The sequence below is a fragment of the Aotus nancymaae genome, unplaced genomic scaffold (assembly GCF_030222135.1).
Source record: "Aotus nancymaae isolate 86718 unplaced genomic scaffold, 86718_ANA_hifiasm-v0.15.2.pri h1tg000030l, whole genome shotgun sequence".
NCBI lineage: Eukaryota > Metazoa > Chordata > Mammalia > Primates > Aotidae > Aotus > Aotus nancymaae.
In genome coordinates, this window is record NW_026988443.1 from 3,701,977 (window position 1) to 4,278,692 (window position 576,716).

At 43.9% G+C, this 576,716-nt stretch overlaps 7 protein-coding genes, 2 long non-coding RNA genes, 2 other non-coding genes and 4 pseudogenes across 11 annotated transcripts; 8 read left to right on the top strand and 7 right to left on the bottom strand.

The window, feature by feature from the left end:
- Nucleotides 1–26,689: 26,689 nt before the first annotated feature.
- LOC135277320 (small nucleolar RNA U13) lies at nucleotides 26,690–26,794 on the bottom strand. The gene has a single exon (XR_010344937.1). It is a non-coding gene; the product is annotated as a small nucleolar RNA U13 (small nucleolar RNA).
- Nucleotides 26,795–73,083: 46,289 nt separating this feature from the next.
- N4BP1 (NEDD4 binding protein 1) lies at nucleotides 73,084–148,767 on the bottom strand. The gene is made up of 7 exons (XM_064383035.1): nucleotides 148,570–148,767; nucleotides 94,704–96,394; nucleotides 87,248–87,378; nucleotides 85,556–85,652; nucleotides 82,213–82,320; nucleotides 80,330–80,437; nucleotides 73,084–77,406 (listed from the first exon to the last, which is right to left on the bottom strand). Exons 1-7 carry the CDS (start codon nucleotides 148,765–148,767, stop codon nucleotides 77,049–77,051), a joined length of 2,691 nt encoding a protein of 896 aa, XP_064239105.1. The 3' UTR covers nucleotides 73,084–77,048.
- Nucleotides 136,812–137,048, top strand: LOC135277198 (cyclin-dependent kinases regulatory subunit 2-like). Its single transcript, XM_064382936.1, is given in 2 exon segments — nucleotides 136,812–136,870; nucleotides 136,872–137,048. Coding segments are annotated over 2 exon segments (234 nt in total). The 3' UTR covers nucleotides 137,047–137,048.
- An 11,230-nt stretch (nucleotides 148,768–159,997) lies between the features above and the next one.
- Nucleotides 159,998–300,375, top strand: LOC135277199 (uncharacterized). Its single transcript, XR_010344770.1, has 4 exons — nucleotides 159,998–160,164; nucleotides 293,389–293,508; nucleotides 296,305–296,387; nucleotides 296,527–300,375. It is a non-coding gene; the product is annotated as an uncharacterized LOC135277199 (long non-coding RNA).
- On the top strand, nucleotides 172,006–180,305 carry LOC135277234 (lon protease homolog 2, peroxisomal-like). Its single transcript, XM_064383038.1, has 2 exons — nucleotides 172,006–172,343; nucleotides 180,290–180,305. The coding sequence occupies exons 1-2, from the start codon at nucleotides 172,111–172,113 to the stop codon at nucleotides 180,303–180,305; spliced, it is 249 nt and encodes an 82-aa protein (XP_064239108.1). The 5' UTR covers nucleotides 172,006–172,110.
- On the top strand, nucleotides 181,510–192,942 carry LOC135277186 (uncharacterized protein C2orf78-like; annotated as a pseudogene).
- LOC135277233 (E3 ubiquitin-protein ligase RNF19B-like) lies at nucleotides 190,743–195,893 on the bottom strand (annotated as a pseudogene).
- LOC135277235 (uncharacterized) lies at nucleotides 195,885–198,234 on the top strand. The gene is made up of 2 exons (XR_010344827.1): nucleotides 195,885–196,584; nucleotides 197,185–198,234. It is a non-coding gene; the product is annotated as an uncharacterized LOC135277235 (long non-coding RNA).
- Nucleotides 202,577–203,212, top strand: LOC105733878 (large ribosomal subunit protein eL29). Its single transcript, XM_012476540.3, has one exon. The coding sequence runs from the start codon at nucleotides 202,636–202,638 to the stop codon at nucleotides 203,107–203,109; it is 474 nt and encodes a 157-aa protein (XP_012331963.2). The 5' UTR covers nucleotides 202,577–202,635; the 3' UTR covers nucleotides 203,110–203,212.
- LOC105733858 (dehydrodolichyl diphosphate synthase complex subunit NUS1-like) lies at nucleotides 203,890–205,680 on the bottom strand (annotated as a pseudogene).
- LOC135277231 (leukocyte receptor cluster member 8-like) lies at nucleotides 208,578–215,394 on the bottom strand. The gene is given in 2 exon segments (XM_064383036.1): nucleotides 208,578–210,676; nucleotides 210,678–215,394. Coding segments are annotated over 2 exon segments (2,328 nt in total). The 5' UTR covers nucleotides 210,917–215,394; the 3' UTR covers nucleotides 208,578–208,587.
- LOC135277232 (uncharacterized protein C2orf78-like) lies at nucleotides 226,259–235,400 on the top strand. The gene is made up of 4 exons (XM_064383037.1): nucleotides 226,259–226,265; nucleotides 228,641–228,916; nucleotides 232,190–232,678; nucleotides 233,515–235,400. The coding sequence occupies exons 1-4, from the start codon at nucleotides 226,259–226,261 to the stop codon at nucleotides 235,398–235,400; spliced, it is 2,658 nt and encodes an 885-aa protein (XP_064239107.1).
- On the top strand, nucleotides 275,784–276,889 carry LOC105730798 (Krueppel-like factor 8; annotated as a pseudogene).
- Nucleotides 283,880–283,982, bottom strand: LOC135277355 (U6 spliceosomal RNA). Its single transcript, XR_010344970.1, has one exon. It is a non-coding gene; the product is annotated as a U6 spliceosomal RNA (small nuclear RNA).
- Nucleotides 300,376–325,024: 24,649 nt separating the features above from the next.
- LOC105730797 (mitochondrial mRNA pseudouridine synthase RPUSD3-like) lies at nucleotides 325,025–326,065 on the bottom strand. The gene has a single exon (XM_021673600.2). It carries the CDS (start codon nucleotides 326,045–326,047, stop codon nucleotides 325,025–325,027), a length of 1,023 nt encoding a protein of 340 aa, XP_021529275.2. The 5' UTR covers nucleotides 326,048–326,065.
- Nucleotides 326,066–576,716: the final 250,651 nt, after the last annotated feature.

Genomic DNA, 576,716 nt, shown 5'->3' on the forward strand with positions numbered 1-576,716 from the left:
CAAAAAAAAAAAAAAAAAAGAAAGAAAGGGTCTTGTTATGTTGTCCAGGCTGGTCTTGAACTCCTGGGCTCAAGCGATCCCTCTGCCTTGGCCTCTGAAAGTGTTGGGACTATCAGTGTGAGCCACCCTACCCCGATGCGAGAAATCTTTTCCTATTCCAATAGCTTTTCTTTTTACTCTCGTAAGAGTGTTGTTTGATAAATAGGAGCTCTTTAATATAGTCCAATTTATCTACTTTTCTTTTATGATTCATGCTTCTTTATGTCCTGTTTAATACATTTTGCCTAAAATAAGGACATAAATACATTTTTCTATGCCAGTTTCTAAAAGTTTTATTGTTTCACCTTCATGTTCAGAGCCTATCTGTATTTGATTTTTGTGTATCGTATGAAATAGGAGTCAAGATTCACTTTTTTTTATTATACATTACTTTTATTAGGTTTTAAAAATTACAACTATATTCTGTAATTATTATTATTATTATTATTGTACTTTAGGTTCTGGAGTACATGTGCAGATCATGCAGGATTGTTGCATAGGTACATATATGGCAAGGTGGTTTGCTGTCCCCATCCCCCTGTCACCTATATCTGGCATTTCTCCTCATGTTATCTCTCCCCAGGCTCCCCACTCCCCGCTGTCCCTCCTTTAGCCCTCCCAACAGACCCCAATATATGATGCTCCCCTCACTGTGTCCGTGTGTTCTCATTGTTCAACACCTGCCTATGAGTGAGAACATGTGGTGTTTGATTTTCTGTTCTTGTGTTAGTTTGCTGAGAATGATGGTTTCTAGATTCATCCATGTTCTTACAAAGGACACAAACTCACCATTTTTTATGGCTGCATAGTATTCCATGGTGTATATGTGCCACATTTTCCTTGTCCAGTCTATCATTGATGGGCATTTGGGTTGGTTCCAGGTCTTTGTTATTGTAAACAGTGCCGCAATGAACGTACCTATGCATGTGCCTTTGTAATAGAACGATTTATAATCCTTTGGGTATATAACTAGTATTGGGATTTCTGGGTCAAATGGAATTTCTATTTCTAGATCCTTGAGGAATCGCCACACTGTCTTCCACAATGGTTGAACTAATTTACACTCCCACCAACAGTGTAAAAGTGTTCCTATTTCTCCACATTGTCTCCAGCATCTGTTGTCTCCAGATTTTTTAATGATTGCCATTCTAGCTGGCATGAGATGGTATCTCAATGTAGTTTTGATTTGCATTTCTCTAATGACCAGCGATGATGAGCATTTTTTCATGTTTGTTGGTCTCATATATGTCTTCTTTTGAAAAGTGTCTGTTCATATCAAAACCATTCAGGACATAGGCTTAGGCAAGGACTTCATGACTCAAACACCAAAAGCATTGACAACAAAAGCCAAAATAGACAAATGAGATCTGATTAAACTCCAGAGCTTCTGTACAGCACAAGAAACAATCATTAGAGTGAACCAGCAACCAACAGAATGGAAAAAATTTTTGCAATCTACTCATCTGACAAAGGGCTAATATCTAGAATCTACAAAGAACTAAAACATTTATAAGAAAAAACAAACCCATTCAAAAGTGGGCAAAGGACATGAACAGACATTTTTCACTTTTTTCCCTATATGGTTATGCAGCTGACCCAGCACCACTAATTGAAAAGATCCATCTCTTCCCCACTGTGTTGACGTGTCGTCTTAATTGTCTGTATACGTGTGTGCTGTCATTGTATTAATTTAATTTGGGCTATTTTAGTTATTGCACAGTATTCTGCCCTTGTCTACGGTTTCTTTTTCCATGGTTTATGGTACTTAAGGTACAGTACAATGACATATTTTGAGAGAGAGGGACCACATTCACATAACTTTCTTTCCAATATATTATTGTAATTGTTCTATTTTATTATTAATTTTTGCTGTCAATTGCTTAATGGGACTAATTTATAAGTCAAATTGTATTATAGGTGTGTAACAGAAAAAACCCACAGTATATACAGGGTGTGATGTTACCTGTGACTTCAGGCATCCACTGGGGGTCTTGAGACATATCCCCCACAGATAAGAAGAAACGACTGTAGTCCAAATCCTTCAACTTTGTTCTTATTTTTCAAGACTTTCTTAGCTACTCTTGGCCCCTCGTATTTTCACATAAATTCTAGAATTGATTTGTCCATTTCAACTTCCCTCATTCCTGTCTCCCCATGCCCCTGCCACCAAAACAAACAAACAAACAAACAAACAAAAAAAACCTCACTGGGATTTCAATCGTGATTGCTTTGAATCTATAGGACAAATTAGGGAGAACTGATATCTTTACAATACTATTTCTTTAATTTTTTATTTTTTTTGAGACAGAGTCTCGCTCTGTCACCCAGGCTGGAGTGCAGTGGTGTGACCCTGGCTCGCTGGAACCTCCGCCTTCCGGGTTCAAGTGATTCTCCCACCTCAGCCTCCCAAGTAGCTGGGACTATAGGCACCCGACACTATGCTTGACTAATTTTTGTATTTTTGGTAGAGATGGGGTTTCACCATGTTGGCCAGGCTGGTCTCAAACTCCTGGCCTCAAGTGATCTACCTGCCTCAGCTTCCCAAATTGCTGGGACTACAGGTGTGAGCCACCGCCCCTAGCCAATACTGAGTACTTGAATCCTGAATATAGGATATGCTTTCATTTTTGAGAATCTTCTTTTGTAATCCTCAATAAAGTTGTATGATTTTCTATGTAGCAGCTCTGCATAGTTTCGTTGGGTTTATCCTTGCCTATTTATGTCCTTGATGCTACCGTATATAATATTTAATTTTTGTCAAATTCTGATTAGACAGAAATGCAATGATTTTTTTTAAATTTTGACTTGTATTTAGTGATCTTGTTAAATTCATTTATTGATGAGAGCGGTTTTTTTTTTTTTTTTTTTTTTTGAGACAGGGTCTCACTCTGTCACTCAGGCTGGAGTGTAGTGGTGAGATCTCTGCTCACTACAACCTTCACCTCCTGGGTTCAAGCGATTCTCCTACCTCAGCCGCCAGAGTAGCTGGGATTATAGGCATGCACCACCATGCCTGGCTAATTTTTGTATTTTTAGTAGAGATGGGGTTTCACCATGTTGACCAGGCTGGTCTCCAACTCCTGACCTCAAATGATCCACCCGCCTTGGCCTCCTAAAGTGCTGGGATTATAGGCATGGACCACCATGCCTGGTCATGGTAGCAGTCTATCTGTAGATTTGTTTAGATTTTCTAGGTCTATAATAATGTCATTTGTGTATTATAGGAATTTTAATTTCTTCCTTCCTAATTTTTTTTTTAATTTTATTTGTTTTTATTTATTTATTTTGAGGCAGGGTCTCACTTTGTCACCCAGGCTGAAGTATAGTGGTGCCATCTTGACTCATTGCAGCCTCGGCCTCCCAGGTTCAACTGATCCTCCTGCCTCAGCCCCCCAGGTAGTTGATACTAGACAGGCACACCACCATGCCCAGCTAACTTACTGATTCTTAAACATTTTACTTATCCTCTCCTCCCCCATACATCTCTTTTTTCTCCTCCTCCTTTCTTTTTCTTCCGCTTTTTCTTGTTTGTAATTGTTGCATTGGCTAAGACCTCTACTACTGTGTTAAAAAGAAGTAGTAATAATGGGCATCACTGCTCTAATCTCAGTGGAATGCTTTTAATATTTCACCATTAAGTATGATATTTGCTGTAGAATTTTAAAATTTGAAGTGATATCCACCTAACATAACATTTAGTGTCACTTGGTAATTCACAACATTGGGCAATCACTACCTCTGTCTGGTCCAGAACATTTCTGTCATTCCAAAATAAACTCTGTTCCTATTCAGCAATTACTCCGCATTCCCCTAAACCTCCCACCTCTGGCCACCAGCAATCTGTATACTGTTTCTATGGATTTATTTGTTCTGGATATTTCATATAAGTAAAATCATACAATATCCCTGGTTTTTTGTGTCTGACTTCTCTTACTACCCTGTTTTCAAGATTCATTCATGCTGTAGCACAAATCAGTACTTCATTCCTTTTTATGGCAGAATAATATTCCATTGCATGTATATCACATTTGTTTACCCATTCAGATGTTGCTGGACATTGGATGGTTTCTGTCGTTTGGCACTGTGAGTAGTGTTGCTACGAACACTCATGTACAGTAGTTTCTCCTTCCCACCATCTGTGGTTTTGTTTTCCATTGTTTCAGTCACCCACCATCCAAAGATATCAAATGAAAAATTCCAGAAATAAACAATTTATAAGTTTTTTTCTTTTTCTGAGAAAGAGTCTTACTCTGTCATCCAGGGTAGAGTGCAGTGGCGTGATCTCGGCCGACTGCAACCTCTGCCTCTGGGTTCAAGTGATTCTTGTGCCTCAGCCTCCAGAGTAGCTGGGATTTTTTTTGTGTTTTTAGTAGAGATGGGGGGTTTCACCATGTTGGTCAGGCCAGTCTCAAAGTCTTGACCTCCGGTCATCTGCCTGCCTCAGCCTCCCAACGTGCTGGGATTACAGGTGTGAGCTATCAGCTTTGCCCAACAATTCGTAAGTTTTAAATTGTGTGCTGTTCTGAGTAGTGTAATGAAACCTTGTGCTGCCTGGTTCTGTCCCATCCGGGATATGACTCATTCCTTTGTTCCGCTTGCACGCTGTATTTACTACCGGCCCATTAGTTACCAACATCATCTTGTTTGCTCCTAACATCCAGCCATCAACATAATCACGGTTTGATTATCCAGGATCGCCCAAAGCAGATGATCCTCCTCACACATCAGAAGGTCAACAGTAGCCTAATGCTACATTGCAATGCGTGTCATTCACCTCACTTTATCTCATCACATAGGCATTTCAGCCTTCCACATCCTAAGGAGTAGAAGGGTGAGCACAACACAGTAAGATATTATGGGAGTGGTGGGAGAAGTTAAAAAAAAAAAACAACCTACAGTGTAGATGGGATTTGGTACTTTCCAAGGTTTAAGGCATCCACTGGAAACCTTGGAAAGTATTCCCTGCAGATAAAGGCAGACTACTGTTCAAGGATTTTTTTTGAGCCCGTTTTAAATAATAATAATAATAATAATAATAATAATTATTATTATTATTATTATTATTTGAGACGGAGTTTCGCTCATTACCCAGGCTGGAGTGCAATGGCGCCATCTCGGCTCACCGCAACCTCCACCTCCTGGGTTCAGGCAATTCTCCTGCCTCAGCCTCCTGAGTAGCTGGGATTACAGGCAAGCGCCACCGTGCCCAGCTAATCTTTTGTATTTTTAGTAGAGACAGGGTTTCACCATGTTGACCAGGATGGTCTCAATCTCTTGACCTCGTGATCCACCCACCTCGGCCTCCCAAAGTGCTGGAATTACAGGCGTGAGCCACCGTGCCCAGCCTAAATTCTTTTAGGTATGTACCTAGGAGAGGACTTTCTGGGTCATATGATAATTCTATGTTTAGCTTTTTGAGGAACCACCAAACTGTTACATTTCTACCAGAAATGTATGAGGGTTCTGATTTCTCCACATTCTCACCAACATTCATTATCTTCCACTTTCAAAAATTTCAGCTGTCCTCTTGAACATATTCTTTATCAAATTAAGGAAGTTTCCTTCTGGGACAGAATCACTTTGTAATATGCTTGACAAAACTGCATTCTCTCAATCTAGTGATGGGAAAACATCAGAGAAATCTGCACTGAGACATTTTACAAAACTAAGCATTCTTCAAAAAGTGTTAATGTCATAAAGACAAAGAAAGACTGAGGAACAGTTCCAGATTGGAGGAAAGTAAGTAGACGTGACAATTAAATGCTAGATGGGATCTTGGACTGGATCCTGGGTCAGAAAGGTACGTTAACGGGAAATCTAGCAAACTTTCAAGAAGGTGGCCAGGCGCGGTGGCTCATGCCTGAAATTCCAGAACTTTGGGAGGCCTGAGGTATGGAGTTTGAGACCAGCCTCACTCACCCACAACCACCCCATATGGTTTTTTGTTTCGAAGTGGAGTCTCACTCTGTCACCCATGCTGGAGTGCAGTGGTGTAATCTCAGCTCACTGTAGGCTCCACCTCCCAGGTTCAAGTGATTCTCGTGCCTTAGCCTCTCAAGTAGCTGAGATTACAGGCACGGGCCACCACACCTAGCTAGTTTTTGTATTTTTAGTAGAGACTGGATTTCTCTACGTTGGCCAGGCTGGTCTTGAAGTCCTGACCTCAAGCAATCCGCCTGTCTTGGCCTCCCAAAGTGCTGGGATTATAGGTGTGAGCTATCTCGACTCAGCCCCATGTGCTATTTTGAAGTGTGTTGTTTAATCTCCAAGTGTTTTTGGATTTTCCAGCTATTTTTCTGTTACTGACTTTTAGTTTAATTCCACTGTAGTCTGAGGACAGAGATATGATTTCCATTGTTTTAAACGTTGGCTAGGCACAGTGGCTCAGGCCTGTAATTCCAGCACTTTGGGAGGCTAAGGTGGGAGGATGGCCTGAGCTCAGGAGTTCGAGACCAGCCTGGCCAACATGGTGAAACCCCATCTCTACCCAAAATACAAAAAGTTAACTGGGCATGATGGTGTGTACTTGTGGTCCCAGCTACTCAGGAGACTGAGGTGGGAGGATCGCTTGAACCTGGGAGGCAGAGGCTGCAGTGAGCTGAAACGGCACCATTGCACTCCAGCCTACGTGACGGAGTAAGACCCTGTCTTAAAAAAAAACAAAGCTAAGGTTTTTTTTTTAAATTATCATTACTATTTAAAAATTTTTTCCTGTTCACTTAGAGGGAATGGAAGGTGGTTTTCTTTTTTAATGGCCCAGAAGTTGTTCTTTTTTAATGGCCCAACATCTTGGCGAATGTTTCACATGGGCTTAAGAAGAGAAGAATGTGCCGGGCGCGGTGGCTCAAGCCTGTAATCCCAGCACTTTGGGAGGCCGAGGCGGGTGGATCACGAGGTCAAGAGATCGAGACCATCCTGGTCAACATGGTGAAACCCCGTCTCTACTAATACAAAAAATTAGCTGGGCATGGTGGCGCGTGCCTGTAATCCCAGCTACTCAGGAGGCTGAGGCAGGAGAATTGCCTGAACCCAGGAGGCGGAGATTGCGGTGAGCCGAGATCGCGCCATTGCGCTCCAGCCTGGGTATCAAGAGCGAAACTCCGTCTCAAAAAAAAAAAAAAAGAAGAGAAGAATGTGTATTCTACTGTTGCTGAATGAAGTTGTCTATAAGTAGCCATCACATCCCGTGGATTGGTGGTGGTGTTGAGTTTGCCTAAGTCCTTACAGCTTTTTTGGCTGCTGGATCTGTCTCATTATGAAAAGGGAGGTTGGAGTCTCCACCTATAATAGTGGCCTCACGTATTTCTCCTTGGAGTTCCATCAGGTGTTCCCTCATGTACCACTGCGACCAGCTACACCACTGACTTTCAAACTGATTATTTGTATAATTGACCGTTAGCTACTATATTTGTTACTGTTTTCTATTTGTTGTTCTTGTTCTTCATTCCTAATTTTGTCTTTCACCCTTTTTTTGCCTTTTGTGGTTTTAATTAGGCATTTTGTATGATTCTGTTTTATGTCCTTTCTTGGCATATCAATTATACTTTTTTTTACTTTTTTTTTTTGAGATAGAGTCTCACTATGTCACTGAGGCTGGAGTGTAGTGGTGTGATATCAGCTCACTGCAACCTCCACCTCCTGGGCTCAAGGGATTCTCCTGCCTCAGCCTCCTGAGTAGCTGGGATTATAGGCATGCACCACCACACCCAGCTAATTTTGTATTTTCAGTAGAGACAGGGTTTCACTATGCTGACCAGGGTGGTCTCAAACTCCTAACCTCAAGTGATCTGCTCACTTCAGCCTCCTGAAGTGCTTGGATTAAAGGTGTGAGCCACCGCACCTGGCTACTTTTTTTTTTTACTTTTTTAAAGGGTTGTCCTAGGGTTTGCAGTATACATCTACAATTAAATTTAGTCCTCTTTCAACTAACACTGTGTTTTTTCAAGGGTTGTGTAAATACCTTGTAATAAAACATTCCTAACTCATCTCTCCTGTTCCTTGTATTGTTCTTATTCATTCCATTTTATACATAAGCATATATATACACACACACATAAGTGTAATCATACATAATTGAATACATTGTTGTTATGTTGAACAAACTGTTTTCTGTGAGATCAATTAAGATTAAGAAAAATGAAAGTTTTTCTTTTACCTCCATTTATTCATTCTCTGGTCCTCTTCCTTTCTCTCTATGAATCTGAGTTTCTGACCTACATTATTTTGGTTCTCTTTGAAGAACTTATGTTAACATTTCTTGCAAGACAGTTTTAATGACAACAAATTCGCTTTCAAATTTCTTTCCTCCTCCCCCTCCAAAAAGCATAAGGAGATTTTTCCCAGAAATTCACTGTGAGAACTGCAAGGTAAATCTCACAAATATGTGAGGACTCCATCAATGACAAATTGGATAAAGAACATGTGGTACAGATACACCATGGAATATTATACAGCCATAAAAAAGAAAGAGATGTTGTCTTTTGGGGAACATGGATAGAGCTGGAGGCCATTAGCCTTTGCAAACTAACACAGGAACAGAAAACCAAATACTGAATGTTCTCACTTAGAAGTGGAAGCTGAATGATGAGAACACATGGACACAAAGAAGGGAACAGCAGACACCTGAGCCTATCTGAGGGTGGAGGATTGGAGGAGGGAGAGACTCAGAGAAAAAAATTATTGGGTACTAGGTTTAATACCTGGTGTAAGGGTTGTTAGGTTCTTGCCAAGTTTAAATGGAAGAAACTGAGGCCAGCACAAGAAGATGCAACATGAATTTATTTGGCTCCCGGGGGAGGTTCTGCGGTCCAACAGGAGGTGCTGGAGAAGTCGCACGGACTCCTCTCAGACGTGGGGTTTTATAGGGAGTGGAGACGTTTGATTGGTTGAGCCCACGGGGAGTGGGGCCCGGATGGGATAAAATGCTATCAGGTAGGTCCTGGTGGGGCTTCTTTTCCAGGCTCCCGGCGAGGGGTGGGGGGTGTGTCCGAGCGCCCAGCGCAGGAGGGGGGTGTGTCCGAGCGCCGGGCGAGGTGACCGGCCTTACACCTGGGTGATGAAATAATCTGCTCAACAAACTCCCCTGACATGAGTTTACCTATATAACAAACCTGCACATGTACCCTTGAACCTAAAATAAAAGTTAAAAAAATTAATCAAACATATATACCCAAAGGATTATAAATCATTCTATTATAAAGACACATGCACACGTATGTTCATAGCGGCACTGTTTACAATAGCAAAGACCTGGAACCAACCCAAATGCCCATCGATGATAGACTGGACAAGGAAAATGTGGCACATATACACCATGGAATACTATGCAGCCATAAAAAATGATGAGTTCCTGTCCTTTGTAGGGACATGGATGAATCTGGAAGTCATCATTCTCAGCAAACTAACACAAGAACAGAAAATCAAACACTGCATGTTCTCACTCATAGGTGGGTGTTGAACAATGAGAACACACGGACACAGTGAGGGGAGCATCATATATTGGGGTCTGTTGGGAGGGCTAAAGGAGGGACAGCGGGGAGTGGGGAGCCTGGGGAGAGATAACATGAGGAGAAATGCCAGATATAGGTGACAGGGGGATGGGGGCAGCAAACCACCTTGCCATATATGTACCTATGCAACAATCCTACACGATCTGCACATGTACTCCAGAACCTAAAGTACAATAATAATAATAATAATAATTACAGAATATAGTTGTAATTTTTAAAACCTAATAAAAGTAATGTATAATAAAAAAAAGTGAATCTTGACTCCTATTTCATACGATACACAAAAATCAAATACAGATAGGCTCTGAACATGAAGGTGAAACAATAAAACTTTTAGAAACTGGCATAGAAAAATGTATTTATGTCCTTATTTTAGGCAAAATGTATTAAACAGGACATAAAGAAGCATGAATCATAAAAGAAAAGTAGATAAATTGGACTATATTAAAGAGCTTCTATTTATCAAACAACACTCTTACGAGAGTAAAAAGAAAAGCTATTGGAATAGGAAAAGATTTCTCACATTGGGGTTGGGTGGCTCACACTGATAGTCCCAACACTTTCAGAGGCCAAGGCAGAGGGATCGCTTGAGCCCAGGAGTTCAAGACCAGCCTGGACAACATAACAAGACCCACCTTGGCCTCCCAAAGTGCTAGGATTACACTTCTAGAATGGTGCAGTAAGGACTTCAAAAAATTCAATTTTCCATGACAGCCATAAGGACATTGGCAACAAAGGAATCAACAAAGGAATCAATTGGCAACAAAAAATCAACTTTTCTAGGCTTTGGAAGTTAACCACCAGGTTTCAACAAAGAAGGAGCTTTTAGTCAAGAGGCAAAGTTGCATCTCTGAAAGAAGAGTGAGTTTTGTAGCACTTTGGCTTGCTCTGTTTCCATACCCTCTCCCAGATCCACGATAGCCTTGAAAACTAGAAGCCTCACAGAGAATCACAACTTAACTGGAGCATTCCTTCTTGCATTCTTATTCCTTTGTGTTCAATAATTTCCCTTCTGTTGAAGAGCCTCCTTTAGTATTTCCTTTATTATTTTATTATTATTTTTATTTGAGACAGGGTCTCATCCTTTTGGCTAGGCTGGAGTGCAGTGGTGTGATCTTGGCTCACCACAACCTCCACCTCCCGGGCTTAAGCAATTCTTGTGCCTCAGCCTCCCAAGTAGCTGGGACTACGGGCATGCATTACCACGCCCAGCTAATTTTTGTATTTTTAGTAGAGATGGGGTTTCACCATGTTGGCCAGGCTGGTCTTGAACTCCTGGCCTCAAGTGAGTGATCCGCCTGCCTCAACCTCCCAAAGTGCTGGAATTACAGGTGTGAGCCACCGCACCTGGCCTCATTTTACCTTCATTTCTGAAAGAACTTTTAATTGAGAATAGAATTCTAGGTTAGCTGTTATTTTGCTTGAGCGTGTAGGAGCCAAGGAAAACTTCTGTGTCCTCCAGAGTTTCACTGGACATGAACTAGCAGATTAATAGGGAAAGAAGGCATATAAATTTTTTGTAGCATGCACCAACATGGAAGCCATATACAAAGTATTCAGATGCAAAGAGGGGACAGAACGTTCAGGCCTAAATACTCTTCTTAGGGGAGAGATCTTTGGAGCAGGGAGGCAGATATTATTTTGTAAATGATTTTCTTTGGAAGCTGGTTTGGACATTACAGGAAAGTGAAGGGCAGCAGTGCACAGAAACACAGGTTGTCCTAGTATGCAAATTAAGTCTCCTAAATAATTTCGTAGAGTCGCCTTCAAAAGAATTGATTAAGCCTGGGTGCAGTGGCTCACTCCTGTAATCCTACCACTTTGGGAGGCTGAGGCGTGTGAATTACCTGAATCAGGAGTACAAGAGCAGCCTGGACAACATGATGAAATCCCGTCTGTACTAAAAACTACAAAAAAATTAGCCAGGAGTGGTGGCAGGCACCTATAATCCCAGCTACTTGGGAGGCTGAGACAGGAGAATCCCTTAAACCGGGGAGGCGGAGGTTGCTGTGAGCTGAGATGGCACCATTGCACTCCAGCCCGGGCAATGAGAGTGAAACTCCATCTCAAAAAAAAAAAAAAAAAGAATTGATGAAAAGTTTTCTGGGTATGGTGATGACTTCCAGCTTTTTCTCTTTGCCTGTGGTTAATCTTTCCTGATTATTTGATGAGATTCCTAGGGAGGGGGTTTTAATTGTATTTCATTTGGAAAGGAGCTTTCTTAGTCCATAAGGAAATTCCAGAGAGAGTGCCTCCAAGTGCTTTGGGAAAGAGGATCAGAGAGACAGGAATGTTGGGGGGAAGGTCAGAAAGAGCTCTTGTTTCTGAGGCTTATTTCTGAGGCCTTTTAATTTTCAAAGCACTCAGCATGTCAGGGTGCCATATTTTGGGGAATCGTTTTCTGAGCCACCGCAAGCTCTACAAATATTCCATTGGATTATTCTGGATTATTCTCTAGGCTTCCAAACTTTCTGCTGAATAACTATTAATTAATTATTATTCTTTTGAAAATGATGTGTCCTTTTATTCTGTGGTCACATTACAAGGTTTTTTTTTTTTTTTTTGTCTTTCATTTTCTGCACTTTTAGTATAGCTAGTCGAGTCAGTTTTTTAGTGTTCATTCCTGTTGACATTCATGGGGCTTCTTGGGTCTGTGACTTGATATCTTTCATCACTTGGCAACAGGCTCTTCAAACATTGTTCCTTTCCCTTCTTTTTCTCTTGTCTGAAATTCCAATTACACGTATGTTTGACCTTTTCACCATGTCCCATGTGTCACCTAAGTTGTTTAATGAATGCTAGGCATTGTGCATAAAAAATTATGGAGATAATTTGAGGCTCTCACGATGTTACTTTTCTCAACAGAGGATTATTTTTTATGTTGGCAAGCAGTTCGAATAAATACAGATTACCTTAATCCAGTCTGAGCCTGATTTGGTTTGAAATCAAATTTTAGTCTTTAGAAGGATCAGGTTATTTTGATTTTGCCTTTATTCTTAGGGTGTAGGTCTTCTGGGATCCTAACTGGAGGCCTGGGGTTTTTATTTCTCCACAGTGAACCCTGAACTTCTAAGGTTTGTCTCTTTAGTGATGTGAGACTGCTGAGAATACTGCTCAGCTTTCAACCTGCCAGGCTCGATGCTACATATGCATCAGCTAAGACCCCAAGGGGAGTGCGTCTGAGCCTCTTAGCTTAGCCCCATGGCACTTATGAATTGGCTAATGCTTCAGTGGGGAGCCAGGCATCCTGCCAGCCTCACTTCAGTGCACCTTCTTTTTCTCAGGGATTTGGTTTTTTTTTTTTTTTTTTTTTTTTTTTGAGACAGAGTTTCGCTCGTTACCCAGGCTGGAGTGCAATGGCGTGATCTCGGCTCACCGCAACCTCCGCCTCCTGGATTCAGGCAATTCTCTTGCCTCAGCCTCCTGAGTAGCTGGGACTACAGGCATGCGCCACCATGCCCAGCTAATTTTTTGTATTAGTAGAGACGGGGTTTCACTATGTTGACCAGGATGGTCTCGATCTCTTGACCTCGTGATCCACCCGCCTCGGCCTCCCAAAGTGCTGGGATTACAGGCTTGAGCCACCGCGCCCGGCGGGATTTGGTTTTTTTAGGTACCTTCTATCTGCAAACAGCAAATCGAAAATGTAAATAACCTTTTTATTTGGGAATGAAAGTTGCAAAACAGGATGGAGTTCCCATACATCCTTTATCCAGTTTCCCTAATTTTTAACATCTTGTCTCACTAGCTGTGTTACATTTAGGAAAATGAAGCTCACATTGATACAGTGCTGTTAGCTGAACTGTGTTTATTCAGATTTCACCAGGTTTTTCATGATGTCCTTTTTCTGTTCCAGGGTAGAATCCAGGGTACCACATTATGTTTATTTGCCCTATCTCCTGAGTACGTTATGGTCTGTAACAGTTATCATCAGCCTTTTTGTTTTGTTTTGTTGTTTACGACCTTGAGAATTTTGAGAAGTACTGGTTAGGTGTTTTGTAGAATGTCCCTCAGTTTGGGCTTGTCCAGTGTTTTCTTATGATTAGACGGGATCATGGGTTTGGGAGAAAAATGTCAGAGATGCTAAGTACTCTACGGATTGCATCATGTCAGGGAGTACATGATGTAAACGTAACTTTTGACTAATGCTTTCAACTTTGATCACTTAGTTGTGAAAGTTGATTACACAAGTTGGGTCATTTTTGTCATACCCAACTATATCGGAGTCGAGGGGCTGTGGGAAAAAGCACTTGAGGCACATAGAACTGCTGCAAGTATTGAATTATCTGCAAGTCCAGCTGCTAAAACTGCCTGTAACCTGAAGACCAATTTTACTAGCAGCTGCTGAAATGACCTGCTGTGACTATAAGATTAGTTTTACCCATGGTGTCACTCTTTAGAGCTTGCTAGCTATCCAGAGCTTCTCTAATGCCCATGAGCTTTCTTTTAAAACAGTACATAACATTTATCGTTTTTTTTTTTTTTTTTTTTTTTTTTTGAGGAGTTTTGTTCTTATTTTCCAGGCTGGAGTACAATGGCGCGGTCTTAGCTCACTAGAACCTCCAGTTCCCGGGTTCAGGCAATTCTTCTGTCTCAGCCTCCTGAGTAGCTGAGATGACAGGCACCCACCACACCTAGCTAAGTTTTGTTTTAGTAGAGATGGGGTTTCACCATGTTGGCCAGGCTGGTCTCGAACTCCTGACCTCAGGTGATCTACTCGCCTCGGCCTCCTAAAGTGCTGGGATTACAGGCATAAGTCATTGCACCCGGCCAACATTTATCTTTTTAATAAAGCCCCCAATCTTTTCTTTGTTCTGCAGACAAACCTAAAACCATCCAGTCTATGTGTATGCCCTAAAGTGCAATTCTTGCTTCCCAAAATAAAAAGTTAAATTTAGAGATTTGTCTCTACGTTTTATTTTGACTTTGACATAGTTAAAGCAGTGTCTGCCAGATTTCTCCAGTAAAGTTATGTTTTCCTCTTTCTGCACTGTATGCTTTGGAAGTGGGTCTCTGAGAACAGCCCTCACACAAGGAGATTTAAGCTCCACCCAGTAAAGACGAGTATCTACTGATCTAATTTGGAATTTTTTCTGTATGGAAAAGTTGTTGCTCAAATAGTTTTTTACTTTTGTTGTCATTAAACCAGTGTTTCTACTTGTTCAGTGTAAGCATTGGTCTAATACAAGCTAGTTTGCTGTGACCGGAAACAGAAGTCTGCTGCATTTGTTCTTAAGACATATATATGTTTAGAAGAAGCTGGTAAATGCAATTATGTCTGGCAACTGTGGCAAATGAGATTATATGTGTATGTGGTGGATTTTCACTTTCTGTAGTTGTATACATTTGCATATTTTATTTTACAATCAGTAAAACAATGCTGCTTTATCAATTTTACAAAAATAACAGAACAAAACAGGGGTCTTAACCTTTACTCCTTAAGGGAGAGGAAAAAAATCTCTTTTCTCTACTCATCTTAGGTTTTCCAGCTGGGGCCCTGTAAATTAGATTGACAGAAGGCAGATTAACAAGAGAGAAACCAACAGCAGTTTATTAAAGCAGGCATTGCACATACCCACGGGAGCACCCCGTGATGAGTAATTCCAAGAGGTGGTTACAATGTGGACTTTGTAGAGATCTTAACAACAACAAAAAATAAAGAAAGTTTGGCCAGGCGCAGTGGCTCACGCCTGTAATCCCAGCACTTTGGGAGGACGAGGCGGGTGGATCACGAAGTCAAGAGATCGAGACCATCCTAGTCAACATGGTGAAACCCCGTCTCTACTAAAAATACAAAAAATTAGCTGGGCATGGTGGCGCGTGCCTGTAATCCCAGCTACTCGGGAGGCTGAGGCAGGAGAATTGCCTGAACCCAGGAGGCGGAGGTTGCGGTGAGCCGAGATGGCGCCATTGCACTCCAGCCTGGGTAACAAGAGCGAAACTCCGTCTCGGAAATAAATAAATAAATAAATAAAATAAAGAAAGTTTTAGAAAGTGACAATTGGTAATGCGCCTCTGTAATCCCAGCTACTCAGGAGGCTGAGGCAGTTGAATCCGGGAGGCAGAGGTTGCAGTGAACCAAGATCATACCACTGCACGCTGGCCTGGGCGGCAGAGTGGGACTCCGTCTAAAAAAAAAAAAAAGAAAGAAAATGACAAGACAAATAAATTGTCAGGCAAAACAAATACATGGGAAAACTGACAGGCAAATAAATACATGGGAAAACGAATGCAGGATAAGGGCTAGTGAGGTTTACTATGTTGATTCCTCTGGTGCCCTGTGGGCTAAGGGTCTAGCGCTGTTTCCAGTGATTAATTTCTGTCCTTTGTGGTAGAGAGGAGAGGAAGGATATCTTAACAAACTTTTTTTCTGCTTTTAGGCAAATAGAGGAAGGCAGAGAGCTTTTCTGTCAGAGTTCTGTCACCCAGGCTAGAGTGCAGTGGCATGATCTCAGCTGACTGCAATCTCCGCCTCTGGGCTTCAAGTAATTCTTATGCCTCAGCCTCCTGAGTATCTGGGACTATACACGTGCACCACCACGTCTGGCTAATTTTTGTAGTTTTTTTTTTTTTTTTAAGTAGAGACTGGATTTCGCCATGTTGGCCAGACTGGTCTCGAATCCTAGCCTCAAGTGACTCGCCTGCCCGGCCTCCCGAAGTGTGGGATTACGGGTGTGAGTCAGCATACCCAGCCAGAGAGCTTTTCTTGTATCTGCTTCTTCTGTTATCTTGAGCTCAAAATCATCTTTACGATTAAGTGGCATGTTTTGCGGTGACATATTCTGCTACCCTTCAGCTCCCATGATCTATGACTGTGTCTCTCAGTGCAGGGAAAATATGGAGTTCACTGTTTAGATTATTTAGCTCAGAGTCACATCTTTTTCCCATAAACTCTGCTAAATGGATGTTTGGGGCACAAGGAACTGCACTCTTGGGTGAGTGTGCATCATACCCAAAAACCCGGGGTCTGGAGTTCAGATTCTGCACCTACCACTTACGACTGGCTGAGTAACCTTGACCAGCATACTTACCTTTTTGTGCCTCTATTTATCTGCTTCTGGGGTTATTGTGAGGAATAAATGAGATAATGAATGTAAAACATTTTGCATAGTACCTCTGCCCGCAAAGTGCTCATCTCACGTTCACGATGATTATTACTAGGAATCAAATGCAGGCTCGGTAGAGAGTCAGTCCTGAGCTTGATTGTCTGAGACTCTTCTCTGGACTGAATCCCCCTTTGGAGCCCTGCCTGCTTTCAGGGGTCATTCAGATCTAATTTTCTCTATAAATTTGGTTGCCAAGAAAGAGTGCATTTTCCATACTGGCTAAGCATTTACAAATATGTATGTAAAATCACAGAGTCAGGAACAAGTCAAGCCCTGGGAGTTTGCTTTTCACCCTTTGTTCTTTAACAGTGAGTTTTTTTCTTTTTAAAATCAAATAAACAAGCCAGCCAACACTCTTCAGTCTCACCATGATCTGTCATAGTCTAGAATCAGGTCTGGTCCCCCAAGGGTCTGGAGCCGAGCCCAGTATCTGGACAGTGTCAGGCTGTGGTGATCCAGGATGCTGACTCATCTGACACCAGCAGGTGCTGGGACAGGTGAGGCCCACATGTGCATTAACATAAGGCATCGAGGGACCCATCGAATGCCACATTTGTGGTGGAAAAGCACTGAACGCTCTCTGCAATATGATTAGCTGATTAGTTCGCTGGGAGCTTGTTTTGTTCCTGTTATGGAGACTAATCATGTGTTGTTTGAATGTGTGAGATGTTCCAGCTCCAATAAAGACATTAGTGACCATGAATAAATAAGATGTGTTTGCATTTCCAAGTAGTGGGTTGGAATTTCATAATTTTCTATTTCCCCACCAGGATCTCATTTTCCTGAAGCATCTCCAGCCCTGTTTGCTAGATTCTAGACACGGGTTTCATCCAAAAGAACAAATTTTCAGGCTGCAAAATAAAAAGAAGAGACTAAATGTTAACTGAATGTTTTCAAGAAACCTGGGCTTTCATGGCCTTGGTCTGTAATGACTGTGGACAAATTGGTTGAGTTCCAGGCATTGTGTTGAGTTTTATGTATATTTATTTATTTTGAGATGGAGTTTCACTCTTGTCGCTCAGGCTGGAGTGCAGTGGCGCAATCTTGGCTCACTGCAGACTTTGCCTCCCGGATTCAAGCGATTCTCCTGCCTCAACCTCCCAAGTAGCTAGGATTACAGGCATGCACCACCACGCCCAGCTAATTTTTGTATTTTTGGTAGAGACAGGGTTTTACCATGTTGGCCAGGCTGGTCTCAAACTCCTGACCTCAAGTGATCCGCCCGCCTCAGCCTCCCAAAGTGCTGGAATTAAAGGCGTGAGCCACCACACCTGACCTGTGTTGAGTTTTAGACACATGACGTCATTTCCTACTCCCCTCAAATTTGGCCGGGCATGGTGGCTCACCCAGTACTTTGGGAGGCCAAAGCGGGTAGATCACCTGAGGTCAGGAGTTTGAGACCAGCCTGGCCAACATGGAGAAACCCCATCTCTACCAAAAATACAAAAATTAGCCGGGTGGGATGGCAGGGCCTGTAATCCCAGCTACTCAGGAAGCTGAGGCAGGAGAATCGCTTGAATCCGGGAGGCAAAGTCTGCAGTGAGCCAAGATTGCGCCACTGCACTCCAGCCTGAGCGACAGAACGAGACTCCATCTCAGAAAAGAAAAAAAGGGTGGGCATGGTGGCTCACACCTGTAATCCCAGCACTTTGGGAGGCCAAGGTGGGTGGATCACGAGGTCAGAAGATAGAGACCATCCTGGCCAACATGGTGAAACTCTGTCTCTACTAAAATACAAAAAATTAGCTGGGCATGGTGGCACACACCTGTAGTCCCAGCCAGTGAGCCTAGATCATGCCGCTGCACTGTAGCCTGGCAACTGAGCAAGACTCCATCTCCAATCTCAAAAAAAAAAAAAAGTCTGCAAGGCCACTATTACTTTGTACTAGTCCTTGGCCTGCTTGCTCAGTGATTGTATCTGGACTTAATATTTATTTGCCTAATTGCCATCCCCTCCAGAACATATGAGTTTGCCTTCCCTATTATGTGCTTAAAGAAAGTAGAAGCAAAAATCAACATCTGTCTCTTACATAGGGAGATTTATTGCTTTTAAACCAAAAGCCTGCTTGTTGGACATGAGCAATATCCTGAGCTGTTTTCATTCACCTTTCTAACACTGTGTTATAGATCAACAGGTTTGTATGCCTCCTGTGCAGTAATAGACCCATTACGCTGAGGCAACAGGGTTAGCAGCAGAGAAAGAGTTTAATGATCGCAGGGCACTGAGTGAGGAGATGCGGGGAGACCCTCAAATCCATCTCCCTGAGAATTTCTGTGCTGCATTTTTCCTAAGGAGATCACGGAGGTGAGGGATTGGAATACTGGGGTTACTGACTGGCCGAGGTAAGGGGGATGAAGTCATCAGAATGTGGACAGCATTCTTTGGTGAGTCAGCTTCTTGTGGGATCCTTCAGACCCTGAATCAGTTTCACCAGTGTGCAAAACCTGAAAGGATCTCTCGAAGGGAAAACTTAACGTTTCATAATGTCCAAGTTGTTATGTATAGAGCAGTTAAGGTGATTGATAATCCTGTAACAGGGTCTATGGGATTCTAGGACAAGAGGCAGCAAACAACCCTGAGGAAGCAGCTCAGAGAGTGGCTGGGCGTGCAGCAAGCTGGGTTTGTTTTCCTTTCTCCTCAAGCTGTCTCCCCTGATTAATTTTTTTTGAGGTGGAGTTTCACTTTTGTTGCCCAGGCTGGAGGGCAATGACATGATCTCGGCTCACTGCAACCTCCGCCTCCTGCCTTCAAGTGATTCTCCTGCCTCAGCCTCCAGAGTAGCTGGGATTACAGGTGCCCACCACAGTGCCCAGCTAGTTTTTTGTATTTTTAGTAGAGATGGGGTTTTACCATGTTGTTCAGGGTGGTCTCGAGCTCCTGACCTCAGGTGATCCACCAGCCTCAGCCTCCCAAAGTGCTGGGATTACAGGCGTGAGCCACCGTGCCTGGCTGCCTGATTAATTTTATAAAGTTTATAAAGACATCAGTTTGGTGTTCAACAATTCAATTCAATTTTGACACTGTTTATCTGGAGTTAGCACCAGATCCCCCAAGTTATGGGCTCAGTACCACAAGGCTGTCCCCGCTTCAGATGCCAATCACAAGTCCTATGCTCCTGAAAGTTCCCATGACCCCCTTCTCAGGTTTGATGGCTCAGAAGTTCAGAAGAGCCCTTTACTTACAATTACTGGTTTGTTATAAAGAATACAACTCAGCAGCAACCAGATGGAAGAGACGAAGAGGGCAAGATATGAGGGAATTGGGTGTGGAGCTTCTGTGCTCTCAGGGGGCACCATCCTCCCACACCTGAATGTGTCCACCATTCCCGAAGCTCTCTGAACCCCTTTGTTTAGGGGTTTCTTATGGAGATTCCATTACACAGGCAAGACTGATTAAGTCATCGGCCACTGGTGATAAACTGTATCTCTACCCACTGTCCCCTCCGCGGAGGTCAGGAGGTGGGGCTGAAAGTGCCACCCCTCTTAACTATGCTTAGGTTTTTCTGGAGATGAGCCCTCAGTCCAAAGCTTTCTAAGGGCCCCCACCACCAGTCATCTCATTAGCATCAAAAGTCACTTGCTACTGCGGACCTGGCTACTGGGGATCCCTTCAGCCCAGAAGTGTGAGGCCAGCCTGGGCAACATAGGGAGACCCCATCTCAAAACAACACAAAAAAGACTCACCACTCCAAAGATTCTAAGTCTTAGGAGCTGTGTGTCAAGAACCAGGGACAAAGGCCAAATCTTTATCTTTTATTTTATCTCAGTTAAGTTCCCCCAGTCAATTGGGAAGGGCAGCAGAGGCTCTGAGGATGAGCTGCCATGGGCAGCTTAGGTCCTTGACCCCAGCTGCTTTGTTTCTTGTTAACTTTTTCCTTTTAATGAATAAAGACTCACTATGTTGCCCAGGCAGGTCTCAAACTCCTGGCCTCAGCCTCTGAAAGTGTTGAGGTTACAGATGTGAGCCACTGTGCCTGGCTGGTGTCTCTTTACTTGTGTCAGGTTTTTAGTGTCTCAGAAATGTCCCCTACCTATTGATCAGTACACATGTGACAGGTAATTTCTCCAATTGCAACAAGCACAAACTGGGGTAGGGGGATTCCATTTTGGTGGGAATCAGGCAGCAGGAAGATTCTAGGACTAGAGCTTGGCTTCTGCAACTTGGGTTGGGACCAGAAGCAGACACAGGGAGTAGGTGATTAAAATAAAAGATACAAATGGGCCAGGAGAACATGTATCTCTGTCCTTTCTCTTTAGTTAAAATATTTTCCCAATATTTCTTATTTTATTATTTATTCATTACTGTTTTTGAGACAGAGTTTCTCTGTGTTGCCCAGGCTGGAGTGCAGTGGCACGATCTCAGCTCACTGCAACCTCTACCTCCCAGGTTCAAGCAATTCTTCGGTCTCAGCCTCCTGAGTAGCTGGGACTACAGGAACATGCCACCATGCCTGGCTAATTTTTGTATTTTTAACAGAGACAGGGTTTCACCATATTGGTCAGGCTGGTCTTGAACTCCTGGCCTCAGGTGATCCACCCACCTCTTCCTCTCAAAGTGTTGGGATTACAGGTGTGAGCCACCGTGCCCGGCCTTCCCCCAATATTTCTTAAGGAATTTTTTTTTTTTTTTTTGAGACAGGGCCTTGCTCTGTCATCCAGGCTGAAGCAGTGGTATGATCATAGCCCACTGCAGCCTCTGCCTCCTGGGCTCAAGCTGTCCTCCCACCTCAGCCTCCCAGGTAGCTGAGACTAGAGGCACATGCTACCATGCTCGGCTAATTTTTGTATTTTTGGTAGAGATGGGGGTCTCATCATGTTGCCAAGGCTGGTCTTGAACTCCTGGGCTCAAGCAATCCTCCACCTTGGGATCACAGGCATGAATCTTTCCCCAATATTCCTTCAGTCTAAGAGCAAGATCTACTTTCCTCATAATAAAGGCAAGTGAATGTGTCATCTTGGGTATTTATGCTGACAGATAGTAAGCTTGTGTATACCCTAAGAGTTTAAATTAGTTCTATTACAGGTACCTCTTGTTTAACACATGGATCAAACTTTCCAATTAAAAACTATTTGAAGAGGCAGAAACTGCAGAAATTCTGAGTGTCTAATCAACCAATGTGAGCAGATCGAATGGCTTGCAAGGCAAAATCAATCAGTTTGGAACTTTGCTTGTTGGGCAAAATATTAGCAGAAAACTTTCCCACTACATCAGTTCAATAACTAGATAGCAGTTTCTCTAGTAAATAATACTGGAAATTCACAGGGGCTTATAACCATCCTATAGAACACACTGTGCTAATATTCCGTTTTTATAACTTGATAGTTTTTACAGACTTAGCTTCTTCAATAAAATGCTGAGATTATGAATTTTCCTATTTCTTCTTCCTCTTTCTTTCTTTCTTTCTTTCTTTTTTTTTTTTATAGGTATGCACCACCACACCTGGCTAATTTTTTATTTTTTTGTAGAGACAAGGTCTATGTTGCCCAGGGTAGTCTTGAACTCCTGAGCTCAAGCTATCCTCCTCAGCCCCCTGAGTAGTTGAGGCTACAGGTACATACCACGACACCAGCTAAATTAAAAAAAAATTTTTTTTGTGTGTGTGTAGATACTGGATCTTGCTCTGTCACCCAGGCTGGAGCACAGTGGCACAGTCACAGCTCACTGCAGCCTTGACCTCCCAGGCTTAAGCAATCCTCCTACCTCAGCTTCCTGAGTAGCTGGGACTACAGGCATGCCCCATCATGCCAGCAAATTTTTATTATTTTTTATTTTTTTTTAATTTTTTGTAGAGACGGGGTCTTGCTCTGTTGCCAGGGCTGGTCTCAATTTCCTGGGCTCAAGTGATCTTTCCTCTCTGGCCTCCTAAAGTGCTGGGATTACAGGTGTGAGTCACTGTGCCCAGCCGGATTTTCCTTCTCAACTTCTCATTTCATGGCCACCCTTTTAGGTGGACATTTTCCCCACATGCTGGCCTCCTTCTCTGCTCCACAGAAATCCCAAATCTTTGAAAACATCCTTGCTTCCTCACCACAAGTTGTTTCAGGCTTTTGTTTCTTGTCTTACCTGTGAGAATCCCACCCCACCTCATCACGGAAACTCTGAACTTTGCACATGGGAGTGCATGTTATGTTTACCACCTTTATGGGATGATCCCAGAGAGACCACTCTGTTTGATATCATTGAGAGTCCAAGAGTTTCATAAAGCCCTTTCCCATCATCCTTCATGTAAGAGCTTTTCCATTTTTGCTTCTGTTCCTTCGGAGTTACCAGCTTTCGTCTTCTCTTTCAGGTACAATGTACTGTGGTATATGTCACACCAAACTACTTGTATATGTTCAAGTACGAGGCTCTGCAATGATTCTGTGACATCAACTATTAAACACCAATGGCCTAACTTATCGGGCCCTTGAATTAATTCCCTACTTTGCACAATATATTTAAAACCTCATGCAACGGTATGACCTAGAACATGACATTTTCTCCTAGAGCTCTACATTTTTCAGTGTACTTTGTTTTAATGTCCCATAAAGGAACACTTAAAATACATGTGCATATCACTGCAAACATTGTGAAATAAAGCCCATCTTACAGAAATAAAAACAAGCACGAAAACTTCCTTGACTTCATATTCCTTTCTACCTCTCATTTCTTTGTTTTCCTTTATGTCTCAACAGAGATGTCTACACTATGGTCTTCAAGTCCTTCCATTCTCTCTTAAATATTCTCCAGTACAGCGTTCGCCTCCACTTGTTCACCAGAACTGCTTCAAGGTTACCAGTGACCCCCCTGTGGCCACATTCAATGACCACTCTCAGCTCTTGCCTCACTTTGCCTTCAGGAGTGTTTGATGGTTGACTCCCCTCTTTCTGGCAAAGTTGTTCTTCACTTAGCTTCCGGAACCCCATACTCTTCAGGTTTTCCTCCGACCTCTCTGCCGCCCCTTCTCAATCTCATTTGCTTATTTCTCCTTAAAGCCCCACGTCTTAAACTTTGGGGTGCTCCAGGGTTCAGTCTTTGAGATGTTTCTCTTCTCTATCTCCACTCCCTTGGTGATCTCTATTTTTTTTTTTTTTTTTATTAACCCTGGGAGATGTTTTCATCCCTTGGTGGTCTCAATTAATTTACTTTACAAAAAAAAAAAAAAAGTCATAAGGTCTTGCTTTGTTGCTCATGCTGGAGTGCAGTGGCACAATCACAGCTCAGGGCTCGGGCAGGAACAGTGGTTCATGTCTGTAATCATAGCACTTTGGGAGGCCGAGGTGGGCAGATCACCTGAGGTCAGGAGTTCGAGACCAGCCTGGCTAACATGGTGAAATCCCATCTCTACTAAAAATACAAAAAATTAGCCAGCGTGGTGGTATGCACCTGTATTCCCAGCTACTTGGGAGACCAAAGCAGGAGAATTGCTTGAACCCAGGAGGCAGGGGTTGCACCACTGTACTCCAGCCTAGATAACAAGAGTGAGACTCCATCTCCCTGGCTCAGGTGATCCTCCCACCTCAGCCTCCAAAGTAGCTAGAACTATAGGTGTGCACCACCACACCCAGCTAATTTTTGTATTTTTTTTGTAGAGATGTTGCCCAGGCTGGTCTCAAACTCCTGGGCTTAACTGATCCACCAGCCATGACTTCCCAAAGTGCTGGGATTACAGGCAAGAGCCACTGCCCCCAGCCATTGTATATCTTATTTGTTGCTGTATCCCCTGTGTGCCTACAAATGGCTGGCACACAGTAGGTGATTAGTAAGTGGTTACTGATCAATAAATGAATGAATGATTGTATACATTTAAAGTTACATATGAATTAATACAATCATAAGGCATCCAGGAAGCTGGAACACTTTTGCCCAGGGTGAACCACGTGGCTTTTCAGGGCAGGCCATGGGTATACAGCCAACAGTAAATGAAGAGGCTGGCTTCTCTTGATAGTGACCCATGATCATTGTGGATCTGGATACACTGCTCCTTCTCACCCCTCTCCCTGTTTTGGGCCTTTAGCAGGGGCTCAGGATGCCCAGGCAGTTAATATCACATCTGTAGTGCTGCTGTGCCCTACACTATTAAAAATAATAGGCACTCTATTAAAATAAAAGCACAGCCCACTGTGTTAAAAAATAGGGTACCCTATTAAAAATAATAGCACAGCCCACTGTAGTGCTGCTGTGCTATTATTTTTCAGCTGCACAATAATAACTGTTTCGTCACTGACAATATGCCTGAAATTCTGGTGCTCTATATGGCTTAACTGAATTCTCTCATTTACCCTTAGTGAGAGCCCCCTAACTTTTTTTTTGAGACGGAGTCTCACTCTGTCCCTGAGGCTGGAGCGCAGTGGCACAATCTCGGCTCACTGCAACCTCCACCTCCTGGGTTCAAGTGATTCTCATGCCTCAGCCTCCCGAGTAGCGGGGATTACAGGCAAGAGCCACCATGCCTGGCTAATTTTTGTGTTTTTAGTAGAGATGGGGTTTCACCATATTGGCCAGGCTGGTCTCAAACTCCTGACCTCAAGTGATGCACCCACCTTGGCCTCCCAAAGTGCTGGAATTATAGGCATGAGCCACGGTGCCCCGCAGTGATAGGCCCTTTCATTAACATCATTTTTCAGTTGAGAAAACGGGCTGAGATGTGTTAAGCAACTTGCCCAAGATCACACAGCGAAGCAGCAGATTGTAAAAGACTTAGTCCCTCCTGAGGCTGTCACTGACAGGTGAAGCCAAACTATTTCTAGTGATCTGAGTGGACAGAAAAGGAGGAAAACGTGCTGGAGAAGTCCGTTCCCACATTGCATTTCAACATCAGGAACCCAGTGATGGTTCCAGCCTCAGTGGGTGGAGATGCTGTTTGTCTATGACGACAGTCTCCAGGACCCATTTGCTTTTCTATACTGATTAAATGGGCATTTTGTTGTGAGTGGGCACTGGGATTACCCCTTCCTTTCTCAGAGTTCTTGAACTTCTTAGACTCCCAAGGTGGGGGAATCACTTTGGGTTGGTAGTTTAGAGGACAGTGGAAACTTAGAGTGGGATTCGCATCCAGTCGGGTGTGTGTGCCCTGGCTAACACTATTGCCAGGTAGCTGACCACTCTAGCTCACTCCATCCCTCCTTCATAAAATCTGCCCACTGCACTGCAAGGTTAGCCACTGCCAGGACTGTTCACTGGGCAATTATCATTCTTAGCATTTTTACACATTTCAACCTGGTTTGCAACCAGCCACTAAGCAGCCATTGTGGTTTAAACAACAATCCTCTTTGGACACAGACATAGGAATCAAAGCCTTTCACACCAAATGCTGGGAAAGTCGGTGATTGTGTTAACTAAGAATGCACTGTTTTCTGTTCTCCATGTCTGTGATTTTCACATTCCTGAGCACTGGCCAAGGGGGTTGTCCAAAATCCCGACAAACAGCATGACCATTGTTTACCTTTTTTTCCTTGGCAGTTTCAGCACTGACTTGCTCTTTTTGTTTTGCTTTGTTTAGAACAAGTAACAGGCAGTAAAGGAACAAAATAGCAGGTCCCAGTAGGGGTAACAAAATAATATCTTTTTCAGAGTTGAAAACAAGTGTTCAAACAGAACTTGTACATGAATGGTCATAGCAGCACTATTCACAGTGGCCAAAAGGTGAAAACAACTCAAATGTCCATCAACACAGAAACAGATAAATTGTAGCATATACACACAATGGGAAAACAATGCGATATTACCCTGTTATAGAAAGAAACGGCATACCGATACAGGCTACAAAATGTATGAACCTTGAAAACATTACGCTAAGTGAAAAAAATGGGTCAGACACACAAGGCCAGTATACTATGATTCTATATAAAATACCCAGACTAGGAGAATCCATAGAGACAAAAAGCAGATGAATGGTTGTCAGAACTTAGAGAAGGTGGAATGGGAAGTGACTGCTTAATGTGTATGGAGTTTCCTTCCAGGGTAATGAAAATGTTCTAGGACTAGCTGGTAGTGATGGTTGCACAATATTATAAATGTACTAAGTAAATTTTGTTATATGCATTTTCTGTGTGTGTCAGACTGGTAACCTGCTGATGTCATAACAAAGCCTTGAGGGAGTCACATCTCACACATGCATGTGAAGACCCAACCATCATGCTTATGAACTCCAAAAGGATTGTGTTCTGTGTATTTTATCACAATTTAAAAAACTTTCCCAAGAAGAAAAAGAGAAAATTTTGTTCAGAGATCTTTGGGCATTAACTCAAATTAATATTTACCCGAAACTCCAAAAAGAGAAAATTAACCAATTAAGACATTGGTTACACAGGCATATACATTTGTCAAAACTCCCTGAATTGTACTTAAGATCTATGTTTTACTATATGTACATTTTACCTCACTAAAAATTGGCCAACCAAAAGTAACAGAAAACACAGCTATACTACCTGTAAAAATAATCTATGAAGAGGTGATATTATATTACCTACAAGATTGAATTATACAGCTTCTGAGAATCCAGGTAGTCATTGACAATGCTCTGTGGAACTCTAGGAAGCCTATTGTGAAGTTATTTAAATTACCACTGAATTCTAGAAGGAGTTGCAATGTGGAGTTGCAATCAAGGTAGACGTTCAGCGTCCCAGAGGTCACAGCATGTTCCTGTTGTGATATTCACAATGGTGGAGACCTTGCTTCCCAGTCACACCAAGTATGAATGTAATTTCACTGAATATTCTTTGGCTATAGAGCAGTCAATAATGAGAAGTATCCATTGCAAATAAAATTATTTACAGTTGTCACGTGGCTAGCTTATCCATCACTACATCCCTACTTCACCAGTGCATAATGTATAAAATCACATTGTATCTGACAAAGGAATCAGTGAAAGATTTTTCTTCTATTTACATTAGAAGCATCCAGTAAAACCATTCCCAAGCAAAAATTTAACATTTAACAACTTCACCAAATACGTATTTATTTATTTACTGAAACCTAGATACATAGAATTATAGTATTAGAACTCTTCTGTAAGCACAGTTTTTCACATGAATTCGTTGCCTCGGTTTTTAGAAATCTCATTGGAATTAGAAGGTGATTGTGAAAGCTTTCAGTTCCAAAGAAACTTTGTCTAGTTTTGGTCCTTGTTTGTTCCTTGCTGATACCAGATAGAAACAGGGTTATATGAACACCCTTTAAAATGGCCTAAGTCGGCCAGGCACAGTGGCTCATGCCTGTAATCCCAGCATTTTGGGAGGCTGAGGCAGGTGGATCACCTGAGGTCAGGAGTTTGAGACCAGCCTGGTCAATATGGTGAAACCCTGTCTCTACTAAAAATATAAAAAGTATCCAGGCATAGTGGCGCATGCCTGTAATCCCAGATTCTCTGGAGGCTGAGGCAGGAGAATCACTTGAATCTGGGAGTCAGAGGTTGCAGTGAGCCGAGATCATGCCATTGCACTCCAGCCTGGGTGACAGAGCAAGACTCCACATCAATAAATAGATAAACAAACAAACAAACAAATAATAACATAAAAATAAAATGGCCAAGTCTAACAGTTCCCCCCCAACCCCCCCCAAAAAAAAATAGGGGCTGGGCAGGCTGACTCAAGTGCAATCCCAGCACTTTGGGAGGCTGAAGCAGGGCAGATTGCTTGAGCCTGGCAGTTTGATACCAGTGTGGCTGAGACCCCATCTCTACAAAAAAAAAATACAAAAATTAGCCAGTTGTGGCCTGGGCGCAGTGGCTCATGCCTGTAATCCCAGCACTTTGGGAAGCTGAGGCAGACAGACCATGAGGTCAGGAGTTCGAGACCAGCCTGGCCAACATGGCGAAACCCTGTCTCTACTAAAAATATAAAAATTAGCCAGGCGTGTAATCCTAGCTACTCAGGAGGCAGAGGCAAGAGAATTGTTTGAACCCAGCAGGTGGAGGCTGCAGTGAGCTGAGATGGGGCCACTGCACTCCAGCCTGGGTGACAGAGCGAGACTCTGTTTCAGAAAAAAAAAAAAATCAGTCAGATATCATGGTGTGTGCCTGTGGTCCCAGCTACTTGGGAGGGTGATGTGAAGGAATCACTTGAGCCTAGGAGGTCCAGGCTGCAGGGAGTTGTGACCATGTCACTGCACTCCAGCCTGGGTGACAGAGTGAGACCATGTCTCAATCAATCAGTCAATCAAAATAAATACATAAATTAAATAAAATTACAAACTCTAAGTAAAACAAAAGCTGATAAAGAAATGTAGCCAAAAAAATTTAAAAATGGGTAAGCATACATCTGGGAAAAAAAAGAAAAAAAAAAATAAATAAATAAGAAATTTAACTTAAAAACATTTCTGAACTCTACAGTAAACAACATTTATATTGTCATAATATAAATCCTGTTTATTAAATTTCAACTTCAAGAATCTATAGTTAGGTTGGGTGTAGTGACTCAGGCCTGTAATCCCAGCACTTTGGGAGGCTGAGGCAGGTGAATCACCTGAAGTTAAGAGTTCAAGACTAGCCTGACCAACATGGTGAAACCCCATCTCTACCAAAAATACAAAAATTACCCGGGCATGATGGTGTGTGCCTGTAATCCCAGATACTCGGGAGGCTGAGGGAGGAGAATCGCTTGAACCTGGGAGGCAGAGATTTCAGTTAACCGAGATCATGCCACTGCACTCCAGCCTGGGTGACAAAGTGAGACTCTGTCTAAAAAAAAAAAAAAAAAAGAAAAAGAAAAAGAAAAAAAATCCATAGACAACATACAGATGTAATTTTGATTATAGGACAGAAAGTAAATGCTATTCACTTTGTCAATCTAAAATTAAAAGTTCAAATTATAGAAGTTGAAAGGTAAAAGGGAGAAGAGCTCAAAGTGCATGAGGGGGCTGATAGTCTCATCTCACGAAACAGGAACCGAAAGACACTACGTAATTAATAGAATTAGAAGTAAAACTGTTAGCATATGACCAAAGTTACTGGAACAGACACACTATGTAACCAATGTTTATTCCCCTCTACTTCCTTGTAATAGAAACCTAGTTTTGTTCAGGGCATTATGTGGTGTAATGATGATATGTAATGGATCATTCATAAACCAAGGGATCTTAACCCTGGCTGGCCATTGAAACCACCAATTTAATTGGTCAAGGGCAAAGTTTGGTTTTTTTTTTTAAGACAGGGTTTCACCATATTGGTCAAGTTGGTCTTGAACTCCTGACCTCAGGTGATCCACCCGCCTCAGCCTCCCAAAGAGCTGGGATTACAGGCGTGAGCCACTGTGCCCAGCTCTAGGGCAAGGTTTCTCAAGCTTGACATTACTGATATTTTGAACAGAATAATTCTGTGTTGTTGGGGGCTGTTCTGTGTGTTGTAGGGTGTTTTTCACCATCCTGGCTTCTACCCACTTAATGCTTGGAGCACCGCACCCCCAGTTACAAGGATCAAGACTGTACACAGACATTGCCAACTTGCCCTTGGTTGAGAACCACTGGCCCTAGGATAAGACCATGTACAGAGACACACACTTAAAAATATACCTAGGAGATTCTAATATGTAACCAGGGTTGAGAACTATTGATATAAGCCAATTAGTCAATCCAATTTCTTATAGGTTTTTTCAGGTTCCCTTGCAGCTATGTGTGGCCATGTGACTTAGTTCTGGCCAGTGAGATTTAAGTGGAAGTTTACTTTGCTAGAGGGTTTGTGAGAGGAGGTCTAAGAAAGTTTGTACTTTATTTATTTTATTTTATTTTTATTTATCTATTTTTTTTACTGTGTGCCTCCTTGGAAGGTGGCTTCCAGGCTGGGCCCAAAAGCTTGTACTTTATTAATGAAAGGTGACAGACATAGCTCCTATTTCTTGCCTAGTCTCCTCTTTTTCCTGTTTGTATGAAGTTGTGATGTTTGGAGTTGTGGCCACCATCTTGTAATCAAATGAAGACAAGCATGAATATAAAAACTAGCCCGTTGAGTATGGCAGAGAGGAAAGATAGGGAAGGCATAAAATAAAAATTTTATTTAATTTTTACTTAATTTTTTAATTTAAATTTTTATTTTATTTTAAACTGGGTCCCTGCTGGCAGTCTTTGGCAGTTGAACCAACAATAAGCAGGACTTGTTAAATGAGTACAAATTTCTCCCTGTGTGTTTAAGCTGATGTAGGCAGGTTTTTGTTATCGGAGTGAAAGTCAATCATAACTGTAAGGCTGGTTGCCTCACCGGGAGCTCGGATGCACACCACCCCCCACCTTTTTTCCGAAAGCTCGGGCAAGCTCGGACATGCTCGGACATGCTCGGACATGTTCCCTTCTCCCCTTCTTGCACAGCCTGGCCTTCCCTTAAAGAGCCTAGTATGCAAACAAGGTCTTGTAATTCTAGCCAATAGCAGCCGAGTCTTTCTAGCCAATAGGAGCTGAGTCTTTCTAGCCAATAGCAGCCGAGTAATTCTAACCAATAGCAGCCAAGTCCTGTATGCAAACAAAGGCTTGTAACTCTACCAATAGTAGTCCTGCTTTTCCCACACCCTGCTCTCCCACAACCAATCGAGCTCCTTCACTCCCTATAAAAACCCATGTCTGAGAGGAGTCCGTGCGACTTCTCCAGCCCCTCCTGTCGGACCACAGAACCTCACCCGGGAGCCTGAATAAACCCTTCACATTGGATCTTCTTGTGCTGGCCTCAGTTTCTTCCCTTTAAACTCGGCAAGAACAAACCTTACAATAACTACTACAGTGACAAATGTAACAAAAGGAAGAAGTAAAAACAGATAGTCTACTGGTAGGATGGAGATGGCAATGAGAGAGAATACTGTAAACAAGCTAAATCCTCATTTCTCATAACAGGAAGCATAAAGGGATAAATAAGAAGTTGTACATATATCCAAAATAATTAAAAACATACGTGCGCACAAACACTTATATATAAACGTTCATAGCAGCGTTATTTGTAATAGCCCAAAGTGGAAACAGTCTAAATGTCCATCAACTGATGAATGGATAAATGAGAAGTAGTCTATACATACAATGGAATATTAACCAGCCGTAATAAAGTAATGGGGCACTGACACATGCTACAACATGGATGAACCCTGAAATCATTACAGTAAGTGAAAGAAGGTCACATATTGTGTGATTCCATTTATATAAAATACCCAGAATAGGTAAATCTATAGAAACATAAAGTGGATGGGCCTGGGGTGGTGGTTCACACCCGTAATTTCACACTTTGGGAGGCCGAGGCGGGCAGATCATTTGAGGTCAGGAGTTCAAGACCAGCCTGGCCAACATGGTGAAACCCCACCTCTACTAAAAATACAAAAAATCAGCTGGGTGTGGTGGTGCACGCCTGTAATCCCAGCTACTCAGGAGGCTGAGGTAGGAGAATCGCTTTTGCAGTGAGTCAAGATTGCGCCTGGCACTGCAGCCTGGGCAACAGAGTGAGACAATGTCTCAAAAAAATAAATAAAGTAGATGAGTAGTTGCCTGGGGTTGGGGGAGGGGCAATGGGGAATGATTGCTTAATGGATATTGGGTTTCCTCTTGGCATGATGGAAACATCCTAAAATTAGTTGGTGATAGTTGCACAACTTTATGAATATACAAAACCCCACTGAATTGCACTTTTTTTTTTTTTTTTTTGAGACAGAGTCTTGCTCTGTTGCCCAGGCTGGAGTACAATGGCACAATCTTGGCTCACTGCAACCTCCGCCTCCCAAGTTCAAGCAATTCTCCTGCCTCAGCCTCCCAAGTAGCTGGGATTACAGGTGCCTGCCACCACGCCTGGCCAATTTTTGTATTTTTAGTAGACACGGGGTTTCATCATGTTCGTGTTAGTCAGTCTGGTCTCGAACTCCTGACCTCAGGTGATCTGCCTGCCTAGGCCTCCCAAAGTGCTGGGATTACAGGCGTGAGCCACCCTGACCAGCTGAATTGCACTCTTTACAAGGATAAATTTAATGGCATGTGAATTATACCTCATTAAAAAACAAACAGACAAACAAACACCTACAGAAACAGCTTTATAAGCTAGTATTAGAAGTATGGTAGGATCCACCAAAAGGCAAAATTGAAAGATTCCTTCTTAGGAGCAGGTAGAGGACTTGAAGGGCAATTGCTTTTCATTATTAGCCTTTCTATATCCTTCATATATATATATATATATTTTAAATGTGTCTGTATTACTTTGGTAAAATTTTTAAAGAAAATTTAAAGGAAAAAAGGTGACATAAGAATCTTTCTTTCTTTGCAGCCTTGGATAAGCTAGCAACTCATGTAAGCAAGAACTTTTCTCTTATTTCCAGGCAAGCTGCCAAATTAAATCCTTTTCTTTTCCTGCCGATGTCTGCCAACGTGGTGTCAGAGACTGAAAACTAGCTTCTAAGTAAATAGGAAAAAAGAAAAATAAAAAGCACATTCTTAACTAAAATCACACATTTATAATTCTTCAGGCTCATGACTAACACAATGTTTTTCATAACCCTGAAAAGGGAGGAGCATGTCATAACTCACGAATAACCTCCAAATCCATTTAAGAGCTTTTCAGCAAGAGAAAGGAGAGTGTTAAACAGCAATAACCTGTCACATCAATCCAGATCTGAATTCCAAACCAGTGGGACAAATGTACACAGCCACTCAAGACAGAACTCTGCAGATATCAAAACAGAAGTTTATGCTTTCAACTGAGCAATCCGTTTTCCTGGGGAGAACATTTTCTTCCTGCAAATGAGTATGAAAGGCCTCTAATCCAAGACTTCCGACCAACTGTTCTGAAGAATCCAGTTTCAACTCTTAAAAAATGCAACTACAACTTAAAAACAAAATGCAGACACATTTTCTTTTCCCTCCCTCCCTTCCGACACATTTTCTTCCCTCCCTCCCTCCTTCCCTTCCCTTCCCTCCCTCCTTTCCTTTCCTTCTCTTCCCTTCCCTCCCTCCCTCCCTCCCTTCTTCTTTCTCTCTCTTTCTCTCATTTTCTTTTCTTTCTCTCCACTCTCTCTCTCTCTCTTTTTTTTTTTTTGCAGGGTCTCACTCTGTCACCCAGGCTGGAGTGCCATGGCGCCATCTCCACTCACTCTAACCTCTGCCTCCCAGGCTTCAGCGATCCTCCCAGATAGCTGGAACTACACGTGTACGCCATAGCACCTGGCTATTTTTATTTTTAAATTGTTTTTTATTTTTATTTTTTGTAGAGGCAAGGGTTTCCTCATGTTGCCCAGGCTGGTCTCAAACTCCTGAGCTCAAGCAATCCGCCCATCCCGGCCTCCCCAAGTGCTAGCGTTACAGGCGTGAGCCTCCGCGCCCGGTATCGGACACATTTTCATTACGTGCCCTCTGATGTCAGCAGCTGGTTGAAAGTATAATGGCTTAGAGTGAGCACAGAGTGGGTGGGAACTTGTGTGTCTCACTCTTTCCCTGCCCTGCTTGGGTCTCACTGCAGTTTCCACCAGCTTCATGAACAGAACGTAAAACAAATGGGTTTAGACGTACCTTTAGCTGCTTTGGCTACTTCTGGTGCTCACTGAATCCAGAAAATGTTCTTTTTAAATGTCCTGTTATTTTGCACAAACGACTTCCTGCTTAGAGTGAGGTGCAAACCTCTGGCTTTTAACCCTACCAAAGACCTACTTGAAGTCAATCTGTGCATTTTTAGTTTTTCAGGCTCAACAAGGTCTTAATCTCATTCCATCTGCATTTTATAACAATCCCACATTTTTTCTCTACTTTCCTGAAGCATTCTGACCGTCACGTGCCCTCGCTGCTTGCTACCCACTCGAGGGAACTTCACACACTAAAGAACTACAGGGACTGGACAGAAGACCTGACAGCTGTTCAGAGCCTTCAGCGCCCAATTTCCCACCAAGAGCAAGAAGGACAAGGCTGCTTCTTCCCCGCGGCCTCCTCTTGCCAATCCTCACCGGGTTCTTAGCTCCTGCCTCAGTGTTATTTTCTCCAAGCTACACAGCAAGTGAGGCCAGACGGGTCTGGAAGGCGTACCCGGCCCAAAGGCGCAATGACGGTTGGGTTCAGAGCTGTGGTGAGAGTCGGGAGGATTTCAGCCTGGATTTCACACACCATCCTCATCGTGAGGAAGGAAGCAGCCCTAATCTGGTAGCTGGGAGGTGGGTTGGCTACCGACAGCACCAGGTTCACCTCCTGAAGGTTCACATCTGTGAAAAAGTTTCTCCTTCGTAGCCAGGTGTGGTGGTGCATGCCTGTAATCCCAGCTACTCAGGAGGCTGAGGCAGGAGAATTGCTTGAACCCGGGAGGTGGAGGTTGTGGTGAGCCTAGATCCCACCATTGCACTCCAGCCTGGGCAACAATAGCAGAACTCTGTCTCAAAAAAAAGGTTTCTCCTTCCCACTAACTGGATCCCATTTGGCCTGGTTTGAGTCATTTGTTCAACCCTGGACAGGTCATTGTGGCCTGACTGAAGAATTCTGATAGACCACACCCAAGTCACATGATCACACTGAGTCATGTGCTCATTTCTGGACCAATCACTGTGACCTGGTGGGCAGATTTTAATAAGCCAGGCCCAAGTCACATGCTCACTTGCCTGAACTTCATAGGACTGATTGTGGGGGCAGGAAGTCAGGATTGTAGTTACCAAAAGAAGGGGTGAATCTCAGAGAAACAAGAATAGCACTTTCCCTACGTATATCTACTCAAAAACAGTAACAGCAGACAAAAACATAAGAAGGAAGGATGAAGACGTACCCTAGGAACATAAAAGTCTATCCTAGTCTCTAAATGTGTCCTTAGGATCAACCTCTACATCCCATTTTGTAACTTGTTCTTTTTATGTATTTGTTGAGGACTTAGCATATACAGTGTAACAAAGCTCAGCACAGAGGTTGCATCGAAAGGCTGGGGAAAAAGGTAAATGCAGCTGGGTGCAGTGGCTCATATCTATAATCCCAGCACTTTGGGAGGGTGAGGGGGGAGGATGGCTCGAGGCTATGAGTTCAAGGCTGGCCTCGGCAACATAGCAAGAGCCCTGTCTCTAAAAAACTAAAATAAAATAAATTAGCCAGTGTGGTGGCACACGACTATAATCCCAGCCACTCAGGAAGCTGAGGCGGGAGGATCGCTTGAGCCAGGAGTTCCATGCTGCAGTGAGCTATGATCGTGATAGTGCAAGACTGTGAGTCTTAAAAAAAAAAAGTAAATACATTTTTTAAGCTTTTAATATAAATGACCAAACTATCCCCAGAGGGATTTTATCTTCGTACAACCACTCACTGTGCCTAGATTTCCCTACTTACCGGCCTCAGCATAGCATACCCTAACCGTCTTCTCACAGAAGACAATGCTCAGAGATCTCTTTCCAGGAAGGCCTTTTCAGGAGGCCTCAACCTCCAATTTGAGTCTCTAAGGCTTAAAAACTGAAAAGGCTGGAAAATGTGCAGCTCACATCCTTTCACTCTTATTGGAGGCCTTATTCCCCCTCTGATGTCTTTCTCTCCTGTTCCCCTTCAGGTGTTGGCTCGGGATAGCTTATGGCAAGACTGTTCAGGACCATTTACAGTTTTTAATATCAGAGCCTGAGAAGACTTACTGGTGGAATTTCAGGCTTCAGCACCCGCAGTGAAGGAAATCCTATAATTTGATGTCAGGCTGACTTGGGTTTCATCCCCAGCCTCACCACTTATTAAGTATGTGGCTTTGGGCAAAATACTGAACAGATCCTCCAGTTATTCTAAGGATAAACTTGAAAGTACTACTATATTTTAAATACCCATCAAGGGATCTGGTTTAAAGTCAGCTCCCAGTAAATGTAATGTTGCTACGCACTGTGACTTGCTTTGCTGTTTGACCTTTACCAAATCACTTTGTCTCTGGACCATGAGGGTTGAATGGGATGTTCTGCCTGTTCTGAGAGCCTGGAATTTCCAAGTGCAGGATGTGTTGGAAGTCCAGTGCAGAGAATGGCATGGGTGTGTGTGCATGTATGTACCTGTATGCCTGTGTTTTGTGTGGGAGCATGAGTATATGTGTGTCCCTTGGCACGAGGCAAGGATGTTACCCTCCAAACCCCAAAGCCCATGCAGGCAGAGAGCCTTCCAGCTTCCGGCCACCATGTCAGGGTGGCAATCACTTGAATATTTTGGAAAACCTGAGAGGCTGGCAGGGAGATGGATCTGCAAGAGACCAAAGTTGGGTTGCCAGGGAGTCACCTCCACTCCTTCCGCAAAATGCTTGAAAAAAATAAGGGGGCTGGGGGGGTTTGACCTGGCTCCTCCAAAACTCTATCTCTGTGCGTGACGGCTCAGCTCTTCCTGTGGGGTGCTGGCTGGTAGCCAGGCCTCGCTTTCAATGTTCACAGCTAAATTGGATCCAGATGTTGCTGAGGAATCTGATATTAAACAAATGCATTCCCTGGGCAGCCGGTCCTTTCTACTGCGGGAGGGCAGGAAGCCTCGGACCCCTGAGCCTGGGCAGAGGTTTTGGAGGAGCCCAAGGCTGATGGGATCTCAGCTTGTTTCTTCTGTGGGGCAGTAGGGTGTTCCCTAGCTGGCCTAACTTACGGCCAGGTTATCATGTTCATGAAATATCTGTCAGGTACAAATGATGAGCTGGGCCTCTTTCAAAAGTACATGAATTCCACCCCTCCATCTTGGGAGCTGCCTCCAGACCAGCTTGATGCCTTGTGTGCTTTCCTTGAGTTTATCCTTTCGTCAAGCTTGGAAGGGTCCAGCTGCATGGAGCCGGTGGTGGAACGTGTCAAGGCAGTCCAGGAGCTGAGCATGGATGCTCTATCGCCCTCCTATGTTTTGAGATCTGCTGAATGTCACAGGCAATCTTCCCTCTCTTTCTTCCATGGGTACTGTGTGCCAGGCATTGAAAGACAGCACTAGGGAGATCTTCATAGTAGCCCTCAAAGTAGGTTTTATCCTCTGCTCAGAGCAACTGTTAAATAACTCCATGGAGGTCACAAGAGCAGAAGCTGTGGAGCCACTATTGAAGTCCAGGTCTGGCTGACATTGGGAGAGTGTTTTCTCCCTCTGCCATGTTCTAGTCATCAAGCACTGGGCCTGACACCAGGGGACGCAGGTGAACCAGAACCCCCACCCTGGGGAACCTGCTGGGGCAGGGAGGAGTCAATAACAACTGAGACAGAGCTGAGCAGAAGGTGGGCCGAAGCAGGGCTGGGAATGACTTTAGTGGAGCTCAGGGGAGGCAGAGATGCAGCTGCAGAGAGGTGATGACTGAGTCAGGGAGAGGCTTTTATGGAGGGGGACAGCCCTCAGGGATTGTGGCTCTCTAAAGCAGCAGGACATGGCAACTAAATGCAATGTGGGATCCCAGGTTGGCTCTTGGATTAAAACAAAATTAAAAAAAAAAAAAAAGCTACAGGCTGAGTGCATGGTTCACACCTGTAATCTCAGCACCTTGGGAAGCCAAGATGGGCAGATTGCTTGAGCTCAGAAGTTCGAGACCAGCCTGGGCAACATGGTGAAACCCTGTCTCTACCCATAATACAAAAACTTAGCCGGGCGTGGTGGCACGCATCTGTGGTCCCAGCTACTTAGAAGGCTGTCGGCGAGGATCACTTGAGCTCAGTGGGTGGAAGTTGCAGTGAGCTGTGATTGCACCAAAGCACTTCAGCCTGGGCAACAAGAGTGAGACTCTCAAAAAAAGAAAAGTTACAGAAGACATTACTAAGGTGATTGATAAAATTTAAATATGTAGTGTCTTTTAGATAATACTAGAGGGTCAATATAAAATATCCTTAAGTATATTTAAATTGTGATTAAAATTACAAAATTAAAATACAAAAATACAGAAAGTAGCCGAGCACGGACATGTCTGTAATCCCAGCTACTTGGAAGGCTGAGGCATGAGAATTGCTTGAACCCGGGATGTGAGGGTTGCAGTGAGCCGAGATTGTGCCACTGCACTCCAGCCTGGGCTACAGAGTGAGACTCTGTCTCAAAAAAACGACAAAAAAAGAGTATATACATTGGGATACAGCAAAGTGGCAACATGTCAACAACTGATGAATTTAGGTGGAAGATGTAAGGGTATTCATTGTACTCTCCTTGCAAATTTTTGTAGGCTTGAAGTTTTTCTAAGTAAAATGTAAAAGAAAAGAAAAAAGAAATAGGAGCAGAAACAGAAGTCATCAAAGGAGAAGAGAAGGGGGAGAGGGCAGAAAGGCAGGGTCCTGGCAGCCCAGAGAGGGTGGGTGAGTCCTGAAAGCAGCACAGGCTATGGAAGGTAGGGGCGAGAGAGATGGGGTGCAGAACAGTGGGATGGCTGCCGCCAGCCATGGAGGCTGAGTGTAGGAGAGCACAGGGAAGGTAGGAGGAGGGAGCCATTGTTTAAAGATTTCTCCAGTGATGCGATGGAGAACGTTGCACAGGCTAGGGGCACAGCAGGGTGAGCCAAGGCCTCCTTAGGATGGGAGAGGCCTGAGCCCTTTTCTTTTTTTTTTCTTTTGAGACAGAGTCTCACTCTGTTGCCCAGGCTAGAGTGCGGTTGCGAGATCTCAGCTCACTGCAACTTCTGTTTCCTGGGTTTCAGTGATTCTCCTGCCTCAGCCTCCTGAGTAGCTGGGACTACAGGCGTGTACAACCACGCTTGGCTAATTTTTTTGTGTGTGTCTTTTTTAGTAGAGATAGGATTTCACCATATTGGCCATGGCTGGTCTCAAACTCCTGACCTTGTGATCTGCCTGCCACGGCCTCCTAAAGTGCTGGGATTACAGGCCTGAGCCACCGCGCCTGGCTGCCTGAGCCCTTTTCTAGGAAGAATGGAAAGAGCTGACAGAGAGTTGATAAAGAGTTAAGTGGACCAGGTGTGGTGGCTCACACCTGTAATCCTAGCATTTGGGAGGCCGAGGCAGGCAGATCACAAGGTCAGGAGTTCAAGACTAGCCTGGCCAACATGGTGAAACTTCATCTCTACTAAAAATACAAAATTAGCCAGGTGTGGTGGCACACACCTGTAATCCTGGGAGGTGGAGCTTTTCACAGCAAGCCGAGATTGCAGCACTGCACCCTAGGCTGAATGACAGAGTGAAACTCTGTCTGAAAAAAAAAAAAATTAAGGGAGCCTGTGTCTTATTTCCTTATTTTCTAAGCTCTTGACCCACTGTGGCATCATCCTGCTGGCTTTCTCCCTTATGGCAACGTGAGCCCTGTGAAGGCAATAATTCTTCACTCCTCTTCATCTTCATGGCTTTGTTCCCAGCACATGGCAGGGCTCTGTAAGTATTTTTGAATGAGTGACAAGGTGTGTCTTAGTTTTCTGGGGCAGCTGTAGCAGAGGACCACAGACTGGATGGCTTCAACAACAGGAGTGTGTTGACTCTCAGCTCTGAAGGCTAAGAGGCTGGAGTCAAAGTGTAGGTGTTGACTCTTCTGAGGGCTCAGGGAAGGATCTGTTCCAGGATCTCTCTTTGACGCAGCCCCCTTCTCCCTTTGCCTTTCTGTTTTTGAGACAGGGACTCCTTCTGTCTCCAGGCTGGAGTGCAGTGGCACAATCATAGCTCACTGAAGCCTGAACCTCCTAGACTCAAGTGATTTGCTCTCCTCAGCCTCCCAAGTAGCTAGGAATACACGTGTCCCCCCACCATGCCCGGCTCATTTTTTATTTATTTTTTTGAGATGGAGTCTCACTCTTGTTATCCAGGCTGGAGTACAGTGGTGCAGTCTCGGCTCACTGCAAGCCCTGCCTTCTGGGTTCAAAGATTCTCCTGCTTCAGCCTCCCAAGTCGCTGGGACTACAGGCGCATACCACTACACCTGGCTAATTTTTTGCATTTTTAGTAGAGACAGGGTTTCACCATGTTAGCCAGGCTGGTCTTGAACTCCTGACCTCAGGTGATCTGCTCACCTTGGTTTCCCAAAGTGCTGGGATTATAGGCATGAGCCATTGAGCCCGGCCTTAAAATTTTTCTCGAATCACCGGTTGTGCTGTGCTGCCAAGGCTGGCCCTAAACTCCTGGCCTCAAACAATTCTCCCATCTCAGCCCCCCAAAGTGCTGGGATTACAAGCATGAGCCACTGGGCCTGTATGTTCTCCCTGTGTCTTTACAATATCTTCCTCTGTGAAGATCTGTTTCTGTGTCCACATTTCTCCATTTTCTAAGGACACCTGTCATATGGGATTAGCGTCCACCCTACTGCACTGGTCTTAATTAATTACACCTGCAATGATGCTATTTCCAAATAAAGTCACATTCTGAAGTACTCAGGGTTAGGACTTCACACATAAATTTTTGAAGGACACAATTTAACCGATAATGAGGGAAGCAGGGGGTAGGGGTTGGAGGGATCTGGGGTTGGAGGGGAGGGGTGAAGGCTGGAATTGGTCTAGGCTGGATTCCAGGGGCAGGCTGAGAGTGACCCTAAGGCTGGAGACTGGGATGCGGTTGAGGGCACCCAGCTGAGTGTTAAAAAAGAAGCAAAAGAGGTCCTCCTGCTCTGTGTGGCCCCAGGGAGCAGGACTAAAGCAAAAGGGAGGATGTTTTGGTTCCATTGAAGGGAAGTCTGTATGTTAAGAGAAATGCCAGGCGAAGCGCAGAAAGAAGGAAGGTGCTCTGAGGGTGGGAGGTGAGTGTCCCTGTGGGCTTGGGGCTACATGGAGGACACAGCTGGGGCCTGAAGCTCCCAGTCATCCAGTGACCCATGAGGTGCAATCTGGTCCCTGTCCTCCTGCTGAAGCCTAGGTAGGGGCACGGGCCACACATGGACAGCCTGGGAGGGAGTTGAGGACCCCAGGGGCTGGAGAAGGCTCTGTCCCCACACTCCTCCCTGTGGAATGTCACCTGGCCAGGCCAGTTACAAAGTGCCCCTCAGGCAGCACCTCAGGGCCCCCAAAGTTGCTCCCCAAGTTGGCTCTGGGCAGATCAGGACACCCAGACTTTGTGGGTCAGGTTCTGTCGGTAATGTTGGGCTACTCTGTTCCTGGTTTTCCAAAATGGTTGTAACAACTTACCCTCCTGCCATCAGCTGATGGCAGAGAGTCCCAGGGAGTTCCGGTTGCTCCACATCCTCTTCAACAGTTGATATTTTTTAGCCTTTTTGCTGGGGATAGCTGTGGTTTTAAACAGCTAAACCACACTTTTGTTAGTGCTGCAGTAGGAACCTGCCATGTCCTGACAAGGTTGAGTTCATACACTCTCTGCCCTTATGGCATGTATGGCATTTACAATTGTTCACTTCTGCATTTGCTTTTCCAATCATCTCTCGCCTCCACTAGACCGGAAGCCTGGAAGGGAAAGGACTGCATCTGGTTTTTTTCTCCATTTCATTCCCAGTGGAGAGTCCAGGGCCTGCCATGTAAATGGCCCTCTGGTCAACTAGGATTGGGGGTAACAGTGAGTGATCTCTTAAAGTGGTGACAAAAATATATATATTGGGGCACATGTTCTCAAGACCTCTGGAGACTGTGCCTCAGGAAAATACTTTCTCTTTTGTAGTGCAGTGGCGTGATCTTGGCTCACCGCAATCTCCGCCTCCTGGGTTCAAGCAGTTCTCCTACCTCAGCCTCCCGAGTAGCTGGGACTACAGCTGTGCGCCGCCACACCCAGCTATTCTTTTTTTGTATTTTTATTAAAGACAGGGTTTGACATTTTTTTGAAATAGGCATTTATTTTGGTCTAAGTTAAATAAGTCCAGAAGTAAGGAGTCCAATCACCGACCTCTTGCTTATGGTGTGGTGACGTGCGATTATTGGGAATTCAGGCTTGCTCTACTCGGTGGCTCTGCTGTTCGCCACTTGTGGCTTCCACATCGTGGTCTGTGATGATTGCTCAAGCCATCACTTCCAAATTCCAGCCAGCACGGCGGGGAGGAGATGAGGATGATGCTTCCATTTTTAAGAATGTTTTACGAAGCTGCATACACTACTTCTACTTATATCTGCAAGTCACATCACATCACCACATATGCAAGGGTGATCCCAGATAGAAGCTAGGGCACTATTTCCAAGAAGGGGAGAGTCACCAGCAGTGCCTGCCACTGCCCTCAATAAATATTTGTCAACTGGAGGAGGAAGGATCTTAATCTGCACAACAACCGTCCGAGATAGGTGTTATTATTCCCATTTTATAGATGAATACACTGAGGCTCAGAGAGGTTAAGATAGCCTGCCAAAGATAGTAAGTGGGTGGCCCTGCCCATTTGCTATCTTTGGCAGGCTGTCTTAACCTCTTAAGCCCTGGGGTGTCTCACCCCCGGTTTGGCCGGCTGTTGTCCTCCCCACTCCAGGCCCATTTTTCCGCCTGTCCTGTAAGCCTGTGGGTCCTTCCAGCTCTGATCTTCTGGATTTCCATGACAAGCCTGTGGTCCCACTGCTCAGAAGAGCCAGAACCTTCTAGTTCCCTGCACGGGGCTACATCAGAGAATGGTGGAAGCCTAAGGCTAGCTCCATTAGGGCCTGGCCTCCATTCCTCCCACTGAGGGCTCTGACTGCCCAGGGAGGAGCTACTCCTGACCCCAGCCGCCCAGCAGGACCCTGTCCTTGCCATTCCTCAGACCCCACGTGCCTCCACCATCCTGCTTAGTTTTCCTTCATCCCACCAACCCAGATCCCACCTCCCAGCCAACACAGGGCCCCTGATGCTGGGCCAGAGGAGCCGTCTCAGGCTGCATCTGCTGGCGGTGGGCACAGGTGGGGCTGCTCTCTGCTCACACACTGCACATGAGTCAGGAGCTGCTGGGAATGCTGTCTGGTTTCTGGGTGTCTGGTCCCAACAAGCTCTCCTCTCAACCCAGACCTGCCCGCCGTTTCCTGCCTGCCTTTGACAGGAGCTGTAGACTAGAGTGAAACACTTTCCTTCCCTGCCAACTCAATGCATCCACAATGAAGCCCCAACCTTTGCATAAACCACAAGGAATTTGGCCTCTAGCTGCAAGATTGCCTTGCTGACTGTCTCCTGGATGCCTGTGAGGCTCACCCTCCACAGCTTTCCCATCACGTGATGCAGGCTCCCTATTTAATCCCTTCTTCAGGGTGGGGGACTCACTTCCTCTCCATCTCTTCATCTGCTCACTACATATTTATTGAGCACCTACTATACACCGCATAGTGCCAAACACAGGAAATGCAGTGCTGAAAAAGTGAATCCCCATGGCCTAAAGAGTGAGACGGGCATTATATATAATCTCTCCATGAACACCTGATAACAGCACTAGCCACGTGTGCTAAAGGAAAGGAACACGTTTCTATGTGCTCATTTATGCCACAAAGATTTACTGAAGGCCTTCTGTGTTGCAGACTCTGTTCCATGACAGTGTATCAGAAAATCCCAGCCTAGGGTGGAGCTAAGGCTACCTGAGTTATTCTGAAGGATTAGTCAGAGCTACCTGGAACCGGTGAGAAGGGAGCCTGGGGTGGAGGGGTGGGTAAGGAAGTGCTCTTGACTGAGGCAGAGCGTGTGTGGACCTGGCTTAGTCTGTCCCTCCAAGGGGAAGGCAGTGTGGCTGAAGGATGGAGAGCAGGGAGTCAGGGAGGGGGGTGACACTGGGTCCCTGTGTCTCCTAGTCCATCTCACTGGTCAAATCTCACCTCCTCAGCATATATTGATCACTCCCTGCCTTTAGATCCTCAGTGCCACCTGCACGGGCCTGTCCTTGGGTAGGGAGGGGTCTCTGGAGGACAGGCATTTGAAGGCAGAGGAAGAGGCCAGGCACTGTAGCTTATGCCTATAATACCAGCACTTTGAGAAGCTGAGGTGGGCAGATCACTTGAAGTCAGGAGTTCAAAATCAGCCTGGCCCACATGGTGAAACCCAGTCTCTATTAAAAATACAAAAATGAGCCAAGAGTGGTGGCGCATGCCTGTAGTCCCAGCTACTTGGGAGGCTGAGGCATGAGAATCACTTGAACCCGGGAGACAGAGGGTGCAGTGAGCCAAGATCATGCCACCACACTCCAACCTGGGCAACAGAGCCAGACTCCATCTCAAAAAATAAATAAATCAATCAAATAAAAAAGAAGGCATAGGAAGAGACATCCAGGTTCCAGCCTGGGACGTAAGGAGCTTAGGAGCCACCACGCTGTCCACACAACAAGTAATCAACAGAGGAAACAGAGCAAACAACCCTTCTTAGATTCATCCAGGAGGTGAGGTCACAGGGCACACCACTGCCCCCTTCCATTAGAGAGACAGGCAAACACAGAGAACCACACCTTACTGAAGCAGAAACCGGCCTACGAGCTGAAACCTCTGGAGGAATCAGTGCAGGGCTATGGAAACCGGAATTGTAATTGACACATTGCTGGAGGCTCAGTGTTGACAAGCCTGAGAGACGAAACTCCAGTGTGACCCAGTCATAAGGGGCTTCCATGCTGTTGTGAATTTTACCTCTGGGAGCTCTACCAGGTCCACACGGTAATTATAGGAGAAAAATCCCCTTATGCTTCCAGCAAGGTAAGGGAAACATTTCTGAAATTTTGAAAAATGTCAGAGCATTCTGTTCCTCTCAACAAAATCTACCCTCAGCAGAAACTATTTTACCAGTTCGTAACTTTCTTTTTTTTTGAGACGGAGTTTCGCTCTTGTTACCCAGACTGGAGTGCAATGGCGCCATCTCGGCTCACCGCAACCTCCGCCTCCTGGGTTCAGGCAATTCTCCTGCCTCAGCCTCCTGAGTAGTTGGGATTACAGGCACGCGCCACCATGCCCAGCTAATTTTTTGTATTTTTAGTAGAGACGGGGTTTCACCATGTTGACCAGGATGGTCTCGATCTCTTGTCCTCGTGATCCACCCGCCTCGGCTTCCCAAAGTGCTGGGATTACAGGCGTGAGCCACCGCACCCAGCCTACGAAAAAATTTTAAAATTGGCCATGACTGGTGGTTCACGCCTGTAATCCCAGCACTTTGGGAAGCCAAGGCAGGTGGATCACTTGAGGTCAGAAGTTAGAAACCAGTCTGGCCAACATGGCAAAACCCCATCTCTACTAAAAATACAAAAATTATCTGGGCATGGTTGCCCACGCCTGTAATCCCAGCTACTTGGGAGGCTGAGGCAGGAGAATCACTTGAACCTGGGAGGTGGAGGTTGCAGTGAGCCAAGATCGCACCACTGCACTCCAGCCTGGACAATAGAGTGAATCTGTGTCTTAAATAAATAAAATAATAAAAATATAAACAAATTAGCCAGATGTTGTGGCATGTGCCTGCAGTCTCAGCTACTCAAGAGGCTGAGGTGGGAGGATCACTTGAGCCCAGGAGCTCAAGGCTGAAGTGAGCTATGATTCTGCCTTGGCACTCTGGCCTGTGTGACTGAGCGAGACCTTGTTTCAAGAAAAAAAAAAAGACTGAAATCTGATCACAGGACTATAGAAAGCTTCCCTTCCCCCAACTACCATGCCACTAAAGGCCTATTTCCTGCAGTTCCTTTTTTTTTTTTTTTTTTTTTTTTTTTGAGACGGAGTTTCGCTCTTGTTACCCAGGCTGGAGTGCAATGGCGCGATCTCGGCTCACCGCAACCTCCGCCTCCTGGGTTCAGGCAATTCTCCTGCCTCAGCCTCCTGAGTAGCTGGGATTACAGGCACGCGCCACCATGCCCAGCTAATTTTTTTGTATTAGTAGAGACGGGGTTTCACAATGTTGACCAGGATGGTCTCGATCTCTTGACCTCGTGATCCACCCGCCTCGGCCTCCCAAAGTGCTGGGATTACAGGCTTGAGCCACCGCGCCCGGCCTCCTGCAGTTCCTTTTACCCAAGACATCACATCCACCTTTCAACAAGATTATAAAATGCCCTAAAAAAAATAAAAAAAATAAAAAAATAAAAAAAATAAGTCCGGGCGCGGTGGCTCACACCTGTAATCCCAGCACTTTGAGAGGCCGAGGCAGGTGGATCACGAGGTCAAGAGATCAAGACCATCCCGGTCAACATGGTGAAACCCCGTCTCTACTAAAAATACAAAAAATTAGCTGGGCATGGTGGCGCGTGCCTGTAATCCCAGCTACTCAGGAGGCTGAGGCAGGAGAATTGCCTGAACCCAGGAGGCGGAGATTGCGGTGAGCCAAGATCGCGCCATTGCACTCTAGCCTGGGTAACAAGAGCGAAACTCCGTCTCAAAAAGAAAAACGAAACAAAAAAAACCCAACATCATTTGAAGAGACTCAGCGGGCATCAGAACAAGACTCAGCAGAGGCTGCAGTGAGCCCACATCACGCCACTGCTTGCCCTGAGCAACAGAGAAAGACTCCGCCTCAAAAAAAAGAAAAGAAAGAAAGAAAGAAAAACAAGGAGTTTAACGAAAGAAATGGAAGGATCAAGAGTAAAAAATACTGAGGGCCGGGCGCTGTGGCTTTGGGCCGGGCGCTGTGGCTTTGGGCCAGGCGCGGTGGCTCACATGAGCCTGTAATCCCAGCACTTTGGGAGGCCGAGGTGGGTGGATCACGAGGTCAAGAGATTGAGACCATCCCGGTCAACATGGTGAAACCCCATCTCTACTAAAAATACAAAAAATTAGCTGGGCATGGTGGCGCATGCCTGTAATCCCAGCTACTCAGGAGGCTGAGGCAGGAGAATTGCCTGAACCCAGGAGGCGGAGGTTGCGGTGAGCCGAGATCGTGCCATTGCACTTCAGCCTGGGTAACGAGCGACACTCCGTCTCAAAAAAAAAAAAAAAAAAAAAATCCTTAAAGAAGCCACAACAAAAACATCTTAGCTAAAGAGAAACAAAGTTAAGAACTGCATCTAATTTATTTTTAGAAACCACTTAAGCAAGAAGAGAGTAAACATTTAAAGTGTTAAGAAAAAATCCACCAACCTAGAATTTTGTATCCTACAAATTTATCCTTCAGAAGTGAAGAGGAAATAAAGACTTTCTCAGACAAACAAAAATTGAGACCAGCCTGGCCAACATGGTGAAACCCAGCTCTGCTAAAAATACAGTGGTGGCACACACCTGTAATCCCAGCTACTTGGGTGGAGGGTTGCTGAGGCCAGAGAATTGTTTGAACCCAGGAGGCTTGAACCCAGTGAGCAGAGATTGCACCACTGTCCTGCAGCCTGGGTGACAGAGTGAGACCCTGTCTCAAATAAATAAATAAATAAATAAAGAGGGAATTTGTTGCCAAAAGATTTGTCTTGCAAAAAATATTATAACTTCTTCAGAGAAAACGAAAATAGTATTGTTCAGAAACTCAGATCTACACAAGGAAAAAAAGAGCATCAGAAAATAAGTAGATGCAAAATAAAAGCTTTTATTTTTCTTAATCTTAGTTGATCTATCACTTAACAGTTTCCTCAAAATAGCAATAATGTATTATGTATGCTGTCCAGGTGTGGTGGCTCATGCCTATAACCTCAGCACTTTGGGAGGCTGAGGCTGGTGGATCACCTGAGGTGAGGAGGTCGAGGCCAGCATGGCCAACATGGCCAACATAGCCAAACACTGTCTCTACCAAAAATACAAAAATTAGCCAGGCATGGTGGCGGATGCCTGTAATCCCAGCTGCTTGAATTGATTGAACCCGGAGGTATAGGTTGAAGTGAGCTGAGATGGCACCACTGCACTCCAGCCTGTGTGACAAAGTGAGACTCCGTATAAGAAAAAAAAAAAAAAAAAAGAATTATATATGCTTAAATACACATGATTATGGATGCTTATGTATAAGTGAAATGAATTGCAATAGTGAAACAAGGAAGAGGACAGAGAAATTAGAAATATTTTGTTACTATAAGGCACTTGCACTACCCTTGAAAAGGTGTAGTGTTACTCAAAATCAGACTTGATTTAATTTAAAATGTATATTGATGTGTGTGTCTGTTTATAAAGAAAAAAATTTAAACATGTATATTGCAAGCTGTAAGGCAACCACTAAAATAATTTTTTTAAGTATAAGTGATATACAAAGAAAGGAGAGAAAATGGAACCCTACAAAATGCCTAATTAAAACCACAAAAGGCAGAGAAAGAGTAAAAGACAAAAATAGGAACAAAGAATAAGGGCAGCACATTTTAAAATATGGTAAAAAATTTTAAAGTAATCCAATAAATTTTAAATTTTAATTTAAAAATATTAAATTTAAAATTAAAAATTTTAAATTTTAAAATAATCCAATAAATTTTAAAATTTTAAATTTTAAAATAATCCACATAAAAAATTTAAAAATAATCCAATGATATCAACAATTACTTTGAAAGCCAATGTTCCAATTAAGGACAGAAATTGTCACAGCGTATCAAAAAATAAGACTCAACTATAAGTTGTCTACAAAAAAACCATTTTAAATATAAAAACACATATAGATTAAAAGTAAAGAGATGAAGAAAGATATTTCATGCCAATGTCCATCATAAGAAAGCAGAAATAGTTATATTAATTTCAGACAGAGCAGACTTCAGCAAGGAAAGTGATCAGAAATAAAGAAGGTATTACAGAACGAGGGAGGACTCAGTTCTCCAAGGCAACAATACTTTATATATATGTGCCTAACAACAAAGCGTCAGTATATGAGAGGCAAAAACTGACAGACCCACAAGAAGAAATAATGAACCACTTTTAAAGTTGGAGATTTTGGCCGGGCACGGTGGCTCACACCTATAATCCCAGCACTTTGGGAGGCAGAGGAGGGCAGATTACCTAAAGTCAGGAGTTTGAGACCAGCCTGGCCAACATAGTGAAACCCCATCTCTACTAAAAGCACAAAAATTAACTGGGTGTGGTGGTGCACGCCTGTAATCCCAGCTACTTGGGAGGCTGAGGCAGGAGAATCGCCTGAATCCAAGAGGCAGAAGTTGCAGTGAGCCAAGATCACACCACTGCACTCCAGCCTAGGTGACAGAAGAAGACTCCATCTCAAAAATAAATAAATAAATAAATAAATAATAAAGTTGGAGATTTTAACACCCTTTTAACAGAAATGGACAGATCCAGCAGGCACAACTCAATAGTACCATTAACAGCTAGATATATTGATCTATAAATGACCTCATGCACAACGGCAGATTACATTCTTCTGAAGCTCACATGGAATATTCACCAAGACAGACCACATTCAGAGCCATAAAAAACACCTTAATACATTTAAAAGAATAGAAGCCATCCAATGTCTGGCCTCAGACCACAGTGGAATTAAACTAGAAATCAGTAACAGAAAGATAGCTGGAAAATCCCCAAATGCTTGGGGATTAAACAACACACTTTTGCATAACACAGCGGTCAAAGAAGAGTTCTCAAGAAAAATTTAAAAATATTTTGAAAAATTTTAAAGTATTTTGAAAGTGAAAATGAGAACACAACTTATCAAAATTGTGTGATGTAGCGAAAGTAGTGTTTAGAGAGAAATTGATAATTATGGGAAGTAGAAAAGTTCCTTTTTAAAGTTTCCTTTCTTGTTAAAGAATAAATCATAAGTGTCTAATAACTCTTTGTTAAGCCCTATCCTATGTAGCTGTTAAACATGCCACGCTTACAGGCACATAGTATATTCTACGTCCTTGTACTTTAACCAAGGTATCTGTGCTGGACATGCTCACAGGCATGTCCCAACTCCATTACTTTTACCTGTTTAGAAAAGTTTTAAGTTATTAGCCAATTGTTTTAGCTTTAGTTTAGATTGTGAGGTCTGTCTCCATCCAACGGAGATCAGATACAACAGTAAGGATGACCCCAAATGTGTAAGGGATAAAGTTGTCTGCTTTGCCTTTGTTCATTGCACTCTCATGGCAAGATGGCTAGTTAGAGTACCCTTCTGCAGTCCAGGAAGTAAAAATTGCACTGCTAAAAAATCCTTTGTCTCAGTGTTAATTTTTCTTTTCAGCACCAAGCATCTATTTCCAACAATAATATTGAATGTATGTATCAAAAAAATAAAGATCTAAAATCAACAATTTAAGCTTTTCCTTATTTTTCTAGGAAACTAGAAAAATTAAATTTACAAACAAATTAAATTTACACGAAGTAGAAGAAAAGAAATAATAAAAACCAAAGTAAAACTCAATGAAATTGAAAACCGGAAATCAATAGAGAACATCAACAAAACCAAAGGGTGGTTCTTTGCAAGATCAATAAAATGGATACCCCTCTAACCAGACTAGCGAAAAAGAGAGCGGACACAAATGACTAATACCAGAACTACAATTCACTACAGATCCCATGAGTTAAAAGAATAAAAAGAATATTATGAACAATTCTATGCCCACAAATTTTATGACCTGGCTAAAATACACCCATTCCTTGAAAGATATAATCTGCCAATCTACAATGGAGCAAAGATAGTCTTTTCAACAAATGGTACTGGAATCACTGAACATCCACATGTTAAAAAATGAATCTAGGCCGGGCGCCATGACGCATACCTGTAATCCCCGCATGTTGGGAGGCTGAGGCAGGAGGATCCTTTGAGCCAGGAGTTTAAGACCAGCTTGGACAATATAGTAAGATCCTGTCTCTACAAAAAATAGAAAAATTAACCAGGTGTGGTGGTGCATACTTGTGGTCCCAGAAACTTGGTAGGCTGAGGCAGGAGGATCACTTGAGCCCAGGAGGTCAAGGCTGCAGAGAGCCGTGATTCTGCCACTGTACTAATCCCATCTGGGTGACAGAGATACTCCTATCTCAATTAAAAAATAAAAATAAAAATCTAGACACAGAACTTTATTTTTTTGATACATACATTCAATATTATTGTTGGAAATAGATGAAAGGTGCCACAAAGAAAAATTAACACTGAGACAAAGGATTTTTTAGCAACGAAATTTTCACTTCCTGGACTGCAGAACTTATACTCTTCATAAAAATTAACTCAAAATGGATCATAAACCTAAATGTAGAAATGCAAAACTATAAACCTCCTAAAAGATGGCGTAGAAGAGAACCTCAATGGCCTTGAATATGGCAATGAATTTTTTTAGCTGCAACATCAAAGACCTGATCCCTGAAACAAATAATTGATAAGCTCGACTTGATTTAAATTTAAAAACTTCTGCTCCATGAAAGACAATGTCAAGACAATGACAAGACAAGCCAGAGACTGGGAGAAAATACTTGCAGAAGACACATCTGATGAAGGACTATTATCCAAAATATACAAAGGACTCTTGAAACCCAACAGTAAGATAATGAACAACACTATTTAAGAATGGGCCAATGGCCTTCTCAGACACTTCACGAAAGGAGACATACAGACAGCAACTAGCATATGAAAAGATGCTCATCATATGTCATCAGGGAAATGCAAATTAAAACAACGAGATACCATTATGAACCTATTAGAATGACCAAAATCCAGAGCACAAACAACACTAAATGCCGATGAGGATGTTGGACAGCAGAAACTCTCATTCACTCCTGGTAAGAACGTAAATTGGTACAGCCATTTGGGAAGATATTTTGGCAGGATTTTACGACACTAAATGTCATCTTGCCATTTGATACAACAATTGGACTCCTGGGTATTTACCCGAAGGAGCTGAAAACTTACGCCCCCATGAAAAGCTGCAAAAGGCTGGGCACAATGGCTCAGGCCTGTAATTCCAGCACTTTAGGAGGCCAAGGCAGAAGGATTGCTTGAACCCAGGAGTTCGAGACCAGCCTGGGCAAAATAGCTCAACCCATCTCCACAAAAAATTTAAGATTGGCTGGGTGGGGTGGCGTGCACCTGTAGTCCCAAGTACTCAGGAGGCTGAGGTGGGGAGATCGCTTGAGCCTGGGAGGTCAAGGCTTCAGTGAGCCATGATTGTGCCACTTCACTCCAGCCTGCGTGACAGAGTGAGACCCTGTCTCAGAAAAGCAAAATAAGCTGCACACAGATGTTTGTAGCAGCTTTATTCATAACTGTCAAAACTTGGAAGCAACCAAGATGTCCTGCAGTAGTGAATGGATAAATAAACTTTGGTACAGTCAAACAATGGAGTATTACTCAGCATTGAAAAGAAATGAACTATGAATCTACAAAGAGACATGGAAGAAACTTAAATGCACATTAGCAGGTGAAAGAAGCCAATCTGAAAATGCTACATACTATATGATTCCAAGTATATGACATCCTGGAAAAGGCAAAACTATGGGAACAATAAAAAGATCAGTGGTTGCAGCTGGGCACAGTGGCTCATGCCTGTAACCCCAGCACTTTGGGAGGCTGAGGCTGGTGGACTGCCTGAGCTCAGGGGAATGCCTGAGCTCAGGAATTCGAGACCAGCCTGGGCAACATGGCAAAACCCCATCTCCACTAAAAGACAAAAAATAAGCTGGGCATGGCGGCATGCATCTGTAATCCCAGCTACTCAGGAGGTTGAGGCAGGAGAATCGCTTCAACCTGGGAGACAGAGGTTGCAGTTAGCTGAGATTGCACCACTGCACTCCAGCCTGGACGACAGAGTGAGACTCTCTCCAAAAAAACAACAAAATCAGTGGTTGCCAGAAGTTAAGGGGTGAGAGGGATGAACAGGTGGAGCACAGAGGATGTTTGGGGCTGGGCCGCTTCTCTAACGTATAGTACTACAGTGGTGGACACATGACATTATATATTTGTCAAAACCCGTAGAATGCACAATACCCAGAGTGAATTCTCATGCGAACTATGAACTTTGGGTGATGGTGTGTGGAGGCAGGTTCATCATTTTTAACGAGTGTGCCACTCTGCTGGGGGATGTTGATGTCGAGGGAGGCTGCTGGGCATGTGTGGGAACAGGTTATGTATGGGAACTCTATACTTCCCAATTTTTTCATGAACCCAAAACTGTTCTAAGAAATAACATTTCTTAAGTTAAAAATGTTTTAAATGCTGGGCATGGTAGTGCATGCCAATAATCCCAGCTACTAGGGAGGCTGAGGCAGGAGGATTACTTGATCCCAGGACTTTGGGTTCAGCCTGGGCAGCATAGTGAGATCCCTGTCTCTAAAGACAAAACAAAGTAAAGAAAAAAAAAAAGGGCAGAGGAAGGCCAGGCAGTTTTCCTTCCTGCCTCCTAGCACTCAGCAGTCACCCATCCAGGCTCCCTGGAGTACTTGGGGTCATGTTCATTTCACCAATGCAGAGGGAGATCTGCTAAGCGCAGACCCTGGAAGTATGGATAAATAAGGCTCAGCCGCTCCCAGGGCACTCACAGTCTAGTGCAGCAGTCCTCATCCTGGCTGTATGTTATAGTCACAGGAGGAGATTTACAACTGTCCCTGCTCAGGCCTTATTCCAGACAGCTGAATCAGAATCTCTGGGGGTGGTGGCCGGGCACAGTGGCTCACACCTGTAATCCCAGCACTTTGGGAAGCCGAGACAGTCAGATCACTTGAGCTGAGGAGTTCGAGACCTGCCTAGTCAATGTGGTGAAACCCATCTCTTCTAAAAATACAAAACTTAGCTGGGCATGGTGATGCACACCTGTAGTCCCAGCTACTTGAGAGGTTGAGGTGGTAGGATTACTTGAACCCGGCGGGCAGAGGTTTCAGTGAGCCAAGATCACAACACTGCACTCCAACCCAGGCAACAGAGTAAGACTGCATTTAAAAAAAAAAAAAAAAAAAGAATTTCTTTTTTTTTTTTTTTTTTTTTTTGAGACGGAGTTTCGCTCTTGTTACCCAGGCTGGAGTGCAATGGCACGATCTCGGCTCACCGCAACCTCCGCCTCCTGGGTTCAGGCAATTCTCCTGCCTCAGCCTCCCGAGTAGCTGGGATTACAGGCACGCGCCACCATGCCCAGCTAATTTTTTGTATTTTTAGTAGAGACGGGGTTTCACCATGTTGACCGGGACGGTCTCGATCTCTTGACCTCGTGATCCACCCGCCTCGGCCTCCCAAAGTGCTGGGATTACAGGCGTGAGCCACCGCACCCAGCCTACAAGAATTTCTTATTTAAAGTTTCTCCAATGAGAAAGACTGACTATGGGAGAAACAGCTATGAACAAGAAGACACAACCCACGGAAAAGTCCTTCAAGTTGGAGAAGCTATTCTGGAGAAAGCGGTTTAACGAGGAGTCGGATGTCAAGCAAAGCAGGCACAGTGGAGAGATGTCCCTGCAGAGGGGACCACAGGGACCTAGGCCAGGAGGAATGGGGAGGGCCCAGAGTTCACACCAATAAATTTGACTATACCCCAGTTAAATGGGGAACCATTGAAGGGCTTTTTTTTTTCCCCTTTGAGATGGAGTTTTACTCTTGTTGCCCAGGCTGGAGTGCAATGGTGCCATCTCAGCTCACTGCAACCTCTGCCTCCTGGGTTCAAGCGATTCTCCTGCCTCAGCCTCCCAAGTAAGCTGGGATTACAGGCGTACACCACCACCACACCTGGCTAATTTTGTATTTTAAGTAGAGATGGGGTTTCACCATGTTGGTCAGGCTGGTCTCAAACTCCTCACCTCAAGTGATCTGCCTACCTTGGTCTCCCAAAGTGCTGGGATTACAGGTGTGAGCCACCGCACCCAGCCGATTGAAAGGCTTTAAGCAGAGGAGGAAGGAATGTGGCCAGTTAGAGAGCATGCTGGAGACTGGCTTGCAGAGGCCAGGCTTGGAGCCTTGAACCTTAAGCTTGGAACCAGCTCCTCGAACTTGGAGCTTGGAACCAGCTCATTCCTGCATTGATTGCTTGTTTCCAAATCTAACTAAAATGTTGTGGGCAGGACCATCAGTATCCCTTGGCAAAAAGTAAGTGCTCTGTAACCATTTCATCGTTGATATTATTTGTTGACCAAGTCAATGCGATGCACACAAATGTCCCAGCAGAAACAGGGAAGGGCCTGCTAGAGAGGATGGGACTTAGTGCCTGATCCTTCGTGTTTTCACACACCAGTCAGGCCTTGGTGGAGCCACCGTGGGTGACTCTGAGACCATCTTCCAGAGGATAGGAGAGGGAATTTGGAGAGGACAGAGTGGTGAGGCAAGGGGGTCCCAGGTGGAAAGCTGTACTCATAGGAGCCAACTCCACCTACCATGGGGCTGGCTCATTCCCAGGAATTGACAGTTTTCTTGGGGCTAGTGGGGAGACCCACCTAGAAGGGGTTCCAGTTTCCAGACCCGCAGAAGGGAAGTCAGGAGCAGAGGGTTGCTGGGAGTTTCTTGATCCACAGCGGGTGAATTGGGGCCCCGTTTCCCCACCACCGGCTTTGCGGAGGGGCAGGTGGGTGGGGTGCAGAGGGACCCAGGCCTCTCTGTGGAAAAGCCACCTGGTAAAGTCCAGCCCAGGCCTTGGGATTGAGACCATCTGTTTGAGATAGCTCTTCAGGGAGGCCTGTCCTGACCCACAGGGTGTGCTGTTTTCCTGGAAGAAGGCACTTAGCAACCCAAATAGACCAAGGGGTGGGGTGGGGATTGAAGCAGTGCCACCTGGGGTAGGGGGCAGTGGTGCCAGGAAAAGATGTGCTGGAGAGAAGGTGCATGGGCCTGTGTTGAGTCTTGAGCCTAGACTGCCTCCTTGGTGAGATGGGGACTTAGTAGGACTTACGTGGACGTCACCTTGTTCATCAGCAGGTACATGGCAGGGGGTGGAGCTGTTGATAAGTGGGGAGCTGTTATTTGGCCTCAAGACAGAATCTGGGTTGTTGGCATTGCCCTGGAAACCCAGAGCGTGCCAGGATCCCTGGTGAGAAGATGCCCTGACTCCAGGCAGCAGCAGCAAGGGGAGAGGATGACTTTCGGCTGAGGGTGGAGTGACAGACACAGACAGGACAAAAATAATCCACTAGAAAGCAGGGAAAAGGACAGCGAAGAGGTCAGGAGGAGAGAGGAGTCTTGGCTCCAAATGTAGACGGCACTCGGGCAGGCCAGAGCCCCTCCTACTGGGGAGGATTGGCTGGAAGTCTAGAGCCGAATTCTAGCTCAGGGCCCAGAGTGCTAAAGACAGGCTCACCAGGGACTGGGTCACCTGGCTTCCGGCTCTAGGCTGAGCCTCCCCCATCTTGGGCAAGGGAAGAGGGAGGTGGCCCTGCCACCAAACTTCACCCAAGACGGAGCCACCAACAGGCTTAAAACCCACACCTTGGCTGGGTATGGGTTCATACTTTTAATCCCAAACACTTCAGGAGGTCAAGCCTGGACGATTCCTTGAGGCCAGTAGTTTCAGGCCGGCCTGATCAAGGAAGTGAGACTCCTGTCTCTAGAGAAATTTAAAAAGAAAAAAAATTAGCCAAACAAAGTGGCCCATGCCTGTAGTCCCTGCTACTCGGGAGGCTGAGGCAGGAGGATCACTCAGCCTTCTGAGCCCAGGATTTTGAGGCTCCAGGGAGCCATGACCTTGCCACTGTACACCAGCCTGGGTGGCAGCGTGAGACTCTGTCTCTGAAAATAAATAAATAAATAGATAGATCTGCCCCCTGCCTCCATGTTCCCGGACAGGCCTTGGCTCTTGGATTCAGGTCTGCCGGGATCCCTAAGGGCTCCAGGGAAGGTGCCTTCATCTGGCATCCAGACGGGCAACTTGCAGAGGCAACCAGGCGGCTGGAAACAGCGTGTTGGGTTTTGCTTTGGAAGCGTGTATGGGATGACAAGAAAAGTCCGCCTTTGTTTGGGAGGCGGGCCCTGGCTGTGGGGGCGGCGGCTGTCTGCCTTTTCGGGAGCGGCTGATGGACTGTCTGCAGGCCCTGCCCAGCAGGCATGGAGCACGCTCTCCCCTTCCTGCTAATGCAGTGACTGCTGCCTTGGGCTCCATTCCCTTGGCATTTCAGCACAGTCAGGCCAGCCCTTCTGTCCACTGTTGGGGAAACTGAGGTACCACCACACCGTCACCAATGGCATGTGGCGGGATGCGTTGCTCAGGCATACGACCTGGGCCTGCTTTCCGCTACTACCAACGCTGCACGAAGTCAATGTGTCCCCACAGCATGTGGAGGTCAGGCCTGTGGCCCTCCTTAGGAGCAGCGTTGAAAATGAGGGGCTTCGTGTTTTCCAGGCAGTCTTCAGGGAGGCTTTGGTTTACAAGGTTGGGAGAGGATGGGCCCCACCCAAGGAGATGAACTCCAGGAAGGTGGCAATTCTCCCCCTGGTGGTGGCAATTCTCCCCCTGGTGGACACCCCGGACCCCTCACACCCAGCACCCAAAAATGGCTGGTCCCAGGCGGCAGTGGTGTGACATCCGTGTCAACCTCAACAACACCCCTGTGGGAGCCTTAAGCGCAGAGACGTTTGTCTTCACACAAACCCATTAGTCTAACCAGGAGTTCCTGCAGCGGGGACAGTCCAGAGGGGCCTGGCCCTGGAGAGCCTGCATGGCAAAGTCCTGGAGCCCTTGCAAGGCCCAGGCAGCGGGGAGGGGCGAAATGTGGCTGGGATTGGTGTCTCTGCAACCTTGGCAAATGGGGGTTCCAAACAGATTGAATTTGATTTAGAAGACCAAGGAATGTGATTTGGAAACGCCAAGGAAACACATTTTCACCCGGAGTGCGGGCTTGTGCCTGGTTGCAGGTATTTCATCAGGTTTCTTCTCTAAGCCAGGCCTTCGCTCCCATTGGCTTGTGCCCCTCCTGGATGGATGCCTTTTCCTCTGCTCCCAGCCCCATCCTGCCAGTCCCACCCACCTTCCTCCGGGAGACTTCCTTGCACCCTCAGATGGGATGGGTCCCTTCTCGTCTCTTCCCAGGCATGCGGGTTCTCAGACGCAGGCAGAACCGATGCATCTATCTTCATTCCTCTAAAATACCCTCCACACCTCAGAGCTATCCCACAGGCAATTCCCTCTGCCCTTATGGAACTTATGAGACGTCACTCAAATACACATGTAAACACCGTGATGTCAATGTGATCAGTGCAGAGGAAACCTCCACTCTTGCCCCATCCAAAGTACCCTCCACACCTCGGGGCTGTCCCCCAGGCAGTTCCCTCTGCCCGGAATGTGCCTTCCCAGAACTTGGCTAATGCCAGCTCTGACGTCCTGAGCCAGGCCCCTAGGGAGTGAATGATCTTTTGGGTCATCCCAGCCTTCAAGTCTCCAGCTGAGTCCTCAGACGTCTTGAAGTAGAGACAGGCCAGACTCAGTGTCCTTTCTGCATTTCCGAACCACAGCAGCGTGGAAGATAATAAATGACTATTGTTGAAGCCACTGCACCTGGGGATAATTCGTTACACAGCTTTAGATGTGGGGGCCAACTTCCCCCTCCCGCCCTCCCCGTTAGATGCTCACAGCACCCTACTGGTTCCCTCTTTGCAGTGCCCACATTGTCACCATGCCTGTTTCCATGTGTATTTGAGTGACGCCTCATTAGCTCCACAAGGGCAGGAACCTTGGCTGCTGTGCTCAGTTTTGTCCCTAGCAGTGAGCACAGAATGGTGCCTGGCTCTGTGTTCAAAACATGAACTCGAATGAATGAATACATGAATGGAGCTGGTAAGAGACAGGATCCTGTCTCAGTGATCTGAAGGTGGAATTTGAATCCTTTCAAGAACCTCCTATCTGCTCCTGCTGGGAACCCACAGGTGACAGTGAGAGGTGTTACAGGGGGATGGACGGGGAGAGAGTGGGTGGCAGCCAAGGGCAGATCCCCACGGCCACCAGCGCAGGGTAGCTTTCAGACTCTGATCCACTGGCAGCGTTTCCTCCTCCATATCTGTTGGCCTCTTCTCATAGTTTTGGACGTGCCAGCTGCTTCCTGCGGCACACCTGGAGGATGGGAAGTGCTGTCCCTCCGCACGCTCCCACAGGCTGTGCTCTCACGTCTTTCACGTCCATTCCCACAGGCCCCACGTTTCTCCTCCAAGGAGACTCTGAGGTTACCCTGAGGCTCAGGCACCTGCTGGTTCCTGTTACTGCCCCAGGGCCCCTCATCAGCACTAGGGAAGCAGCCAGTGTGACGTCTTCACTTGAGGTGAATATCAGTTGACTAAGGTTCAAAACAACAAAATAACGCAAACAACCCCCACCCCAAACTCCTTCCTCTACCCATCGCCATAGCAACCATCATCTCCCGACAAGCAACAGAGATGCCTTAGGTGACCCAGGAGGCGTGAGCCTTTGCCGCCATCTCTCCTTGGAAGCAGCCCCTTCCCAGGAGGCTCCCACCCAATCCCCTAGTCTTCTTGTCTCCGGGGCATTTTCTGAGGTTGGTGAAGGGGAAGTCCTCCCCTCTCTCCAGCATAACTTGGTTGGATGCTGTGGCCTGGACCTCCTTGCTTGGGGTAAGGGAGTGCCCTGTGCCCTCCTGCCATCCCTAGTTCCAGGTTTCCTTTGTTCTAATTTTCTAGCTTGATGGAAATGTTGGCATGTTTATAGGACCACAAACAATGAGACTTACCTTTTGCGTTCCCTGAAGTCAGCCCATTTCCTGAAATAAACTTCCTTGACCTTTGGACATTCCAGGAGTCACAGTTCCCACCCCACGCTGCCTCCATTCACTGGCTAGCTGATCCTTCCACTGTGCTGAGCTAAGGCTATGCTTATGTTGACATCACTGAAACCCTACATGCCAAACTGTGCAAAGAGGAAGGCAAAGTGTACCAAGGGAGTTCAGGTGGTCCCTGGTGGCTCTGTCTGCAGGTGAAAAAATGCAGGTGGGGGTTGTTTTTGAGGGCCATGTAGAGACTAATCTGGGAATCAGCCAAGGCAGCATAAAACCTGGCACCACCTCTCATAATCTGGGTGCCCAGCACTATCCCTTTAACTTTGGCTTGGTGGGACCCCCTTGTATCTCCCTCCACAAGTGCTACTTGGGTCACAAGCCTCCATTCTGTTCATTCACCCTACAGCGCGCCCTTCTCCTGGTCCCTGCACCTCTGGCACACACAGGTGATGGTGAGTTGACTCCACCTAGAGGCTCCTTGGTCCAGGCTGTCAGTGATGACTGAGGGCGGAGCTGCCTATTTCGTGGGAGGCGCTTCTTAGAAAGGTGTGGGCTCTGCCACTTCCCAGGTAGCTTTCAGCAGCCCCCACCACCTCTCCCACCTGCCTTCGACAGAGCTGCTTGCCAGCCTTCTCAGCTGGGGCTTCCTGGCAACTGCACTTTGCCAGGGCTTGCAGCCCAGCCGACTGGCAGGGGTTTATGGCCACAGGGGTGTCATGGGAGGCACCAGAGGGCCACAGGATCCCCAGCTAGGGTCTGTCTCTAGGGAATCTAAGAATGTAGGCATGGAAGAGGATCAACCCCTTGTTGTTGGGCAGCAGAGAGACTGAGGCACAGAGAATAAACCTTTCTGATGTGCTCCTTCTCAATGGGCCTTCCTTGCCCAGCTTCCTTTCCAGGACCAACACCAGGAGGTGGCAATTGGCTGGCTGTGCCAAAGGATGGAAATGGATTAGACCAGAATGTGCACTGATCCAGGGACTGTGTGTCCAAATGCTGGTCAGCCATCTATGAAGGATGCCTATGGGTAGCAGGCGTTAACTAAGCCAACCAGATTGGGACCAGACTAAAGAATACATAGGGATTGGGGGCTGGGAGCGAGAAGAGAACAGAGGGGACCACAGAGCCCAGAGGCATGACTGTTGCTGCCCCAAACCACCTCAGACACTGTGAAACCCAGGTCCTGATAGGCCCCCAAACCACCTCAGACACTGTGAAACCCAGGTCCTGATGTGCCCCCAAACCACCTCAGACACAGCAGACCCCAAGTCCTGATGTGCTCCCAAACCACCTTAGGCATTGCAGACCCCAGCTCCCGATGGACCCCCCAAACCACCACAGAAACTGTGGACCCCAAGTCCTATGGGCCCCCAAACCACCATAGACACTGTGGACCCCAAGTCGTGATGGGCCCCCAAACCACCTCAGGCACTGTGGACCCCAAGTTGTGATGGGTCCCCAAACCACCTCAGGCACTGTGGACCCCAAGTTGTGATGAGCCTCAACCAGGCTCTCCCAGCATCACTCACCCTCATCAGGGCTCCTCTCTTGGTTACAGCCTGTCCAAATATATTAACCCGTGTTCAGTGTTTTCATTTTCTTCTGTAAGTTTTTAAGTTTTACATTTAGACATGATTCCTTTTTGTTTTCTTTTGCTTTGTTTTTGAGATACAGTTTTGCTTAGTCACCTAGGTTGGAGTGGATCTTGGCTCACTGCAACCTCCACCTCCTTGGTTCAAGTGATTCTCATGCCTTTGTCTCCTGAGTAGCTGGGATTACAGACACCTGGGTGGCTGCACCACCATACCCAGCTAATTTTTGTATTTTTAGTAGAGATGGAGTTTCTCCATGTTGTTCAGGCTGGTCTTAAACTCCTGGCCTCATGTAATCTGCCACCTTGGCCTCCCAAAGTGCTGGGATTACAGATGTGAGCCACTGCACCTGGCCATGTCCATATCTATTTAATTTTTGTATATGATATGAATATGGGTGGAGGTTCATTTTTTGGTTTATGGATTATATTACTTTTCTATGATGCATAATGACCACAAACTTAGCAGCTTAAAGCAACACACATTTATTTTATCACAGCTTTTGTGACGCCAGGAGTCTCTGCACAGTTTGGCTGCATCCTCTTCTTAGAATCTCCCCAGGCTGCAATCAGGGTGTCACTGGGCTGTGTTCTCATCTGGAGGCTTGACTGGGGAGAATCTGTTCCAAGCTTGTTCAGATCGTTGGTGGAATTCATTTCCCTGCAGCTGGGAGGACTGAGGGCCCCAGCTCCCTGCTGGTCACTCTCAGCTCCTAGAGGTCCTCTACAAGTCCCTGTCACATGGGCTTCCCAAACACAACTGCTTACTTAATCAAGCCAGTAAGAAGAGGCTGGAGCAGTCAGCTAGCAAGATCCAGTCTTATACAATGTAACATAATCATGAGTATGATGTCCTGTTACCAAGCTCTGTTGATTAGAAGGAAAACACAGGTCCTATCCATACTCAAGGGGAGGATTTCCACTAAAGTGTCAACACCAAAAGGCAAGGGACCCTGGGAGCCATCTAAGAGTGAGTCTGCCTACCATGTGGACACATTATTTGCTAAAAAGAATATCCGTTCTCCATTGAATTGTCAAAACAGTGGGGTTTCTTTGTTTATGTTTTTTGAGACAGTCTTGCTCTGTTGCCCAGGCTGGAGTACAGTGGCACAATCTTGGCTCACTGCAACCTCCACCTCCCAGGCTCAAGCAATTTCTCGTGCCTCATTCCCTTCCTGGGAATATAGGCGTGAGTCACTGCATTGGGCTAATTATTATATATTTTTTCGTAGAGACAGGGTTTCACCAAGTTGGCCAAGCTGGTCTCAAACTCTGGTCTCAAGGGATCCTCCCACCTCGGCCTCCCAAAGTGCTGGGATTACAAGTGTGAGCTACTGTGCCTGGCCCACAGTGTTTTAAGAGAACCAATCAATCATATTTGTGTGAGCCTATTTCTGGACACTGCCTTCTATTCAACTGCTCTTTGTGTCCATCCTTTTGCCAGTAACATAATGTCCTAGGCTGGGTGCAGTGGCTCTCGCCTATAATCCCAGCACTTTGGGAGGCCAAGGCTAGAGGATTGCTTGAGGCCAGGAGCTCAAGATTAGCCTGAGCAACATAATGAGATTCCATCTCTATAAAAACAAGCCCATAACATCCTGATTACTGTAGCTTTATAGTAAATCTGGAAATCAGATAGTCAGTTCTCCAACTTGTTGGTTTCAATTTTTTTTTTGGATATTCCTTTGCTCTTTCTGTATACATTTTACAATCAGTTTGCAAATTTTCACCCAAAGAAGCCTGCTGGAATTTTGATTGGGATTGCTTTGACTCTATAGAAGTAATCAAAAAATTTGTGTCAAGATTTAAAAATTGATTTGAGTTGACATGTTAACAACTTCAGATTTCTTGGTTTTCTTGGAAAATGGGGAAGAGGGGGCACCCCCAGGCCTGCAGTCCTTCAGGGCAACAACCAACTCCCCTCCTCCCTCGATGGCCACAGGCTCAGTGCACCTGCGCATTCCCTTCCCCTCCACCACAGGGACTCACTCTCTCCTCTTCACACTTAGTTGCTGGCTTGTCCCTCTTTGGTGGGTTGATGGCTCCTGTGTTAACCTCTCTTGGCTCTGACTTTTGTGGGGCAGGGTGCTCTCCCTCCCACTCTTGGCCTGGCTGATGTCTTATCTTTCAGAACTCAAGGCTCCAGGAGACCTTCCCATACCCAACGAGGTGAGGACTCCAGGCCTGTGATCTCAGAGCACCCTGTGCTTATCCTTCTCAGTCCTTGCCCCAGGAGGGAGGTGCTGGTTGGGGTGATCAGTTACTCAATGTCTGTCTCTCCCACTGAGCTCCTTGAGGCCAGTGACCATGTCTTTTGGTCACTGCTGTATCTCCAGTGCTCATCACAATGTCTGGCTCATAGTGCATGCTCAATAAATGTTCACAGAATAAATGAGCCCTTCTTCAAGGAGGCAGCTGATATCCTTGAAGAGCTCCTTCTGTCCTCCTAGGTCTCCACCTCACTCCCTTGGTCTCCTTGTTTGATGATGTTCCTGTGAAAATGATCAAGTAGGAGTCTTGTGTTCCTGGCCTGGAAACTGCTGGCTTCTACCAAGATAGACAAGCTCTTCAGAGCCTGGCGTGGGCCCTGGCTGGACACGCAGGACACAGCCCTGGGCATTGGTCTGAGGGCTCTGGGTTCTTTTTTTTTTTTTTTTTTTTGAGATGGAGTCTTGCACTGTTGCCTGTGCTGTAGTGTAGTGGCATGATCTTAGCTCACTGCAACCTCCACCTCCCGGGTTCAAGCAATTCTCCTGTCTCAGCCTCCCGAGTGGCTGGGATTACAGACGCCAGCCACCATGCACAGCTAATTTTTGTATTTTTAGTAGAGACGGGTTTCACCATGTTGGCCAGGCTGGTCTCAAACTCCTGACCTTGTGATTCGCCTGCCTTGGCCTCTCAAGGTGCTGGGATTACAGGCATGAACCACCACGCCTGGCCAGCTCTGACTTTTTTTCTAGTGGCAATCATTTTAAGAAATTAAAGCATTATTTACATACATTAAAATGCACAGACCCTAATCATTCGATGTTTTGACAGTTGTATATCCCATATAACTACCATGCAAAACAAAATACAGGACATTTCCACCATCCCTGAAAGTTCACGTGCCTCCCCTCCCCACCACTGTCTGACTACTGTTCCCATATAGTTTTGCCTGTCCTTGAATTTTATATAAATGGAGTCATCCAGTCTGTACTCTTTGTGCCTGGCTTCTTAAACTCAGCATAATGCTTGGGAGATTCGTCCACCTGCTGCATCTCCAGTGCAGTCTGCATATACTGTATATATTAGTCAGCATAGCTGTTGAGCAGTATTCCATCGTATGGGTATTCCACAGTTACATGATGCATTTACTTACGTGTTGCACACTTGGGTTGTGTCCAGCTTGGCTATTAGGAACAAGAAGGCTGCTATTAACATTCTTGTGCAAGTCGTGTGTGTGTGTGTGTGTGTGTACATATGGCTTCATGCTCTTAGGTAAATAACTAGGAATGGAATTTCTGAGTCATAGGGTAGATATGTATGCCATGTTGTTTTTGAAGGCAGCCTTGGCTTGCTCTTCCTGCTGTTGACCTCCTCCGCTCTGGAGAGGAAGAGGTGGTTCCAAGAACCAGGGCAGGTTGGAGCTATAAGAGTCTTCAGAGGTCAGCCCCCAGCTCTCATCCTGATATGGGCATCCAGGCTTATGAGGGCAGGGCTCATCCACAATGTGCAGAGCCAGACCTGACTGAGCCAGAATGGCAACTGGGCCTAGACTCTGGCCCAGCAGACATGGAGAGGATGTCTGGATAGCAGTGATGGCAGTGGTGCCAGGCCTGGCTTCTGCAGACATTGTCGGCACTCCTGATACATTTGCTTCTGGCTGCAGCCAGGTTGGGAGGGTGTCTGTTCTTGCAAGTAAAAGTTTCTTGATGGAAATATATAGAGAAGTGCAAGGTGCAGACCCTGCTCACTGCGCATGTACCCCAACCTAGTGAGAGTAATGGGAGGTGCCGGCCAGATGAGTGACTGAAGCAACAGCTGCACAAGGGCTGAAGCCATGCCAGGCTGCTCACCGCCATGTGCTTCCTGTGCCTGACTGAACACAGAAGCTGCCCAAAAAATGACAGTTGCATGGAGGGACAGTACAAACTGCCAGAGGCTGATGTACTCAGGTGGGAGCGCCACAGGAGACTTCCTGGAAGAGGGGGCCTGGAGCTGATGCTGGAGCCTCTCTCCAATCTCACAGTGTTCTCCTAGTCCTCACAGCCGCCCCACCCAGCAGCAGGGTGGGGACTCTCAGGTATGTTCTCGCACTAGGACACTGACACCCATAGAAAGGAAGGGGCAAGCCCAAGGGAGTCCACAGCAGAGCTGGGACCAGAACTGGGCTGTGCTTGACTGAGAGGAGATGGCTGTGGGTGACATGGGGAGGGACTTCCGCTCTCACTGCCCTACCACAACCCTCCAGAGAGCAGCGGCGCCTGGGCCGGGAAGTGTGAATTTCCACTCTGGACAGATGGTTGCAATTACCAAGTGTAGGATGGGCCAGCGAAGAGCACACTTCCCGAGAGGGCCAGGAGCAGGGCGCTGAGGAGACGCCCCAAGCACAAGCCAGCTGGACAGTGATTCCTCCAGAGCTCCAGCTTCAAACATGAAACTGCCTCCTTTTTTGCTACTTCTCTACATCAACTGGGCATATGATACTGACAGCTTCATACAACTTTGAAAGAAAAGAAAAAAAGTTACCTTTTCTTGGAAAGCTGTGCCTGGCTGGTTTTCTATAGATTTGCTCTCTGGAGGTTCCCTTTGGCAGGACGTCAAAGCCCTAGGGGAGGCAGGGCCCCACCCAGCTCTCAGGCTTGGCAATTTTGAACATGACAAAGGCTGTGGGCAATTTCTCCTTGGCCACGGAAATCAGGTATCCCCATGAACAGAAGCCCTGGCCCTGCCTTTCCACACTCAACACTCCACACCCCCCACCCCCATCTCTCTCTCTCTCTCTCTCTCCCCACTCTGTAAAAAGGGTCCTTGGCTGGCCCAGTTGCTCACGCTTGTAATCCCAGTGCCTTAGGAGGCTGAAGCAGGAGGATCGCTTGAGGTCAGGAGTTGGAGACCAGTGTAGGTAGCTTGACCCTGTCTCTAAAGATAAATAAATAACTAAAAATAACAAAATACAATGAAAAGGGTCCTGTTCTGTCTTGTACAGAAGGAAGATGAGTGAAAACTTTTTTTTGTCTGAGACAGAGTCTCACTCTGTTGCCCAGGCTGGAGTGCAATGGGCACAATCTCAGCTCATTTGAACCTCCGCCTCCCAGGTTCAAGCAAATTCTCTTGCCTCAGCCTGCTAAGTAGCTGGGATTACAGGCACCCACCACCATACCTGGCTAATTTTTTTTTTTTTTTTTTTTTTTTGTATTTTTAGTAGAGATGGGTTTTCACCATTTTGGCCAGGCTGTTCTCAAACTCCTGACCTCAGGTAATCTTCCTGCTTCGCCTTGGCCTCCCAAAGTGCTGGAATTACAGGTGTAAGCCACTGTGTTGGCCACCTTTTTTTTTTTTTATTTAACTTTTAAGTTCAGGGGTACATGGACAGGTTTGTTATACAGGTATACTTGTGTCATGAAGGTTTGTTGTGTATTAGTTATTTTTCCTAATCTTTTCCTTCCTCCCATCCTCCACACTCCAATAGGCCCCAGTGTCTGTTGCTTCCCTCTTTGTGTCCATGAGTTCTCATCATTTATTAATAGCTCTTACCTATAAGTGAGAACATGCAGTATTTGGTATTCTGTTCCTGTGTTAGTTTGCTAAGGATAATGGCCACCAGCTCCATCTGTGTTTCTGCAAAAGACCTGATCTCATTCTTTTTTGTGGCTGCATAGTATCCCAGAGTGAAGCCTTTTTAAAACTTATTGAGGTTGTGGCTGGGTGCGGTGGCTCACAGGCGGTGGGGAGGGCGTCACCTGAGGTCAGGAGTTCAAGACCAGCCTGGCCAACATGGCAAAACCCTGTCTCTAGTAAAAAGTATAAAATTTAGACAGGCGTGGTGGCAGGCACCTGTAATCCCAGCTACTTAGGAGGCTGAGGCAGGAGAATTGCTTGAACCTGGGAGGTAGACGTTGCAGGGAGCCAAGATCGTGCCCCTGCACTGCAGCCTGAATGACAGAGCAAAACTTTTACCTAAAAAAAAAAAAAGTTGACTAGAGGGAAAAGAACTAGCCCAACCCTGGTTATGTAAGGATTGCTGGATGTAAATGGACAACGGCATTCGCTTGCAAACCAGGGTGACCCAAGTGTACAGATGGGGACACTGAGACTCCAGGCAGTTAAGGGATCCTCTTGAGCAGAAGTTACATACATTATTAAGTCATGATCAGGAATGACTCTGCCCCATTAAACAAAACAAACAAAAAAACCAACTTGATTTTTTTCCCTAAAGAGGAATCAGATGCATCTTCCCGCTTTTAGAGAAGGCCGTGAACTGTACAGTCTTAGGCAGAAGGGTTGACTTTCCCCTGGGTCTTGGCCCTTCAAGGAGGGTGCACATGAAGCCCAGAGGTGCAGACAGATTCTCAGTGGTCTTGGGAAGATTGAGCCCCATCATCTGGTACCAGGACCCTTGGGCCTCCCCATGCTACTGACAGGCTGAGCCCCCCAGGACAGACATTGGGAGCAGCTAAGCAGTGAGTCCTCCATGCATCGAAGGCCCTCATCTCAGCCCTGCCACCCCATTAATACACCCCAGGAATAGAGCTAGGTTACATGAAAACTTGGGTTGCCCTCCTTTCCTAAGAGTCAGTGAGGGCTGGAGCCAGAGTCATCTCCAAAGTGCAGAAACACAGGCTTGGGAAGGGTTTTCCAGAGTGGAGTGTGCACCCAGCTGGCCTCCCACACTGGGGAGAGGAGGCAGAACACATCTCTTAGGATACGGCCAGACCCTCTTCCCTGACCTCTCCAGCCCCAAGAAACTTATGATTCCTCTAAAGCTCCCCCTCAGAGGCTTCCTTTCCGTTTGCTGTTTCCCTGTGCGAGTGCTCTCCATCCATAGCAGCCCTCCCTAGCCTGGTTAGCTCCCTTCTATCCCATCTGCGCTTCCAGGCTCTGATTTCCCTGACCTGTGAGGCTGTCAGCCTCCACAGTGGCCCATTCCAGCCGACATCTAGTATGCAGAAGCTATGAACAGAGGGTGGTAGACATCAAGGCATGAATGACTGGTCAGCCAGCTGTGGATCCCTGAGCCATTCTGTGGAGGGACAGAGCGCTGCTCTCAGAGTGTGGAGGCCTGCGTTCAAGTCTTGGCTCTGCTGATCACAGAATGGCCATGCCTCAGTTTCCTCCTCTGCGACGTGGGATAACCATTCTTGCCTACCCTGTTGGGCTGCTATAGAGATGGATTCAACTGAGAAGATGCTGAGCAGCTCTGGCTGGGACTGGGGGTCCCTATGGGAGACGCCTGAGAACAAAGTGGCATGGCTTGGGTCTTCAGTCTGGGAAGAGGCTGTGGAGAAGAATGGGGTCCAGGCCCATGTACGGCATTTCACATTAGGATGGGTTCTCAGGCCTCAGCCCCGGCCCCTGACACAGATTTCCCTGGTGGTCTCTGTGATACCGGGATGCCAAATTCCAAAGGGGTGGTTTGGGCTGGGGATAGTAATTCTGGTAAGCTGGAGTGCTCGAAGGTCTGGGATGGCCTCCACGTCTGCAGAGGCCAAATGGTGGACGAGGGCCTCCTCCAGCTATGGCTTGTGCCTTTTAGAGCCAGAGTTCTCAGAGGGAGAAACCAGGTGACTGGCAGTCCCGCTCCATCATCCCCGCCTCTACGGGTGTGAGATGCTCTGGCTGGCCCTCAAAGACAGAGTTCCTGGGCTGGGGCTGATGGGTAAACCAGGCAGTGTCAGACAACCAGAAAAGGCTCACAGAGAAAAGAAACCCTTATCTTCAGGGCAGGCAGTGGAAGGAACAAATGTGGGAGTAAGACCTGGACTCAGTCCTGCTTTACCCAACGGCTGATGGTCATGGGCAACCCAAGCCAGCCAGGCCTCTATCCACACTGCGACTGTGACACAAGGGCTCTCCACTTGGTGGCCTCCTCCTTCCCTGCTCAGTGGTGTGGCTAGCCCTGCTGGGCTCTCAGGCCCCTAGTGCCTGTGGGACGGTGACCAGGGTTTGTGGGGAGTGGAGGGTGGGGAGAATGAAGGTGCTGCTTTATGGAAAGAAGCTTGCAAGCTCAATGAGTACCAGCTGCTCTCCCTCATCTCGTGCAGAAATTGTCCCCAGACGTAATTAAGCCGGCTTCTGGCAGGAATTGAGGACGCACAGCTGGGCCAGGTCGGGAGAAACACCGGAAGCCAAGGCCAGCCTTGCTGGCGCTCAGGAACCAGGAGGGAGCTGGATGGGTCCCGGGCTCCCTGACTCCATGCCCCACTCTGTGTCCTGCCTCTGCAGGGCCTTGGATTTGAAAACCACCAAAGGTCAGATGAGGCCCTGAGGGACCCTGACTGGAGCAGCATGTATTCTAGGGGACACTCACTGGCCTGGGTGCAAAGGTGCCTTCCTCACTGTGGGACTCAGGATGGGAAGGATTCTCCCAGGAGCCAGGCCCATTTCTTAGGATTCAGTCCTGGTTGCAACCACTTTTTAGTAGGGAGTTGGTTCTCAACTGTGAGGGCACACCAGATCACCTGGGATTACCAGAAAACATGGCTGTTGGATTCTGATCTCCCGGGTGTGGGGTGTGGCCTGGGCAGCGCTGCCCTAGGGGATCCCAATGCACAGCCGGGGTCACAGACCACCAGCTCTTGAGGGCAGTGGCACTAGCCCATCACAGATGAGGGCCTGTGGCCTTGAGGCTGTGTAGCTTTCTCAAGGTCACAGAAAGGAAGTACGGGAGCAGGTCATGCCCTCACCCCACAGGCTTGCTGGGCACAGGGCCTTCAGGAAAAGGACCATTCTGGCTGTTCTCTCCCTTCCCTGGCACTGTCCCCTGCATGCAGTGGCTGCTCAAGATCAGGGATGGAGGAACCCCGGAGGAGCTGGGAAGGTGGAGCATCCAGAGAGGATGAGGGGTTTGGGCCCCACCCCTCACCAGCTGGGCCTCAGGTCTCTTAGCCACACAGTGGGAAGAAGTACGGGTGCCCAGCCCTTCTCAGAGTGGAGGCGTGAGGTGCCAGGGGTCCTGAGGGGCTGGCAAGGGGAGAGGGGCCTGCTGGCGTCGAGAGACACCCTAGTTTGGGGAAGTCCAGTGAGCGAGTCACCGTGTGCAGCTGCTGGGGGCCGGCTGCAGGAGGCCCTCTCTTTCCTGCTGCCTGTTTTGGTGGCTGAAACCTTAGACTGATCCAGGAGCCAGACAGGCGGGCAGACAAGCGCATTCTTTTCAGGGGAGGCCTCCTCCTCCTCTTCTCGCTAGGAGCAGGGAGGAGGGAAGGACAGGGCCTGCCCAGGCCTGACCCCAGACTGGGTTTCGGGATGTGGGGCCAAGCAGGGCTCCCTGGGGACTTGGGGCTGGGGAAGGAAAGCCCCAAAGGCTGGAGTCTGTGGTTTGGAGTCCTGCGCCTCTGCAAGCTGAAGCTACCAGGCAGGAGGGGGTGGAAGAGGGCTGGTTCAAGAAGGCCTAAGCCTCTGGGTTTCTGGCTCCAGCACTGGCTATGGGTAGGTACTTCTGCTCTGTTTCTGGGCAAATCCCTGCCTGCCCAGCCCATTTCCCCAGTGAATGCCCCCAGCCCTGGCATTAGGGGATTAGAGCCTGAGCCTGGAAAAAAGCCACGTTCAGTTTCCAATCAACATCAACTTAGCTGTGTTTCCCGAAATGAAGCGGAAGGCGGCTCTGATGCATGCACGGGCTCACTCCCGACAGAACTTCTGCAGAACTGGTCAACTTCTTTTAACAAATACACTCTTGGCAACCTCCTGCAGGAACAGGGCTGGACACAGGCCCACAACGCAGGAAGTGGGGAGGCAGCTTCCTTCCACAGCCTCCCCGTGCCCTGAAGACTGACAGCCTTGACCCAGGTCTGTCGTGGGCCCTCAATTCTTTTCCCTGATGGGTGGAGGGATCTTAGGCGCCATCCTGGCTGCCGAGTCATCTCTGGGGCAGCTGTGCCTTTCAGGGAGGTGGGGCGGCCCATTGGAATTCAAATCCTAAATCCTGGACATCTTAGCTTGAAAGCAAGTTCCTGAGCATCTTTGTACCTCAGTTTCTTCCTCTGCGAAATTGAGATAATAACAGCAGCATGTCAGGAGTGTGGTCAGGATTAAAGGAGACAGAAGCTTGCCGGGTACATGGGTGGTGAGGGCGTGGCACTGGCTGCTGGGCTTAGCTTTCTCAGCACCCTGCGGGCAGGCAGTGGTTGCATCCACTTCCTCCAGGTGCTTTCTCTGTTGATGGCACCCAAGGGACTCTCCTGGGTGCCTGCCTTGCTCAAGGAACAATGCTCTCTCCAGACCACAGGTGGACTTCCCACGGCCCTACTGAGGCACTGCAAGAAATTTAGGCCCTAACCTAAGCACCCTCATCGTTGGCCCACGGCGACAAAGGAGTGCATTCAGGACCTGGAGATAAGAGCCGGCTGGTGGGGGTGTGGGACGACCTGGAAGGGTGGTGACTAGTTATGTAAGCATCCGCAGGGTTGCTGATCAGAGCCCCAATAGCAGCCATCGAGTGGGGCTCTGGGTTGGGCACAGTTCTAGGCACCTCACGGGTATTTACATGCTTACTCCTCATGTCACCCTTGAACTAGAAAGCATTATTATGCCTATTTTACAGATGAGGAAACTTAGTTTCCTTAGTTCCTTCGAGATAAGGAACTACGTTTCCTCATCTGTAAAATAGGCGTAATAAAATAACGCTTATTCACACTTCTGAAGTGTACAGAAAGTCAAACTCCAAATCAACAGTGCTGGCATCTGCCCAACTAGGAAACCGGGCAAAAGAACTGCTGTCAGGGGACTGAAGAGGCAGCGGGAGGGTGCAGAGCCAAGGTGGCAGGGAACAGCTCGAGCACTAGGCCGAGTTCTCTGCTGAGAGGCCCAGGCCTGAGTTTCAAGTTACTCAACTCCAATGGTAGAGTATGCTGGTTGGCCTCTCCCAGCATTTTCTGACTGGGGTGGACACTCCTGAAGCCCCATTTGCGCATGTCTGTGGGGCCTTTCCTACTCCATCTGCAAATCCTTGCTAAAGACAGTAACACGTGTTACTCAAGACTCTCGATTTCAAAGGATGTAAATCCAACTGGAATGACCAGCTTAAGCAAAAAGGGAAGTGTGTTAGAATACTGGGGCGTGGTGCCATCTGAGGAAGGGCTTTCCTGACAACAGGAACCCGGAGCTCATGCTGCCAGGAACCTCTCTTACGTCTCTGCTTCTTTCCTGCCACAGGCCGGCTTCCCTCAGGCCAGAAAATGGCTTCTGAGAGATCTGGGCCTGGCATCCCGTGATTCCCACCACCACAGAGGAACTCCCCAGGAGTGACTCGGACTGGGGTAGCGTGGGCCGGGTGTCTGCCCTGGCCAGGAAGCCTGAGCACACCTGGTACACAGCCCACGCCAGGCACCCCTCCCTGGAACCCTGTGCCCAGGATGCCGTGTGCTGGAGCCTGGCAGAGGAGGGAGGAAGGGAGTGGAGTGACCCTAGCAGAGCACCAGCCCACTTTCCCACACTGCAGGGTGGTGGATTCCTGGCCTCTTACTGGTCCTGCTGCCAGATGCCGCAGTCAAGAAGGCACTGTCCTCCGGTTCACTTAGGCAGACATTTATTGAGCACCTATCAAGTGCAAGGCTCTGTGCTAGGCGCCGTGGGAAATACAGAGAACACAGGCGGTCCTTGCCCGCGAGGAGCTCACAGTCTAGAAAGGGCGGCAAGACACAGTACACGATCAGCGGCAGTGGCACCAGCCAGAGCGGCGAGTGCCCAAAGCAAGACACAAAGTGCTGTGCGGTCATAGAACACCATGGGGCTGCTTCCGGCAGAAGCACTGGACAAGGGAAGGGGACGAGGAGGACTCAGGCCGGGCCTTTCAGGAGGGAAGTCATTTGGGAGAAGGGCATCTCTAGTGGAGAGAAGTCCAACTGCAGAGCCTACAGGTCATGGGAAACATGTGGCCACAGGGACCGTTTGGGTGGGGCTAAGTGGACAGTCAAATATGGCTGGGAGGTGGACAGTCATGGAATTAAGCTCAGGGGCTATGAACTTGGTGCTCTGGTCAAACAGCCATTGCAGATCACTTTGCAGGAAGGGTGACTAGAAGTGTGTTTCTGGAAGGTAAATATGGTCGCACTGCAGGGTCTGGACGGTAGAGGGCAGCGTTACAAGGGGCTGGCCAGTCAGGGCTGACTGCCCCTGGGTGTCTGAGAGCAGGGGCCAGCAAAGCACAAGGGCAGAGCAGGGAACCTCATGGAGGGTGGGTGTGGAAGGAGGGAGGGTCCCTGTGCAGGCTGTGCTTCTAGGGAGCCTGAGGATGCCATGGGGCTTCCCGGTGGAATGGGAAGTACACTCCTGAAGGGCAGGGCCGGAGGTCACTGCAGAGAGGGGACAGCGGGGAGAGGGACAGTGTGTCCCTAAGGATAAGTGCAGTTTCTCAACATGTGGTCCAGGGATCATCTGCATGGGAACTGCCCAGGGAACATGCTCAATTGCAGATTCCCAGGCCTTCCTCCATAACTACTGGGCAAGCATTTGCCGGGTCATGCCCAGTAACCTGCATTCTTAATACCAGCTGGCATCTCCACCAGGAGCCCCACAGGTGGGGCAAAGTCTGCAAACCACCTGCTGAGGAAGAACAGGGTGTTAAGGACTGGCCTTTAGGCAAAAAGAGACAAAAAGAGTAAGAGAGGTCTGGGAGTGAGAGAAGTGGTGGGAAGCAGGGATAGTCCAGTCAATAGCAGCACGCGCTGGGGCTGCGACAGGTACCAAGACAGCTCCGGCGCGGCCTTGCAGCCAGGCACCGGGCTGCCCCCAGGGGCCGCTCTCAGTCCGCTTTCACTTGGTGGTCGAAAGCCACGTTTGCAAACTGAGAAGTGGAGAGTGAGAGATGAGGGGAAGCACTAGCAATGAATGGAGAGGATTCTTCCGGGAATCAGGCTGTTTCAATCTAAAACATGTGACATGTGTGGCAACGCTGGGGGACGGCGGGGAGAAGAGGGTTTCTGTGTGTAGATCTGAGTCTTCCCTCATCCCACCGTGTCACAACAAGCCTGCATGGGCATGAGGCCAGCTGTCCCCTCACTGCTTTCGAAAGCCACCCAGGCCTGAGTCCCAGCCACACAGCCGAGCCTGCCCAGCAATGCTGACCTGCTGTCCAGGACGGCCCAGACACCTTCTGTCTCCTGACTGCAGCCTACAGGGGCTCAGACCACTTGCGGAGAAGTCAGACAAGAGACAGCGGCCTGGAGCTTAGGGAAGAATGTAGGCCCGGGAATCACCAGGCCCCCTAGGACAACCTCTCTGAGCATCAGACATCCCGACTGTTGAATCAGGGTGACATCTTTGCCTTGCCAACTACTTTCTGTGGATGCCACGAAGCAGGAGAGCCTGAGCAGTGGACAAGGAAGCAGCGGACGGCCCCGCTGCAGGAGGTAGACAGGCTACGGACACTTACGCAGCAGCCACACTGAGGCTAGTACTGGAGGAGGCTGAGAACCAGTCATGAGTGTTTTTTAATGGTTTGATAATTTGGGTTTTTAAATATTAAATTTAACTAAACCTGAGGGGTTTTGGAAGGAATAATTCTGTCTCATATTGTATCTAATGAAGGGAAGTAATGAGCTCTTTTCTTATCCTTCCTTCCCATAGCCAAGAAAGGGAAAGGGGACAGGCCAATCGCTCCAAAGCAACAGTCAGAACACAGACTTACAGAAGCCAAACGTCAAGGGTCAAGTAGCTTCTACAGCTGGGAGAAGTGGTGACCTCCTCTGCCTAGCCAGCACCAGCCAGCATGGTGGAGACTCAGCCTGGCAGTCAGGGCATCTCCTGGGTTTCTTCTCTGAAGCAGAGGAGAAACAGTTGGTCAGCCAGGCTGCTGAAACGGACCATGAGAAAGAAGGCCAGAGTTGCTGCAAGAGAGCCCCAGCCCACACATCTCAGCTGTGCTTTTGAAAACAGGTGCAAAGCTGAGGCATAGGAGCTGTGACTGAAGTCTTCCTCCTGGCTGGCCTCATCTTTTACCTCTGCTTCCACAGCTGGGTGACTTGGCCACTGGCCCAAACAAGAGACAACCGGTTCCACATCAGGAGGCGTCACGGAGGCATCTGAGAGGAACATGACTGAAGTACAAGCCTGGCCTCCTGGAGGGCTCTGGATTCATTCCTCAAAGGATGCAGCGATCAAACAAAACCAATAAACAGGCCTGGCGGGAGCACTCCGGGATGCCCCCCAGTCCCCTCACCATGAACAAACCAGCACTGACTTCTCAGCCTCCACTCTTCAGGGCCAGGAGAGAGACACGATCCACAGGCAGGCAGGAAGCCAACTGTGAGCAGCCTGGGGATGCAGGTGTAAAATACAAAGCCCTTTGAAAGTTCAGACAGTAAGAGTAAAGATGTTAAGATTATCCAGGAAAAGAACTTCACTGACACTGCATTTGGGTAACACTGAAAACAGACAATATTAAGATACCAATTCTGAGAAAGACTCACAGGAAAGGCTGTCGAGGACACTAGAGAGACAAACACAGGGAAAATGAATACAGGGTCTCTGGGACCCCCCACAGAAGCTACTAATGCTATTTATTGGCTTGGGTCATTTTTGAGAATAGAAAACCGTTTTTTGGCAAAGCAGTACAAACTCCACATTGGGGTATCTCCTGCAGTTGCAGACACAAGATGGCCACAGTGACAGGGCTCTTCATTCATCTTCCTTTAGTGTTCAGAAGCTAAGACATGACTTTCAGAGCTACGTGGGGAGGCGCTAGCCTGTAAGCGTGTCGAGCCCTGGCTGGGGAGCCTGCTGCCTGCCCAGCCACTCCTCAGCTGTGGCTGTGGGCATGTCCGGACGGCGAGCACACTGGGCCGTCCCCTCTAGCGCAGGGTGGAAGGGGAAGAAGGGTGGGACTCCATGGGCTCCACATTGTCTTCTAGCCTTGGTATTATGTGAGTCTAACTTTGCTCTGGTCATTCACCACAGCTAGGCACCAAGTGCCATCTAGTGGCACCACGGGTCCACTTTCACAATGCTCCAGCCAAAGATCCTGCAGAACAAACTGACTCCTACCCACTCTAACTCCGGGGGTGAGGGCAGAGGAGGCTGGAAGGGGGAGCACACTTCATGGTAGTGACGGGACATATTCATCTCAAGAAAATAAACTTTAAGAGGTCTTGCTTTCCTTAAGAAAGCAACTTTTTTTTTTTTTTTATTTATAAAGGCTAACCATATCCATTTGTCAATATTTTCGGCTTTAAGGAAAATAGTTTAAAAAACATAAAAAGGTAAATACACTCAAGAGTAACTGCTATTAAACAGTTCTGAACAGGCAGAAAATGTAGACTTTCCTTTAACAGAAAATGTTAAATCTGTAATAGCAGCATAATTTATATATAGAAAAAAGCTGGTTTTGAAAACCCAGATTTATACACAAAACTTTTTCTATACAACTGCGTTTACACTGGGAAATAAGTTTCTTCACATTATGTTCGTTCCCAACAGGTACAGGTGTGAGCTTGAATTTGATCAGCCAGCCCTGAGCGCAAGCTTCTCAGCACAATCTTCAATCCAAAACCATGGCAGAGAGTGCGTTTAGATCTTTCATGTACGGGTGGGCCACCAAGATCTGGTCTATTTTCAGTCTTTGCTCCGAGTCAGGGAAGATCTTCAGAAGGGCTTCCCTCAGCTGATTGGTTTCCGCAGAAGATCTCTGAGCTGGCATGGGCAGGTTCTGCTGGAGATTGGGGAGGGTCGGCAGCAGTGAGAAGTGGGGCTGCTGAGGGAGCCAGTGGCTTGAAGGTGCTCCTTGAATTCGGGTTGGAGGCTGGTGGCTGGTATTGGCTGCCTGGGTGCCAGGGACTCTGAAGCTGGGGTCAAACATGCCCACATTTGGCAGGGCATTGAGTAGGGGCTGCATATCTCTGTGAATGGAAGCGAGTCCTGGTGAGTTGGGTTATAAGTAAGTAAGAAATCATGGACATACTTTAAAAGGTATCTGTGGCAGGCCTTGAGGCTTACGATGCCACTCCCTGGCTTCCAAAGGCAGGATGAGAGACTGAGGTGGAGGTGGTGACATCAGCTGCCCACAGAGAAGCCTACGGGGATTCCACTGATGTGATCTTCAGGCATGACAGGGAGTGAGCACGCTGTGTGAGGGAGCACCACCCTCCCAGGTCTGCTGCTGTGAGAACCGACCCCATCCAGCTGTTTGGCTCTAACCAGGGTGGCCTTGAGAGCTTTCAAAAGGTTTAACGGGGTCTTACTCTTTTGAAGATTTTGATTTTGTGCAGGACCCTGGGTGACAGAAATGAGAAGGGACTCCTTTTGGGTAGAGTGGCAGTCCCCACTGACTTAATCTGGATGAGGTGTGGGTGGATGCCCACACTTGTATGCACATGGGTGTGTGCAAGTATGTGTGTGCATGGAGGGCATCTGTATCGTTCAAAAGCCTCCCACTGGACTCAACCTACAGTTAAGAAATGAGGCTAGCAGAAGTCTACCCATCTTCAAAAGCTCAACTAACTTCAACAGCCCCTTTGTGATGGAAGTGATTCCCAACTACTTAACTGATTCGTGAACAGCTCTACAAAAAGCCACGAGGTGAGAGGGAAAGGGCAGGCAGGACTGATCCCATGCCAGGTTGCTCAAGGAGCAGGAGGAAACAGAGAACTCTCCTTCTGGTAACTCTAACCCACGGACCTGATTGATGCTCACACATGGGGCTCAGGCCTGAAGCCCAGCAGGGGATTTCCAAGTTCAGATGTGGGGAAGGAAACCGAGATGGTCTGATGTGCATGCAGCAGGTGTGGAAAATGGCTGCCATTCTCTTCATGTGGTTACAGAAGCATGGCGTTTGGGAATTAAGTCCTCATCTGTGTCATAAAACCCAAAGGCTCAAAAGAAACATGATTCACAAGACCAGGGAATTGAAATTGTAGTGGTCTCCTAGGTAGAAGATACCACCATGTGAAAAAAAACCCCATCACCACCTGCCACTGAATCCAAACCACAATTCCCAGTGGTTCCCGTTCCAAATGGAAAAGATCAGCTGGAAAGTGTGACTGCCTAAAAATGCTGGGAGAGCTGTGTGTCTTACTCTCAGCTTAGACCCCCATCCTACTCCCATGCAAATATCAGCTGGGGATTCACAGAAGTGCAGCCTGTTTTAGTTTAAAAAAAAGAGTAAACATCAGTCATGGGGTCATATGATCTTCCTGTTAGGTTTGCAGGAACCTTTTACGTTTGTTACCTAAGAAACTACAACAAAGAAAACCTAAACTACCAAATCATTGTCAGATAAACACAGAATACTGGCTTTTCCATTCAGTGAATGTAGAAAGTAATGGTCGGTTCCTCGACGCAGTGATTCCTGAGCAGTAAGTAAATTAATATAAGCATAACACGTTCAAAGCAAATGACTTTAGAAAATGAATATAAAAAGGTGTTCATGCATACAAAATGAGCCCATCAGGCACTGATAGTTCAGAGGGAAAGCTCTCACACATACATGATGGATCTATGTAGTATTCACTAGGCTAGTAAGTGACCACCAGCTTGAAAACCAGCTTTGTTTTTTGATTTTTTTTTTTTTTGAGACAGAGTCTCACTCTGTTGCCCAGGCTGGAGTGCAGTGGTGCAATCTTGGCTCACTGTAGCCTCTGCCTCCTGGGTTCAAGCAATTCTCCTGCCTCAGCTTCCCAAGTAGCTGGGATTACAGGCATGCGCTACCACAACTGGCTAAATTTGTATTTTGAATAGAGCCAGGGTTTTTACCATGTTGGCCAGGATGGTCTCAAACTCCTGAACTCAAGTGATCCACCTGCCTTGGCCTTGCAAAATGCTGGGATCACAGGCGTGCACCACCAACCTGGCTAATTTTTGTATTTTTAGTAGAGCCAGGGTTTCACCATATTGGCCAGGATGGTCTTGAACTTCTGACCTTAAGTGATCCACCTGCCTCAGCCTTGCAAAGTGTGGGATTACAGGCGTGAGCCACTGCACCTAGCCCTGGCTTCATCTTTTTAAACCCACAAAAAGGCTGGGCATGGTGGCTCATATCTGTAATCCCAGCACTTTGGGAGGCCGAGGCAGGCGGATCACCTGAGGTCAGGACTTCAAGACCAGACTGGCTAACATGGTGAAATCCTGTTTCTGCTAAAGATACAAAAAATTAGCCAAGTCTTATAGCACGCACCTGTAATCCCAGCTACTTGGGAGGCTGAGGCAGAAGAATTTCTTGAACCTGGGAGGTGGAGGTTGCAGTGAGCCGAGATCGTGCACCACTGCACTCCAGCTTGGGCAATAAGAGCGAACCTCTGTCTCAAAAAAAAGAAACCCCACAAAAAACAAACACCCACTGGGATGCTTGCTACATTAGCTTCCAAATATATAAAACCAGCACTAAATTTAAGGCTTAAAAAAAAATTTGGCCAGGTACGGTAGCTCACACTTTTAATCCCAACACTTTGGGAGGCTGAGGAAGGCATATTGCTTGAGCTTAGGAGTTTCAGACCAGCTTGGGAAACATGGTGAGATCCTGTCTCTACTAAAAATACAAAAAAACAGCTGAGCGTAGTGGTACGAGCCTGTGGTCCCAGCTACTTGGGACGCTTAAGGTGGGAGGATCACTTGAGCTGGGGATGGGGGGAAGGAGGGGTGGGCAAAGGTTGCAGTGAGCTGAAATCAAGACACTGCACTCCAGCCTGGGTGACAGAGCAAGACCCTGTCTCAAAAAAAAATACCTTTTTTAAAGGCCATTTTTAGTCTATAAAGACAGCACCTGCATTAAATCACAAAGAATTGAAATAGATTTTTTAATACAAGACAATCTGAAAAAGGAAATACCTAAGACAGACTTCCTTCTGAAGAAACTCCTCTAATCGAGGTCCACTTCTTCCCAGAGGATCATCAGGAACCATAAATATGTCCCCCACAAATGTGTACTGCAGCAGCCTGCAACACAGAACACCACAAGGCTGAGAAACAGGGTCCTCACTGCCCAGGGCCTGCTTAAGGATCCCAAAGCAGCAACCTGATGCCAAAGCAATGGTCAGGTCAGCCTACAAATCTTAAGACTGCTCAAATGCCTAAAAGTGGGAAAAACACCCAAGTCAAACCCTTTTAATTTTTCTGTTTTGGACACAAATAGAATAGAGTTAGAACATTTTATCAGCCAGTCCTTAAATTTCTCATCAAGACTTCCAGATTTTTACTGAGTTTAGGAAGCAATTCTTCTACTGTAACTTTAATATAACTCTGACAAATAAGGTTTAAAGACTGTCAGCTTAGAACACAAATGCTGAACAAAGGTTTAATTTTTTAATAAAACTGGTAATAAATGTGTCCATAAGCAAATCCACTGAAAATAATGTTTTTAAAAAGGAAAACAAAATATGAATAAAAGAAATCTTAGGTATTTAGAGCACTATCTATCCTATCAGGGGAAAATAGAAAATAAAACAATTTTTTAAAGTCCAAATGCCTGTGCTTGTTGTCCAGGTCTCCTTTCTGCCTTGTTTTTGTGAATGCTGAAAGCAATGGCTTGGCTAGAGAGCACCTGTCTTAACTGCATTTAAACCCTCCATGCATACATGGATGAGTGTCCAGTAATTACTCACAATGAGCCCAGGGCAGAGGTCCAACAGAAACATGCCCTATAAGATTAACAGCTCATTAACTGTGCCCAGAAGGTCAAAGACCAATTCTTGGTTGAGCTATCAACAACAGCTTTTTAACAGGATAAGGTGTCAAAATGCGTACAGTAATTAACTCTCACCTGGACATTCATAACACAGAATCTTTAAAAAAAATCTTCTAATAATTTAGGAAAATATAAATACCAGGCAAGGTGCAACTGTGGAACCCCAACAGAGATAAATATCTAGTTATACTAGCTATATTGCTAGTTATACTACATATTAGTTATACTTTGTGTGAGGTATATTTACTTTATGTTTTAAGGTTTCTGGCCTACATGACTTATTCCTAGCATTATCATAGACTCTTGCTTTCTGTTTTAAATAACTGGTCAGGTGATACTTGTTAACAAAAAGTCCTAGAAGCCAGTGCCTGCTGATCTTAGGGCATTTTTCAGCAATGGACACATTCACAGTATTATTACAAAATGAAAAACAGCAGCTAAACTCTTGACCATAATTTTGTTTTATTCTGGATATCTAAAGATATTTTCAATATAGATGACTAAACTATGACTGTAAAAACCTCAAGAAAAGCATCAGATATTAAAAAGCAGAAATATTCTCTCCTGATCACCAAGAAATGAAAACCCAGTCAGGATACATTGCTTTCGGTCCTTTCCTCTTTCTATAATCACATCATTTCAGAGCTGGAATCCCAGCTGCCATGAAGTTCACCCTTTCACTTCACAGCTGAGTAAAATAGGGAGGCCGGTGGTGCTCCATCACACTTAACTGTGGCTCCTGCTTCATGCAAGAAAACTCTGATGTCCTAGTAGGCCGTGGTGGGAACAGAGCATGCCCACGCTCATCACTGCCAGCGAGCTTGCTGCTCTGTACTGGGCCCCCGCTTACCTGGAGGGGCTGGCGACCTAGGAACTGGGAATACAGCACAGTCTTATGATACTTTGGTCTCCTATATTGCCTTCTGTGGGGCCAAGGAATACAGAAAACAAAACAAACAAAATGCACATAGAAACAAGCAATTAAAAACAAAACTTTTCTGACCAAAGAAACAGAAGAAAATATTACCTTTTTGTAATAATTTCTCTCCAAGAGACTGACTCATTCACAAATTCTCTGAAATTATCATTTGTTACAATTATGCCACCAGTTTTGTCCGCTAAGTGTAGTAGAAACCTATGGTAATATAAGAGAGTTTAAAATGAGCAACAGGCATCCTTGGCTCACAGAAGCCATGTTATAAGAAAACAAGAGAAGATTTCCTCTTCATAGGAAAACCATCAAAGAATTTAACCAAGCCTAGGCCACAGAAAAGTTCAGCCCCTATCAACTGAAGATCAATCAGAATGGCGAATGTCTCTAAAATTATTAGCGTGATTGTAAAATAATTAGATTTTAAAAAAATGATCTCAACTATAATTTATTCAAAAGTTGTATTATCAGTAAACAATGTTAATAAGAATGCATGAGGACCAGAGTAGAGAATGAGACCTGACAAGCCTGAGAAATCATTATTCAGATTTAAGTTACAAAACAACAGTATTTTGGTTCTAAGATTAGCTGCTTAGTACAGTCCATCTTACGGTTCTTTTTTCTTTTTAAAAATTCATAGGTTCAAGCCAAGTGTGGCGGCTCATGCCTGTAATCCCAACACTTTGGGAAGCCGAGGTGGGCAGATCACTCAAGCCTAGGAGTTCGAGACCAATCTGGGCAACCATGGTGAAACCCCGTCTCTACAAAAAATACAAAAAATTAGCCAGGTGTGCCCTGTAGTCCCAGCTACTTAGGAGGCTGAGGTAAGCATGAGCTGAGCCCAGGCAGGTGGAGGCTGCAGTGAGCTGAGATCGTATTGCTGCACTCCAGTCTGGGTGACAGAACAAGACTGTTCCCCAAAACAGATTCATAGGTTTACACTGCTCTGATTTAAAAAGAGGTATCTAGAACTGCCATTTTGTTTAGGCTTAAGCTATAGATTCACTCAAATGGTAGATATGACAGGATACACGGTGATGAAATAGGGGAAGGATGAAACAGTAAAGAAGACTTTCATTTCACTGGAGATTATTCATGCTCAGACTCTCTTACCAAGTGATCTGTGAGGATAATGTGAATTTTATTCCTTAAGTCAGGGTGACTGCATTTGTCTAAGGCAATGTAGACAAAGATAATAAAAAATAAATTAAGGGAATCACTGGAATTACAGGTACAAAAAACTGCTTTTACTAGCAGTGATGAATACTTAATGGAGATTAAAAAAACAAACCTCATTAGTTTAAGAGATCTCAGAAAACCTTGGAAAGTAATTATGATTTAGTTCTTTGGCTTAAGTAACATTTTACAAATGATTTCTAACTGGTGTGAGTTCTAAGTGGTAATGTTTGCCCAGAACTACTAATAAAAATAGGTAGTAAGACTTCTGAGTGCATGTACTATGAATGAGAATATATATGCATGTCCTCTAAAAACCCCAAGAGTCGTATCAACGAAGGAAGAGCTTAGTCTGCATACTTGTGCATGGGTTCCAATCCTGCTGGTGTGAGAATGAAGCTGCTGTGTTAGAGGACCTGAGTCCTGCAGGGTCCCTGTCCGTCTCAAAGGGCTGAGCAGGAAGTGTCCTTCCATGCCACCTTCCAGTACCTCTCACCCATCCCCCAGGCACCCACATATGCTATCCTCTTTCAGCTCTTCCATGCCACCTGATTCTCACCCATCAGATCTGGTCTTGCATACCAGCCTGATGCAGGGTAAGGGACTGTCAATGAGAAGGCCCTTTTGGTGAATGAATATATGTCTGCTGTAGTCCCAAGCCCCCCATCCCCTACCCAGGCCCTCTTTTCATCTCCTACCCATTCGACTATCATTCACTAGCTTGGGTCACAAGCTAAACACAATCTTCAATAGGGGAGTGTTTTGGTGGAACACAGGCAAACACACCAGGGGGGCCTGTCAGTGCTATAAGCCAGATGAAAATAAACAGGGCAAATGCAGGAGAGAGAAGCATAAACAGCTACCACTAGGTTCCCAAATACTACTTCCTACTAATTTCATATCACAAGGAGGATTTTAAAAACAGGTCCTATTTCCATTGGTTAAGTTTAGAACCTTCTCTTATTCAACCACAGCAAAACTCCTTTCTGTTACTTATGCATATGTCTTCTCAAAATTCCTTAGGGCAGGAGGTACATCTGAATCATCCATGTCCCCAGAACCTAGCTCTGTGTATTAGATTTGGTTAGTGCTCAATAAAATAAAAAGTTTTTAGAAAAAATTTAAAAAGGGCCAAGCGCAGTGGCTCATCCCTGTAACCCTAGCACTTTGAGAGGTCCACATGGGTAGATTACCTGATGTCAGGAGTTTGAGACCAGTCTGACAAACATAATAAAACCCCATCTCTACTAAAAATACAAGAATTAGCCAGGCGTGGTGGTGCATGCCTGTAATCCCAGCTACTTGGGATGCTAAGGCAGGAGAATGGGTTGAACCTGGGAGGCGGAGGTTGCAACGAGCCAAGATTGTGCCATTGCACTCCAGCCCAGGTGACAGAGAAAAACTCCATTTCACAAACAAAACAAAACATTTAAAAGGTATAGATTAAATCTTGGTGACCCAGATGCACTAGTACCTGCTTCCTGAGTCATATGCCAAGCTAAGAAATGCAGCTTATAGGCTGGGCATGGTGGCTCACTCCTGTAATCCCAGCACTTTGGGAGGCTGATGTGGGCAGATCACCTGAGGTCAGGAGTTCAAGACCAGCCTGGTCAACATGGCAAAACCCTGTCTCCACTAAAAATACAAAAATTAGCTGGGCATGGTTGTATGTGTCTGTAATCCCAGCTACTCAGGAGGCTGAGGCAGGAGAATCGCTTGAACCTGCAAGGCAGAGGTTGCAGTGAGCCGAGATCGTGCCACTGCACTCCAGCCTGGGCAACAGAGCGAGACTCCATCTCAAAAAAAAGAAAGAAAGAAAAAAAAATGTAGCTTACTCCTATCACAGTAGGGTCAGTTGAGATACTTCTATTATGTAGAAGGAACACTGAGGACCCAGGCATTACAATAATAGGCTAAGTCACTGACCAAAAGTAAACTGGGAGGAGATAATATTTGAAAACCATTTTCAAGCCTGCCACACTAAGACAAATGTTACTTTTAGCATGTACCAACAAAAGATTACAATATCTGCTTTTACTTACAGGTTTTCGGCCATGTTTTACTAAAACACAAACGGTTTCTTTTATGATGTTTCTAAAACCATGTAGCAAATATCATTGAGCATATCACCTTAATGACCATAAATATTAAAATCCCCACATCCAACAGATCCTCTGAGAATGTAGACCTGTCAGGAGAGCAGGTGGCTGGCTCCTCAACACCCGACTCCCACCTTAGGAAGAAGGAGAATGGCCTTTCATACCTGTCATCATGAGAAGCAATTCTTTCTCCAAAGACCATCCGGGCAGGAGTTAAAGATAATATTCCGAGCTCCTGGAGCTGGGTTAAGAAGTGCTGTTCTGTTCATGAAATAAGTTGAATACACATTCAGAAAAGGGCTATTTTCCCAAATGTATCAATAAATGAAAGTACACTCAAATGTTTCACTTGGAGAGCTGTAGAAAACCTTTTTTGTATTGACTGAATTTTACTAACTCACTGGGAAGGGAAAAAACAAACCAATCAAGCCAGACCCATACTAAGGCAAAAACAACATATGAACTAAGTTTAGTAATTTTTTAAATATAAAAAGATTAAACTCATTTGCTTCTTAAGAGGAGTAGGCCAGGTGTGGTGGATCATGCCTGTAATCCCAGCACTTTGGAGGCCGAGGCGGGTGGATCACTTGAGGTCAGGAGTCCGAGACATGCCTGGCCAACATAGTGAAACCCTGTCTCTACTAAAAATACAAAAAAAGCCAGGTGTGGTAGTGTGTGCCTGTAATCCCAGCTACTCGGGAGGCTGAGGCAGGAGAATCGCCTGAACCTGGGAGGCAGAGATTGCAGTGAGCTGAGATTGCATGCTGCACTCCAGCCTGGGTGTTTAATGAAGCCTACTGTCAAGAACTCTTCCAGAGCTACACTACAAGAAATAGAGGGCAAAGAGAGGGATGACAAGAGACCCTGAGAGAGGGTAAGGGTGGGACTAGGGCAGATCTAGGGATAGGAGGGACAAATGGTTCTAACCCAATCCCAAAAAAGGTCCCTATGCCAAGAATCTGTTGAAGCCTCCTCCTATTGGCCTCCTATCCAACTTCTCTTAGGTGCTCATGCAAATATTTGCTGGTTTTCATGGGGGTGGGTGGTGACAACGGAGAATGGAGGGCCAAAGCCACATTTTAGAAAACCAGTGATGCTGCCACTGGTTGCAGCTAAAAGCTCAGGGCCTGAGATTCCCATGCCTGAATCCCCTACAATAGTACTCATCACTGACATAAGCAATGCAGAGCATGTAAGGATTAAGAGACTCCCTCAGGGATCCAATCACAAAAATGACAAAATGAATGGATGTGTCACATTCCTCATGTACCCTCTGTTAATATGAATATGCTCTTCGAAATGGGGGAAGTTGGGAATACTTGGGAACTGTGTGGTTTGACCATTTCTGCCCCACTAGTGACTAAATTTCACTTCCTGTTTAATGTGCTGGGCAAGTCCTGTACTCACCCTCCCTCACCACAATTGACTTTATTTTTCCAGGTACTCTGATGTGTTAAGTTGCCTGGCATAGCCCTTTCACCTACCTCCCTATCATGACCTATGACACAAACAACCTGAAGTTTCTCTGAACATTTCATGATTCATAGTAAGTTCAAATCTTTTGTGTGTGGCCTGCAGGTCAGCCAGAAGTACTTTATGGTTAACAGAAATGATTTATATTAAGCTTAACATAAGTTCCCATATAAACAACTATGCTAATTTTCCACCCTACCTCCTAGTATTTCTGATGCTGTGGTACTCTTCAGTTGATGTTTTGCTAGGTGCAGTTGATTTACAATTTCATTTTTAAAGCTGTTGCCCATGGCACACAGCTCTATTCTAAATAGCATGTGTTGTAATGGTAAGTGACTCATTAAACATTTCAATAGAAATCTGAAAAAATCAGTTTGCCTCACCTGTGACATTAGGATCACGCCTTGTTCTCCACTGAGGGACAAATACAGTGATGTTTCTGTTGCCAAGCTTCCAAAAATATTCAACTGCAATTGCAATTCCACGACAAGAAAAGAACTTTTTCAGACCATGGCTAGAAATAAGAAAGGACATTAAGTAAAATGTATTTCTGTTTAAAGCATATTAAGTTTCACCATGAAAAGGTAACCTACACATACAACAAACAATAAGCAATGTTTCCTTCAATATTCTTATATTTTTTGGGATTTAGCTGCACAGTTTAAAGTTAGGATGGAATCCACTGTAGGGGACAGAACACTTAATAGTATCTTAGGATTTTTCTTGCATTTTGTTAATCTAACTGGGTATGCTGTTGTGATAGAAGGCAGTGAGCTCCATATAATACCTGTTCCCTGTGACGGAAGAAAGGGACAAAGATGTGACACGGTCATCACCCCTGCCACCTCCAAAGATGCTGCTGTGTCCTGCCCCCAGAAGGCTCCACTCTGTTCTGGGAATGGCAATATTTACCCAGTTTATAGCTTACGAGAAACAAGTTGAGGGCAAGACTCAAATGAAACTAAATGGGGGCTGTAAAAGGCTATTTTAAGAAAGCAGAAAGCAGGGAAAAAAGGTAAAAAAAAAAAAAAAAAAGCCCAAGGAACAGTATAGAACACAGGTCAGCGTACTTTTTCTGTTAAGAGCCACACAGTCTCTGTCATACCACCCAACTCTGCCACTATGGTGTGAAAGCAGCCACAGACTGCTTTCTGTAAGTGAATGTGTGTGGCTGTGTTCCACATTTACAGTAACAGGTGGCGGACCTGATTAGGCCCACAGTTTACAATCCCTGGTATAGAGGATTAAAAAATGCCCACTCTTCCATCCATAACACATTTCACCGGAAAGGAAGAAAGTACTTAAATTTTACTCTCCAACAGTTAATTAAAAGTGGAGATAAAACATGTTAAAAGTTTAAAATTCTGCAGGTGGTAATTTGTCTACCCATGGGTATTAGAAAGAAAAAAAAAGACTAAAATTTCAAACAGTGATGGTGTAATTTATGTGATTAGCATAATCTAAGTTCACTGCTTCAATGGTCACTTAGATTGCAGTGGCAGTACCCGCTCCCTGCATCTTCAGTCCTGTCTTCTCTCCGCACATCAAAACTGCTTTGTAGAAATACTTCACCTGAAAGTCCTGCCATTATGGGCATATGTGTCCCAAGTTAAACCCAGGTTCTCCTAATTCCAACCCGCCCTGCAAATTCCAGTGATACTAACCTTTAAATGCAGCTGAGGCCTTTGATTCTGCTCAGGGCCTTCAAAGGCACTGTCCTTCTACCCTAATCCTGCCTGGCTTCCAGGACCCTTCCTCCTCTGACAGGATCTGGTCAAATGATCCTCCCACTACTATGTGACAACACTCTTGGTCTTGGCCAGGTCTTGCCATCTCACCCCTCATGGTCTCTGAGCCTTTCCTTGTGTTGCTTTCCATATGTGCGATGCTCTTGCACCTTTTTCAAATGCCCTCAGGACTGAATTCTGACCCCTCTTCGTCTATTAAGCTATTTCTAGACACAGGGCCTCTCTCAGCCTCCTTCCTCTTCTGAGTTCCAATCCTATATGGTGGGCCAGAATCACAGAGATAGAATAGCATTTAGATGACTGGGTTAGAGAGAAAAAGGAATCACTACGGATAGAGCAGCCTGCCTAGGTGGCACAGGTAGGGGGATGAGCTGGATCATACTCTGGCTCCCTCACGTCTGCCAGTGCCCTTTCCACGACCCCACAGTGGGATTGTCATCCCACCTGCATCTGCATTCCTTGAGAGCAGGAAGAGGCTGGACACTTTATGAACATCTAATGCTCTGTGAGATTCAGAAGAGCTACTTACAAACTCCTCTTTTTAAAGGCTATTTCTTTTTCAGTGAACCATAACTAAGATATTTCAGAGGCTCTTACCCCTGAAAATATATGCAAACAAACAAACAAACCCAATCTTGATAATTTAGGAGTGTTTTACCTAAAAGTATTCAAATATGGCAAGAAAGTAGCAAAGAAACATTTGTAACTAGAAAAAAGATGGGGGGGTGTGGTTTTTTAAAGGGGGCCTTTTTTTAATCTTTCAAAAATAATAAATCACCCATCACTCTAATTGCTTAACATCAGGAACATGCCTAGAGTTAATGTCAACCACAGCCTTAATTTGAAAATCCACAATATAATAACCTGCTGGTTCTTAGAAAAACGAAGAAATATGTATATTTAGTCCTCAAAAGGATAACCCTTGAGAGATCTGCACTGAAAAAGTTTTTAAGGTGGCTCCTTGGTTATTTGACAGATACAAATGTATGCTACCTACTCTCCCTCTTTTCCTCAACAGCTTCTGGTGATGGCAAGAGCAGGAACTGGATAGAGGAAGAGTACCCAGTTCAATTCCACTGGGTCACCACATAACAAGGGTGGAAATGCAGACTGATGAATTCTGCTGCCCTAGACTCCTTACAAGTCTAGATGGGGAATAAAGGGAGTTTCTAGAAACATCAGCTCTCAACTAAATTCCAAAGTATTATTCTCAGTAATAAGATCATATCACTTTTGATACTCTTAAAAAATCTCAGGAGTGGAATTAAAACAGTGGTTCAAAATTCTGGTGGAGAACATATAGATTTACCCAAAAAATAAAACTACAACAACAAAAATTTAAGTGGAGTCAAATTATTGTCCTCAGAATAATACAGAGGGCCCACTAAAGACTCTTCTTCCTACTTCAAGTCCTATACCTGGACCAGGCAGACATGTGCTTACTCATCACTGTCTCCTAGCCTCTCTACAATCGAACCAGAGTAGCATGTTGACGGGTAAACCCAGACCAAAGGTCTATTTTGACCCAGAGACAAAGAATATATATGATAACACCTTGCTACTTACAGGAAGGCCAAAGTTCTGGGGCTCCCAGCTTCAAATGCAGAATGAACAGTTATTAAGTCTGGGAGGCCAGGTGTGCAGGCCCTCAAGAGATTTAAGTGCCTGCTTCCATATAATTGGTTAAAACTTTTATCATCTAGTTGTTTGCTATGTTATAGAATGCTGGCAACTAAAAGAAAGTGTCCAAAGTGGAGGAGAGATGGGTGACACATAGCAGATAAAAACTCAGGGCAGCCATAGCACCAGACAGGGAAATGTAGGGAACAGTGGAAAGCCCTTTCTGAGTTACCCAGGAAAAGGGAATTTCTTTTTATGAAAACCTAATATGGAAAAGACTAACATGAGAAAATGGTTAAAATACATAATTCTGGCAAGGGAAGGGGCAAATCTCATCTACATAGAAAATTATCACCCCATATAAGTCAAGGGCTCTCATGCTGAAGTTTCAGGCTGACAGTGCCCAAATGTTTTTTGGCCACTACTGTGCTGTCTAGCCATATCATACACTGCAAACAATTTCCACTTACTCATCATTTGACTCATTCATGGTTATGAGGGAGAAAAAACAAGATATACAAAATTGGCAGCATTCAACAGGGTACTGTGAAATTTTTCACAGGTGGAATGGGCTTCGGACTTCATACTGGATAGGCAAATGAACAAAGGCTTTGCAAAAACACATCGAAGGGTGGGCCTAAGGCTGCTTTAGGGTGGGGCTCACACCAACAGATCCTATTGCTTAAGGACTCACATTTCCTTTTAACTACTTCCCCAACTACTTGGGTCAAATCAGTGAGCTTCAGTCAGCAGTGCTATGTAACCCAAGACCTAAATATCCAATGATGCCTTGGCCTGAAAATTCCAACTTTAATTTCTGTTGGAGGAGAGAGGGTATACAGCAGCTCTAGGGAAAGATATTATGGGCCGAAATCTCTATCTCTGTAACCCTGGAACAGATTTTTAAGACATTTCATGTTGTATAAATTATAACTTTTGCCTCACAATTGGTGTGAAGGTTGTTTCATTTTAAAAATACAATGCCTGACACATAATAATGGGTGTTTTGGCTTTATCCCCAAAATTTGTTGCACTAAATATATGGCTTCAGTTAAAAATCTAAACTGGCCACTGGAATAGTAACCATGAAGTTACAAATGGATGGTAAAAAGTCACTAAAAAAAATCCTAAACTGGGTGTGGTAAGGCATGACTATAGCTTCAGCTACTAGGAAGGATTGTCTGAGCCTGAGCAAAATAGTGACACTTTATCTCTTAAAAAAAGAAGAAAAATTCTAATTTTCTTTTAATTCATCAACAAGTTTTTACTGAGCTCCTACTACGTATCAGGGACCATGGGTATTAGAGGTAGTTCATTGAACAGAAAGAAGAGACACAAATCAGTTTCTTCATGGAATCTGGTCAAAGTTAATTCACGCTTAACGTTGAAGCAACTAATTTAGAATAAGGGTTGAATTTTTTTCCAATTTCCAAAAAAATAACTGAGGTAAAATTCACATCACTAAAATAATCAATTCAATGGCATTTACTACATTCACAATGCCATGCAACCACCATTTACATCTAATTCCAAAATGTTTGTCACTCCAAAATAAAACTCAATACCCATTACGAAGTCTCTTCCTAGAATAAGGGTAAATCTTAATTACTGACATTTTCAGATCAATTTACATCAAACTAAGTACAAATCTGTCTTCTTAAAGTAACACATTCTTTTGTAAAAGTATTGCCTTTAAACAAGGACATCTGTGAATCCAAAGAAAATGCAAATCCTCCCCAAACAATGTTTTCAAAAAAAAAAAATAATGAAAGTCAGCTTGCAGCTTTCCCTTAGTGTACTAATTAGTGGTTTTCAAAAGAGATGATACTGTACTCAGGGCATTAGGAAATATGTGGGAGTGTGTTTAGGGTGTCACAATGACTGGGGAAGGATATTATAAACAAAGTGGGATGGACTAGATTTGCAAAACATCCTGTCACGGATAGATAGCACCATTCTAAATTCCAACAGTGACCCTGCTGAGAAATATCCCTGTTAACTACCCCAAAAGGTTTTTAAAAAGCATCATGATCATTGCTCATTCTATGTAACTTGCATTTCCTACTCTTTGAACACCAATTTGGAAAATCTTTCCACGTGTAGAAAAGTGAAAGAGGGTGAGTACTGCTCACAATTGTGACCTAAATTTTGTGTCACCAGTTGGCTCAAGAAATCCTAACAATGAAGAACTTGTTCCGGGCTTGGGGTGTGGGTGACTGAAGTTGTTTGACATTTTTGCTTAGATATCGCTATGCGGCTGCGGGTCATTTGCTGGGTTTCCCCTAATAGGGCTGCCAAAAAAACCAAAGTGAAATGACAATAAACGGTATTATTTGGAAATGAAGATAAGCATATTGCATATTTTTGCTGCCTGTCTTCAAACTTTAACATCTGAAATGATGGCATTTTCTTTCTGACAGCAAAACACAGCATCGATAATTCATTCAAATAAAAAACAAAAGAATCCTTATATTTTAAAAAATACATACTAAAATATTTAGGAACATATATCTGAGATTTCCTTCAAATTAGGTGTGGAAGGCAGAGGTGAGGGCCAGGATGAAATAAAACTGCTCATGAAGTGGTAATTGTTGAAGGTGGGAAGTCATTATCTTGTGTATTTGAAAATCCTAATAAAAAAATTTACAAAACAAAAATTATAAATATATAATAAACATGTATTTTAAAAATAACTTATTTTTCAATCCTAATAGGTATTCTTAAAAACTCAGGGCATTAACTGATCTCTCAGAACTCCTAAAAAATAAGTTACACTGACATTCAGTAATTCAGAAAAGTATTGTTAAGATTTGGCAACTTCTCCCTCATTCCATGTCCAGGTGGCCCGTTTCTTGAATTGTGGCTACTTAAAATGCCAGACCTCGAGTATTTCTTCGAAATCACTGGTGTTAGATTAAACCTGGCCTAAAGTTGCCTCCATCCATAGAGACCTGCAACCTCATTATGTGAAAAAATTGCAACCTAAGAGTATTCTTGTAAAAAATATGGCTGAGTCTCAGCCAATCACAACAGCCAAGCTTCAACCAATCACAGGCTGCTAACTGTTCAGACCGTATCCATATAAGGCAAATGCCTCATAACAGTATGCCTGGATAAGGCAAATGCCAACCCCTAGTCAATCAAGCTGTTTCTGGAGGGCACTTCCTTTTTCTGCCTATAAATACTGCCTGCCCTCATTGCTGGGTGAAGATCTCTGAACCTCTCTTGGTTTAGGACGCTGCCAGATTCATAAATTATTGTTTGTGCACACCAACTGCTAAATTTCATTTGCCTGAAGGTTTTCTTTTAACAACGGGGGACTGGTTTTGAAAACTGAGACTTAACACAGTTGTTGAAATGATATGGTAAAGATGTTCTTAAGGACAGGTCAAAAGGCAACAGATTGCAGCAACTGAAACTCCAAACAGTCAAGTGACCTGCCCCAAATCAAACAGCTGGTCCAAAGTGTAGGGAGACTCTTGACCCTCACACTCTTCTTAGCCACAATCTTAAACTGCCCCTGAGAAAAGAAACTCAAGCCTATAGGTTTCAAATCAGAGGATTTTAAACTAAGAGGAGTTCCAAAAGGCTAACTAGAAATGACAGTTTCATTAAATGATGTCTTTTACTAAAAACAAATAAACTTTTAGTAAGAGCAGAGGCCCACAATGAAGCTCAAACTAACTAACTTCCTTTGAAGGGAAATTGCCATTGCTCTACCCACAGAAATACCTCACACCTATTAAAACTGCACACTCTTGGCTAGAGATCTGGCATATTCCATCATAAGATAAAAAAAATCCATTTGCTTTAAGCTCTGTTCTCTTCTTTAGAACATAATGGTACTCACAGTATTAAGAATTTAATGACTTAAAAGTCACTATACTGGCCGGGCGCAGTGGCTCATGCCTGTAATCCCAGCACTTTGGGAGGTCGAGGCAGGTGGATCACGAGGTCAAGAGATCGAGACCATCCTGGTCAATCTGGTGAAATCTCGTGTCTACTAAAAATACAAAAAATTAGCTGGGCACGGCGGCGCATGCCTGTAATCCCAGCTACTCAGGAGGCTGAGGCAGAAGAATTGCCTGAACCCAGGAGGCGGAGGTTGCGGTGAGCCGAGATCGTGCCATTGCACTCCAGCCTGGGTAACAAGAGCGAAACTCCGCCTCAAAAAAAAAAAAAAAAGTCACTATACTACATATCACTAACAATGCAATGTGAAAAGATAATTTTCTATCCTCTCTTGGCCTTAGAAATTAAGTTCAGCATGGTGAAGTAAAGTTCATAAATCCAGAAGATGAACTGACAAAACCTTTCCAACCAGTTGGTTCTCATTCCCCTCCACCATTCAACCCTAAGGCTACAGATCAACAATATGCAACATGTATGTATAGTTCCTATATACATGTGATTCTGAGACACCACTTAGAGCCCTATTTAAAATAAAATAATCTGCAGAAAATGGACTTACGTAATTGCAACATTGCTCCCATCTATAACAATGTGTTTCAAATCCGTTCTCCCCGGTTCATTTTTTAATTCCAGCTTGTAGGGTACTTTTAGGGTATCTCGAAACCTTTGGACCCCAGTAACTGAGGAATCAATATAATCAGAAGGTCCTGCCAACCTTGCATCAGTAACCGAAGGTAACAGGTGGGGCAGTGGCATTGGTGAAGAAAGGGCTGAACAATTTGGCTTAGAATGAGGAGAACTACAACATCCTAAACGTTTTTCACAGGCAGATTTCATATTATTTGGAAGCAAGGGTTCTGGCTGCTGGTGTAAACCATTTTCAGGAAAAACAGGAACTCTGGGCTGGTGACTTGAAGGTCCCCTTGAAACAAAATTGACTTCTTTGGGACTTGAAGAGGCAACAGAAGGTGAAAGGCCATCAGTTTCAGGGTCTATGTTACAAACATAGTTCTGGTTTGAACCCCAGACTTCATGTTTCTGTTCTATGGGCACTGTTCTGAAAGTATTAATTCTGCAATTTGAGGTACATGGTTTAGCTTCCCCTTTGAATGGTAACTGAGGAAATTTTTCTACCATATTTTGCTGTGTGTGAGTCTGCGTTTTCTTTGGAGTGGAATCAGTTGTAAGCTCATTTGTGCTGCTATAAACACCTTTATTTTTGGTTTTGTTGGTCTCTGGATACACAGTACCAGCTGAAAATTCTCTGTCTTCTTGGAATCTTTTATTTTCTTTTTCAATTTCCTCTAAGAGCAGTAATGGTTCAGTAGATGGTCCATACTCCTTAATGACCTTTTCAACAATTTCTTGGGAATAGCCCATGGTTTTAAAAAAGTTTACGAGGATGTTGTATTCCATTTCCTCAGTAGTGTCTTTTGTATCTGGACTTAAATTTTCAGAATCGGTAGAAGAATCAGACAGGTCGACTATTACATTTTCAGCCAATGTCTTAGCATCATGTGAAATCTCCCCCTCCTGAACATTTTCCAAAGAAAACTGCTTCTTGGTATGCCTTTCTTCAGAATCAGAAGATCTCCTTTTCTGACACATTCTCTCATGGGAAAGTGCCTCTTCATCTGGGCTTAGACCATTTATTGGGTCAAAAAGCACATCTGGTGAGCTAGAAAGGACTGTGTCCATTTGTTGTGTAAGCTCAGAAACAGGAGTCCCAGCTTTATTTCTTGCCTCTTCCTGCAAAACAGTTTCATCTCTGGAAATATTCAGCCCCGTAGCAGCATTCTGTGTAAACTCTGTTTGTTGAGAATCTTTAATTTCAATAACATCGTCATCTGCTGTTTCAAAGAGATTCTCCTCACCTTGTGTGAGTGTCAAAAGTTCTTTTTTCAAGGAAGTGGGCAAAATCAGCAAATCCATTGTGTAATTGTCTGCATGGGCTTCAACAAATTGTTTGAATTCTCTTTTTACCTCTGATTCTTTCTGACTACTGGGTAGGTTCTCCTTATTTTCAAAGAGCTTTACAAACTGTTGAATGTGACTCCTAGCCATGACCACGGCCTCAGCACTTCCTCTGATGCCAAGAAGGCCAATGTCCAGAATGCAGAGGTCGGCACAAGTATCCTGAATCAAGCTTTTCAGAAACAGGCTCTCTGCCCCAACAAAAATGCAGTGCATGGCCTTGGGGTAACATTCTCTTTCTTCTAGTTCAGGTTCACAGATTCCTTTAATATATTCCTGCAAAGAGAAAATAAGAAATTAGGTCAATTTATAAAAGTTCCTTATAGCACATAATAAACTGCACATTTAGCTATAAATGTCAGGCTACTTTTATAAAAATCACAAACATATTTGTAATTTTGAACAAAATGTCATGTTTTAAATAAAACATTGAAAATAAAAGATATACCTTGCTTAAATCATCTTTAGATGAATTGAAATTAAAAAGATATAAAAAATATACCTTTATATAAAAGAAAATAAAAGATATAATACCTTGCTTAAATCATCTTTAGATCAATTTGTATCCAAATTTAAAAGGTCGGTATTTTGTAACATTTTATGCAATGTGATCTTAGGGATTTGCTGAGTTACACAGTGGATAATCCCAAGGCTGGATTTACATCTCTAGTGAAAAGATACCTTTGCTTACTACCAGTAATTTATTACTTCCATGACACAATCAAGGAATAAGATAATCAAATCAAGTGATTCCCTAGAGAACAAATCTTGACTTTTACTACTGTTACCCTTGGTTTCCAGATTTCTTGAAGGTATAAAGAATAACATTAATTTTTTTTTTTATTTTGCAAAGCAAAAGCAAGTTTATTAAGAAGCAAACAAAAAATTTTTTCCAGTGGTTGAAACAATCTATATCCTATGAGTTTATGTCTGTTTCCTACAGAAAACCAGACTGTTAAATTAAATGCAGATCTAATAGAACAAGTGAATGCTGGATAGTATTGCTGTTCTCAGATGTTGGTATTGAAGGAGGTTGAAATGAGGCAAGAAAGGGAACTGGGTTCCCTTAGCAATTAGTTGCTACTGGAGTCAGAAGTATGAATCAAGCAGGCAAGCAAACACACACACAGGGACATATCTGTTAATAACTTTGGCTCTGGGGTCAGTGTCTTGGTCTAAAATTCCAGCCATATGACCGATACTATCTTGCTCAAGTTACCTAATCCCTCTGAGCCCAGTTTCTCCAACTATAAAAGGAATGAAATCTCAGTGGTTTTGAGGGAATTCAAAAAGATAATGGAAGTTAAAGTCTTGACAACAGTGCCTTGCACATAGTAAGTGCTTACTAAAAAGTAACAACGATGTTACTTAAATAATCAGTGAAAACTTTCTCGAGAGACATTTGTAGAGACAAGTCAAGATTTGTTCTCTAGGGAATCACTTGATTTGATTATCTTATTTCTTGATTGTGTCATGGAATTAATAATGAGCTCATTTGTAGGTAATGAGCTTGGAGATCTATGATCCATACTTTAAACTAAAATTTGAACGGTGTTACCAAAAAGTTAAACCTGTGGAGCATCAGTCAAGAAGAGTTAACTAAAAGCCTGTACTTACTATATTCTTGCTATGATGGTAGTCACACAACTTTAGTGAGAATATTCAAACGTGTATAAACATTCCTTGTTGCATCAATAATTTAGAACTACAACTGAGACGTGGGCAACCTCTGCGGAAGTCTGACTTGCAGACCCTGACTTAATGATGGATGAATGAATGCACTGTCACACCATTACAGTGTTTCAAGTGAGCTAGGGATGGCCATAGGTTGCTTCAGAGGACAAAATGCAACAAATCGACCTAGACCCTCTCTGTCCATCACAAATGTATTCCCTCAAGATTTTACAACAGAGGTTCTAAGTTCACACACTTGTGGATAATTAACAGAGTTACAAGAATGGTTACACAAATGATAAAAGCTTTAGGTTTCCAGACCAGAGTAAACACTATTAACAGATAATTCCTCTTTGACCTCCCACTGAGAGAGCCATCCAGCACAAAGTTAACATGAGTAAACAGAGTAGAGACAAAGGGATGTGGGGTAAATAGACTAAAACTGGGAAAAGCCTCATCCCTATTTTCTCCCTAACTTAATGGAGAGGTGGGACGCCTTCGGCCTGCCCCAATAAAACCTTTTTGGCCTTCCAAAAGGTTTGAGACTAATCTATAACTTTTCCTAAAAATTACTAATATTTTGCCAGCCACCCCAAATGAATAGCAACATACAACATTTTTGTAAGTAGGTGGAACATCAGATATATGAGCTTCCTTACCTCCCTCTAAAAGCACCTTAGTATTTATGATTTTGGTGGTGAAGCATGGAGGTAACTGGTGCTGATAGAGGAGTTCCGTCTTATTTTTTCAGACAGGGTCTTGCTCTGTTGCCCAGGCTCAAGGGCAGTGGCGTGATCTTGGCTCATTGCCAACTTCTACCTCCTGGGCTCAAGCAATCCTCCCGTCTCAGCCTCTTAAGTAGCTGGGACTACAGGTATGCACCACCACACCTGGCTGATTTTTGTATTTTGTAGAGAGGAGGTTTCATCATGTGGCCCAGGCTGATCTCAAATCCCTGATGAGCTCAAGCAATTTGCCTGCCTTGGCCTCTGAAATGCTGGGTTTTCAGGTATGAGCCACTGTACCTGGCCAAGCTCTGTCTTTTTAATAGGGCAGGTTGCTATTTTTTTGTGAACATGTCAACTGAGTTAAACACAAAGTACTTAACTTATCCCCTTTTCCTGAATGTGCAGAAGTGTTAAATACTGATGTCAGCATCCCTGAAGATCTCCAAAGAGGCAACATTTAGCTATCACTTGTTTGAAATTATGCTGTATTTAGGTTGTGGCTTTAAAGTTTTAAAATTTATTTTGAAATAATTACGGGTTCTCAAGAAGTTGCAAAGGTACTACATAAAGTCCTGTGTACTCTTCAGTTTCCTCTAATCATTGTATCTTACGTAATTACAGTACAATTTCAGTCAGAAGACACATTTCTGTCTATATAGTTCTATCATGTGCACTCATTTTATCATATGTGCAGCTTCTTGAAACTATCACTTCAGTCAAGATACAGAACTATCCCATCACCACAAAGATTTACCTCATTAACCCTTTATAGTCATGCCCACCTACTCCTACCTTCCACCCTAACCCCCCACAATCTTTTTCCGTATCTAGAATTTTGTGACTTCAAGAATGCTATATAAATGGAATTATACATGACTTTTGGGGTTCCCTTTTTTTTCACTCAACACGCCGATGTTGAAATTCATCCAAGCTGTTGCACATATCAAGAGTTCATTCCTTGTTACTGCTCAGTCATATTCCATGGGATGGATGAACTAGGTTTTTATCCATCTCCCTACATTTTGGTTGCTTCTATTTGGAACTATTACAAATAAAGCTGCTATGAACAATCATGTGCTAGTTTTTATATGAACTCAAGTTTCATTTCTCTGGGATAAATGCTCAGGAGGGCAACTGTTGCTGGGACGTATGTTAAGTGTGTGTTTAGTTTTACAAGGGACCGCCAAACTGTTTTTCAGAATGGCTATACCATTTTACATTTCCCCAACCATGTTTGAGAGATCCAGTTTCTCCACAACATTGCCAGAATTTGATAGTCACTATTTTTTATTTTACTTGCTCTAATAGGAATGTGGTATTTGGTCTTAGTTTACATTTCCCTAATATAGTGGCATTAAACATCTTTCCATGTACTACTTACCATTTACATATTCTCTTTGGTAAAATACTTATTCCTTTTGTCCACTTTCTTCCTTTAAAAAATTTTCTTTTAGGCCAGCGCAGTGGTTCACACCTGTAATCCCCACACTTTGGGAGGCCAAGGTGGGCAGATCATGAGGTCAGGAGATCAAGACCATCCTGGCCAATATGGTGAAACTCCATCTCTACTAAAAATATAAAAACTAGCTGGGTATGGTGGTGCGTGCCTGTACTCCCAGCTACTCAGGAGGCTGAGGCAGGAGAATCACTTGAACCCAGGAGGCAGTGGTTGCAGTGAGCCGAGATTGTTCCATGGCACTCCGGCCTGGCAACAGAGCAAGACTGTCGCAAAAAAAAATTTTTTTTCTTTTAATTTAGCCTGGGTAACATGGTGAAACCCCATTTCTACAAAAAATACACCAGGAGTGGTGTTGTGTGCCTGTAGTCCCAGCTACTTGGGAGGCTGAGATAGGAGGATTGCTTCAGCCCAGGACATTGACCCTGCAGTAAACCAAGATCATGTTACTGCATTCTAGCCTGGGCAAAAGAGCGAGACCCTATCTCTAAAACCATTTTTTAAGTTGACAAATAATGATTGTGTGTGTACATATTTCTCTATATACAAATGTGTGTGTGTATATATATATATATACTTTTTTTTTTTTTTGAGACAGAGTTTCACTCGTCACCCAGGCTGGAGTAGAATGGAGTGGTGTCAGTTCACTGCAACCTCTGCTTCCTGGGTTCAAGCAATTCTGCTGCCTCAGCCTCCCAAGTAGATGGGATTACAGGCATGTGCCACCACAACATGGCTAATTTTGTATTTTTAGTAGACATGGCGCTTCACCATGTTGGTCAAGCTGGTCTTGAGCTCCTGACCTCAAGTGATCCACCTGCCTCAGCTTCCCAAAGTGCTGGGATTACAGGGATGAACCACTGTGCCCGGCTGATTGTATATATTCATGGGTTACAGAGGGAAGTCTCGATACATATAATACATAGTGATCAGAACAGAGTAATCAGCATATCCATTCCAAACATTTAGCATTTCTCTGTGTTGGGAGCACTCTATATCCTTCTAACTATTTGAAACTATATATTATGGTTAACTATAGTCATTCTACAATGATATGGAATACTAGAATTTATTCTCCCCAGGGAGCTGTAATTTTCTATCCTTTAACAAATCTCTCCCTACCCTTCCTAGTCTCTTCTGTCCTGTCCATTTTCTAATTGGATTGTTTTTTTTTTCTTTTTTTACTGTTGAGTTTTGAGAGCTCTTTATATATTCTAAGAGTCTTTTGTCAAATATGTGGCTTGTAGATATTTTCTCCTAGTCTGTAGTTTGTTTTCCCATCCTCTCAACAGGGTGTTTTGTGACAGCAAGTTTTTAATTTTAAGGAAGTTCAGTTTAACGATTTTATTCTTCACCAAGCCTGAAGTACTGGAAGACTTCTCCAATGTTATCTTCTAAGTTACACATTTAAACCTATGATCCATTTTTAGTACATTTTAAAATAAGGTGAGGTTTAGCTTGAGTTTCATATTTTTGCCTATAGGTATAATATTGCTGTAGCATCAATTCTTGAAAAGGCTATTCTTTACCACTGAATTGCACCTTTGTCAAAAAATCACTTGGCCATACTTGTGTAGGGCTACTTTTGAGTTCCCTATTCTGATCCAATCTATGTACCTATCCCTTCATCAAGACCACACTGCTTTGATAACTGTAAGCGTATAATGTCTTAAAATTGGTTAATGATTTGCTCCCTCTTTATAATTTTTTCAGTTGTTTTAATTATTCTAGTTCCTCAAAGCTGGAGGCATCAAGCTACCTGACTTCAAACTATACTACAAGGCTACAGTAATCAAAACAGCATGGTACTGGTACCAAAACAGAGATATAGACCAATGGAACAGAATAGAGGCCTTGGAGGCAATGCCACACATCTACAACCATCTGATCTTTGACAAACCTGATAAAAACAAGCAATGGGGATAGGATTCCCTGTTTAATAAATGGTGTTGGGAAAACTGGATAGCCATGTGCAGAAAGCAGAAACTGGACCCTTTCCTGACATCTTACACTAAAATTAACTCCAGGTGGATTAAAGACTTAAACATAAGACCTAAAACCATAAAAATCTTAGAAGAAAACCTAGGCAAAACCATTCAAGACATAGGCATAGGCAAGGACTTCATGACTAAAACACCAAAAGCAATGGCATCAAAAGCCGTAATAGACAAATGGGATCTAATTAAACTCCAGAGCTTCTGCACAGCAAAAGAAACAGAGTGAACTGGCAACCAACAGAATGGAAAAAAATTTTTGCAATCCACCCATCTGACAAAGGGCTAATATCCAGAATCTACAAATAACTATAACAGATTTACAAGAAAATAACAAACCCATTCAAAAGTGGACGAAAGACATGAACAGACGCTTTTCAAAAGAAGACATATATGAGGCCCACATATATGAAAAAATGCTCATCATCACTGGTCATTAGAGAAATGCAAATCAAAACCACATTGAGATACCATCTCACTCCAGTTAAAATGGCGATCATTAAAAAATCTGGAGACAACATATGCTGGAGAGGATGTGGACAAATAGGAACACTTTTACACTGTTGGTGAGAGTGTAAATTAGTTCAACCATTGTGGAAGACAGTGTGGCAATTCCTCAAGGACCTAGAAATAGAAATTCTATTACTGGGTACATATCCAAAGGATTACAAATTGTTCTATTATAAAGATACGTGCACATGTATGTTGACTGTGGCACTGTTTACAACAGCAAAGACCTGGAACCAATCCAAATGCCCATCGATGACAGAATGGACAAGGAAAATGTGGCACATACACACCATGGAATACTATGCAGCCGTAAAAAAACGATGAGTTTGTGTCCTTTGTAGGGACATGGATGAATCTGGAAACCATCATTCTCAGCAAACTGATGCAAGAACAGTAAATCCAACACTGCACGTTCTCACTCATAGGCAGGTGTTGAACAATGAGAACACATGGACACAGGGAGGGGAGTATCACACACTGGAATCTGTTGGGGGGACTAGGGGAGGGACAGCGGTGGGTAGGGAGTTGGGGAGGGATAACATGGGGAGAAATGCCAGATATAGGTGATGGGGATGGAGGCAGCAAACCACATTGCCATGTATGTACCTATGCAACAATCCTGCATGTTCTTCACATGTACCCCAGAACCTAAAGTATAATAACATATATATAAATTAATTAATTAAAAATAATTATTCTAGTTCCTTTGTCTTCCTACACATATTTTAGAATAATTTTGTCTGTGTCTACAAAATATCTTGCTGGAATTTTATCAGCAATTGTGCTGACAATTACATGTCAGCAAGTGACATGAATCTGAGGATAACTGACATCTGCTCAATCTCCTCATCCACGAATCTGGTATTTCTCTTCATTTATTTAGATTTAATTTGCTTTTTTATTAGCCTTTTGAGTTTTGAGAATACAAATCCTGTACGTTTTGCTAGATTTCATGTTGTAGGAATTTTATTTTTCTGAGTGATTGCACATAGTGTTTTATTTTAAATTTTGGTTTCTATGTGTCCATTGTTAGTATATAAAAATATAATTGATTTCTGTATGTTAATCATGTATCTTGCGATCTTCTCACTTGTTCCTATTAAAAGTTCAAAGATCTCTGTGTGTATGTAGTTTCCTGGGGAATTCCTACAGACAATTATGTCATCTCCAAATATTTCTTTTCTGATTTATATGCCATTTATTTTCTTGCCTTACTGCAGTAGCTAGAAAGTACAGCATTATGTTGAAGAGCAGTGGTGAGAGTGCCTTGTTAATGATCTACAGGTAAAAGCATTCAGTCTTTTTCATGATTAAGAATGATGTAATCTGAAAAACTTTTTACTAATGTTCTTTATCACATTGAGGAAGTTACCTAGTTCTCTAGGATCATTAATATGAATGGGTGTTGAAATTAACAAATGCTTTACTGCATCAATTGATATAATCCTGTGATTATTTTTCTTCCTCAGCCTGTTAATATGGTTAAATTGACTTCTGAATACTGAACCAGGCTTGTATCCCTGGAATAATCCCTACTTGATTATGGTGTATAATTCTTTTACATAGTGCTGAATTATATTTGTAAACATTTTATTAAGAATCTATACATCTTTTGCATCTATATTCACAAGGGACTTTGGTCTACAGTTTTCCTTTTTGGTACTGTTTTTGTCTGGTAGGCATCAGGGTAATATAGGCTATACATGAGTTAGAAAGTGTTCTCTCCTCTTGTAGTTCTTGGAAGAGACTGTGTAGAATTGATGTTAATTCTTTTTTAGACATTTTATAAAGAATTCTCCAGTGAAACAACCTGGGCCTGGAAATTTCTTCCATAGGAGTTCAAAAATTATCAATTCAATTTCCTTAATAGATAATTTGAATAGCCTTATAACTATTTCATATGAAGTGAGTCATGGTAGTTTATGCCTTCTGAGCAATTGGTCCATTTCAACTGAGTCGTCAACTTCATGTATGTAGAGTTGTTAGTAGTTTTCTTCTTTTTTACGTCTGCAAAGACACCGTGGTTTCATTCCTGATATTAGTAGTTTGCAGCTTCTCTCACCTTTGTTAGTGTTGCTAAAAGACTTGTCAATTTTATTGATCATTTCAAAGAACAAGCTTCAGTTCACTGATTTTCTCTACTGTCAGTATTTTCAGCTTCATTAATTTCTGCTCTTTATTGTATTTCCCTTCTGCTTGCTTTGGGCTTATTCTGTTCTTCCTTTTCTAGTTTCTTGAAGCTTAAATTATAGAGGCTTTTCCTTTCTTTCTTTTGTTATCATTATAGAGGCGAGGTCTTGCTATGTTGTCCAGGCTAGTCTCAAACTCTTGGGCTCCAGCAATCCTCCCACTTTGGCCTCCCAAAGTGTTGGGATTTCAGGCATGAGCCACTGCAGCTGTCTTCTCCTTTTCTAACGTAAGCACTTAAGTGGCAGAAATAACCCTTTCAACACCGCTTTAGTGGCATCCTGAAACTTCGATATGCTGCATTTTCACTTAGTTCAATATATTTTTTAAAATTTCCATTTGACTCATAAATTCAGAAGTGCTATTTAAAATTTTTGAAGATTTTCTTGCTATACTTCTGTTACTGATTTTTAGTTTGATTCCTTTGTGGTCAAACACTATATGACTTTAATTATTTTAAATTTATTAGGAATTGTTTTATAGCCTAGCATAAGGTCTATCTTGAGAGTTCTATGGGTGCTCATAAAGAATGTGTATTCTGCTGTTAAGTGGGATGTTTTATAGATGTGTACTAGAACCTGGCTGGTTGATGGTGGTGCTGAGTTCTCCTAGATCCTCATTTATTTTCTGTTTAATGGTTTCATCAATTGTTGAGAGAAAGGTGTTGAAGTCTCCAACTATAATTGTGGATTTATCAAGTTCTCCTTTCAGTTCTGCCAGTTTTTGGTTTACATATTTTGCAGCTCTATTGTTAGGAATATAAACATTTAGCACCGTTACATAATGTCTTCTTGAACTGACTCTCTTATCATTATGTAGTTTCTCTTAATCTCTGGTAACTTTCTTTGCTCTGAAGGCTGTTGATAGTAATATTGTCACTCCAGCTTTCTTCTGAATAATGTTTGCATGGCACATGTCTTTCTTCCTCCTTTTAGTTTTCACTTACTTGTAATATTTCAATTCAGTTTCTTGAAGACGCCACAGTTTGATCATGTTTTTAATCTATTCTGATAGTACCTATCTCTTAACTGGAGTGTCGATTTACATTTTAATGTGATTGTTGGCAAATCTGTCTACCATTTTACTTTTTTCCCCTTTCTTCCTATATTTGATTCCTGTTCTAGTTTGTCTTCTTCGGCATTACACAAACACTTAGTATAATAATTTATCTACCGTTATTTTTTTTTCTTTGTGAGACAGAGTCTTGCTCTGTCACCCAGGCTTGAGTGCAGTGGCGCGATCTTGGCTCACTGCAACCTCCATCTCTCAACTTCCATCACTTCCATCTCTGAGGCAGTGATTCTCATACCTCAGCCTCCCAAGTAGCTGGGATTACAGGTACACCACCACGCCTGGCTAATTTTTTGTATTTTTAGTAAAGATGGGGTTTCGTCATGTTTGCCAGGCTGGCCTCTAACTCCTGGGCTTACTTGATCCACCTGCCTCGGCCTCCCAAAGTGCTGGGATTACAGTCAAGAGCCACCATGCCCAACCCCTACTGCATTTTTATCTCTTCATATAGTTTTTAAGTGGTGATGTTACTGATTACAATACTCTTAATTTTCAGTCTACTTATCATCAATATTCTATCATTTCATAAAACTGTACCACTTATATTAATCATGTTTCTTATTTTCTGTATCATATGATGCTTTGACATGTTGGGGGACACCTTTCAGACAATGAGAGGCTGCCCCTTCCAGAGCCAGCTAATTCCTAGGGGTGGTCCCCAGCTTGTCTGGAGGATGCCTTTTAGGTGCAGACTGCCTGACCCAGTGCCATGCTCTCTCCCATCTCTTTAATTCTTACATACCAAGCCAATATTTCCCCTGCACTAAATCAACTTAAGGCCAGGAACCAGACAACCAAGGACAGTCCCTATAAACCCTGTGAGAATTATTCAAACGATCTAATCTTAACTATTTACCTCGCCCTGCCTTCCCTTTCCTATAGAAGACCCAAAAAAGTCTCTGGCTTAGGCTTTCCTCTGGCCTGCCTCTGCCTCGTGACCAAACCCTGATGCTTTCCCTGTGGTCCTGCATGGCATGGCATGTCCCCTTCTCTCAGCAAATATAAGCAGTAAATTCTTTCAATAGCATTGATCTGTGTTGTCACCTCCATAAATTCAAATCCCATCAGTACAAATTTTAGAACACTAACATACAGGCTTCTTTATTCCTGGTTCCTTTCATCTCCCCCAAGTTACGTTATAGTGATCTCATACATTTTATGTACATGCATTTGAAACCCCACTGGACAACATTATAATTTTTGCTTTCATTGTACGAAATTCATTTTAAAGAAATCAAGAGGAGAAAGTAACCTATTACATTTACCCAGATATTTACTATTTATATTTGAAGAACTTTCCTTAGGAGAATACCTAAGGAAAAGACTGTCTGGAGTAGACTGTGGGTAATAATTTCCCTTTAGTTTTTCTTCAACTGAGAATGCTTTATTTCACTTTCATTCTTGAAGGATAATTTCACTGGATAGAGAATTCTGGGTTAACATTTATTTTTTACCAGCAAACTGAGAATACAAGAAAATGGGTTAACATTTCTTCTCTTTCATCACTTAAAAAATATTGTGCTACTTTCTTCTGGGCTTTGCAGTTTCTGATAAGTCACAGTCATTTGAATTGTTGTTCCCCCACATGTAGTGTGTTTTTCCCTGGATGCTTTCATGATTTTTTTTACGTCCTCTGTTTTCAGCAGTGTGCTTTCAATGTGTCTGGGTATGGAAATCTTTGGGTTTATTCTGCTTGTGTTCTGTGAACTTCTTGAATTATCATGTTCATATCTTTTGCCAAACCTGAAATGTCTCCAGCAATTATTTCTTCACATACTTTTTCAGCACCACATACTTCTGCCATTTGGTTTCTCTATCTTCTATTTCTTTGCTGAAACTTTCTTTTTCTACTGGTTTTAAGAGTATTTGGGATTGCCTGTGGAGTATTTTCAGTTCCTGGTTGAATATTTTAGTCTTCTGTCAAATATGTGCAACATCTGTGTCATCTCAGCATTGCTGTCTTTTCCTATAAGAGTTGAGATTTTCCTATCCCTTTATATGCCAATTTTGTATTATATCCATTTTGAACAATGAAGAATTATGAAGCCTTCAATCTTGTTTAAATCTTACAGATATTGAAACTTTGGTTTTCGCAGATAGTTGACATAACTAAATTCAGGCTGCAGGCTACAACTTGTCTTCTGAGCTGTTGTTCCAATATCAGTTCAGTTTTCAAAGCCCTACAATGCTATTTTTTCATTTTTATTTTTGACACAGGGTCTTGCTCTGCCACCTAGGCTGGAGTGCAGAGGTGCCATCATAGCTTACTGTAGCCTCAACCTCCTGGGTTCAAGTGATCCACCCACTTCAGCCTCTGGAGTAGCTGAGACCACACACACATGCCACCACGCCCAGCTAATTTTTGTAAATTTTGTAGAGTAGGGTTTCTCCATGTTGCCCAGACTGGCCCTGAACTCACTACTGGGCTCAAGCAATCCACCTGCCTTGGCCTCCCAAACTGCTGGGATTATAGGCATGAGCCACCTTGCCTGGCCTGCAATACTGTGTATCCATTCCACATGTATGCCACCGTGTAGCCAATTCTAGGACTTGGATAGTGGTCTTTTTGTTAATTCACTTCTCAAAAGCCTTTCTTACGCTGATTAGGAACACATCTATGCACATGTAGCTTGGGGATGAGCCAAAAGGATCATAAACAACTTCATGGCTCACTTTCCTGAACTCTTCCCTTTCTGCTATCTACTTGGTACTTTCTGGTTTCCTGGGGCTCCTCCTTTGGTCCCCCACCCAGAAAGTTGGGGCTTTTGATTAACCCACTCTGCCTTATACCTCTGCAGCTGTGCTTGGATCCAGCCAAGACACACAGAGAGAAAAAATCAATGAAGCCCACAACCCCAATTAGAGAGAAAGGTCCTCCTATGTTGGAATTTTGGTTCCTGCATGCTTCGATTGCCACTACCAATACATGATTATTTGGGGCTGGGTTGCATAAGAATGAAGAAGAAAAAAAAAGGAGGAGGTTTCACTCTAAATTTTAGATGCTTCCTTTTCTGTCCCTTGGGCCGAAACCAGAAGGTTTTTCCTAGTGTGTCCTGGTGCCCGTTTCTGCTTCTGGGTGGAGCTGTGTTAGGTTCATGCTGGAGGATTAACGAGGGGAACAAACGGTAAACTCACTACTGGTTTGGTGGTACTTTTTCTTTTTCTTTGAGATGGAGTCTCACTCTGTAGCCCAACCTGGAGTGCGGTGGCACAATCTTGGCTCGCTGCAAACTCTGCCTAAGGGGCTCCAGCAATTCTTTTTCCACAGCCTCCTGAGTAGCTGGGACTACAGGCACGTACTGCCATGCCCGGCGAATTTTTTGTATTTTAGTAGAGATGGGGTTTCACCATGTTTCCCAGGGTGGTCTAGAACTCCTGAGCTTAGGTGACCTGCCTGCTTCGGCCTCCCAAAGTGCTGGGATTACAGGCATGAGCCACTGTGTCCGGCTGGTGGTACCTTAAATTCTGGTCTTTGTTCTAAATCTGCCTGTTACTATATATTTTTCAGTGTCCTTAAATAGTTGCTGTATGCATTCTGTCTGGGTTTTATAGCTGTATTCAGTAGGACTGACAGGGTAGAGTGTGCTTACTCTTTTTTTTTTTGAGGCGGAGTTTCACTGTTGTTACCCAGGCTGGAGTGCAATGGCGCGATCTCGGCTCACCGCAACCTCCGCCTCCTGGGTTCAGGCAATTCTCCTGCCTCAGCCTCCTGAGTAGCTGGGATTACAGACACGCACCACCATGCCCAGCTAATTTTTTTAATTGATTTAATATTCAGCAATCTTGCTAACGTGTGTGTGTGTGTGTGTGTGTGTGTGTTTGTGTTTTAGACAGAGTCTTGCTCTGTTGCCCAGTCTGGAGTGCAGTGGCACTGGGTTCAAGTGATTCTCCTGCCTTGGCCTCCCGAGTAGCTAGGATTATGTGTGTGCCACCTCACCTGACTAATTTTTGTATTTTTAGTAGAGACAGGTTTTCACCATGTTGGCCTCGAACTCCTGGTTTCAAGGGATCCTTCTGCCTCAGCCTCCCAAAGTGCCAGATTACTTACAGGCATGAGCCACTGAGCCTGACCTGCTTACTCTATCTTACCCAGAATTGGAAGCGTCTTGCCTGTTAATGTAAGTGACGCTGCCCATTCAAAATGAATAAGTGAATAGATGAATTTACATGGGACAAATACTATTGAGATTACTGTGCAGCCACTTGGATAAGGAAAAGTTGATCACATCTCCTGAGTGGGCCACCAGCAACAACTAGCCAAGCTGGAGAGGAGAGATTTATTCTCCACATGAAAGACCCTTGAAAGAAATACTCTCTCAAAAGGGGCTACTGCTCTATCTGACCCAAGGTAAAGCCCACCTGTTGACAGATTCTGCCCAGATATAGAGCTTCCATTTCAGAGTTAGCATCAAACATCAAAAGCACCCACACTGAAAGAAAGGCCTGAATACAAAAGCTGGAAGGCAATTAAACAGATCACACAGAGAACTGCAGGAAACTAGGTAATGCAGGGCACAAAAGAAAACCTTCACAAAATTTTAATTAGTGGTTTCAACAGATACAAGATGATACTGAACCCACACAACAGGAATTATGATGCTAAAAGAAGGGAAAGGAAGGAAGAAAAAGAGAAAAAGGAATCAGAATAGAAATGCAGGCAAATTAAGAATATGATGGCCAAAATAAGAGTCAATAGAAAAACGGAAAGACAAAAGGGAAGTAACCTTTCTAAAAGTACCATGAAACAAAGAAATGGGGAAAATAAGAAAAGAGGCCTTAAAGGTCCACCTAGGATATCCCAAATCCAAATAACTAGCATTTCAAAAAGAGAGAATGGCAATCAACACAGAAATAACATAACAGCATTTCCCAGAACTAAAATACACAAGAAGGCTGGGTGAGGTCACAAGCCTCTAATCTCAACACTTTTGGAGGCTGAGGCGGGTGGGTCACTTGAGCCCAGGAGCTCGAGACTGGCCTGGGAAACATGGAAAATCTCATCTCACAAAAAAAACACAAAAATTAGCCAGGCATGGTGACATGTGCCTGCAGTCCCAGTCAGCCAGGAGACTGAGGTGAGTGAATGACTTGAGCCTGGGAAGTTGAGGCTGTAGTGAGGCATGTTTACACCACTGCACCCCAGCCAAGGTGACAGGGTGAGACCCTGTCTCTAAATAAATAAATAAATACAATACAATACAATACATAAGAAGCCAAGCATAATTAGTGAAACAATTACAACTTTCTTGGAACTAAAGTACAGAAACATCTTGAAAGGTAACACAAAATACCTAGGCATGATTACTTTCAAAAGTCCCACAAGAAAAATCCTGGGAGCAGGATGGGAACAAGACATATAAAAAATGACAGTAAGAATGCCACAAATTCTCAAAAGCAGTTCTGGATGATGGGGGTGGGGGGTCGGCAGGCAGTAATGTATCCAAAATTCTAAGGGAAGGTGATTTTCAATCTATAATTCTATATTTATCACATTACGTATCAAATACAACATAAAGACCCAGAAAATTACTCCTATGGATTCTTTTCTTAGGAAACCTATCTGACAGTGACATTCACCAAAAATAAGGGAGATGAAATAATTAGTTATACAACCCAAGAGTGGCAAATAGAAGTCCAAACATCATAGTTATGCAGCAGACAAGCTGAGGAACCAGCTGATTAGAGGAGGGAACAAGGTTTTAGGGGTGTTCTCCCAAAAAGGATGCTAAATAGAGATAGAAATAAGTACTTATAAAACATTAAGGGTATATATATATAATACATTTCACAAGTGGATGAAAACAGGGCAGATACAAATTCCAGGAAAGGCTTGGGCATGGTGGCTCATGTCTCTAATCCCAGCACTTTGGGAGGCTGGGGTGGGAGAATCGCTTGAGTTCAGGAGTTTGAGGCCAGCCTGGGCAATACAAAAAATTAACTTTTAGACTCTACAAAAAGTTAATAAATTAGCCGAGCATGGTGGTGTGTGCCTGTAGTAGCAGCTACTCAGGAAGCTGAGGTGTAAGGACTGCCTGAGCCCAGGCGGAGGCTGCAGTGAGCTGAGATGGTGCCATTGCACTCTAGCCTGGGCAACAGAGCAAAACACTGTCTTAAAAAAAAAAATCCAGGAAAAAAATTAAAAGTTGTACCAAAAAAACCCCCCATAAATGTAGTATAGTACTTGGCTCTGTAGTGGGTAACTAAAAAACATAACTATATTAGAAAAAGTGGGATAGCTTTTGTCTCATTTATCTTAAAGAAAGTGAATAATGCCTACAATTGATAAGAAACAGCAGTATAAGCCAGGCACAGTGGGAGGCCTAGGCAGGTGGATCATTTGAGGTTAGGAGTTCAAGACTAGCCTGGCCAACATGTTGAAACCCCATCTCTATTAAAAATACAAAAATTAGGCCGGGCGCGGTGGCTCAAGCCTGTAATCCCAGCACTTTGGGAGGCCGAGGCGGGTGGATCACGAGGTCGAGAGATCGAGACCATCCTGGTCAACATTGTGAAACCCCGTCTCTATTAATACAAAAAAAAAATTAGCTGGGCACGGTGGCGCGTGCCTGTAATCCCAGCTACTCAGGAGGCTGAGGCAGGAGAATTGCCTGAACCCAGGAGGCGGAGGTTGCGGTGAGCCGAGATCGCGCCATTGCACTCCAGCCTGGGTAACAAGAGCGAGACTCCGTCTCAAAAAAAAATACAAAAATTAGTCAGGCATGGTGGCGTGCATCTGTAGTTCCCGCTACTCAGGAGGCTGAGGCAGAAGAATCACTTGAACCTAAGAAGAGGTGGAGATTGCAGTGAGTGAAGATCATGCCATTGCACTCCAGCCTGGGGTGATAAGAGTGAGACTCTGTTTAAAAAAAAAAAAAAAAAAAGAGAAGAAATGGCAGTACAGCTGACCCCTGAAAAACACAGGTAAGGGGTACTGACACCCTCCAACACAATAGAAAATTCACCTACAACTTTTTGACTCTCCCAAACTACAAATAGCTTACTGTTGATTGGAGTCCTTACTGATAATGAAAACAGTCAATTAACATAATTTTGTATGTTCAATGTATTATATACTGTATTCATAATAAAGTAAGCTAGAGGAAAGAAAATGTCATTAAGAAAATCATAAGGAAGAGAAAATGTGTTTACTATTCATTAAGTGAAAGTGGATCTTCATGAAGGCCTTCATCCTTACCTTCACTTTGAATAGACTGAGGAAGAAGAGGGATTGGTCTTGCTATTTCAGGGGTAGAAGAGGCGGAAGAAAATCTGCATATAAACAGACCAGTGCAGTTCAAACCAATGTTGTTCAAGGGTCAACTGCATATTATTTATAATTACTTAGGTAACCATTAGAACAAACAGCCAAAAACAGTAAAAAGTTACTTCTAGGAAGTAGGGGAGGGTTGGAAGCAAGGAACTGCTGCTGTTCACACAAATCTTTTAGTACTACTTGATTTTCTGTTTTAAAACCATGTGTATATATTATTTTAGTACACTTCCCACCTTCTAATTTTAATTAAAAAATTTTGAAGTGGAGGCATAACATGCTATGATGTGTCACTGATAGTTCTGGCTCTAACTGTGTAGTTTTGCTTGTTTCTTGTCTGATATTTGAGATAAGGAATGTCAGCAGTTAAGAAATATTATGAGTAATTTATCTGCAAAATAAACATTTTCTATTACTTCTCGTTTTCTGGATTAGTTTAATTCAATATTATTATGCAAGAATAGCTGTTTGAAAATGTTAAATCTATAACTAATTGTATGACTTCAAATGTTCTTCATACTATACAACCAAAATAAAATGTAAAATTAAACTGGATGTTGAGACAGATAAGACCAGTTGAACAACCTTAATTTTTTGTCATTTTTTAAAATGACAATCGCAAAAGTCTCAACATTTTAATCAACTAAAGTCAATCTTATATATTTGAACTTATGGCAATTTTGTACTATAAAATTCTCAATCTGAGGTATTACTTAGAAACAAACCCACTGACTTCTCATAGCATATACAACAATCCTTTCACAGGAAGTGATATCTAGGGGAATATATTCAGATATTGTTTGGATTACAAAATTATAAGAGTCAGATCCTCTGAGAACATCACAGAGGGCTAGAGGAGAGCTCTTGGGTCTCCTGTGCTGGAAATGTGTAAGCACTGACAAGACTGGCAAAGAAATACTCACCACAGACAGGGCTGTCTGACACTATTCCTCATATAACTCAAACTAGTATCACAAGATTTACTCCCTAGTTTTGGGAAAGAGCTGTGCAAAACGCTCATGACTGCTTCACATGCACAAACCCACTTTATTTTTTTTGGTCCCCTAAAAGCAATTATCCCCTAAGATTCAGATTTCATTAACAATTTATTCTTCTGAAGTACTCAGTAGCAACAACTGATTATTATATTCAAGTTCAGAAGGGAACAATAAAGTATACAGCATCATTACATTTGAGATGTTTGGCCACTACTTACACTGATAAGAAAGATAATGCAGTCCAAATACTCATCATTTGAATTGGTTGTACTTGGTATCTGAACACTTTTAATGTTAGTTAAAAGTGATCTCCCCCATCCTACAACATTCTTAATCTGTTTTACTTTACTCAGACTTTTAAGAAAAATGGGGGAGGGGCATGATCTAAAGTAACTTTCTTTCATATGGTACATGGAATTTGTATTATTCTATCTTTCATAAACTCAGTTTTTCTCAACTCTATCATAACATTTCACAAATCCAGAGAGAGAGCTCCCTGCAACTTCTGCCATTCAAAACATAGCTAAAACCAGAAATGACCAAAGCAGCTGCTCAAGAGTGTGCAGGGTTTGACCTAGGGAAAGGTTTCGTCACACCACTACTCAGCATCTTCTACTTCTTAGTATGTGCATACACTAAAGGGGCTCTGCCAGCTTCACCCAGGCTGCATATTCTCAGAAGTAGCTGAGTGTAGAAGGAACAGCATCAAGTGCTACCTGAAGAGCATAGAGGAGCAAATGACAATGGACAAACAGAGCAAAAAACAAATTCAAAACACACGCAATGGTTAAAAACCACAGCAGCCCATGACCAGCTACCATGGGGGTAGATATGACATACTTGCCAGCTGTGAGGAGCATCACTCCATCATGGCACAATATAAGACGTTCAAGTCAACCACAAGTCACTGGGGAAAGAGAAACTACACAGCCAAGGAAGCTCTTAATATATTAAAGAGAAATTTCTAAAATGGCTCAGATCAGTACTTCTCAATGCTAGATGCACACTTTAGGATGCTAAAGTTTTTTTTTTTTTTTTTTTTGTATTTAGGAGATTCTTGCATAAGAGGTGTTCTATATTTCAAGAGAAAAGGAGAATATGACTTTCAGACATTAATCTGAAATAGCCACATATGCCTCAGAAAAAAACAAACTGTTAATCATTAATCTATAAATCTATAACAGGTCCATTTTAGGTCTCTATTTAGCCATCTATATGTAAGACTGCTACCAAATAAATAATGCTTTTATTAGCCATCTTTTCCCCAATATACTTTCAACATTTGCTGTCTGTTCCATCTTTTTCTTTAACCTCATCTCTAACATGTCTATGAAGTACATTCCTGGAAGGGTGCTGTCTCTAGGAGTACACTCAGAGTCACCATGCAGGCAAGTCCTTTCCTATGCACTTGCCTGCATGGTGATTCTGAGTGTACTCCTAGAGACAGGACCAGCTGTCTCACAATGTGTCTACTCTAGACTCCATCCCCACTACATCTGTCAATCTCCATAATTTGACAGCTTCAAAAACTTTCAGGTCTCCTGATCTTCACTCATACTCAAAGAACCTCTTCAAGTCCCCAAATATCATATCTATTGTCATTCTTCTCATTCTTAGTAAAATGTGTATTTGATCAGAGCCCAGAAGTCAATATGTGTGAATCCCCTCCATTTTATCCAAAAATTCTACCTTTCATGACTTCCTTCTCCCTCCTGCTTTTTCAAAGTTATGTCTTTGTATCCTGCCTTATCTCAGGCTTCATCACTTCTCTGTTTATCCACTGCTGCCCCTCTGCCTACAAACATGCTTGGGTTTCCCACATCCTACAGAACATTTCCTTCAAATTCACTGCTGATGCGTAGGACTACTCCATTTCTGTCCTCTCGTCTTCACACTTTTATTTTAGAGACAGGTTTTGCTCTACTGCCCAGGTTAGAGTACAGAGGTGTGATCATAGCTCACTGCAGCTGCAAACTCCTGGCCTCAAGCAATCCTCCTGCCTCAGTCTCCGAAGTGCTATGATTACAGGTATAAGACACTATGCCTGGCTTTACACTTTTTGAAAAAAGTAGCCTAAGCCCCATTTCACTGTCAATCCCTTGCCTTCTGGATTCTGCCCCCATTCAAACTAAAACCACTTTCTTGAATGCCAACAATGACAACTAATGCCAAGCCCAAAGTCTCCTCCTTTGTATTCATTCTGCTTGGGCTATATGTAGCAAGACACCATTGACCAGCTTCCCCATGACAAATTCTTTCCTCTCTATACTTTTGAGATACTTCCTACTTTTGACTAGTCCCCTCCAATTTTTTGCTTTCTTTCTCTACTGCTCCTTAAATTTCCCAAAATTCTCTCTTGGTCCTCTCCCTCAACTATACTCTCATAGACTCTTAAGTTGTAATTCTAACTTTTACTGTTCTGGTGATAACTCCAAATTTCCACCTCTAACCTTTAACATTTCTTAACAGGCATAATTCACTTTATTTTTGTTGTATAAAACCTCTATGTTGCAGCTACAGCTGCAGCCTGGGTCCTTTGCATGGAAACTATGGTGTGGGTTTTGATGAGATGGTCAGTGAATTCCTGATAGGGAGATTTGGTGAATACAGTCTTCTTTCAGAGGTCGGAGGTCAGGCAGCTATAGGTCTTGGAGATGGCATCAAAAGTGGCCTTGGCAAAGTTGCCCAGGGTAGCAGTGCAGCTCCTGGCTAAGGTGCAGCAATCATCAATACTGGCCATCAGCAGCAGCTTCTTGGGCACCGTGGCCGAGATGATGCCAGTGCCCCTGGGCGCACAGATGAGGCGCATTAGCACAGAGCTGCAGCAGGCAGTCACCTTGCAAGGGATAATTTGGGGCTTGCTGATCTAGTTCCCCCAGTAATCTCTGCACACAGAAACAATGGAGAGCTTGGCCTGGATGATGGCCCCTCAGATGGCATCTCCTTGGAACAAACACCTAACACCCAGACTGACGTGGTTGTTGTAGTCCCTGATGGCAACAAATGCCTTGAACCTGGTGTGCTGGCTGGTGCAGGTCTGCTTCTGCACTGGCATAATCTTCAAAACCTCATCCTTTAGAGAGCCCTCAGGAAAAAGTCAAAGATCTCAGACTCCTTGATGGGCAGGGAGGAGATTTCCTCCAGGGACTTGATCTTCATGTTCTTGACCAGGTGGCCCAGCTTGGTAATGGACATCCACTCCTTGGTTGGGGCCCTGGCCCCAGGTGCCACTGCTGAAGCCTCTGCAGTTCCTCATCCCAGGGCCCCCAGGCCCTCTGGGTCGCCCTCCTGTACCCCCCACCCACCTCCTCATTGGCCCCAGCTACACTGGCATCATGCGCCATTTGGTGTTTTCTCAAAGAAGCAGCAACTGTTATTTTTTTAGGCTGCAAGACTATACCCTGAGCACTTCCACCTGGTTATCTCACATGTGCCTCAAACTTAACAGGTCTGAATCAGAGCTCACAGCTTTCTTCCACTCCATCCTTGGCCCAAGTTCCCTTTCAGTGACACAGGCACTTAGAGTCTTGTGAATATGGCAACTAATTCTAAACTCTTCTTCCTATTGTCAGTTTTATCACACTCCATTCCTTTGTTACAGTACCAAAGTTATTTCTGAAAACATACCAATTTCACTCCTTGCTAAAAAATGTTCTAAAGCTCCTCACTGTGTAGGATTAATGTTCAAGATTCTCAGAACAATATGCAAAGTCCCTGAAGTCTAGACTTTAACGTGCTTATTTCTGTATCCTACTTTAAACTTTCCTTCCTTCTACTCTAATCCAAAAGCGCCTTCCAAGAAATCCAAAGTGTATTAATCTCTGCTTTCTACACAAACAGTATCTTATTATTTAAATTATAGCACTTATCACAGCTATACTAGATTGTATTATATTAAGAGTAGGGATTGGCCTTGGACATTTAACTATGGTTCTTGACCAGGGGAGATTTTGCCCTTCCTGGGGGCATTTGACAATGTCAGGAGACACTGCTAGTTGGTACAACCAAGAGGATGCTCCTGGCACCTAGAGGGTAGAGGCCGGAAAAGCTGCTCAACATCCTACAATGCACAGTACAGCCCACACAACAACTATCTGCCCAAAAGGTCAACAGTGCCAATGTTGAGAAACCCTGAACTAATCAATAATTGTCTAAGAAGTACATGTCAGAACAGTAATTAGGAGGTTCAGGAAGACAGGCTGACATCCAGCCTAGTTATCAATGATTTGGTTAACATTGTTTTAAGGAGGAGAGAATGGCCAAAAAGCAAGGAAGGGAGTTTCATTTTAGTAGTCTGAATAAAGTTAAAGAAAATTATCAAATACTTCTAAATAAAGGGAAAAAATGGCCTTTCAAATATAAGGGAGCACTCTCTTAGGCCCACTCAAAGATTATTTAATTCTCTAGGAAATATAACTTTGCCTAACATATTATTCATTACTGGTTAGGGTCTAGACTGTGAAGCTAAACATGAAAATGTAGATTTTTGTCCAGCAGACAGAGATGCTAACTTTCTCAGCCTGCTAGAAAAGTAACCAAAAAGGTCACAGTAACATTGCTCTGTAAGGTATTAGTCAATCTGTATCTAACACAGCAACTGTATTCCAACAATCTTTTTTAATGCTAATAAATACACAAATTCTAGTACAGAACAACTAGAAAACAATTAACAAAATGGCAGTAGGAAGTCTTTATCCATCAATAATAACCTTGAATGTAAATTGATCAGAGAAGTGATTGAAAAAGAAAATAAGATCCAAGTATATGCTGCCTGCAAGAGGCTCACTTCACCAGTAAGGTCACACACAGATTGAAGGTGAAGGGATAGAAAAAGGTATTTTATGTGAATGGAAAACCAGAAGAAAGCAGGCGTAGCTATACTTGTATCAGATAAAAAAAATAAGTCAAAAACTATTAGAAGAAACAAAGTCATTATAAAATAATAAAGGGGTCAATTCAGCATGACAATATAACAACTATGTGTGTATATATATATGCACACATTCAAGTACATAAAGCAAATATTAATAGATTTGAAGGGACAGACTATAATACAATAATAGTAGGGAACATCAGCACCCCACTTTCAGTTCAAGACCAGCTTGGGCAACAGGGTGAAACCCAGATGGAAATTAAGATTGGATTGGAAATAAATGAAAGATTAAAGGAGAAATAAATGAAATACATAAAATAAAATAGAAAAGATAATTAAAATGAAGAGTTGTTTTTTAAAATAAGATTCTAAAAATTAACAAACCTTTAGCTAGACTAAGAAAAAAGACAAAATAAGAAATGAAAAAGTAATAAGACAACTGATACTACAGATAAACAAAAGATCATAAAAAACTGTTATGAATTATACAAAAACAAATTGGATAACTCAGAAGAAATCGATAAATTCCTTGACACATACAACCTACCAAGATGGAATTATGAACAGAAAACCTGAAGAGACTAACAATGAGTGAGACTAAATCAGTAATAATAAGTCTTCTATCAAAGAAAAGCCCAGGAGCTGATGTCTTGCTTCACTACTTAATTCTACCAAACATTTAAGGAAGAACTAATAATAATTCTTCTCAAACTCTTCCAAAAAATTGAAGAGGAGGAAATACTTCCGAATTCATTTTTGAGGCCAGCATTACCCTGGTACCAAAAACAGACGAGGATAAAACAAAAAAATAAAACTATGGGACAATATCCCTGATGAACACAGACATAAAACCCCTAAACAAAATAGTTGGCCTTCTCTATCTATGGGTTCCACATCCATGGATTCAACCAACCACAGATCGAAAATATTCAGAAAAAAATTTAAATTTGTCCTGAACACATATAGACTTTTTTACTGTCATTATTCCCTAAAGAATACAACATAACTATTTACATAGCATTTACATTGTATAAGGCATTATAAGTAGATCAAGGAGGTCAAATCATCTGGAGATGATTTAAATATATAAGAAAATGTACATAGATTATATGCAAACACTACACACACCATTTTATTTCAGGGACTTGAGCAGCTGCAGATTTTTGTATCCGTCAGAGATCCCGGAACCAATTGCCTACAAATGACAAGAGACTACTGTAATAGGAAAGATAATTCAATAACACATTAAAAAGATCATTCACTATAATCAAGTAGGAGGATTCATCCAAGGAACGCAAGGATGGCTGAACAAACGCAAATGAAAAAAAAGGATACATTACATTAACAGAATGAAAGACAAAAGCCATATGATCATTTCATTGGATGCCAAAAAGCATTTGATAAAATCCTATGTCTTTTCATGATTAAAAAAAAAAAATCTCAACACCTCAACACAATAAATACCACTTTTGACAAATCTGCAGCTCATATCATACTTAATAAGGAAAAATTCTGTAAGATCTGAAACAAGACAAGGAAGTTTGCTCTTTCACCATAGTATTCAAAGTTTTAGAGCAATTAGGCAAGAGAAAGAAATATAAGACATCCAAACTAGAAAGAAAAAATTAAACTGTTCCCAGATGACATGATCTTACTACATTAAAAAAACCCTGAGTCCACCAAAAAAACAGAATTCAATAAAGTTGCAGAATACAAAATCAACACAAAAATCAGTAGTGTTTTTACACTAATAGTGAACTATCTGAAAAAGAAATCAAGAAAACAATTAATCCTACTTAGGAATAAATTTAACCAAGGAGGTCAAAAATCTTACGCTGAAAACGAAAATGCTGACAAAAGACATTGAAGACACAAATAAATGGAATGATATCCCAGGACAATCTCTTCAATAAATATATTGGGAAAAGTATATAACCACATGCAAAATAATGAAATTAGCTCCTTATCTCACATCATATACAACAATCAACTAAAAATGGATTAAAGACTTAAAAGTTGAGACCCCAAACTATGAAACTACTAGATGAAAATATAGAAGAAAAGCCCCATGACATTGGTCTGAACAATGATTTTTTAAAATATAACCCCAAATGCAGAGGCTACAAAAACAAAAACAGGCTAACAAAATTACATCAAATAGAAACTTCTGCACAAGAAAGAAACCAATCAACAGAGATTACCTACAGAATGAGAAAATATTTGCAAACTGTACACATGAAAAGAGGTTAATATCCAAATATATAAAAGGAACTCAAAATAACTAAAGCAAGAAAACAACCCAATTAAAAAATGAGCAAAAGATTTGAATAGACACATTTATCAAAAGAAGACATAAAAATGGCCAACAGGTACAGTAGTCAGTCCCTCCTTACGTGTGGCTTCAGTTACCCTTGGTCAAGCATGTTACGAAAATATTAAATAGAAAACTCCAGAAATAAGCAAGTCATAAATTTTAAATTGTGCCCTCTTCTTAGCAGTGCAGTGAAATCTTCCATCGTACAGTATTGACATCATTCCTCTGTCTGGTGCATCCATGCTCTATATACTACCTGCCCAACAGACAGCAGCTGCCCTGGTTATCACATCGACTGTAGCAGTATCTAGGGGCCATCTTCAAGTAGCTCTTATTTTACTTAATAATGATCCCAAAATACAAGAGTAGTAATGTTGGCAATTTGGACATGCCAAAGAGAAGCAGTAAATAGCTTCCTTTAATTGCAGAGATGAAACCTCTCCACTCAGTAAGAAAATAACTTTTATTAGAGTATATTGTTATAATTTTTTCTATTATTAGTAAGTGGTGTTAATCCTTTATTGTGCCTAAGGTATAATTTAATCTTATCATCGGTATCTATGTATTGGAAAAAAAACATTGTATATATAGAACTCAGTACCATCCAAGGTTTGAGGTGTCTACTGGGAGTAGAATGTATCCCCAGTGGATAAGGGGGGCTATCATACATGAAAAAAATTCTTGGCTGGGTGCAGTGGCTCATGCCTGTAATCCTAGCACTTTGGGATGCCAACGTGGAAGGATCACTTCAACTCAGGAGTTTGAGAACAGCCTGAGCAACACAGGGAAACCACATCTCTAAAAAAATTTAAAAAGTAGTTGGGCATGGTGGTAAACTCGCCTATGGTCCCAGCTATTCAGGAAGCTGAGAAGAGGGAATTGTTTGAGCCCAGGAATTTGAAGCTGCAGTGAACTATGACAACATCACTGCATTCCAGCCTGGGTGACAGAGTGAGACCCTGTCTCAATCAATCAATACATAAAACAATAATATTAATAAAATAGAAAATGTTATATACAGTCATCCCTTTGTGTCCACAGAGGATAGGTTCCAGGACCCTTTTGCAAATATCAAAATATGGTAAATATAAACAATGGAATACTAATCAGCCATAGGGAAAAAAAAAAAAAGAAATCCTGGTATTTGCAACGTCATAGATAAACCTGAAAACATGAGGTTAAGTGAAATAAGCCAGGCATGGAAAGACAAATAATGTAAGTGGAATCTAAAAAAGTTGGTCTCCTAGACACACAGAGTAGAATGGTGGTTATCCAAGGCTGGCACAGTTTAGGGAAGGGATTCTGGAGATGTTGGTCAAAGGACACAAGATTACAGTTACATAGCAGGAATAAATTCAACAGAACTATTGTACAGCACGGTGACTACAGTTAATGACAATATATTGTATTCATGAAAAATGCTAACAGAATAGATATTACGTGTTCTCACCACAAAAATGACAACTATGTGAAGCATGTTAATTAGCTAGCTTTAACTATTCCACACTACATATGTACTTCAAAACATCACGGAAACATAATAAATACAATTTTATCTGTCAATTTAAAAAATAAATAAATTTGAAAACTTCAAGTGCTCTTTGACCCACTTCTACATTCCTGCTAGTCCCTCATTCATGAGTTACCTGTCTGAAAGTCACGCTTACATAACTTCAAAAAAACTTTTACACTTTGGCAGTAAAGTAGGACCCACTCAGATGCCCAAAGGGACTCTCACTTGCTGGAGCTACTAAACTAAGTGGCACCAGGAGGGCACTTTGTCAGCTCCTTGAATCCAAGCATGTCTCATTTTGGCTCCCAGGGTACCAAGAGAATACCAAGCAGGAAGATAATTTTACTTCTGCTATTTCTCTGTTGTCTCCTTTTCTTCTGATAATGTGTTTTCGGTTGATGGTTCTTAGCCACATGTGCCTTTCCATACTGGCCCAGAGACCAGTGGCTATGAATCACTAGGGCAGTTTCAACTGTAACCTCTGTATACATGAATCTGGTCTATGCATGGCTGATAACTGATCTCTGCTAGGAATCTGATTTTATGGTCTGACCATGTGGTGGTCTTTCAGGTAGACAATAGGGATCTATTTTCTGTCAGATGAGACACTTCAAGAAAATCTGATTTTAGTCATTTCTGTGTTTTTGTTAGTGCAAGATCATGTCTCAGGACCAATGAAAGACTGCCTTTTTGAAATCTGGACCAGTTATGTGTTTCTCAATTATTTTTACCTGTGATTAAGACTGTTGAAGCTGAAAGTTCTCTGTGTATTTGTGACTATAAGAAAAGTTTATTTTTCATGGTATCAATGAGAAATATCTCCAGGGCTATTAATACATTAGATTATAAAGTTCCTCAAACAATCTCTATTCTAGTTGGTTGACAGAGAATTACAAGCACTTCATTAACTCTATAATCTTAGAATTCCTAAAACATAATGAAACTAAACATCTAATACTTTAAACATGTTAGCCTTTTAAGGACAAAAAAAAACAAACCCAGGCTGGGTGTAGTGATAGATGCCTGTAGTCACAGCTACTTGGGAAACTGAAGATCACCATCTCTTAAAAAACAACAAAAAGAAAAACTCCAAAACTCACAGAAACCAATACTTCAAAATCATTGTGATTTAAGAATCCAAATTCATTTAATCAAAATAATTCTCAGACAAATCAGTATTATTTAATACTTATTTAAAAATAAATATCCTTTCCCTGATTTTACCAGTATAGAATATAATATATATATACATTTCTTTTTTTTTTTTTAAAAAAAGATGGAGTCTCACTCTTGTCACATAGGCTGGAGTGAAGTGGTGTGATCTCAGTTCACTGCAACCTCTGCCTCATGCGTTCAAGTGATTTTCCTGTCTCAGCCTCCCAAGTAGCTGAGATTACAGGGATCTGCCACCATGCCCGGCTAATTTTTTTGTAGTTTTAGTAGAGATGTGGTGGTCAGGCTGGTCTCGAACTCCTAACCTCAAATGGTCCACCCGCCCAGGCTCCCAAAGTGCTAGGATTACAGGTGTTGAGTCACGACACCCACCCTATACATTTTTTTATTAATTTTTTTTTGTGACAGAGATTATTAATAATTCTTAAGCTTTACTGGCTTACTGACCAAGTAGGCTAATATTACTCATCTATATTTCTGATCATGAAAAGTTTAAAATTTGGCCCAGTGTGGTGGCTCGCATCTGTAATCCTACCACTTTGGGAGGCCAAGCCAGGATTGCTGGAGCCCAGGAGTTTAAGGCCAGCCTCGGCAACATAGTGAGCCTATTTCTATTCAAAAAAATATAAATGATTATATAAAATTACATGTCCAACTAAATAAAATTATAATATTGACGAACTTATTTTTTTTGGAGATAGAGTCTCACTCTGTCGCTCAGGCTGGAGTGCAGTGGTGTGATCTCAGCTCACTGCAACCTCCGCCTCCTGGGTTCAAGTGATTTTCCAGTCTCAGCCTCCCAAGTAGCTGGGATTATAGGCATGTGCCACCATACCTGGTTATTTTATTTATTTATTTATTTTGAGACAAAGTCTCACTCTGTTGCTCAAGCTGGAGTGCAGTGGCCTGATCTCAGCTCACTGTAACCTCCACCTCCCGGGTTCAAGTGATTCTCCTGCCTCAGCCTCCTGAGTAGCAGGGACTACAGGCACATCGTGCCCGACGAATTTTTGTGTTTTTAGTAGAGATGGGGTTTCACCATGTTGACCAGGCTGGTCTTGAACTCCTGATGTCAATGATCCACCCCCTTGGCCTCCAAAAGTGCTGGGATTACAGGTGTGAGCCATGGCACCCAGACAGCCAAACTTTAAAATTTTTTTTTTTATTTTTTGAGATGGAGTCTTGCTTTGTCGCCCAGGCTGGAGTGCAGTGGCACAATCCCTGCAATCTCTGCCTCCCAGGTTCAAGCAATTCCCCTGCTTCAGCCTCCAGAGTAGCTAGGACTACAGGTGCACATTACCATGCCCAGCTAATTTTTTGTTTTTCATTTTTTGTATTTTAGCAGACACAAGGTTTTGCCATGTTGGCCAGGACGATCTCGATCTCCAGACCTCGTGATCCACCATGTCCAACTCAGACAAACTTTTTGATACCAGAAGTTGGATGTTGCTCAGTTGTCAAGGTAAGCATAGCTTCCAGGATCATTTATTAACTTCAAGACTTTGGTTAGACTGATTAATCGTTACTCTTTGGAATATGCAGTTAATTTCCAAGTGAGACAGACACAGAATATAATTTTTTACTTTTGTTTAGAGACAGGTCTCACTTTGTTGTCCAGATGGTGTGATTTCATAGGTGTGAACATAGTGCACTGCGGTCTGCACTGCAGTCTCAAATGCTGGTCTCAAACCATCTTCCCACCTCAGCCTTCCAAGTAGCTGACACTACAGGTGCACACCACCATGCCTAACCACAGAGTATATAATTTAACACACACATACACATGTTCTTTTTAATATAACCACAATGTCATTAATGCACCCAACAAAACACAGTTTCTTAATCTAATACCCAGTCTGTGTTTAATGTCTTTTTCCAGTCGTTTTGTCCTAATTCTGATTTTTTTTTCACCATAACTATGATTAGTTTACCCCTGTCTAGAACGTAGCAAGAGCAGAATCACAACAGTATATATACTCTTTTGGTAAGGCTCTTTCATGTAGCATGATAGTTTTGAGATTAATCCACATTGTTGCAATGTATAGTCATCTGTCCTTTTCTATTGCTGAGTAGCATGCAACTCTGTCTTTTACATCTAAACTATCTCTGGAGGTTCCTAAAGGTCCCTGGGAAATCACAAATATTTGGTTTTTTTTTCACCTTGTAACAAGAAGGATGCTAAAACTAATTTCTTTGGGGTGTTCTGTATTCCTTAAATAGCTCAACATTATTAGGTTCTGTCAAATCAAATGGGAAGCATGGTCTTCTCTGGATATTTTTGTACAGATAAAAACTTTTAACTTTTTTTTAAACAGACTACGCACTTTACAAGATAGACTGGAAGACCTCAGGGCCTTGTCAACGCCCACAATATGTTCTTAGCTTTCAGATAAACATTGCTTCAATCTTAATTAACAGTTATGTACTATACCGTAATAGATTTTAACTCTCCTCCATCCCGATTTTGTTGGTTACTGTATAAACTGACTACGGTTATCCAGTCTTGTTATTAACAAGTGGTTTCTTCTTTCCTCTCTTCCTTGTGATATACCTCTGCTATTGACTACAGTATAGAAAGTGGGTCTACAACAAAGGATGACAGTCAAGGAGTCTTGCAGAAGGGACTATGCTAGACAACTGACTACTGATACTTCAGGAAACTGACTCATGGATACAGACTTTGGAGTATAAGCGACATCCCTTAAACAACTGGCCAGACTACACCAAAGGACTCAGTTGAGATTTCTGAGACCCTTTGTGAACCCGAGATCCAGTGGAACATAATGTAATGACTGATGGAATTAATTAAAGAAATCTAACTGTAGTTATTTGAAATATAGTTGATTTTTTTTACATGTTCTATTTTCTCTCAGGTATAAGAAGCCCCTGTTCATTCATTTTTAACAAAACTGCCACTTAGCAAGCTATGCTTTTACAAATGGAAAAAAAAAAACTTTAAAATGTTATCTTGTATTCCCTGACTCTCAAAATCCAGAAATTAAAAATACTTACACTGGTTCTCTTCAATTTTTGTGATATGCAGTTACTCGCATAAGATCATTAAGAATGTGGTCCCCTTTTTACCAGAACAGAATCAGACAAACTGATTGTGCAACCCAGGTCATATCTGGAATTATATGATTAAGAATTTCATTTAATAAGGTATAGAATGGTCACTATTAAAGAATAAGAACTGTAGTTCATGTGTTGAACTCACGCTCAGGAAACTGGCCTGGTGCCTATCCTATCGTGCAGGATCTCAGCCTTCTGTTCTATATTGAAGTCACTTTCTGGAAGGCCAGAAATTTTAGCAGATTTTTGGAATTTTAAAAAGAGAGGAATTGATCTAGATTTACAAATACTACAGCTGAAATATGTAGAGATAATTTCTTGATTTTTTTTTTTAGGTTGGTTTCCTAGTTTTAGAAGAGCCAATAAGGATGACAAAAACAAAAAAGCAAAAATCTCACCTGGCTATTTAAAATGCAATATTAAGATTCCTTATGAAATTTCCTGAGGATAATTCCCTAGCCTCACTAGCTCCCAATACATCTTGCAAACACAATGAGGCGTGTGTGTGTGTGTGTGTGTGTGTGTGTGTGATCAAGAATAACCTCCAGATATTATATACAGTAAGGGAAGCAATGAACAAAAACTACAAAAACCCTGAAAATAAGGTTAAAAAAAAAAAAGCCATGTTCTTTCAATGTCATACTTTTTTTTTTTTTTTTCCAGAGATGGAGTTTCACTCTTATTGCACAGGCTGGAGTGCAATGGCATGATTTTGGCTAACTGCAACTTTCACCTCTCAGGTTCAAGTGATTCTCCTGCTTCAGCCTCCCAGATAGCTGGGATTATAGGCGCCTGCCACCATGCCTGGCTAATTTTTGTATTTTTAGTAGAGACAGAGTTTCACTATGTTGGCCAGGCTGGTCTCGAACTCCTGACCTCAGGTGATCCACCTGCCTTGACCTCCCAAAGTGCTGGGATTACAGCGTGAGCCACTACGCCCAGCCTCAATGTCATACTATTGTCTGGCAGAGCCAATCAAGGATTATTTAATACTTTAGGGCAGCACTGTCCAAAAGAACTTCTGCAATGATGGAAATGTCCTATAGCTGTACTATCCAAATTGGTGGCCACTAGTTACATGTGACCACTAGCACTTAAAATGCAACCAAGGATCTGAATATTTAATTTCACCGAAGTAATGTAGACAGCAACATGGGGTAGTGGCTACCATACTGGTTTGTGCAAATCCAGCCCTTGGATTCTTCTGTATATACAACCCCTGAGGTAAAAATACTTTTTACGTTTTTAAAGGGCTGTAAAAACTGAAACAAAAAATAATATAAAACAGAGACTCTGTGGTCCACAGTCTAAAATATTTATCATTTGGCTCTTTACAGAAAACGTATGCCAATGTATGTCCTAGGAGAATATATTTTTTGACATTTATATTAAATGTCCAGAATCTGTGAAATTAATTATAACTTGTACATTTTTGTCCAGTATAGATACAGATGATTTCTGTCTGGCATAAAAGACAATCCAAAGAGCATGGTTTCATTACCTTGTAGGACTGTGATACTGTCAAATATATATTTCCTGGCATACAACTTTTAAAATTCTTAGAATTTCAAAGTGATAATCTTTTTACACGCTAATGAGTTGAACTATGACTGGCATCCATAGATAGCTTCAGAATGGGGCTGGTCAGCAAAGAGACCAAAATAGAATGAGAGGGTTAAGATTTCTGCCCTACTTCAAACCTCCCAGGAGGGGACAGGGGCTGAAGGTTAGTTTGACCATCAGTGCCAATGATTTAATCAATCATGCCTATATAATGAGGCTTCCATTAAAAATCCCGGCTTTGGAGAGTTTCAGGAGAGCTAGTAGCTATCCTGTAGGGTGTTGTGCCTGGAGAGGGTATGGAAGCTCTAAGCCCTTTCCCTCATACCTTGCCCTATGCATTGCTTCATCTGTAGCCTTTATAATTGACCAGTAAATGTCTTCTCCAGGTTCTTTGAGTTGCTCTAGCTAATTAATAAAACTCAAGCAGTGAGTCGTGAAAAACTTTATCTATAGCCCATCAGTCATAATGACAAAACAACCTGGGTTACTTTTCCCTAGATCAGAAGTATAGAACCTGCCAAAGGAATTCACTTTGTAGATTGGTGAAACCGCCTTTGCAAAAATTATAACTGAGGAAATTATGACAGTGAAAGAAATCAGACCTAACTGACTCCACGATGTCCTAGCTAGAGTCTGATAATAAAAGACCCCATCTTGCTTCTAACCTTTGAGCTGTCCTTGTTCATTCCTGGGAATAGGCCGAACTAACTTTGGGAAGGAATTTAGTTTACGGTTTGACTCTGAAACAAAACTGATAATAGTCCTTTCTCAAAAAGACTCCCTTCTTGCCTGGGGACCAGTCTGCCTCTGCAGGACCAACAAATTAGCTACAAGATTAGAAATGATGGTTTAAGGGTCATGCAGCTTCTGGCTCCAAGAGTCTGAACCTCCCCAAATTGCTCCTGGAGATAGCATCACTACTGTAAAACCTAAGATCAGTGCTTGAGATATTTTGCAGACTCTGCACTCAATGGATCAGCTGACACCACCCAGACCCATAATCTGGCTCAACCAGTTCTGCCATCCCAGCCAGGAACAGAAGACAGCAAGAAAACCTCACTTCAACCCCCATGATTCCATTTCCAACCTCAGCAATCAGCATTCCCCACTTCCCAAGCTCCTACTCATCAAATTATCTTTAAAAACTGATCCCTGAATGCTCCGGAGAGGGATTTGAATAATAATAAAACTCCAGTCTCCTACACAGCCAGCTGTGTTGTGAATTACTTTCTCCACAGCGATTCCCTTGTCTTGATAAACTGGCTCTGTCTAGACAGAGGGCAAGGTGAACCTGTTGAGCAGTTACAAATTTGGAGGCTTGTCTGGGATTGCTCTTGTGGCTACCTACCTGTGATTTGGTAGCATCGCTCTGGCAATGGATCCAGAGGCCAGCTCAAGTTGCTACCTCTTGGACTAGGGGCTGACTCTGGCACCATCTCTACTGGCAGGGCACTGCCGACCCAATGTGCATGAATTTAATTGCAATGGAGAAACAGTCCTGGGGAGATGTCCCATAACTGCAGCCCTATCACAGGGTGTCTGTCTGTAGCCCCATTATGGGCTATCTGGTTCAGTGAGTATCCAAAGCCTCCTTCCGTCTCCCAAATGGTTCTGTAGCCCCCACAGTGTTTAAGTGTCTGCAGCTCCACCACGGAGTGTCTATCTCAGTTCGGCTCCTTTCAGGGGGGTTTCAGTTGGCTCCCCTTAATTAGTACGAAGAGCCTTGGTTAGGAAGACTTCTCCTCAATCCAGAAGATTTAGAGGAGATTTCTCAGGCAAAAAATAGGAGAATAGGGTGGAAGGGGTACTCTGGAATTCTTCGTTAGGAATCTTGATTTGGAAGCCCTAATGTCTGTCTTTTCTTTGTGTTTGTTTCTGTATGTGGAGGGGATCTCTGAAGACACTGCTGACAGAGAAGTACAGCAGGCCTAACTTGGAGAACCTTTATTTGTCTTGTCATATTTGGAGGGCCCTGAAGAAAGCTTAACAGGCTTGACTCGGGATGACTTGCTCTTAGTCTTGCTCAGAGACCACCCATCAAATTATGGTTTGGAGGTCATTCCTCCCCACCTGGAGTGAATCAAAGACAACAGGGACCTACAGGAGAAAGTTTGAGCCTTGCCAGGTTGATACTGGGTGTCTGAGCAAGGTTACTAGTGTCTATTTTTTATGTGTATTTTGCTTCGGCTGGGATGGAAAATATTAATTTGGCTCCCCATGCAGCCCATTGGGCAGCATCTTGCAAAATTGAGAAGTTTTTGCCTATCATTCCTTAAAACAGACAAGGATGATTTTCTTTTGTAACAGGGCTTGGCCCCCAAAGCTATGATGGAGTGAGCAAGGTCATCAAAGCCACTCTGTGCTGGAAGCTGCAGAGAAAAGGAACCAGGTAACCTGGTATGTTGGCAAAAAGGGTATAAAATTCTTACTAGTCAAGCTTCTGGTCTCTCTCACTCTGTGTGTGTGTGTGTGTGTGTGTGTGTGTGTGTGTGTACACACACAAAAGGTAAACATCACTGTTTGTCTCCTCTGGAAAGGTTTGATTAACAGAAAAAAGGAGTCGTGAGACTGATCCTTAGGCAGTAGCAAATCTGGTGCCCTTGGTGTTAAAAATTTGTCTTTGTGTTACTCTGTAACTAAGAGAGGAGTAACAGGACAGAATGCTGGTCTCAGGACTGCTATAAACCCACTTTTCAAAAGCCAGTCTGGCAGGGAGTCCTGAAACCAAAACCGGATGAAGTTTCTCTCTGTTTTATGTCCTTGAGAGCTTAACCTTATAACCATGTGGGGATATTTTCTCTTGATCTCTGCCATCCAGAGGACAGGAATTTTGCGATTCAAAATCTTGAGTAGTTAAAAAAAGCCTCTGCAAGTTTAAAATTGGTTCCTCTAGGTTCCTTCCGGGAAGAGCTATAGAACCTGCTGAATGCTGTAACCCAGTAGCCAAGGCTTTCGCCTTTTGACAGTGGTGGCCCAGGTTCAATTCTTGGCTTCAGAAATGATTCCCTCTAGTTTATTTGTATAACTTTGCTACTTCTGAGGGTCCCACCCCCACCCCAATGGCTAGCTTCTGATTTCCTGAGTCTTGAATTTTTCTTCTCTGAACTACCCTTGGGAAGATTCTATATCTTGTAAAAAGAAACTGCTTACCATCTCTTTGAAACAAATTATACATCCATGGTTAAGTTATAATCTTAGCTAAAACTTATTAATTTCACATGGGAGGTTACCTAAGGCAAAGTTCAAAAGCCAGAAATATTGACTGTCCTGGCTAGAGTCTGATAATAAAAGCTTAACAAAAAAAAATTTTTTTTAAAGCTCTATGGTTAAAATCAGCTTAATTAAAAATGGTTATAAAAGCTGTATATATTTTAAAAGGCCTCTTGTTTTTTCTCTCTCTCTTCTCGGATATTGGTTGTTTTTGAGAAAAAGTTTTCTTCTCAGTCAACTGAATTATTTCTCCACTTTGCCCTCCTGATGCCCACATGAGAAAACTGATAATTTCGAAATCTGGTAACATGGAAAAAACCTGTTTTCCTCATGGAACCCCAGTTGAAAGCCAATAGATCACTCTTAAAATCTAAGGCTCTGTTCAGCTTTATATTATGTAACCTGACATTTTTTTTAAAACTTTTGGGTGTATCAGAAATTACTCTGCATTATGGGAGAGCTTATAGCCTTGATGTGTAATAACTAGGTACAAAATATACTTTAAGGGTTGGCTAATAACAGTTATGGAGGAATACTTGGCTCGCTGCATGTATGAATCAGAGAAGCATGCTCTTGGCCACCTGGAGAGTAAGGAGGAAAAATCTCCACCCTCTACTGAGAGATGAGACTCCCATGGGGAAGGGCTAATTACAAAATGGACTGATTACCAAGTGGAGGTCGCAGTAAGCTGAAATCACGCCACTGCACTCCAGCCTGGGTGACATAGCAAGATTCCATATCAAAAAAACAAAAACAACAGAACAAAATGGGCTGGCTTTATGTTGCCATGTAATTAAATGCATGCTAAAAGCATTCCACTCTTCTCCAACAACATTTTCCTTTTGAAAATCCAGGATGCAATATTAAAATGGGACCCTTAACTTTGAGAGTGGTTTTTTTTTGGCTTTTCAGCTGTGCCTGCTTTTTAGGCCCTAGGAACTACATGCTTTCCCAGCCCTGATTCTTGAAGGGCTCCACCCTGAAGCTGGTAATCCATCTGAACTTAAGAAATTGGCAAATGAAAAAATGTTACAACTACTGGATCGTTTATGTAAGTGTTGTATGTGTGATGTTTATATAAAAAAGCTCTAATTAACTAGCTGAAACAAAAATAAGCAACTTAAATCAGATATTTTGTCAGAAACACTAAAACTAATGCCCTTTAGTTCATATAACTTTAGTAATCTTTTGGTAATAAACACAGTTTTAAAGATGATTGGTAAATAAAAATATCCTCAAAATTTAGACATTTCATCTAAATTAGGTGAGCTATATATACAAGCTATATATAGCTTGTATATATAGTCTCATTAGGTTTGTTAAATGCTCTAAGGTCATGAACTGCTTAACTTTTGAAAATTGTTCAATATACTTACCTTGGAGCCATTACATTCTAGATAAGGCCTGGGGACATGTGAAATTAGCCTCCATAAAGAAAAGACTTTATATAAATTAATCATGTATGGTAATTTCTTGACCTAAAGTAAAATGACTGGTTGTTTAAAGAGAGGGATGTTTAGGACAAGTCAGAAAGTCCAAGTATGTCGTAGATGGTCTAAGTCATGAAAGGGAATTTAAGCAAGAAATGTATAATTTAAAGGTTATTAAGTCTCCTAAATGCTTCATAAACTGCCACTGTGATTCAACTGTACAACCTACCTGCTTTACAGCTAGGTAAAGCCTGGTGACATGTGGAGGTAGCCAAGTCCCCCAGCTATGCTGGAAAGAGTCAGACCTTACATGCACTTCTGACTGGTATCTGTTCTAGTCTCCAAACCTGGTACATAATTCAAGTCGCTTACTAACCAGGTTTTTTACTGAAAGTAAATGTTGCTAAGAGTTAATAGCATAACATGTATTTGAGACTACTAAAGAAACAGTTCTACACACAAGGTATGTAAGGAAAGTAGAATGTACTTTTGGTAAAAGATTATAAGAAGGCATGAGAATATGAATTTCTTGCCTAAGTTTAGAGGGCTAAACAACTGTGTTAAGTGAAAAAGGAAAAATCGAAAGGTTTAAATGAGTTGTGGAAGGTTTATGAACAATTAATGTGTGAAAACACATTGGCTAAAGTTAAAGGGGTATTATTCTGGTTTTCCATAAATTAAACATTGGAATAAAAGCACAATAGGGTCCTAAAACATTGTTCTGCTCTTTAACAAAAAATGTTGTAAAGGGTTATAAAAAGTTTTTAAGAATCTTACCTTATGGTCAAATTAATTAAAACTAAATAGATTTGTAAAATACTATTTAAAGTAGCTTTAAGCTGGGCGTGGTGGCTCATGTCTATAATCCCAGCACTTTGAGAGGCTGAGGTGGGATAAGGTCAGGAGTTCAAGACCAGCCTGAGCAATATGGTGAAACCCCATCTCTACTAAAAATACAAAAATTAGCCGGGCATAGTGGCGGGTGCCTGTAGTCCCAGCTACTCAGGAGACTGAGACAGGTGAGTTGCTTGAACCCAGGAGGCAGAGGTTGCAATAAGCCAAGATTGTGCCAGTACACTCCAGCCTGGGAGACAGAGCAAGACTCCGTCTCAAAAAAAAAAAAAAAAAGAAAAGAAAAAAACTAGCTTTGGCCTTAAAGATGCACTAATGCAAACATGAAATTTGGTTTTCTCTTTTGAAAAGAATTTTTATGTAATATTTAAAGATAATAAGAGGTTTTTGTTTGCCTTTTAAAGTAAACTACAAAAAAGCAGGGGATGTGGAAAAAGAGACAAATCCAGTTGGCATCATGCTATTTTCACTGGATCTTGTTGTTTGGAAAGCTCTCTACCAGAGATAAGAGAGCTGTCTCCTCTCTACCAGAATAAAGGTTTTTCCTTTTTTAAAATTTGTGAGTTATCATTTTGGCTAAATGAATGGCATATGGTGACCTGGGATTCGACATTGTGATATCCAGTGTTTTTTTTTTGAGACAAGGTCTTGCTCTGTTGCCCAGGCTGGAGTGTAGTGGTGCGATCTTGGCTCACTTCAACCTCTGTCTCCTGGGTTCAAGCAATTCTCATGCCTCAGTTTCCCAAGTAGTTGGTATTATAGACGTATACCACCACACCCAGCTAATTTTTGTATTTTTTGGTAGAGACAAGGTTTCATCATGTTGGCCAGGCTGGTCTCAACTGCCTGACCTCAAGTGATCTGCCCACCTCAGCCTCCCCAAGTGCTAGGATTACAGGTGTAGCCACTGTGCCTGGTTAATATCCAGTGTTTAAACAAAGGGAACATTTTAAAATATAAAATGGTGTTCAATTCTCTTTGGGTGTTATTCATACAAATACGTTATTAGTATGAATTACAAAATTTTATGAGATTCCTATAATTCTGATATGCCTCACTATATGTTAGCAATAATATTATAATTATTATGTTAAATTCCTGTGTGCCATAGACGTAACAAATTTCCTTGTCAATTGTGTCTTGAGTGTGGCTGCCCTGAAATGTTTTTTCATCCACAGACAATTGTCTTGTTTTGATCCTCTTTAGAAGATGGTTTTATAATTTGTAATTATAAATATAATTCTAAAACTTCAACAGGTGCTCCTGAATACAAGTTTCTAATAACACTGGAGATTGTGACATTAGAATAAAAAAACTTTCAGGACTCTCATGGATCGCTAAAATGTTCATGAATATCAAGCAGAACAGGAGTTAACTGAATGGACTGAACAGAAAACTAATCTTTTTCTTTACTTTTTTTGCTTAAAATGTTGCTGATCTTTTTTTTTCAGAGCCAAGAAAACTTTCTTGGCCAGGTGTGGTGGCTCATGACTGTAACCCCTCTGGAAGGCCTAGGAGGGCAGATCACTTGAGGCCAGGAGTTCAAGACCACCCTGGCCAACATGGCAAAACCCCATCTCTACTAAAAGTACACAAATTAGCAGGGTGTGGTAGCGCATGCCTATAGTTCCAGCTACTAGGGAGGCTGAGGTAGGAGAATTGCTTAAACCCAGGGGGTGGAGGTTGCAGTGAGCCGAGATCACGCCACTACACTCCAGCCTGGGTAACAGATGAGACTCTGTCTAAAAAGAAATAGAAAAAGAAAGAAAACTGTAATTATTTGAATAAATGCAATAAGAATGTTTTCTTTTCTAACAGGACACAATGGGAGAAACTGGTTATTTTACCAAGGCTTTGACTGGAATGGCGTGCTATTCCCCTGTCTATTTAATGCTGTATTAAAACCACAGATGAGAATACTAACACCTTTGTCATGAAGCCTTAGAACCTCAGCCTGGCCTGCGTGACTACACGCAGTTGCAAAGCAGTTCCACTCCACTCACCTTAGGGTCAACACCTTCCCCTACTATGCCCCATTAGGAGGAAGAAGCCAGAGTGACTGACAGCCCTTTCCCAACTTTACAGCCCACACCTTAAAAAGAAGGTGCTGTTAAATCCAAAGGGAGGGTTTGCAAAAACTGTAACTAAGGAAATTATGACAGTGAAATAAATCAGACCTGACTGACTCCATCTTGCTTCTAACCTTGGAACTGTCGGTATTCATTCCTGGAAATAGGTCAAACTAACCTCAAGAAGGAATTCAGTTTATGATTTGACTCTGAAACAAAACTGCTAACAGCGCTTTCCCAAAAAGACCTTCTTGCCTGGGGACCAGCCTGCCTTTGCAGGACTAATGAATTAACTACAAGATTAGAAATGATGGTTTAGGGATCATGCATCTTCTGGCTCCAAGAGTCTGAACCTCCCCAAATTGCTCCTGGAGATAACATCACTATTGTAACACCTAAGATCAGTGCTTGAGATATTTTGCAGACTCTGCACTCAATGGATCAGCTGACACCACCCAGACCCATAATCTGGCTCAACCAGTTCTGCCATCCCAGCCAGGAACAGAAGACAGCAAGAAAACCTCACTTCGACTGCCCCCACCCCCAACCCCGTGATTCCATCTCCAACCTGACCAATCACCACTCCCCACTTCCTAAGTCACTACCTGTCAAATTATCTTTAAAAACTTGGATCCCCAGTTAGTCTCTGGCGAGTCGTTGCTTTGGGCAGACGTGTGCGAGTTGTCTGCTGTGCCTGCTCTTCGTGCTCTCTCATTTCCATCAGCGCGCCAGCAGGATGGCCCATAAGCAGATCTACTACTCAGACAAGTACTTCAACTAGCACTACGAGTACCGGTATGTTACCCAGAGAACTTTCCAAACAAGTACCTAAAACTCATCTGATGTCTGAAGAGGAGTGGAGGAGACTTGGAGTCCAAAAGAGTCTAAGCTGGGTTCATTACATGATTCATGAGCCAGAACCACATATTCTTCTGTTTACACGACCTCTTCCAAAAGAACAACAAAAATGAAGTTTACCTGGGGAATGTCAAATCTTTTTCAAATTTAATGTATATGTGTATATAAGGTAGTATTCAGTGAGTACTTGAGAAATGTACAAATCTTTTATCCATACCTGTGCATGAGCTGTATTCTTCACAGCAACAGAGCTCAGTTAAATGCAACTGCAAGTAGGTTACTGTAAGATGTTTAAGATAAAAGTTCTTCCAGTTTTTCTCTTAATATTAAGTGCCTGTTTGACTTTACCTGTTATTTTTGTTCAATAAAGTTTGTATGTTGCATTAAAAAAAAAAAACTTGGATCCCCAAATGTGGGGAAACTAATTTGAGTCATAATAGAACTCCAGTCTCCCACACAGCCTGTGTGAACTACTCCTTCTCCATTGCAATTCTCACCTTGATAAACTGGCACTGTCTAGGCAGTGGGCAAGGTAAACTTGTTGGGCGGTTACACAAGTATCAACTTCCTGAAAAGCCATTACTAAGATTCTGAATTTAGGGTATATGAAGCTATCCTCACAGGGTTAACAAGAATTCTGGGCAGAAAGATAGTTATACTTAAGCATTAATAAAGCTGAACTTAGACCTACTTCCTTGGAACTAAAAGTTATGTAGCAATAGATACTGAAAATTTGCATCCCTATTTTCCTATAGATAAAATTTCCGACCTTAGAATCATAAGGCTTTTGTTTAAGAATTGCATAAGATGTTTTTCAGACGTCAAATTCCAGCAGAACAGCTGATGTTAACCAGTCTGAAGACCTCAACAGAGGAACAGAATCAGCATGAGAATACAGCTTCTTCTTCAACCTGTCCCATGACTTCACCCTGCACTCTAACCAATGAATGATGTCTACACTTTGGCCAACTTCAAAACCTTTAAACACCCTAACTCCAAACTCCTTAGGGAGTCAGATTTGAGGTTTCCTCATGTCTTGTTATTCAGTGGCCCTACAAATAAACCTTTTGTAGTGGCCCTACAAATAACCACCCTGCTGCAACCCAGTGTCTGTGCATATTGACTTGCTGTGCATGTAAGGCAACAAACCTATGACAGCTGCATGCATAAGCTTCTGTATAATGCTGCAAAGTGAAGACAAAGTTTTGGTGGATGCAGAATGCATGGCTCACAATGGAACAATCACATGGCTATACATGATCCAGACATAAGTGGTTATTCCCAAGCAAACAGCCAGGCTGGTGGACTAGATAAAAGGCTCCCTTGAAAAGGGGGACTACCCAACTCCCTCTATAAATGCCAAGTGGAACACCCCAAAGTGACTGATGTGTATGCCACATGGGACTGGCTTCAAAATGACTGCGGCACTCACTCACCAAATATACCTGCCTCCCGGGTCTTTTAAGAATTGCTTAAGATGTTTTTCTTAGGAAACTGGTAAATGTTGTGCTTAAGGGTGCCCTTTAGAGTGGAAGCCCCCACATAACCTTACTGCTGCAAAACCAAAAAATTCAGGAAGCCGTATCAGGTTTGCTTCCTCAGCTTCCCTTCATTAGATCTTACAGACATTAATAAAAACATTAACAAAAGAATGGCGAAAGGGAGGGAGGAGAGAGTCAAAGTACTCCTTCCAGGAAGGTGAAAAATTTTAAGGGATCATTAACAGGGTGAGTAAGTAATCATTGATATGGGTAAGGGAAAGAAAGTGGAGAGTCACAGGACTCCTCTCAGCAGAGTGGTTATTAAGAAATGGCATGAATAACATGAAAATTGATGGGACTAAAACAGATTTTAATACAACACTACTGAAAAATAAGGTAGGCCAAAGGAAGCCCCTCTTGGTCCCTCAATTTACCCCACATTGGAGAAATTTAAAGTCAGAAGGCAAAGATTACAATGAGAAATCTGATCTAAAATTGCCTGGGCAGATTAATCAAGGCAAAACTGACAAAGCACAGGGGTCCCTTTGTTTACCCTCTGGTTGGGGACTCAGAGCCTCTCTGAGGTACACAAGTGGGTAAAACCTTCAGGTGTGGTGAAGAGAAATCCCTGAAACTCCTTGACACAGAAGTCCCATGATCCACTGGCAAAGAAAGCCCTGACTAGGGCTACTAGACTGAAAGAATATGGAAAGGTAAGGGTTAACAGGATTATATAAACTTGAATGGTAATAAACAAGCTTTAGGTTAAAAAGCTGTATCTCCTTTACTTGAAAGTTTTATGGAAATGGATGTCATGTCTGGCGGGGAAACACTTCCCCTACGTGGTATTGCAAAACCAAAACCTGTTGATAAAGTCCTAACAGAGACTAAAGTTAGGAAAGTAAGGTTGATGAAATTAGGATACAAGTTTGGAGAACTGGTATATCTGAGTAGTATACTGGTATAACAACTATAATTTTTTCTTTCTTCCCCATATCACCTCAATTTCCACTGCCCCCACCCCTTATCCCCACCTGATACACTGGTCACAGGACCAGGGCTGCAACTACAGTTGCACTAAGCAGGCATGACTCCTAAGCAAGTAACTGTAGCTGTTTTTAAACCCGATGTCAGAATTCCTAAGGAGCTAATGGTGGTATGGTTGTTCTTTCACATCTGACAAAATAGAGGCTAAGAGGAAAACTCCCACACATCTCGTCTCAGAAGCATGTTAGAGTCCGCATAAGCAGGAGAAACTGAGTCAGTTATTCCTACATTCTCAGAAGGACATTAACCAATTTTGCACCCAAATCAAGCAATCTTATTCCAACATTGTTTTTTCAGCACCTATACTTATTTCCTCCAATGCTCCTTGAACCAGTCTTCCAATGCAGCTGGTTCCCTCCCAAAGGAGTTAAATGAACGCTTGCTCTATGTTCACTTTTTAGGAATTACAATTTTAAAGACACATGGAAAATAATGTAATTCATATTTTGTTCAGGGTAACAATGTGCCTAGGTAAAATAGAACATTTCACAGCTTGCTTGGCTACTAGTGGTCATATGATATACTTCTAGCTAATGAGAGGTAAGCGGAAAACTGCTAGGGTTTTCTGGAAATCCTTGCAAAGTTAGGTGGACCAAAGCATTCCGGAAGGCAACTGGTAAAGAGCTTACAGTGGATAATTCATTTGAATTTGAAAAACATAGAAATGAACCTATCAAATACCAGTGAGAGCTATGGAATAAAACTATTGATGCAATGAAGAGAGTTGAAGAGATCAAACAGAAATGCGAAGCTAAATTTATAATGAACAGATTGAATAAAAATAAAGAGCTACAGAAAGGTCAGGATATCAAAGAAGTCAAGCAAAACATCCATCTTATCCGAGCCCCCCTTGCAGGCAAAAGGAAGCAGTTTGAAGAGAAAATGGTACAGCAGTTACAACAGGATATGGACATGGAAGATGCTTCTTAAAAATCTCTGTAACCATTTCTTTTATGTACATATGAAAATGCCCTTTGGAGACCTGGAACTGCTAAATTATTAGCTTGTTTTTTTAAATGAGGTCATTTAAAAGTGATTAAAATATATCTTTCCTACATTGCCATCTACAAAACATCAGATATTATGGATGTTTGATTGCATCTCAGTGTTAAATCATCACTGATAGATGTACTTACATAAATCATGAAAATTCTACTTACGACTACAGAAGTGAATTGTGGATGTTTTAAAATGCTTATGCCATTCGGATAATGGCACTGGCCAGCATTTGTGTAACTAATGGCAAAAATTCATGCCTAGTGATGTATAAAATAAAATATTCTTTGAATTCCCTTTATTAATGTTATAGAAAGGAGGATACAACAAGGAACTAACAATTTGTCTGACAGTGTCAAATATTATTTTGATTTTAGTATTTCCTGTTTCGGCTTATTTGCATCTTAGTAGAGCATACTGACAATGTTTGATGAAGCCTAATTATGCTGGACTGTTTTGACCTGGTTTAACCCTTCTGATAGGTAGTTGTGGATGTTGGGGATGAGAACTGAATAATCTCTGCCTGTAGTGACACTACACTCTAGAATTTCCACGTTGGAGAATACTCAGTTCTAACTTGTGATTCCTGGTAGAACAAACTTTACTTTTCTAGCCTAGCAATGATCTAGAAGCAGAGGAATCCCAGTGCCTTTTAAAAGTTACTATGTAGTTTTCCTTCAAAAAGCTCCTGTTTTGGGAAAGTAAAATTTATGGGTACAACATCTGTTCATTATTTGCATATAAAATAAAACCATTAAAAAAAAAGTGCCAATTCGAGAATGGATAAAGATCCCAGAGGACTGGTAGGTAGGCAATTTCAATCAAAAAATGCCATAACCACAAATGACTTTCACACTTTCAGATGTAAATTTATTCATATAGCTCTTAATCATCAAGTAATGTAAATTACTAATTCTGTCAGCACTAAGACTGAACAAAACCTTCTAAGTTACAAATCTTTCTAAAAAAAAAAGTGTTACTTTTTTTTGTTTTTAAGAGACAGGGTCTTGCTCTGTTATCCAGGCTGGAGTGCAGTGGTACAATCATGGCTCACTACAGACTTGAACTACTGGACTCAAGCAATCCTACTGCTTCAGCTTCCTTCCTCAGTAGCTACGAATACAGGGACACACCACCATGCTAGGCTAAATTCAGTTTCTTTAAGCCAAAAAAACTCCCTTATGTTGTTTCTATATGGAAAAACGGATTTTCGGCTAGATGCAGTGGCTCACGCCTGTAATATCAGCACTGTGGGAGGCCAAGGCCAGTAGATCACTTGAGGTCAGGAGCTCAGCCTGGGTAACACAGTGAAACCCTATCTCTACCAAAAAGCACAAAAATTAGCCGGGCACGGTGGCGCACACCTGAAGTCCCAGCTAATCGAGAGGCTGAGGTGGGAGAACTGCTTGAACCCAAAAGGCGGAGGTTGCAGTGAGCTGAGATTGTGCCACTGCACTCCAACCTGGGCGACACAGTGAGGTCCTGTCTCAAAAAATAACAACAAAAAAAAAAAACAAAAAAATGCAACAACAACAAAAAAGTGATTTGTAAAAAACAGTTTTTAAATTAATTACTGCAAGGATTTCCCCCCTACAATTTGGTTCTTGAAACTCAAGACTGCTAACCTTCTATGGTTACAACAATTTCACAAACAGCCAGCACAGAACAAGATGTGGTCTTTGATTTAATTACAATCCTACAATACTGGCTGGGAAATGGACAGGGAAGAGGAAACTACAGGCATGAGCAATCACTTATGACCCCAGCATAAGCAATGACAGTATCCCTTATTTCAACATTCTGGTATAACCCCAAAATGTTAGCCATAAGAAGAGAATGAACAAACCACTGTTTCTTAAGAAGATGATTTTCACAACCACAGTGGGTAAAAAATATTGTAGGAAGTACAAAAGGCCACCAACCTTCTTCTTGGTAAAATCAAAACAAAAACTCCATGTCACTACCCAGTATTACATCTACAAATTATTTCCTTCATGAACAAATTAATCATTCAAGAATACATGAAACCTACCTGGGCAACATGATGAAACCCCATCTCTATCAAAAAAAAAAAAAAAAAGAGCCAGGCATAGTGGCATGCGCCTATAGTCTCAGCTACTCAGGAGGCTGAGGTGGGAGAATCACTTGAGCCTGGGAGGGCGAGGCTGCAGTGAGCTGAGATCACATCACTGCACTCCAGCCGGGTGACAGAGCCACACCCTAACACACACACACAACATACGCACACACACACACACACACTCACTCATTCACTCATGAAACCAGGTACCAGGCTCTTCTAACTGAAAAGGAAATAAAACAGTAGCTGGTCAACTTGAACCCTCTGAAGTCAGTGTTGCAATATGCCATTTCTACTTTAATTACTTTTTTTTCATTCTTATCTTATTCCATAAATACAAAAGCAAAAACTGGGAAAAGGTCAATTACTAGCTCTTCTTAAAGACCTATCTTTCTCGCAAATTAAAAATGGACTGGGTGGTAGCCTGCCTGAGTTTCTTGAGTGTACTGCAACATCAATGTTTTAAGACCGAATAGTCCTCCTCAGGACTCTGCTTCAAGTCCTCCAGGGTGGTGCTGCTTAGGGTACTGGCTAGGCCTCTTGGTGGCCACTCACTGCCATCAAGTATTGCCTGAAGCTAAGCATCAACCGATGGGCAGCTGTGGTCAGCAAACTCCACACCCTAAAGACTCATGGAGACCCCAAACAAGTAGCCATGACATTTACTTCCAATTATTTCTCTTTTATTTGTTAACCAGCCAGTTACAGTCACTGACTGACTGTTGGCACCCAATTTCTTGCTGTGGATTTTGGTGACTTCAGCATAGCACTAGCTCTAGATACTTCACATTGCCATCTCCTCTATTTTCTCACTTCTCTAAGATGAATGGAACACTTGCAGCTCACCTACAACCAGAGGCACCCCATGGCCGGCCCTCAGAGTTATCCTCAGAATTCCTTTATATCCAAGATTCTAAGCTCTGAAATTGCTCTGATTACAACCTCCAGAATTCTCCAATACTTAACTTGTCCCTGTGTGCATGATTTCGGAGGGCACAGGGTCTAAGGTCTTGTCCCTCCCTTAATCCTCACAGCTCATTCTACCCTTTCTGCTTTCATCTGCTTCCCTGTCCTAGCTTGAACAAGGCTGATCCCTTCAGAAATATTTCCTAGGTCCCACTCTGCCTTCTCTATTGCACTTCAGACCCCCTTACCTCTAATCGTTGTGTACTGGCATCACAAATCTCCTGATTTGGGGGAAAACATTATCTACTTGAGAGTTTCTGGCTCAAGTGATACTGTAAGTTCATACTATCTAACCTACCCTGGCCCTTACTTCATTCCAGTTCTTTTGTTTTCAGTCTACTTCCAGCAGTTCCACTGCATCTAACACTGTTTCAGAGCTCTTGAGTGCTCTCTCTAGGGATGAACTAGCATTCTACTGAGACTGTGCTGTATGCCACTGGGGTCTTCAACTGCCCTCTTCAAGTATTAGAAAAATATGGGCTGGGCATGGTGGCTCATGCCTGTAATCCAGTACTTTGGGAAGCTGAGGTGGGAGTATCATTTGAGCCCAGGAATTCAAGATTAGCCAGGGCAACATAGTGAGATGCCATCTCCACCAAAAATACAAAAATACACCATGGGCACAGTGGCACGTGCCTGTAGTCCCAGCTACTCATGAGGCTAAGAGGATCACTTGAGTCTGGGAGGCAGATTCAGTGAGCCGAGATCGTAACACTGCACTCCAGCCTGGGGACCCTGCCTCAAAAAGGCAGTCCAAAGCTCAGGTCCAAAATAAACCTCCCCGCCCCCCCCAAAAAAACACAAAAACACAAAAAAACAAAGCTCAGGACCACTGACATGTATTGTTTAGGATGTATAACTGTTTTTTCGAATATGTAGTTTAAAAATATTTTGCTTATATAATTCAATGCGTATGGTTTTTAAAATGTAAATTAGTGGCCACTTAAACTGCCCTCTCCAACAAGGCCTAGTGCCTTTGTTCACCACAGTCCCTCCTCCCAACCACCCCGCCACCTCCCTAAACAGGCTCCCTGCCTGGTCCCAGGAAGCACTCTTGAGTTTGTGGCTCTTTGATCTAAAAGAAGAGTTCAAACTCATCTCACCCCCAGGGCTGAGATCTCTACAACCTCATCCCTTTACACCACAACCTGACGGTGAGGGTCCCACCTCTGCTTCTTCACTTAAATCTCCTTCTTTGCAAATGAGGCTGTAACAGCTAGCCAGTACCTCCCTTTCCTCTCTGAAATTCAATCCTCACACTCCTTTGCTTCCATGATGTCTTCTAGCACTGACTTCAGTCCCCTCTCTCTGGGCCGCCTATGGACAATGCCCTCCTACAAGGATTTCTTCTCACTCTTAGACATAGTCTCTCTAGCCCCTGTATTAATGACAAAGTGCATAAAAGCTGCTGAACCCTTATTCTCAATTTCTGTGCTCATACTATCAAAAACCAGCAATAGACCACACTGAGCAGCCCGAGCCCAAAGGTGTAAACACTGAGGCATTTGTGGAAATGTAAATCTCTCATGTTCTCCTAACTCTTCCACGAACTCTCCACTGCCTACCTGCAGGGTAAAATCCAGGTTCTTCAGCAGGCCCCAAGCCCTTTGTGCCCCACTTGAGGAATCTGTGATGCAACCGTCCTCTTTCGTGCCCCTGTGATTATGCACAAGCTCGTCCCTCTGCCAGGAGCTCCCTGCTCCCTGGGAAACCAGCTGGCAAAGCAGCCCCACCTTTCCTGTGTTACAGTTAACGTCTTGCACACATTGCAGTTGTTCCACGTATCACACTTTACTGTTTCTTCCCCAAGTCTGACTCCCCTAAGAGGCAGTGGGATCCTTGAAATCAAGGGGCAACAATCAGTACACTCCCTGGCACCAGAGAAGTTTTCCTTAAATGTTGACAAGCTGGTGGCCCCACCAGTCAACAGGTCAAACAACTTAATCATCCCTCCTACCACCTGGCTTAAAACCTACCCCTAAATCCCTACATCCACACAGCTGCCCTGTCCCTGTGAAAACCTTGCCACCCCTGACTCCTCATGCCCAAGGCTAACTTGCAACAATGTTCCTTCCAATGTTGGTCTTCAGTTTCAGGAAGATTCCATGCTTCTCAAAATCCTCACTGACTCCCTATTAAATAAGGTCCAATGACCTTGGCCTGGCATTTTGGTATCTCAGGCTTGATCTTTCACAAGGGAACCTGGACAGTTTTTATCATGACACTCCGTGTTTTCTGAGCCTCTGCTCCACAATCACCTCTGTCTGGAAGGTCAGCTACCTGGAATATTCCTGGCTCTTCAAAGCCCAGCTTTAGTGCTGCTTCCTACAACAAATTTTCCCTTTAACAAAACTGGTACAGAGTCAGTGCCTGTTTTTCAACCTCCACGGGCACGATCACTATCTACCAGTAGCTTCCATTTCACCTCTCTGCAGTCAATGGAGGTCCACTTAACTAAGCTCCACACTCTCCTCTACTCTAGCATTTGCAAAAATTAACATTTTAAAGGCAAAACACAAGTAACCACTTAGTGGGACACAAGCCAGTTCACCTCATTTTATTTTGAGCAGAGACACTGTAGTTTAACAACTCTTCTTTACTCTAAATCTTCCTTCCTCTAAATCTGCTTCTCTTCCACAGCCTTACTTAATGAATCAAATTTGCTTTCCTGTTCTTAGTTTTAAAAATCAAGTTAATGGCTTTCTCCTCCTTCAAGAAAGTAAAACAAACTCCAAAACAAATTCAGAACAAAAATGCCCTGATTGTGGCATTCAACTCTTACCCATGAGTCTCAAAGGGAGAAAAAAAAGAATTTCTTACAAGTGGGAGGGTTGACTTATGAGTAATACACATCACAAAGATCAACAAGCAGGAACACATACTAGCAAGAAACTGTAAGACACACCTTTCCCAAACAGCTTGGCTAAACTACGTGGCAAGGACAGCCAAGACAACAGGCATTGGGAAGGTCTGGCAGGACCAGCAGGGGTCTTCTGTAGAGCAAAGGGATGCTTTCGATGAGTCTTGAGCAAAAGCAGAACCTGGAGCAGGCAGAACACACAGCAAAGGCAGAGACTACTATAGTGGAGGTTTAAGCTGAGAGGTGCTAAAACAGAACATCAGAAAGATAAACTGGGGTTGGATTAATCATTTTTAAGTCAAAGGAGGAGTTTAGGCTGAATGAGACAGGTGATGGGGGGCTCTAGTAGGTCCCAGGGCAGGAGAATGACTTTTTGGAGGAGGATAACTCTAATACAAGTTGAACCAGGGAGGGAGGGAGCATTGAGTAAAGGCAATGGAGTGAGGGTGGGGACAGACAGGAATGAAGGTCTCAACAGTCAGTAAAGGCAATGGAAAGGAAAGGAATGAATGTTCGCAAGAGATTTTCAGAAGAAAAAGCGGGACTTAATCACGTCAAGCTTTTAAGCCCGGAGATGTGAAGATTGGGTAGCTGGAGAGAATGGAAGAAGGGGAATGCGCCTAAGTTAGACCAACTGTCTGCAATCCAACTGATTAAAAAAACTAAGCACAGGAAAGCAAACTTGGTTCAACATCTACTAAAGTTAAGCTGTGGAGAATTACACAGCCCAGTGTCCCGTCTCCTCCAAGCATGTGAAAAGCAAACACTCACAATTTTTTGTTGTTGGTGTTGTTAAATCTAAGAACATCAGGAGATACGACTACTTAGATTCAAGGGCACTGAAGTTTGTCAAGTAGGATGCAAAAAGAGGGCCCTTCTTGCCCACCTCGCAGAGAGGGCTCATCATTTGAGAGGCAAGTATCAAGAACAAGGCTCTGGTAACAAACTCCCCAGGTCTGAATTCTGCTGCCCTACTTAGGAGATGGAAAAACCTAGAGAAACTCGGTTATCTAGGAGGAGGAACATACTGTGTTGCTGCTTTTTGGTTTGGAGAGGGAGGGAAATAGAGGTGTTGAAGAGGTATAAGTTTAAAATGCTGATTTAGACAGAAGGCGAGTCACCACTTTGAGTTTCAGTTTCTCCAGCTGTTAAAAAAAAAAGAACAGCGGGGTGGTGGGGAGAATGAAATCCACCTTATTAGAAGTTTTAAAGGCTGCACATTCCTTCTGAAGTAACCTCTGATGTGCTATAAGCGTTAAGTAAACGTTAGTTGTACATATTATCAATACAAAGAATTATGTTATTTTTTAACATATTAATATCGGCCAGACGCAGTAGGTTACGCGTGTAGTCCCAGCACTTTGGGAGACCAAGGTGGGAGGATCACCTGAGTCCAGGAGTTCGAAACCTGCCCGGAGAACAAAGTGAAATTCCGTCTCTACAAAAAAACTCCCCAAGAAACAAAACAAAACAAAAAAACAAAAAACGAGGCAAGCGTGGTGGCACGCCCCTGTGGTCCCAGATACTCGGGAGGCTGAGGTGGGAGGATCACTTGAGCCCGGGAAGTCCAGGCTGCATGCAGTGAGCTGAGATCGCGCCACTGTACTCCAGTGTAGGTGACAGAGTGAGACCCTGTCTCAAAAAAAAAAAAAAAAAAAAAAAAGGTAAATAAAACTACATCCTTTCTAACATTCTCCGAACGTTTTACCGCTATTAACAGTTTTTTTCCGATTCTCAAGAGGAACTGAGATCCAAAAAAGGCTCAGAACTGCAGTAGTGGAGGCCCAGGGCTGGGGGAGAAGGGCTTAGGTGGTGGACCAGGAGGCTGTGGGCCCAGCGCCAGGCCTTGCGCACCACCAAGGGCCAGCGAACATAACAGGCGACTTGCGCAGCGCGCCCGGTCAGTGCCACACGCTGTGACCGCGCTTCATGCACATCCCCCACTTTCATCCTCGCGACAGCCCTCTGAGGTAGGTACTTTCGTCAACGCCACTTTTACACACGGGGAAACTGAGGATCCGGTGATCAAGCCCGAATCCTCACACGGCTCGCGAGCCGAGAAGGCAAGTTCGCTGGCTCCCGAGACTGCGTTCCCAACCCCTGCGCATCGCGTGGACGGCGGGGGCGGGGAGGAGCCGGCGCCAGGAGACCCGGACCGATGGAGGCCGCGGGCGCGCGGGCGCGCGGGGGCGGCGGCCGGACTCACCTTGGCGCTGTGCACCGCCTCCTGCGCCCCGTGGAGCTGCAGCCAGATGCGCGCGGGCAGCGGCTCCTCGGCCCCCAGCGCGCCGAGCACGGCCAGGCTCACGCCGAACAGGCCCTCGATGCGGCCGCGGCTCTGTTCCAGCAGCTCCGCCTTCTCGGCTGGCGCCGTGAACTCGTCCAGCACCGCCCGGGCCGCCATGGCGGGCGCGGCCTCCCGCGGCGGTGCCGCGGGCCTGCGGCGGCGACGCCCCCTCAGCTTGCTGCCGCCGCTCCCAAGCCCCTCAGGCGGCGTCGGCCTTTCCCGGCCTCTTTGCCCCTGCCCGCGCCCCACCGCCTGCAAGCCCGGCTATACCATCCCGCCAAGACCGCCGCAGCTTGGCAACTGATGGCAGTGAACCCCTCAGCCCCTTCGCCACAGCCGCGGACCTGGCCCCCCCACCGCGCATGCGCCCCGCCCGCAGTCGTCATTGAGGCTCGCCGCCCCCTAGGGGAAAGTGGTAGGGTGAGGGCGACGGAAGTTGACGTCACCCTCAGGTGCCATGTTGGTTGAGGGTAAAGGGAGGATTCTGGAGGCCTGGGCGGACTTCTTTGATGAGGGCAAAGCGCTTTCGCGGGATCTGGTGGATGCAGATGTATGGGATTATAGTTTGGAAAATTGAAACTAGAGCCAGGAAATGAGACTGAGAGTGTCACGCAGGGATTGGACTTGACCTTAGACATCTTGACGCTCAAAGCAGGATTCTAGCAGTTGAGTTATTCAGTTTCACATTAATCGACAGGCAGATGGGATCTTTCTTTTCTCTTTTTCTTCCCTCCCTCCCTCCGCTCTTACCTTCTTACCTGCCCTTCTCACTTTCTAATTTTTTTTCTCGGTAACAAGAAGAGAAGAAAATGGGCATACTTATGAAGAATTGAAAAGAAAAAAAAATGATTAAGATAAATTCGGGAGAGAGAGATATTCTATGAAGGAAGAAAAGGGATATGTTATGGGAGAAGCCTCAAAAGTGGGAGTTTGGGGGCTCATGATCTTACCTGGGACTGGGGCAAATAAATCCTAACCTCCTCCAGGTCTGTTTTCCGATCTGTAAAATAAAAGGTTACATTCAATTATCTCTAAGGCCTTTTCCAGGTTTTATACTCTCCGAGTCCATGAATACAGATTGTGGAAGATAAAGTGTTGCATTCCTTTTCTTCAGCTACATATTGTGGCTGTAGTAGATAGGGGCTCTGGGAATATGACTTCTCTATGTCTTAATTCTTCATCTATAAAATGTAGATAACAATAGTACTTCCTATTGTGAACATTAATATAGTACCCAACACTGTAAGTGCTCACTGAACATTAGCTATTATTATTTTGAAATTAGCAATATATTTAACGCTCAATTTTCCGGGAAAATCTTTGTGTGGATTATGCAACCACAGTGAACTTGCAGGCCCAGGAGCCTGTGCCATCTGTGTACATCCCCCTTAGTGGAAAAATAGTAGGAGCTAAAATTGCTGTAGTTGGAAATACCAAGGGGGAATGGTCTTGGTAAGAGGGTTTACCAAAGGTAAAACCTGTCAGAGATCCAGGCTGCTGGGGGTTTCCATATGTCTTAGAAACTCAGGTGTGGTCTCCCAGTGCCCCACCAAGAGGTGATTCAGCACAGGGAGGAGAACCACCAGGCTTACAGATCAACAGCTTCCTGCTCCCGTGGGCTTTTCCCTTGATGTCCACACAACCAGCCTTGCTCCATCAGGTAGATGATCTGGGATTGGCTGTGCTGATGTATTGCTTGCAGAACCGCAATCTATCAGTAAGGCGTGTTGTCAACACAGCATGTTATTTCCTGCCTTATTGCACTCACCTTAAACGGAATTGCTTGTTTAGTGATTGGACAGGGCTTTCCCCAGGGCTAGTTCCTGTTTGTTCCCAGTGACTTCCCTGCTTGTGATTCTTAATTGCTTAATTGTAAAAGGTGAGGAGGGAGGCTGCCTTGAAAAACACACCACAGTGGCTTCCTCTCCCTACTTCCCTCCAAAAAATCCCACCCCAAACCAACAGAAGTAGCTCATACACACACCCTTAAAAAATGCTGGGCCAGCCAGGCGCGGTGGCTGACGCCTGTAATCCCACCACTTTGGAAGGCCAAGGCTGGCAGATCATCTGAGACCAGGAGTTCAAGACCCACCCGGCTAACATGGTGAAAACCCATTTCTACTTAAAAAAAAAAAAAAAATACAAAAAATTAGCTGGGCGTGGTGGTGTGCGCCTGTAATCCCAGCTACTCAGGAGGCTGAGACAGGAGAATAGCTTGAACCCGGGAGGCGGAGGTTGCAGTGAGCCAAGATCAGGCCATTGTACTCCAGCTTGGGCAACAAGAGCGAAACTCTATTTTTAAAAAAATGCTGGACCATGAGGCTGTGTTCATAAGTCACTGGGTTGGTGTGTAATCGAAGATACACAGTTTCGGGAGGTTTTTCCCCCTTTTTTAAGATTTGCCAGGCTAGGGGCAGTGGCTTGATCACTTGAGCCCAGGAGCTCGAGACCAGCCTGGCCAACATGGCAAAAAACCATCTCTATTAAAAATATAAAAAATTAGCCAGGTGTAGTGGTGCGTGCCTGTAATCCAGCTATTTTGGAGGTTGAGGCAGGAGAATCACCTGAACTCAGGAGGCGGAGGTTGCAGTGAGCCGATGTGGCACCACTGCACTCTAGCCTGGGTGACAGAGCGAGACTCTATCTTGAAAAAAAAAAAAAAGACTTGCCAGTTCATATTTGGTCAGCATTTCCCTTTAGGGAACTCTCAAGGTTTCCTGAGTGTAAGGAACAAGGAGAAAGAGAGAGAAATCCCCTTTCAAGAACTCCCTTGCTTCATGCAGTTTCTCAACCACAACTTCCCTTGGTTAACCAGCCTTGCCTATCTGGCTGACCTGACCAGCCAGGACAGTTGATGCCAGAGATGAAAGAAACTTTATGGCGTCTGTATTCTAGATACTTCAGTTATGTTTTTCCTTAATCTCCATAACAACTTCATGAGCCCATAAAATGGTGTTGAGAGAATCACTTATTCTTGCTTCTCATATTTTCAAGGATAGGAGGAGATTCTGCTACTCCACTCCCCAGTGGGGCCAAGTGTGGGGTAACATGTCTAGCTTTCATCCTCCTTTCCCCCAGAGCAGGAGGAGGATTTCTCTGACTGGTAACTTTCTGAGAAGGCACAGTGCTGAGTTGGATCACCCTGTGCCCTCGTACAAGGGGCTGTCTGCAGTTGCTGTGTTAGTGACTGGGGGTAAAGTATTTTCACCTCAACCACATCCTCCAGTCTAGCTCTTGTCAGCAATGAAGATGACATTTTGATCTCTACCTGGCTGACGCCTGCTTTTTGTCCTTAGTTCTGAACTCAGAAGGGGCAGAAAGAGTGTTTATTGGTCTCCTAAAACTCCAAAGGTGGGTGCTATTGTTTCCCTTCCTGTTTCAAAGATGAGGAAACCAGCCGAGGGTGGTGGCAGGTGCCTGTACTCTCAGCTACTTGGAAGGCTGTGGTGGGAGGATTGCTTGAGCCCGGGAGTTCAAGGTGAGCCTGGGTAACAACGATATCCTGTGTCTTACTTAAAAAAAAAAAAAAAGAGAAAACAGAAGAACAGAGAAGTTCTGGACCATTCCACAGAGTTTCTCAGTGAAGTGGTAGAAATAGTCGTTTGAATCCAGGCAGTCTGACTGTAACCGAGCAGCTTGGCTTCAAACTGCATTTTAAAACATTGTTTTCTTTCCTTCTTTCTCCCCAGTCTCAAGATACAACTTTGAGAAAAGCGGCATATGTGTTTCCTGTCATCTTAACATACAGCCTCGGAATGGGCTGTGAACCTCCACTCCCTACCCTTCCCCATTCCATGCTCCCATGCCTTAAGCATGTTTACTTACCCAGATGCTTGTTAAGTATACACCATGCTCACTTATCTGATCATGTATTTCCTTAGAAGCTTCAGGGGCTGGACCTTTTTTTGTGTATTTGTGATGGAGTCTCACTCTGTCTCCCAGGCTGGAGTGCAGTGGCACAATCTCGGCTCACTGCAACCTCCGCCTCCTGTGTTCAAGCAATTCTCCTACCTCAGCCTCCCAAGTAGCTGGGGTTACAGGTGTGCACCACCACATCCAGTTAAGTTTTGTATTTTTAGTATAGATGGGGTTTTGCCATGTTGGCCAGGCTGGTCTTGAACTCCTGACCTCAGGTGATCTGCCTGCCTCAGCCTCTCAAAGTGCTGGGATTACAGGCGTGAACCACTATATCCAGCCAGGGGCTGGATCTTGACATGGACCATATACCTCCAAAACTCTCTCCCCAGTCAGGGATGAAATTTACTCCCAGCTACCTTCACTCATGTTCACTCATGTTCATGCACTAGAAATTAACTGCAAGATTGACTGCAGTTTATTTGTAACCTGGTTGGGCCCAGGATGGCACCGACCCCTTCATCAAAGGAACAATAATTCAAGATAAGCTGTTGAAGTGAATCGCACCACTGACCCCCTCCTAGCCCCATTCCTCTCCGTTCCAAACACCTTTCTCTCAAAAAACCCCTGCATTCACTCCACAAATTGAAGGGTAGAAATCTCACCCCCTCTTTCCCTTGCTAGTGTGGATAATAAAATCTCTTATCACACCTTGCTCTTGTTATTCTGGCTTTTTTCTACCAGTGGTGAGTAGATGGACCCTTTACTGGTTACATGACTCTGCTGAGTGACCTTATGTGCTATGCCATAATTACAGCAGCAGCAAGCTTGGATATGCAGCCAACCCCTTCTGCCCATGCAAAAGTAAGCAGGAGAAGATCACGTGCTCTCATGACCAACCCCTCAACCTTGGACCCTCCTTGCTGTGGGATGCTGTCAAACCCAGACAGACCTGCACATGGAATCTTGCTCGGTGTGCCCAGCCAATTAGATCAGCAGACGAAGATGCTCCCTTGCCAGCAGTGTCTAGGTCAGTGCGTCTTCCTGGGTTCTGTGTTTTTGGTACAATCACATGTAGAGCCTTCACAAAAGAAGCAGGAATACCATCATTCTTCAGCTACACACACAAGGTTTTAATAAACTTACAAACTGTTCAATTTATCTCATCCCCTGTCAACAGTCCAAGCCACCGTGATCTCTCTGACAACTGTGAGGTCTCCCCATACTCTTTTGGCCTCTCCGTAAATATCAAGAGCTACAATTTCTACAAGATTTGAAGAAATTATTTGCAAATATCAATGCTGCAGCCATAGTGATCTTCGCAAATTGCAAATCTCATCAATCAGACCCTTACTTAGGACCCGCCAAGAGCATTCCTACAGGGTCTGAATAAAATCCAAAGCCCTTGCCTTGAGTGGCAGCCCTTGTCAGACCTGTCTCCTGCCTGCCCCACCTCTTCTCCTCTCTGCACTGGGCCCAGCTCACACCACAGCAGGGCATTTGCACTCACTGTTCCTTCCTCCTGTTTTCTTTTTTTAATTATTTATTTATTTATTTATTGAAATGGAGTCTCACTCTGTCCCCCAGGCTGAAGTGCAGTGGTGTGATCTCGGCTCACTGCCACCTCTGTCTCCTGGGTTCAAGCAATTCTCCTGCCTCAGCCTCCTGAGTAGCTGGTATCACAGGCGTGCACTACCACTCCTAGCTGATTTTTTGTATTTTTAGTAAAAATGGGGTTTCATCATGTTGGCCAGGCTGGTCTCGAACTCCTGACCTCAGGTGTGAGGTGATCCACCTGCCTCGGCCTCCCAAAGTACTGGGATTACAGGTGTTAGCCATCCACCTGGCCACTTCCTCCTATTTTCATTTAGTTAACTCCTGACCTTCCAAAACTCCACTGAAGAGTGATTTTGTCAAGAATTCATTCATTGGTCACTCCGATGAGCCAAGTCTCCTGCTGTAGGCTCTTGGCACTGTGGCCCTGTCACTCAAGGCACCAGGGCCAGTTTTATGTGTGCTTGAGTGATGGGATTGACTCGGGTCTACCTCCACCAGCTGATTGTCAGCTCTATGGGGACAGTGACCTGAGGCTGGACTGAACTTGACATATTCCAGGAATGGGGGACAGGGCAGGATGCAGCCCTCCAGAAATACCCAGAGACAGGATGAAGCCAGACCTTCCAGAATATATGCAGTGGGCCTGTTACAGATTTTGTATTTTATCTTAAGTATAATGAGGAAAAAAAGCCTTCCCAGGTTTGGTTTGGTTTTGAGACAGGGTCTTGCTCTGTTGCCCAGGCTGGAGTGCAGTGGCACCATCATAGCTCACTGCAGCCTCACACTCCTAGGCTCAAGTGATCCTCCTGCCTCAGCATCTCAGTCTGAGTACCTGAGACTACAGATAAGCATCACCACACCTAATTTTTAAATTTTTTTTATGAGATGGGGTCCCACTATGTTGCCCAGGCTGGTCTTGACTCCTAGCCTCAAACAACCCTTCTGCCTTGGTATCTCAAAGTTTTGGGATTGTAGGAGTGAGCTACTGCCCTGGCGTTCCCAGATTAAGCAGAGAATGCATCACCTAATTTATGCTGTAAGATCTGTCTCCCTTCTCTGGGGAAAAAGCAAGGAAGAGGACAGAGTAGACTGGGAAGAATACTGTGGCAGTATTGGTCTAGGTGCCAGAGGACGAGGACTTGGACCAGTAGGGGAGGGAGTGGAGGAATCTGAGAGCTATTTGGAAGAAGAATCTCTCCATTCAAGTATGGAGGGTGGGCTTCTCCTTAGCTGCAGGAAACCTCTATGCATCAGCTGCTTCTAGTCTTTTATTCTCTCCCTTTATATATTTCCTTTAGATTTTTATTATGCACGTTATTGAAACTTCTCTGACATTGATTCAAACTGCTACAACTGCCACAATACCGAGAGGAGCTATTTATAACTCGCAGTCATCTTAGGTGGGAACGCAGCTCTTGGCCAAGTGCTGCTACAGAGATTGCCTGCTGTCTGCCAGCTCCCAAATGTTTCTAATTCAAAGCATTTTCCCATCGCCCTCTACAGTTAGGATTTCTCAACAGCGGCACAACTGACATTCTGGGTGAGATAATTCTTTGTTGTAGGGGCCTGTCTTGTGAATTGTAGGATGTTTAGCAGAATCCCTACCCTCTGCTCATAAGATGCCAATAAAAACCACTCCCCCTACCCCCCCCCCCAGTTTGACAACAACAGAAACATCACCAGACATTGTCTAATGTTAAAACTGTCCCCAGTTGAAAATGATTGGTCTACAGAGAGAATTCAGAGAAAGTCCTGCCCTTAGGGCTGAGCTAGTAATTCAGCATTCAGAGGGTACAGTGGCTTATGCCTGTAATCCTAGCACTTTGGGAGGCTGAGGTGGGTGGATGGCTTGAGCCCAGAAGTTCAAGACCAGCCTGGGCCACATAGCAAGACCCTCAAAAGGTTTTTGAAAAATTAGGCGCGACTCAGGCTCATGCCTGTAATCCCAGCACTTTTGGAGGCCAAGGCGGACGGATCACCTGAAGTCAGGAGTTTGAGACCAGACTGACCAACATGATGAAACCCTGTCTTTACTAAAAATACAAAAATTAGCCGAGTGCGGTGGTGCACACCTGTAATCCCAGCTACTCAGGAGGCTGAGGCCGGAGAATAACTTGAGCCTGGGAGGCGGAGGCAGCAATGAGCCAAGATCATGCCACTGCACTCCAGCCTGGGCAACAGAGCAAGACTCTGTTTCAAAAAAGAAGGAAAGAAAGAAAGAAAAAAGAAAAAAAAAATAGCCAGGCATAGTGGTCTTAGCCACTTGGGAGGCTATGGTGGGAGGATGGATTGAGCCTGGGAGGCTGAGACTGCAGTGAGCCATGATTGCACCACTGCACTATAGCCTGGGTAATAGAGTAAGACTCTATCTCAAAAAAAAAAAAAAAAAGAACTCAGCATCCTCTTTCTGCATACTCCATGGGACACACACACATCAAATCTAATGAAGGCTTCTCAGTTCCCTGTATGGGGTGTGAAAGAACAATGAGTTAAGGACTCATGGTTTGCTGTTTGTTCACCAAAGTGACTGGGGCTTTGGCCCACTCTCTCTCACTGCTTTGATTCGGTTCATCGATAGAACATGTTTGTGCCAGACCTACCTGTCTGTAAAGCCCAGCCTAATTCTCACTTTTTCCATGAAACCTCCTTGCCCTACTCAACTTCCTGTAGCTAATTAGGACAACTGAATGATTGATTACTTAGCTGATTCATTCATTCAACAATTATTTACTGAGTGCCTACTAAGTGCCAAGCATTATTTTAAGTGCTGGGAATATAACATTAAACAAAGCAGTGTCTGTTCTCATGAGCTTACATACTAGAGGGGAAGGCAGGTGATGAACGAATGAACAAATGGATAAATGTTACAGTGCCAGTGAGCAACTGCTGGGATTTAAGGGTCGCTGTTCTGTTCCTGGTCTGTGTTAGGTGGTTTCCAAAGACGGCCCTCAGCTATTCCTTCCTTCCCTGCCTGTGAGTGCTTCTCTTTATGTTAAGAATCTGGGCTGGACTTGTGACCTCATTGACTAATAGAATTCAGTGGAAGTGATGTTCCAGGACTTCCAAAATCAATGCTTAGGAAGATGAAGTCTTCTACTTCCTGTCTCTTGGAATACTTGGAACCTGGCTACCATGCCAAAAGGAAGCCCAGCCCCTTCATGTTTGAGAGAGGGGATTGGATGGAATTGCTGTGGTATGAAATATATTCTATATAAACATATATGTATACATATATTCATTGCTTTTCCAAAACTCCCTGCATGCCTAATCCTGTACAAGGAACTAGACTATGCACCAAGCACTTAGAACAGTAGATGTTCAGCAAATACTGATTGATTGACTCTATATCAATGGTCTCATTTAGCCACAACAAACAATTCTATGAAGTAGGCGTTATGCCCACTTTATAGATTAAGAAACTGAGACTTAGACAGATTAATTAACTTGACTGCAGTCCCCACCACTAGGATGGGACTGAGCCAGGACTGTCACAGCGTGGTGTGCAATATTAAAGACTTCCCTGCAGAACTAGAGGGGCAGAGGCATAACTTGGCTCCCTTTGAACTCTCCCACTCCCGAACTCATACCAGGCTACTTTAGGGACTGCCCAGGATCAATAATTGGGTCTTGTTGACGTAAAGATCTGTAGGACAAGATGGCACAAATGACCTTTCCATATTCAAGGATTGCAGGACCCACACAGTGAGGAGGGTGCTCCTTCTACCTGACTGTGGGCTCTTGGTTTTCTGAAAGAATATGATATACCATTTGCACACTTTGTTACAAAACTCTTGCATACCAGACTGAGCAACATAGCAAGATCCTGCCTCTATAAAACATAAAATAACTACCTGGGCATGGTGGCAGGTGCCTGTAGTCCCAGCTACTTGGGAGGCTGAGGTGGGAGGATCACTTGAGCCCAGGAGTTCCAGGCTGCAGTGAGCCATGATCAGGCCACTGCACTCCATCCTGGGCGACAGAGCAAGACCTTGTCTTTAAAAAGGAAAAAAAAAAAAAGAAAAACAACTGCGTGCATTGAAAGACAGGGTTGGCCAGGCGGTTCCTCCCTGTAACAGCCCCAAGTCTCGGGCTGAAGAGGCATGTGGAGATGATCCTTCACTCTAAGGTCCTGTCTGACCCACCCTGTTTAATTTACAGAAGAGGAAACCAAGAGGAAGAAGGGAAGTGCCTTGCCCACAGTTCCATGGTTATCTTTCCCTACAGTATAACCCGGTGCAGACACCTCTTCAATAACAGGCTCCCTGAGGCCATGTTTAGGGAAGGGCCGCTCCGCCTCCTCTTTCTTCCTCCCCTGCTGGCAACTGTCTGGCCAGCTGCCCTGACTCCTGTCTCCCTGTAGCTGCTTCCACAGCAGCAATGCGCTGGGGCAGAGGCAGGAAGACCTCTCAGGAAGGATGTGGGACAGGTGATCGGTCACCAGATATGGGAGGCCAGCCAGGCGACCTCTTGGGACCACCTGACCTTGTGATGCCATCAGGTTGGCATCGGACCTCATGGGTGGGGCGGGCTCACAGGAAACCAGGCTTCTACCCTTCCCCTCCAGCTTACCGGTCAAAAAATAACTCGCAGTTTCCGGAAGAATGTACGTCTTATAGGAAGCCCTGGAATCAACTGCCTGGCACAGAACGTCGGTCAGGGTTCCCTTTGTTTGGCAGTGGGGTGAAAATTTGAAGCCCTCTCTCTCGGGCGTTCCTTGGCTTTCCTTTCACCACCTGTTACCTCATTTCATTCAGAATTCCTGGAAGAGGCTGCGCTGGAATCCCTGGTTTTCCTCAAGTGTGGAAAGCACAGCACTGATAAAATATCAGTCGATTTTCAGCAGTAAACTTGTAAGAAATCATGACTGCTGTGTATTTATTTTTATAGTTATCTTCTGTTTTGGTGAGAAATACTGGGCTTCCAGTTAGTATAGCAATAATCTGTTTCCCTTATATTTAACTTTACTCATTTATTATTATTTTTAAATAAAAATAACTCTTTGTTTATTTTCGAGACAGGAGCTTGCTCTGTCACCCAGGCTGGAGTGCAGTGGTGTGACCTTGGCGGTTCTCAAATTTCTGACCTCAAGAGATCCTTCAGCCTGGGCTTCCCAAAGTGCTGGGATTACTGCGCCCAGCCTCCATTTAACTTTAAAAAGTCAGTTGATTTGAAGAAAAAAACAACTGAGGCATAATTCAAGTGACGTGTAGGTAGGTCCAAAATCATGCAGGGATGTAAATGGCTCTACGTGGGAAATTCTCAGTTGGTGCCCAGGAACCGAGGACTTGGTCCCTCGGGTGGAGGTTGCTAACAGCTCAGGTCTTTGGGGAAGCCCATGTAGGGTCTAAGGCCACCGAGCTGACGACCAAGTCCTGGCCCTTCTGCTCCTGGTGCCGCGCGGCCTCCCCTGCTCCCGAGGCAGCCTTCCCCATTTCTGGAAGGCGGAGGGTTTGCCCTTTCAGCAGAGACACTCGCTTTTTTTTTTTTTTTTTTTTTTTTAATTTTTATTTCTGGGTGCAGAAATTGCAGGTTTGTTACATAGGTATACATGTGCCATGGTGGTTTGCTGCACCCATCAACTCGTCATCTAGGTTTTAAGCCCCACATGCATTAGGTATTTGTCCTTGCCCCGATCCCGCGACAGGACCCGGTGTGTGATGTTCCCTTCCCTGTGTCCATGTGTTCTCATCGCTCAACTCCCATCTCTGGACACTCGCGTTGTCACCCTCCTGCCAGCTTTGCTGCTTAAACCAGAGTGCAGCGGGAAACTGTTTCAGCTGTCACACACACTTGTCACATCTATCAACTATTTATTGAACTCCTGTGAACACAGACGCCCCTGCTGTCTCCTGGAAACGCTCCCGGCTCAGGGCGCCCTGCTCGCGCAACCTAGTGTTCCCGCGGCGCCAGCGCAGCCTCTGAGACCGTCCCCACTCTTTCCACCCGAGCGCGAGGGAGACTCCAGGGCCACCCGCCACACCCAGAGCTTCTGGGAGCCGGTGGCAAGGCCGAACTGGGATGCAAACCAAATGCACGTGGGTGATTGGCAGAAAAAGCCTCCCACAGATGGGAGGGATTTCGGAGGGAACCGAAAAAATGTTGGTAAGCACCCACAGCCTCTACCGAGCCTGGCTTTTTTTTTTTTCTCTTTGACATAAAAACTTGGAAGGGCACGTCTAGGTAACCAGGGTCAACTGGGTCTGCTCCTACCTGCGCGGCTCCCCCGAATGTGGAGAGAGCAGCTGGGGAGGCGGGGGAGTACATCAGAAGCTTAGTAAAAAGCAACGGGGATTTTGCACCCTCTTTTTGCTACTTCAAGTGGAAAGAAGGTGATGAGATGTCAGAGTGGGGAGGGCAACTTCCTCCATCCCTACTCCACCCCCAGGTCACAAGAGGGAAATTGCTCCCCAAAGCTCTCTTTGTTAACACTGTCTGGTGATGATTTCAGAATCTCAACATCTAGAACAATAACCTCAGCATGTCAGTCTGCCTGGGCCTGTCACCTCCTGAGGCCCTGAGGTGACACCCAAGGGCTCAAGGCATCTCCACCTCACTGTTCTCAGCTTTGATGTGCCCAAGTTAAAGGGGCAGGATGTTAAAATACAGTGGCTCAGGTTTCATCCACCCTATTAGATTCTGGCTCAGTGGGTTTGGGGTGGGACTCTTGCCATGGATATTTTTAACAGGAACCCCAGGTGTTCCTGGTGCTCCATAGGTTGAGCACTCCTGCCCTGGCTTCCAAGTCACGTGCTTTGTCCAACATTCTTCCAAGTGCAGTGCAAAGTAAGAGCCACTGTGAACTCGCAGTGCTCTTGGGCTAGATTCTGTGCTCCTTGCTTTACAAGAACTCTCATTTAATGCTCCTAGGAATGCTTTGATGAACATCATTTTCATGTACATTTTGAAGAACAGGGAAGCCTGGGCAACATGGCAAAACCCTGTCTCTACCAAAAATACAAAAACTAACCAGGTGTAGTGGCACACACCTGTAGCCCCAGCTACTTGGGAGGCTGTGGTGGGAAGATCGCTGGAACCTGGGAGGCCAAGGCTACAGTGAGCCAAGATTGAGTCACTGTACTCTCCAGCCTGGGGGACAGAGCAAGACTCTGTCTTGAAGAAAAAAAAAAAAAAAAAAGAAAGGGAGACAAAGCCTTAGAGAACTTATTGGACTTTTCCAATGCTAGCAAATGGCAGGGACAGGATTTGAATTCAGTCTGATTTCAAGGCACATGCTCCCCTTTTTTCCTAACTCTTTCCCAGTATGACCAGTCTCTTTACTAAACTGAAATAGACATCAATGATGTATTTGGGCATAATGATTTTATTTCTTTTTTTTTTTTTTAATTTACTTTAAGTTCTGGGATACATGTACAGAAAGTGCAGGGTTGTTACATAGGTAAACATGTGCTGTGGTGGTTTGCTGCACCCATCAACCTGTCATCTAGGTTTTAAGCCCCGTAGGCATTAGTTAGTTGTCCTAATGCTCTCTCTCCCCTCCCCTGCCCCTACCCTCCAATAGGCCCCGGTGTATGAAGTTCCTCTCCCCGTGTCCATGTGTTCTCACTGTTCAACACCCACTTATGAGTGAGAACATGCAGTGTTTAGTTTTCTGTTCCTGGGTTAGTTTGCTGAAAATGATGGTTTCCAGCTTCATCCAGGTCCCTGCAAAGGACATGAACTCATTATTTTCTATGGCTGCATGGTATTCCATGGTGTATATATATATATGCCACATTTTCTTTATTCACTCTATCATTGATGGGCATTTGGGTTGGTTCCAAGTCTTCGCTATTGTAAATAGTGCAGCAATAAACACATGTGTGCATGTGTCTTTATGGCAAAATGATTTATAATCCTTATGCCCAGTAATGGGATTGCTGAGTCAAATGGTATTTCTGGTTCTGGATCCTTGAGGAATCGTCACACTGTCTTCCACAATGGTTGAACTAATTTACCCTTCCTATTTCTCCACATCTCCTCCAGCATCTGTTGTTTCCTGACCTTTTAATGATCACCATTCTAACTGGTGTGAGATGGTATCTCATTGTGGTTTTGATTTGCACTTCTCTAATGACCAGTGATGATGAAGTTTTTTCCATCTGTTTGTTGGCCACATAAATGTCTTCTTTTGAGAAGTGTCTGTACATATCCTTTGCCCAAATTTTAATGGAGTTGTTTGTTTTCTTCTTGTAAATTTGTTTAAGTTCCTTGTAGGGTCTGGATATTAGAGCTTTGTCAGATGGATACATTGCAAAAATTTTATCCCATTCTGTAGGTTGCCTGTTCACTCTAATGATAGTTTCTTTTGCTTTGCAGATGCTCTTTAGTTTAATTAGATCCCATTTACCAATTTTGGCTTTTGTTGCAATTGCTTTTGGTGTTTTAGTCATGAAGTCTTTGCCTATGCCTATGTCCTGAATGGTGTTGCCTGGGTTCTCTTCTAGGGTTTTTATGGTTTTAGGTTTTACATTTACATTTAATCCATCTTGAGTTAATTTTTGCATAAGGTGTAGGGAAGGGGTCCACTTTCAGTTTTTTTGCATGTGGATAGCCAGTTTTCCCAGCACCACTTATTAAATAGGGAATCCTTTCCCCATTGCTTATTTTTGTTGGGTTTGTCAAAGATCAGATGGTTGTAGATGTGTGGTAGGCCGAGGCGGGCAGATCATGAGGTCAGGAGATTGAGACCATCCTGGCCAACATGGTGAAACTCTGTCTCCACTAAAAATACAAACAAAATTAGCTAGGTGTGGTGGCCAGGTGCCTGTAATCCCCGCTACTCGGGAGGCTGAGGCATGAGAATTGCTTGAACCCAGGAGTTAGAGGTTGCAGTGAGCCTAGATCATGCAACTGCACTCCAGCCTGGCGACAGAATGAGACTCCATCTCAAAAAAAAGAAAAAGTCAACACAGTTAACCTGATTCAAAAATTTACAGTATTAAAATACATTTGTAACAATGTGAATACACTTAAATTACCAAACTGTACAGTTGAAAGTGGTAAAGATCATAAATTTTATATTGTGTTTTTAAATACCACAATTTTAAAAAAGGCATTCAGTGGAAGGGCTCCCGCAGATGGGAGGGATTTCGGAGGGAACCGGAATAAAGTTGGTAAGCACCCACAGCCCCGAGCCTGACCTTTTTTTTCCCTCTAACACAAAAGCTTGCAAGAGCACCTCCAGGCAACCAGGGGCGACTGGGTCTGCTCCTACCTGCACTGCTCTCTCTCTCTCTGTTCTCCATCTTCCTGGTGGACTCCCCTAAGGGTAACCATTGCTGTTAATTTTTTCTGGATCCTTTCACTTTTTTTGGTATGTGTGTTGGGGTTTCAATCTGTTGCCCAGGCTGGCATGCAGTGGCACAATCATGGCTCACTTCAGCCTCAAACTCCTGAGCTCAAGTGATTCTCCTGCCTCAGACTCCTTAGTTGCTGGGACTATCTTTTCATGTTTTATTTTTATTTTTGAAATGGAGTCTCAATCTGTTAGCCAGGCTGGAGTACAGTGGTGTGATCTCAGCTCACTGCAACCACTGCCTCCTGGGTTCACACAATTCTCCTGCTTCAGTCTCCCTAGAAGCTAGGGTTACAGGTGCATGCCACCATGCCCAGCTAATTTTTGTATTTTTAGTAGAGACAGGGTTTCACCATATTGGCCGGGTTGGTCTTGAACTCCTGACCTGAGGTGATGATCCACCTGCCTCAGCCTCCCAAAGTGCTGGGATTATAGATGTGAGCCACTATGCCGGCCGTACCTTGTTATTTTCATAGGACGTTGCATCTTGGAAATCTTTCTATGTAAGAACATTGAGAGCCCCCACATTCTATTTTTTTTAAGCTGCTCTAGCAGCTTATTGTACAATTTCTTTCACTACTCCCCTAATGATGGGCATTTATTTTATTAATTTTTAGAGATGAAGTCTCCCTATGTTGCCCAGGCTGGAGTACAGTGGCTATTCACAGGTGCAATCATAGTGCGCTATAGCCTCGAACTCCTGGGCTTAAGGGATCTTGCTACCCCAGCATCCAGGGTAGCTGAGACTGTACCAGATTTGCCAATGGGCAGTTAGATCGTTTCTAGTCTCTTGGAGACACAGTGGTTAACTATGACCCAGATGAGCAGGCTTAGCTTACCCAGGGTTTAAACCACAACTACAGAGTAAAAGCCCTTGGTGCAGACGATGACTGAGCACTCACCATATGCCCTGCTTACTCAGTTAATCACTTAATTGATCATGCTGTCATCTTTTTCTGCATAATAACTCCCCAAAGTAGGTGTCATTATGATTCCCTATTTTGAGATGAAGGAAATGAGGCACAGAGAGGCTGAGTATAGCGTCCAGCCCTATAGGGTCCTGTGAGTCCCTTTCTACAGATGTGGAGACGAGAAACTGAAAATAAAGACACAAGACACAGAGGTAGAGAAAAGAGAGTTTGGGCCCAGGGATCCACTGCCAACCAAAGCGTGGAGTCCGGCAGTGGCCCCGAGTGCCTGGATGCTCTGACTTTTATTGAGTACAAAGCAGGGGGCAGGTAGGTAGGGTGAGGTAACAGTGGTCAGTGATAAGTTCAGGTAAATCACGTATCTTGGAGACAGGGGGGTCAGGATTTTCAAGGAGCTGAGGCGAGGAGAAAACCCAATGCGTCAGCACTTTTTTCATATTTGTCAAGGATATCAAGGAAGTTAAAATTTATATTACTATGACTAATTCTTATCTTAGAAGAAAGAAAGGAACCAGGTGCAAACATGGGCCATGACCGCTGAAGCACAGCATCACATAGAGACAATTAAGCCCCAGGATGTCTGCAGCCTCCCCGACAACTGCCAGGCCTTACCGCAAGAGCTTGGAAGAGCAGACTTTTCTCCCAACTCCCCTGAGGAAGGAGACGTCTCAGCCATTTTGGACATCTCCTCCCCTAGCTGGTTAAACAGCGGGCGCTTTCACAGCGCTGGTGCTGCCGCACAGGAGAGGCGCCCTCCTTATGCGGGCGTGTCAAAGGACTTAGAGTGTCTTGCCTTAGGGTCACCTCTTTCCCAATGCTGCTTCAGTTCCATACTTCATGACCTGAGACTTATTAGTAAAATTAAAGATATGATTGTATATATGTACATATTTATGATTACATGTGAATAGCTATGTGATTATGATTATATATAGGAATATCTATGTAACTATATCTCTAATTCTTTTCTAATTCAATATTTACATGAGAACAGACTGAGGCCTCAGACTCTTCCCTCGGCTCTTGCCAGGTTTCCCAACAGCTAAGGAAGTTTTCAGGGTCACACAGCTCCTGACTGGAAGATTGTGAGTCTGGGAGGTTTCCGCTCTCTGCTGCCTCCGTGGCCTTTTCTCTTTGTCCTGGGAAGTCAGGGAGGGAAAGCTGGGCCATGTTTTCTTTAATTCAGCATTAAACAATAACATTTGGTTTAGCAGAAGTGCATTTTTGTGTTTGAGTTCCAGCTCTGCTAATAATTAGCTGTTACAACCTTGGGACGGTTACTCAATGTTTTTGTTTATCACGCATAAAACGGGGGCAATGACACTGACTTCACAGGGCTGGTGTGTGGCTGGGTGAACCGGCATGAACCTGTAAGGAACTCTGCTCACTGCAGCCTTGACCCCCAAGAGGTCGCTGCATCCATCTGCCACAAATGGGCCAGTTCTCAGAGTATGGGCCGGAGCCGCAGCACAGACCTCACTCAAGAGCTTGTATGAAATGCACAGTGCTGGCTGGGCGCGGTGGCTCACACCTGTGATCTCAGCACTTTGGGAGGCCGAGGCGGGCGGATCTCCTGAGCTCAGGAGTTCGAGATCACCCTGGGCAACATGGTGAAACTCGTCTCTACCAATGTACGAAAAATCAGCTTGGCGTGATGGTACGCACTTGTAATCCCAGCTACTCGGGAGGCTGAGGCACAAGAATCGCTTGAGCGCCCAGAGGCAGAGGTTGCAGTGAGCCAAGATCGTGCCACTGCACTCCAGGTGGGCGATAGAGCAAGACTCCATCTCAAAAAACAAAACCAAAAACAAACAAAAAAGAAATGCACAGTGCCAGGCCCTGCCCCAAACCAGCAGAATCCGAATCTGCATTTTCACAAGGTGCCCAGGTAAGGCATAAGCATGCCACAGCCCGAGAAGACCTTCTCTACAGCAGTGGATTCAATCACCTCCCACCAGAACCCACCCCCACTCACCCCCACCCCACCCAGCTATGCTCGTGGTGTGGGGCTGGGCTGGGCAGTCTCATTTTACCAGCTGCTTCTGCCTCTTCTGAGGCGTGGGGACCCAGCTACAAGAAACAGTAGAGATAAATGAACGAAGCAGTTTCAGCACTTTTGATGTGACAAGGAGGACATGTTTTTGGCTGGAGTTCTCGAACTCTTTTTTTCTGGGTTCTCCTGTCCTGACCCAGCTTGGCATTTTGAGAAACGAAGCTTTAGCGACTCAGGGAGTGGCTGGAGACAACGGTGCCACCTTGTGGCAGTATCCTTGCATCACCATCCTGGAAGGTGGCTGTTTAAATGGAATGAACTGCTATAATAGGGCAGTCACAGAGAAATCTCAGTGAGCCTTTATCACATGCAAGGCGCCATGCCAAGTCTTCTTCATGGATTTGTTTATTTAAAATTCACAAGAGTAAGAAGTAGGTACTATTATTATCCCAGTGTTACAGGTCTGGAGGAATGGAACTTGAGAGAGGGAGTTATGCTCATGATCTCTGGGTAGTGAGGGCTGGCTAGGGCTGGCTGGAGCTGGGGCCAGCTTGGGCAGTCTGGCTATAAAGTCCATTATTCCATTTTTTTTTTCTTTTTAGACAGGGTCTTGCTCTGTTGCCCAGGCTGGGCTGCAGTGGTGTGATCTTTGGCTCATTGCAACTTCTGCCTCCCAGGTTCAAGCGATTCTCCTGCCTTAGCCTCCTGAGTAGCTGGGATTACAGGTGTGCACTACCACAGTGGCTAATATTTTTATTTTTGGTAGAGACGGGGTTTCACCATGTTGGCCAGGCTGGTCTGGAACTCCTGACCTCAGGTGATCGACCTGCCTCAGCCTCCCAAAATACTGAGATTACAGGTGTGAGCCACTGTGCCTGGCCTGATTCCAACCTTTTAATATATTTCCTTTGTAACAAAAGAAGGACACCTTTCTGGTGAGGAGCCCCAGATTTTAGACTCTTTAGACCTGTGCTATTTTATTTACTGGAGCCAAGCAGTGAGCCCTGGGTGGGGAGACGGATACCTGGGCTCTGGTGTTAGCTCATTTTCTCCTGCCCAGGGAGTCTCGTGCAGTCATTGAGGTTCTTTTTCTGAGTTCGTAGGTGACGGGATAATAATATTTGATCTGTTCACTTTATAGCATCTTTGCAAGAATCCATGGAATACACACAATTGGAATTAAAATTGTATAGCAGTGGGAAAAATAAGGTAGTGTCTGATATTCTTAGCACATAAAAGGGTAAAAAGATGTGATTTTTCTCTAATACCTATAACCAACTGCACCTGAATTAACATAGAAGCAGAAAACCAAATACCCATGTTCTCACTTATAGGTGGGAGTGAAACATTGGGTACATAGGACATAAAGATGGAAACAGTAGACACTGGGGACTCCTACAGGGTAGAGGGAGGGAAGGGCAAGGGTTAGAAAACTACTTATTGGGTCCTATGCTTATTTCCTGGATGACGGACTCGATTGTGCCTTAAACTTCAGCATCATGCAATACACCCATGTAATAAACCAGCATGTATATCCTCTGCATCTAAAACAAAAGTTGAAATTAACAAAGAAAAGAAGAGACATGGCCAGGCAAGGTGGCTCACGCCTGTAATCCCAGCACTTTTTAGATCACCTTTAGGTCGGGAGTTCCAGACCAGCCTGGCCAACATGGTGAAACCCCATCTCTACCAACAATGCAAAATATTAGCTGGGCATGGTGGTGGGCACCTGTGATCCCAACTACTCAGGAGGCTGAGGCAGTAGAATCAGTAAAATCACTGGAACCTGGGAGGTGGAGGTTGCAGTGAGCTGAGATCGTGCCACTGAACTCTAGCCTGGGCAAGAAGAGCAAAACTCAGTTACGAAAATAAAAAAAAGAAGAGAAGGGACATGATTGTGCTAGGTTAACAATAAACCCTAAACTCTCAGCAATTCAAAAGAACAGAATGTTTTTCTTACCTTATGCTGTGTGTCCACTGCAGGTCCAACAGGAGCTCTGCTTGTCTTAGTCACTCAGGGGCCTCGGCTGACAGAGACTCCATTTCAACACATGCTTCTGTGACCCAGCCGGCAGTGAAAGGAGGATGGAGACCACAGACTGGACTGTCTGCTTCTGCCTAAAAGTGACACATGTCATTTTCACTCATACTTCACGGGCCAAAGCGGATCACGTGGCCATCCATAAGCTCAAGTGGGTGGAGAGGTGCAGCCCTACCATATGCCCAGAAAGAGAGCTGAGCTTTTGAGACCTCTCTTCTTTTCTGATTTCCCCCTTCCCTTTTTCCTGCTTTCCTTCCCTTCTTATTTACTAAATGCCTCCTATTTACATGATGTACCCTCACTGGGATTATAATTTATTATTTAAAAGTTTAGATAATAAATTTAATTTGTTTTTGTTATTTATTTATTATTTACTTTTTTCTTTTTTTGAGATGCAGTCTCGCTCTGTCACCCAGGCTGGAGTACAGTGGTGCGATCTCAGCTCACTGCAACCTCTGCCTCCTAGGCTCAAGTGATTCTCCAGCCTCAGCCTCTGAGTAGCTGGGGTTACAGGCTTGCACCACTATGCCAAGCTAATTGTATTTTTAGTACAGATGGGGTTTTGTCGTGCTAGCCAGGCTGGTCTGGAACTCTTGAGCTCAGGTGATCCACCCACCTTGGCCTCCCAAAGTCCTGGGATTACGGACCTGAGCCATTGCACCTGGCCTGTTTTTATTTTCTAGAGATGGGATCTTGCTCTGTTGCCCAACCTAAAGTGTAGTTGCTGTTCACAGGCACTATCATAGCTCACTGCAGAACCTGGGTTTACTGATGCACACCACTACACCCAGCCTCACTGGGATTATAAAATAAGACAAAACTTTAGTCCTCAAGGCTTACATGATCTCATGGCAAAGTCAGAAAAGCTGACAGAGATCAGCACAAGCTGATATGTGAACACAGAAATGAGGCAGCTCATCCAGCCTGGGGTGAAGCTAAGGAAGGCTTCCTGGAGGAGGTCCCCAAGGAAGGCAGGAACGAGCCTGGTGAGAGGCAGGGGAACCTGAATAGCGCGGCTCATACCTGTAATCTTAGCTACTCAGAAGGCAGAGGCGGGAGGATATCTGGAAACCACGTGTTCAAGACCAGCCCGGGCAACATAGCAAGACTCTAAAAAAACGATGCAGGGGAGATCATTTTCAGCAGAAAGAGCAGAAGACATAAAGGTCTGCAGGAGAGCTCTGTGGCCAGCAGTAAGAGATTCTGCAGGCCTGAGGCATGTTGGGGTGGGTGTGAGGATGAGCAGGCACAGCAGGAAGTGTGGCCCGAGGGCCATTGGAGAGTCTGGATTTCCTGAGAAGGCCATGGGGGCCATAGAGGGCTGGTTAACATTTTTTTTTCTATTTAGCCTTGACTTGAAATTCATAAATTTGTTTTTTCTGAGACAGGATTTCCCTATGTTGCCCAGGCTGAACTCAAACTCCTGAGTTCAAGCCATCCTCCTGCCTCAGTCCCCCGAGGTACTACAGGTGTGAGCTACCATGCCCAGCTGCCATAGGAAGGTTTTAGGCAGGACAGTAACACAGCGAGGTCCTCTGTCTGTAGGGTGAATTGGAGGGGAAAAGATTAAGAACAGAGAGACAGGTAGCACTTTGGGAGGCTGAGGTGGGTAGATCACTTGAGGTCAGTAGTTCGAGAACAGCCTGGCCAACATGGTACAATCCCATCTTTACTAAAAGTACAAAAATTAGCTGGGCATGTTGGTGTGGTGTGTGCCTGTAATCCCAGCTACTCGGGAGGCTGAGGCAGGAGAATCACTTGAACCCGGGAGGTGGAGGATGCAGTGAGTCGAGATCAAACCACTGCACTCCAGCTTGGGCAATAAGAGCAAGAGTGAAACTCTGTCTTAAAAAAAAAAAGAGGAAAGACAGGTTGCTGATGCCATAGCTAGAGGGAGATGACAGAGCCTCAAACGCAGGTAATATTTGGGACATAGAGAGGAAAAAAATTGATCAGTGAGGTGATATGCAGAGGCAGCCTATAGGACTGGGTTTTTATGGAAAGTGGGAATAACACTGAACCTTTAAAAATGTCTGAGTTTCAAATGGCATGGAATGGCTGAGGTGTATTATTCATTCAGGATACTTATTAATGTCTATCATGGGTTCTTTCTGGGTGCTTGGAATACACAAGTGATAAAAAAGATTAAAAAAAAAAGACAATTCCCTGCCCTCGTGAGGTTTATAGTGTGGGAGCAGGCAATAAATAACAAATCTAAATACATACATTATACACTATATTAAAAAGTAGACCACGTGGGGGGAAGGGCAGAGAAAGGGTGGTCGGGAGAGTTGGGAAGGGAGGGGTGTCGATATTTTAAGTAGGGCAGTTAGAAAAGATCTCACTGAGGATGGGCTCAGTGGCTCACGCCTGTAATTCTAGCACTTTGGCCCAGATATTTGGGAGGCTGAGGAGGGAGGATTGCTTGAGCCCAGGAGTTTGAGGTTGCAGTGAGCTATGATTGCGCCACTGCACTCCAGCCTGGGTGACAGAGTGAGACCATGTCTCAGAAAAAAAGAAAACAGAAAAAAGAAAAAAAAAGTGAAAAAAGAGAATATCTCATTGAGAGATGACATTTGAGAAGAGTCTTGAAGGAGGCAAGAGTCACAGAGAGGGTGCGTTCTCCACTCTGGAGGTTTGACTGAGGGAGGAGGCGGGTGGCATGACTTCCTGGAAATCTACCACACACTTATGCTTCCATCTCATTTGCCAGGACTGAGTGATGCCACAACATCACTTTTACGGTATTTGGCCCCAAAATGCATACCATTGATCTAATCATGAGAAACAGTAGATAAACTCGAATTGAATGAACTCCTACAAAATAACTGACTTATATCCTTTAAAAGTAACAAGGTTTTAAAAGACAAAAAAAAAAATTGAGGAATTGCCACAGATTAGAGGATACCTAGGAGAGTTCATGACAAAATAAAGAGTGGGATCCTGGATATTGGATCCTGGACCAGATCCAATGAAGGACATTAGTGGGAAAACTGGCAAAATGTGCATAAGGTCTATAGGTTACACAATAGTAATGTTAATTTCCTGGTTTTGATAATTGAACTATGATTATGTAATATGGTAACAGGCAAAACTGGGTGAAAGGTATATAGGAACTCTTTGCTGTGTTTTTGTGTATCTAAAATAAAATTGGGCCAGGCACGTTGGCTCACGCCTGTAATTCCAGCACTTTGGGAGGCCGAGGTGGACGGATCACTTGAGGTCAGGAGTTCGAGATCAGCCTGGCCAACATGGTGAAATCCCCTCTCTACTAAAAATACAACAATTAGCTGGGTGTGGTGGCGGGCACCTGTAATCAATCCCAGCTACTCGGACGCTAAGGCAGGAGAATTGTTCGAACCCAGGAGGCGGAGGCTGCAGGGCGCAGATATCGCACCACTGCACTCCAGCATCCGCGACAGAGCGAGACTCTGTCTCAAAATCAACAAACAAACAAACAAACAAACAAACAAACATCAGTTAGAATCAAAAGTTAAAAACCCTTCAAGAATATACAATTCAAATGAGGTCATCTTTCCAAACATACTGTGTAAGTCAGGCGAAGGCTTGAGTGCGCCTCTTTTCGCATATATACGACGCGCAAGTCTTACCAGGAGGCTCCGCGAGAGGGCAGCGCGAAGCGACGGCGTTTGGACCCAAGGGCTGACCGTAGCGCGGAGCCGGAAGCAGAGGCTCGTAGGCGGCTCTGAGGTTTGGAGGCTGCGGGGTAGGTTGTAGAGAGCTGTCTGTCCGGCTCCTTTTGACAGCCCCTGTGCGAAAGGCTGCCACCATGTCTTCAGTGAGCCCCATCCAGATCCCCAGCCGCCTCCCGCTGCTGCTGACCCACGAGGGCGTCCTGCTGCCCGGCTCCACCATGCGAACCAGCGTGGACTCGGCCTGCAACCTGCAGCTGGTGCGGAGCCGCTTGCTGAAGGGCACGTCGCTGCAGAGCACCATCCTGGGCGTCATCCCCAACACGCCTGACCCCGCCAGCGACGCGCAGGACCTGCTGCCCCTGCACAGGTAGGCCAGGCAGCCTCCGCGGCGGCGGCGCCGGGCGGCGCGGCCTGCTGCGGGAACCCGGGCCCAGTCCGCGGCCGGCCTTGAGCGCGAGGTTCGGTTTGGGACGGACTTCGCCGCTGGATTACGCCTCCCAGGCAGAATGGAGATGACAGAGACCCTTCCCATGACCGTGAGTGAGATCGTTCGTGAAATAGTGCCTGACACCTGGTGAAACTATGCAGTTTCCTGCCGCTGTGGATAATTTAATTTGAATCCCCGCTCCCCCAACCCCCTTCAGACCCCGCAATTCGTCGCCCTCGGTCTTCAGCCTCCTAGACCAGTGGTCTTAACTTTCCAGACCCTTTCTTTCTCTCCGGTGATCTCTGCCTTCACTTTCCTTCGCTTTCCACCTTCCTCCCCACTGCCCTTTCTTCCTATCCGCTTCCCCTTTTCTCTCACCCATCATTTTTGTCTTTTGAGACATTCTCTGCTCCGTAAGTTTTAACTTTTTCTTGTTTCATCCTAGACTGCACTATTTGTGGGTGCCTTTTTTCTATACTCCCTGCCACCCTTTTTCTTCTCCCCCTAATGCTTCTGTTTCCCTTTGTGAAGGGCCTTTCCTGCTCACATTTTCTCTGGTGCCCCTTTTCTGGAACTTTCCTGCTTCTCACCTCTGCTCCTTCAGTCATAACATTTCTTAGGCCCCAGGCTTACTATTACATTGTCCAGTACTGTCGCCCTATTGGTGTGACTTTGGGTGAGAGCCTTAACCTCTGTTTCTTTTAGTCTGTAGTTTAGAAACTGGCAGCATCCATCTCTTAGGCGCGTTATAAGAATACATTGAATAATTTGCGTATTCCGCTTTGCACCATGCTTGATAAATGACTGTGCGGTCCAATAGTGTGTAGTGCATGTGGCTCGTCAGATTGAGATGCCAGAGTGGCCAATTGTCCTGGTTTGCTGGGATTGTCTGTTTTAGCATTGGAAGTCCTATGTTTCAGCCCCTCCGTCTCGGAAACTAGGAGTTTGGTCACCCTAAATGTGCTGTTAAGTGTACAATACACACCAGATTTTGAAAAAACTTTTTGATTAGTAAATTTTACATAGATTAAATGTTGGAATGGTAATATTTTGAGTACTTGGGCTAAATAAAATATTAAGATTTCTGCTGTTTTTATAATGTGGACACTAAAATTTTACATGTGGCTCATATTATAATTTTGTTGGACAGTGCTGGTAAAATAATACGCTCTCAGCAAATCATCTTCAAACTCATCTCCCAAGCACCCACCTCCTATCTCTAACTCTACTGGAGGTGTTGTGTTTTCGTTTTAGAGCTTCTCCTTCCCTGGCAGTTATCTCTTATTTTTAAATTAGTGGTTCCTGACTCTGAGTGGATTTCCAGAGGGTTAGGCATGCCTTATTTTTCTTCAAAATCTTGTGACTATGTACATTTTTTTAAAGGAGAATCCTTTGCTTTCTTCGGATTTTCCAAGGAGACTGGTACCTTCCCCAGCTGCCCCATTCCCTCCCATTCCCCCCACCTCCCCGCCACGATAAAAGAAAGCCAGACAAAGCAACAAAGACCTACAAACCTTCCACAACGGCCCAGTATTCGTTTATATTGTAAAAGCCTTGCCTTTCGCAAGCATGGAAAATATCTTGGCTCCCATCATACCTGCTTTAGTTATCGCCTGAGTGTAATTGGTCACATTTCAAGTTTAAGTACTCTTTGATAAATTGTGTTGGATTTTAGTTTCCCAACATATGACCCTGCTCCTTAAACCTCTGCTTACTTTTCCCATGATTTTTTGCCTTCTGTGCCCAGGCACTTAGTTCGCTGGGGCTACAGGTGTGCACCACTACACCCAACTAATTTCTAAATTTTTTGTAGAGATGGGGTCACGCTGTGTTGCCTAGGCTGATCTCAAACTCCTGGACTCACGTTATCTCCTGCTTTGGCCTCTGGAGTAGCTGGGACTATAGGCAAGCCCCACCACACCCTGCAGGTTTTTTATTTCTTTTATGAAAATCTCTCCAGAACAACAATTCACAATTCTCCTGCTTGGAAGTAAACACTAATAATCAGATACTTCTAATCTGATCCTTGATGTTCATATCATTGCCTTTGTTTTAAATGAGTAGCAATGTTAAAATTTAGTCATTTAAATTAGAAAACATACATTGAAAACTCTTCATAGAATTCCAGCATTATAAGAACCCATTAGACCATCTAGTTATCCTAGAAGTATTGTTTGCTACTTTAAAAGCCTGTGTGGAAAGATTGTACCATATTCCTTGGTAATAGTTTCTAATGCCTTTTTTTCTCTAATATGGCCTTTGAAATACTCTACTTAAAAAAAAAACTTTAATAATTCAAATACTGAGTTATCCATAGCGTTAGTCTGTTTCCATGCACAGATCTGTCCTTCCCCAGTTACCTGCTTTTCCGTATGGTAGCCCAGAGACAAGGCGAGGGTCTCTGTTCCTGTCTCTTGTTTCCTTTACACCATCCAGGTGACACTGGCCACAACCTTCAAGGAGCAGCAGAAGTAATTTGCTCCCAGCGTTCTTTGCCGCACAGAGGGGCAGGGTCAGATGGTGACTTACCTCTGCCACTTCCTTGGTAGTTTTGGGTAGTACAGTCCCTTTCTTCACATTAGTGTGCAGACATGTTGCCTGCGGGAGTCTTTTTAAGGGAGGAGCTTTGGACTTGGCCTGCAGTATAGAACTTGGCTGGCGTGCTGCCCCAGGGCACCCTGCATTTTTCTGCTTGGTTGAACTGCATTTTTAGTGCCTCCCGAGTGACCCATTGTTTTCTTAGTGAAAAGGAGTAATAATTTAGCACTATCTGTACAATATCTTTTCAAGCATTTCAAGATGGTCATCCAGTCTTCTTCCAAATTTATACTCTTCAAGGTACATGGCTTCATTTCATCATAATGCTGACTTCTCAATCCCCTTCTTTGTTGACTTGCTTCTTATCAATAAGACTCCAGCTAAGTTTCATCAGTGTTTATCTAACAAACTATTAATGCCTATGTATGTAACAGGTACACAGTTTCATAAGTTGGATCAATTCTTTGTCTATACATTATTTCTATTTCTATTCTTAGAATTCTTAGGCATTCAAGAAATACTGCCTGATAATAGCAAAATTTTAAAATTTAATCTATTAGATTTTCCTAAATCTTCATTTACTCTTCTTAAGGAAAGTCTATGGTATACAAGTGAAATTTCTTCTATTTAGAAATGAAGTTTTAAGAAAGAGTGAGAAGCTGATACATTGGCTTATACCTGTAATCTCAGCACTTTGGAAGGTCGAGGCAGGAAGATGGCTTGAAGTCAGGAGTTTAAGACAGCCTGGGCAACATAGGGAGACCTGTCTCTACCAAAAAAAAAAAAAATTAGCCAGGCATGGTAGCACATGCCTGCAGTCCCAGCTTTTGGGGGTGCCGAGATGAGAGGATTGCCTGAGCCAGAGAGGTCTAGGCTGCAGTGAGCTGTGATTGTGCCACTACACTCTAGCCTGGGTAGCAGAGTAACACCCTGTTTCAAAAAAAAAAAAAAAAAAAGTAGAGATGTGGTCTCCCTATGTTGACCAGATTGGTGTCAGACTCATGGGCTCAAGTGATCCTCCTGCCTCAGTCTCTCAAAGTGTTAGTATTACAGGCATGAGCCACCGTGGCTGGCCTTTATTTATAATTCTTATAGGTACAGGTGGTACCTATTGTCCGTTGTGTTGGACAAAAAAGTAAAATTTGTCTTAAAATATAATTAAGGAACTCTTAGTTTATTAAATTATCTTTTAAGTTTTTAATTTAAATTTATTTCTATTAAATTTTCTTGTAACCATGTATAACTAAGTTCTGTTTTTATTTTTTTGAGACAGGGTCTCACTTTGTCACCCATGCTGGTACAGTGGTGCCATCTTGGCACTCACTGCATCCTCTGCCTCCCAGGTTCAGGTGATCCTCCCACCTCAGCCTCCAGAGTGGCTGGGACTACAGGTGCACACCACCATGCTCAGCTAATTTTTTGATTTTTTTTTTTTTTTTTGTAAAGACAGGGTCTCACCTTGTTGCCCAGGCTGGTCTTGAACTCCGGGGCTCAAGCAGTCCTCCCAAAGTGTTGGGATTGTAGGTGTGAGCCACTGTGCCTAATCTGTTTATATTTTTCTAGATCCATTCACAACTAGACAGCACTGTGGTTTTTTTAATTGGATTTGGGATATTCTAGAGACTTGTCAATTTTTTATATATAAGCACTTCTTGGCCATGAGTAATATCCTTTTTGTTTTTTCATCCAGTGACTTGTAAATCAGAATGAGTAATGTCTTCAGGTGTTTAAACCTGTTTCTTACTTTTTGCCTTCTTTTCCCCTCATTTTACTTTCAAACTTTGATGTTTCCTTTGTAATCCCAGTCTGATTCTTCCAGCATGTCTCTCGTATTGAATTCGCCGTCCTCTCTCATCCTGCACTTAAGCCCTGTGACAGGCTAGCTTGTGTCTTCCCAAAATCCGTATGTGGAAGTCCTAACCCCCAGTACCTCAGAATGGGACTGTGTGTGGACACAGGGCCTTTAAGGAGGTGATTAAGGCAAATAAGATCATATGGGTGAGCCCTAATGTGATATGACTGGTGTTCCTGTAAGAAGAGATTAGGATGCCGACCAGCACAGAGGAAAGGCCATCTGAGGACGCGGGGAGAAGACGGCATCTAAGAGCCAAGGAGGGAGGCCTCAGAAAAAACCGGTCCTGCTGATCTTGGCCTTCCAGCCCTTAGAACTAGGAGAAAGTAAATTTCTGTTGCTTAAGTCACCCAGTCTGTAGTATTTTTGTTGTGGCAGCCCAGCACTAATATAAGCCTCCTTCCCTCCCTCCCAAAAAATAACCTTAATCCAAATTGAGTATATACAGTGGAGGCTCCTGTTGAAAAATGGGATCTAGGTGGACAAGTGTTACTGCAATGTTGAGGCCTGAGAGGAGCACACGCCTTCCCAATGATCGCCTTGGATTGCAGTGGTGAGTTCAAAGGGTGTTTCGCAAAGTGTGGTGTATATACTGGTGGTACAGAAAATAAGGTTAGCAGTCACAGGGATGAGCATTACGTACACAGTTGGCCCTCTCTATATTCGTGGGTTCTGCATCTGTAGATTTAACCAACCAGGAATTGCATTGTACAGATTTTATTTAGTTAAATTAATTAATTAATTTTTGAGACAGGATCTTTCTCTGTCACCCAGGCTGGAGTGCAGTAGCATGATCTCGGCTCACTGCAACCTTCGCCTCTGGGGCTCAAGTGATTCTCCTACCTCAGCCTCCTGAGTAACTGGGACTACAGGTGGGAGTCACCACACCTGGCTAGTTTCTTGTATCTTCTTCTGGTAGAGATGGGGTTTCATCATGTTGCCCAGGCTGATCTGTCTCGAACTCCTGGACTCAAGCAATCTGCCCACCTTGGCCTCCTGAAATGCTAGGAATACAGGTATGAGCCATCATGCCCAGCCTGTACAGATTTTATATTTTGTCATTACTGTAAAAAATACAGTGTAATAATTATTTATATGTAGAATTATTTATATAATTTATAATTGCATTAGGTATTATAAGTAATCTAGAGATGAGTTAAAATATATAGGAAGATGTACATAAGTTATATGCCAATACTATACCATTTTATGTAGGGACTTGAGCATCTGCAGATTTTAGTGTCTGCAGGGGGTCAGGAGTGTCCTGGAATCAATCCCCTATGAGGAGTGATTATATATATTTTAAATTAGAAAAAATATATTATTAACATATCAAACCCATTCTTTTCATGGTTATTATTTTCTAATGAAGAGATAAGTTAAAAAACAGGTAACCAATTTAAAGTTGATTTAAAAATTAGTTGGATGGGCCAGGCACAGTGGCTCATGCCTGTAATCCCAGCACTTTGAGAGGCCTAGGCAGGCAGATCACCTGAGGTCAGGAGTTTGAGACCAGCCTCGCCAACATGGTGAAACTCTGTCTCTACTAAAAATACAAAAAAAATTAGCCAGGCATGGTGGCATGTACCTGTAATCCCAACTACCCGGGAGGCTGAGGCAGGAGAATTGCTGGAACCTGGGAGGTGGAGGCTGCAGTGAGCTGAGATTGCACCACTGCACTCCAGCCTGGGTGACAGAGCGTGACTCTGTATAAAAAAAAATAATTAGGGCCGGGCGCGGTGGCTGAAGCCTGTAATCCCAGCACTTTGGGAGGCCGAGGCGGGTGGATCATGAGGTCAAGAGTAGGAGAAGGTAGGGTATTCCAGCTCTAGGAGAGAGCACAATTTGCCTTTCCTCTGCCTTTTTGTTCTGTCCAGGCCCCTAGCCTATTGGATGGTACCTACCCATATTGAGGGTGTATCCTCCCACTGAGTCCACCCACTCACACACCAGTATCTTCTGGAAACACCCTCATAGACACTCCCAGAAACAGTACTTCACCAGCTATCTAGGTGTCTCTTAATCTGGTCAAGTTGATGCCTACAATTAATCATCACAAATAGCAAGATACTATTCTTTGCCTCTTAATTTATCAACCGTGTGTTTTTTATTTTTGTTTGTTTTTTGTTTTTGGAGATGCAGTCTTGCTCTGTTGCCCAGGCTGGAGTGCAACAGAGTGGCAAAATCTTGGCTCACTACAACTGCTACTTCCCAGGTTCAAGCAGTTCTCCTGCCTCAGTCTTGTGAGTTGCTGGGATTACAGGCACCTGCAACCATACCTGGCTTATTTTTTTATTTTACTAGTGATGGGGATTTCACCATGTTGGCTAGGCTGGTCTTGAACTCCTGACCTCAGGTGATCTGCCCACCTTTGCCTCCCAAAGTGCTGGGATTACAGGCATGAGCTGCTGCCCCCTGGCCTGTTTAGCAACAGTTTTTGATAAGCACTCCAGTGTAGTGGTTGTCAGGCTGGACCTGGTTTTACATCTGGGCTCTGTTACCGGCTTTTTGATCTTGGGTAAGATACTTAGCCTGTCTACATTTCCATTTTTCCATCAGTCAGATGGAGATTTTAGTAAAACATATCCCATAGTGGTTATTGTTGACAGTTAACATGAATTTAAACAGTTTAGCACATTGTAAACACTTTCAAAAATACATTGGCATTTTTAGGCCATGCGTGTTGGCTCAGCACTTAGAGAGGCCAAGGTGGAAGGATTGCTTGAGCACAGGGGTTGGAGACCAGCTTGGGCAACATGTTGGAACCCTGTTTCTTTGTTTTCTTTTTTGAGTCAGATTTTCACTCTTGTTGCCCAGTCTGGAGTGCAATGGTGCAGTCTGGGCTCACCGCAACCTCTGCCTCCCAGGTTCAAGTGATTCTCCTGCCTCAGCCTCCCGAGTAGCTGGGATTACAGGCAGGTGCCACCACGCCCAGCTTATTCTGTACTTTTAGTAGAGACGGGGGGTTTCTTCATGTTGGTCAGGCTGGTCTTGAACTCCTGACATCAGGTGAGCTGCCCACCTTGGCCTCCCAAAGTGCTGGGATTCAGGCAAGAGCCACTGTGCCTGGCTGAATGTCCTTCATGTTTTAGCCCGGTGTGTGATGCCTCCCCATCTCCTCTCTCACTCCCCTAATTAGGCCGTTCTTACATTGCTATTAAGAATACCTCCTGGTCAACATGGTGAAACCCTGTCTCTACTAAAAATACAAAAATTAGCTGGGCATGGTGGCGCGCGCCTATAATCCCACCTACTCGGGAGACTGAGGCAGGAGAATTGCCTGAACCCGGGAGGCGGAGGTTGCGGTGAGCCGAGATCGCGCCATTGCACTCCAGCCTGAGTAACAAGAGCGAAACTCCGTCTCAAAAGAAAGAAAAAGAATAAAAAAAGAGCGGAGACTGGAAACCTGACCTCAGTTTCCGGTCCCAGTACATAGAGTCGTCAATTTCCCTCGTCGAAAGCGGCATACAGCTCCTGTTCTCTTTCGCGTTCGTAGACCGGACTCAGGCTAGAGAGGCGGACCGGAAACCGGCTCGAAGAAGACGGGAAGACAGGGATTGGCCATCGCTTTTAGAAGTTGTGAGTTTTGTTTCAGAGCGGGAGATCTTCCGAGACGCACTGGGGAGCGGATGGTGAGTTTTCCCCGTGCACTGACGGGCCGGCTCGGGAAGGGGAGGGTCCGGGCAGCTTTAATGGTGTCCTTGGGACAATGGCTGCGGGTTCTTCAGCTGGTGTTTATCAAGCGCCAACGAGGCCAGCCTCCGGGAATGGAGCCCGAATGGTAGCAAGATTTGGGCAGATGGCACAGCCATAGGCAATAACAGCATAACCGCAGTCCGGGGCCGGGCACCAGCGGCAGTCCGGGTCCGAGGCCAGGTAGCGGCGCAGCATGAACTCCTCGTACTTGTGCACGAGCGGCGGGTCGGCTAGCAGCAAGCGGATGTCGTGCGGGTTGAGTCGCTCGCTGCACTCGGGGCAGCTGATGGGCACCCTGCTCTCGCTGATCTCCAGGCGCAGGTAGTGGCGGAGGCAGTCCCGGCACGAGCGGTGCTGACAGCTGAGGAGGCGCGGAGCCCGCTCGGGCGGCAGCCGCACCAGGCACAGCGAGCACTCCACCTCCTCCGAGCCCGAGCCGCCGCCCTCCGCCGCCTCCTCATGGTCGAAGCCGGGCTCCGCCGCCGCCGCCGCCGCGGCCTCGGCGGCCGGCTCGGCAGGCAGCGCCTCGGGCGGCGAGGCCTGGGCCGCGGCAGGGGCCGGGGCGGGTGGCGGCGGCGCGGCCGGGGGCGGCGGTTCGGCCTGCGACTTGGCCCGGGCCCGGCGGCTGCGGGCCGAGGCGGAGAAGACGCTGTGGAAGGTGAGGCGCCCGGCCGCCGCTGCGGCACTTGGGGTCCGGCGCGGCCGCATGTAGCGATGTGGAGCGCGGCGACTCGGAGTCCTTCTCGGATCCCATGGCCTGCGGAGGCTAAGGGGCCCGGGGCGCCCAGCCGCCGCCGCCACAGCCTCAGCAGCCCTCCCGGAGATCGATACTTTATTCTTTAAAAGTATTTTCTTCCTTAATATTTATGTGTAGGTCTTGCTAAAATATAAATAAAATGATGAGATCAGAAGTTAAAAAGACTAAGAGTAAGGCTTCATTAATACCGTAAGTAACCTTTGGTTTAAAAAATTCCTGACATTCTGCTCCAACTTGTCTACTGGGGAAGCAGCCTGTCAACTATGCATCTGAGCCTGCCTCATCTGAACAAACAGCAACCAGCTGGGCCCCTTGCCTTTTCAGGAATGGCAGCGCAACTAGAAACAGAGCAGGGTTAGGAAGACAACATCTCATGAGGATGCCCAGTGGGCTTCTGCGATGGACTTTTCTAGTTTAACACTTTAAATCGTGTTACTGTCAGTTACTGAATATTTCTTAAGAAATGAGTTCTAATGTTAACTTTTAAACAAAAGATACCTCTTGGTTTTTTCATTTTGTGTGCAGTAGAATCCTGCTTATCTGTGAAATGCAGTTAACACATCAGCTGGACCTATTTCCTGAATACAGGGTGACCCTCTTGTTATTTAAAGATGTAAAAAATGCAGGAGACTTGAGAAGAAAAGCCATGGAAGGCACCATCGATGGATCACTGATAAATCCTACAGTGGTAAATATAAATTCTAAGACTGAATGGGTTGGCCAGGTGCGGTGGCTCACACCTATAATCCCAGCACTTTGGGAGGCCAAGGCGGGTGGATCACCTGAGGTCAGGAGTTCAAGAGCAGCCTGGCTAACACGGTGAAACTCTGTCTCAACTAAAAATATAAAAAAATTAGCTGAGCGTGGTGGTGGGTGCCTGTAATCCCAGCTTCTTTGGGAGGCTGAGGCAGGAGAATCACTTGAACCTGGGAGGCGGAGGTTGCAGTGAGCTTCGATTGCACCATTGCACTCCAGTCAGGGTGACAAGAGCAGAACTGTCTCTCAAAAAAAAGAAAAAAAAAAAAAAGCCATACGGGCATTTAAGTATATATTACTTTTTGTGATGTTATAGGGTGGCCTAAAATTCTGTCACCTTTTGGGGAAAAAAATTTTTGTCCAAGTCAGATGAAGCCAGCCTTGACTATAACAGTGAATAGAGGCAGAAGTGCTGGGTCCTGCCCTAGGAAACAGAAATGGTTGGGATCTGGCTCTAACATGGGAAATGCCTGTGTTTCCAGGCAGTACAGATTCTCCTTGTGTAATTAATTCTTTTTGCTCTGTTTGGTAGATTGTCGATCCATTTCAGATACTTGTGGCTAATTTGGATACAAGAAAAAGGTCTCACAAGAATCTTTTCTTATCTAAGTTGAAACATGGAACCCAGCAACAAGACCTTAAGAAAGAAAGAAGAGTAGGAACTCTTCAAGGTGCAAAAAAGAAAAAAGAAAGTAGAAGAGCCACTGAAAGTAGAATACCTGTTTCAGAAAGTCAACCGGTGATTCCTGAAAAACATCGAGCTAGAAAAAGACAGGCATGGCTTTGGGAAGAAGACAAGAATTTGAGATCTGGCGTGAGGAAATTTGGAGAGGGAAACTGGTCTAAAATACTGTTGCATTATAAATTCAACAACCGGACAAGTGTCATGTTAAAAGACAGATGGAGGACCATGAAGAAACTAAAACTCATTTGCTCAGACAGTGAAGACTGATTGTGTTTGTAAAAGCTTGATGAAAGGACAGTTGAGTACATGTAGATCACTACATTTTGTTTGAAACTTGCATCATTGATGTATTTTAAAACTTTTGTTTAAAGCATTACAGTATTTTTCTGTGACCATCAGTATAAGGGTTTGTGCTATAAGAATTAAAGTATATGCTATCATTGTATTCTTTAAGAACCTTTTGATAAACTGTAAATTTGTGGAACCCTGCCACATTTAGTATCCCCACTCCCAAATCCTATTCCAGTGAAAAAATTAAAAGCTGATCTGAAAAAAGATATTTTAATTAACCTATTTTGTGTCTGCAGGCTGACCTCAACCCTGTAATGTAACCCATTAAAATGAATTTTTTAGATAACTGAGTAACAATAGTCCTTTGATATGAGATAATGACTTGCTCTATGGGCTTAATATGCTGCTTAATTACTTAAGATATTCGTTAATAGAATGATAAATGTACAAAGTAACCTATAAGTATGCCATACTTTTTCTTTCAGTGGCTTCATGTAAAGAAAAAACTTGAAAACAGTAATACCCGAGGACACATGGGAACAATAGACACTGAGGTGGTAGGGTGGGGAGCAAGAGCTGAAAACTACCTACTGGGTACTCTGCTCACTACCTGAGTGAGGGGATCATCCGTACCCCAAACCTCAGCATCACAAACCTAGTATACCCAGCTAACAAACCTGCCCATGTGTTCCCTGAATCTAAAATCAAAATCAAAATAATTTTTTTTAAAAAAGCAAAAGGCGGCCAGGTGCAGTGACTCATGCCTGTAGTCTCAGCACTTTGGGAGGCCGACGCGGGTGGATCTCGAGCTCAGGAGATCGAGACCATCCTGGCCAACATGGTGAAACCCCGTCTATACTTTAAAAAAAAAAAAAAGCTGAGCATGGTGGCATGCACCTGTAGTCCCAATTACTTGGGAGGCTGAAGCAGGAGAATCACTTGAACCCAGGAGGCGGAAGTTGCAATGAGTGGAGATCGCGCCACTGCACTCCAGCCTGGCGACAGAGAGAGACTCTGTCAAAAAAAAAAGTATTACCCAGGGGACAAAATTTGTACTATTAGCAAGAATCCTTTTGTGTCTCATTTAGAAACAACTTGACTTTGGTTGCAGTGTTTAAACTTTGACAAAAAATGGTTTTGAATAGATCTTTATAACCTGATGCCATAAATTCTCTGATACCTTCATTTAATATATCAATATTTGGCCTAAAACAGTATTCTGTAAAGCTTAAGTTGGTATTAACTATGATCATCTTGATATCTATGATAGGTAATAAACAAAGTTATACAATACCTTACTAAGCAATTTTGGTTTTTCACTAATGTTTTATTCTTTAAAAGATTTAGACAATTATTTAGCATTTTGAGTTGTGTGCTTTATTTAGCAAGTGAGTAAAAATATTGGAATATTGAAGTATTTGCATTAAAAAAATCACATGGTAGTGTTTTATAATCTCTATTTCCTGTTAAGGTTTTATATGTTACTTTCCCATAGTTCCTGAATTTGTTGTTCTATAAACTATATATAAACAGAAACCTGGATGATTTAAAAAAAAAAAAAAAAAAGAAAGAAAAAAAAAAAGAGATGATCTTGCAGGATTTCTCCTCCCTGGAACTCAGCCACTTACTACTGTTTCAACTTTCCTACCACCTCTGCCAGCCAATCCCATCTTCTTGGGAACCTAGCCTCCCTATTGGCTATCGCACAGCTTTCAACTGCCTGCTTTGTGACATCATTCTCTCACCAAGCCTACTGCCACCTGGTAGAATCTTGGGGTAGATTTGCAGCATCACAAGCGGCCAGTGAGCAGTGTGACCAGTAGCCTTTATACTGAACACACGCACTCCTTGGCTTCAGTCACGCAGACATCCACTAGGATCGTCTCTTCATCCCTTGTATCTACAGTTGATGTTTCTTCATGTCTGACCATGTCAGGTAAAGAGAGAAACTTTCTTGACAGTTTTTCATTTGACTTCTTTCCCCCTAACTTTAGATTTCTTTACCCCTATAGTCCCAAACAGCTTGGAATAGCAGGGAAAGTATTGAAGTAGAAATCTAGAGACCTCATTTCAGTTTTGGCTTTGACATTTACTAGCTGTGTGATTTTAGCAAATACTTCATTCTCTCACAACATCTGTTTCCTTATCTGTTACATTACGATTATAGATTGGTTTTTCTCTCTGGCCCCTTTCTTTTCTAATGCCGAGTCTTAAAGGGCACACACATACAAAATGAAATCAGACACATTTGAGGCTGTTCTTTTCAACAGAAACAGAAAACCTAAGTGGCGTAGAAAACTGGCAACATATTCTGAGGTGTTTCATGTGTAATAGTCTCCCTCCACTAATATTTCAACTCTACTATTTTAAATTTAGTGATGTTTTTAATATTCAGCCAGGCATGGTGGCTCACATCTGTTATCTCAGCACTTCAGGAGGCCATCTCCCTCACTAATATTTCAACTTTACTATTTGATATTTAGTGATGTGTAGTGATGTTTTTAATATTCAGGTGAGCATGGTTACTCCCACCTGTAATCTCAGTGCTTTGGGAGGCCGAGATGGGAGAATTGCTTGAGCCTAGGAGTTTGAGACCAGTTTGGGTAACATGGCAAGACCCATCTCTATAATTAAAAAAAAAAAATAAGCCAGGTGTGGCGGCATGCCACCTACCCAGGAGGCTGAGGTGGGAGGATCAGTTGACTGTTTGAGCCCAGCAGGTTGAGGCTGCAGTGAGCCATGTTCGCACCACTGGACTTTAGCCTGGGTGACAAGGCAAGACTCTTTCTCAAACAAACAAACAAACAAAAGTAATATTCATGCTCTGGAGATTCCTATCTGAACTAGATGGAAAGAGAAAATGAAGACTACTGGGTTATAAGGAGGTAGATATTCTAGGGTAAGGAATTTGGGATTTTAAATGAAAGCAAAAAGACAGGGTCCCCTACATTTCCCCTTGGGATATGCTCTGGAGAATGACACAATGATTTCAAGGGAAAAAATATATTTTACATTTTAGAAGAAAAGCAGAAAGACAACAGAGTGAAATCTACTCAGAATAGGGCAAAATGAAGTTGGTTTTAACAAATAAACTAGAAAGGAAACAGGCTAAAATAAAGTATCCCAAAAAAGCAGCTTATCAGAAGAAGTCACATTCAGTTGTTTTTTTTTTTTTTTTCTGTTTCCTTTTGAACATAGATGACACTTGACAGTTTTTAATATAAACATTTTAGAAATGTGTTTTAGAAATGATGCTTCCAGGCCAAGCACGGTGGCTCCCATCGTAATCCCAGTACTTTGGGAGGCCGAGGCAGGCAGATCACTTGACATCAGGAGTTCGAGACCAGTCTGGAAAACATGGTGAAACCCTGTCTCTATTAAAAATACAAAAAAATAGCCAGGTGCAGTGGTGGGTGCCTATAATCCCAACTACTGGGGAGGCTGAGGCATGAGAATTGCTTGAGCCCAGGAGGCAAATGCCGCATTGAGCCAAGGTCAAGCCACTGCACTCCAGTCTTGGTGACAGAGTGAGACTCTGTCTCAAAAAAAAAAAAAAAAATTTCTTGTGAAACTATCAGGTAGTATTTTCACTTATGATTAAAAAAAATATATAAAAAACAGGCTTGAGGAGGGCAAAGAATGACCCTTCAGATTTACCAATGGCCTGGGTTAAATGGAAACTCTAGGAAATGTCACATGACCTGTAGAAGCAAAATGTGACAGTAAGGATTATAAAAGTAATAGCTGCACTATATTCTAGTAGGCCAAAATTGCCATATTAAAAGTGCCATTTCTTCTGGTTTCTGGTCTATGCTCAGAGAAAAGAATCCTGGCAAGGAAGTCATGGTAATGATATTAACATAATGGTAAAATTTAGGTCAATGTGACCTCTCTCAGCCTCAGTTTTTCATAAAATGAGGTCCTTCTCTAAGAACCTCCCAATAGGACTCCCAGTGCTAAAATGCTCCAATTCTAGGAAATAGTTATGAGCCAATACTCACCAAGATTTAAGGGAAAGATAGGGAAGGGAGAAGGTTGCTTCTAGCCGAGGAAATAACGTATGAACCCACACCACCTGGGTCTTCTGCACATTTCTGCTCATATTGGACACAAAGGCAGTTCATCAGAAGAGGATCAAACTGTTTCAGCACTCATGGCCATCATAAACTGTTTGGCTTTTGGTATTTAAGTGAGTATCGGTATTAGAGGCTTCCTGATTGAAACAACCTTAAGATGATGCTGTTCTTCAAATAAGGTGACAGTTTTTCAATCTCATCAGTTTGTTCATCTCTCTTTGTTTCCAACAGAAGATTTCCAAAATACTTCTTTACTTGGAACTGCAAATTCTCTGCAGCTCTCTCCTCCTGTGGTGAACAATGTGGCTTCCTTAACAGGAAGCACCTCCAACTCCTCCAGAGCCTCTGCTCCAGCTGTTAGCTCAGCACGGCTACTGCCATCAGCCTCTGGCACCTCTTTCCAGCCACCCACGGGCAGTGCCCACGTTTACCAACATTCTAGCACAACTATGTTGTCTGGGGTTAGTGGCCAGAGCCACAGCTCTACTTCAACTGCGTCTTACCCAGGCATTTTTGATAGGCACAGTACGAGCACAGCAAAGAAGAAGTTCTTACTCAGGATCTTGACTGTGACTGTCACTGACCAGAACACAGCTGATTCTAGCACAACTATGTTGTCTGGGGTTAGTGGCCAGAGCCACAGCTCTACTTCAACTGCCTCTGACCCAGGCATTTTTGATAGGCACCGTACAACGAGCACAGGAAAGAAGTCGTCCTTACTCAGGGACTCGACTGTGACTGTCACGGACCAGAACACAGCTGATTCTAGCACAAATATGTTGTCTGGGGTTAGTGGCCAGAGCAACAGCTCTTCTTCAACTGCCTCCTACCCAGGCATTTTTGATAGGCACAGTACTAGCACAGCAAAGAAGAAGTTCTTACTCAGGGACTTGACTGAGACTGTCACTGACCAGAACACAGCTGATTCTAGCACAACTATGTTGTCTGGGGTTAGTGGCCAGAGCCACAGTTCTTCTTCAACTGCCTCTTACCCAGGCATTTTTGATAGGCACAGTACTAGCACAGCAAAGAAGAAGTTCTTACTCAGGGACTTGACTGTGACTGTCACTGACCAGAACACAGCTGATTCTAGCACAACTATGTTTTCTGGGGTTAGTGGCCAGAGCCACAGCTCTACTTCAACTGCGTCTTACCCAGGCATTTTTGATAGGCACCGTACAACGAGCACAGCAAAGAAGTCGTCCTTACTCAGGGACTCGACAGTGACTGTCACTGACCAGAACACAGCTGATTCTAGCACAACTCTGTTGTCTGGGGTTAGTGGCCAGAGCCACAGCTCTTCTTCAACTGCCTCTAACCCTGGCATTTTTGATAGGCACAGTACGAGCACAGCAAAGAAGAAGTTCTTACTCAGGGACTTGACTGTGACTGTCACTGACCAGAACACAGCTGATTCTAGCACAACTCTGTTGTCTGGGGTTAGTGGTCAGAGCCACAGCTCTTCTTCAACTGCCTCTAACCCTGGCATTTTTGATAGGCACAGTACGAGCACAGCAAAGAAGACGTTCTTACTCAGGGACTTGACTGTGACTGTCACTGACCAGAACACAGCTGATTCTAGCACAACTCTGTTGTCTGGGGTTAGTGGCCAGAGCCACAGCTCTTCTTCAACTGCCTCTAACCCTGGCATTTTTGATAGGCACAGTACGAGCACAGCAAAGAAGAAGTTCTTACTCAGGGACTTGACTGTGACTGTCACTGACCAGAACACAGCTGATTCTAGCACGACTATGTTTTCTGGGGTTAGTGGCCAGAGCCACAGCTCTTCTTCAACTGCTTCTTACCCAGGCATTTTTGATAGGCACCGTACAACGAGCACAGCAAAGAAGTCGTCCTTACTCAGGGACTCAACTGTGACTGTCACTGACCAGAACACAGCTGATTCTAGCACAACTATGTTGTCTGGGGTTAGTGGCCAGAGCCACAGCTCTTCTTCAACTGCCTCTTACCGAGGCATTTTTGATAGGCACAGTACGAGCACATCAAAGAAGAAGTTCTTACTCAGGGACTTGACTGTCACTGTCACTGACCAGAACACAGCTGATTCTAGCACAACTATGTTGTCTGGGGTTAGTGGCCAGAGTCACAGCTCTACTTCAACTGCGTCTTACCCAGGCATTTTTGATAGGCACCGTACAACAAGCACAGCAAAGAAGTCGTCCTTACTCAGGGACTCGACTGTGACTGTCACTGACCAGAACACAGCTGATTCTAGCACAACTATGTTGTCTGGGGTTAGTGGCCAGAGCCACAGCTCTACTTCAACTGCTTATTACCCAGGCATTTTTGATAGGCACCGTACAACGAGCACAGCAAAGAAGTCGTCCTTACTCAGGGACTCGACTGTGACTGTCACTGACCAGAACACAGCTGATTCTAGCACCACTATGTTGTGTGGGGTTAGTGGCCAGAGCCACAGCTCTTCTTCAACTGCCTCTTACCCAGGCATTTTTGATAGGCACAGTACGAGCACAGCAAAGAAGAAGTTCTTACTCAGGGACTTGACTGTGACTGTCACTGACCAGAACACAGCGGATTCTAGCACAACTATGTTGTCTGGGGTTAGTGGCCAGAGCCACAGCTCTACTTCAACTGCTTATTACCCAGGCATTTTTGATAGGCACCGTACAACGAGCACAGCAAAGAAGTCGTCCATACTCAGGGACTCGACTGTGACTGTCACTGACCAGAACACAGCTGTCTCTTCCATGTCCGTGACAGCCCAGCATGATAAAATTTCAGATGCCAGTATTGTGGTCCCTCTGTATCCAACACTGTCAGCCAGGTTTGCTCAGGGGACACAATCTCAAATTCCAAATCAGCAGGGCCATAGCCTGTCAATTCCCTACCAGAATGGAAGCCAGCTCTACTACTATAATCCAGGCACACTGGGGCCTCAACTATCTGGAGAACATGTCTCCTGTCTGCAATCCTATGGCTCTGTGTCATGTACAGGAAATAGGGCCTCTGCCCATCAACCAGAAATGGTGATGGGGTTAAAGGAGGTTCAGCCCACAGAAGTTCTACCACCGGTCTCCACTTCTGGGATGTCTTACTCTGTGTCTGCTCAGCCCATCACAGAAACCAGTTTTCACGGTGAGTACAAACAGCAAGAAAGGAGAGGAATAAACACAGTATTGAAAGGGAGGGTCAAATCTATAGCTGAGTGGTAAGTCCATGGATAGGCAGAATTTAAGTCCTGAGACTTCAATCACTATTCTTGGGCATTGCTCTCCATTTTCAGAGTCTATATAAGAACACCTTTTCAGTGGGAAAGTTGAACACTACAATGGCTATCTATGCCATATAGAAGAGAGTCCCAAGAGATGTCACACTTTTTAGTGGCCTGGCTGATCAGTTCCCCTGCACCAGCACTCTGTAACTTCCTTCCCTAATCTATTACTTTAGTGTCTCTGGAAGGCACTTCAGAACTCTTATTTTCGCAGTGACATTTTGATTTTCCTTAACTTACAATAGGATTTAAGACCTTGTGCTTACAGATCCTCTCCAAAACAAACAGGCTCAGAATCTGGGCTTGCTTATATATTTCATGAGGAAGGGCTCCACTCTCTCCCCTAGTATATGGTGTAAAGGGTTCTTATTCCCTCAGGAGAGTGGAGAGAATGGAAAGGACCCTATATGAGAATATGAGGCTTTATAAAACATCTCCTATTTAAAAATCACTTTCGCTTTTTATTTGGCTTACAACAACTCTATGAAATCCAAAGAAAGCCAAGAAACAATCACATCAAATGATAACCAGTAAGAGAACAGTCACTGCCTATCAACCAATACAGGGTCTTGTCCATGGTCATAAAGAAGAGCTGGTAGAAATGCCTTGCCCATGTTACAAAGCTATCCAATTGCTGCATTGGTGTGTAGGGGGAGCATCTCACTTACCAGGGATTGACTTCTTCCTTGATTCCTTTGTAGTGATGAAAACTTCCCTGGGGATGGATACTTCCCTGGGATTGCAATCTCCAAGCCAGACATTTTGTCTGGCACAAACTCCAGAATTCTCCATGTCCTGCAGTAGCAGAAATACCCAGATACTTGAGAGTAATCCATCACCTGACCTTGGGGACATTTCAACAACAGCTCCAGTCCAGAGTCCAGCTAATCTCTCGATACTCTCTCCAGCTCCAAGCCTGGACAAAACCGAGAATAAGAATTTGGATGAGATTAAAACCAAGCTTTCAAAGCTTCTAGATGCCTACCAGTTCCCAACAGAAAATCAAGAGCCTCCACTGCTTCCTTTAGAAATCCCTGATAGCCACCAGCTTCTTTCCTGCATTGATCCTCTTGGCCAAGAGGAGCAGCCTGGTTCCGAAAACACCAATCTGAGAAAGAACAGCCTGAGTCTTGAGGGCCAAGGGATACTTGAAAATGGCATTGAGTCTAGCAGTGATCCTGCAGACATCACTACATTGGTGGAGGATACTCACCTCCCCTCCAGCTTCAGTTCTTTACAAGATCTTGACCAACCCTCTGCAAAGAAAGCCAAATATCCCAGTGCCATCAAGGTAAATCAGGTGCAGGAAAAGTCAAGCGTCAGAAAGGGTCACTCTCATCAAGTCAGGAAGAACAAGCATAAAGCTGCCGAGCCTATCCAGGGCGCTCCCAAGGCCAAAATCCAGCCAAAGAACACAGAGAGCCTATTACAGGGAGAAGTGACTGTTCGCGGTGCTACCGCCAGTGACGGCGCTTCTGTGAACAACAGCAAGCATTCTAGCAACAAACGTCACAAACCTCACAACAAACCTCACGCATCCAGCAGGAGCAGCACAACTAAGAGGCACGGGCAGGAGAAGACCAAAAGGAGCAGAGAGAACAGCTCCAGAAAATCTGAACACAGTGAGGAGTCAGGGACCAAAGTCAAGGTAGAAGAGAAGCAAGCCATTCCCAATATGAAGCGCAAGAAAGATCAACCTGAGCTTAGCCGAGAGACCTTCAAAAAGCCACGAAGCTCCCCAGCCATGCAGAGGCCAGAGTCTGTGGAAGTTTTATATGCACTCAGGAAAAAGACCGAGAAGAAAACTGGATTCTCTTCCTCCCGGACTCTGGGAAGCTCAAGCAACAACCAGAACCCTCAGGCATTATCAGCTCTCAAACCATGGCTGGATACCCGACGTGAGGGGAAAGGCCCAGAGAAAACTCAAGTCAAGGCCCAGAAACTTGATGATAGCACTGAAAAAGTGTGTCCATCTCCATCCCAGTATGAGTTGCCAGCACCTGGGAAGGTCAAGTTGGCACCGTTGCCCTTTGTGACCCTGGACAAACCTCAAGTTCAATGTGTTTCTTGGCAGCCACACCCTCCGGCCTCATGTAGGCCTGCTGTGGCTTGCCCTGCTCCACCTGGTTCTACTAAGTCAGCTCAGTCGACTGCAGTCAGTCTGTCCCAACCGGCTTCTACCAACACATCTGTGACAGGTCCTGCCAGACCAGCTGAGCCAATTTCGACCAATGCAACCCAACACGCTTCAGCCAATCCTAACCAGCCTCCTACTGCCTCTCAGTCGGCTGCTTCTAGGCCAGCATCCTACAAAACATCATCTTGCTCTTCTTTCCAGCGGGAGCCTGTTTCCACTGCTGTGACCAATCTCCAGTCACTGGCCCAGCCTCAAAATCAATTTCTAATCCAAGACTTCAGCTTACCACCCAGGCCATGGAGGGCACCTGACATCTCTGGGCCAGTAGTGTCAACGCCCATGACAAAAGAGCAGAGGCCAGAGCGTCAGGCCATGAAGAGGAAGGCTCAGCAAGAGCTCGAGAATGCTGCCAAATACACCCCTTTGGGGAAACCGCAGTTCTTCATCTAAAGCGAAAAAGATATGGAAATTTCTCAATACCATGGCTACAGAATCTAAGAGCTGCTGAGACTATTGGCTTTACTTTGGATACCAGCTGGTTTTCCAAATATATAGATACTAATTTGCTTATTCCAATGATATGTTTTTAAAACTTAATAAAGAAATGTAATAGAATTAATAGCTAAGTAGTAAATAGGCTCTTGAGTTTTGAGATGCTGTAGACTGTGGGTTTTCCTTGGTGGAGGTGGGGATCAAAGGCTTCCTTAGAAGGAATTATGGCTGGACATGGTGGCTCATGCCTGCGATCCCAGCACTTTGGGAGGCCAAGGTGGGTGGACCACCTGAGGTCAGGAGTTCGAGACAAGCCTGGCCAACACGGTGAAATCCCATCTCTACCAAAAATACAAAAAAGTAGCTGGATGTGGTGGTGGGTGCCTGTAGTCCCAGCTTCTCGGGAGGCTGAGGCAGGGGAATTGCTTCAACCTGGGAGGCGGAGGTTGCAGTGAGCTGAGATTGTACCACTGCAATCTAGCCTGAACAACAGGGCAAAACTCCATCTAAAAAAAAAAAAAAAAAAGGAACTAAAATTTGAATGGAAGAGTATCAGCAGAATTGAGGAAAGAGGAAGGAACATGGTCCTAGACTAAGAAGGTCAAAAGGGGAGAGATTTCATGGGCTTATACAAAGAATCAGAAATGGGGGAAATGGCAGAAGTAAGATACAGAATCTGAGGTTAGGACTAAAAGAATAAAATTTGGATAGAAATTGAAGATGGCAGAAGATAAGACTGGGTGGAGCAAAAGAAATGTACAAAATCTCCCATGGATGATGGCCTTATGTCTCATGGCCTATCAGATAGGTGTTTTAGAAAATAAGATTCAGGACTCATCTCCAACAGGTTTGGGTTACCTTATACATACATGACCACAGGTGGGAAACGTCAGTACAAAACAGGGGAATCTACCACCAGGGGAACGACAAGGGCTCACAGTTCTAGGTGTAGCTGATAACCTGGGGCCTTGCCAAGCAAACTGCAGGAGCTTGAAGCTGACCCAGAAAAGACCCTGGAGTACAGATCACCATTGACTTAACACCCATGCACGGGTCAGTGAGATGCACTACTTCAGTTCACCTTCACAACAACACACAAGACCAGTAACACTGTGCCACCTTCCTAGTGAGGTTCAGCAATGGGCTTGGGTCACACTGCATGCAAAGGGGTAAGGCCTGTGGGAATCAGAAGTCCCCAGCGTTTAAGAGCGCCTGCAGGCAGTCAACCTGACTTTGAGATCAAGGCATCCGGAGGTTAGAGGCAGACGAACTCAAGCTTCCGGAGGGATTTAAATATTAAGAGGCCCGCCAGGTCCTCCTCCATCCATTCCAGCACATGCAACCTTCTGGGCCATCACCATTAACTGGAGTAACGGAGAAAAAACGGCTTGGAGCGGCCATTTTATAGGATGAGTGGTGGGTGCGCCTGCGCCCTGAGTCGCCCTCCAAAAGCCGCAAGACGCAGGCGCCCAACTGTGCGGAGACGCTGCTTAGCGGGAGGGGATCCCGCCTGGAGGCAAAACGATAGGCAGAAAGGGTTGAGGGCGGTAGGGGGAGGGCGGGATAGGAACGGTGAGGGAAGGAAAGATGAGGGCAGTGGATGGTCACCGGGAGGAAATCAGTAATTTACTTTTTTTTTTTTTTGAGACGGAGTTTCGCTCGTTACCCAGGCTGGAGTGCAATGGCGCGATCTCGGCTCACCGCAACCTCCGCCTCCTGGGTTCAGGCAATTCTCCTGCCTCAGCCTCCGAGTAGCTGGGATTACAGGCACGCGCCACCGTGCCCAGCTAAGTTTTTGTATTTTTAGTAGAGACGGGGTTTCACCTTGTTGACCAGGATGGTCTCGATCTCTTGACCTCGTGATGCACCCGCCTCTGCCTCCCAAAGTGCTGATTACAGGCGTGAGTCACCGCGCCCGGCCAAGAATTTTCTTCTTACGGCTCCATGGCTTCTTGCCCCAGAATGTACAGCCAAAGGGGCTGAGGTAATGCAAGTCTGAGATCTCTTTCATACAAAGCCAGCAGAATTCGCAGCCACACACTGCACAAGTCATGTGATTACAGTTTCCATCATTCATCTTGATAATGTAAGCACTGCATCGTGGGCATGGCTTGATGTCATCTGGTCCAGATGCTTGCCCATAACTGAGACCTGAAGTGTGTCTGGTCCGAACTCGTAAAGTCTGGGCACCCTGTTGACGGGCCATATCGCATGTTTGATTTGGATGCCATATCTGCTTGCAGTGGTAGCAGAACTCGGTCTGGCGGCCTTCCCTCTCACAAGTTAGCTTCGGGCAGCTGGCACAGCCATAGGCAATAACAGCATAACCGCAGTCCGGGGCCGGGCACCAGCGGCAGTCCGGGTCCGAGGCCAGGTAGCGGCGCAGCATGAACTCCTCGTACTTGTGCACGAGCGGCGGGTCGGCTAGCAGCAAGCGGATGTCGTGCGGGTTGAGTCGCTCGCTGCACTCGGGGCAGCTGATGGGCACCCTGCTCTCGCTGATCTCCAGGCGCAGGTAGTGGCGGAGGCAGTCCCGGCACGAGCGGTGCTGACAGCTGAGGAGGCGCGGAGCCCGCTCGGGCGGCAGCCGCACCAGGCACAGCGAGCACTCCACCTCCTCCGAGCCCGAGCCGCCGCCCTCCGCCGCCTCCTCATGGTCGAAGCCGGGCTCCGCCGCCGCCGCCGCGGCCTCTGCCTCGGCCTCGGCGACCGGCTCGGCAGGCAACGCCTCGGGCGGCGAGGCCTGGGCCGCGGCAGGGGCCGGGGCGGGTGGCGGCGGCGCGGCCGTGGGCGGCGGTTCGGCCTGCGGCTTGGCCCGGGCGCGGCGGCCGCGGGCCGAGGCGGAGAAGACGCTGTGGAAGGTGAGGCGCCCGGCCGCCGCTGCGGCACTTGGGGTCGGGCGCGGTCGCATGTAGCGATGTGGAGCGCGGCGACTCGGAGTCCTTCTCGGATCCCATGGCCTGCGGAGGCTAAGGGGCCCGGGGCGCCCAGCCGCCGCCGCCACAGCCTCAGCAGCCCTCCCGGAGATCGATACTTTATTCTTTAAAAGTATTTTCTTCCTTAATATTTATGTGTAGGCCTTGCTAAAATATAAATAAAATGATGAGATCAGAAGTTAAAAAGACTAAGAGTAAGGCTTCATTAATACCGTAAGTAACCTTTGGTTTAAAAAATTCCTGACATTCTGCTCCAACTTGTCTATTGGGGAAGCAGCCTGTCAACTATGCATCTGAGCCTGCCTCATCTGAACAAACAGCAACCAGCTGGGCCCCTTGCCTTTTCAGGAATGGCAGCGCAACTAGAAACAGAGCAGGGTTAGGAAGACAACATCTCATGAGGATGCCCAGTGGGCTTTTGCGATGGACTTTTCTAGTTTAACACTTTAAATCGTGTTACTGTCAGTTACTGAATATTTCTTAAGAAATGAGTTCTAATGTTAACTTTTAAACAAAAGATACCTCTTGGTTTTTTCATTTTGTGTGCAGTAGAATCCTGCTTATCTGTGAAATGCAGTTAACACATCAGCTGGACCTATTTCCTGAATACAGGGTGACCCTCTTGTTATTTAAAGATGTAAAAAATGCAGGAGACTTGAGAAGAAAAGCCATGGAAGGCACCATCGATGGATCACTGATAAATCCTACAGTGGTAAATATAAATTCTAAGACTGAATGGGTTGGCCAGGTGCGGTGGCTCACACCTATAATCCCAGCACTTTGGGAGGCCGAGGCGGGTGGATCACCTGAGGTCAGGAGTTCAAGACCAGCCTGGCCAACACGGTGAAACTCTGTCTCAACTAAAAATATGAAAAAATTAGCTGAGCGTGGTGGTGGGTGCCTGTAATCCCAGCTTCTTTGGGAGGCTGAGGCAGGAGAATCACTTGAACCTGGGAGGCGGAGGTTGCAGTGAGCTTCGATTGCACCATTGCACTCCAGTCAGGGTGACAAGAGCAGAACTGTCTCTCAAAAAAAAGAAAAAAAAAAAAAAGCCATACGGGCATTTAAGTATATATTACTTTTTGTGATGTTATAGGGTGGCCTAAAATTCTGTCACCTTTTGGGGAAAAAAATTTTTGTCCAAGTCAGATGAAGCCAGCCTTGACTATAACAGTGAATAGAGGCAGAAGTGCTGGGTCCTGCCCTAGGAAACAGAAATGGTTGGGATCTGGCTCTAACATGGGAAATGCCTGTGTTTCCAGGCAGTACAGATTCTCCATGTGTAATTAATTCTTTTTGCTCTGTTTGGTAGATTGTTGATCCATTTCAGATACTTGTGGCAGCAAACAAAGCAGTTCACCTCTGCAAACTGGGAAGAATGAAGACAAGAACTCTATCTACTGAAATTATTTACAGCCTTTCCCCAGATAACAATGTAATGTGGACTTTCCTATTTCTGTTGACCTTGTCATAATAACATGTGTTCCCCAGTTTTGGGTTGGAGGCTAAATTCCTGCAAGCCAGTGGTTAGTAATAAACCAGAATAATAGTGAAGAGAGCTCTGGACAGAGAGTTGAGGTTTAACCCTGCGTCTTACTAAGACAGTTTACATATGAGAAAAGAAAAATTTAGCTAAGTGAGGTTAATATTATCTGTTCTTACCATATAGGGTCAGGAAGACCCCTCCAGTATTTTTGCTTAAGAAGCTGACAGAAATTTAATGATAAAACATTAGGCATGGATATTCTGTGTACTGGCACGCGTATCTTTCCCTCTCCCCATAAACGTGAGTGTGGGATCCACGTTCTTTTCAGGATCCTCATCTCCCAGTCTCCCTTTTTCTGGGGTGCACTAAGCAAGCAGGGATAGGCCTCTTGGGGTCCCCTGTAGTGGAAGCAGGTACAAGGTGGGATGGGGAGAGTCTAACTGCCGCATGCACTCACCCAGGAGTGTCAGCAATGAGAGAGAATGAATTCCTTTCTAATTAGATCAGATCTAATGAGGTTTCTTTATTATTCCCTTATGTGTTCAAGCTTAAGGAAAAATTATATTGCTGTTTACTTCTTTGCTGATAAATTTGCAGTAATTACAGCATTGCAGGAAAACAATCTGTTATTCCAGTCTTAAATTTTTCTAAATGAAGAGAGTATTTTAGAACTGAAGCATTAAGGATTTTCCTTGCAAAGTATTTTTTAAAAATTCCATCTCGTTTTTCTATGTATTTCTTTCTGACTAGACTTATGATATGTGTGTGTTTATGTACAGAAATTTTTATTGTTTTTGTTATGTTTTGTTGACCCAAAGGACATCTTTATTTTGTATAACTGTTCAAAATTTCTATTAAAATCTACCTGGGAGATAATTTCTTTAGAACCTAGTCATGATCTGTAATTGATTGTGTTTTTTTGTTTAATTTTGTTTTTGTTTTGAGATAGAGTCTTCTTCTGTCACCCAGGCTGGAGTGCAGTGGTGCTATCTTGGCTCACTGCAACCTCCACCTTCCAGGTTCAAGCAATTCTTCTGCCTCAGCCTCCCGAGTAGCTGGGACTACAGGCTTGTGCCACCATGCCAGGCTAATTTTTGTATTTTTAGTAGAGATGGTGTTTCATCATATTGGCTAGGCTGGTCTTGAACTCCTGACCTCATGATTCAGCTGCCTTAGCCTCCCAAACTGGTGAGATTACAGGCGTGAGCCACCATGCCTGGCCTTAATCATGGTGTTTTTGTGATTAGATATTTCTTTCTTTGGCAGTCAGTTGTGGGATTTGACCAACTTTCTTTGACTGAATTGCCAGGTATAGTGTCTCACACAGGAATAGATGAACTTTTACAGACTGTCAATTAAGCAAGAGAGACAGACCGATACACCAGATTGCTGATTTATTAAATTACAGTGAGTAATTTACCTGGCAGGGTAATTGTCATCAGCTGGGTAGAGCTGTCCAGAAAACTTGAAAACTTTTATAATAAGATTATAAAGGTTACTTGATGAACGGAGTAGAATATGTCCATTTAAAGCCTGAGGACATCTGGCAAGACTATTGTGTTATTATTGCTCCACTGTTGAATATCACCTCCTGGGATCTTTCTCCAGTTGCCTCTTACCGTGGAGTTGTGGTTTACCCCCTGCCTCCTGCCCCCCGCCCCGAGACAGGATCTTGCTCTGTCACCCAGGCTGGAGTGCAGTGATGCCAGCTCAGCTCACTCTGCCTCTTGGGCTCAAGCAATCCTCCCATCTCAGTCTCCCTAGTAGCTGGGGCTACAGGTGTGGACTACCATGCCTGGCTAATTTTTTGTATAGACGAGGTTTTGCCATGTTGCCCTTGGCTCAAGCAAATCCACTCACCTCAGCCTCCCAGAGTGTTGGGATTACAGGCATGACCACCGTGCCTGGCCTATCTTCACTTTTACTGAGTTGTCTCTTCTGCTGCTATACCTGTGGAACACACAGACAGATCATTTGGGAGGGTAATTATTTTTACTTGCAGAGGAAGCCAGAAGCCTTTGCTGACTCAAAGAAGTGTTTCATTATCATAACACATAGTAAGCCTTAGTAAATACTTGATGACTACTTGAGCAACTTGGCTTCATTTCATTTATTTTTACCTTTATTTTTATTTATTTATTTTTAAATTTTTGGTAGAGATAAGGTCTCACTTTGTTGCCCAGGCTGGTCTTGAACTCCTGAGCTCAAGCGATCCTCCTGCCTGGGCCTCCCAAATGCTGGGATTACGGGCATGAGCACCATGCCCGACCATTTAAAAAATTGCTTCATTTTTTAAAATACCTGATTTTGAGGATTTGTGCCTCTCCTCCTACAAGGGATCACAACTCCTCAGCAGCAAGTGATCAAGGCTGGATGGAGAATGAGTGTGATGAATTGACAGAAACAGGCTTCAGAAGGTGGGTAATAAGAAACTTCTGTGAGCCAAAAGAACATGTTCTAACCCAATGCAAAGAAACTAAGAACCTTTAAAAAAGATTCGACAAAATGCTAACGAGAATAAACAACTTAGGAATATAAGTGAATTGATGGAGCTGAAAAACACAACACGAGAACTTTACGAAGCATACACAAGTTTCAACAGCTGAACTGACCAAGCAGAAGAAAGGATATCAGAGGTTGAAGATTAACTCAATGAAGTAAAACGAGAAGGCAAGATTAGAGAAAAAAGTAAAAAGGAATGAGCAAAATCTCCAAGAAATAGAGGATTATGTGACACACACACACATACACACATACCAAAAAAACACACACACCCCCAAAAAACACACACACAGACACACACCCCAAAAAAACAAAGCCCAAAAAATCACAAATAAAAAAAACCAAATTGTTACAGGAAACAAGCAAATGGGTATAATCCACGATTCTATTACTCCCCAGAAGGCCCTCTTCACATTACAAGCAGAGAGAGTGAGAGACATGGCTGTGTACACCGCAGCGACTTACCCTTCAAACCAAAACCGGAAGTCCAGATAGCAGTCTGAGCTGTTTCTCTGCTCTAAGCTTCTAGAGCACCAGCAGCAGCTGACACTGACGCACAAGAACGACTTTAGGGCCCCCCAACCCATAAGCCTGGGCAGCTTCTGGCACTTACTGGCTGACCTGGCCCGGGCCTGCTGCCATGCTAGCCACAGCATGGTTGACAAAATCTGTTGCACAACCCCAGAAGTTAGGTTCGGGTACCTGATGCTCGGTAAGCCAAACACTGACACATCAGTGCCTCAGAGCAGAGAAAGGTTTTTTCAAGTTTACCAAAATATGAGGGTGGGAGAGGACAGTTCTCAAATTCAACCTCCCTTTGCATGTAACTGGTGGCTTTTATGAGTAAGGAAGGTGTGTGGGAAGTGAGATCCCCTGATTATCAAAGCTGCTTGCATCCCTTGGCCAAACTTCTGCATGCTATCAAGGAGGTCAGCATGACCAAGGATCATGTTCTTTATAAGAAAAACAAGCTCATTAATCTTGCAAGCATCCCCTGTGGGTTAGGATATGAAGTTAATCACTTATTAGTGACTACCCACTACCAAAATGACTACGTGAAAGCAATCCTGCCTGGAGGAAGTTAAGGACAAAGGAAGGAAAGTAAAACAAACATGGTTTTTATAACATAGGCTTGGTTACATTGCTATATTTCATCTAAGTGAAGGCTATAAAGTTTTTCTCCGCTTGCCACACTTAACAGAGATATAAAAGGCTAGATATCAAACCCTTTCTTGCTAAAAGGCTGATCTTGAAGAGTATATCACGAAGGCTCACTTGGGAAGAAATTGGAGCAAGACAACTGGTGAGGCAAAAGGACAATGGAAATTCAGCTAGTCTGTTTTAAAGAGCCTCTGGGCAGGCAACTTCTGAGGAGGAGAAGTTACACCTTCACAAAAGTTTCCTGACCCTATTGTCCCCTCTGTGTCCTCCTCATTTCAGTCAACATGGCTCATTGAAAAAAAACAAACTAGTCACCATTTGATGTCTCCTGTCTCATTTATTTAACACACTTGTTCTGTGTCTGGCTAAGAGGACCAGCAACTCCTTGTTTAAAAAGGGCTTTAGGCCAGGCACGGTGGCTTACACCTGTAATCCCAGCACTTTGTGAGGCCGAGAACACTTGAACTCAGGAGTTCCAGACCAGCCTGGCCAATATGGTGAAACCCCATCTCTACTAAAAATACAAAAATTAGCTGGGTGTGGTGGTGCACACCTGTAATCCCAGCTACTCAGGAGGCTGAGGCAGGGGAATGGCTTGAACCTGGGAGGCAGAGTTTGTGGTGAGCCAAGATTGCCCAATGCACTTCAGCCTGGGCCACAGAGCAAGACTCTGTCTCAAAAAAATAAATATTAAAAAACAATTAAAAAAATAAGGTGGTCTTTAGTGGTCTGTTTAGGTTTTAAAATTCTTCCGTTATTCATAAACACATGGGTTGTTTACAATCCACATAGCTCCACCGAGATTAGCATGAAAAAGGCCGGTCCTCCTCCTTACTCCTGATCATCATCTCCCAAAGGCAGCCACTTTTAAGTATTTTTGCATTATTTATTGACATTTGCCTCCATATTTAAATAATGTGCTTATATTGCCACTTCTTCATTTTTCTATTTGTGTTATTATCTGTTGATTTCCTCCTATGTAGATAAGCATTTAGCTCTTTCATAACACCTACCCACATCACACCACAGTTGGGTCTCAACCTTTGGTTAAGTCGGTGCTCTCAGTTCATGTTCTTTACTAAATACTCATCATAGCCATAGTGTACCATGACTGTTTCTCAGACCACTTTTCCCCCATCATTTTTACCTCATTTGTTTGCCTCTTTTCCTACGAATTGATTGTGAATTCATCCCCCAAATCTCTGATAGCATTATTTAACCTTGTATATACATCAAAATTTTGTTTTTCTTAATCTTTCCTGGTTCCCCTGTTCCAGGTTGAGTGCTGTATTCATTTCCTAGGGCTGCCATCGCAAAGCACCACAGACTGGGTGGCTTAAATAAGAGAAATTAATTTTCTCACAGTTCTGGAGACATCCAAGATCAAGGCGTCCACAGGGTTGGTGTCTTCTGAGGCCTCTCTTCTTGTCGTATAGAGATGACTTGTCTTCCTGTGGCTTCGGGCTTCACGTGGCCTTCCCTTTGTGTCTCTCTGTGTCTAAATTTCCTTACCTTAAAAGGACGCAAGTTAGAATGGGACATCAATTTAAAAGAAAAGAAAAAGGACTCGCTTCCGGTCCTAGGCGCTTCAGGAACCGCGGCTTAGGTGCAGACATGGCCAAGTCCAAGAACCACACCACACACAACCAGTCCCGAAAATGGCACAGAAATGGTATCAAGAAACCCCGATCACAAAGATACGAATCTCTTAAGGGGGTGGACCCCAAGTTCCTGAGGAACATGCGCTTTGCCAAGAAGCACAACAAGAAGGGCCTAAAGAAGATGCAGGCCAACAACGCCAAGGCCATGAGCGCACGTGCCGAGGCCATCAAGGCCCTCGTAAAGCCCAAGGAGGTTAAGCCCAAGATCCCAAAGGGTGTCAGCCGCAAGCTCGATCGACTTGCCTACATTGCCCACCCCAAGCTTGGGAAGCGTGCTCATGCACGCATTGCCAAGGGGCTCAGGCTCTGCCGGCCAAAGGTCAAGGCCAAGGCCAAGGATCAAACCAAGGCCCAGGCTGCAGCTCCAGCTTCAGTTCCAGCTCAGGCTCCCAAGGGTGCCCAGGCCCCTACAAAGGCTTCAGAGTAGATATCTCTGTCTGCCAACATGAGGACAGAAGGACTGGTGTGACCCCCCCGGGGTGGCCATCTGCATGGGGCTGGGGTCCTCCTGTGCTATTTGTACAAATAAACCTGAGGCAGGAAAAAAAAAAAAAAAAAAAAAAAAAAAAAAAAAGGACTCTAGTCATATTGTATTGGGGCCCCCACCCTAATGACTTCATTTTTACTTATTTACCTCTTTTTTTTTTTTTTTTTAGTTTAATCATTTTTATTTCAAGTGTATTTTAAAAATCATAAATGGGGTTTCATAATCCACCGTTGAAACATTTATCCTTCATAGCTTCAGAATTTGACAAGCATGTAGACCATGCTTTTCAAATCCAGTCTTCTTTGCTATTTTTCAAACTTCTGAGCTCTAGTATTAAACTGCTCCATTCTAAATGTATAGTTTTCAATAACTATTATACACTTGTTGATAAGGGTTTTCTGAAAACAGTCTATCAAATATAAAGAATGGTTTCTATCTAAGAATCAGCAGTGAGGGAAGAAATATTAGACACCTATCAAGAAATCAATTACTCATTTTAAAAATAACAGAACCAGTGCTGCTGTCTGTCATAAAAGAGAACATGTAAAATTTATTTTTATAGACTTTGGTAATATTTTATTCCCCACAGAGGCCTTCAATCCTTTTACACACAGTAATCATCAGGACTTACTGAGTAAAAGTCTCAGGTATTAACCACGGCCCTAAAATGTGCTATTCCAAAGAGTAACAGGTTACTTTTGAGGAAAAAAGCTGCCTTAGTAACTTCCCTCAAATGTTTATTTTAAATAAAAATAGTTGATGGAAATATTTTTTAAACCAACTTTGGGTATAATACAGCAGGATGCCCATCAAACAAAAAAGGAAATCAAAACTTTCCTTTTAAAATGAGTTCTCCATCTTTACTTTTAAGATTACAACATACTCACCTTTTATGCTTGTTTGCTTTTTTTGACTGCCTAATCCAATGTTTAAATTTTTTTAAGTCTATATTTCAATGCAGTAAGTGTTATTTTTCAAATAATCTTCATAACCCAGAATACAGACACCAGAGCAACACTCTCAAGTCACACTGTTTGACTGTAATAAAGAGATGAAAATGGATGGATATATGAAGATAGGTATTCCCTCTGCTCTCTCTGAAGGTGAGCAAGCTTTTAACACATGAGCAACACAGAACTCCATTCCTCTGGAGCTCCTTTAAACTCAGAATGCTTCAATTCAGTAAGTCAATATATTATTCTTAAAAATTAAATTTGGTCACTAAGAAGGACGGAACAAAAATTATTCCCCTCGCATCAAACACAACCTGAAAAGTTCTATCAGGCCCTCTTCTCCCCACAAAAACAGGGAAGTAGCTGGGGCTGAAGACGTTAAGTGTGACATTCTAATTCCTAAAACATCGCTGTTATCTAGTCAAAGTTGTAGGTCTATGTATTTCCTTCTCCAATACGTCCCCATTTATAAGTTTATTTCCACACATACAAACGTGCACATGTGTGCATGTGCACACGCACTCAATCTCAAGACAGACACTTTTTTGTATTTGCTGATAAATTATGAGGATTATGAACTAGGTGTGTACAGGGTGCTTTGTAAACATCAGAGTCACTTGGGTCCTTTCCTCCATAAGCCTAAAATCAAATTATGCAACCTATGACCACTACTTTCCCAGACGCTGTTCACAGGCTGCATATTGAGGAAGGGCAGAGAAAAAGTCCTCATAACTGATGTTTAGGTGGTAAGGCAAAGAGACATCTCAGTCAGTCTGATGTGCCAGGGAAGAAAGCCTAATATGCTGTCCACAGGACCAAACTTCAATACTAAATCAGGATCAGGACAGCCATTTAAACTAAGTAAACTGCCTAACATATCTATATCCAAATCTGTGGGTCTCTTTTGCTTCTGGGCTACTAACTGGCAAAAGTCCTAAGCAGCTCTCACAATATCTGCTTTTCCATCTTCCGGGGACAGCATCTTCACTGCCAAATGGCAATTTAAAACTTGATCATCTTTGTCATTACTATTTGCAAACTGGTGAATATTTTGAACAGTCTAGGCCCAGAAGTTCTTGCTGTTGTTTTAAAATTTCATCCATCAATCTGGAATTATTTCTTTTGAAAACACCTTGGTGGTCGTAGACGCTAATATAGGAGATGCCCAGGGCTATACACCACACCACTAGGCTTGCGATATCCGAGAAGCTGTGCTGCTCCACCTCGGTGAACACCAGGCCCATGTGCACAGGCAGCTTCTCCAGGGAAAGGCCGTCCGCGCGCCAGCGCAGCCGGTGGTGGGCGGCGGCCAGGCACGACACCCCGCGCGGGTGCCTGTGGTAACGGCGGCTCCTGCCTATGGGTTCCTGCGGATGGTCGGGGGCTTGCGGAGCGTGAAGCCGAGTGGCGCTAGGACCGCGGCAGAGGCGGCGCGGCAGCAGCGCCGCCAGATCCACTTCCAGGTGCCGAACCGAACGCGGAGCCAGGAGGTGAGCGTGCGGTGCAGACGGAGCAGCGCGTACAGCACCCGTCACACCAACTCGTACAGCCCCGTCATACTCCTGTGGCGCTCGGGCACCCGCTCTTCCGCCCGCCCACTCCCGCGGCGTGACGGCTTTTTATCCGCCCCTGTGGCCGCAGCAGGCCATCGCCCCGCGGCCCCAACCCCCTACGCCGGAACCCCTTTCCACTGCACTTATTTACCTCTTTAAAGGCCCTGTTTCCAGGTGTAGTTACACACTGAGACACTGTGGTTAAAACTTTGTGGCTCACGCCTGTAATCCCAGCACTTTGGGAGGCCGAGGCGGGTGGATCACGAGGTCAAGAGATCGAGAACATCCTGGTCAACATGGTGAAACCCCGTCTCTACTAAAAATACAAAAAATTAGCTGGGCACGGTGGCGCGTGCCTGTATTCCCAGCTACTCGGGAGGCTGAGGCAGGAGAATTGCCTGAACCCAGGAGGCGGAGGTTGCGGTGAGCCGAGATGGCGCCATTGCACTCCAGCCTGGGTAACAAGAGCGAAACTCCGTCTCAAAAAAAAAAATTTAACATGACTTTTGGAGTGACAACTCAGCCCAGAACAGGCACCTTGGTTATTAGTTTTTGCTCTTGTTGTTAAAGACAAAGTCTCTGTAGCTCAGGCTGGAGGGCAGTGGTGTGATCTTGGCTCACTGCAGCCTTCTACTCCTGGGTTCAAGTGATCCTCCCACCTCAGCCTCCCGAGTAGCTAGGATTACAGGCACTTACCACCTTGCCCAGCTAATTTTTGTAATTTTAGTAGACAGTGGGTTTCACCATGTTGGCGAGGCCGATCTCAAACCCCTGACCTCAAGTGACCCGCCTGCCTCAGCCTCCCAAAGTGCTGGGATTACAGGTGTGAGCCGCCGAACCTTGGCTATTCTCTAGACCTCGGGCATAGCTGCTGTTCTGGAGTTTCTCTTTACCTTCACCTTGGTCATTTCTTACATTCCTCTCCTGTCTTCTGGATCCCATAGAGGCTGCTTTTTGGTTTACTTCCCTGTTTGGTGGCGTATATCCTTCAGCTTCGCAGGGAAGGTCATGGGGATATAAACTTTTCAAGACCTTTGCCTAAGTGAAATGGGTTTATTTGACTCACTGATTGGATAGTTTGATTATAGAATTTTAGGTAAGCAGTTTTAAACGCATTTATTCATTGTTGTTCTAGATTTCATTCTTGCTGCTAAAATCCTGTGCTATCCTGACTTCAGAGCTTTTATTTGTGACCTGTAATTTTCCTCTCCGGCAGCTTTAGTATCTTTATGTTTTTTGAGACAGAATCTCACTCTGTTGCCCAGGCTGGAGTGCAGTGGCATGATCTCGGCTCACTGCAACCTCCGTCTCCCAGGCTCAAGCGATTCTCCTGCCTCAGCCTCCCAAGTAGCTGGTACTACAAGTACACACCACCATACCTGACTAATTTTTGTATTTTTGGTAGAGATGGGGTTTCACCATGTTGTCCAGGTTGGACTTGAACGCCTGACCTCAAGTAACAGTCTGCCTCGGCCTTCCAAAGTGCTGGGATCACAGGCGTGAGTCACTATGCCCAGCCAGCGTGGGTGCTTTTAAATTCATAATAGTAAATACTTAGTAAGCTTTTTCAATCTGACAAGTTACGTGCTTAGTTCTGGGATATTTCAATTTTATCACATTTTTCTTTGGAGGGGGGAAGTTTTATTCATTTAATGTGGGATGTTCTGAAATGTAAGTTTATATTTTTCTCTTGTTTTCCATTTTTAACCTTTTGTCTTTTTTTAAAAATCAGGAAGACTTTCTCAGCTTTATTTTCTACCTTTCTGTTAGCTATCTAAATTTTCTGCTATATATATATATATATATATATATATATGTATTTTTTTTTTTCTCCCTCTCTCTCTCTTTAATTTTGGTTTCTCTTAAGCTTCCAAATGGTGCTCAGTGCTCCAAGGAAAGGAAGGAAGGAAGGAAAGGGAGGGGAGAGGAGGGGAAGGGGAGGCAGAGGAGGAACAACTGGAAAAAAAGCAGCCTGACAGTCCAGCTGTTCGCAAACTCAGCACATCCTCCAGTTACATGGACAGAGGGAGGGAGGGAGGGAGGGCCAAAAAGAAAAGGGAGAGGACGAAGAAAAATAACTTAAACACACACACAAAGAAAAGAGAAGGAAACATGACATGAGCTGGTGATCGACGAAGGCAGGGAAGGAAGGGAAGCATTTTACCTGTGCTGAACCAAGGGAGGAATGTGGGGAAGAGGGAGGGAAAGGGGAAAAAAAAAATCAGAAGAAACATTGTGGGCAGAGGGAGGTGGGGACACGAAGACAACTTAATACAACTTGAGACGAGGCGGCCCAGCCGGCGTGTCCTCAGTGCGGTGTGGCAGCGGAGGATCTGGTGCTGGTGGTGCTGGCACTTCGGTGTGGGGGGCCGAGGACGGGCACAGTCTCTAAGCAGCTCCCCTGACCCCAAACATGGAGGCCCCATGGGGCTGGGAACAAGAGTCTGTGGCGAGGCAGGTGAGGCAGCAGGCGATGGGCGGGCTTGCTGGGTGCCCCCGCCGCAGGCGGGCTCGGGCTGGACCGCCTGTCTTCTTTCCACTGGCCCCCCGGCATGGGATCGGCCAGGGCGTTGGGTCAGGTACTGGAGTGCAAGCTCAAAAGAGAGAGAAAACACTGAGACAGCATTAGTGGAGTGAAAGGCGGACACAGATAAGCCTGCAGACCATGCCCCCAACCCTCTGCGGCTCATCCCCTCCTCCCCAGTCCCAAACCCTCTGAGGCAAAAAATAAAAACGTAGAAAAATCTCTGTACAGACTCCCTGCTGGGAAAACGGGGCAGGGACGGTGGCTCTTCCTGGAGCCCACTCCCGGCAAATAAATTTACAACCCAAGTCCACGGCTCAAAAACAGAATCCGCAAAGGCGGCGCTGGGGGCTGCAGCCCCTGCCCCCGCCCCCTCCTCGCTGGGTGCTCAGAAGGCTGACAGCTGCCCCAGGCTGAGGCGGCAGTCGATGCTGGAGTTCTCCGGGCCCGTGTAGGCCAGGCCCAGGGGCTCTAGGAAGGCCTGGCAGGCGGCCTCACCCTTGAAGGCCAGCTCGGCCTGCCGGTAGGAGACTGGCAGCGCAGGGTGGAAGGTTTTGATCATGGCCTTGAGGGCAACCTTGCGCTCCCGATGTGCAAACTTATCCACGAGGTAGCCAGACATGCAAGGTGCGTGGCAGTAGAGCCAGAAGAAGCGCTGGTAGTTGCCCAGGGCCCAGGCTGTCCTTAGTGCCAAGGCATGGGCCACACAAGGATATGCCTTCAGTTCCCGTGTGAGGTATGCCAGCTCCGTGGTGATGTCTCCTGAGTTCTTGGTGAAGATGTAGCAGAGGATTCGATAGGCAGTGAACTCGCCCACGTTGCCAGGCAAATTCTCGGCGTACAGCGACTTGAGCTGCGTCTGGCACTGGTTAAACTCTTCGTGGTCACCCTTCTCCAAGGCGATCCGGGCGTGGGTCTCATACACCTCTACCGTGAACTCCGTGAGGATGCCCTGCACCGTCAGATCCTGCCGGATGGACTTCATCTCCTCGCAGGCAAACGCGTAATCCTGCTTCTCTTTCCAGTGGGACTTGACCATGCACAGCGAGTTTTTCAAAACAGCCACAGGGCGCACGGTGGACGGGTCGGGAGCACAGGTGAGACGCAGGTAGTGCTTGGTGATGTCGGGGCAGGTGCCCACGATCTGCAGCTCCTGCCAGTCAGGGTCAGCACCGCTGCCCTCCAGGCTGCCCATCTGCAGCACCAGGGGCTCGAGCCGCAGGAGGCGGGGGTGTCCGTGCTGGAAGCGGGCTGCCCGCTTCTGCTTCTTCAGCTCACGCTCGGGGTCCTCACACTCCAGCGCCGCCATCTTCTTTCGACTGCGCTTGGTGGGAGCCAGATCATGCCTCTTCCCACGCTGTGCCCTGCCTCGGCCCCGGTCCATGTGGGCCCCTCGGCCGCCCCGGCCCTTAGGGGGCGGGTTCCTGCGGCCCACAGGGTGACACTCATTCCCTGAGTAGGAACTGTCGGAGTCTGAGTGGGAGTCACTTCCGCGGAAGTGGCGCGTTGGAGACCTGGAGGAGGAGCGGGAGCGCGAATCGGTGCTGGAAGAAGAGCTGTTATCCTTCATGAAGACATTGCGGTTGCCAGACTTGGTGAAGCTGTTGCCCCGGGCTCGACCAGCACCCACAGCCCCCGGTGTCCCTCGCTGGGATGGGGCACACCCACCCCTTGTCGCCGAGCCCGCCCCTCTAGGAGGATGAAGGCTGCTAGGGGCTTCCCACCGCTTCTTCTTGGGGCTCTCAGCCACAGGCTCGCGGGTCAGCCCTGGCAGCGGCTCCCGGCTCCAGTCGATGGTATAGGCAGAGCCATCCTGTAGCCGGGCCTGCGGCACCTCCTTGAGCAGCCTCTCGGTGCGGTCCTTGTCCTCCTCCGACTCACAGGCGGTGAAGCAGCGCTCCACATCCTCTTTCATGTCCTGGGGCCTGTCGTCGGGCTTCCCAGACAGGTTCCCCCGGGCAGACCCGCTGTGGTTCTGAGCTTTCTCAGGGTTGGGCTGGGGGCCAATGCCGCTGTGCTGGCCCTCTGCATTGGAGCCAAAGTTCTGGGCAGTAACAGCAAAGGGTCGCTTCTGGATGTTGAACTTGAGACCTGCAGTCCCAGGGGCTGGCTTCATGCGGTTCCACAGCTATTGGCCCTTCTTGGGCTTGGCAGGTTCACTGTAGGTGTGCGGCCCGTAGGCCTGGCCCGTGGCGGGCCCCGCCTGGCTGTGTCGTGTGGCTGGGGCCGTCCCAGGCTGGGGGCCACTGCTGAGCGCATGAGCCCCATGCCGGTGGTTGAGAGCTGAGGGCAGCTGCTGAGGGGGAACCTGGTATGACATGCTGTTGTCCATGCCGAGGACTGGCGGCTGGTTCAGAGTCCCTTGGTGCCGGGGTGCGGATGGCTGCTGGGGTGTGGCTGAGCCATAGGAACTGGCCATCCCATACCGGGAGGGGGAGCCGTAGCTCTGGTACGTGCTCATGGGATAGAGTAGCTGTAGGGTAGGCATAGTTGTACTGCTGGCACCACTGGTAGTGCTGCTGCTGCTGCAAAGCTGAGGCTTCTGCCTGCGACACGTGTTGTGCGCTGGCCACAGGCCCATTGCTGCTAGCCTTGGCAGAGCCGCCGGCAGCTCCGGATTTGCTGATGCTGGCTGGGGCCTGGCGGGCCTTCTCCCACTCCGGGTTCTCATGCATTGGCGTCTCCATGCCATTCTCTCGGCCTGCCCCAGCCACCATGCTGTACTGAGAAGACCAATCCGTGCTCACCGGGTGCGGTGGCTCCCGCCTGTAATCCCAGCACTTTGGGAGGCCGAGGTGGGCGGATCACCAGAGGTCAGGAGTTCAAGTTTTACTTTTCTCCATTCTGATGGTTACCATCATTGAAAGTTTAATTTTTGTCTACCACAAACACTTCTACTATGGAAGGGAGACACTTTCCAATATCCTGTCTGAACCTCCTTTCTGATGTGATACTAGCAACTACCCTAGAATTACATTCTGAAAACAAGCTGATTTGTATTTTTTCCTCTTGGAAACCTTGAAGAGCTTCTGGTCTTTTAGAACCCATTTTCAGCTCCTTGTCAAGGCTTTCTGTGATCTGACTCCAAGCTGACTTTACAAAGCCCTGTACTGTATTCCACTCCGTATCTCAGGAGGCCAGCCACTTCCTGAGCGGGCTGTATTATACGCGCTATGGCACCGTATCCTTTGTCTTTTGGGTTGTTCTCTTGGCTGTAATTTCTCTCCTGTGGTCTCTGTGAGCCCATCATTCACATTCTTTAAGCTCATCTCCTCAGTAAAGCCTTCTCTCCCACCCTACATTATCACAAACACCCTGCCCTTCCAGATGGATGATTCCTCTCTCGGCAAGGTACCTTGTGTCATTACTTAGCATTTGTTTCATTTATATCTCATCCTTTATGAAACACCAGTTCTGGAGCACTGTCTCAGATTCCATCAATCCCATCAACCCCTCGAGCTTCTGCTGGCAGGTGAGGTGATGATCCAGAAGTATGGAGGAGTCAGCTCCCTCTGGAGGGCCTTGATCGGTGAAATGCAGAGGACAGGAGGGAGCCTGGTAGGCAAACACCCCTCCTGTCTCCCCACTGTGGACTCCTCTCAGCCATGGTTTTGCCTTGCATGCCTTCCAGAGAAGACGCACAGGTTGTTTGGAAAATGTGGTTGGCTAAGTAAATGCACTTGCCAAACAACCCATGTGTCTTTGGGCTCACTGTGAAGGCTGTGGAGAGAGAACCCATCACATCACATTGCTATGCATCGTTCCTTGCTTCACTTACCTTTTTCCTCGCCTTCACCTCTCTGTTCTTACATATCCCATACAAAATACCAGTGCTTTAATCCTTGCCTTGGGCTCTGCTTTCTAGAGGACCTAGGCTAAGACACCCAGATATTTGTTTAAAATTAATCTGGCAGTCATAAGCTTTTAATTGTTCAGCCATGTGTATGACAGCTGGAAAGTACCAGATCTCCCACTGGTTTGACATTGAAGTCCTACAAATACACCTGTTAAGAATATAGAAATGTCAGTTACATCCAACGTAACAGTTGATCAATAATTACAAGTTTCATTTTCGAGGTTATTTTCAAAAGACATGGGAATCGTGTTTGGAGTCTGGGTATCTTACCTGACCCATTTGTTCAGATAACACTTCCAAGGTTAGATTCATTTTAATGCATGGTAATCATTATGCATATTTATGCAATTCTACATATTGCAGAAGAGGATAAAGATGATATCCTTTTGAAAGCTCTCATTTAAAACCTTGTCAAATTAGATCTTTTCAACTAATTTTATGATACATAACCCTTACAAGCCATAAGGAATCATTTTTATCTCTGAGATGACTTTTAAAAATAGTAAAATTCGCCTCTTTTACAGTGTACAGTTCTACAAGTTTTGACAAATGCCTAGTTTTTATTTGTTTTTGTTTTTGAGATGAAATCTCGCTCTATTGCCCAGGCTGGAGTGCAGTAGCATGATCTCGGCTCACTGCAACCTCCACTTCCCGGGTTCAAGCAATTCTTTTGCCTCAGCTTCCCAATTAGCTGAGACTACAGGTGTGCACCACCACGCCTGAATAATTTTTGTATTTTTAGTAGAGACAGGGTTTCACTATATTGGCCAGGCTGGTCTCGATCTCCTAACGTCATGATCTGCCCACCTCAGCCTCCCAAAGTGGGAAATACAGGCGTAAGCCACCACGCCCTGCCGACAAATGCATAGTTTTATAACCATCACCACCACCACCACAATCAAAATATACAACAGTTCCACCACCCCCTAAAATTCCCTCATGGCATTTTGTAGCAATCCATTCCCACCAACCCCAGACTTTGGCAAATGCTGACCTATTTTCTGTCCCTGTAGTTTTGCCTTTTCTAGAATGTTGTATAAGTGGAATAATAGAGTTTGCAGCCTTTCGAGCACTGCTTCTTTCATTTTTTTTTTTAATTGCATTTTAGGTTTTGGGGTACATGTGAAAAACATGCAAGATTGTTGCATAGGTGCATACGTGGCAGTGTGATTTGCTGCCTTCCTCCCCTTCACCTATATGTGGCATTTCTCCCCATGTTATCTCTCCCCAACTCCCCACCCCCTGCTGTCCCCCCCAATTCTCCCTCAACAGACCCCAGTGTATAGTGCTCCCCTCCCTGTGTCCATGTGTTCCCATCGTTCAACACCCGTCTATGAGTGAGAACATGCGGTGTTTGATTTGCTTCTTTCATTTAGCATAATGCTTTTGAGATTCATCCATGTCACTGAGTGGATCAACAGTTCACTCCCTTTTGCTGTTGAGTATGCTGTGGGTATGCCACAATTTGTTTTCCATCTACCAGTTGAAGGATATTTGGGTTATTTACCAATATTTGAATTTTGAACAAAGCTGCCATAAACATTAGCATAGAGTTTTTTGTGTGAATTGTTTTTATTTCCCTTGTGCTGGGATTGCTGTTGTGGGGTAACTAACTGTATATTTAATTTTATAAGGCACTGCCAAACTCTTACAAAATGTCTGTACTACATATACAAGTTTCAAAAAAATGAAATCTGTAATTCTTTTTTTTTTTTTTTTGAGACGGAGTTTCGCTCTTGTTACCCAGGCTGGAGTGCAATGGCGCGATCTCGGCTCACCGCAACCTCCGCCTCCTGGGTTCAGGCAATTCTCCTGCCTCAGCCTCCTGAGTAGCTGGGATTACAGGCACGCGCCACCGTGCCCAGCTAATTTTTTGTATTAGTAGAGACGGGGTTTCACCATGTTGACCAGGATGGTCTCGATCTCTTGACCTCGTGATCCACCCGCCTCGGCCTCCCAAAGTGCTGGGATTACAGGCTTGAGCCACCGCGCCCGGCCAATCTGTAATTCTTGATCAATTGTTATGTTAGATGTAACTGACATTTCTATATTCTTAAAAGGTATAAGTATTTGTAGGACTTCAATGTCAAATCGGTGGGAGGTCAGTGCTTCCAGCTGTCATACACATGGCTGAACAATTAAAAGCTTATGACTAGGCTGGGCGCGGTGGCTCATACCTGTAATCCCAGCACTTTGGGAGATCGAGGTGGGTGGATCACCTGAGGTTTGGAGTTCTAGACCAGCCTGACCAATATAGTGAAACCTCGTGTTTTAAAAAAAAAAAAGAATAAAATAAAAAAATAAAGCTTATGACCGCCAGATTTTTAAACATGCATCCTCATGAATAATGTATGAGCACCCCAGTTGCTCACATCCTCACCAGGACTTAGTGTTGTCAGTTTTTTTAAATTTTTAGCTGTTCCAATACAAAGATGTAGTGTCTTGTGTTAGAGAGATAATTGATATGCAATATGCTGTATATTTTTATAAGTATACAATTAGATTCATTTGACATATACACATCCATGAAGCCATTATCATAATTAAGGTAGAACACATCTATTACTCCACGGTTTCCCCACACTCCTTTGTAATACTCCCTTTCCACCCCAGGACCCCTATTCAAGCAACCACTGATCTGCTGTCACCATAGATTAGTTTTACATAAATGGAATCATATATAGTATGCACTCTGTTTATATGTGGTGTCTTTTATTTGGCATAATTGAGATTTATCCATGTTGCTGTATATAGCAATAACTGACTTATTTTTATTACTGACAAGCAGTCATTGTATGGGTATGTGACAATTTATTTATCCATTCACTTGAACATCTGGGTTGCTTCCAGCTTTTAGTAGTTAGAAACAAGCTGCTATGAACTGATACAACTATTTTATTTTTTGGAGACAGAGTCTCACTCTGTCGCCCAGCCTGGAGTGCAGCTACATAATTCTGGCTCACTGCAATCTCCGCCTCCCAGGTTCAAGTGATTCTCCTGCCTCAGCCTCCCAAGTAGCCAGGATTACAGGTGCACATCACCATGCCCAGCTAATTTTATATTTTTAGTAAAGACGGGATTTCACCATGTTAGCCAAGCTGATCTCGAACTCGCAACCCGAGGTGATCTACCTGCCTTGGCCTCCCAACGTACTGGGATTACAGCCATAAGACCACACCCAACCGAAACAACTATTTATTTTTATTCCATGGGACTCTGTTTGATATGAGACAACGATGTTTATGTCTGTTTTTAAATCAACTTTATTGAGGCAAAATTTGTAGTCTATAAAATATACTCTTCTAGGCTAGGCACGGTAGCTCATGCCTGTAATCCCAGCACTTTGGGAGGCTGAGATGGGCAGATCACAAGGTCAGGAGTTCAAGACCAGCCTGGCCAACATGATAAAACCCCGTCTCTACTGAGAATACAAAAAATTAGCTAGGCATGGTGGTGTACCTATAATTCCAGCTAGAGCAGGAGAATTGCTTGAACCCAGGAGGTGGAGTTTATAGTGAGCCATGATCACACCACCGTACTCCAGCCTGGATGATAGAGCAAGACTCCGTTTCAAAAATAGATAAATATATATACTCTTCTAAAGTGTATATAATTTGATGAATTGTAACAACTTCATGCTTCCTTGTAACTGATACCACATCAAGATATAGAACATTGGCTTCACCCTAAAGGTTCCCTTTGGGTCCTTTCTGGTTACTGTCTCCCACTCTCCTATCCCAAGCAACCACTGATTAGCTTTCGGTCACTCCATAATAAATCTGTAATCCCTAGCGTTTTGTAGAAATGAAATCATATAGTAATTCATTTTATGTATTTATTTCTTAATTTTGAGTAAGAGTCTTGCTCTGTCACTGAGGCTGGAGTGCAGTGGCACCATCTCAGCTCACTGCAACCTCCCAGGTTGAAGTTATTCTTCTGCCTCAGCCTCCCAAGCAGCTGGGATTACAGGTCCCCGCCACCATGCACAGCTAATTTTTGTATTTTTTGGTAAAGATGGGGTTTCACCATGTTGGCCAGGCTGGTCTCAAACACCTGACCTCAGGTGATCTGTCAGCCTTGGCCTCCCAAAGTGCTGGGATTACAGGCATGAGCCACCACGCCTGGCCTAGGACTTAATTTAAGATTCTCATTTTCCTAAGCATATTTTAAAAACTCATCCATGTTGCAAGTATTGTTGGAAGTATCTGCAGTTCATTCCTGTTTATTACTGAATGTAACTCACTGTGTGAATTTACCACAATATGTTTATCAATGGATTGTTGGGCATTGGTTATTTCCAGTTTGGGGCCATTATGAGTAAAGTTGATATGAACATTTAACAACAAGCTACAGAACAGTTCTCTGGGTGACCTTGGACTCACCCAGTTCTTCCCTCTTTCTCACCTGAGTTCTCAAAAAGAACTGTAGAATGTGCTGGAAATGCAACATCCTGCGATAAAGAGGGACTGACAAGAACAGCTCAGGCTCTCTCTGTTCCTGTCCCTCTCTGAGAAACAAGACGTCCTTTAACACTTTTGCCCAGTGTGTCACATGGTCCCCCAGGGTGTTAAATCCAGTGCAGGCTGCCTCCCGGTGTCCCTCAGCTGTGGTGCAAGTGGGTCATGTGCCCCACCTGTGAGAGTGCATCCACCCTGGGCAGGTTTCTTGAGCCTCAGGAGATCAGCTAACAATAAATTCCAGGCTTCTGTTGTGCCTCACTGCTAATCTGCAAGTCATAAACCATCTTCATGTAACTTGTGTGTGGGCATTCCATCTCACGGGACTCAGGCAAGTTGGTAACCAGTGCGCGATGAGCCTGCTTCACAAAATTGGCACAGTGAACAGGGTTCAGTCTGACAGAACCATGTTTTCCTGGTGAAAGGAGAGGGTGATGTCAACCTGTTGGGGGCAGAGGCTGCACTTGCAGCTGGACATTTTATGGGAAAGGAGGGGTGATATGTGGGACATTAGGTCACATGCAAACACACCCTGTGGCTGTGACTGAGCTGGCTGAATGGGTGGAAGCAGAGAGAAAGTAAGGTGGAGCCTAAATGCCACACAGGATCCCTTGGTTGTTGGGCACTTATGTGATTGCTCATTTCCAGGGCTGGGGATTGAGGACTCAAACATGCCCTAAGGCGCTTAAGAGAAAGAAGAGGGATGAGGTATCAGATGGTCCCTGAAGGATCTGAGAGGAACCCACATGCAGAATGTGGCCTGTCACAGAAAGGGAGACTCAGGTCTAAAGGACCATAGTCTTAGACATGGAGAAAGGCCAAGGAAGTCGCATGCAGCCTGGCTGATGAATATATCTGATAAAGGGACACTGCAAACCCAAATGTCCTGGGCTGAATGGCACAGTTAGGAATGGGGCCAAGGTCTCTGATCCCCACCAGAGGCCAATGGCTCTACACTCCTCTGTCAAGATAAAATGGGGCCAGGTGCAGTGGCTCATACCTATAACCCTAGTACTTTGTGGGACCAAGGCAGGTGGATCCCTTGAGCCCAGGAGTTAGAGACCAGCCAAAGCAACAAAGTGAGACCTCGCCTCTACAATCAATTTAAAACTTAGCCAGGTGTGGTGGTGGGCTTCTGCAGTCCCAGCTGTGTGGGAGGCTGAGGCTGGAGGATTTACTGAACCTGGTAGGTTGAGGCTGAGGCTGCACTCCAACCTGGGCAATGGAGAGAGACCCTGTCTCAAAAAAAAAAAAAAAAAAAAGATATAATGGGGAAAGATGGAAATTCTGCCTTCATTGGAGTTCTTGGATACTGAAGGCCACATGACAGTATTTCCAGGTTCCTTTAGGGGAAAAATTAAGCTGGTGACACCAGGAAGTTTGCAGATGAACTCGGTGACCCATAGTGCTTATCTGCTTGTGGGTGGGGCCCTTTGGGCCATTTCAGGTGTCAGTGACCATGGTTCCCACCACTGAGTGCTTTATGGGCACTGACATTTTAGTTGCTTGTGGCACAGAACATCACTGTCACCAGAGGGGCTATGACCCCTAACAACTAAAGATTTGAGCCTTAATAGTGGGGCACATCTCCTCCCACCTACCACCATATCATCCCACATTTTTACTGACTCATGGGCCATTGCCAACAGCCTAGCCATCTAGTCAGGGGAATGGCAACAGTGACTGGACTATTAAAAGGTCCCATGTGTGAGGACAAGTACTATGGCAACAGCTCGCTGTTGGAAGGGACTCTATATGCCACTCATGTGGATGCTCTGACTACCACAGCTGCCCTTGAGAGGACTTATGTCATGTTTTTGGATACCCCATGGGATTTCACTCTGACCAAGGGAAATCCTCACTGCCCAAGTAACATGACAGTGGGCACGGTATCATGCAATATAATGGGTTTTCCACGCACTCTGTCATCCACAGGAGCAATTGAATGATGGAACGGCCAACTCACAAAGCAACTGAATAAAGGACATCAGGACGGCCTGCTAGTGGGGTGGTACCTCGACCTGACTAGGGCAGCATGGATAGTAAGCACTGTACTCCAAGGGAAACACAGCACCGCACACATCTTGAAAAACACTGAGCTTGATGTGGATGGAGGTGGACCAGGTAACTGCCTGATTTGGCTGCATCTGTGAAATTCCAATCTCAGTGTTCCCAATCATCCTTTTTTTTTTTTTTTCCATTTAGAGTGCGCATCCTGTAGGTGGCTTGTAGTTCAGGCTGCCAGAACACCCCAGACAGGGCCCCCGACTCTAATCTAGAGGTGATACTTCCCCCAGGTGCCTCTCTTCTATGAAATCCACAGGAACACAGCACAGGACCAAGGAGTACGAGGGTGTTAGGATTAGTGGCACCAAGAACACCCGATTCTTCCATACAGGTGGGTAACTTTATCAACATGTCAGGATTGTCCAGGACAAACCTCCCTTCCTGGACTGGATGACTAAAGCCAAAAGGCCTGGGTCATGCAACAAGGGGAATGGGTAGTCTCGGGACTTCAGCAGTCAGACTGGGACACTGCACTCAGCCCAACCTCTATCCGATAGGTAGGGAATACCCAAGGATGCAGGAAGTCTAAGGGGCAGGGCACTAACCTGTCACTCTGCTTTTTCCACAAGGACGTGAAAGTAGAGGCCTGGAAGCATAATGCCTTCGTTAGGCTCTCCCAAGCTGTGGCCACCAAAGGAAAGTGCTGGATCTGTCATCCCAGACCCCATTCTGTCACAGACTACAGCAACCTTCTCGTCCTGCCAGTAGTAAACTCTACCAGTATTATAGTGGCGCAGTGAATATTAACAGAAGCTGAGCCCTGGCTTACTGAGGATCTAGCCCCTGCCACATGGGAGGAAGGTAGACTTAATTGGCCGAAGGTGGCAAAATATCATGACAACTAACAACCTCGGTGGGCTGGTAGTTTTGACCCATTGTGTTCCTTTACTTGGATGAGAAGCATCCCAGTGTTGACAGTGGAAACAAGAATTGGACTACTGTTAGCTTTCCATGTAGGGACTTCATGAACAATATTGAATGGGGGAAACCAAGTTCATATGACTAATTTGAGACTTTGCTGGCAAAGGCTAATGCCTTCGTACCAATGAATGGGTTACTGAACAATAAAATGGGAGAAGGGGTGCTATGTGCACCTGAGGGCTACATTTTTCTCTGTGAGCAGTCCAGGGTGACCCAAATATGGTGTGGTCAGTGTTATACTTGAAAAGCTGATGAACGGTGGGATGCTGCACACTGGGCATGCTGGGGTGTCCCTAGATATTACTCTTGGAAATGAATCACACCAGTGGGCCAGCAGCCTAAAGTCATACCCCAGGCTTACTAGACACCTGCCAGGAGGTGTAAGTGACCCTGGGTTTATGTTAAGATTTTTGGTACCACACATAGGAGTCTGTGCTTGGGAAAAACTGTTAAGAAATCTGTCCCTGAGCATGGCAGATACTGCTTCCTCTATTGTCACTTCCTTGGCAGCTCAGCAGACATCCCTCAACTCCTTTGAGACTTTTTTTTTTTTTGAGACAGGATTTTATGCTGTTAACCATACTAGAGGGCAGTGGCACGATCATAGCTCGCTGTAACCTCAAACGCCTGGGCTCAAGTGATCTTCCACCTTAGGCTCCTATGTAGCTCTGACTACAGGTGCACACCACCACACTTGGCTATTTTAAACAATATTTAGGAGAGATGCGGGGGGGGGGGTGTCTCACTATTTTGCCCAGGTTCATCTTGAACTCCTGGCATCAAGCAATCACTCTGCTTCAGCTTCCCAAAGCACTGGGATAAACAAAGCAGTTACTCTAGACTTCCGTTTACCAAACTGGGACAAGTGTGTTCGATTGCCAATAGCTGCTACTGTACCTAGAGAACAACTTATGTATTATAGAAAATTAGGGGAGATCTGGGAGGAGGCCCACTTGCTGCAGATACTGGGCCCCCCTTAGGGACCCTTTTTGGACCTCTTTAGGAACTTATTACCTGGATCACTGGATCCAGTACTAGGTTGCTGCTCCAGGCAGACCTGATCAGCTGTTTGTTAAGCGGTCCTCCTGGGCCTAGTAAAATGCATTCTGGCTATGGCTTAACAATGTTTCACTGACATTGTGTCTGTCAAGGCCTTACGCCGATCTGATAAGACAAATCTCTGCCTCCAGTTACTAAGAGGTTGGTGGGCATATGAAATGGACTAGCTTTGCTAGGGGGGATAATCTGAATTAAGGGCACAGACTGCAGGACAGTTCTCCAGGTGGACTTGGACCAACTTAGTTCTTTCTCCTTTCTCATTTATGGTTCTCTAGGATAACTGTGGAATATGCTGGGAATATAGCATCCTGTGATAAAGAGAGACTGACCAGAACAGCCTGTCGTCTCTCCTAGAAATAGAATGTCCTGCATGTTTTTGTTTGTTTTAAGACACAGTTTCGCTCTTGTTGCCCAGGCTAGGGTGCAATGACTCAATCTCGGCTCACTGAAACCTCTGCCTCTCAGGTTCAAGCGATTCTCCTGTCTCAGCCTCCTGAGTAACTGAGATTACAGGCAGGTGCCACCACGCCCAGCTAATTCTGTATTTTTAGTAGAGACGGGGGGTTTCTTCATGTTGGTCAGGCTGGTCTTGAACTCCTGACATCAGGTGAGCTGCCTACCTTGGCCTCCCAAAGTGCTGGGATTCAGGCAAGAGCCACTGTGCCTGGCTGAATGTCCTTCATGTTTTAGCCCGGTGTGTGATGCCTCCCCATCTCCTCTCTCACTCCCCTAATTAGGCCGTTCTTACATTGCTATTAAGAATACCTCCTGGTCAACATGGTGAAACCCTGTCTCTACTAAAAATACAAAAATTAGCTGGGCATGGTGGCGCGCGCCTATAATCCCACCTACTCGGGAGGCTGAGGCAGGAGAATTGCCTGAACCCGGGAGGCGGAGGTTGCGGTGAGCCGAGATCGCGCCATTGCACTCCAGCCTGAGTAACAAGAGCAAAACTCCGTCTCAAAAGAAAGAAAAAGAATAAAAAAAGAGCGGAGACTGGAAACCTGACCTGTTTCCGGTCCCAGTACATAGAGTCGTCGATTTCCCTCGTCGAAAGCGGCATACAGCTCCTGTTCTCTTTCGCGTTCGTAGACCGGACTCAGGCTAGAGAGGCGGACCGGAAACCGGCTCGAAGAAGACGGGAAGACGGGGATTGGCCATCGCTTCCAGAAGTTGTGAGTTTTGTTTCAGAGCGGGAGATCTTCCGAGACGCACTGGGGAGCGGATGGTGAGTTTTCCCCGTGCACTGACGGGCCGGCTCGGGAAGGGGAGGGTCCGGGCAGCTTTAATGGTGTCCTTGGGACAATGGCTGCGGGTTCTTCAGCTGGTGTTTATCAAGCGCCAACGAGGCCAGCCTCCGGGAATGGAGCCCGAATGGTAGCAAGATTCGGGCAGCTGGCACAGCCATAGGCAATAACAGCATAACCGCAGTCCGGGGCCGGGCACCAGCGGCAGTCCGGGTCCGAGGCCAGGTAGCGGCGCAGCATGAACTCCTCGTACTTGTGCACGAGCGGCGGGTCGGCTAGCAGCAAGCGGATGTCGTGCGGGTTGAGTCGCTCGCTGCACTCGGGGCAGCTGATGGGCACCCTGCTCTCGCTGATCTCCAGGCGCAGGTAGTGGCGGAGGCAGTCCCGGCACGAGCGGTGCTGACAGCTGAGGAGGCGCAGAGCCCGCTCGGGCGGCAGCCGCACCAGGCACAGCGAGCACTCCACCTCCTCCGAGCCCGAGCCGCCGCCCTCCGCCGCCTCCTCATGGTCGAAGCCGGGCTCCGCCGCCGCCGCCGCGGCCTCGGCGGCCGGCTCGGCAGGCAGCGCCTCGGGCGGCGAGGCCTGGGCCGCGGCAGGGGCCGGGGCGGGTGGCGGCGGCGCGGCCGGGGACGGCGGTTCGGCCTGCGACTTGGCCCGGGCTCGGCGGCTGCGGGCCGAGGCGGAGAAGACGCTGTGGAAGGTGAGGCGCCCGGCCGCCGCTGCGGCACTTGGGGTCCGGCGCGGCCGCATGTAGCGATGTGGAGCGCGGCGACTCGGAGTCCTTCTCGGATCCCATGGCCTGCGGAGGCTAAGGGGCCCGGGGCGCCCAGCCGCCGCCGCCACAGCCTCAGGAGCCCTCCCGGAGATGGATACTTTATTCTTTAAAAGTATTTTCTTCCTTAATATTTATGTGTAGGCCTTGCTAAAATATAAATAAAATGATGGGATCAGAAGTTAAAAAGAGTAAGAGTAAGGCTTCATTAATACCGTAAGTAACCTTTGGTTTAAAAAATTCCTGACATTCTGCTCCAACTTGTCTACTGGGGAAGCAGCCTGTCAACTATGCATCTGAGCCTGCCTCATCTGAACAAACAGCAACCAGCTGGGCCCCTTGCCTTTTCAGGAATGGCAGCGCACCTAGAAACAGAGCAGGGTTAGGAAGACAACATCTCATGAGGATGCCCAGTGGGCTTCTGCGATGGACTTTTCTAGTTTAACACTTTAAATCATGTTACTGTCAGTTATTGAATATTTCTTAAGAAATGAGTTCTAATGTTAACTTTTAAACAAAAGATACCTCTTGGTTTTTTCATTTTGTGTGCAGTAGAATCCTGCTTATCTGTGAAATGCAGTTAACACATCAGCTGGACCTATTTCCTGAATACAGGGTGACCCTCTTGTTATTTAAAGATGTAAAAAATGCAGGAGACTTGAGAAGAAAAGCCATGGAAGGCACCATCGATGGATCACTGATAAATCCTACAGTGGTAAATATAAATTCTAAGACTGAATGGGTTGGCCAGGTGCGGTGGCTCACACCTATAATCCCAGCACTTTGGGAGGCCGAGGCGGGTGGATCACCTGAGGTCAGGAGTTCAAGAGCAGCCTGGCTAACATGGTGAAACCCTGTCTCAACTAAAAATATAAAAAAATTAGCTGAGCGTGGTGGTGGGTGCCTGTAATCCCAGCTTCTTTGGGAGGCTGAGGCAGGAGAATCACTTGAACCTGGGAGGCGGAGGTTGCAGTGAGCTTCGATTGCACCATTGCACTCCAGTCAGGGTGACAAGAGCAGAACTGTCTCTCAAAAAAAAGAAAAGAAAAAAAAAGCCATACGGGCATTTAAGTATATATTACTTTTTGTGATGTTATAGGGTGGCCTAAAATTCTGTCACCTTTTGGGGAAAAAAATTTTTGTCCAAGTCAGATGAAGCCAGCCTTGACTATAACAGTGAATAGAGGCAGAAGTGCTGGGTCCTGCCCTAGGAAACAGAAATGGTTGGGATCTGGCTCTAACATGGGAAATGCCTGTGTTTCCAGGCAGTACAGATTCTCCATGTGTAATTAATTCTTTTTGCTCTGTTTGGTAGATTGTCGATCCATTTCAGATACTTGTGGCTAATTTGGATACAAGAAAAAGGTCTCACAAGAATCTTTTCTTACCTAAGTTGAAACATGGAACCCAGCAACAAGACCTTAAGAAAGAAAGAAGAGTAGGAACTCTTCAAGGTGCAAAAAAGAAAAAAGAAAGTAGAAGAGCCACTGAAAGTAGAATACCTGTTTCAGAAAGTCAACCGGTGATTCCTGAAAAACATCGAGCTAGAAAACGACAGGCATGGCTTTGGGAAGAAGACAAGAATTTGAGATCTGACGGGAGGAAATTTGGAGAGGGAAACTGGTCTAAAATACTGTTGCATTATAAATTCAACAACCGGACAAGTGTCATGTTAAAAGACAGATGGAGGACCATGAAGAAACTAAAACTCATTTGCTCAGACAGTGAAGACTGATTGTGTTTGTAAAAGCTTGATGAAAGGACAGTTAAGTACATGTAGATCACTACATTTTGTTTGAAACTTGCATCATTGATGTATTTTAAAACTTTTGTTTAAAGCATTACAGTATTTTTCTGTGACCATCAGTATAAGGGTTTGTGCTATAAGAATTAAAGTATATGCTATCATTGTATTCTTTAAGAACCTTTTGATAAACTGTAAATTTGTGGAACCCTGCCACATTTAGTATCTCCACTCCCAAATCCTATTCCAGTGAAAAAATTAAAAGCTGATCTGAAAAAAGATATTTTAATTAACCTATTTTGTGCCTGTAGGCTGACCTCAACCCTGTAATGTAACCCATTAAAATGAATTTTTTAGATAACTGAGTAACAATAGTCCTTTGATATGAGATAATGACTTGCTCTATGGGCTTAATATGCTGCTTAATTACCTAAGGTATTCGTTAATAGAATGATAAATGTACAAAGTAACCTATAAGTATGCCATACTTTTTCTTTCAGTGGCTTCATGTAAAGAAAAAAACTTGAAAACAGTAATACCTGAGGACACATGGGAACAATAGACACTGAGGTGGTAGGGTGGGGAGCAAGAGCTGAAAACTACCTACTGGGTACTCTGCTCACTACCTGAGTGAGGGGATCATCCGTACCCCAAACCTCAGCATCACAAACCTAGTATACCCAGCTAACAAACCTGCCCATGTGTTCCCTGAATCTAAAATCAAAATCAAAATAATTTTTTTTAAAAAAGCAAAAGGCGGCCAGGTGCAGTGACTCATGCCTGTAGTCTCAGCACTTTGGGAGGCCGACGCGGGTGGATCTCGAGCTCAGGAGATCGAGACCATCCTGGCCAACATGGTGAAACCCCGTCTATACTTTAAAAAAAAAAAAGCTGAGCATGGTGGCATGCACCTGTAGTCCCAATTACTTGGGAGGCTGAAGCAGGAGAATCACTTGAACCCAGGAGGCGGAAGTTGCAATGAGTGGAGATCGCGCCACTGCACTCCAGCCTGGCGACAGAGAGAGACTCTGTCAAAAAAAAAAGTATTACCCAGGGGACAAAATTTGTACTATTAGCAAGAATCCTTTTGTGTCTCATTTAGAAACAACTTGACTTTGGTTGCAGTGTTTAAACTTTGACAAAAAATGGTTTTGAATAGATCTTTATAACCTGATGCCATAAATTCTCTGATACCTTCATTTAATATATCAATATTTGGCCTAAAACAGTATTCTGTAAAGCTTAAGTTGGTATTAACTATGATCATCTTGATATCTATGATAGGTAATAAAGTTATACAATACCTTACTAAGCAATTTTGGTTTTTCACTAATGTTTTATTCTTTAAAAGATTTAGACAATTATTTAGCATTTTGAGTTGTGTGCTTTATTTAGCAAGTGAGTAAAAATATTGGAATATTGAAGTATTTGCATTAAAAAAAATCACATGGTAGTGTTTTATAATCTCTATTTCCTGTTAAGGTTTTATATGTTACTTTCCCATAGTTCCTGAATTTGTTGTTCTATAAACTATATATAAACAGAAACCTGGATGATTAAAAAAAAAAAAAAAGAAAGGAAAAAAAAAAGAGATGATCTTGCAGGATTTCACCTCCCTGGAACTCAGCCACTTACTACTGTTTCAACTTTCCTACCACCTCTGCCAGCCAATCCCATCTTCTTGGGAACCTAGCCTCCCTATTGGCTATCACACAGCTTTCAACTGCCTGCTTTGTGACATCATTCTCTCACCAAGCCTACTGCCACCTGGTAGAATATTGGGGTAGATTTGCAGCATCACAAGCGGCTAGTGAGCAGTGTGACCAGTAGCCTTTATACTGAACACACGCACTCCTTGGCTTCAGTCACGCAGACATCCACTAGGATCGTCTCTTCATCCCTTGTATCTACAGTTGATGTTTCTTCATGTCTGACCATGTCAGGTAAAGAGAGAAACTTTCTTGACAGTTTTTCATTTGACTTCTTTCCCCCTAACTTTAGATTTCTTTACCCCTATAGTCCCAAACAGCTTGGAATAGCAGGGAAAGTATTGAAGTAGAAATCTAGAGACCTCATTTCAGTTTTGGCTTTGACATTTACTAGCTGTGTGATTTTAGCAAATACTTCATTCTCTCACAACATCTGTTTCCTTATCTGTTACATTACGATTATAGATTGGTTTTTCTCTCTGGCCCCTTTCTTTTCTAATGCCGAGTCTTAAAGGGCACACACATACAAAATGAAATCAGACACATTTGAGGCTGTTCATTTCAACAGAAACAGAAAACCTAAGTGGCGTAGAAAACTGGCAACATATTCTGAGGTGTTTCATGTGTAATAGTCTCCCTCCACTAATATTTCAACTCTACTATTTTAAATTTAGTGATGTTTTTAATATTCAGCCAGGCATGGTGGCTCACATCTGTTATCTCAGCACTTCAGGAGGCCATCTCCCTCACTAATATTTCAACTTTACTATTTGATATTTAGTGATGTGTAGTGATGTTTTTAATATTCAGGTGAGCATGGTTACTCCCACCTGTAATCTCAGTGCTTTGGGAGGCCGAGATGGGAGAATTGCTTGAGCCTAGGAGTTTGAGACCAGTTTGGGTAACATGGCAAGACCCATCTCTATAATTAAAAAAAAAAAAATAAGCCAGGTGTGGCGGCATGCCACCTACCCAGGAGGCTGAGGTGGGAGGATCAGTGGACTGTTTGAGCCCAGCAGGTTGAGGCTGCAGTGAGCCATGTTCGCACCACTGGACTTTAGCCTGGGTGACAAGGCAAGACTCTTTCTCAAACAAACAAACAAACAAAAGTAATATTCATGCTCTGGAGATTCCTATCTGAACTAGATGGAAAGAGAAAATGAAGACTACTGGGTTATAAGGAGGTAGATATTCTAGGGTAAGGAATTTGGGATTTTAAATGAAAGCAAAAAGACAGGGTCCCCTACATTTCCCCTTGGGATATGCTCTGGAGAATGACACAATGATTTCAAGGGAAAAAATATATTTTACATTTTAGAAGAAAAGCAGAAAGACAACAGAGTGAAATCTACTCAGAATAGGGCAAAATGAAGTTGGTTTTAACAAATAAACTAGAAAGGAAACAGGCTAAAATAAAGTATCCCAAAAAAGCAGCTTAACAGAAGAAGTCACATTCAGTTGTTTTTTTTTTTTTTTTTCTGTTTCCTTTTGAACATAGATGACACTTGACAGTTTTTAATATAAACATTTTAGAAATGTGTTTTAGAAATGATGCTTCCAGGCCAAGCACGGTGGCTCCCATCGTAATCCCAGTACTTTGGGAGGCCGAGGCAGGCAGATCACTTGACATCAGAAGTTCGAGACCAGTCTGGAAAACATCGTGAAACCCTGTCTCTGTTGAAAATACAAAAAAATAGCCAGGTGCAGTGGTGGGTGCCTATAATCCCAACTACTGGGGAGGCTGAGGCATGAGAATTGCTTGAGCCCAGGAGGCAAATGCCGCATTGAGCCAAGGTCAAGCCACTGCACTCCAGTCTTGGTGACAGAGTGAGACTCTGTCTCAAAAAAAAAAAAAAAAAAATTTCTTGTGAAACTATCAGGTAGTATTTTCACTTATGATTAAAAAAAATATATAAAAAACAGGCTTGAGGAGGGCAAAGAATGACCCTTCAGATTTACCAATGGCCTGGGTTAAATGGAAACTCTAGGAAATGTCACATGACCTGTAGAAGCAAAATGTGACAGTAAGGATTATAAAAGTAATAGCTGCACTATATTCTAGTAGGCCAAAATTGCCATATTAAAAGTGCCGTTTCTCCTGGTTTCTGGTCTATGCTCAGAGAAAAGAATCCTGGCAAGGAAGTCATGGTAATGATATTAACATAATGGTAAAATTTAGGTCAATGTGACCTCTCTCAGCCTCAGTTATTCATAAAATGAGGTCCTTCTCTAAGAACCTCCCAATAGGACTCCCAGTGCTAAAATGCTCCAATTCTAGGAAATAGTTATGAGCCAATACTCACCAAGATTTAAGGGAAAGATAGGGAAGGGAGAAGGTTGCTTCTAGCCTAGGAAATAACGTATGAACCCAGACCACCTGGGTCTTCTGCACATTTCTGCTCATATTGGACACAAAGGCAGTTCATCAGAAGAGGATCAAACTGTTTCAGCACTCATGGCCATCATAAACTGTTTGACTTTTGGTACTTAAGTGAGTATCGGTATTAGAGGCTTCCTGATTGAAACAACCTTAAGATGATGCTGTTCTTCAAACAAGGTGACATTTTTTCAATCTCATCAGTTTGTTCATCTCTCTTTGTTTCCAACAGAAGATTTCCAAAATACTTCTTTACTTGGAACTGCAAATTCTCTGCAGCTCTCTCCTCCTGTGGTGAACAATGTGGCTTCCTTAACAGGAAGCACCTCCAACTCCTCCAGAGCCTCTGCTCCAGCTGTTAGCTCAGCACGGCTACTGCCATCAGCCTCTGGCACCTCTTTCCAGCCACCCACGGGCAGTGCCCACCTTTACCAACATTCTAGCACAACTATGTTGTCTGGGGTTAGTGGCGAGAGCCACAGCTCTACTTCAACTGGGTCTTACCCAGGCATTTTTGATAGGCACAGTACGAGCACAGCAAAGAAGAAGTTCGTACTCAGGATCTTGACTGTGACTGTCACTGACCAGAACACAGCTGATTCTAGCACAACTATGTTGTCTGGGGTTAGTGGCCAGAGCCACAGCTCTACTTCAACTGCGTCTTACCCAGGCATTTTTGATAGGCACCGTACAACGAGCACAGCAAAGAAGTCGTCCTTACTCAGGGACTCGACTGTGACTGTCACGGACCAGAACACAGCTGATTCTAGCACAACTATGTTGTCTTGGGTTAGTGGCCAGAGCAACAGCTCTACTTCAACTGCCTGTTACCCAGGCATTTTTGATAGGACCAGTACAACGAGCACAGCAAAGAAGTCGTCCTTACTCAGGGACTCGACTGTGACTGTCACTGACCAGAACACAGCGGATTCTAGCACAACTCTGTTGTCTGGGGTTAGTGGCCAGAGCCACAGCTCTTCTTCAACTGCCTCCTACCCAGGCATTTTTGATAGGCACAGTACTAGCACAGCAAAGAAGAAGTTCTTACTCAGGGACTTGACTGTGACTGTCACTGACCAGAACACAGCGGATTCTAGCACCAATATGTTGTCTGGGGTTAGTGGCCAGAGCCACAGCTCTTCTTCAACTGCGTCTTACCCAGGCATTTTTGATAGGCACCGTAAAACGGGCACAGCAAAGAATTCGTCCTTACTCAGGGACTCGACTGTGACTGTCACTGACCAGAACACAGCTGATTCTAGCACAACTCTGTTGTCTGGGGTTAGTGGCCAGAGCCACAGCTCTACTTCAACTGCCTCTTACCCAGGCATTTTTGATAGACACAGTATGAGCACAGCAAAGAAGAAGTTCTTACTCAGGGACTTGACTGTGACTGTCACTGACCAGAACACAGCTGATTCTAGCACCAATATGTTGTCTGGGGTTAGTGGCCAGAGCCACAGCTCTACTTCAACTGCGTCTTACCCAGGCATTTTTGATAGGCACCGTACAACGAGCACAGCAAAGAAGTCGTCCTTACTCAGGGACTCGACTGTGACTGTCACTGACCAGAACACAGCTGATTCTAGCACAACTCTGTTGTCTGGGGTTAGTGGCCAGAGCCACAGCTCTTCTTCAACTGCCTCTAACCCTGGCATTTTTGATAGGCACAGTACGAGCACAGCAAAGAAGAAGTTCTTACTCAGGGACTTGACTGTGACTGTCACTGACCAGAACACAGCGGATTCTAGCACAACTCTGTTGTCTGGGGTTAGTGGCCAGAGCCACAGCTCTTCTTCAACTGCGTCTTACCCCGGCATTTTTGATAGGCACCGTACAACGGGTACAGCAAAGAATTCGTCCTTACTCAGGGACTCGACTGTGACTGTCACTGACCAGAACACAGCTGATTCTAGCACAACTCTGTTGTCTGGGGTTAGTGGCCAGAGCCACAGCTCTACTTCAACTGCCTCTTACCCAGGCATTTTTGATAGACACAGTATGAGCACAGCAAAGAAGAAGTTCTTACTCAGGGACTTGACTGTGACTGTCACTGACCAGAACACAGCTGATTCTAGCACGACTATGTTTTCTGGGGTTAGTGGCCAGAGCCACAGCTCTACTTCAACTGCGTCTTACCCAGGCATTTTTGATAGGCACCGTACAACGAGCACAGCAAAGAAGAAGTTCTTACTCAGGGACTTGACTGTGACTGTCACTGACCAGAACACAGCTGATTCTAGCACAACTCTGTTGTCTGGGGTTAGTGGCCAGAGCCACAGCTCTTCTTCAACTGCCTCTAACCCTGGCATTTTTGATAGGCACAGTACGAGCACAGCAAAGAAGAAGTTCTTACTCAGGGACTTGACTGTGACTGTCACTGACCAGAACACAGCGGATTCTAGCACAACTATGTTGTCTGGGGTTAGTGGCCAGAGCCATAGCTCTTCTTCAACTGCTTCTTACCCAGGCATTTTTGATAGGCACCGTACAACGAGCACAGCAAAGAAGTCGTCCTTACTCAGGGACTCGACTGTGACTGTCACGGACCAGAACACAGATGATTCTAGTACAACTATGTTGTCTGGGCTTAGTGGCCAGAGCCACAGCTCTACTTCAACTGCGTCTTACCCAGGCATTTTTGATAGGCAGAGTACAACGAGCACAGCAAAGAAGTCATCCTTACTCAGGGACTCAACTGTGACTGTCACTGACCAGAACACAGCGGATTCTAGCACAACTATGTTGTCTGGGGTTAGTGGCCAGAGCAACAGCTCTTCTTCAACTGCCTCTTACCCAGGCATTTTTGATAGGCACAGTACGAGCACATCAAAGAAGAAGTTCTTACTCAGGGACTTGACTGTCACTGTCACTGACCAGAACACAGCTGATTCTAGCACCAATATGTTGTCTGGGGTTAGTGGCCAGAGCCACAGCTCTTCTTCAACTGCTTCTTACCCAGGCATTTTTGATAGGCACCGTACAACGATCACAGCAAAGAAGACGTCCTTACTCAGGGACTCGACTGTGACTGTCACGGACCAGAACACAGCTGATTCTAGCACAACTCTGTTGTCTGGGGTTAGTGTCCAGAGCCACAGCTCTACTTCAACTACTTCTTACCCAGGCATTTTTGATAGGACCAGTACAACGAGCACAGCAAAGAAGTCGTCCTTACTCAGGGACTCGACTGTGACTGTCACTGACCAGAACACAGCTGATTGTAGCACAACTAAGTTGTCTGGGGTTAGTGGCCAGAGCCACAGCTCTTCTTCAACTGCCTCTTACCCAGGCATTTTTGATAGGCACAGTACGAGCACAGCAAAGAAGAAGTTCTTACTCAGGGACTTGACTGTGACTGTCACTGACCAGAACACAGCTGATTCTAGCACGACTATGTTTTCTGGGGTTAGTGGCCAGAGCCACAGCTCTACTTCAACTGCGTCTTACCCAGGCATTTTTGATAGGCACCGTACGACGAGCACAGCAAAGAAGTCGTCCTTACTCAGGGACTCGACTGTGACTGTCACTGACCAGAACACAGCTGATTCTAGCACAACTCTGTTGTCTGGGGTTAGTGGCCAGAGCCACAGCTCTTCTTCAACTGCCTCTAACCCTGGCATTTTTGATAGGCACAGTACGAGCACAGCAAAGAAGAAGTTCTTACTCAGGGACTTGACTGTGACTGTCACTGACCAGAACACAGCGGATTCTAGCACAACTATGTTGTCTGGGGTTAGTGGCCAGAGCCACAGCTCTTCTTCAACTGCTTCTTACCCAGGCATTTTTGATAGGCACCGTACAACGAGCACAGCAAAGAAGTCGTCCTTACTCAGGGACTCGATTGTGACTGTCACTGACCAGAACACAGCTGTCTCTTCCATGTCCGTGACAGCCCAGCATGATAAAATTTCAGATGCCAATATTGTGGTCCCTCTGTATCCAACACTGTCATCCAGGTTTGCTCAGGGGACACAATCTCAAATTCCAAATCAGCAGGGCCATAGCCTGTCAATTCCCTACCAGAATGGAAACCAGCTCTACTACTATAATCCAGGCACACTGGGGCCTCAAGTATCTGGAGAACATGTCTCCTGTGTGCAATCCTATGGCTCTGTGTCATGTACAGGAAATAGGGCCTCTGCCCATCAACCAGAAATGGTGATGGGGTTAAAGGAGGTTCAGCCCACAGAAGTTCTACCACCGGTCTCCACTTCTGGGATGTCTTACTCTGTGTCTGCTCAGCCCATCACAGAAACCAGTTTTCAAGGTGAGTACAAACAGCAAGAAAGGAGAGGAATAAACACAGTATTGAAAGGGAGGGTCAAATCTATAGCTGAGTGGTAAGTCCATGGATAGGCAGAATTTAAGTCCTGAGACTTCAATCACTATTCTTGGGCATTGCTCTCCATTTTCAGAGTCTATCTAAGAACACCTTTTCAGTGGGAAAGTTGAACACTATAATGGCCATCTATGCCATATAGAAGAGAGTCCCAAGAGATGTCACACTTTTTAGTGGCCTGGCTGATCAGTTCGCTGCACCAGCACTCTGTAACTTCCTTCCCTAATCTATTACTTTAGTGTCTCTGGAAGACACTTCAGAATTCTTATTTTCGCAGTGACATTTTGATTTTCCTTAACTTACAATAGGATTTAAGACCTTGTGCTCAGAGATCCTCTCCAAAACAAACAGGCTCAGAATCTGGGCTTGCTTATATATTTCATGAGGAAGGGCTCCACTCTCTCCCCTAGTATATGGTGTAAAGGGTTCTTATTCCTTCAGGAGAGAGGAGAGAATGGAAAGGACCCTATATGAGAATATGAGGCTTTATAAAACATCTCCTATTTAAAAATCACTTTGGCTTTTTATTTGGCTTACAACAACCCTATGAAATCCAAAGAAAGCCAAGAAACAATCACATCAAATGATAACCAGTAAGAGAACAGTCACTGCCTATCAACCAATACAGGGTCTTGTCCATGGTCATGAAGAAGAGCTGGTAGAAATGCCTTGCCCATGTTACAAAGCTATCCAATTGCTGCATTGGTGTGTAGGGGGAGCATCTCACTTACCAGGGATTGACTTCTTCCTTGATTCCTTTGTAGTGATGAAAACTTCCCTGGGGATGGATACTTCCCTGGGATTGCCATCTCTAAGCCAGACATTTTGTCTGGCACAAACTCCAGAATTCTCCATGTCCTGCAGTAGCAGAAATACCCAGATACTTGAGAGTAATCCATCACCTGACCTTGGGGACATTTCAACAACAGCTCCAGTCCAGAGTCCAGCTAATCTCTCGACACTCTCTCCAGCTCCAAGCCTGGACAAAACCGAGAATGAGAATTTGGATGAGATTAAAACCAAGCTTTCAAAGCCTCTAGATGCCTACCAGTTCCCAACAGAAAATCAAGAGCCTCCACTGCTTCCTTTAGAAATCCCTGATAGCCACCAGCTTCTTTCTTGCATTGATCCTCTTGGCCCAGAGGAGCAGCCTGGTTCCGAAAACACCAATCTGAGAAAGAACAGCCTGAGTCTTGAGGGCCAAGGGATACTTGAAAATGGCATTGAGTCTAGCAGTGATCCTGCAGACATCACTACATTGGTGGAGGATACTCACCTCCCCTCCAGCTTCAGTTCTTTACAAGATCTTGACCAACCCTCTGCAAAGAAAGCCAAACATCCCAGTGCCATCAAGGTAAATCAGGTGCAGGAAAAGTCAAGCGTCAGAAAGGGTCACTCTCATCAAGTCAGGAAGAACAAGCATAAAGCTGCCGAGCCTATCCAGGGCGCTCCCAAGGCCAAAATCCAGCCAAAGAACACAGAGAGCCTATTACAGGGAGAAGTGACTGTTTGCGGTGCTACCGCCAGGGACGGCGCTTCTGTGAACAAGAGCAAGCATTCTAGCAACAAACGTCACAGACCTCACAACAAACCTCACGCATCCAGCAGGAGCAGCACAACTAAGAGGCACGGGCAGGAGAAGACCAAAAGGAGCAGAGAGAACAGCTCCAGAAAATCTGAACACAGTGAGGAGTCAGGGACCAAAGTCAAGGTAGAAGAGAAGCAAGCCATTCCCAATATGAAGCGCAAGAAAGATCAACCTGAGCTTAGCCGAGAGATCTTCAAAAAGCCACGAAGCTCCCCAGCCATGCAGAGGCCAGAGTCTGTGGAAGTTTTATATGCACTCAGAAAAAAGACCGAGAAGAAAACTGGATTCTCTTCCTCCCGGACTCTGGGAAGCTCAAGCAACAACCAGAACCCTCAGGCATTATCAGCTCTCAAACCATGGCTGGATACCCGACGTGAGGGGAAAGGCCCAGAGAAAACTCAAGTCAAGGCCCAGAAACTTGATGATAGCACTGAAAAAGTGTGTCCATCTCCATCCCAGTATGAGTTGCCAGCACCTGGGAAGGTCAAGTTGGCACCGTTGCCCTTTGTGACCCTGGACAAACCTCAAGTTCAATGTGTTTCTTGGCAGCCACACCCTCCGGCCTCATGTTGGCCTGCTGTGGCTTGCCCTGCTCCACCTGGTTCTACTAAGTCAGCTCAGTCGACTGCAGTCAGTCTGTCCCAACCGGCTTCTACCAACACATCTGTGACAGGTCCTGCCAGACCAGCTGAGCCAATTTCGACCAATGCAGCCCAACACGCTTCAGCCAATCCTAACCAGCCTCCTACTGCCTCTCAGTCGGCTGCTTCTAGGCCAGCATCCTACAAAACATCATCTTGCTCTTCTTTCCAGCGGGAGCCTGTTTCCACTGCTGTGACCAATCTCCAGTCACTGGCCCAGCCTCAAAATCAATTTCTAATCCAAGACTTCAGCTTACCACCCAGGCCATGGAGGGCGCCTGACATCTCTGGGCCAGTAGTGTCAACGCCCATCACAAAAGAGCAGAGGCCAGAGCGTCAGGCCATGAAGAGGAAGGCTCAGCAAGAGCTCGAGAATGCTGCCAAATACACCCCTTTGGGGAAACCGCAGTTCTTCATCTAAAGCGAAAAAGATATGGAAATTTCTCAATACCATGGCTACAGAATCTAAGAGCTGCTGAGACTATTGGCTTTACTTTGGATACCAGCTGGTTTTCCAAATATATAGATACTAATTTACTTATTCCAATGATATGTTTTTAAAACTTAATAAAGAAATGTAATAGAATTAATCGCTAAGTAATAAGTAGGCTCTTGAGTTCTGAGATGCTGTAGACTGTGGGTTTTCCTTGGTGGAGGTGGGGATCAAAGGCTTCCTTAGAAGGAATTATGGCTGGACATGGTGGCTCATGCCTGCGATCCCAGCATTTTGGGAGGCCAAGGTGGGTGGATCACCTGAGGTCAGGAGTTCGAGACAAGCCTGGCCAACACGGTGAAATCCCATCTCTACCAAAAATACAAAAAAGTAGCTGGATGTGGTGGTGGGTGCCTGTAGTCCCAGCTTCTCGCGAGGCTGAGGCAGGCGAATTGCTTCAACCTGGGAGGCGGAGGTTGCAGTGAGCTGAGATTGTACCACTGCAATCTAGCCTGAACAACAGGGCAAAACTCCATCTCAAAAAAACAAACAAACAAAAAAAAACAGAGGAACTAAAATTTGAATGGGAGAATATCAGCAGAATTGAGGAAAGAGGAAGGAACATGGTCCTAGACTAAGAAGGTCAAAAGGGGAGAGATTTCATGGGCTTATACAAAGAATCAGAAATAGGGGAAATGGCAGAAATAAGATGCAGAATCTGAGGTTAGGACTAAAAGAATAAAATTTGGATAGAAATTGAAGATGGCAGAAGATAAGGCTGGGTGGACCAAAAGAAATGTACAAACTCTCCCATGGATGATGGCCTTATGTCTCATGGCCTATCAGATAGGTGTTTTAGAAAATAAGATTCAGGACTCATCTCCAACAGGTTTGGGTTACCTTATACATACATGACCACAGGTGGGAAACGTCAGTACAAAACAGGGGAATCTACCACCAGGGGAACGGCAAGGGCTCACAGTTCTAGGTGTAGCTGATAACCTGGGGCCTTGCCAAGCAAACTGCAGGAACTTGAAGCTGACCCAGAAAAGACCCTGGAGTACAGATCACCATTGACTCAACACCCATGCACGGGTCAGTGAGATGCACTACTTCACTTCACCTTCACAACAACACACAAGACCAGTAACACTGTGCCACCTTCCTAGTGAGGTTCAGCAATGGGCTTGGGTCACACTGCATGCAAAGGGGTAAAGCCTGTGGGAATCAGAAGTCCCCAGCGTTTAGGAGCGCCTGCAGGCAGTCAACCTGGCTTTGAGATCAAGGCATCCGGAGGTTAGAGGCAGACGAACTCAAGCTTCCGGAGGGATTTAAATATTAAGAGGCCCGCCAGGTCCTCCTCCATCCATTCCAGCACGTGCAACCTTCTGGGCCATCACCATTAACTGGAGTAACGGAGAAAAAACGGCTTGGAGCGGCCATTTTCATAGGATGAGTGGTGGGCGCGCCTGCGCCCTGAGTCGCCCTCCAAAAGCCGCAAGACGCAGGCGCCCAACTGTGCGGAGACCCTGCTTAGCGGGAGGGGACCCGGCCTGAAGGCACAGCCATAGGCAGAAAGGGTTGAGGGCCGTAGGGGAGGGCGGGATAGGAACGGTGAGGGAAGGGAAGATGAGGGCAGTGGATGGTCACCGCGATGAAATCAGTAATTTACTTTTTTTTTTTTTTTGAAACGGAGTTTCACTCTTGTTACCCAGACTGGAGTGCAATGGGGCGATCTCGGCTCACCGCAACCTCCGCCTCCTGGGTTCAGGCAATTCTCCTGCCTCAGCCTCCTGAGTAGCTGGGATTACAGGCATTCGCCACCATGCCCAGCTAATTTTTTTTTTGTATTTTCAGTAGAGACGGGGTGTCACCATGTTGACCAGGATGGTCTCGATCTCTTGACCTCGTGATCCACCCGCCTTGGCCTCCCAAAGTGCTGGGATTACAGGCGTGAGCCACCGCGCCCGGCCGGTAATTTACTTTTTAAAAATTAGTTTCTGATATGCAATTCACATAAAATTCACTGTCCAAAATCGTACGATTCGGCCGGGAGCGACCTGTAATCCCAGCCGTTTGGGAGGCTGAGGCGGGCGGATCACTTGCGCTCAAGAGTTTAACACCAGCCTGGCCAACATGGTGAAATCCCGTCTCTACTGAAAATACAAAAAATCAGCCGGGCGTAGTGGCTGGTGCCTGTAGTCCCAGATACGCTTGAACCCGCGAGGGGGAGTTTGCAGTGAGCCGAGATGGCGCCACTGCACTCGAGCCTGGGTAACAGAGCAAGACTCAGTCTCAAAATAAAAAACAAACAAACAGAAAATTGTACAATTCAGGGGCATTTAGTATGTCACAAGGTTGTACAATCATTACAACTATCTGAGCCATTACATTTTCATCATCCCCCGGAAAAAAGAAAAAAAAAAAACCCTCTACCCATTAGCAGTCACTCCTCATTCCCCGCTCCCTCTGGCCCCAGGCAACCACCAATCTCTGGATTTACGTTTTCTGGAGATTTCATATAAATGGAATCATATAATATGTGACCTTTGGTATCTGGCTTCTTTCATTTAATACTATGTTTTATTTTATTTTATGGTTTTTTTATTTTTATTTTTTGTAATTTAGCTCAGTGTTAATGTTTCTCAAGCATTATTTTGACCGGGTACCCATGTTTAAGTTATGAACATTGACAGTGTCCATTATATAAAAAATAAAAGGGCTGGGTGCAGTGGCTCATATCTGTAATCCCAACACTTTGGGAGACCAATGTAGAAGGATCACTCAAGCCCAGGAGTTCAAGACCAGTATGGGCAACATAGTGAGACCCTGTTTCTACAAAATAATAATAAAAAAATTACTGCTCATGCGCCAGTGCACCTGGTCACCCAAGATGCACAAGGAGATTAATGTGGTTTTCATGCCTGACAACACAATTCTGCAGCTGACAAAGCAAGGGTAATTTTGACTTTTAAGTCTTACTATTTAAGATACACATTTTTAAGGCTATAGCTGCCATAGACAGTGATTCCTTTGTTGGATCCGGGCAAAGTGAATTGAAAATCTGGAAAAGATTCACCATCCTAGATGTCATAAGAACATTTGTGATTTACGTATTAACATTAACAGGAGTTTGGAAGAAGCTGATTTCAATCTACATGGATGACTTTGAAGGGCTCAAGATTTTGGTGCAGGAAGTCATTGCAGATGTGGTGTAAATGGCAAGATAATTGGAATTAGAATTGAAACCTGAAGATATGATTGAACTGCTCCAATCTCATAAAACTTGAATGGATGAGGAGTTGCTTCTTATAGATTAGCAAAGAAACTGGTTTCTTGAAATAGAAACTACTCTTCCTAATAATGCTGTGAACATTGTTGAAATGGCAACAGTGTTTAGAATATTACATAAATTTAGTTGATAAAGTCATGACAGGATTTGAAAGGATTGAATACAACTTTTAAAGAAGTTCTACTGTGCGTAAAATACTACCAAACAACAGCACATAGTACAGAGAAATATTTCATGAAAGGAAGAGTTAATCAATGAGGCAAACTTCACTGACTTATTTTAAGGAACTGCCATAGCCACCCCACCCTTCAGCAACCACCACCCTGATCAATCAGCAGCCATCAATATTGAGACAAGACTCTCCACCAGCAAAAAGATTATGACTTTGCTGGGCATGGTGGCTCACACCTGTAATCCCAGCACTTTGGAAGGCTGAGGTGGGCAGATCAGAAAAAGGAAAGATCACCTGAGATCAGGAGTTCGAGACTAGCCTGACCAACATGGTGAAACCTGTCTCTACTAAAAAGACAAAAAATTAGCCAGGCGTGGTGGCACACGCCTGTAATCTCAGCAACTTGGGAGGCTGAGGCAGGAGAATAGCTTGAACAAGGAAGATGGAGATTGCAGTGAGCCGAGATCACGCCATTCCACTCTAGCCTGGGCAACAAGAGCAAAACACCATCTAAAAAAAAAAAAAAAGATTATGACTCACCGAAGGCTCACGTGATCATTTGCATTTTTTTAGCCATACATATTTTTAAAATTAAGGTATATACGTTGATTTTAAAGACATAATGGCATTGTGCTCTTACTGAACTACAGCGTAGGGTAAAAATAACTTCTCTATGCACTGGGAAACAAAAAAATTTATGTGACTCACTTTATTGTGACATTTGTTTTAGTGCACCAGTCTGGAACCAAGCTCACAATCTCCTGAGGTATGCCTGTATGTTGTAATAATAATCATATACATGCCCTGAAGTGCTGAGGTTGCAGGATAGTGGGGCAGATTTCACGGTGGGCTTCCAGAATTCACTTTATGTTTGTGGTTTGCTTCACATGACTACACTTATGAGTGGAATCTCCAGGAGATAAGGGTCTTTGTTTCACTCCCTGCTGTGTCTGAACTCTCAGAATGGTGCTCAGCACATAGAGGGTGACTTGGTGGCTGAGTGCATCTTCCCTAGATCATTCGTGTATATATGATATATGATAGTAGTTATATGGTGACATGGGAAAAAATATTGGGCAAGGAAGTAGAACTGGATTTGAGCTCCATCCTGATTTACCTTACTATTTGGGTGAACTTGGCCAGTTATTTTAATCCCTGTGAGCCTCAGTTACCTCATCTGTGGCATGAAGCAGTTACTGTGCTCCCTCTCTGGGGTTTTGTAAGAATTTGATAACAGTGGGATGTGAGACAACTATGTAAACTCTAAGGCACATCATTTGACTAAAAGCTCTGGCTCATTTGGCTGCCTTAGTTGTAAGAAATAGAAGCATGCAAAGAAACAGGAATGAAGTCTTACTATGAGGACCCACGTAGTGAAAAAGGAAGCTATGACTTGTCCTGAGAGCCATCAAAGAATCGAAGTGAAGCACAGTTCAGGGACGGGAAGTTTCTGCAGCCTCTCTACTGACAGGATTATTTTGGCCCCTCAGTTGGAGTTTGCAGACATACTATTTTAAGGTAATATGACATCTCCTAATATTTGCCTTTATCTTTCCTACTCTTATTGACATCCTTCCTGTCTCTGTTTCCTGCTCCCCTGTATATTTCTCCTCCTGAGGGCTCCTGCTTCTGCATATCTTCAGCTTACTTATAGCCCTTAGCACTTTGGATCTGTCCACCACATATTCCAGATCAAATTCTGGAGAGAGAATCTGACAGGCTCCGCTGATTCAATTTTCTCTTTTAAAGCTGAGTTTTTTCCACCAAGATGTCTCATGGGTCAGAGACCATGGTGGTTCAATCACCTGTGGCTAGGGGATAGGTCCGTGGCTTCACTGTATGCTGTCTTGGATCACTCCCTCTTGGGAAAGCTGGCCACCATGTTGTGAGGACACTCAAGCTCTTTGTGGAGTGATCCATGTGATGAGAAGCTGAGGTCTCCTACCAGCAGCCTGAACCAGCTTCCCAGCCATGAGTGACATCTTGAAAGCAGATTCTGTAGCTCAGAGTCAAGCTTTCAGTTGGTTTATCCCCAGCTGACACCCTGACTGCAACCTCATGAGAGACCCCGATCCAGAACTTCTCAGCTAAGCTGTGCCTGAATTCCAGACTCATAGAAACTGAGAGATAATGAAAGTTTATTGTTGCTTTAGGCCACTAAGTTTTACAGGAATTAATTGTGTGACAATAGACAGCTAATATTGGGTGGGTCTTGAGGAAAATAGACATATCCTTGCATGATGCCAGGTGAAATGTTACAAGATCCTCAAACAAAGGAAGATTAGTTTCCTAGACACAGAAGGAGGTGCTTCTCCTTTCTATGAAAAAGAGACTCAGAAAGACAGGGGTTTAGGGTTTTTAGCTTCATCTGAGTCCACCCACATATCCTAATTATTTATTTATTTATTTATTTTGAGACTGAGTCTTTCTCCATTGCCCAGGCTGGAGTGCAGTGGCATGATCTTGGCTCACTGCAACCTCTGCCTCCTGGATTCAAGCGATTCTCCTGCCCCAGCCTCCCAAGTAGCTGGGATTATAGCCACCCACCACCGTGCCCAGCTAATTTTTGTAGTTTTAGTAGAGATGGGGTTTCACTATGTTGGCCAGGCTGATCTCAAAATCCTGACCTCCTGATCCACCCACTTTGGTCTCCCAAAGTGCTGGGATTACAGACATGAGCCACTGTGCCTGGCTCACATATCCTTATTTATATCCAGGGTCCCACTTTTTCCTAATCAATGCCTTAACATATGAGACTTAGTGGTCTGACAATTCAATTTAAATTGTGATTCAGTAATTCACAATTAGGTTTTGCATTAGATTTTTGTTGAGATAGAATCTGCAGTTATAAGAAATAATTAAACCTCTCTGGTTCTCTGACCATGACTTACCATGACTTAAGGTGAGCATTAAAGCTTTGAATTTGTATTTTCTTAATCTCTTCAGTGCAAGTAGATATAGCTGTCCCACTATATAGTCCTTGGAGTCATTATCAAACCTTTAATAGTCAAGTGCAGCAGCCACTTGGTCCCAAAGGCAATTGCTTCAGTAGGCAATCTATCATGATCAATTGTGGGTGATAATTTGATTAATTATGATGCCACTGCCTACTATGGGTTACCATTATTAACATTCCATTTCTCACTCCATCACTGCATTCAAGGCCAAGGTAATGACAAAACCCATCCCAGAATCCCATCTGAGGATCAGTTTCTGGGATCACTCCTGATACTAATATTGGACCAGTCAGAGTCAAGTGAGGGAAAAAAGGTTGTACTAGTTTTCTCTAAATTAAATGATCTATTTCAAAGCGACCTAAAAGCAAAAAGGGACCACAGAGATATCAAAATGCAGTATCTGCAGAAAGATACAGTACCCTTAGTGCCTCCTATGGTTTGAATGTATGTGTCCCTCCAAAATTCTTATGTTGGAATTTAACCACCATGGTGATGATATTGAGGTGGGGCCCTTAGGGGATGATTAGGTCATGAGGGTTTCACCCTTATGGATGAGATTAGTGCCCTTATAAAAGGGCTTGAGGGAGAGAGTTCATCCCTTTTTTGCCTTTCTGTCCCTTCTGCCATGTGAAGGCATAGTGTTTGTCCCCTCCAAAAGATACAGCAACAAGACCCTATCTTAAGAGGCTGGGCGCGGTGGCTCACGCCTGTAATTCCAGCACTTTGGGAGGCCGAGGCGGGTGGATCACAATGTCAAGAGATCAAGACCATCCTGGTCAACATGGTGAAACCCCATCTCTACTAAAAATACAAAAAATTATCTGGGCATGGTGGCGCATGCCTGTAATCCCAGCTACTCAGGAGGCTGAGGCAGGAGAATTGCCTGAACCCAGGAGGCAGAGGTTGAGGTGAGCCGAGAGCGTCCGAGATTGTGCTATTGCACTCCAGCCTGGATAACAAGAGCGAAACTCCATCTCGAGAAAAAAAAAAAAAAAAAAAAAAGGGCCGGGCGCGGTGGCTCACGCCTATAATCCCAGCACTTTGGGAGGCCGAGGCGGGTGGATCACGAGGTCAACAGATCAAGACCATCCTGGTCAACAAGGTGAAACCCCGTCTCTACTAAAAATACAAAAATTAGCTGGGCATGTGGTGCGCGCCTGTAATCCCAGCTACTCGGGAGGCTGAGGAAGGAGAATTGCCTGAACCCAGGAGGCGGAGGTTGTGGTGAGCCGAGATCGCGCCATTGCACTCCAGCCTGGGTAACAAGAGCGAAACTCCGTCTCAAAAAAAAAAAAAGGGCCGGGCGCGGTGGCTTAGTGTGTTAAAGCAGCCTGATTAGATTGACAGGGTTTGAGAAACAAAGTTACCAAGATGGAGTTTTTGGAAACTAGATTCTTGGAGGAGGTGCCTTTAAGTAGCCTTAGCAGGCTTTCTTTCTTTTTTTAGCACTTAAACTTCCTTATCTCATTAGCACAGTCTTCTGGAGGGAGAGGAACTAATTAGAGAACCTGGGTGACTTTGCCTCATACCTCCAACCTTTCCCAAACATCTGCCTTGCCTTCTAGAGAGAGCCAGAGCCTGCTGCTAGCCGGCTTTCTCTTTTGAGAAACCATCAAAAACATTTGCAAATAAATGTGATTGCCTTAAAATGCAGGAAAGAAGCACATTTTCCAATTACAAGCCTGGGTGATTGCTCTGGCTTGTTTAATTAATGGAGAGTGCATCTGTTTTCGGAGGCCCTTTTGAATGTGTTTTCTGGAGTTCCTTAATTAGTTACAAAAAGCTGCAGGTGTACTGGCAGGGGAGAACAGTAGAGCTGGGATGTCTTCCAGAAGAGAGAATCTTTTTTAATGTAAATATTTAGTCATATGATGATGAGGTTCATTTTAAAGTTCTCTTCCGTATTTGGTCTGCGTGCAATGGTGTTGAAAGATATATTCAGGCTTCATTTGGATTGTTGACAAAATAAATTGAAACGGAAGAGACTAATTTTCATTATGACAAACACTTATATGCAGTTAGACCATTACCAGAATGACAAGTTATTCTCATGTTGTCACTGTGAGACCACCGCCTGGCTTTTGAGGCAAAAATGCTTGCAAAGACGACAAAAGCTTGCATATTAATTTTGAGGACTGAACTGCAATGTTAGATGTGTTACACAGTGGAACCCAGGGGGCCAGTGAGGGAGGTTCTGTCCTCCTGGTGAGTAAAGATTTTCTTGGATGTGATGGAAAGGTTTACTCTTCTGTAACAAGAGATGTTGCCTCTTATGGCAGTAATTACCACCTCTGGATCTGAGATACGATATCACCAATTGAAAAGTGTTTAAGAGGCAGTTTAGAGTCTCTGATGATAGAATGTGTGGATGTTAGAGGATTAAGACTGTGCACTCTGATCGACTATAGATGACTGGGCTATCTGTGGCCCATGGGCTAAATTTGGTCCACCATCTGTTTTTTTAAATAAAGTTTTATTGGAACACTTCTATTCCTATTTGTTTACATACTGCCATGAAGACAGAGTTGAGTAATTGCAACTGCCTGAAATATTTACCATCTGTCTCTGTATAGAGGATGTTTGTTGACCTCTGGATTATAAGCACACTGTGGTCTATGGAACAAAGCCTGAAGAGAGGGGCTGTGGCTTCTATTGCTTTATTTCTAGATCTATAAATTGGAGCTAAAATTTTCTACTCTTTATGTGTTAAAGTGCTGTGTGTGACATACTGATTGAACATTTTTTTCGAATGATTTTTTGTATTTTTTTCACCAAGAAACATATTGTACAATTGAGAAAGTGAAAAATACGCTTTCGTTTTTGCGGTGATGCTCTCTATGCTGTGCACAAAGATTAAGTGATTTACTGAAACAAAACATTATTTGGATTAGGCACTTCTGCTCTCCAGCATGGCTCCACTTCTGCATCATCTGTAGCATTTTCAACACAAAATCTCCATTTCACTCTAGGAGAGATGGACACGTAAGGCTCTCCTGGTGGTAGTTCACTGTGGCTTGTCACCTATGCATGTCCCAGGTCCAACTTCAGAAGCCTCAGTTCTTCACTCCAGTAAACCACAAGAGGAGGCATCTCCATCCTGCAAATCTGAATATTTTTTTTATGTTCAAAATGTCTCACAATTTTGTTTTTAAGATATTATAAATCAGGGTTATGCTTCTGGGCCAGGATTAAAGTTTGAGGGCAAAGTTGATTTTAGTAAAGCATCCTGTGAGCATTTAGGCACAGCTTGGTGAGCTGAATTGATGCCTCTCTTTTGCTTAACTCCAGCCACATCATCATGGTGCCCACATAAATAATGCAATTGAGAAGCTGAGACAGCGGGTCTTACAGAAGCTGCTGTTAAGTAGCTGGGTGACCTTGAACAACTCACCTGCTTCCTCTGAGTTTCATCCGCAAATGAAGGATTTGGGATAGATGGTCACTAATGCCTGCCTTTAAAAAATTTAATATGCGGAGACTGATTTTTATTATCCGGGTAGTGGAGCAATAGTCTCATTTAACACATTCTTTCTCTTCTAATTCTGCACACCCCATTAAGTCTGGCCTTTGCCAGGGGCCCTCAGGTGACCAAACAAGGTGGGATTGGCTGGCAAGTAAGGGTGTGTAGTCAGGGCTCTTACAGGTGTGCAAACAACAGAAGCTGACTCTTGCAAACTTCAGGAAAGTGATGCACTGGAAGGGTGACGGAGAGTTCACAGAACCAGCAGGAAGGCTGGAGAGCAGTGAGCGAGGGAGCGACCCTGGAATAGATGCTGCCGCAGAGGCTTCTACCTGAACCTCAGCTCAGAACTGCCGCTATTCACTTATGTGAATTAGAAAAAAGTGCCCACTTTGCCACCACCCGCTAGGTGTATGAGCTTGGTGATTCGAGTGTGGGCTGCTAGCTACACCAGGCACCCTCAAGCAGTGATAATGGTAATCCTGTTCTCCCTCATCATGGCTGGAGTGTCATCTCCATTACTGCTGGCTTTTGTAGTCTCCATTGTGCCTGGATTTATGTGTCACTCCCTTTAGATTCAGGGTTCAGTGCAAGAGCACTGGTTTGGCTTACTTTGAGCATGGAGCAGATGCAAGGAGTGGAAAAGGGGAAATACACATCCCCTTTGGCTACAATAGTGAGATTTTGGGTCTGGCCTCCCTGCTGTTTGGGTTCTACGCAGTTGGAGACATAGTATCATGCTAGGTAGCCTAACAGAAAACAACAGGACAGCTGCAAAGTGTGCAAAGTACAGACATACAGATTGTTCACTGCAGAACTGTTTTGTTCAGTGAATCACTTACTCTTAGTTGATAGCATAGAGAGCATCAAGGAAAAAATGGAAACATATTTTCCATTTTCTCAATCACACAGTATGTTTCTTACTGAAAAAATACAAAAAAATCATTAAAAATCTTCAACCAATATGTCCCACACAGCACTCTAAGACATAAGGAGTAGGGAGTTTTAGCTTTAATTTACAGATCTGGAAAAAGGATAAGAGAAGCCATGACCCCTCTCCTCAAGCTTTGCCCTGTAGAGCAGTGTCCTTATAATTCAGAGGTCGGTAAATGTTTCCCTCCCCTCCCCTCCATTCCCCTCTCCTCTCCTCCCCTCCCCTCCCCTCCCCTCCCCTCTTCTCCCCTCCCCTCCCCTCTTCTCCCCTCCCCTCCCCTCCCCTCTTCTCCCCTCTCCTTCCCTCCCTCCCCTCTCCTTCCCTCCCTCCCCTCCTCCCCTCCTCTCCCCCTCCCCTCCCCTCCCCTCCTCCCATCCTCTCCCCCTCCCCTCCCCTCCTCCCCTCCTCTCCCCTCTCCTCCCCTCCCCTTCCCTCTCCTCCTCTCCCCTCTTCTTTCCTCCCCTCTCATTTCTTTTCTTTTTTCTTTCCTTTTTGGGGCAGGTTCTCGCTATGTCACCCAGGCTAGAGTGCTGTGGTGCAATCATGGCTCACTGCAGCCTCAGCCTCCTGGGCTCAGGAGATCCTCTCACCTCAGTCTCCTGAGTAGCTGGGACTACAGGTGTGCACCACCATGCCCAGCTAATCTTTAAATTTTTTATAGAGATAGAGTCTTGCTATGTTGCCCAGGCTGGTCTTGAACTCCTGGGCTCAAGTGATCCTCCTGCCTTGGCCTCCCAAAGTGCTTGAGTTTATAAAAAGACAGATGGTAAACATTTTAGACAGTCGCAAATATGCAACTCTGCCACTGTAGCACCATTCACATTGTAATCTAAATGCGTGGTGTCCACTGGGGTTCTACAGGGCACAGCAGTTGCAACTGTGTAGTAATCATTCTCATTCACCTTCTGTTTCTGGCATTCTGTGAATGCTGACTCAGCAGTTCCCAGTCCCTTTTCCCATCAGAGAACATCACATCAAATTCAGAATTATAGCAACATTATAAATACATTGAGCTGGAACAAAGATTTAATTGTTGGCTCCTTAATGTGACTTAGGTTGAAATATGCCAATTTCCATTCAAATGTTTACACAAATACAAAATGGCAAGTTGATCATTTGCCTGTTTTCAGAGAGTTTGCTTCACTCAGGTGAGCTGTCTCTTTCTTTTTTCAACTTTTACAAAATTTAGTGTCTTCTGTCCAGAGGGATTTGCTCTGGAAACACTGTGGGGATGTGATGAAAGAAGTTAATATTTAAAGTTACAGCAGACATGTTTATATTGAATGCTCAATTTTGAATGCCAAAGGAAGGGGAGAGATTTTTAGTGATTTTTATCAATAAAAATGCCTTCAACAGTTGTGAAGGGTTTAAAATGAGAGTTTTAAAGAAGACGGCTTTTCCTCCAACTGCCCTACAAAAATCTGGTACTTTGCTCTCGTTGGTTGAGCTGTTTATGTTCATTTTCCTGAGTTTAATAACAGAAATTTTTTTTCCCATTATTTTTTTCTAGAAGCCTATGTTTTGACATAAAACCAAGAAGCATTTCCGCTTCTTACATTTTAGTTTCCTCACTTCTCCAAGCGAAAGTAGTTCAATTAAATATCATCGGAGGGCTCCTTCAAGGCAGAGACCTTTGGAAATTGCTCTAACCCTTTAACATTTAGAAAAGCATATTTATAGAAGCAGAATGTCTTTGCAGTATGTGCTTGCTGTTCAGAGAGGGAAAAACTCCCTGCACTTTACTTTGAAGAATGAAGTAATTCCATTTCAAAGCCGGCCATTAGGAGTAATGGAGAGGCTGCCCAGATGGGAGCCTTAAGTGTCAAGGGCCCATCAGACTGGATTCATGTTTAGGTTTTAAATTAACTTCAAGGATCGAGACCACTTCTGTTTTCACTGGGTTAGGGGAGCATCAGGGTAGAGATTTTGGGGGAGTGGATTTTTTTTTTTTTTTTTTTTTTTTTTTTTTTTTTTTTTTTTTTTTTGAGACAGAGTTTCGCTCTTGTTACCCAGGCTGGAGTGCAATGGCGCAATCTCGGCTCACCGCAACCTCCGCCTCCTGGGTTCAGGCAATTCTCCTGCCTCAGCCTCCTGAGTAGCTGGGATTACAGGCACGCGCCACCATGCCCAGCTAATTTTTTGTATTTTTAGTAGAGACAAGGTTTCACCATGTTGACCAGGATGGTCTCGATCTCTTGACCTCGTGATCCACCTGTCTCGGCCTCCCAAAGTGCTGGGATTACAGGCGTGAGCCACTGTGCCCAGCCCCCAAGCTTCTTAATTAAAAAATTAAAAATATTTTAAATGGAGAGCTTATAAATTGTTTGCTTCCTGCAGAGATCCCTCAAGGGGAAGCCAGGCCCTCGTGCCTGGTCAGGCCTCAACAGGAAAACACACCACTTGTGGGAGCCGGGTCCCTGCAGCTCCCAGAATAACCACGCCTCCTTCCACACGGCCCTCTCCAAGTTCCTTGTCTGTTCTTGTTTCTAACGGTAGGGGTCATCATTTCCCTTTTGTAATTTTTTGGAGACTGAAGCCAGGGCCTTCACAGGTTTAACTATATTTTTCCTTTTTTTCTTTTTTTTTTTGTTTATGGCATTAATCCTGAGGTTAGGGTCGGCCTGTGGTGAGCAATAATACATTTACCCTTTGACTTCGTGCACTAAGATGTAATTGATCATTTGTGGTCTCATTTCCAGGAGCTGGGAGCCTCAGTTCAGTTTAAGATAAATGGAGACAGGAGGACCCTTGATTTTAGTGATGTGATGAAGAGAGCAAAGCACAGATATGACTGACTTATTTTATGAACTCCACTATCCCCCTCATCTTTATTTAAAAGGAAATTTTTTTTCTTTCACTAAGTGATTTGTTATTTAACATTTTATAGCCAGAGTCAGATCCTGGTGAGGGTAATTTCCCTTGGAACGCACATTAATGTCTAGTTGGTGAATAAACTTGAGGCGTTTCTGCATTGGGCATAAAATAAAGATGAAAATCTTGACTTCTAAACCAAACAGTAGCACAGAATTCTACATGGCGCGTGCTGTGTTGCTCCTTTGATTATAATTTTGCCGCTGCTTGTACTACAAAACAATTATCCAATGCATTTTAACTCGAACATAAAGAGCCATTTCTGGTGAAATGATAGTAACTGAAACTATTTGTTGAAAGCCTACTCAACCGACAAATAACATCATCTCTTCTGTAATCTTAATCTTCACAATATTACTGAAAAGTAGGTATTGCTAGATTTTATAGACAAAGAGACTGAGCCAAAGAGAGAAAGAAAGATAAGATGACAAAACTAATAAGGGAGTAGAACTAAAATTCAAATCCAGGTCTCAGAGACTCAGAAGGCCCCTTGTCTTGCCATGATGCCACTTTGGGCTCTGAATGCTTTGCCTTTCCCGTTTTTTTTTTTTTTTTTTCCTTTCCCTCTTTTTAATTTTCCTTTTTGGTTTGTTTGCCAGTTTGAGGCTCTAGACATAAGATCTTTTCAATTCACACAAGTAATGTGTGTCTGGACTGTAATTTGTCCTGAGACTTAAGGAACATCCCTAGAGTAATCTAGTTAGTATCTTGCTCCTCCTAAGAGGAAAACAGTATATGCTCAGTATATTTTTAATCTTCTAAATGGATGCAGCAGCCAATTGAATTCTGCAGGGATTTAGTTTCTTCTGTCCATGGGGCATTCTCTCTTTATCCTTGAACAACAGAACTGGTTATTGAAAGAGAATCTTGGTCCAGCAGGGCCTGGGGTAAGGAAAGAGCCCCAGATAAAGAAGTTTATCCCCTGAATGACTGGCTTACATCAGGCCACTGGGAAGGTCCCCAGTTAAGGCCCTTGATTGGACTGCCCTGACTCTCAGGAGTCTGTGATGGGGCTCCACAGATGTAATGACATCATGGGGCTTTCTGCAGGGTCATCTCATCCAGGTGTCCTAGGGTGATTATGGTCTATAGCCAAGAAGTTTCCATCTTAATTAATTCTTGCTTTTTTACATAATGGGGAGAGTGGGACAGAGGACTCCCCATTCTTCCACAGTTAATGCTTCTTCCATTTCAGAGAGCAGCCCGCCTAGCTGTCCTCCCTCTGATGCCAATTTCAGGTTCAGACATTGAGGCTTTGCATCCAACTGTGTTGTTGGGGAGCACAAGATGCCGACTCTTCTTTCCTCCTGCCCCTTGCTGCTAATGTCCCAGGAGTGTCTCTTATTTTTAATGAAACTCCAGGTTATAAGATTTTACAATCATTTATAATATTATTTGATTATTTAAATTTGTTAAATATTTGTCTTGCTTTGCAGCTAATTTATATAGTGCATGCTATAAGATAAGCCTGTTTCCCTACTTCCTTGGATAGAGGTCTGAAGCAACTCACTGATGTTCCTTAAAGTATGAACTTGATGAACACTTTAATAACAATACAGAATTATAAGGTCCTTGGAAGTGTGCAAAGTGTCTTCCTGGACCCCATGAAATAGGCTTTTAACAAGGAGTAAACTGAGGCTCATGGACATTAGGGGATTTGTGTAGGTCATACAGCTGGGTCCTCAAATGAGACAATAGGCTGGAACAGCCTGGGGAAGAGAATTTTCAAGAGAAAGAGAATCTGATTAAAGTTCATGTAACTACTAAGGAAATGGAGGGAGTGAGCATGATCCTGTTGAGTGATGCTTGGAAAATCTTTATATATATATATGTTTTTTGAGACGGAGTCTCACTCTTTTCACCCAGGCTGGAGTGTGGTGGCACAATTTCGGCTTACTCCAACCTCCACCTCCCAGGTTCAAACAATTGTCCTGTCTCAGCCTCCCAAGTAGCTGGGATTACAGGCAAGTGTCACCATGCCTGGCTAATTTTTTTGTATTTTTAGTAGAGACCAGATTTCACCATGTTTCCTAGGCTGGTATTGAACTTATGACCTCAGGTGATCCACCCACCTCAGCCTCCCAGTGTGCTGGGATTACAGGTGTGAGCCACCATGCCTGGCTCTTTTCTCAGCTTTTAACGAAAACTTGGCATTCAGGTCCCAGCTTGAGTATCCCAAGCCTTCTTTTACACACTTCCAGATGGAGCTGGTTTTCTGTGACACTGGATTCTTTTTTTTTTTTTTTCCATTATACTTTAAGTTCCAGGGTACATGTATAGATCGTGCAGGATTGTTACATAGGTATACACATGCCATGGTGGTTTGCTGCATCCATCTCCCTGTCATCTGCATTAGGTATTTCTCTTAATATTATCCCTCCCTAATCCTCCCACCCCCTGCTATCCCTCTCCCCCAACCCCCTGACAGGCCCCAGTGTGTGATGTTCCTCTCCCTGTGTCCTTGTGTTCTCATTGTTCAACACTCACTTATGAGTGAGAACATGTGGTGCATGGTTTTCTGTTCTTGTGTTAGTTTGCTGAGAATGATGGTTTCCAGCTTCATCCATGTCCCTGCAAAAGACATGAACTCATCCTTTTTTATGGCTGCATAGTATTCCATGGTGTATCTGTGCCACATTTTCTTTATCCAGTCTATCATTGATGGGCATTTGGGTTGGTTCCAAGTCTTTGTTATTGTAAACAGTGCCACAATGAACATATGTGTGCATGTGTCTTTATTATAGAATGATTTATAATCCTTTGGGTGCACTGCCTTCCACAATGGCTGAACTAATTTACACTCCCACCAACAATGTAAAAGCATTCCTATTTCTTCACATCCTCTCCAGCATCTGTTGTCTTCTGATTTTTTAATGATCGCCATTCTAACTACTATAAGATGGTATCTCAATGTGGTTTTGATTTGCATTTCTCTAATGACCGACACTGGATTCTTAAGGACTGTTCTTAGAGCATCCAACTCACTATCATTTTATTGTCCTCTGTGTTAATCAGGGTTCTCCAGAGAAACAGAAAAAACGAGACTTGTGTATACAGAGAGGTTTACTTAAAGGAATTGACTCGTGATTGTGGAGACTTGGTGAGCTTAAAATCGGATGGGGTAGGCTGGGGACCCAGGGAAGAGTTTCAATTTGAGCCCAAAGGCTGTCTGCTGGCAGAATTCCTTCTTGTGTAGGGGAAGTCAGTCTTTGTTCTATTTAGGGCTTCAACAGAGTGGATGAAGCCCACCCACATGGCAGTCTGCTTCACTCAGAGTCCCCTGATTTAAATGTTAATCTTATCCCAGACACCATTGCAGGAATATTCAGAATAATGCTTGACCAAATATCTGGGTGCTGCGGTCCAGGTAAGTTGCCGTATAAAATTAATCATCACATCCCCATTCCTGGGTCTATCGTAACTGCTAGACTGTGGGTAGTCCTCTAGGGCAAGGACTTTTATCTTTCTCTCCAGCATTCAGAAGTGAACATACAACAGGTACTCAATATGTTCATTTTGATTCGAAAAAATAAAATTAACAAACATCCCAAAGTGCTTTCAAAAACAGTATTCCTTTTATTCCTACTGCAATTCTCTGGGGTAGGCGTATGCATTCTCCTACTATTTAATAAGAGGACACAGAGGCTTAAAGAAATATACCCAATATCACAAACCAGCTAAGTGGCAGAGTTCTAGGCTCCATGCTTTTTACACTATATAGCATAATGTCCTTTGATTTGATAAAAATGGCAGTGGAGGTGGTCTGGGGTCTTGGGTATTCTGAATAAGTATCTTACAGAAACTGTTATTCAAAATCTAGCTCAATGGTGGCCAGCAACAATGAGAATTTTGTTAAGACCTATCATTTGTCTATCAAAATCAATCAGCTATTTTCTGAACAGCTGCTAAATGCCTGTCCTTGACTGGAGATGGGTGATTGATATATTTTTCTATCCATCTACTCATCCATTCCTCAATTCCTCCACCTTCTCCTCCCTCTCTCCCTGCAGCCAATACTTACTGAACATCTACCATGCACTAGGCCCCAGGGGAGGTGCTGGGGGCGCAGAGATGGCTAAGACCTGGTCCTGTTCTCAAGATGCTCATAGTTAGGGTGGTGGTGGGGGGAAGCAGGTGTGTCATCCACTAGCCATAAAGGTTCAACTGAAGCACCCATCTCTGGAGGCAGGGAAGCCTGTGAGCATCATCATGCCTGTAATCCCAGCAGTGACTTGGGATCAAGCAGGAATGCAGTGAGATTGACCCCCGGGATTCTCAGGCATGTCACAGGCAGGAGAAAGAGAATGAAGGATGGTGTGCTATCTTTTGTCCTTTATTTGAGTCTGAGAAAGGCCATATATCTTTGCTAAGGGCAGCATTGCCCCCTGACAGTCTGATCTTTTTAGCATTTTTATCATCTGCATCATCATCATCATCATCATCATCATCATCATCAATTATTATATGAATATTTATCACCAGACATTCAGAATCATTCGGTTATAGCAGGCTATTTGGAGCTTCCCTTTGCTTCCGTCTTTCTTCCCTTCTCAGCACCTAACCCCAAAGCCACATGGAAACAGTTGCCTAATTACTCTCAATTGAGTTCTCTTTTCAGTGTTTCTTTTTCCTGGGCAGCTCCACCTATCACGCCTGCTGGGCGGAAGACAGCTTTCATCCACATCAGCCTTATGAGGACCTCTGAACCTTCCCACACACTGTTTTATGTGCTTAGCACACTCTTCTTTATACATGGCTCTTCCTCATCCTTTTGTGTCCTAACTCAGATGTCACCTCTTTGGAAAGACTATCCCTTTACTCCTCCCAATTGGAAGTAGCTCCTTTCTCATTTGCTTCTCACTGTCTCTTACTGTATGGTTTATTTAATTGCAGAAGGCCTGCCCCATTAGAATACAAGCTCTACGAGGGCAGTGACCTCTCTCTTCTTCAGTGTGCTGAGAACAGTGCATTGCAAGTACAGAGTGTTCTGTTCAATATTTTTTGAATGACTGCAAGAATGGTTGAAACCACATATCCTGTCCCTGCATGGCACAGCACCTCTGACCCTCTGTCCCTGCTAGAACAGCCTCATGACAAGTGACTCATTACCTCCCACTCCTCATTCAGGTGGTTCTGATTCAGAGCTGATAGAAAACCCTTCACGGACACCAGAATCTTGAGTGGAGGTTTCCCAGCCACGCTGAGCCATCCATCCTGAATCCTTTTGGCACCTTCCTATGGGCTGGCTGGTGATACACTTTTGCTGTCTCCTGCCCACATTCCCAACTAGACTGTGAGCTTCTCAAGGCCTTGACATGCTATTTCATATCCCTGACAGCACTAGGTCTTCAGAAAATACCTGTAAGTTATCCAATTGTGATTATTTAAAAACCTGTAACGTCCAGATTTGGATAGAGTCAAGCAGCAATCCGTTCATCCCCCATCTACAAGGGACAAACTCCTAATAGTATAGTGGAGTGAATATGAATTTGATTTTGGGAGTTAGTTTGGATATAAGTTTGGGCTCTGCTACTGTGACTTCAGGCAAGTCACTTAACCTATCTGAGACTCAATTTCCTTATCTGTAAAATGGGCATAATAGCAGTACTTGTTTTCAAGAGCTCATGAATGGAGGAAGGTGTCCTGGACATGTCTGGAGAGCCAGAGGGATAGGGAAGAATTACTTTCAAGCTGCTGCCTCATTACAAATGCTAATTGAACATGGTGGCCTCTTAGGAGCAGGAAGAATGTTGCTGCTGGTGGATGGCAGAGGATGGTGACAGGGATAGGAATAATATGAATAGAATAAATAGCTCAATAAGGACTGTAGAGGGTTGCTCTGTCTTGCAGGATCATACAGATTTGGGGGTCTCCATCACAGCCTTGGAACGCTAGGTAAAAGGTAGACCGTGCTAAGCTGCCTGCTCTGTTTAATATAAGTGACCTCTATAATAATCTTAGAAAGGTTTCCACCAAGAATGATTAAAATAAAAACACATATGTAGACTCATAGTCACATAAACTGGCATGTAAACAGTGAAACTTCTAAATTTACCCGATTGTGAAATCTTTGAAGGGAAAGATTGGTGAAGGTTTATCATGGGTTCCCTGTCGCCTGCAAGACACCACATATAGCATAAGCACTCAGGAGATGTGCTTGGTTGAATAAATGAATCTGGAGGCTGGGAGTGGTGGCTCACACCTATAATACCAACATTCTGGGAGGTCAAGGCAGGAAGATCACTTGAGGCCAGTCTGGGCAACATAGTGAGACCCCATCTCTATAAAATAAAAAAATTAGCTGAGCATGGTGGCATGTGCCTTATAGTCCTAACTACTTGGGAGGCTAAGGCAGAAGGATTGCTTGAGTCCAGGAGTTCAAGGCTGCAGTGAGATGTGACTGTGCCACTGCACACCAGTCTGGGGGACACAGTGAGAACTTGTCTCTGAAAAAACAAAATAAATAATAGAAAACAAATGTGGAACTTGATATTTGAGAAGTATATAATCCTTATGTTCCTATCTCCTCATATTTAAGAAGTATGTACTTCTAATGTAATTCCTATAGTAGCAGTTACTCATGGTGGGAGGATTCAACTTTGTCACAAGGATTGTCTGAAGCTGGGACCAGGTAGGAAATGGGCTGGGTGTCAGAGCAGGGTGCATAGCTGGAAGTGTGCTCTTACTCATGAACGGAGGCTAGGGGGAAGCGGGGTGGTTGGGAGAAGCTGCTTAGAAACCCGGAATTGAGAAAGACCTGCAGAGATCAGTGGTACCAGCACTTCCTCCTAGCACATGGAAATCTGACATTGCCTAATTATTTTTCTTTTAATATTTTTATTTTTAATTATGATGAATGTATATTAGTAATACATATTTAAGGGGGTATATGTGATTTTTGATACAAACATACAATGTATAATAAATCATAATAATTGGGATATTCATCACCTCAAGCATTTATCATATTTTTGTGTTAGGAACATCCCAATTCCACTCCTTTAGTCATTTTGAAATTTACAGGAAGTTATTGTTTACTGTAGTCACCCTATTGTGCTACTGAGACTAGATCTTATTCCTTCCAACTCTGTTTTTGTTGAAGAGGGCACTACAAAAATGGAAACATATTCCATGTTTATGGATTGAAGAATCAGTATTGTTAAAATGTCCATACTACCTAAAGTGATCTATAGATTTTCCAATTCTTTTTAAAGGTCTCCAAGGATGGAAGCCACCATTTATTCACTGGTGACTCTTATGACTGTCTCTCTTGCTGTGTTGAGAGCAAACATCTCATTTTTGGGCCCTTAGGAAAGTGCAAAGGAGAGCTCAGCATATTTACTGCAATGCATTTACAGTACCTTAACCAGCGATGACTAAGACACCCAATGTAGGCCTTACAAATGAAGAAGGTCCAACAGGACAGGCAGCTCACAGTATTCTGAAAGCTCCATCGCCAACTATTAATGTTCTGACCCAGCTGGCGTTGTTAACTCCAGGTGGCCAGGATGAAATAACCAAATGTTCCAAGGGTGAGTAGAATGCGGCCATTAGGTGCTCAACATGACCAGCCACACTGGGTTTGGAAGGTGAGTTTGTATCTTGACATTTGGGAGGCCACAGCATAGCTAGGGATTAGGAAAAGGCTTCCAGCACTGGGTACGCAGTATGAATGGTAAGGTCTTCTGGGAAAACTAGCTGGGTGATTGGATTAAACTCAGATTAGTGATTAAAGGAGGGCTCTAATACAAATAGCAATAATTGCAGTCATTAAGTTTTAATGACAAAAATACCTTTTTGAAAAAGGCATTTGTAATATGCAAGGTGTTCTGCTAAGCCATTTGTACGTATTATCTCAGTTAATATTCTCAACAAACTATGAGTTGAACGCCATTATTATGCCTATTTTACAGATAAGGAAACTGAGGTATATAGCGGTTCAATAACTTGCCAGGCCCTGTGTTAAAGATTTACTACTAGTGGTTATTAACTTTCAGTGATTTTGTCTTCCAGGGGAGATTTGATCATATCTGCAGACATTTTTTGTTCTTACATGGTATGTGGGGAGTGTTCTATTGGCATCTAATAGGTGGAGGCCCAGAATTCTGCTAAATATTCTACAGTGGATAGGACAGTCTGCTGCCTCTGACCCCAACAAAAACTCAGCTCAAAATGTCAATAATGTTCAGGTTGAGAAACCTTGCTTTATATAAGCTGTCTAATTTAATTCTTTTTTAAAAATTAATTTTAATTTTAAGTTTCCAGGTATATGTGCAGGATGTGCAGGTTTGTTACATAGGTAAATGTGTGCCATGGTGATTTGCTTTACCCATCAACCCATCACCTAGGTATTAAGCCCAGCATGCATTAGCTATTTTTCCTAATGCTCTCTCTCCCCTCACCCCACTCCCCAACAGGCCCCAGTGTGTGTTACTCCCTCTCTGTGACCTTGTGTTCTCATTGTTCAGCACCCACTTATAAATGAGAACATGCGATGTTTGGTTTTTTTGTTCCTACGTTAGTTTGCTGATGATAATGGCTCCTAGCTTTATCCATGTCCCTGCAAACGACATGTTCTCCTTCCTTTTTATGGCTGCATAGTATTCCATGGTGTTTATGTACCACATTTTCTTTATCCAGTCTATCATTGATGGGCATTTGGGTTGATTCCATATCTTTGCTATTGTGAATAGTGCTGGAACGAACATATATGTGCATATATCTTTGTAATAGAATGATTTACATTCCTTTGGGTATATACCCAGGAATGGGATAGTTATGTCAAATACATCTAATTTAATTCTTACAACAACACTGATGAGTACATTGAGGCTCACAGGGGTGAAGTCATCTACCCAAGGCTGCACAACTAGTGGCAGGACTGTGGTTTGAAGCTATGTGCATCTAATTCCCAAGCCAGTGCTTATACCTATTCAGATGGATGGCTCCAAATGAATTGGTACCCAATTTCAGGGATGGTGGAGGCTTGGGCTTGGGAGATTGGATGCTGAAGCACTGTTATGAAGATGTGGACATTATCAGGGGTAAGCCACAATTTGGGCACATCATGGGAGAACAATGGTGAGCTTGGGGAATTGTGTTTTTGCTTGACATCAAGTGGAGGTTGTGTCAGCACTAAGCATCTTTGGATGGGAGAAGGACATCACATAATGAACTTGGAATGTATGTTGGCTGCACATTGTTTCAATCATTGAGTCAGTGTTTTTTGGGCACCAATTCTGTGCTTGGTGCTGTGACTAACGGGCAAAGGAGCCAGGCCAACTTCTTGCCCCTATGGAACATGTATTCAAGTGGGGGAGATGGACAATATGTCAACCAACAAACACAGAATGAATATACAGCATGATTATCACCTTGAAGAAAATAAGTAGCGTGTTGTAACCTGGGTAATGGGTTGGTGGGTATTTTATACAGGGAGTCAGGAAAGTCTTTCTGAGGTAGGACCATGTAAGCCATATGAAGGCTGGGAAGGAGCCAGGAAAAACGATGTCAAGCAGCAGGAACAGCAAGGACAGGGATGTGTGGTAGGAACAGACCCAATGTGTTCTAGTAACAGACAGAAGGATAATATATAGGGCTATTCAAAATACCAGTCTATGAGAAGAAGGTAAGGAGCTTGCACCAGAGTATATATTAATGCACTGCTTCCTTCATTGAGAAAGTCTAAGGTCTTAGTTCATTTATGTTGCCATAAAGCATGTTTACTTGCCCCACAGTTCTGCAGGCGTACAAGAAGCATGGCACTAACATACCTCTGATGAGGGGGTCAGGCTGTTTCCAATCATGGCAGAAGGGCAAGGGGAGGAGCTGGTGTGTGCAGATACCATATGGTGAGGGAGGAGGAAAGGTGGGTGGAGGGAGGTGCCAATTTCTTTTAAACAAACAGCTCTTGAGGGAACTCTCATGGAAACTAGGGCAACACAAAGTCGTTCATGAGGGATCTGTCCCCACGACCCAAACATCTCCCATTAGGTCCCATCTCCAACACTGGGGATCATATTTCAGCATTAGATTTGTAGGGGTCAAACACACCATATTCAAACTTACAGAATCTGACTGTGAAAAAATGTCAGTGGAACTAAGCAGTGTGCTTAGTGGTGTAGTTAATTGACATTCTTGCCCAAGTGCCTCATCTCATCATAGACGGGTTAATTTTGTGATGGTAGGTGGTCCAGGGCCACCCACTGAGTAATACTGAAGGAGGCAGGGGCTGTTGGTGTTCTACTCATAACCCTCCAGTCTATGTGGGTAGTTAGGGTTTCCTGTGTCTTTCTGCCTAAGAGTGTTCTCCAGCCCCAGGTGAGTGCTCTGCCAGAGCTCTGGGAAGCTGTGTCCCCAGAATGATGCTCAACAATGTGGGAGGGAAAAGGCAGATAAACTCCCCGGTTTCCCCACCTTTTGCTGGCACAGCTCTCAGGCATGTCCACATAGAGGTTCCCCAGCAGAACTGAGCCCCAGTTGTCCGCAGAGGTAACCTACTCATTAATGCGCCCTGCCTCAGCTTTCCTCTGCTTTGTATTGCACTTTTTTTTTTTTTTTTGAGACGGAGTTTCGCTCTTGTTACCCAGGCTGGAGTGCAATGGCACGATCTCGGCTCACCGCAACCTCCGCCTCCTGGGTTCAGGCAATTCTCCTGCCTCAGCCTCCTGAGTAGCTGGGATTACAGGCACGCGTCACTGTGCCCAGCTAATTTTTTGTATTTTTAGTAGAGACGGGGTTTCACCTTGTTGACCAGGATGGTCTCGATCTCTTGACCTCGTGATCCTCCCGCCTTGGCCTCCCAAAGTGCTGGGATTACAGGCGTCAGCCACCACGCCCGGCCTGTATTGCACTTTTCCCACTCCCTCATGATGCTTTCTGGGATCACCTTCCAAATTATCTATTTGAAACCAAATCCTTCTCTCCAGGTTTGCTTCTGGGTGAACCACACTAGAGAGTATGGCTGGAATGTAACAAGAGGGTATGGGGTGTGGTGGACATCAGAGACCTGTGCTGGGCCAGGTCATGCAGACCATACAGACCATGAGAAGAAACTTGGACTTGATTCGAAGTGTGTGGGAGTCACTGAAGAGTTTTAAGCAGGGGAGGGATACTACATGACCCAATTTATAATTCAAAACACTCCTTTGGTTGCAATTCGTGGAATGGATTGGACAGGAGCAAAAGTAGAAGCAGGCAATGAGTTAGGAAGTTTTTTTTTGCAGCAGCCCAGGGCAGGGCTGATGTTAGCTAGGGGTGAAGAGGTGGAGGTACCTGCCGAGATCTAAGATATATTTTGGGTGACAAACCAACAGGACTTGCTGGTGGATGGATGGTTGGGGACAGGGAGAGGGAGGGGTCAAAGATGATGCCTTGATTTCTGGACCTTTGGTGGGGATTAAAGAAGCCAGGAGGTATTCTGCCATGAAAGGCATTCAGGAAGTGGATAATTAGGGAGAGCTTCTCCGCTTTGATAGCCCCCCGTATTTAACTGAGCTACACTGGCTTATTCATGCAGTGAGTAAGTATGAATTGTATATATCTGAGTAGAATCTCTGAGATAATCTCTGTAAAATCACCACCACAGCCACAAAGAGAAGCTGTTCCCTTTACTTCACCAAGCATAGGGGCATTAAACTTAACAGACTAAAAATGAAGTGTAAGACCAGCCCAGTGACTGTGACAGCTGCTGACAAGGTCACACAAAGGGGATGCCCTCAAAGTGAAATGAGGGATGCTGAAGACAGGATAGAGACCTGGGACCAACGCTCTGAACTGCAATAGCCAGGAGCTTCTAAACCACCATCCTTAAAGCATAGAAGGAAAGTGTACATTTCCCAAGATCTGGCTGCAAAGGGAGAAAGTGAAGAGGAGACCCTGGGCCATGTTTTATTCAGAGTGTGACTTGTCCTGGACAGGGTGTCTGAAACAAAACACGACCAATAATACTGATGTTTTAACAAACAGACCAACACCACTTAAACACACCAAATGATGGTTTCTGTAGGAAGCAATCTCCTTGAATGTCCTAGAGTTAGAGGTTTTCTTTCTTTCTCTCTCTTTCTTTCTCTTTCTTTCTTTTTCTTTTTCTTTCTTTCTCTTTCTCCATCCCCTGCTCCCTCCCTCCCTCCCTTCCTCCCTCCCTCCCTCCCTCCCTCCCTTCCTTCCTTCCTTCCTTCTATCCTTCCTGTCTCCTTTCTTTCTTCCTTCTCTTTCTTTCTTTTAAGACAGGGTCTTACTCTGCCACTCAGGCTGGATTGCATTAGCATGATCATAGCGCATTGAAGCCTCAAACTCCTGGGCTCAAGTGATCCTCCTGCCTTGGCTTCCTAAAGCACCACAGGCATGAAGGAATGTGTTTTCTTTTTGGCAAAATTGGGAAATCTAGAAAACCACAAAAAGCAAAATAAAAACATTTGTATGCCATCACCTAGAGATAACTACACGTAGCAAGCATGTAATCCCAGCACTGTTTTTATGGGATCATTAATAACTATACTTATTTAGTGTTAGCTGTGTGTGTTTTTTTAACATATGTGTTTCCTACTTTGGTCTAATTTTTTCTCAACATGAATTTGTGAAGTAGGTGTAATTTTTTTTTTTCATTTTACAGATTAAAAACAGGCTCAGAGTAATGTGACTTGCTTAAGGTCAAACACACTGTTCATTCTCTTGTATAAAATACTTTTTCCTTTTAACAATATATTATAAGCTTTTCCTCCACAATTCAATATATTTCTACAACGTTATTAAGATTTTTAAAAGTTTAATTTTGTAAGAAGGTAATACATTCATGGAGTTAAAAATATACAAACAGGTTGGTGGGAATGTAAATTAGTTCAACTGCTGTGGAAGACAGTGTGGTGATTACTCAAAGACCTAGAACCAGAAATACCATTTGACACAGCAATCCCATTACTGGGTATATACCCAAAGGAATAGAAATCATTTTGTCATAAAGATACATGCACATGTATGTTCACTGCAGTACTATTCACAATAGCAAAGACATGGAATCAACCCAAAAGCCCATCAGTCATAGTCTGGATAAAGAAAATGTGGTACATATAAATCATGGAATACTATGCAGCCATAAAAAGGAAGGATATCATGTCCTTTGCCAGGACATGGATGGAGCTGGAAGCCATTATCATCAGAAAACTGATGCAGGAACAGAAAACCAAACACTGTATGTTCTCACTTCTAAGTGGGAGCTGAACAATGAGAACATGTGGACATAGGGAGGGGAACAACACATGTTGGGGCTTGTTGGGGGGCGTCGGGGGAGGGAGAACATCAGGATAAATAGCTAACGCATGTGGGGCTTGATACCTAGGTGATGGGTTGATAGGTGCAACAAACCACCATGACACATGTTTACCTATGTAACAAACCTGCATGTCCTGCACATGTATCCATGTATCACAGAACTTAAAGTAAAATTATGTATACATATTATAATTTATATTATAATAAAATTATATATATATTATATATATAAAAAAACAGGTTTATAGTAAAGAGTTTCCCTTCACCCTTGTGCCCCCTCTGACTAGACCTCCTACCAATAACTAGTTCTTTCTTGGGTCTCTTTCCAGAATCTCCTTATGATTATATAAAGAAATAGATTCATCTGTGTCTCTACAAAGGACATGAACTTGTCATTTTTTATGGCTGCATAGTATTCCACGGTGTAGCTGTGCCACATTTTCTTTGTCCAGTCTATCATTGATGGGCATTTGGGTTGGTTCCAGGTCTTTGCTATTGTGAACAGTGCCACAACAAACATACATGTGCATGTGTCTTTATAATAAAATGATTTATAATCCTTTGGGTATATACCCAGTGATGGGATTGCTGGGTCAAATGGAATTTCTATTTCTAGGTCCTTGAGGAATCGTCACACTGTCTTCCATAATGGTTGAACTAATTTACACTCCCACCAACAGTGTAAAAGTGTTCCTTTGTCTCCACATCTTCTCCAACATCTGTTGTCTCTAGATTTTTTAATGATCACCATTCTAACTGGCGTGAGATGTTATCTCAATGTAGTTTTGATTTGCATTTCTCTAATGATCAATTATGATGAGCATTTTTTCATATGTTTGTTGGCTGCATGTAGGTCTTCTTTTGAAAAGTGTCTTTCATATCCTTCACCCACTTTTGAATGGCTTTCTTTTTCTTGTTTTTTTTTTTTTTTCTTGTAAATAACCATCATTCTCAGCAAACGGACACAAGAACAGAAAACCAAACACTGCATGTTTCCACTCATAGGTGGGTGATGAACAATGAGAACACTTGGGCACAGGGAAGGGAACAACACTCACAGGGCTAGGTGGCGGGGGGGGTGGAGGGGAGGGGAGGGGAGGGACAGTGCGGGGGAGCAGGGAGGATGGGGAGGGATAACACTGGGAGAAATGCCTGATGTAGGTGATGGGGTGGGGTGGGGGGAATGGAGACAGCAAACCACCATGGCATGTATGTACCTATGCAACAATCCTGCAGGATGCAGGAAGTGCACATGTACCCCAGAGCCCAAAGTACAATTAAAACAAAACAAAGCAAAACAAAACACAAAAGAAATATATGTGTTTTTATTTTTCTGCAAAAGATTACATGCTATAAACACTGTTCCTCACCTTGTTTTTTCACTTAACTCTCATTTCTTTGTGCCACTCTACAGTAATCTGTATGAATATACTACAATTTACTTAACCAGTTCACTATTGATGGACATTTGAATATTTTCCTCCATATTTTGCCCTTTGAATAATGATGTGATGAAGAACATTGCAAATGAGTCATTTTATATTTTTAAAAGGTTCCATGGTACTCCTGTTGAGTGATATGCTGCAATTCATTTAACAAATCTACTAAGGATGGATATTTAGGTTGTTTCTGGGCATCCCTTAAGATAAATAATGTGTTGTGAACATTCTTTACCATAAGCCCTTGTGCTCACTTTTGATCTTTCCTTAGGGAAATGTTATGATCATCCTTGAGACTTTGAATACATACTGCACACCTGCCTCCAGGAAAAGCAGTGACAGTTGCTGGTGGCTGGGTCTGAGAAGGCTGATGTCTGGTAAAAGTTCCCAAAAGGACATTCTTGGGAGATGGCAGCTGGAGGTGCATGAAAGGAATGAGGAAGGGTAGCTCAAGCCACAGGTCAGGAGAAACCAGAGCTGGAAAGTCCTTCAGACATCATTACCAAGAAAGTGGTTACCATGCTTAGTGAGAGGAAAAGCCTTGCCTGAGCTCATATTGGCTGGAGCTGGGACTGAGTCTTATGACTTCTGAGTCACTGCTCAGGCCATAGCTCAGTGATTGGGGCATGAGCTCTGAACCCAGACCACCTGGTTTTGAATTCTCTTAAATCTTTATTAGCTTCATGCTTTGGCACATGGTACCATACCTCTTTCAGGCTTATATTCCTCATTTGTAAAATAGGACACACTCCATTTAATTGTTGTAAGGAATTAAAGTAGATAATCTGGTATAGCACAGTGGCCAGCACACATTTAATGTTTTTTTAATGTTATTAAATCTATCTGTCATCTTTATCATTATCAATTTATTCCTTGTGCCTCTGAGTTAATCCAAATAAAAATGAGCAACATGGGAGTTACTTTCTAGGTACCAAGTCAGACTCAGGCTGCTGATTTGATGGCTGTAGGGATGTCCTAATATCTCCAAAGATCTAAGCACTTATTCTGCTATAGGCCTCTTCTCCAAGCTTTGAAGTTCTGGAGGCAGAGGTCTTGGGGACGAGCAGGGAGAAAGATAGTTTCCATCCATTTCTTTCTTTATTAATACAAATATTCATACATATTTATGAGATACATATGATAGTTTATTATCGTTTGTTATAGAGACTGCATAATGATCAAGTCAGGGTATTTGGGGTGTCCATCATCTCGAGTATTTATCATCTCTATGTGATGGAAATATTTCAAGCCCTCTCTTCTAGTTATATTGAAATATATGATACATTGTTGTTAACTATAGTCACCCTACTCTGCTATCAAACATTAGAACTTATCCCTTCCATCTAACATCTAACTGTATGTTCGTACCCATTTGCCAACCTCTCTTTATCCCTCCCCCAATGCCTTTCCTGATCTCTCCATTTCTTCTTTGCTTATCTTCTAGAAGGTTGTGCCACTTTGACTGATTAAAGGTACACTTCGTTTTGTGAAACCCCAGTGGTCTCCTGGTAGTGCAGGGCTTTCTCACTGCTGGTGTAATTTGGTCCACTAATCATTCACTAATTCAGCAAATATGTATTAGTATGAAGGGTCCACTATATGTGAGGTGGTAAGGATTCAATGTTGAAAAAACATTTGATTCTTGCTTAAACAAAGCTCAGTGTGTAGCAGGGGTGTATCAGTCAGTTACTGCAGTATAACAACTCTAACATTTTAGTAGCATGCAGCAATAAGCTTGATTTTGCTCATGCCTCTGTGGTTGGCTAGGGTGTGACTGATCTAGCTGGGCTCAGTGGGGCATTCTAAGTTGCAGAGTGAGTCTGGGCCTGATCCACATGACTCTTGTCCTCTTGTGCCAGAGGACTAGCTGGGCATGTGCTTCTCATGGTGATGGCAGAAGCACAAAAGGCCTCTTAAGTTCTAGATTCAAAAGTGGCACACCATCACTTCCACCCACATTCCATCAGCGAAAGCAACTCATATGGCTGAGATCAAAGTTAGGGGGTGGAGGTTGCAAAACCACACAGCAAAAGGTGCAGGCACAGGGAAGGATAAAGAATTGGGGACTCTTTTTCAGTCTGTCACAGAGGAAGACAGACATTAATCCAATCATCCCACAAAAATGTCATTATAAACTATGACTCATTCTGTGAAGGAAAATTCCTGAGTATGATAGAGAGAACTGACCTGGTTAGAGGCACTAGGGACAAGTTTCCTGAAGAAATGATATTTAGGATGAGAGCTCAGGGATGACAGGGAAAGACATCCAGGAAGAGGAAACAGCACATGTGAAGTTCCCAGGTCAGGTAGAAGCTCATGTTCTGAGTAAGGGAGAGGGAGTGAGATGAGGTTGGAGAAGTGGGCAGAGACCATGTCATCAAAACTCTTGTATTCGTCCATTTTTGCACTGCTATAAAGAAATACCTGAGACTGGATAAGTTATAAAGCAAAGAGGTTTAATTGGCCCACAGTTCTGCAGGCTGTACAGGAAGCATGGCTGGGGAGGCCTCAGAAAACTTACAATCAAGGTGGAAGGCAAAGGGGAAGCAAGCACGTCTTACATGGCCAGAGCAGGAGGAATAGAGGGAAGGAGGAGGTGCCACACGCTTTTAAACGAGCAGATCTTGTGAGCACTCACTCACTATCATGAGAACAGTGTGGAGAAATAAATCTGCTTCCATGACCCAATCACCAGTCCTACCTCCAAACAGGCATTACATTTCAAGATGAGATTTCGGCGGGACACTAATCCAAACCGTATCACCCCTGAAAGCTCTGCCAAGGACTTTGATCTGGGTCCTAAGAGTAGCTCATGTCTGGGAAATGAAGAGCACTGACTTCTTGTTTGTTCCTTTGCTAGGAGTATGCCCACCCTTATCCTTGCACAGTTCTGTTCATCCTTCAGGGTGATTCAGGAATATCACCTTCAGAAGCATTTTAGCTTCTCTGGTGTTATGGACTGAGTGTTTATGTCCCACCCTTATCCTTGCACAGTCCTGTTCATCCCTCAGGGTGCATCAGGAATATCACCTTCAGAAGCATTTTAGCTTCTCTGGTGTTATGGACTGAGTGTTTATGTCCCCCTGACCAAATTCATATGTTGAAATCCTAATGCCTAATACAATGGTATTTAGGAGGCAGGGCCTTCGAGAGGCAGTTAGGTTTTGAGGATGGAGACCCCATGAATGGGAATAATGTCCTTATAAAAAGGGCTCCAGAAAGCTCTCCTGTGCCCTCTTTTTACTGTGTGAGGATAAAACAAGAAGTCATCAGTCTGCAAGCTAAAAAGCCCTCATCCCTATCTGACGTTACTGGCATCTTGATCTTGGACTTCCAACCACCAGAATTGTGATAAATAAATTTCTGTTGTTTACAATCCACCTGGTCTGTCACAGCCATACCTCATTTTATTGCATGTCACTTTATTGCACTTCACAGATATCACACTTTCTACAAACTTAAGGTTTGTGGCAACCCTTGTGAGCATCAAGCAAGTCTATCAGCCCCATTTTCCCAATAGCATGTGTTTACTTTGTGCCTCTGTGTAAAATTTTGGTAATTCTTGTAATATTTCAAGATTTTTATTAAATATATAAAATAGTGATCTATAATCAGTGATCTTTGATAAAACTGTTGTAATTGGTTTTGGGCACTGTTAACCTCACCTATATAAGAAGGCAAACTTAATCAAAAAAAGTTGTGTGTGTTCTGACTCCCATCAACCAGTCATTCTCTGGTCTCTCCCCTCCTTCTCAGCTCTTCCTATTCCCTGAGACAAAAAAGTATTGAAATTAGGCCAATTAATAACCTTACAATGGCCTCTAAGTGTTGAAATAAAAAAAAGAGTTGCATATCTGTCACTTTAAATCAAAAGCTAGCAATAATTAAGCTTAGAAGGCATGTCAAAAGCCAAGACAGGCCAGAATCTAGGCCTCTTGAGGCAAACAGTTAGCTAAGTTGTGAATGCAAAGGCAAGGTTCTTGAAGGAAATAAAAAGTTCTACTCCAGTGAGCACACAAATGCTAAGAAAGTGAAACAGTGTTATTGCTGATTTGAAGAAAATTTTAGTGGTCTGGGTAGAATATCAAACAGCCGTAACATTCTCTTAAGCCAAAGCCTAATCCAGAGCAAGACTCTAACTCTCTTCAGCTCTATGAACGCTGAGAGAGATGAAGAGGCTACGGAAGAAAAGTTTGAAGCTGGAAGAAGTTAGTTCTTAAGGTTTAGGGAAAGAAGCCATCTCCATAACATAAAAGTGTGAGATGAAGCAGCAAGTGCTGATGGAGAAGCTGTAGCAAGTTATGCAGAAGCTCTAGCTAAGATCATCGATGAAGGTGGCCACACTAAATGACAGGTTTTCAATGTAGGTGAAACAGCCTTCTATTTGAAGAAGATGCCATATAAGAGACGACTAATAGCTAGAGAGGAGAAGTCAATGCCTGGCTTCAAGGCTTCAAAGAACAGGCTGACTTTCTTGTTAGGGGCTAATGCAGCTGGTAACTTTAAGTTGATGCCAAAGCTCATTTATCATTCAAAAAATTCTAAGTCTCTTAAGAATTAATACCAAATCACTCTGCCTTCGCTCTATACATGGAACAACAAAACCTGGATGACAGCATTTATCTGTTTACATCCAGGTTTACTGAGTATTTTAAGCCCATTGTTGAGACCTACTGCTAAAAACATTCCTTTCAAAATATTACTGCTCATTGACAGTGAGCTTGGTCACCCGAAAGCTCTGGTAGAAATGCACGAAGAGATTAATGCTGTTTTCATGCCTGCTTACATAGCATCTACTTTGCAGCCCATGGACCAAGACTTCCAAGTCTTATTATTTAAGGAATACATTTTTTAAGACTATGGTTGTTATAGATAGTGATCCCTCTGATATGTCTTGGCAAGGTCAATTGAAAACCTTCTGGAAAGGATTCATCATTCTTTTCTTTCTTTTTTTTTTTTTTTGAGACAGAGTCTCACTCTGCTGCTTAGGCTGGAGTACAGTGGCACCATCTCAGCTTACTGCAACCTCCACCTCCTGGGTTCAAGCAATTCTCCAACCTCAGCCTTCTGAGTAGCTGGGATTACAGGTGTGCACCACTACACTTGGCTAATTTTTGTACTTTTAGTAGAGACGGAGTTTCACTATTTTGGCCAGGCTGGTCTTGAACTCCCAATCTCAAGTGATCTGTCCTCTTTGGCCTCCCAAAGTGCTGGGATTACAGGCATGAGCCACCATGCCTGGCCAGGATTCATCATTCCAAATGGCATTAAGAACACTTGTGATTCATTGGAGAAGGTCAAATATCAACTTTAGGAGAAGCTTAGAAAAGTTGATTTCTTCCCACATGGATAATTTTGAGGGGTTCAAGACTTCACTGGAGGAAGTCACTGCAGATGTGGTGAAAATAGCAAGCGTACTAGAGTTGGAAGTGGAGCTTAAAGATGTGACTGAGTTGCTGCAATCTCACAATAAAACTTTAGAGGATGAAAAGTTGCTTCTTACACATGACCAAAGAAAGTGGTTTCTTGAAATGGAATCCACTCCTGGTAAGGATGCTGTTTATGTTGTTGAGATGACAACAAAGCATTTAGAATGTTCTATAAACTTAGTAGATAAAGCAGCTGGCAGGATTTGAGAGGACTGACTCTGATTTTGAAAGAAGTTCTACTGTGGGTAAAATGCTGTCAAGCAGCATCACATGCTACAGAGAAATCTTTCATGAAAGGAAGAGTCAATTTATATGACAAACATCATTGTCATCTTATTTAGAAAAATTGCCACAGTCATCTCAACCTTCAGCAGCTACCATCCTGATCAATCAACAGCCATCAACATTAAGGCAAGACCCTCCATCAGCAAAAGGATTACTACTCACTGAAGGCTCATGTGATTGTTAGCAATTTTTAGCAATAAAGCATTTTAAAATTAAGGTGTGTACATTGTTTTTTAAAGGCATAATGGAATGGCACTCTTAATAGACTACAGTATAGTGTAAACATAGCTTTTATATGCGCTGGGAAACCAAAGAATCTCGTGTGACTTACTCTATTGCAGTATTTGTTTTATTGCAGTGGCCTGGAAATGAACCCACAATATCTCTGAGGTATGCCTGTACTTTATTGTAGCCCAAACTGACTAAAATACCTGGGCTGCTAGTTGCTGTCTCTCTGGCTTTCCCTGTGCTGGGTAACAATGTCTTCTGTGACCATGCTGGGTTGTCTTCATTGCAGGGCTGTGTGCTTTTGGAAGGCTGAGATTACTCTTATTCTTCTCTGCCTCTCCAGTGGTTGGCAACAGACCTTGGCCCAGATCAGTTGTGCAGGAAGTAGTTATTGTTTTGAAAATTAAATAAGATAATGAATGCAGAAGTGCTTCATAAAATATGAAGGATCACCACGTTATTACTTATCATGTCATCTAAATGCTACTGTTGCTGTCTTCCCTGGTGGGACGAGTGATCTCATTTATAAGAGGGGGTCTAGCATGGTGGGTGATAGAGAGTAGCAAACTAAAGCCCTCTCGGGGGCCAGGGAGGTAAAACAAATGACTAAAGCAGGGCTGGTGTAAAGCAATTAGGAGTGGTGGGGACTGGGGCAAACTGTAACAGAGCAGCCTCTATTCAGCTCCAGCCAATTACATCTAGGCAGGAAGGTGGGCTGTAAGCTAACAGATCTGATTATTTTCAAGAGAAGCTAAAAATCCAGATTGTACTTGGGGCAATAGACATTCTTAAATATGGCAATTTAATTAAAATTTAAAAAACCCACTATATAGGTCAAATGGAACATAGCTAGTGGCCATTTAGGCCTATGGTCTTGAGTTTGTGACCTTTGGAGTTAACAGAATGTGCCTTGTAGCCAGACAAAGGCAGGTCTAAATCCCAGCTTATTTTCTTACCTGCTTTGTTACATCAGGAAAATAACCTGAGTTCTCTGATCTTCAGTTTCCTCTTTTCCAAGATGGAGACAATAATACGATATACTTCACAGGGTTGCAGTGCAATGTATTTAGTATAGGACCTGATATACCATAAGCACTCCATAATGATCCACAGTAATCACTCAATAATGATGTACAGTAAGCACTCAATAAGCCCTCAGAATATCACTGTCACTGCCGATTATTGCTACTGTTACCTCCCACCAGGCAGCTTGGAGTATGGGTTTTGGGGCAGGAACAGTCTTGTGCAGCTGAGGAAGAGAAGTTGGTGGTTGTGGTTAAGTTGACTTAAAATTCACTGAAGGTTTTGGCGCTGAGAATGAATGCCATTGGTAATGGCCATCTTAGAGTCTAAGGGAGAATAACATTAGAAGGGATCCCTGGTCAGGTGAATGAATGACCTGCCTTATCTGGAAGATCCAGGCAGCTGCTGAACAAGTGTGCAGGCCACTCATTCACCCATTCATTATTTCCTGAGTCCCTGATAGATGCTACCTTGTAAGTAAAGTGCTAGGGTACCAACAGGAGCAAAACAGTTCCTTCCCTAAAGAACTCTCATCTAGGCAAAGAGTGGGGTAAGAGAATGACAAAAAAGCAGTATGGTCACCATATTCCTGCACCATTTACCAACTGTGCGATGTTGGGGAAGCTACTTGATCTTTCTTTATATCATGTTTTCTAATCTGCATAATGGGGATCACTGAATCACTGGTCCATGGGTTTGTCATGAGGAATTGCTGGGTTAAAACAAATAAAAGTGCTTAGAGATCCAGGGACAGTGTCCTAGAGGGACGGACAATTGAGCTGATGTCTTTTTTAAAAAATATATATATATATATTATTGCATTTTAAGTTCTGGAGTACATGTAAAGAACATACTGGATTGTTTCATAGGTACATACATGGCAATGTGGTTTGCTGCCTCCATCCCCATCACCTATATCTGGCGTTTCTCCCCATGTTACCCCTCCCCAACTCTCTACCCCCCACTGTCCCTCCCCTAGCCCCCACTACAGACCTTAGTGTGTGATGCTCCCCTCCCTGTGTCCATGTGTTCTCATTGTTCAACACCTGCCTATGAGTGAGAACATGTGGTGTTTTTTTCTCTCTTTCTTTCTTTTGAGACAGATTCTTACTACGTTGCCTAGGCTGGCCTTGAATTCTTAAGCTCAGGACTGCAGGCGTGTACCTCTGCATGTAATTTACATTTGTTTTCAAATTGAATTCTCTGAACACACCAGGAAGGAGAAGAGAGCACTAAAGTTTATAGAATTAGGTAATTTGTTCAAGAACACAAGACTGTAACACAGTGGTAGAACTAGAATTCAGACCTAGGGTATTCTAAATCCCTGCTCTATAAATTTGCAAGACAGGTTGCACAGCTAGTAAGGGGTGTGGCCACTTTCAGAGCCATGGTAGTTGTCTGCTTCTCAAAGTCTTCTCCTTACCTATAAAGAGGATGGTGTCTCCCTCCATTCTTTCTTCTCAAGGGAATCAGGAGAGTGCCTTATTATTGAGAAGGGTTATGTCTGGTGATTTGGGGCTGCCTTTCCAAGCCACACAGTAGACCCCTCTAAAGCCTCCTTGGAAGAGCTTCATTATGTCTGTCCTTCATGCTTGTAGAATCTCAAGGAGAAAAGCTTCTTCCTCATAGGCTCTTTCTTGCTGTCTCTCAGTGTTTCAGAAGAAAATAATTTCCTCCCCAATGTTCAGACTAGATGAGCATGTGAAGCCCTGAACAGAAGATTATTAAGGAAGCCCATAGTCCACCTTCCAGTCTGCAAACTAATTAGCTGAAAGAGGCCCCTTAGAGTCAGCCCCAGAGAAATCTTCTAAGGCCTAAAAAGCTGTCTAATGAGAGAAGACAGCCCATCGAAGAAGAGGGAGAAGCCTATGTTTGTGTATCTGCGGGAGGGAGGAGAGACTCTGGCTCCTGTGTGTACCTCCATAATCACTTCCACAGGTACCTCCAGCCAGAAAACTAAAAAATGTATTCACAGAGCTCTCAGTAAACACAGCCTGGGTGGTTGTCACCCTGTAGCCTGGCACAGAGGACACTTCCTAGTGTTTTTCAGAGAGAGGAAGATTGGTTTTATTTAGAGCTACTGCAAGCCCCAGGTAGCCAGCCTCTTCTCACCACTATAATAGACCAGAGAGGAAAAAACAGACTAAAAATAGCCTGCGATTGTGTTAGGGAGGGCTGTCATATTCAGAGAGCCACAAGTGGCTGGTTAGAGGGATGAGAGGTAGCAGGTGGTGCCAATCAAGTATCCAGGGAGTCACTGCTTCAAGAACAGCAGGAAACAGGGCCTACCCTTTGGGACTTAACAACTCTGCCATTCATATTCAGTCACCCACCCATTCATTCACTCAGCAAATACAGATTGAGAGCCTACTATGAGGTAGGCATTGTACTAGATGCTGGGACATGGAAGTGAAAATGCTAAGTGATTTCCCACTCCCACGAAGCTTCTATTGTTGGGCCAGAGACAGACAGCACACATGAAAAAATTAACAGGATAATTATAGAAAGTGAGAAGTGTGCTATGGAAGAAAATAAAAGAGGGGCAGCTAGCTCTACAGGGCCCCTCCAACTCCAAGCTCCCAGTGGGATCAGTGGAGGCCTTCATTGTGATGTGTCTCAGCCGAAATCCTCCCTCTGCTTGGTTCTGCTTCCTTCACTCCTCCATAGGTGCTAGTCCCAAGGGCAGTCCCTAGAAATTTCTGCAAACAACTCCCTATCTCAGAGTATGGGTTCCAGAGAACCCAACCTAAGGCAGTGAGTGATGGAAGGAGAACCACTTCACACAATGTTGCTAGTGAAGGCCTGTCAGAGACTGATATTGGGGCCTGAATGATGGGGAGGACCAAGCTTTGAGAATATATGTGGAGAAAGTGTCTCAGGAATAGGGGATGACTGAGATGGTAACAAGCTTGGTTTATTAAAGGAATAGAAAGACAGCCCATGCAGTTCAAGCACAGTAATGCTCAAGGAAAGAGGAGTGAAAGGAGAGAGGGCAGCAGAGCCAGGTTTTGCAGGAACCCATAGGTTGCACTGAAGAGTTTGCATTTTATTCTAAGAGTGGAAAGTCATTGGAGAGGGTCAAGCACAGGAATGAAATGATCCAATTTACATTTTAAAAAGATCACTCTGGCTACTGTGAATTCAATTTAATCAGGAAGACAAGACTACCTGATTAGGAAAATTAGAGAATAACCCCAAAGCTATATAATTCTGGACCTATAAAAGGCACTGAATAAGGCTCATTGGCATGAGTATATCTCATATTCATTGAATGTATAGTTAGCAAACATAATAGTTGAACACCTATTATATGCTAGACACTGTACTAGGCTCTGGGATACAGCAAATAAATGAGATAAATAATATCCTGAACCCTCATAGAGCTTGCATTCATAGTGAGAAGACTGTAATAATAAAGTGCTCAACTGGGTTGCATAGACTTAAAGCAGGTCATTGGGAATGAAATACAAGGGAAGGGCTTTCTGAAGAAAATGGGTCTTGGAACAGGTGGGGAAATATGTAGGGAGCAGCCATTGCAGATAGAAAAAAACCTACAAGAACAGTCCTAGGGTAGCAGTGGTGAGCACTGTCAGTGTCAAGAATTACCATCTATCGAGTACCTATTATGTTCCAGATATCGTGCTAAGAGTTTCGCGTCTTTTATTGTGTAATCTTCAGCGATCTCATTTAAAGCAAGCATTATTCTTCTCCCATTTTATAGATGATGAAACCGAGGTTCACAGAAATATCTTATTCAGGATCACACATATAGAAAGAGGGGGATCTGGATTTCATCCCATGCCTGTCTGACTCAGAAATTGAATCCTATGCCCTGAACCCCTGCACTACAGTGACATTCCAATAGGTGGGGTGCACCATGGAGAGTGTCCTGATTGGCTAGAAGTGGTGCTGAGCTGTCCAACTCAGGTTCCTACCCTTTTCCAGGACAAGTTCTGTGCCGAGACTTGCACGTCTGCTGTTGTGTGGACACAGCTCTTGGTTCTTCACTTTTCTGCCTGTGACTTTCTTCGCCTCTTTCCTACATCTCATTTGGCAGAGATTGCTAAATGGTTGCCAATATCAGGTTCTGGTTTTTATGACACATGGTTTAATATATTTCTTAACATCCTTTGCAGTTATATGTGGCAGATGACTGAATTCTGGCTAATGGAGCATGAGTGGAAGCTAGTGTGGCACTTCCAGGTCTGGTCCTTAAAAATCTCCCACTTATGCTTGTTTTTCTTCCTGTCCATCTTGGAAGACATTCATTGAAGATGTCAGAGTCACTGTTAACCTGTGTCTTCGAGTAACTGTGTGGGCAAGAGATCACTCACCAACCTGGACCTACCTTGGGCTATTATGTGAGAAAGAGATACAATCTATTGTTTTCAACCATTACATAATTGGGTCTGTCTGTTACTGCAGCCCAGCCTGCACTAACTCATATATCTACTTTCTGTCATGACTTCTGAGGATCCAACTCTCCTTTAAAATATCATTCCAGCCTTTGTTTAGGATTTCTGAAGGAGAAAATGGTAATTTGGACCATTCCAAAGAAATTTAGCTAAACCAAGGAGGCTATAGATAAAAATCAAAGAGTGAGTGAATGAAAACTTTATGTTTTCTGTAGTCATAGCAATAATATGATAAGTGACAGAATTTTTTAAAAAGGAAGAAATACAGAGAATCATTCCACCCACTCAGGAAGGAGCTGGGGTGTGTGGCAGCAACAGCAGAGGTGAAGGGATGGCAGAGGTGAAGGGATCCCCTTGTGGTAGCTCCTCATGGGTTTCTGTCTTGAAGGTTTCTTTCTCTTCCTTAACTTTGTGTTCACCAGGAGAAAAAGCGGGGTGGGGAGGCCAATAAAGAGAAAACAAGAGTACATAGCTCTGCGTGATATGTCAGACTGGGGTGGGTGTGAAGGGAACAGCTCTCGCAATTATCTCAGGAGTACGAGCCTCCCTGAGGACCGTATGAGTTTCTGGACACTTCAGGAGTCCTCAGCTAGTGACATGGGCTATACGGATCAACTCATAAACGACTTGGAGGTCCAACTTAATTCAGAAGGTGGCTCAATGCAGGTATTCAAGACAGTCACTGGCCCTGTTCAGAGCAGAGAGCCCCCTGAGACAGAAGCAGAAATGATATGACTTCTCCACCATTCCTGGATGCCCACCCCATGGAGAACCCAGCACTGTTTAATGACATCAAGTTTGAGCCCCCAGAAGAACTTCTGGCGAGTGATTTCAGCCTGTCCCCAGTGGACCCAGTTGACGTCTCCTTTCACAAGCCTAAAGCTCCTCTCCAGCCTGCTAGCATGCTGCAAGCTCCAGTACATCCTCTTAAGCCACAGTTTGTTCTCCAAACCCTTGTGGTGTTCAATTCAACATCTGACATGAGCACTTCAGCAAAAATTCCTACTATTCTGACCCCAGGCTCTGTCCTGACACCTTCTCAGGGCACTGGTGTCTAGAAGATCTTACATGTCATTCACAGCAGCATCCCCTCAGTCTGTCTTTCAAGTAAGATAGGTGACCTGAACACCATCCCAGTGGTGGTACAGTCTCTGCCCATGGTGTATATTACTTTACCTGCAAATGAGGGCCCTGCAGCCATTACAGTCCCACTCATTAGAGGAGATGGTACAAATGCTGGATCAGTGAAAGTTGACCCCACCTCCGTGTCTCCACTGGAGATTCCAAGTGACAGTGAGGAGAGTGCAATTGAGAGTGGATCCTCAGCCTCACAGAGTCTGCAGGGACTACAGCGAGAACCAGCAGCAATGGCCCAAATGCAGGGAGAAGAGTCGCTTGACTTGAGAAGACAGATGCACCAATGTGACTTTGCAGGATGCAGCAAAGTGTATTCCAAATGCTCTCACCCAAAAGCTCACCACAGAATTCATATAGGTGAGAAGCCTTCTAAATGCATTTGTGATGGCTGCTCCTGGAAATTTGCTCACTCAGATGAGCTCACCTGCCATTTCCACGAGCGCACAGGTGTCAAGACTTTCGGGTGCACAGACTGCAACTGCACCATTTCTGGTTCTGACCACCTGTCCCTGCACCACGGTCACCATGACACCATGCGAGTTGTACAGGTCACACTAGAGAAGTGATACGGATATCTTTTCTGTTTGTGTGTTGAGGTCAGGACCATTTTTTACTCTTTGACTTTAATTTGTGTCTGGAATGGAGCTGAAGCAACCCACTGAGCCATGTTGAGGAGACTGGAGGAAGACGTAGCTGATCTCCTGTGGGGCTCTTCATATTCCACCTTCACCTCTCCACTGTCCAGATCTGTTTTTTTCAACCTCCACATGCTTTGAATTCCAGTGTGGCACCCATGGCTGCCCTCACACTCCCCTTGCTCTGAAATAGGATATTTTTGCTGCAGTAACAAAACAGGAATCAAACTCAAGGCTGTGAACAAACACATGCCACTTTTTTCTTTCCTATTTTTCTTTTGTTTTCTAGAATGCTTATCCATATGTTTTTTAAATAAGTACCTACAGGTTGTTTGATAGTGTCCTAAATACTTTTTTCAAGTTTCTAGATGAAAGGAGTGTATGTAACAATGTAATTGATTGGTAAGATTTATAGGGATTCTGTTCCTGAGTATGAGGCATATTCCCAGTCAATAAACTGAGTCCCAAACCAAACTCAAAAGTTTAAATAAATTGAATCCTATTTCTTCTTAAAGTTTGGTTTTCAAAAATCAGGGAGAAATAGAGACAGAGAAAGAAGAGAGCTGAGAAAAAGAAAGAGAGGAGGAACTAGAAATATGAAAGAGCAGATAGCAAAGAAGAGAAAATAAAGAAAAGAGAGGAAACAAGAGTGAAGAATACAGAGAAGAAAAAGCATATGCAAAAAAGGACTGAAGGAGCAAAATTAAAATCGAGTCACGCCACAGTTCTGAGAAGATAAGGCTCCCAGGAACCTGGCATGATCTCCCAGGAAGTCATCACACACAGCCTCTGAGATAAAAAGGTGCTTCTTTTCCAGTCTGGGACCAGGTGCATTAGGCCTACTGCCCTGTTATCTTGCACACCTGCAAAGAATCTGGATATTGCATTGTGATCAGCGGCCTGAGATTAGCTCCCAATCAAACTCAAGAAAATCGTGCTTCCTCTTGGCAGGTAAAAAAGAAGAGGGATAAAGGTTACATCAACAGGGGACAACCTCAGTTTTAGTAACTTTGTATTTACATTGCAGTGGCTGGGAGTTAATTAGGTTTGGTCTTTTTTTTCACTCTCCACTCTCCATCTTTTTCTTGACTAATTAGTTGGAAAATGGATTCTAAAGAAAAGCAGAATGATCTTCAGGTTTGACAATGGGGTGGTGGTAATGGGGTAATTAGGAAGAAAGCCCCCTCGAAGCGCTTTGGCTCTAACAGGCCTTTTAAGGCTGTATGTTTGTCAGTACCACGGACAGAGGGGCCTGCCTGTGGGAGGGTCATTGAGGAAGCCCTGAAGGTGGCTTTAATAAAGGAGCTCTGGAAACTCCTAGATAGCTGGCGCCTGCCACCTTATTTAATTATGCAATGATCGGCAACCTTTATATTTTAATTCCAAGTCATCGTAATGAAGCCATCCTGCTTCTACTTGGGGCAGGACTGCTCATTCTTCCGTTGCTCCGGAAGGGTCTTCAGCACTAATTGGCTGTTTGGTAGCTGGATCTTGACAGTACGAGGTAGGTAGTGATCCCCTTGCTTTCCTTCTAATGCATTCTCTGGTCTCTCTGCCCTCCTCCTCTTTGATTTGCCTAATTAGTGCTAATAATTTAAAAGCTGCATGGCCTTCTTTTGATCCGGCTGTCGACGGCAGACAGAGCCATTCCATTAGCAGATATTAAATAGTGCTACTATGTGATGACACACGGTTGGAGCTGGCTCACACACAGTTCTAGCCTGGGACTGCAGGGTTGCCACACACACACACACACACACACACACACCTCATTCACTTTATTCCTAGAGAAAAGTCATTGTAGGCAGTAGCAGCTTTAAAGCACTGTGTCTTAATAACTGTTTGAGGCCCGCTTTATCGTGGGCTGGCATTGAAAAACCACATGAGGCCGGGCGCGGTGGCTCAAGCCTGTAATCCCAGCACTTTGGGAGGCCGAGGCGGGTGGATCACGAGGTCAAGAGATCGAGACCATCCTGGTCGACATGGTGAAACCCCGTCTCTACTAATACAAAAAATTAGCTGGGCACGGTGGCGCGTGCCTGTAATCCCAGCTACTCAGGAGGCTGAGGTAGGAGAATTGCCTGAACCCAGGAGGCGGAGGTTGCGGTGAGCCGAGATTGCGCCATTGCACTCCAGCCTGGGTATCAAGAGCGAAACTCCGTCTCAAAAAAAAAAAAAAAAAAAAAAAAAGAAAAACCACATGATTCATTTCACATTTCAGGATTTTAATGATTAATTCATGAATGTATCTGCAAGAATGCCAAGGTCTCCAAAATAATGAAAACCTTTTTTCCCCCTAAAGTTGTTTGTTTTCATTTCAAATCAAAGCAATCTGTCTTGAGTATTCATTTCTCTCTCCCTTCACTCCCTTCACCCTGAAAAGGAAAAAAAAAACAAAAAACCGCTGCTCATTTCACTGGGGTCTTGATAACATTTTGACAAGTAATAGAATTAGTTTACATTTATCAAAATAAATAGATAAGTCTTCCATCTTCTCTCTGTTTAGCTGACATGGACAGTCCTTTCACCTCCAGCAGGCATCAAAAAGCTCGAGGTCATGTGCAGTGATTCAGCCTGCGTGTTCCCAAATATTCTGAAACTTTTGTTGAAGTGTAAAGGGGTGCTCAGACTGAGGGACTTCAGGTGTGCTTTCATGGGGACCCTTCCCAGGTTCTGGGAAAGCAGACATTGTAGCTGTCAGTCTGGCCTGGGCTCGTAAGTCACAAGTCATGTCTTACTTATTTAAAGACAGTAGGATGCCATGCTTAATAATGTTGGTTCTATAATGCGATTGAGTATGAATTCTCAGTTCTATCATTTTCCCATCAAGTGTGTGACTTTAGGCAGCTTACTCGTAATAGTAACAGCTACATTATAGAGTTGTTATGAAGATTAAAAGAGGGTAAGACATGTAAAAGGCTTGGCACTGCACCTGGCCATAGTAAGTGCTCAAAAAAAAGTAAGGGGTAATGATGATGATGGCAATTGAATAGCATTGGTCATTGCACTATGGGCCAGAGCAAACTAACCCCTTGGACCTGGGTCTCTGTACAAGGATCTGGATGAGGGGGTTGGTGACTGTGAGAAATGACATTTAGAACTTGTGGGGTTACCAACAACTTCCTCTTTGTGCTCCTATTTATTTTATGTTTTTAAAAATTTTATTCATTTATTGGTAAACTAACAGCCACACTGCATAAAGTTCAAATGACACAAAGGGGGTGCAGTGAAAATTTAGTTTCTTCCCATTTTGATCTCCCAGGTCTCTTGTTCTCCCCTGGAGATGGTCCTTCTTATAATTATCTTGTGTATCCTTCAAGCAATATTAAATACAGATGCAAGACACAGGACCATATTCTGCTTATAGTTTTTTCTTTCAAAAATCGTGGTGTGTTCTTTTCTTTGACCCTTGCATGAAACAATAAAACCTAAGACTATTGGACATCATGATTTAATACACAAATGGTGAGGAAGAGGTGATGAGTCTGACAGCCTGTGGACTTCAGAGTTGGAGGATTTTATGGAAAGACATTTCAGGGAAAAAAGTGACACTATTTCCTGAATTAAGATCTTCTACAGCATGAGAGAAGCCTAGGCAGCATAGGTAGACCCTGTCTCTACAAAAAAAATAAATTAATTAATAGCTAGGCATGGTTGTGCATGCCTGTAGTTCAAGCTACTTGGGAGGCTAACGTGGGAGGATCATCTGAGCCTTGGAGGTTGAGGCTGCAGTGAGCTGAGATGGTGCCACTGTGCTCCAGTCTGGGTGACAAAGATTTTGAGACCCTTTCTCAAAAATAAATAAATAAGCTTTTCCAGGGTAGCCACAGCATGCATAATGGGAGCAAAGGGGTAGTGAGGCTAGATGATGAATCAGTTGGAAAGATTTTGAGCTCAAGAAGCGGAAAACTCAACTTCTTTTGTTGAAGCAATAAGGATGTTTATTGACTTGCAGAACCAAAAATTTAGGTGCAAGGTAAGCTTTACAGTTGACCAAACTTTGTAGCTCCATGTGCATTTCCCTGCAGTTCTCTTGGCTCTGTTTCCTGCATGGAGCCGTTTCACACTCAGGTGAATATGGCGAGGCTGTAGTTCTCCTCACAGCTCACATCTACGCATAATGACACCAAAGGACAAGAGAGAGGATTTTTGGAAGCTCTCCCAGAAGATGGAGGACGGACTCTTTCAGCTCTTGTCCTTGCTTTCTGTTAGTCTGTTTCCCAAACAGCAACCAAAGGGATCCTGTTGAAACATAAGCCAAATCATGACACTGCTGTGCTCAAAACCCTCAGGCAGCCTCTGTATAAAAGCTGGAGTCTTTTCCAGACCTACAGTGCCTGGCAGGATCAGTCGGCCTCAGTGTCACCTCTTTGACTTCCTCTCCTGTTCTTGTCCCTCTTGTCCACTCTACTCCAGCACACTGACCTCCTTGCTGCTCCTCAAACATGCTAAGCCCATCCTGCTTCAGGACCCTTTGCCTGAAATGCTCTCCCTACAGACTTCATTTTGACAAATCCCTCACCTCCCTTGAATGGCCTTCCCCGAGGACCCTATTTAAAAATGCAGTCCTTGGACTTTCATTCTTTCCGTCTCTTCTTTACTTCACCTTGTTTCACTGATCATCGTCAAATACTATGAATATTTTATGATTTATTTGTTTATTGTCTGTCTCTCTTCACAGAGTCATGACTTCTTTCTATCTCCTGCATATAGTAAGTTCTACAGTCCCAGCATTTAATAGCAGTGCCTGGAACATAGTAGGTGCTCAATAAGTATTTGCCAAATAAATAAACAAAGCTCTCTCCCACGCTTCTCCTTTTCTTTCATTGGCTCAGTTTGGTCACATGACCTTTCCTGAGTCAATCTTTGCAAGGGTTTTGGGATTACTTCCAAAGCAATCAGACTTGTCCCTGGAGCTGGGGGCGGGGTTAATTTCCTGTGAAACACTTGGCTTCATGCAGACCTGGACAAGAATCTGGATTATTTTAGGAAGAAGAAGAGGGGGAAATGTGTTGGTTAGGCCACCCACAGTGTCAACCACAGATGGTGCTAGCCGTTTCTGAAGGCCTCTCACTGTGGCCTCCTGTGCATGCCCCACCTCCCCCTCAGAGAGCTTTTCACTCTCTGAGCAAAAAGATGATCACGATGGTGAGGACCTTCCCTCTGGGATGTATGACTGTTGGGAATGGTGGGGGAATGACAAGGGGGAAAGAAGAAAAATTGCAATGATAAAACACCTTTGAGAAGCAGCAATAAAGTCTGTAAAATTAGAAAATCACATGCAAACCCCAGATTGCAACTTCAAAGGTGCCAATGGCAATCCCAAGCAAGCACTTTTCTTGAATGACAGTCTAATTTTACCATTATTGCAGAGAGACCCACTTAAACATAGGTGCTCCTCTGCGTGGGCTTCTGCATGTTAACGTCTGTGAGTGATAAAGATCTGAGTTGTCCATTCTGCCTGGAAGCACAATGCCCTGTGAGGAGCTCTGGCGTGTACGACCCTCAGCCTGCCTTAGGAACCACCATCAAAGCTGGGGCTCATCCTAACAGCTCAAGCACCATCTGCAGCTAGAGTCAGTGAGGACATTCACTTTTGCTCAGTAACAACCGTAGAGAGAGGATCTAAAAGAAGCTAAACTCACATCATGAATGGCTCCATTCAGCACCAGAGAAGGTTCAGCATATTCATTCTTTGATTTGATAGTAGATTATTCAGTACATGCTATGTGGTAGACACAATTCTAGGCACTGAGGATACACTCTTGCCTCTCTACTGAGCCAGGCTGCTTGTGTAAAAATGAAAACCCAAATCCTGTCCCCTGCTTAGAAGTCTCCTTATAAGGACTCTGTGTCTCCTGATCACACTGAGGAGAATCCCCAAATCCCTTAGGCGGCTCCTGCCCACCTCCCCTCCTTATCTCCCTCCCACCTGGCTGACCTCGGAGGTTCCTGTGCTCCAGTGTTATCCTGGCTGCCCTCTTTCTGCTGCTCTCTTACTTCATGCTAGTTCCTGCCACAGGTCTTTTGCACCTTTTGGTTCTGTCCCCTGGAGCAGTCCTCCCTTGCATCACTCATGGCCAACCTCTCCTTACACAACTGTTGCTCAGTGCTGTGCTGTTAAACATGCCTTGCTTGACTAATGCTGTACCACACACCAGGGGTGGCATTAAACATCTCTAGCAACAAGGTTGGTACAATCACTGGGTAATCCAAACAGATGCTAGCCATTTACAACTGGGACAGCATATGTGTATACCGGCTGAATGCCATCCAATCACACACAGCTTCCTAGTCAGTAAATCAGCCAGTTACATTCATTTCTGTCATACTACCTGCCAGTCTCTGACATTATCTCCCTCTTCCTTCTCCCCACCCCAGCTTTCTATTTTTTAATTGCATGCACCCATTAAAGCAAAAGTTTGTTTTGTTCTTTGTGCATTACAGCATGGCAGTGCCTAGTTCTGAGTCTGGCACAAAGTAGGCTCTCCATAAATACTTGTTGAATGAAAGACCAAAACATCCCAGCCCTCAGGTAACTTACATTCTGTGAGATGGGATTAGCAGTGGCAGTTTTAGAGGTGCACACGTGGACCACTGAATTGCCTTAGAATTCTGAAATAAGAAAGTAACTCTGAATTAGAGGGAATGATCATGACCCTGTGAGTGGCTGGGAGAGGGCAGCTCTGCATAGCTTCTGGGATGATAAATCTGGGGCAATGTCTGCAGGATAGATGATCTGCAGAAGAGGCTATAGTTCTTGAGGACTTTTTGCCACGTCGCTTTGACCCTGAGCTGCAATAGCACTCACTGTCTTCCTGCAGTGTTGGTCTTTTTGTAGAGTCTGAAATGAATATGGCTCTTGATAGCTTAAATATCATCTTTAATGATCCTATCTAGAATGTCTTAATTCTTTTTTTAAAAAATATGGAACATTTCACAAATTTGTGTGACATCCTTGCACAAGGACCATGCTAGTCTTCTCTGTATTGTTCTAATTTTAGTATATATGCTGCCAAATGATGCCCTTTTGAGACAGGTAGATGAAATCAGCTTCATTTTGCAGACCAAGAAACTGAGAGCTGAGCACAGTGGCCTGTGCCTGTAGTCCCAGCTATTCAGGAGGCTGAGGAGGAGCATTACTTGAGCTTACAAGTTCAAGGCCAGCCTGGGCAGCATAGTGAGACCCCCATTTTTAAAAAAAACACCCAAGAAATTGAGACCCAATGAGATTAGATGACTTGCCCAAGGATACAGAATGAGGAAGAGGCAGAGACAAAGCCCAAATATTGTATTTACACTGCACACAAATGTGAGTTTTTTTTTTTTGAGACGGAGTTTCGCTCTTGTCGCCCAGGCTGGAATGCAATGGCATGAGCTCAGCTCGCTGCAACCTTCATCTCCTGGGTTCAAGTGATTCCCCTGCCTCAGCCTTTGAAGTAGCTACAATTATAGGCATGAGCCTCCATGCCAGGCTAATTTTTGTATTTTTAGTAGAGACAGGGTTTCACCACGTTGGTCAGGCTGGTGTCGAACTCCTGACCTCAAGTAATCCACCAACCTCAACCTCCCAAAGTGCTGGGGTTACAGGTATGAGCCATCACTCCCAGTCACATTAGGGCTTTTAGGGTGTCCATCACCTTTTCAAGTGAGTCTTAAGTGAGAGTGGTTTGTGAGCCAACCACAGCACTGTCTTAACTGGCTGTACCATTTTATGTCTTTTGAAAATCCTCTCATAGTTTTTAAATTGACATTATATTGAGATAATTGTAGATCCACATGCATTTGTAAGAAATAATAGAGTGATCTCATATACCCTTTATCCAGTTTCTTCCAATGATAGTATTTTGCAAAACAATAGTACAATAGGATATTGACTCTCTCACATTTTTAAGAAAATTTTAAAAAATGCACTCAGGGTGTTCAGGGGGCAGGACACACACCTCTGCCCTTGGGCTGTGCCAGCACTGCCCTGTGGGCCTGGAGTCGGGGGCCTGGGCGGCAGTCTGACCCGGCTCTGTCACTGCTCCCTGTGGGGGTTCCCTGGGGCTCAGCTTCCCCACCAGTGTGGCCAATGTGAGTTTCTTGATGACAGGGATCATGTGTCTCTTGCTTTGTGTCTGGTCCCTGGTGTGGAGTAGACTCAAGTAGACTTCCTGTTTCCACAGACTTAGTAAGGAAAGTGGACAGAGCCATGGAGCCTCTAGATGGTGGGTGTATGTCAAGAAAGCAGCGCTGCCAGGCTCTGGGTGACCTTGGGCAGATTTCCTCCCTTCACAAGCCTCAGCCTTCTTAGCAGTAAAATGAAGGGCTGGATAATGTCCGTAAGAATCTTTCCAATTTTGATGTAGGATTCTGCGATGTCAAAAATAAGAGAGATTGTATTATTGCAGATTGAAAAATAATTATCTTTTATGTGCCACATGTAACTTTCTATTTCTCAGGCTACCTGTTATATAGCATCAACATTGCCTCATATATCAGACACTGCTGTAATAAGTATGCAATTTGTAGCTGCAATTTCCATTTTATGGCAATATCTGATTTACACGAGGTGTTTTTAAAGCATGTCACTTATAGCGTACACACCTGCCAAGAGCCTGCTCTTCCATAATGACTTTTCAGTGAGGTCAGAGAAAGCACCCAAATTCAAGTAAACAAACAGCAGGCAAGCTTTCAACGCCAAAGCTTCTTTTCCACCCTGGGGAGGGATGTCACCACCCCTCAATAGAGGATGGCGACAAACCTCCCACATTCAGACCTCCTAGGTGGATCAGGACTGAACCCCTTTCTAACAGGCACTCTTGAATTCCATTTGGAGAGAAGAGCGATTCATAGGCCTGTGTATACCGCAGGTGAGGGACTGTTTGTGGAAAATTAGTTAGCTAAGATTCAACACACTGAATCACCAGTTCATTGAGTGTTCAATTCCATTGGTCATTTTGATAGAAATTTGAAGATGAATATTCAAGAGGTGGAGGCAGAGGCAGGGTAATAGGTAAGGACATGTAGAAAAAAAAGTATGAATTTGCTAAATTCATCAACTGTTTGCTGGACTTTTGGAAAATCAGTTGTTTTGCATGTTGGCTGTTGATGAATTGATTTTTGGCAAATTAATCTGTTTCTGGAGGGTCAGTTCAGTCTGCTGGAGATCTGAAAACTTGACCTTTTAGTGTTGCTGATGCAGATTTTAGGCCCACTTTGTCCATCCCTCTGCAGCCAAGCAGAACATCCCCGAGCCAGCCTGATCCCAGGAAGAGAAAGAGGGATAGTAACACAGGTTGTGTATGATGGATCTAATCCTTGCCTATTCCTGGCACACCTTGAGTGAAAAGGATTTTGAGGAATCTCTCTCCTTAATTCTGGCAGGAATTTAGTGGCATTTGAAGCAGAGCCAAGCAGACACAGGCTTCGTGGAAACTTGATCCTCTTGCAAGACTCTGAAGCCTTTTCAGCCAGCCCTTAAACACCGGTGATCATATAGTTATGCTACCAGGATTTTTTCCAGCTTCTCATGCTAGTGCAATAATGGCGAAGCACTCAGGGACCAGGTAAAGTAAGGGCAGTGAGGATGTCTTCTGCATCTGCTGACTCAGCCTCTCTTGGACACTCTGAGGTCCAGGTAAACAACTTGACATGGTTGGCTGCCCACCAGGACAAAGACTGGCTGAGAAGAGGCTGGACTTCTGCCTCAGAGATTTGGCCTCTTGTTCAAAATCTTCCTAAAGGTCAGTCATCTGGCTAGGATTTCTTCTTGAGCCTTGATCCTGTGCAGCTTCTATTTGAGGCACACCGGCCTGTGAAGCTTGTAGCATAGGCATGCAATGCCCTACTAGTCATTGCTATAGCCCCAGGGTCAGCACAGAGCTAGACCTGGTAGATAGGCTTAATAAAGATTGATAGAATGAATACTAGCCTTGAACGGCATGTAGTCAGCAAGGTGCCTGCCTTTCTCATCTCACTCCTGGCTACTTTGTTGTGATGGAGGACTTTCTTGGCCCGGTTCCATGGTGTAAGAAATTACAAGGGATTTCTCATTCCTGTGATGTGGCCCATTTCCTGGTTGTGTGGCACTGCCCATCATGCCCTTGAATATGCCATCTTCTTAGCTAGGAATGCCCTCTCATTGTCTATTAGCTTGTCTGAACTTCTCCATCTTTGATACCCAGCTCAAATGCTATCTTTGGTGTAACACCTTCTCAGTTCCTCCAGCTTAGATTACTTTGAATTGTAATTGTTTCTGCATGTCAGTCACCTACTATATTGTAAAGCCTTCAGGGACAGACACTTACCCTTATTCTCACTTATTCATTTGCTTGTTTAGAAACAGTGTAAGATAATGGTTAAGGACACAAACTATGGATTTATAGTTTAGGTTGGGTGTGCAACTTATTGATTATGTAATTTACAGTGAGTGATTTAAACTCTTCAAACTATTTTTCTCCTCCTCTTCTCCTTCTTCTTCCTCTTCCTCTTCTTCCCCTTCCCCATTCACCTTCTCCTTCTCTTTTTCCTTCTCCTTCTCCTTCTCCTCCCCCTTCCCCTTCCCCTTCCCCTTACCCTTCTTTCTCCTTCCCCTTCCCCTTCCCCTTCCCTTCCCCTTCCCCTTCTCCTTTTTTGAGACAGAATCTTGTTTTTTTGCCCACACTGGACCACCTTCTTAGCTCACTGCAACCTCCATCTCCTGGGTTAAAAGATTATCTGGCCTCAGCCTCCTGAGTAGCTGGGATTATAGGCATGCACCACCACATCTGGCTAACTTTTATATTTTTAGTAGAGGTGGGATTTCACCATATTTGCCAGGTTGATCTTGAACTTCTGACCTCAAGTGATCCACCCGCCTTGGACTCCCAAGGTGCTGGGATTACAGGTATGAGCCACCATGTCTAGCCTCTATTTTTCTTATATGTAAGGATGAATATAGTGGTAGTATCAAGTTTTAGAATCATTGGAGGAATTAGACAAATATAGCATTTATTGGGCACTTACTATGCACCAAGCATTATGCTGATAATAGTAATTAATACGATTATTTATTCAACAGTTTTTTGGCACAAATACGGGGACCTGATACTGTTCTAGGTGCTGCCTGTAGGAGCTAGCAAAATGTTTGCTATAGAGCTGGGGTTTGGTAAATGTTCACTAAATGAGTAAAGCTGGAACAAGTTGTGGACTTAAGTTTGTAAATCTTTGTGTCAGTCAAGTAAGCTGGATTATGCCACGTAACAAACATCTCATCCCCAACATCTCATGGGCATAATATGACAAAAATATATTTATCACTCCTCTTATATGGTTAGTATGGGTTAGCTGCAATGCTTTTTCTTCAGAGGTCAGGTGGTTTCATCTCAACAGATGCTTTCACAATCTCTGTGGCAGAGGAAAAGGAATGGTGTGTCCTGGTCTTAAAGTAACACATATTATCTCTGCTTACATCTTTTTGGCTAGAGCAAGTTACATGGCCTTGCTAACTTTAAAGGGGAGAGAGAATTGCAATTATAATCCTACCCTGTACCCAAAAGGAGAAAAACCATGATATCTGTGAATATCCCTCATGACTACCACAGGCTGGAAGCTGATGATATAATCTTCTAACACACAAGCCAGTTTTGGCCTACAAAGACCCCCTTGTTCAAAGTCAATGTCAGCAGCTACCGCCAGGCCTCTGGTTTGGAATTTAGTTTTCAGACTAGGTATTTTTTTTTCTTCTCACTTCCCTACTCAATTATATTTTAAGCAGATGGGTGATCCTGTCAACCTTAAGAAAACAGCAGGAAGAAACAAATTTATGTAAAACATCCCCACTTTCTAATTAAATTTTTCTGCCACCCCAAGGTTTGAGCTTGGATGCTGATTTGCACTTAAAAAAAATCAAGATACAAGCCCAAATTCAAGAAAGCTTGCAAAATGCTTTCATGTTGTTCTCCTCGGCTGACATGTAAATGAGAAGAACGCTTTTATTTCCCACCACAGCAAACACCTTTGTTTTTGTTGCTTGATGGCTTGGAACAAGATTCTGTTTAAAGACAATTAAAAGCATCTTCTAAATGCAGAAATCCAGCGAAGCAGGCCAAGCAGAAGATGTAGATGGAAGGTTAAGTGGGGCAAATCTTAATTAAGCGAGAGAAATGTGGCCAGGACTGAAACTTGAGGCTCAACCCAAGACTCCAAAAGATCTACAATCACAACCCTCCCCTCCATCCCATTTCCACCAGATAAAGTGAGGCTATGTTAGTTGTCTGTTTCAGTATAGAAAGTAACTCCAAAGCTCAGCTGCTGCAAACAACAAATGGTTATTATTTCTCACAGTTCCTGAGGGTCAGGAATTCAGGAATGGCTTCAGTCAAGCTGTTGGCAAAAGCTGCAGTCATCTGAAGTCTCGACTGGGGTTGGAGGATCCTTCTAAAGCCCATGATTATGATTGTTGGAGGGTGTCAGTCAGCTCCCTGCCAGCTTTCAGCCAAAGACCTCAGTTCCATGCCATGTGGTCCTCATCATAGAGTCATTTACAACATGACTGCAGACATCCCCAAATGATCAAATAGGTAGGTCGAAAGAAACGATCAAGAAAAAGCCACAGTCTTTTATAACCTGGTCTTGGAAATAAAATACTTCATTTCTGCTGTGTTCTGTGGGTCACACAGACTCTAGTACAGATTGGAAGGGGAATACACAAGGATGTGAACATCAGGAGGTAGGGATCATAGGGGGTCATCTTGGAGAATGGTTACTGTATGCAGCGTATATCTATGTATAAACACACACACACACACACACACACACACACACACACACACACTTCTGTTTTTTTTTAAATCAGGAAACAAGAAAACAAACAATATAGTACCTACTATGGCCAAGAATGGGGATAGATGATCTGTATAGGTTCTCTCAGTCTTTACAATAACTCTGCAAAGTGGTTACTGTTATAATGCCAGTTTTGCAGATGAAGAAACTGAATTTCTGAGTGGTTAAGTAGCTAAATGCTATCTGGGTGGGAAGTTGTAGAGCCAGGGTCTGACATTGGGAAATCTGTCTCATGTAATATACTTTCTGAAGCTATTCGATTGTTGGATAGGGTAAGGATAGCATAATGTAATCCTGACAGTGGCCTTGGAAGTTAGCCCAACCTGGCCTCAACTCTAGATGCAACCACTCACCAGCTGTGCAGACTTTGGTAAGTTACCTGATGTCTCCCAGCTTCTCTGTCCTCATCTGTAAGACAGGGATAAAATTAAAAGTGCTCACTGCACAAGGTTGTTGTGAAGATTAAATCGGGTGATGATGTCCACTGCTTAGCTCAGTGCCTGGCATGGGTGAGGGCTCAGTAAATGCTAGATGCTACAGTTGTGAGCCCTGGTCACTGCCACAGGCTGAAACAAATCCCTTCTCCTTGCTGTACCTCGGTTTTCCTATCTGAGAAATGAAGGAGCTAGATAATATTCCCAAGGTCACTTCTAATTCAGAGTCCATGAAACTTTTGTTTTAAACATACTATTTATCTGAGTCTTGGAGCTGTACTAAGTACAGGAAACCAAAGTATCCTCTAATGATGTCATCCTGACAGGCTGAGGTTTTCTTCACTTTAGCTAGAATTTGAGGGAAGTGGATTTTAGCTTTCTCCCTATATTCTACATTTGAAATGTCAAAAGGAGGCCTTGAGGAATAGGGGGAAGCATGCTAGGAAAAGGACTCTGGAGTCTAAGCTCAGCGTGGGCTCTGGCTGGCTGTGTGATCTCAGGGGAAGTTTCTGACCTCTCTGTTCTTGTGCTCGCTCATTTTTCAGATGAGGACAAAAACTTTTGTCCTGGTTCTTTAGAGGAATGCTTATGGCCAAACGAACTTGGGACACACAATACAAATGGAGCAAATCCTTAGAGACGGAAATATCTAAGGAGGCACCGGGGCCAGGAGACTCTGGACGGTGGTTCCTGGTGCCCTTCCCTTCATAATGAATATTCTGGGTCTTTTGAGTACACAGGGGTGGGAGGGTTGTGGCAATTAACTTCTAGAGAAAAATCACCATTTGAAAATGCCAAGGACCTTTTAACACACCTTTTTCTAATGGATCTCTCAGAGGAAGAGGCAGTAAGAAAACAGTCTTACACTGTCTTTAACCTCTCGGGGAAGAACTGCTGGCAGTCTTGGATGAATTTTGTCGACTTGGTGAAGAGCAGAAACCAGGGCTCAGGACAAAATGGAGAAGGAGAGGGAAGGAAAGTGAATTGTGAGTGTGAGCATTTTCCCTTCTCTGTGTTCATTCTTCCAGGTTGGACAGTTCGGAAGCAGCTCTTATATTGGCTGCCTGGTTATCACAGATCCTGTTTTGAACAGGTGGCTGTGGGTTGCCTCTGTTTCTCTGGCCACTCTGTCTGCATTTCATCTGTAACAGTCATTATGAGTGTAGAATTATGACCCACCATGGATGAACGGGTTTGATGCAGCCCCTGTTTTGTGTTGTGAGCTGGTTCTGAACCCTGTCTGTTGTTATGTGGTGATTGCATTCCTGAACTCTCTGTCACCTCCATCCCCACACTCAGAGTACAATAGACCAGTGGCTGTAATAACATCTTCATCCTATCCCTTATAGCTGTTTCTGATACACTTAAAAAAATTATTCAGTTTTTTTATTTGTGCAAATGCATGACATACATGTGCAATTTTGTTACATGCATCGATTGCATGGTGATCACATTAGGGAATTTATTTATTTATTTATTTAGAGACAGAATCTCGCTCTGTCATCCAGGCTGGAGTGCAGTGGCACTATCTGGCTCACTGCAACCTCTGCCTCCTGGGTTCAAGTTATTATCCTACCTCAGCCTCCTGAGTAATTGGGATTATAGGCACGTACCATCATGCCCAGCTATTTTTTTTTTTTTTAATTTTTAGTAGATACAGGATTTTACCATGTTGGTTAGGCTGGTCTTGAGCTCCTGATCTCAAGTGATCCACCTGCCTCAGCCTCCCAAAGCACTGGGATTACAGGCGTGAGCCACCATGCCCAGCCACATTAGGGCTTTTAGGGCATCCATCACCCAACTGATCCACTTCTGGTCTTCTCTAGAGAGATGTTTATTTTGTTTTCAAGTGAGGCTCAAGTGAGAGTGGTTTGTGAGCCAAGCAAAGCACTGTCTTAACTGGCTGTACCATTTTATGGCATTTTGAAAATCCTCTCATAGTTTTTAAATTGACACTATATTGAGATAATTGTAGATCCACATGCATTTGTAAGAAATAATACAGTGATTTCATATGCCCTTTATCCAATTTCTCCCAGTGATAGTATTTTGCAAAACTACAGTACGATATGATATTGACTCTCACATTTTGAAGAGAATTTTCAAAAATGCACTCAGGGAGTTCAAGAGCAAGGCACACATCTCTGCCCTTGGGCTGTGCCAGCACTGCCCTGTGGGCCTGGAGTCAGGGGCCTGGGTGGCAGTCTGACCCAGCTCTGTCACTGCTCGCTGAGGCTCAGCTTCCCCACCAGTAAGATGAGGGGTGGGATGAGAATCCTGAGGTTTCTTTTAGCTCTGCCATTTTATGATTTTATATGTCACTCATAACAGCACCTGGAGCCAGCCTGCCCTGGTCTTTTCATTAGATAAATTGTATCTTACCTTGAGCCTACCGAACCAGAGTTGGACGAGTCTGAATTGGACATCTGTTCCTGGGATCTTCCCAGCGTCCACACTGCATTTCCTTAAGGGATTTCTCTCCCACCCTTCTTGGCTCTTGTGATTTAGATGGGGCAGACTCTGCTTCCTGGGCTCTAGGGTTGGCTCTATGATTGGCTTATTGTTCTGATTAGGTGTTTTTGTTCTATTTGTGGATAGGTTCAGGTTAGGAGGCATGACCTAAGCCAGCCTATGAGAAGCCATCTAAGGACTTTTATGAAAACAGGGAAGGGAGAAGGGTTTTCCCCCTATGGGGATGTTTCGGAGGTAGGGGTTAGATGGAGACCTGGTGCTTCAGGCAGTCATTTACCACCTCAATGAAAGAGCTTGTTCAGAACTAGATCAAAGCAGAGGAATGTGGGGCTGACAGATGAAGAGAGAGACATGGACAAACAGTCCCAGAAATATCAATGCATCTGCTGGAGGTCGCATAGCTATTCCTAGTGACCCTCGAAGTAAAGGAAGCCTCACTTTACCCATTAACTCAGGTGAGTAATGGTTATTTCCAGGTGAGAAGAGAGATCTGCTGACTTCATGCATTTGGTTCTGGGGATGGCTCTGGAAGGAAGGCTAGATGGGAGGGAGAAAGTTTGCATGCACCTGCAGGCTTGGAATTCACAGTGAACTGGAGGGTGTTTCACTTGCTTTGAAGAACTCAAAGGCATTTACAGACATGATCTCATTTGTTTTCAGCAGCAATTGAGTGAAGTCACCTTGATGCGAAGTGTTTTCTCTTCTCATTCCTGTTAGGAAATCAAGTTACAGCTGAAGCCGGGGTCTTCTCCTACCTGACTCTCATGGCCCATTAAAACGTGCATGAGCTCATCTGACACCTTCAGGCCCTGTTTGGTGGCCCCATCTCCTCTTCAGGCATTGTACAGCGTGACTCACAGTTAGCATCCTTGAACCATTCGTCAGGGAGACAGTGATTTACTGAGCTAGAGACAATAATGTGCTAATTCTAGCAGCTGGTCCAGGCCTCATTAGCACCTGAGTTTCTTGGAGTTCAGCTTTAATCACACACGGGGAGAGTTTACCACCAAGGGGTTCTCGTACCTCCTGTTCCCTCTGCATGAGTCTTCTGGAAAGCCTTAGCACTTGTTGAGGTGGTGATGGTAACTTCGGGGCAGAGGGTTTCAACTGGAGGCGTGAATTATGTTCACCTGGAGAAGCTTAAACCTGTCTACCCATCCATCTACTTATCCATTTGTTCATTATCTCAATATTTACTTAAATAGATAAGCCTGAGGTAAAAAATGAAAACAAAGCTTCCTCGTCTCTAAAATAAGCATAACGATAACATCTACCACAGAGTTGTTATAATAATTAAATAAATTATTGTATGTAAAGTACCTATAATAGGGCTTAGTTTATTGGTTCATAATAATGTATAATAGGCGTGGTGTGAATCTTACATCCCAACCCTCAATCACCTAGTTCCCTTCCCATTACAGATTCTGGAGATCATCTACATACATAAATATGCACACACACACACACACACACACACACACTCCACCTCTGGACAGACTGACTCTAAAAGCTACAGAAAATTTCGAATGCCATCTAGGATTTGGAATCTCAGGATTGGAAGCTGAGTGAGATTCTGGGGAATGTCAGGAATTAGAGTGTGGAGCCACTAAGGTAAGAAGAAAGTGACCATGTTTCTACAAGGGTAAAAGCTGGGAGGACTGCCTGGAAGGGGAGCACCTTAACTAAATATGTTCAGTATGGCTGTGAAAGAAACAATAACAATCATTGTAACAGCTAGAGTTGTGAGACATTATCCCGTTATCTCAGAACTCTAGCTAAAGCCTCATACTCAGGAAAATAGGCACTAAGAACTCCCACGGCCTAAAGACAGCGGCAAGGGAGCCACCAGACTCATTCCCCAGGGTCAACTAAGAGGTGACAAATGCTTCTGCTACCTTCACCACCCTCCCCTCCTTCTCCATGCGAAGGAATTTGTAGGAGCCATGAGTCATCAGTCTAATGGGGGTGATGTGTCATTTTGATAGTGGGCTTCCCCTGTTGGCACTTGCAAGGGAGCACAAGAAAACTCTGTATAAATAAAGGGAGGCAGGCATCTCACTCCCTGGGAGGATACTTGCTGATTTGACAAAACCTTCTGGAGCTTCCAATGCAAGAATCCTTGGATAGCCCAGCCGGTATTCTCAGAAGCTTGGGGATATACAGCAATGAAGAGACTGGAACTAGTTTCTGTCTAGAGAACTCTGGAGGTGGGAGGTCAGTGGGAGCAGTTGGTACTCCCAGGGAAGGAGAGAAGGTGGTCATGGTATAGGCACTTTGCTCCATTCAGTGTGGCAAGCATGTGCTTCCTATGGGCTCAGAGATGCTGCAAAATGTAGATGGGCTTGGGTCTTGTCAGCAGGACTTAGCCAAGGAGACCACCTGGCAGGTAAGGGGCCTTGCCAGCCAGAGGTTGTAGCGTGGGAGCTCAGAGGTAGGAATCTGAGAGTGGGTTGGGAGAGGTCATCTGGAGGGCATTGTCCATCGTAGGAACGAGTGCAGTGGCTTCTTGACTCCTCCCTATAAACTCTAGAGAATAACAATATTCAGATGCCCATGGAGAGGTTTGAGGAGGAAAAGAGGACTTACAGCAGCTTCAGTTAGTGGAAAAGACCCTGCATCTCTTTCCCTATTTGTCTACAAAAGAAGCTACAGCCCAGAAGAGGAATGTGGAGAGAAAGGAGAATGAACTGTTCTGTCTCCAAGCCCTGGGTGAGCCTGAGCAAGAGGATGGGGAGGTATCTCAGGTTGGGTTCCTGCAGAGGCCAGCCCAGGTCAAGGATTCTGGTGTGAGGAGTTTATCTGAGCGGTGATCCCAGAAAGTTTGGATAGGGAAGTGGGAATCCAGTTAGTCAGGAAAGGAAGCCAAAGAAAGGTCCCGTGTTTAGCAGTTTACTGCCATGGGTCATGTAGCCCAATCCACCTGAGAGTTGTCCATCCAAGGGTTGAGGAAACTGGATATTTATCCTCCAACCACCTTCTGTCACTGAAGGCTGCTCCTACGGCTGCCACTCATTCCTGCATCTGATGCACCTTGTATGTGAAGGAAAATCCTCAGGCCCTGGGTGCTCATGGCATGTCCTAGAAACATGAGTGATGGGGAGAGGGGACGCTGACAGCCTACTGCAGAGAGGAGCCTTACATAGGGTAGATTAAAGTTTTAAACTGGACTGAGCCAGACCGGATTGACAAGGAAGTGGTGAGATCAGCTGGTAAGGTCAATGAGGGATGGTAAAGGGAGATTCTGCAGAGTGTCAGTGAAGGCAGTCCCAGGAACAAAGTAAAGCTATTTCAGGTCACCTGCTGAGTCCAGATGGTGAAAGATACTGAGATCGCTGGCATTAAGTATGAGCCTAATGCTGTGTGGGTCACCCTAAATGCTCATCTCATTTAATCCTTACTGTGACCCCATGAGGCAGCTTTGCTTCTCTTCATGTCTTACAAATGGGTCAGCTGGGCTCTGGAAGGTTAAGTGACTTGCCCAAAGTCACTCAGCTACTCAGTGGCAAAGTCAGGTCCTGAGCCCAGATTTGCTTCTAGAGCCCACACTCTTAACCACTGTGGCAGAGACTCCTGGCTGCCTGCCAAATATGCATTTCCTCCTTTCGTAGTAACAAAACTTTGGTTTTATTTCAGATATCAATGTGCCTAGCTACACTACATTTCCTGCCTCTCTTGCAGCTAGAGGTGGCCAATGAGATATAAACAGATGTTGTTAGGTGGAACTTGAAAAAAAAAACCCCTTGAGAAGCAAACGTATGGATAGTATGTGCCTTTTATGCCCATTTTCTTATTCTACTCCTGTGCTAGATGTACTAGGCTTCTTTTCTTTTTGCTTCTTCCCTCATGTCAACACAGACGTGATGTCTAGATCTCTAGCAGTCATCCCAGACTATAAGATAACTTTGAGAAGGAACACCATGAACAAAGGACTGTGCAGAAGAGGGTTGGCAGAAACCTGGATCTCTGATGACTTTGCCCTTAACTGCCCACCTCATCAGGCTGTACAAGCCACTGCTACTGGCAGATGAATGCAAGTTCCAACAAATACAACCACTGACCTACTGAATTTTCCAAGGAAAACATTTCCACTGGAGACATTTGTTGCCTGCAGAAAATACTTACTGAGGAGTTTCTATGGGACCAGTCCCACGTAGAAGCTGCTGTAGAGAGGCCCTGAAGCAGCTTTTCTTCCTTATCCCAGAGACAAACACATTTACCCCTGCCCAGAGTCATCCTCCTTCCTCTATGCTGTGAAAATCCTGACTGCCTTTACAATGACTCTGACAATGAATCCACCCTGCCTGGTGACATCTCTTCCTTTACTGTTACACTTTTTAAGGGCTGACATTTTAAAAAATCTTTCTTTTTAAATTGATTAATAATAGTTGTAACAATTTTGGGAGTACCTGTGATATTCTTATACCTAAATAAAATGTGTGATGATCAAATCAGGGTCACTGGGCTAGTCATCACCTCAAACATTTATCTAGGGCTGAAATCCCTGAAGGACGGGATCATGTCTTACAAATTGTGTGTTCTAATCTGAATTTACACTTCAGAAATTCTGGACTAGTAGGCAAACCAACTGAAACTCTTGCTATGACAATCTGGAGGTTTCCTGGAGGAAGTGGGGAATAGGGCCTTGAGACTGATGGGAAAAGCCCTGGGACACAATAGGGAGACTCCTGAACTAGGAAAAGGCCAAAAGCTCTGGTAGCAGCCCCCACATATTAAGAAACCTACTGAGAAAGAAACAGGCCATGGTGGGTGGCAGGGGAGCAAGAAATATTTTTGAGTAACCCCAGATAGTGGCAATTATCTAATGTCTTCCATCCCTCTCAGTGTGTATTAGGTTCTTTTTTTTAGAAAATAGAGGCAGGGTTTTACTATGTTGCCCAGGCCAGTCTCAAACTCCTGGGCTCAAGTGATTCACCTGACCTGCACTGGCTTCCTGAATTGCTGGGATTACAGGCATGAGCCACTGTGTCTGGTCCAAGAAGTCTGAGCCAGAGGTTGCTGTATAGGTCAGAACTCTGTGGACTATGAATGTAAGATATTCACAAGTCACAGACATTCCATTCATTGGCAAAGACTTACCTGAAACCATACAACAAAAGAGATTCTGGAAAATGTACCTTCCAGCTTTAGAAGACAGTGATGGTGGTGCCCAGTTGATCCCAGGCAAGCCAGCCCAGGATTGCAGACATTTTGGACTGCTACTACTTTGTGTGGCCTTTCCCAGAAGAATTGCACGGGACCCTGACTCTTGATTCCAAGGATTCTGGAAGAATAGCAACCAAACTGAAGTCTACAAGCCTAACCATATTTTGAAAAGGCTGGATGTGACATGGTGAATCCTCCCCAGATGTGTTAACTAGAGTTAGGGTACCAGTGACATGCAAGGGGTTGGCCTTTGGTTAAGTAGAGGAAGCATGAGTGAAAGCAGCATACCCCCACCCTGCTCAATAGCCATCATCACCTAGCCAGGCTGGGAGCCTCCATGGAGTGGGTAGCTGAGATCCTACAATATATCTTCTCTCTGGCCCAGTTAACATGGACCTGCCTATATGAGGCAATGGTTGATATCCAGCTAAGTATGGTCCTCTTAATAGTAATGTGGGAGGCTCTATTCATATTGGCTTCCTGAGGTCATGATAAATTGTATCACTGAACTGACTTCTCTGTGTTTTAGATAAAACAAAAATAAAACACCCACACCCACATGAAAAAAAAAAGCACGATGACACAGGCAGTGTTGCTGCCAGACACATCTGCAATCAGAAAACTTGGAAAAATTATACTTGGAAATTGTTTGAAAGATCCTTTAAACTTTTTCTAAAGAGCAAGTGCAGGTTCGTCTCTGGGGTCAGTTCTAATTCTTTGACCAGCTAATTTTAAGTGGCTGTATCTTGAAAAAAGTGACAGTGACATTTTGGGACTCCAGCTGAACTTTTAGATTAGTCACTAATACAACTTCAACTTTTGGCCTATTAGAAGGATTTTAAGGGCAGAATAAATAACAAAAACCCAACAGTCTTAGCCTGAGTTTTCCAGAAATCAGGGCCTGAGACAAAGGCTTGCCTTTTAAGATTATCTGGGAATGTGATCTTAGGAACCAAGAGCACAGGGCAAGGGAATGATCAGAGAAGGAGGGAAAGCTAATGCAACATGGATTATTAAGTTGTCAACACCTGTGGACAATTGTTCATGCAGACTACCACTGTGGACTACCATATGGACTACCACCGTCACTATGGACAAGTCCTGCTTGGACTTTTTGGGGAGCTTTATGGGAAAGTACCAGATAACTCTTTGTCCAAAGGACCAAAGAGGGAAGCATTTATCCATTGTCTCCAGGTCCCCATTGGTTAAAGATGACTCGGTTGCATTTCTAAGTAGTGTATGCTGAGCACAGAGCAGATTCAAATGGCTAACCTGAGCTGCAGATACCTCTGGGCAGGAAGTGAGAGGTACTCAGTGCAGACCTAGAGTGAGACCCATGATCTAATTGCACCAGCATAGAGATAGTCAGAGCCTAGGTGGAAGCAGTTTCTTCAGTGGCTGGAGATAGAGGTGGGATTGAGAGGATTTTAAAGAGGGGCTCAGGAGTTTTCTAAAGCATCAAACAATTTATACCTTGACTATGTTCCGAGTGTTGGGCACAAGCACGGGAGATAGAGCAGTGACATGATAAAGGCTTTGCTCTTCCCCAAATATCTATACTCTCTCTGATATAAAAATATCTTAAGTATATGTAAAATATCTTATTTATTATAAAATGTAAACTGCAATGACCTCTGAGTTATATGTTGAAATTCAAGTTCACATTGAGATATAAATGTTTGATACAGGTATTTTCTCCAAAATAAGGCTTTGATAGGGGAAGGAGGGAGTGCACAAGAATTCTGGGAGCCTGATGTAGCTGTGAATCAAAATATCCAATCCTTATATATATTTTTATTATCAGCCTTGTTTTGCCTAATACCTATAATCTTGGGAGAACTTGTCCTGTAGCCACCCATGAGTGACCCTTTTCCTTAGTCATCCTTCCTTGGCTTTTGCCATGAGGATTCTGATGTAAGGAGAGAACTCAGCAAATATTTAAGTAAATATTTATGGAATGACATGAATGAATACAAAGTTATAAATAGAACATTATCTTATTCTACTCCTGAACTAGATGTACGACCAAACAAACCAGAATAGATTTTGCATAGATTAAATTTCACCTTTCTGACCTCTCCAAGCAAGTGCTTCTCTGTTTTTTTCCAGACCACCATGTATATTCAGTAGCTATAGCCCTTATTTTCTGTTTTAGTTATTCAAAGCTTGCTGGAGTATGAGCTCCTCAAGGGCAGGGGCCATTTCTTATTAATCTTTCTGTTGTCAGTACTGAGTAAAGTCTATGGTGTCTAGAAATGTTTAATTAATGAGAGTCTGAATCCAGTCTATAAACTATGACAACCTCAATAATGCAATTAAAATGAAGAATCTGTGGAATAAAATGACTAAAAAGCATACCTTGGGAATACACCTCCCAGCTGAGAGACTATGGGCAAGTCAATGAATTTCTGTGTCTCAGTTTCTCCAAGTGAAAGATGGGAGACCAGTCAGCATTAGAGGATATGTGATGTGCATGCTGTCACTCTGCTTTCTGCGTCTTGGTTGACATTTCTAATAGATCACAACATTTTTTCACACTGATTTCAGACATAAGCTTAGTAGTCTCAATTCACTTCAGTCAGCCTCCCTGAATTCATCAGAAATATTTTTAAAAGCATAAATCAAATGATATATTTCCCCTGATTAAAACCCTCCAAAGGACTTCTAATTCCATCCTGATGGCAAACTAGGATTATCTAAAAAATCTCCAGCTGTATATCCTTAGAAATGCTATACATGGGGAGAAATGCCACATACAGGTGAAGGGGAGGAAGGCAGCAAATCACACTGCCACGTATGCACCTATGCAACAATCTTGCATGTTTTTCACATGTACCCCAAAACCTAAAATGCAATTAAAAAAAAAAAAAAGAAATGCTACCCAAACTATAACAACAAAGTCAAAATGCATGGTTAATCCTTTAGTAAAGAATGGAGAATCACCAGGTGCCAGAAAAAGAAATGAAACTGTAAAACAAGGAAAAGCATATGAGCTCATGCTGTGGCTACCCTGGGAGAAAAAGTGTGGCATTCCACACTTCTTTAGTGTATTATTAACATAATATTATATTGGTATAATATTTAGTGTATTATTATACTTGGTAATTAAGTTTTTAGTCAAATTAGAGGATAGGAGATGCAGTCTTGGGTTTGAATGAAGCAGAGTTAAAACTGAAAACTCTACCTGAGCCAGGATACTTGAAAGGCTGACCTATACAGATAGGGTGCTAGAGAAAAAAATTAGAACTATTAACATGAAGAAAAAAGGAAGTATTTCCTTGCTTTGGCTCTGAGAAAATAATACTACTAACTACTCTTAAGAAATTTAAAACTTTATTCTGTACTTTATGGAAAATTAGAATTCAAATATGTTATTTTCCTGTTTTTCATGTAACCAAAACTGCAGAATTAACATACAAATTTTTCCTAAGTGAATGTTAGTCCTTGGATTCCTGGCAAAAGAAAACACAATTCTTGTGGAGGAACATTCTCATTGCTCCCATGCCACAGGAGCTCCACAGATTAAGCACAACTGAAGATGAACCCATAATCCAAAATTACAAAACACACACAAAAGAAATAACATTAGAGAGCCAACAGAACAATATTGAATAATTAATATTTGTAAGTGCCTGGGACATAGTAAGTGCTATATAAGGTTTGACAGATAAATAAATATTAAAAAATTAAAATACCAGGAATATAGGTTAGCAGAGAAATTCATAATAGACTTTAAAGTAGGAGGAATTAAAATGATTAAAGATATAAAAGCAGGAATAATTTACATAAGAAAAAAATAACACTATGATAATTGGCAGGCTTGAAGATCCATATAGAATTTCTATAAAAAATATTATTTGAAATAAAAAGCTCAGTAGAGTGGTTTGAATACAGCTGAGAAAATTGAGTGCATCACATAGAGGTTAAGATGTAGTAATATGAAAATAGGTTAAGAGACCTGAACAATAGAATTAGGAAATGTAATGAGAATTTCAGAAGAAAAGAATAGATAATGAGAAAGAGGCAATATTCAAGAATAATGGTCCAATAATTTTTTGGAATTAATCAAAGATGTAATTGAAGAAGTACAAACAGTCATGAGTAGGAAAACCGTAATAAATATGCATTGTAATGAAATTATAGAATTTAAGAACAAAAAATAGTTTAATAAATTCTCCCACTTAAAAGACATAGACCTGCTGAATGGATAAAAAGAACAAGACATAATTACATGCTGCCTATAAGAAACTCACCTCATCTATAAAGACACATGTAGATAAAAGTGAAGGTATAGAAAAAGATATTTTATACAAACAGAAACCAAAAGTGAGGAGGAGTAGCTATACTTGTAATATCATACAAAACAGACTTCATGTTTAAAGCTGTAAGAAAAAAAATGACATTATAAAATAATGAGGTCAGTTTAGCAAGAGAATATAACAATTAGAAATATATATATATATATATATATATATATATATATATATATATATGCCCAATACTACAGCACTCAGGTAAATAAAGCAAACATCATTAGATTTAAAGGGAGAGATACACTATAATTCATATAATAGTTGGGGATGTCAATATGCCTCTCTCAGCATTGGACAGAGCATCTAGACTGAAAATCAACAAAGAAACATCAGATTTAAACTGCACCATAGACAAAATGGACATAACAGACATTTATAGAAAATTTCCACACAACAGCTGTAGAATACATATTTTTTTCATCAGTACATTGAATATTCTCCAAGATTGACCATATGTTAAGACATAAAGCGAGTCTTAAAAAATTTTAAAAATTAAAATCATATCAAGTATCTTATCTAACTACAATGGAATGAAATAAGACATCAGTAACAAGAAGAACATACAAAACTATACAAATAAATGGAAATTAAACAACATGCTCTGGAATGACCAATGCGAAAAGGAAAAAATTAAGAATAAAATTCAAAAATATCTTGAATCAAATGAAAACAAAAATACGATATAGAAAAACCTATGAGACAGCAAAAATAGTATTAAGAGGAAAGTTTATAGCAATAATGCCTACATCAAAAATATTTTTAAATAAACATTGTAATGATGCACCTTAAAGACCCAGAAAAGCAAGAACAAACCAAACCCGAAATTAGTAGGAGAAAAGTAGTAATGATCAGAGCAGTCCTGGAAGGGGTGGCTCACACCTGTAATCTCAGCACTTTGGGAGGCCAAGGTGAAAGGATCCCTTGAGCCCAGGAGTTTGAGACCAGCCTGAGTAACATAATAAGACCCCATCTCTACAGAAAAATAACAAAAACAGCCAGGCATGGCATGACACACCTGTATTTCCAGGTACTAGGGAGGCTTTGGTGGGAGGATTTCTTGAGCCCAGGAGGCTGAGGCTGTAGTGAGCTGTGATCGCACCACTGCACTCCAGCATTAGGTGACAGAGTGAGACCTCATCTCAAAACAAACAAACAAACAAACAAACAAAAAATTAGATCAGATATAAACAAAATTGAGACTTAAAAAATAGGAAAGATCGATAAAACAAACAGCTGCTTTAAAAAATAAAATTAACAAACTATTAGCTAGATTAGCTAAGAAAAAAAGAGAGAAGACACAAATAAATAAAATCAGAAAAAAAGATGTTACAATAAAACCACAGAAATATAAAGGATCATTAGAAACTACTGTGAACAACTATACACCAATACATTTAAAAACCTAGAGGAAATGGATACATTTTTAGACACATGCAACCTACCAAGATTGAACCAAGAAGAAAGAGAAAACTGGAATAGACTGATAACAAATGTCAATACTGAATTAGTAATAAAAAGTCTTCCAACAAAGAAAAGTCCAAGACCAGATGGCTTCTCTGCTGAAAACTGCTAAATACTTAAAGAAGACTTAATACCAACTGTTCTCAAATTAGTCTGAAAATTTAAAGCCGATGCAATTCTTTCTAATTCATCCTATGAGACCAACATAACCTTGATACCAAAACCAGACCAGGACACAACAGCAACAGCAGCAGCAGCAGCAACAACAACAACAACAACAACAACAACAACAACAACACTACAGGTCAATATCCCTAATGAACATAAATGCAAAATTTCTCAACAAAATATTAGCAAACTGAATCCAAAAACACATCAAAAAACAAAAAACAAACAAAAAAACACCAAAATCAAGTGGAATTTATCCAGGAATATAAGGATGGCTCAATGTACAGAAATCAATAACCATTATATATCACATGAACAGAATAAGGACAAAATTCATATGATTATTTCAATAGCTACAGAAAATTTTTTGATAAAATTCAATAACCTTTCATGATAAAAACTCTTAATAAATTGGGTATAGAAGGAAAATACCTCAACATAATAAAGGCCACATATATGACAACCCAAAGCTAGCATCTTACTGAACAAGAACAAGACAAGGAGGCCAACACTTACCACTTGCTCAACATAGTACTAGAAGTCCTAGAGCAATTAGGTAAGAGACAGAAAGAAAGGGAATCCAAATTGGAATGGAGGTAATGCAAATTTCCCTGCTTGCAGATGTCATGTTCTTATATATAGAAAAACCTAAAGACTCTACCAAAAAAACTCTTAGAACTGATAAATTCAGTAGAATTGAAGAATACAAAATTAATATACAAAAGTCAGTAGTGTTGCTATATATGAACAATGAACTGGCTGAAAAAGAATTCCAGAAGGCAATCTCATTTACAGTAGCTACAAAAAATACCTACGAACAAAGGAAATGAAATACCTCTACAAGGAAAATCACAAAACATAAATCAAAGAAATTAAAGAGGATACAACAAATGGAAAGACATACGATGCTCATGGATCAGAGTAATTAATATTGTTAAATTGACAACACTACCCAGAGCAATCTACAGATTCAATGCAACCCCTATTAAAATATTAAAGACATTCTTCACAGAAATAAAAAAACTATTCTAAATTTGTGTGAAATTATGAAAGACCCGCATTAGCCAAAGCAATCCTGAGAAAAAAGAACAAAACTAGAGATATCATATTATCAGACCCACTACAAAGCTGTAGTAACCAAAACAGCATGGTACCAGCATAAAGTCAGACACGTAGACCAATGGAACAGAATACAGAACCCAGAAATTAATCCATTTATGTGTAGTCAACTGATTTTTGGCAAATATGCCAAGAACATTCATTGAACAAAGAACAGTTTTGTCAATAAACAGTTCTGGGAAAACTGGGTATCCATATACAGAAAAATAAACTAGATTCCCACCTCTCATGCCCCCCAAAAATCAACTAAAAGTGGATCAAAGATCTAAATGTAAGACCCCAAATAACAAAACTGCTGGAAGAAAACATGGGCAAAATGCATCAGGCCATTGATCTGGGAAATGATTTTATAAGACCTCAGAAGCACAGACAAAAAAGCAAAAATAAATAAATGGGATTAAATCAAACTATAAAGTTTCTGCACAGTACAGAAAACAATCAAGAGAGTGAAATGAACACCTGCAGAAAGTGAGAAAATATTTGTAAACTACTTCTCTGAGAATTAATATTAAGAACATATAAGAAACTCAAACATCTCAATAGCAAAAATATATAATACATAAATAAAATAAGTAAGCAAGTTGAATAAAAATGGGCAAATGATCTGAACAGACATTTCTCAAAAGAAGACATATAAATGGTAAAGAAATATATTAAAAAATGCTCAACATCATTAATTATCAAGGAAATTCAAATCAATACCAAAATGAGGTATCATCTGACCCCAGTTAGGATTGCTATTATAAAAAAGACAAAAGGTAACAAATGCTAGTGAGGGTATGAAGAAATGGGAATTCTTATTCACTCTTGGTAGGAATGTAAACTAGTACAACTACTGTGGAGAACAGTATGGAGGTTCCTTGAAAAACTACAAATAAAACTACCATATGATCCAGCAATTCCACTACTGGAAATTTATCCAAAGGAAAGGGAATAATCATATCAAAGAGACACTTGCACCCTCATATTTATTGCAGTACTATTCACAATAACCAAGATATGGAATCAACCTAGGTGTCCAACAACAAATGAGTGAATATTTGGCCTGTTATTTGGCCCATAAAAAAGGAATGAGATCTTGTCATTTGTGGCAACAAAGATGGAACTGGAGAACATTTTGTTAGGTGAAAAAGCCAGAAACAGAACATTAAATATTCCATGTTCTTACTCATATGTGGAAGCTAAAAAAAGTTGATTTCATAGAATTAAAAAGTAGGATAAAGGATACTAGAGGCCTGGAAAGTGTAGGAGGAAAGGAGGGATAGAGAAAGCTTTGTTAAAGGATACAAAATTATAGCTAGATAAGAGAAGTAAGTTCTAGTGTTCTACACCGCTGTAGGATGATTATAGTTAATGGCAATAGACAGTTTCAAATAGCTAGAAACAGGATATTGAACATTTCCAACACAAAGAAATGATAGATGTTTGATATGATAGATATGATATTTACTCTGATCTGACCACTATATGTTATATGTATTAAAGCATCATGGTGTACTCCATGAATATGTACAATTATTCTTTGCCAATTTAAAAAATAAAATAAAATAAAGTAAAGCTGGGAAAAAACTTTAAAAATGAATAAAGTTTAAAGCAGCCAAAGAGAAAAGACAAATTAGTTATATACTTACAGCAGGTATTTCAACAGCAAAAATAGAAGCCAGAGAACATTAAAACAACACATTTTAAGTATAAGGAAACATGTCAACCTAGACTTCTTTTTAAAAGTAAAAAAATTAATTGTGGTTCTGCTCTGCTCTTAGTTATTTCTTGTCTTCTGTAGCTTTTGAACTTTTTGATCTTGCTCCTCTAGCTCTTTCAATTTTGACAATAGGGTGTCGATTTTAGATCTTTCCTTGCTTCTCATGTGGGCATTTATTGCAATAAATTTTCCTCTAGACACTGCTTTAAATGTGTCTCAGAGATTCTAGTACATTATGTCTTCATTCTCATTGGTTTTGAAGAACATCTTTATTTCTGCCTTTATTTCATTGCTCATCCAGTTGTCATTCAGGAGCAAGTTTTTCAGTTTCCATGCAGTTGTGCAGTTTTGAGTGAGTTTCTTAATCCTGAGTTCTAATTTGATTGCACTGTGGTCTGAGAGACCGTTTGTTATTATTTCCATTCTTTTGCATTTGCTGAAGAGTGTTTTACTTGCAATTATGTGGTCAATTTTAGATAAGTGTGATGTGGTGGTGAAAAGAATGTATATTCTGTGGATTTGGGGTGGAGATTTCTGTAGATGTCTATTAGGTTCACTTGGTCCAGATCTGCATTCATGTCCTGGATATCCATGTTGATTTTCTGTCTTGTTGATCTGTCTACTGACAGTGGAGTGTTAAAGTCTCCCACTGTTATTGTGTGGGAGTCTAAGTCTCTTTGTAGATTGTTAAGAACTTGCTTTATGTATCTGGGTGCTCCTGTATTGGGTGCCTATACATTTAGGATCGTTAGCTCTTCATGTTGCATTGATCCTTTCACCATTATGTAGTGCCCTTCTTTGTCTCTTTTGATCTTTGTTGGTTTAAAGTCCGTTTTGTCAGAGACTAGGATTGCAACTCCTGCTTTTTTTGCTCTCCAATTGCTTGGCAAATCTTCTTCCATCCCTTTATTTTGAGTCTATTTGTGTCTTTGCATGTGAGGTGGGTCTTCTGAATACAGCACACCAATGGGTCTTGAGTTTTTATTCAGTTTGCCAGTCTGTGCCTTTTGATTGGGGCATTTAGGCATTTACATTTAATATTAATATTGTTATGTGTGTATTTGATCCTGCCATTTTGTTACTGGCTGGTTGTTTGCCCTTTAGTTGATGCAGTTTCTTCATTGTGTCATTGGTCTTTATCATTTGGTATGTTTTTGGAGTGGCTGGTACTGGTTGTTCCTTTCCATGTTTAGTGCTTCCTTCAGGAGCTCTTCTAAGGCAGACCTGGTGGTGATGAAGTCTCTCAGCAGTTACTTGTCTGTAAAGGATTTTATTTCTCCTTCACTTATGAAGCTTAGTTTGGCTGTATATGAAATTCTAGGTTGAAAGTTCTTTTCTTTAAGGATGTTGAATATTGGCCCCCACTCTCTTCTGGCTTGTAGGGTTTCTGCTAAGAGATCCACTGTGAATCTGATGGGCTTCCCTTTGTGGGAGACCCAGTCTTTCTTTCTGGCCTCCCTTAGCATATTTTTCCTTCATTTCGACCCTGATGAATCTGAGGATGATGTGCCTTGGAGTTGCTCTTCTTGAGGAACATCTTTGTGGTGTTCTCTGTATTTCCTGGATTTGAATATTGGCCTGCTTTGCTAGGTTGAGGAAATTCTCTTGGATAACATCCTGAAGAGTGTTTTCCAGCTTCGATTCATTCTTTCCATTGCATTCCAGTACACTGATCAAGCATAGATTAGGTCTTCTCACATACTCTCATGTTTCTTGGAGGCTTTCTTTATTTCTTTTCACTCTTTCTTCTCTAATCTTGCCTTCTTATTTTATTTCATTGAGTTGATCTTCAATCTCTGATATCCTTTCTTCTGCTTGATCGATTTGGCTATTGAAACTTGTGTATGCTTTGTGAAGTTCTCATGCTGTGTTTTTCAGCTCCATCAAGTCATTTATTTTCTTCTCTAAGCTGGTTATTCTAGTTAGCATTTCATCTAACCTTTTTTCAGGGTTTTTAGTTTCTTTGCATTGGGTTAGAACATGTTCCTTTAGCTCAGAGAAGTTTGTTATTACCCACCTTTGAAGTCTGCTTCTGTCAATTCGTCAAACTCATTCTCCATCCTGTCATTTTCCCTTGCTGGTGAGGAGCTGTGATCCCTTGGAGGAGGAGAGGCGTTCTGGTCTTTGATGATTTCATCATTTTTGCACTGGTTTCTTCCCACCTTCATGGATTTATCTACCTTTGATCTTTGAAGTTGGTGATTTCAGATGGTGTCTCTGAATGAACATCCTTTCTGTTGATGTTGAAGCTGTTTCTTTTTGTTTTTTAGTTTTCCTTCTAACAGTCAGGCCCCTCTGCTGTAGGACTGCTAGAGGTCCACTCCAGACCTTACTTGCCTGGGAATCACCTGCAGGGGCTGGGGAACAGCAAGGATTGCTGCCTGATCTTTCCTCTGGTAGCTTCATCCCAGAAGGGTACCTGCCAGGTGTCAGTCTGAGCTCTCCTGTATGAGGCATCTTTTTTGGTTATACAGGGGTCAGGGAGCCACTTGAGGAGGCAGTGTGTCCCTTGTCTGCCTGCAGACATGCTGCTGGGCTGCCATGGGCTCAGTCCAACTGCTGTGTAAGCTTCCTCTGGCTTCTCTTTACACAGGTGAGATTAGAAACGCCTCGGCAATGGTGGATGCCCTTCCCCTCACCAAGCTCGATAGTCTATGGTTGACATTGAACAGATGTGCTGGCTGCGAAACTCTCAAGTGAGAGGGCTTCAGTTTGCTGGTCTTTGTGGGGTGGGACCCACCAAGCTGCATCACCTGTCTTCCTGCTTTCACCTCCCCCTCGTTCTGGAGAGTGGGAAGCTCCTATACTCTCAGCGCTAGTAAAAATGTCTGCTCAGGTCTGTGCTGACAACCCGCAGCACTGGCCAGAGCTGTCGCTCAGATCTGTGCTGGTAACTCATGGTGCTTTTCAGCCCAGCGGGGATCTCCTGGTCTGTGGGTTGCAAGGCCATGGGAGAAATGCAGTATCTGAACCAGAGTGCCAAGGGGAGAAGTCCCCTATCCTCCAGCCAGTTAGCATCTTATTTATTTAGCTAGGTACATCATGTTTATTAAGTTATTTTTTATTTCCAAGCGTGAGGTAATTATCACTACCCTAATAAAAAGTAAATATGAATGAATTTTATTTATTCAGGAAAGAATCTATAGAACAGAGAGCAAGCCCAATAAGTAGAAGAAAATAAGTAGCAGAGACAAAAACAAAAATTAAGAGAATGAAATAAAATGAAAGTTTAGGTTTTTAAGAAGCTTAATAAAACAGACAAACAACTGGCAAACTTGATCAAGATAAAAATGGAGTATATATAAATAAAAAGTATTAGACCTGAAAAAGGGAATGACTACTGATCCATTAGTCATGGATGAAAAAGTCATAAGAGAGCACTGTGAACAACTTTATGTCAATGCATCTGAAAACACACAAAATTTGACTGTGTTTAGAAATGGACTCAAGATAAAATAGAAAATTTTAATAGACTTATAGAGAAGACAGAAGTATAAAATCTACGAATTCAACATTATTTCTAGGTTAGTTGGATTTGCAGGTGCGTTTTGTCACATTTTAAGAAACATCTGATTCCTCACTGGACACGGTGGCTCACGCCTGTAATGCCAACACTTTGGGAGACCTAGGCAGGCCAATCACTTGAGGTTAGGAGTTTGAGACCAGCCTAATCAACATGGTGAAATTCCATTTGTACTAAAAATACAAAAAATTATCTGGGTATGGTGGTGTGCGCCTGTAGTCCCAGCTTGGGTGAGGCACAAGAATTGCTTTAACCCACGAGGTTCAATTGCTTGAATCCAGGAAGTTGCAGTGAGCCAAGACCACACTACTGCACTCCAGCCTGGGTGACAGCTCTGTCTCAAAAACAAAATAAAATAAAACAACAAAAAAAACCAAAAAACAAAACAACAACAAAACCCATCCAAAAGCATCTGAGCCCAATTGTGTATAAATTGTCCAATATAATAATAAGGATAAAAATCTGTCTATATTTTCTTGTAATATTGATACATTCCTGAACGGAATTAAAAATGTTATAGGATGTTAATAGCTAAAAGGTAACTACAAATTATGTTATTCGTGTTTATTTAGAAATTCAAAATAACCTGTCAGCAAAGCAATGTGAATCAAGCAATAAATAAATAAAATAATGTATCATGACAAGTAGACTTTATTTCAGGAATATAAGGAAGATTTAACACTATAAAGGCTTTAGTTTATCACATTGACAAAGTAAAAGAGAAAAGTATAATAATTACCCCAACAGGTGGAGAAAAAGTATATAATAAAAATCTAATCCATTGCTATAGACTGAATTGTGTCTCTTTAAAATTAGCATTTTTAGGCCCTAACACCCAATATGATGATTATTGATCATGGAATCTTTGGGAAGTAATTATGATTGACTAGATCATGAGGGTGGGGCCTTTATGATGGGATTAGTGACCCTACTAAAGGAAGAACACACTCTCTCTCTTTCTCTCTCTTCCCTGTCAGGATGTGTCAAAAAGGCAGCCATTTACTAGCCAGGAGGAGAGACCTCCCCAGAAACTGCATGAATTGGCACTTGAACTGGGACTTGTAGCTTTCAGAACTGTGAGAAGATAAATTTCTGTTGTTTAAGCTACCCATCTACAATTTTTTTTTGTTATGGCAGCCCAAGGTGACTAACACACCCATCCGTAATAAAAATTTATATAAAATTAAAAATATGAGAATATATCCTGAAACTGATAGCATCTTATAAAAGGCTACTGCAAATATAATTCATAATAAAAATTTTGAAAATATTTCTATACAATTCAGGGACAATGTTTTAATTGAAGGTATAGTCATTGTAATAAAAACACATAAAAATATAAGGAATTAAAGAGAAGTAACAAAACCCTTACAATTCACAAGTTATATAAAATCCAATAGCACTTTACAAGTTATATAAAATCCAATACATAGAAAATCCAATAGCATCTCGATTAAAATTATTACCAGTAATAGGAAAGTTCAGCAAGTTTACTGGTTCTTAGATAAATATACAAAAAATCAATTATATTTCTAGGTACCAACAACAATGACAAAATGTAGATTTAAAAAATATACCATTTTGACAAATGCATGGAGTTATATAACCATCACCATCACTCCCAAAATTTCCCTTGTAATCTGCAGTCAATCCCCTACCCTTGTCCTTAACCTCTCACATCACTGATACAGTTTCTACAGCTTTTTCTCCCCAGAACCTCAAGTAAATGGAATGATAGAGTTTATTTAGTCTTTGCCGCTTGATTTTTTCATTTTGAATGTATGGTTGCCCACATATTGACGGCTTGTTACTTTTTATTCCTGAGTGGTATCCTATTGTGTAATATATCACTGTTTTTTTTTTTTTAATCCGATTGCCAGTTGATAGACATTTGAGTTGTAGTAATTATGAATAAAGCTTCTATGAAGACTGGTATAGAGGTATTTATATGAATACATGTTTTTATTTCTTTTGGATAAATATCTAAGAGTAAGAATTACAGGGTTACATGGTACTAGTATGTTTATCCTTATTAGATGCTGATAATCTGTTTTCCAAAATGACTGTGCCATTTTGCATTTCCACCAGAAATATATGAGAGTTCCAGTTGCATCTCGTTTTTGCTGGCATTTTGTGCTGTCAGGCTTTTAAGAAGAATTTACTCTTTTTTAAAAATTTCATTCTTTTGCATATATTATTCTAAATGCGTTTTATAACATTTTCATTAATAAACTGCCATTTTGTTGTTGTTGCTGAATTTATTTTTTATTTCAATAGGTTTTTGGGAAACAGGTGGTGTTTGGTTACCTGAGTAAGTTCTTCAGTGGTAAATTCTGAGATTTTGGTGCACGCATCACCCAAGCAGTGTACACTGTATCCAATGTGTAGTCTTTTATGCCTCACCCCACTGCCGTCCTTTCCCCTGAGTCCCCAAAGTCCATTGGATTATTAGAAGAATTTACTTTTCTAGAGCAGCTTTAGAGTGACAGAAAAATTGAGAGGAAGGCATAAAGATATCCCATTCTTCCTCAACACATGCAGAGCTCCTCCATTGTCGACATCCTCCACCAAAGTGGTACATTTGTTACACCTCATCAACCTACACAGACACATCGTTGTCATGCAAAGTTAGTACTTTACATCGAAGTTCACTCTTGGTGTTGTACATTCTGTGGGTTTGAATAAATTTAAAGTGATGTGTATTTCCCTTTATAGTATCAAAGAGAGTTTTTCATTGCCCTAAAGATCCTTTGGACTCTACCTATTCATTTTTCCATCCCTTCAATCCCTTATCTTAGTATTTTTTGTGTTGTTATAACAGAATACCTGAAACTGGGTAATTTATTAAAAAAAAGGTTTTCTTGGCTCGTGATTCTTGAGACTGGGAACTCTAAGAAGCATAGCACTAAAACTTGCTCAGTGTCTGGTGAAGGTCTCATGCTACATTATAACATGGCAGAGAAACAGAATAAGTGGATATGCTACAAGGGACCAACCATGAGAGGCAACTTCACTTTATAACAGCCTGCTTCTGTGGAAACCAATTTATGTCCATGAAAGCTAATCCAGTCTTGCAAGAAAAAGAACTCACCATAAGAACAGCACCAACCTATTCACAATGGTGGAGCCCCCATAACCTAAGTGCTTCTCATTGGACTCCATCTCTTAAAAGGTTCTATCTCCCAACATTGCCACACTGAGAATTAAACTTCCAATGAGTTTTGATGGGGACACAAACAATGGCACCCTGAACACCACTTATCTTTATATTGTCTCCATAATTTTGCATTTTCTAGAATGTCATATCATTAAAATCATATGGTATGTAGTCTTTTCAGATTGGCTTCTTTCACTTAGTAATTCGGATCTAAGATTCCTTTTTTTTTTTTTAATGTCTTGATAGCTTATTTCTTTTTAGTGCTGAATAATATTTCATTGTCTGAAGGTAGCAGTTTACCCATTCACCTAGTGAAGAACATCTTAGCTATTTCCAAGTTTTGGCAATTATGAATAAAGTGCTATAAACATTCTTGTGCAAGTTATTGTGTGATTTTCAACTCTTTTGGATAAATAGCATGGAGTGTGATTGCTAATCATATGGTAAGAATATGTTTACTTTTGTAGGTGTTTTAGTCCATTTAGGCTTCTGCTACAAAATACTTTAGAATGGGTAGCTTCAAAATAAGAGAAATTTATTTCTCACAGTTCTGGAATATGGGAATCCCAAAATCAAGGCACATACAGATTCAGTATCTGGTGAAGACCCACAGCAGAATTGTGTATTTTTGCTGTGTCTTCACATGGTGAAATGGATGAAGGGTTTCTGTTGGGCCTGTTTATAATGATACTAATCCAATTAATAAGCACTCCACCTTTATGAACTAATCAACTTCCAAAGGCCCCATTTCCCAGTACCATTATCTTGGGGGTTAAGATTTTAACATTTGTATTTTAAGGAGGACACAATTGTATTATAGCAGTAGAAAACTGCCAAACCATCTCCCAAAGGGGCTGCATGATTTTGCATTCCCACCAGCAATAAATGAGAATTCATGTTTCTCCACATCCTCATCAGCATTTGCTGTCCAATTCTGATCCCTTACAGCTGCTAATCTGTCCTTCATTTCTATAATTTTTTCATGTCAATGGAATAATATGGAATAATGGAATAATAAGTGCAATAATACAGTATGTAACCTTGTGGGATTGACTTTTTACACTTGGCATAATTCTCTTAAGATTCATCTGAAAAATAAGAAATGAGACATTATAGATACAGCAAAAGTCTGTTTCTCTTCCTTGTGCCTCTGTTCATCCCCAGAAGGGATTTTGGCTACAATAATAGGTATGCAGTGGTATCTCATTGTTGTTTAATTTTCAATTTTATGATGACATTGATGTGAAGCATGTTTTTATAGGCTTATTTGTTATCTCTATATCTTCTTTGATAAGCTGTCTTTTAGGTTCTTTGGCCATTTAAAAAATTTGTTTGTGTGTTTTCTTATTGTTGAGTTTTAAGAGTTATTTGTATATTTCAAAGAATAGTCCTTTACCAAATATATCTTTTGCAAATATTTTCTCCTAGTCTGTGGCTTGTCTTTTATTCTCTTGACAGTGTCTTTGGAAGAGCAAAAGTTTTTATTTTAATTAAGTTCAGCTTATCAATTATTTCTTTCATAAATCATGGAGCTGTTGTCATATCTAAAATATCACCAAGTTTGTTATCTGGATTTATCGTATGTTATTTTTAGGAGTTTTATAGTTTTGTGTTACAGTCTGTGATAAATTTTGAGTTAATTTATGTAAAGGGTGTATGGTCTATGACTAAGTTCATTTTTTGCATATGTATATTTAGTTTTTCTGGCACTATTTGTTGAAAAGACTTTTTTTTTTTCCTCCACTGCATAGCCTTTCCTCCTTTGTCAAAGATCAGCTTACTATATTTATGTGAATCTATTTCTGGGCTCTCTCTTTTGTTCCATTGATCTATTTGTCTGTTCTTTTGCCAATACCACATGGTCTTGATTAATGTAGTTTTATAGTAAATCTCAAAGTCAGGTAGTGTTAGTCCTCCAAGTTTGTTCTTGCCCTTCAATATTGTATTAGGTATTCTGACTCTTTTGCTTTTCATATAAACTTTAAAATCAATTTGCAGATGTCTAAATAACTAGCAGCAGTTTGATTGGGATTGCATTAAATACATAAATCAAGATGAGTAGGATTGACATTTTGACAATATCGAGTCACCCACTCCATGAGCATGGTCTATCTATCCATATAGTTAGTTCTTTTAAAATTTCTTTTATCAGAATTTTATAATTTTCCTTATATAGACTTTGCATATATTTTGTTCAATTTATACCTAAGTATTTCATTTTTATGGTGCTAATGTAAGTACTTTTTAATTTCAAATTCCACTTGTCATTGCTAGCATATAGGAAAGTGTCTCTTTTTGTATTATCCTTGTATCCTGGAACCTTGTCATAATTACTTATTAGTTCCTGGACTTTTTTTTGGTCTACTGTTTTAGATTGTCTGCATGGGTGAACATGCCATTTGCTGGCACAGACAGTTGTATTTCTTCTTTCCTAATCATTATACCTTTAATTTCATTTTCTTGTCTTATTGCATTAACCAGGACATCCAGCACAATGTTGACAAAAGGTGGTAAGAGGGGATATTTTTGCCTTGTTTCTGAGCTTTAAGGGAATGCTTTGAGTTTCTCAACATTAAGTACAATGTTAGCTCTAGGGTTTTTTTTAATATATATTTTTTTCTTAAAAAGTTGAGAAAGTTTCCTAATAATCTTTATCATGAATATGTGTTGAATCTTGTCAAATTCTTTTTCTGCAAATGTTGATATGGTCATGTAATTTTTCTTCTCTAGCCCCTTGCTGTGATAAATTATATTGCTGATTTTTCAATGTTGAACCAGCCTTGCATACCTGGGATAAATCCCTCTTGGTTATAAAATGTACATCTTTTTATACATTATTGAATTCAATTCAGTAATATTTTTATAAGAGTCTTTGCTTTTTATATTCATGAACAATATTGGTCTACAGTTTTCTCCTAATATTTTGTTTTGGTATTTGGGCAATTCTGGCCTCATAGAATGAATTAGAAAATATTCCGTCTGCTTCTGTCTTCTGAAAGATATTGTAGAGAAATGGTATAATTTCTTCCTTAATGTTTACTGGAATTAATCAGTGACCCCATCTGGACCTGGTGTTTTCTGTTTAGAAAGTTACTATTTATTGATTCAATTTCTGTAATAGATATAGTCCTATTTAGATTGTCTGTTTCTTCTTGTGTGTGTTTTGGCAGATTGTCTCTTTAAAGGAATTGGTTCATTTAATCTAAGTTATCAAGTTTGTGGGTACAGAGTTGTCCCTAATTTTTTGTGGTATTATTTTTACGCCCATAGGTCCCTTAGTGATGTCCCCTCTCGTTTCTGATATTAATAATTTCTGTTTCTTTCTTTTTTTTTTTAGTTATCTTGGCTAGAGTCTTCTTAATTTTATTTATCTGTTAGAAGAACAAGCTTTCTCTTTCACTGATTTTCTCTATTGATTCCAGTTTTCAATTTCATTGATTTCTGCTCAAATTTGTATTTTTTTCTAGTTTCCTGAGGTTGAAACATGGATTATTGGCTTTAGAACTTACTTCTTTTCCTATATATACTTTTAATGATGTAAATTCCTTTCTAAGCATTACTTTCACTGCATCCCATAACCTTTGGTAAGTCGTATTTTAATCTTCATTGAATTAAAAATATTTTAAAATTTCTCTTGGGATATCTTCTTTGACCTATGTGTTATTTAGAAGTGTGTTATTTAATCTCCAATTATTTTGAGATTTTTCCAATTATCTTTCTGTTACTGATTTTTAGTTTAGTTCTATTGGGGTCTGAGAGCAGATATCATATAACTTCTGTTGTTTTAAATTTGTGAAAGTGGCCCCTAACAAGGCCCAGAATATGGTCAATCTTGGGAAATACTACCCATATTCATGTGAGTTTGAGAAGAGTATATATTCTGCTGTTGTTAGATGGAGAAGTTTACATGTCTTGGTTCCTTTTCTAGCCATCCTTGTAATGGATGTGTAATGCTACTTCATTTTAATTTGCACTCTCCTGATGACTAATTATGTTGTGTATTTTTTCATGTGCTTATTTGCTATTTATATCTTCTTTTTTAAAGTAGTTCAAACCATTTTTTGTTTTATTTAAACTTTTATTATTGAATTACAAATTTTCTTTTTATATTTTGAATAGAAGTCCTTAATCTGATATGTGTTTTGCAAATTCTTTCTCCTTGTCTGTGGCTTGTCTTTACATTTTTTTCAGTGTTTTCTCAGAAGCAGATTTTAATTTTGTTGAAGTTCAATTTATCATATTGTCTATGGATTATATTTATAAAATTGTTGCCTAATCCAAGATTCTAAAAATTTCTCTCATATTTAAAAAAAAATTTTAGAGTTTTACCTTTTATATTTGGATGTATGATCTATTTCAGGCTTTTCAAATATGATGCAGGATATGGATTGAGGTTCTTGTTTTTGAACTGGGATTAGTCTAGCACCACTTAGCACCACTTATTGAGAAGACTATCTTTTCTCCACTGAATTATCTTAGCACATTTTGTCAATTAACCATGTAATGAGGAACTGTTTGTGAACTCTATTCTGTTTCATTGATGCATATGTCTATCCTTATGCCAATACCACATTGTCTTGATTATTGCAGCTGTAAAATAAGTCTTAAAATCTGGTAGTGAGTCCCCGACAATATTCTTCCTTTTCGAGGTTGTTTTTGTCATAGATTATTTACTTTTTTATGTAATTTTAGCATGTCTGTCAATTTGTAATGACATGTCTGCTGGAATTTTGACTGAGATTGCATGGAGTCTATAGATCAATTTGCAGAGAATTAACATCTTAACAATATCAAGTCTTCAAATTCATGAGCATGTATTTTCACTTTCCTAGGTCTTATTTATTTTTCTTTATCAAGCTGGTAAGTTTTGGTGGTTTGTTTTATGTTGATAACTGTAAGCACCTGCTTTTTTTCATTTTATATCCAGAGATTAGAACCCTGTCTAGAACATTATCTGGTATATGGCTAATGCCCAATAAATATTCTTTGAATAATTAGTTGGTGCTCAAGATGAAAGGTATTTGCTATCCTGAGAATGTGGTAATACATACCCCACAAACTGTCACATACAATAAATGAGTAAAAAAAATAAGAAACACATTTTGAGTACTTGACACAGTTGACACTCAGTAAATATTAATCATATTAAAGAAAGAGGAACGGTAGAACAATGATTTCATATTATCTAGGTGACTCTGCATTTCCAAAAGGAAGAATAAAAGATTAATAAGCATTTTGAAACAGGATGAATGGTAAAGTCTTGGTTAAAAAAATACCTTGATTGGAATTGTATGAACTAGATATTTGTACACATCTCCTTGTTGTGTATGGGGGCTGTGTAACTGGGTAGATGTCTATACTTCAGAGCAAAGCAATTCATCTCTCCTGGTGCAACGGTTGCCAGTTCTGTGACTCTTCTCTGGGAAAAGACCACTGCAGTAGGTCAGGATCTACCTCAAAGGAGAACTTTTCACAACATTCCTCTTCAGCCTATCTGGGCCCCATCACAACAATTCATCAAAACATTCCAGAAAGTGCAGTTGTGAAAGCAGTAAGGTGACGGAAAGAGCACAGGCTCTGAAATGACGTGAACTTGCATCTGAGTCCTGGCTCCGCCATACACTACAATATGACCTTGGACAAGTTGCTTATTATCCCTGAATCTCAACTCTCTTAACTTTAAAGTGGGAAAAATGATAACTACCTTGAGAATGACTCCAAGACTTAAATGAAATAATACATGAAAAATACTTGGAATACACAGCCACTCAATAAATAATAATTACTATTTCATAAAACTCTGGCTAATGCATTCTGAAATTTATGCTTACAGCTCCAAGAATGCTTTGTTGAAGTAAGTAATCTTTACATTGTTAGAATTTCTTGGGTTGTTGATGAAAAGACTGGTTAAATTAAGATGTCCCTGAAAACAGACCTTCATTAAAACACGACTCCTGAACACAGCAATAATAAGCAACTGCTCAACCCAGAAAATAATACATGCCCTCTCCCAATCCTCCACAGAAGTTCCAAGAAACAACAGCAGCATGGGTCTCTAGACGCAATACTCAGCAACTTTTCTTTAGTGAGATCTATAAACAAATTTTACTCCCCTCTTAAATTTTAGTGTCTTTGTTTTTCTGCAGTGCCGTATGGCACTCTTTACTTCATTCTTGGAAGCATTGCCATTAAACACCGGAGATGGATGGATGCCGTGAGTTTGCCACCAGCTTGCTACTTCTGTCCATTTTGCTTGTAAATGCTGAGCTGTAGATACTCCCTTCTTCGGGGTCCGACGCTCGCAAGGGGAGGTGTTAAGGTGGGACAGGTCTGGTGACAAATTAGTGAGCTCTTTGTGAGTGAATCCTTTCCACTAGAGGGGAAAGATAAATGCTGGCACATTTATGAGTGTTTTCTGAATCACTCTTAGCAGTCCTGGGAGTAGATTTACAAAGAGACATATGTTCTCAGTATTTGACTAAACACAGACAGGCATTAAAATATGGTGTGCTCACAAGCTGTTTACAGGTACTGAATTTTAAGTAACTGGCAGTCTTGGGCATCTATTCAAGGAGGAATCCAAGCTCTCAATTCCATAATCTCCATATTGTAACAAAGGCACAGAAGAGATTATCAGTAAGTGCTTGTGAAAGGAATAGAGGAAGGGTAGGGAGAGGCAAGGGAGAGAAGGAAGAAAGAGATGAAGGAAGGGATTGAGGACGAGGAAAAATAAAGAAATGAAGAGGAGAAGACAAATTACTAGCACAGTGGGGACTCTCTAGAATATTTGGAGTCTTTAAAAGAAAATGTTACAACCACACAAGTGTGCCTGGAAACCACACAGAAAGCTATGGCTCCTGGTGCCTGCAGTGCCTCTCTGGAACTAATCTAGACCCCATTTCAGCAGATCTGTCTTCCTCGTCTCCCTCTTAGTGTGGTTCAATCACAAATTTGCCTCTGTCCTTCTGCCTTTCATTGCTATTAGCCTCTCTGACATCTGACCTTACTATCTTAGAGGCTTAGATTAGAAAACCCCTCTGAAGCTTGGTGGCTAGTTTTTTCTCTCTGGCCCATACGTGCCTAACTCGGGGGGGTCCAGGTCCAGATCCAGGCTGACTTCCTCCCGAGGAAGGCGTTATGACATTGATTTACCTACAGCCCCATGAGTGATGTCACACCAAGCACCAGCTAGACTTCACTGAGCTCTGCAGCTGCTAACAGGTCATTTTTTTTTTTTTTTTTTTTTTTGAGACAGAGTTTCGCTCTTGTTACCCAGGCTGGAGTGCAATGGCGTGATCTCGGCTCACCACAACCTCCGCCTCCTGGGTTCAGACAATTCTCCTGCCTCAGCCTCCTGAGTAGCTGGGATTACAGGCACGCGCCACCATGCCCAGCTAATTTTTTGTATTTTTAGTAGAGACGGGGTTTCACCATGTTGACCAGGATGGTCTCGATCTCTTGACCTCGTGATCCACCTGCCTCGGCCTCCCAAAGTGCTGAGATTCTAGGCGTGAGCCACTGCACCTGGCCCATTTTTTTTTTTTTTTTTTTGATGAGAGAAACTTCCTGAGAAAGAAGCCACTGGGAGACTAACTGAACAGCCCTGAGTGGGTCCTTCCATGGAAGAGAGTGATAAAAAAAAAAATTTGAAAATGCTTTAAAAAATGGAATCATCACATAGACCCACCACAGAGAGCAACACCCACCCTCACCTTGCAGTCTTTCTTTAAAACACATTTGCAGCAATTTCAACTGCAAGCTTAATAGGTTCAAGGGATGACCCTAATTAGCTAATTGATTTCAAGATGATGAATGATGCACTGGCTAAGAAGAAACTCATTCCTTACTAGTATCAGTTAAGAACACTTTTAGACACACTACCCTACTGTGGACAAAGCTTTCCCCACTCTCTATCTGGGAGCAAACTCTACCCATTGGCTCAGTCCACTGAAGACATAAGCCCATTGACCAATAGCAGTAACTGAGCATCCACCGAGAGTTGAATCTAGTACAGAGTACTGAGTCACATAGGGTAGAAAAGGTCCTTCAAAAAACTTGTTCTTGGAGAAGCAAATGGCAATTTGCACCCCTCTCTTTTTGTGGTTCTAGAAGCTTGCCTTTTCTAAGCAACTGCTTTATTTCTCTGCCTCCCACTTCTTTTTTTAAATTGAATTTTGAGTTCTGCGATACATGTGCAAGATGTGCAGGTTTGTTACATAGGCAAACAAGTGCCATGGTGGTTTGCTGCACCTATTAACCCATCACCTAGGTATTAAGCCCCGCAGGCATCAGCTATTTATCCTGATGCTCTCCCTCCCCTCATCCCCTTGACAGGCCCCAGTGTGTGTCATTCCCCTCTCTGTGTCCATGTGCTCTCATTGTTCAGTGCTCACTTATGAGTCAGAACACGTGGTGCTTGGTTTTCTGATCCTGTGTTAGTTCGCTGAGGATAATGGCTTCCAGCTCCATCCACGTCCTTGCAAATGGCATAATCTCATTCCTTTTTATGGCTGCATAGTGTCCCGTGGTGTATACATACCACATTTTCTTTATTCAACCTATCATTGATGGGCATTTGGGTTGATTCCATGTCTTTTCTGCCTCCCATTTCTAACCAAGTGGTTGTTGGGGGGTTGCCCATCACAAGTGTCCTGCCAAGGCATGTCAATCAGATCATTTCCATGGGAAATTCTGAATTGAGAGTAAGAGGTGAGCACTCCCTTCTTTCTGACAGCAAAGCTGAGGAGATGTATGCTCCAAAATAACCACAGCCTTTGGTTTCAGTCTGGTAGAGAGGGCCATGTGGAGTGAGGCAGAGTAATCAGATGCAGAGAGGAAGGGTCCATGTTAATTGGTTAGAAAATAAGTGGATAATGCAAAACACAGGTGTATTAGTTTCCCATTGCTCTTGTAGCAACTTAAGACACTAGAGTGGCTTAAAACAACACAAAAGTTCTTACAGTTCTGAAGATCAGATGTCTGCGATAGGTCTTGCAGGCTAAAATCAAGGTGTGGGCAGGACTGCATGCCCGCTAGAGGCTCTGGCAGAGAATCAGTTTGTTTCCTGGTCTTTCCCAGCTTCAAAAGGCTGCCTGCATTCCTTGGCCCCTGGCCCCTTCTATCTTCAAACTGCATGCTCTAACCTCTGCCTTTGTTATCATATCTCCTCTCTCTGAAATTACTGCCTTCCTCTGATAAGGACCCTTGTGATTACATTATGCTCACCGATAATCTAGGATAATCTCTCTACTCAAGATTGATTAGCCTTAACTCCATGTACAATCTTAACTCCCCCTTGCTGTGTAACATACATGTTCACAGGTCCCACGGACATGGACATTTTTGCGGGGGTCATAATTTTGTCTGTTGCATCAGTGAATAAAGGTGGAGCCTGAGTTAGCATCCTTCAGTTTGCAGAGGTACAGAGAAGGGATATGGAGGTTAAGGTGGACTCAGCCTAACAGGGCTTCCATGGCTGAAGTCACAACTTTTTTACAGGTGAATTCACGCTTGTTTCAACAGATCATATTTTTTTTCTCCTATATGTGCATGTTCTAAAATGTGCAAGCTTTTGTCTTTCAGTTATCTAGGCTATAGAATCCTTTCTATTTATACTCATTTCAAAGATTAGGACACTTTTCTCTGTCTTTTCTTTCCTGGTACCCACAAACTTCACGGTTCCTCTGTCTACTGAATGGTACTGCAGCCAAGCCTGAAGTTTTCTGTGATCCCAAGATATCTTTGTGCTGGGGCTGGTAGTTTCATAGGATCTCATTAGTTCCTTAGGCCTGGTTTTCCTCCAAACAGTGGTTGTGCTACCTGTTCTAAGTGGAATGACCTGTGTTCTGCAAAGCTAAGGTTGGATTTGCCTGCTTTCCTTCTGTTCTATGTTAACGTGGCATCCTCAGTCCTCAGTTGTCATTCTGTTCCTTATAGGTTTGCCTTGCTCCAAATGTTTTTCAAAATCTTCTGTTCCCTAACTGTTTAGGCACAAGTTTTGTTGATGGCAAGAGCTCTTTATGACACTGTTTGTTAAGGTTTCTTCATCCTTTTGTAATTTGTTCTTGGTTACATGCTTTTTATCTTACATTTTGTGTGTGCCCTTTTTGTAGCCAGTCTTCCTTCCTTCCCTCCCTCTCTCTCTTCCTTCCTTCCTTCCTTCCTTCTTTCTTTCCATGTTCTGAGTAGCTGGATGAGTAGAAGAAAGGGGAAGCAGCTTTTCCAGCTCTCTCTAGTCTATCTCCATAGAAAAGTAAGCACTCAGCACAGCATTAAAAAGAAAGCAGAGATCTACTTGCTAAGTACACAGGATGTCTAATTGATATAACAGCCAACATTTTTTTTTTTTAAAGTGAAAGTAAGTTTATTAAAAAAGTAAAGAAAAAAAATTGCTTACTACATAGGCAGAGCAGTCCTAAGGGTTGCTGGTTGCACATTTTTATGGTTATTTCTTGATTATATGCTAAACAAGGGGTAGAATATTTATGTCTCTCCTTTTTAAACTATTACACGGTAACTTCCTGATGTTGCCATGGCATTTGTAAACTATCATAGTGGGAGTGTAAGCAGAGATGATGACCAGAGGTCACTCCCATTACCATGTTAATTTTGGTGGGTTTTATCCTGCTTCCTTACTGTAACCTGTGTTATCAGTCAGGTCTTTATGACCTGTATCTTGTGCTGACCTCCTATCTCATCTTGAGTTAAAATGCCTAACCATCTGGGAATGTGGTCCAGTGGGTTTCAGCCTTGTTCTACTCAGCCTCTATTCAAAATGGAATTGCTCTGGTTCAATATGCTTCTGACAGAGTCTGTGTCTGGCTATGTGATAAGTAAGAAAAGGGAGCACCATGTAAGTCATAATGGGAAAGGTGTTTCTTTCCATTAACTGTTCTAGAGAACACAAAGAATGAAGAATTTTATTAATCACAGCTGTTTACCCAGATTATGTATGTGCTTCATCGTTCCCCATCTCTTTGTCATATACATTTCTTCCATTTGACTTTTCCTGGGTTGTATTTTTTATGATAAGCTAGCAAGCATAACTACATTGTTTTGCTGAGTTCTGTGAGCAGCTTGACCTAATTATTGAACTTGAGGAACATTGTGGGAGTCCCCAATTTTTTTTTTCTTTTTTGTCGGAGTCTCACTCTGTCACCCAGGCTGGAGTACATTGGTGTGGTCTTGGGTCATTGAAACCTCCATCTCCCAGGTTTAAGCCACTGTCCTGCCTCAGCCTCCCAAGTAGCTGGGACTACCGGTGTGTGCCACCAGACCCAGCTAATTTTTGTATTTTTAGTAGAGACAGGGTTTTACCATGTAGACCAAGCTGATCTCAAACCGCTGACCCCAGGTGATCTGACCGCCTTGGCCTTCCAAAGTGCTGGGATTACAGGCATAAGCCACTGTGCCTGGCCTATGTCTTTGTTATTGCAAATAGTGCTGTAATAAACATGCATATGCATGTGCCTTTATGGTAGAATAATTTATATATATATATATATATTTTTTTTTTTTAAGGTAGGAACTTTTATTATCACAAGTCCAAAGAGGTCAAGTTACTTGCCCAAATGCCACACAGCAAGCAAGTGGCCTGTCCAGGGTGTGATCTTGGGTTTGTCTGACTGCAGAGCCCAGGATTAAACCTGAATGCAGGTTGAACACTGACCTTGTTCTCCCTGGGCTTGGCCGGAGATCCCATCCTCACTATCTAGTGTGTGTGTGAGGAATCAGGAACAAAGAGAGGACTATTGTAAGCGGAGCCCAAGGCACCATAGGGTCCTGGAGAAATAAGGGGGCAGGGGTGCCAGGAGCTCGATGGGGGGGTCCCTGGCCCTGGTGCCTGGGAGGAGGAGCCAATGTAGGTGGAGGTGCACGGGCAGCTGGGCAGCCTGGGAGGGGGTCAGGTGGAGGTGTCTGAGGAGGGCTTCATCCAAGACCTGTGTTTTGCGCTTGGTGCTCTCAGATGGCAGCAGAAATTGCTGGCCCAGGACAGTGCCCATGCAGGCAGAGTATGTGTGGTCCCCAAGCACAGGGCAGAGCTGTAGTACCATGTGCACCTGCAGTTGACTGGAGAACACTGTCAGCGGCTGCAGCTGGACCAGGGTACAGCCAGAGCCTGTGGCCAACACACGAAAGTGGCTGAGAGTCTTCTTGACACCTTCCAGGATGTCCTTTCGGGATGGGGCCTTCACCGGAACTGAAAGGTTGACCCCATCAATGTGTTCCACTTTCAGGGCGGTCTGGATCTTCCCCTCAGAAGTAGCTGGTATCCCATTAGTGATAGCACAGTAGGTGGCTGTGAGCCTCTGGGCTCTCCGTGCATGAATGAAGAACTTCTGGAGGCGACTAGTCGTCTGGGGACAGCTGGAGAGGAGTACAAGCCCAGAGGTCTCCTTCCCAGATGCTTGGACAACCTGGAGCTCCCGCTCCCCAAGTCCCAGGGACTGGCTCAGTTCTGGTAGCACTGAGAGCAATGTCAGCTCTCCTGGTTTTCCTGTCACTGGAAGACCCTGTGGCTTGTTCAGTGTCACTAGAGGTCCTTTCTGGTCCACCACGGCTGCCCGCATTGCATCAACCAACTCCTCCTGACTGAGGTTCTTTGGCAGCAGCTCCGGGAAGGGCTGGTCCCCGAGGGGCCCCGGCCATTGGCGGGAGCCTCTGGGTTGGTTCTGATTTCGGGCTTTGGTGCCAAAGCCTGCGTCCTCCAGCGCTGCACGGACAGCTAGGTGCTGCCGCCAGACCCAGCCCGGAACACGGTGGCCATCCATCTCCCGAGCAAGGATAGCCAATAATTTATATTTCTTTAGGTATATACTCAATTTGGAGGTTGCTGGAACAAATAGTAATCCTGTTTTCAGTTCTGTGAGGAATCGCCACACTGCTTTTCACAGTGTTTGAACTAGTTTACCCTTCTACCAGTAGTGTATAAACTTTCCATTTTTTTCACAGGTGCTGGCCAGTCGAGGCCTATCTTCTTCAAGACTGGGCTGAAATTGCATCTGCTTGGTTACAGTGTCCCCTGGGGAGAAATAACCCTAACATTTCTGGCTTCCAGGGGGTCGCGCGTCTTAGCTGTGGATCTCCAAATACCTGCAGGTCACAGGGTCACAGACACTGGGCCTCTTGGAGCAGAGGACACCGAGCAGCAAAGAAGAGACCTAAAGCTCCAGCTGCAGCGAGAGACCAACAGCCAACATTTTTGAGTGCTATGTCAGATACCACACTAAGTGTTTTATGTATATTACTTTTTTTAAACACTCAACTAACAGTAAACAGTATTTACCTCCATTCTACAGACAAGAAAGCTGAGGCACGAAGAGCTTAAATAATTTCTCTGTCACAGAGTAATAAAGTGACACAACTGAGATTCAAATTTAGACATTCTCCCATGTGCTTAGCTACACCTCTCCAAGGTGAGAGAGGCACTGGCTATTTATGCCATACATGATGTGCACTCTTTGTAGGATACTCTGAGGTCCAGATGCTCTTTCTTCAGAGGAATTTGAGATGTTGGCAACATTATAGACTCCCCTGGTCCATAGCTTGCCTTAAGTTGGATCCTCCCTGGAGGTGCTTGTTTGGGGGAAAGTCAAGACGTCTACCATGTCTCATAGCATTATTGCACAACCAGAGGGAGGGCATCAAGAAAACTGCAGCTGATGCCTATGGTTGTTATTCTTACAGTATTTTCCCTCATTCATCAGAAACTGGGACCAATTCTTCAGCCGTCCATCTCTCCCATCTGTGGTGGGAGCTTGGTTCTTGTGGCTTATTTACTAATACTTTCAAGCACTGTTTCTTAGAAATAAATGAGGGCCAGATAATTATTGCTGTTATATTTTTATTTATATTATAACAACATTTGTTGATATCTGCACTCAGTTTTTAGGGCCGCCATGGCAAATAACCACTAACTTGATGGCTTAAAACAGCAGAAGTTTACTGTCCCAAAGTTCTTGAGGCTGGATGTCCAAAATCAGTGTTGGTAGGGTTGGTTCTTTTTGAAGGCTCTGGGATGTGTCTTCCATGCCCCTCTCCTATCTTCTGATACCTGCCAGCAATCCTTGGTTTTTCTTGGCTTGAAGATGCAGCTCTCCAATCTTTGCCTCCCTTGTCACACAGCGTTATTCTCTCTAAGTCTCTGTGGCTTCACATTGTCCTCTTAAGGATATCAGTCATTAGCTCTAGGTCGTATCTTATACGACCTCATCTTAACTAATTACATCTATGAAGACCTTCTTCTGAATAAGGTTACATTCTGAGGTTCCAGTTGGATATGAATTTTGGAAGAACTGGACATTATTCAACCAAGTAGAGCACCAGGACTAAAGCATTCTTTAGGTCAGCAATGACTAATCATAAATTGTTTCTTGTGTCTTTCTACTACCCTCCTCAACCTTGCATAAATAAATGTTTTTCTTTCCCTATCTCATAGGGTGAAATGATTTCAACTAGAACTGTTAAAATAATCCCTAAACATCCTTCTTAAAAGTTGAGTGCATAAGAAGTTTCACTGGGCAGTTTCACTGTCTGTTACCATCCCCTTCTTTTCTTCACTGGGATTCTTTCTTTTTCTTTGCAGTATTTTTTTTTTTATTTTACTTTAACTTCTGAGATACATGTGCAGAACATGCAGGTTTGTTAGACAGGTATACATGTGCCATGATGACACAGAACAGAACAGAACAGAAACAGAACAGAGACCTCAGAAATAACACCACACATCTACAACCATCTGATCTTCGACAAACCTGACAAAAACTAGCAATGGGGAAAGGATTCCCTATTTAATAAATGGTGCTGGGAAAACTGGATAGCCATATGCAGAACACAGACACTGGACCCCTTCCTTAAACCTTATACAAAAACTAACTCAAGATGGATTAAAGACTTAAATGTAAAACCCAAAACCATAAAAATCCTAGAAGAAAACATTGGGATTCTTCATAACAATTGTCAGAATTCTTTTAAAAAATATTTTATAAAATCTACTCTCTCTTGCAATCTCTATCCAAGAGACTGTAATGATTTCCTCCCACTATCCTTTTCCTGTAGACATCTGACTAGGTGTATGACTCTTAGCCCAAGTTGTCCTTATTGCTAAGGTAATCTGTCCCATTCTTTCAAGATTCTACACTTTTGTATCGCCAACTATTGCTTCCTTATATTGTTCAGGATTAGAACTTGAAAGACAGCTCTTCTAATTGCTTTCTTAACCTTTTTAGACAGAAAATTATCGGCAAGGAAAGTCAAGAATTAGCTAAAGAAATTTCCCTCAGAAGCTTCAAAAGTGTTCATGTCCTTTGATCTGGGAATTCTATTGTTGACATAAAAGGCAAACTCTGTAAAGTATTTAAACAGGTTGATTCTGAGCCAAAGTCAGTGACCATGGTCTAGGGAACAGTCTCAAGAGGCCCTGAGAACATGCATCCAAGGTGGGCAGGTTATACATTTTAGGGAGACAGAAGTTACAGATGAAGACCTAAATCAATACATGTAAGGTATACATTGGTACAAGCTGGGAAGGTGGAGCATCTCAGGGGGTCAGGGATGTGGCTTACAGGTCATAGGTGGATTCAAAGATTTTTCTGATTGGCAGTTGGTTGAAAGAGTTAAGATAATGACTTGAAGTCAGTAGAAAGACATGCTTGAGCTAAGATAAGGGAGGTTGTAGAAGCCAAGGTCCCTGTTATGTAGATGAAGTCTCCAGATAGCAGGTTTCAAAGAGAATAGAAGGTAAATAACTCTTTTTGGACCTTAAAAGACATCAGACTTTTAGCTAATCTTGCCTAGATCCTTGAAAGTCCTAGCTATGTGAATGGAAATTCTCTGCAGATGAAACATTCACTCAACAAAAGATGGCTTTGCAGGGCCATTTGAAAAATGTAAAAATTGAAATAAATAAAGGTTCCTCTTCAAATTCTCTTAGCATATTAAGACTAGATAGTAGTCTCTTTCTCTAGGCTAACCTACTCAAAGGCCTTTGTTATATCTGCTAGCTAAAATAAATAAATCAGTGTATATTGTGTTCTTAGTTCTTACATTTTAGCCTAGATATCTGCCCTGACATGCCTGGATAAGCCTGAGCAAGACTTAGGCCATAACTTGTTCCTCTTTCCTTATTTAGAAGTATTTTTTGCCTCTCTTAGCATTCCATAAGCTACTTCCTCTTTTCCTTTGCTCTAGTCTGCCCTTACCTCCTTAGGAAAGTTTTAAGTTGTTGACCAATTGGGTATAGCCTAGAATGTGAGTTCCAGTTCCAGTCAATGGAATCAGGACATGGCAATAGGGCTGGATGTGTTAGATATAAATATGCCTGCTCTTCCTTTGTTCAGCGCACTCTCATGGCAAGACTGCTGATGATCAGTGTCCTTTCTGCAGAAAGTAAAGGAAAGCCTTGCTGAGAAAACTTTTGTTTGAATGCTGATTCTTCCCTGTGACACTGGAAGATAAGCGCTTATTTCCAACAATTTGGTGGCCCATATGAGAAGGCATTTCCCTCTAAGGTGGTCTCTGGCCCTCTCTCGTGGGGAGGTGTGCCCCCGCAGCCTTGTTATGGTGGCCCTAGGAATAGAGAGCTGGGACCCACCTGGTGTGAGAAATAAACCCATATTCTCAGCAATGCAGGGGAAAGAGAGATTTCCAGAGCTGGTAGCCAGTCAACCTCATACATGAGCCAAGGTAGGAAATATCACAAGAGGACAACAAAGTACTTTTTTGGTGGTCAACTTCTGAAGGATTCAATGTGCATATGCATGAGTGTGCAAGGGACCTTCAGAAGGGAAAAGGGAGGGAACAGGTTAGCCTCCCAGGACTGAAAAGGTGAGATATCCCTAGCTTGAGGGGTTGGGCCTTTCAAGGCTGGAAAGGCAAGGCATCCTTAGCTTGAGGGGTTGGGCCTTCTGCTGTTTTCAGGAGATTAAACTCGACCAGTACCCAATATGGGTAATGCTTCTGGTAAAACAAAGACAGGAAGTAAAGCTGACTCCAGTGATCAGATTCCTCCTGACAGCTCTTTAGGGCATATGCTAACATATTAGAAGGATAATGAAAGGACTGAGCAAAAGAAAAAAGCAACAAATGATAGAATATTGCTGTTTTATTTGGACCAAAGAACCAATCCTCAAGCCTGCAGTTGTCTGGCCAAAATTTAGGTTGGATAGGATTGAGTCTGTCAACTTCTGATAATGTATGTCAATAATAAGAACCTGGTCTTACAAGAGGAGACAGGTTTTGCTCTCTGTTGGCAGCAAAGGACTGTCCTCCTTTATGTTAAGGGAGAGAGGGAAACAACCAGAGAGTAGAACAAAGTTGGGAGAGGCCCCACCTGACAAGTGTGAAGTTTTTATCCATGAGCAACCCTTATATAAGTGGGACCCCCAGATCATTTTCCCTCATTCCCACTGCCGCCCACAGAACCTCCACTCCCAGCTCCCCTAGCTCTTGCACCCACACCTGCCCTTCCTCCTCCCATGCCTCCTGTTTCCACCGTTCCTGAGCCCACTGCAGCACCACCTCAGTGGGAGATAGAACAATGTAAAAGAGATATCCAAAATTTTCCTTTTCCCTCCAATAAGGAATTAGCTTCAGCTTCAAAGCTTTTTCCTCTAAAGGAAGTGCCTCAAGGAGGGGATACAGTTGGCTTTGTGAATGCTCCTTTGACTGCTTCTGAGCTCTGAAGTCTGAAAAGAGAACTTAAGCCATTACTAGATGACCTTGATAGAGTACAAGAACAGATTGATCAGTTCTTAGGGTCCCAATTATATACTTGGACAAAGTTAATTTCCATTTTAAGTATTCTTTTTTATCAAGGGAGGAATGGAACATGATCTGTAGGGCTGCTATGGCAGTCTGGGAGTGTGATCATCCTCCAGACCAGGATGTCCCAGCAGCAGGTACAAAGTTTCCAGCTCAAGACCCAAAGTGAGACAATAATCTTGCAGCCAATCAAAACAACATGAGAGATTTAAAAGAAATGACTGTTAAAGGAATTCAAGAGTTATCTCCTCGACCTCAAAATCTCTCTAAAGCTTTTGATATACAAAGCCCTTTAAGACAAGAAATGTTAAAGCTGATTTTGTTACAAATAGCTGGCCAGATAGTGCAAAGAAGTTACAAAAACTAGACAATTGGAAAAACCACTTAATAGAAGAGCTTTTAGGCAAAGCCCAGAAAGAATATGTAGAGAGAGAGAGAGAGAAAGAAGAAAGAGACAGAGCCCTAGGTTGGAGGCTGAAGTCTTCAAATAGGTTACACTGAAATGCCCTCAGTTGGCCGTCTAAAGTATTTAGTAACAGTATATCATTTCACACATTAGGTAGAAGCTATTCCTTTCTCAAAGGCAACTGCCAGTAATGTAGTAAAGGCATTAGCTGAACACGTTATACCTAGATTTAGACTAATAGGAAATATTGATTCAGATAACAAGACTCATTTCATTGCACATATTATTAAGAAGCTGGCTCAAGTGTTAGACGTAAAATAGGAGTTTCATATTCCCTGGAAGCCCTCCTACTCTGGAAAATTGGAAAGAATGAACCAAACTCTAAAAAAAAAAAACAAACAAAAAAACCCAAACATTTAAGTAAATTGATCTTAGAAACACATTTATCATGGACCAAATGGTAACCATTGTGTTACTGCAGATCAGGACTGCTCCCTGGAAGGATATTGGTCTATCCCCATATAAAATATTATATTGACTACCTTACCTACATTCCTTAGCTGATGTTCCCGTGTTTGAAACCAAATATCAATTTCTTAGAAATTATATGTTTGGTCTATCTTTCACCTTTTCTTTTAAAACTAAAGGTTTTTTTTTAGCACAGACACTGCCCTTATGGTTTCCAGTGCTCCAACATCAGCCCAGGGATCATGTTTTCATCAAAGTATAGAAAGGAAGGAAGCTTGGGCCAGCCTAACTTCGCTGTCTCATGTTACTAGCCACTGAGACTGCTATACATATGGCAGAGAAGGGCTGGACCCATCATACTTGAGTTGAGAAAGCGTCATCATCTCCAGAATCATAGGCTATCATTCCAGGGTTGAGTCCTACCAAGCTGAAGTTAAAGAAAGTTTAATTTTCATATACCTTTTATACTGCTTCTTTTCCTTTCCTTATTCTGTTGCTAGCTCCTTTGTTACCAATGTAAGTAAGTCTGAGTCACCTTAGACCATTGCCTTTCATGCTTGTTCTGTCATACCTTATGGAGGTGTAAAAGATCAAAAACAGCTAAGCTTTTCAAATAAGTATTTATGCCCTGGCCCTCTAATCGATACAGCTACTCCTGGTTCCCATCATTGTGATCACCTGCAGCTGAGATGTCGATTTTCTGTTCCTACAATCTGGCAATCCTGTAGCAGTTAAAACTATGTTCTTTAGACCATGCAGGACCAAGGTTAGACTTCCACGGGAGGGATTTGTGCTGATTTAAAGTCCCTCCTCTATTTCACTAAAGGAATTTCCCTTCCAACTGTCAGTCTTATCGATGCAACCCTGTCCTTCTCCCTATCACCACTTCTACCTTAACTGACTCTAGGCATGCTCTTAGTCGCTTCTATAGTATAGGGATTGATGTAAATGGAAAGGATCTCCTAGGCATTTTTGAGAAACACATTGTTCCCCTTCTTCTCCGACTTCAGTAGTCTCAGTTTTAGGTCTGACACTAGTTGTTCCTGCAACTAATGATAAAACTAAGGTGTCTATTGTAAAAGTAGAAGGTCTAAGACAGACCTTAGCCATTGAAACAGGATACCAAGATGCAAATGCCTGGCTGGAATGGATTAAATATTCTGTCTGCCCCTTGAATAAGAGCAACTGTTACGCTTGTGCATATGGCAGGCTAGAGGCCCAGACTCTCCCCTTTCCACATGGATGGTCCCTTCATCAACCAGGAATGGACTGTATGGTGGCTCTTTTTCAGAACCCCACAGCCTAAGATAGTCCATCATGCCAAGCTCTTTCTCTGCTCTTTCCTGAAGTTGGACACCCTGTATGTCAGTCCCCAAAGGCAATCCAGCTTGCACCTCTAAATGCCAAGTTTACTTTGTGCCTCTCACAGCAAGAGGATAATTTGATGTTTCTAAGAAGCATAAAAGGATGCAAAGAGCTCAAGCCCTTCCAAGAGCTTACCCATCAGTTTGCCCTCAACCATCCCCAAGCAGATGTATGGTGGTACTGTGGAGGACCTTTACTGGACACTCTGATAGATAATTGGAGTGGTACTTGTGCTCTAATCCAATTGGCTATCCCTTTCACTTTGGCAATTCATCAGTCTGAGAAGGTAAAAAAAAAACACCACAAACCAAGAGACACTCCTTACGAGTCCTTTGATCCTCAGTTTTATATAGATGTCATTGGAGTCCTGCGAGGAGTGTCAGATAAATTTAAAGCATGAAATCAAATAGCTGCAAAGTTTGAATCTACATTGTTCTGGTAGGTAATCATTAATAAAAATGTAGACTGGATAAATTATATTTATTACAATCAACAATGCTTTGTGAATTACATTAGGGATGCTATCAGAGGAATAGCTGAACAATTAGGACCCATCAACCTTATGGCTTGGGAGAACAGATAGCCTTAGACATGATATTAGCAGAAAAAAGAGGTGTTTGTATCCTGATAAGGACTCAATGTTGTACCTTTATTCCCAATAATACTGCGCTGATGGAACTATAACCAAGGCATTGCAAAACTTAACAGCTTTATCTGGTGAACTTGTTAAGAATTCTGGAATCTCTGACCCTTTTACTAAAATGATAGAAAAATTGTTCAGTGGATGGAAAGGAATTCTGACTTGAATTCTCACCTCATCCACTCTTGTTACTGGTGTATTTATTCTGGTAGGATGCTGTATTGTCACTTGTCTTCGAGGCTTCGTACAAAAGTTTGTCTTTACTACTCTCACTAAATTGTTTCCTAACTCTCCTCCACCCTATTCAGAGAGACTACGTCTTTTAGAAGACCAAACAGAGCAACTAAGCTGAGACATGTTAAACAAGTTTGAAGAGCAATTATAAGATGAAAGGGGGAAATTGTAGAAAGTGAAATAAATAAAGGTTCCTCTTCACATTCTCGTAGCCTATTAAGAATAGATAGTAGTTTTCTTCTCTAGGTTAATCTACTCGAAGGCCTTTGTTACATCTGCTAGCTAAAATATAGAAATCAGTGTATTTTGTGTTTTTATTTCTTACATTTTAGCCTAGATATCTGTCCTGACATGCCTGAATAAGCCTGGGAAAGCTTTAGGTCATAGCTTGTTCCTCTTTCTTTATTTAGAAGTATTTTTTGCCTCTCTTAGCATTCCATAAGCTAGTTCCTCTTTTCCTTTGTTTTTCTCTTCCCTTACCTCTTTAGGAAAGTTTTAAGTTGTTGGACAATCAGATATAGCTTAGAATGTGAGGTTCATTTTCAGCCAATGGAATCAGGACACAGCAATAGGGCTGGATGTGTTGGACATAAATATGCCTGCTCTTCTTTTGTTCAGTGCACTCTTATGGCAAGACTGCTGGTGATAAGTGTCCTTTCTGCAGAAAGTAAAAGAAAGCCTTGCTGAGAAACCTTTTGTCTGAATGCTGATTCTCCCCTGTGACATTGGAAGATAAGTACTTATTTCCAACAGAAAATATATCAAAGAAATGTAATTTGGAGTGAAATATTTTTATTTCTTTTAGGGTCTGTATCTGTCATGTGATGCCATACCAGAGTCAGGCTGGAATTTGGTATCGTATTGCCAAAGAGTCTGTTTTGTCAGTCTTGAGATCTCTATTTTAGTGTTAATGCTGATCAGCTGTGCCTAAACTCCAACAGGGAGGCGGTATAATGAGGTGTGTCTGACTTCCTTTCCCATCATGGTTGGTAATTCCGTTTTTTCAGGTTTCTCTTGGCCCAGAGGGGGTCCATTCAGTTAGCTGGGAGGCTTAAGATTTTATTTTTGGTTTACATCACTTCAGGAAATTCACCCTTAAGAAAATAATTAAGGGTATATACAGAGAATTAATCATGACAATGCTCATTGAAGCATTGCTTATAAGTTCAAAATATTGGAAGCACTACACATAAGTAATAACAGTAGGCTCATTAAATATATTATGGTTCTTTCATGGAATGGGCTATTATGAAGATATTAAAATATTGTTGAAGTATTTATTGACCTGAAGTGATACCCATAAAGCTGCTTAAATTTAAAAAGTAGATTAAAAACCATATGACACTATGATCCCACTTTAAAATGAAACCTGAGTGAGTATATTTGTGTAGAGAAAGCCTGAAACAATGCATATCAAAAGCTTGCAGTGATTATCTCTGAGCAGTGAAATCAAGGACAATTTTTATTTTACCTTTCAGTTTGCCCATATTTTTTACAGTGAACTGTTATCATTGAGTAATAGCTTAAAAAGCACATTATAAAAGAATGACTAGAACATTTCTAAAACCCCACCTACATGACCAAAACAGTGTTGCACATAAGAAGACTATGACTTTAAGTGAAAACAAAAGGTAGATGGCAGCATTCTCAGATGCCCTTGCCTTCACCCTGCACTGATCCAAATGAAGAACTCAGTCTATGCCATCGAAAAGTAATCTGGACTTTACTGAAGTCCTCACAGGGGAAGGGAGGAGAGGCTTTACATTCAGTCTTGTGGCAAAGAAGCTAAAAAATCTTATAAATTTCTATTCACTACAGGTTTTGGCTGCATTGTCACTTTGTTCCTCCCCACTTCCATCTTACCCTCCTTCTTTGAATCTCCTTCTCTTCTTTTATGCAGGGTAATTCAGCCTGGGGTCTTACCCCAAAACTCTAATTATTGAGCAGACTCCCTTTATTTGAATCTTAACCCTTCCTATTAGTCTGTTTTGTGTTGTCATAAAGGAATACCTGAGGCTGGGTAATTTACAAAGAAAAGGCTTATTTGGCTTATGGTTCTGAAGGTTGTATAAGAAGCATGGTGCCAGCATCTGATTCTAGTGAGGGCCTCAGGAAGCTTCCAGTCATGACAGACAGCAAAGGGAGAGTTGGTGTGTCACATAATGATAGAGGAAGAAAGAGAGATGTGAAGCTCTTTTAAACAACAAGCTCTCGAATAAACTAAGCGCAAGAACTCATTCATTACTGTTGGGGGAGGGCACTGAACTCTTTATGAGGGATCTGCCCCTATGAACCAAGCACCTCCCACTAGGCCCCGCCTTCAACACTGGAAACCATATTTCTTTTTCCTTCTTTTTCTTTATATATATTTTATTGCACTTTAGGTTCTAGGGTACATGTGAATAACACGCAGGATTGTTGCATAAGTACATACATGGCAATATGGTTTGCTGTCTCCATCCCCATCACCTATATCTGGCACTTCTCCCCATGTTATCCCTCCCAAACTCTCTCCCCACTGCTGTCCATCCCCTATTCCCCCACTACAGACCCCAGTGTGTGATGCTCCCCTCCCTGTGTCCATGTGTTCTTATTATTCAACACCTGTCTATGTGATTTTGTCGAAGGCCTTCTCTGCTTCTATTGAGATAATCATGTGGTTTTTGTCTTTGTTCTGTTTATGTGGTATATTACGTTTATAGACTTGTGTATGTTGAACCAGTCTTGCATCCCCAGGATGAAGCCTACTTCCAATACTATATTGAATAGGAGTGGTAGAGAGGGCATCCTTGTCTAATACCAGATTTCAAAGGGAATCCTTCCAGTTTTTGCCCATTCAGTATGATATTGGCTGTAGGTTTGTCGTAAATAGCTTTTATTATTTTGAGATACATTCCATCGATACCTTGTTTATTGAGAGTTTTTAGCATAAAGGGCTATTTGATTTTGTCGAAGGCCTTCTCTGCATCTATTGAGATAATCATGTGGTTTTTGTCTTTGTTCTGTTTATGTGATAAATTACGTTTATAGACTTGTGCATGTTGAACCAGTCTTGCATCCCCAGGATGAAGTCTACTTGATCGTGATGGATTAGCTTTTTGATATGCTGTTGCAATTGGTTTGCCAGTGTTTTATTGAAGATTTTTGCATCTATGTTCATCATGTATATTGGCCTGAAGTTTTCTTTTCTTGTTGAGTCTCTACCGGGTTTTGGTATCAGGATGATGCTGGTCTCATAAAATGATTTGGGAAGAATTCCCTCTTTTTGGATTGTTTGGAATAGTTTCAGAAGGAGTGTTACCAGCTCCTCTTGTATGTCTGGTAGAATTCAGCTGTGAACCCATCTGGACCTAGGCTTTTTTGAGGTGGTATGCTCTTAATTGTTGCCTTCAGCTCTTGTTATTGGTCTATTCAGGGTTTCAACTTCTTCCTGGTTTAGTCTCGGGAGGATGCAAGTGTCCAGGAATTTATCCATTTCTTCCAAGTTTACTAGTTTATATGCATAGAGTTGTTTGTAGTAATCTCTGATGGTAGTTTGTATTTCTGTAGAATCAGTGGTGATATCCCCTTTATCATTTTCTATTGCATCTGTATGATTCTTCTCTCTTTTCTTTTTTATTAATCTGGCTAGTGGTCTGTCTATTTTGTTGATCTTTTCAAAAAACCATCTCCTGGGTTTACTGATTTTTTGAAGGGTTTTTTGTGTCTGTATCTCCTTCAGTTCTGCTTTGATCTTAGTTATATCTTGTCTTCTGCTAGCTTTTGAGTTTTTTTGATCTTGCTACTCTAGCTCTTTCAATTTTGATTTTAGGGTGTCAATTTTAGATCTTTCCTTGCTTCTCATGTGGGCATTTATTGCTATAAATTTCCCTCTAGACACTGCTTTAAATGTGTCCCAGTGATTCTGGTATGTTGTGTCTTCATTCTTATTGGTTTCAAAGAACATCTTTATTTCTGCCTTCATTTCATTGTTTATCTAGTCAACATTCAAGCACCAGTTGTTCGGTTTCCATGAAGTTGTGTGGTTCTGAGTTAGTTTCTTAATCCTGAGCTCTAATTCGATTGCACTGTGGTCTGAGAGACTGTTTGTTATGATTTCCATTCTTTTGCATTTGCTTAGAATTGAAATATTTATTTCCAATTATGTGGTCAGTATTAGAGTAGGTGTGATGTGGTGCTGAGAAGAATGTATATTCTGCGGATTTGGGGTGGAGAGTTCTGTAAACGTCTATTAGGTTTGCTTGGTCTAGATCTTAGTTCAAATCTTGAATATCCTTGTTAATTTTCTGTTTCATTGATATGCCTAATATTGACAGTGGAGTGTTAATAAAGTCTCCCACTATTATTGTATGGGAGTCTAAGTCTCTTTGTAGGTCATTAAGAACTTGCTTTATGTTTATTCTAACTGGCATGAGGTGGTATCTCAATGTAGTTTTGATTTGCATTTCTCTAATGACCAGTGATGATGAGCATTTTTTCATATGTTTGTTGGGCTCATATATGTCTTCTTTTGAAAAGTGTCTGTTCATATCATTTGCCCACTTTTGAATGGGTTTGTTTTTTTTTTCTTGTAAATCTGTTTTAGTTCTTTGTAGATCCTGGATACGTGTCCTTTGTCAGATGGGTATATTGCAAAAATGTTTTCCCATTCTGTTGATTGCCAGTTGATGCTAATCATTGTTTCTTTTGCTGTACAGAAGCTCTGGAGTTTAATTAGATCCCATTTGTCTATTTTGGCTATTGTTGCCAATGCTTTTGGTGTTTTAGTCATGAAGTACTTGCCTTTGTCAATATCCTGAATGGTTTTGCTTAGGTTTTCTTCTGGGTTTTTTTATGGTGTTAGGTCTTATGGTGTTTAAGTCTTTAATTCATCTGGAGTTAATGATAGTTTGAGATGTCAGGAAGGGGTCCAGTTTCTGCTTTCTGCACATGGCTAGTTTTCCCAACACCATTTATTAAACAGGGAATCCCTTCCCCAATGCTTGTTTTTGTCATGTTTGTCAAAGATCAGAAGGTTGTAGATGTGTGGCATTGTCTCCGAGGCCTCTATTCTGTTCCATTGGTCTATATCTCTGTTTTGGTACCAGTACTATGCTATTTTGATTACTGTAGCCCGGTAGTATAGCTTGAAATCAGGTAGCGTGATGCCTCCAGCTTTGTTCTTTTTGCTTAGGATTGTTTTGGCTATGTGGGCTCTCTTTTGGTTCCATATGAAGTTTAAGGTGGTTTTTTCCAGTTCTGTGAAGAAGGTCATTGGTAGCTTGATAGGGATAGCATTGATTCTATGAATTACTTTGGGCAGTATGGCCATTTTCACAATATCGATTCTTCCTAACCATGAGCATGGAATGTTTCTCCATCTGTTTGTGTCCTCTCTTATTTCCTTGAACAGTGGTTTGTAGTTATCCTTGAAGAGGTCCTTTACATCCTTTGTTAGTTGTATTCCTAGGTATTTTATTCTCTTTGTAGCAATTGTGAATGGGAGCTTGCTCATGATTTGGCTCTCTGTTAGTCTATTATTGGTGTATAGAAATCCCTGTGATTTCTGCACATCGATTTTGTATCCTGAGAGTTTGCTGAAGTTGCTTATCAGCTTAAGGAGATTTTGGGCTGAGACAATGATGTCTTCTATTATACAATCATGTTGTCTGCAAATAGAGACAATTTGACTTCCTCCTTTCCTAATTGAATACCTTTTATTTTTTTTCTTGCCTAATTGCTTTGGCTAGAACTTCCAGTACTATATTGAATAGGAGTGGTGAGAGAGGGCATCCTTGTCTAGTGCCAGATTTCAAAAGGAATGCTTCCAGTTTTTGCCCATTCAGTATGATATTGGCTGTAGGTTTGTTGTAAATAGCTTTTATTATTTTGAGATACATTCCATTGATACCTTGTTTATTGAGAGTTTTTAGCATAAAAGGCTGTTGAATTTTGTCGAAGGCCTTCTCTGGATATTTTGAGATAATCATGTGGTTTTTGTCTTTGGTTCTGTTTATGTGGTGGATTATGTTTATAGACTTTTGTATGTTGAACCAGCCTTGCATCCCCAGGATGAAGCCTACTTGATCGTGATGGATTAGCTTTTTGATATGCTGTTGCAATTGGTTTGCCAGTGTTTTATTGAAGATTTTTGCATCTATGGTCATCATGGATATTGGCCTGAAGTTTTCTTTTCTTGTTGAGTCTCTGCCGGGTTTTGCTATCAGGATGACGTTGATCTCATAAAATGATTTGGGAAGAATTCCCTCTTTTTGGATTGTTTGAAATAGTTTCAGAAGGAGTAGTACTAGCTCCTCTTTGTATGTCTGGTAGAATTCGGCTGTGAACCCATCTGGACCTGGGCTATTTTTGGTTGGTAGGCTATTAATTGTTGCCTCAACTTCAGCCCTTGTTATTGGTCTGTTCAAGGTTTCAACTTCTTCCTGGTTTAGTCTTGGGAGGGTGCAAGTGTTCAGGAATTTATCCATTTCTTCCAGGCTTACTGGTTTATGTGCATAGAGTTGTTTGTAGTAATCTCTGATGGTAGTTTGTATTTCTGGGAATCAGTGATGATATCCCCTTTTTAGTTTTTTATTGCATCTATTTGATTCTTCTCTTTTCTCTTTTTTATTAGTCTAGCTAGTGGTCTATTTTGTTTATCTTTTTGAAAAACAAGCTCCTGGATTTATTGATTTTTTGAAAGTTTTTTTTGTGTCTCTGTCTCCTTCATTTCTGCTCTGATCTTAGTTATTTCTTGTCTTTTGCTAGCTTTTGTGTTTTTTTTGATCTTGCTCCTCTAGCTCTTTCAATTTTGACAATAGGGTGTCAATTTTAGATCTTTCTTTGCTTCTCATGTGGGCATTTATTGCTATAAATTTCCCTCTAGACACTGCTCTAAATGTGTGCCAGAGATTTTGGTATGTTGTGTCTTTGTTCTCATTGTTTTTGAAGAACATCTGTATTTCTGCCTTCATTTCATTGTTTATCCAGTCAACATTCAAGAGCAGGTTTTTCAGTTTCCATGAAGTTGTGCTGTTCTGAGTTAGTTTCTGATTTCTGAGTTCTAATTTGATTGCACTGTGGTCTGAGAGACTGAGAGACTGTTTTTTATGATTTCTCTTCTTTTGCATTTGCTGAGGAATCATTTACTTCCAATTATGTGGTCAATTTTAGAGTAGGTGTGATGTGGTGCTGAGAAGAATGTATTTCCTGTGGATTTGGGGTGGAGAGTTCTGTAGATGTTTATTAGGTTTGCTTGGTCCAGTTCTGAGTTGAAGTCCTGGATATCCTTGTTAATTTTCTGTCTCGTTGATCTGTCCAATATTGACAGTAGAGTGTTAAAGTCTCCCACTATTATTGTGTGGGAGTATAAGTCTCTTTGTAGGTCATTAAGAACTTGCTTTATGTACCTAGATGCTCCTGTATTGGGTGCGTATATATTTAGAATCATTAGCTCTTCTTGTTGCATTGATCCTTTTACCATTATGTAATGCCCTTCTTTGTCTCTTTTGATCTTTGTTGGTTTAAAGTCCATTTTATCAGAGACTAGGATTGCAACTCCTGCTTTTTTTTTACTCTTCACTTGCTTGATAAATCTTCCTTCATCCCTTTATTTTTAGCCTATGTGTGTCCTTGCAGGTGAGATGGGTTTCCTGAATACAGCACAGTGATGGTTCTTGACTTTTTATCCAATTTGCCAGTTTGTGTTTTTTGATTGGGGCATTTAGCCCATTTACATTTAAGGTTAATGTTATGTGTGAATTTGATCCTGCCATTTTGATGCTAGCTGGTTGTTTTGCCCATTAATCGACACATTTTCTTCATTATGTGGATGGTCTTTACCATTTGGTATATTTTTGGAATGGCTGGTATTGTTTGTTCCTTTCCTTGTTTAGTGCTTCTTTCAGCAGCTCTTGTAAGGCAGGCCTCGTGGTGATGAAATCTGTCAGTAATTGCTTGTCCAGAAAGGGTTTTATATCTTTTTCACTTATGAAGTTTAGTTTGGCTGAATATGAAATTCTAGGTTGAAAGTTCTTTTCTTTAAGGATGTTGAATATTGGCCCCCACTCTCTTCTGGCTTGTAGCATCTCTGCCAGGAGATCCACTGTGTGTTTGATTGGCTTCCCTTTGTGGGTAACCTGATCTTTCTCTCTGGCTGCCCTTAGCATTTTTTTTTCATTTCAACCCTGATGAATCCGATGATTATGTGCCTTGGGGTTGCCCTTCTTGAGGAATATCTTTGTCATGTTTGTTCTCTGTATTTCCCTGGCTTGTATGGTTGGGGAAGTTCTCCTGGATAATATCCTGAAGAGTGTTTTCCAGCTTGGATTCATTCTCTCTGTCACATTCAGGTACACCTATCAAATATAGATTAGGTCTTTTCACATAATCCCATATTTCTTGGATTTTCACTCTTTTTTCTCTATTCTTGCCTTCTCATTTTATTTCATTGAGTTTATCTTCAATTTCTCATGTCCTTTCTTCTGCTTGGTCGATTCAGCTATTGAAATTTGTGTGTGCTTTGTGAAGTTCTTGTGCTGTGCTTTTCAGCTCCATCCAGTCTTTTATACTCTTCTGTAAGCTGTTTATTCTACTTAGTATCTTATCTAACCTTTTTTCTAGGTTCTTAGTTTCTTTGCATTGGGTTAGTACATGTTCTTCTAGCTCTGAGAAGTTTGTTATTACTCAACTTCTGAAGCCTGTTTTTGTCAATTCATCAGATTCATTCTCCATCCATCTTTGATCCCTTGCTGGCGGGGAGTTGTGATCCCTTGGAAGAAGAGAGACATTCTTGTTTTTGGTGTTTTTTTCCTTTTTGCACTGGTTTCTTAGTATCTTAGTGGCTTTATCTACCTGTGGTCTTTGTAATTGGTGACTTTCAGATGGGCTCTCTGAGTTGGATGTCATTTTTGTTGATGCTGAAGCTATTTCTTTCTGTTTCTTTGTTTTCCTTTTAACAGTCAGGCCCCTCTGCTGCAGAACTGCTGGAAGTCCACTCCAGACCCTGCTTGCCTTGGGATCATCCACAGGGGCTGTAGAACAGTAAGGGTTGCTGCCGGTTTCTTCTTCTATTATTTTCATCCCAGAAGGGTACCTGCCAGATGTTGGCCTGAGCTCTACTTTATGAGGTGTTTCTTTGGGTATACGGGGGTCGGGGAGCTGCTTGAGGAGACAGTCTGTCCCTTATAGGAGCTCAGGTGCTGTGCTGGGAGCTCCGTTGTTCTGTGCAGAACTGCTGGGCCGGTGCATTTACATCTGCTGCAGTGGAACTCATAACCGTCTCTTTTCCTAAGTGCTCTGACCTAGGAAGTTCAGCTTTATTTGTAAGTTCCTGACATGCTGCTGCCTTTTTTCAGAAATGCCCTGCCCCACATGAAGTAGTCTAGTTACAGTCTGCCAGTATAGGTATTGCTGAGCTGCTGCAGGCTCTGCCCATCTCCTGTGTGAACTGCCTCAGTATTGGTGGACTGCCTCAGTAGTGGTGGATGGCCTTCCCCCAACTTAGCTGGACCATCCCAGGTCCAGTTGCGCTTGTTGTGAAACTCTCAATCCAGAGTGTTTCAGATTGCTCGTTTTGTGGGTGTGGTACCCGCCACGCCAGATCACTTGGCTGCATCTCAGCCCCCTCCCTTTCAGTTGAATGGGCAGCTCTGTCTCCTAGGCATTCCAGGTGCCAGTTGAAACGGCTGCCCAGATTTGTGTGAGTTTCTTTGTGCCAACCTGTGGCACCAGCCATGCTGTGGCACTTTTCCACCTGGGAATCTCCTTGTCTGTGGGCAGTGAAAACTTATTTGGAAATGCAGTGAACACTCACTCTCTGCACTGTTCTTGCTGGGAGCTGCACTCCTGAGCTGCTCCTATTCAGCTCTCTTGGATCCTCCCCCAAGCTTTAGCTCTTACCTAGTGTTTAGAATTGGACCAGTGCCTTCCCCTCAGTAACCACAATGCTTCCTTTTGTTTGTTTGTTTGTTTTTTGGGGGGCACATTGTAACATTTTTAAGGCTTTTTAAAGGTCTGAAATACTAATATTTTTGTGGACATGGCACTTATTTTTATATTAAAAATTACTTTCTGAAAAATGTACAACTTGAGACAAACCTAGAGAAGTATGTGCTGTACTAATATTTTAAAATGATCCTCCCATGGCTTCCGAGTAAAGTCTGAAGTCCTCAGAGAGGCCTACGTGCTTCTTTGACCTCATCACCTACCTTTTTTCCCTTATCCTGCTTTGTTGGAGCTGTCTGACCTTGCTTGTCCTCAAATGTGCAGAGATGCTCCTGCCTCATGGCCTCTGCACTGGATGTTCCATCTTCCTGGAAAGCTCTTCCCTAGAGACCTACACAGCAGCCTCCCAATCTTTAGGTCTTTGCTCAAACAGTATCTTGTTGATGAGGCCTACGCTGGGCACCCTATTTAAAGTTGCAACCTGTTCCTCCATTCTTTTATGCCCTCACCACACTCGACTAATGCAGTGTTAATCACTTTCTAACTTACTATACATCAATTTACTATGTTTTTTAATCATATTCCCCTCCTCCTGCCATTTAAATGTATGCTGTACAAAAATTTGCCTTTGTTCACTGATATATCCCAGGTCCTTAGGTCAGTGCCTGGCATGCAGCAGGCAAATAATAATTAAATAAATTATTAAGTAAAGATGATTTCCTAACCACACTTTCCCCACATTTAATATCTTCCCAAAGGAAACTTCTGGTTTTCAGTCTGGTGTATAAAAATCTTGGAAGTCGCCACTTTGTCCTAATAGCAAGGAAAAAACCTGAACAAACTGAAAAATCAACAACTCTTCTTAGATCCGAGAGAAGTGAGGTCAAAGGCAAACTGATTTCCACAAAATTAGGGAGACCAAGAGGAAAATACAGAGAATCATCACTTTTCAGAGCAGAAACTCATGAGAAGAAACCTCTGTGGGAACCAGTGTCAGGGTAGGAAAACCAGAAGTGTAATTGACAAATTGCCAGAGTTTCCATGTAGACAAGTCTAATAGATGGGAAGGGTTAGGTCACTGGGTTCCCCTATGTTTTTGTGACTCTTTTCTCCTGGAGCTCTACCAGTTTACACAGTGAATATTGGACAAAAATTCCCACCTGCTTCCAGTAGGAGGAGGGAGAGAAAGAACCATTTTGAAATATTGCAGTATTCTGTTCTTAATAAGTCCTGCCCTTAGGAGAAACTATTTTACCAGATCATAACCTGCTTGGGTTTTACCAGAGCCTAACTGACCTGAAGAAAGAAAATACCCAACACTAGTCCACTTTAGCCATCATATTCCACCTGGCAGAGGGAGAGGTAACTAAGAAACACTTGTGAAGTTCATATTCCAGAGGCACAGGGCTCACTAAAAGACTTAGACCTAATCCTAGGACTGTAGAATGCTTCTCTCCTTGATACTGTACCCCCACATTACTACAGGCTTATTTACAGCAGTTCCTTTTACCAGGTACATTATGCATGGCTATCAGTAAAAAAATTACAAGACATACATACAGAACAAGGATCAGAACCAGACTCAGATAAGGGGGGCCACATTGGAATCACCAGAGAATTTAATACAACTATGATTAATATTCTAAAGACACTTACGAATGAAGCAGATAGTATGCAAGTACAGATAGGCAGTGTAAGCAGAGACAATAAAATTCTAAGAAAGAAAGAAAAAGAAACTCTATAGATCAAAAACACTGTTGATAGAAATAAGGATATTTTCCATGGCTTTTTTTGTAGACTGGACGTGGCTGAGGAAAGAACCTTTGAACCCAAGAATGCCTCAGTGGAAAACTCCAAAACTGAAAAGCCAAGAGAAAAAAGACTAAACTAAAATAGAACAGAATATCTAAGAACTGTGGGACAACTAAAAAAAGTGTAAAATACACATAATGGGAACGCAAGAAGGAGAAAAAAGAGAAAAGACAAAAGAAATATTTGAAACAGTGATGACAGAATTTCCCCCAAGTTAATGTCAGATACCAGATCACAGATCCAAGATGCTAAAAGGAAACCAAGCAGGATAAATGCCCAAAATACTGCACCTAGGCATATTATTTTCAAACTGCATAAAATACAAGATAAAGAGAAAAAACTCACAGGTCCCTTGATTCACATGATGGTAGCAAGATGGCAGATGAGAATATCCTACCCTATACTCTCAAATAAATACAGCAATAAAGTCAACTATACACAGAACCTCAGAATGAAGTTAGGGGGCTGCAGTGACACAGAGGAGTGCAAAGACCAGAGATGGCTGCATAGAAAAGGCCTGTGTTATCCCATCCCCATGCCAGTGCAGCATCATGATGAATCCCCTCAATTGTGAGTTCATCTGTTTGGGGATAGGGAGGTGGGGGACCTCAGCAACCCTTGCCACTGGAGCTCCAGGTAGCCTTCACTACCACCATAGAGAACTCCCAGATTATCACTGATGTGGACTCCAGGCAACAGAATTTATGGAGTGAGCCGCTGTGTTCCCTGGAGCTGGAACTACCAACTGTTACTGCTCTCTCCAAGTCAGAGCCACCACTTTCCAACATGACCCCAATGAGGTGATGCACACCTGCACTCAGATCAGCACCCTCTGTGAAGTGTGGGCCAACAATCTGTCCTGTTGCTTGCTAGTGGAACTGTGTGTATTCTATGAGAATGGGCACTTGTTGTAGCTGTGTGTGTGAGACCACAGGATCAGAAGTCTACCACAGCTGCATATTCAAGCCCATGGGATCAGGCACCCACACCAGCTACATGTGCCATTCATCAGACTTGGCCCCTATTTTCCTGCCATAGCACATGCACCCATGTACCTCTTGGACTAGGAGCCTTCTGCTGGCAACATGTGCAATCATGTGTCCCCTAGTCCCAACTCCTGTGTATACCCCTAAGATGGCATTCCTATGAGCCCCTAGAATAGGCATCCCTGCACATCTTTGCATTAGGATCTAGACCTGGAGCCACCACACACCTCATCCAGCTGGTGCCCTTGCATCCACCCATGGGAGAAGGTCTTTTTCTACCAAGGCCTGTCTGTGAAGTTTGGAAGGGATGACTGTTTTTCCAAATGCAAGACCATGTGAGATTACAAAGAACATGAAAAACTAAGGCAAGGTGATACCACCAAAAGAACGCAATAACTCTCAATCTACAAATTACTGAACAAAGACTTTATATAATTATTTTAAAGAAGCACAACAAGCTACAAGAGAATTCAGACAGACAGTAAAATGATATCAATAAAACAATACATGGAGAAAGCAAGATGTCCAACGAAGAGAGAGAAATAATAAACCACCTCCTGAAAAAAACCCAGAAATTCTCAAGCTGAAAAATAAACCATTGAAATAGCAGATCAATCAAGCAGAAGAAAGAATAAGCTAACTTAAAGACAAATCATTTGAAATTATTCAAAAAAGAAAAAAAGGAAAACAGAAATGAAAAAGCATGAAGAAAATCTGTGGGATTTATGGCACACCATTAAGTGAAACAATATATGTATTATGGAACTTTAAGAAGAAAAGACAGAAAGACAGACAGAAATGATGGCTGAAAAATTCCCAAATCATGGGAGGAAAATTGATGTTTAGATTCATGAAGCTCAAAATTCCCAAATAGGATCAACTAAAAAAAGACCACACCTATATCCATTGTAATCAAATTGTCAAAGGTCAATTACAGAGAGAAATTTGAAAGCAGCAAAGTAATGATGGCATGCTGCATATAAGGAAACCTTCATATATCTATCAGTGGATTTCTCATTGGAAACCTTGCAGACCAGAAGAGAGTGAAATGACATATTCAAAGTGCTGACAGAAAAATATGCCAACCAAGAATTCTTTTCCTGGCAAAATTATACTTTAAAAATGAAAGAGACAGAAATTCTTTTTCACAGACAAACAAATACTGAAACAGTTTGTCACCACTAGACCTGCTTTACAAGAAATGCTTTAAGAGGGTTCTTCAAATTGAAATAAAAACATAGTAAACACCTCTGCTATAAGAAACAGGAAGAAGAAAAAATATGCTAAACAGTAGCATGAAAGCATATGAAAACATAAATCTTATGGGTAAATGTAAATATATAGACAAATATAGAATAATTGCAATGGTGATATTACACCTGTTAGAATGGCTATTACAAAAAAGATGAAAGATAACATGTCTTGGCATGGATGGGGAGAAGAGAGAATCCTTGTACACTGACATTGGGAATGTAACTTGGTGCAGCCATTATGGAATACAGCATGAAGTCTCCACAAAAATTAAAACTAGATCTACTATATGATCCTTCAGTCCCACTTCTGGCTATATATCCCCCCCAAAATGAAATCATCTCAAAGAGATATATGCATTCCCGTGTTTATTGCATCACTATTCACACTAGTCAAGACATGAAAACAACCTTCATGTCTATTGATGGATGAATGAATAAAGAAATGGTGGTATATATACAATAGAGTGTTATTCAATCTTAAAAAAGAAGAAAATCCTGCCATTTGCAACAACATGGATGAACCTGGAGGACATTATACTAAGTGAAATAATCCAGTCCCAGAAAGACAAATACTACATGATTTCACATGTGGAATATAAAATAGTCAAATTCACAAAAGCAGAGAGTAGAACGGTGGTTACTAGTAGCAGGGGCTGGAGGAAATGGGAGATGTTCATTGAAGGGTACAAAGTTTCAGTTGTGAAGAATGAATAAGTTCTAGTGATCTAATACACAGCATGGTGATTCCAGCTAATAATGCTGTATTGTATATTATATACTTGAAATTTGCTAAAAGAGTAGATTTTCTATTTTCTCACTACACACGCACACACACAGCAACTACATGAGGTGACGACTATGTTAATTAGCTTAACTATAGTAATCACTTCACAATGCATATGTATATCAAAACATTACATTGTATACTTTAAACGTATCTTTTTTTATTAAAAAGAAAAATTTCTAAAAACAGAATAATTCTAAAAGAAGACAGAGAAGAAAACTTACCTAAAGAAGAGGAAAGAAAGAATTATATCCTACTCTTCCTCAGAAACTGTGTAGATAAGAAGAGTATGGAGAGAAATCTTTAAAGTATTGGATAAATGAACAAACAAACTCCATCAACATAGAATTCTGTACCTGGCAAAATTATCCTTCAAAACTAAAGAAGAAAAAAGAATTTTTTCAAACAAATATTTTAGAAATTTGTGGTCAGTAGACGTGCCTTGCAAGAAATGATAGAATAAGTTCATAAGAGAAAAGGAAAAATACCTAGGTCAGAAACTCAGATCTACATAAAGAAAAGAAGAGCATCAGAAAATGATAAGTAAAGGCAAAAGAAAAACTATTCATTTTACTATGCTTAATTGATCTAACAGATAACAATCTGTTCAAAATAATAATAGCAACTATGCATTCAATTATATATGCATAATTTTATACACATATATACACATATATATTTATGTATACTTATGTTTGAGTAAAACTAATGGCAATAATAATACCTGGGATGAGAGGGAGAAATTAGAACTTTTTAAACTATGAAGTATTCACACCACCCATAAAGCAGTATTGTGTTATTTGAAAATGACTTAAATTAATTGTAAGTAGGTATTGCAAGCTCTAGGGCAACTACTAGACAAGTAAAAAATGCATATAACTGAAATGTTAGAAAGGCAAAAAATTGAATCACAAAATGCTCAATGAACATCAGGCAAAAAAAGAATGGAAGAAAAAAATAGGAACAATGAACAAGAAGAAATAGAAAAACGTAACAAATATGGTAGATATTAATCTAGCTGTATCAGTAATTACTTGGATGTCAATGGTCCAAATGTGTTACTAAAAGACAGTGATTGTCAGAGTGAATAAAGAAAAAGACATAACCATATGCTGTCTACAAGTAAACTCTGTATGTGTCTTTGTATTTATATTTAAATATATACATACATTTAAAGGTAGATTTAAAGCAAACAGATGGAAGATACATGTAGATTAAAAGTAAATGGATGGAATAAGACATATCATGCTAGCACTAATCAAAAGGAGGTAGGAGTAAGTATATTACCTTCAGACAGAGCAGACTTCAGGCAAAGAAAGTTATCAGGGAAGGATCAATATTCCAAGAAGACATAACAATTCTAAATGTGTATGTATATAAAAATAGAGCATCAAAATACATGAGGCAAAATTGATAAAACCAAAAGAAGAAATAGCTAAATCCACGATTATAGTTGGGGATTTCAATATCTGTCTATCAGAGAAAATTTCAGGCCAATATCCATGATGAACATTGATGTGAAAATCTTCAATAAAATTCAGCAAACTGAATCCAACAGCACGTTAAAAAACTTACCCATCACGATCAAGTTGGCTTCATCCCTGGGATGCAAGGCTGGTTTAACATGCAAATCTATAAATGTAATCCATCACATAACAGAACGAAAGACAAAAACCACACGATTATCTCAATAGATGCACAGAAGGCCTTCAACAAAATTCAACAGCCCTTTATGCTAAAAACTCTCAATAAACTAGGTATCGATGGAATGTATCTCAAAATAATAAAAGCTATTTATGAAAAACCTACAGCCAATATCATACAGAATGGGCAAAAACTGGAAGCATTTCCTTTGAAAACTGGCACAAGACAAGGGTGCCCTCTCTCACCACTCCTACTTAACAAAGTATTGGAAGTTCTGGCCAGAGCAATCAGGCAAGAAAAAGAAATAAAGGGTATTACATTAGGAAAAGAGGAAGTCAATTGTCTCTATTTGCAGACCACATGATTGTATATTTAGAAAACCCCATCATCTCAGCCTAAAATCTCCTGAAGCTGATAAGCAACTTCAGCAAAGTCTCAGGATACAAAATCAATGTGCAGAAATCACAAGCATTCCTATACACCAATAACAGAGAGCCAAATCATGAGCAAACCTCCATTTACAATTGCTACAAAGAGAATAAAATACCTAGGAATACAACTAGCAAGGGGTGTGAAGGACCTCTTCAAGAGAACTACAAACCACTGCTCAAGGAAATAAGAGAGGACACAAACAGATGGAAAAACATTCCTTGCTCATGATTAAGAAGACTTAATATTGTGAAAATGGCCATACTACCCAGAGTAATTTATAGATTGAGTGCTATCCCCGTCAAGCTACCATTGACCTTCTTCACAAAATTGGAAAAACCCACCTTAAATTTCATATGGAACCAAAAAGGAGCCCTCATAGCCAAGACAATCCTAAGCAAAGGAAAACAAAGCTGGAGGCATCAAGTTGTCTGACTTCAAACTATGCTACAAGGCTACAATAATCAAAACAGCATGGCGCTGGTACCAAACCAGAGATATAGACCGATGGAACAGAACAGAGGCCTCGGAGGCAATGCCACATGTCTACAACTACATTTGACAAACATGACAAAAACAAGCAATGGGGAAAGGATTCTCCGTTTAATAAATGGTGTTGGGAAAATTGGCTAGCTGTATGCAGAAAGCTGAAACTGGACCCCTTCCTTACACCTTATACAAACATTAACTCCAGATGGATTAAAGATGTAAACATAAGACCTAACACCATGAAAACCCTAGAAGAAAACCAAGGCAATACTGTTCAGGACCTAGGTGTAGGCCAGGACTTTATGACTAAAACACCAAAAGCAATGGCAACAAAGGCCAAAATAGACAAATGGGATCTAATTAAACTTAAGAGCTTCTGTACAGCAAGCGAAACTATCATTAGCATGAACCAACAACTAACAGAATGGGAAAATTTTTTTGCAACCTACCCATCTGACAAAGGGCTAATATCCAGAATCTACAAAGTACTGAAACAAAATTTGAAGAAAAAAACAACCCCACCAAAAAGTGGGTGAAGGTTATGAACAGACACTTCAAAAGAAGACATTTATGCAGCCAACAAACATAAGAAAAATGCTCATCAATACCGGTCATTAGAGAAATGCAGATCAAAACAACATTGAGATACCATCTCACGCCAGTTAGAATGGCAATCATTAAAAAATTTGGAGACCATGGATGCTGGAGAGGATGTGGAGAAAAATTTGGAGACAACAGATGCTTTTACACTGTTGGTGAGAGTGTAAATTAGTTCAACCATTGTGGAATACAGTGTGGCGATTCCTCAAGAATCTAGAAATAGAAATACCATTTGACCCAGCAATCCCATTACTGGGTATGTACCCAGAAGATTATAAAGCATTCTACTGTAAAGACACATGCACACATATGTTCATTGTGGCACTGTTTACAATAGTAAAGACTTGGAACCAACCCAAATGCCCATCAGTGGTAGACTGGATAAAGAAAATGTGGCACATATACACCGTGGAATACCATGCAGCCATAAAAAAGGATGAGTTCATGTCCTTTGCAGGGACATTGATGAAGCTGGAAACCATCATTCTCAGCAAACTGGCACAAAAACAGAAAACCAAACACCACATGTTCTCACTCATAAGTGGGTCTTGAACACTGAGAACACAAGGACACAGGGAGGGGAATATCACACACTGGGGCCTGTTGGGGGTGGGGGTGGGCTAGGGGAGGGATAGCAGAAGGTGGGGGGATTGGGGAGGGATAATATTAGGAGAAATACCTAATGTAAATGACCAGGGGGATGGTTGCAGCAAACCATCATGGCATGTGTATACCTATGTAACAATCCTGCATGATCTGCATGTGTACCCCAGAACTTTAAATATAATAATTAAAAAAAAGAAAATTGACAATAAAAATAATGTCAAAAAAAAGAAATGAACAAATCTGGCAGGCACAAAAATCAGTAAAGACATACTTGAACTCAACAACAGCTGGATATAATTGACATTGACTGGATATAATTGACATCCATAGAGTAATTCACTCAATAACAGCAGAACACACATTCTTCTCAAGCTCAAATGGAACATTCATCATGACATAGAACTTTCTGGAAACAACAATATTTAAAAGAATAGAAATCTGACAATGTCTGTACTCAGACTACAATTGTATTCAACTATAACTCAGTAACAGAAAGATAGCTTAAGCAATTCTAAAATACATAAAGATTAAACAACACACGTTTACATAAAACATAGATCAAAGAAAAGAGAAATTTAGAAAGTATTTTTAACTAAATAAAAATAAAAACACTACTTACAAAATTTTGGGGATGCTGCAAAAGCAGTGTTTAAGAGGAAAATTTATAATATTGAAGGCGTATATGAGATAAAGATAAAAGAAGAAAGATCTAGAATAAAAAGTCTCAGCTTTTACTTTAGGAAACTAGGAAAAAAATAGCAATTAAATCCAAAATAAGCAGAAGGTAAGAAATAAAAATTAGAGTAGAAATGAATGAAACTGAAAATTGGATGTCAATAGAGAAAATCAACAAAACCAAAAGCTAGTTATTTGAAAAGATAAATAAAATCAATAAGCCTCTAACCAGGCTAATTAAGAAAAAAAAGAGAGTGCAGAAATTACTAATTGGAAATGAAAAAGAAGATATCACTATAGATCCCATGGACATTAAAATAAAAGAAAACTGCCAATAATTTTGTGCCCACAAATTTGATAATCTTGATGAATCAAAAAATTTCTTGAAAGACACTGTCTGCCAAAACTCACACAAGAAAAAATAGACAATCTGAATAGGCCTATATCTATTGTATGAATTGAATTAAGAATTAATTACTTCTAAACAGAGGTCACCAGGCCCAGATGAGCTCAACGGTGAATTTTACCAAACTTCATGAAAAAAATTATACTAATTCTCTACAGTCTCTTTTAGAAGGTAGAAGCAGAGGGCATACTCCATAATTCATTCTGTTAGACCAGTATCATCCTATCTAAAGACATTATGAAAAAGAAAATGGACAAACCAATACGTCTAATGAACATATACAAATTTCTTAGCACAATATTAGCAAATTAAGTACATCAATGTATAAAAAGATTTATACATCAAAACCAAGTGGAATTTGTCCCAGGTATGCAAGGCTGGTATAGCATTTGAAAATAAATTAATGCAATCTATGATATCAACAAGCTAAATAGAAAAAATCATATGTTCACATCAAAAGATAGAAAACAATATTGAACAAAATCTAACACTCATTCTGATAAAAAATCCTCAGTCAACTAGGAATACAGGGGAACTTCCTTAACTTTATAATAAACATCTACCAAAAACCTACAGCTAACATCATTAATACTGACAAACTCTAACTTTCCCACTAAGATCCAGAACAAGGAAAGAATGCTCCTTCTCTTCACTTCTTTTCAACATTGCACTGTAAGTACTTGTTAATACAATAAGATAAATGAAAACAAAGTGTATACTAACTATGAAAGAAGAAATAAAACTTTGTTCACAGATGACTTGACCTTTAAGTTGGTAATCTAAAAGAATAGATGCCCCCAAAACCTCTCTTGCAAGTAGTAAGTGATTATAGCAAGATTACAGGATACAAGGTTCATATACAAAATCAATTACTTTACACTAGCAATGAACAAGTGAAATTTGAAATTAAAACCTACCCTTATACATATACTGAGCAAAGTATGTATAAGGTCTATATGAGGAAAACCACAAAACTGTGATGAAAGAAATAAAAGAATCAAGTAAATAGATGGATATTTCATGTTCATGGATAGTAAGATTCAATATTGCTAAAATGTCAGTTCTTCCCACCTTGATCTACAGATTCAAAGTAGTCCCATTAAAAATTCCAGTGATTTTTTTTTGTAGGTGTTGGCAAATTGATTTTAAAGTTTACATGAAGAGGCAAAAGCTTCAGAGTAGCCAACTCAATTTTGAAGGGGAAGAAAAAAGTCAGAGGACTGACACTATATAATTTCAAGACTTACTATACAACCACAATGATCAACACAGTGTGGTCTTAGCAAAACAACAGACAAATGGATCAATGGAACAGAACAGAGTCCAGAGATTGGCTCACGTAAACATAGTCAACTGATCTTTGACCAGGGAGCAAAGGTGATGCAATGGAGAAAAGGAAATACAACTGATCTTTGACCAGGGAGCAAAGGTGATGCAATGGAGAAAAGGAAATATTTTCAATAAATGGTGCTGGGAAACCTTAACATACACATACAAGAAAAAAATCTAGACACAGATCTTACACCCTTTATATACATTAACTCAAAATAGATCACAGACCTAAATGTAAAACACAAAACTATAACACTCGTAGGGGAATATAAGAGAATAACCAGATCACTTTGGACTTAGTGGTGCCTTTTAAAATACAACACCAACGGTATAATCCATGAAAGAAAAAAAATGGTAAACTGGACTTCATTAAAACAAAACATTTCTGCTTTGTGAAAGACACTGTCAAGAGAGTGAAAAGACAAGCCACAGACAGGGAGAAAATATTTGCAAAAGACATATCTAATAAAGGACTGTTAAACAAAATATACAAAGAATCTAAAAAACTCAACAATAAAACACACAACCTCATTAAAAAATAGTCCAAAGACCTTAACAGATAACTCACCAAAGAAGATATGCAGATGGCTAGTAAACGTGTGAAAAGATGCTCCCCATCATATGTCATCAGGGAAATGCAAGTTAAAACAATGAGATGCTGCTACACTATTAGTATGGTCAAAATCCAGACACTGACAAAACCAAATACCGGTGAGGATGTGGAGCAAAAGGAGCTCTCATTTATTGCTGGTGGGAATATAAGATGGTGCAGCCACTTTAGAAGGTATTTTGGCAGTTTCTACAAAACTAAACATATTCTTATACAATATAGCAATCATGTTCCTTCGTATTCACCCAAAGGAATTTAAAATATATGGTTACACAAAAACCTCTGCAAACATGTTTATAGCTGCTTTATTTATAATTGCCAAAACTTGGAAGCAATCAAGATGTCCTTCAGTAGGTGAATAAATAAACCGTGGCACCTCCAGGAAATGAAATAAATTATTCAGCATCGAAAAGAAATGAGGTATTGAGCCATGGAAAGGTATACAGGAAATTTAAATGCACATTAATGAAAAAAGCCAATCTGAGAAGTCTACAATATTGTCTGATTTCAACTATATGACATTCTAATGGTTTCAACTATATGACACTCTGGAAAAGGCAAAACTATGGAGACAGTAAAAAGATCAGCGGTTTTCAAGGGTTAGAGAGTCATGCATAGGTGGAGTATAGAGAATTTTGAGAGCAGTGAAACTACTCTGTATGACATTACAATGGTGGATACATATCATAATACATTTGTCCAAACCCGTAGAATGTACATCAAGAGAAAATCCTAATGTATACTATGGACTTTGGGTGATAGGAGTGTGTTAATGTAGGTTCATTATCTTAGTCCATTTTGACTGCTACAACAAAATACCTTAGACTAGATAATTTATAAACAATGAAAATTTATTGCTCACAGGTTTAGAGGCTGGAAAGTTGAAGAATAAGGCACCAGCTGATTCAATGCCTGGCAAGGGCTTGTTCCTCATAGATGGCACCTAATATGTGTTCTCACATGGTAGAAGGGACAGCAGAGTCCCTGAAGCGTCTTTTATGAAGGCCCTAATCCCATTCACGAGGGTGCAGCTCTAATGACCTAATCACCTCTCAAAGGCCCTACCTGTTACCACCATCACCATAGGGCTTCAGTTTCAGCATATGAACTTTGGTGGAACACAAACATTCAGACCATAGCATTCTCTCATTGGCCTTCCAAAATTTGTTTCCTTCCTATATGCAAAATACATGTGTTCCATCCCAACAGTCCCCTAATTAATTCTTAACTCCTTGCAACATCGGCTTTAAAGTCTCATCTGAATATCAACTTGTTCAACATGTGGGTGAGACTCAAGGTGCAATTCACCCTGAGGTAAATTCTCCTCCAGTTGCGAACCTGTAAAGTCAAACAACTTATGGTCTTCCAAAATACAATGATGAGATAAGCCTAGGATAGGCATTCCCATTTCCAAAGGAAGAAATAGGAAAGGAGGAAGGCGTAACTAGTTCAGTAAATCCAGAACCCAGTAGGGCAAACAATATTAAGTCTTAAGGATGGAGAATAATCTTCTTTGACTTGATGTTGTACCTTCTGAATATATTGGGGTTGGAGTTAGACTCCCAAGGCTCCAGGCAACCCTGTCCCCAGGGCTTTGCCAAGCAGAGTCCATCCATCAACTCTTATGGGTTGGTATTAGAAGCCTGTGGCTCTCCCAGGCTGGAGGTGCATGTTGGTGGTTCTACAGTTCTGGGGTCTTGGGAGGAGACCTGTCCCCGCAGTCCTGCTGAGTGAGCATTGCCCTAGTGGGGTGTCTCTGTGGTGGTCCTGCCCTGTAGCAGTTCTCTGCCTGGGCTCTGAGGCTCTTTGGGGCATCCTTTGAAATCTAGGTGGAGGTACACATGCTTCCATAGCTCGTGCACTCTGTGTACCAGTGGAGATGGCACCATGGAGACACCAGCAAAGTTTATCACCTATGCTTTTCGAAGGGGGGACTCAAGCCACACCTGAGAGACAAGGAGGGTTGTGTTCGCCAGATGCAGGGAATTCTTCTCCCAAGGCCCTCGTATTTTGGGCCTGTGAAAGGTGAAGTAGCCCCGGAAGATCTCTAAAATGCCTTTAAAGTCATTTTTCCATTGTTTTGATGAATAGCACCTGGTTTTCATTGACCTATACTAATGTCCTCATTAAAAGCCAACAATGGCTTGGGCATACTCTTAGTGCTCCCGACCGTGTCTTTTCACTCTTTAAAACATGGCCAGGCTGATAATTTCTCAAAACATTAAGGTCTGCTTCCCTTTTGATTATCAATTTCATCCTTAATTCATTTCTCTCTTTTTACATTTTGCTAGAAGCAGTCGAGAGAAGCCATGCTGTACCCTTAACACTTTGCTTACATATTTCTTCCATTAAATATTGTTTTTCATGGCTCAGAAGGTCTACCTTTCTCAAAGACAATTCAACATAATTCAACAATTTCCTTTACCTTCGTAACAGGCATAGCCTTTCCTCTAGTTTCCAGTAACTTGTTAGTCACTTCCATCTGAGACTTCATCAGAAAGGCCTTTACCATCCACGTATCTACCAACATTCTGATTATGATTACAAGTAATCTCTAAGATGATTGAGGCTTTCTATGTATCTCTCCTCTTTTTCTGGGCCCTCACCAAAATCACTCTTCATGCTCTGTTTATGGCAATGTAGGCTTTTTTCTAACATGCACCTCAAAATTTTTCCAGATTGTACCTATTACCCAGTTTCAAAGCTGCTTCTGCATTTTTAGATGTTTATTATAGCAACATCTCTCTTTTTGGTATGAATTTCTGTCTTTGTCCATTAGGGCTTCTATAACAAAATACCTTAGACTGGGTAATCTCTAAACAATAAATACGTATTGCTCACAGTTTTGGAGGCTAGATCAAAATGCCAGCAAGATGTGGTGTCTGGTGAGGACCCATTCCTCATTGATGGAGGCTTCTGTGTGTCCTCACCTAGTGGAAGGGATAAGCAGGCTTCCTTAAACATCTTTTATAAGGGCACAAAGGCTGCACCTCTTAATACAAACGCATGAGATGTTAGATTCAACATGTGAATTTTGAGGAGACACAAACATTCAGATCACAGCGTTCACCAATTGTAGGAAATCTGCCACTGTGGTGGGGAGGTGGATTATGGGGGAGGCCATGCATAAGTGGGGAAGGAAGTGTATGGGAAATCTCTGTATCTTCTGTTCAATATTGCTGTGAACCTGAAACTGCTTTTAAAAAATAAAGTCTATTAAAAGAAAGGCCAATGCACTATACTTGGAGATTGTCATGTTCTTAAACTAAGAAATTAAGTTGTGTTAAATCTTGTAACTGAAATAAACAGCTCCAGAAGACAAAATAAATTCTTTCAAAAACATCTTACTTTACAGGTTACTCATGAGGGAGATCAGTTTATTGTGGGTTCTGTTGTCATCTCTGGCTGTGAAAGCCAGCCTAGGCCCTGGCTGCCTCCAGTGGGCACCCTGGTGGAGTTGGCTTACATTGGTGGAAATGTGAGGAAGAGGACTCAAAGTGAATCTGGAGGATGATGTGATGGGGAGAATGGGAATGTGAAAGGAGGAGAGTGCAGAGGGAGGCTTCTATCCCTTTCTTCCCTCGGGGCTGGATTCCCTCTTCTTTTTGCCCCTTCTTCCTCCTTGCGGTCAGCTCCGCTCTGTTCTTTAAGGGTCTGACCCATCACTCTTCCTTCCCTAGTCACCCTCCCTGGAGAAGCCCAGCATGATGGATGGAAACGTCTTCCTCCTTAGCTATGGCTCTCCTCAGGGCACAGCATCTGATGGCCAAGCTTACGAAAGGGGGGCGATCGTCTGTCATTCTGTTCCAGCCCTGCCGTCATGACTTCTCCTCCCCGGGTCTCAATTTCCCCATCTTAGGAATGAGATGGTTGGATTATGTTCTCTGTTGACTTTGCCCTGCTATGATACTGGGGTTCGGCTCAAAAGCTCTCTCTACAGGAAGTCAGTCGCCCCTTTCTCGGCTCCCATAGCGTCTGGCTTGTCTTTTGTGCTAGCTCCTGTCAAGAGCATGGACTATCACGATAGGAAGGAGGAGGAAAGGGGCTGAAGCCAGAGAGTTTGAGTTCATATTAAACTCTCTACATATTAATGGTGGTCCCAGAGCACCGTCCTTAACCTCCTGAACCTCAGTTTCCTCAACGGTGAAATAAGCATGACGCTACCTGTCTCATGGGTATTAAATGGGGTGTTAGACTAACCATGCGCTGGCACGTAGGACGTGCTCTATAAATGAGAATGTTATTGGTATTGTTAGTGAGTCCTATTCCTTCCCATTATTTAACACTTGTTTGCTGCGTCTCTACACTCTTGGGGATTTTGCTTGGTGAGATGCATACTGTCGGGAGCCGGTGAGAACGGCACGTCTGCCGGGGTCTCTCGACCTGCAAGAGGGTCCCAATACCTGGAAGAGAGAGTGCGCGGAAGAAAAGAAAAGACAGGACAGCTGGAGTCTGGAGGACTGGCCCTAAAACCAGCAACTTTATTGTACACTGAGTTAGTATATATATCTTTTCCTACCTCATTTTACAGGAACATTCTTTGCCCCACTTCATTTACATAAGCATTCTTAGTCCCATCTCAATTATCAGAACAGATGCCATTATCTTAATAAAGGGAAGAGAGAGCCATCCGGCTACAAGCTTAGGCAGCGGAAAACACATAATGGGTACAATCAAGTCACATAATGGGTACAATCAAGTCACGGAGGTGGGTCTCATTATCAGGGTGAGGAAACCTATAGTTAAAATGTTAATGATCTATACAAGTCATCAGAGAGGTGATAGACCCATTAACTTTGCAAATAGCAGTCACAGGAACAAGCATGGGACCCAACAATAGAGGGTAAACAAAGTCATAAAACTAGCCCAGAGCAGGTACTTCAAGAAACAATGCCTAGTAAAACCACACAGCCTTCACCCAGCCTTTTAGGTCAGTGGACCAGAAATAGGCTTCTGCAAACTCAAACTTCTATTAAATCTCTTTCACTGGTCTCGACTGCTTCCAGGGGGTGAGAAACATGTCCGGGCTCAAGCTCCATTATGGCGGGGACACCGAGTGGTCTCAACGCTGGAGCGATCCCCACAGCATACCATGGTCATCTTCTGAGACTTGGCTCCTGCCTTTAGGGAGAGGACAGGAGAGATGACCTTTCTGTTAATCCTCTATAGATAAGGCCCCCCTCAGTCCTTTAACAATCGAGGCGCTAGCAGTGTCCCTGTCCCTGAATTACAGAGAAGAAACAGGCTCAGGGAGGGCGCAGTGCCCGCCCAGGGCCACAGAGCCAGTGGGAGAATCCCTGAACCCTCGCTGTCCTCCGGCCCAGGGAGGGCTGACGCCGGCCTGGGGGTGGGGGCTGCGCCGCTGCCTCGCCTCTGAGCTCACCTGGGCTGGGGAGAGGGTCGAGCGCCTCTAAGTCCCTCTGGCACGCCCGGATGCGCGTCCCTCCCCAACGCCTTGCGCCTACCCGGGCCGTGTCCGGGGCGGGCACAGCGGGTCCCGGGCGGGCTACCGGGGCTGGCGGAGCACGTCTCGGCGGCAAAGGAGGCGCCGGGCATGCTCTCGGATGAACTTAGCGGATTTAGACACTCAGCCCTAATTGCGGAGAGCTCGGGCGGCTGCACCAGCGCGGGGCGGATGTGCCTCGGCGCTGCCGGGCCCAATTGCTCCCACTTACTCCGGCCTCGCCGGCCTGGTTGGGAGCGCGCGGCTGGCTCGGGCCGCCAGGAAACGCCTCTGCTGCCATCAATCAGAGTCGGCGGGGCGGCCGCGATCGATGGCAGTCCCCGCACCGAGGCCCCCGCCTCCCGATCAATCGGCCGCCTGCCGTGTTCCCCCGCGACCCGCGGACGCCGCGCTGGGGGAGACGGGTCGATGCGTCTCGGGGCGCTGGGGCACGCGGGAACGGCGGTCTTAGTGGGGCTCTGCGTCCTCCCTGGCCGCGTCCTCTCGGGCCCAGGTGCTGCTTGCCCATCCGGCAGAGGCTCGCGCGGCCGGCGCCTCCCCAGGCCGCCTCAGCCAGGCTCTGCGGGACCCCCTGGGACGGCAGGTTGAGACCCAGAGGACAGCCCTAGGCCGGGGTGATGGAGGTGATGGTAGTGATGGTGGTGCTGGAGTCGGGAAGCGCTCCGACCTCAAGGAGAACTGCCCTGGAGGTTTCTCTTCCCTCTCATCCCCATCTGACCCATCGCTTCTGCCCACTGCGCTCCCTCCCTCTCCTTTCCTTTCACTCTCATTCCCCCCATGGCCCACTTCTTGTCTTCAAGGATCTCTTTCTCCCCGCCTTCACTCCGCCTTCTCGCTCCTCTTTCTTTTCTTTCCCAGGCTCTCCATTCTCTCTTCCTGGCCTGACCATCCCTTCCTGCCTTCCCTTCTCCTTTCTGTTTACTTCAACTCCCTTCCATAACTCTTAAGGCACCGCTCCCCGAACCCCTGCTTCGAGACCCAAGTTCGGGCTTGCAGGCTCTCCTCCTGCAGATATATTCTGAGTTTTACCCTGCCCCATCCTTCTTCCCCCGGCCCCCTAACGCCTTGTTCTAATGCTGCCGGATCCTGAGACTGTGGCCGGCCTCCCAGGCAGAGGTGCTGGTCCCAGGCACCGAGTAATTGCTTACTAGAGGTTGGGAAGACTCTCAGCCCTTCACACAGCATCAGGATAATGTCAGCAGAATTAACTCAGGCTCTCTAATTACCCCTTGGCTCACTATCAATATTTTCATTTGAGCTCATGTTGAATGAGTCTTTGTCAGAGAAAATCAGCAACATCCGGTCTCTAAGGCAGCCAGAAAAATTCAAAGAACTCAAAGATGAGGAGAGGGCTTTTTTGTTTAGATCACAAAAACCTTTGATAAATCAGCCTCATGGCTATCTAGTCCTGCTCCCCTTCAACCCCAATTCTCTTTCTTCATAAGCTCATAAAAAGTATAGATTCTTCAAAAGTTTAAAATGGGTGCAAAAGCTCACACCAGGCCTACCTGAGAAGCCACACCCAGCTCTAGGCATTATTCCCTCCCAAAGTGCTGTGTCTGCTCTCATCAGACAAAGGATGTCTGCTACAATGGAGGTTTTCTACTAGCCATTAACTCAGGATGTTCAAATCCCCATCTCCTAATATGTCCCAGTTTAAAGCCTTAAAACTCGTCTTTAAAGCTGCCTTTCTCTTACTCTTGGAGTCTGAGGACCTTCAGGCAGTTTCTCTCTTAGAACCAATCTGTTCCATTTTCTGCAAACCCTTCTACTTCCTGTTAGCTTGCTCCAGAGTAACCTGCAGGGGCCTCAACTGTGTTCAGCCCAAATGCGCCTGGCTGCTTCCTCATCCTGCCCTGGGTTATTTCTGACTGTGTTGAAAAAAATAGTGAAAAACAAGAACTACATTAGTGGTTAGAACAACAGTTGAAAAATAACCACAAAGACTCATCCCTTTCTTCGTTTCATTCCAGTTCATCCCCTATTGGGCTTCAGGGATTTTACTGTGTGTGTGTGTGTGTGTGTGTGTGTGTTATTGAGAGCAAGAGGGGAATTTGGCCTTTGCCTCAGTTTTATAAAAGGGCCTCAAAATCAGACTTTTGATGTAGTCTCCTAATAAGATTGGAAGGCACACACTGGCCCTGCCGTAAATTCACAAGACAACTTGGTGTGACTGCAGAAAGACCCTCCTTCTGCAAGACAATTTCCTGCCGATGGCAGGAAAATTGTGATGAAAATCTACAAATCTACAATGGCTATGAGGAGAAGGGTGGCCCTGGAGGCCTCACTCACAGTCAGAGAGACCCACAGACAGAACTGAAAAATGATGGCCCTCCCTCAGGTGTAAACGTCCTGTCATTAATAGAACACACAGCTTGCAGTGCTCTGTAAATTCACGTTTCAAATCAGCTCTGCATTTATTTTGTGATTAGCATTATGTTGTATTGGGTTCTTTATGTGAACATATTTGTTTGTTGAAAGTATACTTTAAGAATATCTCATAATTTTTGTAACCATCTTTCGACACATTTATTTATTTTAATACATCCGAAGTCTCAAAAAGTGAATTTAACCTGATCTTTTCTAGCTTCTCAGAGTTCCTGGGAGCCAGTCCTTATTTTGGGGAAGCCCAGCTTCTACCCTCCTCCAGAATTTTCTTGGAGAACCATTTCTTCCCAGCTCTCAGCCCATGAAGTTGTAGTAGGGTCAGCCTGGTCCTTGCTCACCTATGAGACCATCGGACTCTCCTGCGAATAGGCATGTGACCAAACTTTCCCAGTGAGATTGAATTTCAGAACTTTGTTTTAGGCTGCTGTGGAAGACAAGAGCTTTGCTGCTGCAATTGCTGAGGACTGGGTTCCCGGCAGCATTTTCACCATGAAGTGAAATTCGGCCTGAGAGTGCATCCAGCATGGAGGAGCAGAAACTGGAGACGGAGCGGGACCTGTCACCCACACTCCACTGTGGGTTTTGCCCTGGGCCTCAAGCTGGGGGATATTGTCCTCCTGTCCCAAATGACAGTGCTGGAAGGGGTTTTAAAGGTCCAAGTCCAGTAGTCTTGTTTTACAGATGAGAAAATCAAGGCCTAGAGAGCAGGAAGCTAGAAAGTGTTAGAGCCAGCCTGAGAATCCAGGACTCGCTGTCCTCCTGTATATAGGAAGCCCAGCCTGACGTCCATGGTAAAGCAGAAGGGGCTCAGAAAGAGCAGACTGTGGTAAAACAGCTGCAATTCAGACTTTTAATGAAATTAAGCTCATCAAACACTTTCCGGAGCAGTTTCTGTGTTCATACGGATATGTAATAGGTTCTTATTGAAGGCTAAATATGTTGTGCTTGGCACTGTGCTAGGGCTGCTCGAAAAGGGTGTGCGGGTTGTGCACTGCCTAACTCTAGGGAGATCAATAGATCTGAAAGTGAAAGGCGCACTCTAGCATTGCGCAGTGCACAAAAATATGACTGCTCTGGGGGCTACGCATTGCTATTCCTGAACCTGGAACATGGCCCTGTGTATGAGAATGCAGAAGAAAATGAGACAGTGCTCATGCTCTGCAGAAATTTGCCCTATCACATGAGCATCTGCTTCTATAGTCCACTTGCAGGAACAGCCCTTTCTAAGGCCTAATTCCTTGACTTTAAAAACAATGAGAAGGGCCCAGGGGCACATGAGGAAAAGCTCGCTCATGTCCTGCTTAATGCCAAGCTTTCTTAATAATTTTCAGTGATTGGGAAGAGGAGGATGGTGACTGGGGAAGCCAGAGGGGAACTGATGGGAGAGAAATGCTGCGGCCAATTAGCTGAAATGTTACAGTCAGTGCATCCCCAGTTTGATGGGCTCATTAAGCCACAGAGCTTCCTGACAGGTTTTGGTCCTAGTTAAGAGCAGATGTGGACCCTCTGCCTTGCATATGTGGCCCGTTGAGTGCTCCTGAGTGTGCGGGTCTGCCTATTTCTCTTAGCTCCCCTGGTGTCCTCCCCATTTGTCCCCGTTGTGAGTCTGTGGCTTGTGCTATTCCACCCTGAAGTCTTCCCCAAATGCCAAATGATTTCCCTGCATGCGCAGATTATAGTTTCCCTTTGAAAGTTTAATCTGAGTGCTCAATGTTCAGTTGCCAAAGGCTGTGAACTAATTTCTCTTGTCATTGCCACTTGGTGGAAATGTCATCATTAGTGAGGCAGGAGATGCTAAAGAAGGGAGGGGAGGGGAGAAGAGGATGGGTAGGAGGGCATCCGATCCTCCTGGAGATGCCTAAATGCCACAGCAATTAGAAAGAGCCCATGCCTGGCGAGGGGACTTGCCCATGCGAGGAGCCCTGGAGTAGGCTGCACCAAGGAGGCGCACTCTGGGGGCCTGATGACTTGGCCGTGCTCCCTGGGTGAAGTAGAGCTCATTTGGTCAGTGTGCCCTGGGGACAGGCAGCCAGAGTCCTGTGCGACCTCTGTAATGAGAAAACATTCCTGAACAGTGGTTTTGCCTTTTGCAAAATGACAGTTCACTCTGTGACCTGGTGTGGCTTATATAAAGGTCCTTGCAAAAGTGACTCCTCGTAACTGAGCTGGGGAGACTTTGCAGGCAAATTGCCTGGTGCTTGCCACTGGCCAGTTAACACAGCCAGTTGCCAGGGTCTGCTAAACCTAAGTTTCACTCTCAAACGTGCTACCTCTTCTGTGATGCCTGCTTATGTTTATTTATTTTCTTCCCTTTAAATTGTTTTTGCATTTCCACCTCACATTTTATGTGATTTTGTTGTGTTTAAAAATGTGCTCTTGCTACTGTGAATAGTGCTGCAAAAACACACATGCACATGTGTCTTTATGACAGAACAATCAACTTAAATGCCTTTCAGTGGTAGATTGGATAAAGAAAATGTGGTACATATATACCATGGAATACCGTGCAGCTATAAAAAGGAATGAGACCGTGTCCTTTGCAGGAACGTGGATGGAGCTGGAGGCTACTAACCTTACCAAACTAATGCAGAAACAGAAAACCAAATACTGCATGTTCTCACTTATAAGTGGGAGCCGAATGATAAGAACACATGGACACATAGAGGGGAATAACACACGCTGGGGCGTATTGCAGGGTGGAGGGTGGGAGGAAGAAGAGGATCGGGAAGAATAACTAACGTGTACTAGGCTTAATGCCTGGGTGATGAAATAATTTCTGCAATAAACCCTCATGACATAAGTTTATCTATGTAACAAACCTGCACATGTACCCCGAACTTAAAAGTAAATAAAACAGAAAAAAGTGTATTTTTAGATTATGAGATAATTTAATTTAAAAACACTGGAAACATAACTGATACCAGTTTACTCTACCTACGTCTATTCCTGAAACACACACAGATCAGGTTTGTGTGAAATTTCATAGGTTACCTCATATTCACTTTGGGAGTGAACAAGTTACAAAGCAAAGGAGAACCAGTGTTGACTAAGTGCCTACAGTGTGTGCCAAGAAATATGCTGGACTTTCATAATTATTCTTCCCATTTAATGCTCACAAACAGCCCTATGAGACAGGCCCATGGTCCCAGTTTTCAGATGCGAGCCAGCAATGGCCAGAGATTTGCCTCAGGTTTGCAGTTTCTCAAATGGCTGAACTGGGATTTAACCTAAGACTTACTTTTGGTGTTTTCTATTTTTTTTTTGAGTCCAAGTTTCCTGTTAGTGAATTATAATCAGAGTTGGATTAACCACAGTGCTTAAGACAGTGGATAACTCTTTCCCCCTCTGGGCCTCAGTTGCCTCATCTGTGCAATGGGTATAATGTTCTGGGCTCTGACTCCCTTGTCAGTTATTGTGAGGACAAAATTGGGCAGCACCTGAGGAAGTGGTAACAAAGCAGTGTTAAGCAGTCTGAGGACAATTAAGGAGTCACTTAGAGTGTTCCCAACATCCTCCGAATAGCTCAGGGCCTAGTAGTCATTGTAGTCAGGACCTGAGCACTAGCCTAAGCGGAGTTCTGGAAATTCAAATTAAGGGCTGAGGAAGGGGTTATGGGTGGATGGAAGCTTCCTGCTCTAGAACCTGAGTCCTCTCATCCACCGCATAAAAATTGGTGATTTTGCTTTCAAAACTCAATTCCTCCCTTTCCATAGGAACAGAAATTGTATTTCTGCAGCAAAATCTGCCTTAAGAGCTTTCAAAGCAGATGGGCTGCATTCCACCTTAGGTCTGCAATGGAGGAGGGGGTGAGACCACAATGGCTGGTTGGCAAACACTGCTCAGACGTTGCCCAAAACATGGACCTTGTCATGGGCCAGGTGGGAAGGTGGACTCCTTGGGGACTGGTTCAACCCTCTGTGCCTGGCCTGCTGCCCTCAGGTCAGGAAAGCCATCAACTCTAGTTGGACAAGTAGAATGGAGGGCAGGGTTCTGGGGACTGGTGGGTCCAAGGCTGGCCTGTCAAGATGCCAGAAATGTATTTTTATAAATTACTGTGGCCTTTGCTTGTATCTGCTGCTCTGGGCATCTCCTGAGGTGTTCAGCAAGGCTCCTAACAAGCCAGGACTTTTCACTCGGCAGCAAAGTTCCTTCCACTCCTGGCCAGCTGCAGAGCCTGAGGATCTATCTCCGCATGTTGACAACAGTGCCCAGGGTCACCATGCTGGCACTGCTCCTTAAACCCAGGTGCACACGATGCCTTCCTTCAGCTCTCCCCACTCAGCATCTTTGCTGCTTTGCCTCCAGAGCATTTACCCCAAATACTCACCCTCCAAAAATGGAGCAAAAGGAAAAACTGAAATGGTCATGTGTTTGAAATTCCCCAAGATGTCAGCATCCTTTTACCTAGGCACAGACTTGTCTCAGCTTCCCGTAACTTGCAGTTCAAGCCCAAGCCAAGTCCCTGGGCCCTTGTGCTCACCCAGATAATGTGCCCTGAGCACTCTCTGTGGAGGGAATTGTTGCCTTATGGCTAAGAGACAAGAATTGCGGCCTTTAAGGAGCCCCAGTTTCATGGATTCCTGGGGAGTCAGGAGTGAGGGGCATAGTCTTAGGAGCTAATTCTGTGAAGGAGGAAAGGTTGAGAGGCAGGAAAGTAGGATGGCATCCTCTTTCTTTTTCTTTTATGTCAACTTTATAAAGAACTTTCCCCCTCATTACCTCATTCAACTCTCTCAATAACCCTGTGAGTAATCAGGGAAAGGATATGTCCCCATTTTAGCAAACTGCAGCTCACAGTCCAAGTGACCTTTTCAAGGTGACAGATCCACTGAGAATCAAAGCCAAGGCCCAAATGTATTTGTCTGGCTCCAAGTTCAACCAGTGCCTGCTTCCAAGAATCAGTGCTTCGTCTGGATATTTCGGAGGTGTTTGGAGGACAAGGACAAGGGTAGTCCAGGAAGGCTTCTTGAAGGAGGTGAGCTTAGGCTCGCCCCTGGACAAAGGAGAGAATCTGGTCAAACAGAGGGTAGATGACCCTCTCAAGGTTGCTCCCTGCCCATGATCTCTCTGATTTTGCAGGTTCCAGATGCCATTCTCACCCCACTCTTCACCTCTCTCACCAGGGACCAGAGGCTTGAAATTAAAAAGTTGTCATTTGCTGGAACAAGGCAGCTTTGGGCCCTGAGGCTGGGCCTATGAGGCCCACATTTGACGGTGCCTGTTCACAGCCTGCCTGGGCTGCAGGATTGGAGGAGTCATTGCCATCTGGCTCCTGAGCCAGATCAGTAGGGGGGAGGACACTGCACTTGGCTGGGGTCCTACCACCCAGGTTCAGGCTGAAAGTTGTACCTGGGACTGTCTTGTACCCTGACTCTGCTTTCTGATACTTCTCTCCGGCTGCTCCCTGACCCATATCCCAGCCTGGGCCTGGGGAGAGTCAGCGCATCTATAGAAAGGAAGTGGGAAAGGCATAGATGAAAAAAAATAAAACTAGACATTTTTAGTTATATGAAAGGAATTCTCATAGATTTTGCCTTGTCCTTCATGTAATGATGACTTCCTGAGCGTCTACCCTGGGGCAAGCACAACGTCCATGCTAGAGGTGCAGAGATCAGTCAGACGCCATCTTTTCCTTTGTAGGAAACTGGGCCTGGTGTGTGACTGGGTGATGGGGATTTGATTTAACTTGTTCCTTGTTTGCTGCTCATGTCCCACAACTAAAGAAAGGCCTGGGTTTTAGTTCCAGGAAGCCAAATAGGAACTGTGGGCAGAGCAAGAGGCACCAGCTCAAATGCTTGCAAGGTCCAGGCAGGAAATACGAGTGAGTGAGGCCAGGTGGGGAATGTGGAGAGCTGGGGACTGCAAGTCCCACCCAAGAGGGGCATCCACTCCTCAGTTTGAGTCTCCTGCTTCTGTGGAAGGAAGGGGCACAGAATTGCACATCTCCTGATTTTTCAAGAGAAGCTGGAAATCTGGATTTTTAAACACGCAAATCTCTTAATCAGTTGGCAACTAGTTCAAATAAATATTTTAAAAACCTGGTTTGGGGACACATGCACATGCACATGAATGTGCATATTGAATTTGGCAGTTGGGCCGTGAGTCTTGGCCTACCCATCTCTGGAAGAGTCTGGAGAATGAAGAAAAGAGAGAGGAAATGTGATTATAGGTGCTAAGTTGATCTATAAAATAAAGAGCTGAGAGTGAGACAGTTGGAAAGAGAGAAACACCTTGTATATTGGGGCTGCAGAGGAAGACATGGGATTTTGTTTGAGAGACATTCTTGGATAGTAGTCAGGTATGAAAAATGTGGAGATGGAGGAAGGGAATTTTGTAGGTTGGTTTTGAGTTATGAATTCTGTCACTTTTACTATATTCAAGTAGAAGAAATAAAGGTTGACTATTTTTTTTTTTTTTGAGACAGAGTTTCACTCTTATTACCCAGGCTGGAGTGCAATGGCACGATGGCTCACTGCAACCTCCGCCTCCTGGGTTCAAGCAATTCTCCTGCCTCAGCCTCTCGAGTAGCTGGGACTATAGGCATGCGCCACCATGCCAAGTTAATTTTTGTATTTTTAGTAGAGACGGGGTTTCACCATGTTGACCAAGATGGTCTCGATCTCTTGTCCTCGTGATCCACCTGCCTCGGCCTCCCAAAGTGCTGGGATTATAGGCGTGAGCCACCACGCCTGGCCCCAGGTTGACATTTCTATAAGACATCTTTGCTTGACCTCTGTCTGAGAGTTTAAAAAATGTAAATTCTTACAAACCTGGATTACATGGAACCACAGCTTTTATATAGTTTATAAGCATCATCCATTAGATTCAATTTCTTGACTTAGTAGGTATATTTTATGAATTCATTATTATATGCTTGGTGAAATAAAGAGAAGAAAAAAGACTGATATAGTTAGTGAGGGTGATTCTGCCAACATTTTTTTTTTTTCGTCGAGGAGTCTAAAAGGCAGCATGAAATGAGAGGTACGAATCTGTGTCCTCTGTCAGTCTCAGTTCTTACACACCTCTCACAGTATGGGCTTTCTACACCAAGTGTGATTTAAATAAAGGTGTGTGTCGGTGTGTCTGTGTGTGTGTGTGTGTGTACATGCACACATGTATTTTTTATACAACAAGGATCCTAAACATAAGCCAACTATTTCATCTAGTTCTTAAAGAAACAGTTATCTGTTCCAAAACTGGAGAAAAGCAAGACTATTGAACTGATTGAGAAATATTATATGACTTTTCAGCCTTCTGAGGGATTTTTAAGGGTGATATTGACCCTACATGATTTTTGTCTTATGTGCTGACTTTGCAAGTCACTTCTTGCGTGATATGTAATGGGATGGTTTTAAAATAATCAAGTACTTGGACTGGAGAAAGTGGTACTTATTCTTTAAGAGTTGGGGAAAGCTTTATACAGGAGGTAAAATTTCTGTAGGACCTGAGTAGAAGTTTGTCAAACTTGGAGGCATGGAAGTAATAATGCGGGTGTTAAATTAAATTACCAAATTTAATTTGTCTAAGGTGTCTTCATAATACCTCGAGTCCTTATGTAGCAAACTGCCACCTCATCTGAGTTTATTCTTATAACAAACAGCTGAGTCCCAGCCAATCACAGCATCCAAGATTTAGCCAATTACAGGCTGTCGGCAGATCAGAGACAATGTCCACATAAAGCAAAGGCCTCATCACACCACTCCCAAATAAGGCACATGCCAAACCTTAACCAATTGAGCTTTTTCTGTACTTGACTTCCTTTTTCTGACTATACTGCTGCCTGTCCACCTTGCTGGGTGGATCTCTCTGAACCTGTCTAGCTTCTGAGTGCTGCCTGACTCATGAATTGCTCTTTGCTCAGATAAACTGTGCTATATTTAATTTGTCTAAAGTTTTTCTTTCAACAATAGAGAGACATCCAGGCAGAGAGAACAATGTGAGCAAAAACATGAGATGAAAACTTTTTGACTTATTTGGGAAATGGTGTGTTATTTGCTGTGGTTGGTCATAATTATGGTGGACAACACAGGCTGTGGCCAGATTATTCGATCTTTTATGCCATGACAAGCAATTTGGACTTTTGTCCCACAAATCTTGTTCTGAAGTAATGGGAGTCATACGGTTTTCCAAACTGACCTTCAGAGTCCGGCTCAAGCAAGTAGGGATGTGAACAAGATGACTTTGAGGGTTGTATTCAAGATTCTAAGCTTGCTTTCTAAGTCCTTTCTCTTCTAGGGAGTCTTCTCAATGGTCAATTCCAAGAGGCGCTTTTCGTGTCTATATGCTTCTGGTATTTCCAGTGTGACCCACTCATGTAGAGCCTATCATACGCTTCCTTCATTTATTTACTCATTTCTTCATTCAGCAAATATTTATTCTGTACTTTCTTCATTATGCACAATGTTGGGTTTTGTAGATAAAAAAGATGAACAAGATGAGCATAACCCTTACTTTCATGGATCTTATGGTAGAGGAGGGAAGGCAGCATCATACAAATGATGATTTAGGGGCAAATGTGATCAGTGCCTGAAAGGAGACTGACAGGCGTTATGACAGCCTGTATATGAGAGCGACTTATGGGCATTGCGAGAGCATGACCTGATGGCTTCTGGGTGGTAGAGGAACAAAGAAGGCTTTCCTTCCTTCCTTTCTTCCATCCTTCCTTCCTTCCATCCTTCCTTCCTTCCTTCCTTCCTTCCTTCCTTTCTCTTTCTTTCTTTCTTTCTTTCTTTCTTTCTTTCTTTCTTTCTTTCTTTCTTTCTTTCTTTCTTTCTTTCTTTTTTTTTCTCAGCTGAGAATAAAAGACAAGAGTTAGGAATAGGAGTAGCAAGAGTGCTCCAAGTAGAGTGTGGACCAAGACTTGGGGTTGGAAGGGCTTATATGAGGAACTGAAAAAAGGGTAGCAGAGCTGAGATGTGGTGAGAGATGGAGAGGCGAAGGCTAGACTGCAGAAGCAGGGAGAGGGTAGATTGTGGAGATCTGATAGATCTTTAGAAAGATTGTGGAGTTTATCTCTGGGGCTATGGGAAGTCATAAATAAATGTTTACATGATACCGTTTGCATTTTACAAAGGATGATTGCAGTGAGGAGACTGGATAAGAGTGGCAGGACAACACTGGGTGTTAGGAGTCCAGTACAGGGGGCCAGGCTGGTGTGAGTGTAATTTGAATTAGGTGTGACAATGGATATAGACAGAAGTAGACATATTTCAGAAATATTTATTTGATTAGCTATAGCAGATGAGGGAGAGGGGGATCATAAAAGACTTCTGGCTTGGGTGTAAATGCCATGTCCTCCAGTTTCTTACCAATCTCAGTGGATCCCTTGTCTATAGAATAATTGATTTGGTATATTACAAATACTTATTCAACTTGTTCAAAAAACAGCTTTACTGAGATATAACTCATATACCATACAACTCAGCCACTTAAAGCGTACAATTCAATGGTTTTTAGTATATTTCCTGAGTTGTGAATTATTACCACAATCAATTTTAGAACATTTTTTTATCACCCCCAAAAAATCCAGTACCTATTAGCAGTCACTACTCACTTCTCCCCTGCTTTCCACAGGCCTAGGCAACCATCCACCTGTTTTCTATCTCTATGGATTTGCCTACTCTGGACATTTTCTATAAATGGAATCATACAGTATGTGGCTTTCTGTTTCTGGCTTCTTTTATTTAGCATGTTTTTGAGGTTCATCTACGTTGTAACATGCATCAATATTTTGCTTTCTTATTGCCAAATAGTTTCTTATTGTATGGATAAGGATACATTTTATTTTTTTCATTTACCAGTTGAGGGGCATTTGAGTTGTTTCTACTTTTTGGCTGTTAAAAATAATGCTGCTGTGAACGTTCATGTACAAATGTCTGTGCGGCCATATGCGTTCATTACTCTTGAGCCGGAGTGGAATTGCTGGGTCAAATGGTAACTGTATGCCTATGCTTTTGAGGAACTGACTGTTCTCCAAAATGATTGGACCATTTCATATCTCTACTAGTGGTGTATGAGCATTTCAATTTCTCTACATCCTCACTAAGTCTTATTTCTGTTATTTTGATTACAGCCATTCTAGGTGGTATGAAGTGGTACCTCCTTGCAGTTTTGATTTGCTTTTCCCTTATAGTTAATGTTGTTGAGCGTATTTTCATGTGCTCATTGGCCATTTGTGTCTTTTCTTTGGAGTAAATGTCTGTTTAGATTCTTTGCCCATTTTTAACTGGATTGTCTTTTTATTCTTAAATTGTCATAGATCTTGATATATTCTAGATACAAGTCCTTTATCAGATATATGATTTGCAAATGTCTTCTTTTTGTGGTTTGTCCCATTTTCTTGATTGTGATCTCTCGAAGGCCAAAGGCTTTTAATTTTAAAGAAGTCCAATGCATCCATTTTTTTGTTGTCGTTACTCATGCTTTTGTCATTACAGGTAAAAAACCATCGCCTAATCCAAAGTCACTAAGATTTACGTTTATGCTTTATTCTAAGAGTTTTATACTTTTAGCTTTTATATTTAGCTCCTATTCTACTTGGGGTTTGTTTTTGCATGTGCTATGATATAGGGGATTGGTCTCATTCTTTTGCACGTAAATACCCAGTTGTCCCAGCACAATTTGTTGAAGATACTACTCTTTCCTCATTGAATGGTTTTGGCACCCTTGTCAAAATTGATTGTCCATAGATGTGCAGGTTTATTTCTGGAGTCTCAAGTCCATTAGTCTATATGTCCGTCCTTATGTAAAAATCACATTGTTTTTATCACTATAGCTTTATACTAAACTTTAACATTGGAAAGCATGAGTTCTTCAACTTTGTTCTTTTTTTCCAAGATTGTTACGGTGATTTGGGGTCCCTTATAATTCCACATGAATTTGAGGATTAGCTTTTCCATGTCTCCAAAAAAGGTCCTTGGAATTTTAATAGAGAGGGCATTGATTCATTCTGCAGATCCCCTTGGGTAATATTAATGTATTAACAATATTTTATAGTTTTGGGATTCTTTTATTATATTTATTCCAAAATATTCTATTTTTAATGCTACTGTAAATGAAATCATTTCTTAATTTTATTTTCAGATTGTTCATCCAAGTGTAAAGAAATACAATTGACCTTTTTATGTTGATCTTGTATCCTGCAACCTTGAAGTCATTATTAATTCTAAAACTTTTTTAGGGGAGTCCTTGGAATTTTTCTATAGGTAAGATCATGTCATCTCAAAATAGAGATAGGTTTACTTATTCCTTTCCAATTGAATGCCTTTTATTTCATTTTCTTACCTAATTGCCCTGCCCAGTACATTGCTAAAGAGAAGAGGTGAGAGTGGACATCCTTGTTTTACTCCTGGTAATGAATATTTTTTGAAGGAAACTGCATTTTGATGTTAAGTTTCTTGAAAAACTCTTAAATGAAAACAAACAAAACTCTCAATAAAACAACAACAACAAAAACAAACATGACACTTTGTAGCCGTCCACATTCTACTCTAGAAGGTTTGTGCCTCTTGAGAGCTCTCCTTCACGGTGCCTCAGCGTTCACTGAGGGTGGAGAATGCCTTCTCCTGAAACGGTGGAAACTGTGATGCATGACAGAGTCCCCTTCAGGGAAGGACTTGTCCAGCTCTGGGAATGCAATCAACTGGTAGCCTCCCTATGTCAGCCCCTTCAGGGATTATCTCATCAGCAGAGAGTTGCCTTGCCTAAGGTCTTACCTCTCCCTGGGTGGCCCACAACCAATGACTAATTTGATGTGGGAATATAAAGACATGATCATCTCAGCCTAACTCAGGACAAATCTGAAGCGTCATTCCAGCTGTGGGCTTAGTCAAAGCTGTTGTTTGGCCTACATTGCAGCTAGACTTTTTCCTCTGCCCACTGCTGCTTTCCAATCACCCCTTGCGCTGGTGCTGATCTCACCATATTCCATATCAAACTCCTCCTCAGAGTCAGCTTTTGAGGAATCCCACCTGAAGCACTCATGCCTGCCTGTTTCTATGTTGATGGGACCCAGAACTCATCAAATACCTACAGGGAGGGGTGGCATAAAAATAACAACCTTTGGGAGGTTTAAATGGTTTCTTTTTTCCATGTGTAAGCCCTGGGTCATTTCTCTTTTGGGAATTAGTAATAACATATTATACATTCCTGGACTGATTTTATACATTTTATACATCCATGGAGGCAATTTTCCAATCAGTTCTTGAAAGCTGGATGTGTGAGCTTTCCCAGGATGCTGACTGAGTAATTATCCCAGGATGGTGGATACCAGCTTATGCGGGGTTACAATGCTAATTTTGTCATTGTCAACTTTTTTTTTTTTTGAGACAGAGTTTCGCTCTTATTACCCAGGCTGGAGTGCAATGGCACGATCTCGGCTCACCTCCGCCTCCGCCTTCTGGGTTCAGGCAATTCTCCTGCCTCAGCCTCCTGAGTAGCTGGGATTAGAGGCACGCACCACCGTGCCCAGCTAATTTTTCGTATTTTTAGTAGAGACGGGGTTTCACCATGTTGGCCAGGATGGTCTCGATCTCTTGACCTCGTGATCCCCCCGCCTCGGCCTCCCAAAGTGCTGGGATTATAGGCGTGAGCCACCGCCCCCGGCCCCAACTTTTTTTTTTTTGACACTGGGTATGATAGGCTGAAAAATGACCAACCAAAAGTAACAGAATCCAATCCCTGGGACCTGTACATGTTACCTTAAGAGGAAAAGGGTCTTTGAAAATGTGATTGAGCGTCTTCACATGGGGATATAGTGGATTATCTAGGTGGACCCTAAACTCAATCACAAGTGTCCTTATATGACACACACGCAGAAGAGAAGACAACACAACTCTGGAGGCAGAGATTGGAGTAACGTGGCTGCAAGTCAAGGAATGCCAGGAACTGCCAGAATCTGGAAGAGGTGAGAAATAAATTCTTCCCTAGAGACTCTGGGGGAGTTGTGGGCCTGCCAACACCTTGATTTTGGCTCAGGGAACCAGATTTTGGTCTTCTGGTCTCCCAAGCTGTCACACGATGAACTTCTGCTTGGCTTAGGCCACCATGCTTGTGATAATTTGTCCCAGCAGCCTCTGTTGACAAAAACACTGGGTTTTACCTGTGCTTTCTCCTCTGAGGGTCTCTATGCTCCTGAGCAATATTGAGGACAAGGAGAACAATGTAAGTAACACATGTAAATACCTTACATAGAAGAAAGAGCCCTTTCATTTTCTGGTCCAAGGTCCTTGCAGGAAACTATGCTGAAGGGAAGAAGATACTGATGTGCCTCTTCTTGATTTACTGGTCCATGTTGCTACTCAATTCATGGAGAAAACAACAGAACTAGAGGCTCTGCAGGGTGCAAGCCCATTTTAAACTCTTTCATGCATAACTTAAAGATTTCTCCTTATGGCCAGAAGTTGACTTCACCAAGACAAAGTGAACTAGATTGTGTGTTTCTTCATTTATATGTAGTTTGTCTTGTGGTTGTATCATTATCATAAACTGGGGGCCCTGTTTGCAGGAAGCTGTGAGTAATGTAAGAATGGCTTAGATTTGTGTAATCTGAACTTTCTTGGTCAAATCCAACTGTGATCTTGGGATCTTGAGTTTCCTTATTGAGGGTGTCAAATTATAAACATTAGACATTTACTACTTTCTTATGTCTAGTTTTAACCCCAAGATTTTGGTGGCCTGTACAGTTTTCCCCCTATTTATTAACTTAACTAATTTTATTCCTATTAGTTTTCATACTGTCTTTTACTCTGATACAATAGATTCTCCATGGATCAATACTGCCAACTCAACACTTTTCATCAAAGACAGTAAAGGTTTACTTAACAAATCCACAGATGATACAGAGCTATATGGCAGAATTTTCCAATTCAAGCATGGGGTGACAGAATCAAGATTTATAAAGATTTATTGTGGTTTGGAAATGTACATCCAAACCAACATATTGAAACAAAACAAATATAGAATCATACATTTATTTCAAAACAATCAATTTTACATGTACAGGAAGGATGAGACTTTTCATTTACTGAATGAAAGTCATTTACATGAGGAAGACCTGGAGGATTTAGTTGACATAGGTTCCATATGAGCTGACTGTGTGATGCATCTGATAGAAAGTGCACACAGCCATAGACTGCTTTAGTCAGAGTATGGTGACTAAATTAAGGGAGGCCATTGTATGTGTTCCAGACTGGCCAGGTTGCATGTGTGTTCTCTTCTTGTATAGGATGGGTAGACTATTAAGGAGAGGGTCCAGAGGAAGAAGACCATAAAGGGCTTGAAACATGAAGAATGGCTAAGGAAACTTAGATAGTTGTCCTGGAGGATGGCAGACGAAGGGCAGACAAATCACTGTCTTCAAATTCCTGGAGGATCGTTGTGTGGATGAAGTAGAGCTCAGGGCAGCCCCAGGACCAGAGCTGGGCAGATCTCTGCTCACATGAACAAGCAAACTCAGAGCTGTCCAACAAAAGGAGTGTCTGAGCTCCCCAGAATTTCTACCTTTGTGCAGAAGGAGGACAAACATCTGTCAGGAATGCTCTGGAAAAACTTCCTGCATTTGGAAGGAAATTGGACTGGATGAGCTCTTTCTGACTCTGACAGTCCTTAGTTCTTTGAAGTCCATCTGATCCTCACATGAATTGTATGAGGTAGGCATTATGGTGATATGATTTCTGTTACAAAAAAGAGGGCTGAAATGACTTGTCTTACAGTTGCAGAGGGATGGCTGAGCCAGAAACAATACTTAGGATCCCTCACTCCCCACCCACGGATCTTTTCACAAGACTCACATTTGCCTGAGATGAACCATATGGAAACCCACGGAGAGAAAAATTGGTTATTAGTTTATACCTGCTGTGAAAGTCTTGGCCAAGAACGAGGAGTCTACTGGGCTGGACCCAGTAGAGAAGGTCCCAAGGATCTTCCAGGAAGGAAGCTGCCACTCCATTCATTGGCTTTCTGAAATCAGGTTTGCTTTGCTACTATCTGCCTCCTTTTTCCTAGCTGTCCACACCTGCGTGAATGGTGAAAACAGTAATCTATTTCTTTCATCCCTCTGAGGGATGGAACACCTGAGGGGTCAGACCAAATTGATCAGGAGTTTACTATTTGCCCAAATCAAGTGGCATTTCCCACCATTCTTTATGGTGAGGCAGCAGATCTAACTCAAAGGCATTTTATTTTTAACCTTTTGGCTCCTGGTAAGAATCATCTGTGGCCTGGCTGCAGAAATCTGAGCGAACATGAAATGTAAATACAAGACACTTTTACATTGCTGGTGGAAATGAAAATTGGCACAAACAATAGGGAAAGCAGTATGGAGATTCCTTAAAGAACTAAAAGTAGAACTACGATTTGACCCAGCAATCCCACTACTGAGTATCTACCCAAAGGAAAAGAAGTCATTGTGTGAAAAAGACACATGCACAGGCATGTCTATAGCAGCATAATTTGCAATTGCAAAGATATACAATTAACCTAAGTATCCCCCAACCAATGAGGGGATAAAGGAAATATGGCATATTTACACGACGGAATGCTACTCAGCCATAAAAGGAATGAAATGTCTTTTGCAACAACTTCAATGGAGCTGGAGGCCATTATTCTAAGCGAAGTAACTCAGGAATGAAAAACCAAATACTGTATGTTCTCACTTGTAAGAGTGAGCTAAGCTATGAGGATGCAAAGGCGTACGAATGATATAATGGACTTTGGGGACTCGGTGGGGGGAAGCTGAGACTACATATTGTGTACAGTGTATACTGCTCTGGTGATGAGTGTGCTAACATCTCAGAAATTATCACTAAAGAACTTATCCAGCCAGGCATGGTGGCTCATGCCTGTAATTCCAGCACTTTGGGAAGAAGATGTAGGTGGATTTCTTGAGCTCAGAAGTTTGAGATCAGCCTGGGCAAATGGGAAAACTCCATCTCTACAAAAAATACAAAAATTAGTCAGGCATGGTGGTGCGTGCCTGTAGTCCCAGATACTTGGGAGGTTGAGGCGGGAGGATCCTTGAGCTCGGGAGGTGGAGTTTGCAGGGAGCCGAGATCACACCTCTTGCACTCCAGCCTGGGTGTGACAGAGCAAGACTCTGCCTAAAAGAAAAAAAAAGAACATATCCATGTAACCAAAAACCACCTGTACTCCAGAAACTACTGAAATTTTAAAAAATTCTTAAAATTTAAAAAAATTCTTAAAAAAGACAGGGAGACTGTTGGGAGGTGCTGGTGCTGACTGCCGGGTTTAGGGTGGGTTGGTGAGGGCAAAAAGGAGGAGGTGAATTTGAGAAACATTGAAGACTAACTGCATGGCTGGTTCCAGATAGTCTTTTAGTGACTGGAAGGACTGAGAAGTTAAGATTGCCCAAAGGAAGGATGTTGATCCCCTTTGGGCCATCCAATGGTGGCTGTGTCCCTGACTCGTAACTCTGCCTCTGTGTCCCTTCAGTGTCTCTTGCAGGAATGGGCAATCTTTATGAAAAAGGCCATTTGTGACATTCTCCTGCCCAAGAACCAGCTGGCTAAGAGTTACCCTTCCCGTTGAGTGAATGCTTTTTAGTCCCAGGTCTGGACAGCTCCTGCTCCCTGAAACATGCAGAGATTGTGAAGACCCATCCAAGAGCGTCTCAGCCTCCCTTTCCCTTTCCTCCTCCTGTTTCTTTCCATGCAAATATTTTGCATTTGACTTCCAGCCCAGGCAGAACCCATCCACCTCTTCCACAAGACGACTAAGGGTTGTCACCAGGTTGCAAATGAGCAGCTTCGATTGCTCAGGAAAAGATATCACAATTTTATCTCCTTGTACTGTTCAATAAAACATTAGTATCTCAGCATTTTTATTTAACAATAGGCAACCTTAGGCCAGTAATTATGCAACAATTATAATCATAAAAACTGTCCCCTGCTGCTCACCTAGAAACACGAATATATTAAATCAAGACTAACCATCTAAAAGGCAGGCAGCAAAGCCCCCTCATTTTTAATGTCCCTGCAGTGCACCATGGGAAGCTAATAATTCACCCTCTAATTAGTATCCCTTCTGCTGCTGTTGGCGCAAGGACAGACAAAGAGGGAGCGGCTTTGTTACAAACTCGCCTTGGTAATCTTTTAACGTCGGGATGCTCTGCGGGTTGCCTGAGAGGAGCAGGGAAAAACGGGGTGTGCAACTGTGGGGACAGGCAGGAGCTCCTTTTGTCCTGACTGAGCGCTCTTTTTTTTTTTTTATTGCATTTTAGGTTTTGGGGTACATGTGAAAAACATGCAAAGTTGTTGCATAGGTGCATTCATGGCAGTGTGATTTGCTGCCTCCCTCCCCCTCACCCATATCTGGCATTTCTCCCCATGCTATCCCTCCCCAACTCCCCCCTCCGCTGTCCCCCCCACTCCTCCGCAACAGACCCCCGTGTATAGTGCTCCCCTCCCTGTGTCCATGTGTTCTCCTTGTTCAACACTCTCCTATGAGTGAGAACATGTGGTGTTTGGTTTTGTGTTCTTGTGTCAGTTTGCTGAGAATGATGGTTTCCAGGTTCATCCATGTCCCTACAAAGGACGCGAACTCCTCATTTTTAATGGCTGCATAATATTCCATGGTGTATATGTGCCACATTTTTCCTGTCCAGTCTATCATCGATGGGCATTTGGGTTGGTTCCAGATCTTTGCTATTGTAAACTGTGCTGCAATGAACATTCGTGAGCGCTCTTGCCCTAGTGAGCGCCACGCAGGCACCCACTGGCTCATCTCAAAGCCCCTGTCTCTTGTAAGTCACTCCATATTTCTTCCTGGTCATCCTTCATTAAGCCTGGTTATTGAAAGGGATGGGAGTGGCGGTGATTGTAGAAAGGGCAGAACGTGAAAAAGTTCTGTGAATGCTGCAAAGCGCTAGAGCCTCTCCAAGTTGGAGATGTTGATGGCAATGACTGACTCAACTGGCTTTCGAGAGGGGCCGGTGGGCAGTGATGGATGGACTCCAAGAATGGCTTTCCAGAAAGCAGGGCGTGGACATCTCATCACCTCCAGAGTGAACATGTTGGTTATTTACTTCACTGCCACCCATTCTCTGGCCCTAGCCCAGAGGGTCCTGTATGCAGACCTCAAGAGGGCTTGTGTGATCCGGTAGGGCCTCTTCATAAGGACCACAGAGTCCATCCTGGCTGACCCTGTCATCATGCAGGTGAAAAAAAACCAAAGCCCGTGTTAGGTAAGAGTCATAGGAGCTTACACACGTAAAGGTTTTCAAGGGCCCGAGTGTCCAGGGGCAATAGGGAGTGATGGAGACCATGGTAAACTGGCAGTCATACACATTAATCATAGGGGCAGGGGTACTCAGTTCTAGCTGATTAGTGACACTCACAGAACATGGGCCTAGCATGGTTAGATCTTCTGGTTTTGTAAAAGAAACTAGCAATTGCAATTTAGGTTTTTAGGTGCAATCTTCTGAAGTAAATGTTTTTGTTTGCCCAGATTTATATAATTAGGTAAAACTACAGAATTTTTAATTAAATGCAATGCATATTTCTGAGCCAGATGTGGCCTGCATGCTTCCAGTGTGGACATCTGGGTTCAGGCCCTGCATCTGTGGACACAGAGCCAGATGACATGGGTTTTCCTGTGCTGAGCTCTAAATCCAATTTGACCAGTAATTGGCCTTCCTTGTGCCTGGCCTGTGTGGCCAGCCAGTCAACCCTCACTGGACAGTTAAAACCAGGTTGGAAGGGATTCATGGAACAGCTGGGCACAATTAGGCAGCCAGGATCAAGCCTAGGTTTAAAAAGATAGGGCATTTTTCTCTCCATCACCAGCTCATTAAGCTTCCCACTTTGACAGCTGAAGCATTCCCAAGGCTGGCTGAAGCCAGATTTTTTTTTACTCCAGAGTCAACTGAGAGCACCTAAGATTTGGTAATGAGATTCTCTGTGACCTGAGATGGTAGGGCACCAGAAGGCTGAGTCATGACCTCCTTGGGTACTTGGACAGATTCTCTTAGATCTCCTCCCTCCATCCAAAGAACTGGTCTGGCCAGAGAATATAGATGGAGGAGAATTGAATTGGGAGGTCAGAAATTTTTTGCTTAAAAAACAGGGAAAGCTCCTAGGATTGTATGGAGCAGGAGTTGCTGCCAGGGTCTTTTTCTGTGAGCCTTTGCCACATCAGCTTCTGGCTGCTGTCCCAACTCCTACTAACAGGAGTGTCTGCGTTATCACCTGGGGCGGGCAAAGTCTAGAATAGGGCCAGCAGAAACCTCAGTGAGTTAGATCAAGGTTGAGGAGAATTCAAAAGGTCCTTTCTTGAGCCCCAGGGAACCAGAGCTTTGGAATCTATTCAATGCTCTGGAATATCTTTATCTCAGCTGCAAGGGAATCATTGGTTTTCTTTTCCTGGGGACTCCCTAGCAAAAGGAGAATGGCTTTTATTTGACCCCTTTGTTGTTTTCCAATAGCAAAAATGAAGCTAGCATTTGAGCTCCTCTCATGGTCTGGGGAGGAGGCTGTGCCTTCATCACAGTGGAAGTGTCCAGGGCGGCTGCTGCAGTAATTAGGTGTTAAGAAAGCCACCTGGGTGTTCTGTGGCCAATCTTTTGGCAGAAAAATGGAACACTTTGTTCTTGGGGAATGGGTGGTTTTGTATTTTTTTTGTAGTTGTTTTTTAGGATTAAATTTTAAAAATTTACAATAGGTTTTGATTCAGAAGAACAGTAGCTGTGGATAGCAAAGGAAATACCTATCACATTCCTGAGTTCTTGTTTCAAATGTCTACTATCCAGGAGAATGGAGGGGAACTCCAAAGTAATATTTATTTACTCCATTATTAGGGATTCAGTTATACTTTCTCATTGAGCAATGGATGTAGATATTATCCCCATTTGCAGATGAGGCAACTGAGGCCCGCAGAGGTTAAGTAACTTGACTCGGATCACATAGCTGATAGGAGGCTAAAGTCAAGTTTCCAGTGTGTGTACAGAAGACTCTAACCCATGCCCTCACACCATCCTGGGCTGTCTTCCTGCTTTTCAGCCTGAAGTTTGGTGGTTTTCAACTCAGAGCACATTTCTGAATCAGATTCCCATCCCTCATCCCAAAATTATTGGGTCATAATAAAAATATACTGGGAGCCAGGTATTTATTTTTTCTTTCTTTTTTTTTTGGCTTCATAATTTTTTTAATTGCATTTTAGGTTTTGGGGTACATGTGAAGAACATGCAAGATTGTTGCATAGGTACACACGTGGCAGTGTGATTTGCTGCCTTCCTCCCCTTCACCTATATTTGGCATTTTTCCCCGTGGTATTTATTTTTTCATAAGTCCTCACAGGTTCTCTGGTGCACACTGCCAAATGAGCACCACTAGTTTATTGTAGAAGGACACAAGGTCTGGAATCTGGAGACCTGAGTGTGAGTCCTGCCTCGTATCCCTTCTCACCTCTCAGCCTCAGTTTGTCATCCTAAATCAAGTTCAAAGAATGTATTAGCATGAAGGTTGTCTGAAGAGTCAAACAAGATTCCATACATGTAGGTACTTTGTAAACTCTGGAGTTGCTATGCAAATGTTAGTCATTATTCCTGTAGACACACTCAGAATCAGGCCCAGTCTTTGCGTAAGTCTCCAGAATTACACAAGTTCAGGGTCACACTGGAACTGTTCGTCAGGAGCCCTTATTTGAAGATCTGACAATCCAGAGTTTTCTTCCTGCACAGTTGTTTGTTGATGATTAAATTATTGTAAATTAGTTCTACTTGTAGTATAATAAATGTCATTAGCATGACTAATCACACACCTGATTATACAACCCACTCCTCCTCCCCCAATGTATTTTCTGCATCCTACATCCAATAAATTGTGTAAATGTAGAGCTCTTGTTAGGGCTGATGAATGGGGTGTGGGGACGTCAGCTGGCCGTGTTCTCTGATTCATTCTGTGACTGGAAAGATCTTTCAAGAGTGGCTGTGCACAGGTGAAAGACCTTTAGGTACCACTTTTGCCCTTGTTGACTTGGCTTAGCATCCAGGCATCACTATTACTGTTGTTGTTTAGTTACTAACACTGCTGGCACCTTTTTTTTTTTTTTTTTTTGAACTCATTGTGAATAAGGTGAGCCCCTTTATTCTCATTATTTTATTCATTGATGTATAATTTGTTTATTCCTTAAAGGAATCTTAAGAATGCTGAGGGTCAGAGAAATTAAGTAACTTGCCCACATCATCCCCTTAGGAAGTGGTAGAATCAGGGTTTGTGTTCATGTCTGTGTGGTTTGAAGGCTGATGCTCACACTGTCTTCCATGGGAGAAAAAGAAATTAGCTAAAAGTGCCCCTGCTGGTAGATCTGGGGCTTGAGGAATGGTGGAGATGGGTAAACCCAAGTTTTAGGGCCGGAAAATGTCTTCTCTTTGGTCACCTGGCTCACTGGCTGCTAGGGAGGTGGAGTAGCTGGTGACGTGGTGATGCCACTGGCAATGGTCATGGCCACAGCAGGTGGTGGTGATAAGAAAAGGCAGTTTCCTGCTGCAGAAAGAGGACAGGAACTTAATGAGAAGACCTATGCTCTGGTCTCAGTTCTGTCTCTTATTTTCTGCTTGCCCCTACGCTTATCACCTAACCTGTCTGGACCTCAGTTTTCTCATCACAGGGCTGTTTTAGGATCAAATGAAATTAAGGTTGTGAAAGCAATTTGTAAGCTGTGAAGTGATTTCCATATGCAAAGAACTATTTTTAGCCTTCTTGGTGAATGGGGATACCCAGAAGTCTTAAGTCTTAAGACTCTGAAGACTTGAGTCTTTCTACAAGTGGAGATCTACCTTCCAGCTAAGCAAGTTGGTGGATGGAGGGTGGTCAGGGGCATGGTTCAAGTTGGTGTGAGGATGCCAATGCTGGAGAGGACCCTCACCCCAAAGGCCCTTCCTATGACCTTGATCATATGAATGTTCTGTGCTTTACAGAGAAGAGGCATTCTTGAAAGAACATTTCTGTAAATATAGTAAAAATGAACGTTCTAAATTTGCATGCCCAGCAAGCAGAGTTGTTTTTCTGCTTAGTACTATAGCATCCGGTTCTAAAGAGACAACTGAGGCCGAGTGCAATGGCTCACTCCTGTAATCCTAGCACTTTGGGAGGCTGAGGTAGGCAAATCACCTGAGATCAGGAGTTCGAGACCAGCCTAGCCAACATGGGGAAACCCTGTCTCTACTAAAAATACAAAAATTAGCCCAGCATGGTGGAATGTGCCTGTAATCCCAGCTACTCAGGAAGCTGAGGCAGAAGAATCACTTGAATCTGGGAGGTGGAGGCTGCAGTGAGCCGAGATAGTGCCTCTGCACTCCAGCCTGGGTGACAGAGGAAGACTCGGCCTCAAAAAAAAAAAAAAAAAAAAAAGGAGAGAATTCACTGGGCAGCTGTAGGGGGCAAGCAACCCTGGGTGGAAAGCTGTTCAGAGCCTACACACCGTCCACTGTCCAGGACAGGAGCACGGGTGCCCGTCCCAGGTGATGTGTCCTTGTTCTTGCTTTCACAATGTAAAGAAACTGTTAGTTTTGGGCTGAAGGGCAGAGGGCAGCAAATAGCAAGCTGTCCATGGTAGCCACAGGTCTTCAATGCTTGACTCAGTCTGGCAGGATTAACTCTCTAAACAGGAATGTGAGAAACTCGCAGTGCTGGAAGATTCCTCAGAGTGGATCGTCACTGGCTTTGACCACTGCGGGGCGTGTGTGCTGCTCCACCACCTCACCCCTTCCCCCTTCTTCCCTGCCCTTGAACATGATATATATCACTAACTGATAATAGCATTCTTTCCTGTTTTCCCTCAGAATCTTTCAACTATTCCCACTAAGTATCTATCTGCTGTAAACTGGAGTTGGCATATTTAAAGAAACCCAGTTGCCTCTGGTGCGAATCAAACCACTTGTTAAGAAAAAGGTCTCAAATCCCAGAGATGGAAGATTTGTTTAACATTACTGGTAGAATTAGAACCAGAAGAACTCCTGACTTCGTTTTAGATTCTCATATCTTGAGTCTCTTTTAAACTTGTCTTGGTACACGTCACTGAATCCACAGTCATCTACCTATTAATTATTTAATAGGGCCCTTAGGTGGCCACCTATGTTGTGGTAAAAGGAAAGATGAGAAGTGATGTGTTTGAAAGTTTGTGTCACCTGCAAATACACTTGTGGAAACCTAGGACCTGATGTAAAATGGCTGGGGATGGTGGCTCATGTCTGTAATCCCAGCATTTTGGGAGACTGAGGGTCGCTTGAGGCCAGGAGTTTGAGATCAGCCTAGGCAACATAGTGAGACCCTGTTTCTAAAAAAAAAAAAAAAAAAAAAAAAATTAGCCAGGCATGGTGGCATGCATCTGTAATCCCAGCTCAGCTACTTGGGAGGCTAAGGTGAGAAGATCACTTGAGCTCAGGAGTTTGAGGCTGCAGTGAGCTATGATATCACCACTGCACTCCAGTCTGGGTGACAGAGCAAGATCCTGTTTCTAATAATAATAACAACAACAACAACAACAACAATAATAATAATGATGATAAGGGGGGGCTTTTAAGAGGTATTTAAGTCATAAAGGCTCTGCCTTCATGAATGAGATTAATACCTTGTAAAAGGGCTCAAGGGAACCAGCCAGGCTCTTTTTTTGCACTTCCATCTCTTCTACCACGTAAGGACACAGAATTCTTCCCTTTCTCACTTTTACCATATGAAGACATCGCCAGAAAGTGCCATCCTGGAAGCAGAAAGCAGCCCTCACCAGATGCTGAATCTACTGGTGATTTGATCTTAGACTTCTCAGCCTCTATAACCATGAGAAATAAATTTCCCTTATTTAGAAATTACCCAGGCTGTGGTATTTTGTTATAGCAGCAAAAATTTTGTTATAGCAGCAAAGTATATTAGTCATCTACTGCTCCATAGCAAACCACTCCCTAAACACTTAAAAGCCATAATCATTTATTATCTCTCATGAGTTTGTGGGTTGAGCGGCAGTTCTGCTGCTCTGGGCTCAGCTGGGCTGCTCTCAGCTGGACTTGTTTATGCGTCTGCGGTCAGTTGGGGGGTCAGGTGGGGCATGGCTGATCCAGGACAGCCTCAGCTTGGACAATGTGTCTTTCCTCCACAAGCCCCATCATCCTCCAGCAGGCTAGCTTGGGCAATGGAAGGAGCTAAGAGTACAAGTGGAAGCACGCGTTGTCTGTGGAGGCCAAGGCTTGGAACTGTCATGATGTCACTTCTGCCATGGTGCATTATCCAAAGCAAGTCACGAGCAGGACTGGGATTAGGCTGAGGGAAGAAAGGCACCTAGGGAACACGTGTTAAGGAGACACTCCCTCTTAGATGTTGACCTTGCATGACCCTGCGTGTGAGCAGCACCTCTTTAAAATTTTGAGCCTCAGGAGCCTTGATTGCCTCACCCTGGACTCAACCCTGGTTAAAAAGGTCAGCCCAGATTTCAGGGATGAAGAAATAGACCTCACCTCTTAATGGGAAGAACCGTGAAGTCACATTGCTAAAGGTATCAGTACCCGGACAGGAAGAAGCAGGGTCCACCACGCAATCAACCAACAGAAGGGTGTTGCAAAATCTCAGTAATCACAGCAGATCTACAGCTTCCCAGAGGGAGCTCACCTGAAGTTCACGTTCCTTAACTTTGTGATTTTCTCCCATCTTCTGGGTAGCTAATTATTTCAAAGAGGTCCTTGTTCCATCTCCATTTTCTCATTCCTAAACACGTTCCCCAGGACTGCACTAGTTCAAGTTAACTGCAACACTACGAGGCCCTCGGCACACCTGGGTGTGGTCTGACACACTCTCAAAGTCAAGTCAAGGGTAATGGGGTCAATGTTGGGGTCAGGAATACAAAACGCAGTCTTGGATTTTAGGTCTTCTGAAATAATAGGCATAACTACCAATTACTTTAACATTGATTGGCATGACACTTTTGACCAAGTCAAAGATTATTTTTACAGTATGTGTGGCCTCGATGTGTTTGCTAAATCGAGGCTATATGCTTTCTCCAGTAGGATTCAAGGAATATAAAGAATTTAAAGGTTTTCAATTGGGGGGATTTTCAAAGGAGACAGGTTTCTGAATGCATGTTTCTATCTGGACCTAAAAATGTAAACCCTTTGGGGCCAGAGGTATTGTCAATAGAATCAGCATTTGGCTTCATGGCTATGACGGCAGAAGCTGTTTTCCATGTGAGGGTAGAAATCCAGCCACCGGATGCATTGCTATCATAGCTGGATCTAAGGTAGCTCTTAAGTGAAGAGCATCAGGTTGCATCGATGGAGTGAAATTGACTAGACCACTTGCTCAAGTAATGGCATCAGCCTATGGTGAATGTCCAGGATCTGGGTCCTGCATCCGACTTTGATCTATTTGTCAAGAAGGCCTGGAGGTGGCCATTAAATTTGCTGTCTTTCTCTGCCACCCCATTCTCTGACTTCTAAGGTAGGCCTGATAAAAAGCCTGTCCAAAACTGCGCTCTGGTCGTGTCACTTTCAGTGGCTCTCCATTGCCCTGTGCACCTGGCCCTGATCCTTCTTTCTGGTCACATATGTTTCCTTTGTATAGAACATGCTGCAGCCACACTGAACTTGCCTGTTACATGTGCCCATGCCCTCTGCTGTCCCTCCACCATGCCTCCTACTCAGTCTGTTTCCTCTCCCTGAGGTTTCCCTCTCTACCTCTTTAAGTCCAGCTTCTATCAATTTGTTAAGGCATCAATTAGTTTCCATCTCTTCCCTGAAGTCTTCCTTCGTCTCTTTACAGAAACCCTCTGAGATTCCGTGACATTTTGGGAGGTATTAAGAATATGGTTAAGGGTGAAGCCTTAGGAGGGAAATGGCTTAGGATCAAACACTGGTTTCATTACTTACTGGCCCTGGACAATGTTCTTAGCTCCTGTGTGCCTTCACTGGCTGTCAAATGGATTACAAATATAATTACTTTGTAGGCTATGGTGAAGATTGAATATTAGTTATACATTAATATCCAAGAATGCCTGGTATATGCTAAGAGTCAACTTTTATTATTGTTATTTAAAAATAATTAAAAATAGTTATTGAGTATCTATATGTTACATGTCCCTGTCTGTATGTGCCCAGTGTTACGTGAGGCATTGCAGATATAGCTGTGAATAATGGAAGTCACCCTGCTTTGTAGAGCTTAGAGTCTAACAGGTAACAAATGCCAATTGAACCTTGCATTTTGTTCTTGGCCTATTAATTTCTCCTTCTTTTTTAGACCCTAAGGTGTGGTTACTGTCTTATGTTTTCCTGCAATTTTTGAGTGTCCAGCATAAAGTTTCATGAATAATAAGTGGTACATCAATGGATGAAGACATAGGTTATAGCAAAATCAGTCACCAGTTCAAGCTGGAGCTATGCCCACCAAAAATTGTTGTGCATGGACTGTAAATCACGTGGGAAAGATCTCAAATGGAATAATTTGGCTAGAAATCCTGGGCCAAGGACAAGGCATGGCAGGTATAACTAGTAAGAACTAGGGACCAGGGGCAGGCGTCCTTTCTGATGATGTCATGGGTGCAATCTTCTCCCGATTCCTTGCCATCATAAAATGAATCCACTGTCCCTAAGAGCTAAAATGTGTAAGGCTGACGAATGGGAAACACATTAGCTTGGAGTTAGAGCCTGTGGATTTCCATCGAGGTGCTGTTGTTCAGCATCTGTGTAACCTGAACTAATCTCTCCCACTTTCTGAGCCTCAGTTTCCTTATTTGAAAAATAAGGAGGCTGGACGAGATCAGTGTCTTTTAAACTCACACTCTTCCTTCTCTCTTCCTTTCTTATTTGTTCCCTTCTTTCTCCTCTTCTTATGACTCTGGTAGCTAAAACCATTTTTCAAATAAATAAATATTCAAAGAATGTTTTGTTTAAAGGGAGGCTGGAAATCCTGGGACCTCTGACTATTGAGCTTTCTCTCCTCTCACTACTTCCTATAGTGGCCCAAGAGGTACTTCTAAAGACTGCTGGGATTCCAGCAAACCCCACGTGAAGACTCCCTAGTCTCTTAGCTTTTAGGGCTCTTATGCTACAGTATTCTATGACTCAGAGCAACAGAATCAAATGCCTTTGATTAAAATCATTTCAACTCATCCCCATTAATTATGATTGATGTACCAACTGGAGAATAAGTGCATTAATGCTATAATTATCTGTTGGGAATGTTTTATTGATTCTGCAATGATATTTTAGTCAGTTTGTATTATTTAGTTTCTGACTTAAATCAAAAAGAAATGGCTATTGGTGAAGAAATTAATCATGTAAATCAAATTGTCATTGATGCTTTTAGAAATAAAAGTCTAGAACAGGCTAAGCCAAGTCTCTTACTGTCCAATGCTGTTTGCTATGATGATTGATGATTTGGACTGCAGGGAAGGCTTCGCTTTGTGCCTCCAAGGCTACAGGTGAAACATCAAATCCCCCTTGGGCCTTTAAAAAAGTTTTTCTCTCCAGCTGAGTCTTCTGGGATCCATCCTTCAAATTCCTGTCTTGGATAACTGCAAGGCAAAGCTAATCCTACGGCTAAGTTCCTGCATCCTCAAGATTTGTGTTTGTGTGTGTGTGTGTGCGCGCATCGGTGCCACTGCTCCTGAGGCCCTGGGCTTCTTCCTGTCTTAAGGGGATGATGGGGGAGGTTGAGAGAACGAGACCTCAGGTTTGGAATCTGTTTCAGTGAAAATTCTTAAAGTTGCAGTGACAGAAAACTGGATGCAAACACACATGAGCAAAAGAAGAAACTGGGCCTCATAACAGGAACATTCAGGGGAGAGTCTGCTCTCAACAGCTCAAGAGATGCCATGGGCCTGATTACTCTGTGTCTCAGGCTGGTTTTCCTCCACCTCTGGGCCTTATTTTCAACTTATATGAAGACAAGTAAGGGGCAGCAGGTTTATATTCCTCAATTCCAGCTTCACACCCTAAGGAGAAGGTTGCCACCTTCTCACCTGGAGACTGAGAGCATGCGCCACATCTCACTGGTTCGACTCTGTGTTTACCTCTCTTGTTAAATATTGATGGCTGTGGGTTGGCTGCCGCTGCTGTGGCTCTGTTTGGCTCTGCTAGGCTCCTCACCATGTGTCTTCTCACTCAGGCTGCACAAACAGTCCTAAAGGGTAATAAGACCTCTATTGAGGCAGACGGGAAGAAGAGGAAATGGAGATGTCTCACAATAAATTGTAAGCTTTTGCTCAGATGTGGTCTATGTTATGACCACTCAGATTCTACTGGCCAAAGTCAGCCACATAGCTAAGACAGTATCATAGGGATTGAGAAGTACATTCCTCCCTTAGAGACAAAGGTGGGTGGGTACTTGCAAACGCTAACAAGATCTACCATAACTCCCAGTCTGTATTAGCTGGGAGGAGACAGGGGAGCTTTCTGAAAAGAAAAGTGGGTGCAATTTGCTAGAAGAATGGTAAAAATCAGTCAACCTCTTCTGATCTATTGTAACTCCTCTATTCAATGTCTGAAATCTCTTCTACTGCTCAAGGTACCCTCTCTCCCCTCAGGGAAGGGGAACTCAGCCTGCAGAGGCAATTTAATCTGTCTTTTGACCAGTCTGCCAGCCGTCCAGGAGAAAAAGTAATGAAAAAGCTTTCTTCAGCTCAAGCTACTACTATGGGAGCTACCATTATGAGAGTACAGAGGAAAGATAAGAAATAAAGATCTTATAGCTCGTTTGGGGGGCTTCACTAAAAGAAAAAGGAAAGAAAGAAGAAGGGTGTGGAAAGAAAAAAGCAAGATAAAAAACCATTCTCTGAAGATATCTTTATTCTAATGTATGCAAAGCAATTAAAATGCTCTGCCTCTCTATACATCTTTTACCCCAGAGTGATGGATTTGTGGTCCTGAGCACAGGCAAGCTCCCTGTTTAGGGCAGAGGGCAGAGTCCTTGATCAACAGGAACACAACTTTTTCCTCGTTCATGTGCCTCTGGATGAACTATTTACTTACACTTGCTTTTAATTTACTGGCCAACAATTAGAGTCGCCTAACAGGCCAACAAGCTGGCATGATGCACCCAATTATCTTCTGAAAATGTATTTCTGTGATTGGGACTTTTAATTGCAGCTTAAATCAAATGCTCATGAACCCTGTTACCATCAAGGGAATGAGACCAGCTAATGAAATAATGAGGGCTTTGACTCCAATTCAGAGGTAAAGGAACACAGAGAAAGGAGATTTTTCCTTTTTAAAATGTCCTTTCCTCTTTTTTTTTTTTCCCTGAGATTGCCTTTGCAAACATCGATGTCATAAATCCTACCACAAGGCAGCAATGTTACAACATGGGCGGCTTGTTTCAATGAGATCACAAATCGAACATGAGTCTGTTTTGTTTCCCGGGATTCACTTCCGCATTTGCCTGCCCAGGTTTCTGTGTGTGCCAGGGTCCCCACTCCCATCACTCCAGATCAAATGGCTATGGCTTTGGAATTCAAATTTGCCAAATGGGCTCTCCTCTCAATGCTTTCACCTGCTGAACTCAGATGTGGAGCCGTGCTTGTTTGCAGGGTCACATGGGGAAGAAACATGTGTCCCTGGGACGGATTCTTTTATGCAGATATGACGGGACCCCAGAGCTCAGAGCTACAAGCATCTCTCCCACTAACTTATGGTGCTTAATTCAGATTACCTCCTTCTTATGAAGAGCCAATTCGCCAATTATCCCTGAAATTTTTGATTAGGTGCCTTTTACCTAAGACACTGTGCCATGGGCTATGGACTCCTGTGGTTCATTTATTTCTCTCTGAAAGATGAGAGAGGGGCTTGGCTGAGAATCACAAACATTCCACCAATTTGATTTGAGCAAGTCTTTATTCCTAGAAGTTCCACATACCTTTGGATTTGCATCTGGACAATGTGTATTGAAAACAGTGACAGCAACAACCATAATAGCTGCCTTTATTTAATGAAGCTGCTGTCTTTCCTAGCTGCAAATTAGAATCACCTTGGAAGCTGTAAAAAATACTGATGCCTACGCTCCCACTCATAGAGATTCCAATTTCATGGGTCTGAGCTGGGGCTTGGGCATCAACATTTTTTAAATGCTCCCTAGATAACTCTCATGCACACTCAGAGTTGAGAACCACCAGCTCATGACTCCAAAGTGCCAGGAACTGTGCAAAAAGATCTGAACCCGCTCTCAATAACTGAAATGAAGTATTATTATTTCCACTATATAGACAGATAAATGATGCCCAGAAGTGTTTAGTAACTCACCCCAAATCACCGAGCTAATAAGCGGTGATGACAGATTATTAGGATGAGGTGCTCAAAAATGTAGGAAATATATAAGAAGAGGATGTTGGAATTGTTTGAGTTTTAAAGAGCCCCTGGAGTTGAGGCAGCATGAAAATTGATGGAAGCAACTGGAGAGAGGCAGTCTTCTCCTTTCTCAGAGACAGATACGAGGTCCTTCCTGAGGGGACACACACTAGTGCAACAAGTACATACACTGTGTCTTCTGCTTGGCAGAAAATGGGACCATTTACCTGGGCACAATGAAGAACAGCTCACCCAAGAGGTGGAGAGGTGCCTGCAGAGAAAGCTGGCCGTTTTGTCCCATTCCTGTGTTCTCCATCTCTCCTTCCAAGAGAGCTGTTTTTCTCAGGTAGACAATATTTTTTTTTTTCTGCTGCCCTATCAAGGAAGAAGCCCTCCTGTTTTTGTCATTGCAATCTAAAAGGGAATTGGGAAAGAAATCCAATGGCAACATGGAGAAGACACTTGGGAGAGGAAAAGCTCATGGGTGGCCTGGGAAATGAGTTGGTACTGAAAATGAATGGACGATGAAACGGAGGGATGCCTCAGGCTGGCAGTGTAGAGAAGCGGGTGGTGGTGTTTTCGGTCTGAATTGTTCCAAAAGCCAGCTGGAGAGTCCAGCCACCAAGCTTGGCCACAGAGATTAGCTGCTGTTGCATCTTACCTCTTGTGGACAAAGAGACCAACCCTGGCTCCAGCTAAGACTTTGCTTTTTGTCTTGTTGGATTTCTGGTCAGTGCTTCCTCTGGCCCTGTCTTACCCACCTGTCTACCTACCATGTTCAGCTTGTTGAAAGAGTCCTCATATTTTTTAGAGATGTCTGGGCCATGGCTGTAGGAAGAGAGTAGGAAACAGCATGAATTATTGTTTTGTCGGTCTCTCTGCTTTGTTCTTCCTGTTCTTGTCCCAAGGATTGCTTTTTGGTGGGAGAAAGCCAGTGGTTCTAGAATCTTTAATCTGATTTGTTTACATGTGTATCTCCAGTATAATGCCTGGTGTATAATAAGTGCTCAATAAATACATTTGAATGAATGGATAGATAAATGAAGTGCAAGAAAACTGCGAAAGTCACAGAGTCACCAACCTGGGACTATGAACATGGTGAGGCCATTCAAAGCAATTTCTCCTAAGACCTCTCCACTAGTGTGACGGAATCATAGTCTAAGCGGGAGACAGAATTGTCATGAAATGCCCCAACTTTTATCCTCCACCATTTCCCATGCCCGCTTACAAGTGAGATGGATCAGCGGTGAATTAGCATGACTGAATATCTTTGTGTGCGACAGGAAATGATACTTCTCTCAAAAAGTTTTGGTAGAATTAAAACAGATAGTGCATATAGATTGCTGACCAAAGAGCTCAATGAATGCATTGAGTATAGTAAGTGCAAAATGAGGGTCGTTTATAATAATAATTACCAAGAAGAAAGGTGTGTCTTAGCCAGTTGGCCCTGCATACTAAGGATCAGTTATATGACCTTTTGGCTAGCGAGTTGTATTTCTTCTTCGCCCCTTTTCTCCCCTTTACTATTCATTTTCTTATTCATCTAGCTATAGTACTTGCTTTGTGCTAAGCTCTGAGCTAGATTCTGGGGTATGTGATAATACCCCAGAGTGTTCCCTGCTGCCGATACCCTTGATGCTTTCTGTGAAGACAGAGGTCACATCTGAGGATCCTCCTCTGTAGATGCTTCCATTCCTCTCTGGCCATGGGAAGAGCTACTCTTCCTGTCACACAACCTCTGAAGGCAGTAACTCGACCCAGTTTGGTTGGTGGCATCTGCAGTATGTGAGATGGAGAGCAACTGGTCCTTTACTGGAATGTTCCTGTTTTAGAACCTTCTTAGACTCACCCCTGTTCCCTCAGGTCTCTGCTCAAATGGTGCTCCTTGGGTAGACTTTCTATTGCATCACTCTGTTTTATTTTCCTCAAAGCATGTATCAATGTTCAAAATTACTTTATTTGTCTAATTGTTTATTTGTTTATAGCTTTCTTTCCTTCTAGAATGTAAACTTTGCAACATCAGGGACCATATATGCCCTTTCCATTGTTAGTGTCCATTGGACCTAGAATGGGACTGGCATATCAGAGTTAGTTGGTACATGTTAGTCATTAAATGTCTTTGTGATCTGTCTCTAGACTCCCAGAGGCTCTTTTGGGCATCTCCCTGAGCTTCTGGAAGGTGGAATTTTCTGTTACAGGTTGATACGGGATTCATTTGACAACACAGTTAAAGAAATCAGCCATAACCAGTGGTGTTGACAGTGTCCTTTTAAGAGCTGGCATGGAACATTTGATAAAAATACAGTGAGAGATCAGCGCACAATGAATCATATTTGGGAGAAAATCTCTTTTGAAAAGCCCAGGGTAGGTCATGTTTTTTTCATGCTTGTCAACTTGGCTGAATAATTTTCTTAAAATAAATGGACGAGAATGGTAAGTTGCAAGGTAAGGGGAATAAAACACACTCCTGGCTCTATGTGAAACATGTCTCAGCCTCCAAAGGGTCTGGCCTGGGTGATGGTGAGCTTTGTGGGTGGAGAGGAGGTTTATGCATTTAGATAGGGTCAGTGTCTTGGCATCAGCACAAGATGTCTGAGCATCAGCACATTAGCCAATTTCCAATGCAAACAGATTTAATCCATCACTGATGCTGAAAGAAAGCTCTACATATAAGATGTGTCAGCTTCTCAAATATAAGCTAAATGAGTTAATATCTTCTTATTGTTGTCTTTATTAAGCCTTAGTTAAACCATTCTTGGATAATGATGTGTCTTTGTCAGATATTAAAAGAACACTTACTTTTAATAAAGTAAGTGTTCCTTTATATAATCTCTGAAAGGAGAATGCTGTGGCTTTGAAAGTTCAAGGAACTACAACATCCAAAATGTAAGTGACCAGGCTGATTCCTCCGTCTTGAGCCTGGGGTTTTAGCAGCAGACCCCGGGAACCACTCCATATCATGGCATGGGCTTTGGAGGTGAAATATACAGGCAACTAGAGTTGGATGTCCTTTAGGGCATGGGGGGACAGGATGCTCTGGTGACAATGACAATGCAGGCATGGTGCCAATCTCATCCCCATGGGATATTCAGTTCTTGAGTTAGTGCCAAAGCCATGGCATAGCGATGAGTGGAGAAAAACCGGAGAGACTGGTCCCGTTCTCACTGCCTCCACCTGCCTACTCATAGGGATGTGAAGTCCAGGGAAACACACATTTGGTTTACTGTTAATTCAGAGCTTGCTCACTAGGCCCACCCTGCTAATGCCAAGCCCAGATTCCAGAACTGTTCTTCCTTCCTCCTTTTGTCAAAAATCCCCTTGCTGTCAACTAACCATTTTCCTCTAACAAGCTGATGAACCAATTTATACTAATATAATGATAACTTATGTGGTAAATATTTCTTAAGATGACCCCAGCGATCTCCACCTCCTGTTATTTACAGTCTCATGTAATCCTGTGCCCTGGAGTAAGTTGCTTCTGAGCAACAGAAAACCTCAATGTCGAGGGGCTGTCACCTCCATTATTAGATTACAAATGATCACTGAAGCTTCTGACTTGCCAGCAGAGTCTCTCTATTGCCTTCTCAACTTGCACACTTTAGGTAAAGCAAGTGTTCATGTTGGAGAAGCCCACATGGAAAGGAGCTGAAGTTGGTTTCTGGGTAAGAGCCAGCAGGAAACAGAAGCTCTCAGCCAATAATCCACAGTCTTGTGACATTGATGTTGCATCTTCAGAAAGACCCACTCACTACCCAGCAGTGGGGGTTGCAGGTATGCTTGGGGAGTTGGGACAGACAGTCCATCCTTGGAACCTCACTTCTTTTGTTACGAAGGGGCAGTAACCCAACAACTCAAGGATTGTTACCAACTTCTGAATTTGGAAGCAAATCCCTCCCAGATGAGCTTTCAGATGAGACCCCAGCCCTGGCTGACACCTGGACTGCAGTCTTGCGAGAGACCTTGTGGCAAAGATGTGCCACAGCTAAGCTGGGCCAGATTCCTCACTCACAGAAATGGTGAGATAAGAATGTATTGCTTCAAGCCATGCATTCATGGTAATTCGTTGTATAGCAGTAGATAACTTGTACAACTGACAAAGGTTTAGCAGGCTACCTGTTCTGGGGAGTAATGCATGTTAACAGGTGACAGCACTTTAATCAAAGAAATGCATCTCTGACATGAGGCTTTTAGAGGGCAGGTTGGACACAACATGGAGCATAAATAGGGAGAGATTGTGGAGGCTTCTGGGGCTTGTTTTTGAGGCTTGATGAAAGATTCGTCCTTCACTCATTTGCTTCTCTCTGAAGAAGTTTTCTCCAAATGACAGCTGGTCATCACCCAAGGCCCAGCCCTCCTGTCCTGCAGCAGCAGAATAAATCTATCTTCTTGAGTTTTCACGCTGACATCTATTTGAATGGCTTCCCATGCATTTGCTTGGCAATTACCAATCTGCAACTTCTCTCTTTTCCTTATAAATCAACACTCCATCAAAATGGGAAGGTACACTCTGCCAAACCATGTGCTAGAGTGGTTAAGAGCATTGGTCTTGGAAGCCCCATTCCCTGCCTCAGTCTCACTCCTCCCCTTCCTAGCTGTGTGAGATGGACTTTCAGTACCTCGGTTTCTTCTTTGCAAAGTACAATTGAAGTCATGCTGATCTCCATGTGGTAAATGTAAATCCCTTAGCACTCAGTATTGAATTCTTACTTAAATACTAAGTAATGAGTAAGTACTCAGTTAGTGTTTGGGATTGTTATGACTTCAACTAATTCTCCCTTGAAATGCTTGACTGCCCTTGAGGCTTGGCCAATAGAATATAGGTCTTCCCTCTGGACCTGTATCATTGCTTTCAAGGTCATGGCTTTTAAAAATAGAAATGAAGATGCACCTGTGTCCCAAGGTTGCACACCCCTTCCAGAGCACCCTGCTTTCCTTCTCCAAGGATTTCAGACCAAACTGGGGCCACAGGCATCTGGATTTGCTAGTCCTGGCATCAGAAGTCTCTAGGGGTTTGGGATTTGGCATGCTAAAATTCTATTAATACAAGAGGAATAATCAATAGAGTAAAACAGAAGAAAAGGAACAGAAAGAGAGAGAAAGAAAGAGAAAAAGAAAAGAAAAAGTGGAGGACAAGGACAGGGAAGTGGAAAAAGAGATCAGGAAGAAGAAAAGGTTTTTCCAAATATTCACCCTAACCCATCCCTTGGGTCAAAAGAAAGCCCATGGCCGCCTCAGAAGAAAACAGCTTAAAAAGAAGAAGGAAACAACTCATGCCCTTTTTTGAGTATCTCTGTGTTATACTATATTTAAAATAAAAATGAGTTTCACAATATGCAATAAAGTCTGACTGATGTTTACAAAACTGATGTATTGAGCTCACAAGGTTTACCACTCTGCATCACCAATGGCTTTTGCAAATACATAGTCTCTCCCTCCAAAACACATAACATCATCTTTCAAACAGAATTTCCATTTGTTCTTGCTTCTCTTGGCTTGGGAGAGACTCCCTTTCTCTGAGCTTCTAGACACTGCCCAGGAGGCCTGACCATGGGCTGGGCCTGGGGTTGGACCCATTGCTTCTCCACAAGGACTCAGCCTCCTTTGGGGGTCAGAATATCCTTCAGGTTCGAGTGGCTTTGGGGAATAACACAAACCTTCCCTCTGGGGCTCCCCATGGCGACAGGGGTCCAGGCTATTTCTGCATCTAAACCCAGGAGGAGCACAGGATGGGAGGGGCAGATCCCAGAGCTCCAGCAACTCTGCTGAATTATTAATGTTCATTTCAGTTATCCTTTGGTTCAGCAGAAATATGACAAAGCAATCTCATATAATGAAATCACCCACATTTTTCTGCTGTTCACAGCAAGCTTTCGGGGACAAATTTTGCCCCCACCTTCCCAGCACTGATTGAGTTACATGTTTACGGGTGGGAGTGTAACTCCCGTGTTATTGATCGGTGTGTAGTACATAGATTAGAGTGACCTGAGGACCTTTTCTTCAGCAAGTCAGTGACTGTTCATGGCCAGCCAGTGGAAGAAGAACCTTTGCAGAACAAACAACTGTCATTTCACAGAGGGTCTCTGGGGGGACTATGCAGCCCTGGACCAGCCTGAACAATCTCCATTTTTCTCCCTGCTCCTCTCTCTCAATCTACCTGCCACTGAAACTTCACACTGTGAATGACATCTAAGGCTCATCAAAGTGCTTTTATAAGGAGGAGAAAGGATTTGCCTATGCTTATGCTGCTTTCTTTTCAACCTTTCCCTTCTCTCCCCGTGCCATCACTTTGTGGCCATTTAATGTAAAAAAAAAAAAAAAAAAAAAATTTAAGCTCACGATTTAAGCAATCAATCAGAAAACAAAAATTATAAAGAATCATTCGGAAATTCTGGGACCCCAAATCACGTCTAACTGACTTGCCGATGGGCTGAATCTCACACTCCGTCATATTTTGTTTCTTCGTGGTGGTCACATCACCTCCACAGTGATGCAAAACACCAACTTTAGTTGTGTACATTTTAAAATTGGGAATATCACATAAATATCCAGAAGTACGGGTTCCCCTGTAATATCAGAAGATCTGGCAAACCCAAGCCCACAGAGTAACAATTATCTGGTGATGAAACTTGGAGTCAGTGTGTTTTATTTTTTTTTCCAATTCTTTGAACATTGGCAATGTATGAGACCTTAAAATTCTAAAACTGGTTGACTAGGATACACCATTTTCTGATGTCAAAAGAAAGGCAGAAGAAGAACTTGGTTTTGCCATAAATATAAGTGGAGTTTGCATGACATTGCCTCTTGAGGTGTTTGTCTTCAAAGTGGTATTTCCTTTTGAAATATTAATAGCTAGTTAACTATTGTTTACAGAGCTTCAATTACTCTAACCTTCAACCTTTATAGAAGATACAAACAACCCTAGCCAAAGAACAAAAATTATTTTCCAGGATGCGGTAGTGTGACCAGATCAATATCACCCCAGGGAAGTGGGTAAAACCACGCTGAGGACAGATGTGGTGCAGAGCAGGTGCCTGCACTTGGGAAAGCTCCTGTGGGCCAGTAGGATGTGCCTGGGTTCTAATGGTGACATTGGGTGATGTGTGGTGATTGTCAGCTATTGAGTATATCTCTCGGTGACACTGGTGATTGTGTGTTATGCTGTTCACATTGAGTGAATGTTCTGGGATGTTCTCAACTCTCCTTTGCATCCATGAACAAATCCTGATGGATTAGTCATAGGACTCTCTTTCCTTAGGCTCCATTAGAACTCTAGGGCGGGGACCCCTTTGTAGATCTGCTTTGAGCCCCAACATGTCTCTGGCTGGGGTCAGAGCTGAGCAATCAGCTTATGTTGAGGCTGAGCTTGTGGGTTACCATGTCTGCACCCACCTCATGGAATGTGGAGACAAAAGGACATAAACACATAAAACCTCATCCTTTTAAAAACTCAGGGACTGGAGCTTTGGTCTCCTAATATTTAGTGCCCCCAAAATGGCTCTGGCAAGCAATCAAACATGTACAAAATACAAGAAGACAACAACTTCAAAAAAGAATTAGGAGATAAATCCAGCTGTCCTGGGAGAATCTCCCTGGAGGTCATCTTGTCCAGTCCCCTGCCTCTAGGCAGGTTGGCCCTGGCCCCACCTCAGAAGATAGAGGCTTGTTCTCTTTACTGGGCCTTGTCCCCCTGCCCTCCACCAGTGCCCCCAGGCATAATGGGGGATTTTGTATCACTCACCAGCACAGCTCTTTGGTTTGCCTGTGGGCTGTGAGCCTCTGGCCCATCCCTCAGAAACTCCTCACCTGCCTCTCCCCTCCCTGGTGAAAGTCTCTTTATTATTTGCTCACGATCAGCTTCTCAGAGCACCCTTGGCTTTTATTTTCTCCCCACGAACATTATCTATTTGTCCAATTCATCCCAAAATAGCCAGGCCCAGCCATCCCATAATACCCTGATCCTGTGTCACTCAAAACCAGGGCCCGGCAGGAGCTCTGAGCTCTTCTTCCCGTCCCTTTCTCTTCTTTAATAAGCACACCCCGGGCTTCAGTCAATTCTGTTCCTCCAGATTCATGAGTTTGCTGGTTCTGCAGCAGCCCCGGATTCTGGCAGATAAATCTCCCCTGGAGCTGTCAGCACAGACAGAGGTGAATGGCTCAGCTGGGTCCTCAGAGAGGCACTGTGCCGACACTAGATTTATCACCTACCCTGTCCCCTAGGGCGTCACGTCCTTGACCTTCAGGGTGATACAGACACCAGGGTATGGTTTTTTGTTTCCGTGAGGGACTTAGATGTCAAAGGTACTGCTTTGAGATCTATCCCCAACCTTGTCCTTGGTGACAAATGGAAAGACGGGCCACGTGGGAGGCGAGGGGCACTTTGGTTCTCCAAGGAAGGAGTGGCTGTGCTGCTGTCCTCACTGTGGACTCACCAGCACTGGAGGGAAATGCGCTGATTCCTTGCACGCCCTCCCGGGCCACTCTGGGTTAATTTTAGCTGCTCCCATGCCCCTTTATGGGCCACACATTTTTCCTCCTTAACCACGTTCAAGGCTCTCTTCTCGCGTAGCCTCGGTGCCTTCCCAAGCGAAATTGAAACGTGCTTATGACAGTGTGTTTCCATGAAGACAGATCACTCTCCCTCCAAGGTCAAAGCTCCTGCTGGCCAGGCTCTTTGGCAAACAATCCGTCAAGCAGGGCAGTGGGCAGCAGACAGTCAGCTCTCAGGCCCCTCGCCGGTCGCCTCATCAGAGCCGCTCAGAGGATTACTGTGCCCTGTAGAACTTTTCTCCTTCCACTGTCTGTCGGTGCCCCCCGCTGCTGCCCTACCCGGCCCTCCCCACACACAGGGATAAGCTGGCATTATATCAGAAATTAAGACAGGGACCCAGAAGGCAAAACAAATCCTCCCACAGAAATTGGGAAATTTCTCAGTCATTTTGCAAGGCAAGAGTCGTGGTCCCTCATGAAGTTAAAACAAACCAAACAAAACAGTGAAGACATAACTTGCTGGGCCTCTTGCCCGTGCACTGACAGGGCCTGGGGCTTGCTCTGTGATAGCCTGTGGCACAGTGCCTGGCACGTGTGAACACTCCTTTCTTTGTTTATTCAACATTTATTAAACTCCTACTATTGGTCTGTTACATGGTCTCTGCCCTCTTGGAGCTTACCGCCTTGTAGAAGGTGTGAAGCCATCAAGAAGTGGAAGAGAGAGATGGGAGTCACGGATTGGGAAAAGTGTTACAAAGGTTACCCTGGTGGGCAGCCTCTAAGATGGTCCCCAGTGATTCCACCTTCTGGTAGTCATGATAAAAAGTGTGACTTCTGTTTTGCTCATCATCAATCTCTCTCTCTCAGACTTCCTTCTGATGGGAGCCAGCTGCCAAGTGTGTATATCCCTGTGAGAGGTCCATGTGGCAAGAAGGGCTGATGTCTGCAGCCAGTGGCCAGCCTATCAGCGGCATTGCATGTGAGCTTGGAAGTGGGTCCTTCCCCATTTGAGCTTTGAGGTGACCGCAGCCTCAGTCAATGCCTTGCTTCTAGCCTGTGAACAAGTCTGAGCCAGAGAACCCAGTTAAGGTGAGACTGAATCCCTGACCCACAGAAACTGCAAGATAACAAACATTTGTTTTCAAGCTGCTACATTTTAAGGTATTTTTTTTTTTTTTTACTACGTAGGAATAGATTACTAATGCAGGTATCAAATAGAGTTTTCTGATAGAGATTTATTTGCAGAGGAAAGCCCGTTTGAATGGCGCAGCCAGGAAAGGCCTTACTGAGGACATAACATTGAAGGTGAGGACCAGCCAAACAAAAAGCTGGAGGAACAGCATTCTGGACAACGGGAATAGCATGGACAAAGATTCTTAAGCAGGAAAGAGCTTGAGTTATTTTACATCTTGTGTTTTAAGGCTGGGTGTGGTAGCTCAACCCTGTAATCCCAGCACTTTGGGAAGCCGAAGCAGGTTAATCAATTGAGGTCAGGAGTTTGAGACTAGCCTATCCAACATGGTAAAACCCCATCTCTACTAAAAATACAAAAAGTAGCCAGGCGTGGTGGCAGGCACCTGTAATCCTGGCTACTTGGTAGGCTGAGGCAGGAGAATTGCCTGAACCCAGGAGGCGTAGGTTGCAGTGAGCTGAGATCATGCCCTGCACTTCAGCCTGGGTAACAGAGTGAGACTCCATCTCAAAAAAGAAAAAAAAAAAAAAAAAAAAAAAAAGAGTGATAGCTTGAGAGTTGACAGTAGTATATGAACACTATGCTATCTCCGTTATTTTCACTGTCTTTATTCCTCAACTCTGCTTTGGAAAGTGGGCATTATTATTTCTGTCTCATTGCTGGGAAAATGGAAGCAGAGATTTTAGTCACTAGCTTGAGGTCACGCAGCCGGAAAGAGGCAGTGTGTGGATTCAAGCATAGGCTTTTCTGAATCTAGAACTTGAGTGATCATTCTACCTCTTAATACCACGTGCCTCCATTCAATCACTTCTTGGGCATCCCCTATTCTCTTGCATTGTTTGAGGTATACATAGTTCCTGTCCTGAAGTAGCTCGTAATTTGGAGGGAGAGTTAGATGCTGATAGCTAACGTTTTCCCAGGGCTTTACTCATCTGTTCCCCATACAGGCCCTGCAAGGTAGCTGTTGTGGGGGAAATGTACCCATTTAAAGAGAGAAACGGTGAAGCTCAGAGGGGAATAAATGAGCAGCACAAGAGCACATTGTTAGGAGGCAGCAAAATGAGCTCTTGATCCCAGGGCCTCTGCCCCTAATTTTCAAACCCTTTCCTCTACTCCATATGGTGGTATGGTCCACAGGATGCCTCCAAGAAAGGCAGAGTATCCTCTCTAAAGTCAAGAGCACCCCCTTCATAATCCAGCACTTGTACAAAACTAAATTTTCTTTTTAGAGACAGGGTCTTGCTCTGTCACCCACGGTAGAGTGCAGTGGCACAATCATAGCTCACCGCAGCCTCAACCACTTGGGTTCAAGTGATCCTCCCACCTCAGCCTCCTGAGTAGCTGGGACTGCAGGTGTGCACCACCATGCCCAAATAATTAAAAAAATTTTTTTAGAGACGGGGTTTCACTGCATTGCCCAGGTTGGCCTTAATTCCTAGCCTCAAGCAATCCTCTCACCTCGGCCTCCCAAAGTGATGGGATTACAGGTGTGAGCCACTGTGCCTGGCTCTAAAACTAGATTTTTATGAATTGCTGGTGTTCAAATTGTGGCACATGAGTGTAGGCTAATCTTTGCATAACAGCTGAATATGGGATCATCATTTATGCTACATGAAATTCTTCAACTTTACAATTTCAACTTTACAAAGCTTTCACCATTGGCTTTGCTTAAATAACTAGACTTTCTGGCTTATTACTTTGAAAAACTTGAGGAACAATCAAAATTTGCAGGGCTGCTTTTATCTTGCAAGGTGAACCACTTACCTCCATCACTTACCTACCTCTCACCACTCTTTTAGTCTTAGTTTAAATGTGACTTCCTCAGCAAGGTCTTGTCTGACTTTCCATCTAAATTAGGTCTCCCCTGTTAGGTTCCCACGTAAGACCCTATGTATCTCCTTCTGAGCTCTCACTCCAATATGTTGCTGTATATTAACTTGGGAGTCTATCTACTCAATGTCTTCCACACTAAACTATAAACCAGCGGTCCTCAACCCCCGGGCAGATTACTGCCTGAGCTCCACATCCTGTCAGATGAATGCAGCATTAGATTCTCAAGAGTGACAACCCTATTGTGAAGGATTTCCCGTACTGCACATGCCAGGGATCTGGGTTGTGTGCTCCTAATGAGAATCCAATGCCTGATGATCTGAGATGAAACAGTTTCATCCCAAAACCACCCCCCGGAACCTGGTCCATGGAGAAATTATCTTCATGAAACCAGTCTCTGATGCCAAAATGGTTGGGGACCGCTGCTGTAAACCTTATGCTGGCAGAGCAAGTCCATTTGCAGCTAATCTCTGTCCAGCCCAGAGTCTGGGATGGGGTAGGGATCCAGTGAATTTTGTTGAAATAAAATGATGCAATTTGACCTATCACAAACAATTTGTGGGGAGGTGCATTGCTGAGTCACGTGCATGGGGAGGGTGGAAGAAATACCTCTGGTGTGGGAGTGACATTGGACTTGAACAATCAGGATATTACAACAACAAAAATACTAATAGCAACTAACGCTTGTTGAACATTCACTGTTTCCATAAGTGTTTTAAGTACATCAGATACTAAAAAGTTTCAAGCAGTGATTGAGAAACAGCTGGTTATTTTGCACACAGATTTTCTCACATGTGAGTGATAAGGTGACTAACTTGTCCTGGTTTGCCTGGGGCTGTGAAACTCTAGCATTCCAGGAACAGTCCCTAAGGCTCAGGCAAAACACCCTATGTTTCCCTCCCATCCTAGTTAGGGGAAATAGTCAGTGGACTGTAGCCAAAAGGAAAAAAAAGGATTTATAAGAGAAAAGGGAGAGAGGAGGGGGGGGGAAAACCAGCAGAGAATCTGGGAATAGTGAATCTTGTTTGCTTTTGACAGGTGTGTGTGTGTGTCTGTATCACTGGGGAGGGGTAAACTGATTAGTTAGCAGCTAGGAAAGAGGCCAGGCTGTGCATTCTGTCCTTGGGCAAGACGGAGAGAGAGATTAAAGCAAACAATTTTAATTGTTTATGGTTTCTCCAGAAAACTCTGAGTTTAGCTGTGCAGCACTATGCGGTGGGCTGCTTTGTGCTGTCCTGGCTGGATCCTTCCACCAACACAACACAGAGCCAAGAAGACCTCCATTCTAAAAATGAAGGAAGAGGAATTGGCATTAGGAAGGGAAGGTGTTTATTCTCCCTGTCCTTCATGTGAAAAGCTTTAGCCCTCAGTTACCTGCCCCAAATAAACGCGACTCTGAGCTATCAAAGTGTTCATGGAAGCGAAGCTCTGGGTGTTTGTTTACGGAATTTGTGGTCCCTTGAGGAAGTTCTGCTCACCTTATGGTGTAGGCAGATGAGGGTTACATGTTTCTGAATGAAGATTCTAGACATAGGTAATGCTTGGCTGCAGAAACACCCTGTGTTCCCAGACAGCAGACAAAGAAGTGGAAAATTCAGGTCTCAATGACTTGAGAACACATCTGGGTCCTAAGAACGAGGAGGATTTCTAGATGTAACAAAAAATGGTCTCATTCTTGCACGGCTCCCGAAGTTCTCTAATTTTAGAAGAATGCCTTGTATAGAGAAAGAGGTGGGAACAGGAAGGCTGGGTTCTTCATTCTTGGCTTGGATCTTTCAAATCCATTCCTTTCTTCATTCTCTCACTTACTATTATCTCTATTTATTCATTCATTTGCTTCTTAATTCCTTTATTTTTACACATTCACATTTTTGCTTTTGCTTTATTCTGTTCATTCTTCCCACCCCACCCTGTTATTTTGAATTTTTATTGAGGACTTACTATATGCTCAGGGTTGTGTTGAATGTTCTGGGCCAGAAGAGAATTGCTGCCTTAGAAAGTGTTCTTTTCCACTGGGGTGTTGGACTTCTCCCCCAAATCTTAATCCATGGCAGCATGGATGTAGTTCCGGTGGTCAGCCTTGGAGGATGTCCATCTGGGACCACTGGTCACTGAAGCTTCATGAGGTGGTCCTAGGTGCTTTCTAGAGTCATTAGAGGCCTTTGTGGCCATGCCTCTGTAGACTGATCCCTGCTGGGAGGTCGATATGATAGTTCAGGCCTAAAGGTGGATTTTCTCCTGGCTGAGTCATATTGAGAAGGTATTCATTGGCCATGTCTAAAGGGTGATGGCAAAAGCAGGTAGGATCTGATTAATGTGAGTAGCCCTGTCTAGGCAGCTTTAAGCATCTGAAGCTCCAGACTTAGGACTATTTGTTCCATGTTTCTCAGAATAACTTACCAGAAACCAAACTGAGAGGGAGTTCAGGGGCCACACAGCAAAATTCCAGGGCAGGCTTGTCAAGGCTGAGTGTTCCATCTTCCTGTGCTCTGCTGAGCACTTGGCTGTGCTGCAAACTAGTCCTGGGCTAAGCATGGGGAGGGGGTCTCAAGAGGGGAGAAGCAGCAACTCAGCCCCTGCTTTTGAAGGGTGCAAGAAAATAACACGAAACACAAAATAACCAGTGCTAGTATACCATTCACAGTGCTTTATCACTTACCAAAAATCTTTACAATGCTGTTCTTACTTGAACATTACATGGGCTGAGTGAGGAGGTGGAATATTATTACTTTTATTTTACAAGTGAGGCGAGTCACACGGCTAGTAGAGGGCAGAGTCTGGATTTGAACCCAGCCTGTTTGATTCCAAATGGGTGTTGGTGCCATGAACCCATATCATAGGATGTAACAGGTGAGAGCAAGGTTATGACCTTCTTAGGAAGATTTGGAGATAGGAAGATAATGCTGTGTGGCTGGTCATAGTCAGAAGAGGCTTCTTGAAGAAGTTGGAGTTTCTCTTGGGTGGTAGAGTCAGAACTGGTTATAAATTTACCTTTACTTTCCCCCCCCAGCCTCCTTGATGAAGCAGGGAATAGTTTTCACCTGGCAGGTCTCATGTCTGCCTGGGAAATGAGAAACATATCTTTTATTCCTCATTAATATCAAGGGCATAAGACCTGAATGGCTCAAAGAATTTAATCATTCAACAGGCAGTTTTGCCTAAGAGCAGAAATAAGAACTGACATGGAATCCTCTCTGTGGGTAAATACAATTAGACTGACTGTCATATGCTAAATCCTCCCTAAGCCCCCATACTCAGGTGGCGAAAGGAACCTGGTGGCTTTTGGTGACTCTTGAAACCAAGAACCTTTGCCAAGGTTGCAGTAATTTGATGTGCCTCAGAAACAAGCCAACATTACAAGACAAGGTTTGCAATTTCAATATGCAGAGATTAATTTACATGCAGAGCTAATTAAGCAACTGAAACACCCACTAATTGATTATTACATGAAAAAGAACACATCAATTTGAAGAAATACGCTCTATAAGATTGTACAATATTTGCAAACTTAATTGCCAAGCGGAAATTCTCCTTCTAGTGGCTAATACACTTAACCAATTAACCTTTGCTGGAATGGTCTTTCATTCCTAGAGTCCAGCAGCACTTGTAAGGGAAGCTTTGGTTTCTGCCTTTTCAAACTCAAAGGCAGAAAAGACAATAGTTTTGGGCTGGTTTCTACATCTAGTGCAGGACTGGTTCATAGTAGGAGTTTATAATAAATGCTTGCGAATAAATGTTCAAAATGTCTGTCACAGTTATTTCCCACTTATTTTTTATTATGAGAATTTTGCTGGATGACACTCCTATATGACATTGTTGTTATCCTCAGTTTTGCAAAATAAATAATCAGCATAGTGAATAGACAACCTACAGAATGGGAGAAACTATTTGCAAGCTATGCATCCAACCGGCGACTAATACCAAGAATTTATAAGGAACTCAAACAACTCAACAACAACAAAACTAGATAATCCCATTAAAAAGTGGGCAAATGGCATGAATAGACATTTTTCAAAAGGAGGCATACAAATGGCTAACAGGCATATGAAAAATTCGTCAATATCCCCAATCATCAGGGAAATGGAAATTAAAACCACAATAAGATATCATCTTACACCAGTCACAACAGCTATTACTACTAAAAAGACAAAAAATAGCAGATGTTGGTGAGAATATGAAGAAAAGGGAACTCTTATATACTGTTGGTGGAAATGTAAATTAGTACAACCTCTATGGAAAACAGTAGTTTTAAAGAACTAAAAATAGAACTACCATTTGACCCAGTAATCCCACTACTGGATATCTACTCTAAGGAAAAGAAATCATTACACAAAAAAGATTCCTGCATCCCATATGTTTATCACAGCACTAGTCACAATAGCAAAGTCATGGAACCAACCTAAGTGTCTACCGTGGATGATTGGTTAAAGAAAATGTGGCACATAAGCAAAATGAAATACTATTCAGTTATAAAAAATGAAATCATGTCTTTTGCAGCAACAAAGATGGAACTGGAGTCCATTATCTTAAGTGAAACAACTCAGAAAGACAAATATAGCATGTTCCCACTTGTGAGTGGGAGCTAAATAATGGACATAGAGTGGAATGATAGACAACAGAGACTTGAAACGGTGGGAAGTTAGAAGGTTGGGAGGGGAGTGAGGAACAAGAGGCTACTTAATGAACATAATGCATATTATTTGGGTGGTGAGTACTCTAAAAGCCTTGGCTTCACCACCATGCAAGCTATGTATATAACAAAATGACATTCATACCACATAAATTTACATGGACACAAAAGTAAGAGATGGCATTCATAGAAGTATAGTAACTAATCTGAAGCTAGCAAGGGGTGGAGTTGGGTTTTGAACTCAGGTCTTCTGATCCCAGATTTAATGATTTTTCTCTATTTCAGGCTGTTTCCGGTGTCCCCAGAAACAAGACTGACTATTTGTGTAGGTAGAACCTGGGATATGATGTGGTGGGTCCAAGGGGCCTTCAGCTTCAAAGTTCCACCTTCATTGTTTGCCACAGTGAGGATTCTCACCTCAAAGGCTGATTCCTACAAGTTAAGGAGGAGTTGGATCTTTGTAAGTTCTGTGTTGAGATGCAAAGACTTCTTAAAGGAGCCACAATCAACCTCTCCCAGGAATTGTTACCTTAGCACAGCTTCATTTTAAGGTAGAGTCACAGACTGCAAGCCTCCAAGGGTATGGGACTTGGGACAGACGCTTTTGACAGGTAAGACAGATGGAATAATAGTATGGATTGGTGGCCCAGGAAGTTAAAGTCCTGATGGAATAGGGGTCCTGAGTCACAAAGGCGAGCACAAGGACACTGCTACTGTGCACATTTTTAAAGAAAAAGGGTAGAAATTATGGACAAAGGGACATAGGAAGGGTGCACTGCTATGTGGCAAGTGTGTAGCATTGGGAAACTTGTGCAGTGCCTCCACGGCCTGTTTCCTTACCTGCAAAATGGGAGTCATGATGCCACTCTTCTAGGCAAGTGTGTGGCTTAAATGAGACAATACAAGAAAAGCTCTAAGCATGGCACAAAGTGCTTAGGGGCCAGTTGACCCCCAGGGTTGGCTGACACCCGGTGGCTGTTACAGCTACCATGCTGGGCAACTTACTCCTCCAACACTGGATAGAGAGGCAAGAGGCTTGCATTCCACTCCCAGGTCAGCTGCAAACTCACTGTGGGAACTTAGTCAATACCCCCCTTCTAAGGCCTCACTTTTCCACTTATAAAATAAGGTAGAAGAAATGGATGATTTCTAAAGGATTCTATATTCAATCCATTCACTTGTTGATCTGCTCAACAATTATGCCTTGAAAGCCTGATGTGTGCCTGGCTCAGGGTTGGGCATTGGGACTGTAGCTTGGAGAGTCAAGGCAAGACCCCTGATCTCAGGGATCTGGCACAGTAGTAAAGGATGTAGACAATTAACAAGTAATTGAGATGATTTAACATGGTGATCAGTTCTGAAAGTAATGCAAGAGGACCTGTATTCATCAAGAATATTTTTTTTCCTCCTCAAGATACAAAAACCAACTCTGATAAGTTTAAGTACAAAAAAAGGCAAGAGGCAGGTGTTTATTGGCAAGATTGGAGATTCTTACAAAGTCAAGGAAGATTTGAACATGCCAACCTCAGGAAATAAAGAACCAGACAGGTTCTAGGACCCCAGGAACTAGCTTCTATGGATCCTCTCTTCAAGAAGGCTCTTAAATATTTACTCCACCATCTCTGTTTCTGTCATTTGCTCTGTTCTTTGGCTTCAATTTTCTCTCTTTTTGTGAATTCTGTTTCCCATTTCATGTTAGTGGAAGATATGGTCAAAGGTCATGTGTTACAGCCCTCTAGAGGGAACCTTTTCTCACTTTCGCAGTCATAACTCTGAATTCCCACAGCAGGGATTCTGACTGGTTCACCTGGTGTCAGGTGTCTACTGTGGACCAATCAGCTAAAAAATGAGCAGTGCATTTCCCATTGTACAAACATGGCTGCTGTGGCCACAGGGAAGGAAGGAAGTGGGGCAGTTCTCAGAAAGTGGAGGCAAGAGCAGCCAACCCAACAGAAGTCTTCTATAGACTGGAATGACATCTAAATTGACATACCAAAGAAAAAGTACTGATGAAGCATGCTAGAAGGTTGTTCTAGATGTAGAATCCAATACTTGAGCTTGGATCTAAATTCTACCACTGACCTGATGTATGGCCTTAGAAAAGTAATTTATCCTCTTTAAACCTCAGCTTCTTTGATGGAAAAGTGGTATAAAAACATTGGAGTTATTGTGAGGTTCAGGTAAAAGCAAGGATAAAAAGGATTCTTGAAAATTCTGTAGTAAGGTACAATATTTGGAGCTCTTAGAGAAAGATGGGTGTTATAGAAATGAGAGGAAGGGAACTTTCTGGTCATCTCTCTGGAATTCCTTTCCCATGGTGGAGACTGGTTCTGCAAAGGCTCTATTAGCTTGGGACCTGGCACTAGGTTAGTCAGGATACCTTGAAATCCCTCTCTTAAAGGTAAGAACCCTTTCTAAAGTTCCCTTTCCCCAAGCCAGAGACTTGGCACCCAGCCACCAAAGTCATATTAAAGATAAGCTTCCAATATCATGTTCAAGTGATAGCTTCTAATTAGCGGTCTCATTTCCTGGTATTCACATTTTATTTTATCTGGGGCTTCAAAACTGATCATCTCAGCAAGGATTCTAATGGGGAAAACAACCAGCTAGTATCAACATGGCAGGAACAAATTTACACATAACAATATTAACTTTAAATGTAAATGGGCTAAATGCCCCAATCAAAAGACACAGACTGGCAACTTGGATAAAAAGTCAAGACCCATCAGTATGCTGTATTCAGGAGACCCATTTCACATATGCAAAGACACACACAGACTCAAAATAAAGGGATGGAGGAAGATTTATCAAGAAAATAGAGAGAGAGAAAAAAAGCAGGGGTTGCAATTCTAGTCTCTGATAAAACCGACTTTAAACCAACAAAGATCAAAAGAGACAAAGACAGGCACTACATAATGGTAAAAGTATCAATGCAACAAGAAGAGCTAACTATCATAAATGTATAGGCACCCAATACAGGAGCACCCAGATACATAAAGCAAGTCCTTAATGACCTACAAAGAGACTTAGACTCCCAGTCTATAATAGTGGGAGACTTTAACACTTCACTGTCAATATTAGACAGATCAAAGAGACAGAAAATTAACAAGGATATCCAGGACTTGAACACAGATCTGGACCAAGCAGACCTAATAGACATCTACAGAACTCTCCACCCCAAATCCACAGAATATACATTCTCAGTGCCTCATCGCACTTACTATAAAATTGACCACATAATTGGAAGTAAATCACTCCTCAGCAAATGCAAAAGAACAGAAATCATAACAACCAGTCTCTCAGACCACAGTGCAATCAAATTAGAGCTCAGCATTAAGAAACTCACTCAAAACCACACAACTACATGGAAATTGAACAACCTGCTCCTGAATGACTACTGGATAAATAATGAAATGAAGGCAGAAATAAAGATGTTCTTTGAAACCAACGAGAACAAAGACACAATGCACCAAAATCTCTGGGACACATTTAAAGCAGTGTCTGGAGGAAAATTTATAGCACTAAATGCCCATATGAGAAGCGAGGAAAGATCTAAAATTGACATCCTATCATCAAAATTAAAAGAGCTAGAGGAGCAAGATCAAACAAATTCAAAAGCTAGCAGAAGACAATAAATAAGATCAGAACAGAACTGAATGAGATAGAGACACAAAAAACCCTTCAAAAAATCAATAAATACAGGAGCTGTTTTGCTAAAAAGACCAACAAAATAGACCACTAGCCAGACTAATAAAAAGGAAAAGAGAGAAGAATCAAATAGGTGCAGTAAAAAAAGATAAAAGGGATATCACCACCGATTCCACAGAAACACAAACCACCATCAGAGATTACTACAAACAACTCTATGCACAGAAACCAGTAAATCTAGAAGAAATGGATGACTTTCTGGACACTTACACCCTCCCAAGACTAAACCAGGAAGTTGAATCCCTGAATAGACCAATAACAAGATCTGAGTAGAGGCAGAAATTAATAGCCTACCAACCAATTTTTTTGAACCAACCAAAAGTCCAGGTCCAGATGGGTTCACAGCCAAATTCTATCAGATGTACAAAGAGTAGCTGGTATCATTCCTTCTGAAATTATTCCAAACAATACAAAAAGACGGAATCCTTCCTGACTCATTTTATGAGACCAACATCATTCTGATACCAAAACCTGGCAGAGATACAACTAAAAAAGAAAATTTCAGGCCAATATCCATAATGCACATCAATGCAAAAAACTTCAATAAAATACTGGCAAACCAAATGCAATAGCACATCAAAAAGCTTATCTATCATGATCAAGTTGGCTTCATCCTGGGGATGCGAGGCTAGTTCAACATACACAAATCTATAAATGTTGTCTATCACATAAACAGAACCAAAGACAAAAACCACATGGTTATCTCAATAGATTCAGAGAAGGCCTTCGACAAAATCAAACAGCGCTTTATGCTAAAAACTCTTAATGAACTAGGTATCGATGGAACTTATTTCAAAATAATAAAATCTATTTATGACAAACTCACATCCAATATCATACTGAATGGGCAAAAACTAGAAGCATTCCCTTTGAAAACTTGCAGTAGACAAGGGTGCTCTCACCACTCCTATTCAACATAGTATTGGAAGGTCTAGCCAGAGCAATCAGGCAAGATAAAGAAATAAAAGGTATTTGATTAGGAAAAGAGGAAGTCAAATTGTCTCTATTTGCAGACGACATGATAGTATACTTAGAAGACCTCATCGTCTCAGCCCCAAATCTCCTTAAACTGATAAGCAACTTCAGCAGTCTCAGGATACAAAATCAATGTGCAAAAATCACAAGCATTCCTCTCCACCAAATAACAGACAAACAGAGAGCCAAATCATGAGCGAACTCTCATTCACAATTGCTACAAAGAGAATAAAATACCTAGGAATTCAACTAACTAGGAGTGTGAAGGACCTCTTCAAGGAGAACTACAAACCACTGCTCAAGGAAATAAGAGAGGACACGAACAGATGGAGAAACATTCTGTGCTTACGATTAGGAAGACTCAATATTGTGAAAACGGTCATACTGCCCAAAGTAATTTATATATTCAATGCTATCCGCATCAAGCTACCAGTGACCTTCTTCACAGAACTGGAAAAACCCACCTTAAACTTCATATGGAACCAAAAAAGAGCTTGCCTAGCCATGACAATCCTAAGCAAAAGAAAACAAAACTGGAGGCATCACGCTGCCTGACTTCAAACTGTACTACAAGCCTACAATAATCAAAACAGCATGGTACTTGTATCAAAACAGAGATATAGACCAATGGAACAGAACAGAGGCCTTGGAAGTAATGCCACACGTCTGCAACCATCTGATCTTTGACAAATCAGACAAAAACAAGCAATGGGGAAAGGATTCCCTGTTTAATAAATAGTGTTGGGAAAACTGGCTAGCCATGTGTGGAAAGCTGAAACTTGACCCCTTCCTTACACCTTATACAAAAATTAACAATGAAAGAGATAAACATAAGACCTAACACAATAAAAACCCCAGAAGAAAACCTAGGCAATACCATTCAGGACATAGGCATAGGCAAGGACTTCATGACTAAAACACCAAAAGCAATGGGAACAAAAGCCGAAATAGACAAATGGGATCTAATTAAACTTAAGAGCTTCTGCATAGCAGAAGAAACAATCATTAGAGTAACCAGCAACCAACAGAATGGGAAAACATTTTTGCAAGCTACCCATCTGACAAAGGACTAATATCCAGAATCTACAAAGAACTAAAACAAATATACAAGAAAAAAACAATCCATCAGAAAGTGGGCAAAAGATATGAACAGACATTTTCAAAAGAAGACATTTATTTGGCCAACAAACATATGAAAAAATGCTCATCATCACTGGTAATTAGAGAAATGAAAATCAAAACCACATTGAGATAGCATCTCATGCCAGTTAGAATGGGAATCATTAAAAAATCTGGAGACAATGGATGCTGGAGAGGATGTGGAGAAATAGGAATGCTTTTACACTGTTGGTGGGAGTATAAATTAGTTCAACCATTGTGGAAGACAGTGTGGCGATTCCTCAAGGATCTAGAAATAAAAATACCATTTGACCCAGCAATCCCATTACTGGGTATGTACCCAAAGAATTATAAATCAATCTATTATAAAGGCACATGCATAAAATAGCAAAGAGTGGGAACCAACCCAGATGCCCATCAATGATAAACTGGATAAAGAAAATGTGGCACAGATACACCATGGAATACTATGCAGTCATAAAAAAGGATGAGTTCATGTGTTTTGCAGGGACATGGATGAAACTGGAAACCATCATTCTTAGCAAACTGACACAAGAACAGAAAGCCAAACATTGCATGTTCTTACTCATAAGTGGGTGTTGAACAATGAGAACACATGAACACAGGGAGGGGAACATCACACACTGGGGTCTGTTGGGGGGTGGGGGACTAGGGAAGGGATAGGAGGGGGTGGGGAGATTGGGGAGGGATAACATTAGGAGAAATATCTAATGTAGGTGATGGAGGGATGGAGGCAGCAAACCACCATGGCATGTGTGTGCCTATGTAACAATCCTGCAAGATCTGCACATGTACCCCAGAACTTAAAGTAAAATTAAATAAAGAACAACTGAAACCAACACCCTGAATTCAGCAGTAATGTAGAAATGAGAAGTTCCTTTACCCCCAGGCAGGAGGCAGTATTCATTCAGACATTTGGTAGGGGTTTCTCCCTCCTTCCTTGGGTGCTCTACATTTGGGCCTCTTTGCCTGATTCACTATCAGGACATCTGCATTTGTGTTTACAACCAGCAAAGGTCACTCCTACATGGTGGGCTGTTGGCAGGTTTATAAACACAGGCTAGCAGGTAGACACGTCTCCGCCCACAGAGTTGGACGTACATTTTTCTTTGTAAATGAAGTCAAGCTGTTTGTTGCAATCATACGTGTGGAACTCACAGTTGGCAGGGGAGGGAGCTGCTCCACTCCCTGCTGACTCAACCCAGCTCCAAACTGTGCAGTTCCAACTTGTGCTCCACGTGGGATCTTACAATCTTGATGAGCCAGAAACCTGGAAGTCATCTTAGATTTCTTTCTCAAACCCAGTTCCACTGATTCTTCTCTGCAGTATTTCTCCCCTACACTTCATCTCTGTTGCTGTCACCCTGTCCAGGCCACCAGTGTCTCTTGTCTTCATGACAGCATCACTCTCCTAACTAGCTTCCCTGCTTCAAATTTTTCTCCCCAATTTGATCATGTCACTCCCCTGCTTCAAACCACTGCATATATATTAGAATGGTTGACATAAAAAATACGTTCAAGCACTCACGAGTGTACAGAGCAACTGAAATGCTCATACATTGCTGATGAGAATGCAAAATGGTACAGCCATTCCAGAAAACAGTTTGGCAGTTTCTTGAAAAGGTAAACACGTGTATAATATATGACCCAGCAATCGTACCCTTGAGCGTTTTCCCTAGAGAAATGAAAAATTATGTTCACCCAAAGACTTGTACACAAATGGCATGTTTTTAGCAGCTTTATTTAAATTGCCCCAAACTGGAAACAACATAAATGACTTTCAACAGAGGAGTAAAGATCCATGTGATGGAATACTACAGAGCAATAAAAAGGCCAACTTTTGGTACATGGAGCTACGTGGATGAATTTTGAAGGTACTATGGCGAATGAATGAAAAGAAGACAATCTCATGAGGTTACATATTATATAATAATATTTATATGGCATCACCGGAAAGACAAAAAGATAGTGATGGAGAACAGATGAGTGATTGCCAGGGGTTGGGTGTTAGGGGAGGATGTGACTGTAAAGGAAGGTTTTTGATGTTATGGAACTGTTCTGTATCCTGATTAGAGTGGTGATTTACGTGAACCTATACATGTGTTAAAATTTATAAAACTGCAATAAAGGGAAAGAGTCAATTTTATCATGTAATAACTTAAAAATAAAATAAAATGATACTCTTTGGGCAAAAACATAAATTTTTGGAAGGGTATTAGAGCTTCTTCGCTGCCTTCTCATTAATTCGGTCTTTGGTGCCTCTCCTCCTTGATTTTTTTTTTTTGAGATGGATTCTTGCTCTGTCACCAGGCTGGAGTGCAGTGGTGCTATCTCTACTCACTGCAACCTCTGTCTCCTGGGTTCAAGTGATTCTCCTGCCTCAGCCTCCCAAGTAGCTGGGACTACAGGCGCGCGCCACCATGCCCAGCTAATTTTTGTATTTTTAGTAGAGACTAGGTTTCACCACGTTGGCCAGGATGGTCTCGATCTCTTGACCTCGTGATCCACCCGCCTCAGCCTCCCAAAGTGCTGGGATTACAGGTGTGAGCCATGGTGACCGCCCCCCCATTTTTTTGAGACTGTATCTTGCTCTGTCACCCAGGCTGGAGTGCAATGGCATGATCTTGGCTCACTGAAACCTCTCCTTCCATGTTCAAGTGATTCTCCCTGAGTCAGCCTCCCAAGTAGCTGGCATTACAGGCACCTGCCACCAGGCCCAACTAATTTTTGTATTTTTGTAGAGATAGGGTTTCACCATATTGGCCAGGCTGGTCTTGAACTCCTGACCTCAGGTGATCTGCCCACCTCAGCCTCCCAAAGTATTGGAATTACTGGCATGAGCCACCATGCCTGATCTCCTCCTTGACTTTTATCTACTAGAAATAACAAAACACTTTTAGCACACCAAACACACTATACAATCTTGTCTTCAGTTTGTGCCTTCCACCTTACTGATATGAAAAACTACTGTCCATCCTTCAAAATCTTACTCAGAGCCAGCTTCTTGCATGCAGCTGTTATCTTTTGACTTCTTCTCACCACTGTATTTAAGCACATCCTCTTCTGTACTACTTCCGTATCTTGTAAATTCTTTCACTACTGTGTCTTACACCTCATTATAATGGGCTAGTGCCAGCTTCTCTGTGCAGGCCATGATGTTCCACTTTTTGTCCTGGGGTCTTCTCTGACAATGTGGGAGATAGCTTGGCCCATGCTCAACCAGAGCCCAGAAGTGTTTGGGTGTCGCCTGAGGCAGCTCTTAACCACTCAGGGCAGGACCAGGCGGATAAGTGCTCTGCTGGTGGAGAGTTCTGGGTGGTGGTCTGGACGCTTCTCAGAGATCCTGCAGAATTGAGCCCTGGTTGTCCACGGCAGCAGCTGGAACACCCCTCACACTGTACTGGCTTTTTCTCCTTTCTGGGCCACTCTCTTTGCTCCTTCATGCCTGCTTCCTGGGATCACTTCCCAAATAAGCCACCTGCATTCAAATCCTTGTCTTGGACTCCACTTTTGAGGGAATCGATCTACCACAACTTCTTTTCTAGTATACCCTGGGTAGGGTAGATCTGGGATGATCTGCAAGAGAAATTTTCCCAACAGAGCTCTGTTCTCGGAGTCAGGAGACCCTGGCCCTGAACTTTTCTGTTTCAGTGACCTCAGAAAAGTCCACCCAACTGGACTAGCCACTCTCTGTATGATCTCCTTCAGTTCAGTTATAAATTCACTCCTTGGACCAGGCTCTGTTACAGGTTAGATTTTCCAGAAGCTGATGTGGAGATGATTTGGGGTGCAAAATATTTATCAGGGAGTAACTCCTGAGAAAGGAAGGGGGAGAAGGCAGGGTGGAATAGAGGAAGAAGTCAAATGGCATTGGAGGCCTGACAGCATTGGCTGATCCAGTACAAGAGGCACCTGCTGTCTCTTGGGCCTGCCCTGTGCCCATCAGAAGAGGTGGGCATTTGATCTCCCATCTCACTCAGCCAGTATGACCGGACATGGGCTGCCCTGGGAAGGGTGTGGCTTCAGGTGAGGCAGCTCTCTGCAGCTGAGACTGACTCTGAAGGAGCTACAGGTTGAAGGCATCTGTTGGCCATACCTTCCACAGTTGGGCAGTAAGATGTGGTCAGCCAGAGACAACACATTTGAGTACCTCTATGTCGTGACCTCTGAGCTAGAGGGCTAGATTCATCCTGGGAGGTCTTGAGGGCAGGAGAAAACTTGAGGTTTTCCTTGGTGGGTCCAGAGCTGTCCCTCAGAGCTGGGGAGCTCTTTGGGGAAAAGGCTGGGTGAGGACTTGGAGGGGAAGTAAGTTTTCTCTATCCTAGACACACACCACATCCAGGTATTTTCCACTTATTATATGTGATGGAAGCCTGAACTTGGGACTCGCTTTCGAAGTGAATATAGTCTTGGAAGGGGAAAGCAGTCCCTGTTGGGCCCCTGGATGCTTGGCTTCAAAGGCTCAGGGATCGGTGGCCTGTGCAAAATGAGGGCACATCTGCTCCCGTACACCTTAATTACACCTTCCCTGGGGCTGGGAGAGCCGGGATTGCAGGTGTTTGAGGCAGCATTGCAGATATTGTCCACTCACCCTTGCTAACATAGCAGGCCAGGTTTTTAATTCCATGGGGTCAGGATGCTAGAGGATGATTTCCCTGGCAAGAACTGCCAGGCAAATCTCTGCTTGGTGGGAGGGAACAGCAGGGACCTGGGGGATGGAAGGAGAAATGAATGCAGGACAGGTCTTAACAACTCAGCAGTGTGCCCTGAGGGTGGGGGCTTCAGAAGCCACAGGGAACACAGTGTGGAGTAAGTCCTGGAGCACATTGGTCAGGGACTCATGCTATGGAGCTGTCTCCCCCACCCTGCCTCTTTCACTCCCTTTAGGAAAAGACTTATGAATTTCCCAGCCAAGGGCTCCTGAGAGAGTCCAAGTGCACAGCACTTACTCTGCTTGTGCACTCATTCCTGTGCACAGGCAGAGTGAGTGCTCAAGCAACCCTGATTATTTTTGGAAGGTCAGCTTGGGTCATGAGTGTGGTTTATGGGAAATAATTTGTATCTGATGCCACAATGACTTATCAGATTGAGGGACATACAAAGAGGAATTTGGGCTTCGTTGAATTCTCTGAACTCCTGAGTTTGGATGCTACTGAGAAGGAGAGATGCTGTTTGGGAATCCATTTTGTGTGCCAAGATGGAATGGGCAAAAATGCCCTGCTCTGTAACAGCTATTTATTGCTGCATAACAAGCACCCTGTTCCTTACAACAGTAGTCATTGTATTTGCATCACTAATTTGGCATGAAATCTGTGGCTGCAGTCATCCTAAGGCTTGGCTGGGGCTGGGAGGTCTAAAATGATCTCATCATGTGTCTGATGATTGGTTACTGGCTGTCAGCTGGACCACATTTCCCTCCCCTCACAGGCTATATGGGACTTTCTTATATGATGTTAGTGCTCCAAAAGCAGCAAGAAAAAGTCAAACCCCAATGTACTTGATTCTTCTTGGGCCATTCTTGTCATTCTTTCTAATGTTCCATTGGCCAAAGCAAGTCACTTGGTCAAGCCTAGGTTTAATGTGCAGGGGCCCATACAAAATTGAGAATACAGGGATAATTACTATAATAATCTATCACAATGTATTCTGGAAGAAGTTAGGTGCAATACCTACCTCATTCATTCACTCATAGTTAACAAATATTTATTGAGCATCAACTAGGTTCCAGGCAGTCATGGACACAGGAAATTTCACAGTGAACCAAGCAACAAATATCTCTCCTCTCATGGCTTTTGCAGTGTAGTTGGGGAAGTTAGACAATAAACAAAATATTGTCTGATAGTGATAAGGACTACAGAGAAAAATAAGGCAGGAAGGAAGACAGGGCATCCAGGGCTCCTTGGCTCTGGGAGTTGTGGAAGATAACCCCCGCAGAGAATGAAGTTGGCAGAAGAGAAATGCCCTGGGTGCTCTGGTAAATGTTAGGGCAAGCAACAGAATGCCTGATGCAGAGAAAAGGTTGAGGGGGGTTTATCAATGAGGCCAAAGGGAGATGTTGCAGCTTTTTGGAGGAGATTCTTGGTTTTCCTGAGGTTAAAGTGAAGCTGATCCTCACTCTGAACACTTACATGGAATCTACAGTTTCAGAGAGAATTAGCTTGAACTGGACCCCTCCACAACACCCGTATGTCAACAGATCTGTAAGGGAGAAAATACCTATTATTACCCTTCTCTGTGCCCAAACTAGAAGAATTAGCATCCAGAAATCCAGAAGAGGAAAGAAGAGGCGATGTATCAGCACTGGACCCTGTCCTCTCTTCTCTCTCTGCAGCTTGATCCTGGGTGATGGAGAGAACAAGAGGAGTTTTGAATCAAGTTTGACATTGAAGGAAAAAGTAATTCACAGGCAGGAGCCTATATTATTGGAACACTATTATTTGAGTAACTGGAAGTGAGTCGAAAAACTGTGAAAATGGACCAGGGTATCATTGGTGGCTCCCTGAATTTAGAATGAGAAAGGATCATTGTCCATATCCTCTGACTTTCCATCTGTTACCGTAGAAGAATTGTCAGGGCCCCTGTAGGAAGCCAATCCCCTCAGCTGTGCCCCAAATCCCATCCCTTTTTACTTCTTCAAGGACAGCTCTCCAGCAGTTCTCCCGTCTTATCTCCTAATGCCTCAAAATTTTCCTCTCGATCAGACCTTTTTCTAAAGTACAGAAGCAATACTGCTGTTACTCCCCACTTAAAATATTAATATCTTGACTCCATTTACTCTCTCAGCTCCAACTCACTTCTCTGCTAACCTCTGCAGTACAACCCATTGCAGGGTTGTCTATACGTACTATCTCCAATTTCCTTCTTTTCTTTTTCTCTTAAATAGAATCCAATCTGATCTTTCTCCTCACCAGTCCACCATCACTGCTATTGGCAGGATTATCAATGACTTTCATGTTACCAAATCCAATGGCCAATTCCGAGTCCTTGTCTTGATTGAGCAGTCACGATTATTGGTTACAGTTAATTACCCTCCTATTTGGTGCATTTTCTTCCCTTGGCTTGCAGGACACCACGATCTTTTTTGTTTCTTCCTTTCACATTGTTCAGTCCTTCTCAGCCCCCTTTGCTGTCTCCTCCTCTCACCACCTCTGAAGGTTGGAGGTTCCAGGGCTCAGACCTTGGCCATCTTTTTTTCTCTGCCTTCCCTTGATGATTTCAGGCAGTCTTATAACTTCAAATACCACCTATATGCCAATGACATCCCAATTTATATCTCTAGACTGGACCTCTTTCTAACTCAAGTCAAAGATATTGAGCTGTCTGCTTGACATTCTCGCTGGATGCCATATCAGGCAGGAGAGACTAGGCTGTGCTTTACTAGCAGTGACCTCAAATCTCAGCAGCATATCACAAAATTGGAGTTCTCACTCCTGCTTCATGTTTCTCATGCTCTGCACCATGTTTAGGACTCTGGCTGATGGAACAGCTCCCACCTGGAACGTCACTGATCATAGTGCAAAGGAAAATGGAAAACATCGAACCATAAACTGATGCTTTAAACTTTTGCTCACATCTCATTGGACAAATCAAGTTCCATGGTCAATGCTGATATCAATGTAGTGGGGAGGCGTGACAATATTTGTGCCCAATAGACATCTTGACCCCATCTTTTCCCAAACGAAACTCCTTCTTCCATGATCCTGCTTCCCTCAGGCTTCCTCATCTTAACTGATGTCAACGCAATACTTTTAATTACTCAGGCCAAAAATCTTGCAGTCATTCTTGACTTCTCTGTTCCACATATTCCGTCCTTAGGCTGTATTGTCACAATGTATTCAGAATCTGACCACTTTGCAGCATCTCCACAACCACCTTATCTACCCATCAACATCTCACTATTAGATTATTTCACATAAGTACCATGTGCTAACCGATTGCATCACTGGAGCTTCATTACTGGATAATTTCAATAGTCTCTTAATAATAGGCTCTCCTACCTCCATCCCTGACTCACCCCCTGCTCCCAATAATCTTTTCTGAACACACTAGTCATAGTGATTCTTTTAAACTGTAAGTCAAATAATTTTTTTTGTCTCTACCTGAAACTCTCCAGTGACTCCCCATTGACTCCCTATTTTTCAACAAAGTAAAACCCAAATTTTCCCACGGGCCCTCAGAATCCTTATGCTCTGGTACCCCCTAAACACTCTCACTTCCTCTCCTGCTGTTCTCAGCATCACCCACACTGGCCTCCTCGCTGCGCCTTCCCCCAGGGCCTTTACAGTGACTGCTCCCATTGCCTGAAGGCCTTTCTTTCCAGATAGCTGTCTCCCTATTTTCTTCCTTTCCACGTCACCTTCTCAGCGAGGTCTACCCTGAGCATCCATTTGAGGCTACGATCCTTGGTTCCAGAACCTCCCAATCCTATTTTTTATTCTCCCAGTCTTATGTTTATTATTTGCCTGTTTTGTTCATTGAAATGGAAGCTGTAAGAAGGCAGAGCTTGTTGGGTCCCTTTCCCTCACTGTTGTGTGTCAAGTGTCTAGCACAGTGCCTGACATGTGGCCAGTGGTTGATACTTACCTGTGGAGTTAATGAATGCATCACCAGCACCACAGTGTAAAGAGACTTTGATTAGGAGGATCTCCTTCGTTCCAAAGGAATCTCAGGTCTTGAAAGTCATCATGAGGTGAATCCACATTAATCCAGGATCGATTTTCACCACAGAGTATCAAAGTGTGCCATGGGGACTCCTGTGAGGGTGCAGGATTTTAGGTAGCACATGGAGGCAGGGGCTTATGTTAATAGTTGTGTGCTCCTTCTAATTCATTATGACAAGTAAGCCAGTTTTTCACATGTGGCAGGTAAGTAAAATTTCTTTTTATAGTATTTGTGTAGAAGAAAACAAAATAGATTGAATTGAGAAAAAAGTAAATAATATGCATAGATGGTAGGCTATGTAGCAAAAGCTGTGAAGATGGGATGTAAATGAATGACACAGGGGAGGCCCTGGACGGCACAGAGGGATGCAGAGCTGGGCTGGGCAGGGCTGTGAACATGGACACAGCAGGATCAGGCGGGGCCTGGCTCCTGGGAGTGGGCTGGGTCTCTCCCCTGCTGGGCTGCCCACCTGCTGCCTGGGCTTGGACTCCTGGAGAAAGGAAGGCCCAGGAAGCAATGCCATGTGTAGGGGTGCAGGAGCCACAATGGCGCCTCTGATCCATCACCGTCAAGTTATAATTGCCATTTTCCTGAAGTGTGCTTTGCTTCATTAGGCTTGAAATAAACATCTTATATTTTTTGTCTCAACTTTCATTCTGGCTTTTTCTCTGTTGACTTCTTTTTCTCCCCAGGCTCCACAAAGATGTCTGATGTTTGTTTGCAGCCTAGACTCAAAAGTCCATCCTAGGGTGATGGAGAGACAGAAGAGGAGAGAGAGGAGAGAGAGATGTCATTACAGTAGAGAAATCTCCACACCTCTCAAAAGTCATTTGAAATCTCTAATGTCCAACAATCTTCTTCATCCCCCACCTTAGGAAAAAGAGAGGAACCATAGCTGTTATTTATTTTGGCAATCCTTTACTCTGCTGTCAGAGGCTCTACTCCAATCAATCCTGTGCCCCTTTCATATGGGAATGATGGCATGAAGGAGGGAGATGACATACTCAGTCTCTTGGCTTAAGTAGAGCACCTCTCCGTCTTTACCTAGTCACTCCTAAGTCACTCCAGATTCTCCTAGTCACTACTAGCCCTTTCTCTTTAATTTGTCTGCCTTCAGGAAGCCAGCATGAAACATTTTGAAGTGATTGGACTTCATTCATCCATTTGTTCATCCATCCATCCATTCATTCAGCCAATTTATTTGACAATAATTACTGAAGTATTTGCTATACACACATGATGCAATGTATGGTGGGTTGGTACAGAAGGAGGGTGGAGAAGTTATATGGGCTCAATATTCACAGCCTCACAGACACTCTGTGATGAAGGTAAGATAAAGTTTGTTTTCTCCTTGTACATCTAGACAATATGAGACCAAGAGAGGGTGAAGACATTTCAAGGTCACAAACCAAGTGTGTTGTAGAGTCAGCCCAGAACCCATGTCTCTAGTACTCCATGCCCTCCATCTTGACTGGTGAGTTTAGGCTGGAAAAGAGGGAAGAAGAAGGCAGCTGACCCACCATTTCTAGAGGAAGCTTTGGTGTATTTTTCTTTCCCTAAAGTTGTGCTTCCTTATGTTCCATTGGAATAGCAGCCCAGTTTAATGAATCTTCAAACTATCTAACATTATGTAGGTGCGTTTTAATCCCATCTGACTTCCAATGGGAAAATCATCAGCTCTGACATAAGACTTTGAGATTATAGGTAAATCCTCAGTTAGCACGAAAGTATCCACATATGATGCAGCTGGCAGAAGGAGCAGATCACCTGAAGGCCCCCACATCTGCGGTGAATATTTCCTAGGCTTGCATCTATCATAGGTGTGTTAGCTACACTAGGGATTTACAACACGTGAGACAGACACAAGGCCTGACCATGAGCTCTGACTTAGGCCTGCAGGTATCCTATTTTCTCATTCTGTTTCTTGTTCTAATGGACACAGGATCTCGTTTATAAGGCTAATGCAAGTGGTTAGTTTAAGCAGAGAGGGTCTCCTAAAAGCTGCCTGGGAAGCAAGGAGGTGCTAAGAGGGCTTTTCTGTTGCAAGGAAGGCAAAGAGAGGAGAATGACACGTAAACATCCTATCTAGAGCACCCGTTCACCTCTCTACCACTCTGTGTCACATGGTTCATTTCTATTGTCTTCACAGCAATTATGTTGCTCTGAAATTTCTTTTTTTAAAATTTCAACTTTTACTACAGATTATTTGGTACACATGCAGGTAAATTGTGTGATGCTGAGACTTAGCGTCCCAGCGATCCCATCACCCAGGCAATAAGCATAGTACCCAGCAGGTGGTTCTTCTGCCCACACCCACTCCCTCCCTACCCAACTTAGTGCCCCGCAGTGTCTATTGTTCCTATCTTTATGTCCATGTGTATTCAATGTTTAACTCCTACTTATAAGTGAGAACATGTGGTATTTGGTTTTCTGTTCTTGTATTCAATCACTTAGGATAATAACTTCCAACTCCATCCATGCTACTGCAAAGGATGTGATTTTATTCTTTTTATGGCTTCGTACTATTCCATGGTGTTTATATACCACATTTTCTTTACCCAGTCCACTGTTGATAGACACCTAGGTTGATTCCTGTCTTTGCTGTTGTGAATAGGGCTGCAATGAACTTACAGGCAGAACTGTTCATGGATAGAATTGAAATGTCTTTTGCTTTGTTTTCTTACTTATTATAACCTGTCTCCTCACTTTAATGAAAGTCCATCATAGCCGTTATTTTATGGCTATGATGGACTTTCATTAAAGCCATATTTTGTGGCTCTCTTGACCGTGTCTTCTACAACAGCGCTTGGTCCAGAGGGGCTTAAGACAGTCTCTGAAAGAATGAATAAAGAATTGATATCTTAAAGGGGTGCTGAGGTGTATCACATGGGAAGCAAGGCAGATAATAGGCGTGATGTGGCTGACCCTGTTAAGAGCCAAAGAAACTCAGAAAATAGCACAGGTAGTGACTCGTTTATGAGCTTTGGATTTTAGTCCTGGAATCAAATCCCAGCTTCTCATTTCAATTTCCTCATCTATAAAATGGGTTAAGAATATTTCTTGAGCAGCTACTTTGTGCCAGGCCCCATCCTGGGCTCTGGGGCTACGGTGGAGATCTAGATAAATCTTCTACCCCTGTGGAGCTCAGGCAGATGTCCACTCCTCCAAGTTCACAAAGGAGCACTTATAATTACAGCGTATGAGAGGTGCTCTGTGAGAGATAAACACAGAATAGAAGAACCCTGGGGTGACTCCTCTGGATGATTGAGGAAACAAGACCCTTGAGGAAGGGTTGGAACTTTCCTGGAAGACCTGTGGAGAAGACATTAGACAGGAGGAACAGCCTGCACCAAGGTTAGAGGCTGGGAGCTTCAGCATTAGAGGAATTGTGACCAGGTGGGCTGTGTGTGTGAAATGTAATGAGGCAAGAGGCAAGAGCACAGGCCAAGTATGTTTCACAGTGTTGTGAGAATTCCAGAGGAGCATTCATTCATTCATTCACTCAGTTCTTCAACAGATTATTTACTGAATGCCTTCTATAGGCCAGGGGTTGTTCTCATCACTGGCGATACAATGGCAGAAGGGAGACAACTCCCATGCTCTTCAGAGCATCTCTTCCAGATGAGGAAGACAGGCAATAGGCAATGAGTAGACAAAGTAAACTATTGAGCATGTTAGAAGTTAATAACGTAAAAGTGGCCAAGAAACGTGAAAAAGTACGCATCATTACTAATCATCAAAGAAACGCAAATCAAAACCACAATAAGATACCATCTCACACCAGTCAGAATGGCTTTTATTAAAATGTCAAAAAATAACAGATGTTGAAGAGGTTGTGTACACCGTTGGTGGGAATGCAAATTAATTCAGCCTCTATGGAAAGCAGTTTGGAGATTTCTCAAACTAAAACAGGAACTACCATTAAATCCAGCAATCCCATCCCTGGGTGTATATCCAAAGATAAATAAATTATTCTACCCAAAAGACACTGCACTGGTACGTTCATTGCAGCACAATTCACTATAGCAAAGACGTGGAATCAACCCAGGTACCCATCAATGGTGGACTGGATTTAAAAACTGTGACACATACACACCATGGGATATTTTACAACCAGAAAAAAGAAGAAAATCATAGCTTGTCCAGCAACAGCAGGATGCAGGCAAAGGCAATTTTCTACTGCCAAGATGCAGCTGGAGGTCACTATTTTAAGTGAAGTAATGCAGAAACAGAATACTAAATACCTCATATTCTCACTTATAAATAGGAGCTGAACATTGGTACACATAGACGTAAAGAAAGAAACAATAGACATGGGGATTCCAAAAATGGGAAGGAAAGAGGAGAGCGAGGGCTGGAAACCACCTATTCAGTACTATGTTCACTATTTGGCCAGTGGGCTCATTAGAAGCCCAAACCTCAGCATCATGTAACATATCCTTGAAACACAACTGCACATGTACCCCCTGAATATGAATCAATTAAAAAAATTAATAAAAAGTATGGAGAAAAATAAAACAAAGTAAGGACCATAGAGCATGCCAGTGGGGGGTTGGGTTTGCAGTCTTATGTAGTGTAATCAGGACAGGCCTTGGTAAGATTTGAAAAGAGATAATTTACATGAAGATAAACAGATTTTGGCACAGTGCTGGCTGGCACATGACTCAATAAGCCAATTAACCAATTAACCATGATGATAATAATGATGATGATGATGACAACGATGGTGATGGTGATCGTGAAGGTAGTGGTGGGGAAGATGAAGGTGAAAGACGAGTCATTAATGGGAAGTCCTTTGCAAGAACTCTTTCCTGGCCAGCCATTCACCCAAAAAGTAGCCTTTTTTTCTCCTTTTTATGCATCGATGCCTCCTCCAGCCGTCAGGCCTAGTAGGGTCTCAGACAGACATTTCCGGTAGCAGAAGAGGTGCAGAAATGGTGGCCAATGCTTTTGGAAATTCATCTTCCAAAAATTGCTTTCCATCCATTTGCTCCACTTCCGTTTTATTTATTACCTAGCAGTGAGCAGATGGAACCATTTTTTTCAGAGCTGCTTGAAAGAGACGCATTGCAATTGTGCAGCAGGCTTGGGAACTGATTTATGGGAGGCGTGCTCCAGGAACCAGGACCGATGCCCCCATCCGTAGCTGCAGCTGGCAGAATATGACACTGTCTGGCCCGATTCTGTGGGCTGCTACTGGAGACAGATGCCAGAGGTGCTGACATGTCACCTGGTCCAGTCTCTCCCACTAGGCCTCTAGCCATGGTCTCACCCTAGTGAGCAGGAAAGAGAGAAAATGTTTCTCAAGACAGAGGCAATTTCTTACTGCCAAAGGAAACACTCAACCACATCTTTAACCATCTGAGTATTCAGAGAGCTGCTCAGTTGGGCCATTTAGGAGTTATTATAGAAGCTAATTTGTTCTTTGACATTTTCTATTGAATTTTCAGTTCCCTCGTTCAAACTTGAAGAGATTATGACCCCATAATGTGGCCTATAAACCCACATTATAACTACAAATTGAACCAAATCTTTATCTTTCCTGCTTTCTTGCTGTGTGACTATGGGCAAGTTGTTGAACTTCTTTAAGTCTTAGTTGCCACATTGTTAAAATGGGGTGGCCCAGAGTCTACCTCACTGGATCCTGGTAAGGATCAAATGAGGTAGTGCAGTTGAATGCTTAGCACCGAATCAGATGTATAATAAATGTTCAAGAAATGTATCCTAGTAATAGTATTTCTTAAAAGCATTCTTACTGTCTTTCTCTCAGGCCAAAGTTTCCTTTATTAATTGAGCTGTGATTTGGAATCTGAAGGCCAGTTGAGTTTCTACAGGTGACTAAGGAAGGGTATTCTACTAAAAAGATCCTCATACTTCATAGCTACGAAAATGGGGACGACAACTACCTCCCATGGCTCTTGAAAGAAATACTCCTTCTGTATGTGGAAGTTTCTTGTAAAAGCCAAACCAGTCTCTGTGTAAAGGCTGGTGATTACCATCATTTTATAAATAAGATCTGTGTTTATTTTCAAGGTGGATCTTGTTCAGAATAGAGACAAACACAGGCTTCTCACAACCCTCTGCCTGACTCATGCAGGGTCTTGTCGCCTCTCTCCAGACACCTGGTAGTTGCAGGTGACAGGGACGAGGTCTGAGTTTCCTCCCCTGGATGGTTTCCCAAGTGGATTCTGCAGGAGTTGATTCTGTAGCTGTCCTTGGTTCAGAAGACTTTAGTATGTGTGGTTGGGGGAACCTATAGGGACTCCCCACTTAGACATCAAAGTCTGGAATCTTGTCTTCTCCAAAATTAGGAAGTGTTTAGCTCTTGGCTTTTCTCCCAGGCTGACATCTAGACTTGATCTTGGTATTTGCCTGCTGCCTGCATGATGCTGAGCCTAGAGAGAAACCTGCAGAGTCAGAGGGCTGGTCAATTCTGTATCGTATCTTCCACATTTAGGGGGGATGCTGAAGACTATACTGTGCCAAAAGCTCCCACGACAAAAAGCAAAGGTCGTGGTGGGAGAGGAAGTTCCGGGGCCGGGGCGGGGGTGTTCACGTAGGTTGGCCATTGTGATGGTGTTCCCTTGTCCCATCTCTTTCTCCTGCCATCTTCCCATTTTGACATGTTGCACTGGGACCAAGGACAGGAGAGCTATATTTTAGGGGCGTGGTAAGTTCAGCTCATAACATCTTCGTGAAAGTCCCTTCTCCAGGAATCAATCTTTACCTGTGACATTAGGTAATTTCCAGAATATGGAAGACATTTTAGATCGATATAATCTTCTAAGATTCTGCCAGGTCCATTCTGGCCTGTGTCTCAATCCTGCCAGGCCTATTCCGGCCTATGTCTCACTCTCAGAAAAACTGTAATCCCTGAGGGTAGAGCTTATGAGAGGATGGGTCCTTCCCAGTTTAATAACTTCCTTTCTCTTCATATGCTGTAGATCAGCTCAGTCCAATAAAACTTCCTGTGGTAATAGAACTGTTTTACATCTGTGCTATGCAATATGGTAGCCGCCAACCACATGTAGCTACTGAGCACTTGTGGCTAATGCAACCAAGGAACAGAATTTCCCGTTTAATTTGTTTAAATAGTTGCATGGTGACTCATGGCTACCATATTGGACAGTACCCCTCTCGACCATCTCTCCTTTCAATTATGGAGTCAGCATGTGTGCAAGAGGAATTGCTTGATGATCCCTAAGGTGCCAGCCCCGGTGCCAGGCTCTGCACAGGACACGTAAAGAAAAAGGGGCTGCAGGTTGTTCCAAGTCTTGGAAAAGTTTCACTTATTGCTTGAGAGGAGAGATGGAGACAAAACAATTAAAGGCAGAAGCAAGTTCTGGGCAAGCGACTGCAGCCCCGTGAGTCTTGCCTGCCAAGTTAGAGTTAAATTCCTGGAGGGCAGAAGCTACTCAGGCTGAGTGCACGAAAGTTGCCTGATAAAGACAGATGTGCTGTGAGGGATTTAGCCTTTTGTTTGGCATCAGCTCCGCACTATTTGGGCAGCTCAGCATTGCTGGGATGTGTGGGGTCCCCAGAAACCCCAGGGCTCCACTTGACACCCACCCAGCATCCCCAGCCCAGGTTCTCAGTAGGAATGGGCAGTGACATCTAAACTTAGTTTCTTTCCCTGATACTCACTAAGCAATGATCTGGCTGACACCTCTAATAGAAACTAGCCTCTTTTCCTGTTAACCGTAAGCACCAAAGAAACATTGAAAGTTGCTGGTTTCTTGGCCTCTCTGTGCAGGGAGAGTGGGTTTTATCCTTTTTCTTCAGGGTGAGGGGTTTCCTTGAGTCTCATAAAGCTCTAGCTCTCCTTGGTAGCTGTGTCTGCACTGTATCTCAGAATGGCTCACAGATTGATAATCTCCTCCCCCAGAGCACCTGGTCTTTCTTTCATGTGTATCAGGGTAGCTTTTCTTTCTTTTTTTTTAAAATAAATAATTATTTTGAGAACTCTCCCTGACTTGAGTAGGAAGCAAATGGCTGTAGAATTTATTTAACAAACACTTACATAGTGCATTTGAAGTGCAAAGCATTGTTCTTTGTGCCATTATGAAATATGAACATGCTTAAGACTTACAACGACACCAGGAGGTGCTCTACTGATAATCTCATTTTAGAGATGCAGGACGACGAGGCACAAGTAACTTAGGTTACTTGTCCAAGGTGGCATAGCTAGTTAAGTGGCAAGCTGGGCGGGTGAAGCTGTAGGGTAACCAAGCATCCTGGTTCACCTGGCACTGGGGGGTTTCTTGGGATGTGGGACTTTCAGTGCGAAAACCTGGAAAGTTCCAGGAAAACTGGGCAGAGTTGTCATCCTATACCCAGGGGGAAGAGGATGGCTCAGAGTTTCTCCTCTTTGTCTCCATGCTCTGCTCATTCATGGGCCCCGAGCCATAGGGGCACCCGGACAGTAAGAGGTGAGTGACTTGGAGCTAGCTTTGTTTCAGTCCCTTCATTTTAGGGATGAGAAAGCTGAGGCCCAGCTTATGCTTGCCCAGACCTCGGGGAAATCAGAGCCAGAGCTGGAACCACACCTTGGTCTACCAATTCCCAGCCCTGGGCTCAGTCCTACAGCTCATTGATTTACTGGCCTGGGCTCAGTCCTACAGTTCAGATATTTATTTACTTATCTGAACTCTATCTCTGTGGAAAAGGAACTCAAAGGAACCTATAGCAAAGGATATGACAACAAGTTGCCGAAATACAAGAAACAGAAGAAAACTGAGACCAAAATTTAATGCAAACATACCAGCTCTAATAGATAATGTCAGCTTGAGCTTCCTGGCAACCATGGTAAAAAAGGAAACCCTCAGTTTCCTCGGGGCAAACAACACTTTTGATGTTGTTTCATTTGGTTTGGTTTGGGTTTTTATACTGCGTTACTATCTGTTTGAGATCCTTAGACAGGAACTATGTATGAATGCCAGGAGAAGGGGCTTACCACTAGTTTGCTGTAAAGACAAAAGCATGTTTCCATGACTCTCTTTATGTTAATCCAAGACTTTTGAGGGCGCCAACATAGTCTAAATAAACTCTGATTCAGAGGTGCACTCTGTGAAACAGATACAATTAGAGGTTGAGGGGCCTGGAGCCCTGCCTGATCCTGTACCCCATACCTCCAAAGCCTCCAAAGCATTTCATGGAGCCATAATTGACACTCTGGAGTGTCACTTCTTCAAGCCCAGTTCCCAGAGCACAGACACAAGCCTTTGGAAACCTGACTGGCAGCTCCTCCACCTTGACAGCACCCTGTGCGTTACGGCGGGTGCCCCCACCATTGCTTCACCTCACCCTGTACCCAAGAGTCCAAGTTCCCCTTGGGCAAAGCAAGGCGTTTCCTATTATTCTTGAATGCAGCATGAAGCATGGCTGGCTGCCCTGCCGGGAACCATTTGAGTCTTCCTTGTTAGTTTCTCATTAGGATTTTTGTTGCCTTTTTTTTTAAACAATTTCTTGGGTTTCTTTCAAGGTCGAGGAGAAGGATGCTGATATAAATATACCACTGAGGGAGGGAGGAGAGCCCCACCCTAATCAAATTTGAGCAAAGACAGGATAAAAATTAACCTTCATTTGAATATGTAAACAAACAAGGCATTTGGTAATTTCCAGCCGTCCTTGGCTTGGGTCGCCAAAGAGCAGCATAAAGTGATTTGTCTGCCAGGTCTCTGTACGGAGAAAAACTTTATTCTTAAAGGCTTTTTACACTTGAATAAGTGCTAAATAATAATAATAGGCCAAGACTGAAAGCAACTCTTTCTATTGGAAGGGTGTCAACACAGGCAGGATGAAGAACTGGGAGTTCTTCAAGGGAGTGAGGGAGTGACAAAATCTGGGTTGATGAATGCTGACATTCTGAATAAAATCACTCCATGCCTTCACCTAGGTCAAGAAACGACATTGTTTTCCTGAGCCGCAGTGACAGCGAGGTGACAGAGATTAATAGCTTGGTATTGACTGAGCAACTTCGAGTTCCTTATCTCTGTCAAGTCAAGGCTGTGTCCAAGGGCTGAAAGTGTTATTAGACTTATAATTGCAAAGACATTTAAAGGGTTTCCCCTTAAGGGACTATGAAATCCAATAAACCTTTCACAAAACCTCAAGCGCTCGAGTGCAAAGCCCCCGTCTGGGAGAGCTGCGTGCTCCCAGCCAAGCGCCAGGGAAACCTTGAAGCCGCCAACATTGAATAATGTTTGATTTATGAAGTTGGTTTTGAATTTGTATCAGTTGTTTTATTAAAAATATATGAAAGGAAGTTTTAAATATGAGCAAGACCTGTAGGCTGTCGCTTGCACTGTGTCACCTGTCTGGCTAAGCCGCCTCCTTCTTCCTCGCTCTACCGCTCAGACCCAGGAGGATGGAGGAGAGACGAATAGTGTGGCTAATTTGCGGCGTTAATTTGGTCTGCCAGGGATTGTCTCAATTTCTCACCTGGGCTTACAGAAGAAGGCGGGAGGGTCTGAACAATGCTGGAGCAGGCGTGTGTGGAACCAGTGGATTTGATTTGCCATCTATAAGGTGGCCCAGGGACATCTCTCAGCATGTTGGATTTACTTGTCAAATAGCAACACAGACGAGTACGTCAACTTCTGTAAAAAGCGTTTCTGCTTCCTTCTAGGAAGCTTCTAGCCCTGGACGCTATAGGCAGGGCGAGGTTAGTTTGCAGGAGACCCACTGGGGGACACTGGGTGTAGGGATGTGGGATTGCAGATTGGTGTGAAACTCTGGATCTCAGTTTTCCTATCCGTTGAATGGACCAAACTCCTCCACCCAGGGGTCATCTACAGAGCAAAGACTCCTTGGACCCATGAGAAGAGTCCACCCAACAGGGCATAACCTTCAGACCTGGTCCCTTTTCACCTTGTGGCCCCAGAGAAGGGCAAAGGTAGAGGCCTATAGAGCTGGGGGAGGTGTCTGGTAAATGCTTCATCCAGGAATGAGGCCATGGGTTGTCGAAGTGTGTTTATGAAAGGGAATCTCTATTGCTAGGGCCAGCACACAGTCTCTTGGAGGGCTGTGGGCACTTGCAGAGATTTGGGGGTTGGGGCGCCTATTCTGTGTGCAGCCTGGGACAGTCCCACCAGGTGGATGCTTCTTAAGGTGCCGAAGTACCATCTGCTAGTCCATCCCCATGCCTTCATGGAGGCAGGAGGACCCTGCGTGACCTTAGAAGCCTGTCCAGAAGTACCCTCTCCCTCTTTCTCTCTGCCCTGTTCCTGCAGTGAGAAGAAGACTCAGCATCCTTGGGCCCCGCAGTTCCACTTTCAAATCGCTGCCTCGTTGCCTTCCCTCCACTGCCCCAGTGTCAGGCACACGGTGGGTGCTTAATGAATATTGGCTCAATGAATGAATGAAGACCCCCTGTCTACCCCCATTCTCTCCTCCATATCATCAGTGCCAGCCAAAGGTGGCCAGACAGCATGGCAATTCTTCCAGAGGTTGTGGGCACTTGCCAATATTTCGGGATGGGGGCTAATTTCAGGTATGACCTAGGAATCTCCCTATAGGTGGGTGCTTTTGAAGGTCTTGAGGTACTCTCTGGGGCTCTGAGGCTGTGCCCCCAGTGAGAAGGTTGGGAGTAGGGAGATGAGAGCCATAAAAGGCTTTCAGAGATCGAGAGATCGGCCCTGGGAGCTCTTTGTAGGGGCTCTCTCTCTCTCTCTGTCTCTCTCTCCCTCTCTCCTTTCTTCCATGTTCCTCCTGCAATGACGGTAAAGTTTAGGCAACCTTGAGGCTCTCACAGCCACTTTTATATTACTTCCCCATTACCACACTGGCGCCCCGTGCATGGCACAAGGTAGATAAATATGTATTGAACGGATCAATGAATGAACAAAGGCCATTGACCAACTCCTCCTACCCTATTAATGCTTTCCAAGGATGGCCACCCAACTGGTTGACTCTGCTGGGGAGCTGTGGTCATTTGCAGCCCATGGCCTGCTCTGGAGCATCATGTGGCATTGCTGTGTCTTCCTAGGTAAGGTCTGTCCTTTGTTAGAACTCACCATAAGCCTTCTGATACCTTGGCCTCCCAGTACCTTTCGGTTGTCCTCCAGACAGCTTAGCACTTTCCCAAATTCTTCCCACGTTCCAGGTGTAGCAGGACCTGGCAGGGGAGACACCAAGGAGGGCAGTAGTTAGGCAGCCAACCTAATGACCCATGGTTGGTGACATGCCTACTCCAAGGTGTCTCTCCAAACCATAGAGAACTGACCAGGAGGTAGTGCCGCCCTGTGTGTGGGGAGAGTACACTGGGTGGTGGAAGACTGTCCAGGTTGATGGAGAGTTGCCCTGGGTGAGTGTCTTGGATGGTAGAGGACTGCCCCATAAGGTGGAGGAGTGTCTAGGTGGTGAACAACTATTCCAGGGGGTGATGATTGCCCTGGAGGAGAGCTTCCAATGGTGGAGGACTGCTCTGGGCAGTGGAGGAGTACTCTGGGTGGTGGAGGACATCTCTGGTGATGAGGCAGCCTGCCCAGCCATCTGACTTCCAGGGCTGGAACCCAAGGCTTGGGCTTCTTCCCAGTGTGACCCTGTGGAATCCACTCCCAAGGTGTTCCACTTTTTCTTAGGATAGGGAACACAGACAGTCTCCCCGGGGACAAAACCAGACCAAGGCAGGACACATTACATCTCAGCCTGGGCTGTGAGAAGACAGGGAGTAGGAGCTGGGTAAGAGGCCTGTATGCAACACTTGGGTTTCCAGGCACAGCTAGAACTCCCAAGCTGGACAGCCCTCTGGGAGCAGGAGTGAGGGAGAGCCAGTCTCTGGCCTTCCTCTCAGTATGCCTTCTCCACCTGTTCTGATCAAGAGGGCAGTCATGTCAATCAGCAAATTCTGGTCTCCAGGACAGACAGGAGAGAGGAGCCCCCCTTTCCAACCTGCTGAGGTCGGGAGACCTTTCAGAGGATCACTCCTCCCTCTGCAGGGCCCCTCGTTCCTAAAACAGATGCCCCTAAGTCTTCCTCTAACTCACCCTTCTTCCCTGCACCCCTTCTCGTGCATGTTCATTTGTTTTGGGCTCCCTGGACTTCTTGATAATTCCCCTGCATGTTCAGGCTCACATAGTCTATTCCTGCACCAGCTGAGCCCTGATGTCCCCACACCTCCAGTGGATGTGGTCCTGGTGAAGGTCACTGGCAATGGCATCACCTCTCAGCACCTGGACCTTGCCAACCTTCACCTAGCCAGTGTGACTACATCTGAACTTGGAACAGGTCTTAAGTACCTTGTCCGTCGCCTCCAGGCTGTTGGATCTTGTAATCTGCTAAACTCTCTATTCTTCCCTACCTTCTATTTCAGACTGACTCAGGCTTTTGCAGAGTTGAGTTCTCATGACGTTGAATTTGTGGGACCATGGGCTGCTTGGATGTTTGTCTTGGTGGTTGGCCTTCAACAGTCAATCATGCTTTGTACTTCCACCTGCATTTGAATAAACTTGAGCAGAAGTTAACAGTGCTCTGGGGTTTTGTCCACTGGAGACACCAAAGATTGGTGGAAAGAACAGAACTTGAAAAGGATGGACAGGGGGACAGTGATCTACAGTTGCCCTCAAACTGGCTGCAGATCCCAATTCACCTGGGTCTCCTTTGCCTTGGGTGAACTCAAGGCTGGGGTTAGGAGGAAAGTAAAAAATGTCTACACTCCATCACCAGGCCCTTTAGAGGGCAATAAGCTTATTTCATGGAGGTTTCACTGTCCTGTGTGTTTTTCCTTTGAGATTTTCTAGGGCTCAGTTAACTTACATAACAAACTAGTTTATGTTGCTAGGAGGTCTTCTCCCAGGGAGTTGAGCTGTTCTTTAATTGCAGTGAGGCAATCAGGGTTCTTTTGTAGCAAATGATAGAAAAACTGTTTGGTCCCTACAACTGAGAAGCCCAATTGTAGGTTAGACACAGGAGAATTTGAGGATGCAAACATTGAGTTTAGAAGTTGACCTCTCTCTACTTCTCAGCTTCCTTTCCTGTGGTTCACTCTTCACAGACAAGCTGACCCCAAATGGTGCCACCAGCAGCTCCTGATGTACACCCCTTTCTTGGTTTCTCTGGCAAAATTCTGGAGGCTGAGTCTCATTGGACTCACCTGGGTTATCTAATCCCTGAATCAATCACTGGGGCTGGGAGGATATAGCATATTAATTGGCCCAAATAAGGTCACGTGCCTAACCCTGGAGTTTGGTCAATGCCATGTGAACACATGGATTCAGTGTGGAGCCCAGGCACAGGAGCAGAACTAATGCCCATTAAAGGGGCCCTTGGCATCATTCGGACTTTCTAGCTTTCCTGCACTTGCTTCTATCATTGCTTCTACCTGGAGACATCGTCCCTTTTCTCTGCTTTGCTCCTTGCCCTTCACTTCCTACCTTGGAAGAGGTCCTTCCTTTCTATGCCTCAGCTGATGCCCAAAGAGGGGGTTAGAATAGGTGGGCTTGATGGTTCCTTGCAGATCCTGAATGCTACATTTAGTTTCATCCTTCAGGGTTCAGCTGAAATGTCATCTCCTTCGGTATCTCCCCAATTTGCACAACTCTCATTTTGCCTTGAGACTTGGCTGCTTATGTCCACGTTTTGTTTCCCTTTTACCCCATGAGCTCCTTGAGGGGAGGGATCACGCGTAATTCATCTTTGGTTTTCTAAGAGCATCTCACATACAGTAGGGGGTTCACAAGACTTCCAGGAGCTAAGAGAGACCTGACTCATCTATCTTCTTTCCTTGATTTATCCTGGATATTAAAAAAATAAAGAGATGTCAAAACAGGGCAGCATTTATTGCATATTTTATTTTTTTTGAACAAGTCAATACTTTTACACTAAAGCCCATTCAACACAATAATTTGCTAGTCTGTGTCTATCAGTTACATGATGAAAGAATTTTGACTAATGCAAAATATCAGAACGTTTATGGCAAAATAATGACACTTCAGAACTTTTGATAAAACAGAATGTAGTAACAATTACGGTTTGAATGATAGCTACACATAATCTCTTGACTTCATTTTGTTTTCAGTGTTGTACTGCAGGTGGCAATGTCCTACGATGTAAATTGCCATTCACAAAGTAATTACAGGCTTTATTTTTGAAAACTTAATTCACAGCACATGCCAGGCAGTGGGTTCTGGTAAGGGGACCCACATTTAAAGCTGTAAGACAGGGTCTTCTTTTAATCCTCTTGTGCATTGCTGTGGCTTTATGTATAAACATATTAGGTGACAATGTCAATTCTAAGTTTAAAGATGTCTGAGAATATGCAAGAGGCCAAGTAGTTTCTCCACACCCACCATCCCCCCACACCCACCATGATGTGTGCTCACGTGCGCTTGCCTGATTGCTTCGAGTGTCGCTAATTCAGAGGCTTGACAGTGCAGTAGAGATTTGGGGACAGACAGGGAGGGAGGTGTGCTCAGGCTGGCTGACATGGACACATTTGGCGACAGGCTGTGATCACACCGCGGGTGGCTGGACAGCCTTCTTGGCCCATGCATATGCATTGTGGCAGCCCTGGGGAGCTGGGGAGTTGGCTGGCCTCCAGGAAGGGCGCCATATGGAAAGTGTGTGAGTTTTTTTTTCTCCCCACTAGGACTTTACCAAAACAAAAGAAGTAAAAAAGAAAAAGGAGAAAAGAGAAGAAAACTTAGAGAGAGGCTCATACAAGGTTAATGATGAAAAATGCCATAAGAATCAGCTAACTGCCCCAGCCTCCCCGTGCCCAGATGGGGAATGGAGGGTCAAGGAGGCCTTTTGCCCAAGTTCAGGTGGAAGGTGGTGCCAAGACGCGTCTTTAAGGTTATGTTGGAGAAACACAATCTTTGGTTCTTACTTTTCCTCCTGATCTCTCTAGGGAATCTCTGACCTGGAATATGGCCATCTGTGTTCACATTAGATTAGATTTCTGGCCTCCTCTAACAATCAAATAATTTCTTAATAGTTGTTGTTTTATAGAATCCTTTCTCCAAATCTGTTACCCAAAGTGATTCTTTTTAACTATACCAGCCTTTAAATTCCCCCTTTTCTTACACCATTAAAAAATGTCAATAGTGTTAAAATGCACATAGCAGAAAATTTACTTGTCTTAACCATTTTTAAATATTGCGATATTTATTGACATGGGAATATTTGCACAGTATATTCTTTTTCTATTGTGACAAAGAATAACATAAAGTTCATCCTCCCATCAATTTCCAAATGTCTAGTATAATATTGCCAACCACATACACATTGCTGTTTAACACGTTCCCCAGGAGCTCCTACCCTGTAGTACTGAAACTCTGCACCCACTGAACAATACTACCCACTCTCCCTCCCCGAGCCCCTGGCAATTACCATTTGAATTTCTGCTTCTATGAGCTATTTTAGATAAATCGTATGTATGGAAATACGCAGTATTTGTCTTTTTGTGACTGACTTATTTTGCTTAGTATAATGTTCTCGAGATTCATCCATATTGTAGCAGATAACAAGATTTTCTTCTTTTCCAAGGCTTAATAATATTTCTTTGTATCTTTATACCACATTTTCTTTACCCATTCATCCATTGACTGACATTTAGGTTGCTTCCATTTCTTGGCTACTGTGAACAATGATGCAATGAACGTGGGAATGCAAATATCTCTCTGATATCCTGTTTTCAATTATTTTTGGCTATATACTCAGTAGTGGGATTGCTGGATCACATGGTGGTTCTAATTTTAATTTTTTGAGGAACCTCCATATTATTCTTCATAATGGCTGCATCATTTCATATTCTCTCCAACAGTGCCTGAGAGTTCCAGTTTCTCCACATTCTCACCCCTTCTTAACCATTTTAAAGTCTACCATTCAGTAGGATTAAGTACATTCACATTGTTGTACAACCAATCTTCAGAACTTTTTCATTTTGCAAAAGGCTTAAGCCACTCGGGTTAGGTAAACCACTTGGGTTGGCTTGCAAGAGCCCTAGCTTATGCACTGTTACCCCTCTCCCCCAAAGTGAAGTGCTCCCGTATCTTGGAGAGAGAAAAAGTGAGACAAGTTCCTTATCCCTCTCAAGTGAATCAACACAGCAGAATATTCTTAGTTTGTACAGTGGGCAGATGTTGTGGTGACTAGAAAAAACTGTATTCTAGGACTTGTGATAATGTTCCAGAGAGGTCTGGGGACACCTTAAGGTGCTTTAGCGGGAGGGGCAGATAATAGCCTAGAGTGATAAGAAGTGTGGGATTACATACGTGAACTTCTGCTCCCTCTTACTGACATGTAGAACTGTCACTTAAGCCTAACAAAAATAGATCTTCCTTCCTTAGCCAAGCGACTCCACACCTAGCATCTTCTGGGGGCACTTATTAAATGTACAGATACCCTGGCCTTGTTCTTTCTTTTCAGGATGGGGGATTCTTCAACAGGACATGCCTCAGGTCCAGATAAACCATCCCCAAATGCAAAAGTTGAAGCAACTGTTTGCCTTTCGCACAGGAACCTTGGCACCTCTCACTGACTTCACAGGTCAGGAGAGGGGTGTTTTTGAGAGCACGTGATGTACTATTCCCCTTGCATTTTCTTTTCCTTTACAGGATGGCTGTTGAAGGTCACATCATGAACAGGATGTGTGTCATAATAGATAGGGTTCTTCCCAGGGAAAGGAGGTAGTTGGGGGAAATGAGTGCTTGGCTTGGTAATTTCGGAAGTCCTGATTTGTCAAACCCAAGAATAGCCTTGTAATAATAAAGGGGAAAAATTGCTTGAGATTCCAAAGGGAGTCATGATTTAGCAATAGCCTCGAAGGAAAATTAGGGTCTATGTATGATGGCACTGCTCTTTCCTGCTGCCTCCTCAGAGGCGATTACTCATTTGTAATTTATTAGCTAATTATGCATAAGCAAAGGAATATGAATCACTTCGTTTAGATGATAGCAATCAGTGAGGGGTTGTTGGAGTTCTTTCTGTCAGGGTTCTGGGTATGTTTAGGCCACACAGGTGCTGCCAGGGCCAGCACACCTCTGGAGAGGAAATATTCCACTTCTCCCACCCCTACTGGGCTACCAAATAGGTTTCTGCCCTAACTCCCTAGACCTCTCCTGACTATACCACTTCCTTATGTCTTCACCAATTACAGACTCTATGACTTTTGACAAATCACCTTATTTCTCTGGACCCCATCTATAGATTGGAACCATTCACTCATTTCACTTGCACACAGTAGGCCGACTAGATGGACAGAAACGTTAGACCATGAATTTGGAACCACTGGCTGTTTGGTTTACTCCTAACACCCCAGAGGGTTAAGGGAATACCAGCCCTTAGTACCTAGAGACTCTGCCTGCCACAGAGATGCACTGCATGTGTGCACATGGGTATGGGATGTTCTTTGTATCGTAGCATTTATTAGCAAAGGACAGCACAATCTCAGTGTCCAATAATAGGGGAATAGCTAATAAAATGTGGTATATTCAAAAGCTGAGTACTACCAGCCAGTTATAAGGACTGACCTAGATCTCTATATGTCAACATGGATGGTGGCATGGATAGTGAATAATATATCCAGGGAACCTTGTTTATGCCAAAAGTTGATATAAATAATATTACATGTTTAATGTGGAAAAATATCTATATGTTAATCTACTTGTCTGTTTGTCTATCTATCTATTATCTATCTATCTATCTATCTATCCATCCATCCATTTGTCATCTATCTTCTGGTAAAGGATAAAAAAGGTCTAGAATAACACATCAAATTAATAGCTTAATAGCATCAGAACTTCATGGATAAAGTCCCTAAGACCACTTGCTCTGCAATCTCAACTTACTGATAGTGAGCGGGTTTGGGAGGTTGACAAAGAAGACCTATTTTATCGGAATGTTCTAATTTTTAAAGATTGTTGTTAGGCAGCTATCAACATGCGATGCCCTCACTTGCACGAGGTGCTCTGCTCTGTGCCCTGGCAGTTCCTCCTGTCCACTGCCACCCTGCCTGGCCCCTCCCTCCCTCAAGACTGCCCCTCTCTTTATCATAAGATAGATTTTAATAAAGTTGCTGCATGTGGAAGAGGATTATGGGCTCATCTGATTTCTGCTATTTGAAGTCCTGGGGGAAGGAAAGCTTTGTTTAACTCAATTCATAACACTATTAATCCAACCATAAACCTTCCAATGACTTGAAAGGAGAGAAGAGAATTCATTACAGTGCATTTCTAAGTGGCAAATCCTGCATCTCACATGCCAGCAGGTGAGACTCTCTAGGGCCCTGGCAGCTCCCTGTCTCTCCGAAGGTCATTCTCAGAAGTGGCGATTTCCAGCACTGACTGGGTTTCACGGGCCTCACGCTGAATATCTCTCCTGCTCTACACTTCACAGTGGGGTAACTGGGGCCCAGAGAGCTTGTGTCAATTGTCCAAGAACACAAAGCTAATGATCCAACTCAATACTCCTTATTTTATGTCAAAGAATTTACATGTTGTAAAAACAGTTTAAAGAACTAGGTTTACATGCAATCATTCTACTTCTGGAAGTCTAACATTGCTTAAAAATAATTCTAAATATGGAAAAAGCTATATTCCTAACATGTTTATTGCAGTATAATTTATGATGTAACTTATTTTTCTCTTTTTCTACATCCAGGATGAAAGAATCATATAATGTAATCTCTTGAGTCAAACTAAAAGTGTTCCTCTAGAAAAAAGGCCACTTAACAATAACTCAATGGGTTATTATGCAACTATTAAAAATGTTTCATGTCCTTCGCCCACTTTTTGATGGGGTTGTTTGTTTTTTCCTTGTAAATTTAAGTTCTCAAAAGAAGACATTATGCAGCCAAGAGTTAGAATGGCATTCATTAAAAAGTCAGGAAGCAACAGATGCTGGGGAGGATGTGGAGAAATAGAAATGCTCTTACACTGTTGGTGGGAGTGTAAATTAGTTCAACCATTGTGGTAGACAGTGTGGCAATTCCTCAAGGATCTAGAACTAGAAATACCATTTGAACCAGCAATCCCATTATTGGATATACACCCAAAGGATTATAAATCACTTTACCACAAAGACACATGCACATGTATGTTCATCGTGGCACTGTTCACAATAGCAAAGACTTGGAACCAACACAAATGCCCATCAATGATGGACTGGATGAAGAAAATGTGGCACATATACACCATGAAATACTATGCAGCTATAAAAAATGAGTTCACATCCTTTGCAGAACATGGATGAATTTGGAAACCATCATTCTCAGGAAACTAATACAAGAACAGAACACCAAACACCACATGTTCTCACTCACAGGTGGGAGTTGAACAGTAACAACACATGGACACAGGGAGGGGAACATCACACACCAGGGCCTACCGGGGGGTTGAAGGTAGGGGGAGGGATGGCATTAGGAAAAATACCTAATGTAGATGATGGATTGATGGGTGCAGCAACCCCATGGCACATGTATACCTGTGTAACAAACCTGCGTGTTCTTCACATGTATCCCAGAATACTCATTAACCTCAATAGTAACTACAATATGCTGAGCAAAAAAAAAGCAGGGTGAGAATTGTGTGTATAAAATTGTTTGATTATAACTTTATGAAAATATATGTACAGGAAAAAACACTGAAAGGAATAGAGCAAAACTGTGTTATGAGGGCTTGTCAATTTCCCATGCATTTAATAATATGGAACTGAAATGTGCTTTGAAATGTTATAGTGGGATTATAATACTTACTTCCCTGTTTTGTTTCTGTTCTCCCCGAATGTTTTATAATGCATTCATGCTATTTTTTAATCAACACATTTCAATTTTTAGAAAGTGGCTTCACTCATTGTCTTAGGTAAGGCTCCCTGTGAAATGAGAGAGAGAGAGTGAGAGGGATTTGCATGCAGAAGTTTGTTAAGATCAGCGCTCATGTTCAACACCTGTGAGGGGTGAGGGGTGCTGGCTTGGGTAGAGGGAGAAGTTAGTTTGCAATGCACTGGCCATAAAGTCCTTAGCTGATCCCATGGAAGCTTTGTAATAGAGATGGTCTCCAGAATGTCCTGAACCATGTTCCTGCCCACATAGTGGTTTAAGTTTCATAGGGTATTCTAAAGTGGCAGTGAATTAGTGAATTGCATGGCTTCAGAGTTCAGGATTAGGTACCAGAAAGGCTGGGTTTGAATCTGGCTCCCCTATTTACAAGCTGTGAGAACTAGAGTGTGTTTTTCCCTTCCTTAATTTTTTTCCTTAATTTTTCCTTTAATTATTTTTTGAGATGGAGTCTCATTCTGCTGCCCAGTCCGCAGTGCAGTGACACAATCATGGCTCACTATAACCTCGAACTCCTGGGCTCAAGCGATTCTCCTGCCTCAGCCTCCCAAGTAGCTTGGATTACAAGCATGGGCCACTATGCCTGACCAGTTTTTTATGTCTTGTAGAGATGGAGGTCTCACTGTGTGTCTTAGGGTGGTCTTTAACTCATGGGGGAATCCTCTCACCTCAGCCTCACAAAGCACTGGGATTATAGGCCTGAGCCACCATGCCCTGCCAGAATTTGTAAATAAGTTTTAAATGTAAATGTAACAATAACATATGATAAAAATAAATCAGATGCCATAAGAAGGTAAACCATAGAAACTATATACCTCTCTCTCCTTCCACATCCCTTCGGAATTTCATTCCCCAAGGAAATTGCTGTTAATAATTTCTTGTGGTCTCTACCAACCTACAGATACATGTATTTTAAAAATGTATACAAATGGAGTTATAATAAATGTGCAGTCTGTGTTAAGCCCTTCATCTTAATGTTTAATAGATGTCTACCTGTCAGTATCTATAGAACTATTTGATCTCTTTTAATGGAGGCAGTACTAATTCTAATCCTTTTAAATGCTACCATTAACTTCTAATTCTCTTAAATTTTTCTGTTTGAGTCTATTTCTATCTAATCTGTCTAAGATGCTGTATTTAACTATGGCGCTCTTGATGGACATTTCAATGCTGTGATGAACATCTTTGAATGTGTTGTCTTTAAGAACACCTACTTAGGAGAAACTCCTCAAGTTAATCTTACTTTAAAGCCCTCCATGGGAATTTTCAAAAATAAATTTCCTTTGTCATGTGTTTCTACCACTAAGATGAGGAAATGTTTTGTTGGAGACAATCAAAATCTCTTGCTGAGTAGGGAGTGACATGAGTTTTGATCATGTTGGTGCCGTGAGGAAATGTGTGCTGAGTCCCATCCCAGCGGGAGTTCAGAAGGAAGGATGATATGGGCGACTCCAAGAGCTGCTCATTTGCAGGTAGCAGTTGACCTCTGCTCCTGTGCTCTAGACTTGGAAGGATTTAAGTGCATGTGGTGGCTTATTACAAAGCCCATTATCCTAAATTATGAGAAGCCCTTTGTGCCTCTCAGTGCTTGTGTATGGCAGTAGGTGTGTCATGGACGTACTTTTTCTAGCCATTTGGAAGGCAGGTCACTGAGTAGCAGCAGTGCCAATCTCCTCTCGCATAGGGGGTGTGTGGTAAGTATGAGACCAAGGGCAGGTGTCACGGCATAAAGTATGACTGTAGGTAATATGCACTGACTACTTAGTATGTGCCAGATGCTGCTTTAAGGGCTTTAAGTAATTAACTTACTTAATTCTTAGAACAAACCCATAGAAGGTACACTTTTTATCTACATATTATATGAAGGAACTATAATAGTTATTGGTGCTATTTGGCATATTTTTCTGGTCTTTCTTCTAAGCATACCGTAAGTTTATAGTTTCCCATTCACTTTGAAGTCAGGTATGGCCATGTGACTTGTTTTGACCAATGGAGTGTGAGCATAAGTGGCATGCCTCTCTTCCAGGTAGCAGCTTTAAGAACCAGCCTGTGGCCGGGCGCGGTGGCTCACGCCTGTAATCCCAGCACTTTGGGAGGCCGACGCGGGAGGATCACGAGGTCAAGAGATCGGGACCATCCTGGCCAACATGGTGAAACCCTGTCTCTACTAAAAATACAAAAATTAGCTGGGCTTGGTGGCGTGCGCCTGTAGTCCCAGCTACTCGGGAGGCCGAGGCAGGAGAATTGCTTGAACCTGGGAGGCGGAGGTTGCAGTGAGCCGAGATCACGCCACTGCACTCCAGCCTGGTGACAGAACGAGACTCTGTCTCCAAAAAAAAATCACAGAGGTAAATTTAGTTTCTCAAGGTCACACTGTTAAGTGAAAGAACCAGGGTTTGGACTCTGGCACTCTGTCTGCAGAGTCTACCTGTCTCCACATTCGTACATAGGTTACCTAGCTAGTGGCTCCAAACTGGAGCTTAAGGAGCAGAATCAAAAGTGCTCTCTAAAATTCGGAGTGTGTTTGGGAGTAGGAGCCCAGAAGGTCAGGTTGACAGGGATTTCATTATCTGGGCTTAATGAATGACAAAGACTCAACTCAAACTGGTGTTAAACACACACACACCCACACACACATTTTTCAGGGTGTTCATATGTCTGAACAATCTATGAGTAGAATTGGCTTAAGAACAAGGGGCTCAGAAAACGTCCTCAGGACACTATCACTTCACTCTGCTTTCTTTTTTTTTTCTTTTTTCTTTTTTTTTTGAGACTGAGTCTTGCTCTGTCTCCAGGCTTGAGTGCAGTGGCGCAATCTCGGCTCACTGCAACCTCTGCCTCCTGGGTTCAAGCGATTCTTCCGCCTCAGCCTCCCAAGTAGCTGGGACTACAGGTGCGTGCCACCACACCCGGCTAATTTTTTTTTTTTTTTTTTTGGTAGAGACGGGGTTTCATCATGGTGAGGATGGTCTCGATCTCTTGACCTTGTGATCCGCCCGCCTCGGCATCCCAAAGTGCTGGGATTACAGGTATGAGCCACCGCGCCCAGCCCACTCTGCTTTCATCTGTGTTGGCTTCAGTCCTAGGCAGCCCCCTTTCTTAGTGGGGCAAAAACGCCATCTTTTAGCTTAGCACCCCAGTGGGGTTGCATTTTGTCATGACTACATCACAGTGTAGTTAAGGACTGGGTGAAATGTGTGTGAAGGTGATTGTGAGGGAAAGAAGCATAAATGTCCAATGTTTAGCTGATTGGAACTAGCTGATGAGAGTTTAAATGCTCCCTCTTTCATGGGTAAGGGGGAGAATTAAAAGTACTGAAGGGAGACCCTGCTGCAGAGATCAGAGTGAGGGACCAGCACACAAAGCCCAGTGGGATGATCACGTGCAGCCTGAGAGGCAGGACCCAGCACCCGTGGGGCAAGGCTACAGCAAGAAGCATGACCTTGGGGGTTGCATGGCAGCTGGTTTGAGCCCTGGTTCCTGTGTAGGGTAAACACAGTTAGGCTCCCATATTGGGCTCTTCCTTCTCTAGAATTTGTGCTCAGTCCCCGAGGGATGCCCTCCAATGGGCATGTCCATATGACATTAGTCAGGGTCGAGGTAGATGTGTGAGTAGGTCTGGGTGGGGGTGCAGAAGGATGATCAAGCTGAGCTGATCAGATTCCTCCTCCTGGAAACATGGCACTTGGAACTGAGACTCAGAAACTCGGGCACAATCCTTCTTTTATTTGTAGAATTTTATTGAGCACCTGCTACATGTCTGATATTGTTCTACATGTTGGGGATTCAGATCTCTTGATGCCAACATAGATTTTAAACAAACAAGCACACAAGTAAATGCAAACATAGTTTCAGATGATAACTGCTATCAAGGAAATAAAACGGAAATGTGTTCGTGTTCAAGAATGACCAGGTGATCAGGGAAGACTTCTTGGAGAAGGGATATGGAAGCTAAGACCTAAATGAGGACTTAGTCATGGGAAGAAGTGGGGAAAGGAGTTTCAGGACAAAGGGGAAGAAAACACCCTAAGGTGGGAACACATGGCATTACATAGTGTTAGAAGCAGGTCTGGCATGGCTGGAGGGTGGTGAGCCAGGGAGACAGTGTTATGCCATCAATCTGGAGGGGCAGGCAGTACTGGATCTCATGGGACCTCGTTGGCCATAGCAAAATGTTTACCTTTTGTCCTACAGGCTCTCAGCAGTCGGAGCTGAGTCCTGGTAAGGCCAGAGCCTTATGGAGAAGGACTGTGGCCTCCACTGAGATCCTGGAAGCTGTCCAGGGTTCTGCCTTCCAGAGGCTGGGTTCCTCAGCGTGTCTGACAGGGTGAACCAAGTCCCTTCGGCTCTCCGTACCTCCATCAGACGACCTTCATTTAGGGGAAATGTCAGCCAGGTATTGCTTCTGCAGGAGCCACCCCATTCTTTCTTCTGCTGAAAACATATCGTCTAGTGAACAAAGGCGTCTTTGGTCAGGTTCCCTGAAATCAGAGCCTGGGACAGGAATTCTCATGCAAGAGATTTATCTAGGGAGTGTGCTCAGAAGAAACAGGTAAGGAAATGAGAAAGGCAGGATGGGGCAGATGAAGAAGAACAGATATCATTCCAGCTGACAGGGAGCCTCAGCTTGGTCCTTCCAAGAGGTCCTGGAATGTGCATGGCCACACAGAATTGCGCTTTTGAACCCCTGTGCCAGGCACTGCTCACAGGCCCCCTGTAGGGCACAGATGTGGTTAAGACTAACTCCTCCGGCTTCTTCAGGCAAGGTGGTTCCCATCAGTTAAGGAAAACCCTCCAAATCAGGGTACAGTTGTGAGCCCTTAGCACCCCAAACTTTCAGGGTATGTGGTTTATAACTGGCCAAGTAATGGGGATGTGGGTGGGGCTCCAACAACATCTTATATAAGGAGCATGGCATGTTTCCTTGCAGGGAAGCTTGAGGCTGGGCCAAATGCAGAAGCAACTGTAGAGGAGGTACCCCAGACCCAGGCTTTCGAGGCCAGCCGGTCCTTGGACTCTACCTATTTGTGAGCTGGAGATGATACTGGGCTTGCTGGCCCAGTAAGGACTGGGGGATGAAAGTAGCCCATGACTTGTGTCAAGGGCTCTACAAATGACTCCACTTATGCCCAGCCTATTATGGTATGGGGATCACTCTCCCCATTTTACAAATGGAGAAGCAGAGGTTCACAGAGGTGGCGTGGCTGGCCTAAAGTCACGCTGTTAGTTGATGGGAGAACCAGAACTTGAATCCAACAAGCTTTGGAGCAGGAGTGACTGTGTCTACAGGAGTGGGGCTGGAGAAAGATAAGAAAGAAGAGTGGCCTCATTTGATGAGGTCCTCTGGGGCCAGCCTTGTGCTGGCACAACTTCCATTCCGCCTGGAAGTGCCTCCCACACTGCAGTTCCTCACTTATCATGTTCTTATTTCTCTTCATCTCAGCCGAGGCACCATATTATCTCTCCTTCCAGCTCTTGAAGATGCCACTTATCTCTTCCCACTCCATTGTACATCCTCCTCTCTCGCTCAACTCCTACAGAGCTAGGCAACAGCACGTAAAGTGCATGACGGTGGGTGCAGTGGGAGCTCTGGCTCACCGCTCATTTTCATCAGGGTCCTCTGAGACCTTGGCTGTGACCGTAAGCCACATGCCTGGAGGCTTCGAGCTGGTGGCTGGTGTGGGGGTGGTACAGAGCTTTCTGTTAGTATATTACTTGCACAATTTTTGCCATATCTTCTTAAAGCTTGGGATATCCTTTAATTGCTTTTAAAAATGTGACTCATATTTAGAAACTAAATACATTTATTTTAAAAACAAACTTATGACCACTATCATAAACAGAAAACAGCATTCACTCGCCATAACTCCATAACTTAGAAAAGTACTAAAATGCATAACAATTAAATTTATTTTGGAGACCAGCTACGTTCTATGTTTGACATTTCAGAGAAACATTGGCTAGTTGAAAGAGCACTGGATTAGATGTCAGGAAATTATATTCTGTTTCAAGCTCTTCTATCAACACAGCAACAGGAGTATTTAACAATTATTTAGCATCTATTATGGGGCAAGCATTGTGGTAAGAACTTTCCAGGAATCATTTTGTTTAATTTTCACGTTTTAATTAGGGGTCCCAAGAAGCAGACTCTGGAATAAGGATTCATGGGCAAGTGATATTTTAAGAAACTTTTTTCAGGAGAAACAGGAGGTAAGTGGCAAACTCCACGGTATGACTGGTTTTAGGGAGCTGGTGCAGAAAGTATTATAGGCATGGAATATTTCCTGTTCTCCTCAAGTTATAGTAAAAAGGCATTTCATCAGTCAGGCACCTTTTGATTGTGACAGAGACCCAAGTTAATATGTCTTAATCCAGGGGAATGTATTGCCTCAGCTTAACTAAACATTCTGAGTATCTTCAGGCACTTGGCTGCATCCACTTGTCAAACAACATCCTCAGAGGTCTGCTTTCGTCTCTCATCTCTGCTATTGGTGTGTTGGCTTCTCCCACCATGCAGGCTCTCCTCACAACATGACTCCAGGCTTACAACATGCTCATTGTCCAGAGCAGAGGAGAGAGCCTCTTTTGCACGGTTCCTTAAATAGCTCTGGCGAAGGCTCACATTGGTCCAGTTTAAGTCACGTGCCTATTCTTGACGTTATCACTGTGGCCAGGAAATGGAGTGCTCTGCTTAGCTAGACTTGGCCACACATGCATATTCTTGGATGCTGAGGAGTGGGGAGGAGGCAGTTACGTCTGAACCCCACGGACTGAGATTGGGACATGAAGGCACATCTACAAGAGAAGCTTGCCAGTAGAAAACAAATGTCCATTTCCACCTGTCTGCATGCCAGGTTTGCGCTGCAGGTCAGGGGAGAAGTGCAGAGGACAGCAATGAACAGAACACTTTCAAATATGCTGACGATGGTCCGAGAGGGGGTTCCCACTGGCAGCTCGGAATGCAATCAACTGGCTGCTTTTGCCAACTCCAGCACCTGTCATATTTCATCTTCTTTTAAATAACTTCAAGGATATGAAAGTCATAAAACCAAACCCAGGTAGGGTTAGAAGTCGCCAGCTGCTCTGAATGGAGGGCTATCACTATTTGGCTGTTTACCCTGCCTCACATTTGCATGGCCCCCAGTGAAGCTGAGCACAACTCCAGCAAATATTAGTCAAATGAGGCTCATGAGTACAAGTGGAAATAAATCACAACTGCTCACCCACCCCAGGATGTACCCAAAATAAAAAAAAGTACAGTGGAGATTACCTTCTTCATAATTGTTATATATTTTGTTGACCTCACAGCAGCTAAAGTTGGCTTTCAAAGGAAAAAATATTGTTGCTGTGCAGCAGAGAAACATTTTAATGAACACCACAGGGTTTACTGATCACTGTTAATGAGTGAAGAACGAGTGTCCTGCAGAAACCTTCTGTCTATCTTTAGAAAGCAGTCCTGGATGATGGAGGGGCAGACAGCGATGGAGCAGACACGTGTCTGCAAACCAGGAAACAAATACATCATGTCTTTAATGCCGTCTGTAATAGACAATTCAGGAGCCAGCCAAAACTCGTTTGCACTTTATTTGTGCCTTCTTCAATCAATAGCAGCAGTTAAACCAGAATTTACTGACTTATATAATGGGTTACAACAGCAATATTCAAAGAAATGAAACTCAACAAAGATATTTCAGTCTTTCCAGGTCCTTCACCAGCCATTGTTGTTTGGAGGTCACCTGATGGGAAAGGTTCATTCTTGTTGGTGTACTTTCTGTAGGGGGTGTGTGTGTGTGCATAGTGTGTGTAAATGTGTGCACACCCATGTCTTTGAGTACCCACACATGAGCAGGGTCTTGGTCTGAACAGGGCTGGGGAGCAATTATGCCACACAAAGTCACCTGCCCATGCTCCTGAAATCAATTGGAGGCCTGAAGAAGTAAGGAGCAATTTAATATAGCCGACTTCTTCATTTCTAGAAATGGCAACACTCTCCTTGTTAGCTTACTAAAATTAAGAGCAGGGAAAAGAACAGTCTATTAACTATACACAATAAATGACACAAAATATGCTTCTGTTTTATTTTAGAATGGAAGGGAATGAAGGTAACAGAAACAGATAGAAAAAGACACATGTAGACATGCACTTAAAATCAGCAAAGAATTACGGAGACAGGTGAGGAAGCAGTAACACGGTGACTCATCGAATGTTGTGAAGGGCAAAGGGCTTTACACTGATCCCTGTATTAATCCGTTCCTCAGTGGAGGCAGACGCTGTTTGCGTCCCCTTTACCCAGATGAGGACGCTGAGGTTTAGGAAGGCCGAGACATTTACTCAAGACCACACTGCTAGGAAGCAGCAGGGCTGTAATCTGACCCCAGGCAGTTTGACTGCAAGGTCTGTGCCCTGGAGCACCTGGGTGTCCCAAATATTGTTGTCCAAAGGGGTGTGTGTGTGTGTGTGTGTGTGTGTGTGTTTGATTATGCATCTTGTGTTTTGAATGGGTAATATACTGACATAGCACAGAAATCAAAATGGCATAAGAAGATGACAATGCAGAATTACCCTCCCCGTACCCTGTCTACATGTGATGTGTGCGCTGTTCCTGGACACACCTGTGCCAATGTTGCCACCTGGCTCCTCTAGGTCCACCACTGCCCCTCCCTGAAGCCTTGGCAAGCCTGTGGCCCTCCCGCCCTTGCCACACTCTCCCCAGTCCTGGTTGCCTGTTCCTGCTCTCTTCTGCCTCCCAGGCTGCTGCACCACATCGTGCTGGGTCCCTTGGTGCCCTCACATGCTTCTCTGGCCAGGAAAGAGTTTTTTTTTTTTTTTTTTTTTTCGGGGGGCGGGGGCTTGGTGTCTTTAACACCTTTGTAATACTTGTTAATGTCTCCTTTATAACAAAGAGGAAACAGCTCTTAGGTGCAGAGTTTCTCATCACTAACGTTTAACTGGAATTGAACAACTCTGGAGTATTTAAACATGCATTTTTCTGTGTTCCCTCTTTCATTTGTGGCAGACAATACTGGTTTTCCTGTACATTAAGTGAAACAGAGTTACCATGTGAAATGCATTTTTTAAAAACTCAAGATAATTTCAGACGAGATTGGGCATGTTCAAGATGGTATGGCAGTAGACCCAAGATCATTTCAAAGAAAAACATTAGTAGTCATACAGGTGGTACAAAGAAGTGCCAGGATGGTGAATTTGGCAGGCCGAGAGCTAAAGGTGGAGAAACACTGCCTTCAGCTTTACAGTTAGGAGCCAGGTTCACATGGCCCCGTGCTTGAGAAGCCTTTTCAATCCCTCCCGTGCCGCATCAGCCACCGCTTCCTCTGCACCTTAAGTGCGTTTAGCTCACGCTGTGACTGTTATCATTGGCTCTATTTGCTTCCATCGGAGTCTGAGTCTTTTTATCCCTGTTAGAACTCTCAGTTCTTTCAATCCTTATTCAAATGACATGGTTTTGGATCCTTCTCCGTTTTAGTCACCCTCTTGCGGATAAAGATGATTTCATCAATGTTCTTCAGAAATCTGATACTTCAATTGTAGCTCCTGTGGTCTGGTACTTCACTTCTATTGACATAACCCAAGGGTGTGTGTGTGTGTGTAAGAGAGAGAAACAAGAGAAACATTTTTCCTCCAATAAAATGGCCTCATGTCATACAAATTGTTCCATAACTTGGTTTTTTCTCACTTAATCACACATCACAAGCATCTTTTCAAAGCAATAAATATATATCTGCTCTACCTTTGTTAATCGCTACATAGTAGCCTATTGATGGGTGCGTCATGATTTACTTACACAGTAATTTAGATATTTCCGAAGTTCCCCCAACTACAAACCACTCTAATAAGCTCAAGCCAGAATTTGTGACAGACTATTGCCATTATCTCTTGGAGGGGTTTCCTGGGATCTGTTTCGGCCACTGTCCACTGCACGTTTGGCCTCTGTTCACTGCACGTGTGGCCTCTGTTGGGGAGGCTGGCAAGGATGAGCAGTAGACAGATTATCACAGTACTGGGTGCTGGAGGGTGCTTCTTGAGATGTGTTGAAATGTTCTGGGAGCAGGAAGGAAACTGGCTAATTCTGTCTCAGAAAGGTTGACGATGGCTTCACATTGGCGGGGATACTTAATTCAGGCTTCAAAGATTAAGTGGGAATTCAGTTTTGAAAGACTAAATTGAGCCGTTGGCTCAACTGAAGCCACTCTGGACATCCCATTGAATCTAGGACCAAGCTCCTGAACAACTCAGATCACCTGAAGTGGTTCAGGTCCTTGTGCTGTGACTTCCAAAAAAAAAAAAAAAAGACTGGTCCCTTGGCCATTTTTACCTGTTCCTGGACGCTGGAGTCCTGACTTTTCAGTGTTCAAGGATCTTAGGGGCAAATTGACGTCCAGGTAGATGTAATCGCTGAAACTTCATCACAATAAACCAGAGGATATGGAACCAGCTTTTATGAACCCCTCTCACTCCCAGCCAGTTAACTGTGTAGAATCTCCCCCCAGATCCACATCACTGGTTCTGGCTGGTTAGGATGACTGACAGGCCACTTATTACTCCTGTCTGCCCCTACCCGGCCCCTCAAGAGGCTTTTATTAGCCCCGCACCTGGGTGAGTTTGAGCTTGGAAAACACCTCTCCTTGAGGCAGTCGCAGGATGATGTTTTCTCACTTGAAATAACGGGCACGTTTATTGTTTTTGAAAGAAAGAAAAATCTCATAATTGAGGTAAGAGGAATATGCTTCTGGGTTTCCCAACGTGTGTCTATGGAGCAGGGAGGCAATTCTGCCACCGGAGGGACTGCAGTTCTGAATCAGAGTGCTGTCCTGCTATTATAACTCACTCCAGCAGGATGCACACGCCACAGCCCCCATTTGTTAAAATGCCTACCTAATGGTTATGGAAAATGCACTTGCAAATTGACACCTCATTGGGTTGAAAAGCTCTTAAAATTCTGGAATGTCATCACAAGCCTCACTTCTCCTAATGGAATAATGCCTTCCTAGAGAAAACATCCTGCACAAGCCCCCATCACTGCCAAGGAGAAAGTCGGATGGAGAGGGTTTTCAGCAAATTGACAAACTAAGCTAAAGTTTATTTAATTTAATTTCAAAAAGGATAGATCTGGAAATAACATTGCTGGTTTCACGTGCTGGAAAAATCGATGCCACGATTTTTTATCTTCTTCCTTTCTACTCCCTTGCCAGGGGCTGGTGTAATAAGTCATTAGGACTGGTAAAGCAAACAAGCAGCCCGCCAGCCTCTCCAGCTTCTCATCTCAACCCCAGGGGCTCTGATGATGGACAGGCTTGAGGACACCAGCTCTCCTTTCAACCAGCAGCTCACATTTACACTGGGCAGGGTCTCCCCACCCCAAGGAAATATTAATAGCATAGTGTTTACCACTTCTCTGGGTCAGCTACTCTTCCAAGTGGTTTATGTGCATGATTTCAATGGATCCTCACTACTCTCTGAAAAAGGTACTTTTTTAAAAAAAATTCCTATTTCATAGATAGGGAAACTGAGGCTTAGAGGAGTCAAATCATTCACACAGGTGACAGATCTAGCACAGAAGGAGTCAGGATCTGAATCCAGGTGGTTTAATTTCAGAACTCAGCTGTGAGCAGATGAGGAAAGCAGGTGGAGGTCTGCTGCCAGTTCGCTGTACACTCCTCCCGGGCACGAGATGGAAGGGAAGGGCTGTAGACCCAGCTGTCCTCAACTTTCTTCAGATGAATTTTTCAGGCAAATGCTGTTCTTTGTGCTTTTGTTTGGGTAAAAAGCCCCGCCTTTCGAGGAAATCTTCCTTTGTCCCCAGGTTAGCCTGGGGAGGCTGGAAGCACCTCTGTTCCCCCCAGAGCTCTCCATCTCCAAGACAACCACCAGGCTGAGAGGAGAAGCTCCCAGGCTGCAGGGAGGCAATGTTCAGGCACAAAGCTGCTCATGGGCCCAGGGCTAGGAGCCTCCACAGGGATCTGGCCTCACTCCCCGACTTCAGTTTGCCACAAAGAATCCCTGAGATGAGTGAAGTCTTGAATCCAGCCTCAGCTTTGAGCATTGTTTGGAAGGTGGCAAGAGTCAGTTCAAGGAAAATCAATTTGTCAAACAAGCAATACACAACACCAATTGCTCAATATATCCAGTAATTGACGAATCTGTCAATGTTTAGTTTTACTCCTGCCTCTGCCCCAGGGGCTGTCAAATCACACCTTAACCTGGGCCTAAGGCAGCCCTTTTTAGCTGTTTTCCTTCCAAAAGGGAGAACAGACACAGACACCTGCAACCATAGAAAGACGTGATGTGCTTAAGGGGAAGCCCACTTGTATTTAAAAACAGCAGCAGGATTAAGGGAAAATCATAATTTTTTTAAACAAAACCTCAGTGAATTTAGTGAATCAGTAATTTGATGAGTTGAGGGAGGACCATTTTGTCCTCAGTTCCTTGAGTAGTTACTTTCACATGCCTTCGACCAAAGTGTCCCAGCAATGACCAACCTGCCTCTGTGGTCACCTGGACAAGGTCCTTCTTGACCTCTTTCATTTGAGCACCTGTAGTGCCAGAGAACTCAAGATCCAATTTTTGGAGGTTATGATGTTTAGAAAGTGATTTCCTCAAATCAGCTGATATCCATCTCTCTGGAGCTTAAACACATCCTGCAGAGTTCTGCCTTTAGGGGCCCATGGAACTTTTTATATGTGAGAAACCACCCAAGAGTCCAGTACAGAGCAGCATGAAAATAATTAATCTTCACCCAAGCAATACATGCGTGTGGCTAAAAATAATTGACCCATCAACTGGGTTGATCATGAAAAATAAAAAGGCCCAATCTCTCCTTTCATTTTTCCAAGTTCTGCTCCCCAGAGGGAGTCACTTTTATTTAAGGAAAATTTTAATTGAAATATAACCTACAAACAGAAAAATGCACATCTATCATGGGTATGTGCCGATGATTTTCTCGAAGTGAGCGGTCTTTAACCAGCACCCAGATCAAGAAGTGGAGGAATGCTGCACCCCAGAAGCCACCTCCCTCCTTCCAAAGTCAGCCACTATTTTGACTTCTTACACCATAGAGTAACTAAGAAGTCAATTTAAAGCTTTCTGTCTTGAGTTCCTCTGATGGTTACTTCCACATGTCTAAATGATGTAATTACACAGTATTCTCGACTGATCAGTTCTTAGACACTGTCTTTTGACTTTCTCCCATAATAAAACATTTAGTTTCCCCATAGCAGCCCTCACATTCCAGCTTCTTTTCTCCAAATATAATTAAATCATGGGTTTCAGTTCCCCATTAGTCATTTATGCAGCTTCAGCCTCATTCTAAAACTTTCTTTCATCCTCCATCGACGATAGCATTTGCCTCCTTATTCCCTCTCGGTCCCCACAACCCTTCCAAGTGCTCTGTGTCTTTTATTTTGTTAAGTTGGATAACGTTTACATTTTGCTCTGTAACTGTAGGTAACCCTGTGGGGTTTGTCTACAGGTTGATCTAAAATATTACACACAAAAATAGTGTTTAGGAGATATTTGTAATGTTGTTCATTGCAGAATCAAGCAGTATCCTTGGATTATAGGTTCGTCTCTGTGATTTCAATGTCATGCCTCTTGTGCCACTAAATATTCTTAGCGTCTGCAGCACCATTGTACCTATTTGCACATTCTTCCTGTAGCGATTGCAAGAGGGAGAGACTCATGAGTGTCAAGGGAATGGCCTGAAGCCTTTGGTTTTAGCAATACCAGGATAAAACTCACATTTTTTTGTCCAGATTCGTGGCAGTCTTGTGTTCTGTTTTGATTAGAATCAACCCTGATTGGAGTGTTTGCTTTTAAGCCAAGATTTCTGAAGGGCTGGTGCTCAAATGAGAGGCAACATTTAGGATGACTTCAATTCTTGGGCGGGCAATGTCAAAAGTCTATGTGTTCTTAATTGCAGGTAGTCATAAAATCGGGAGCTAACGGATTTATGTCAGCACTCAGTTTTAGGAGAAGGGCAGCTCTGAGTGAAAAATACAGTATGTGAAGTGGTTTAATTTTTTTTGGATTACCCTTTACCAGGTAGCGTGTAATTGTATTAGTAATCGGAGTCCTTCGAGCAGAATCTCAAACAAAGGATTAGCGGGAAGGAAGATGGAAGAATGCTGACTTCACAATAACTCACCGCCTTCCTAACGTGATTATATAAATAAATTCAAGCAATATTTTCCAAGACGCTGGAGCCTGATCATAAAGGCGTGAGGGGGCCCGGGGCCTCTGCATGGCCCCTGGTTGGCGGGCAGTAACTGATTGCTGTGGTTGCGAAGGGCAGTCCCCAGGTGGTGAAATATCCAATATCTCTGAATTATCTGTCAGCACTCAGAAATTATTGAAGCCGTGCAGACTTCTCCAGTGGGGAGCAGGAACATCTTGGCTTCATTTGGCTAAACAATGGGGCTAAAATGGAAACGCCCCTGCTGTGACCTCCCCCTAGCCCATTGAGGTCATCCAGCTAGCCGTCAGCCATGGGAGCCATGCAGGGCCAGCTCTGGACACTGCTAACTTCTTGACCCCTGGAGGCAAGGAGTCCTTGGAGCTGAATTTCAGGCTGCTATCTTACCACCAGCGGGGGATTAGCTAATCCATCCTGTTTTGTTCTTCTCGTCCACATTGACAAAGGCGGCAGGCACGGTCCTCGCTTGCTGAATGAAGCAAGGTCTGGATGACACATCAGAGAGCAGTGACATGCTGTCCACATTGTCTGCCTGAGAGTCTTTGAATCACTGTTTTCACTTAAGCCGCAGCACTGCCTTTGAGGCCTGTTATTCCAATTCTGTTTTGCCGAGCTAGGCATGTCAGAACAATAGAGCAAGACACTTTCCTCCGAATTCCCCCAGACATCTGTCCACTGCTTAAGAGAATGGTTAAAATCCCAAGTGCTTCATAGCCCCTTTCAAAATAAGTCATGGGGCCGAGCATGGTGGCTCATGCCTGTAATCCCAGCATGTTGGGAGGCCAAGGCACATGGATTTCCTGAGCCCAGGAGTTTGAGACCAGCCTTGGCAACATGATGAAACCCTATCTTTACAAAAAATAGAAAAATTAGCTGGGTGTGGTGGCACAAACCTGTAGTCCTGGCTGCTCTGGAGGCTGAGGTGGGAGAACTGCTTGAGCACTGGAGGTGGAGGCTGTAGTGAGCAGAGATGGCGCCACTGCACTCCAGCCTGGGTGACAGAGTGAGACTCCATCTTAAAAAAAAAAAGTCATGGCAACAGATGCTGGAGAGGATGTGGAGAAATGGGAACACTTTTACACTGTTGGTGGGAGTGTAAATTAGTTCAACCATTGTGGAAGACAGTGTGGCAATTCCTCAAGGATATAGAACTCAAAATACCATTTGACCCAGCAATCCCATTACTGAGTATATACCCAGAGACTTATAAATCATTCTATTATAAAGACACATACACATGTATGTTTATTGTGGCACTGTTCACAATAGCAAAGACTTGAAACCAACCCAAACGCCCATCACTGATAGACTGGATAAAGAAAATGTGGCATAGATACACCATGGAATACTGTGCAGCCATAAAAAAGGATGAGTTCATGTCCTTTGCAGGGACACGGATGAAGCTGGAAATCATCATCCTCAGCAAACTAACACAAGAACAGAAAACCAAACACTGCATGTTCTTACTCATAGGTGGGTGTTGAACAATGAGAACACATGGACACAGGGAGGGGACCATCACACACTGGGGCTTGTCGGGGGGTGGAGGGATGAGGAGAGATAACATTAGGAGAAATACCTAATGTAGATGACAGGGTGATGGATGCAGACAACCACCATGGCATGTGTATACCTATGTAACAAACCTGCCTGTTCTGCACATGTACCCCAGAACTTAAAGTATAATACAATAAAATAAAAAATCATGGAATCCAGGTTGCAGGAAGCTCTGGACCTTGGAACTCTCCATGGGAGGTGGACGCTAGGCATAAGGGACTTTGGCAATGGGTATCATTCTCAAGGGCTGGGGGTGGTGGATGTCAAAGTGCCCAGCAAGGCTTGGAAACCAACCTTACTAGCTGCGTGCAAGACACTTAATTTCTAAACCTCAATTTCTTCATCATTTAAATGTGAATAATTACAATTCCATTGTAGGGACCCCATGAAACAATAGATGGCGCAATGCTTTGCAGACTTTGTGAAAAGGTGAGGGGTTGGTGTTACTTACCTCTCTGGTCATACTCATTGGCATATAGGCTGAGGGTCAATCAGATGAATTTCCTTGGGGCCCCTGATGAATTTGGCATTTTCTGGTTTTGTTTATTCAGCTCTCTTCCTGGAATGTTCTTGTTTCCCTCCCTGCCTGATTTCCATCCGCTGCTCGTGGATTGTCCTTAGCATTTCCTTGGTCTTCATGGAAGAAGACCTTGTTCAGCCTCTAATATCCCAATACATTTGCCTCCTACAGGTAACTCGCCATGGTAACTCTTGAGCACAGTGGCAATCACTATATTCATGGTTGCATTGCGTCTGACTCTGGGAATGCCTCCAAAGAGGGGCCCAAAGGAAGCTGGGAGGAGTGTCTCTGTCAGTCTTTGCTGAGGAATAAGAATCATCATGAATATGAGAACTCTAGGGAAGAGGTAGAGATTTATAACCCAGCTGCTGGGTCACCATTAATTTAAATTAGATATTACAAACAGAGGCCTTCTGTGCCCAGCCTGCACTTGCATAAAGCTGAGTCGTGCCTCCTTAGAATTTTTACCCCAGGCACTTCACTTACCTCACCCTAGCCTCAGCTCTGCTTTTCTGTGCCAGGAATGGTGGGCAATTCAGTGACAAACAGTAAGATACAGTTGTTGCCTTCGGGATACTTGTCATGTGCTAGGATGGACTAAGCAGGCATATTAGCATAAATAACAAGAAATTTCAATTTAGTTATTTGTGCAACGAATATTTACCGATCTTTATTTCAGGCACTTGCTAGACACTGTGCATTCAGGATGGGATCGGCTCAGTGCTGTTGCCCTTGCAGAGCTCACGGCCCACTGGAGAGATGGACCCGTGCTTGGACAGTTCAAGTCAAATGTGATGAGTGCTGTGGTAGGGATGTGCAGGGGTTTGGGAGAACACTGAAAAGACAGTGTAGAGTTGGGAAGTCAGGGAGGCTTCTCAGAGGCGGCAGCATCCAGCTGAGATCCGACAGGAGAGGAGCTGGCCAGACAAGTTCCTCTTGGGGAGTAGGTAAGAGAATGCTCTCAAAGGGAGCAGAGAATGTAAAGGCACACGTGAGCAAAACGAAGACAATTTGGTATTGCTGGAGCTCAGAATAGGATGGGTGGTGGGAGTGGAAAGTGTGGTGAGTCATCTAACAAAACCTTGGAATTACCCTGTAATACCCTTGGAATTCCCTGGTAATCTTACAAGATTGTCGGTATCACGTTAGCATTACAGATGAAGAAACAAAGTTCAGAGAGGTTGGGTAGCTTATCCAAATCACAGAGCTAGCAAGGACTAGTGCTGCAATTTTGAGATTCACTGGTCCAGTTCCAAACACCTTGCCCTTGGAGGAGTGTGATAGCACGGTCTGGTCTGTCCGCCTCTACTGCCAACAAGCTATGTGACACTGAGCAAGTTAATTAACTGCTCTGTGCTTCAGATTCCTCAGCCACAAAAATGGGGATACTAGTTAATATCTATCCCACAGGGCTGTGTTTTCCAAGGATTAAACAAGTTAATACATGTAAAGAGTTTTATAGACAGTCTAGCACGTAGTAAGAGCCCAATCAATATTAGCTATTATTATTAGGCTGGATTGGAAAGGAGAGAAACTGAAAAATCACATCTCAATTCGGAGTCCTTTGCAATTGTGGAGCTGAGAGGTACTGCCATGGAGAGTGAAGGAAAGGGTAAGCGTGTAGGTAAAATGCCATATTCCCTTTTAGGGCTCTTAGTCTAGAGACAGCCTCAGCCACCTCTGGCCTTGGTTTCTTTGTCCCTTTCTGCTGCCCGCAGATAGGAGGGGACGGACGTGTACTGCCTGGAGAAGGGTTGGTGCTCTTGAGAAAAATATAGATTTCTTTTGTGAGCTTCAGGAAACCGCATCCCAGTGGGCACTGCAGTATTGACTGACCTGCTGGGACGTGTGGTTGCCAGGAGCAATGCAATCAGCTTCTTGGCCCAGTCCTTCTCCTCCCCGTGGCTCCCAATGACTCTATTTCCATCCAAGTGGTTTAGGGCCCTGTCACTTCCCACTACTTTCTGTTTTCCTTCCCTGGAGATGGAGAGCCAGATGCTGTGACCTGGTCAGAGGCAATGTGGATGGAGGGGTCAGCCAGGGGCTCCTGAGCTGGGTGAGGAGACAGCTGGTGGATCCCCGTGCGCCCTCTGTGAGCCAAGCAGTTCCAGCTTCAGTGGGTCTGTGGGCACTGAGAAGAGGCATCACCCCATAGCATCCGCTGGTCCCTCCTCTTTCAGGCCTTGGTGCTCTCAGCCCTAGGTGGTCATGTCTTTGGGTGACTTGCCTGAACTGTGTCTGTTCACATGCTGAGGACTGTGGCAGAAAAAGTTCAGAGAAAAGAGAGATTCAGCAAGGTTTGAGGAAGTTAGGGGAGACTTTGGGGAAGACGGTGGTGAGGAGGGTAGAGGGAGGTTTTCTGGATAGAGAGGGAGGGAGGGACAGGTGCTGCAGTGGAGGAAGCATCGGGCTGAGCTCTGAACACTCTGATGGAATCCTCTCTGTCTAGTTTCCTCACTGCATTCGCAGAACTAGCACGAGGTCAGAGCAGGAGCACACCAGAGTCCCAGCATGAGTGAATTGCGGCCAGGGTTGGAGGTTTGGGTTCTAGTTTTAGCTGTATCATTCTCTTGATTTGTGGCCTTGACCATTTATATTCATTTTTAGAACTGGGGATGTGGACAATGAGACACAAACCACATGACCTGAGAGTGGGGATGATGGCAGGTCCCCCAAAGGAAAACTGGGGGTCAGGCTGGTGTAGTGGCTCAAGCCTGTAATCCCAGCGCTTTGGAAGGCCAAGGTGGGAGGACTGCTTGAGGCCAGGAGTTGGAGACTAGCCTGGTTTACATAGCGAGACCCCATCTCTACAAAAAATCTTAAAAAGTAATCAGTCATGGTGATGTATGCCTGTAGTTCCAGCTACTCAGGAGGCTGAGGTTGGAGGATTGCATGAGCCCAGGAGGTAGAGGTTGCAGTGAGTGGAAATCATGCCACTGCACTCCAGCCTGGGTGACACAGTGAGACCCTATCTCCCCCCAACCAAAAAAAATTTCCAGAGGCAGGAGAATGGGTGATGGGAAGGCCCTCACACACACACACATTGACTCACACACACACTTACACACATATGCTGACACACACACACACACACACGGAGGGATGCTTGTTCAGTGATTCATTCCTCCCTGTGACTCTTGCCACATCCCTCACAAAAGCCAAGTTATTCACAGTAATAACCGTGGGTCAGTGTATTGTTGGAGGTTCTGAGTAGAGACTGGAACTCCAGCTTCTCAGCTCAGTAGTAGGGCTTCTTCTCATCACCCTGGGAGTGATGCTTAACGTCCTGCAGAATCCTGGAGTGTGACTTTTCAGGACCTGATAATATTCCAGAGGGGAAGAAAGGGCAGATGCATTGACTGACTAATGGGTTCATTCACTGTCAAGCACTCCCGAGCATCCTCTTGTCAGACTCTGGGGTTGATATGGAAAGTACATGAGTCAGCGCAGGCTACATTATGTTGGCATAACAAGCATCCCCTCACCCAAATCTCCAAGACTACTAAAACAAAGATTTATTCCTTGCTTATGCTGTGAAATCATCACAAGTTGGCTGAGGATTTATTGTTCACCCTTCCCATGGGATTGAGCTCATAGAACAGCCACTGTCTGGAATATTAGGCTCTTTGTGGCGGGAGAGTAGAGCTGGTGAGGCACATGCTGGGTTTCAGAGGTAGAGGTGAGTGAAGTGGGGAGGGACAGGCCTGGAAAAGTGGGTGGAGGCTTGATGATGAAGACCCTTGAAAGCCCCCGTGAGGAGTTAATGGTAGGAGTTGGACTTCATCTTGTAGGCAGACCTTCCTCAGAGCTGGCCTCACCTCTAGAGTTGAACCTGAACTTTTCCTCTTGGCGTTTAGGATGAGAACAGGTTCCTGCTCAGGACAGGCCCGTGGTCCTGGGGAGCTCTTGGTTGCAATTTCACACATGGTCAGATCCTGCCCTGGCGTGGTTTGACCTGGAAAATCTACGTCACCGAGGAGAAGCCATTTAGAAGAGATAACTGGAATTCGCTCTCAGTTTAGATTTAAGCTCTCACCATCTCACCATAATTAAGTGCCAAGTGGTTATTAAACAATACATTTGCAGAATTCTGAAAACTGTGTAAGAACCGTTCTTCTCCTACAGTGACTATTTCCCCGTAAATAAACTTGTAATACTCCACTGGCTTTTAATTAACCCGACTTGCCTATAAACCCATTTATCTTTTAAAAAGATGGTTGTTCCATGTGCAATATGTGTCAATAGATAATTAAAATGTTTTCTTAGAGAATGAACAGGGAGGTGTGATCTGTGCATTTCAGAACCTTATTATTAAAAATGTTATTTATTGAAGTTTAACACTTGTTACTAGGTAACTATATAGTGACCGTGTCTCTTTAATATCCAAATTAAACTGGCACTGTAGACAGAATGTGAGATGTTAGCAAATCTCTTGGGTCATAATTAAATAGCACAAGTGACAAATGTTCAATTCTTGTTTAGGAATCAAACACCATGATGTGGCTTCCTTATAATCAGGAGTTGGGAGGGCGTGTCCTTGTTGTTCTGGGAACAGCCTGGCTGTGTCGCTATTTCAAACAGACATTTCGTGTTTTCCAGAGCAGCAGTTTCTTCTAGAAATAATGGCTACAAAATGTTTTGGGAACTTCAGAAGAAAAGATGATGTGAGAGTGCTTTGGTGAGTGGAGACTTTTCCAGACTAGCAGCTGACCTGAGCCCCACTCCTGGAAGTAGACATGTGGTCTGGCGGTCTCCACTCTCAGAGAGGAGCCCCCACCCACTGGAAGCAGGCAGCCCTGGCAAAGGGGCTCCTGCCTCTCCGGGCTGCCCCCCTCTGCCCACCTGAAGGAGCTTCATGCACACACCTCAGTTTAAAGACCCTGCTTGCTATTCCATTTTCCATTTGCCCCGTTATGATTTGAATTTTAAAATTGATTTGAAAGAGGCAGGAAACAGGTTCTCCCTCACAGCTTTGTTAAAAGCCAACCTGCTAGTACCCTGAGCTCAGACTTGCGGCTCTAGAACTGTGAGACAATACATTTCTATGTTTAAGGCACCCAGTCTGTGGTCCTCTGCTACAGCAGGAAGTGAGTCCACCCCCTGACAAATAAGCCTCACTCTCTGCTCCTCCTGCCAATCCTCCCCGAGTTCTTGGGGGACAATTACCTGTGGACCTGAGGAGCAAAACAAAGAACTTGGCCATTTAGAGGGACTGGGTAGGCTAACATGGGGTTACTGTTGTTGATTTGGCGGTTGATTTGTGTTACGGAAGAAGATATCATAGTGTATTATCATTTCCTTATCAATTCCCATTTCTGTGCATATTATATCATGTGCAAAACATTAGCATTGCAGTACATGTATGTGACTTATAAATCTGTACTCATATTAAGGGGAGGTCCATGCTCAGTAATTATTTTGTTTTATTTCATTTTATTTATTTGTTTATTTTAGAGATGGAGTCTTACTCTGTTGCCCAGGTTGGAGTACAGTGGCGTGATCATAGCTCAATGCAGCCTCAAATTTCCGGGCTGAAGCAATCTTCCAGCCTTGGCCTCTAGAGTGGCTGGGACCACAGTGCACCAGCACACCTGGCTACTCAACAACTTTTGACTGATAGAGGTGTGTGATCAAACAGGTGGGAGACCATGGTTCCAACAGAGTGAGTCAGTGCTGGAAATTAGAACAAGTGACTCCTGGTGAGGCAGATTGCAGGTAAAAACTGGAGAAGGGATTTTAAAACTCAGATAAGAAATCTCAGGAATGTAAAAAACGATTCAACGAACAAAAGGTTGGCGAGCAGGTGGCAGGCCTCTCCTCACACTGCAGCAGACAGCCCTGGGGTGACTTATGATGTCATCACGCTTATCACAATTTGTCACATCCGTCCTGATCTCCTTCAGGGAGAGGCCCTGATTGTCTCTCCTGGAGGTCCCCCCACAGGAAGTGAACAACGAGGCCCTCTCTGAAGGGAGCTACATTTGGCCTCGGTGGGGCCTGAGCTCTGGACCCAGAACATAAAGACTCTTTCTCTTTCAGCCACCCCATCCTGAGAGTGACAGAAGAACTGCTGGTCATGGGAGGCAAAAAGGGAGAGAGCAAGAGAGAAGCAGGAAGGCAGAATGCAGCGGGAGAGGTACCTAAACAGAACGGTGAAGGAGGAGGGGATCCGAGAGGCAGAGCTAGAGATGATCAGAGGGGGCTGACCATGGAAAGGGGAAGGCAGAGCAAAACCAAGAGACAAGTTCAATGCTGCCAAAGTCTGTGCAATGGCTGGTCATTTGGTCATACATTCCCATTTCAGTTATGTTTAGGGCTTTGCTTCTTCATGCTTGTAATCTGTATCTTGTTCACACATTTGAGTAAACATTTATGCACAGACATTTACACCTGGGCATTTGGAGCATTATATTATGCGTCCTAGAGTGGGCTGCACCCTTGTCTTAGAAAAGGGCATCATTTTGGAGAATCCTGAGGCACCAGTCTTCAAGCTGTGAAATGAGAAACTCTGGGTGTCTGCCATGAAGCCACCCATGCAGGTATCCTGGTCCCTCTTGCCCTCGGGAACTGAGAGTAGACTCTCCCCCAGCAGGGGTTCTTCCTGTCCTGTAGCTGCCTTGATTCCAGGAGAGAGGAGAAAGAATGCAGAAGGGCTCAGGATACCTCCTTTCCTCTCCTCCCTGTGTTACCATAGCATCCCGTTTCCTTGGTTACCGGTGGCCAAGGAAAGGACATTGGGTAAGTGCAGGATTTTGATGGAGCTCTCTAAAGAAAGATGTCAGCGAGGACCTTGTCTCTTTTTAAAGAACACACATTCTGAGAGGTTGCTCAAGAATGGAGGTGGGGAGAGAATGGGGCAGTTCCCTATGAAGTTGTAATTTAGAAATTTCATCTCACTTGACAGAAATGAAGCACTTAAAAGATAACTCTGAGAAATCAAAGCCAGGGAGGCCCTAACCAGCTTGCACATTGCTGGAGATTTAGAATGGGCAGAACGACCGATATGCTAATTAAGAAATGATTTCTGCAAATGCTCAATTCTTCTGCAAATGGCTCCTAGCTTGGATTAGCTAGTAACTCTGGCCTGCTACTTTCCCCTGATAACTAAGCATCCTTGGGTACTGTAGGGTTGTGGGGGATGTGCCATTTCTGCTGTGAGCATCTGGCATCAGCCTTGAACTTTCCCCAGAAGCCATGTGAGACCTGTGAAATCTCTCTAGGGATCCTTTGGGTGTTTTGTGGGCTTTTGTCGTTTTTTATTTGACAACTAAATGACGTTAAAGACAGCAGCCTTCAATTCCACTCATTTAAAAGGGTTAATCATGATATTATTTCCCCCATAAGTTTGTCCTGACTTCTCCACTCAAGTTAGGCACCTCCTGAAGAACTCAAAGAGCTCCATGAACGTTTCATCATTTGCTACATTGTTTACTAATTAGATTATCACTAGTCTATTTCCTCCGCCTGACTTAGAAGTTTTCTCATTTTTATGACTTTTACTTCAAAGAGTTTTATTTTTGGAAAAAGAGGTAATGCATAAATGTGTTTAAAAATAATTAGATCATTGAGACTTAGGAATTCTCTAAAAAGAAAAAAATGTAATTAGATCAATAGCAAGGAGTATATTATGAAAAGAGTTTTCAATTTGGAGACCTTCATTCCCTGTCTTCCACCCCCTGCCCAGGGGCAACCATGTTTCAAATTCTTATGTATTTTTCTAAAGGGTTAATGCAGAAATGAGTCATTTTTCTGCTCCCCCTCCTACTCCTCCTTCAGCCTCTATCTTATTTCTTCCCTCTTTCTGTAACACAAATGATACAATATGACACCTTATTTTCTCATTACTTTTAACAAAATTAATCTCTGTTGAAAATCTTTTTATATCAGTAGGTATAGAACGTCTCATCTTTTAAAACTGTAGCATAGGATTCTACTGCATGGGTCTCCCTCTGTTATCCATCCTGGGTTTCCAAAGGCCCCCAGTACAGAGCCTAGAGTATACTAGGTGATCAATAAAACTTTATCGAATAAATTAAAGAATGAAAATTCTCCATGCCTATAGAGATTTTATTTACAGCATCAGAAATATGGAAAGACCAACTGTGTGAGAAACATTTTTCCCCCGAAAGTGAGATATATATGTATTTGGCCGGGGTGGTGGGAAGGAATACCAGTGGAACTGCTAGGGAAAGTGAAAAAAGATCAAAAGGGCCATAAATGGAACTGGACATAAGAGCCAAGCTTGCTGGGACTTTTATTTGTATTTATTTATTTGATGACAGGTGGCCTCTCAGCTGGTGTTCTGTGGATACTGTTCATTCTTTAAAAGGGCTGGCCTTTTGAAGTATGGGGCCTGGATTTGTTCCTTCTTTCTGTATTTTGGGGCTGGGGGCAATGTGAGAGTCCTCTTTGGCTTTCGTCCCTGGCTGACTGCTAGCCTTGTGCAGCTGTCAGGTTCAACATGAGGCTGGGCTCCCTGGAAAATGGTGTGGGGCATTCCAACAGGCCTCATGCTCAGGGTCACCTGTAGGTGTTCCAGGTGCATGGAGCTCCTGAAAATGGAGCTCCCTTCTCCCATTTTCTCTCAGTGCTAAAGCTAATGGTTTGGGTAATCCATGTGCACTGTCAGTTTCCCCTTTAGAGTCTCCCAAGTTTAATCCTCACCCGAGCCTGCAATTATTGTGTGCCCACTTTGAAGCAATCATAGATATCCAGGCAGCTTGATGGAGGCTGTGCTCACTGCAGGAGGTGGCAGAAGGGTGTGGTGTAGGAACTCAAATGAAGACTCAATCTAAATATGTACATATATAGATATATATGCATATAGATACTTACATGTACATATAGATATATAAGGGTAGTTTTATATTATAAAATGTTATATTATTTATATTACATATAATATATATCTGTGTATGGTATATAAATATATATGTGTAATTCATATTATTATAAAATGTTATAATTTATATTACACATATTAATCTCTATATTGCATATATTAATATATAATATATGTATTAATCTATGTATAACACAAATTAATATATAGATGAATATGTATACATTATATAACCTAAATATATTGTAGGTTTTTTGAGATAGGGTCTTGCTGTGTTGCCCAGGCTGGAGCCCAATGGCATGGTCTCCGCTCACTGCAACCTCTGCCTCCTGGATTCAAGTGATCCTCCCACCTCAGCCTTCTGAGCAGCTTGGACTACAGGCATGTACTACCATTCCTAGCTAAGTTTTTTTTTTTTTTTTTTAACTTTTTTTGATAGAAACTGGGTCTCCTTGTGTTGCCCAGGCTGGTCTCGAACTCCTGAGCTCAGTCGATTCTCCTGCCTCAGCCTCCCACAGTGCTGGGATGACAGGCGTGTGCCACCATGCCCAGCCTGAAGACTCAATATTAGTGGTGCCTTGAGAGTTGATGGAATAGGAAGGGTCTCCAACAGCTGAGCTGCCAGTTCCCCTACCAACTCTGTTCCCACGGATGAGGTCCCATAGCTCAACAGACCTTATCAAGGGACCAAAACCAGCTCTTGCTTAGGTGTAGTGGGTTTCAGTGCCTTGCCAGCCCATGGAATTCAAACAAGATATTTGCCTTCTCCTGCAGGAACGAGGGGCACCTCACCCTCTTGACACTGCAAAGGCTGCCTCTCACAGTCCCTGGTTACTCATTCATTTCTTGAGTGCAGCCCCTGTGTGGCCCGGTGTGCTATGTGGTGCCCTCTTCCTCTGGGCTGTGTGTCTATGTGACTAACAAACCACTGTGGATCATCTGTCTAGCGCTGGGTGTTGTGCGTTCAGCCTTGCCCATATCTCTAGGGTAGGAATTCCTTCCTCACCGATGAGGTGAACAGGAGGCTTAGAACAAATGAAACCTTGTCCTGAACTCTTCCATGAATCAGTGTCACCTGGGACTATTGTTAAAAGAGAATTTCCTAGGGCTTTACACCAGAGAGATTCAGTCGGTCTAGGTTGGATCCCAGGAATCTGGATTTAACAAGCTCAGGTGATTCTCACTTAGGTGATGGAGGGCCCATGAGTTACATATCCCCTTTTTGCAGTCTGAGTGTTGATGAAGAGGCCTGAGCTATCATGTTCACCAGGGAAGGACAGGAAACACCACATTCCACTCCTCTTGAGTGACCTCCTCTGTTTTCCTGCTGAACTCCACCCTTGCACCTGTAAACACAGATACAGGCTCACCAACCCCATTGGCATTGGCTCTGAGGGCTGGGGATGGTAGCAGTGGAGCATTCATGAGCTTGTCCATTTCAAATTATCCTGGAAGGTTGAGCCATGGGATCCCACTGAGCATGGAGCTCGAGGAGCTGCATGAGGGGATGGGAGTGGGAGTGTAGGGAGGTGTGAGACACGATTGAATTTGAAGTGTCCACTTTTTTTTGAAGCTCAGAAGCTACCTTGCCTGGCAGGGCCAAGTGAGAAGCAGAACACCTCTCTTTCTAAATCTCTATTAGTAGGTTGAGTCTAAATTTATAGGGAGTCAGAGAAAAATTCGACACAGCTTAGTAACTGGGCCCATATATGCATTTGCTCATTCATTTCCCATATATTTATAAAGTCTTTGTGTTTTCCAGGGAAGCACTGTGTCAGGTGCTGGGTAAACAGTGGTGTATAAGGCTAGGCATGGTGGCTCACACCTGTAGCCCTAATGCTTTGGGAGGCTGGGGTGGTGGGATTGCTTACCCCAGGAACCTGAGAACAGTCTGGCCAACATAGCAAGACCCTGTCTCTACAAAAATATAAAACTGTAGCTGGGCATGGTAGTATGCACCTATAGTCCCAGATATTCGGGAGGCTGAGGCAGGAGGATCATTTGAGCCCAGGAGTTGGAGGCTGCAGTGAGCTGTGATTGCACCACCGTACTTCAGCCTGGAAGACAGAGCAACACCCTGTCTCTAAAAACACACACACACACACACAATCAGTGGTGAATAAAAGAGACATGGACTTTGCCCTGATGGGCTTACAGATTGGTGGAAGAAAACATCAAACAGAACCAAATGGAACATACTGTTGACTGATTCATGTGCTATGAAGGAAAAGGTGCTATGGGTGTATGAAGTCTTACTAGTTAGGATTCTTTCGTTTGCCGGCAGTGGAAACTCAACACAAAATAGTCCGAGTAGAGAAGATGAACTGGCCCGGGTAACTGGAAAGATGGGCAGTGGGTCCAGGGAGACACCCTCCATTTTGCTGCCTCTCTTCTGACAGGCTTCTCTTCTCAGGCTTTCCCCAGATACCAGCGTTTCTAGCAGGGCTATGGATATGTTCTTACAGCTTGGGAGCCAAGGAGAAACAGAGAACTTAGTTCTGTGAAAATCCCTTTGTGAAAATCCCTGGAGAGGACTTTGGCCATTCAGCAGTCACTCACCCAATCTGTGACCAAGGGGTGTGGGTAGAGAAAACTGAGATCGAAATCTCCACCTCAGCCACAGGGACTGGGGAAGACAGATGTCTTTGGAGACACGGCGGTGGAAAGTGGAAGAGGCAGTGCTGCAGACCGATAAAGACTATATTCGCCACACAGAGGAATCTCGTTTGGATTTGGGTTGTGAGTGTGGGAAAAGCCTCTCTTAGGAAGTGCTATTCAGACAGAGTTCCCTCCCCCCGACTTCTGAGGAGGCATAGATGCATTAGAGGCATGAACAAGGGAGGGGACAGCACATATGAACACGTCTCTAATATCTGCAAATCTTTTAGGGAAAGGGATGTGCAAAGAGGGTTTCTAAATAATGGCATGTCCAGTCAACAGCGGTTGAGTGGAGTGAGTTCTTCCTTCCCCAGCAAGGTGAGTGTCCTCTGTGACTGCTTCCGATGATGGCAACTTCAACATGGCATGGGGACTAGAGCTGGGGCGTCTCCATCTTGGATTCATACTTATTTAACATTTAAAAAAAATTTATCATTTATGAAAAATTGAAAGGATACATACAATATACAATGTTTATCTCAGGAAAAATTAGATAAGCAAAAAACAAAACAAAAATTAAATCTCACTTTCCACTGGGAACATTTTAACATATAGCCTTCAATTTCTTTTTCCTTTCTTCTCCTCATCTCTCCTCTCTTCTCTTCTCTTTCCTTTTCTCTATCTCCATTTACATACACACCGATATATATCTACACACATGCATGTATATACATATATATACATGTATATGTATGTATATATAAATACATATAAAATGGACTTATAATTACAAATTGTTCTGAAATCTGAATGACATTTTACGTAAATAAATATAGCATTATACCATCTTCTAAAATGTCTCCATAAGCTTATGAGGAATATTGGTTCATGGTTTTATGTTCTTGTAATACCTTCATTAAGTCATGGTATTACAGTATACCAGTCTTGCAAAATGAGTTGGGAAATGGTATTTCTCCTCTCTTTTCTTCGAGAGTTTATGTAGGATTGGTTGAATTTCTTCCTTGTAAGTTTGATAAAACTTACCAGTGAAGGGCTTGGATTTTTCCTTTGTAGGAAAGTACTAAAATTCAATTTCTTTAATAGATATAAGATCACTCTGATTTTCTATTTCTTTTTCTGTGAATTTTGATAATTTTTGTCTTAGAAGGAATTTGTCCACTTCATCTATGCTTTTGAATTTATTGGCATAAAGCTGTCTACAGTATTTTCTCTTTTTACCTTTTTAATTTCTGTAGGGTCTATGGTAGTGTCTCTTCTGTCACGCTTGGTTGGTTAGATGTTCACCTCCACCCTGCTCTCCCTAATCTGTCTTCCTGTTAGTCTGGCTATAGATTTATCAATTGTATTTGTCTTTCCGAATAACTAGCTGTTGGTTCTCTTGATTTTTAAATCTTTCTTTTTTTCTAACATAAACATTTAAAAGTACAAATTTCTTTCTAAGTTCTACTTAAGCTATGTGACACAAATTTTGATATATTGTGCTTTTTTATTATAATTTAGTTTAAATACACCTTCGGACTTCCCTTGTTATTTTATTAATTTCTATGTGCTTTAAAACTATTTTGTTTAGTTTCCAAATATTTGGGCAGTTTCCAAATATTTACTTGTTAATGATTTTTAATTTCATTTAATATAGTCAAAATACAGACACTGCATGATTTAATCCATTTAAATTTATGGAGAATCTTCTTTTCAATGGCCCAGACTATACTCTATCTTGGTAGATGTTTAAAATAAAATTTTCGGCACTTTGAGACACTGAGGCAGGCAGATAACTTGAGGTCAGGAGTTCGAAACCAGCCTGGCTAACATGGTGGAACCCCATCTGTACTTAAAATTCAAAAAATTAGCCAGGTGTGGAGATGGAGGTTGCAGTGAGCCAAGATTGCACTATGGCACTCCAGCCTGGGCAACAGAGTGAGATTCTGCCAAAAAAAAAGAGTAAGATAATGTGTATTCTGCAAATGTTGGTTGTAGGGTTCTGTGTCAGTCAGTCAAGTTGGTTGAGAGTGTTCTTCAAGTGTTTTGTATCTTTACAGATTTTCTGTCTACTTCCATCAATTACTGAGAAAGAAGTGTTAAAATTTCCAACTATTGTCTTTTTCACCTTTCATTTCTGTCAGTTTTTGCTTCATAGATTTGAAGTTCTGTTATTGGGTGCAACTGCATTTAGGGCAGTTATGGGGTGGCATTGATTGCTGTGATCATAAAACAAACCTTTTGAGGCAATGGAAATGTTTCACATCTTGATGAGTGTGGAGTACAGATCTACACATGGTGTGTGCATTTGTCAGCACTCATAGAACAGGTGGTCCTGGGGTGGGAGTTGCCCCTGTGTGACGGAGGAGCAGGAGGAAGCCTCTGAGGCTGAAGTGCAGTGAGGGAGGGAGAGACCAGAGAAGAGCAGCCAGAGACACTATCCTTTGTAGGCCAGAGGGAGGAGTTACAGAGTCTCTGGTGCTATCATGGGAACTCTGGAGGGAGATGAGGCAGGACACTCATGTGTCCAATAGACCAAACTGACTGTCGTGTTTCCACTGCTTATTCTAATGTCCCTTTGTCATATTCTTAACAATTGGCCATGCCAATCCAATACCTTAGAAATCATTAAAAACGCAGCACTAACAGAGACTGTTCCCGGGAGCAACATTTCTCCTTGCCTCTCTTCTCCCCTTCCCACCCGTGCTATGGCCCAGAGGCAGGGCCACAGTGGCCACGGCCAGTTCTATCTTGGGAGCTTTTTTGAGGATGCAGGAATCAGACTCCTTCCTTAGCAGCCAGCCATTCACTGAGCGTCTCCCCTGTGTGCAGCCTGTGCCAGAGGCTGTGGGCAAACAAGGCTGGATGTTCAGGCCTCTGCCCACTTTCTAGAGGGAGTTTGGCCTAGTTATGGAGTTAAGACTTGCCTGAAATTGGCCCAGAGTGATGCCCCCTGCCTGTAATCCCAGCACTTTGGGAGGCCAAGGTGGGCTAATCACCTGACGTCAGGAGCTCAAGGCCAGCCTGGCAAACATGATGAAGCCCTGGCTCTACTAAAAATACAAAAATTAACCAGGCATGGTGGTGCATAATCCCAGCTACTGGGGAGGCTGAGGCAGGAGAATCACTTGAACCTGGGAAGTGGATGTTGCAGTGAGTGAGATCGAGCCATTGCACTCTAAACTGGGTAACAGAGCCAGACTTTGTCTCAAAAAAAAAAAAAAAAAAAGGACTTGTCAAAATTGTTAGTGAGTGGCATAAGGCAAGATCAAAATTCAGTAATAGATTGGATGGCTACAGTGTACAGGAGTTCAGAGACCTGATGACAGAGCAGACTTGGGTTTTGGAGTTCCAGCAGAGACCCTGATAGAAGATCCTCAAATCCAGTCCAGTTCTACCAAGCCTGCTGGGAGAAAACAGACACTCTGGAGTAAACCCAGTGTGGCAGCAGCTACCTCACCTGGAGCTGTGCCTGCCCCACACGCTCACACACACACATCCCCTGCCTCTTTTATACCTGTGATACTGGCAGACAGGATAAGTTCATAGCTGAACATTACTACCCTGACCTTTAAATGTCTGCAGGTAAATAGCAGTGATCTGGGAGTGGGAGAGGGAGACTTCAGCTGGAATCGCACGGTCCCTGAGGACTGATCCTGCAAGTCACAGCCTGATTTCAGCATGTTCAGAAAGCCCTTCTCTGAAGAAATCAACCAGCCAGTAAGCCAATCAGCATTTATTGAGCACCTGCTGCTTGCTTGGTGACACAGGCCTGATGTGTGTCTTCAAAGAGCTCACAGCTTATTAGGAAGGGCAGCATGCACAGGGAACAATTAGGTGACAGCAGGATGGTGAAGACTCAGGACCCAGAAAGTCCTGAGTCAGACCTTCCAACCCCACCATTTACTTATGAGCTGTGGAAACCAAAATAACTTCCCCTTTCTGCTTTAGTTTCTCATCTATAAAACAAGCATGATTGAAAAATCTTTCCCTCCCTCTCTCCCTCCTTTCCTCCCTTCCTCCCTTCCTTCCTCCTTCCCCTTTCTTTCTTTCTTTCTTTCTTTCTTTTTCTTTCTTCTTCCTCTTCTTTCTTTCTTTCTTTCTTTCTTTCTTTCTTTCTTTCTTTCTTTCTTTCTTTCTTTCTTTTCTTTCTCTCTTTCTCTTCTTTTTTGAGATGGAGTTTCACTCTTGATGCCCAGGCTGGAGTGCAGTGGCACAATCTTGGCTCGCTGCAACCTCTGCCTCTCTGGTTCAAGCAATTCTCCTGCCTCAGCCTCTCAAGTAGCTGGAATTACAGGTGCATGCCATCACGCCCAGCTAACTTTGTATTCTTATTAGAGATGGGGTTTCATCATGTTGGCCAGGCTGGTCTCGAGCTTCTGACCTCAGGTTCTCTGCCCACTTGGGTCTCCCAAAGTGCTGGGATTACAAGCCACCACGTCTGGCCAAAATCTCTCTTTTGGGTTTCTGTGAGGAAGAAGCACAAGTTCTGGCAAATTGTATGCACTCCACAAATGTTAGCCTTTTAAAAACATAACTGTCATCCATATTATCATACTTATTCAGATTGTCAATAATAATTGTGTTTCCATTTTTAAAAAATAGTATTGCTTATAACTGTTATCCATATTTTCATACTTATCTAGATTATCAATAATTATTGTGTATCTTAGATTGGGTTAGGAGGAAAGTATTGATGTGAAGTTACTTGCAAGTTCAGAGCTCTGTGGGCTGGAGCCCCTAGAGGAGGCTTCACGGAGGAGGAGTGGTCTGAGCTGGCCCTGAAGGGTGGTCAGGGTTTGGATAATCAGAGCTGATATAGTTTGGATGTGTGTCCCCGCCCAAATCTTGTATTGAAATGTATTCTCCAATGTTGGAGGTGGGGCCTGGTGAGAGGTGATTGGACCACGGAGGTGGATTTCTCATGAAAGGTTTACCAACATCCCTCTTGGTGCTGTCCTGGTGGCAGTGAGTGAGTTCAGGTGAGATCTGGTTGTTTAAGTGTGTGGCTCCTCCCCTCGCTCCTGCCTTCGCCATGTGACTGGTCTACTCCTCCTTCACCTTCACTATGATTGTAAAATTCCTGAGGCCTCCCCCAGAAGATGAGCAGATGCTAGCATCGTACTTCCTGTACAGTCTGCAAACTGTGAGCCAGTTAGACCTGTTTTATTTATGAATTACGAAGTCTCAGGTATTTCTTTATAGCACTGTGAGAACCAACTAATACAAGAGCCAAGAATGGAGAGGAGATGTCCGGGTACAGCAGAGGCAGCAGCTAGATCCTGGCAGGTATGCCATGAAGGGCACTCATCCAAAAGGCAACTTCAGGTCTTTCCAGCTTCAACTCAAACCCCAACCTTCTCTGGGCCACCAGGCTTCACTACCTTGAGAGCTTCTTGAGATCAGGGTCTAGGTCTTGATCATCTCAGGCTATCCAGGACCCAGCACAGGCCTGGGCAGCACTGGATGCTGGACTATAAAGCAGCAGGACCCTGCTTCCCACCCTCTTCCCACCAGAGTCTCTATAAGAAAAAGGGTGAAAAAATAGGTCCTGCACCATGGAGAGCCTGCAATGGAATTGTGGGAAAGTGGAGGATCCCAGCTGGATCCTGCAGAGCCTGGTGCTTGGCTGGGAGCTGAGGGATTCCAGGCCCTGTGCTGGTGGAGGCATGACCCTGTCATGCACTGGCTCTCTACTTAAACAAGAACTGCTAAAGAGGACCAGCCCTCCCCTCATCCCTGTAGAGGTCCTCAGGTGTAGGAAAGAGAGAACTAATGGAAGGAAGTGAACCACCCAGCAGCATGGGATCCAGGGCCCTCCTGCATTTCCAGGGACCCCTATAGACATGCTAAGGTCTCCCCAAGATCGGGTCCCTCTTTTCTGTTTTAGCTTAGCACCACCTCCAGCTCTAGCTTCAACTTCCAAGGCAGCCTTTCCAGAGTTCAACCAGCCCATTTCAACTCGCCCATTTCAACTCTTTGCTGCCTGCACCCTCGCCCACCCCTGGACACCTTTCTTGCACGGAATTCTGAGGTGGAATTGGTGTTCCTGCTGTGCTGAGGCTTTACTCCTAACTTCAGGCATCTGATTCTCTCTTCCACCTCTGGGAGAACCTGTCCCATAATCACCTGTACCTGGAAGGTGTTCAGTACATAATTCAGCAATATAGCTGGATTGTACAACTCAGAACTATGGGCCTGTTTGAGGCTCAAAGCCTAAGCTACAGAAACTGTGAGATAATAAATGATTTTGTTTAAAGCTACTACGTTTGGGCCAATTTGTTACACAGCACTGGCTGACTGCTGCATCAAGTCAAGGCACAGGAAACAAGTCACAGCTGGAGATCAGGATGTGATCTCCAGCCTTTCCATCCTGGAAAAAGGAGAAACAGAGAAGTGGTAGCTACCCAGAAGACATGATGAGAACCCCCATGGTCACTGGGGAGAAGGCTTTGATCTGAGCAAGGTGTTCAGAGTGGATGATTACCAGGTTGCCTGGCATTGGGATAGAGCACAAGTAGCCAGTTACAGGACACGTTCACTGTAGATGAATTTTTCTTTGCTTTCAATGTTTGAAAGTTGCCATGATTTAGGATGCAGATTTCATATAAAAATTTAGATTTCCATCTTTTATTGCAAAATTAGATTTGGCGACACTGCCCTGGTATGCTGGCATTCCAACATGGCAGGGTCTTGTTATAGGAACAGGTAACTCATCAAATTAGTCATATGGGGAGATTTGGATATTTACAAAGGTATGGGTCTAGGGTTAAAACCAAAGAATGGTGCAGCATCCCAAAAAGTAACAGCAGGGAACGATTACCAACCCTAGGGCTGAAGGGGCAAAGGAGGGAGCAGTTACAGCAGGCCAGAAAGTGGTTATTGGAGAGGGCTCCCTGAGAGCAGATGGCACTCAACAGAGTCACAGTCAACCCCGGCAACCTGGCAGGACAGAAGCTGGAGGAATAAACATCTTGACTCACCGTCTTCCCACCCTCTGAATCTCCTGCCAGGGCCTCACCTAGCTGAGCCAGTGTTGTCCAATAGAACTTTCTGTGATGATGGAGTGTGCATCTGTACCATCTAAAACCACAGTGCCTTGCCGCTTGTGGCTACTGAGCACTTGGGATGTGGTTAGTGTGAAAGGAATTAGCATGTAAATATTATTTAATTTTAAGTAATTTAAAATTAAATTTACAGCTATATGTGGTTAGTGGCTGCATTTTGTACAGCACAGGCTGAACTATCTGAAGCCAGAAGTTAACGGCGCCCTTAGATGCAGTCCACAAAAACTGACCTCCCATGCATGGAACAGAGTTGCGGGGCTGGAGGGGCGAGCAAAGGTGTCCCACAGCTACATCTGGCTACAGCTGAGTCTGACAATGCAGCACATGCTGCTTTGCCACAGTTCCCACCCAGGAGAGGGTCACTTATGGATATGACCTTTCTGGTTCCTGTTGGGATCCTCACACTTGATGAATGATGTCATGGGCTGGACTGTGTCTCCCAAATCCATATGCTGAAGTCCTACCAACTAGTGTCTCAGAATGTGACCTTATTTGAAGATAGGGTGTTTCAGAGGTAATCAAGTTAATAAGAGGTCATTAGGATGGTCTGTAATTCAGTATGTCTCCTGTCCTTATAAAAGGGTGCCTTTTATTAATCCATTTTCATACTGCTAGGAAGAAATGCTGGGGACTGGGTAATTAATGAAGAAAAAGAGGTTTAATGGACTCACAATCATGGCGGAAGGCGAAGGAGGAGCAAAGGCAAGTTTTACATGATGGCAGGCAAGAGAGCATGTGCAGGGGAACCGCTCCTTATGAAACCATCAGATCTCGTGAGACATACTCGTTATCACAGGAGCAGCACAGGAAAACCTGCCTCCATGATTCAATTACCTCCCACAGGGTTTCTCCCACAGCATGTGGAGATTATGGGAGCTACCATCCAAGATGAGATTTGGGTGAGACACAGTCAAACTATATCAGGGGGAAATTTGGAGATAGACATGCATAGAGAGAAGACAATGTGAGGAGACACAGGGAGAAGGCAGCCATCCACAAACTAAGGAAGGAGGCATGTGACAAGTCCTACCTCAGCCTCAGAATGAAGCAACCTTCCAGCTCCTTGATTTGGGCTTCCAGCCTCCAGAACTGTGTTGTGTAAGGCTTCCAGACCATGGTCCTCTGTTACAGCCAGCCTCATAAACGCAGACAAATGGGAAGGCCATTTCCCACACCCTGGGTGTTCAGGATTCAGTTTGCCCATCCATGCAGAGTCAGCTGGGAGGGATGGTGGGACTCTTGGGGAGAGGAGTTTTGAAATCCCATGGGGCACCGCATACCAGGCGTCCCATCTCAGAAAGGCCATGCAATGATCCCACCACTCACTCATCACCACCACGGAGTCTTTCTCTCTAAAACCACTCTCTCAGCCTTGTTCAGCATTGCTGAGCTTTACAAAGGCCATGGGCTGCTAATTGCAGCTCTGTCAGCTATACTGGGCTTTGAGGATGAGGGAGCGGGATGCCCTGGCTCGTCCTGGTTGCTGTGGCGCTGCTCTCCTAGGGTCTGACAAGTCCCCTCTATGTGCATGTTCTTGAGTACTCAGCCTCCTGTCTGTCTGGATTAATTGGTTGGTGGCTATGAGCTGGACAAGACTATTTTTACTGCATGTGCCAGCAAGACTTATACCAAATTAGCATTTGAAATTTTTTTTACAACTGCAACCACTACCACCACAAAAGAACCTGAAGATGTGTCTGTATTTTTGAGTCCCCTTTGAGGCTGGCTTCTCACTCACTTTCCCCTGTTAAACAAGGCTCTCATTGCCATCACTATGATATGTAGATACTGAAAGAGACCTGGAGGTGCCCTTATCCCACAGCTCATTCTTCTTCCCTCTCGGGTTCCCAAGAAAGAGGGCTATGCACACAAGGAACAAGGAAGGTGCAGTCTCATGTTGTTAATAGCTGAGTTAGCATTGGAAGCAGAACTCTTTTCCTTTTATGAAAAATTTTTGATTGACAAATAATAATTGTATATATTTGTAGGATACAGTGTAATGTTCTGGTACATGTATACATTGTAGAATGATCACATCAAGGTAATTAACGTATCCATCACTTCACGACCTTACCGTTTTTGACAGTTATAGTTATATTTAAAATCTACTATCTTAGTAATTTTGAAATATACAACACTATTATTAACCATGCTGCCTAACGGATCACTAAAATGTATTCCTTCTGTCTAAGTGGAGCTTTGTACCCTCTACCAGTATCTTCTCTTTCCCTTCCCTCCCCCTCCCTCCTCCCCTTCCCTCCCCTCCCCTTCCCCTCCCCTCCCCTCCCCTCCCCTTCCCAAGCCCAGCCTTTGGTGTTCTCCACTCACTCTGCTTCTATGAGTCTTTTTTGAACTTTTCAGATTCCACATGTAAGTGAGGTCATGCAGCATTTGTCCTTCTGCACCTGGCTTATTTCACTCAGTCCCTCTGGATTCATCCATGTTGTCACAAATGACAGAATTTCCTTCGTTTAGTATTCCATTGTGTATATCCAATGAATCCTCACTTAATGTCATCAATAGGTTCTTGGAAATTGACTTTAAGCAAAACAACATGTAACAAAACCAATTTTACCACAGGCAAATTGATATAAACAAAAGTTAAGTTCTTGTGGCATATTTCTGATCACAAAAACATCACCAAATTTCTAAAGACCCAAAACATTTCTAATATTGAACACTGAAATAAATGTGAGCTATATATACATTTAAGAAAGATTAATCAAAACAAGTAGGGGCATTATTTGCCTAACTGTTGTTGAAACAGTGAGTGACAGTGCTTGTCATGGTGGTGGGTTAAATCAGGAATAAATGTTGACAAAGTGAAAATTGTCAGGCGCACCTCCTGACACCACACAGTTAAAAAACAATCACCAGCATAGCATGTTCACCAAGCACTTTTGAGAAGCATTGTTTACTGTCATGCATTTGTAGGATTACCAGAGACTTTACTATTTTGTACAATAATTTGTACTCATTCATTCACTTTCTAACCTGCTTATTCCAGTTCAGGGTCATTGCAGCTCAGGGTGCAAGGCAGGAACTTGCCCTCGCTAGGGAGCCATCCCATTCCAGGGAACGTTCCCACACACACTCTTGCTCACTCACATGCTCATACTCACTCTCACACCCACACTCGCTCACACACAGCCATACCCATTCATGCACCCAGTTTCTCATACACACTCATATTCACACACCTGCACTTTCTCACACCCACACCCACACTCACTCACACACCTATACTTGCTCTCACACACCCATACTGACACACTCACACTCTCTTACACTCACCCACATTCACACACCCATACTGACACACCCACACTCACTCACCCATACTCACACTCACATGCACCCACACACACCCATACTTGCTCATTCACCTGCACACACTCACACCCACACTTACACCCATTCTCACACCCACCCACCCATACCCACATACACCTACCCATACACACACCCATACTCGCTCACACATCCCCATACTCACACTCACACTCGCTCATACCCATACTTGCTCACCCCCCACACTCACACTCACTGACACATCTACACTTGCTCACACACTGATGCACCCACACCCACCCATACTCACACCCACTCACACACCCAGCCACATTTGCTCACACACACCCACACTGGCTCACACACCCACACTCATGCTCCCACATACCCATATGCACACACACCAAACTCACTAATACTTACTCACATTCATTTGCACACATTCATATCTGTCACCCATACACAGACACACACTCAAACTTGCTCTCACACACCTACACTCATGCTCCCACAGTTGTTCACACAAACCCATACTCACCCACACCCACATTCATGCTCCTACACTCTCTCACACACACACTCTCTCACACACACTCGCTCACACCCACACTCACACACTCTCACACTCATGCTCACTCTCACTGGGGCTGAATGCACATGCCAGTGAACCTCACATGAACAGCTTGAGGATGTGGAGGACACCAGAGTGCCCTGAGACAACACACAGATATGGGGGAAGGTGCAGACTCCACAGACAGGGGCCCCGGTTGGGAATCTGTTTTTTCTCCCATCAACCTTATAGGAAAATGACATTGAACTAAATGATGTTATTCACAGATCTGCTGTATACCACATTTTCTTTATCCATTCATCCATTCATGAATGTTTAGGTTGTGAGGTGGAGTTTCCTGGGGCCCTTCTCAGAGAGACTGAAATTTGTGTAACAGAGGCCAGAAATGACAGTTCTTTTTATTTATTTATTTATTTTTATTTTTTTTTTTAGAAATGACAGTTCTTAAACAATGTAGGAGTCTCTTTCTCTCTCATGGGGAAGAAGTCTGGGTGTGACTGTCTAGGGCCAGTACAGACAACTAAGGCCTCTTCACTGGGCACATTCACTCCAGAATAAAACAGGAGTCTTTTACTAAGGAAGCAGGGAGGAGAGTTAACAGGTAGGTAACCAACCACCTCCAGCACAACCCGGACCAGCTGCTACCCAGCTCAGCTCAGCACTTGGAGGCAGGATTTTCAGACATGGGGATGGCTGGCCCTGTCTAGGGGACTGAGCTCTTGGTGACATTAAATGCAAGGAAAAGCTTCCCAATGGCGGTAACCCGTGAATGCACCTGAGTCTCCTGCACTGGACACTCACGGCAGCCCTGAGCACAACTGTGGCCAAATAAACTATGGCATACCCAGGTTGGAGAATGCAGCATTTAATAGTGAGCGCATCTCCACACACCAGCACGGAACAACATTCACAGGAATCCCTGAACAACACGCTGCCTCCCTCCACTCAATTCTATTTTCCCTCAGTTGTCCTGATCTTCCCAAGGGTGCTTTAGCGACTCTGCTTGAAGAGGGAGGGAGGGGCCATTATTTTCAGGAGGCCCTGGGAGAAGAGAGTCAATGTAGAACCTGGCTCACCTACCCTAACCCTGCAACAGAAAGAAGTCGACATTCAGCTAGAGTGGAATTGAGATCAGTGTTTCTGGATCTGAGAAATGCTTCAAGTTACTCAGAGCCCAGGCAGAAAACCTTGAGTAAACACATGACCAAGGTATAATCCTCCCCTCGACAAGTCAACTCCCTGGTTCTGCAGTGAAATACCTGGAACTGGATACGCTTTTTGCTAAGAATGGTCTCTCTGGGGCCCTGATGTCTGAGGGGTCCACTTGAGGCTATTTAGCACAAATTTACAAGTAGTTTCAGTCAACTCCAATTTTAACTGATTTTTTAAAAGTAATGCTTTTGATCTCTTATTATAAAAGTTTATTATAGTCAACAGGGCTTATGTGGGCAGGAGGATCAGGGGAACTTCTGTGTCTGTCTTTGTATTTTTTGGTATTATATTAAAGGAATCAATTACATATTTTTATAAAGAATGATCATCTGAAAATTTCTCAACGGAAAACTTGTTGGGTAACAAAGTAGAATAAAGGTTATTGCCCACTCACCCCAAAATATTTTACAGTAGAAAGTTTAGAACATACAACAAGCAGAAAGAAAAAAGAAACAAATTATCCACAGTACCACAGCGCAGAGACAAGCATTGCTAAAATGTTGGTGTATTTTAACTGACTCTTTTTCTTTATATGCATGTATGTAGTTTGCTTTTTAAAATAACTATATGTGTTATGCACTGCTATGTACTCTTAGAACATTTTACTTTGCATCATGAGCATTTCCCCATGTCCCTAACTCGTCTTCTGTCACACAGTGTGCGATGGCTGCAGGCATAGTATTTCCTTATTGGGATGAACCACAATTGCTCTCCCCAAACCCCTATAGCTGGACAATCATGGTAAGCCCAGTTCTTTTCTATTGTAAACAATGGTGCCTTGACTGTCCTTAAACACAAATCCTGGTGACAGTGTGGATTACTGCTTCAGGATACACTTCTAGGAGGAGAGTCACAGTCGAAGGCACACACATTTCCAAGGCCTTTGACATGAATCGCCAAATTGCCAAGTTTTCCTTTAGAAAAGCCAGGCCAGTTCTCATTCTGAGCATCCGAATGAAAGCAGTATATAAATGAGAGTTTCAGTTTATCCCTCAGAAACATTGATGGAGCAACTGCTGTGAGCCCGGCTCTGTCCTGGGTGGAAACACAGTCCCTGCTTTCAAGTATACTCCAGTGGATGAAAACAGACACAGCACCAGCTAGGACACAATGCAATCCATGCCATAACTGCTGGACAAAGGGACCAGGAAGCCCAAAGCAAGGCGTTTGCCTGGTGGGGATCAGAGAGTGCTTCAACAGCCCAGAGAGGACTCTGAAAAGGTTGACTCAGTGTTCCTCTGTAAAGGACTTTAAAACATCCAAACAAGACTATCAAATTATTTCACTGGTATGGCTGCTGGTATCTTGCTGGACTTTTCAAAAGTGGCTGTGAACATAAGCCAGTTCAGAAGGATGAATACTGCATGATTCCAGTTATGCAAGGTATCTGTTAGAGTTAAACTCAGAAGCAGAGAATACAATGTGGCTGCCAGAGACTGGAGGGAAATGAGTTGTTCAATGGGTCTAGAGGTTCAGTTATGCAAAACAAATACGCTCTAGAGATCTGCTGCATGGCACAGTGCCTATGGTTAGCTACCAGTGCTGTGTTCTGCACCTTAAAACTTGTTAAGCGGTTAGAACTCATGTTAAATGTTCTCTTTTTTTTGAGACAGACTCTTGCTCTGTCACCCAGGCTGGAGTGCAGTGGCTTGATCTCTGCTCACTGCAACCTCCGCCTCCCTGCTTCAAGTGATTTTCCTGCCTCAACCTCCTGAGTAGCTGGGACTATAGGCATGCGCCACCATGCCCGGCTAAATTTTTTGTATTTTTAATAGAGACCGAGTTTCATCATGTTGGCCAGGCTGGTCTCAAACTTCTGACCTCAAGTGATCCCGCCTGCCTGGGCCTCCCAGAGTGCTACAGGTGTGAGCCACTGTGTCTGGTGTATGTTAAATGTTCTACACACACACACACACACACACACACCCCAAATAAAACAAAAAGATACAAGAAAACTTTGGGAGGTACTGAATATGTGTGCTGCAACTTATCAAGGTTTACACATAAATGCATGCAGTTCTTTGTGTATCTATTGTGCCCTCATAAAGCTGTTTACAACTGGCCCCAGCAGAGGCATCTTCCCTCCCTGGTGTCTGGGAGAAGAGCCTGAGGGGCTCTGAGAGGACATAATCGCTGTTCCCTTCTGTTACCCACACTGTTCCACGGGAACCATCCTAAGAACTGAATTTCTCATTTTCATCCCCACGGTAAGAGGCCTCCCCTACTCCCTTGAGTGACAAAACTTCACAATCCGAACACTTTGGAATTCTTTATGGCTAAGCTAATGCTAGCCATAAATTCACTATAAAGGGACAGGGCCTGCCTCCACCACCAGATATTTTGGGGCTCAGAACAAAAGGCATGCACAGCCTGAGCTTTGTGAGCAGCTCTGTGCTGTGTGGCTAATCCAGGGATTTGCTCGGGCTTTGGTCTTCCTGAAGCCAGGGAACTGACCTTCTTTCAGTTACTGATCCATTTCATCACCTGCTGAGGAGAGAAGGGAAGGAGAGGGCCATGTGTCTTGACTGAGGTCCAGCCGCTTGCCCTGGGATGTGGCTTGTGGGTGAATCCTTTCTGCTTCCTTTGGTTGTCCCAAGATCCACACAGAGGGAGCTGGATGTAGCTACAATAAACGCACAATCAATCAAAACCAAAACAGAGAATGTCTTCAGGACCTAAGTGCGAACGGAATGACCACAAGGAAGTCAAGAGGTCATGGATGGCTAATGAGCTGGAATCCTGTGGCTTGTTGCCCAGGACTTGTTGAATATCACTTTATTTTTATTTTTGTAGAGACAGGGTCTCACTATGTTGCCCAGGCTGGTTTTGAACTCCTGGACTCAAGTAATCCTCTCACCTTGGCCTCCTGAAGTGCTGGGATTACAGGTGTGAGCCACTGTGCCAGGTCTGGACATCAGTTTGTAAAGGGGTCTGTGGCTAGTGCTGGGTGGAGACGTGTTGTTTCTGACCTGTCTTTATTGGCACTGGACGGTGCTGAGTGGACCTAACCGACTGTGTGTCAGACACTGCGTCCAGAAGTACGAGGCATTCTTACTGTTCTCAAGCTCTGCCAGACAAGCTGAGTGATTTGTCTTGGGAGGCGGAGGAGGCAGGACTGGAACTCAGTGCAGTGTGTCTTCAAAGCCTGTGCTCTTAAATACCACATATAGGGGAACTGGGTCCTGGCTGAGACTCCCTGACTCTGTGAATTAGAAGGACCTCAAGGAAGATGTGCTTTTAGTCACGTGGACTGCTTTGAGAGGCAGCATGGCACCAAGTGTGGGGTCTGAGGCCAAACCGCTTGTGAGTAAGTCCTGGATCTGAGAGTGGCAGCACAGAGCCTGAATTCTACAGGGGAGCAGCCTGATGGTGTGGCGTTTCTCTGGTGTGATTGTTTGGAGCAGGGATTGGGATTCACATAGACCCACTGAGTGACCTGAGGCAAGTGTCTCCAAGCCTCGCTCCTCTGCAAAACAGGGGTAATAATAGAACTCCTACCTCATAGGGTTATGTTGAGTATTTAATTAATTAATTCATAGAAAGGTTTTAGAACAAAGTCTGGAGCATTAATCCTACTGAACAGAATCCATCCTATGGAAATGTATGACATCCTTGGCATTCAACTTCTTGGACAGCCTTAAAATTCTTCCTTGTGCTTGGTGAAAACCTCCAGCTTGAGTCTGTAAGGTCCTTCTTTTTTGGAGAAGACTGGAGATGTGGAGAGAGGGAGGCTACTGGAACCCAGGCTTCCAGAGTGTGGGCCCTGAAGCATGCAGTCATGCCCCAGGCCAGCAGGAGCATGACTTAACTCCCCCAGAGCTACGGAAGCATCTGCGAAATTTCTCAGTCACTCTCAACAAGTCTTTGCCTTGCTGCCTCCTCAAGACCAGCCAAGCTGAGACTCAAGAAGTCTTTCGGCTTTTCCTTCTGTCTTCGAGGTCTGACCTGTGATGAGCTGGGTATCGGACCTCAACCCCTACTGTGCTCTTCACTTCACTATTTTCATTAGGAATTTACCCTTTTGCTAATAATAATACTAATTTTAAAAAGAATAATTCATTGCTCATGGCAAATAACCTCTATGGAGGATGTGCTCCGAGTTGGGCTCTGTCCTAAGCAGTCTACATGTCCTATCTCATTTACCCTCAAAGAAACACTACTAATGTTACTGTAACTCCATTTTCCAGATGAGGAAACAGGTTCAGAGAGGGAACTTGCTCAAGATCACAGACGGATTTAAACCCAACTCCATCTCAGCTCCCATATTTACTTGTTTGGGCTCAAGACCTCAAATAGCTCAACAATATGGAGACACTCAATGGTGGAGAGCAAAGGGCTTAGTCAAAAGAAATCAAGTCCATGCTACTTGTTCTACAATTAAGGATGCTTTTTTGGACACCAGAGTTCAAGGCCCCAGGTTAGTTTTGTTGATCTTGCAGGGGCCTCTCACGAATACCAAGATGGCTGTTGAGTAAATGCCAGGATCAAGCCAAGGCCCAGCTCTCTGCCAGCAAGTCAGCCAGGCACCTGGGACTGCAGTGCCCGGGGTCAGCGATGGGTCAGACAGACTATGATCTGGGGTTGAGGAGGTCAAAGCACGTACCATCCTCACCTCGCCCAGGATCCAGATAAACCAAGACCTTCCCACTCCTTCCAGCCCTCCAACTGCAAGATTCCATAGAAAGTGGCCTTTCAAGACATTTGCTCCATGTCTTTTGCAGACCTTGTAACTCAAGAAAAGGAAAGCACATAGTATTGTAAGGTTTGTTCTTGCCGAGTTTAAAATGAAGAAACTGAGGCCAGCACAAGGAGATCCAATGCGTAGGGTTTATTCAGGCTCCTGGGTGAGGTTCTACAGTCTGACAGGAGGGGCTGGAGAAGTCGCACGGACTCCTCTCAGACACAGGGTTTTATAGGGAGTGAAGAAGCTCGATTGGTTGTGGGAGAGCAGGATGTGGGCAAAGCAAGACTACTATTGGGTAGGGTTACAAGCCTTTGTTTGAAGGCTAGGCTGTGCAAGAAGGGGAGAAGGGAACATGCCTGAGCATGTCCGAGCATGCCTGAGCTTGTCCGAGCTTGTCGGAGCATGTCCGAGCTTTTGAAAAAAAGAGGGGGCGGGGTGTGCATCCGAGCTCCTGGCGAGGCAACTGGCCTTACAAGTATCACTCTGAAAGAGCCAGGGCCCACATGTACTGAGTACTTTCTGTATACAAGGCCCCGTCCTCATCCTGTACCTACTTTATCCCTGTTGACCCCTGCCACAGCCCTAGGAGATTTTATTCTATGTTATTTTTTTACAGAACTTGGAGTTCTGACTTCCAGATCACAACCATTCAGTTGGCACCTCTGTCTCCTAGTAGCCACGGCTCAAGGGTGCGGGGCCGCTCTCCTCTCAGAGGAGCCTGGCTGAGCCCAGTTCCGTAGCCACCAGTGGAAGCTGCCTACTGCACTTTTTAGCCTCAGCTTGGCCACCTCTGCGAGCCATGCCGCCTGGCTTTCAGTGCCTCCAACAGGCCAAGCTTTCTTCCTCAGAGCCTTTGCCTGTGTGGTTCGCTCCCTCAGGAATGGTCTCGCTGTCCCATGAATTCCCCTGGGCCAATCCAGCACTACTCATCCTCATGTTTCAGTTTAAGTATCTTGTGCTCAGAGAAATCTCTTCTAAGTCTCACCTCATCTTCAAATGAGATATCTTCAGTTATTCCTTTTTGTTCCACATAATTTTGTCTCCTTCGTAGTACATGTTCCAATTTGTTAATCGGGCGTATTTGTGTAACTCCTCTTCTTTGCTGGACTATGAGATCACTTAGGTGGGATGGTGCCTACTTCGCTCACCATAGAATGTCCTTGACCCAGCATGGCGTTGGGCACAGGGTTCACTAGATGTCTGTTGAATAAACGATGGGCAGTCAGAAGAAGCAGAAGAAGGTTCACTTAAAGGTCTTTATCTCCACCACAAGTTTTTGAAGTTCAGGCTTAAACAGAAAGGTTACAGAAGAAATCTGCTGAACTTGCTAAAATATTGATCAAAGTAGGTAGAAATCAAAATCAGATTTGGGGGTCTAAGTGGCGCATTGACTCAGAGCTGTCAGAGGCTCTCGGGGACGTGGAAGCTGATGTCCTGAGAGTGTGAGTGACACTTCAGTAAGAAACAGGCAAGCTGGGGCTGCCCCAAAGTTTGCTGGTCTTGTGGAAAAGAAAGTTGCACTATTGAGTCATCTTCATTGGTAGAAAAACCCAGTCCCCAAAGAGCAAGATTTGAACAGCAGGGCACACCATGTTTTCGTTGGGTGAAGGGAAAGTCCTAGAAGTTTACACATGAATGCGGCTACACTGGACCAAAGGGGAGTTGGTTGAAAGCTCCTGCACAACAGAGAGCTGTTTAGTGCAGCCATTAGCTCCATTATGAACCTCATTTATGATTTTATTTACTTAACAATTCCGTCTTCTGTGTCATGAATTTTTGAGAGAGACATTCAATTAGGAATTATGACTGCAGTTTAAAGAAATATATTGCCTCCCTTCTAGGTGGGTGCCAGCTTTCTTTTATGGATGTGCCTGGATGCATTCCAGAACATTTGGAAGAAACAAATTTTAGCACTTTTTCTCCATTCCTCCCTCAAAGCCTGGGACTCCTGCCAGTTAGAAAAACCTTCGCATGTGCCCTCAATACTAGGTATGGTGTTAAGTTGGTAGCAGGCAGAGAGGTCAGCTGGCGCCCTGGTGATGCATCTCAACTGGTTCCTCTGTACAGATCTTCCCTAAAATCCCACCATCTAGGTGTGTCCTCAGACCCCACACAGGCACGGGTTTCCCCTTTAGTGGGTCTTTCTCCCAGCTGCTCTTATTCTAATTTTTATTCCTAATCCTCCCCCTCCCATGAGACCCCAAAAATTCATCCTAAACTTGGGACAGAAATACAACTCCTCCACAAACCATAATTTTCCATCTGGACTGGGCTCCAATAGGGTTCCTTGTTTATAAGCAATGGGAATGCACTCTGTCAAACAAACAGAAAAAATGATTAGTGGCTCATATAATCACTGGAAGGCAGAAAAAACTAAGGAAGGAAGGGACAAAGGTGGCAGGAAAGCTGAACCACCTCCCCAGTCAAAGCAAATGAACTCCAACCATCGTTGCTCTCTGTATCCCTCAGCTCAGGATGGAAGCTTGAAGGGAGAACAGCATTAGGCTTAGCCTGGTAGATGAGACTGGGGCACTTTGATGGACAATCTCACCAGACTGTGTGTGTCCAGTAGGAAGAGTGGTCCCCCTTAAACAAAACAAAGTGCCGTTGTACAAAGAAGGGGAAGAACAATCCAAGCAGACAGACAAAGGCCAACACAATTCCACTAAAATCAGGAGGAGCCTAGACACCATTCCACCCCAGGAATGGCTAAAGGAGTTGAGGATTTGTAGCCTGGAAATGTGAAAACCTCTATTGGGGTCTTTAAATTCTTGAAGAGCTGCTCTTTGCATATATTGCTAATTCCTTACAACAGCGTAAGGTAGATGGAGTTATTATCCCTATTTTAGTGATTAGGAGACTGAGAATCAGAAAGATTGAGCAGTTTGTACAAGGTCACACTGCAACAGGCAAAGCTGGTTCAAGCCCAGGTTGGTTTGACTCTCAAACACATGCTGAGAGCAGCATTTTTCTTGTTGACTCTTAAACAGAGAGTTAAGAGCAATGAATAGAATGGGCAGAAAAGCCATGCAGGACTTGTTTTCAAATTATGAAGAACTTTTTTTTTTTTTTTTAAATAGAACAGCCTAGCAGTGTTCTTTAGAAACAGTGCCATTCCTGGGATGAGTAATTGCTATTTTTATTTCATGGCCATTATTTACCCCTTCTTTTGCTAATAAGGGCCCCATTTTGCTTTTCAAACAACTTCAGGAATTCCCCTGGCTGGCAACACACTGGTGACTAAAACAGACATCTTAGATCTAGCAGAGAATTTGTCTGGGATGCTGTGGAGAGATTTCTTGAATAAGGGAGAAACAGAGAGAGAGGAATTCCAGGGTCTTATTAAACCTTGGATTCAGGGAGTCTATGAATGCTAAAAAGGCAATAATAGTAACATGCAGAGAGCATTCTGTTTTGCTTTACTTCTGATGCTCACCAAAGCCTTGTGGGCATACATGGCGTGTGTGTGTGTGTGTGTGTGTTTGTGTGTGTGTGTTGGTGGGGAAATGTGGCTGGTTCAGGACCTCCCTTTCCAAGAGAGTCTGTCCTTGGCCACAGGCCCCTCCCTAGCCCTGTTTGTATTATATCAGGATCCTGATCTTTCCTGCCCAACTTTTGGTGACAGCTGATTAGGCTGGGATAGACGTGAGCCACGGTATCCATCTATCACCTTCACTGAGCCAATCAACTTCTCTTTCTCTTGAATTTAAAGAAAAATAAACTGTATTCAGGATTTCAACCTGGTGGCCCATAGGTATACAGATGTGCTTGCTTGCTTGCTGACATTTCTGTTTAAATTAAGCTTGAATAAATTTGCTGGATTCTCCAGTTTGGCATGGTCCCTGCCCAGCCCTATTGTATCACTGACTGCCTGGTTCAGAGATTTATATTACCCATTTGGTCCCTGTGGGAATTTGAGTTTGCATCTCTCAAGGAGTTTACAATGGCTAGTGTTTTTAAGAATTTCCTTGCCGGACCTACTTTTGAGTGTTTTTCATGAATCAACTCATTGGATACTCACATTAGCTTTATGAGACAGAAACAATTATCATTCCAATTTTACCAAGAAGGAAACTGAGGTATACTGTGTCCAAGGTGACACAGGCAGTAAATGACAAAGTGGAAATCCAAACCTCATTCTTCTAACTCCAAGTTTATATTGTCTTGATTATGGTGATGCAAGACTTAAAGTAAAAAGCAAGTCAAGCCACCTCATAGCTGACATTTTGGAAGAGCAGAGAGGTCACGTGTCAGCAGAAAACAGCAGATTGCATTTTCTCCAACCAGGGGATGGAGCAGATGTTCCAGAAGAAGTGGAGAGGAGTGATGAGCAGCACCATAAAAAACAGAGATGCAGTCGTGGATGCTGGCTGTCCAGACCCAGACACCATGTGGCCTGAGTGTCCTTGGTTTCCTGTCCTTGGCCAGTCACGCCTTTTCCAAATCCCTGTTATGTGAGCTGGTTTGAGTGAGCCTCTGTTTCTTGCCTCTGTTTTCCTGCCCATGACTGCTCTGTGATGCATACCTCCTCCTGGGGACAGTTCACAGAGTCTGCTCTCCACTTAAGGCTGAGACACCCCAACCAGAGGATGGGGAGCACAGCACCCCCAGAAACCTGGACACTCCTCAGGAGAGGACTGTAGAATGTTTTAAGTATTCTTGACTTTGAAACAGCTCTTGAAATATCCTGCTTGGGAATGACATTTTTGCTTGCTGAAATTGTACGCATGCTTATTGTGCTTTTAGAAAATCAAGGCTTGGCTTGCTTCAGCCCACACCCTTGGTAACAAAAGCATGGCCAGCTGAACCCCACTCAACCCAGATGGAGCAAGCTCCCTGGTTGTTTTCTGGGGATCAGGCTTTCTCCAGACAGCCATGAAGTCCTCCTTAGGGTGCTGCAGGTTTGTTCCTGCTGCTCTCCAATCCCAGGCTGTTAGAGAGCATGGCTGTCAACTTCTTTCCAGAACATTCTGTTCAACAGAAAAAAATGCTCTGAGCCTCTCGCAGCATGAGCCTCTGACCTGTGACAGAAGATCCTCTGTGGCTGGAAGGAGGATGGCTTCCATGACACAGAAAGGCCGAGGAAACAAATTTCTAACTCCGTTGCAGAAGGGCTCCAAGGTCACCCTCTTACCTCCAAGGTTAAAGGGACACAGGGAACCTGGGAGACTTGCTCAGGCGGATGCTTAGTACCATTCAGAAATGGCTATTAGTGTGCAGATCAATAAAGAAGACAGGAGGCCACCTTTTGCAAGGACAATTCTGTGGCCTGTTCAAGTGTACCAGAACAAGTTCAGCCTTCCCAAGCCAACCCAAGAGTACTGGCACTGGAGCGATTTCTCTTACCAGCCCTCATCTGAGACGAATTTCTCAAGGGAGGGTGCTCATGCGGGGAGAGGAACGTACATTGATACGGGGAATTCAGAAAGACGCCTAAAGTAGCTGGCTTGGAATGACAGCTTCCGACAGGAAGAAATCAGGCCCCATGCCAAACTTGTACCCACATTATCTCTCTAACTCCTCATTATAGCCCAAAGACATAGACAGTCGTTACCCCATCTGACAGAGGAGGAAACTGAAGCTCAGAAAGGCTGGTTTACTGCCCCAGGGACAGAGCTAGGACTTGTGGTGATGAGTCTGACCTCAGAGAGATGGAGCCTAATCACGATGCCTCCTACTCCCAGTCTTTGCTCTGGAGGGGTTTTTACAACTCTATTTCCCACCCCCTAACCCCACCCCACCCCCACTGCCACCCCCGTTTGCCAAGTCTCTCTTTCTCTGTGGCTCTTTTCTTCCTTCTTCCCTGCTGGCTGTACCCCTAGCAGTCCTCACCGTTTCCTGCTACCTGCCTCCCACGTCTCTACACACTCCCTGTGTTGCAGGGTGCCCTGTTGAGAGACCAGGATGTGATAGCTCAGACCCTCCAACTCTATTTCATCACATCTGCCCTCTCCTATCCCAATCATTGACCTCATTTCTCCCTCCTTTACTTCTCCCTCCCCGTTTCTCCATAACCTCTGCATAGAGTTCTGGCTTATTTTACTCATCCATTCACTTCCTTATGCATTCATTTAGCTGAATAAATTTTGAGTATCGTTATAGATTTGGGGCCCTGTTCTATGTCTTGGGGACACAGCAGCCGATAGACCACAGAAGATCCCTGCTTCTTAAGTTCAAGGTGCTTAAGTTCAAGTCTGAGAGACAGACACAGACAAGAATACAAATTAATAAAGAAGATACATAAGCAAGATTATAACAAGTGTCTTCAAGGACATACTCAGTATGAGAAAATGAGGAAGAACTGGGCAGGGGCTACCTCAGATGGGATTACTGGGTAGCATCTTTGAGTGGGCTAAGTGGTCCCCATTGACCCACTGATGGGACCCCAGCAGAGGTGAGCAATACTCTGTCACCCTTCAGTGTAGGTTCTCCGGCGTCTCTCCCCTACTGACACTTCTTCCTTCCCCAGGTCAGTTGAGAGTTCTTAGGAGGAGAGGGAGTTAGGAGCCAGACTTAATAAAACCTAGTGGAGGAGGAAAGACTGAATTTAACTCCTGTTCAGGCCCTGGAAGGAGTGTCTGTTCACTCTTCTCTTCCCATGGGGCTGTTCTTTCCAGCTCCTGTAGAGGTGGTTCAGTCACTGCAAGATTACCTGTCAGTGGAGCAGAAGGTCAGCCTCAAACTCTCTTTTGTCACCTGTCCAAGGTAACCCGAGGCTCCCCATTCCCTTGGTTTTCACCTTTGCATTTCTAGGCACCATTTTATAACTGTCTCCATTGACATTCTGCTAGGATATGTTTGTAACCCTCTTGGGTTCCTGGGAATCTGGAGAGGTTTGAGAGTGGCTCGGTCATGTGGAGAGGTGTTCTTTTCCCTGGGAACCATACGTACCTCCCACAGAATGTTCCTCAGTCTGAAATCTAGGTAGGTAGTTGCTGTAGCTTCCTACCCCTGTTAGGATAATTGGACTAATGTTGCCTATTAGCGCTATCCTCAGGGGCCTGAACCTGTGAAATCATCAACTAAAAACATCCATTCAGCTGCAACAGCCCAAACTGCTTTCAAACCAAGTCAAATTTTTTTTCTCTTTATAGATTTATGAACCAAGCCAAGGTAATTTTCTTTTTTCTAACATCAGCAAAAGACCCTAATGCCCACTGAGCCAGTTTGAACTTATAATGAACTGAAAAATTGTCTGCAGCTTTTGAACCAGCTCCTCAAAATAATCTCTGAAATAAGCCTAAACAGCCATTGCTGCTGGGCCATCCAAGCTGGTTTTCTGGTGCCGCTGTGGCCTGTTGCTGAGGGAACAATCCTGTGAAATTTGAAAGGACGTCTTTGTAAGGCCTCCCGAGGTGTGGCAAGGCACTAAATTGACACACACCAACCCTAAACTGGTTCTCACCAGGGAACATCAGAGGTCAGAGAGCTGTGGACATCTGTGTGTCATATCTTCCTTCTTATGTCAGAGTTCGGGGGGTGGGGGTAGAGGGCCAGAGGTGGTGGGACAATCAAATTTCTGCATCTAAGATGCATACATTTTGTTGGACCTTACCCCATCCCAGAGAGCTGCATCTTGTAGTGCATCAGAATCATCTGAGAGCAGGAGAACCCTTCTTATCACAAAAGCATCTCCCGGAACCAATCCAGAAGAGGCCGCTTCTCCTACTGACACTGACCAAGCCAAGAACCAGGCTTGTGATGGGCTGAACTGGGTCTCTTCAGCACAGAGCTGGTCAGAATGCACCTAGGCAGCCTAGACCTTGCCATTCCCAAACCTAGCTGTAAAGTACAAGACCTGTTCTAACTTATCCTAGCTGCTGTACAATTCTTTAATGTCAGGGGAAGGACAGGAAAGTTATGTGAGGTCAGAGCCCTTACCCTATTCATTAGGCACACAGTGCCTGGCACATATCAGCACACTACAAAGATTTGCTTGTTATGAGTAAATGAATGAATGAATGAATGAGCAAACAACACATGCATAGAAATAGAAACTCCCCAGACACGAAAAAACTTGGGTTAGCCTCTTCCTCATTCTTTGCAGGGTTCTGCTATAGATACGTAATTGTTTATTGAGGGAGGTGCCAGTGTAATACTGCTTGGAGTCCAATTCTGATTCCCATATAGTCTGTCTGTTTGATCTTGATAAGTTCTTGGATCTGCATGAGCTTCAGTTGCTGCATATGTAAAATGGGATAATAGTAGTTCCTATATCACAGTGCATGAAAAAACACGTGGCACAGTGCCTGACACATGATAGACACTCGAATGTCATCTATGATTAGTATTCTTAGAAAGGGTTTTTTTTCATGTTTGTGTGTCTGTATCTGTATCGTCCGTATCTATTTTTAGTCACTGATCCATCATAAAGCTTAGGGCTAAGCAATTGCAGTGTTTATCAAACAAATCTCTTCAGACCGTCTCTGGCTTCCTTTAGAGTTCTCTTTGCCCAACTTATTTTCAGCTCTGAAAGAGTTACAGTCCACATTTTAAGTGTCACATTAACACTCGCTTTCTGGTTACCAGAGTTACAGCTTATCAACAGCTCTCTTAAATTTTCCATGCCTGTTTTCTATCACTTGTCTCCTGGAACCATCCACTTGGCAAAGCTCTTGGTTCTCTCTCTCTCTCTCTTTCTCTCTCTCTCTCTCTCTCTCTGTATTTCTCCCAGCTCTGTCATCTGATGTTGTGTCTGTCTCCTCTGTTGTTTTTTTTTTCTTCCCAGGTTCTCCTACTTCTTTGGCAGGGATAGCAAATGGTTTTCATCTCATGCATCAGCTCAGATGGCTACATTGAGTCTTCTCATACCACATCTAGGGTCGGTGAGAAAGAGCATCATGATTGATTAGGAATGTCTGCCACTGTTATGAGAGGGGAGGTAGGGCTGTGTGTAGTAGCCATTTGCCATCCTTATTTGGGCAAAGGAAATACTATGACTTATCATTTTACAGCTTTACTACAAATCTTAGCACAAGATCAAACACAGGCTGAAGTTCAAAGTTAAATCATCTAATCCAATATACCATAATTTGGACAGGTGCTAAAAAATGATTTCTTCTAATCTCTCTCTCCCAGCCAGAGGGAACATCTATATCCCTCTGTCTTTGGGGAGCTGGGCAGCCTTGGTGAAGAATGTTCTTCCTTCTCTCTAGAAAGCACAAGCTACGACATAAAGATTGTTCCAGCCCTAATAGTAAATCTGCTGAGAAAATTCAGGGATCAGTTTTGGTAGGAAAGAAGCCAGGCTACGTGAAGGTGAGTGCAGCCTGTGTGGTAAGGCTGACATCCACTAACCTAAGGCCAGACCTGACGCTTGCTCACCTCCTAAGAGCGCTAAATAAGGCCACCTCACCTTAGTCCCCTTTGTCTTCTTGTTTCAAGAGGAGGTACCTGGGTCAGGGTTAACTTGTGAACAGAGAGGGCTTAGAAGTGTCCTTGGCAGGTTATTATTGCTTATACTGCATTTGCTCGGCATCTTGCCTGTGCTAAGCCAGGAGCTCATGTCAGATTCAAGAACCACCTTCTTCTGCTGCTTAGAACAAACACACATTAAGCCCTTGCCATATCTCTGTACCCTTCCCCGGCCCATACACCCATGCCGGAACCTCAAGGTTCTCTTGCTCAGAAACCTCTCCTCTGTGCAAAGCCACAGAGCCAGCAAGGCCATCTCCATGCTTGGCCAGACAGCCCTTGTTCCAGGCCAACCCCTGAGCCCTGCCTGTCAACAGTTACAAACTTGATGATGGCCCCTGCAGAGAGTGTCCTTTATAGTCTGTTAGACATCAGGCAAGCTTCTCAACCCCTCTGTGCTCAGTTTCTTCATCTAGAAGTAGAGATTATACTAAGAGTACGTACTTCGTAAAGTTGTTTTAAAGACTAGAGGAGTTGGCCGGGTGCAGTGGCTCATGCCTGTAGTCACAGCACTTTGGGAGGCCGATCACAGCAGGCAGGAGGATCATGAGGCCGGGAGTTCGAGACCAGCCTGGCCAATATAGTGAAACCCCATCTCTACTAAAAATACAAAAAATTAGCTGGGCATGGTGGCACACGCCTGTAATCCCAGCTACTCAGGAGGCTGAAGCAGAAGAATCATTTGAACCCAGGAGGCAGAGGTTGCAGTGAGCTGAGATTGCTCCACTGCACTCTAGCCTGGGCGATAGAGTGAGACTCCATCTAAAAAAAAAAAAAAGACAAGACTGTGGGGGTTAACACAGGTAAAACTCTCAAAACAGTGCCTGGGGCACGGTAAATGCTGAAAATGTTAACCATTATTATTCAAAGTGTTTCCCCTCTTGTCCTATTTGATCCCCACAACACTATGAGATCAGCTAGCCCCACAGGGTTAGAACGCTTATTCTAGAAGGAAACAGAAGTTTGGGAGAGCTAGGCTGGAAGGGCTGAGTTGGGCTGGAGCCACGTTCTTTTGACTCCAGGTCCGGGATTCTTGTGTTATAGTGCCTGTGATTTTTAATATTTGACCTCAGACCATGCTGGTGCCTGATACTGTTTTCCCTTTTAATTATTTACAAAAGAGGATTTTATAAACAGTGTGAAATTTTGACAGTCTCAAAGTCAACCTGGAATAGGTAACTGCATTTATATATGTAAATATGTCAAGTATACACCTTGGTATTACCATTAGTGATCTAGCATCCTTGGGAGAGAAGACAGGTAAAGGCATTTCATTTTTTTTTCTTTTTTGTGAGATGGAGTCTTGCTCCGTCATGCAGGCGGGAGTGCAGTGGCACAATCTCGGCTCACTGCAACCTCTGCCTTCTGGGTTCAAGTGATTCTGCTGTCTTAGCCTCCCAGAGTAGCTGGGATTACAGGCACCCACCACCATGCTTGGCTAATTTTTGTAGTTTTAGTAGAGACAGGATTTCACCATGTTGGCTAGCCTGGTCTCGAACTCCTGACCTCAGGTGATCAGCCCCTCTCAGCCTCCCAAAAGTGTTGGGATTACAGGCATGAGCCACCATGTCCGGCAGGCATTTCATCTTTTATCTTTTCTGTTTGTACTGGGCTGCTGCCATTTTACCAGTTTTGAGATCATTTCACTTCTTTTGCAATATCACCCGAATTTCCTGTTGGGGAATGTCCATACAGGGTAAGTGGTGGGGTTCTCAGTGTTTTCCAGTGGCTAGTCCTCTGTCAGAGCAGTCCTCCAGCCTCCCTGCTGCCCTCCATTCCTCCCCAGGGAGAGGGAGTGATGCAACTGTTTGGTGCTTTTGAGGGAAGGAACTGGGCATTCTCTGCTCAGCTTCCTCCGCCCTCTTCTCTCATGGGGAATACACATTCCCTTGTCTTCTAAGCTACAATTTTATAAGGCCAGGGCCCTAAGGGGGAGACCTGCACTTATTCAGTTCTGCCTGTGATGGGCTGTTTCTGAGATTTTAGTACTTAGAAGTTCTTTGCAGCCAAACAATGAAGGTACATTTTTCAAACCTGTGATAGTTTGCACCCCTTATGCGTAATCCTGTGTCCATCCTCTTTTAATTGTTCTCAATTCAGGAAGGGAAAAGAAGGAAGCCATTTCTTAGCCCCTTATACCTTGCCTCCCTCCCCAGCTCTGAGTTCATAGGATTTACATGGGGCTGGCCCCACCTTCACAAGTCTGGATCTGTCATATAATCCAGGCCGTGCCAATCAGCAGATTTCCATCCCTCTGGTCATAGAAATTGATTCATACTTGGGAACACAATCCAGGTTGACTCAGTGAGTTGCTATCCTTGAGAGTTATTGTATTATTTTGAGAAAAGAAGTTATGATTTCTGCTGGGATAACTCAGAAGAATATAAACCAAGACTTACTGAACTTTTTCCCACCATAGAAGAAAAGCCTGCTTGAATAGAGTTGACAGAGCAGAAAGCAGAGCTGACAGACAGAAGGGGACAGAGACCAGGTAACAGCCTATAAACCCCTCCATCGCTTGACCAGTGTGGGTTGATCTTTGTCACTTGGAACCAGGGAGTTCTGATTCACTTCCTAACAATGCTTCTCTCTCCAATAGCTTAGCAGAAAACACAGCTTCTCACAACTTGCTGAATGGACTCCCATACCATCTTGCCCTTGATTTGGCCAATATTTATCATATGCATCAGCTTCCCCTGATCTTTCTGTGGCTCTAGGTGTCCTATGAGGACGAGTTTTCCTATTGGATAAATAAAGGTTGACTGAACCCGGTCTAGTGAATGGACTTGTTCGTTTGTGTAATAATTAATCACAGAACTTAATGTACTTGGCAACTGTTACCTTCAGCACATTCTACATGATTCCAGAGCTAATCACCATTTTTGTTATTCTTTCAAAACCCATGAGAAAGATCCCCACCCCACTCCCTAATGCCCTCTGCGCTTAACCAGAAGAGAGAGATGATCATCATTGTCACTGACATCTATCTTTTGCTCTTCTTTCTTTTTTAAAGTCATGTCAGTTAAATGGCTAAATGTGAACCTAAAGACAGGTTGGGGGAAATGTTCACATTTGTGTGTGAACTAAAACTAACATAGGCTTCTTGTCAGGACAAGTTTCTGAACGGGCTAGATGGGTGTTAATCCAATTCCACAGATGAGAAACTGAAGCTCAGAGAAGTGAAATAACTTGTTCAGCATTCACAGCTGCCTGACTCCAAAGCCCAGGCCCTAACGTCATTGTGCCACCCACTTCTCTGAGTAGAAGGACTCTTAGTGTCCAGTGGGTAAGATTGATTTGGACCTCCCCAGCTGCTAAAGTTCACTTTACCATGGGCTAGGAAGAAATCCTCTGTCCTCTGCACCTCAGAGCCGTGCCTGTCTGCATCCCTTCTTGGGTTCACTACAAGGCATATACTGTCTTATAGAGAGGCAATTCTTCCCATCTTCACTCCAAACAGGTTGTGATAATATTGCTCAGAAGATTAAGTTGATAGGAATGAAATCAAGACAGACTCAATTCCAATCCTAAATGGGATTACAAAGGTGTTGATCTAGATGCCTTCTTTTACTGCTGGCTGGGGAGAAAAGCTATGACACCTGCTGGGCATGAGCACCCCTGACCCCACCCCACCACTCTCCTTACACACTATGCCTGGAACTGTGAAATGATGAAATCTTTTCTGGGGAGGTGGAGGAAACAATTTGTTATTATACAGCAAGCATAAATGTGCATATATGGCACATTGGTTTGCTCGGGCTGCCATAATGAAGTGCCATGAGTAGTTCAAACATAGTTCTGGAAGCTAGAAGTCCAAGATTAAGTGTCAGTGGGGTTATTTTTTCTGAGACTATGAGGGATACTCTGTTCCATGTATCCTGTGACTTCCAGTGGTTTGCTGATCATCTTTGGCATTTCTTGGCTTATGAAATTATCACCCCAATCTCTGCCCTTATTTTCACATGGCATTCTCTCTGTGGACATGTCGTCTCTGTGTCCAAGGACAGCAGTTATATTAAAATAAGGCCTGCCCTAATGACTTCATCTTAGCTAATTACATTTGCAGTGACCCTATTTTCAAATGAATTTATAACCTGAAGTGCTTAGACACAGTTTAATCTGTAACACCTGGGAATTTCACTCCTAGAAATTTAGCCTGGTTATCAACTTGCATGTGTTCACGAAGAGATATTTTATAAGGTGATTTGGCAAAAGCAAAATTGGAAGCCAATGTATTAAAAAAGAAGGTATAGTCACATGTACTACCACGAAAACATTTTTAGGGCATGTCATTAAATAAAGAAGCATCTCATAAAGGTCGACGGGATCTTAGAATAAAACTCCTACCTTTGTAAATGTGCACAGAGATGATCAGAAGAACAGACGAACCAAAGAGTTGACAGCAATAAGTTCTGGAGAGAAGAGAGAGGATAGAAGATGATAAAAGTGCCATTTGAAGTTTTCTGGAATATTCTGGTGATTTGAATCTTTATTGTTATTATTCTACTTTAAGTTCTGGTACGCATGCACAGAACGTGCAGGTTTATTACATAGGTATACACGCGCCACGGTGGTTTGCTGCACCTATCATCTAAATTAGGTGTTTCTCCTAATGCTATCCCTCTCTTAGCCCCCAGCTTCCCAACAGGCCCCATTGTGTGATGTTCCCTTCCCTGTGTCCATGTGTTCTCATTGTTCAACTCCCATTTATGAGTGGGAACATACAGTTTTTGATTTTCTGTTCCTGTGTTAGTTTGCTGAGAATAATCATTTCCAGCTTCATCTATGTCCCTGCAAAGGACATGAACTCGTCATTTTTTTGTGGCTGCATAGTATTTCATGGTGTATATGTGCCACATTTTCTTTATCTAGTCTATTGATGAGCATTTGGGTTGGTTTCAAATCTTTGATATTGTGAACAGTGCTGCAATAAACATATGTGTGCATGTATCTTTGTAGTAGAATGATTTATAATCTTTTGAGTACATACCCAGTGATAGGATTGCTGGGTCATATGATATTTCTGGTTCTAGATCCTTGAGGAATCACCACACTGTCTTCCACAATGGTTCAACTAATTTAATCTTTTATACTGTACTCATATTTTATTACTTGAATAATAAAAATATTACTTGAATAAAAAAAAATTGTTTTCTTTTCATACCCAGTGATCAGGCTGGATCCAAAGGAATGTAGTTCAAACGAGACAGTCCCCAGAGGGTCTCCAGGGGTCCATGAAAGAAGGGGGCCTTGGAGGCTGGACAGATTCAAATCATCCGTTGTCCACTGGACACCAAGAATCTTGGTGCCGAAGGCTGGGTGGCACAATGGCCAAGGGCCTGGGCTTTGGCGTCGGGCGGGTGAGAATGCTGCACAAGTGATTTCACTTCCCTGAGCTTCAGTTTCTGCAGAGTTGGGTTAGCACCCACCTCAGGGGATTCCTTCTGAAATCATGCCCTAGCCATGACCCACATTCATCTTAGTTCCCATTTCATGTATGGAGCAGATCACACTTTTAAAATTTGCCGGAAACACTTTCAGGCACTGGGCCAAGATTCTGGTATTCCAATCAGTCATTTGTGAAATTCTCAAGAAAAAGTAAAGCTCTTGAGTTGGGTCTTAAGAACCGGGTAAGATTTCAGTAGGTGAGAACGGGGAGCTGTGGGCCTCTGACAGAAAGAACGAAAACCCTCCCTATCACCTCCCCGGGTCGTCTTCTGCCTTTTTTGCATTTAAATTTTTTAAATTCAGGTTTTTTTTTTTGGTTTGCCAATTTTTACAACTACCCATGTATATACTTTCATGTTGTTATAATATTCATAGAAAAGATATATGCATATAGATGAATCTGTGTGTGTGTTGTGAAAAATGAGGAAGAGAAAGAAAGAGGCAGAGACAATTTCTATTAATTTCAAACTGGTTACTGAATAGGGAACTAGGATCAAAACTAAATCAGTAGAAATTCTGATTCCATAAGATATGATACAAATACCCCTTATAAGTGACCAGATTTCCAAGGATTAAAATCCAGCAAAATTCCCTTAAATGAACATTATACCAATAGCGCTCTAATCTCTCTTTTGGGATTTAGAAAGACCTTCAAGGTTCGCATGTGCTTCGTATTCACCATTGTAAACATCTGTGAGCCATGAGCACAGTTCTGGTTATTTGAGCGTTCTCGGTGTTTGGATCTGGATAAAAGGGAGCTGGGGTATCCACCTTTTTCCTCCAGCTATCTGGTGGCTACAGCTCTGTCAGCTGTGTGTGTAATTAATCGTTGGGCTTAGCTAATGCCTCCTAAATTAATGCAATTATCAGTGTCTCCAAATAACCACCTTCGTGCACTGCTATCAAAATACACTGTTGACAGATCTGCAGCCAAAGCAGTGACGTTCTGAGACTGGAGCTGGGATTGATTTTAATTAACTTGTTTCTCATATAACAAAGGTGAGAAATACCAATTCTCAGTAGCTCCAGATTAAAAAAAAAATGGTAGATGGGGTGTGTGTCTGGGCAGAGACTCACAAAATAATGGCTACAAGGTATTTTTGTTCTGCAGCTTCACATCCACTTGCTGTTTTATGACTGCAGCGGCCCAGTCTCAGGCCGGAGCCCTTCAGTGCTCTCTCTGCTGCACATTGCAGGGGCCCCTGGTTTAATTTGCTCCGGGCTGAGTGTGGCAGGGAGAGTCTCAGGATCAGGGCAGACACTTCTCCTCCTCACCTCCTTCCATCCTGAAATATTTCATTAAATGTAGGGCATTGGAGCCAAATGAAGGAGAGAGAAAGCGCATTCTATTGGATTCAATTTGTTTTATGCTGTAGACTCACTTCTAAAGGCTCTTGTTTCCAAGACATGCAGCCCAGTCTCTTACGTGGAAAAGGAGCTGCTTTCTCCGGGCAGATACTTTGGAAGAAGTGATGATTCCTGGGTCTGAGTCTGAGCAGCATGGTGTGGAATGGTGTTTACAGTGTGCGTTCTGCTGAACACTAGCTTGCAAGATGGTCCCAGGAAAAAAAACTTCAAATATGTGGAAAATACTGTTTATTCTGGTGCCCCTTCCCTGCCCCAGGAGTTTTCCTATGTACCATACCATATCAAAGGCTCTGAGAAGTCCTGCATTAAGGAAACGTGTTTATCCGTGTTCAGCCTAGTGCTACCTGTGACCATAAGCCCTTATACCTGGATTTTGTCTGGATTTGCACTGGGCAGAGGTAATGTTATATGAGATTCACCTGGGGCACTCCCCTGAGTGAGATAAAACGTGGGCTTGGGGACCTACCTAGGGTCCTCGGTTTTCCCTTTCTCTGCCGCTACGTACTGTGTGACCTTGGCAAGCTTCTTGCCTGCTCTGGGCCTCAGAGTTCCCTTATGGACAAAGAGGAGGTCCTGCCTTAGATTCTCTGACTCTGTCAGGCTTGTAGACCAGCAGTTCAGTTAAAAACCAGAGGATCGGAAAGGTCATGGAAAGAGGAGAGACTGACTTAAGGAAAAAGGAAGGAAAGGGTCTAAGGAGGCTTCACAAAGAGATATTGTTTAAAATTGGCTTTTTTTGACTACAAATTGGGTTCAGTATATACTCCTTAGGTGATGGGTACACCAAAATCTCATAAATCACCACTAAAGAACTCACTCATGTAACCAAGTACTACCTGTTTTCCCAAAAACCTACGGAAATAAAATAAATTTTTAAAAAATCAATGGTGGTTGTTTTCTAAAAAGTAAATAAAATAATAAAAATTGGCTTTTTAAACATTGGCACATACTAGCTGTACATATTTTTGAGGTACATGTAAAAATTTAACATATTCATATGATTAGTAAAGATCAAATCAGTGTAATTGAGATATCCACCACTCTAAATATGTGTCTTTTGTTATTCTAGAAACATTAGAATTATGAGACCATCTTGAGGAAGATGTTTTTCTTTGGAAAGTGTTCGAATTTGGAATGAAGCATCTAAGCTCATTCTCTTGAACAAGGGTCTCTGATTGTGTTGGCAAAGGGCAGGCTGACCACCCCCCATGTCTGTCATGCCAACAGGACTGCTGAGAAGCTCCCAACCCCAGGAGTTCCAGTTTTGTATCTGGTCTTCCCCCTGCCCACCTGCCGGTCCCACCTCCCAGCACACAGCAGTGGCTGTCATGTTCTGGCCAGGGCACAAGAGAGAAGAGGGCACTCTTCTGCCCAGCAGGAGGGCCCATGCCCCTGCCCCTGCCAAGTCTTTTCTGTAGCTCAAAGCTTCTTCTCTTCTGGAGAATGTTGTCCTTGTGGCGAAAAAGTCCAACCCCAGAGCTCAGCCAACCTGGCTTTGGGTGACTCAGAAGGGAGAGTGCCACTTTGCAACAGTCGAAATTGAAGGCTTAATAACCCTCCATGTGAGTCTTATTATAGCGTTTTTCATAGGCCCCTAACCTAGGGGGATTAGTTGGTGCAAACAAAAGGAGGGATGGAATGGCAAAGTGAGGCTTATTTTCTTGGCAGCGTTGCTTTCTCAGCCGCTTCTCATTCTGCTCAGATTAATTCTTCCGGGAGAAGGCACTGTCTCTTAGTAATCATCATCATAATAAATATCTCAAATCTTAAATGAAATCATTTTCATATAGCTGAAATCATTTTTAAAAAGCGAGTCACGTGGAGTCTTCGTTGTGGGTCAGATGCTGATTGATTTTAGCTACTCTTACTGCAACCCCAGGGGTCTGTGCTATCGCTAGCCCATTGTAAAGATGAGCAAGTAGAATCTGAAGGTCTGGGAGGCCTTGGCTCGAGGCCTGAGTTTTCAGCCTCATCTCCTCATCCATCTGCTTAGAGCAGAAGCTCTGGCCAGGTACTCCCTCTTGTCTAGCCTACAGGACTCAGATGTCCTGTGGATTAACATGAGAGATTTTGCCTGACTGGTCCCCTTGGTCTCTAAAGGTTTTGACATCTCAGACAACCAGCTCTCTTTGGGGTTTCAAACCTCTTTTGTGGAATAGTCACTGACTGCTGCTCCCACACAGTGGCCCTCCTGGTCCGTGATGTCACTGACAGATGCCCCCTGGGTGGAACCTCCTTCAGAATTCTCTGCGACAGTAACAGTGGAAGGAACAAAAACTAGAGAACAAACTGTCGTCTAGTTGCACAGCCCCTGGGAGCTGGTTGGATCCGAGTGGAGCAGCCCAACCCCAGGCAGGCCAGCAAACCACAGCAAAGTTGATGTGTGAGCTTTGCTGCCCAGGGCTTCCTAGATTGTGTGGCAATGAGCCAGTCTGTCATGACCTCTCTTTTGAGTACTTTGAACTTGATCTATGGAGAATGAGAAGTCAGTAGAAGGAGGCGGAGTGAGATAAAGAAGCCACATCAAGAAGAGTGGAGGCAGGAGGAAAATGGACACACGGAAGGTGAGAGGCTGTGGCAGTGGAAACAGTGGGAGCCAAGAGGGAGCACAGGTGAATTGGTGCAATAGGTGAGAGCCACTGGGACTAGGGCGTCAGGGAGGGTCCCAGGGAGAGGGTAATTAGAGGTCCAGGTGCTGGAGTTGTCACCTACCTGCCCCTGCCTGTCTTGGGTCCCAGCGTGGGGCTGGCCAGCTTTGCCTAGCATACCCTGTATTCTAACACTAATCCTATGTAACCTCTATGAGGGACTGGAATGTGCCTCTGGGCCCGGAAACCAAAAAAAACAGATGAATGCACCTCGTGACTCCAGGACTCTGCTAATGACTTCAGCTCATTAGGTGAACTGTCCACTGAATCACTTCCCCGGCACCCTTCCTGCCCTGTCCATCATCAAAGGGGATCTGATGTGATCTCAGAATCTCAGCCCTTCCCCTGTCACCTGCTCCTCTCACTTCTTCCATCCCTGCTGCCTCCTTGCTCTCTCTGTCTGTCCTGGTCTTTCTCTTTCTCTCAAATGAGACTTAAGAGCTGCTTGGAGTGGGACAAGGAAGCCGTGATGCTCTTTAAAAAGCTTATCTGATAAAGGTGTGGGAGGATTTTACTTGAAAAAGAGAGAGCCAGAGAGAGAAGTTTCCGGAGATATCTGTCAAGTAGCTTCTTACACTAATCTGCATGCCCTGCTGGACATGGGCTGTCAGTCTTCAGTGGAAGCAGAAGGAAAATGTCTAATGGTGTTCATTTCATTGAAGAAATTTTTGTTTTACGAGTACTGCACCCTGCGTGTCCCAAGCCCCCTTTTAGAAGAACCAGGTCCCAGCAGGTCTGAGACTCAAGGCACAGCTGTCCAGGACAGAGCTCTCAGTGACTGCTCCCACCCTGCTGACTCAGCATTTATGAACAGCACTGCAGAGCGCCCTGATGGTGTCCAGTCTCCAGTTCTCAAAAACCTGTCCAATTCACATTGGGCCACCAACGAACATACAGCAAGCCGCACTTTCTAGGGCGATAGCTGGGAAGCTGACTAAGATCTTGTAACCTCCAACCTTCTTGACCTTTGACCTTATACTATCTAGGATTACCTAGTTGCCAGTGACAGAAATCACTCTGGCTCTGTGGGTTGTGGTGGCTCGCGTCTATAATCCCAGAACTTTGGGAGGCTGAGAGGGGTGGATCACTTGAGGTCAGGAGTTTCAGACCAGTCTGGCCAACACAGTGAAACCCTGTCTCTACTAAAAATACACAAATTGGCTGGAAATCGCTTGATCCCGGGAGGTGGAGGTTGCAGTAAGTCAACATCGTGCCACTGCACTTCAGCCTGGGCAACAGAGAGAGACTCCATCTCAAAATAAATAAATAAATAAATAAATAAAAAGAAAGAAAAGAATCTGGTTCATCTAAGCTAACAACAAAAAACAAAAACTTCTAAGAAGAATATGGGATTGCTCATAGGAAGAGCTTTACAACTAGCCTGGACAAACTTCCAACGAGCATGGAAGCATCGCCTGGTGGCAGCCCTCTCTGACATCAAAAGGTGATACAGAGGATAAGAAAACCCTTACTACGTGTTCTCTGTAGACTGGCCAGAACCACTCCATGGTCTCCTGTCAGACAAAAGAGGAGGGGCAGCATCAGGCAGTTGTTTGATATCAGTGTGTGTTGGGGGTGGGGTGGGGGGGTGTGTCTTTCAAAAGGGCTGGTTTTTGTTCAGCCCTTAAGGAAGAAAGACTGATCTTAGCGAGGGAGAGGGTATAACGAGGTATGTGTGAACCCCTAACCCCTCATCAGGGCTGAAACTCAATTTTCAAGTTTTCCCTGGGGTCCTCAGGACCAGGCTGGTTCTGGTGGGTGAGGGGATGGAACCTCTGTTTAAGGCACTCCTGGCAGCACGAATCATCAGCCACTGCTTTCGGTCCTTGTGTCCCTCTGCTCAAGGTCCACATTGTCATGAAAGAGAGACTGATGGGGCTGGTTGTGACTTGCCCGGCCCTTTGCTGGAATGACTTTGACTGGCATTTCCACCCAAACTACATAGAATGAGGAGAAGGGTGGTTTCTCCAAAGGAAAATCAAGGTCTTATCAGAGGAAGAGAGCATGGATGCTGGGTAGCCACAGGCATCATCTCTCCACACTGATCCTGATTTTCTTTTCTCTCTTTTTTTTAAATTGGGAAGGAGAACTCCATTTCTCATAAAGGGTTGCAGTCTGCAGGGTGGCCATTGTGACAGGCTATGAAACACAGCCTCCAGCCAGATGCTGGAAATAGATACTTCAAGGGAGGGACAAGAGGAACAGGAATGGTGTGGCCGGATATACATATTCAATATGCCATGGAGCAGTCATGAATATTTATGGAAGGAGAAATGTGTGCACACACAGTTGAGCTTTATGTCCCTTCATGGGCGCCATGTACAATAAATTGCGGTGTTAGCATAATCCAAGGGTGGAGTTTTGGGCCCTCTGACATCAAAAGGTGATAGAGAGGACAAGAAAACCCTTACTACGTGTTCTCCTTAGACTGGCCAGAACCACTCCATGGTCTCCTATCAGGCAAAAAGGGTGGGGCAGCATCAGGCAGTTGGTTGATATCAGTGCGTGTGTGTATGTGGAGGGGGGAGTCTTTCAAAAGGGCTGGTTTCTGTTCAGCCCTTAGGGAAGAAAGACTGACCCTAGTGAGGGAGGGGGTATAATGAGGTGTGTCTGATCTCCTAACCCCCATTATGGCTGAAACTCAGTTTTCAAGTTTTCTCTGGAGTCCCCTTGGCCAAGAGGTGTCTGTTCAATCAGTGGAGGGGCTTAGAGTTTGTTTTTAGTTTACATTCTCCCCCTTTTGGCTGAAATCTTCCAGAAGCACCATCAATGGCCAAACTTTTATTTTGTGGCATATCATGACCTGTCCTGGGTCCATCCTGTCCCTCTCTCTCTGAGACCCCTATTGCCAAAGGACTTAGAGCCAAAAGACAAAAATCCAATTTAAACATTCCAGGCCAGACAAGAATGGAGGTGGGCACTGACCCTGATTTTCTGTGCTTGTCTTTGTTCAGTCCTCCCTGCTCTCACTGTGCCATTTGTTGGATTTGGCGATCTCCTCCAAATTCCTCCTTAGGTTTAAGCCTCAGGCATTCATTCATTCATTCATTCATTTGCTCATGCAATGAAAATGCATTGAGCACCTACCAGGCATCACACACAGGGTAAGAGCTTGGGCTTGGCACCTCCTTTGCCCTTAGCATCCTCCATTGCCCACTGTGGTCCCTGGCTTGGTGAGACCACCCTGCCTCACCTTGTCTCTTCCCATCTCTTGATGTCCCAGCCTGGCCAGTTCTAGCCCTATACTATACTGGAAGGGTGAGGAAGAATTTGGAAACATGTGGCTCGTGTTAGTAAAGGCTCTGTGGTCAGCTTCAGTTTTAGCACCTGGGAGTTAGTCCATGTGTGTCCCTTAGATAGGATGGATCAGTTTGGGTGAGGGGATGGAGAGAAAGGATCTGCTGTGTGGGGCGCTGATGAAGGCAGCTCAGTTTTGGGGGGGGAGGTGGTGAAGGTGATCCCAGGCATCTAAGTGGAGGTGAGGAGCATGCAGATAGAAGTGAAGCACGGCCTGGTGACAGTGGCTCACACCTGTAATTCCAACACTTTGGGAGGCTAAGGCAGGAGGATTGCTTTAAGCTAGGAGCTAGAGACCAGCTTAGGCAACAAAGGGAGAATTTGTCTCTGCGAAACAAAAAACAAAAAAAATCAGCCAAGTGTGGTGTTGCGGGTCTGTAGTTACAGTTCCCACTACTGGAGAGGCTGAAGTGAGAGGATCGCTTGAGCCCAGGAGTGCGAGGCTGCGGTGAGCTATGATCACACCACTGTATTCCAGCCTGGGTGGCAGAGCAAGACTGAGAAAGGAAGGAAGAAAGGAGGAAAGGAAGGAGGGAAGAGGGTAGAAGGGAGGGAGGGAGGGAGGGGTGGAGATGGGGTAGCAGGACAACCTCTTCATGGCAGTGAGATCTGGTGCCCTGGCTCCCCTTTCCAGAGCCTTCTTAGAGGGGGCTGAATAACAAAATTCCCCTGAAAGCGAAGGAAAGATATCTCATCTTCCTATAAGGCACATGGATGCTCCCAACCACTTACTTGCTCACCTCCCCATCGCAACTGTCAGCGGTCACCAGTTCTGCATTCTGGCAAGTGGCCTTTGCACTGGCAGGTGGAACAAGAGGAAAAGCAAGGGCTGTGACACCGCAGAGGATGGGGCTTCCCTGGGGCTTAACCCCAGTGCCTTAGACCCAGCAGCCTGGAAGCAACCCTGCAAGCCCACGAACTCTGTGTATACAGACAGAGGAGGGTGGGGCGGCGGGGCAAGGAAGCCCAGGAATGAGTGCAGCAACCGCCATGAAGTGGCCCCTCCCCAGTAGCCCCCTCCCCAGTAGCCCCCTCCCCTCCATAGAGAGATGGCCTGAAACCCAGGGATGATTGGTTTGCCCACAAATCCAAATGGGATGACATGCACATCGTCTGATTGGCTGAGAATGGTTTGTTAATTAGGAAATTAGAGCTGTTTGTGGGTTTGTGGGAGTTTGTTTGCTTTGCTTTATTGAGTGGGTGGCTCTTGCCATCATGATAATAGAGAGCTGATAAACAGAAAACACAGGAAATCATTTGGCCTTCAGCCTAAAATGAGGGCTGGAGGGAACCAGGGTTTTAGTGCTGGAGGAGGGGATGGCAGCTGTTCTTGCCTGTGCAGGGAGAGACTCATCGCTTTTTGGCCGGAACAGACCTCTGGGCCCAGGACATCACCCCGGCTTCTCATCATAGTCCAAGTCTCTGCTGATAATCAGGTGTAGATATAGGCTCCATGGGGAAGCTTGTCCAATTGGGGGATCCTCTTTAAGAAAAAAGAACACGAAATTAGCTATGAAAGTGAATATTGATTTAGAGCAAAAAAAGAAATAATGAATAAGAACAGTTTAAAAGCTGACTTGGATAGGGCTAGTGGCTTTCTGAAAGCTATAATAGCACCACAGACAGGCACCACAAACATCAAAAAATCCAGAAAAATAGTATAATGTTTGTATTTATTAACTGTTGACACACCTTTAAAATATTTTTCAAATTCTCTGTATGTTTTGCCTTTATACTCTTTGATTGCCTCTTCTCATGACAATGATTTTGTGCCTATAGAGAAATTGGAAAGATCCTTTTGCAGAAGAAGACTTCCATTTTGATGAGGGATCAGCAATAACCAGCTTCTTCATTGCCCATTGCACATACCTGAGGATTAGGGGCATGAGTCACAGATTAGATTCTAGCACCTACATACACTTTCTGACTCTTCTCTGGGGTTGAGCACACTTGGGCCAGTTCATCTCATTGTGTGACCTCTGCCTTGTATCTCCATGTCATGACACAAAGGGAGCCAGTAGGGATATTCCTGGAAGCCATGCCTACTGCAGAACAGCTGGCAAAAGCTAAACTCTCCAGGAGATCACTAGGAAACTGCGTAAATATATCCCTTTATGTTCATGCTGGATGTAACTCTGACACAACCTCTTCCCAGTCGGATCCCCAAATGCCCACAGTTTCCCAACATCGCCTGGCAGGAGCACATGGCTGGGGAAAGAAATAGCAAATTCAGCTGACGTGGTTCAAATATCTTGCTTTTGCGAGTTGTACAAAAACATCTGAACACGTGAGCCCATTGCTAGTGCCTCTCCCAGGGCTCTGGAAAGGGTCAGTGCATGCGAGGACCCTGGGGCTTCATCAGCTTCATGGTGACTTCCCTTCCATTAGCAAACAGGCTCTGCCAACCCTTTTGGTTCTCCTCTCCTCCACCCAAATCCTCTCAGGTTTGATAGAGTGGAATTCTAATTAGCAGCCCTGGCACAAGCTGGCTGTGTAGCTTTCAGGAAACCACTAGCCCTATCTAAGCCACAGCCACCTTGCCTACATGATGAGAAAACTCCAGTTGGGAAGAGATGAGTTTTCTCCCTTCCATTGGATGCATATTTTGCAAAGGGAAGAGCAGAATCAGGTTAAATAAGAAACAACATCATTTTAGGAGCTGAAACAGGCCTTTGAGATGACTTGGCTCAGTATTTCCCGAAGTCTATCCTGTGGAACACTCATCAGCTGTTTGGACAACGAAATGTATTGAATGCCTGCTGTATGGTAGACACCAGTCTAGGTCATACAATCACAGCAATGAACAAAGGCAGGGCGTCTGCCCTCACCAAGCTTATATTTCAGTGAGGGGGTGGAGAAGGGAAGACCTTTGGAAAAAACAATACTGTTTCAGGTAAGGGTAAATGGCTTAGACAGTAAACCAAGGCTACTGGTAGAAAGGAGGATGAAACTGCTGAAGCAGGTCAGTGGTGACTTTTCGGGATGGTGACATTTGAGTTGAGGACTGAATCATGAGGGACAGCCATGTGAAGCCCTACTGAAGGAGTGGTTCAGGTGGGACCCTGTCCACAGCAGTCCTTGCATGTTTGAGGGCAGACAGAGGCAGTTACGTTGCAGCACAGCAGATAATAGAGGATAAGAAGATACGAGTTTGGTAAGAGACCTGGAGCCAGCGTGCAGGGCCTTAATCCCAGGTAAGGAGTTGGGATTTTATTCAAATGGATCTGAGAAGCCGTTGGAGGGTTTCAAACAGGGGTTTGATGTGATCTGTGGTGAAGTTTTGTAAGATTATTCTCACTGAAGGAAGAGTCTTTTATATGGGTTTAAAGAGCACAGCTGAGACCAGTTCAGAGACCATTGTGTCAGTCAAGAGAGATTAGGGTTGCTGTGCTAGGGTTATAGAGGTGAACGTGGAAAGAAATGGTTGGATTCAGGATATATTTTGGAGGCAAAGCTGACATGATTAATATTTGAACTGGCTGTGGAGTTCAAGAGAAATGAATTCAAGGATGATGATTAGGTTTTTATTTTTTTGGCCTGAAAAACTGGGTGAATTTTGGTGCCATTTGAAGGTTGAGGAACATTGAGGGTCAGGGTTTCCATGTTGGAACAGCTGATTTGGGAGGTATATTGGTTATGTATTGCTGTGTAACAAGTCACCCCAAAACTTACTGACTTCAAACCACAATAATGATAGATTACTCTAATGGCTTCTGTGGGTCAGGGATTTGAGGTGCTGGCTCGGGGTGTCTGATGAGGCTGCAGCCTTCTGAAAGCCTGATTGATACTGGAAATCTGATTGCAAGGCATTTCTCTCACATGGCTGGCAAATTGGTGGATGCCTCAGTTCTTCCCTGGGCCCTGCCAGGGGGACTGATTGTCTTTATGACATGACGGCTGGCATCCCCAGAGGGCGCAAGGTGGAAGCTGCAAGGTTCTTTATGGCCTAGTCTTGCAAGTGACATGCAGTGACTTCTGCAATATCCCATTGGTCACACATGTCAGCCCTATTCAATGTATGAGGGGACCACACAGGGGCCTGAGGCATCCATGCCCTTTCTTTGCACATCTACTTAACTGTTTCAGCTGCAAGTGACAGAAAACACAGTTCAAGCCAGCTTAAAATCAAAAGAAATTCATTGGCTTACACAAAAGGGAAGTCCAGTAGAGGAGAGATGGCTGTTTTGCAGAGCTCAAGTGGTGTCATCCGAACTCAGTATTTATTCTTTTCTTGCCTCCCATTCTTACACGGGCCAATACCTGAAGATGGCCAGGTGGCAGCAGCCTCACCAGCTTCATATTCTCACAATGCCAAGTCAAGCTGAGAAGACAGCCTTTCTTTCTCAAGAGTTTAAACAAAAAGTCCCAGGCCTGCCTGATGGTCATTCCTACTGACTGACTTAAAAGCCAGGGTGAGGCAGGGTGCTGCGGCTCACACCTGTCATCTTAGCACTTTGGGAGGCCAAGACGGGTGGATCACTTGAGGTCAGGAGTTCAAGACCAGCCTGGCCAACATGGTGAAACCCCACCTCTACTAAAAATACAAAAATTAGCATGGTGGCAGGCACTGTAATCCCAGCTACTCAAGAGGCTGAGACAGGAGAATCGCTTGAACCCAGGAGGTGGAGGTTGCAGTGAGCTGAGCTCACACCATTGTGCTCCAGCCTAGGCAACAGAGAGACACTCTGCCTCAAAAAAAAAAACAAAAACCAAAAAAAAACGCCAGGATGGCAGTGAAATCTCATGGAGACAGGAAGTGGGACCAGACCTCCCAAAACCACATGGATCGAGAGACAGAGAGAGAGAGAGAGAGAGAGAGACAGCGCTGTCTCTGTGCTCTGCAGACACCAGACACACTGTGGTGGCAGAAACCAAGTGCTCACCCTTAAGGAGCTCACAGTCTGGTGGGAGAACAGATACACGCATATATGAATAATTAACATATGGGTGAGAAGTGCCATGCTCAAGGGGCCAGAGTGTGCTTCAGGAAGACGTGAGAGAGGCACCTGATTGTGCTTTGGAGGTGGCCCTCTGGGTGAGGTGGCACCTGTACTGAGTCTATCAGTGTAAGAAATCACAGCATGAGCAAAAGTCAAGAGTCAAGAAATGGCAGAATGGGCATTTAGGTTGGTTCCTCGATGATAGACTGGACAGGGAAAATGTGGCACATAAACACCATGGAATATTATGCAGCCATAAAAAACGATGAGTTTGTGTCCTTTGTAGGGACATGGACAAACCTGGAAACCATCATTCTCAGCAAACTGACACAAGAACAGAAAATCAAACACCGCATGTTCTCACTCATAGGCAGATGTTGAATGAGAGCACATGGACACAGGGAGGGGAGCACTACACACTGGGGTCTGTTGGGGGGAAATAGGGGAGGGGACAGTGGGGGGTGAGGAGGTGGGGAGAGATAGCATGGGGAGAAATGCCAGATATAGGTGAAGGGGAGGAAGGCAGCGAATCACACTGCCACGTGTGTACCTATGCAACAATCTTGCATGTTCTTCACATGTACCCCAAAACCTAAAATACAATTAAAAAAAAAAGAAATGGCAGAATGGGGGATGAGTGAAGGACTACAACCAGTTCTCTGTTTTTAGAGAGTTACAGCAGAAGTGGCAGAGAAACGATCTGGCCTGGGAAGCTAGGCTTGGACCACTGCCAGCCTTGGGTCACCCCAAAATGCATGTGTTGGAAACTTGACCCCCAAAGCAACAGTGTTGGAAGCAGGGCCCAGTGGGAGGTGTTTAGGTCATGAGGGCTCCATGCTCATGAATGGATTAAAGCTGATTATAAAAGGGTTTGAGGCTGCAAGTTTGATCTCTGCTCTCTCTTGTCTTCTCTTTGCCCTTCTCCTGTGGGATAACACAACACGAGGGCCCTCACCAGTTGCCGGCCCCTTGATCTTGAACTTCCCAGCCTTCAGAATTATGAGTCAATACCTTTATGTTTATTATAAATTGCCAGTTTCAGGTTTCTCTTACAGCAGCATAAAACAGGCCAAGTCAACAAAAGGCCTTGCATGCCACAGTGAGAAATTTGGGCTTTCCCATGGGATGTTGAGGAGCCTGTGGTTAGGCAGTGGACCACACCATAAGGTTTACATTCTCAGCAGGTCCCTCTAGCAAAGAGTAGAAGCAGATTAGCCAGGGCCAGGGCTGAACTTGAGGGGTGGGTAGTGAGAAACCACAGTGGTGATGGTTGAGGCAGGGGGTGAGTGGGTCTGAAGGAGAGTGGGGCCAATGAAACTGATGAGATGTGAATTCGGAAGGCAAGGTGAGGTCATCAGCCAGCTCTAGTGATTGGCTGAAAGGGAGAAGAAAGACCCCTGGGTTCCTCGGGCTGGTTGGTGGGTGAGGAGGACAGAAGTGACTCCATTTCTTGGAAGCTGCAAGTCCAGCTATCTATGCCTGTCCCCAAGAAGCCCTGCCTGTGTCCTTAAGGGTCTTTACAAGGAAGTCCCCTGAAGTGCTCTTTGTGGCTGAAAAAAATAAAAGTGGGATGCAGCCTAAATGTCCTGTAATAGGGAATAATTAAGTTAATTATGGTATATTCAGCTTGTAAAATACTATGCAACAGTTTAAAAGGCTGATATTTACTTGAATAGGAAAAGAGTTGTCAAATGATATATAGACTATAAAGTCATTTAAGTAAACAAAACAGACACACATGCATCTATATATCTATATGTGTGTGCACATGTAAATGCCTTTAAAAAGATCTGGCGTCATGCAAACCAATTACTATTGGGCCTCCCCTCCAAGGAAAAGGCTGGGGATGGGATGTGACTCAGGGGGACTTTAGCACTCTCTCTCTAATATTTGGATGTTTACAATATGATTGGTATTGAGTTGAGGGGCCTGTAGTCCCCCAAGTGGAGAAGTCCACCAGGCAGTTAGATATATAGTTCTAGGGCTCAGAGAAAATCCAGATTGGAGATTTATTCAGTATGTCCATGTTGCGAAATGCCATAGTATCATGCTCTTTTAATCAAGAATGCTTTGGTTGCAAGAAACAAAACCACTCAAGCTGTAGTACAGCAGAAAAGGGAAGATGCATTATGAGGACACAGACCTGAGACCCCAGGGCAAGTGGCTTCAGGGCCAGGTCTCAGCAACGTCCAGAACCAGGAACTGCAAATCTACCAGGGATCCAGGCCATCATCCTATGATGTGTGCTCTCCTTCTGGTCTGGGGAGGGCTTGTTAAAGATCCTTCCCTGCCTCAAAGCAAGGGGTTGGCTTAGATGTGGCCTTTCTGTCCTTCCCAGCCCCAGAATTCTAGAGGTTATAAACTGTGTCTCTAAACTGCACAGCCTCCCTCTCCCCAGAGGGAGAAGACCCTCAGCCCCTCACCTGAAGCAGCCAGGCTGCCACCTCCCTCCTGCCAGCCTTGATCACAGCAGCGTCTGCGCTGTCCCCTGCGGGTGCTGCACAGCTCCCCCGACTCCCACCTCCTCCTTGCTAATTGAGCCCCGGCTTGCTTGCATCTGCTTTGCTGGCAACTTCATGGAGACTAAAGGGAGACATCAAGGAAAAGTGGGGAAGCTGCTGGAGGCTTTCCTATGACTCACTGCTAATAAAGTTGATTAGACTGACAAGTCTCTCTTGTCTTATTCCTGACAGCTTGTGTCCTCATTCTGATTTTTCACCACCACCCCTACCTGAGTCAGGAGTGGAGATTAGCCCAAATTAAAGCTCGGGTGACTCAGGAGAGGTGAGACGTGATGGCAGAGGGGGCTGAGGGAGGGAGAGAGGAGGGCCCACCTGACGCCTCACCAGTGGGATGCCGACAGGCCCAGGCAGGGCTGCTGGAACCAGTGAGGGCGTCCCTAGGATTGGCTTTCCTTCTTTCCATCTAGAGAGCTGGGAGGATTGGACTGTTTTCTTTCTGGCCATAAAGGGAAGAAAGTCCATAAATAAAGCTTGTGAGTGTTGTATGTGGCTCTGCCAGTCTCAGGAGGGTAATAAATCTTAACCAAGACCCATCTCTACAGACACCTGGGAACGTGAGAAAAATTATCTCCATATAAAGTTATACATTCTGCCCCTGTCAACCTCTTTAAGAAGCACTGCAGCTGAGGCCATAACCCAACAGTTTCTAGGTGTGGGCTGGCCAGAGGTGCACAGGGCTGATACATCACGTAAGCCCCAGGGGGTAGCAAGGAGCCTTTCTGCAGACCCTCCATAAAGGCCTTCTTAAAGGCACCTGGCTGCTTACAATTCCCAGATTTATCACTTAGCTGCCAATGCTAGCAATTCGACCCCAGGCCTTCTGTTTCTCCCTGAGAATCCCAGTTCCAGAGACCTCTCAGATCTCTTTAAAGAACACAGATAGTGAGTGCTCCGTCACTGGGGGTAATCAAGCTGGTCTAGGCAAACACCTGGAGGAGCCTGGAGTAATGCCTCTTTGAGATCCTTTCCCAAGGGCGCCTCTGGGACACGGTCATGACTGGTGCAAGGTTGGAGATAACAAGGTCTGTGCATGTTTGTGTCTTTCCACAATGTCAGGTTTTTATTGACGCTGCTTCAATCACAAAAGCCACAAGCTCCGTGGAGTTTCCAGGGAGACAAGTCTCTTCTCTTCTGTACTTCCTGTTCACTCAGGAGTCGGAGCCCACAGGCACCCAGGGTCAAGCCACTCCTCAAATCAGTCAATACTGCAAACCACACATAATAGTATACTTAATATATAAATGTGCTAGATTGAACATTTCACAATAAACAAAGTAACATTTAACACAAAGAGGAAAAAGGGGAGAAAGGGTTAATGAGCCAGTCCAAGGAGAATGAAGTAGACAAAAGGAGTCCTGATCTGGAACTGTGTCAGTGGGTCCCTCTGTCCTGTGAGGAAGATCCTGCATGCGGCAGAGGCTTCTGGCCGAGGCCGAGTTCTTACCACAAGTGACTGCCAGATGGTGTCAGTGAAGGTGGCCATTTTGAGCTGCAGAAGGCCTGCTCTTTTACAGTCACGGAGTCCCCTGGTTAGAACTGATCGTGGGAGAGTGCACTTGTGTGTATCCTTACCCTGTTGATGGAGTCTTTTTTTTTTAATGTTTCTTAAGTGAAACATCTTATCCTTGTTGGTAAAGTGCTCTATGAAATATAAAATGGAGTCTGTTTCTGAGATGGAATTAGTTATGTCAGGGTGACATAACTAATAACACCACACTAAGAAAAACCCTGGAATAAACAAGTAGAGCACTGATGTTCCCTGGGGTGGCCATTCAGCAGGAAAAATAAAATCTAGATAGCCCCATTACATACCATAGATTCAGGGCTGAGTGGACGGGTCCGACCTCAGGCCCTGCTCACGTCACTGTAACTCAGTCAGCACTGCCCCCAGGCCCTAGAGCGCAGCAGACACTCACCGGACGCTTGCTAAGTACGTGCACTCCGAGCTGAACGCGGGAGTGGAATTCAGAGCCAGATGGTTAGAAGGCTGGTCCAGACACTTTAGGTTCCTACAACCCAGCCCTTGATGCCTATAACCAAGTGCCTTCCTGACATCTCTGCTTGACTGTCAAATAAAGATCTCAGCTTTAGACATTCAAGTCAGGACTTTTGATTTCTCTTCTGTCTTCCTCATCTCAGGAGTGGGCAAGACATCCAATCAACCAACTGCTCAAAGCCAAAACCTAAGTGCCATGCCTGAATCCTCTCCTGAAATTTCTCCCCTACCACATGGACCAGCCAATCCATTACCTCTACCTCCAGAATATACCCCATTCAACCACTTCTCACCTCTCTCTGCTCCCATCCTAATTCAAATGTCCATCACCCTTTGCCTGCAAATGTCCATCACCCTTTGCCTGCAAATGTCCATCACCCTTTGCCTGGACTACAGCCATAGCTTTCCAGCCAGAGCTTTCTAACTGTCCTCCCTGCTTCCACTCCTCCATGCCATCCCGCTCCAGCAGTCTATTCCCCATGCAGCAACCAGAAAGAGCTTTCCAAAACCTAACTCAGAACAATTGTTTCCTAACACAATTCCTTTCTATAAAAACCCACACATTCCTACATGACACTCATCTTAACTGTTTAACTATCTCATATCACTCTCCCTTCACTCACTACTTTCTCACCACACCGACATTCATTTTTATTCTTCCAACCAAAACTTCTTTCCCTCTAAGGGTCTTTGTATTTGCAATTTCCTCTGTCTGGAAGGACTTTCCCCCAGCTTCTCACATACTGGTTCCTTCCTTTCATTTAATCTCAGCTAAAATACTACCTCCTCCTCACTACTTTTTTTTTTGTTTTCAGAAATGCTATTCCAAGCTTTAGCAGCCCTTTTACAATTTTCCGTACAGCATCCTCACTCTATGACATTTTCTTGTTTACTTGTTTGTCTATTTACTTTTTATTTCCTCCTACTAGAATGCAAGCTCCATGAGCTAGTCTACAGTGTTCACTGTCGTAACCCTGGGGCCTAGAACAATGCCTGGTACACAGTAGGCACTGGGTACCTACTGTGTCTACATAAATAAATGAATACTTATTGAATGGATAGAGCCTAAAATATAGTTGTTCCAATCAAACATTAATATGGAGGCTGCATGGCCACACTTCTTATTCCTGAAGGAGCCACGGCCATTGTCTTTGTGAACAAAGCTTAACCTTGGCGTGAGGGAGTCATGGCACCTTCGAGGGGAAGCCACAGTGATGGGATAAGGAAAGAGCTCTTCAGGAACAATCCTCTACCTGCTGCCCAACTTCTCTTGTTCTTCTCAACACTGTGTAGCTTCTCTGTTGTACAGATTTTGTTTTCATCCATGTCGCCCACCCACCTCCTGGGACGTTTGCTTTGGGTTTCCAAAACCCATGCCTCTAATTTGCTTTACCTGGACTACAGCCATAGCCATCGAATTGTCTTCTCTGTTGCCACACCTCCACCCCAACAGTCCATTACCTATGCAGATCTGCAAAGCCGGGCCAGGCTTGAAGAAGCCTAACTTGCAGAAATAGTCTGAAAGTTAAGCTTTCATCAGAGAAGATAAAATTTGTTGTATTGATTGGGGCAAAGGTAGGAGGGATAAGAGGGAGCAGAAAGCAGCCAGAAGCTTCCATTTCTATATGACTATAATGAACTCAGAGGTTTAGCTTCTCAATTTCATTACACTGGGGAAAAAAGAAAGAGCCAACCTAACCCCTCCTTCACAATCTAACACAGCTGCAGGTAATATTTCTAGCTTTCCAAATCTTATTTTTTTTTTTTTTAGCAATTTTCCTTATTAAACTTGCACTAGGTGAATCTCCATTGGCCTATTGATTTGAGTATTAGACTGTGTATCAAAGATAGGAAAATACAAATTGTTGTTTCAGAGAGAAATGACTGTCTTTATACTGCTTCTATCTCTAGGGTTCTGAGTATTCCCTGGGGTTTCCAGGCTAAATGGAATTAGAACAAGGTATCTTCTTGGCAAACGTGGAGTAGATTCTCTGGGTAGATTCTGAGCGACTTTCTGGTGCTGTTGCTGAGGTCCCAGCAACAGGACAGGTTTTTTTCTATTTACTTTTTTTCTAACCACAATTTTTCATTAGGGAAGGATCTGAATTGATATGGTTCCTGGACATGTTTCTTCAGCATTTAAATCTTGGCAGTAGCCTCTGTGTAGGGTCCAGTCCATAGCTCTATGTATCAGAGGCCTGGTGCCTTTGGTTATCTTTGGCCAAGGTGAAATTAACTCCTGAGTGATGGCAGAGTGAGGGGTAGAGGGAAGTGGAGATCTTGATGAAGGAAGAGAGGGAAGAAGGTGCAGTTAGCTGTGGGCTTTCTGCTCATTCTTAGAAGCAAGTGAAAGTAATCTCAGGCAGAGCTGGAATTGTGGTTCAGTCCATGGGTCTTTCAGGAAGCACAGGTTCATGATACTCGTGATATTCCTTCTGCATTTGCACTGATTTACACTGGCCCATTGTATATGGCTGTGCAGATTATGACCTGAAACAAGATGGCTGGTTGATGTGCTGTGGGACTGAAATGCTGCTGATGCTCCACTTACAATCCCACCTTTCATATCCAGTTTGCTTTCATTCCATCTCCACAAAGTACCCTCAACTTGGATGCTTCTTACCTCCTTCACGTCAATTTTTAATTATTTCAAGTGCATTTTTTTTTTCACTTTAAACACTATACTTTTCATCTCTAGAAGTTCAATTTGGGTCTTGATATTTTCCTTGTTTGTTCTTATTATTCTTATTCTTTTGCTACCTTCTTGAACATATGCAGTACATTTATAATAACTGTATTAATGTCCTTGTCTACCATTTATATTCATCTGTGTTATTTCTGGGTCTGTTTCTACCAGTTGATTTTTCTTTTTATGTTGGGTTGTATTTTTCTGATGCTTTCTTTGTCTGGTAATTTTTGACTGAGTGTAAGACATTGTGAATTTTACATTGTTGTGTGCTGCACTTTTTGTATTTCTTTAAGTGTTTGTGAGCTTTGTTGTAAAATTTATTTACGTTACTTGAAAATTTTTTGATCCTGTTAAGACTTGCTTCAAAGCTTTGTTAGCCTGTATCAGACTAGGCTTTAGCGCTAATTCAGTCTTATTAGTGAGGCAAACCTTTCTGAGTACTCTCCCTGATGCACTATGTAGTATGAGGCTTCTCCATTCTGGCTGTTGGGAATGTGAATCATTCCAAACTCTATTTGAGCTCCAGTAATTGTTCTGCCTGCTCATTATCAGTGGATCTTTTCCCCAGCCTTGAACAGCACCCTCACATGCATATGCAGTTCAGTTCTCTGCAAAACACTAGAGGGAGAATCGCTGGATCCTGTTTCTGTGCAGATATCTCTTCTGTGTTACTCTGCCCTGCAAACTCTAGCTCCCTTGCCTTCTCCAAACTTCCATTTCTATCTCTTCAACTCAGAGAGACCACTGAGCTCTGCCTGGAATGGCCTCCTCTGCACTGCAGCCTGGAAACGCTTTTCAGGCAATAAGCTGACACAATTGAAGGGCTCCCTTCATTTGTTTCTTTATCAGGAATTGTGCATTGCCTGTAGTCCAATGTCTGAAAATTTTTGCTCCTTATTTTTTTTAATTTTTTATTGTGGTAAAATATACACATACAGAAAATCTACATAAATTGCATAAAATTTACTATCTTAACCATTTTTAAGTATATAGTTCAGTGATATTGAATACATTTATAATGCTGTGCAACCATCACCACATTCCATGTCCATAATGATTTTCACCTTGGAAAACTGAAACTCTGTACCTGTTAAATACCACTCTCCCATTTCCCTCACCCCCCAAGTCCCTGGCAACCACGGTTCTACTTTCTGTCTCTATGAATTTGACTACTCTAACTACCTCATATAAGTGGAATCATACAGTACGTGTCTTTTTGTGACTGGCTTATTTCACTTAGCATAATGTCCTCAAGCTTCAGCCATGTTATAGCACATCAGAATTTCCTTTCTTTTTAGATGAGTGATATTCCATTGAATATATGTACCACATTTTGCTTATCTAGTCAACTGCTGATGGACACTTGGGTTGCTTCCATATTTTAGCTATTGTAAATAATGATATTGTGAACAAGGGTGTACACATTGTTCCGTATATTTGTCTGTTTCTTAGTTGTTTAAGGTGGGAAGATGAATCTGGTCTCTGTTACTTTATCCTGGTCAGAGGTTAATGTGCCTCATGTCAATTTATATAATGATTATCTCTCATTCAAAAATATATTGCTTTTAACAATTAAAGTCACTTTTTGTTTTTGTTTGTTTGCTTGCTTGCTTTTACAGCAGTCAACTATCCTCTCTTTGTTGTTGTTTTTTGTTAGAGTCTCGCTCTGTGTTCCAGGCTGGAGTGTAGTGGTGCAATGTCAATGCACTGCAACCTCTGCCTCTTGGCTTCAAATAATTCTCCTGCCTTAGTCTCCTGAGTAGCTGGGACTACAGGCATGTGCCATAATACCCTGCTAATTTTTGCATTTTTAGTAGAGACAAGGTTTGACCATGTGGGCCAGGCTGGTCTTGAACTCCTGATCTCAAGTAATCTGCCTGCCTTGGCCTCCCAAAATGCTGTGATTACAGGTGTGAGCCACTGCACCTGGCCAGTTAATATCCCAATTTTAAAAGTAGAAGAACTGAGAGTTCTAGATACCTACTCAAGAAGATCATGCAGCTGGTGAGTGACCATGCCAGAAGGCCAAATTCAAGCCACATGCCATGTTCTTGCCCAACTCAACCACTTTGCATGTCTTTCCTTCCTCATGTCTCACCACTCATCTCCTCCTCCATCCCTGACCACCCCATAACCAGTGCATCCGTCATTCTTGAGATTTTTGAGATCAAAAGTAGTTTCCCAAGTCTTTCACAGGGGATCAACAAGTATTTGTTGAATAAGTAGAAAAGACAAGTTCCTAGGAACAAAATCTCTTTGATCTAGAGTTCAAGACAGGGTTTTCTTGGACACATGAGCTGGCCTTCTGGCTGCCCTACTTGTGCCATTAGGACTCAGTCAGTCACAAGTGACAGAAAACCCAACTTAAATTAGGTTAAGCAAAAAAGAGTATTATCTTACCAAGTTATGTCAGCTTCAGGCACGGCTAGCTCCAGTCACTCAAATGCTCCTTGATTGTACCCCAGTTCTGCTCTCCTCCATCTTGGCCTCATCCTGGGACAGGTTGTCCTCATGAGGTACCAAATTGGCTACAGGCAGCCATGGGCCCATGTCTGTGAAGATAACTTCAAGTCCCAATAGTTCCATCAAAGTTTCAAGTCTTCCCCTCATTGGACCAGCTGGGATCACTTCTTTACCCCTGAACAGATCACCGTGGCCAGGGGGATGGAACTTAAAGATTGGGTAAGCCCAGGTTAAGTGCCCACCTGTGGAATAAGTGGGGATAGGTGTCAGTCACACCCTAATCACACAGAGGAAGAGTAAGGAACACGCTCTTCAGAGGACAGCTGAGTAGCCATTGCCAGAACAAGAGAAGAATGAGTTTTGGCAGGCAGAAACAACAGATATCCACAGAGTTACCTTAGATCGTGTGTGTGTTTGGGTGATGGTGTGGGCGGATAGTCATTACCTAAGACTTCCTCTGGTAAGGACTTCCTTCCAAGTACTTCTAGTCACGTGGCCAAGGGGAGACTCTTGAGGCTCTCAGAAGGGAAACCACCTAGAGGAGAAATCACATTCCCAGAGGGCCTGCTGTCCATTTCCATGCACCTGGCTGCCCACTGATAGGAATGAGTCAGAGGAAGCATGGACCAGCCAAGATTTCATGTGTCTTATCACTTCACAGAGGCTACAGCTCAGGGTTAAGTGAGACTGTAGTATGCTCGAGAAGTTCATATATTCATCATGCATGTGTGGAGAGCCTGCCACATACCAGGCACCATGCTGAGGTCTGTGCTGGATAGGGCCCGTTCAAGCTGGATGGGGAAGCCTTCTGGAGAACGGGACTGAGCAGGGGCTTAAGGAGCACATCTTCATGAGGCTTGAAGTTCTGGCCCAGAGAAACAATGGTAGGCTGACCAATTCAGGATTTTAGGGACAAGATATGCATCCTCTCACACCCAAGGACCAAGTTGTAGACCTAGCAGCAAGTCTAAGACCATATGCAATAATGTGGTTCAGACCTTGGGTTCTTGGGAGTTTGGGTACCTCCCTTGATTCTACATGATGGTCTATACTAAATCCCAGGGGGTTAGAAAAGCAGACATGACTCTGGCTCTAGTCTTAACGCCTCCTGGCCTTGTAGCTCTGAGAGCATCCTCCCCGCCACCTATCTGTACTTCTAGGTCCAGCTCCTGGCACCTCCTCCAGAATGCCTCTTGGGACCCCTCAATCATGTTCTCTTCTCCTTATTCCCACAGAACTCTGGCTTCCTTCATGGCTTATTCTGAAGTCCTCACTGTAGTACTGGTGATAATGAGAGTACTAATGATTGATGATGACGACGACGGTGATGATGATGATAAAAGTGATACAGATAGCATTTACCAAGTATGCACTATCTGCCAGGAGTTTTACATGTGTTATCCCATTTGGTCCTCATCACACCACTGAGATTCTCATCAATGCTGCTATTGTCACTTCACTGAGAAGAAAACTGAGACACAAAATCAGAGACGTGGTTTCTTGCTAAAGAAATGTGGTTGATGTCTGTGTCTGGTTCCTGGCTGCTCACAGGTTGGGCCAAGCTGGATTCTGAATCTAAACTTTCTGACTTCAGAACCCTGCTTTTAACCTCACTGTGTTACACCTATTGTTGGTGCCTGTCCTCCCAAAGAGCCCATTTTCCTGAGGGAAAGACTCCAGTCTTGCTGATCTCTCCATTCCCACAGTGCCTAGGACGCTGTTCATACCTAGCAGGTATTTGGTAAACTATCCCTGAATGAATGCCCAGAGTAGGGACCTCTACTCCGAGATAGAGATGGAGTTGTTTACATCAAATTTTCCTCTCTGCCAGACTCATCTTTTTTTGCATAGACACTAATAGCTCATATAAACAGTATTAATCTTTTGGAACAGCCAGCTGCCTCAGCAGAAGGACTGCAAGGATCTTTGTGCAGAATCTATGTGTATGTGAGAGTTGGATGCTGCCTCTTGCCTTGGCATAGTGCTTCTGCAGTCTCATCCATTTATCATCCATGGAACTGGTGGTTTGTCTCTGTTAGAAACATGTCTCTGTTTTCAGTATCATGGCCAGGGAAGGTATTGGAGGGTGTTTACGGGGACCAACTGGTCAAGGCTGTGTGCTGAGGACGTCAGTGTAAGTTCACAGGCCTGCTTCATGAAAGGTTAAGCCATGGGTTAGTGACAGAAACCCAGTGCAAGCTGGCTCAAGTGCACAAGATACACTGTCTTATGTAACTGGAGGCCATGGCCTTCAGAGGTTCAGGTGAGGTTGCTTGCTTCCTGTGTTTCTCACTCTCATTTCATGGATTCTCTTCATATTGGCCTCCATTGCTCTGCCACTGATGGACTCTGTCCCTGCAGTGAGGGAGAGTAGGCATTACCTTGCCCAGATCCAGGATTACATCATCTAACTCAGCAATGTCAAAAGAAAGAGCACTTCTCCAGCCACATAGGAGGGAAAAGCTCCATGATGGACTCTGATTGATCCAGCTCTGGTCTTGAGGCCAATCTTGGGCCAGAGATTGCTGCCTATGGGAAGGAAGACTATGATTAGCCCAGCCTATGTTTGTCCTTTCCTCACCCCATAGGTAGGGCAGTGGGACTGGCAGCTGCTCCATAAATATGTGACGTGGGAAGGGGGAATTCACCAGCAGAAGCAGTTTGCTCTTGCAGGATGGAAGGGTTGTCAGGCAGATAAAACCAACTGATATCCTTTGCACACCCAAAGAGCCAGAGAAGAACTGGAGGGGCCACAATGCCGGTGGTCCTAGCAGATGGGACATCAGATCTGGGGTCTGAGCCTGGGTTGCAGTAGCCTTCAGGTGGGGATGCTTTTTCAGCTGCCCTAGGTCCCCACTGCCTTTTTAGCAGGAGGTCCTCTGGTCTTCCCAATGCCCCACACCCTCTCTGGTCTACCATTCAATTTATAGAAGACCCTGCCAGTCTCTTACCAGGCCTTCAGTATGAGAAGAAAGCTACTGAATTTAAGGTTTTTTTTCTTTAAAGAAATTATTATTGAGGTAATTGTGGAGTCACATGCATTTGTCAAAAAGAATTCAGAGTGATCACTTGTGCACGTTGCCCAGTTTCTCCCAACGATTAAACATTTTGTGAAATTATAGCATAATATCACAAGCAGGATATTAGCATTGACACAAAAATAAAATGAAAGCTCTAGAAGTTTGCCTACCTTGAGGAAAGAATTCAAGCCCTGGTGTTGACTTTCACTTCCAAATTTCTTACCAGGGTTTTCAGCTCTTTAATAAGCTGATCCCCACCTAGATTCTTCACATTGGAATTCAGCTCGTTTTTTAACTTTGAATGGAGTTTTCTGGTCATGAGTGTGTCTTGGTCATCATGGTGAAATCACTCCCCTTTAGGATATTATTTCTCATATGGAGAGGAGGTTAAAAAAGCATGTGTGGAAAAAGGGCAAACAGGGCCAAGTCCTCACTGGATTAACCCACCCTGACATCCCAGTTGTCCTTCCACCCGAGGTGACATTCAAAATATGTAACAACCTATATGGCAAAAGGCACCATGGAATTAGAACACATGCCAGTCAGTGATAGCACCTGTGCCCTGCCTGCTCTGCCAGTTGTGAACCCTTCAGTTTTCAAGCTGTAGGGAGATCTGAAGACTCTCAGATGATGGCTCAGGGCAGTGGAGGTTGCAGAAGAGTTATTGGGGGAGCACAAGGTAGTAGCTATTTTAAAAAGAGTCTGGACTTATTTTAATATCTTAACAACCAATACAGTCCCACTAGTGCATGCCAACTAAATGCCTCTGCTTCTTTCCTTACCCCAGCACTCTTGATTGCTGAATCATTCATGTCAGGGGCCATGTGTCTGTCTTGGTTACTACTGCACCTAGTGACCAGCGCCATGAGTAGGTGCTCAGTAAGTATTTATTGAATTGGTATATGCATGGTAAGTCCTGCATATGCCCAGAAACTGTAATACCTCTGATTGCTTCAAGCGATAATGATTTTTCTCCCTTCTCTGACCTCTTATGTAGGCTAGACAAATCCATAAATAAGGAAAAACAAAGACTAGGATATGGCAATGTTTAAGTGCTAGAAGGCCAGCCTTCCTCCTTCCTTCCTTCCTTCCTCCTTCCTTCCTCCTTCCTTTCTTCCTCCTTCCTTCCTTCTTTCCTTCCTTCCTTCCTCCTTCCTTTCTTCCTCCTTCCTTCCTTCTTTCCTTCCTTCCTTCCTCCTTCCTTCCCTCTTTCCTTCCTTCCTTCCTCCTTCCTTCCTTCTTCCTTCCTTCTTTCCTTTTTCCTTCCTTTTCTTTTCTCATCTTTCCTCGTCTTAGAAAACATGCATTGTTCTAAGCAGTGGAGATGGAAGAGTAGACCGGACAGAGAGGATAGAACTCATGTGGATCTCCCACTCTGGAAAAATAGAGCAAACGAGAACGGGCAGGAGCTGTCAGTAAGGCTGCATGGATGAAGTGGGCTTACAAAGTGAGTGGGGTTTGGGTATCAAGAACAAAGTCTAAGGGGGCAAGCAAGTAGAGGCAATAATAGGAAGAGTAGGATGGGTTGGGAGCAAACGTGTGGGAGGAAGACTGTGAAGCCAGCTGAACTGGCTGGGAGCAGTTTGCCTTGGGAAACAGCAAGGCATTGGAGAGAGAGAGATACACGCATGAAACCATGGTCCTGAATTGTCAAGAGTCACCGTGCTGGGAGAAGATGGGCGTGTGAGCGATTGTCAGGTGGTGCGATCTGTACTCTAGCAGGACTGAGCTCAGGGGAATGCTGATGTGGGTGTGGGGCAGAAGAGGAGCAGAACCATAGAGCTGGAAGGGGTGGGTGCTGTCTGATTGCCATGGCCCTCGATGCCCTGAGGAGGAAGCATGTGAGCAGGGGAGTGCTGAGATCAGGGTAGCGCCTCACAAAAAGAATTCAGGGGGTTATGTGAAAAATGACTGGGGTGGGCAGAGTCATTGGACAAGGCAATAACACCCAAGATGGTTGAGGTCGTTCAGGTGAGAGACGGGAACAGCCAATGACTGATGGGTGAAGAGGTGGGGCAGATCACAGAGGCAGTCAGAAGCCACAACGTGTGGTTCATTGTATGCAGGAGATGGGCAAGGAGAGAAGGTTGAAATGAGTGCAGTTTCCAGCTTGGGGGATGAAGCGAATCAGGATGACATAAGCCAGGATTGAGGACACTGCATGCTCTGCCTGTGCTGCACAGTGCTGGCACGGCCAGGGGTGGCGTCAACAGGAGGAGGAGAGCTGCATTTCAGACACATGAACTTAGAATTGCCCTGCAGACCTCCTGGTGGAAGTTTCCAGAACATCTGCTAACTGGATGAAACAGAAAGGGAAGGGCGTTCACAACCACAGAATGAACGCGGGAAGGAGAAACACAGATTTTTCCCTGCAGGATGCCAAGGGGTGAAGGGGGGAAGGTGCCATCTAATCAGTTTTAGAGCGTGGTGATGGGCTTTGCCAATATTCGGCTCTGTGATGCTATGACCTCTACCTGCGGTCCTCAAGTCCTTCCTCCTAGAGACTCTCTCCAGAAAAGCATGCATTTTTTATCTGTCTCTTCCTCAGATCCCCTAACTCCCAGCACAAATTAATGTATCAGTGAGCTTTGGAAATTTTTACCCAAGACGTTGCTTCTGCTGGGAGCATCTGGCAACATCTTTAATTTTATTTGGTTTCTTCCTTTTTTTTCTTGAGGAACATCCTGAAGGGAGCAGATGGCAATGCGAAAGGGCAGATCAATGCTGAAGAAAGCAGCCTGGTTTGCCCTTGGATTCTCAGAGACGTGTTCTCTGTTCCTGAGAGTGGCTGTTAGAAGCAAGCTCTTAAGGCTAATTATTCGTGTGTCCCAAATATCTCTGGGGAGTCAGAGCTTGTTTGACTTGTTTACAGGTGTATTTCCAGACTTCAGTGCAGAGCCAGGCCCACTGCAGATGCTCCAGAAATGCATACATTTATGCAGCAAATATTAATTGAATGACAACCATGTGCTAGGCATTATTCTGGGCACTGGAGATGCAACAGCAAACAAAATAAACAAAAATGTGTGCCCTCACACAGCCCATATTCTAGTCATTTTTTTTGACTGGTTGGTTGACAATCAAATTTTCTATTGCTGCCGTATGCCAGGCAGTGTTTTAGGTGCTGGAGATATAGTACCATAGTGAGCAGTCCAACCTGCTCCTGACTCCAGAGTCCTACATTTCAGTGGTGATAAAACATCTCGTCAGACCCGCCCAACAGTTAGGATTGCTTGTTTACAAGATACAGAAATGGGCGAGGGTTACTTTAGGCAAAAGGTAACTTATTAATATTAGAAGACTACTAGGGTGGCTGGGCGCAGTGGCTCATGCCTATAATCCAGGCACTTTGGGAGGCCAAGGCAGGTGGATCACCTGAGGTCAGGAGTTCAAGACCAGACTGGCCAACCATGGTGAAACCCTATCTCTACAAAAGTACAAAAATTAGCTGGGCATGATGGCGGGTGATTGTAATTTCAGCTATTCAGGAGGCTGAGGCAGGAGAATCACTTGAATTCAGGAGGCGGAGGGTGCAGTGAGCCAAGATTGCACCACTGTACTCCAGCCTGGGCGACAGAGTGAGACTAAAAAGAAGACTATTAGGTGTAGTGGCAGAGGTGAGAGGACACAGAAGACATTGCTGGTTGCCTAACGCCTAAGCCATCTCTCTCATTGCCTTTTTCCTTGATAGTAAAGCCCTGATTAGATGCATGTGTTCATAGAATTAATCAACCTTTATACTGCTAAACCTTTGAATTTCTAGTCCTGTAAGGTAACACAATCTCCGTATTATTTTCAGAAAGCTGTTAATTTACAACCACATGCAGCCTAACTGATGAGAAGTGTTGGGACAAGATTTAGAAATAGGCAGAGACCATGAAAGTTTGGGACGACAGAGGAGCAGGATGTAGAAAGCACAGCATTCTTATGACCCAAATTAATTACTCTTCCACCCAGAACACCCGAAATGGGAAAGCAAGGTTTTTGCAATTAAAAAATACAGTTGTAATTAAGAGAGAAAATTGCTTCTGGGAGACGAAATTGAACAGTTGTGCATTATACTCTATAAAGTTGTGATGGACCAGCACTTGCTGAGTGACGCCTGGCCTCTTTGGAGAATGTGTAGTGTGGTGGGAAGAAGCCTGGTTCAAGAGGCTTATTTTTTTCTAAATTATGAATATTAAAACAGATCACCTTTTTGTGGGGCTGTACAGTTGTATGAGTTTTAACAAACAGACACGACTACAGTCAAGATGCAGAACAGTTCTATCACCCCAGAAACTCCCTCATGTGTACCTTTGCAGTGAAACGCTCAGTCTATCCTGGTCCTTAGCAACCACTGATCTGTTCTCTGTCCTTACAGTTTTGCTTTTCATATGTATAGAATCATAGGGTGTGCAGCAACCTTTGCCTCTGGCTTTTTTCACTCGGCAAAGTGCCTTTGAGATCATGTTGTTGTGTGCATAAATAGTTTGTTCCTTTTCATTGCTGAATAGTTTTCCATTGTGTAGGTGTACCATGATTTTTAAATCCATTGAAGAATATTTAAGTTGTTTCCAATTTTGAGTGGTTACAGAGAAAGCCCTATAAACCTTCATATGTAGGGTTTTATCTGAAGACAAGTTTCTATTTCTGTAGAATAAATACCTAGGCGTGAGATTACTGGGTTATATATTAAGTGTATGCTTAACTTTATAAGAAGCTGCTACAATTATTTTCCAGAGTGGCTGTGCTATTTTGCCTTCCAACCAGCAATGAGTTCATTACTACATATCCTCGGCAGTACTTGGTATCATCAGGTTGTTTTTTCCTTTTTTTTAAAGTTATTCTAATAGGCATACAGTAGCATTGCATTGTGGCCCTAATTTGCATTTCCCTAATGACTAATGATGTTGATCATCTTTTCATGTGATTATTTGCCATCCACATATTTTCTTTGTGAAGTATGTTCAAATATTTGCCCACTTTTTAATTGAGTTGTTTTCCTTATTGTTGAGTTTTGAGCTATTTATATATTCTGGGTACAAGTACTTATGTAATTTGTAAGTAACTTCTCCCATTGTAGTTTTAAAAATTCTCTTAACAGTGTCTTTTGCAGAACACAATCTTTTAGTGAAGTCCAATTTATTACTTTTTTTCTTTTATTGATTTTTTTGGTATACAAAAATGTCTAAGATCTCTTTACCTAACTTAAGGTCACAAAGTTTTTCATCCTATATAGTCTTTTAAAAGTTTTATAGTTTTATAGTTAAGATGGTCTATTTTGAATTAATTTTTGTATAAGGTGTGAGATATATCAATGTACTTTCTCTTTCCTCCTTCCCTCCCTTTCTTCTTTCCATTTTTTTTTCTTTCCTTCTTTCCTTTCTTTTTTTTAAAGTTAGGTCTCTTTTTATTCCTTTCTTTAGCATAGATGTGTTCAGTTGTTCAAATACCATTTGTTGAAGAGACTATTCTTTCTCCATTGAATTGCCTTTGCACTATGTGAAAAATCAATACAGTGTATTTATGTGGGCTTATCACTGGAATCTCCATTCCGTTTCATTGATCTATGTGTCTATCCTTTGGCCAATACTGTACCATCTTGATTACTATAGCTTTATAGTAAGTCTTAAAATCAGATAGTATGCATTGGAACAGAAAAGAGAATCCAGAAATAAAGCCACATGCAGCCATCTAATCTTTTACAAAGTTGACAAACATGAGCAATAGGAAAAGGACTTTCTATCCAGTAAATGGTGCTGGAATAGCTGGCTAGCTATATGCTGAAGAATGAAATTGGACCCCTACGGTTCACCATATACAGAAATTAACTCAAGAGCTTCTGCACAGCAAAACAAATCATCAACAGAGTAAACAGACAACCTAAAGAATGGGAGAAAATATTTGCAAACTATGCGTCTGACAAATATTGAATATTCAGAATCTATGAGGATTCAGAATCTATGAGGAACTTTAACAATTGAACAATTATTTGTTTTCTGTACAAGCAGAAAACAAATAAGTCTATTAAAAATGGGCAAAAAGCATGAACAGACACTTTTCAAAAGAAGACATACAAGTGGCTAACAAACATATGGAAGAATTCTCCCACTAATCATCTGAGAAATGCAAATCAAAACCCACAATGAGATATCATCTCACACCAGTCAGAATGGTTATCATTTCTGCAGAGAAAAGGGAATGCTTATGCACTGTTTGTGGGAATGTAAATTAGTTCAGGCAGTGTGAAAAGCCGTTTAGAGATTTCTCAAAGAACTTAAAATGAAACTACCATTCAACCTAGCAACTCCATTACTGTGTATCTACCCAAAATAAAAGAAATCATTCTACCAAAAAAGCACATCTCCTTTCATGTTCATCATAGCACTATTCACAACAGTAAAGACATGGAATCAACTTAGCTAGCTGCCCATCAACAGCTAGGTTGTTGATTCTAGTGGATTGAATAAAGAAAATGTGGTACATATACACCATGGAATACTATGCAGCCATAAAAAGGAAAGAAACTATGTTCCTTTACAGCAACATGGCTGAAGCTGTAGGCCATTATCCTAAGTGAATTAATGCAGAACAGAAAACCAAATACTGTATGTTCTCACTTATAAGTGAGAGCTAAACACTGGGTACTCATGGACATGAAGATGGTAACAATAGACACCGAGGTCTACTGGAAGGGGAAGAGAGGGAAGAAGGGGGACCAGGATTGAAAAACTAATCTTTGGGTAGTATGTTTAGTACCTGAATGATAGGATCATTTCTACCCCAAACCTCAGCATCATATAATACACCCAGGTAACAAATCTGCACATATACTCCCTGAATCTAAAATAAAAGTTGAAAAAAAAAGCAGACAGTATGAAATTCTTCAACTTTGCTCTTTTAAAAAAGTTTTTTGGCTACTATTTTGACTTTCCATGTAAATCCTGGAATTAATTTGTCTATATCTACAAAAATTCCTGCTGGGATTTTGATTAGAATTTCATTAAATATCTAGATCAGTTTGGAAGAGAATTGGTATCTTAGCTATGCTGAATTTTCTAATACATGAGCACAGCACGTCTCTTCAATTATTAGGTCTTCTTAAATTTCTTTCATCATTGTTTTGTAGTTTTCAGCATACAGATCTTGCACACATATTTGTTAGATTTATATCTATGTAGCTAGCTTTTCTGAAACTATTATACATGTCATTTTCTAATATTCCAGTTTTCAACTGCTCATTTCTGGCAGGTAGACAACTCTTGATCTTGCTAAGCTCAATAGTTCTCATTTTTGTTTTTGCATTTTTTGAAGATAGAATTCTTTGGGATTTTCTGTATATACAGTCATGTTGTTTATGAATAAAGAGAGTTTTCTTTCTTTCTTTTTCAGTTCTGTGTATTTTTTGGTTTTGGCCTTATTACCTAAGACAGGATTTTCATAACAAATTGGAGTTGTTTGAGTGAACATCTTTTATTTGTTTCCTATCTTAGGATGTAAGCATGTATTTTTAAAATCATTAAATATGATGTTGGTGGTAGTTTTTTTGTGGATGACCTTTATCAGGTTAAAGAAGTTCCCTTTTATTCCCAGTTTTCTGAGAGTTTTTATCATGGATGAATGTTGAGCTTCTTAAAATGCTTTTTTTTTTGTATCAATTGGTAAGACCATGCAATTTTTCTTTTTAATCTGCTAATATGGAAGATTATGGTGACTGATTTTCAAATGTTGAGCCAGCTTTGAATTCCTGGCATGTGGCCATGATACATTATCCTTTTAATATATTACTGGGCTGGATTTGCAAGTATTTTGGTGAGAATTTTTGGGTCTATATTCATGAGAGCTATTGGTCTATAGGTTTCTTGCATTGTCATTTTCTGGTTTTCAGATCAAGGTAGTGCTGGCCTCTTAAAATAAGTGAGAAGTGTTTCCTCTTCTATGTTTTTGGAACATGTATAGAAAATTTTCTTTAAATGTTTGGTATAATTCACAGAGGGACAATCTCAGTCTGCAGCTTTCATTTCCAGAAAATTTTAAGCTATAATTTCAATTTCTTTATGGATAATAGGCTACTTAGATTGTCTATTTATTCTTGGATGAGTTTAGTAATTTGTGGTTTCAAGGACTTGAACAATTTTATCTAAGCTGTCAAATTTATATGTATATGGCTGTTCATAGTATTTTCTCATTAAACTTTTAACATCAGTATAGTCTGTAGTGAAATTCTCTCTTTCATTCCAAATAGTAATAATTTGTGTTGTTTCTATGTCTTTGAGCATCTGGCTAGACGTTTATCAATTTTATAATTTTTTTTAAATAACCAACTTTTTTTGACTTCTCTATTTTTCTGTTTTTTAAATTTATTGATTTCCACTCTTATCATTATCTCCCTTTTCTTTTGCTTGCATTTTTAAAAATCGTCTTCAGTTTCTTAAAAGATAAATACTAGATTGTTAATATGAAACCTTTATTTTATTAAATATAAGCATTTAATGTTGTACCTTTCTCTTCAAACATTGCTTTAGCTGCATCTCATAAATTAGATATGCTGTGTTTTACATTTTTCAATTATTCAGTCAAACTATTATTTAATTCTCTCTGAGATTTCTTTCTGACCTACAGATCATTTAGAAGTATGTTGTTTATTTAATTTCTATATATTTGAAGATTTTTTCCAGATGTCTTTGTTACTGATTTCTAGTTTAATTTCAAGAGGTCTGAGTTTTAAGTCTCATATCTTACAGGTGGTGGTAGAAATTGGGGCTAGCTTTGGGAATAGGTACAGCAAACTCTCTAGAAATGTTCATACCCCTTGACTCAACATTTCCACCTCTTTGCTCATATCCTAAGGAAATATTTATTAATGTAGACATAAATTTGTGTAATTCCCTTAAATTACAAACAAACAACAATGGAAAAAAAAAAACCAGATGCCAAACACTAGGAGACTAAATTATGGTAATCTAAACAGTGAAATATTATGCAGCCATTAAAACTTGTGCCTCTAATCCCAGGGCTTTGGGAGCCTGAGGTAGGAGGATTGTTTGAACCTAGGAGTTCAAGACCAGCCTGGAAAACAGAACAAGACATTGTCTCTACAAAAAAATAGAAAAATTAGCTGGATATGGTAGTGCACACCTGTAGTCTCAGTTACTTAGGAATCTGAGGCAGGTGGATCCCTTGAACCTAGAAGTTGAGGCTGCAATGAGCTATAATCACACCACTACACTTTAGCCTCAGCAACAGAGGGAGGCCCCTACTCCAGAAAAAAAAAAAAAGAAAGAAAGAAAGGAAAAAAAAGACTCATCTTGAGGAACGATATGGAGCATCATGGGAAGGAGCTAACAATCGATTACTACATCCTTGATTGTAGGTCAACTCCTGTTAATCTCAATGAAATAACAAACTTTGTCTCTCTTGTTTATTGCTGTTGCTGTTTCTTTAGTGGGCGTGGAACATAGCAAATACTCAGAAATATTTTAATAAATAAAGGAGGAGAAAAGTATATTTCTCCACCTCATTACTGAGATATACTCTGTGTGTGTGTGTGTGTGTGTGTGTGTATGTGTACACTGGTTCTGCTTTTTTTCTTTTTTTGAGATGGAATCTTACTCTGTTCCCCAGGCTGGAGTGCAGTGGCTCAATCCTGGCTCACTGCAACCTCCGCTTCCTGGGTTCAAGCAATTCTCCTGCCTCAGCCTTTCGAGTAGCTGGGATTACAGGTGCCCACCAACATGCCCATCTAATTCTGTATTTTTAGTATAGATGAGTTTTCACCATGTTAACCAACCTGGTCTCTAACTCCCACCCTCAGGTGATCCACCCACCTCGACCTCTCAAAGTGCTGGGATTACAGGAGTGAGACACTGCGTCTGGGTGTTCTGCTCTTTTTATGTGAGTTGCATTCTTGTTCCTCACACTGACTATGCGTGCTGAGCATGTTTTCCCTCTTTCCCTGTGACTCATTCCAGATCCATTTCAGCTGACACTGACACTCCTCCACATTGGTGGAACAAGTCTTATTTGGGAGGTGTTCACAGTCATCATCTTTGATCACTAATTACGTACAACATGCTTACAACTAGCAGGTATAAGTAACCTCATTTTTCTGATGGACAAATGTGAACAAATGTTACTGCCTAAAGGTCTGCGGTGAGTGGATGGCAGAGAAGCATCTTGGGTCAGGATGTCCTGCTTCCAGCCCAGGGTCCTTCCCTTCACTCCCCATCCCAGTAGCCCCGTCCTACCCAAGACAAGGGCTCTGGAGCATCTGGGACCCCGATTTCATCAGAGGTGTCTGTAAGGTCTGTTCTCACCAAGGATAAAATGAAGAAACTGAGGCCAGCATGAAAATAATCCCATGCAAGGGAATTTATCCAGGCTCCTGGGTGAGGTTCTGCGGTCCAACAGGAGGGGCCAGAGAAGTCGCATGGACTCCTCTCAGACAGGGGGTTTTATAGGGAGTGAAACAGCTTGATTGGTTGTGGGAGAGCAGGACTGCTATTGGGTAAGTTACAAGCCTTTACCTAGGACTTGGCTTGTTGTTGGTTGGAATTACTCGGCTGCTATTGGTTGTTAAGACTTGGCTGCTATTGGTTGTTAAGACTCGGCTGTTATTGGTTGTTAAGACTCGGCTGCTATTGGTTATTAAGACTTGGCTGCTATTGGTTGTTAAGACGCTAGGGTTACCACACCTTGTTTGCATACTGGGCTCTTTTAAGGGAAGGTCAGGCTGTGTGAGCATGGGAGAAGGGAAAAAGCCTGAGCATGTCTGAGCTTGCCTGAGCTCATCCGGGCTTGTCCGAGCTTTTGAAAAGAGGTGGCGGGGGGAGGGGGTCTGCGTCCATGCTCCCAGCGAGGCAACCGGCCTTACAGTGTCTAGCTTACCAGTGCCATGTGAAATGCCACAATGCCTCTATAATATTGCTGGTTCCTGTGTTTCCCAAATACCAAATGGGCACAATCTTCCATAGCAAGTAACAGTCTGAAAATGTAATGGCTTTTTAAAATCTTGGGCAACTGGGCCACTTTTGCTTTGCTACTCTCTAGCTTATATAAACCACATAAAATACTGCAAGTGCACTCAGAAACCCTCAGCAGGCTCCAGTGAAAATAAAATGGGCTTGAAGGTGAACTGATCAGACATTTTGGCCATCACTGTGTGAACTCGGACACTGTGTGAACTCTCTGAAAGTCACTCACCTCACCTGAAACGTTGTAATAAGTGGGCATTAAAGGTGATATTGCAAGTGAAATGACTAATGTCTTGCGCCTGGAAAATAGTAAGGGCTCAGTAAAGGGGATTTGTGCCATAACCGTCCCAGTTGTCAGTGATGCTCTAAATTCCTAAGTGTCTTGCTTTTAAGGGAGGAGTACTCCAGTGGAACGGGAGTGGGTGCTACCTGTCTGTCCCCGACCTGCTTTGCCCGTTTGACTGACTTCCCTCTTGTCTTTTCTTCCTTCTCCAAGATCTTGCATAGTCAACAAGAGTCCCTGATGGTAGGTGAGATATTGCAGCTTCTCCAGCCTAACTTCTGGGATGAGAGATGTGAGTGGAGCTTTTCACCTGTTCCAGATCTGCTCTGAATAGTCTTTGTTAAGCGTGTGAATTGATACTGGAAACTGCTGAGAGACACTTACACTTGGGGAACTTTTCCTGAGGCTGAGAAACTGGAAGACTCAGCTCTGAAGGAGAATTGTAGAGCTGGCTGTCCACGCTCACCATGGACAAGGTCAAGGCTCCATGGGGGAAGGACAGTGTGGATACTGGAGGCCCAACTCCCTTGCCTAGCCCCGTCTCCTGCCCTTGTGTTTCCCCAGCGTCTGAGACTTTCCGCCATTGCAACAGCACTTCCCCACTGGTAGCATAAGCACCTGGCGTTATTCCCACTCTCCCAGCAGACTAGAGGCATCCTGAGAGTAAGGGCTGTGGCTCACTCAGCTCTCTACGCCCAGCACAGAGTTTAGCGACTGTCCCCTGAAAGAAGGAATGAAAGATGAATTCATTTGAATCCTGGACTTCAGGCCACTGGGTGTAAGAGGAAAGCAAAGCTTTTACCCACCCACTCACGCCTGAAAATGTGGATCCTTCAAATAAGTTTAGCAAACAGGCTTTGTTCTCAGGTACAGAGACAGCGTGACATTGTGTGAGTTGCTCTTCCTCTCCCTCTGCCTCTTTAGTGTCTGAGCAAAATGTTCTGCTTTTCATCGTCACTCTTCAAACAGTGTGTTATTGTCATGCTTCTGCCTCTTCTTAACAAGGGGGAATGACGAGGGTTTTCTTGTACATGCGAAATTAACACAAATCAAAACTGCTGCTGTTCTTTGATCCATCCTGGACTCTGATTCCTGTCGGCTTTTTTATTTTCCCACTGAGAGTGTACAGCTCAGGAAGGATTACACGGGGAGGAAAACCGCTTACCACTTCCCATTTGATTAACACAATTTAATGCAGCAATAATGCCAGGGAAGTTCATTACCAGGGAAAGTCTCTGATGCAGGCTGCCCACGGTGTCTGGGGACGGGGTCTTTTTATTTAAAATGCAATCAAGCCCCTATGGTGAGAGGATCTGTGAAATCCTTCCTAAGCTGGGGAAGGTGGAATTGCCATTTAATGTAGACAGACGAAAATCCCTTCTGTTTGTACAGCTTTTGGAAATTTATTCATGCTGTCTATGAATATTTAGTGTGGCTTGCTATGCTTAAAACCTTAGGATGTGGAAAACTGAAAAGGACTGTACCCTCAGGGTGCTTACAGCCTAGAAGGGGAAATGGACATTGTTCAAGACGAGACAGGCCAGGACGTCATGAATGGGTCACACCTAGAGTGTGGGAGCAGGTGGCGTAGCACCTGTCTGGGAAATCGGGGAAGACCACCATGAGGAGGTGACATACAGACCAAACTCAGAAGCATGAGTAAGAGTTGATGTGGAATAAATGCAAAGGGAGAGTTGGAGCTCTGGAGGTTGGGAAACTCCTGTGTGAGTTGCGAGGCGACAGGAGCCTGCCCTGCTGGCGACACCGTCAGGCTGTCCACCTGCCTGGGGCAGACGGGGAAGGGGACATGTGGGGATGGCACTGGAGAAGAGTCCTGACATGCCCCAGGCCCCAGGCTGCCTCCGTCTTGCTCAGAGATAGCCTGGTGTGAACAACATAGGGTCTCCCTCGTGGCCAAGGAAAGATCAGAAATGTGTGACCTCTCAGCCTGGGCAACATGGTGAAACCACGTCTCTACAAAAAAAGTAAAAATTAGCTGGGTGTGGTGGCACACACCTGTGGTCCCAGCTTCTTGGGAGGCTAAGGCGGGAGGATTGCTTGGTCCTGAAAGTTGAAGGCTGTAGTGAGCTGTGTTCACACCACTGCATTCTAGCCCGGGTGACAGAGTGAGACCCTGTCTGAAAGAAAGAGAGAAAGAGAGAGAGAGAGGGAAGGAAGGAGGGGGAGGGAGGGGGGAGGGAGGGAAGGAAGGAAGAGAGGAAGAAAGGAAGGAGAGAAAGAAAGAGAGAGAGAGAGGGAGGCAGGTAGGAAGGAAGGGAAGAAGGAAGGAAGGAAACAGAAAAAGGAAAGGAAGGAAGGAAGGAAGGGAGGAAGGAAGGAAGGAGAGAAAGAAATTTGTGGCTTCTAACTCAGAGCATCCCCTGCTTCTCAGCCCCATGGGGACCCTCCTCAGCTCCTAGGAGGGGAAGACAACAGCCTGGAAGGTCCAGGGGAGCCCATCCCTGAGTATCTGCTTTGCTTGTGTCTCAGTTTCTGCCTCTGCAAAATGAGCTCACTGGGGTCACTCTTTGCTTGCCTTGCAGCACTATTGGATGGAAAACCTAAGAGAGGAGACTCAAGCAGTTTCACAGAGTTCTGGAGAAATATCAGGGCTAATCAATGGTAATCACTGGCAGAACCCCGCAGGGTGGGAACCAGATAGGCGCTGGCCCGCCATGAGGAAGGTGCCTTGAACTACATGGAAATTGGGAAGATTCGGCCCCACTTCCAGGAATAAATTCAAGTCTCGTGAGGAGCTGGGGCTCTGAAATCGTCTTTGTGTTGCCATAGGCTAAGTTATGTTGCAGTAAAAACAAACCTCAAATCTCTTAGTGCCACAGAAGCTTATTTCTTGTTCGCACGAAACCAGCTTCAGGTCTGGGCAACCATCCAGGTCCACCGTCCTCCATGCCATGGGTCAGCTGTCAGGGGGAGGGAGGCTGCGGCCGACAGCCATGGGTCATCAGAGTCTCATCCTACCTGGAAGTGGCACGACCCTTCCACACTCATTGCAGCAGCCAGAGCGGATCTCATGACCACACTCGTGCTCAGGGGTAGAGGCGCGCCATGGTCCTGCGTGGCTGCAGAGTTTGGGAGAGCGGTGCTCACGGCCACTGTCCTCCTCCTGGGCCTCCTCAGCTGCGTTCACAGGACTCTAGGCACGGTCCATTCCCAGCCCTCCCTCCACTCGGGACAAAAGCTAGACCTGGCGGTAATGAAGGAGCTTTCCAGTCGGGCCCTCGCTATGTCTCCAACCCACTCCCCGTGAAGCACCAGCGCCAGCCAGACTCAACTGCTTTGAGTACCCTCTTCCTGCTTCCTCTGCTCTGTGGCTCTCAGCCAGCTGCTTCTGCCCTTGGAACCCACTCCTTGCCTTCACAGAATAACCCCTGCCGAGGGCAGGCATCCCTGCTTTGCAAGCTGCCCTGCCCCTGCCCTTCCTCTCGCCAACCCCAGCCTGGGCCAGCTGCTTCTCCTCCAGTCCTGACAGCGTTTGGGCCACTCTGCCACCTGTCCCTGCAGCCCTGACCATGGGCATCCTGCCTCCTTAGCCCACACACCTCCTTGACCCTGTAACATTTATCACCTTATAACATGCTATGTAATTTGTTTCTTATGTATGTTGTTTATTTCCTGTCTTCTCTTTTGGATTCTGGACTCCACAGGGGTGGGGATCTTGCTCTGTTTCATTTGCAAATGCATCCCACATGCCTAGCCTGGGGCCTGGCACTTATTAGGTGCTCAAGAAATACGTGCTAATCGTCCCCAGGGAATGCCCAGCCATGCCTTGGCTTCCCCAGGTGTCCAGTGCCCAGAGGAGGGAAGCCTCTCTTTCCAGATCATCTTGTTCGCATTGAGAGGCTATTAAAACCCTTCTGAAAATGCAGGATCTCCTGGTCAGTGTGTCTGCCCGCCAGGATGTTAATAGTAAATGACAATGCCTAACTCAGGCCCAGTGAGAGGAAGGGACTTGTTGAAGGGTGCTGCCCCTGGGCTGCTTGCCTCTGGCCAGGGAAGCCAAAGGAAAGGCTGGGAGAAGCCATATGAGCAGCCCAATGAGAAGGAAGCCCAGGAGAACAGGGTCTCCAACCCCTAATAATCCTTAACAGAAGAGAAGGACCAGCTCTTTCTCATTTCCGCTGAATGGCAATGGCAGAGGCTGTCTTCAGAAAGCACAGATTACTCTGATTACCAGATTTGAACCAGAAAATTAAAGTAGAGGCTAGAAAGAAGAAGGATAAGACACACAGGCCAGGTGCGATGGCTCACACCTATAATCTTAGTGCTTTGGGAGTCCAAGGCCGGAAGATTGCTTGAGGCCAGGAGTTTGAGACCAGCCTGAGCAATGTAGCAAACCTTGTCTCTACAGAAAGTTTAAAAATTAGCCGGACATGGTGACGCACACCTATAGTCTCAGCTACTTGGGAGGCTGAAGTGGGAGGATTGCTTGAGCCCAGGAATTTGAGGCTGCAGTGAACCTGGGCTTGACTCTGTGGTCTCCAGTGGAGAGGACCAGACTGCAAGGCTTGTCAGAGTTTCCTTGCCATTTCCTGCAGGGGTGAATTCAGCTTTCTCATCCTGTACATAAGTGTCACATGCAACCTTAGGAAAGCACTTCACTTCCCTCTTGTAGACAGAAGACACATCTGTAGTTAGCCTCCTCTGTTGGAGAAAAAATACCTGCATGAGCGAAGAGAATTGAATACAGGGAGGAGAGCCTCTTTTCACATGCTGAGAGCCTGCGCTGGGCTCTGTGGAGTCACCTGGGCCTTGCATGGTGACAGGGACTCTTTGCTGACAAGCCCTTCGTCTGCGGGAAGGTTTATCTGCCAGGGCTTTAATAAACTCCTCATTATAGCAGCTCATACCTGGTGACCTTTACCCTCTGTGGGGGCCTCTATGTGTCACACACTGTGTATTCACTACCTTGGGACTTCCAGGCAGGAAGGTGGAGACCTGCTGTAATTTGATAAGCATCTGGGATATCCAAGTACGGAATCTAGCCCCTCTTCCCCTTTGGACAACAGAAATAGTTTGCTGATGTTCAGCGTTTCTTCCTCTCCTGCTCCTCTGCAGTAGTCATTATACTCTCATGGCTTCTTTCTTTTGGTTTGTCACCTCTGTGGGTGAAAGGGAGGGGATGGGCTTGGGTTTGGCTACTGAAAGCACGTGAGGAGTCAGTCCTAATGTGGTAGCATCTCTTCACATGACGCTCTGACCTTCCCACGGGCCTCTATGTCTGTGTTTTGTCCTTACAGCTTACTGGCCAGGAACAGCAGGGCAAGGTGTATTCTATTTGCAGATGGAGCAGTTCAGGCTCAGAGAGAAGGTGTGATCTGCCTTAGCATCCAGAATGAGCTAAAGACAGACTTAGTGAGAACCCAGCTTGCCTGGATTCTGTTTACTAAGGTGTCTGGCAAATATTTAGTGAGTTGCTACCCTGTGCCAGGCATTTTTCTAGGGGCTGGAGAGATGCTGATGAAACAGGCAAGGTCTGTGCTCAAGAAGAGCTTACATCCTTGGGTATCCATCTGAAAGGACAGGTAGTTTTAGAATATTCTCGTGCTTTTCTCGCCAAATGGTGATGTTTTCCTAATTTGACTTCAAAACAAGGCTTAGGATACAGCGCTGTCATTTGGAGTGCTCATTTCTCTCTTTTTCCTTTTCTCCCTTTTTTCTCCTTCTTTTTTTCTTTCTCTTCCTTTTTCTTTTCTATTACAACCTGGCGGGAGGACATACAAATTCATTGCCACAGCTGTCTACTCTTCTTCTGTCTTTCTTTTCTAATGATCCCAATAATTTTTGATATAATGCACCAAAGGCTTTCTTGCACAGGAACAAAAGGTGAAATGTTAATATGATTTTATTTGGGCTCAGATTGGATAAGGAAGACCTTTTGTTTCCTACCTTTCATCTTCAAGTCGGCACCTGTTAATTAAATCAAGCCTGTGGAAAGTGACCTTTGGGGGATGGGGACTCCTGAGAATAGAATACATTTTAATCAAAAATGGGAAATAAATAAATAAGCAAGAAAACAGCGATTAGACAAAGAAACACTCTGAAAACTTCCAGATGAGAGCTCTTGAAGGAAAGGTGATTTGTTTTTCAGGGGTGGTGGTGAAAGCGCATACTCTGCTAATGAGCCACAACGGTCCTGCAAATGGGGCCACTTGGACAAAATCATTCACTGCTTCCTTCAATACATCCTAGGACAGGGAAAAGGCCCCTGCTGATTTTACACCCCCAATACCACTATGGCGCTTTTCTTGCAGTCAGATTGCTAAAGGGGCAACCCCAGTTCTCTGAGCCCTTGTCTCACCTGACCACAAGGGGGCGAAAAAGAGTTAGGTTTATTATTTTTTCCTCTGCGTGCAGATGTAACCTGTGAGGCTGCTCACCTTTGGGCCAGGTGTGTCTGATGGATGACTTCGTCTGCTGGGCTTGGGGAGACTAAAAGGGTGCTGGCCATCTACCTGCTCATGGGAGTCAGCTTCACCCCAAATCTAAAATTCATTATGCTGGGGGTAAGACACGCTCCTGCTGTACAGGAAATAAATGGATGGGAGCACGGTGGCGGGTGACAGTGTGGGCTTTGGATGCTCTGGGATTTATTTGCTGTGTGATTTTAAGTGCTCTAGTTAGCTGTTTTGAGTCTCAATTTCATAAACTATAAAATGGGGATAATAATCTCACTTTATAAGGTTCTTGAGAGGAGTCATTTAAATTATAAGTATAATAAGTTGGTATGAAAGTGACAGGTGCTCAATGCAGAATGGTCACTGTGATGGCTCTGTCCCTCTGCAGCCCCACCCTGCCCACAAAATGCGCTGCCTGAAGAGAAGCCAGGCATATCCCACTGCCTCTTTTTTTTTTTTTTCTGTATTTTAACAGAAAGTTATACTTAATTACATAGTAAGTCTTCTAATGGAAGTTGTCTTTTTTTTTTTTTTTTTTTTTTTTGAGACAAGATTTCACTCTGTCACCCAGGCTGGAGCACAGTGGCACGATCACAGCTCACTCCATCCTTGACTTTCTGGGCTCAGGTGAGCCTCCATCTCAGCCTCCTGAGTGGCTGGGACCACAGGCACATGACACCATGCTTAGCCAATTTTTGTATTTTTTTTGTAGAGATGGGGTTCCGCCATATTGTCCAGGCTTGTCTCAAACTCTTGGGCTCAAGTGATCTGCCTGCCTTGGTCCCAATGTGTTGGGATTACAGGCATGAGCCAGTGTGGGCCAGAAGTGGTCTTTGAATCTAAATATATACATACGTGTGTGTATACATATATTCGTTCATTCATTCATGCATTAACTACTGAGTGCCCAGCATGTGGCAGGTACTCTGGAAGTGCTGGGCATAAAATGTAGAGCAGAGAGCAGGTCCAGCACCTGTCCTCATGGAGCTCCCAGTCTAAGTCAGTAATGTCCAATAGAATGTTCTGTGGTGATGGAAATACTTATCTGTGATGTCCAATATGGTAGGCACTAGCCAATGTGGCTACTGAGCACTTGAATTGTGGTAGTGACAGGAAGTGTATTTTCATTTTAAATAGTCACACATGACTAGTGGTTACTCTATTGGATCGTACAGGTCTAGAGGAGAAACACGAAAATGTTTAGTACAGGGCCTGACACACAGTCAGTACTCAATAAGTGCATATTTCCTTTCCCTCCCTCCACTATGAGGCACCTGGTACCATGTTTGTTAACTCCTCTGCTGCTGTTATATATTCTTTAGAATGAGTAAGTTCATCTCAAATAGACTCTAGAAAGACAGGCCTCGGTTTGGATTATTTATGTGTGCCTTCCAGGATCTTGCACACAGTAAGTGCTCTTTAAATGCCTATTAAAGAGACAATATGGTGTAGGAAAGGGAACATGTTTTGGAGCTAAGAAGAAATGAATTTACGTCTTGGATCCATCACCAGTTGCATAACCTGAGCAAGTAACTCAACCTGTCTGGGTCTCAGCTTTCTCTCTGTTCAAAGTGGTGATGATGGGCTACTCGGTGGGGTAGTTGTGAAAACAGATGAACTCATGTGCAGAAGAACCCAGCGTGGATCCTTACACAAAGCTACTCTCCAAACAAGAGAAAGCCAATCAGAAGACAAATGATGGCTTCTCTTCTTTGGATGTTCCCAGCCTCGCAGATGTGGGCCCTGTAACCATACTTGCTGAGTGTGACTCTGTTGTCCTGGCTGTGATGACTTGCCAAGGGTTTAGCATCTGATTCTAGAATAAGCAAATCGTATTACTCACCTGTTTTTTTTTTTTTTGTTGTTGTTGTTGTTATTTATTTATTTTTACAGTAGATCTAAGTGGATAAATCCATCTCTTCTCTGCTGATTCCAGCCACAAGAACTTCTCAGTACCGAGTTACCCCTTAGGTGGAGGAAGCTGGTCTGCAGTAAGAAATAATAAAATCAACAACGCATGCAAAAGAAACTGAAATACATGGTGGGAAAGAGCATGTGAGTCCTGGAGATGTTCACGCCCTGACCCCTGACCACTGACCCAGCTTGCAGACCCAGTGGAAGCCCTACCATGTTGCAGGACGTTCCTCTCCCATCCTTCACAGACATTTTCCTTTCTGCCTGAGCAGATTTGAGCCGAGTTCTTCTCACTTGCAATGAAACAATTTCGAATCAAAACAGCAATCACCCAGACATGCCGTCTGTCTCCTGTTCATCTGCATCCCATCAGAACTTTGCCTTGAACTCTGTCCTGTCTTCTCTTCCCACACCTGCTGTGGCATAACTCGAATCTGGAGTGGTTTAGGGGTTGGGGGGGAGTGCTATGTCCCTGGGAGTTAATTAGTGCAGTTGGAGTCATTTTCTGTAATGTTTATATGATGTTGCCTCAGGACAATTTAGTAGCAAAAGAGCAAGCGCAGGTGTCTCTGAAGTGGCCCTCTGAGAGGTAGCCCCATGTGTGGAGCAGAGAGCAGGCTGCATCAGGAGATGGGAACACAGGTACAGAGTTTCCGCCAGAATGCTCACCAGGGTGAACTTGGGCATGTCATGGCCTGGGCGCCAGTTTCCTTGCTGGCAAAATGGAAGTGACAACATATCATGCCTGTCTCATGGCAGGTGTTGTGGGTTTGGATAACAGATTTCGTGAATTCAGCAGGCCTTTATGGAGAGGCTGTCCTGAGGCTGGTACTGTGTGTCCATTCAGAGCATTTTGAGAACTGTAGGCTCTCTCATCCATCTTCAACCCCTTCCCTTAAGGAAGAACTGGGAGGTGCATCTGGGGAGGACAGTCTTAGATGTTGGATGGACCCAGGAGGCAGTCGTCTCATAGCAGTCTCTAAACTTGCATGACAACTGAACGGCTTCCCCCTGAGACCAGCTCACACCTCAGGCTCATCTTTCCCTCAGTTGATTACTAGACAACCCTCCTTCCCCAGACACCCACTCTGTTCCCTGCTGCTGAGGGCAGGGACCTCCTTCCCGTTTTGGAGATCCAGAAACAAGAGGCTTGCTTATCCCATAGTCCTATTGTTTCTTGCTCCTGCCTTTCCTTTCTCAACTGGCCAAAGCCAGGATTATTGTTGCCTTGGGTCCTGTTGCATCTTGATCTTACACAGTCATGGTTTCTGGGTCCTTCTTTGAGTATTCCCAGCTGCAGCCGGCTGACTCCAGGCCTGGGCAAAGCCACACAAACTGAGAGCTGACAGCCCTGCCTCGGTCCTGGTCCCGGCTTTACTCTCAGACCTTGGGCACGTCATATCTCACACTCCCTGCTCCTCAGAGTCCTCATCTATAAAAGAGGGATAAAAATACCTGCCCTTCTGACCTCACAGATAGGAAATTAGATTAGAGCTGTGAGATGCAGCAAAGCACTATGTGACTGCAAGGTGCTAGTATTGTTTTTTATATAACCTTAAAAATCTTATTACAAAAGTGATATATGCTTATAGGAGAAAACTTAGAAAATGCAGATAAGAGAATGATGAAAATAAAAATGATCTGCCATCCCATCATCTACAGAGGAATGCTGTAAATAATTTAGTAGATATCTTTCTAAGATCTACACCTATTTACCTGAAATAGGATCATACTCTTTGTGCTATATTTGCAATTTGATTTTTCACATAATAGCAGGTAATCACTAGAAGGTATGTGCTGCCAGAAATTAAACATGTGGGATTTCCTTCCTCAATTCAGAGCCAGAAAATCACCCGAGAATTGTTGAAAGTCATCTTCCCTGTCCTCCAAAAAGTAGATGTTCCATGTCTCTTTGACACACTTGGGACCCTCATTCTGGAGGAAGGGCTGTGGCCCAGTGTCTGGGGAAGGAGGGTTATATAACCAGACCCTTGGTGCTTTGAGGGTAAAGAAGGTTTGCCCTCTTTGTTTACCCTGCTTGTTCTATAGAGGAGGATCCCTGGGAGGTAGGGGTTGCTGACCCTAGTACAGAAAGGAGGTAAGAAATGGATCCAGGGCTGACCCAGCATCCCTGGAGCTGCCTAAATCCCTCAAGGTGGTGGGGGACCAGGAAGAAGAAAAATGAACTGCACTCCTGCGTGTCAATTCTAGGGATCCCCAGGCCAAGCTTGGCACTGAAGGAATGATATTGCTGTCTCTCCCTCAAGAACAAGATGGCCTCTGCAGTGATCGAGACTAGGAAGAGATAGTAGTGGCAGCTGACCAGCATTCGGCTCATGGCACTCGCATCCTTCTCCAGAGTTTTCTCCATGTGGAGCGCTGGATTGACCTTCTGTTCCCTCTGGATTGCATTAAATCCCTAGAATTCCTGGACAATTCATGACTGGTGGGGGCTTTAAGAGGAAGAGACTAACTCTTCTACCAGTCACAAAGGTGAAGGATTGAGCAACTTGTTAGAAAAGCGTAAGAGGCGTCATTACCAGTAGTAGGTTGAATGGTAGCCCCCAAAAGGTATGTTCACCTAGAAGCTATGAATATGACCTTATTTGAAGAAGGGTCTTTGCAGATGCAATCCAGTGAAGATCTTGAGATGATGTCATCCTAGATTTATGATGGGCCTGAAATCCAATGACAGGTCACCTTAACAAAACAGAAGGAAATTTAAGACAAGGTAGGGGGAACGGGTGGGGGTCATCACGGAAATGTGGTTTGGAACATCCTAGTCCCTGCATTGGAGAGCAGAGAGAGAAGCGTGGATCTGGAGCTGAGACTCAGCAGGTGTGGTATCTGGCACAAGAGCCAATGGCTCTGTCCATGTCCACTCCTGGTTTTACAGCTTTCTGCAGACCTTGCAGGCATCTTTTAGGCTTCCAGTAGGTCCATTTTTGTCAAGGCAGCTAGGGTTGATTTTTATTGCTTGCAAGCAGAAAACCTACCAGGTACAGATGTTAGCTTATGGGGTCCTGACACAACTCCATGAAGAAGGTAGATAGTGTGATTCCTCTTTTACAGATGAATAAGCTAAGGCTTGAAGAGGCTGAGTCTCCTACTCAAGCCTTCATATGGCTTGGCTTTGTGTCTCCACCCAGATTTCATGTTGAATTGTAATCCCCACATGTTGGAGGAGGGGCCTGGTGGGAGGTGACTGAATCATCGGGGCAGACTTCCTCCTCGCTGTTCACACGATAGTGAGTTATCACAAGATTTGGTTGTTTGAAAGTGTGTCACACTTCTCCCTTAATTCTCTCTTCCTCCTGCTCCCACCATGTAAGATGTGCTGGCTTCCCCTTTGTCTACCTTCAACATTGTAAGTTTCCTGAGGCCTCCCCAGCCGTGCCTCCTGTACAGCCTGCAGAACTATGAGTCAATTAATCCTCTTTTCTTTATAAATCACCCAGTCTCAGGTAGTTCTTTACAGCAGTGTGAGAACAAACTAATATAAGCATGATCAGTGATGGGGTGAGAGCTAGATCCAGTTCGTCATCTAAGATCTGTCCTCTCTATTTGCTTCTTACCTGGCTTATGAGGACCAGGAAACAGAAGAAGCTCCTGAACTTCTCCAGGATTGGTGATGAGCTCCACTTTTTGCCAAAAGTCTGTGTATATTCTTTGCAGTCAACTGTTGCAATGAGTCTGTTTAAGCCAAGTGTCGCTCTGCCCATTACCTTGATGGAAGAGAAGTGAGTGTAACAACTTTAAGTTGTTGAAGCAACAACAATTTAAGGCAATTGAATTTGAGATAAGAGGCCTTTAAATTTATTCGCGGAATGACTTTGAGATGAGTCTGAGAGACAGGGAATGTTGCTTTCCTTCCAAACCATCTCCCGCCTCGTTTCTCCAGTAATCTCTCAAGTGTCATGAAAAAAACTCTGGGAAAGTTTGTTCCCTAAGAGGGCTCTTTGCTGTGGATTCAGGGTGAAGTGAGGGTTTTCAGTCCCTGAAATGAATCTCTTTAGGCATTCTTGAAAGTTTGGCCATAAAGACACATTGTCGGGTAAGGTGCCTGTGAGTACACTGAAATGGAATAAAATCTCTCCATGGTTTAGAAAATAAAAAAATGACTGAGACACCGTTCTATTGATTTTTTTCCCCTAGTCTCACACCACTGGGTGAATAAATTGTTCTTAGAGGTTTTGTACAAATTACTTAATAAAGTCACAAGCAATGCATCTGGCAAACGTTATCTGCTTTGATTCCAAGTTTGTAAGGCAGGAATTGCTATTAAAAAATACCTTATGGGTCACAGAATCCAACTCTGACGTCACAGGTATGAACAATGGGAACAGAGATTGGGAGACTTACCTGGCGGTCACAAAGCCATTTGGTGGCAGAGCTGAGATTAGAACTCAGACCATGGGGCTGCGCTACAGTATCTCTACATTTGCAGTTTTGTGAGGTAGGAAGGAGTCTTGGATCAGCGAGGTGGGGCTCTCTGTGATGGTTGGTTTTATGTGTCAATTAGACTATGGGTCCCCAGACACCTGGTCAAACAGTATTCTGAGTGTGTCTGTGAGCATGTTTATGAATAAGAGTAACATCAGGATCAGTAAACTCGACAAAGCAAACTGCCTTTTCCTATATATGTAGGCTTCATTCAGGTAATTGAAGACCTAGATGAAACAAAAAGGCTGAGTAAGAGGGAAATCCTGCTGCTTCACTGCTTAGCGCTGGGACGTTGGTCTTTTCCCACCTTAGGACTTGAACTGAGACATCAGTGCTTCTCTTTTATTTTGTTTGAGACAGGGTCTCAAGACAGAGTCTTGCTCTGTCACTCAGGCTGGAGTGCAGTGGTACAATCACGGCTCATTGTAACCTCTGCCTTTCCGGCTCAAGCGAGCCTCCTACCTCAGCCACCTGAATAGGTGGGACTACAGGTACTCACCACCACACTTGGCTACTTGTTTAGTTTTTTTTTTTTTTTTTTTTTTTGAGACGGAGTTTCGCTCTTGTTACCCAGGCTGGAGTGCAATGGAGCGATCTTGGCTCACTGCAACCTCCGCCTGCTGGGTTCAGGCAATTCTCCTGCCTCAGCCTCCTGAGTAGCTAGGATTACAGGCACACGCCCCCATGCTCAGCTAATTTTTTGTATTTTTAGTAGAGATGGGGTTTCACCATGTTGACCAGGATGGTTTCGATCTCTTGACCTCGTGATCCACCCGCCTCGGCCTCCCAAAGTGCTGGGATTACAGGCGTGAGCCACCGCACCTGGCCTTTTTTAGTTTTTTTTTTGTACAGATAAGGTCTCACTATATTGCCCAGACTGGTCTTGAACTTCTGGGCTCAAGCGATCCTCCTGCCTCAGCATCCCAAAGTCCTGCGGTTACACATGTGAGTCACTGTGTCTAACCATTAAAAAAATTACTCACTTTTTTTTTTTAAGAGATGGAGGTCTCACTGTGTTGCCCAGGTCAATCTCAAACTCTTAGCCTCAAGCAATCCTCCTGCCTCAGCCTCCCAAAGTTCTAGGTTTATAGGCAGGAGCCCCTGCACCCGACCTCAGCTCTTCTTGGATCTTGATCCCACTGGCTTTCGTACTAGAGTGAGACGTCAGCTCTGAGTCTCTAGCTTGCTGGTTGCTGATCTTGGGACTTCTCAGGCGCCACAGTTATATGAGCCAATTTTTAATAATAAATTTCTTTGCACGTGTGTGTGTATATGTGTGTGTGTATATATATGTATGTATATCTCCTGTTGGTTCTATTTCCCTGGTAAACTCTGACTAATGCAGCTCTCATACGTTGGAAGGAAAAGTGATTATTTACCCAAAATCTTGACTTCTGAAGAGCTGAAAAAGATATTCAAGAAATAGCCAACATCCTTGGATTCCTTGTTTTGCCTGTTTTGTTTAATATAGAGCAACTTTGGCCAATAAAATTGCTATGTTACTTCTACAACTACATGTGTAGATACGGTTTAGAGAAGAGGTTGCAAACGACATCTTTGGGTTGGTTGCCCTAAAGGTGTGTTCTGTTTGGCCCACATTATAGGCTTTCTTCCCCTCCCTACACACACTGTATTTTTGCAGTTGTTTTTAGCATACTGTGTCTAAAGCATTGTTAAATTTACATTTAAAAAGCCAAGAGATTACACATAAAAATCCCATATTCTTGCTTTAAAAACAAAGATCTGGGAACACTTGGCTCCTAAATGGACATGATCCTTGAGTACTAAGTAGCAGCTGTTGCCAGTTCACTCTAGTCCCACCCTTCCCAAATGTCCCCCTGATGCTGGAGCTGAGGGTCAGTGCTATTTGTTTCCATGGTTATACCAGCCAGATCAGTTGTTGAATAATTCAGAATATCTTTGGAATGAGGACCTTGGTTTAATCCATTATCGTTTCTTAGCTACTAACTATAATCCTGGAACAATGTTAGGAGGTGGCAATGCAAAGACAAATTTGACATGGCTTTTGCCCACAATGAAATGCAGTCACAGAGAAGAGGCTTCTGTATCCCTGTCTCAATTCACATTTTGTAGTCTCATCAGGTACACAGGTGATGAGGTTTGGTTGGAGCAGGTGTGTATTGGAGAGAAGCAAGGGTCCAGTAGAGAGGTAGGGCAGTGTGAGGGCCATATCTGTGGATGTGGGGGTGTTGTGGAATAGTTTCTGAATGTAAGTATTGCATGATGACAACAACAACAACAACAACAACAACAAACAACAAAATAACTGTGATGGAGAACAGTTGTCCACAAGCCACTCCTCTTCCTCCTGAGCACTCAGCTAGACTATGCTTCCCAGCATTCTCTGCAGTTAGGCAAGACCACGTGACTGAGTTTCCACCAAGGGAACAGTGGGTGGGAGTAATATGCACTTCCAAACCTGGCTCCCCCAACTCTCTCACGTGAGAGCGTCCATCTTCTTTCTCCTCTCGACAATTGAATAAATGGATTCTGAGGCTGTAGGTGTATCATGGAAACAGCCTCAATCCCTGAATCATTGCGTGGAGGGGATACCTGCTGTGGACTGTGATTTAAGCAAGAAACAAACTTTACTTTGTTCAACCACTGAGATTCTGGGATTTATTTATTATAGTAGATGTCCTTTCCTTAACTAAAAGCAGAAACAGCAAGAAGAATGTATTAAGTGCTTACTCTTTGATAGGCAATGTTCTAAGCGCATTTCATGCATTATCAAATTAAATCATCACATTTCTATGATGTAGGCATCATTATTATTATTGCTACCTAATAGTGAGGAAACTGAGGTACAGAGAGGTGAAGTCATTTGCCCAAAGTCACACAACTACTAAGTAGAATCTATGCTTTATGGCAGGGTTATTCTGGAGCAGAGGAGAAGCGTGGAGTGAGAAGAATTAAAGGAGGCAGAGAACCATCTGAGTACAAAGTAAGATGACTTACAGTTTCAGGTGGGTCTCCTGAGTCTAATTCTGAGCCAGTAGTGATTCAGAAAGGCAGGACATGGTGAGAACATTGCAGGCCCACATGCTTCTCACACCCATGCTGGGCAGGACAGGGCCTTGCTATGCGGGAGAATGGTTCGGAGAGAAACAGAGAGTCTCTGTTTCTCTCTGGCTTCCAATGCAGTGAGTACATAATTTTGATAGACGGGCCTTTGAGGAGGACGTGTCCCCAGAGCCCAGAGACGGTATTTAGGTGGGAGAATCAATTTGGGGCCTCAAAAATCAACCTTGCTGGTGCCTGCCCAGACCCAAGAGGAGGGGCTCTGGGGCTCAGACAGTGGCCCCGGGCCTTGCTGGGGTTCATTTCCTGAGTTCTGGGAATTCTGCAGGAATCTCTGCAAGGTGGTGACTCAGTGACAACTCCCATCAGAAGAGACTTTGCCTGCAGAGGCATTTCTCTTCCTCATTCCCAGGTCACACTGACCCAGACTTTGAGCTCTGTCATCAGAGAAGGCAGAAGGGAGCAGTGCAGGCAGCTGTCTTTGCTCTCAGCTTCCTCTCTGCAGCCAGATCCAGAGCTCTCCTGGGGGGACTGCACTGGGTCGAGGGTGGGGCAAACCCCCTACCCTGCTTGCTGCCCTCCGTTCCCAAGGCCTCACACAGTCAGCCAACAAGGCCTCACTGAGCACTGACTTTGTGCCAAGCACTCTGCCTGAGAGTGGGGAGAGCACTCTCAGCCCACAGCTGAACAAGAACCTTCCTCTCCCTCAAGAGCTCCCATTCTCCTGCAGGGAGATGGCTGGAAAGCAAGGGAATGGATGGAGGAGGTCTTTTCAGAGCTAAGGGACATGGTGGCCCTGTGAGGGGCAATGTAGCAGGGGGTGGTGTCAGGGAAGCCCTCTGAGGAGCTGACACATGCAGAGAACAAGATGCAGGCCAGCCCGTGAGCACTGGGGGAAGTACCCCTGGAGGGCAAAATGAGGACAGAGGCCTTGTGCTGGGAGAATCCAAGCTACAGCAAGGTGGCCAGGGGGCTGGAGGGGGTAAATGGGAAAGGAGAGTAGAAGTTGGCAAGCGCAGAGGGGCCCGGTCACGTGGGCCGTGTGGCTACAGGGAGGAAGGAGCACCCACCACCACTCTCTTGTCTTTAGGGACTCTGGGGAACGAGATGCCTGATAGGTGGTCCAGTGCCTGTTCTCTGGAGAAACTTGCGCCACTGCTAGTTTCAGAGACTTAGGCGAGGTTTATGTGGGAACATTCCCTGGGGTTGGGGATGCAGTATAATGAGATAGTGACAGTCAGGGAATCAGAATCTTAAAGTCAGATGACCTATACTCAAATCTCCAACATTCAAAATTCTAACAATGTGGACTTGAGCATCTTGCATAGCTTGGGTTCTACTTTTTTTGTCATCTGTGTAAAAGGAATAATAGTATACCTACCCTTTGGGGCTCTCGTGAGAGTTCAATGCAATCGTGAATTCTAAAAGTGAGCACAGTGTCATGCTCCATAAATAGTAGCCATGGTTGTTGGTAATGGTTAATGGAATATGTCAACTATTAGGATGGTTTGTTGAGGAAGGTAAGTTCTTAATCTCCACAGTCCTTTTGGAATTATGGTCCTATTAAGTCATTCTTGCATAGCTATAAGGAATACCTGAGACTGGGTAATTTATAATGAAAATAGGTTTAATTGGCTCACGGTTCTGCAGGCTATATATGCATGGCACCAGTATCTGCTCAGCTTCTAGGGAGGTCTCAGGGAGCTTTTATTCATGGCAGAAGGCAAAGTGGCAGCATGCATGTCACATGGCCAGGGCAGGAGCAGGTGCACGTGCACGCACACGTGAGAGAGAGAGAGAGAGAGAGAGAGAGAAAAAGAGTGAGGCGAGGTGCCACACACTTTAAACAACAAGACCACCAAGCCATTAGAGATCCGGTCCCATGAACCCAAACTCCTCCCACCAGGCCCCAGCTCCGTGAGATTTGGAGGGGACATCCATGCTCTATCAATGGTGACAGTGGTGAAAACATTGTTCTATGTCCCAGGCTCTGTGCTTACTGATCTCATTAAATCCTCAGGATCCCAGGAAGAAAGAACTCTTCTAATCCCATTTTTCAGATGAAAACAGCAATGCCCAGAGAAGTCAGTTGATTTTCTAACCATCCCATGGCTGCTGCAAGGCAAAGCCCAAACTGGAAACACAGGTGTGTCTAACTGGAACCCAAGACCATGGCGACCCTGCTAAATGGTCTCTGTAAGAATTCTCCCCTCCGTCTTTGAGTCCTCTCAGCTCTACCCACATGGCACATCCCTCCCCACCTCCACACGAGACGCTGCTCTACATTTGTGTTTCCTGCTTTCCTCCTTAAAGACATGCAGTGAATCTACCATTTCTAAAGCACCCTGCAGTTTTTCAAGGCCATGAACATTTATCATCTTCCTTAACCATCACTCCAACCACCAACCCTCCCCAGGCGTGTCAGCCAGGACTCTGAGAGGCTGAAGCACAGCTTGTCCAGTGACAAGGCTGGGACCCGTCCCCAGTGCCCTGATTTCAGTTCAGCTCTTCTGATGGACAGCACGCTGGTTCCTGGCACCTGGAGCTAGAACAGACACTCTCAAAGTCATTGCTGAGTTTGATTGAATTGAATTGGGAGGGAGATGGGTTCCAGACATGAAAGCAGGGGAATGCAGCATCCCTGGACGCTCAGTCCCAGAACTGTCCTTATCTGCAGGCTTTGCTCACCAGCTGATGGCCTTGATGTCATGACCAGGCCTGGGTTGAGCCAGGCCTCCGGGAAAACCCAGCCAGGAGCCACAGTGTGGGAATCCACTGCACAGACACAAGCCATGACGGCATCTCCTGCCTGCCGGCCAAGCTTCCCTCCCTCCTTCTGCGGACGGACGCCTCCACCCCAATCCTCACCTCAAGTACCAGCAGGAGCTCTCACTCTCCTCCTGCCCCCACCCTGCTGCCATCTGCCAGGCTGTGCACTGGCCTAGCTGTGCCTGGGACTGGGCACCAAGCCATGGCAGCACACGGACCTGCAGGCCGGGCGGCCGGGTGAGCATGTGTGAGCCCTGCATGTGCTGTGAGACTGCAGCGCAGCCAGGCTCCTTGTGTGGGGGGAGGTGGCCATGTGGCATGATTGGCAGGAGGGGCGGGGGTGGAGGCCTAGGAGGGAATGCAGGCAGGGGGCACACTTCTGCAGCTGCCCCAGTCGGACCCCCAACTTGCGTTGGGATCGGAGGAGTGGGTCGAGGAGAAATGGAGCAGCTGAGCTGAGCTAACAGCACAGCATCCGGTGTTGCTGCTGAGTCAGCTCTGGACAGACGTGGAGGGGCTCAGAGCCCTCTGCCTCTTTGCAAAAACCTTTTTTTAGCAACAAAAGAGTGGCTCCCATTCATTGAGCACTTATTGCACACTGGACACTATGCCAAGCAATATCCTTAATGGTACCAAATTCTCACCACAACCCCATGAGAGAGAGGCTACTACCATCCCCATTCCATGACAGAGGGAGAGAAGATTAGGGTTGCTAAAAGCTATTCCGCCCATAAGTGTGAAAGCTGGAAGTCAACACCAAGGCTATTCAGCTCCACATACCACGTTTGCCTCCCGATGGTGCTGTTCCCAGCATCTGGGTCCTCCGTACTGAGGAAGCTCCTGCTGGCTCCCTGTGACCTGTGTTTTCTTAATGGAGCACTTACAGTTTGCTCAAATGTGTTGGATGTTAGTGGAGAGCAGATAACAGAGATGGTCTTCCAGCTACTTATTTTCTCACTGAGAGAATAAAAAATGATCTGGCAACCAAGTAAAACCCGCTGGCAACTAAGCGGAACAGCTAGACCAGAGCCCTAAACGCTACTGACAATGAGACCCATCAGGAAAGCTTAAAAACTACCAACGCCCAAGACCTACCCTGCCTCCCTGAGTCCAAGTCTCTAGGAGAGGGTGCTAGGAACTGGACTATTAGAAGGTTCCGGGGCAGGTTTAGTGACAAATCAGCCCTGAGATCCTCTGAGGTGGTGAGTTCATGGTACCAAAGCTCAGAAGGAGAAATCTTTCCTGGAGGTTGGTGTGATCAAGGAAGGCTTTCTGGAGGAAGAGAAACTCAAGCGTGCGCGCGCGTGTGTGTGTGTGTGTGTGTGTGTTGAGTGGTGTAATGGGGAGAAGAGAGGGTGTTTCACATGGCAGATGGAGCAGGGACAATAGGCATGAAGCCTTAGGGGCAGGCAGGAGCAGCGCGTGTTTGTGGATGGAAGGAAGGCCCATTCAGTCAGAGCACAAGGATGAGAAGCAAAGCCAGAAAGCAAGAGGCCAGTTATCGCTGAAGGCTGAGATGCCAGCCTGAAGAATTCCATTTATTCAAGTCAACAAACATTTACTGAGCACCTACTATGTGCCGGCCACTGTTTCAGCCCCTGAAGGTTCATCAGTGACTAGACAGATGGGAAGTGGCATTTTAGCTGTGGAAAGATAAGTGAGAGTGTAGTGAGTGAGAAGATGATGCTATACACGGCGCTGGGCACGAGCTTCTTAGGGAACGAGCAGGGGCCTGGATGACGTGAGGGGAGGACGCTGTCTGGAGGAAAAACACCGCAGGCAGAGGCAACAGCAGGAGCACAGGCTCTGCCCCGGGGCAAGATGTGCTGGGCGTGCCCAGGGAACGTCCCTAAGTCCAGTGTGGCCAGGGCAGAGTGGGCAAGGGAGAGGGTGGTGGACTGTGCTGGACTTTCTTGGGCTGGGCAGAGCAGGGAACAGCATTTAGATGGAATATGAAGGTCTCATGCCCTTCCCACTTTGGGATCAGGCTCTATTTGTAGACTGACTTGAGGTTGTATGGCTGGAGACGTGAGGCCAGTGTGGGGTCGAGGGGCCTGGGTGGGGAAGAAGCTGCCGGCGTGGCACACTCTTCTCCTGAGATTCCTAAGGATCTTCTCTCTCCCGCACTCCAGCAGCACTCTCTGCACCCCAACCTTTGCTCAAGCTCCCACACCTGCCTTTGTCCCAGTGATTAGCTTCACAAGCCACCTTGCTGCCCAGCCCTCCACAGAGGAGCCCACTCTGCCCACACAGCATGTTGGCCAAACTCCCGCCCCAGCTGTGTGATGGCTGTCCTCAGGATGCCCAGCTTCGCACCGAGTTCTCCCCAGCCCCCTCAGCAGCCCTTCTCTTGATGCCTAGAGTTCCACAGAACACGTGGCTCTAATGGTGGCTTTGTTTCATGGGCGGGCAATTTTGAGTGATTTGTCTCCTTCACACTTACAATTTACTGTACAATTGGCCTGATGCAGCAGCATTAAGAAATTTAATGTTTTTAAGTAAAAGCTAATTGATTGAAATTAGGCAGGTGGCAACAGCTGCAGAATGGCAAAAAAAAAAAAAAAAAAAAAGCATGTATTTAACTGATGAAGCTCAAGTCAAACTGGGTCTAGCCGTGCAACCACTCAGCTTGGAATGATGTGAGCTGTGTGTGAGTGCACACACATTCCTGTGCCTGCAGTGTGTGTGTGTGTGTGTGTATGGTGGGAGCATGCATGTATGCATATAGTGTGCGTGTGTGTGGAGTGCATGTGTGTGTGGTGTATAACATGTATGTGTGGCATACATGTGTGTGTGGTTTGTGTATGGGTATGTGTGAGGTGTGCATGTGGTGTGTGTGTGTCGGTGTAATATGTGTGGTGCAGGTATGTGTGTGGGGCGTATATGGAATGTGTGCATGTGTAGTGCATGCATGGTGCATGTATGTGGTGTATGAATGTGGTGTGTGAGTGGAGTGGTGGGTGTGTGTGGTGTGTGTGATGTGCAGCTATGTGTGCATGGGTGTATATGGTGTGTGTGCCCATGTGTGCAGTGTGCACTTGGTGCATGTGTGTGCTGTGTGCATATGCATGCCTGTGTGTGGTGTGCATATGTTGTGTGTGCGTGTGTTGTGTGTGTATGTGTGTGTGATGTGTGTGTGGTGGGAGAAGTGGGAATCAGATTACGCTCAGAATCTAGAGGTTCATCTGGCACAATGGCCCAAGCATGGTCTCCACTCGTCCCCTTCCTTAATCCAGCGATATGCAGAAAAGCCTTTTTGACAAACTTTTATTACAAAAATTCTTTCTCAGGCATCCTGCCAAAGCAGCAAGGTCAGGGAGGGGGACACAGAGGGAAGAGGGCCAGGACCCATGTCTTCACCAAGACATCAGTGCCAAGCTCCCCTTCTTGGGAACTGACATTTTGACCAATTCTATTTTGACTTTATTTTGGTGAAGCCACCCAAGAGCCAAGGCAGAGCTTAATGTAATCGGGTACATGGAGCTCCAGCTGCGGAGAGCCAGCATTTCCACTGTGCTAGAGGATCAACTCATTAAATACATGCAAGAAGGCATGCACGTTTTCTTCCTGGGGGCGCTGGAGACCCCGCCTGGTCCCAGGCTCTGTGGAAGAAATAGCCTCATTAGGGCTGGTAGATAATAATGCCCAACACTGATTCAGCAATTCCACACGCTTCAATACATTCCCTCCCTTTGTCCCTACATATTGAAAGAAATCACAAAAGGTATTTACATAGTGAATCCCTTTTCAAATATTTTCCTTCAATCAAACCAAGGCCAGTTCCACATATATTGAATTAATCACATGTATATTCTTATAAACTCAAGCTCTCACGATCCATTTTTCAGGATCTTCCTTCTCTTTACCAGTCAGTTCCTCCCCTCCCCTCACAAGCCCTACGTTCCAGCCACACTGACCTTCCTTCTGCCTTTAACATGTCAAAGCTCTGAGCCCATCTTTGACTAGGTCCTACTTCCGTTTAGACTTTGCAGTATTTAGTGTTAGCTGGTATTCTGAGTTCAGCCCAAATTTTATCTCCTCATAGTGTCACAGCCACCTTAACTAAATCGGTACCTTCACCCTCATGATTGTGTCACAATACACTGCGCCATTGTCCTGTGTTGTGGTCACATCCCAAATTGTCACATTTCTATTGATTCCGTTCCTGTTGCTACTTTTGAATAAGGATCTGCAAACCATGACCCATGGGACAAATCAGACACATCCAGCCCACTGCCTATTTTTGTATGGCCCAAGAGGTAAGAATGGCTTTTATATTTAAATGTAAAAAAAGAAAAAGTCATATTTCATGCCATAGAAATGATATGCTCTTCAGATTTCAGTGTTCAAAATTACAGTTTTCCTGGAGCACAGCCATGCTCACTTGTTTCTGTATTGTCTATGACTGCTTTCACACGTCCACAGTAGCAGAATTGAGTGTTGTGACAGAGACCATGTGGGCTGCAAAGCCTCAAATATTTACTACCTGACCCTTTCTAGAAAAATTTGCAGGTCCTTGGTCTAAATGAGAGCTGTAAGCAGCAGAGATTTATCTGTCTTGTTCGTTTTTACTATTTGCTGAACAATTTTGAGTTTTCCTTGGTCAACTCCTTTTTTTTTTTTTTTTTTTGGCAGGGTTTCACTCTGTCGCACACCCTGGAGTGCAGTGGCATGATCAGAGCTCATTGCAGCCTTGACTCGCCAGCCTCAAGGGATCCTCCTGCCTCAGCCTCCCAAGTAGCTGGGACTCCACACACCACCACGCCCAGCTATTTTTTTGTATTTTTTGTAGAGCCAGGATTTCACCATGTTGTTCAGGCCCGTCTCGAACACATGGACTCAAGAAATCTGCCCATCTTGGCTTCCCAAGTGCTGGGACGACAGGCATGAGCCACCACACTCAATCTCCCAGTCGACCCTTAAATTGGCCTTCAGGACTTGACTAAGATCCTGCTCTCACAGCCCTCGCTGACCTCGCCCCCAAGGCTGGGCTGAGTCTTTCTCCCTGTGTGCACAGGGATCCCGGGCTACTGCTCTCACAGACTTGGCAGTAACAGCAGCTGCCATTTGTTGAGTCTGCCCTGGGAGGGTCGGGGCTCCGTGTTACTTACTTTGCTTGCATTTTCTTGGTCTCACCATATTCCAGTGAGACAGTTACTGTTAAGATGCCCATTTTACAGATTAGGGAGCTGAGGCACAAAGGTTACCAGCCCAAGGTCACACAGCTTTTAGGTGACAGACAGGAGTGTGAACTCAGGCAGTCTGACCCCAGAGCCACACTGATAACCACCACAGGGACACTTCGGTAGTCTTATTCTCTTATTCGTCTCCCCACTCGGAAGAGCTCCTTGTGGGTGGTGCTCATGCTTTATTCATTTTCTGCATCCCAAGCCTGATGGAGTAGGAGCTCAAAAATAATTGAGTGAATCCATTTCTGCTGCGCCAGCAAATTTGGGCCCGTCCACCATATACATCTGCATTCTTATTTCCCATTCCTACAGACAGGATTCATTCAAATATTTCTTCCTCATGAGGATACTCAGGATAATGCCAACATCCTCATTGGATGCATGGGGAAACTGAGGCTCGGCAGAGTTGAGAGAATTGCCAAAGGCCAGTGAGTGGCCACTTCAGGATAAAATCTCAGTCCCACCTTGACATTTCACCAGACCCAGCTCTTTGATCTGTGGACAGAGAAACAATCTTATTGACAGACAGACCAAGGGGTGTATAGTCATGCCACCTTCTTTGTTATCAAGGATTAAAACATGACCAGCTCCCCCCACACCAGGCAATTTACCCAAGACACCCGTGATGGTGATTTTGCCTGACAGGTACTACCCAGGCACACACTGCAATAAAGGGCTGGCTTCCACCCCATTCCACCCTCTCCCTCCCTCTTTCCGCACACAGGCTCCTGCCTCCAAGGGCACTGGCTTCCTGACCAGCCAGCCATGCTCTAAAGCACAAACAGGGTAGGAAATGAAAACCCCGGGAAGAGCAGATGATGCGGGCGGGAGGTGGAGGTACCTCCACTCAGTGCGATCTGTCGGCTCCCCAGGCTGGCGAGAAAAACTTAAACATTATTTACTCAGCCATGTGCGAGTTAAAACCAATATCTGCCGGCCATCTGTTCAGCCCAGTGACCCTTTGGAATTTCACGTTCCCCACCCCATGACGTCAGCATCATTCTTTCTCATCTCTCTGGCTGCTCCCTCCCCCAGGGCCCGGATGGGAAGGGGAGGGAAAGGTCCGTGGTGATCAGGGCAGCACCACAGAGCTCCTTCCAAATGCACAGCCATGGAGATTATTGTTAAACTTGCCACACTTGGTGATTGGGATTACTTGTGCCTTATGAGGCTTCTATCATATTCAGTGAGAGCCCCAGATCCTGCCTCATTCTCTTCCAGCGGCCCTGACTCTGAATGGCGTGACCTTGGTCCAGTGGCTTCCTAGTAGTGCTGAGTCTCGGCTCCTGATGGAGGGCACGGCCCAGTTCCTCTTTAACATCCCCTTGAGCTGTAGTCTCCCCAACCCCTCCTTCTTGGGTTTTATATCCCATTTCTGACTCAGAACCCTTATACCAGACATTGCCACATTCTCCTCCTCCAGGGAGGCTCCATTCCCTGCTGTGCCCATTTATCCATATCTGCCAAGGAAGGCTCCCCACCACGTTGCCTTCCTGTTACCTGGCAACCACCATCACCACACAGGGCTGCTAGCCTGCCGCCCTGCCTTCCACGTGTGCACACACTTACATACTCAGGGCCTGGCCAGGGAGACTGTGAGGCACAAAAGCCAGCTGTGATGCCTGAGCAGGAACCAGGAAGGAATGCCCAGGGAAAGGGTCCTGGCGCGAAGAGCACTGGGTGGAGAAGAAGGACGGTGGCGCTTCAGCTGCCGCACTGAGGCCCACGGCTGTGCGCCCTTGCATAAACTCTTCCCCGGTCTCAGCTGCAGTTTCCTATGTGTGCAGCCAGCGTGATGAATTCAGTTATTCCTTACCGGCTCTCCAATACAATTATTTTGCACAAGAAAAGACCTGGGTTATCCTGGACGATATCTGGAGTTGGGCATCGTTCTTATAGCTATGGCCCTGCCGCATTTCTCTACGTGCAGACAGGAGTTAAGGCAGTGACTGAGGTCAATCAGGTGGTGGCCATGACTCCCAGCTAATGGTGTGCTAGGGATTCTTCCCAGCTCGGTGTTCAGTGAAGTTATGTCAGGGGTCTGGACACTACATGGGCCATAGTAGGAGTATTTACTTTGTGAAAATTGGCAAGTGCTACCAATCAAGGCTTTTTTTTTTTTTTTTTTTTTTTTTTTTAAAGCCAGTTGTTATGCATTTATCAGCACACCTGCTGTCTTCAGCCCCTTTAGCCTGCGGGAAGATTTCTTACCAAGGGAACTTCCTTCCCTCCTGAGTTTCCCCCAGTGACTTCCAGACCTGGGTGTTTTAGGGAAGGCGTTCCATTACCCACTGCTAGCTTTCCTGTCTGGCTTTCCCCTGACGTGGGTTTCCAGGAATGCAGCTACAGAATGGGGAGAGAGAAGGGAAAGGGGCATTTGCTTTTAAGGACTACCTGTTCACGGCAGGCCAGAACAAATTGCACAAAGGCTAGATTATTTACGTAGTGTTAGGAAGACTCACTAATATCAGGGTGTTAAAATATGTAAATAGCATAAATATGCAAATAGCGTAAATATGCCCCACATCCTAATTACTGTTTTGCATGATCAAGTCATTTTCTTTTTATGACATTTTATGATTGTTCAGCTGTGTCAGCGAACGCTTAGCACAACCTCCTACCAGGGATGATGAAGCTATGGAGTTTTCCCAGCTTCCTGTTATTGGCCAGGAACATCGGGGTGGGGATGGGGGCGGCATCAAGGCAAAACAAAGCCTCCCTGTCCCTATTCCAGGTGCCTCCGCTGTGGAGGAAGACACCCATTGTTGGAGATTCTTTTTGTGTGAACAACATATGTTCCTGCTTCCTGGCATTTTCCCCGATGTTCTGTAATCCCGATTCTGGTGGAGGCAGATTTATATGCAGGCTAATGAGAGCTGACATTTCTTGTTCTGGTTGCTACACTTGCTGTGTTGATTTAATGCAGTGCAGGTGTCAAGCAATCGCAAAGCAAGTTTCCCTGAACCTTTCTGTAAAGCAACTTAACGGTCACGATTGGAGAAGCTGCCTGCTCCGTGAAGCACGGTGACTTTCGGGATATCCATCCAGGATCCCAGAATGGAATTCCTCTGTTCAGTTCCAAAGGAAGTTTCTTGCTGGCACGGAAGGCTTTGAATTTGATGGCCGCTTTGCTTTTTTGAAGCCTTAGTTTAAACCAGAGGTCTCACTGGGTGGCATGCAAACCAGTTACTGTTCATAGGCATATTTTGTTTGGCTCTCGCAGTGTTAAAAAATGATTTTACTTGCCAATTTTTAAAAATTGGGACATTTCACATAAAAATTTAGATTTCTGGCTACTCTGAACAAATACAGAGACCTGGAAATGATTGTCTGACATTACTAAGAGACAACCTCTAACTAGGGGCGCAGGAGTGCCTATAGCAGAGTGGGTAGGATATAGCTTCGGGCTTCATTCAGATGGCCTGAGTTCAAATCCAAGCTCCACAGCTTAATTGCTGTGTGACTTGGGCCATTTATGTAGCTTCTCTGTGCTTCAGACTCTTCACCTATAAAAAAGGAGATAGTTCCCATGGTATGCAATTATAAGAACTCAGGACAGTGCCTGGCACTTATTAAGAGCTGTATAAGGTTCATTCATTGTGACGAGCAGCTATATTCTTTAGATGGGGCATATGCACATCCTGTGTGAAACTCTGGAACTTCCTTGAGCTAAGACACAAGATGTGATGGAGAGACTACCTTGTGGTGAGCCTCATGCAGCTTCCAGCCATCAGTAATATTGAGGATAAAGGGTTTGGGGTCCTTCTGCACAGCTGGAGAAGAAGCAGAAGGGAAAAGGAACATCCTAAGAGTGCTCCTCGCATTTTTACCATCAACTGTTTACAGCAGTCAAGGTCCAATGTATTCCCCCAAATGACAGGTTCACAGAGCACACAACTCCGAACTGGAGATTATTAAAGATCGAGTGTTGCTGGCAGGAAGAAGGGAATGAAGAGGTGAATGGAAACAATTTCCATTAAAATGGAGTCTGGAGACAAAAGGCACACGGAGAACTATTTTGAGCCTAAGGCAGGTGACACTGGATTCAAAATTTAATGAGCCTTAAATGCCATTGGATGAATATAGCTGGAGACGCATGGTTACATCAGAAAGGGCCCACACAGTTGCATGCTTTCCCATAATACTCTATTTTTTAAAGGTTCCTTAGAACTAACAAGCTAAAACTCAGTCAAATGAGGAAGTCATAGTCATTTGTAGCTAAGTGATCTTTCAGCTGCACAGAGAGAGGTAGCCCTGTCCCCTACCTGGCTGCAGGGGGCCCGGCAGTGACTCAACCTGGGCAGGGGGACACAGGCTTCCATGCTTGCCTGAAGGTCCCTGGCATACCAACCATCTGTAAGTGCCCTCCATGGTTCCTGGCTTTCCAGGTCTTATGCCTTCTCTCCCCCAGGCCCTCACTGGGACGCACCCTTTGCTTCATGGTGGGGTGTGTTTGTCTGCTGTCTGGACAGTTGTAGTTTCCTGCAGGGTGCTGCTCAGTGGCTGGGCTCAGGTAAAGAGCTTGCATTTGTCCGGTGCATAAGCCAGGGGGAAGCAAATTCATTTCACAGCCAAGGTTGCCAGCCTCTGACAAGACCAGGGAAATTGGGAAAAAAATGAAGCCCCCTGCTGCTTGTGAAATGCCTGTAGATTCAGATGCAAGATCCCTCACAATAGCAAACGTTCATAAGGGCCTTTCTGGCCTTCCCTGGAAGCCTGGGCAGCTTTCCACATGGACCGTAGCCATGGGAAACAGACCTCTGGGGTCAGGTTTTCCTGGGTCAGTTACGGAGAGGGAGCAACAGAGGTGTCAGGACTGACTAGAACCATCTCCTGCCCGCTTCCTGCTTGCTGACTCACACCCCTGCACCACTCCACTCTGCCAATTTCCTGCAGATCAATGCTGCACACACTTGCTCATGAAAATACTCATCTCCGAAGCTTCCGCTGCTCTCACTCCGCTGTGCCGATTCCTGCCACACCCACATAGCGTAGTACATTTTAACACCTATTCTAGCCTCAGCGTCAGCCATAGGGCCTGTAAAATCACAGGTTTGAGGTGCCAGCCTTATTGTTTTCTACTATACTTTAAAATCCATCCTAACCATGTGGAAAATGTTTCTCTAAGTACCACCTAACATAATCTAGTGAACCTCCAGTGCTGGAGGTATGATACTTCAGGCACACTGGCTAGAAGTAGGATGAACTAGAAAGTCCTGGAGGGGATGCGGCACAAGGTTGTGGCTGAGAAGGATTTGAATTCAAACCCAAAGAATGAGAAAAACCATCTCTCCAGGTGTGGTTGTGAGATGCATTCCACCACCACCACGCCAAAAGACTTGACTGGTCTTTGAAGTTAAAGATAGCAAGCATTTTAGGCTTAGAAATCCAGACATGAAAATGGAACCATAAAGAGAGAGGGGTGGGCTGGGAGGCGGGCACTGGCTTTCATTTGGGAAGGAGGAAGGGGCCTGTTTCGCAAAGTAGCTCCTGGGAGCTGACAAGAGGCAAGGTTCATGCTGCCTTCGGAGCTGTTCTTCCTGGACCACCCGACCACAGAACAAAAGGTCTTGGGGCTTGAGTTCCTGTGCTTTGGCTGGCATAACAAAAGACCACAGGTCGGGTGGCTTAAACAACAGAACTTCATTTTCTCATAGCTCTGGAAGCCAGGAGGCCAAGATCGAGCTGTCGGCAGGGCTGGCTTCTCCGAGGCCTCTCCAGTCGGCTTGTAGCTGGCCACCTTCTTACTGTGCCCTCATATGGTCTTCCTTTTGTACAGGCTACCTCCCAGTTTCCTCCTCTTACATGGACACGGGTCAGATTGGACGAGAGCCCACCCGAATGACCTAATTTAACCTTAATGACCTCCTTAAACACTCTGTATCAATCAGATCACATTCTGAGGTACCTGGGGCTAGGGCTTCAACATATAAATTTGGTGGGGTTGTGGAGTACGGGCAGGGAGAAAAATCAATCCATAACAAGGCCTTTAGAATAAAAAAAGAAACTGATGTGTTAGAACCCCATCTGCTGCCACCAGTGATGGGAATTCTGGTTCAGCCTTGGTAGTTCAAGGAGAACAGGATCCTCCTGGCTTTTGTTCAGTCCTGTGGGGTCCAGAGGGCTTCAGGGACTGGGGTCCTGGCTTGCCCACCACAACAGGGGTTGGTGGTTGTTTTCCTTTATTATTTGCTGCTAGGATGCCTCTGCACTCCAGCATGTCTGCCCTCCTTAGGGTCTTCTTGTCTCTTACCCTGCCCGCAGCCAGCTGGGCTGCCCCTACCTCCTGATTCAGATTCCAGTCTGAGAGAATCTGGCCTGGCTGATACCGGCCACTGAGCTTTTTCCCAAGCCTGCCCACCTCTTACTTCCCTGGTGCCCCTGAAGATGGGTCAGGGTCCCACACCAGGCACAGGCCTTGCAGTCAGGCAGGTTTCCTTTTGCAGGTGACTAACTGGCTAACACCACTACTGGTACAGAGGAAAAATATCCAGAAGAATTAATCAGGGATCCCCTCTGGTGTTTCTCATTATCTGACAACCCTCCTCACTGGGGCAGGAGACCACAGACCCTCCAGACCTCAAGAGAGAGAGATGTCACATCAGAATCTGAGGGCAAAGGAATCAGACTCATAATCCAAGGTTAAGGCTGAAGACAAAGACTTAGAAGCATACGTGATAGTTTCAACCAGTTTTGCTGCCCCGGAGGAAAATTCTCTAGTCTTGGATAGGAAGAGAAAAATTGGACAGGAATAAAAAGAGGTAGAAGTTGGTGTCTTCCTAAGAAAAGATCCCCCTGCCACCCAGGAGACTTGAGACCAGAAGGGATTCATCCTCCCTCCTAAGATGAAAGCTCTCAGAGTTTTCCAACATCCAGCATGGACAATGAGCAGCAGGGTTGGAAGCCACAAGGCCTCTGGATTTCAGAAAGGGCATAAGGCAGCCTCCCAGCACTTCTTGGGAGTCCAGACTAAGGTTGGAAGGCAGCCATTCCTCCCCTGCCCGCTGCCTGTTAGAGGAGCAGGCAAGTCGCTGACAGCAGGAGCCGGGCTGGGAGAGGCCCAAAGGTCAGGAGTGAAGGGTGCTGCAGACACAACCTGCCTGTTGTGACAGCCAAGAATCAGACGTATGACGCGATACTTTCAAGGACACCAGCATGGGCACATCACAACTGAGGACCAGACACTCCCACCCCCGTCTCCGGCTGCCTGTAAATCCTGCCCCCAGAACTTAGCAACGACCTTGGGGGAAGGGGAAATCTCAACTCGACTGAGTGTAAATTTCCATTATCTAGTGGAACGGAGACATAAAATGATCATTTAAGTTTAATATGTCCGTTTTCTATCACTGCTGTAACAAATTCCACAAACTGAGTGTCTCGAAACAACATACATTTATTATCTTACAGTTCTGCAGGTTAGAAGTCTGACATGGTTGCTCTCCAGGACTAACATCAAGGTGTCAGCAGGGATGCACTTCTTCTGGAGAGTCTAAGAGGGAATCTGTTTTCTTGCCATTTACACCTTCCTTCAGTCTCCCACATTCCTGGGCTTGTGGGCCCTTTCTGCAAATTCAAAGCTGGCAACGGCGGGTTGAGTCCTCACACTGCATCACCTGAGTATCCTACAAGGTCACATCTCTTTCTCTACCTCTCTTTTTCATTTTAAGAACCCTTGTAATAGGCCCACCTGAATAATCTTAAAGTTGGCTTATTAGAAACCGTAGTTTCATTTGCAACCTTAAATCCCTTTGCTACGTGGTCCCGATTCTGGGGATGAGGACAAGGACGTCATTTAGGGACAGTTGTTCTGCTTGACACATTTAGTGAATAGGCAAATAGACATATTCCTTCATTGCCTGAAGTGGTGGCCTGAGAGTGTGGTGATGACACTGATGTGTCTGTTACAGGGAGAAATTCTGGTTTTGAGGTTCGAGGCGGGGGTCTGAGTTTTCATCCCTGTAGGATGCTGCTCTGAGAAGCGTAGTCAGACCAACCACTCAGCCCAATCTTGGGAGTGAGACTATGAACTCAGAAGTCGTAGATTCTACAGTCTTAGAACTGAAGAATCCATAACACCGCAGGGTGGAAGTGGTCAGGGAAGGTCACCGATCCAAGCTGTCTCACCTGGGACAGGAATCCAACTCTATTCTTATACTTCCGTCTTTGCCTCTACCATCTGGTCCAAGAGTTTATTGTTTTACTCCAAGACCGGCCTCCCAAGTTGGCCACCTGCCTCTGTTGTTCCCCTGCTGGACATATGATCACACAACTGCCAGAGATATCTTCTAAAGGGGCAAATCAGATTGTGCCACTCCCTTACTCAGACCCCCCAAGGTTTCCCTTCCTGTTAGAATGAAATCTAGACTCTGCACTGTGGCCCCAAGGGCCCAACTGTTGACTCATCTGTCTCCCTGACCTCATCTTCCACCACACTTCCCTTCTGGATGTTCTAGCAAACTTGGTCTCCTGTTCTTAGTCCATGTCAAGCTGGCTCTCACCTGATCTGGGGCATGGAGTTTCCCTTACTTGAAAATGTTCTCTTGTAGCTATTTCCATGGTTCCCTTCCTTATATGGGTCTCTGTTCCTTTGATAGGCCTTCCACAGCCATCATCTTCTCCCTTGTTAGTGTTGTTCATAGCCTGTACTACCAGCTGTCAACACATGGTACTTGTTTCCTCTCTGCTCTCAGTTTCCTTCTCTAGAGTATACGCTTCCTGAATGCTGGGACTCTGACAACTTTATTTATCACTATATCCACTGTATCCATCGCATTGCCTGGCACATAAAAGATTCTAAGTAAGGAATTACTGAATGCATGAGTGAGTGACTGCCCCAGTGGGACCCAGGGGCATTGGAGAAGCTCCTGTTGCCTGGGACTACTGCACTAGGTTATTAATCAATGAGACCTTTACTTCATTCGAAATTAGAATAACCACAGAATGCATTTCCATCATGAGAGAGAAATGTTCAAATTCAGTGGGCAGTGAGGACTTCCCAGAATAGATAACTAAGAGATATTCGGCCTCCGTAAGTTTAGACAAGGCTCACAGCATGAACACTAATCACATGTCGGGATCACTGCCGGTACCCAGAGGGTAACAAAGATGGACAAGAGACAGCCCCTTCCCTCGAGGAAATTACAGACTGTAGGAGAAGATAGACACATGCACTCATTTTTTTGTGTTTCTGACACAGGAAGAGTGACATAAAAACATGAAATATGGATAAACCCCCAAAGAAGCAAACAAACTTTGGTACCTTCGCTGCCTCTGCAATGGTGACCTGTGTCTCTTGTCAGCTGGCTTCAATAGGAGGACTTTAATTATATTGCTTAATTACACCAGAGCACACCAGGATTTTTAATTTTTTTAACATTAATTCCCCTCTGGGTTCCTGATATTTGCCTTACATTATTGCCAAGCACTGGAGAGGAGCGACAAACATAAGAAGGGTCTTAATATTTGGAATTCTCAGCTCTGCAGTGTGTTATTTGCCTTTCCATTTGGAGCTCGCGGATGCAAACCCTTCATCTGTTCATGGTGACCTCTGAGCAGAGCCCCAGGAACCAGGGAGGGCTGGGATCTCATGGCAAAGCAGCCAGAGGCTGCCTTAGACTTTGCGAAACACTGAAAGCTTTTTCACTTGACATTTTTAACAACCACATGGAGGAGATCTCAGCTCCACTGTTTTAAGAAGGAGGAAACTGAGGCACAGATTGGCAAATTGATTTGTTTGTCTATGAATAAATCTGATCAGAGCAAGAGATGGGACTGAAATTTATATCTTTAAACTCCAAGCCACTTGTGTTTGCCACTAAGCATGAGCTTTTTGCCAAGATATTTACATCTGTGCCAAATCATATGACAATACACTGGGTAACTTATTCTTTACAAATATTTATTTCTTTCCTTTTGGCAGCTTCAGGTTAGCATATGTGTTTAATTAGCATTTCTAATTAAAATCGCAATGTATAAAGATCGAATATTGTCCGTGAGTTACATTCCCCCATATCTGTAAATGGTGCCAATTTGCACATGGTAGGTAAATTATTTTAACTTTTCTAGTAAGACCTTCTGGTAAAATTTTATAAAATGAAATCAGTGGGAAGAAGTTCCCACTAAGGCTGAGATCATGAGGCAGGAGCTGCACTATGGGCAGTGATTTGCTGCAGCTGGAATGGGTAAGCATGTTCGCTCGGTGCAGTGAGCTGAAAATGTCTGTGTCCTCCCAAAGTTCATATGTTGAAATCCTAATTCCAGTGTGACAGTATTTGGAGGTGAGGCCTTTGGGAGGTAATTAGATCATGAAGGTGGCCCTCTCATGAATGGGATTAGTGCCTTTATAGGAACAAGCCAGAGAGAGCTCTCTGAGCTTCTTTCTGCCATGAGAGGATGCAATGAAAAGTCAGTAGTCTGCAACTCAGAGGAGGGTCCTTACCAGAACCTCAGCATGCCAACTCCCTGATCTCACACTTTCAGCCTCCAGATCTATGAGAAATAGATTTCTACTGTTTATAAGCCACCCAGTCTATGGGACTTTATTGTAGCAGCCTGAATGAACTACCACCCCTGGGCAACATGTGTCTTTTCCTCAAGAAATTCATTTGGGGGAGGCAGGTGGTTGGATGATGTGGGATGTAAAAAAGGACTTTGCTGCCACATGGCAGTGAGAAAAAAATCTATAAAGCTATGGCTGCAAAGTAGAGGTGATTTTAAATGAGAATTACTTCGATTTGTGACTCTATTTCTACATGGCCCCAGAGAGGATTAAAAATAAGTTATAAGCCAGGCACGGTGGCTCACGCCTGTAATCCCAGCACTTTGGGACCCTGAGGCAGGCTGATCACAAGGTCAAGAGATCAAGACCATCCTAGTCAATATGGTGAAACCACATCACAACTAAAAATAGAAAAATTAGCTGGGCGTGGTGGTACATGCCTGTAGTCCCAGCTACTCGAGAGGCTGAGGCAAGAGAATCTCTGGAACCCAGGAGGTGGAGGTTGCAGTGAGCTGAGATTGCACCACTGCGTTCCAGCTTGGCAACAGAGCTAGACCTCATCTCAAAAACAAAACACAACAAAACAAACAAACAAAATTTATAACACCTACCAACACACACAGTGGATTGTTCTTGTCTGCAACAGGATTTCCCAAACCTTAATCATTGCTCAACTTTTGCAATGTTTTAGAGCCACTTGTTCACCTAATATTTCTACTTTAAATTGTTTCATTCAACGTAAACGAATGTGTTTACAAAGAAACTTTCATGTTACTATCATAAGTGGAAAACTGATGTAAATAATACGTATGTCTATATACAGATGCATATTAAAATAAATAACCACTAAGAAATATCTGTGGGCCTCCAATAATCATCTCGCTACTATTGATGGCCTATATATCACTCTCTGGAATGCACTGGACTCCATTCTATCGGGGTGTCTTCACAGTGAATTGAAAGCATTTTGGAAATGTATAATAACTTGGTGACAATAGCCTTAAATTCGTAACTGAATTAGTGGACAATTCATAGCTGAAAAGGAATAAGATAAATGAAGGAGCCTTTAAAAAACAAAGCAGTAATGAAGCAAAAGCAAAATAAACTACGTAACCTAACCATGGCTCTCCTGCAATCGCCCCCCTTGGAGAGGCAGATGTACCTGTCTTCCCTTTCCCATTCCTCTTCTCTCTACTCCAGTATCCTGGCTGTGTAGAGTGATAAGACATTGGGAAGCCCCTTAAATCTCATGCACTGGAGGATTTCTGTGGGGGAGTCCATCAGCCCACCCCTCATGGTCCCTGGGGCCGGTTCTCTGTCCCTTCCCTGCCAAGCATGGGATGCATGGCTTTCTCTCTTTGCTGAGGCTCGGATGGGGACTTCTGCCTTTTCTCTCCTGTTACCCTAAAGACACTTCTTCTCTCACCTGGCTCTTTCACACTAGAACTTGGTAGCCCATCAAACTAAAAACCAGAAACATCAGCAACTAAATTTTTTACAAAAATTTAGTGTGAAGGCAGGTATTGTTCTCTCCTTGAGTACAAATTGGGCATGATCTGCCTCAAGGTGAGGGTCTAGTTTAGCCTCTTCTTCCACTGCAGCAGGAAGACAAGGAAGGAAACAGAGTTA

Coding starts and splice junctions, on each gene's coding strand:
- LOC105730797 (XM_021673600.2), bottom strand. CDS start 326,047: ATGGATGGCCACCGTGTTCCGGGCTGGGTCTGGCGGCAGCACCTAGCT.
- LOC105733878 (XM_012476540.3), top strand. CDS start 202,636: ATGGCCAAGTCCAAGAACCACACCACACACAACCAGTCCCGAAAATGG.
- LOC135277234 (XM_064383038.1), top strand. CDS start 172,111: ATGTCTTCAGTGAGCCCCATCCAGATCCCCAGCCGCCTCCCGCTGCTG.
- LOC135277232 (XM_064383037.1), top strand. Junction 228,917..232,189: donor TTCAACTGGGTCTTACCCAG/GCATTTTTGATA, acceptor CTTCTTACCCAG/GCATTTTTGATAGGCACCGT. Junction 232,679..233,514: donor CACAGAAACCAGTTTTCAAG/GTGAGTACAAAC, acceptor ATTCCTTTGTAG/TGATGAAAACTTCCCTGGGG.
- N4BP1 (XM_064383035.1), bottom strand. CDS start 148,767: ATGGCGGCCCGGGCGGTGCTGGACGAGTTCACGGCGCCAGCCGAGAAG. Junction 87,379..94,703: donor GGGAGCAATGTTGCAATTAC/GTAAGTCCATTT, acceptor TCTTATTTCTAG/CCATGGTCTGAAAAAGTTCT. Junction 85,653..87,247: donor GCGTGATCCTAATGTCACAG/GTGAGGCAAACT, acceptor TTTCATGAACAG/AACAGCACTTCTTAACCCAG.